Source organism: Triturus cristatus, chromosome 3_1 (assembly GCF_964204655.1).
Source record: "Triturus cristatus chromosome 3_1, aTriCri1.1, whole genome shotgun sequence".
Lineage (NCBI taxonomy): Eukaryota > Metazoa > Chordata > Amphibia > Caudata > Salamandridae > Triturus > Triturus cristatus.
In genome coordinates, this window is record NC_140583.1 from 681466816 (window position 1) to 682043531 (window position 576716).

The window sequence follows — 576716 nt, forward strand, 5'->3', positions numbered from 1 at the left end:
GTCCTTGCTTTCTGAAGTCTTGGTTCCTTGGTTTATGTCTTGGTTCAGAGGTTGCAGTCTTTCTTGGTGCAGCCTTTCTTTCTGAGGTCGACAGATTCAGCACATGCAGACCTCCTTCTGTTTTTTTCTGAGTCCAGTAGTGTTCTGAGGCTTGTTCCCAGGGTTGCCACTTTTATGCCAGTTTCAAGTTTGTGGTGAGGAGGACAGCCTAACCAATGGGGGAAAAATTCACACTGGCAACACTACCCACTCTTACATCCTTCGCCAAAGGGATTGCTACTAAACAATCCCATAATGCATTTATCTGCCCAAATCCAAGATGTCAGAATCTTTCTGAGCTGTGGGCCTACCCCGAGGTGTGTCTAGTATAGTGAGCAACTCCTCTTGGAAAACAGTTATGCAGTGGGTCCTCCCACCCCCTAGATAAGGTACAGGGCAAGCTAAAGTGTGACTCACGTTTGCCTGTGACAGGTGGCTGTCCCTTTGAAGCTTGACAATCTGTGGCCACAGCCCTCTAGTCATCCTGCCAGGAGGAGGTCACACCTCCTCCCATCAACAGGCCTTTTGTTCCCCTTTCTGTGGGGAACTATTCACACCTCCTGGCAGGAGGGCAGCAGGCTGTTTCACATGTCAACTGCTGTAGTTAATCAGAAATAGCTAAAAGAACTTTGGGGCAAGAAAGTGGTGACTTTCCAAAGTCACCCTTATATTAAGTTACTTTAAAGTCCACGTTTGCAATGTGTCAGGTTAAATGTAACAATTAATTTGATACCTTGAAGTTCTATATATAGTGTTAGCACTGAGCAGTTGGGCTAGTGTAACCTCATGTTAGCCAATGGGGCTACCAGTCCTTGTTATAGTGAAAACTACAATGGTGAGTTTTCACTGTAAACCCTAAAAGAAACATGACCTTCTTTTTAGTTGTCTGCATCCTGCCTTATGGGCTTTTAAGGCCTGCCTTAGTGGTGACTTATAAATATTAAATAGGAAGTCTTGGACTTTGCAAAAGGGTTATTTTTGAGTTGGCTATTTAAAAGCTGTCCATCTAGGCTGCAGTGGCAGGTCTAGAGTCATGTTTTCATTTTGCCACTGCAGTGGTGGCACAATAAGTGCTGCAGGCCATTCAACTTACAAGCCCTAGGTACACCTGGCGGAATATCATATGGACTTTTTGGTAAGTCAAACATGCCATTCAGGTTTTAGCCAATGGCACATATATTTGAGGGGCCTGGTCAGCAGTGCACTTCACAGTCGAAAAAACAAGCAGCATCAGTCCAATACTTTGGGGGAAGGGGTTTAAAAAAAGAGGCATTTCCTCACAATCTTCACCAGCCCACTTCTGCACACCAGACCTGAGTTATGCCTATTCGGTGCTACCCAGATGCTATTTTGCCTGCTACCCAGCCCCTCCAGGTGTGATGGTTGCTTCCTCCTCCAGGCCCACAAGGTGTGATCCTTATTGTCAGCTCCTAAAGCCAACTAGCCATGCCTAGCAGACCAGCCATAACAAGCACATAAAAGACTGTAGCTCCCAGTCAGGACTCGAGGCCCCATGAAGCACCTCAGCATAAGATGTTCGTGGTAAGCTCCTAGCCCACTATTGGACTCTTATGCTCTTGACCTAATCATATTCCCACTAGGACAAATGATCTCACAGGAATTCAGCTGGTCCTATGAGAGGCACATGGCCATGCTGGGCATTGAGTGGCTTTTTATGCCATGCCTGCCCACTCTGCCCCACTTGCATTAGTCTTCCCAAAGAGTAGTCCAGAAATCTCCTCATGTAAAAGCACCATGTGCCTTCTCTATGCAGCCTGGACTATGCTTGAGCGTGGCGACCTTCCTTACAGTTCTGAGCGTTCTCCTTGATCTGTCAGAGCATTCTGCGTGCTCTACGTCCTCCGATGGCCTCCAATATGTGCTTTAGAAAAGTAGCTCGGGCACCTGCAAAAACACAAAAATGAATGGCAAGACTCAATCTTCCTTCAGGAAAAGGTTAAGAACATGGCTTATTTGCTAGTGCCCTTCTAGCATGTCTGTGGTGCACACTGGATGGTTGGAGCGAAGTCACCCAAGAAGCTTCTTGGTGGACATATAATGCTGCTATTGCAGAGTGGTGTCCAAGAACTATCATGGTGGAGAAGCTAATCAAGGCATGGGGAGCAGCCATCATTGTTATTGTTCATTCCGGTGCACTGTAATTCTGCAGACCGGGGCGGGGCCGCACCATTCACCTGGATCGTGTTTTAAGGAATCCCTTTGAGTAGTTGTTGGGTCTAGCCTAAACCCGACAGAGAGCTTGCATGGCTTTGTGTTCATATACTTGCTGTATTGCTAGCAATAACCCAATTTCCATATTCTATTGAGTGCATCCTTATAATTAGGCCCAAGCCCTGACGACCACTATGACCTGATCGAAACAGCAGCTGGTCTAAGCAGGTGAAGCCAGCTGCAGTCCACAGCAGCCTCTCTCTCTTTCCATTCATTCCCCCGCTTGCTTTCAACAGTCTGCTGTTCTAACTCACTTGGGCAATTGCCATCAAACTGGGGTGTTGGAGGAGTCACATCGGTCCTACAAGGCCAGATCCGAGGTTAGTGCTTGCCTAGTCTCACCCCTTGGGACAGAAAGACGAGCATAATTCGCCTTCACTTCTGAGTGATCAGCTTTATCGATTTGACCAAAATGATAGAGATGAGCGGTAAATACTTCTTACATTGGGATGTAGCAGCCTCCGTAATCAATTCACAACTCTGAATCAAAGTCTCGAGAGATTTCAGCAATTCACGATTGGTTCTGAGTTCTCTAAGGTGCCCTTCGCGACTTTCTCCAAAGCGCACTTCCGCCCCTCTCGTGATAGCGCCACTGGTGGCCTTGTCTCCCCTAGAGTTTTAATGGCCACACTACCAAGTACACTTATGAGTCGACTTCTGTTGCACTCCGTTTGTCATGCTGCCGCATTTATTACTGAACAGCCCAAGGTTTTTTTTTATAATTCTGTTTGGGTGGCACACTTACCCTGACTTTGCTGCCTTTCGTTCTGTGAGGAAGTAGCTTTTCACAAGGCGCAGATCTCCTGAAGAGATCAATTCTCAATTTCTTAACCTGAAGCAAGGTAAAGCAGTGAAAACAGGAGCCTGACAGGAGCATACATGACAGTTTGTGGTACAGTGAGGATTTGTAGTTCTTACTACAAAGACACTACAAACACCGCCATTACTGTTTGTGCCACAATTCTCCATTAGCAAGACATCCATGAGAAAACTAGATTCTCGCGTTGCTGCCTCACCAATTGTGGTGACTGTTGGTATCACGGATCACAAAGACATACACAGCCGTGTGCAACCTCTGTGTATGAGTGAAGGTTGTAGGACTTAACCGTATATATAAATATAAAACACACATACTTACCTTAATATACTTACCTTTCGTTGTAAGGGCATATGCGAGGGAAAGGCAATGCGTGGTAAAGGCATTGTGTGGTAATAGAGCCGTGGCAAATGCATGTCGTTGTAAAGACAGCATTGTACAGGCTGAATCCCCGAGTTAAAAGCTCCCACAGGATACTTGCTACAGATGCCTTGCCAACTGCTCCATGGTGCACAGGCTTCAACCAGCTCCTATGGGGGTCACATCATCCTGGTGTTAGTTGATATCTTTATGAAGACGGCTCGCTTTGTGCCCCTGAAAAGTATAGCAAATACATCCACTTTGCCCAAAAATGTTCTTGCAGTATCTAACCCACAGTGATGGCATACCTTTGGTGCTCAGTATTAGTGCACCTCTAGGCATTAAGTGGACCTCCCATCCAGCTACCATCCACATACTGAGGAGTACACTGGGAGCCAACAATGTCCTGGAGCAATACCATTGTTGTCAGCTGCTACTAGACCTGGATTGTTGGGTGTTCGCCTTGGTTACTGAATTTACTTCCAATAATGCCCCTCACAGTTCATTTGGGTGTGTAACCATTTGCTATGTTTATGGTTACCACCCAAGCATGTCTGAGTATAGTACAGCCAGCACACTTAAAAAGCCATCAGTGCAGGGGCATCATAACCATCTTGTGTACCTACGCAGGGCCTAAAATAAATATGCCACTATTCATCGCCCTCCTTCTTACAGCATTGCAGTCTAAGTGAGGTCACTCTCAAAGAATGGCAATTCTCTAAATACAATGATATTTTCTTTAAAATCACAGAGGTTAGCATTATTCATTAATCCTTTTACTGTCACTCCTGCAGCTGTTTAAAGAAATACACAAAATCACAAAACAACCAACAGTCTAGAATTAGAATCTTCTCCAGCACATAAATAGAATGTTCTTCCTCTTTTAAATGCAACGCCCTTCAACCAGTCCAAACGCTTTCCTGTTCTTCTAACCCGCAAATCTGTCAATCCTCTGGACTCTGCAACATCACTGATGACTGTCTAGGATAATAATAAACACAATAATTACTCTTTCCATGCGAAACATTTCTACATTTAAACATAAAACATCTTTATTAACCCCTTCAAAACCTTCCAAATTTCTTCATGGAATATATATATATTATTTTTAATTACATGTTCATTCATAAGGGAGAGGAGGGCAGGATAATGCAAACCTCTGTGTCTTTAATGAAATCCATATTCTCTGTTCATTTTGTTACAGGACCAGAGGATATATTTATGCATTTTGGTAGCCCTCTAACACCACATTCGCCATGTGCTCAATTGATATACAATAATGATGTGCACAAACAGTAGCATTCAATCAATCAGCAGCCTTCATAACCTTCTCCAATCTTCCCCTATTCCAAAATGCCTTGCTGGCCATCAAACTCCCCATAGAATGTGCCTTAAAGTTTTGCAAATCAATTCCTGCTTGTTCATTTGTCCATTTAATCCATCTTGCAATAGTTGCTGGTGTTACTGCTTTAAATAGTTTTCCAAATGAAATCAACAATTGACTTGCCCCATCTAGTCTAAATTCCTCCACTATATTCTCATGCTCCTTCATAGTCTACCACACAAATCTTCTTGTATTTATCAAACTTTAGATAGAAAATTGATTCCGACAAAGTCTTAGTTCTTTTCCTAATGTCAAATATTACCCCAACTGGATCATAAAACCTACTACTAACCTCCAACACCTTCACATCAGACATTCTGCGGCATGAAATCAAACACAGTAAAGAGGTGAGCTTCATTGTCAGTCTCTACGAATCCAAATATTTATTACTTGCCATGAATTCATCAACGTTACCATGAAATTAACATCTTACAACACACTATACTTAACAGCAGGAGGTCTTCTCAGTTTACCACTCTTCAAAACTCTACACACCAAAATATGTTTCCCTACACTTCCCCCATTGACCTGACTATGACATGCAGATATTGCTGATCTATAGCAATTTATAGTCCTGTAACTAAGTCCTCTCTCAAACTGTTCCACCAGGAAATTCACTATCTCCATGGCATCTAAACTCCTCCCCGTGCACCAACATACCCACACTCTGCAAATTTATTTATACCTACGCCGTGTACCTAGGGCCTACGATTCCTCAAGCAACTCCTCTGCTTTTCCTGAAAAGCCTTAGAAGCAAGAAGATCTCCTGACATTTTCCAAACAAGATGTTTTTCTCTACCCCCGTCACTCAGCAGTCCTTCTCTCGCTAACAGCACGAAAGGCGAGTTCCATGAGCATTGGAAACTATGCCTGAGACACCCATAACTGAGTTACCAACACTTTCTGACATTTCTCTCTCCTTACTTTCTGCAAAATCATTGCAAAAGGTGGAAAAGCATATGCTCCTTTCCTGTTCCAAATCTGTTGAAAAGCATCTACTGCCACTGCACCTGGATCCAGCATCCTGCTGTAATACTTCACTATTTGATATGTCAGCCTGCTCGCAAAAATATCTACTTCTAGAGGTCCCCATTCCAAGTATATTTTTCTGAAGCATTCTTCATACAACTTCCAATCACTGAAATCTTTCAAGAATCTTGAATTACAATCTGCAGTTACATTCTCTTTCCCAGGTAAATACTCTGCTCTCAGACTTATTTTGTGTTCCAAACAAAACATCCACAGCTCCTTCAACAGATCCAGCAAACACATCTGTTGCCCCCTAATCCATTTAGATAAGTGACAGCAGAAGCATTGTCCATCTTTAAAAGCACTGCCCTGTTTTTCAAAAAATGTTTGATACTCAGGAGCTCCTAAAGAACTGCTGTCAACTTTAGACAATTAATGTGATGTTCTCTTTCCACACCTGACCACAATTCACCAGTCTCCAGACAAACTTGCATCCATCTCCAATACAAAATCCGGGGCATAGCCAAAAATAGCTTGCCCATTATAATCCTCCAAATTCTCAGCCAATCCACATTATTTTGTCACAATACCATAAACTCCTTCTTAATGCCTCCACCTTCACTCTCTGGAGAGTCTGATAATGGAAATGATCTGGGAAAGCTGCCTGAAATTAAGATGACAACAAACCAATTAATTTCACCAGCTCCCTTAATGTTAAATGTTTCTTTCTTAATACATATCAATACCCTTCTAAAAACAAATTGGTCAATTTCTTTTTTAGCAATAATAACATAACATTGACTCTGTCTATTGTGAAGACAAGAAATTCCAAGGTTTTTTGGCTTCAACATTGACTTTTCCTTCTTCACAATAAAGTCTAAGCTTTCCAATAAATTCCGTACTAAATCTAAATCTTTCAGCAACACTGTGACATCACTATGTCATCCAAGTAAATAATCCTTTGAATCCCTCTCTCTCTCTCAGAAAAGATGCTATGTTCCTAATTACCTTAGTGAAACACCATGGAGCCTAAGAAAGGTCAAAAGGGGGACACCGAAACTGGAAAAGTTGGCTTTGCCATCCGAACTGAAGGAATGACTGACTGCACGTCTCCATAGGTATCATAAAATAACATCTTTCAGATCCAACTTCACCAGCCAATCGTCCTTCAACAGCCTATCTTTGAAATGATGGATACCTTCCATCTTGAAATGCCTGTTAACCAGATATCTGTTCAACTCTCCCAGATTTATTACGGGTCTCCAAACCTTGTCTTTCTTTTCCACTAGGAATAGCGTACTTAGAAAAACAAGGGGGTCGATTCACAGAACTAACTTAAGACAAAATCCTAAACTTACTACTTTTGGTATTCACAGAAGTTAGGATTTTGTCTTAAGTTTGTCTTAAGACAAACTGAAGACAGACTTAAGACAGACTTAAGACAGACTTAAGACAGACTTAATACAAACTTAAGACAAACTGAAGACAGACTTAAGACAAAATCCTAACTTAAGTCTGTCTTAAGTCTGTCTTAAGTCTGTCTTAAGTTTGTCTTAAGTCTGTCTTAAGTTTGCCTTAAGACAAACTTAAGACAAAATCCTAACTTCTGTGAATACCAAAAGTAGTACGTTTAGGATTTTGTCTTAAGTTAGTTCTGTGAATCGGGCCCATTGCCCTTTTCTCCCAATTGTACAAGTGCTCCTTTCTCCAACATTATCCTTATTTCTCCATCCACTACTGACTGTTGATCCTTGTTCATAACTAACTCCCTTGGTTCTTGTACCGTTTGGGTTCTTCAGTGAATACTATCTGAAAACCCTGAATCGTCTCTAGGACCCAAGGGTCTTGTGTAATTTTTCCCCCAAACCTTATTAAATTCTTTCAACCGACAACCTTCTTTTTTTTGGAAAGAACCAAAAATTGTCGCTATACTCACCTTGGAATCCTGTAGCTCCTTGTCCTCATACTCCTCTAGCTCTTGAAATCCTTCACCTCCGAAGGTAGAAGGTCGTTCCAGATTGGAAACCTCTTCATCTATCACTCTGTTTGAAATTGTAGTATGACCTCTGAAATGCATGTCCAGCATAGAGTATCCTTCTGCCGGCTCTTCCAAAAATACTCTCACCAAAAGCTCTTCTCATATTATTCTGAGCCTTATCTGAAGCTGCGAAAGTTAATACATCCTTGTTCAAACTTTTTATCATATCCTCTACAAAGAGTAGCCCCTTAGGATTCTCACTAGCCTTGTTTCCTGCTCTGGCTCCAAAAGCACTAGAGCCCTTTGGCTCCAACCTCATAATAAATCCAAATCCAATGAAAGCCCTTTTAAATAAACTTCCAACATTCTCCAAGGGCTACCAGTCAGCACATCTAGGACATCTTATATTGTAAGGGAAAAACATTTATTCTCCCAAAGGATTCCTTATAATGTCCTTTGAGGTTTATACCACTACCTCTTCACCAAATAAGTAATCACCTTCATCATCATCCTACTGTAAATGCAGCACATACTCATCCAGATTCCTATCCTCTCCGCTTATACAATCGCTCTCCAAAAATTCCTCCTCTAAATCATCATCCGTTATACCCCTATGTGCTTCTACAGACATCTATCTCTAGTGTGTGGCTAAGGACATCTTTCTGCTTAATGGTACTATGACTAAGCCTGGGCGAAGCACTACGCTACGCTACTTCGCACTACGCGAACTGCACGTAGCACAGTGCGAACACGCGTAGCGTAGTGTTGCGTAGTGCTGCGGTCATTTTTTGCTTGCTCGCGGTCCTCAACGTCAAGTTGGCGACCGCGAGCAAGCAAAATGACATCCCGGCGAGACTTTTTCCTTGTTCGCGATCAGCAACATCAAGTTGGCGATCGTGAGCATGGAAAATAAACCTCCCGGCGAGATTCCCAATGCGAGGAGGTCAGGTTTCTCATTGCGAGGCGTCGCGTATGCTCGCGACCGCTCGCGATGAGAAACTACCAGTTCGCGTTGAGAAAGCTGCCGCTCGAGTAAAAATCTACTCGAGCAGCAGAAAACTACAGCTCGCACTGTTCAAGATGCCATTTTCAATGATTGCACAGTGCCGGTTGCTTGTCCGCACTGTGCAATCATTGAAAACAACATCTTGCACAGTGCGAACATGTTACTACGCAGTTCGCGAAGTGCTACGCGTAGCTCGCGTAGTGCGAACTTCACTTTGCGTAGCTTCGCGAAGTGCTACTTCACGAACTACGCCCACCCTTAACTATGACTCACTTCCTCTCCTAAGCTGACTGCTTTTTCTTCAAATGTTTAGTTTTCCTTTTCTCCTTCTGATAATTTCCAGGTGTCATTATCAGACCCTATGTCTCTCTTTTATTTACCATAAATGTTTCAATTGCTTTAGAGCAGCTTAAGTAGTAGTAGCAAAACAATCGCACCTCTCAAGTACATATTTTTCATATATTTTAGTGTATATTATACAGCCTGTGCAACTATGAGTATTTGGGAATGGTGTTCTGTAGGTATCACACACCCTACTACCAAAGGTGTGAAATCACAGTGGACTAGAAGATCCACTGTGTACACGTAACAATTTTGAACAATATTAATCCATGATGTATGGACTTTTTTGACTTTGTTGGACTTCCTATTAAGTGCTATGGTATGAAAATGTACTAAATGTTTCAATTGCTCCCTGCACAGAATCACTCATCTGTTATAAGGCCAAGAAATGGTTTGATAAACACTGCACTAGGGCACATACGCAACTCAAAGGAGCATTGAAAGTCTCACCCTGGAATATGGAGACAATTCACTCATCGAGACGTACCTATAAAGCTACGCTTGCCGCTAGGAAAGTGAGCTTAAGGACAGAGGAATGGAAGCAGTTGGAGATGGCCTGCTTAGAGAAAGAGTCAAAGACCTTCTTAATTTCTCGTATTTTGCTCACAATTGTAATATCTACCCATCCTAGCTCAAACCTGGGTGACTCACTTTAGCCAGGTCTTTAATGATCCTCATTATCAAAATCACGGGCAGTTGCCGACCGATTTCAATGACGATAGGGGGTTAGGGAACTACCAGTTGCTTATTGGATTAGATTCAGTTACTCTAGCTCTCACAAGATGCCCAACTAATAAAGCGGCCGTGCCGGATGGGGTGCCAGCTGATCTGTTTAAAAACAATATAGAGCTATGGGCACCCATTCTAGTTAACATTTCCAACAGCGCTATCCTTTGTGGGCCCCCCAAGTTCTGGTCCAGTGCCATTATAGTCCCAATTTTCAAAAAAGGTGACAGAGGGGATCCAAAATGTTATAGCCCAATTTCACTTATAGACACCACAGAGAAGGTGTTGGGCAGGATAATTTTGGAGCGTCTGGAGAATTGGGCAGCCGATAATGAGATCCTGACACCAGTCCAGTTTTGGTAAAAGAGGGAACTGGTAGCAATTGACCCATTCCTCATTCAATGGCAAATATGTACGGGCCAAGAAAGAACCATTATACCTTGCCTTCATGGACCTAAGCTCAGCATTTGACAGGTAAACTCTGGGTCAAATTACTGAACTTGGGGGCGAGGCCCAACCGCCTGTAAGATGACCACAGGTATGTGAAGCTCCGTTTGCTGCCGTAGGCTTTCACTCGTTATGGGCAGCGGTTTGCGATAAACGAGGCATGCTGTGAGGAATCTGGTGCGCAAGGCGGAGAGACCAGGTATATTTCCATTTTGGCTGAATTTAAGCCATTTTTCCTTGCTTTTCCTCTCTGGCATTGCGCACCTCAGCCTCGGCGGTTGCGGCTGATATTTTATGCTTTAATTAGTGCGACGGAGCTGGCTTTTCCCGCTCGGTCGCGCTAGCTGTTTATGGCCTCACGAGCTTGACAGAGGCTTAAAAGCTCATTTTCATTGGTTTTCTACTCGTTTTTTTCTGCAAATTAAAGGTGCTAACAGTGGGGAATGCTGCATATTAAGATGTAAAAAAACACCAAGGACTTGAAAATCTTATCCTGACACCCCTGGTAAGCTGTGGAGCTACAAAATAGCAGTATGCTAATGATATTCACTCTATATGAACTCTTTCTTTTTTGAGCAGTGTGCTTCACATCTGGGCCAATTTTGTTATTTCTTCACTCCTTTCACAATAATCTGTACTGCACAGTGTCCTACTTTTTGGTGCCACGTGTGACATCACAGAGCAGCGCACACCCTTCAGGCATTTTTCAGTGTGTGACATTGAAACTTTTCTACGGTGTCTTCTGCAGCACTCTCCTTTTGCATATGGAGTCCTCTTCAGTCTTCACCCTCTTGTCAGAAGGCTGTCTCCTCATCCACTATCATGCCCTCTGTCCGTCCGGAAGGACTCAAATGCTCCTACCAAGTGACAAAAAAAGGATACTGGATCCCCCACAAAATCTCCTTTACCTTTGACTTTGGAGGACCTCATGGAAGAGATTAAGCATCTGAAACATTATGTAATGGAGACTAATGTCACTCTTCAACGTATTGAAGAAAAATTGTCTACTTTGGAGTCCAGAGTGTGTCTAATTTTGAACAACGGATCAGTGAAGTGCAGGATGCGGCCAACACAATCAACAGCATGACCATATCGCTCTTGAAGCAGCAAACAGTAGACTTAGAAAATCGAAATAGGCGCAATAATCTCTAAATTTATGGTATACCGGAAGGAGCGGAGCAGTCAGACATGCTTGCCTTTCTCGGAGTTCACATTCCTAAATTGGTGGGCCTTAAAGAAGGAACAAATCTTAACCTACAATGTGCTCACCAAATTGGCCCTACACCTGTTGGTACCTCAAGTGCTGGCCATCCCAGAGGAATAATTGTTCTTTTCTTGGAATACACTGAGTTGCTTATGGTTTTATCGGCGACCAAACAAAGGAAACACATGCTATGGTCTGGTCAGAAAGTCTTTATCTCCCAAGGTGTCGCATGTGCAACTGCGGCTCATCAGAAAGAGTTCTTATACTTACTCTAAGATCCATGAATGGGAGCTATGGTCTGGTGCACCCCTGTTTCATTAAAGTCACCTATAAAGATCAAATTTTTCGTTTGACTCTCCAGAAGACCTGAGGAAATGTATCTCTCAACACAAGGGTAAAGCAATGGATCCTGGAAAGACTTAAACTATTTCTTCACTATTTCTTATTCTGTCAGATGTGTGTACTTTGGATCTTTTTCTTTCAATTGTATATGCCTATTTTTTCAGAGAGTTAGCTTTAATTTTATTAATGACAATTGTACATTGTTAATGGTGCTCTTGATCTTGTTGATACTTTTGGTTCATGTTTCTACTTATTTAACTTTGCTATTTATTTATTCTCCTTTGCAGCTGTTTGTTGTCTAACCCGGATTCCCTTCTTTGGGGTGTTGTGTCCCAAGTACCTCCCTTACCAGACCTACTGTTTGCATGTTATCCTCATATCTTGGTAAGTAATGTTTATTTGTCATCTATGTACTTTGCATTTCTATTTGTTGATTTATTTGTATTATTTACTAGTTAGCTTCAATCATTTATATAACTGATGTCCTTTTCTTTATCCCTTTTTCTACTATATGACTGTCTCCGTGGTCATTGTTGTCCAATTTTGTTTGATCTTGGCCTGTTGCCTGTCTTTGGTCTTTGAGGTTCTCTACCACTCCATCTTATTCTCTTGACACTGGATTTGTCCCACTCTCTTCATGACTAAAGCCTTTTGGCTACCTGTCATCTTCTTGGTCTCTATCAGATTCATTATAATTTCCTTTATTTTCATTTCTTTCTTCGTTTTTCTTTTCCTTCGTGCTTCTCCTTTCCTCTCTTTTTCTCTGATCTCAGTATACATTACAGATCTTCATCGAACATGAATGTTTAGTCATCTCTTGAGATATCCATATTCAGATTGTTAGTTCTTTTGATACTTTTTATGGTAATTGTAGTTTTAATATGTATGATAGTTTTCTGCAATGGTAAATTCTCTTAAGCTTATTTCTTGGAATGTCAGGGGCTTGCGCAAACCTATTAAGAAGCAGCGAGTGCTTGCGCATCTAGCACATCTTAAATGTAATATCGCTTTACTACAGGAAACTAATTTGCTCGACACAGATTTAAACTCATTGCATAAAAATTGGGTTGGCCAAGTTTTTTGTTCTCCAGCCCTTGATCACAAAAATGTGGTTATTATACTAGTTCATGGATCCCTTCCCTTGGTTGTAGAGAAAGAGGAGAAAGATGCGGAGGATCGATGGGTGCTAATACATGCCTCTTTACATTACACACCTATCTCCATCCTTAATATTTATTGTCCTACTGGTATTGATGTGAAATTTTGGAAACAAATGTCTGCAATGCTGCGCTCCTGTCCAAATTCAAATCTTATAGTAGGCGGTGATTTCAATCAGATTGTAGACCCTTTTTTAGATAGAAAATTTACAGTTAAATATGTTTCAAATAAAATGCAGAAAACATTTAAACAATTTATTAATTCTAGAGGTCTAGCTGATGCCTGGAGGTTATATTCTCTGAACACACTGGAATACACTTTTATTCACCTACCCATAAATCCCAATACAGAATAGATTATATATTTCTTTCGCCTCCCCTAGTTGCCACACTTACACATGCTGAAATTGGGTAAATTTTGATTTCAGATCATGCCCCTGTTATAGTTGATTTGGATGTATTTCCTGAGTCTTCTAAACCAAATAGATGGCACTTTAAAAATAGTTTACTGAAAGATAAGAAATTTGTAAAAAATGTTGAAGGTTTTTTACAAGAGTTCTTACTACATAATAACACACCTGATATGCCATTTCATATAGTTTGGGATGCTTTTAAGGCTTCTGCCAAGGACATATAATTATTTATGTCCTGGCCAAAAAGAAAAATGCTATTAAAGAATCCTCAACACTGCTTCAATCTATTAAACAATGAGAACATGAATTTTTCACATCCAAGGACGGCAATGTGTTACAACATTTAATGAATGCCAAATATGTATTCAACAAAAAATCGACAGAAGAAGCCACCGGAGCATCATTAAAAATCAATTCCAAATTGTACGGCGGGCGAAATAAGGCCAGTAAATTACTTGCTAACTATTTGAAGATTAAGGCCCCCATTTGGATGGCGGGCAGATCGCCACCGCCGGCCCGGCAGTGCCGATTTGCCCACTAGATGGCCCCGTATAACCCCCTGCCATATTAGTATGGCGAGGGGCTCCGAGGTGGACGGAAAGACCGTCCACTGCTTTTCCACTGGTCGGGTTCCCGCCTGGGTGGAAAAGGCCCTTAATATGGTGGCCGTGCCTTGCAGGCACCGCCATACATATTAGTATGTGGCATTTACAATGTCTTTCCATGGTGGAGACTCTGCCATGGAAAGGCATGCGTATTTTGCTTCGGGCCCTGTTGCGGGCCCCCAGAGGGGTGGGAGGGTGGGGGGCTGCACTTGGGGGTTACCTATGGTACCCCCCAACATTGGCATGGACAAGGTGGCAGGCACCGCGCGGTGCCTGTCACATTGTGCATGCCAATGCACACCATGCATTATTGACATTGCGGCGGGTGCTGCATACAGCACCGCCCACTTCAATGTTAATAATGTGGGATGCGACCGCCAGGGTGGCGGTCACATCCTGATTGCCATGGCTGGACCGCCGTACCTCTTGCGAGCAGTCCCGTTTGCAGTTGCGGTGGCGGGCGGACTTTCGTAATGGACCTCTAAGTCTCAAAAGTCCAAAATAATTAAGATTATAGATGAAGGCGGGACTCTTCATTTTAAAAACACGGAAATCTTTAAGTGTTTTTCTGATTATTATACAAATCTTTACACACCAGATCACTTTCCCACGGGTGAGGCATTAGTTTCTTACTTTCACTCTCTCCCACCAAGAGAACTGCAGATACAGGATATTTCGTTTTTTACATGAGTCTATTTCGATTTCTGCATTAAATTCCGCTCTTAATGCACTGCCTAAGGATAAAGCAACTGGTCCAGATGGTTTTTCTGCTGAATTTTATTTTTACTTTTCACATCTTTTACTCCCACATTTACTCATCTTATATCCGCATTTTGATCTCACAGGACCGAGGCCAAAGGTACTTTTTTGGAGGCTATGATCTGTTTAATCCCTAAAAAGGACAAAGACATATCCTCCTGTGCTGATTATAGACCAATCTCTCTTATCAATTTAGATTGCAAACTGTTTGCCAAGATTCTATCTACTAGACTTTCTCCTCTTATTTCGGATATGGTTGGATTTGAACAAACTGGATTTATTAAAGGAAGACACATGACTGATAACTCCAAAGTGTTTTTAGATATTTTACATAGGGCATCAACCAACAATACACCTCTGGCTGCTGTAAATTGAATGGCGAAAAGGCTTTTGACTGTGTTAATTGAAAATTTATGATGCGGGCTCTTAAATGGCATGGTTTTAGTCCAACTTTTCTCAAATATATAACCATATTATATTCTTCTCAAAATATATCTGTTTTTTCAAATGGCATTCAGTCTTCATATTTCCCTCTTCTAAGGGGTACCTGAGAGGGATGTCCTTTATCTCCTTTGCTTTTTATTCTATCACTAGAAGCTTTTTTGCATGTACTAAGAAAAGTCCCATCATTTCACGGCTTCCGACATAAAGACATTGAGATCAAATTTACTGCATATGCCGATGATGTGATCATCTATGTTTCTGAACCAGAATCATCAATACCAGTTTTTAACAGTCTTTTATCAACCTATTCTAAGTTGTCTGGATATAAATTGAATTTTTCAAAATCTGAGGGACTTCCCCTTAATAAGTATTGTCTGAACATATGTTTGATGGCACTGGGCTTAAATGGTTTCTACACTTTATCAAGTGTCTGGGAATTAAATACTCTACCTCCATGGCAAAGACAATTCAGATAAATTTAGATGATTTCCAGCACAGAGTCATTCAAATGACGCAGAAGTGGTCCCCTCTACATCGGTCTTGGTGGGGCAGGTTGGCCACTATAAAGATGATGTTTCTACCAGTGATTAATTTTTATTTGTCCATGTTACCCGTAAAATTATTTACGTTACTCAACAAATTGCTTGCTGTATTTGTAACATCTCTTTGTAAACCTAAAGAATTGGGTGGTGTGAATTTTTCAAATTTTTAACAATATCATACTGCTTTTGTTTTAAAGCAAGTCTTAGAGATGCTACTTCACCACCTAGTAATATTTGGCGTAAACTAGAAGATTCACTTGTGTCACCTTTTCCGTTTTGTTCTTTAGCATACTTGTCGAAACCTCCTAGATCATTTTCTGCTCCGTCTATTAGATGCTCTATTAGAGTATCTTCCCGCATTCTTACATGACTCATATCTCCGTTACAAGAATGTTTGGAATCCTCTATATGGCATAATAAATCCATCAATATTTCAAATCGCACTATTTTTTGGAAGCAATGGATGTTTAAAGGCATAATTCAAGTCAAACAATTATTGAGTGATTTGACCTCTCTTTCTTTTTGGGAACTTCAAAATAAATGTGGTCTTTCATCTGCTTATGCCATCAAATATGAGTCTCTCAAAGGTGTTCTTCTACATAATATTTGCACGATTAATCGATTACAATCTCCTCTTTGTTCCTCACCTCCTGACCCAATTGTGCTTTCGTCATCACTTAAAGCATCATATATATATATATATTCACTTAAAAAACCATAGGTTTCACACATGTTATAGTTAGCTGGACATTTCCCTCGTAAAAAAACAATGAAATTCCCCCGTTATAGTTAGTGCAGGCAACTATAACTCACGTGACCGCAATCCTCTGCTGATGACGTCAGATATTACATCACTGATTACATATGTGTCTTTCTGAAAAATAAATATTTGTAATATATGTATAGCTAAAAATTAATGGAAGAAGACATGGGTAAATAAGTGTCTAAATACAGTGATGTAATATCTGACGTCATCAGCAGAGGATTGCGGTCGCGTGAGTTATAGTTGCCTGCACTAACTATAACGGGGGAATTTCATTGGTTTTTTACGAGTGAAATGTCCACCTAACTATAACCTGTGTGAAACCTATGGTTTTTTAAGTGAATTTGCAAGGTTTTTTAAATGCTAATTCCTAACTATAATGTGTGTGAAACCTATGGTTTTTTAAGTGAATTTGTATGGTTTTTTAAATGCTAAGTTATGTATTTATTAAAAAAATTTTCTCCAAGGTTTTTTTCACCCTTGGGGTTCCTTCTGTGACCCCCTGACAAACACTAGGGGGTCAGGAACTCTCTTCCCTGCCCCCTTTTCACATTTTCCACCTTTTTTCCACCTTTCCTTTTCAGTGCGACAGACAAAATGGCGGCCGACACTTCCTGATTTCGACCGATTCGAATGTTTACTGACATCTATCAACCAATCAGAATTTCGCTCGCGCACGGCACCGTGCGCGCACTGTGCGCGCACGGTGCGCGCGTATAGATATTTATATGCTTTTAAATACTATTTTCTCAGGAAATACTGAACAGATTGACACCAGACCTGCAAAAGGCACTTCCCTGACCTGAGGACTACCTCTCTGCCAAATTTCAAGTAATTCTGTTCAGCCGTTCGGGCTGTACCTTCGACTAAAGATCCTATGGAAAAATGCATGGGGAAAAGCAGAAGATTGCGGTCGCGTGAGTTATAGTTGCCTGCACTAACTATAACGGGGGAATTTCATTGGTTTTTTATCAGTAAAATTTCCGCTAACTATAACATGTGTGAAACCTATGGTTTTTTCAGTGAATTTGCAAGGTTTTTTAAATGCTAATTCCTAACTATAACGTGTGTGAAACCTATGGTTTTTTCAGTGAATTTGTACGGTTTTGGTTTTTTAAATGCTAAGTTACTTTACGCCATTCGTGGCGTGCGCGCCCACTTAACGCAGTTCGTTCCGTTAGTGCCGTGCACGCACGGTGGGCACGCGGTGCGCTACGCGCACCGCGTGCCCACGTTACGCTAGATGGGCCATGTACGCACGATGCGCTTCGCGCACCGTGCGCACATGGAGGACATATGATGCACTTCGTTTTGAAAGGTAATATTTTAATTTTTCGTATATTTTATAAGCCATGCACAAATGGTGCCCTTCGGGCACCATTTGCACACAGGGTGGAGAGAGTGTGGATAATTTTTTTTTTTATTATTTTTTTGTTAAATATTTTATTTTATCTTATCTGTAATAAGCCATCCACAATTGGTGCCCTTCGGGCAACAATTGCACACGGGGTGGAGAGAGTGTGGATAATTTTTTTTTTTTATAATTTTTTACCGTACGCGTACGGTAAGCGTAATCGGCGAAATTACCGAAAAAATAAAAATTCCGTTTTTGGCCTTGGGGGATCTTTGGGGACTCCCTCAACATGGCTATGTGTGTGGGAGTTGTCTAAACAGCCCCTTTACATGTTTTTGGGCTTTATATTTTAAAAATCACTCTCAGTGCGAGAGAGAAAATGGCGGCCGCCGCTTCCTGGTTTCGGCCGATTCGAATGTTTACTAAGATCTAAGAGCCAATCAGAATCGCGCTCGCGCACGCCACCGTACGCGTACGGTAAGCGTACCGTAAGCGCACCGTAAGCTGGCTCAGATATATATATTGATTTAAAGGCTATTTTCTCAGAATCTACTGAACAGATTTACACCAAACCTACAAAAGGCACTTCCTTGACCTGAGGACTACCTCTCTGCCAAATTTCTAGTAATTTTGTTCAGCCGTTCGGGCTGTAGCCCTGTCTAAAGGTCCTATGGAAAAATGCATGGGAAAAACGCGTTTTGGGGCCCCCCTTTTATCTCAGCCCCCGCTTGACGAATCCCCCCGAGACTTTCAGGGTAGGAGCAGAGCGTAGCGCCCCACCTATTTTGAAAAATTCGCGAGGATACGTCGACCGGCGCCAAAGTTATTCAAAATAGAATGTTGCAGATTTCCTATGAAAACGTGGTCCTAACAATAACTACCTACTGGCGACCGCCAGTAGGTAATATATATGTTTATATATATATATATATGTTTATATCAAGAAGCGGAGTTCCAGTCGTGCACTCGGATCTTTTAAAGAAATCACCAAAATCCAAGGGTCATTCAAAAGGGGTTTATTCAACTCATAAACCCTGACATGACGCATTTCACCCGCTGGGGGCTTGATCACACAACAAGACTTACATTAGTTAAGGATTACATACTCCTCCGGTAATCGACATTGAAATGGAAAGAGGACTAATTGTTATGTTTGCAAGCGCCATTTTGCATTGGTTAAAACGTAAGTATATTAAGTACAATACGGTTTCCCAAAAGTAAATTTAAGCGGGAGGCACATTAGTGATGTTCATATTAGGTTATCCTTGCTTATCTCTCAACTGCTAGATGTGACCAGGACCTCATAACGTGTCCCTGTGACTTGGTCTCTGTCCAATCACAGCTCCACTTTTTCTGTGAACTATACAAAAGAATTAGGAGGAAGTTGCTAGTCACATTTTTGAAGTCGGTGAAAATCAAGCAATGCAGACCTGCATTATTATATCTACAGCTATTACAAACAGACATGGTCTGTCACACTGTTTACAAGTACATTTCATCGTCTGTTAGCTTACGGAAGCTGGTGGGAAAGTAATTATTTTCCATCTTCATAACCCCACCAGTTATCATTTAACTGTTCAGCTAGTTTTGCATACAGCTATCGGACCATATAGATGCATAGGCTCCACGATTGCATCATACTCAGGGAAAGAATGGACTTTTAGTAAACATGACTATGGTAGCGAGTTCTGAGTATAACGAACTCTTCTTTATATAATATGCGTACTTTTTGTGAATGTAGGCCCACGTCATGGAATCTCAAGTATATTTTAACTTTTTGTACTACAATTGCATTTTATATGTATAGTATTTTTATTATATCTGCTATGTTTATCTTTTTAAATGTCAGAGTATGGCCTTCACGCTACTGGTCGTATTTGAGGGTGTTTTGTAGTTTTTAGCAGTCTTATACAAAGATTTCATGGTGAAATTTTATTGATTGTAACATAGCTCAAACTTTTGACAAGTGTCGGTCTGGAGAATATACGTCAACTTGATTGACATAGAATATGTATAAACTGTATGAATTTGGATCTTTTATGGAATATTTTTTCAACCGAATAAAGATTATTATTTACTGACTTACTCATCTCGTATTGAATTAAACCTTTTAATAATCACCTCACTCAACTTTCCCACCCGGAACTCCTCTACACCTTTATCTTTTTCCAAAGACATCCAACACCACCTGTCTACTAAAATGTTTCCAAAATACTGTCTCCAACAAAACCTTCACTCACTCGTCAAAAACATTAGAAGAAAACTGTCATCACATCTCTGTAGTCTAACATATAATTAATCCCAAAGCAATATGGCCGCCAAAGCTTGCGTGATTGTAACGCGAGTGTCAGAATGAAAACGCTTTTCCCATTTTAAAGAAATATTGGGTTGCACCTGAGCTTTATGCGCTGAATAGCTGTTACCGGTGTGCGTGGCTAGAGCTCGGCTTGTACCTGATGTAATTGCACGCGGATGAGAAGCAACTGGCACTCATGGTTCGCGCTAGAGCAAATGTACCTGATCTAACTACTTAGCCTACTCTAAATATGTGGAGAAGAAAACCTAATCAGCCCTCTCCTAAAAGGGAGGGATGCCTACGATTCCCACCAGTACAAGTAAGATTCCTTGTGTTCTTAATTTAAATGCTTAAATAATTTGTCCACACAGTTTCTTCCTCTCATGCATATACTATACACTGAACCCAATAAATTGTTTAAAGCATAGAATAAACATACAGACATATGTCCAATAAATTAAAAACCTTCAAAACCAAATATATTCTTTTAAATCTCCCCATACTATTCTAAATATACAGAAAAAAATGCCACTTATCTATTCCAGGAGCAGCATATAAAAGAGGTAGATCATTCCAGGAGAGGTCTATTTATGTTTTTATAGAAATATGAGAGGCAACACAAGAGAAAGCTGTATATAGGTAATACAACACAGGCACAAATTTTCAGTTCACACGAAATATTCGCAGTATTCAGATGTTCTTTATTCCAAGACGCAGTGCAACAATGTTCACAGCCAACGCGTTTCGCCCGAACATGGGCTTTTTCAAGGCTGTTTGGGAATCATACAAAGATATGGAATGTATCCTTACTCAGTACACATAGAGAATTCATTTACAAACCATAGTAAAAGCAAAACGAAGGGAAAGAGACGTTAAAGAGAAATGAAAATGAAAGGAAAAGAAAAGAGCATGCTGATGACAGATAGGGAAAAACGCCAACAAGTTGTTCCAAAGATATAAGTGCGTAATAGACCAAGTTGGTGAACTGCCGTGAGTTGACTTAGTCACCCATGTGCCCCGTGTGAGGCGTGCGAGAAACTGAACTGGCATAGAAGTGACAAAAGGCTAGCTCATGTGACTGGACAAGGTTGTCAAAAAAGAAATGCACGAGAGCACAAGGTCTTAAGCCCTGTTAGCGACACCTTAATACTTTCCCCAATTGGACAGGTGTCTAAAACAAACACGGACCCAATAAAAGATAAAAACTAAGGTGAATTATTTACGAAAGAGGAAGCGAGATGTGAAACGCTTACCACGCAATATTAACCGTAGATGCACAAAGTATGTTCCACAGGTGTCGTTGCATAAAGTGTAGGTAGAATCTATAGATAATAAGGCCACATATAAGTAAATTCTTAGGGAGAAATTAAAATCAGTTGTCCTTAAGGCTCAGAGACATAGAAATACACTCACCAAAATGAAGAGTGAAACGTAAATGCTCATAAGTCATAAAGTACATCCGGGATGAGATTTCTCAAGGAGTCCTAGTAGTATTAGGTCTAGGAAAAAATAAATATCAAATTTGAGAAACGAACTCTTTCGTGAGAAACTACACTAGGTAAAAGGGCTAGTATCTGCCCAAATGTAATACAAGTACGCCCTATCTGTAAGCGGGCCAATTATGATCAGTAAGGAAAATGAATAGCACCGCAAACTCGAAGTCAAACATGAAGTATTCGATGCAAGATCAGAGTGCCACTAAAGCGAACCTGAGTAAAGCAAAGCTAGATCCTACCCATGACAAAAAAAAGAGAAAAAAAAATAAAAAAAACTCACTTTATAGAATAGTATTCATTACAAATACACTTGTGTTACTGAAGCTTTACGCCAACATCGTCAATCAATCTGAAGAGCTGAACTACACGTATGTGAAGCCTCCATAGATAGAGCAAAGTCCCGTTAGCTACGTTTGACCGTAAGACAGAAATTCTAATCAAACCGCTACCCTTCTCAACCATATTCGCAACATGCGCATAGTTGCCCTACCCTAAATTAGCAGTTAAAAAGCCATCATACGACTCGAGTAAAACGTTTGGCTGAAGTACATCTATTGTGATAACAAATCTGTAGTAGAATGCAAGGAAGACACGCTAAAAACCCAGACCCATGCTTACTTCAAATAGAGTATTCCAGGTTGTACCTTCGGGGGGTCAGTAACGCCGTGCTTGCCGTCGTGCCGGAACGGTTACCAGGGGAAATGTCACAGTCAGCTTTATATTTCGGCGCCAAGGCGTGCGCTTCCGGGATGTCCCCGATAAAAAGTATAAACTAGACAGTGTAAGTATCCTAACTACTCCATCTTGGAGTGGTTCCGGTTTTCAACAAATGATGTCATGTCCTGTGTAGGGCAAGCACCAAGCTATCGGACGGATGTGCTGCGCCATCTTTGAATGGTTCCGGTACAGGGTAAATACTATTACGATAGCGTAAACATAGCCCGAATAATGTCCAACGTTACTTAAAACATGTTAATAAGATTAAAATTACGTAAGGGAGCGGTATTCGTCCAAATCAAAAACGGTTAGTCTGAAGGAAAACCGTAACGTTAATAAGTATGATTATGAATGCATTCAGAACGGAACCGGATCGTATCGAAACGAAACAATCGTGAGCATTTAAAGCCATGTGAAATCTAAGATGCACTTTAAGCAACATATGCAAAAACAAGGCTTAAGTGAGCCAAAGGTACACTGACTCCGTGTTACATAGACGCAGGGGGCCTACAATAAATTCAAAACCTTTATATTTTTCAAAGGAGTAAATCGTGCAAGATGCAGCAGAAACGACTGTAAAGCAGTCATATGTGTGGGACACGGTACGTCCTGAAGACATCTTATTTTTTATTGGATCCAATGTGTAAAAAGGTATAAAAGTCGTTTTGACAAAAAGTTATGAATTATGAGACTCGGAAAATACCCAGAGTCCGGGAGGATACGAGACCAGAGAGTAACAAGAATGGAACAAAAAGCATGGATGGAGTATATCCACACCAGTGACCGAAATAGTCCAAAAATTACACCATGTGAAGGAGTGTAATTAAGTTGATTCGATAGTACAGCCAACAAGAATAAAACATGAGTGAAACAGTACAGACAAAGAGATTACGAGTATCTTACAGTGTACGGGTATATAACATGTCAAACATGGACAGCACATCACAAAATACACATTTGTCAAATTTGAACACAAAGAACATAATTCACAGATAGTGACATGTTACAAGTCCAAACACATAGGTTTTTCAATAAGCATTGTGTCTCTCTACGCTGTACAGATTTATAGAAAGTAATGCATTTCGTTATCACTATTGAAACCTAGCGTAACTGATCGCAAAATACAAATCCATCTTGCCTCCAATTGCCTAAGTCTGAGTTCCCTATCCCCACCTCTATTCATTGGTAGAGCCACGTCGATGCCATGGAAACGGAACCTAGATCTATCCACTCCTTCTGTATAGGTATGTGAGACTAGAGCGTACGTAGTGTCTCCATGTAAAGCTGCTCTGCGATGCTCCTGTATGCGACTCTTGAGTGGTCTCACAGTGCTGCCCACATAGATTTTGTTACACCCACAGATCAAAACATACACCACATAGCTAGAAAGACAGTTAATGAAGTGGCGAATTGTGTAACATCTGTCTGTGTTGAACTTGAATGTGAGTGTTTTGTTACATCCCAGATGACAAATGTTGCACGAACTGCAGGTATAAAAACCAAGAGGTGTTTTGAGCCAACTTTGTTTCGGGGGGTGTGGCAAAGTGTAGCTGGGGCATAGGGCATCCCTAATGGTTTTACTTTTCCTGAAGGTCATGGAGGGCCTAGATGTGATTATGGTATTGACCCCCGACGCTCCCTTAAGAATTGACCAGTGTTTGCCCAGTATCTTAAATACCTCATGGTTGAGAGTGGAGTGTGTCGTGATGAAGGCAAGTCTTTCTTTGTGTTTAATGGTGTTCTTGTTGGCACTGTGGAGTAAGTCCTTTCTTTTGAGTTTAGCCGCCCTATTCTTTGCCAACTGTAGGACATCATGTTTGTATCCCCTCTGTTGGAGTCTGTTCAGTGCTAGTGTGGTTTGGGACTCAAATTTGTGATCTTCACTGCAATTTCTGCGAATACGTACCAGTTCTTCAAATGGGATAGCTTTTTTGGTACCAGTGCCCATCCAACATCTACCAAAAAAGCTATCCCATTTGGAGAACTGGTACGTATTCGCAGAAATTGCAGTGAAGATCACAAATTTGAGTCCCAAACCACACTAGCACTGAACAGACTCCAACAGAGGGGATACAAACATGATGTCCTACAGTTGGCAAAGAATAGGGCGGCTAAACTCAAAAGAAAGGACTTACTCCACAGTGCCAACAAAAACACCATTAAACACAAAGAAAGACTTGCCTTCATCACGACACACTCCACTCTCAACCATGAGGTATTTAAGATACTGGGCAAACACTGGTCAATTCTTAAGGGAGCGTCGGGGGTCAATACCATAATCACATCTAGGCCCTCCATGACCTTCAGGAAAAGTAAAACCATTAGGGATGCCCTATGCCCCAGCTACACTTTGCCACACCCCCCGAAACAAAGTTGGCTCAAAAAACCTCTTGGTTTTTATACCTGCAGTTCGTGCAACATTTGTCATCTGGGATGTAACAAAACACTCACATTCAAGTTCAACACAGACAGATGTTACACAATTCGCCACTTCATTAACTGTCTTTCTAGCTATGTGGTGTATGTTTTGATCTGTGGGTGTAACAAAATCTATGTGGGCAGCACTGTGAGACCACCCAAGAGTCGCATACAGGAGCATCGCAGAGCAGCTTTACATGGAGACACTACGTACGCTCTAGTCTCACATACCTGTACAGAAGGAGTGGATAGATCTAGGTTCCGTTTCCATGGCATCGACGTGGCTCTACCAATGAATAGAGGTGGGGATAGGGAACTCAGACTTAGGCAATTGGAGGCAAGATGGATTTGTATTTTGCGATCAGTTACGCTAGGTTTCAATAGTGATAACGAAATGCATTACTTTCTATAAATCTGTACAGCGTAGAGAGACACAATGCTTATTGAAAAACCTATGTGTTTGGACTTGTAACATGTCACTATCTGTGAATTATGTTCTTTGTGTTCAAATTTGACAAATGTGTATTTTGTGATGTGCTGTCCATGTTTGACATGTTATATACCCGTACACTGTAAGATACTCGTAATCTCTTTGTCTGTACTGTTTCACTCATGTTTTATTCTTGTTGGCTGTACTATCGAATCAACTTAATTACACTCCTTCACATGGTGTAATTTTTGGACTATTTCGGTCACTGGTGTGGATATACTCCATCCATGCTTTTTGTTCCATTCTTGTTACTCTCTGGTCTCGTATCCTCCCGGACTCTGGGTATTTTCCGAGTCTCATAATTCATAACTTTTTGTCAAAACGGCTTTTATACCTTTTTACACATTGGATCCAATAAAAAATAAGATGTCTTCAGGACGTACCGTGTCCCACACATATGACTGCTTTACAGTCATTTCTGCTGCATCTTGCACGATTTACTCCTTTGAAAAATATAAAGGTTTTGAATTTATTGTAGGCCCCCTGCGTCTATGTAACACGGAGTCAGTGTACCTTTGGCTCACTTAAGCCTTGTTTTTGCATATGTTGCTTAAAGTGCATCTTAGATTTCACATGGCTTTAAATGCTCACGATTATTTCGTTTCGATACGATCCGGTTCCGTTCTGAATGCATTCATAATCATACTTATTAACGTTACGGTTTTCCTTCAGACTCACTGTTTTTGATTTGGACGAATACCGCTCCCTTACGTAATTTTAATCTTATTAACATGTTTTAAGTAACGTTGGACATTATTCGGGCTCTGTTTACGCTATCGTAATAGTATTTACCCTGTACCGGAACCATTCAAAGATGGCGCAGCACATCCGTCCGATAGCTTGGTGCTTGCCATACACAGGACATGACATCATTTGTTGAAAACCGGAACCACTCCAAGATGGAGTAGTTAGGATACTTACACTGTCTAGTTTATACTTTTTATCGGGGACATCCCGGAAGCGCACGCCTTGGCGCCGAAATATAAAGCTGACTGTGACATTTCCCCTGGTAACCGTTCCGACACGACGGCAAGCACGGCGTTACTGACCCCCCGAAGGTACAACCTGGAATACTCTATTTGAAGTAAGCATGGGTCTGGGTTTTTAGCGTGTCTTCCTTGCATTCTACTACAGATTTGTTATCACAATAGATGTACTTCAGCCAAACGTTTTACTCGAGTCGTATTGTGGAAATGTGGATTTTCCTGGTCAGTTATGTCCCCTATCTTGGACCCCAACGGTTCTATGTGCATGTCACAAGTACATGTATGTTCCCTCCAGTTCCAGTTATGAAGACGCAAATACATGTGCGTCCACCGTCAACATGTCCTCTGTCAGATCCGCCATGAATAGGCCGGATATTCCATTCCTAAATATGAAAGGCCACCGGCTTTATATGGTTCACTTATGCCACTTTACAGTCCAGGCAAGTAGGCCCTGATTCTGTCATCAAAACTCCTCTTGCCTTCTGCCTCTGAAAGCTCCAGTCCGAGCCCGCATCTGTGACCATGAACTTTGTCTCATTCTCTGCGCGGCTCACGAAGCCTGACATCAGCCTACTCTCTGCCAAGAACTGTATTTCACCTTCGAATTATCTGCCTCCCCCTCAGCCGATGCATTCCTGCCTAGTAGTTTAAGTAAACATTCTTCCAGTTACCAAGCAAAAAGGCCCAGCTTCTCTGTCCTCATGCAAGTAAATTCATAGCCCTGTTACCATGGAATATTCCTACCCCCTCGCATTCAGTGTAGACACTTAGACACTTGTACACGCACGCACAGTCAGTATAGAATAGATTCTGTCCGAGAGCCCTTCTTTTGTGGATAACATAGTTCTTTAAACATAGGATGTTAGATATGATTTGGGATTAGGTTGACTTGACCCCCAGACTTCTCGTCTCCACATATAGAGCTAAATGTCAAGTCCCCGTCACCCCCTAGTTACACGTCAATTACACGTCATACTGCTGCGCGCGCATTTAGGCCAAGTATTATCTTATAGATCCACCTATGTATGACATCATAACCAATCATGTTCCTTTTTACTCATTATTACACCCATTTTCGGTTACGCAGACCAAACGTCAATGTCCTTATCAATTGTTACGCCTACTGTATTCACTTCATTATAATGTATGTACTATAAAAGTTACTTCTTGTCAATAAAGTATGTACTTCACTTCCTGAACCCCCGTGGTGATGGAACTTGGAGCATCCGATTATAATCGATCATTGGAATAAAGCCCATTCCGAAACTCTAATATCACGGATTCTGCCTCTCATTTTTACTGAGCTATTTTATAATGTTTCTGTATCAAATTCAGTCCCGGTAAAGGAATTTTTATTTACCACATGATGGCGCCCGAACAGGGACACTTTCTCATCTCACGCGCCGGCGGTGAGTAGCAGGCCCGGTCTCCTGCCACAGCTGGACGGACAATAACGCGTACCAGCAGGATTTCCTGTATCTCCCTCCGGTCAAGCGGGGGCGACTGAGACTGCGATCAACACCCAGACGAGGCGGTGAGAAGTGCGAAGTATCCCGACCAGAGCCTAGCTGAGAGAGCAAGATCCGAGGTATACAGAGACCCACCAGTTCGAAGTCAAGCCCAGTTTCCGACGAGGCGAGTCGAGTCCAGTCCGGTTCAAGTTCAAGTTACCGAGGCCTTCCGTTTCCGAAGCTACCCGGTGAGTACCATTACTGGGGAGGCATTTCTGACGTGCACATAGGTTGTGCCGGTCAAGACGGGTTTGGGTACACAAATCCGGTCTGCACTGTTTTAGCAGTGTATCTGTACTGTTTAACAGTATATCAAGTATTCCGAAGTATCTAGTTATTGTCAAGAATTATGCTTGGTGGTCAGTTATGCAGACGATCATCATTGTTGTTTATGTTAAAGGTTAAAAAAAATGCTTAAATGTTCAATGTTTAATGTGTTAAACGTCCTGCATATTGTGGTATGAATGGTTGTTCATTAGTGTGCTTTTTTTAAGTGTGTTCAAGATTAAGTATCAGATCAGCTGTCAATATGCCGCTCTTTTCGAAATTAAGACAGATCACTACTAGAAAAGGGGTACTTGAAGAAGCCGTCCCTATTCCCCCCAGGGATACTCCAGGGCACTTCATGTATCACAAACATGGCTTAGACGCTATATTATTTCTTGATTTATGGGTAGACTACACCAAGGGATTACCAGAAAGTCAGAGATGGCCCGCAGCGGGAACCTGGGATGCAGAGTGCATCATGAAAGTCGAGGAAGAGTTATGGAAAAGGAAAGTCAGACAGTCACAGAAAGACGCCGTCGAGTTATGGCGTAAAGAATCTCATAGACGTACAGAAAAAGCACGTAGACAGGAAGAGAAGAGTAAAGAGAGTTCAAACAAAATTCGAGAAAATCTATTAATTGAGGAAGGTATCCGAGTGAAATCAGAACAAGTAGACAGACAAAGAAATGCCCTTATGAATGGTATGTATCCCCTTCTGGCCGAAGGATTACCTAAGGCTACTCCAGAGATACCGAAAGACTTGCCACCCCCATTATTCCCAATCAAGGTACATCCTAAGGGGCATCCTAGAACCGCAGAAGATGTTTTTCTTTCCTCATATTTAGATGACGCAGCTCCCGAGTATGCTAATTCCGCCCCACGTAGACCGCATACCAGGGAGGTCCAACGCCAAGATCCAGCACCCGTATCCCTACAGCAACAAATCGAGTCACAAGTTCCGGCAAGCACATCTGTTTCTGCATCTGTTCCTACAGGTACTTCTATAGCTGAGTCCACACCTATAGTTGCTGTGTCACGTTCAACGAATCCTTTCACACCCGACGCTCCAGACGGGGCCACGGGAGGTGCTACCAATATTTTTTCTACGCCACCTAGAATAAATAAACTTATTTTTCAAGAGTCAGCGCATTCACGTACACCCAAATTCGTAAGTGATCGTACGCTTAAGGAACTTCTTATAGATTGTAGATATGACCCGGTGCTCGGTAAAGAGGACGAAATGATCCTGGCATCATTACGTATCAGACGAGCCGCAGGGTATTTAGCGAAGCTACCAGGAATGACTGCGCATCTAGATAAAATATATCATTTTGTTCAAACAGGGCGAGATCCAGAATGTATTAACAGAGCTATGGAATACCAGAAAGTAGAGATACAGGGGGAACTGTTACGTTTCCTCATAAACTGTGTGATCAGAAATCAAGACCGACCGGGGGTAGATCCGGAAGCAATGAAAATTCTTACAAGATGGAGCCAGAATATATCAGAAGGGAGACACGATAAGCAAAATTGTATAATAGCCATGTGCCGAAAGATCCGAAAAGAAATAGAACGCCTACACGAAGAGAGATTAGAGGCAGACGAGTTCGAACAAAGCGAGGAAGAAGGGTCAGGACTGCCCGCCGGACAGTCAGACACCATAGCCTATGTAGGTAGAGGAAGATCTTGTAATAGGGATCAGACTAGATGTCATACTGACTCAATACGTCCAATATGTCCAGATAATGACAGGAATTTCCAAATACCTATAATTAACATAAGGTCTAACGAGCATTCGTTCCAAACCGCCGACAAACTACTCCGAGAACGAAGGGGTTATCATTTTCTCGATTCTATGGATGAACAAGATTTAGCCAGGGCAGCTGTCCACTGGGTGGACAGTCCCGGAAAATATAGTGATGCTACAGTAGTACGCACATTTTTGAATCTCACCCCAGATGAGCAGAGGTTAGCTGGGATTTATATGATTCAACAACTCATTATACTATATCAGAGTCAGCATTCGGACCCTGGTCCCTTACCTGACATATTGACTGAATTGCGTATGAATAAATGGAGAGGTCCAGGTACTAAATTAATTAAAGAAATTCTAGTATCAAGAAAGCAGTATATTCTTTTTGTATGCTCAGAGCATGTCTCATTGCCTGTCAAGGAAAGAACCACGTATCACCTGGATAGACAGAATCCCTTACGAGAAGTACACCCAATAAAAGGCGAGGACAATCAGTTTAAACGTGTATTTGTATATACGCCCATATCGAAAATAGAATTGTTAGAAATGAAGAAAGTGGTACCCAGTCATGACAAAGACCCAGCGGGTTTTCACCGAGAAATTAAAGACATGTTACTCATGGGAGAGTATACCTACCCCGACATTATGACAATATTAAAGGTGTTGATGCCTGCTGGCATTTATGAGAAACTCAAGGAAAAAGAGTGGGAGGTAGGTGACCAAAAGATAGAATGGTCAGCATTAGAAGCAGAAGAAAGGGCCCGAGGTCCAGGTTCGGGGCTTGGGGACAAAACTAAAGCACTACCAGGTCTACTAGTACAGGTACTGCCACGTTTACTATCTACGAAAAAGGAAGATTGGGGTACAATTTCAGCCTGTAAACAGAAGCAAGATGAAGACACTAGCGATTACTATGCCCGATTCGAGAAATGTTTTGGTATAAATAGTGGCATAAAAGCAAGTAGCGAATCATACCCGCATCTGTTTGTAACAAAATTAGTGGAGAATGCCCTGCCCCCAGTAAAGAATAGAGTATTAAAATTCGAGAGTACCTGGCAAGGTAACACTCCAACACAAATGTTACAAATGTTACAGTACCACCACAATAGAATTAGAGAGGAACAAGAACATGAACACAGACGCATGAAAGACACGAAAATGAAAATGCTAGTTTCCCAGACAGTTCCAGCTGAAGGACATAAAAAGGGTATGACACATTCCGATTCAGCAGGACCTGTAAAAGGGACATGCAATTATTGTAAAAAGCCAGGTCATTACGTACACGACTGTCCAGTTTTAAAACATAATATCGCCATAGGTAAAACACAAGAAAGATCACGGCCACTAAGACAAGATCAGAATGAACAAGGAGCTATGCAGCATGCCCAGGCCATGCCAGCCGCACAACAGCCAATACAGTTTGTGCCCGCTGCACCACCGTTGCCTGTTGCTGCCACACAGACAACAACACGACAAATGTATCAGACTGCACAGTATGAATATCCTGAGTATCAACGTTACGCATGAACTAGCCTAGAGAGGGAAGTTGACTTGCCCCTTATCGAGATTCCTGTAGATCAAGAAGGACCTTATGTACATAGTGAATTATTAGGTCAAGATAGAAAATTTTTACTCGATACAGGGGCAAGTCGAACAACTATAAAACGTAGTGAAGTTCCAGGGGCACCCCTCTCAGGCTCTCAGAATATTTCCCTTGGTTTTTCAGGAAAACCCATTGTTAATGAAGTATCACAGCCTCTTCCACTTACGATAGGACCTCTGACCCGAACTACAGATTTATTGCTTACTAAATCATGCCCAGAAAATCTGTTAGGAATTAAAACCCTGAAAGCCCTAGGAGCCATAATATGTTGTTCTCCGGAAGGAGTAAGGTTGTTTTTACGTGATTTTAAAGGTCACTATGTATCTAGAGACATGGATCCCCGACTGCAGACTTTACCTACACATCTATGGGCACAAGGCCCTACTGATGTTGGTTGCATGAATATTACACCATATCGAGTCACACTAAAGGCAGGAGTGGTGCTACCACGAATGCGACAATACAAGTTACCACCAGATGCTGTAGTGGCTTTACTACAAATCATTGACGAGCTTATTGCCCAGGGAGTAGTTGTAGAAACAGACTCCAATGTATGTAATTCACCGATAATTCCGATTCTTAAACGAACAGATCCTACAGCTCCGCCAGTATATCGATTGGTTATTGATCTGCGCGAGTTAAACAAATGTATTGTGCCACAATTTCCTGTGGTCCCAGATATCTCGTCATTATTGACAGCTATTGATTCCGAAGCAACATTCTTTACTGTAATTGATCTCAAAAATGCCTTTTTCAGCGTCCCAATAGATCCGGAAAGCCAATATTTGTTCGGATTTAGTTTAAATGGGCGTAGCTTTAAATTCTCCCGCGCACCTCAAGGATTTACAGAAAGCCCCAGCATCTATAGCCAAGCATTGAAACGAGAACTTGACAGTATCCACATGCCAGTTAACACCGCCTTGCTTCAATACGTCGATGATCTGCTGATCACCGCGAGAAGCGAACCGGAATGTGAAAAAGCATCACTGACAGTTTTACAATTTCTAGCCGAAAAGGGGCACAAGGTGTCCCCTTCTAAGCTGCAATTCTGTGTCCAGCGAGTTGTTTATCTTGGACACTCGCTGTCCAAGGAGGGAAGGCAGCTTACACCCGACCGCATTCAGTTAATAGCTAACATGTCAATACCCAAGACACAAAAGGAGGTGCGGGCTTTCATAGGCCTCACTTCATATTGTAGGCAGTGGATCCCTCAGTATGCATTTCTAGCAAAACCACTCATTCAATTGACAACACAGGAGGCAGCCACATCGACTGTTCTCCCTTGGACTCAGGAACACACACAAGCTTTTGAAAGCTTAAAGAAAGCTTTATGTCAAGCACCCGTTTTAGCAACGCCATGTTACAGAAAACAGTTTACACTCTTTGTTACAGAACGCGAAGGTACTGCCTTGTCAGTACTCACACAGGAACAAGCAGGAGCACGCAAACCATGTGCTTATTTTTCTAGTACATTAGATCCCGTAGCTCAGGCTTTGCCTGCGTGCCTGAAATCAGTAGCAGCGACAGCTTTAGCAATCAGACAAAGCGATGCCATAGTGTTAGGACATCCATTGACAGTTCAAGTACCACACGCAGTAGAGGTTCTTGTGAATAGAACGCAAACACAACACTTGACTATAGCGCGACTTACAGGATACGAGCTTACATTGTTTCAGCCACATATAGAAATCAGACGCTGTAACACATTGAATCCTGCCACACTTTTACCAGTAGTCGGAACAGACCCACTAGCCCATGACTGTATTGAAGTTATTACAATAACAACAAAACCCAGACAAGACTTAACCGATGTCCCATTGTCAGATCCAGACCTGACCTTGTATGTAGATGGTTCATGCATGAGAACAAGTACAGGAGAGTTAGTAGCCGCCTACGCAGTCACAACAGATACTGAAGTCATTGAAACTAATCGTATAAATACTTTGTCAGCTCAAGCCGCAGAACTTATCGCTCTGACACAAGCCTGTATTCAAGCCATGAATAAAAAAGTCAACATATACACTGACTCACGTTATGCATTCGGAGTTGTACATGACTTCGGCGTGCTGTGGCGAGAGAGAGGTTATTTAACTTCCCACGGTGCCCACATTCAGCACGGACCCCTCATTCATGCATTATTAGATGCAATACATCTACCCACTGAAATATCAATTATGAAATGTAAGGCCCATACGAAGGTTATTGATATCATTTCCCAAGGCAATGATCTAGCCGACAGAACAGCTAAACTGACTGCTCAAACTCAAACCCCCGACATGACAAAGACAATAGTCCCGACACCGACACATTGTATGACAGTTAAAGATCCTACTCTTGACGTAATTGACATACAGACACATGCTACACCAGACGAAATAAAGAAATGGACTGAATTAGGAGGGATCCAAACGGACCAAGGATGGATGATGAAGGAAAAGTCTGTATGGTTCCTTCCTGATTCAATGGTCCAAGTTATAATTAACACTATACATAGTCCAGCACATCTAGGAGAAAAAGCTATGCTAGACAGCATTCAACACATTTGGTTCAATAAACATTTACGAGCAGCAGCAAAACAAAAGGTCCGTACCTGTATGATCTGTTGTCAGTTCAACCCAGGAAAAAGCGTTCCCGTAGAACAGGGTGGATTTCATACTCCTAATCATCCTTTTGAAGTACTCCAGATGGACTATATCCAGATGGAACGATGTCGAGGATTCAAATATGTTCTCGTAGTTGTTTGCGCTCTGTCCCGTTGGACGGAGGCATACCCGGTTTCAGATTACACTGCCCCGACTACTGCCAAACAGTTGGTTCGAGAATTCTTCCCACGATACGGTTTACCACGTGCTGTTCACTCAGATAACGGCCAGCCGTTCTCATCCGAATTAATGAAACACGTTTCACTTCTGTTAGGATATCAGTGGAAATTCCACTGTGTCCGACATCCCGAGGCAGCAGGTCTCGTAGAAAGACATAACCAGATACTGAAAATCAGAATGTCCAAAATATGCAGAGAGAAAGGTGTCGACTGGGTAGTAGCGTTACCAGTTGCACTCTTTTACATGAGAATGGTAGCACACTCTCGAACAGGGCTATCCCCGTATGAGGTGATCTTCGGTAGACCACCAAATATGTGGGGGACGCCTATACCACGCAAAATAACTGATATTGACTGTAATATGCTGACAGATTACTTGGCTTCCTTGATGTCTGCACTACAATCTTGTCGTTCACAGGTAGCTGCAGCCTTTCCCGACAACACTGAGGTGAAACCCCATGACGTTGTTCCGGGTGATCTTGTCGTTGTGAGGAATTTCGACCGAAAGACTCAGCTGGAGCCCAGGTGGAAAGCACCCAAGTTGGTCCTGTTGACCACAAGGACAGCCGTGAAGATCGAGGGCCGCAAGGGCTGGATTCATTCAAGTCATATCAAGAAATTTCATGGACTATCCTCGGATATAGACATTGTGCCCTGCACTCCCTCACAGACTGATTCAAAACTTCCCTTTGTTGAACCGAATGACTCTGAGAACTACAAACTAAAGCTTAGGCCCATCAAGTCGAGCAATTTGATTGTTTAAGTCCTCTCCAAGGTGAAGCGGTCGAATTGTCTCTGACATGTATCCCTTGGACCTGAGTAGAGAAAATACCCGGAAAATGTTGAAACGACAGGCGTATTGTAAATCACTGCGTAGCCACTGCATAGTGACATTATTAATTTTGTTTTTATTGAGTCTTTTAATAATTATTACAAGTATGTTGTTGCACATATATTACCCTATTTCTAGACATGTTTATAATGTTGCTGCTGAACATTCTTTTAGTGACTTACCTCCGCATGAATTGTCTTATAGACTTGCGCTGCGCAATAACACTTTCATTAGTATGTTACATCATTCCCATCAGACTAGTAATGCCACCAATTGTTGGGTGTGTGGCCGACTCCCTCCCTATCAGAATTACGAAGGAGTCCTGCCTTTCTTTCCACATCCATTTACACATAATGGGTCCTGTGGAGCATGGTTTAGTTTAATCAATTCCATAGACTCAGACACCGCGGTTTACCAAGATCATTGGATATGGGGAAACCTGAACCTAGTTTTACTCAAGGTCTGCTACCCTGACAAGGAGGGTCGCCCCAAAAGAACAGGAACTGATCTAGAAAATGAAGTATATGGATTAGGTAATTTTACACCTAATCTCATGATTCTAAATGTCGTATCCGAAATTGAACTAGTCTTACCCACCATGTCAGTATTCCCAGCGAAGGGTGAATTGTGTGTAAGAAAGGTTGGTTCCATACATATGGGCCATAGTAAATGCACTACTATAGTAGAATTCAGTGATCAAGGAAAATCTTCATTTAAAGCTTCTCGCCACTCCTACTTTATATGTGGTCAGACGGCATATATGCGTCTACCTCTAGATTGGGATGGTACCTGCTACATTGCATTCCTTTTGCCACCTGTTTTCCTAGCTCCTCCTGATTATTACAGAAATATTCATTTAGTACACAACAGAGAGCGGAGAGATCTCCCCATTGTCGATTACACTGAGACGGCATGGGACAAGTATGTAGATTTTAATAAAGGCATCTTTCCCTATATAGGTACTGTTACTAATAGTAAGCTGATACGTAGATTAACTAGAACCCTTGAAGCAGTAGTGAATGAGACTATTTCCGCCTTAGGCAATTTAACGGAAGAGCAGTCTGCTATGCGGATTGTTGTGCTTCAAAATCGTCTTGTCCTTGACGTCATCCTGGCTGATAGGGGCGGAGCTTGTAGGGTCATCGGATCAAGCTGCTGCGTATTCATACCAGAAAATTCGCCATCTGTATATAAAGCCATCACTCGCCTTCATAAGATTGTAAGCCAGATACACCAGAACCCAGGCACTTGGACTTGGTCCAGTTGGTTTTGGAATGCGGTATCAGCCTGGGGATGGAGAGTTTTATCCTTCCTAGGTATTGGCCTTCTCATACTAATTAGTTGCTGTCTATGTCTACAATGTGGACCAGCGATTTGTGGTCTGTGTGCCACATCGTGCATTCCACATCAAGATTTTCATTCAAGATCACGGAAGAAGAAAGAAGAACAAATGATGCTACATGAACAGATCAATGGATTGATGAAGATTGATATCTCTTGAAGGGCAAGTAGGGGACAAGGAGGGAATGTGGAAATGTGGATTTTCCTGGTCAGTTATGTCCCCTATCTTGGACCCCAACGGTTCTATGTGCATGTCACAAGTACATGTATGTTCCCTCCAGTTCCAGTTATGAAGACGCAAATACATGTGCGTCCACCGTCAACATGTCCTCTGTCAGATCCGCCATGAATAGGCCGGATATTCCATTCCTAAATATGAAAGGCCACCGGCTTTATATGGTTCACTTATGCCACTTTACAGTCCAGGCAAGTAGGCCCTGATTCTGTCATCAAAACTCCTCTTGCCTTCTGCCTCTGAAAGCTCCAGTCCGAGCCCGCATCTGTGACCATGAACTTTGTCTCATTCTCTGCGCGGCTCACGAAGCCTGACATCAGCCTACTCTCTGCCAAGAACTGTATTTCACCTTCGAATTATCTGCCTCCCCCTCAGCCGATGCATTCCTGCCTAGTAGTTTAAGTAAACATTCTTCCAGTTACCAAGCAAAAAGGCCCAGCTTCTCTGTCCTCATGCAAGTAAATTCATAGCCCTGTTACCATGGAATATTCCTACCCCCTCGCATTCAGTGTAGACACTTAGACGCTTGTACACGCACGCACAGTCAGTATAGAATAGATTCTGTCCGAGAGCCCTTCTTTTGTGGATAACATAGTTCTTTAAACATAGGATGTTAGATATGATTTGGGATTAGGTTGACTTGACCCCCCAGACTTCTCGTCTCCACATATAGAGCTAAATGTCAAGTCCCCGTCACCCCCTAGTTACACGTCAATTACACGTCATACTGCTGCGCGCGCATTTAGGCCAAGTATTATCTTATAGATCCACCTATGTATGACATCATAACCAATCATGTTCCTTTTTACTCATTATTACACCCATTTTCGGTTACGCAGACCAAACGTCAATGTCCTTATCAATTGTTACGCCTACTGTATTCACTTCATTATAATGTATGTACTATAAAAGTTACTTCTTGTCAATAAAGTATGTACTTCACTTCCTGAACCCCCGTGGTGATGGAACTTGGAGCATCCGATTATAATCGATCATTGGAATAAAGCCCATTCCGAAACTCTAATATCACGGATTCTGCCTCTCATTTTTACTGAGCTATTTTATAATGTTTCTGTATCAAATTCAGTCCCGGTAAAGGAATTTTTATTTACCACAGTATGATGGCTTTTTAACTGCTAATTTAGGGTAGGGCAACTATGCGCATGTTGCGAATATGGTTGAGAAGGGTAGCGGTTTGATTAGAATTTCTGTCTTACGGTCAAACGTAGCTAACGGGACTTTGCTCTATCTATGGAGGCTTCACATACGTGTAGTTCAGCTCTTCAGATTGATTGACGATGTTGGCGTAAAGCTTCAGTAACACAAGTGTATTTGTAATGAATACTATTCTATAAAGTGAGTTTTTTTTATTTTTTTTTCTCTTTTTTTTGTCATGGGTAGGATCTAGCTTTGCTTTACTCAGGTTCGCTTTAGTGGCACTCTGATCTTGCATCGAATACTTCATGTTTGACTTCGAGTTTGCGGTGCTATTCATTTTCCTTACTGATCATAATTGGCCCGCTTACAGATAGGCCGTACTTGTATTACATTTGGGCAGATACTAGCCCTTTTACCTAGTGTAGTTTCTCACGAAAGAGTTTGTTTCTCAAATTTGATATTTATTTTTTCCTAGACCTAATACTACTAGGACTCCTTGAGAAATCTCATCCCGGATGTACTTTATGACTTATGAGCATTTACGTTTCACTCTTCATTTTGGTGAGTGTATTTCTATGTCTCTGAGCCTTAAGGACAACTGATTTTAATTTCTCCCTAAGAATTTACTTATATGTGGCCTTATTATCTATAGATTCTACTTACACTTTATGCAACGACACCTGTGGAACATACTTTGTGCATCTACGGTTAATATTGCGTGGTAAGCGTTTCACATCTCGCTTCCTCTTTCGTAAATAATTCACCTTAGTTTTTATCTTTTATTGGGTCCGTGTTTGTTTTAGACACCTGTCCAATTGGGGAAAGTATTAAGGTGTCGCTAACAGGGCTTAAGACCTTGTGCTCTCGTGCATTTCTTTTTTGACAACCTTGTCCAGTCACATGAGCTAGCCTTTTGTCACTTCTATGCCAGTTCAATTTCTCGCACGCCTCACACGGGGCACATGGGTGACTAAGTCAACTCACGGCAGTTCACCAACTTGGTCTATTACGCACTTATATCTTTGGAACAACTTGTTGGCGTTTTTCCCTATCTGTCATCAGCATGCTCTTTTCTTTTCCTTTCATTTTCATTTCTCTTTAACGTCTCTTTCCCTTCGTTTTGCTTTTACTATGGTTTGTAAATGAATTCTCTATGTGTACTGAGTAAGGATACATTCCATATCTTTGTATGATTCCCAAACAGCCTTGAAAAAGCCCATGTTCGGGCGAAACGCGTTGGCTGTGAACATTGTTGCACTGCGTCTTGGAATAAAGAACATCTGAATACTGCGAATATTTCGTGTGAACTGAAAATTTGTGCCTGTGTTGTATTACCTATATACAGCTTTCTCTTGTGTTGCCTCTCATATTTCTATAAACATGTTGTATTTGTGGTCTTTCAAGCAGCAGGCCATTTGAGGTGGGCAATACTAGCACTACTGCAAGGTGACAGGTCTAGGCTGTGCACTCGTATATAACCTAGCTGCTTTTTTCTCTAAGCTATAAAGGTCTATTTATGTGTTGGAGAAGATTCTAATTCTAGACGGCTGGTTTTTTGTGATGTTATGTACTTCTTTAAACTGCTGTGGGAGTGGCATTAAAAGGATCAATGCATAATGATAATCTCCAGTCTTGTAATGAAATCTGTATTTCTAGGAACACAGAGCGCTGCAGCCAAAGTACTTCTAATCAAACAAGATTGAGAAAATCATCAACTGTGGTGGTCATACTGACTCTCTCCAGGAACCTACCTGTGTCTGGGGAGGAAAACATTGTTCGTATAAAATGTGTATGCCCTGGTCTACTGAATGAAAGGAGTGCGCTGCTAAGAGGGTTTTTTAACCAATGCAGCATTCGCTCATACAGGCAGGCCGTGATTACATGCTTTAAGGCAACGGACCCCACACTTGAACTATCGTTTTGCACGCAGCAAAAAAAATGGAAACATGTGTGGTTATGTTGCTCTAAGCTTACTAATGTTTTATGAATCTTTCCTTTTTATCCAAGACCACTGCGACGGTCATAATCGTAACTATTGGAATTCTATCACTTATTGGATGGTTAGGCATGTTTAACGGAATACCGCTGTAATGTATTTCAAAATAACTTAATGTATGCTAGGGTTTTTAATAACTAGCCCCAAGAAAATCTTAACTAATGTAAAGGACAGTTAAGAACAGCAGAAGGCTTAGATTGCGCTTTAAAACTCTATAAGTACTTTACTTCTTGGATGGCATTTTTATGGTAGACAAGTAAAGTGGATCACTTAGCATGCACTTTAAGATTTGATATGCTCTTTGCCTACATGCTGGCACCACTTTAATCTCATTATAAACGAAGATGGCAGCCTTATAATAGATCCACGGTGCTATTGTCATTGAACTTGTCTTTTAAAAATGTTTTTAAAGTTTAAATCTGCAATGTTTGTTACTTCACACTTTAAGATCTGAAAAGCACTCTATACACACGTCTCTATTCTTATGCAATCTTAACTTACAACTGTCGATGATTTTAATATTGCAATCATTGTATGGTGCTATTGCAATTAAATTTGCTTTAAATATGTTTTATAATGTTTTTAATGTTGCAATGGTTTAAATTAACCAAGCAATATCAATAAACTTGAACTACCAGTGTCCGCTGCTTCATGTCTTGCTCCTGAAAGCCTACCACGATCTACCAAACTGCTTCCGCCGGTGGTAGACGCCCACCCAGTATTTGAAGTCTGGGCTGCTCACATAGAGTTTAGGATTGCCTCATGTACTTGGTAGACTAGAAAGGCTGTGGTCCAGAGGACAGATGTGAGAAGCGTGCTTCCAATTTCCAGGCCCCTCACTTGGTCCTATAAATTCACCAACAGTGCCCTTGCTCTCTTCTCATTACCTATGCTTGCTCAGTCCCAATATCCTAGTGTTCTACCTTCCTGTGGTGGCAATGATCAGGCAGGGGTTTAGAAGCTTCAAATCACTCTTGCAAAAGATGTGAGACGTTTTCCCATAAGGTGTTGACATCCTCCAGTTGTTGGGCTCACAAAAAGATTTTGTTTTCAACCAGAGGCTGAAAATCTACATTCTTCCACATAATTTAAGCAATGTGCAAAGAATGATGCGGTCTTTCTTGTGGAAGTTTTTTTGTTTCAAAGGTCCTGCAAATTCATAAGAGACACTTCTCAAAGCAGCAAATATTTAAAGAGGGCATTTGCGTTTATAAGAAAATCAAACAGTTTTCTTGATGGCTTGACTCCTAATGTGCCTCCCCCCACTTTAGTTTATAATTAATAAATATTTTATATATAGTACTGTTCAGCGGAGCTGTTTCTTAATGGAAAAGTGTGCCCATTGTGGTAATTCTGGTAAATCCAAAACTTACGCCATGTTTTAAAACCTGTAGGGATGCACAGAATAAAAGAGGCACACTTTTTATCACAAGAAGTGAGCACATGTGCATACTTTACTTAGTATAACATTATATGTTTTACACAACCTGTGTTAGTATGGAAGGCTGGAAGAGGATTAAGTTGTAATAATAGCTTTCATGGGCTTTCTTGTAAGACGAAAGTATAACTTTTTGAGGACTAACATTTTTGAATAGTATCTGATGACTATAGTTTTCAGCATTCAGAAACCTAATTTTTTGATATAGCATAGTGATGTCATTTCTACCATTTTGAAATCTGGATGCCAATGTAGGTAATAAAGCCAATGCATTTGCAGTACAATTCACTCTAAATGAAATAACATGATGCATAATTTCCCTTTACTGGAGGCATATTTGTCGTTTTTCTAACCTCACAATATGGTCAACTCTGACACATAATTTGTTCCTCCATTATCTCATATTTACATCTGGCCTCTGTATATGTTATTTGATCTTCAGTCTGGGCTAAATGTATAGTTTATTGCAATAAAAGAATTGAGTACATATTTATCTATTTCTAAGTTCCAATTTTCTTTACATTTGACTATTACAAGGATGACTTTACCTGTCCTATAAATCCACTGTATTAACAACCATGACCATTTGTCATATTTTTTATAAATGTACAAGGATCCCCTCATTGTCAAAAATTAAGCGAAACAACCTTTTTGTGAATTTCAATACAAATATGATTTATTTGCTCTTCTGAGCGTATTTCATCTTTTGAGCATCTTGTGAATGGAGCCGTTATTTCTCTAGATAATTCCTTAAGGAATCAGTTTCATTCGTGTGTATCTTAGTATCTTGGGAGGTTCAAATATATACTAATATCACTCTGATTTTCTTAGAGAGATCTCAACATCAATCCCCAAAAAGTGCTTTGAATGATTACTGTTAATTGCATTACTCCGGGTCCTTCTTTCGCTTGGCTTCCTGACTACATGAGGCCTCACGCACATCTCCCAATGCTCCCCCTAAGCTAATAAACACCCCATCTCCCCTTCTTACCTCCTGTATCATCAACAAGCTCTACTGAAATCAGTTGGCCTCGACTGACAAGGCGTGACGGGGGTTGTAAGGAAGCCACCCAAGAGAAGGGCTTGAAGTAATGCAATAACCGGTAAGTAATTGAAGCATTACCTCCTCCGCCCTGGCTTACTGACTACATGAGATGTACCCGCTTTTCCCTGGTGCAACTGGAGCAAAGTCACTAAGCCCCTCTGAACCGCTGCCCTGAAAAAACCAGACCTCACCCAAAGAAATCTCTCAAACTCAACATCCAGAATTACGCCAACTGGATAACCTCAGCTGACGACACCATCGCCCCTCGGAAGAACACTCCTAGGTAAAGAACCACCAAACAAGCCAGCTAGTTCATCTCCGAACTTATGACCCTCAAACGCCACTGCAAGAAGCTGGAAAGACTATGGTGTGCCAAGAAGACCCCCGTAAACCGCAACTCCTTCAAGACCGCCCTAAACAGCTACCACCACCTGCTCAAGGAAACCAAGAAAGAAGTCCTCACCACTGGCTTAGAGGTGCACACCAACCACACAAAGGAACTCTTCAAAATCGTCCGAGAGTTCGCCTACCCCTCCTCGAAGAAAACAACCTGCTCGACCAGTCAGGATTCCGACCAAACCACAGCACCGAGACCGCTCTGATGGCAGCCACGGATGACATTGGATTCCTTCTTGACCAAGGCAGCTCATCCACCCTCATCCTCCTCGACCTTTTGGCAGCCTTCGACACAGTCTCCCACCACATCCTCATCATCAGAATCCACCACATAGGCATCCAAGGCAAGGCTCTCGACTGGATCACCTCCTTCCTCTCTGGAGGAACTCAGCGCATCCTCGTACCACTCTCCGCATCCAAAGATGACATATGCGGCATTCCCCAGGGCTCATCCCCCAGATCCAAGCTCTTCAACACCTACATGATACCTCTGGCCATCATCGCACACACCCACAGACTCAATACCACCTATGCCAATGACACCCAGCTTGTCCACTCCTTCTCAGAAGACCCAGGCACCACAAGATTCAACTTCCAAACCACCTTGCCCAACATCTCTACCTGGATGAAAACCAACTACTTGAGACTCAACTTGTACAAGACCGAGGTCATCCCCTAGGGATGACACCTGGTGGCCCTCCACCCTCGGCCCATCACCTGCCCCGTCGGACTACGCACACAACCACGGAATCATCCTGGACTCCCACCTCACCTTGAAACAACAGATCAAAGCTGTATCTGCTGCCTGCTTTCACACCCTCCGCATGCACCGCAAGATCTTCTGCTGGATCCACATCTCAACCAGGAAGACCATTACCCAGGCCCTCATCTCCAGCCGACTGGACTACGGCAAAGCTCTCTATAAATCCTCCTTGATTTGTTCTCAACATAGGATGGAGATCGCCACCCTTGAGGGGATGCACGAAATCCTAAAGCCTACTGATGGCCTGTGCTACTGAATTTCCAGGCTAATTTTTTAGGTGCATGCACAGTCCCCTAAGCCAGCGGTCAGTGACACATTCCCAGGGGGGACGCAGGACTTGAGTGCCGACCGTCGTTGTAAAAAACAAAACGCCCATGCGCCCTCACAGCAAATAAGAGGTGTGAATGTTGTTTGCGCCGGGGTGGCACATCTACAATACAATCTGGCCAATCACCATTCATCTTTAGATGGAAGCTGAAGGGTGATTGGCCTTATTTTATTATTCGCTTCTGTCTGTCACCCAATGTCGCGCTCGCATGGCAGTGCGTGCATTTCCTCTTCTGTTTGTGGCCAGGCCCAGGGCATTTTGCGACCATATGTCCCCATTTGCCCTGAAAGCAGGGTACAGCTGTGCCTCGTGTGTCGAGATTGAAGAGCATTGGAGGCTGGAGCACCTCGAACGGGCAGGAGGACTCTTCTCCGTCTGGAACTGCATGTGAGTGTTTAATTAGTGTGTGTAAATTGTACGCATTTACAGTAAAAGCGCGCGCTCGCCTTTGGGACCTTATAATAAGTGGTTAGTCATGCAGCACATTATCAAGTTCATTTTGATACAGTACTTCAAATCAAACAGGCAAAGGGAATGAATGATCACTGACTGACCAGATAACACGAAAACCCAGTGCACCAATGGTTCGCAATACTAGGGGTAGGCAAATTTACACTACAAAAGGACTTATACAGAATGGCTTCATGAAGCGTCATACGGATCCCATTACAGAACATTGGTGCTGGGCCCCGAGTTTCGAGATATGACGCCCGACATGGTAGTACCGGCCCTAAAGTGCCCGGCGCTATGTTAGACAAGAATAATGCATTTTTGATAACGAACTGATGTCTTCAGGTTTAGTAATGGCAGCTGCAGCGTGGCCTAGCAGGTCACGTTATCATTCAGTCAACCAGCTCTCTGTACCGAGGTATTCCAGCCTCCTAATCGGCCTGATTTGAATTTGGTTAATTCAAGCAACAGCATGAAGATGAGCAGCGCTGTAGTCACTACAAATAGCATCATGGGACTGCATGTGTTTACATGTATGCAAGGGAGCTAGTCTATGAGAGACAGGGATTCTGTGTTCCTGTGACCGCCAGGTGGTGATCGCGTGCGCGGTTCCCAGAGCAGCCTCAGAGCAGCGGAGTAACAGTAACAGAGCAATCGGAGCAGCAGGGGTGCAGCTTTGGTGGGGGCCGGAGGCAAAGCGGAGGAAAAGCTGAGGAAAAGCGTGAGCGAGCCCAAAGCCCTTTGGACCGGGAGGTCCTGCCAGCCGCTGCCAGCCGCTGCGTTGTACCGCCGCGTTGTGCAAGGAGCCGGTGCCGGAGCAGGCCCGAGGCCCTTCGGACCGGGAGGTGTCCTGCCGCTGCAAGGAGCCGGAGCGAAAGAACGGACTGGCTGTAAGTAGCAAAAGGCAGTCTTGGTGGGAGCCCGACGTCTCCGGCACCTTTGGGCATCTTTGGGCATTTAAGTTCCGAGTATCACCTGGAGCGGGTTGGCTGGGTCATATTTGGCCCTCCTTGGCCCTCCCCGACTGGGCCTTACCCTTCGAAGCTGCCGCTGTTGCTGCCCTGTGCCTCCAGTATCACGGCGGGGGGAGAGACAGCGCTAGAGACAGTGCCAGAGAGTCAGTGCAAGTGGCGCCGAGTCGCTGTGTCGAGCCAACCCAGGTCTGCGGAGTGTACTTGCTGGGGGAATCCGGTCGTCTGACCAAAAACAAAAAAAACTTAATTTTATGTCCGAACGCTAGTGAAACTCCTGAGACCTGAGCCGTGGAGGCGAAATAGACCAGTGATCTTGGGCCTCGTGAAAAGGGTCCTGTGTCCTGTGTCCAGCGTCTGGTGGCCGGTAGTATCTGATCAAAGCCCTGCCGCTGCAGAAGTCCGGCTTTAGTCCTGTGAGCTTTTCTTCAGTCAAGTTCCCCATCTACTTTGTTGCCTTGAGATGAGATCTGGCAGGGTGAGGACGACGGCTCCCCAAAGGAAAAAGAAAAGCAAAAGGAGAAACGAGAGGACAGTCTCTGACCCAGAACGGTCACCTATTCTGTTGCTGAGCGACACCGACACCACAACTGATATCGAGTACCAGGCCTTAAAGAAGCATTCTGATACAAGGGCCTGTAAATCTATTGGAAACCAACCGAAGATAACAACAAAATGTAACTATTTAAAGGACGCTGGGTCAGCGGTTTTTTCCAGCAACAAGAACATCACCGGGCTCCCAACCCCCCTAAGCCCACTGGTGATTATTTCCAAGGACCGCTCAGCGAACGGGGGCTCAAGGAGTGTTGACCTCAACACAAAGGAAACTGACACTGAACCAGCGGCGGAAAAAAACAGGATCTTGGGAAATCTCAATCGTACGCTTCCTGAAGTTAGCTTAAGCATCCCGTGCAGTCAAAACAGAGAATCTGCGCTTCACTTTATTAAAGGTATTAACACCTCCCTTATGACGGAAAATCTATGCACCTCCTCTGGGGGGGGTGGTTGCAACCAACAGGTTTTTGACCGTGTATGTAAATCTGAATCCGTGCACAATGAAACTGTAACGAACACAGAAGACGCTGAGGGTGTCATGAAGGAGCTTTCCTACCTCGAATCGACGGAATGGGCAAAAATGTTGAATTCTTATGGGAATTCAAATCCTGGCTCTCCCAAGCCACCAGCAAATCCAAGGCAGGATAAAAGTGAGGTTCCCTCGCAAGAAAATGCATGGGCCACCGCCCTTGAAATCCTTCAAAAGTCAGCGGACGCTATGCTCTATCAGGCTGATAAAATGGATATACAAATCAGCCTCTTAAACACACTTGCCGTATATGTTGCCAAAATCGATGAAAGGATCTCAAATCTAAACAGCCTGATCAGACGGGCCCAGGAAACTGCAGATCGCCCGCAGCAAGGATGCGACTGCTTACCTATTGTGGAGAAACTCAGTTCGCTTCCAGGCATAATGGAAAAGCTGGTAGCAGACTTAAAAGAAATAGCAAAAGCTACACCTACCTCTGGGAATGGCAGCGATACAGACCCAGGAAATCCAAGTGAAGCTCGTCAATCTAAAACAGTCTTTAACTTAAGACCAAGCGAGGAAGAAATTGATAACTCCCTACGACCCGAAGAGAACACGGCGCAAAGTGGTGGCATGAGAGGGAAGCAGGTTACCAGCAGAGCCAGTTCCACCCCTCTCTCCCCAATTGAACAAGAAGAGGAAAACCCTGCGGGGAAAGTTAAGAGACAGAGAAAGCGGAAAGGACGCAATAAAATGAGAAGGGGCAAACAAGTTCTAAACCTTTACCCGATGTTTAACAGCCTTGGACCACCTGGTGTCTCCGGTGATGTCGAGCAAGTAACTCCCTCTGTCCCAGGAACAACAACGGAAGCACAACCAATCAATCAAGTTTGTGACAAAAGGAAGAGTCTCACTTCCAGCCCGCCAACAGCAAAGGAACCACCAACGGTCCCTTCGGGTAAATACTTGCCCATTGATGCAAAAGAACAAAAAACCACCACCAACTTGGCTCCCCCCAACATACACATCAAGCAGAACGAAATAGATGTGAATCATGCTCCGAGTCTTGCGACAAGGCTGCTTGGAGGCCCCATCTCCAAGCTGGAAGATGCAGCAATCTGTGCCAACCACCAACAGGGCTCATTCCCAGTAAATAAAAACTGGAACTCTGGTCATGTAAATAATGAAAGGCTTGACATTACGCGCAATGAGATCCCCTTCACGGATCCTTTGCTAAAAATAGCGCAATTACCAATCATGGACAAAACAGAGGCAATGCCCAGGCCAAACAGCATAGTTCGGAGTGGGGACAACTACTCTACCCTTTTCTATCCAGAATATAAGTCTAAAGGCAGCCACGATATCCTAAATCAGGGTAACATTTTAAAGCTGACACAAGCGTTAGGTCTGTCTGATGAAATTACCTCTCAAGACATAGTCTCGGTAGAATTCATCGCACCATGTCAAGGTCAATCAAATGATTCTACAAAAATCACCTGGAGAACTGCTGAAGCAATGAACAAAATTCTAGGGTCAATTGACACCTTCAAACAATGGGGAATACTGATACAACCGGGAAGGGAAGAGGGTTATCCACACGTTTTACAGGGAAGCTGCGGTGTTGTAAATAGAAGTGTAGGGAGGGGTACAGTTTACTCCGTCCTCAGGGGAGCATGTAATAAAACTCCCACTTCTGCCCACCCAATGAGGAAAGCAAAAGAAGATGGGTGCCTAACAAACAGGAATCTGGACGAGGTGGGTTCATGGTCATGGCTGGCCGGCGCCCTGAATACAACTCGTCTTTTACGCTGACATCCTAGCAGGGTGGTCTGTAAGGACAAGATTCCTTTAAAAATCTGTTCATGGAACATAAATGGCCTCACGAACAAACTCGAGGACAACACTACCATTCCCTACCTTTGGGGTTTTGACATACTCTTATTACAAGAGACATGGCTTATGGCACCGCATCACCTAGAAGGCTTCAAAATCCACCACATCCCAGCGCACAAACTGAATCGTCCGGGAAGGGGGAGTGGCGGTCTAGCAGTCTATATATCAACAAAAAACGCAGTCACTTCCTGGGACTTGCCGGACTCATCAAATCGCCTCCAATGTGTGGGAATCTCTCTTATCTTGAACAATGGCCAAAAATGGAGGTTAACACTCATGAACGTCTACGCTCGCCCAAACATAGCATCCAGGAAATCCTTTGCAGATGAAGTATCGGCATCAGTAGTAAGAGCGCAAACAGGCTTTCCAAACTCAGAAATTTTACTCACTGGTGACTTTAACATGTGGCTAATGTCAGTCCTTCATAAAAATGAGGTCACCAAATCACACGATAGGATCTGGGTGATCCCATCGCAAGTCAAGCCTGGTTGGCATAAGGAGGATTCTCATGGAAGTTCTCTACAAGGTAACCTTGAAAATCTGGGTCTAAGAGCCTTAAACGGTCGTTATCCTGCTGACAAGCCACCTCGATTTTCCTACCTATCAAAAAAAGGCACTTCATTAATCGATTATACCTTCGTCAGCATCTCTTTGCTCCATCAAGTAGCAGGATACTGTCTTGGAAACAGAATAGAAGGGGCTAATAAAAAGTTCAGGGGGGGGCTAATTCTTCAAGCAATAGACACAGTGGAGTTGCAGGGGCTACAAGAATGGGTGAAAACACAAAAAGCCTCATTAACAGGTAAATGGACTTTTAAAGACCTGTTAAGTACTCGGATGCGGCTGCAAAAAGACAGTCGCCAGCCCGCGAAGCTGTCTCAGCCCGGGCTGACACACACAACGGGATTGAAAGCTTTTGTGTCAAGAAATACACATTTATTACAGTCCCCGGAAATAAGTACTAAGTGCAAATTACAGAGTCAGATTCGCTAAAATGGGCTGGCACACTGACTTGTGAATGGTGCAACCGTCCAACAAAGTATTACTAAAACCAAAATCTTGCAACTAAGTTTTTTAAAACTGAGACTGGGAGTCATTAATCTGTTGATACACCGGCCAAAATGGAAAAGAGACCATGGAAAAGTACAGTGCCGACTTTGTGGGTCCCCCAAAGAAGACATTACACACATCATATGCCTGTGTCCTCTACTACTGACAGAGAGACGGGCTTTACTCAAGCATCACTGGAATAGAAACATGATTAGAAGCTGTAGAGCAGCAGTCTTGGCGTGTTTTGATCCTAGGAACACTAAACTAAATTGTGCCCTAGTAAGATTTATGGAGTGCGCTGCAAAAAAACATACTGAGCTGTCCAGAGTCTGCGACCCCCCATTGGAATAATGCTGCCAAATCCTTACTTGCTGCTTCCGGCTCCCATGACTTTTAAACTGAAGTTTTATTGTTATTATCCATACACATCAACTTTTAAATGAAATCATCGTCTTAAATTAACCTTGAATTTTAAATGTTTGTATTTGCAATGGTTTAATTTTAAATCACGCAATAAAGTTTATTATTATTATCTGAGCTAGTCTATGTGGCGGTAAAATATTAGCTGTTTAAGTCTACGAGGAGCACTTGCAAAAGGCAGCGAGACATTTTATGCTGCAGCTGTATGAAGGTTCACCAGAGGCGCAACTGGAGCCAAATCCCGGGGGAAGGGGCTAATAAAAAGTTCAGGGGGGGGCTAATTCTTCAAGCAATAGACACAGTGGAGTTGCAGGGGCTACAAGAATGGGTGAAAACACAAAAAGCCTCATTAACAGGTAAATGGACTTTTAAAGACCTGTTAAGTACTCGGATGCGGCTGCAAAAAGACAGTCGCCAGCCCGCGAAGCTGTCTCAGCCCGGGCTGACACACACAACGGGATTGAAAGCTTTTGTGTCAAGAAATACACATTTATTACAGTCCCCGGAAATAAGTACTAAGTGCAAATTACAGAGTCAGATTCGCTAAAATGGGCTGGCACACTGACTTGTGAATGGTGCAACCGTCCAACAAAGTATTACTAAAACCAAAATCTTTGCAAACACGAGACCTAGAAGGAATGAAAGACTGCGAGAAAGGGGGGGAGAGAAAAGTGAGAGGTAAGTAGGTATTGTGAAAGAAGGTCAACTTTGTAAACTAACGGAAAGGTGGACGAGTAGTGTCTGGGGAGAAGAGAAACGAGGGCAGAAAGGGACAGGGGGTGAACAGAAGAAGATAATGACAAACGTGCGGTCGAATTTCAGTGTAAATTTGAGTGACATTCAAATATGATAGAGCGTTGCTGATGCGAAAATTTTAGGGGTGCACCATATTCATTGTTAGTCAGCACCCGCATATAACTGAGCATGTTATCCAAGAATGATGGAAATGTATTCATTGAAATAGAAAAGTAGAAATGTAAACAGGCCTCGAGAGAAGAGAAAGGCCACCAGTTATTCTGAAATGCATTGGTATATGTGTAATGCTTAGTATAAAAATGTCATGCATTAAAAGACATAAAGTCATGTTAGAGGAATGAAGAAGGTAGTTCTCTTAAGTATGAGACGAATGATTAGAACTGGTAATGGTAGTGTGTTTAGTTTGAGGCCTAACCATGTATGTAAAGTGAAGGCCTTCGTTTATTTTAGCCATGTTTTATTAAGACGACAGGATTCTAGCAAAGCTTAAAATGCAGTAAGTTGTGAAACCTCATGATGTTAGGGTTTTTTTCTGTTCAGCATTTGGCTGCAGGTACAAGGCCATGTAGCTCGTTAGTTAGAATGAGTCTTTGTTCAAATGGAATGGAGACAGAAGGAGTAGACATGAAGGGAGTGGATTTGAATGTAAAGTTGTAACTCCTGGTACAGAGAAGGCCTGGGACCCAAGGTCGAATTCATGGAAAGGAAGATGAAAGGATCCAAATGGAAATCTACTGAAGGAAGAAGCTGCCTGAAGGGGTGTGCTGAAGGGCGTGTACAGCTTTTTGGGGTTTTTGTATTAGGGACAGAGCCCCGTGGGTTGAGCAGACGAGACTTAGGAGAGGGACGGAAAGGAGCATTATAGATCGAGCTCTCATATGGTGAAGACTTCTTAGGAAGTTTCACTGCTGACACCTTTTTATGCGGTCCTCACCTGGGAGGGAATGTTGAGTAGGGATGTCACCTTAGAATAGAGTAGGGACAGAGATGATTTGATTCATGACTGTAAACTTTGATATCACTATTGCCATAGGGTACTTTATGCTTTTAGATGCAGTAATCCTGTTTATTTTTAGTCGTATGCGGATACTTCGTAGGCTGGCATTTGTATTAGTCCCCATATATCTTTTGTGCCTGGTACTGAGGTGCCTGTATATTCAGATGTTTTTGCTGATAATAAAAGGTCAACCTCCCAGATTATGAGTCTTCTTTTCTGAGATGTCCAATTGCGGTAAATACGATTTGATAATTGTGTTTCTTCCCTCTACGCTATTCTGCAAGTAAAAAGATCCTGGCGACCTGAGTAGGTTCTTGTAGATAATTAGACGAGGTCAAGAACCGGCGTTCCCAGTTGGTAGCAAACGAGGATGGTTTCTTTCTGATAGCGAGGGAAGATTGAGATTAGGATAAGTGACCCTTGAGGCCCATCAATGATAAGTGAGGTTGAATCATCGTAGGGCGAACGGCAGACGACCTGGCGGACGGAAGTAGATGGCGAGTAGCAGTGCGGCAGCAAGCAGAAGCTCGAAGAGTGAGTATGAACAGGATACGATGTTGTAGATTGCGGTGTTGTATTGTATGAGATGTTTTGCGGAGTTGGTGTGAATGTTGTGTGATTGTGAGATCAGGCTGTGAGCGCGCGCAGCCCGGGAAAGTCTTAGGCGATGAGAAGCCTGAGCAAGAGGGTGTAGAAGACACCCTGAAGTACTGGGTATTTTAGACCCAGCGGTGCAGGGACACACACCCTATGACTTCTGGGTTCACCCTGTTCCAGACCTACAGAAACACAGAGTCTTCTGGGTGAAGTCAAAGATTCGTTTATTGGCTGCAGACCAATTACAGGTATCCTAGAAGTACAACAGCGTGTATGTTCTCAGGAGACTGCTGAAAATCATAGGAACGGGCTTCTCCTTAAGTACAAAATATCATGCTCCAGGCACACATTCCTTGGTTTACGATATGGCCATTACAAGTATACATTACAAACGAAAAAGCAGAGTCATGATGACCATCCCACATTCCAGTTCGGCCAGCCCACAATGATTTACACAGTAAGGTTCAGATCCCACATTTGATGTCAATAGACCCCCCAATAAACATGAGCATCTCCTGTTTTGGGAAACAAGTCATAAAGCAGGAACAAGCAGGTGTGAAAGAGATTAGCCGGAGGATTGTGTAGAATGAAAGGGTTTTATGACGGGTCAAGCCCTGATGCTAATCACAGGTGGACGGAGGAAGGGGAGCTCGTGAGACCGGTTTGACCTGGGGCAGCAGAGCCAGCTGCCCAGGTCACAGAGAAGTCAGAGGGAAAGCCCATGTACTGTGAGGCCCGTATTTACTCCATTAAAGCCTATGTGAGGGCAATGACAAGATGGCCACTGCTTCCAATATGGAACCCGCGTAGTTGAAGCAGAATAACGTGTACACAGTGCATTCATAGCTAGAACGATATATAAAGCACTCGTACATACCGCATTTACCATTTGCGGTTTGTTAATACCAAGATAGACAGGGGTAGGGCCCTGTCCCCTACGCGGTCCCGAATATTAAAGTACAACAGACCCTCCTTTTGCCCTTACATAGGCAATCACTATACTCATCTTAATCCGAGTCTAGGTCAATGTTCACAAAGTCATGGAGATGTTGCTGTAGCATCATCCTCTTACTTAGCTCGTCCCTCGATACAGGTTTCCTTACACATAAGGTAGCACAGAGGCCACATATCGCAGGAGCACACTGTATGCACAGACAGAACAGGAAAAGAATGGCTAAGATCATTCCAATGACCATCAGAACTTTCCAACTCCAGGCAGATATCAATTCCCAGAACCACCCCACCAGTGACCAATCTCCCTTATCCACGTGTATGGATTCAGATATTTTATGGAGTTTGGAGATGGCTTGATACACTGTTGGAGCATTATCTGGTATGAAAATGCAGCAACTGGATTGGATGACCTTGCATACCCCACCGTGGTCTGCAAGAATAACGTCTAGAACCATGCGGTTCTGCAAAGTCATAAGGCAATCCGCTTGGAGCTCAGCCGTCAGATTACCAAGGGCACCAGCCGTTACATTGACGGTGGATTCAACCACACGAGTCAGCTGTCTCAGGTTCCTACTATTGACCATAGGTCCCCAAAACGGCAGGAAACCCAAGAAGAAGTCTCCCGCTTCCTGACCGGCAGTATCCTCCTTACTAATCACACCTCTCACAACTCTGGTCTTGTGATAGTCAGAGGCAGCAGTAAATGTCGGCGGTAGAAAGTTCGCAATATAACATGTGCCCGAGAAATCAGGGGGCAGCCATGTATATGCTCGGTCATTACAGATGAAATATGTGCCCTTGGCAGCCAAAAACGCAGGGGAAAACTGTGATGGGAAGGTGTACGTTTCAGTACAGTCACTTCTTCCCAGTTGAGCTCTAGGATTCTGACCATTACCCTGTAAGCAGAACCGACCCATGTGGGGTACGACCCAGATTGGAGATGAGATTTTTCGCTGTCTTTCACCCAGACTAATACTACACCCCGTCGCGTTCCATCCTACATAAGGTCTCAACTCTTCTTTGGGAATGGATGAGTATGCATCGATATCCCTACTCATATCGGCAACTCCTTTTATCAAAGCCTTATTATTGGTGATAGGTCTGATGGAACGCGGTTGGCGAGGGGAGTATGTATCTAGAGCATAGAGAAACATGGTCTGGAATGCCCATGACGATCCATTGTAACTGTACGGCAGCACCAGGTAGGGAATACCCTTGTTAATGGTATGTGGCATTAACCCACACACCCAGCAATTGGTCGTATTCATTACCAGTTGGTGCTGGTGCAAGAGCTGGATAAACGAGTTATTTACGAACTCTGATCGTCTGGTCTGTTCGTGCTCAGGCAAAGGGTGAAAAGAGTGAGAGGAGGCAGTAGAAAGAGGTATAGGCTGTTCAGTGGGTTCAATGGGCTTTTGAGCGGAGAAGAACACAAATCCTACAATAAACATTGTGATACTACACAGTGTAAAAAGGCACAAAAATACAAAACATTTACTTTTTACAATTCTACACATCCTTGCGTTAAAGTTCATTTCCTCAATCGGTCTCTCCATCTTAAAAAACTCCATCCTCTACTCGGGCCGCTCGCGGCGGATGAGTGTCTTCTGCTAAGGGGCACGCCTGTCAGTCCAGGGAGACGCCCTAGACCAACCAGAACCGTTGACCTAACGTCTTCGGCCTGTACCCCAAAGTCTTGGCACCGCGACCCTGCGGCAGAACCCGGATGGTGGTTCGAAAAACAAAAATCAAGAAAGTCCTTCAGATGGGAGAGCAAAAAATGTTAAAAAGGAAATAGTGAGAAAATCTTTATTTGTCCATGGGCCTAGGTCTCAAATTATAGCGGAGACGGCCAGGTGCTGTTTGGTCTTGAAACAAAAGTTCAGGCTCAGTGGTGTCCAGTCGATTTGATGGTGGCACAGCTTCCTGCAGAATATTGTCACTCTCTTGGTCTGAAACTGTGTCTTTTAGGCGTGCGTCACTGAATGGTACAAAACAAGGTACAGTGTCTGTCTCAGAGTCGGCGATACCCTCCTTGACCCACTGGTCATATGGCAGAGGCAAGGGGACTACTTTGCAGTGGGTACCATGGATCCAGTGTTTCTTCCCTTTTACTCGCACCGCTGACCTTGTCGACAGGAATACAAGGTGAGGGCCGATCCAGCGAGGCTCGTCGTTGCTCTTACGCTGGAAATTTCGGATCAGGACCCACGAGCCAGGGTTGATAGTGTGTCCAGGAGGTTCAGAAGCTTGGGGAAGAGTATCATGTACCTGTTGGTGCAAAACACGCAGTTTAACAGTCAAATCATACAGGTAATCGAGTAGTACTGGATGTTCAATCTCACTGAACTTCGTAGGCCTCGGTACACCCCATACGTTGGCCGGGCGGCCAAAAACAACCTCGTAAGGGCTAAGTCCCACTCGTGAGTGTATGGTCATTCTGGTGGACAGGAGTGCTAAAGGCAGAGCGTCAGGCCATTTAAGACCGGTGCTCGCCTGAATTTTGGCCAGCTTGAGCTTTAAGGCTCCATTGTAGCGTTCTACTAATCCAGCTGATTGGGGGTGATTTGCAGCGTGGAACTTCTGCTTTATCCCTAGCCCTTCACATACATTCTTCATCACTTTACCCACAAACTCACTTCCGTTATCACACCACACCATTCTTGGCATCCCAAACCTAGGGAAAAATTCCTTCACAAGGGCTTTGGCTGTGGATAGGGCAGTGTTATCTTTCAGAGGATAAGCCTCTATCCATTTTGAGAAAGCACAAACAACCACCAGTACATATTTCAGGTTGTTGCATCTTTCCATGTGAATAAAGTCCAGCTGCAAAACTTCAAATGGACATGATGGGGGTGCAAAGTGACCAGCTGGAGTTGGGGTTCCCCTACCAGGGTTGTACTTCAAGCATACTATGCAATTCTTGACCACATTCTCTGCACACTTGGGAATCCCAGCATTCTGTCATACTGGAGCCAACAACTTGCATATACCTTTCGTACTGATATGTGCCATTCCATGTGCCATAGTAACCACTGGAAGCACATATGCATCAGGCAATAACCATCGCCTATGTTCTGTCAGATCAATCCAACAACCATTCTCATCCAACTTACCCATACTTTCTCTCCACTTGCTTAACTCTTTCTCTGTGGCTTTCTCTGTGGCTTCAGCTTGAAGCGACTTCACACTCTCTATTGTGAACCATCCACCCATAAAGTGCCATCACACTCAGTCAGGGGAGTATCTTTTAGATCTACTCTCCCTTTCGTCTCTTCTTCTGTCCTGAACAGACAGTCATGTTGCTCAATCTCATCTGAGTCTGCTGGAATTGGTAACAATGTAGCTGGATTCAGCGTATTGCATCTCTTTATGTGTATGTGATTTGCTAACAGTGTAAGCTCATAACCTGATAATCGCGCACTAGTCAAGTGTTGTGTCTTGGTTCTATTTAATAATGTGTCTACAGCGTGTGGAACCATAACAATCAATGTATTGTCCATTACCAAACCAGCAGATTGTCGGATAGACATCGCTGCAGCAGCTGTCGCTCTCAGACAGCTTGGCAATGCCCTCGCTACAGGGTCCAAGGTTGATGAAAAATATGCGCATGGGCGCGGTCTGTCGACAAAAGGCTGTGTTAACACTGACAACGCACATCCATCTTTCTCGTGAACATACAATGTAAATGGCTTACTGTAGTCAGGGGTACCCAACACAGGTGCTGAACATAATGCATTACGCAATTCCACAAAACTTCTCTGGCACTCTTCAGACCATGGGATAGGATTCGGTGTGTCTTTGCATGTTAAGGCTACTAAAGGTTTTGCCAACAAAGAAAAACTAGGGATCCAATGCCTACAGTATGAAGTGATGCCCAAGAAAGCACGCACTTCTCTCTGTGTTTTTGGCACACTCAACTGTGCAATGGCTTGAATTCTTTCTGGGGTCAGTTTCCTTCCCTCCTTCGATAAGAGATGACCTAAGTAGGTCACTTCTTGTCGACAATATTGCAGCTTAGAGAGAGACACCTTGTGATGGAAAGCGGATAAATGGCGCAACAGTGACAATGTGGCTTCTTTACAGATCTTCTCAGTATCCGCGGCAATTAGTAAATCATCCACGTACTGGATCAGGATAGCGCCACTAGGTAAAACAAGTGCATCAAGCTGCGCTTTCAAAGCTTGACTGTATATTGAAGGACTCTCAAAGTAGCCCTGGGGAGCACGTTTGAAGCGGAAGCTTCGGCCTCCCAGACTAAAACCAAAAATGTCTCTGCTCTCTTCTGCAATTGGGATACTAAAGAAGGCATTCTTTAAATCAATCACTGAAAACCATGCAGCAGAGGCTGGAATCATCGTTAACAAGGCAGTTATATCGGGGACAACCGGAAACTGTGGCACAACAATCTTATTAACCTCTCTGAGATCGATCACAATTCTGTAAACAGGTGGCTGTGAAGGATCCGTTCGTTTTAAGACAGGTAAAATCGGACTATTGCAAACGTTGCCTCTTGTCTCTTCAATCACACCCTTATTAATCAAGTCGCTGACAATGTCTAACAATGCTTTCTGCCCTTCATTAGAGATCTTGTACTGGGGAATACGTGGCAGTCTGACATTAGCCTTTAAAGTCACCACATATGGCGGTATCTCCAAGAGGCCCACATCATTGGGACCAGTAGCCCAAAGGGCATCCGGAAGGGATGACAATTCAGGCGGCATTGTGTTTTTAGACAAGTACATTGGGGAAATCACTTTCTTGCCTAATGTAAGTTGTACTCCTGAAGGAGAACAATACAGTGTAGCGTGCAATCTTTTCAACAAATCTAATCCCAGCAAATTCTCACCACAACCTGTTGTTAGGATCAGGGGTGCTTTCAGCTCGCAAGGTCCAACAGAAAGTGACATGGGACTAGAAATCGGGTTCCTAACTGGGGCGCCAGAAAAACCTACTGAAACATTTATATCGCCAGACAAAGGTGCGCCAGGGAGTTTTGAATGCATGATTGAACTCTTTGCAGCACCAGTGTCTAGCAGAAAAGGCTCCGTTACATTTGCTGTAGTCACCTCAACATACGGTCCACTCTGATCCACTGGCACTGAAACAACTCCCTCTCTCTGTCTATGGCTGTCCTAGTAATCATTATTTTCTGCATCACCGTCCTCTGCATAATAATCATTATTATAATACTGGGCCGTATTACTAGTCGCGTTAGCTTGCTGATCAAAGCTATTGATGGTACTTTGAGGCGGCAGAGGACGCGCGTTCTGGGGAGCATTTCCACGCCCTCGGCCTCTAGGAGCTTGCTGACCACCCCTACCTCTTGCGCCATACGCATTACCGTTCCGCTGCATTAATTTAGGACAACTATATTTATAATGACCTTCCTCTTTGCAGTATGAACATTGGTTGGGACCTACAGGGACACGTGGTTGATAATACCCATTCATTTGCTGATTGTTCTGAAACTGTTGGGGTTGGTGATAGACACCTTGGGGTTGTCTATAATTGTTCTGACCTCCTCGTGGTGGGTAAGCCTGCTGTAAAAGGACCTTTGTCTTTAGTTCCTTCGTTTTCTTTTCTGTTCTATCTTTCTCGTCTTTATCTCTATTTTCATAATACTGTGCAGTAGCCAGTATTTGCGCTGAAGAAGAAACAGCCCAAGAACTTTCTGAATCTTTTAACTTTTTACACAGGTCAGGAAGTAAATTCTGCACAAACTTATCCACAAATAACCGTTGGCCACCCTCAGTACTCATATCCTGCCCACTGTGATCAATAAACGTTTCTTCAAACCTAGTAAAGAAGTCTGACACTGTCTCATCTTTCTTCTGCTTGCATGCAGATAACTTGTCCCAATTTACGCGCATCGCAGGCATTATTGTCTTCATATATGTGATGATTCTACCAGGCAGTTCAGCTACTAAAGGTTCTGGTTTCGCACCACCAGTTTGTCTAGCATCAGCAGCAACGATGTTAGCCCATGTATCCCCTAGTTCTGCATCGTGATCTGCATTACGAATTGACCCCCATAGAGGCTGTGGAACAATATTACCAAACAACATGTCTATGTCGGCCAGATTCATAACGCATGACCCTGCCGTCTGTGACAACTCTTTATAATAACCTGCTGGGTTTTTACGGGGATCAGGTAAGGACTGCTTAAGTGCTAACACCTCTGAGCGCTTCCATGGGACATGCACCCAAACACGCTGGAAATGCGCTGGCACAGCGGGATTACCGGCACCAGCTGCAACTGCTTCCTTCCATACCGGGGGAACTTCTCTCATGGGGTATTGTCGCGCTTTTACCTTTTTCCCCACAAGGACATCTTGTTCAAACAATGACTGTTGGCAATCATCATTCCTAAAGGACAATACAACCGCAACTGCTTTATCTACTCCGTGGTCCACAATTATACCAGTTCCAAAATCGAACCTCACTCTACACAACTCCTGCGGGTTCGGATTTTTACCACTATCCTCCAATTCTTCACAGAGAATTTCGCACATTTTCTCGAACACATATCTCTGTTTTGGAGCATCCCACTGATGGAAAACGTTGACAACTGATTCCACATCATACAGTGAAGGGAAAACAATCCATCTACGCGCCATGTTATCCATTACCTTTTTCTCGTCAGGGTTAGGCAATTGGCTGCGCAATTGCTTACGCTGTAAACCAGGAGTCGCACCAGACGACTCAAAGAGAGGCGACATTAATGTAGTAACCACATTAGCTAAGCGCTGTCGCGCTGAAGGAGAAGCTGAGGCAAAAACAGGGGGATAAACAGAGGGAGAAAAGAGGATGTAGAAACAGGTACTGGAGTGGTGCAAGGAAGAGTGTCAGGGGAGGCAGCTGCTGAATTAGGCAAAGTCGCAGGAAGTGCGGGGGCAGTTGGAAGCACAACTGGCGGCCCTTGAGAGGGCTGCGCTACATGGATAAGAGCCGGCTGCAAAGCAACTGGCGGTAGCGGCAAGGCTTGCAGTATATTGACTGGAGGTGGCATATTCACAAGCTGGGGAGGTGCCGTGGCATTTTGAGCATACGGGGGTGGCGAACTCAACAAATGTGACATCAAGGGATCTTTCTCCTTTTCTTCTAACTCATCCTGCTTAGAATGTGGTAAAGCTGGGTAACATTTGTCAATCCCTAACTTGCGCTGCCTGTGCAATTGTTCACTCATCTGCTCCTCCTCATTGTCTTTAAATTGTACAGCTGCTTGCATTACTGTCATACCTCTCTCTCTCTTATTCTTTTTCGCTAACTTAATTTCCTTCTGTTTGGCTTCCTTTCGCCATAAGCGGAAAGAGTCAAACATCGCCGGCCGGGCTTTCTTCTTAAACAATTTAATTTCCAAATTATCTAAAATATCGGTATCGAAACTACCATTTTGGGGCCATTTTAAAATACCATCTTTCCTGGTGTAGTGGATCCACACTTCGTTATATGCAATGGGGCCTACGCCATGTTTTACATAGAGCTCATAAGTTGGAGTTCCAACCGGAGGAACCGGACATGATTCCTCTAGCTGGAAATCTTTTCCACAACCCAAACAGAATAATCTACCAAATAGTCCAGAACCAGGCATCTTTGCTCACTAGTCTAGATCCAAACGTCAAAGGATTATCGATTACGATAGTCTCGTGAATACACGAGTCCTCTGGCTTTGGCGTTTGCAAACTCCAAATGACCAATTCAAACGATCCCGAAGGATACCAAAACAAATAGGAGACGCTCCACTTATACTTAACTGAATATTGCTGATCGATGGCGTCACCAGAAGACTCTCTCGATTGTTTCGCTCTCTCAGATTCGTCAAGGGTCCAAAACAGGTCGATTAATCAGGGCAGCAGTCCTTCGTAGCCGTCGGGACGCGGAGAACCTCGCAGAAAAGACTTTCGGACCGCGTCGACATGCAGGGGTCGATGAAGTGGCGGCCTTCCTCCGGAATTTCCACACGAAGCTCCTCACGAACCTCTGGCTTGGACTGGTACCGCTGAAATCGTCCCGAGTTGGGCGCCAAACTGAAGTACTGGGTATTTTAGACCCAGCGGTGCAGGGACACACACCCTATGACTTCTGGGTTCACCCTGTTCCAGACCTACAGAAACACAGAGTCTTCTGGGTGAAGTCAAAGATTCGTTTATTGGCTGCAGACCAATTACAGGTATCCTAGAAGTACAACAGCGTGTATGTTCTCAGGAGACTGCTGAAAATCATAGGAACGGGCTTCTCCTTAAGTACAAAATATCATGCTCCAGGCACACATTCCTTGGTTTACGATATGGCCATTACAAGTATACATTACAAACGAAAAAGCAGAGTCATGATGACCATCCCACATTCCAGTTCGGCCAGCCCACAATGATTTACACAGTAAGGTTCAGATCCCACATTTGATGTCAATAGACCCCCCAATAAACATGAGCATCTCCTGTTTTGGGAAACAAGTCATAAAGCAGGAACAAGCAGGTGTGAAAGAGATTAGCCGGAGGATTGTGTAGAATGAAAGGGTTTTATGACGGGTCAAGCCCTGATGCTAATCACAGGTGGACGGAGGAAGGGGAGCTCGTGAGACCGGTTTGACCTGGGGCAGCAATGCCAGCTGCCCAGGTCACAGAGAAGTCAGAGGGAAAGCCCATGTACTGTGAGGCCCGTATTTACTCCATTATAGCCTATGTGAGGGCAATGACAAGATGGCCACTGCTTCCAATATGGAACCCGCGTAGTTGAAGCAGAATAACGTGTACACAGTGCATTCATAGCTAGAACGATATATAAAGCACTCGTACATACCGCATTTACCATTTGCGGTTTGTTAATACCAAGATAGACAGGGGTAGGGCCCTGTCCCCTACGCGGTCCCGAATATTAAAGTACAACAACCCCTGGTAGATTTTGTTGACCATTGATCGTGAGGTACCATCGATCACCTGGATTGAGATAGGGGGAGTGAATGTATGAGTGTGTGACAACCTGACGCTGGTCGTGGGTTGTTGTATGTGGAATTGAGAATTTGAAACCTATCAGAGGCGATCTGTCTGCCCGGCAGGGACAGACAGTAACCAACCGAGGTCGACAACTTCGAGTGACTGTGGACGGACAGTCAGAGACTGTGGACGGACAGTCAGAGGCTGTGGATGGACAGCCAGAGGAGTAACTTGTTTGGGATCAAACCGTTATTTCAGCGTGTGAGTGGGACGAATGCAAGGGTGAGACGAGCGGTGTGCAGGAGGGGAACTGCTGCGAGTGGAGGAACTGTGACGTCAGAAGGTGTCGCGCTGCGATAGGCTGGTTGGTGTAGTTCGCGCTGTCATTGGCGGACAGAAACCAGGAAGTAAACAGAGGTCGTGTGCGTTTAGCATTTGGTCAGGATGAAATGTTTTAAAGTTTTCCGAGAATTGTGTCGGGGGGATGAACCTGTGGTTACTCGAGAGGGTGCGGAGGCCCCTCCGGAGGACACGCCAGCACACTACATGGCAAGAAATGTAGGGTTGCATACCATAGTTTGGATTGAGAGTTGGCATAAAGTGACTCAAGGTGAAGGAGAGTTAGCGTTCCCACGGTATGGTTCATTCAGACTAGCGGTGTTGTATCAGCTGAAGACTGTGATGGCAGCTTTACGACCTATGCCGAGGCCCACACAATTTGGAGCACTACATGCGTGGATTAGAGCAGCGCATGATAAAGAGAGAGGTAGAAATCAGGAAAGGGTGAAAAGATCAGTTCAGGCGTTTCAAGATGCTAGCTGGGATGCAGCGGAGAAAAGATAGAGAATGCAGGCAATAGAGGGACATAAATTATATCCCTTATTGGAGACGACAGGAAAATCAAAGGAAAAGATAGTAGACGGGGAGGAAGACAGTGACACGGATGATAGCCTGGTGGAAAGGTTGTTATCCGAGAGACCACCTCCATACAATCCGGATGCCTCAGAAGGCAATGAGACAAAGGAAGAAGAGAGTAGGGGAGCAGTACCCCGATCGGAAATAAGAGTAGAAGGAAAGATCTCTATGGGAACCGAGAATATCAGGTATAAGTCTGTGGGCAGCTCGGAGGTGGAGAGAGGAGTGAGGTTACCAGATGCGCTGAAAATACCAGTTATCATCGGACCTATTGAGTCGATGTATGAGCTTGAGCCAGAAACGGCAGGGAGTTTAGAACAGTCAGAGGGCAGGACGAGAAATGGAGTAGAGGAAAGTGACTCGGTGAGGAGAATGGAGCGGACTCCGAAGCCTATAGAATGGAGTACGCCGATGCCAGCTACAGCTGACTCCTCTGGAGGACAGGGAGAATCGAGACCTAATAGACCAAGTTAGTTGAGTCAAGATCTGATTTGAGAATGTGGACACCACCGGTGAGAACTCAAAGTCAAGGTGTTTTAGACGCAGAGAGGGATCGAGGGACGATTGTAAATCGCTCTGTTCCCATGGGCAGATCAGGAGAGAGTAGGCCACAAGAAAGAGAATGTGAATACAGTGACAGGGATGGTACAGCCTGCCGAGAAGTTCTGAGGGGAGCTTTGAGAGGGAGAGGGCCAGACAATCCAAGTTGTTGGGGTAGCGAACAAGCAATTAACTAGCCCACTGACGGAACCAATACCGATTAGGATCGGGACCTTCAGTGACAGACATCAGTTCGTGGTGTGCGATTCTAGCCCAGTCTGTTTGTTGGGAAGAGATCTATTGTGTAAGCTTAATTGTACCATCTATTGCACCCCGAATGGAGTGGAAGTCCAGACAAGAGATGATGATGCGACCTTTAAGGTTGCGAATCAGCGTTGGTGCGTGTAAATGTATCCTGCACTTACAGTGGAGGAACTCCCTTTAGATCTGAGGGAGTCGGTGTCAGTTGATGTATGGGACCTTAGTGGGGAAGAGATCGGACTAGTTAAAGGCGTAGATCCAGTGAAAATAAGAGTCAAAACGAATGTAGAATACCCAAGAACTCCCCAGTATAAATTGTCACCGGAAACTATTGAGGGGATCAGACCCGTAATTGAGTCCATGCTTAGGCAAGGAATTTTGAGAGAAATCAGGGGAAGTCCATGCAATTCGCCCATAATGGGATTGCAGAAACCGAGTGGGAAATTCAGGATTGTGCAAGATTTGCGAAGAATTAATGAGATCGTAATTCCATGTTGTCCCGTGGTACCGAATCCATCCATGATCCTGTTCCAAATCCCATGTGATGCGGAATGGTTCACCGTGATTGACCTGTCTCAAGCTTTTTTCTCGATTCCTCTGCATGAGGAGAGCCAATTTCTTTTTGCGTTCAGGCTGGAAAATCGTGTGTTAACATGGTGTCGTATCCCACAGGGGTACACTGAGAGCCCATCTATTTTCAATCAGATTTTGAAAAAGAACCTTGAAGGTCTAGTGCTTCCCCAAGAGTCTGTTCTCGTCCAGTACATTGATGATTTGTTAGTGGCGTCAAAAACTGAGGACGCCTGCAGGATTGATACAGTAGCACTGTTGAATTTCCTAGGAGAGAATGGGCATAAGGTGTCTACAAATAAATTGCAGTACTGTTTGAGTGAAGTACAGTATTTGGATCATCGGATTGAGAAGGGTAAAAGAAAAATATCACCAGATCGCATAGATGCGATTTTGAGAATGCCCGTCCCTACGACTCAGAGGGCAGTTCGAATATTCTTGGGAATGGTTGGCTATTGTCGCCAATGGATCCCGAACTTCTCCTTTGAAGCGAAGCCCTTACAGCGGCTGACGCACAAGGATGTGAGTGATCCGGTACCATGGGATGAAGACTGTTTAAGGGCATTTCTGAAACTAAGAGAAGCCTTGTGCTGTGCGCCAGCTTTGGGAATGCCTGATTATAAAAAGGCATTTGCATTGTTTTGCTGTGAAAAAGAAGGTTGCGCATTGGCAGTATTAACTCAGGTTCATGGGAATGTCCGTAGACCAGTTGCCTATTTTTCAGCTACACTAGATCCAGTAGCCTCTGCGTTGCCTGGATGTCTCGTGAGAGCATTGTAATGGGTCATCCGCTTACTGTGCATGTGCCACATTCTGTTGAACTGTTGATGACCAGGACTAAGACACAACACCTCACGAATAATAGATTGACACGTTACGAACAAGTTATCCTAGCTGCTGAGAATGTAACGTTGAAGAGGTGTTCTGTTTTAAATCCTCCCACATTGTTGCCGATCCCGAATATAGATGATGAAGATTGTGAGGATCATGACTGCCTCGATGTGACTGAATTGTGCACCAAACCTAGACCTGATATTGTGGATGAACCGCTTTCCGAGCCAGATGAAATATTCTTTGTGGACGGTTCATGCTTAAGAGACAATACGGGTCAGTTGATAGCAGCCTTTGCTGTTTGTACCATCACCGGAATGGTCGAAGCCGCTTGTCTAGAAGGAGTATACTCCGCACAGGTGGCTGAGCTAATTGCTTTGACTCGTGCCTGTGTGGCCGCTAACCAGATCCGTATAACGATTTATACGGACAGCCAGTACGGGTTTGGTGTCGTTCACGACTTCGGACAGTTATGGTCCCAGAGGGGGTTCATGACATCATCTGGATCCCCCATTAGAAATGGAGAATATGTGAGACAACTGTTGGAGGCGTTGCAAGGCCCAGATGAAATTGCATTAGATTGCAGTAGTGAAGTGTTCTGCTCATACGAAAGGGAATGATTTTGTATCTCTTGGAAATAATTATGCAGACGAAGTTGCTCGATTTTGTGCTGAACAGGGGTGCGACTTTACAGAACGACACATAAGGGGAAATGAAGAAACAACTGACCTCAGTGTGATGTTGGCGATGGCCGATACATGCGAAGAGTTAAAACAATTGCAAGACGAGGTGTCTGACCAGGAACGGGATAGTTGGGTGCGAGCTGGATGTGAGAAGGGAGATGTGGATGTTTGGGTTTCAAGTGATGGAAAAGCGGTGTTACCGGAATGTCTGTTGAATCCAATGGCACGATTGATACATGGTGCTGTGCATCTTGGCAGGGATGCGATGGTGCGAGTGTTTCGTCAAACATGGTACAATACGAAGTTTCGGGCAGCAGCTGAGGCTGTATGTCAGAGATGTGTCACCTGTCAACAAATGAATGTAGGGAAAAGGACAGCTGTGACAATGAGTCACATAGGGAGGTCAGGTGGCCCTCCTTTCAACAGGATACAGTTAGATTTCATTGAGATGCCAAAGTGTAATGGGTTGAGATACATATTAGTCGTAGTGTGTGTCTTTTCCAGATGGGTGGAGGCTTACCCGACACGCAGGTGTGATACTCTAACTGTAGCTAAGTTACTGTTGAGAGAGCTCATCCCGAGGTTCGGGTTCCCGACCTCTTTGGAATCGGACAGAGGGACGCATTTCCACAGTGAACTAATGAAGTTGCCTTGTGCTGCCCTGAACATAGATCAAAGGTTACATTGCAGTTATCGACCAGAGGCTTCTGGGATAGTAGAACAAGTTAATGGGACATTGAAGGCCCGAATGGCAAAAGTGTGCTCCTCTACTCCCCTGAAGTGGCCAGACGCCTTACCTTTGGTTCTTATGAGTCTCCGAAGTGTGCCAGATAGGAGAACTGGATTGTCGCCCCATGAGATACTGATGGGGAGAGCGATGCGTGTGCCAGTAATACCAGCCTCTGCATTGATAAATATCACTGATGATGTAATTCTCGACTACTGTAAAGGCCTGGCTGATGTGGTTCATTCTGTGTCCCAGCAGGTGCAGGCGGTAGCTGTCCCAGCCGCAAGTGATCTGTGCCACGACCTGTGCCCAGGGGACTGGGTGTTGGTACGAAAGTACGTGAGGAAGAGTTGCTTGGACGTTCGCTGGAGAGGCCCTTACCAGATTATTCTGGTTACAAATACTGCAGTAAAGTGTGGGGGACTACCGAACTGGGTGCATGCCTCCCATACCCGCAGAGTTCCAGCACCCTTGGAAGATACAGCCCCTCTCGTGAACGAAAACCCAGCTGAGGTGGCAGGGCCATCTGAGAGGGCAAGTCAAGCTGTAAGGGTGGCTGACGCAGCTGGTTGTGCACTGGAACAAGCAGTAAGCGAGGGAGAGAGAAACTCCAACTCAGAACCGGAAGCAGAAGAAGGTGCATTCGGCGGAGTGGAGCCAAATTCTCTCGGAGAAGAAGGTAGTGCACAGGGTACCGGAAGGGAGAGCAGGGGTGTCTCAGAAGCAGAAAGAGTTTGGCCCGCGAGCCTGAGACGGGTAAATTCGAGAGGGACACCTAGAAGAGATCTTGCCCCAGTATCGGAGGGGACCGAGTCGGAACAGAGTGAGGAAGATCAAGATCCGGAAGCTCCGAGAAGGTCGAGGAGAGCCAGAGTGCCGTGTCACAGGTACGCTTCACCTGAGTGGATGTACGTAGCAACGAATGCTAGGACCAATGAGTACGGGGAGGCTGAGGTCGATTACTCTTGTCAGCGGTCCACCGGCTCTGAGGGCAGAAGTGTTGCTGAAGATCCCAGGATTGGAGATCGAGGGAGTACTGACTCTCTTCATTCCAGATCCGCCACTCCTGAGTAACATTCGTGGTCTGATTTTGGATACATTGGCTTTCCCGAACTTTGCAGTTGTACCTTCTCCCCAAGAACTGAAAACTCTCAAACTTGAAATTTTGCAAGGGGTCCTGGAGCTGTTGGGACCTGCAGTTATTTTGGATTAAAGATGAACTTTGTCGAGAGGGAGCTAAAGGAAGGGAGCCTTTGCTGATCCGAAAGAAAGTAGAGAACTGAACATTAAAAGAGAAAATTAGCTATAGGGGATAATTGTTGCATTGAGATACTAGCCTGAATGAGAAGGAGACTCTCGCCCATTGTTATCGAACTGGATTCTGAGTGTGGGGGAAAAATGGCAGAGCCTAGAAATACACACCGCAGGGCGAAGAAAGTGATAGGTACACTTTTAGGAGTAGTCATAGCTGTTATTTTTGCAGTAGTCATAACTTCGTATGCAGTGGCCCACAGGGAAGAGGGGAAGATGCTGGGAACACCTGCACCTGTCACTCCCAGTATCAAGAAGGATATTTCAGGAGATAAAAGGGCTATGATGCTAGAAGAGAGTCGTATGTTACACATGGATTTGTCGAAAGGTGATTTCAAGCTCAATGCATATGCAAAACTGTTGTATGAGTACGTTGATGCGATGGATGCGAAAGATTGCTATGTGTGCATTCAGTTGCCTACTTCTGTAGATGAGGGTATTAGATACCATCACCTTCCATTGACTTATGGGATTTCTTGCAGTCTATTGCTTAGTCTGTTTTACGAAAGGAAACAGTTTGAGTACTATTTCTCAAATTATGACACAGTACTTCCTGACGTACCAGCGTTTAAGCATTTGAATAAGTATGATTATTATAAGTCACATGAAAGGCTTCAGACTTATTTCATACCGACTCAAAGTTTGGATACTGCTTATGCTCATAGAAATAATTTGACATGTTCAGTGTCAGACACTGAAAAGAAATTTATTGGCCAAGTTGAAGACAGATATAGAAAATTAACCCAAGATAAGGATGGGGGAAAGAAGTCAACTGATTGGACAGAAGAAGAGAAGCTACATAAGTCAAGGGGAAGTTATGGACCCATAGCTTTAGATCAAGTACAGAGAGGAAATCTGTGTGTTGCTCGTCCTCAGTCGGATAAGGACAAAATCTGGGTTGGACACAGCACATGTGCCCATACCTTTACTATAGAAGATTCAGCTAAGAACTTTTTGCAGGGTCAGATACAGGTCATTCCGACGGTGTATTATGTGTGTGGAAGGAATGCATACGTGAGGTTGCCTGAGCAGTGGTACGGGACTTGTTATTTGGCTGTTATTTTCCCGAAGATATACCATGCCGAGGATTTGACTCTGCTAGAGACAGGACAACACTCTAGAGCACGAAGAGATGCTAGTGCAGGAGCTGTGATTGGTGATATCTTTGGAGCAATCATACCCGGACTGGGTGTGATTTTGAATGATGTGAAAATACGAAAATTAGCAACTGTGGTTGATGAGTTGTCAATGAACACAGCGAAGTCATTGTTGCTGGTGGATGGAGAGATGTTATTGATCACGACAATGGTTTTACAAAATCGTCTTGCATTAGACGTATTATTAGCCAAAGAGGGCGGAGTCTGTAAATTGTTGAAGGTTCAATAATGTTGCACGTATATTCCAGACAACAGCAAAGAGCTGAGGAAATATATAGTCAACATTACCACACTTCATGAAGAAGCTGCAGTATTGGCAGAAGAGAATGTGTGGGAAAAGATTGGGAAAGGATTTGGACATGTGGGAAGTTGGTTTGCAGATTTCGGAAAGGGAATTCTTGGATATGTGCTGAAACCAATCCTAATTGTGGTGGTTTGTGTGATCTGTTTGTGGGGACTTGTGAGAGCGTACAAGTGGTACCGAGGAAACAGAGCTGAGAGGATTCTCAGGGGATATGAAAGACGAATGGCGCATATAGGTCCTGATAGTCAGTATCAGGACCTAAAAAGAATGGAGGGTTTCCGAGAAAGTGGGTTGGTTACCACCTCTGTATGAATGGATTAGGGTGATGACAGGTTGTCATCAAAGGGGGGAACTGATACAGCGTTGCTGATGCGAAAATTTTAGGGGTGCACCATATTCATTGTTAGTCAGCACCTGCATATAACTGAGCATGTTATCCAAGAATGATGGAAATGTATTCATTGAAATAGAAAAGTAGAAATGTAAACAGGCCTAGAGAGAAGAGAAAGGCCACCAGTTATTCTGAAATGCATTGGTATATGTGTAATGCTTAGTATAAAAATGTCATGCATTAAGAGACATAAAGTCATGTTAGAGGAATGAAGAAGGTAGTTCTCTTAAGTATGAGACGAATGATTAGAACTGGTAATGGTAGTGTGTTTAGTTTGAGGCCTAACCATATATGTAAAGTGAAGGCCTTCGTTTATTTTAGCCATGTTTTATTAAGACGACAGGATTCTAGCAAAGCTTAAAATGCAGTAAGTTGTGAAACCTCATGATGTTAGGGGTTTTTTCTGTTCAGCATTTGGCTGCAGGTAAAAGGCCATGTAGCTCGTTGGTTAGAATGAGTCTTGGTTCAAATGGAATGGAGACAGAAGGAGTAGACATGAAGGGAGTGGATTGGAATGTAAAGTTGCAACTCCTGGTACAGAGAAGGCCTGGGACCCAAGGTCGAATTCGTGGAAAGGAAGATGAAAGGATCCAAATGGAAATCTACTGAAGGAAGAAGCTGCCTGAAGGGGTGTGCTGAAGGGCGTGTACAGCTTTTTGGGGTTTTTGTATTAGGGACAGAGCCCCGTGGGTTGAGCAGACGAGACTTAGGAGAGGGACGGAAAGGAGCATTATAGATCGAGCTCTCATATGGTGAAGACTTCTTAGGAAGTTTCACTGCTGACACCTTTTTATGCGGTCCTCACCTGGGAGGGAATGTTGAGTAGGGATGTCACCTTAGAATAGAGTAGGGACAGAGATGATTTGATTCATGACTGTAAACTTTGATATCACTATTGCCATAGGGTACTTGATGCTTTTAGAAGCAGTAATCCTGTTTATTTTTAGTCGTGTTCGGATACTTCGTAGGCTGGCATTTGTATTAGTCCCCATATATCTTTTGTGCCTGGTACTGAGGTGCCTATATATTCAGATGTTTTTGCTGATAATAAAAGGTCAACCTCCCAGATTATGAGTCTTCTTTTCTGAGATGTCCAATTGCGGTAAATACAATTTGATAATTGTGTTTCTTCCCTCTACGCTATTCTGCAAGTAAAAAGATCCTGGCGACCTGAGTAGGTTCTTGTAGATAATTAGACGAGGTCAAGAACCGGCGTTCCCAGTGGCGTTCCCAAATACCATGCGTAACACTTATTTGTGAGCAAAAATCAAGCATTCATAGACTATCACAAGCACTTACCTACTTTAAACTGCAACAGTGTGAGTTCCTGGCGCTGGGCTCCAGCCTCGGGCCATACCTTCTGCAGTGCACACACTCAAGTGGACTCTGCCGGGAGAGCTCAAATGCCTACTGAGAGCCTGTGCCGTTACAACGTGTCCCTGTGTGCCTTCTGAGCACCAGGCTGCAGCTCAACCCCCTTTCCCCCAGCAGCACAACACAGAGCACTTTGACACTGACATACCAGTGTCCAAAAATCAGACGGAAGATTTGGTATAAATAAGAAAAGCATAGGAGGAGACATAGAAGCACCTGAGAAAGAGGCATGTTTAGTCTTTGTGTTTAGAGTCTGCCCGAACCACAGCAAGACTTCAAAGTAAATGTGACACTTCCTTTCTTTACATTTCAGTTGAGCAGGACAATTTTGATGGAAATGCACAGTAAAAACAGAGGCCTTTACTTCTTTTCATGTCTGCGTACAAACCTGCTTGTCTTTCTGCTCAATTGAAAGGATTCAAACACGTTGCTGCGCTTGCTGTGGATTTGCTACAAGCAAGCGTGAAACTCTTGTTCCTTCCTTCCAGTCTTGGATACTTTTCAACAAGAGTGGCTGTTGGGCATTGAGTTTGATTCCCGAGGTGGGTGCACGTGACGTCATCTGATTAGCATGGCCTCTGGTTAGATAGAGCCAGTAGCTGTCATATTTACAGGCTGCTTTTCATTAGGCGCTACGCCATTAGATTAAGCAGAAGTTAGGAGGGTCTTGTGATCTACCTCCTGCTCCGCCCCAGTACTTGTTTGGGTATTTTTTGCTTATTACTGTTTTAATTTTTTGAAATTTAAATTGTACAAATTGCTTGGGGGTCCCCGGCTTCCAATTTCAAAAGAAGTTATAGAAATAGTCACATAAATAAAATTTAAAATTAACTTCATTAAGAAAGTATATTAGCTTATTCTAAACGAATTTCAACACTAAAATGTTCTAATAATGAGTCCCTGAACCAACACTTAAAAAATAATTAAATAGTACTGCAGTTCTTGACATTTTCATACAAATATGATGTGTTTATTGCCCCTCGAAAAACAGTGAGCCGTTCATTTTGTCTCAAGAAAACTGCATCGCACATTGCACTTTTCTAGCAGTCTGCCCACACAGGCATTACAAAAGAAGACAGCCAGACCTTGTCCCAGATTTAATGACGTTTAGGGATTTTTGGTAGTGAACAGTGTGTTTTGAAAACTTTACATTGTATTTCTTCCCAACATTTCAATTCATTCATTTTACTTTCCTTAACAAACGTTGGCAAAGCTGCAGGGCTGAAAGTTCCTTTTCATTGAGTGATTGGCTCTATTCATCCACCTACTGGCTCATTCTTGCATTCATTCACCCATTCGCTCATCCACAACACTAGACAGACTCCACATTCAGTGTAAACATGTTTGAAGTTATAAGCGAGACTTTTACGGTTTCCAAATTCGTGTTTTAAATATAGTCAGCTGTGGAGTCAAGTCTAATCCTGCTCATGCGTGCTTTAGAGCATCGTTAACGCGTTTTAGCCACACAACCTCGCATTGATGTAATAATCCTGGCATACCTTACATGTGCGAAGGTGCGGTGGCGCTCTGTGCATGCAAATAAAAACAACAACACAGATTGTACTAAGAGGTTGTTTTATTTGCTGCCAACACACAAGTATTTCTCGAGCCTAGAACTTTGCTACCTGGTGGGCTCCAGCATGGCTACACCCAGCCCTGGTTTTCTAGCCAACAACACTGCATTGTGGACCTTTTAGTTTTGATTGTCAAACTTAAAATATTGGCATATCAAGATTTTTCAAGATTTTTTTTTAAAACAAAAACCATTAAACCAAATGACATTTTTAAATAGTACTACTACATATAAACACATAAAATCATTGGCAGAATCTTACAAAGTTAATCTTTAATGTACTTTTGTGCGTTAAATATTTAAAATTTCATTTTTAAACAAAGGTTTAAAAAGATCATGTCTTTCTAACATTCTTGTTATTAAACGGCCTTTAACTCTTCGAGATTTTCTGGTTGTCCGTTAGTTAAAAAAATAAAATAATAATCTTTTTCGCTCTCTGCAGAGTTTCAACCGATTTCCTTTAAATACACATTTAAAAATGTCACCCCCCCTGCATACTAGGGGGATTGAGGTCCCGCCGAGCCAGGTGATTACAGCTTCTCTACATGATCGTATATTCAAACTATTCAGTAGTGATTTTAATAGTGACTTCCGTTCCTTTAATAGCTTAGGGCATACGCAAAAAATGTGTTGAATAGATTCGTCTTTGTATCCGCATAGTCTGCAATCTCGATTTTCCCTTTTATCCTTCCATGTTGGAATTAAGTCTTTTGTTTCCCACATGCCCAGATGCAGTCTCATAAATTGATGTTTTAGTGTAAGTGAGAAATATGCTGATAAATATTCCTAAAGCTTCCTTTTCCCATATGAATTAATAACCGTCCAGGCATGCCGTCTTTGCAATAGGGTATTCTCATCCATTGAGACATGAATTTTATTCTGATGTTGATTAGTTTGTTGAATGCCTTTTTTCCTATGCTAAGATTCCAATATCTAGGACAGAGAGGTCCTTTATCACCTGGTTTAAGTAACTACCCCAGGATCCTTGCATTTTCTTTTCTGTTTGTCTTTCTATTTCTTTCCAGCATAGGTGGTCTATGGTTCCGCTTGCAGAAGCCCGCAACCTCCAGCACAGTTTTATGAATGCTCCTTTGCTGCGAAATTCCGGAATTAATAAGCCAAACTCTAGCCGCACCTGGGCAGGCGATGCACTTTGTTGGATATGGAAGACTTTTTTATATACTTTTGTTTGTATTTTGTTCAAGGTCGGGATTTCACATCCTTTCATTATTTCAGTGCCATAGGTTACTGTTGGCATTAACTGTGCCTGCCTGACTGTTAATAAGTTGCCGTATGATGGACAGCTTAGTTTCTTTTTTAATACGTTGAAGCCATATATCAAGTTTTGAGATTTTGACTTCATTGAATTGAGCTGTGATTTATGGCTTAATTTTCGCTCTACCAAGAATCCAAGATATTTGTAGGAGGCGACTGCTTCAACTTTCTTCCCCTCTATATGCCATATATATTTCTTGTTTTTGTTTTTGGCATCTACTAGCCGTACGACCTTTGTTTTTGATAAATTCAACTGTAGCCCTTGTGCTGTCAAATATTTGGCTACGGTACTCATCCCTCTTTGTAAGCCGATTGACGTTTGACTTAGGAGTACTAAATTGTCAGTGTACTGAAGGCACCTAATTTCCTCATTAACTATCGATGGAGGATGACTATTGGTTTCCACATGGGCGTCTTCAAGATCAGATATGTACAAATTAAAAAGAGTAGGAGCTCACACGCACCCCTGTTTCAGGTCATTTTGGGTGTTTATTTTCTTTGTTATCCACTGGCCGTCTCCTAACTGTACCCGGTTCCATGTGCGCAAATATAATTCTCTGTTGTCCTTTAACTGATTTATGGGGATGCCCCAGCTGGCCAGTTTTTCCCATAGACGTTTACGGGCCACGCTGTCGAAAGCTTGCTTAAGGTCCACAAAACAGGCGAACAGGCAGGTGTTCTTAAATTTAGCTTTTTCGGCTTACAATGTTAATGCTGTTAGGTTTGTTAAAGTGCCTGCGCCTGCCCGAAACCCTGTTTGAGATCTTGGGATGCAGTTGTTATCATCTGACCATTTTTTCATTTGAGTTAGCAAGCAACTTGCGTATAACTTTGCTTCAACATCAATTAAAGCGATTAATCTGTAGTTTGTCGGCATTGTTGAGTTTCCCCCTTTAAAAATTGGCTGGATAATACTTCCCCTCCAGGATTCAGGGATTCCATTTGTTTTAAACAATACATTAAAGAGTGGGGTAAAATAAGGGGCCCAGTATGAAGCTTCTCCCTTGAAAAGGACATTGGGGATTCCATTGGGTCCTGGTGCACCCTCTGAGTTTACTTTTTTAATGATTTTGATTAGTTGAATTACTTCTGTTAATTTGTCGGAATTTTTACATTTCGGGGAGATTGGTTTATTATTCACATTTATGCACCCAGGGAGACCCTGCATATTTTGTTCCATACGCCTCCTGCTGTCCTTTTTTAAAGATTGACTACCTGGGGTTGATTTGAGCTTTGGTTCTTTGTACATACTCATAATGTGAGCTACCCATGCTTCCTCGTTTATCCCTGCGTTTTGGTGTCTGTTTTTTCCGAGTGTCAGTGAATTTATCTGATACCAGAAGTGTTTTCCGTTCCGTTGTTTACTAGCCAAAATGAGTTTATTCCATATTGCGACCTGATAACTAGATTTGGCTACTCAACAGTTTTTCTTATACTGTTTTCTTAATTTTTTAATCTCACTTCTGTCGGGTTTTCCCCCCATTTTTAACTGGTTTGAGACTGCTCTTATTCTGCGCACTATTAGGCTTTTTTGCTTACGTAGTTCATGATTGAACCAGGGATGGTGACTGCTTGTCCGCGTGTGCTTCCTGAGGTGCCTAGCGGAATGTTGACTCTTGTTATCCGCAAAGCATTCCATTAAGGTTCCTGTTAGATTGTCCCAGGCTCTTACTCTTTCACCCTCCCTGGCTTGTGGTGGATCTGGGCTTGCGGATTCCTCTGCACTTTCTTCACTTGTGCCCGCTTGGCGGTATACTTCTGCCATCACTTTTTCAATCCCTATTCCATGCTATTTCAGTCTTTTTAAATTATAGGCTTGTGGCGTGGAGAGTAGATTTTTTGTTGCTGTCAGCCTGGCTGTAAATTGCTCCAATTGCAATAATTGTGGCATATGATCGCTCTCTATGCATGGTACAATTAGGAATTTTTGCGTCTGTCGTGCTACAGATTCACTCACTAAGGTATGATCGATGGTTGAGCTTTTAGACCCACTTAAAAAGGTCATTGCCGCCGGTGAGTCTTCTTTTGTATTTCCATTGAGATGAATCAGTCCTAATGATTCAAGTTGTCGTCTGAAGTTGTTTACCTTTTTATTCATATTCCCTGGGGTAATACATAAATTGATATTAAAGTCACCGGAGATGATGAACTGTGCCTGACAATTCAGCCTGTGTAGTGATTTTATTATTCCTAACAACATGTTCATGTGCTCGTCTTTTGTCTCCTCGCTTGGATGGATGTAGACATTAAGTAGTATTAGTATTGTTACAGACCCATCTCTTTTGTGCTGTTCCAGCTTGGATACAAGAACCCAATTCGTCCCTATAGTTAGTGTTTCTAGAGCCCAATCCAATTTGGTCGAAAAATACGAGGACAAACCGCCTTTTGGGTGTCCAAATTTTGCTGATTTTATTGCTGGCTCATGATGGCCGGCAAAGCCTATGATATTGTTCAGAGTTATGCTCCACGTTTCTTGAGCTAAGACGATATTGTGCGCTTGCAGGAATTTCACTGCACCGGGGTTTCCTATGAGATTTTCTGGGCCGTGGGTATTCCAAGAGCAAACGTTGGTGACTTTTTGAATTTCTTGTGGTGCTTTGGTTCGTCAGGATTGCGAGTTAAAACGAAGTTTCTGAGGCCCCATCCTATTGTCTTTAATCACTTGTTTGGTTGTGTTAAATTCATCTATACTCCTTTTGAGTGGGGCTGTTGCCCGGGGCCTTATAATTATTATATTGGCTTATAAATACCACCTCAAAAAATATTGTTGCACAAAAATAAACGTGCCATTGATGAAAGGTTACCTCTTGGCAACTACGTATAGATGCCACCTCGCTCCAAGTTGTCAGGGCTCCATGCTTTCAGCCCTGATCTTCCCCATATTGGTATCAGAGCTTTGCATGTTCGGGTGAGAGCTCATGACAACACTGCTTCTGTACTTGATAGTTCCCTGGGCAACATTCCCCGTATTTGTGTCAAAACGCTGGGCAGCACTACTTACGTAGAGAGCTGAGCTGATGTCTCACAATCAATGCACGGGCTGCTGCTTTATGTGACACTGGAGGCCATATGGACACGGAAATGTCGGAGCTGTGCCAAATTTAGCAGCGCTGAGCTCCGACATTTCCAAAATTCAGGGATGTTCCATATTTACAACAATTCGGTGTACCCATGTGCTTTCCCTAGCACTAAAATTAGCTGCCTAGCACCAACGCAGGCACCCTTGCACCATGGTGCGAGCGTGTCTGCGTTGTAGGTAATGATTGTTTATGTGCAGAAAGGTCTCCCTTCCTGCACATACACAATCAATAATGGCAATTTGTTACTTCTATGTGTTTATTCTGCAGCACACATAGAAGAATCAAATCATCATTATTTCATGATTGTTTATGTGCAGGAAGGAGCACCTTCCTGCATATTAAAGTATTTCTCCTCGTTTCGCGATTCTAATACATGCTCTTGCATGGAGTTACTTTCTGATTTACAGATCCTTGTAAATCTGGGGCAGCATCAAAAAGCAATGGGTGTTGCGGTAGAACACCCACAGCAACACCCGTTGCACGCCACTTTCACAAAGAGCCTGTGTTAAAGGATACCATATTTACAAAGCAGCGTTAAGCTTCAAAAAGTGGCTTAATGCCACTTTGTAAATATGAAGCAGGGCATTGTGCCACAGGAACGTTGTTACAAGTGATGTTCCTGTGGCGCAATGCTCTTGTAAATATGTCCCTCAGAGTGCGATATCCAGTGCTGCCTCCTAAGAAGTAGAGGCCGGCTCCCAATGATTTCTTCCTCCTTTCCAGGTAGATCATGACAAAGTATGATCACATCACCAGAATGCAATCAAGATGCCCAGCGAACTAAAGCAGAGCTCTCAAGTTTTGAAAATGATTAGGAGTGAGAACTAATTAGCAAATGTGTGATGACATCACAGGAAGGGATGTCACATCAGTTTTGACTTGCATCACTACCCATGAAGTGATAGCAGTGAAGTCACTAAAATGGCAAAATAATGTAACATGCATCTATAAACCCCAATCCTCAAAAATATAATCATGGCTTACAAACGTAGTGGAGGAGCGCTCTTATTTTCCTAAGAAGCCCCTCCCATCTGAATACGTCTGCAAGGGGAGGGGGCTTTCCCTGTATTGGAGTTGCTACCCCAAGACTCTGCAGCTTCCAGGAGCTGCTCTACCCACCACAAAGCTCCAAAGAGAGCCACGTTTATGGGACTCAGCCCTTCTCCCAAAAGTGATATCTGCTGTGAGTGAGAGCTCAACCTGACCTAAACAAATGTGAGTGATCTCTGACTAATGGTCTCTTAACTAAAACAAGCAGTGAAAGAAACACCACCCAGGGTCATGCACAACATCCATGTTCTCAAAGACAAATTGTCACTATCTCTATGCAGTTAGAGCAACCATAGCAGATCTAAACTGCAGTATCTTTCAGCTGTCAGCTTTCTTATGTTCAGAATTTGTTAATAAAGTCCCCCAGTCTCCTAATTCACTTTCCTGTATGTGGGAGGGCGGGCCGGATAAACAGACGCGGAGGCTGAATATAGTGAGCCAGTGGATAGGTTTTTATTTTGATAGCAGTTGATATGGCCGGTGGTTCAGATATCAGGGACTCTTGATGTGGTCTCAGGATCTCTTCTGCTCCGTCCTCCTCTCTACGGTCTTCTCCCCCGGTGGCTTGTTCCAGTCGGGTCGGGATGGATTCCCCAGGGAGGCTCATGAGAGGGATAGAGACAAAAACGGAAGGCCGTCAGGGAGTTTGTCCTCTTTGGACTACTCTGAGAGAGATAGATCCGACACCGCACCCGTGAGGTTTGTGGGGGTTTGGCAGGTGTAGGGTGTTCCACCCAGGGATTTAGGGGGGGGTTTTGAGAAATGAGGAATGGAAAGACCCGATCACCAATATTGTCACAAGCCAGGGGAGGGGATTGAGTTTGTCGCTTTTAAAAATCAGTGAGGAAGGAGAAATGAGAGACGTTTCTATACTGCAGCACTGCACCACCACCACAACACATTACACCCTGTGTTCCTATAACCACCTTCCTCCCCGTTACCCCTCCCAGTCTACCACCCTCTTCCCCGTCCCGTTTTCCCGCAGTTTAGCCACTCACCGGCCCCGCCGCAACACTTCCTGGTTGCGGCCGCTCTCCAGCCTCCTCCTGTGGGGTCCACCAGTCCTCGCACCACGCTTCGTCCGGACCCTCCGCGGTTTCCTCCTCTTCGGTCCTCTGCAACCTCGCGCTCACTCCTCGCTGCTCCGGCTCCTCGTTCTGCTCTTCCACGTTCTCTACTTCGCTTCTTTCTTCCGGTTCTCGCTCCACCTTCGCTGCTTCCTCCGTCTCCCGTCTCTCTCCGGCACAAGTGCGCCCGTCTCCTCTCGCGGTCCTTCTTTTCTCCTGCAGTAAAGAAGGACATCCGGGTTTAATCCCTCCCCCTTCCGGGTCACTCCTGTCGGAGCCAGGACCTGCTCGCCTCTGAGGGTCGCGGGGCGGAGCCCGCCTCCGGAATGGTAATGGCTGATCGTGGGAGTTCTCGAGGACTGTCTCCCCAGGCCGAGTCCACAGGTAGGAGCGGGGAAGGGGCGTCGGCATTGCAATGTCCGGGGATCTCTCACATCCCTTTTCCCTTGCTGTCTTTCTACTGGGGGTGTCACAGGGATAGCGGGAAAGGAAGTCCACGTTGGTTTGGTCCACACCTTTCCTATGCAGGGTGTGGAATCTATAAGGTTGTAAGGACAGAAACCACCGCAGTATTCGTTCATTGTTTCCTTTATTGCGGGCGAGCCATTCCAAGGGGGCATGGTCAGTAAAAAGGGTGAACTCTCGTCCCTCGAGATAATATTTTAAAGAGTCAATAGCCCATTTGATGGCTAGGGCTTCTTTTTCTATGACGGCATAGTTCCGTTCCCGGGGGTATAGTTTCCGGCTAAGGTACAAGATGGGTTTTTCTTCCCCTTGGTCGTTCTTTTGGGATAACACTGCCCCCAGACCCTGATCAGATGCATCGGTTTGGAGTATAAATGGCAAGGAAAAGTCAGGACTGGCTAATACCGTGTCTGCTGTTAGGGTGGATTTCAAGGCTAGAAAGGACTGTACTACCTCGGGGCTGGGATCCCTCAGTCTGGCTTCGGTTTTTCACGGACTTTCGTAGTAGGTCGGTGAGAGGAGCGGCTATGTGGGAGAATCGAGGTATAAACCTCCTATAGTACCCGAGTAAACCCAGAAATGCTCTCAGTGCTTTTGCGGAACGTGGGAAGGGTATCTGGGATATGGCTGCCAGTTTTTTATCTTGGGGCCTGATCATACCTTCCCCAAGCAAGTAGCCAAGATAGTGCACCGTTTGGGCAGCTAAGTGGCTTTTCGCCGGGTTGATTTTAAACCCATGTTTCCCCAAGGTTTGGACCACTCCATATAGATGGGACAGATGCTGCTCCCAGGTTTCGCTGTAGACTATGATGTCATCAATATATGCCCCGGCATATCGTTCGTGGGGTCGCAGGATGAGATTCATAGCCCGCTGAAATGTGGCGGGAGCTCCGTGTAAACCAAAAGGTAACATGACAAATTGATATAGGCCATCAGGGGTGGAAAACGCTGTTTTTTCTCGGTCTTGTTTGCGCAGAGGGATTTGCCAGTACCCTTTGCACAAATCAAGGGTACTGACATACTTAGCTCTTCCTATCCTCTCCACCATTTCATCCACCCGGGGTAAGGGGTAGGTATCAAACTCCGACACCTTATTGACTTCCCTAAAGTCAATGCAGAAACGCACCGAACCATCAGGCTTCGGTACGAGCACAATAGGTGAGTTCCACTCGCTCACCGAGGGTTCTATGACCCCCATTTGCAACATTTGGTGGACTTCACTGCGTATGACCTGTCGGCGGGCCTCAGGGACACGATAAGGTCTAAGGCGTACTACCTTCCCGGGAACGGTTTTGAGGGCGTGTTCCACCACAGAGGTCTTTCCCGGAGTGTTGGAAAATACATCCTGTAACGGGAGTAGGGATTTTATCAGCATAGCGGCTTTGTCGCCCGGCACCTCCTTATCTATACACTGGCAGTATAAAGGGGTTTGGGGTTCATTCAGGGAGGTTAATACAGGAAGGGGTCCCTCCCACTTCTTTAAGAGATTTACATGATACACCTGGGATGTGCCTCTCTGTTTATCCAACTCGATTTTATAGGTAACAGGGGTCACTTTTTCTGAAATCAAATAGGGTCCCTGCCACTGACCCAACAGCTTGTGGTCAGAAGAAGACATCATCAGGAGTACAGCATCCCCTACATTGAAGGATCTATCCTTTGTTCTTTTATTATATTGGGATCTTTGGGCCTCTTGTGCTTTTTCCATATTGTTTCGCACGATAGTACGGATCTGTCCTAGGTGGGTTTTCAAGTTTGAGGCGTAATCGATCAGGGGCGTACTACTGTTAGGTTCGGTTTCCCAAGCCTCCCGGGCCATGTCTAACAGGGATCGGGGTTGGTGTCCATATAATAATTCAAAGGGGGAAAACCCCGTGCTTTTCTGGGTTTGGCAGCGGATGGCATACAAGGCTAGGGGTAACAAATCCTCCCACCGTTTGGTTTCAAGGTCGAGGAGTTTTTTTAGGGTAGTTTTCAGAGTGGCATTGTACCGCTCCACCAATCCATCCGTTTGGGGGTGGTATGCTGCTGTTCTTCTTTGCTTGACTCCCAACTGAGTACACACTTGCTTCATGACCTTTGACATAAACGGGGTTCCTTGGTCCGTAAGGACCTCTTTTGGGAAACCTACCCGGGAGAACACTGTAATCATGGCCTTTGCTATGGCCGTGGCGTTTGGGTGTCGTAGGGCTATGGCCTCGGGGAACCGCGTCCCGTAATCGACGAGGACCAGCACATACCGACATCCGCTTCGGGAAGGTAAGAGGGGACCAATGATGTCCATACCCACTCGACAAAACGGTTCTTCGAGAATGGGCAGGGGTTGCAAGGGAGCTCGGGGAGGGCGGTATCGGCTATTTAGTTGGCATACCGGGCACTCCCGACAATACATCTTTATTTTCTTGTAAATTCCTGGCCAGTAGAACTGTCGGGTTATTAACTGCTCCGTTTTCTCCTCCCCGAAATGCCCCCCTAATAGATGACTATGCGCCAAATAGAGGACTTTATCTTGGAATAGGGAAGGGATCAGTAACTGGGGGTTGCTGTGGGGATCTGCCTTCCGATACAGAAGCCCATTTCTGACAAAGAAATAAGGACATACGTGCAATGGATCTTCTTGCGTCAGGGCTTTACTCCAGGCTTCCTGTAGGACCGGGTCTTCCTGTTGGGCAGTATGGAACTGGCGATTGTGCTCCCACGGATTTTCAATTGGGGTAGCTGGAAGGGCGCATAGGGTTTTTCCTTTTTCCTTTCTTTTTTGGTTTCGGGATCTCCGGGTTTTGGAAGGGGGCCACTCGTGATTTTCCTCTTGTGAAAAAGGGGCAGTGTTCAACCAGTCTTTGTCCGAAGGCGGGGCTTCCTGGAGTAAAGCGGGCAAATGAGGATAGTCATTCCCTAAGATGACCTGTTCTGGGAGGCGCTGAATGAGGCCCACTTTTAACGCTGACCCCGGATCTGTGGAAGTTTGAACCCGGACATGGGTTGTGGGATACGTCTTAGTGTCTCCATGGACACATTGGATGTTCACAGTTCCTTCCACCGGTCCGATTCGGGTTCCCAAATCCTGGGGTCGTATCACACTCTGTCGACATCCTGTATCTGCAAGGGCCGTCATTCGTTGTCCGTTGACAGCCACTTCACAGCGATAAGGAGGGATAGTAGTCTTCGGGGGAAGGCAATAGAAGTTCCGGGTCATGCCAATTTCCATTGGCTCCTCTTTTTGTGGGCAAAACCGAGCTATGTGACCCAGCCCTCCACATCCGTAACACTGAGGTCCAGGGGCTGAGGCTCGCACCACCGGGAGTCCAGGGGGCCTGAAGATAGGGGGTCCGGGGATGATGGTGACGGGATCTGGTTTTCGGTTGAGTATGGGTCTGGGAGGTCGATGGGCCCCACTTGAGCCAGGTTTCCAGTTTGTCTCTTCCCGTCCTTTTTGCACTTCCTGCGCTCTGTTATAGGCACTGGCGATGTCCACAGCAATATCCAGGGTAAGGTGTGCATGCTGCCTTACCCACCTTTGTATTGGGGGATGGAGTGAGGTCAGGTATTGTTCCAAGTAGACCTTGGCCATAATCTCTTCTTTCGTGGCGGTAGTGGGCTTTAACCACCGATCCGCCATGTCTCTAACACGGAAATATAGGGCCCTAGGTGTTTCTTGGGGTCCTTCCTTTATCTGGCGTAGCTTCATCCTATAACACTCGTCGTCCACTCCTAACCGTTCCATGATGCATTGTTTGATATCTGCATACGGGGTTGTACCCAGGATGTTAGCGGCTTGGTAGGAGGCTTGTAATTCTCCAGACAGGAGAGGTCCCAGGTATTGTCCCCACTTGTCTGCTGGCCAGGCGGCGGCCAGAGCCATCCGTTCAAAATTGTTAAAGAAATATTCAGGATCCTCCCCGGCTACGTACTTTTGCAGTATCACCGACGGGAGGGTACTCGGACCTCTTTGTTGTCCCAACACGTCGGCAATCTTCCCCATAGCCGTGTCATGAGTCTGTCCTTGATCGGTAAGGGCCTGTTGCAACTTTCCCCGGTCTTCTTCTACGATGGTAAGGAATTTCTCCATGGCCTTCCCCAGGCTTTCTTGGTTCTCCGCCATTCGGGTGATTACAGCCTCCATGTCTCCGGTGGATCCCACTTCGGACACCACTTGTGGGAGGGCGGGCCGGATAAACAGACGCGGAGGCTGAATATAGTGAGCCAGTGGATAGGTTTTTATTTTGATAGCAGTTGATATGGCCGGTGGTTCAGATATCAGGGACTCTTGATGTGGTCTCAGGATCTCTTCTGCTCCGTCCTCCTCTCTAAGGTCTTCTCCCCCGGTGGCTTGTTCCAGTCGGGTCGGGATGGATTCCCCAGGGAGGCTCATGAGAGGGATAGAGACAAAAACGGAAGGCCGTCAGGGAGTTTGTCCTCTTTGGACTACTCTGAGAGAGATAGATCCGACACCGCACCCGTGAGGTTTGTGGGGGTTTGGCAGGTGTAGGGTGTTCCACCCAGGGATTTAGGGGGGGGTTTTGAGAAATGAGGAATGGAAAGACCCGATCACCAATATTGTCACAAGCCAGGGGAGGGGATTGAGTTTGTCGCTTTTAAAAATCAGTGAGGAAGGAGAAATGAGAGACGTTTCTATACTGCAGCACTGCACCACCACCACAACACATTACACCCTGTGTTCCTATAACCACCTTCCTCCCCGTTACCCCTCCCAGTCTACCACCCTCTTCCCCGTCCCGTTTTCCCGCAGTTTAGCCACTCACCGGCCCCGCCGCAACACTTCCTGGTTGCGGCCGCTCTCCAGCCTCCTCCTGTGGGGTCCACCAGTCCTCGCACCACGCTTCGTCCGGACCCTCCGCGGTTTCCTCCTCTTCGGTCCTCTGCAACCTCGCGCTCACTCCTCGCTGCTCCGGCTCCTCGTTCTGCTCTTCCACGTTCTCTACTTCGCTTCTTTCTTCCGGTTCTCGCTCCACCTTCGCTGCTTCCTCCGTCTCCCGTCTCTCTCCGGCACAAGTGCGCCCGTCTCCTCTCGCGGTCCTTCTTTTCTCCTGCAGTAAAGAAGGACATCCGGGTTTAATCCCTCCCCCTTCCGGGTCACTCCTGTCGGAGCCAGGACCTGCTCGCCTCTGAGGGTCGCGGGGCGGAGCCCGCCTCCGGAATGGTAATGGCTGATCGTGGGAGTTCTCGAGGACTGTCTCCCCAGGCCGAGTCCACAGGTAGGAGCGGGGAAGGGGCGTCGGCATTGCAATGGCCGGGGATCTCTCACACTGTAGTTTCAGTAGATCCCCGCCTTGCACTGTCTCCCTCCCACAGGATTAGCGCCACCTGGGCTGGGAGTAAAATGTGACCACTGTGTGGCAAGTCTAAAGGACCACGGAATCACGTCCTCACTTCAGAACATGTGCTGTTTATACAGTTCTGTGCAGTTTGCAAAACCTCTGGAGTGATATTTGGGGATTGGCAGGGGTACTTTGATGGGCTCATGCATCTTGCTGCTTCCGAGTGAGCATGAAACCTGGCTGTAGCCTCCCAGAAAGGTGAACATGCTGAGATTTTTTTAACAAACGTTTAGATTTTCATAGTTACACCCATTACCTTGCACAAATCAGTAGCCATAATCAGTAAATGAAGGGGTAATTAAGTAACAGAAATACGTTTCTCACCTTTCCACCTATAAAAGCGAGTATTGCATTATTCATCATTTCACACCTCTCTTGGGTCCAGTTATTTAATGCACCATTCGACACATCATGTTGTACTAGGTGAGCGTCTGATCAGTTCCCACCTGGTTCAACAAATAGACATTAAGAGAGGATCCCAAAAATCATGGAGTCTAGCTTGAGGGTGAGTTAGCTGGAGGGTGAGTTATGGGCGAATACATTTTAACCATTTCATTACAATGTATGCAATCTTCTAGGCAAGTTCAGTGAATTTTGTTAAACCTTTTAGAATCTCCTGGGCGTATCCCAGCAAGGTCATTAAGGATGAAAGATCAATTCACAAGTCAATGATCTTCTGCCAGAACAGAATACTTTATGCCAATATTTTTGCAAAGGGGAAGGGAGCCAGGCTGGATGTAAAAAACCCAGATTTTCTGCAAAACGTTTTTTTGCATCAAACGGCGGCGTCGGCTCAACATCCTGTGATTCTGGGCAAATTACCTAATTTCCTCGTGCCTACCAAAAACAAATTGATAAGCTCATGTTTATAAGTAAACGGAGGCGCTTATTTACAAATCCTTTGCCATATTAAAAGTAACGCACCAGAGGCACTAGGGGCTTGTAAATAAGCCCCTGAGTGCCTCACAGTTAGGCAGCACTGATGGAAGCTCATCAGAGATTGCCTGCCCAATATCATTCTCCTATTTGTTCCGGGCTGGCTGCAAACGACCTCACTGCTGAAGATCTAATGGCCTGTGCACATAGAAGAGAGACCTGTTTCTGCTGCTCAGTTCGTTGATACATTTTGGTAAGCTAACCATCTTAGCAATGGGTGGGGAAATGTTGGCCATTTTTCTGTGACTGAGAAGTATAGACGCAGGGCCGGCTTTAGTGCTGGTGGTGCCCTGTGCGACAATGTTTGTTGGTGCCCCCCCAATGACCACCTCCACCACGGATTCTCTCACCAGCACCCTTTAACAGTGATCAAGCCTCCATAACCACACTCTATCAGATCCATTGAATTAGTTATATAGCGCCACTCATACCAGTGTACCAGTGTAGGGTGTCCGAGCACTTTGCATCACACACACATTACACAGAGACAATCAATCATACCTGTGTAAATCAGTGTATAGGAAATGTTACATAAGCCAAATGACTAAAAGTGTAGGAGTCACATGTCATCCATACTGGTAGGCAGTATAGTTTAAGAGTGCTTGGTGTGGAGAAGCACAAATTCAGAGTTGAAAAAGAAACAGCATAGTTGGGAGTTTTCTTTAATAATAAGAATCGATTTCTAGTCAAATTAACCCTTTATGCAACATTAATCAATGTTCTAATAATGTATACTTTGCAGTGTGTATGCAGTTCTAGGATGAAAGTTAATAACTCACTATTCTATATTAGGGCTTTAAGTAATGAATTGCAAGTAACTAAAAAGATGTCTCTTGAAAGCAGTAACCTGCTGATCTGTTTACATCATACACACTCTGTAATCTACCTGGCACACGTTCTTTGCAGCAGGCACATTAACCCTCTGCACTAACTTCACCTAAGTCAAAACCTCAACTATACAAAATGCTGATCTCTCTCCAGGAAGATAATTAATCACACGAGGTATCTTGACATTTATGTGAGGCCTGGTAATTGCCGGGGGAAAGAAACGCTGCAGCAGGTGCTTCGAAAGCATAATGAACTTTCATACATGGCGCCCCCAGGAAGCCAGCACCCGGTGCGCTGGCACCGGTCGCACCGCCCTAAAGCCGGCCCTGTACAGACGATAATACAAAAAGATAGCAATATAGCCCCGGGGAAGTGAAGGTCGCAGACCAGTCTTTCCCCGGGAAACTTCGTGAAGGCCGGAAGGACAAGGTAGGGAGGGGGTCAAGGGGTTCATTAATGGGTGTGAGCAGCGTGGGCTGTAAAGGTGTCAGGAGGGTATGATCTAGCCTCTTCCTGACACCTAGCACCACTGGGTATGGAAAGTTTAAGCTAGTCCACCCTACAAGTGGTAGGGGAAGGGTGTGGGTGAAGGTTTAGCGTGCCAGTTTAGGACAGGTTGTGGGACAGTAGGTGCAGTGGTACTTTGGAGGGGTGGTGAGTCACATATGGGGGGATACACCCCTCGGGGGGTGGGAGGGATACAGATGACTGATGGCAGGGTGCGGGATGCAATGAGCAAAGGAGGAAAATCATGAGAGGATGTCTCAGTGAAACTGAGAATGGGGATATGGAGGAGGTCGCAGTGTGAAAGGGGAGGAGTACAACAGATGAGATGGTTTGAGGATGGCTGGGGAGAATGAGCAGTATGATTATGATAAAAGTTATATATTTGCAGTTATGTTTTGATAATAAAGTTAACTGTTGTAAACTTGTCCTAATAAAATGGCCTTTTACGCTTTAAGTAACAGCGTGGGGTGTAGTTATTGTGTGAATGCGTTTTTCTAAACACGATCCTTCTTTCAGCGTAATAAAAGATCCCTTTTTGAAAAGGTTCCTTTGGCATTAAGATTGTGATTGCAGCATATCGGCAGTTCTTGCTTACAAAAAAAGTTTAGAGAGTAACATTGTCTCTTAATGGCATTGAAGAGGAATGGGGAAATCGCACGCTTTTGATTTGACATTTAAGACACAGCACGTGGCTTCTCCAGTGACCTCTGGGAGACGCTTGCAGCTTTCCGTCGTTTGGGCTCATGGATTCCTTGGAGAAGAAGGCCGTAGCTGCGCTGCAAGGTTGTCGACTCTGAATTTGCCTTGTCAAAGCAAATAAACAAATAAATAAATAATGATTATAATAATAAACAGGTGATAAATGTTGTTCCAATATGACTTCCATAATCATGAATATGGCAGTTGGTTTAAAACAGTAATATAATTCCAAAATGGCTACCACCATCAACACCGGTTTGGCGCCCAGAGCAAAAGGTCCTATGCTGCTACTGACAGCTAACTCCATTAAAGCACTAACCATCTGGAAGACTGTGGTTGGTCCATGATGCACTGGTTGGAGCGGGGTGCTCTGCTCTCACATCAACTGTGATCCCGTGGACAAAACCTTTTGCAATTATTGCGGGAAACAAGCATTGGCTAAGCCAATTGGTCTTGCAACAGCTATTGGCTTTGTGAATGTTTTGTTTAGCCACATTGTACAGCAATGAGGCTGCTGTGCAGCATGGTTGAAAGTAAAGGAAGAAAAGCACAATAATATGGTCAGTGCTGACTGCGTCATAGCGCTTTTATTCTTTACCTTCAGCAAAGTTGCACAGCAGCCACGCTGGTGTACTTACAGCATGGCTAATACACATTGACAAAACCGATAGATCTCGGGGAGGTGAGATCTATTGGCTTTGCCAATGCCTGTCTTAGTATTAGTGGGTGCTGGGACTTTTCTGTCTACATTTATTTTTGTTAATTAGCATTTGTATAGATCACAATAATGCTTACTTTAAGTAGTCTTTTGATGGCTGTCCAACTGTTTCAGATGTCTCCATCACATACTGATGCGGGTTTCAGTTTGTGGAGATACTTCTACATGATAAACAAATTAAAACTTTCCCAGAATATAATGTTGGGTGGATATTCAATCATTATTGACTTAAAGGGATGCATATAACAAGACAATCACTTGGCAGAAAAGGGCGCTTCTCTCACCACAACTCTTACAACTTCAAGCAACGACAGCCGTGAAATGTACAACTTTATTTACTAGGCTCAAGCAATGGCCATGGTTTTATCTTTCCCATCTGACTTTTTTACATTCACTTTTCTGTGCCACATGAATCCCCAGCTCTTCCAGATTGTCAGAGCAGACACAAAAAGTGGGTTCTCCTAAGGAAATAAGGGGAAGAGGATGTAGAGAATGTATCATTACGGTCAGAGCTGCTGACTTTGGAACTGGGAAACTAAGTTCAAGTCTTGGCTTTGGCAAAACATCCTGTTATTCTGGGCAAATCACTTAATCTCCACGTGCCTAAAATATGAATGTGACCTTGTATAATGGAACTAGTGTTTGTTTAAAGTGCTCCAATACCGTAGGGTCAAGATTGTGCAGGGGAGAAGGGCAGGGGATCATAGGAAGGACAGTGTTTTCTCCACAGAAAGCCAGTTAACTTTTTTTACTCAATGTTTTGAGAAGGTCTGAAAATAAACCACTTTCCCGACAAGCATGTGTTTATTTTGTAGAAGTGCAGCAGGTACAGCGCTCCCAATCCTCCACCAAAATGCGACCACAAAGAATTTAAGGATGGAACATGCACAGGTGAGATATATCTTCAACATTCTGTACGTTAAAGTTACTACTAGAGAAGAAACATGTAAATGTTTATTTTTCCCTCAGTGTATTGAAGCATATAACTCTAAAGTGACTACAGTCTACCCATTAGAGAAGGTGGTTTGGTACTCCGCAATGAAACGCTATGCTATGTGTATTTGTAGAGCACACAACTCACCCGGTAGGGTACCCTGACACTGAAAAGCAGGAGTGGCCGTTGGCTGAGCTAAGGTGAAGACGAGGTTAAGACCCATGTCTTCAGTTTCTTGTGAAATTCATGAACTGAGGAGGTAGCTCTGATGTGCAGCTGTAGGTTGTTCCAGGCTTCAAAAGGTAAGTATAAGGCCCGGCCACTGAATCTGGTTGTGCATATGCAGGGGATGTGTGCTACTAGCAGGAGTCCAGCTCAGCATAGGTGTCGGATAGGTATGTGAAGTTTATGCAGCTGATGGAATAGGCTGGGCCAATCTGTTTAGCGGGTATACCCATTAATCACAGCAATGAATACATTCACAATCATACAATTTGATGGTATGACTATTAATGTGAATATAGCAAGCACAAGGAGATGATGGACGGAGCGCTGAAACTTTTCAGGCACTCACCCCCCAGTCACAGATGTGGGTTGAATCCATCATCCTTCTTTAGCTCACTTTGCCACCTCAGTTCAGACCCAGCTATATGCAAATCAGTCTTGACCCTGTGCGTCATGGTAACAGCCCAGCCCGAACTGCCAAGTCAGGTCTTCCCTAACCTGGAAACAAGCATCCTGAGACCGGTTTCTGGGTAACATCCTTCATCAGCAAGGCTAGCTTGAATCCAGTGTCAAAGTGACCAAGGGACCCACGTCTGGGCATACCCTGCCAATTTAGGGCGAACAAAGCAAACACAAGGAGATGATGGACGGAGCGCTGAAACTTTTCAGACACTCACCCCCAGTCACAGATCTGGGTTGAATCCATCATCATTCTTTAGCTCACTTTGCCATCTCAGTTCACACCCAGCTATATGCAAATCAATCTTGACCCTGAGCCTCATGGGAACAGGCCAGCCCGAACTGCCAGGGAGGACCTGGCCTGGCAGTTCAGGCTGGACTGTTCCCATTGGGAGCAGGATCCAGACTGATTTGCATATGTCTGGGTACGAACTAGAATGGCATGGTGAGCAAAAAAATGATGGATTTAGGCCCAGATCTCTGTCCTGAGGTGAATGTATGACATTGTTCTACATTCTGTCCATCAATTGTTCTTTTTGCATTAGTCACCCTGAGTGGGACGGGTAAGCCCAGACGTGGGTCCCGTGCTCTCCATGCCACTGGAGTCAAGCTATCCTGGCTGATGAGGGGTGAAACCCCAAAACTGGTCCTAGGATGCTTGTTTCCAGTCTAGGGAGGGCCTGGCCTGGCAGTTCGGGCTAGACTGTTCCCATTGGGAGCAGGGTCAAGACTGATTTGCATATGGCGGGGTCAAAACTGGAAAGGCACGGGGAGCAAAAAATGATTGATTTAGGCCCAGATCTCTGTACTGGGGTAAATGTATGACATTGTTCTACATTCTGTTCATCAATTGTTCTTTTTGTATTAATGTGAATATACCTTTGGAACAAACCTGCACAGCATCATCCTTCGCCCCCCCCCTATCATTTTTCCCCAAGGAGAGAGAGGCAGGTACCATTATGTGGTTCTATCAAGATGTAGCTCTTTAATATACAAACAATTAGAAATGCGGCTCGTTTTGACAGTACACCAATCCGCAAGGAGTTGCTCCGGGCGTGGTCGAGGGATGAAGTGGCTGATTCCTCATATCCTTCCACTTAAAAGCCCCCCGTCCGGGCACATTGCGATGACGTCACTCCAGTCTTGTGAGGGACACCATCATCAGCCTTCTCCAAGTTGCTCCTGCCCATGGCACAACTAATGGCACACCTCTGCTACGTGCAGGGTGCCCCCGCCCATTGTAATAGTCGGTTTTTCTCTGAAAGAAGTCCTGGCTGCGCTCCCGATTTGTTTCCGGTCTCTATACCACACTTGCAGCCTGAGTTGCCCAACGTAATCATGATGTACAAGTTAAATAGACTGTCGACTATTTCGTTGTCAGGCATCCTGTCGTTCATCACCAACTGCACCATCATAATAGCCTTGCCACCAAATACAGCAGTGCAAGAATATTTTTTACTGCTTGCAAAAAAGTTTGGGTAAAGCAATTTGTTTAATTAAACCAGTTCCAAGGCTCAGGGGTAGTAGTGACAACAGTGTGAAAGATGCATCTATAACTTAATCTGATTCAGTAGTGCACGGCATAGATGGCCTCAGTTAATCAGCTAGCCTGTCACCTGCTTCAGCCCCCAAATACATGTAAATGGCACAATCTATTTTCCAATCGTCCACAGTACATGTTCTTCTTTTATACTTTGAGGCATCCCCTGGAGCTTAGTCTGATCTTCGGTGCACAGGGCTGGATGTAGATTTTTGGGAGTGTCTTGAGTGATTGCCCATAGATTCATGAAAATGTGTGATGGGCGACTTCAAACCATTATATTGTGCAGTACGAAGGATGACTCTACAATGTCAGAGGCATGCTGATTGGTTGTAGATTCCAGCAGAAGAGCAGTTAGATGAGGTTGTGATGGATGTTTAGATCTTGGTCCGTGCCCCAACAGGTGTTTTGGCCATGCAAAGCATTGCTCCATCTGGAGTGTACCATTTTAAGGTCTGACTTTAAGAGTTTATATCCATTTCATTGATGTTGTTCTGTGTTTTCGACACATGATACATCATTTTCATTCAGTCAGTTGCGAATAGTATTACAATAGCCTAGCTGTCATAATGTAAAATTGCTGGTTCCTCCCCTTGGTTGAGATGTAGTAGATGTAATATGTGCATTCTTATTTTCAGCTGCTGGTGTGCTTTCTTCAAAATTTCCCAAGGCTACGAAGAATTGGCTGCAGTTCAATATTATGTGCTGCTCTGTAATTCTATTAACTCTCAATGAAGCATCTTCCAACCAGTACTTTCTGACTCCTGAGTCCAAGCCGAAAGCCCACTGATACATCGGAGGTATGCAAATTTACAAAGGCCTCTTGCACCCTAAGCATGCATGTGTGAGTGGTTGTATGAGTGAGTGAGTGGCTGTATGAGTGACTGTATGGGTGAGTGAGTGACTGTGTGAGTGAGTGAGTGGGTGTGTCAGGGGTGTATGGGTGAGTAAGTGGGTATTTGAGAACCTGTATAGGTAATGATGGGGGTGTGAGTAGCTATATGGGTGAGTGAGTGGATGCATAAGTTGTGTATGGATGAGTGCGTGGGTGTGTGTGTGTGACTATGGGTGATTGAGTGAATGTGAGAGTGGCTTTATCGATGATTGTGTGCTTGTGTATAGGTGAGTGAGTACATGTGTTAGCATCTGTATGAGTAAGTCAGTGGGTGTGTGAGTAACTGTATGGGTGCATGAGTGGCTGTATGAGTGACTGTATGGGTGAGTGAGTAGCTGTATTGGTGACTTAGTGTGTGCGTGTCTGTATGGCAGGATTTGTGAGTGGCTGTATTGGTAAGTGAGTGGGTCCATGAGTGGCTGTATGGGTGAGTTAGTGGTTATGTGAGTAGCTGTATGAATCAGTGAGTTGATGTGTGAGTACTTGTATGAGTCAGTCAGTCAAAAATCTTTATTCGGCTGAGTACCAGCCATAAAAGAATAAATCTTAAAAACAACATTTCGAAGGAATTGACACATTAAAGTTTAACCAACATAATCAGTGCACAAAGAATCATTTCCCAACGATATTCCGGAGCCGTACAGCAGTAGAGATATACTTATAAATCATCAGACATGTAAATTCATTGTTTAAAAGGAATAAATAATGTAATGTGGGCCGAAACTTTCTTGTATTTAAAATTGTTAACAGTGGTATTAAAAAAGCACGTCTTGGGGTGGTAGAAAGTTTGCAAAAGAACATGAAGTGCATAGTGCTCTGTGTAGACTCTGAATCACTTGGGCACAATTCTAATTTAGCATCACAATGTGCATCCCGTGGGTATGAGACCAAGAGATGGGAGATACCCATCCTAAACCTGATCAGAAAGAACATTTTGGCATGAATTAAGTAAAAAGAGAGGTAGCGCTCGGTACCTAGGGAGCTGACTAAGAGCGAGTGCTCTACAACCATTTTTTTTTTACCAGCTCTTGTCTGTCTCTAACTTGGTACACATAGGAGAGAAAGTCTTTTTTCAACTTGGCTCTTGAGATTTTGACTATGTTTCCAGGAGTGTCAAAATAGTCAACCAGTCCCAACTTCCGCAATTGATCTTGTATATGGGTAATCCAAGTAATTTTTCTCACACAGTCCAACTTCAGACAATCCGAGATTATAGCACGGTTGAGAACTGTTTCCTCTTTTCCCAAATATTGTACCATAGCATCAAGGGTGCTAATTGTATGCAAAAAGACAATGGGGGTACACCCAATTCATTATGACAAATAGTTGCAGCGGTGCTTTTAGGGACTGTCGGCACTCGTTTCAAAAACATGTTGTCAGCTCTCTGTAGGCCCAAGGTATTTGAACTACCCCAAACTCCGGCAAAGTAACAGAGCATGTACGTGCTTTATAGATGTATAAAATAGCTTTTTTGGGCCGAGAGTCTACTTTTTTAGTGAATCTAAAAATGGCCTTGTATGGGTCTTTGAATGGGTTTGTGAGTGGTTGTGTGGGAGTGGGAGTAGGTGTATGTGAGGTTGTATAGGGATGTGAATGAGTGTGTGATTGGTTCTGTGGATGATGTCATCAGTGATGTCATTTGAGATGCCATCAGTGATGTCATCAGTGATTTCACAGACCATGTCATGAGTGATGTAATATGTGAGGTCACAAGCAATGCATTGCGGGGACATAAGTTATAGTTAACTCAGGTAACCAAACTGCTGAATTTCACTGCTTTTGTACAAGTGAAATGTGAACCTAAATATAAGGTCCCTGTAACCTTTGTTTTTTCTGTGAATTTCTAAAGGTTTTTAAAATTATATTTCCTAACTATACCATCCCTGTAGCCTTTTGTTTTTTTCAGTGAATTTCTAAGGTTTTTAAATCCTATTTCCTACCTGTAACCGTTGAAAATAAGTGTGTGAGTTAATGCAGGAGTGCCTCAGTGAGTGTGTGCCTGAATGAATGAGTGTGTCAATAGTTGTGTGTCTGAATGGGTCTGGGACTACTTGCATACGTGTCTCACTGGGTGTGTTTGTGAGTGGGTGCATCACTGTCTGAGTGAGTCTCTTGACTGTTTGAGTAGATGTGTATGTGGGTGCATGAGTGTCTGAGTGGGTCAGTGACTGTGTGCATGATGTTTTAAGTGGATTTAACACTTGAGAAAAACCTACAACACCAAGTGAATTTTGCAGTGAGAGAGCACAGACAGGGACTGCATAAGTAGCCATCACCCATGTTTGAAGGGCTATTTCTGTACATGGTTGAGAAGGTTGTGTCAGTATTTGTCTTCATGTCTCAGAGAGTGTGGTATACCTCTGTCAGTGCCATGAGATGTTTAAGAAAATGTGCTGGTATGTAACTGCCTACTATAATACTTCTATGGCTGCCTAAATATATATGTAAGTTGCTGCACAAATACTTCAGTGCCTGTGTTAGGCAATAGATAGCTATCTAGGTGTCACTGCAACTACCTTTGAGTCTGCTGCATGAATACATAATTTCTGGTGAGTGACTGAATCTATATAGATGCTGGAGATTAAATTATAATAATCATGAACTCGCTAAGTGTAAGACAGTATTAGCTGACTATAAAAATTTAATCTTGACTGAAAAACGCTCCAATTTTTACAAACAAATTAAGGAGGTGGAAAACTCCACTAAAGAGCTGTTTCGAGTGGTAACCAATCTGTCTACACTACCTGGAAACGTAGTGAATAATCATTCTCAGGACTTTTGTAACTCACAAGCTCAACATTTTCAAAATAAAGTGGAACAGATCTATACTACCTTTGATAATGGGACAAGATCTTAGATTCACGATCTAGGATTCCCGCGACAGCCTAGTGCTCAGGCCTTCAAAGAATTCAGATCAGTAACGGTTGATGAGGTAACCACCCATATTTTACAGGCCAAATCTGGCTCTCCCTACGACCCTTTTTTTCCCTATAATTTTTAAACAAGTTCCTGAGATCCTCTGCCCCAGCCTAACCTCAATTTTTAACTCCATGTTTATGGCGGGTGTCTTTCCCTCCATCTGGAAGAGGGCATCGATTTTGCCTCTTCTGAAAAATTCTAATCTTGATGAAGCTGATTCTAATAATTACAGGCCCATTTCACGTCTCCCAGTCCCAGCCAAACTGGTGAAAAAAGTTATGAATAATTAACTTCCATGATATGTACATGAATACAACTTCTTGGATGAATCCCAATTTGGTTTCAGGGCAAAGCACAGCACCGAGACTGCCCTGATAAAAACCAATTATGAAATCAGAGCACTCTTAGATGCAGGTGGTGCTGCAGCCCTCATTCTGCTCGACCTGTAGGCAGCGTTCGACACTGTCGACCATAACCTGTTACTTGGCCATCTAAACTCATTGGGCATTACGGACAACGCATTAGCTTTGATCTCTTCTTTTCTATCTGATAGGATACAATCAGTTGCCTTGGGCAATTATGATTCCCCATCTTTCACTCTCCCATGTGGGATCCCTCAGGGCTCTTCAATGATCCCTACACTCTTCAATGTATATGTATCTAAACTGGCCGCATTAATCAGATCCTTCGGGATGGCTTTAACATCCTAAGCAGACGACACTCAAATTGTCTTGTCCATCTGTAAAAATGTCATGCCGCCTGTAACAAGATTTAGAGATTGCATGTTGGCAGTCATCTCATGGATGAGTTTGCACTTTCTCAAGCTTAATTCAGGAAAAACAGAGGTAATCCTGTTTGGGAATTACTCCCCTAACTGCTCACAGATCTGGTGGCCGGACGAATTGGGAGCAGTACCCATCCTGGTCACCAAAGCAAAAAATCTGGGAGTGATCATAGACGAGAGACTAAACTTTGAAGCTCAAGTCAAAGCAGTCTCATCAGCCAGTTTTTTTCACCTCAAGGTGATCAAGAAAATTCTACCTCTGATCCCAGTAGACAGCAGGAAAGTAGTGATTACCTCTCTAGTCATGGCTAAACTGGACTACTGCGATGAGCTTTATCTCGGAATGCCCGAGAAGCAGCTACATAGATTGCCGATGATCCAGAATGCAGCTGCAAGGCTTCTGCTGGGGATCCATAAGTTTCAATCAATAGGCAAGCATCTTCGGAGACTGCATTGGCTCCCAGTCAAGTGTTGCATTAAGTTTAAAGCCTTATATGTCACATACAAGGCACTTCATGGTACCAGTCCTCAGTTTGTGATACGATCATTAAATTGGTACTCCCTAAACAGATGTCTTAGGTCTGAAGGGGCAAAACTAATGCTCTCTCAGAGATTCTGCAAGGCTAAGTGGGCGGCAGAAGTTTCACTGTGGGTGCAACGAAACTATGAAACACCCTTCCTTTCTCCATTAGAAATCTTCCATCCTTAACATCGTTTCGAAAAACCCTTAAGACCTGGCTATTTAATGAATAGTGCATTAGATTGCTTCCGGATTGTTAGCGCCAAGACACCTTTTGGTATTTGTGCGCTGTATAAATTTTAATAACATACCATTAGATATATGTGCTTCTGTAGCTGTCTCTGTAACTGAAAGAGAGGCTCTATGCTTTTGTGAACATCAATGCCAATTGTTTTGGGGATGGCATACGCAATGTAGTACTTGGCATTGAGATCTGCAAATACACAAGTAACTTATTCAACTCAAAAGGACATCTGTCAATGTCTTAAGCACAAAACAGCATCCTTTATTACATTCCTACAGCATATTTTAGAGGTGTGTTCTGTGCACTAAAACATGGGGTTGACACCTGTAGCAGTGCCATGACACGCTTAAGTAAACGTGCATGTATGTATCTGTATGATTCCCTAAACATCTATGTAAGTGACTATAAACAAACACCTCAGTACCTGTGTTACAGAAAAGAGAGCAATATAGATGTGACTACAACTATATTTGAATCTGCTGCATGCACAAGTAGTTTCTATGTAAGTGACTGAATTTATATGTGCTTCTTCAGTACACTTCTTGACCTGTGGATACTCTGCCAGAAAGAAGGACTGCTGTGCTGCTAAAAGGACTGCCATTCTGCTGGACTCCTGCTTTGGTGTGCTGAACTGCTGCCCGCTTGCCTTGGTGAGAAGGACTGGACTTGCATCACTTGAACCCAGAACCCAGAGTGACTACAAGGGCTAGTTGGCTGGCCTCCTGATCTGAAGCCTCAGGGACATAACAGGCTTCCAACAACCTTGCATCTGCACCTGGACTCTGCTGTTAGTGAGTCTACCCTGCTAAGTTGTGCCACCCCAGTCCTGGCCCCTTGAAACTGGGCCTAAGGTGCTTAGCAGTGGAACTGACGCATCTTCTCTGCTGAGTGGTGCATCCTCGAGCCAAACCGGCGCATCTTCTAGGCTGAGCAGCGCATCCTTGAGCCAAACAGATGCATCTCCTCAGCTGAGAGGCACATTCTCGAGCAGAGCTGACACATCGCCACTGCTGCGTGGATTGGGCCAAGCGCAGAAGGTCTGCAACACCCTTGTATCTTCGGAACTGACGCATCGCTTACGGCGTGGCACATCTTCGATCCAGGTCCTCGGTTCCCTCATCAGCTTGACGATGATGCTGGCCTCTGCGACGCATCGACAGCTGTGCATCGCATCCTCAACGCCCAGACTTCACATTGCAAGTCCCATCAACAGGACCCTCGACAGCGACCCAACAGGGCCTCGCATCCCATCCTAACTGCATCTTGGAACCGACACATTGCTTCGACTGCACGCCACTTATTCTCCTCGGATCCACACAACGTTCTGCAACCAGGATTTGAAATACTTTGTTCAGTGGTCCTAACCTTATTGCCCTGGTATAACAATGCCTCACCTCACATGCTGTGACATTATTTACATATTTGTGGCTTTCTCCTGTATAATCAGTGAATGAACATAACAGCGTCTTGATATATTATGTGCATTCTTGACACAATTGTTTCTATCAGTAGCATAATGGGCTGCTGGCGTAGTTGTTCCATCCTTTATGTATTGTAAGCATTTGTGTCATCATGTGGCTATCCCAGTTTTAATGATGATGAAATGTCCTGCCATCAGACATGCATGGTATTAGTTGAAAATGATAAATGGGCATGAAAGGCAGACTTCGTCAGTTTAGTCTGTATGTTAATACCATGTGCTTCAGTACATGAGAAAACTAAAAGGTAGGTGCAAGTGGACAGAGCACAATTTAATTACAGATATTAAGCTGGCATTTAAGTAGTAAAATTGAGGATTCTCTAATATAAAAATGACCAGCTTCCCTTCGAGGAATTGAGCATATTTGTCCAAAATTTAAATGCTCTATTTGATATCAAAATGTGTGCATTTTAAGTTACTTGTAAGGGGAAGCTATGAGGCAAAGTTGCTGCATTCCTGAAACGTATTTAAAGCTGATATTTTCCCACATTTCTCCCCCATCCGTACCCACACTTCAAAACGAGCACTTCACCAGCCAACAGACCTAAACGAGTCCATCCCTAGCCCCCCACCGTCAACTTAGCCCCTGGTTCCCAGCATCCTCCACCACAAGAAACTCAACCACGTCTCGAAAAACGTCTCCCGACTTCTTCCACAGTCAAACAAGCATGCTGAATGCTGATCTCTGACAATCCCTTGACCCTACTAAAAAACATCCCAACATTGTGTACACTCACACAAAGATGATGACTGCCAACAAAAGCCACGTGCCACCATGGGACCCCAAAAACCACGTGGGCACCAGTACAATAATACACACGGGCATCATGCATTCCATGACAGTTGCATTCAGACAGCACTGGGCAACACCCATGGGACAAAGGACCAAATCGGTGGGAGACCACAACCCCCCACAAAGCAATCACCGAACTACAAAGTTCTAGGAATTATAACCACCATTCGCACGCCCGAGGTAGGGTGCTGTCGGTCCAGGATCTCGCAATACAAATTCTAGTTGAGACTTTCGCCGCAAATATAATTCTTTCATATTTCATTGCCAAATATGGAGAAATCCAAGTAGAAATAGGTATAAATTTGAATTGGGAAAGTGATTAGTCCTAGAATACCTGAGATCAATAGCCCCCAAATTTTGTACATCAAATACAAACATGAATAGTATCAGCGCCGGACTTCCCACATCATTGAGAATCCTTCTGATGCCCCAAGGGTGAAGCCTTTTAGCTGATACTTCAATGAGAATTTGTGCCAGGTTCTGAACGTGTTTTATTGGTCATAGCTCCTTGGTACCAAAAGGCACTCGCAGCTGTAGCTATTATTTCCTGATTTGTAGGGAAGCATTTCATTATCAATATTGATAAAGAATTTAGTCTGAGGATTTAGTGTGTAAGCTTGGTGTGTTCAGTTCGGTAAGGTCTCTGTAAATTGAGCAGTGGTGCTGCTGTTTATGATCTGTGATTGTGAGGTTTGTATAAATGTGATTCTTAGTCATGAATTGGGAAAACGAACGTACGAGGAATCTAGCAGTGTATAAAGATGCTATATACATTTTGAAATAAACAATAGAATATGTGAGTTTACATAGCCCAAATGTTTAATGCAGGTAATTCCAATAGCTCTGAAAATGTATTCATGTTTTTTCTTACCAGTTTTCAAACATTTCATGGAGGGTGAATCCTTTTCCCCCTTCGAAGGCCGAGACTTGGCTGGCACACCATGACGAAACTGTATTATAAAACGTACCCTTTGGCCTTTTTTACATGATATTCTTAAAGAGAGAACCCCATTGAAACTCCCATATAGGAAGTTGCCCTTGTTTGCTTTGTGCTACTTGGAGCATGCATTTAAGCTACAAAGTTCACGAGCCACCACTGGAAAAATGTGTCCATTATACATTACCAGCACACAAGCATATAGATGCCTAGCACTTTTTAGGTCTCGCCTGGCGTAAGACTGCGCAGACATGCGCAGTCTCGCCGCCGAGATATAAGGATTTAGAGGAGATTTCTCTAGTGGGCTTTAAGCTCCACCCCTCTTTTCCATTGGCTGGCGTCACCACTTATGCTAAACGATGGACAGCCATTGGAAAAGGGCTTCCAGTGATGTACACTTTTCTCTTTTAGAGCCGTCCCAGTTGGACTGGCTGCCCCGACTTACTGCTGGCGTAAAAGTTTTTTTATCTTTATAGGGCCAAACACATGGCACCATAAAGATAAGAAACTTTTTAGCACAAAAGGAAGTCAGGCGGGCCAGTCCAACTGGAACGGCTCTAAAAGAGAAAAAAAAGCGGGAGGCGTTGTTGGCAGCTTGCGCCCCCTGGACCACTCTGCTAGGCGGCAAACCCTCCCCACTCCTCCGGCCTCGCGCCGCTGCAAAGTTCACATCCATTTTCCTTCCCCTCATTTGTCTGTAAACCACGAAGAGAAATGGCCTCCGTTTCGCGGCGGCGGCCCGGCACTTTGATGTATTGCACTAATAAAAAGCCAATTTTCAGGAGGCTTGATTCCTGGGGCTGGGAGGCAGTCAGGGGTATGTATGTGAGGGCATGCGGGCGCCTTGCACCGGGGCTCCTGGGTGCTGCTTGGGGAGTAGAGAGTTGTGTCGAGGAGGGCTTGCTTCAGGGACAGGCTGCTTGAGAATTGGTGCTAGCGGATATCAAGCACTACTGACTTTATAGGAGTTAAAATATACTGTTAAAGAGGGTTTGAGGGACGGGGGAGTGACGAAAGAAGAGGGTGAGAGTGAACAGTCATAGGTGAAAGAGAGAAGGATGGAGAGCGCCGCGGGCAGAGAGATGTGTGCGTGCAGCAAGTGTGTCTGCGTGGGTGCGTGCATGTGTGTGAAGATAAGTGGGGGAGCAAGCGAGGCAGACGAGGGGGCCTAGTCAGAGCGAGAGCAGCAGCACAGAGAAAACAAATTGTGGAGAAGAGAATGTGACAGAGGTTGCTCTGAAAAATATCGAGTGGAGAGAGCAGTCTGGCAGCTGCTTCGGAGGCTCCGGTATTTTATTTTTTCTGGAACCACCGCTGCAAAGTTCACATCCATTATCCTTCCCCTCATTTGTCTGTAAACCACGAAGAGAAATGGCCTCCGTCTCGCGGCGGCGGCCCGGCACTTTGATGTATTGCACTAATAACAAGCATTTACAATGCAATGGTCTCGGCATTGGTAAATTTAGAGCTATTGGCATTGCTCATTACATTATTTTTTATTAAGTTTTTGCTTTTAAAACATTTAAAGAAACGGCATTGTTATTTACAATGTCAATAGCTTAATCACTCTCAAATGCGAGACCTATTGCATTTGCACCCACACACAGATTAAGCTATTGACATTGTCAATAACAATGCCGTTTCTTTAAATGTTTTAAAAACAAAAACATAAACAAAAATAATGTCATGAGCAATGCCAATAGCTCTAACTTTACCAATGCCGAGACCATTGCATTGTAAATGCTTGTTTATATCTGTAATCAGGGGGCAAAGGGCCTGCTGACACTGCGGCACAAGTGCCAACAAAAGCTTCGGGTCAATGGGTGCCACAGAAAGAAAGGGCGGCTGCGTGTTCTGGAGCAGCCTTGTTTCAGATGCTTCGGTCTGCGCCTTAGTACAGCAGGTTTGACCTTTGCACGGAGGGAGGAACTGCTCAGAGGGTCACATCTCTTAGGTGAATACTTTGTAGGGTGGAGTGGAGTGAACCAGCGGGGCATGGACTTCATAGAAAGCAAACACACCCAGACAAGTTACTTCCTAGACCCAGGGAGAGGAGCGGAGGAGTCTGGTGTATTGTTCCCTAATGAGCATGTACGAGGAACACAGGCACCCACAGTTCACCAGGGTGTGGATACTACAAGTAAACAACAGGTACCTGAGCACGGAGATGGCATCTTCGACAGTTCTCGCTTCCACGGTCCCTTCCTCCAAGACTCTGCGGTTTATGTTCTCTTCCAGCGGGGTTTCAATGTGGCTTTTTGGCTTCTCAGCTGCACGGAAACAAGACAGAAATAACCCAGCTATATTTGCCAAATAGAAAAATTCGTCAACATCTGAAACTTTAGTGCGCGCAAGCGTGGTGTGGTTTGCAGTGAAGGTTCTTCTCCAGAGTTTCCGATGCAGAGTGCGGAGACAACACTGAGGGCAGGAGTCGAGAACAGAGTGCAACTCGAGGGGCTATACCGCGCTTGCACTCGCAGGGACTGCCCTACAACTGTCAGCAACGGAGCAGAGGTCCGGGGCACTGCGGAGTGGTGGCAGCCAGGACTGACTGACACACACACACACACACCCTACCTACCTACAAATGTATCTACCATAGTACCGCTCCCCGAGGCCCAGGCAGGCAGAGCAGCGGGGAAGGTGCTCACAAGCTTGTGCCCGCCGCCACCCCATGGGGAAGCCGAAGCCCGTTAGCACGAAGGAGAGAGACAATTCAAGGACATTGTGTTCATACACGATGCCAATGCTGCTTGTATGCCTGGAGGGGCAGAGTCTGGCCCAGGCTATGCACTCGCCAGTCGAGCAGTGGACATGTGCACAGTGCACACGGGGATGGGGCCCTCTTCTCACAGGAGACCGTCTCCTGCCTGGTCTGGGTGGAAACAGACCCCCCCCCCATATATATACCATGAAGGCACTTCTAGTCGGATCAGCTACAGCTCCCCCTTGTGACGGGAGGTCGCTTGATGTTTCATGCACCAGGGACGGCGAAAACGTTTATATAGCGCATTAAAGATTTGAAATGTCTCTAGTTGCTGACATTTCCTTGGTCACATCAATAGTAAGAACAAGTCAAAAATAAAACGGCATTTTAATATGTTCCATTAATAAAAGCAGGAAGGCGTGAAAAACAAAACCACCGAGAGGGGAATGGAGACAAAAAAAAAAGTCGTTAACGCGTGAGCGACCAGCCATGGGTAAAAACAAACTGAAGAAAGAGAAGTCAAACAACTGGCGCCGCAGCCAACAAACGAGATCTAAAATCCAAGAAAGGGCCAGGACATACACAGCACTCGTACAGTGAAAAACAAGTAAAGAGGGCACCGGAAGACACCACCGCCTTTCTCCGAGGCAGAGCAGAAATGCCTCGGAGAAAGGCAGCGTCCTTTTTGGATTCGGGGGCGTGTTTTGCTGTTGTCTCCTTGAGACTTCTTGCAAAAAACACGCCCCCCGATCCGAAAAGGACGGGGCCTAATCTGAATCACTGACCTCTTCTCCAATGGCTGGCCAGCATTTAAGAGGCCAGCCAATGGAGAACAGGGGAGAAGAGGGGCTCAAGCCCCTCTTCTCCAAGTCATTAAATCTCGGAGCGAGACTGCGCAAGCGCAGCCTTCGCAGCCGAGACCTAAAAAAGCGAGTTTTCAGGAGGCTTGATTCCCGGAGCTGGGAGGCAGTCAGGGGTATGTATGTGAAGGCATGCGGGCGCCTTGCACCGGGGCTCCTGGGCGCTGCTTGGGGAGTGTAGAGTTGTGTCGAGGAGGGCTTGCTTCAGGGACAGGCTGCTTGCGAATTGGTGCTAGCGGATATCTAGCACTACTGACTGTATAGGAGTTAAAATATACTGTTAAAGAGGGTTTGAGGGACGGGGGAGTGTCAAAAGAAGAGGGTGTGAGTGAACAGTCATAGGTGAAAGAGAGAAGGAGGGAGAGCACCACGGGCAGAGAGATGTGTGCGTGCAGCGAGTGTGGGTGCGTGCATGTGTGTGAAGATAAGTGGGGGAGCGAGCGAGGCAGACAAGGGGGCCTAGTCTGAACGAGAGCAGCAGCACAGAGAAAACCAATTGTGGAGAAGAGAATGTGACAGAGGTTGCTCTGAAAAATATCTAGTGGAGAGAGCAGTCTGGCAGCTGCTTCGGAGGCTCTGGTATTTTATTTTTTCTGGAACCACCGCTGCAAAGTTCACATCCATTTTCCTTCCCCTCATTTCTCTGTAAACCACGAAGAGAAATGGCCTCCGTCTCGCGGCGGCGGCCCGGCACTTTGATGTATTGCACTAATAACAAGCATTGAAAATGCAATAGGTCTTGCCTTTGATTAAGTTAAAGCCATTTGCTTTGCTAATGGTATTATATAGCAAAGCAAATGGCTTTAACTTAATAAAAGGCGAGGCCTATTGCATTTTCAATGCTTGTTAGCATATGAGTCATTTGAAATTGTTCACGGGGTTTATTTATTTTGCTTTAACTGGTGGCACATACTCATTGTGTAAGTATTTAAAATGTGTAATTGCCATCACCTACACCAGTGGTTCTTAACCTATGATCTACAGGCCTCTGGGGGTGACCGAAGCCTACTTAGGGGGTACGCAAATGCTTCCAAAATTAAATAACATTAATATGTTAATAAAGTATATAGAAATAAAGAAGCTAAATATAAATTCAACATTTTAACACTATGTAAGTGTGAAAGAAGTTGGAATTGGAGGCTTAAAATCAAGTTAGTATCTCCAGTTTGATTCATGGGAGCAGTGCAAGTACATCTAACAGAATATAGTAAAAAATATGGGTGACCTCAGATGAATGTAGAAATTCTCCGCCCTTCCCAAATTAAAATGTCAATTTTTTTATAATTGTTTTTAAATTATATAAAATGTTTCATCATTTATGTATCTGTTTGAATGTTTTTTTCAGCATTTCTGTGTATTGTTTTGATGTTTCAATTGCCAAAATTGCTTTGGGCAGAGCCCCTCGCTTCCAGTTATGTCTGAGTGGGAGTCCCCGGATTTCAGTAATGATTAAGTGGGGTTCTACAGAGCTCAAAACATTAAGAACAGCTCATCTACACTAGACCTGGGCAGAATTTTAATTATGCCAGCGTAATTGGAGCGATGTTGGTAATTCTGTGTTGCTCCTTGACTGGGAATTGCCAACAATTACGCGATTACTCCTGTTTGCGTGATTTGGGGGTAAATGGTAAAGCAAGTGTATATTTAGCCTGTGCTTGCTTTTTGAGTTCTGCTGCATTTGACACTCTTTCTTAGCGCAAAAATGCACACTAGAGACACAGTGGTGTCTTTTGCGCTAAGGAAATATTACTAAATGCTGGGAGCAAGCTGGGGGAAAAACCCTACCCCATGAGCACATTCAGCAAGCACAAGTGGCTACTCGTGTTCACTGTTCATGTTCTGTTTCATTTACTGCTATTTCTTTGCGCAAAATGAATTCTCGCATCCTTTTGTACATAAGGGGGCATTTTGTAAACTTTTTAAACTCAAAATTACTCTTCTTATGTAATTCTGCATGATCTTGTGGAGCTCTTAGGTAATTCCACAAGATAACACTATACTGAATCACACGAGTTATGCCCACCCCTGCACAAATGCACATTTGAAACGTATTAAACACTCAGTAAACTGCTTTCCTTTGAGAGTTCTGATGGTGTAGTGTGCGTATCTATGGGAATATGGGCATGGAGGTAAAAATGAAGGGAGGACAAGGGAGCTTAGAAATAATGTACAAGTCTACACATGTGGTAGTGATTGTTGCAGAGAGTGCATGAAATACAAATCTTACTCAGTGTGTTTCAGCAGAAATTGCGATATGGACGGCAGGAGGCTGTGGTTGCTACTACAGAGGTATCCCTGCAGTTTGTCAAGATGTTTTGTGTGCATTCCTGTCTGGAAGGCTGTGCCGCCATCCAGGGCTAGGAGGGGTTCTGGATCTAACTGCCCCCCTGATACCCAAGGACAAAAGCAGAGATTCCGACAGGAGAAGGGTGTGGTGGCTGAGATTGGGGACATGGAGCTGCACCAAAGGCAGCGTGCTCTCCACATCGGAGACTGAGGAGAGTCTGAAGGGTGAGGGTAAGTGGCAGCTGCCGCCTATCTAGGGTGGTAGGACAGGCGAGCGGTGGGGTTGGGGGTTGGAGGGTTGGGAAATAATATAAAATAAAATAATATTTACCTACTGCTCCGCTCCCGCTGATGCTCCTGGCCGCCTCGTTGCTTCTCTCGTCCAGCCCAGATGTGGATGGGCCTTAGGGCACATGCTCCGCACCCAATCCAGACACTGCTCTAGTAGCATGAGAGCAGCGCCAAGAGTGGTCTGACCTGCCTCCTTTGCCTCTCAGACAGTGCCTTGAAGCCTGTGGCTTTTCTCCAACCCGGCTGTGCAACACAGCTGGGTTGGAGAAACGGAAGTGCGCATGTCGGTTTGGCCGGCCTAGGACGGCCAGCAAAACAGATATATACACTTATAAGTGCACGCTACGCCTTCTCCCTGTCATACCCACTAGCCCCACCCTATACCTATCGCGTGGCCCAGACAGCAATAAATAAGATAATAATAACATTGTGCTATTATTTTATTTATGATCTGCTGGCTCTGGGCAGTGGGGCGATGCTCTTCTGCCGTTATGGAGGAGCCACCCCTGGTGAGGGTCCAGAGAAGGACGTGAGGAGAGGACAGAGAAGAGGTTAGGGCCCCGAGGACAGAAAAGCTGAGTCTGGTCTCTACGAGCTTACCCTTCTCTCCGGCCCGGCCCCTGAGGAGCTCTGTGAGCTTTGATCCCACTAGCATTGTGCGTCTGTTGGTGCTGAGGCAGAAAGTCGTGGGAAAGACAGGTAAAAATGCATCATCACATCTATTTTGGATGCAAGGGTGCATTTTGCACTAAGAAAATAGTGCTAAATGCCAGGAGTAAGTTGGGGAAAAATCTTACCCCAAGAGCTCATTTAGCAGGCTCTAGTGGCTACTCACACTCGCTATTTGTGTTCTGTTGCATTCAGTGCTATTTCCTAGGGCGAAATGCATCCTCGTGTCCATTGTGGAGGCGAGAGAGCATTTTTGCCTTAAGAAATAGTGCAAAACGCAGAATTACTATTCTCGGATAATTCTGCGTAATCTCACTGAATTCTTGGGTAATTCCACATGATTCCGCTACACTGAATTATATGAGTTGCACCCACCCCTAATCTACACCATTGTAAATCTGACAGATTGAAACCATTGTTCTTGTTTACCTGTGTTCGGCATTCTTGTTTACTTGTGTTAGGTGTGGAGGAGATCCTCCAATCAAAAGAGATTATTAGAATAGGACACCATTTTTGGTTCTCTGTGTTTCAGCTATTTTACGTGTATAATTGCATCAAATGTCTCTGGTATCAAGATATGATAGGTGAATACTTGCTTTCAAAACTTCTGCTTTTGATTTAGAGTCCCTCTAGACAAGGATCTGGGGGAATGTGTGGTGTGTAGAGTGGCTGGTGGATTGTATCTTTTGTACTGCAGATTACAGTGGATGTTTTCCTTGTTTTTGTTTGCTATCTTGAAGAGGCTGGTTTGGTAGTAACAATTTTAAATCTTTATGCACTTCATGCCTGATAATATTTGAGACTAACAGGAAGCATGAGCCGCTGCTTATAGGAGACCTGATTGCTAACCAAGCATGGAGAGAGGTCACAGTCTTGATGTGAGCTATGACTTCTCTTCTACAAAGCTCAAATGATCAGCTTCCAATTAGGTAAATTGGTTTCTGTGAGAAATACTTGGCCCACCCTTGGTAGATGGCTCAAGTGACAAGGTTTCTCTGAGACAAATGTAGTGGTTGTGTGACAAATGACCAAAACAACAAGAAATAAGATGAAGAATACAAAACTTAAACCAAAAACAATTTATAATGAGGGGGGAAAAATTCAGACAAGGAATTTGCTGAATTTAATTCGAAAAAAATAGTTCCAAAGAGGCACCAATTAATTCACTTGTTCCACTAAAAGACATCAGTGCCTCCTAGGGAACATTTTTAGGAAAGTAACATTTTAGAAATGTTTGTGCCTTTTTAAGTTATGGTTCTGCTTACTTTTAGCAGGAATTATAAATGTTTATTTAAAAACTACCTTGATAGGAAATTTCTAAATCTTCGACACTGATTCCATAGGTGCCAGTCCATAATTTGTAGTTGTAGAGGGTCCCCATACTGCATCGCGGGTCTTATACAGCAGCTTCAGCTCTAGCTTTCCCTACCTAGGCCCACATGACACTTTTCACTCCTGCGGTAAAAGCAAGAGGTTCCACGTGGGCAGGCTGAAGAACTGCACTGTTGCAACTGCTATAGTGTTTTTCCTACAGAGTCACATATTCTCTGCCTCAAGGGCCATCACCCATCTCTCTCAAGATTCAAGAAATAGGTTCCATATGACAGCATTCCTCCCAACAAGCTCAGTAAGAAATGAGTACCAGGGACATCTCAAGGATTTAGGGGGCCCTGGGCCAAACGTATTTTGGGGGCCCCTGTTTGAAATAGCTTTGAATTTATGATCCAATTTCAGCTCTTTCATGCCCACTTTGGCCAGGTTACTGATAGGGCACAGGCACACTTGTCCTAATTCGAAATGTGTTTACATCTAATATTCAAGAATAGTGAATTGTGTTTTCAATATAACACAGCATCAGCTCACAAATATTACTGCCAATAACCTCAGAGACACCCTCCCATTCTTTATCTGTGAGGTCATGTTTTGATCTAGGATAACCTTTTTTATCAATGCTGCATGCAACATAAACTCAACATTTCTCTGCAAAATGTTTGTAAAAGACTCTCACATGTCTCCCAATGAATCCCGAATCCCAAGATGGCTGCCACCACTTCCTGGTTAAAGTGGTGGCAGGGAATAACGTCATTTATTGTTGCCACATGGATTTGCATTGAATCTGCGTCTCTAGATATACATTCATCATTGCTGTTGTCCATCTGTATGCTTCTTTGACCACACTCTACGTTCCATGTTGCTCTCTCTCACCCATGTGCTTCTGTAGTGTTTCCTTCCTCTTGTTATTCTCCTCTTGTCCTCCGTTTGTTGCTTTATCCCTTCCTTCTGCCCACCCGCTCATTCGTTATCACCGCATACCTCAACACTAGAGGCCTTTTTTTTCTTTACTTGATGCTACTGGGATATAAAATCTTTTTTTATTTATTGACCCAAGTAGCATCCGCTTTCTTGGATCAGTAAATTCAATCATAAAGCAATGGAGCTTGTGTCATCCTGGTGCCGTTTGCATGTCCCAAAATGAATGCGGAGCACAGCAATGAAATGATGCAACCGCCATCACCCTTTTTTCTCATTTTTTATGATGTCCCGGCGCTGCAGAGCACCACCAAAAGCAATTGGCAAAGCCAATATGTCCCAAAGGTGAGAACTATTGGCTTTCTGAGTGCCTGTTTTTAGGACTGAGCAAACGTGGATGGAGGTCTGATCAGTAGGACCAGCTAAATCAGAGGTCAAATATTAGAAGCCCAGGATATATATTTTTTCAAAAGAGGAAAGAGAGAAACATAGATTTCTCTCACTTTCGTATTACTGAGGGTGAAGAGCTCCCTGCAGGCTCAGATGTCAGTGGGAATTTCATGCTGGAGGGAGCCTCTGTTAGAGAATGCCAGCAGATGGGCAGCACCCAGCTTGCACTGGCGAGTCCACATGGAGGGAGGATCCACCAGAGTCACCTCCAGCAACTACATGGTGCATCAGCATTGGCTGGTAGTTACAAGAGCAAGCACTGCCTAATATTAGACTCATCTTTTACATGTTTTTTCTGTGGTCATATTTGTGAGTGGTTGGTATCCTTGAGACAGATCAATGAGTGATAGGGGTGTTCAAGAGGACCCCGATAATATTTGAAGAGATGGGCACAAAGGAATTCTCCCCATGTAGGGAAACCAGAGAGTCCTTACTTTTACATGAGATTCTTCTTTTCCCAATTTTCCTGTGTTGTACTCTGCAGAATAGGCCAGATGTGCGTTAAATTGCTTTATTTCCATTGTTTCTGGCCTCCTAGGCGGAGTGACACATCTCTTTACCTGGCTGTTATCGCCTGCGGAGTAAAAGGCACCACTGACCGCAATGAGGATACATGAGTCAGTATGTATCAACTGTTTAACACTGACAAGATTCAAATGAGTCATAACACGGAATAGGCAAAAATAACATTTTCTTTTTATTCACCTACAGAGTAAAATTTGGCTACAAAAACTGTCCAAGTCTGTGCCACAGAAGAATCTGAGAAATTTGCTAATTTCACTGTTCGGGCAGTTCTTCTGGTTCTCTCTGGCAAAATGAGATCCAGTTAGAATCACAAGGATGGCCTGAACTACCTACACACATGCCATTTCTCAGAGTTTGTGGGCTTTTCAATGGACCTCATTTCGCCAGAGAGAACAACTTTCAATACCTGGAACTACTGAACGGATGACTTCTCAGCTTTTAGTCCTTTTTTAGGTTGAACCTACAGCACTTGTGTTGCAGGATGATCTGTTGTAAGTACTTTGTGGGGTTTGACACCTCGCATAGGTGCTAATTGGTTAAGAAGAGCATCACTTGCCTTTTAGTGGATCCTTTTGCTTCTATGTCCCACCTTCTTGTGCCTTGTTCCTCCCCTGGAGTATTGGTCTAGTGATGCTTTTAGTTGGTCATCGTAAAGCGTTCTTCCCGTCCGGAAATTGACTAGTGATGCCCTCCATTGGCCTAGTGATGCTTTTAGTTGGCCATCACAACGAGTTCTTTGCATCCTACTAAAGCCTGCCTCCCCGGCTCCTCCCGCTGCTCGAGCAACGGATCTCGTGTTTAGCATAGAAATTATGGCTCTGCATTAAAAATAATTTAGTCTAAGATATGACATCAAGGCCCCAGAGCTAGGGCGCCCCACGGCCATACTACTAGTTGATATTGATAAGGCATTCGACTCCCTCAGCTGGGTGTACCTCTTCCAACTTCTTGAAGCCGTCAATTTTGGCCCACGCTTTTTAGCATATGTCCGCCTGCTCTATAGAAATTTCACGGCTTCGGTCCGCATAGCAAGGCACCGGTCAGCCCCCTTCCCTATCCGCTGCGGCACGCGACCGGGCTACCCCCTGTCCCCACTCCTATTCACCCTGGCCGTGCAACCTTTGGCGGCATGGGTACGCAACGACCCAGTGCCCTGGGGCTTTAAGTGGCCACAGCCACGACCTGAAAGCATCGCGCTGTATGCGGATGATGTCCTTTTCTTTATGATCGACCCATAGATTTTGGGCCCCCATATCCTGCAGATCCACCAAGTATTCGCCCAGACCACCCTGCTCCATACTAACCCCATCTAAATCTGTGCTATTCCCAGTATACGGAGACCAGGGACAAGGAACCTGGGCGGTCCAGATGGTCCACGCGACCGAGGGCTTTAAATATCTGGGTATCTTCATGTCGCCTTGCCCAAGGTTCTCATGGGCACAAAATATAGATCTGTTTGTTGCCAGTCTCCAAGATGAGACAACAATATGGTCCTCCCTCCCGCTTTCGCTGTATGGGCGCTCAGCGATTTGAAAAATGGTCTCTCTACCCTGAGTACTATACCGGCTGCAGAACTTCCCGTACCATATACCACGATCCTGGTTTGCACAAATAAACACCGTCCACAATAAATTCACTCTGGAATGGTGGGGTGGGGTGGGGTGGTTCCTCAGACTTGTGCACAATCAACATGCTGCGGCGGCGGATGTATATTGCTATTACGTGTCCTCCCATTTAGTAATCATAAACAAATGGTGGTATAGCTCACCAATGGACCCGGTGTTCGCACTAGAACACGCGGTGATGGAGGATGTCCCACTTCTTCAGCTGTTATACAGTGCATAGAACTTAGACTTCTTACTTCATGCCAGTAGAACAGTGGTCCTGCTTTGGAGGTACACAGTTAGGCAGATGGGATGGCGTGGCTGCCTGACCCAGACGACTCCCCTGTGGCACGGTACCCTTCTACGCAAGATGGTGGCTCTAATGGGATTCCACAAATGGGACCTGATGGGCATATCTACACTGGGGAATGTTATGCAGAGAACTACTCTAAAGTCCTTCCACCAGTTACAGGTAGAATTCCAGTTGCATAAAATGCAATTTTATAAATATCTCCAACTGCGCCATACTCTTGCCCCCACGATTCTCTCCTTGGACACCCTGCTGGAGTTCCATCCCCTTGAGGCCGCCTCCTAATGGGAGACCTGGGTGCACATAAAATCCAGCAGATCTATCAGACTTTAACGACACACACCAGAACAACATTACATAAGACTAGAAGGGCGTGGCAGGACAACAAACCAGATTTAACTGATGATGATTTGGTTGAAGCCTTAGCTAGCCCCCGGGGAGCGGCTGTATCTTCTCAATATATCAATATATTCAAGACTTATTCAATATAAATACATACACCGTGTATACTATACGCGATCCCGTCTCTGGAAGATGGGGGTCATCCAATCCCCCCAATGTTTGCGTTGTGAAAGGGAAGAGGGAACATTTATACATACGGTCTGGAGCTGCACAGCACTGAAGCCCTTTTGGCGCAAAGTCTCAACCTGTCTGGGCAGGGTATTATCCTGGGACCTCCCATTCGACCCAAAGTTATTCCTACTACATAGCATTGACGGGATATGGGGGAACCGGTATAAACAGCAGCTACTATTTCTGGGCCTCTCTATTGCCAAGCGCGATATCACCCAATTATGAAAGGGGGCATCCACCTGACATTAGGGAGGTGGAGAAAAGACCTAGACAGATGCATGGGTGCAGAGATTGCTGTGTTCCATGCACAGGGTTGCCCGCAGAAACACAGGAAAATATGGTCCTGATGGGCAATATATCGGGGTATAGACCTACCTCCCCTTCCTTTTCAGATCCCCTGATAAGAGATTCTTTCCGCGCACCCCTGACCACAATACAACATACACCACAGTACATCATTGTCTGTACATGTACTCAGTTGGATTTCGTAAGATATATGGGACCTGGAACTGTCTGAGCCATGTTTTTGTTATTATATATGCAAGTTTTGCAGTTAATAATGTACACATGCTTTGGTACATCATTTTTGTCTCCAATATGTTTATGCAGGGCCACGGCCCAGACTGTACCATGGAAATTCAATAAAATGTGTTAAAAAAATATATATGACATTGGCTATTAGTGTGTGTGTGTTGTGTGTATTCCTTTCTCTCCCACGTAGTTTGTGGCAGTGCGCGTGCCTCTTGCGCCTCTGTACAGTTGATGTCACCTTGTTTTGCCTGCCACCTCTTCCTAGCCCTTTCCTTCTCCTCTCCGTCTCACAAGAAGGCTGTGGGATGCACTCTCTTCCCCAATGATTCGGTCCTGGTTTCTTCTCTTCTTGGTGCGCTCCCTGCACACAGCGGTCCTGGGCGAGGCTGGCCAGTGGGAGGCAATGCCTGGCGAGCGGGGGCCGTGCAGGGGCCAGACTTCACACTCCACTCCTCGGCGCTCAGTGCAATGCCCAGCAGCAGCTTGGACGAGGAGTCGGTCAGATCCACGCTCCCCTTTTTCCTCCAGGGCCGGACCTCAGCATGAAACCCACGCACCCGGCAAGACCCGCCCACACACACACCCCATAGCCCAGCATGTTGTCTCTAGGTTTGTTGCAGGAGGTCCCTCCCCCAGTGTGATAAATGCAGGGGGGCATAAGAAGTGCAGCATGACCTTGCTGGAGCAAAGAAATGGTCCAATTGCATGTAATGCCCGCTTATCCCAAAGGGATCAGCTCTCCCCATGGGTCACTAGTAAACACGGAAAGCAGTGGCCATGCAACCAAACCAGGAGCAGTAAAAAACACAAGTGCATTGTGATCTCTTTAGTCCACTCTTTAGTGTCTGGACTGCCTCTGAAGAGCAGAATGTGTCATTCGTGTGATCATTTGATACTTCTACTGGCTGTGAATCCACGTTGCACCTCCACCCACCATTGTACTGTAGCGAATGCTGGAGGATGTGGTGTAACTTGCACACAAAAAAGTATATACACCTTACCACTATCACACGTGCGATCGGTTCACACATGAAACAGATTTTGTTTTTACTCTGCATAAGTCTGTTTGTCATGGTACATTTACCAAAATACAATAGATTTGTGTTAACAACTGACTATCTGTTTATGTGTTTCTGACCATTGTTGTATTACAGTAGAGGGTCTTGCTTTATTTGGTGCCGCCGTAAAGGTGCATTCATGCCCCCACAGCTGACAAACCTTCCCCGGTATATCTGTTGTCCGTTTCACCAGTGATAGCCCTGACCAGATCTGCTAACCCTCTCATGAGTCAGTCAGTTGAGAAACAACAAGTTCTCTTATGCTATGCCAGTGCAGCGCCTAGAAGCAGACAAATACTTGCTAAATACATATGTGCCTTGAGGGGTACCGTATTCACAGACAAAGCTGGGTCTCCTTTAAAAACCAATGTTGTATATCTGGGCCAGATACTATTTCTTTTTTTTTTATTGAGCAGAGCATTGAGTACATAATATACATAAAAATTATTCTTTAAAATCATTAATCCATTAACTTCTGCATTTCATGACTTTTTTTTTTTTTAAAGAATGTGACTGTAGCAGCTTATGGTGTCAACAATAATTCGATCAAAATGACAATGTGCAAAAACCTGCAATAAAGTGCAATAATAAAAGTGCTAATGCATCTAAAGTGCGACAACAAAGAAAAGTGCTAGTGCTTCTAAAATAAAACAACAGTGAGTTCTGGTCCACCTAACCACGATAATCACATAAGTCATATCATCCATATTGAGTGTTAATTTCCCTCCTTCAGTTTTTCAAGATTATCATTAAACTTCCAATTCTTTACAAAAAAATATATAGCTCCCACCGTCTGGCATCAGCTTCTTCAAATTTCCGAGTCCTTTTCATTTTACTAAACCATTTTAAATGAGAGGGAACATCACTAGATTTCCAATTCTGCAGAATTAGGGATTGGGCGACAGTACAAGAGATAAATAAGAAAACTTCTTCCGCTTTCATTAACGTTGTTCTACCCTTATATAGTCCAAACAAAACGGCCTCAATCTCGGGCTGAACTCTCTTCCCTATTGCTAATTCTATGTCGGCAAATATAGCTACCCAGAAGGACTCTAACCGTGGGCAAGTATAGAAAATGTGGTGCCACCCACCTGCTCCATTGGCCTGACAGCGGAAGCATTTGTTTTCAACTTCCGGATACCTTTTTTGCAAAGCTGCCGGGGTCAAATAGGAGAGCCACCATGATAAAAAGGCCATCCTTTTAAAATTGGCCGCGCGCAAGGATTTGCTTCCTAAATAGGATATGACTTCCCAATCCTTACATGATAAAATACATTGTGTCTCACGACCTACTTTAGCCAAATGGGCCTCTATCAAAGGTACTTGTCCCCGGCGATGTAGCAATCGGTACCAGTTCCCTACACCTTTCACTTTGGCCCCATAGAGTGCCACCACAAGATCATTGGGAACATCAAAAATACCATTAATATATATATATTTTTTTTTAAATGAACAATTTGCAAATATTCGAAAAAGGCAGGCTTCCTAGGTTTTTCTACCCTAGCCATTACCTCTTCCCAGGTGATCATCCTATTCTGAATGCCGAAATGTCTTAGCTCCTGTAGCCCACAGTCTTCCCAATTTTTTAATGACTTTCTCAAAATTGGAGACCAAGTCTAGTACATTCTCTTAATCTCAAATATTGCAGACCCGAGGTGCCAGTTTTTTTAAAAAGGGACTGAAGTCTGAAATAATATTCCTTTACGGTCTTGTATATCTAGTTTTTTTAGGAAGTTTGGAGGTTTTTAAAAACACTTGACTTTGAAAATTAACTTCTTGTCCAAAAAGAAGCTATCTCGATTACATTTGGATCCTATCAGGCCTGCCACTATTTTCATAAATGCGGCCTCATAATATGTTTTTAGATGAGGCAAAGCTAGCCCCCCTTGTATGGTTGGTAATTGCACTACAGTCAACTTCACCCTAGCTGTTTTCTTTTCCCAAACAAATTCTCTTATCAGTGTTTCCATTTCTTTAAAAAAGGACATATTTACTTTTATAGGGACATTGCTAAAAAGAAATATAAGCAACGGAAGTATAGACATTTTAATTAAAGAAACTCTGCCAATTAATGATAAAGGGAGTAAAAGCCATTGATCCAAAAGTTTTTTGATTTTATCTTTCATTCTCATATAATTATATTATATAACTGTTGATATTGGCTAGAAACATATATCCCAAGATATCTGATCTGGTCTTGTTTAATAGCTTGAGCCCTCAAACATTGTGGTAAAATATTAAGATCTGCATTGAGGGCTAGGACCTCGGTTTTATTAGAGTATATTTTGTAACCACCAATTAATTCAAAGTCTCTAAATTCCCTCAATACAGTTTCCATGTTATCTTTGTCAGGCATCTAATATAAAATTAAGTCGTCCGCGAAGAGTTTCAACTTTGACATACCCAAGATGGGGGGTTGAATAGCAGCATTATTCCTGATTTTGATTGCCAAAGGCTCAATAAAAAAAGTAAAAAGTAATGGTGAAAGCGGGCAGCCCTGTCTTGTCCCCCGGTTTATTTTTATATTTCCAACTCGTTTTGAATTTATAAATACCTGAGCCGAAGCCCCTTGGTAAATATTACGTAGCATATTTATAATCTCAGGTGGGAAAGCCAAATTGACAGAGGGCAAAAAACAAAGTTCTCCAATTTACTAGGTCAAATGCTTTCTCCGCATCCACCATTACTATACAAGCTGGGGTAGAATTAGAGTTAAAATAATCCAAAGCATGTATTAAAAATTCAGTATTAGCTGCCATTAATCTACTCGCTATGAAACCGGTTTGGTCTATATGAATAGTTTCTTGGGCGGCAAATGAGAAACGTTTGGCCCATACTTTCATTAAGATCTTATAGTCCGAATTCAAGAGACTAATGGGCCTGTAAGAATTAACGTCCGCTGGATTTTTATCTTTTTTCACAAAGGACACTATTATCGCATCTTTAAAGGATGGGGGAACCAAACCTCCATTTTTGATAAAATTGAATAGTTTTTTCAATGAGCACCTTTGAATAAGCTTTATAAAATTCTATAGGAAAACCATCCTGGCCGCATGCTTTAGCTCCAGCTGATGCTGTAATAGCTGTCGATATCTCAATAGATTCTACATCAGATCTTAATTGACTGATCCGGTTTTCCGAGAGTTTAGGAAAACTCACATTAAAAAAATAATCCTGGATCAGCTCTTCCCCCACCGAATATTCTGTCGAGTAAAGTTGATAAAAATGTTCTAGAAAAACCTGTGGGATCAAATCACCATTAACAACTTCAAGACCAGTCTGGGGGTCGAGCACCTTAGTTCTTATAGCTGCTTCTTGTATTTTCCAAGTAAAGTTAGCCAGAAGTTTGCCTACTAACTGGCTATCTTCATAAACCTTTTGTTGATACATTTTAGAGCTGGAAATCTCTTCTAATGTGAAAAAATCCCTCAGAGCTGATCTTGTTAGTTCGAGTTGGTTGGGACATTGCTGGAGCTGAAGAGCGTATTCTATTTCGGCAGCAGTTTGCAGCTCAACTATTTTGAGCCTCTGAGCATTTGATCGAGCAGTCGTGTAGGCGATTATTTGACCACGGGCTGCCGCCTTAAACCCGCCCCACACCGAAAATGGGTCTGCCGTATTTTCATTGATCTCGAAAAATTCCGAGATCCATGCTTCAAAACTTTTTACCCAATCCTGATCTTGGAGGAGGAGACGGTCCAGCTGCCACCTGGGTCGTTCTCGACTCTCCCCTTCAAACCTAAGTTTGAGCCCTATATAAGCATGATCAGAGAAGGGATTGCACCCAATGACTGTATCGACAATCTGAAGGGATCTGGATATGAAAAAATAATCAATTCGAGTTGCAGTTCTGAAACGATGTGAATAGCAGGTAAAAAAAAATTTATCTGGATTTCTATTTCGCCAGGGGTCTATTAGTCGGTACTCTAACTTGATGGCCTCCACCATTTTTTTGTATTAGGTTTTAATTGTTTTTTATTTTTATTTGAAGTGTCCTTTGTTAAATCCTGTATGTAATTAAAATCACCTCCTATAATAAAATGTCCGGGGGCTCCTCTCATAAGCTCATTAATTTTGGCCAGACTGGAGGCATCATCCGAAACCGGACCGTAGTGAGATATAAAATTTTAAATCCTTCCATTTAATTTTGTGGCCACCCATAACCATCTCCCGTGTGGGTCCCTATAAACTTGAAAAGGTTCCCATGGCATTTTTCTAGAAAAAAAAATAGCAACCCCTCTCTGGGCAATACCAACAGATGCAAAAAAAGCAATAGAAAAAATCCTAGGTAAAAATAATTTGGGGAAATTAGTTTTCAAATGTGTCTCCTGTAGGATCAAAACTTGAGGATCAAGTGATGCCAACCATTTATTTTTCTCACTCTAAGTGCGCCAGGTATGTTCAGACGTGAGTCCTGGGCTCACTGTGCCACTGGAATCAAGCTATCCTGGCTGAAGAGGGGTGAAACCCCGAAACCGGTCCTAGGATGCTTGTTTCCGGTCCAGGGAGGACCTGGCTTGGCAGTTCGGGCTGGACTGTTCCCATGAGGCACAGGGTCAAGACTGATTTGCATATAGCCAGGTCTAAAATGGGGTGGCATGGTGAGCAAAAGAATGATGGATTTAACCCAGATCTATTGACTGGGGGTGAATGTTTTGATTTGTTCTGCATTCCGTCCATCAATTGTGTGTCTTTTGCTTTCTCGCCCTAAGTACGCCAGGTATGCTCAGACGTGAGTCCTGGGCTCACTGTGCCACTGGAATCAAGCTATCCTGGCTGAAGAGGGGTGAAACCCCGAAACCGGTCCTAGGATGCTTGTTTCTGGTCCAGGGAGGACCTGGCTTGGCAGTTGGGCCGGACTGTTCCCATGAGGCACAGGGTCAAGACTGATTTGCATATAGCCAGGTCTAAACTGGGGTGGCATGGTGAGCAAAAGAATGACGGATTTAACCCAGATCTATTGACTGGGGGTGAATGTTTTGATTTGTTCTGCATTCCATCCATCAATTGTGTGTCTTTTGCTTTCTCGCCCTAAGTGTGCCAGGTATGCTCAGACGTGAGTCCTGGGCTCACTGTGCCATTGGAAACAAGCTATCTTGGCTGAAGAGGGGTAAAACCCCGAAACCTGTCTTAGGATGCTTGTTTCCGGTCCAGGGAGGAACTTGCTTGGCAGTTCGGGCTGGACTGTTCCCATGAGGCACAGGGTCAAGACTGATTTGCATATAGCCAGGTCTAAACTGGGGTGGCATGGTGAGCAAAAGAATGATGGATTTAACCCAGATCTATTGACTGGGGGTGAATGTTTTGATTTGTTCTGCATTCCGTCCATCAATTGTGTGTCTTTTGCTTTCTCGCCCTAAGTACGCCAGGTATGCTCAGACGTGAGTCCTGGGCTCACTGTGCCACTGGAATCAAGCTATCCTGGCTGAAGAGGGATGAAACCCTGAAACCGGTCCTAGGATGCTTGTTTCTGGTCCAGGGAGGACCTGGCTTGGCAGTTCGGGCTGGACTGTTCCCATGAGGCACAGGGTCAAGACTGATTTGCATATAGCCAGGTCTAAACTGGGGTGGCATGGTGAGCAAAAGAATGATGGATTTAACCCAGATCTATTGACTGGGGGTGAATGTTTTGATTTGTTCTGCATTCCATCCATCAATTGTGTGTCTTTTGCTTTCTCGCCCTAAGTGTGCCAGGTATGCTCAGACGTGAGTCCTGGGCTCACTGTGCCACTGGAAACAAGCTATCTTGGCTGAAGAGGGGTGAAACCCCGAAACCGGTCCTAGGATGCTTGTTTCCGGTCCAGGGAGGAACTGGCTTGGCAGTTCGGGCTGGACTGTTCCCATGAGGCACAAGGTCAAGACTGATTTGCATATAGCCAGGTCTAAACTGGGGTCGCATGGTGAGCAAAAGAATGATGGATTTAACCCAGATCTATTGACTGGGGGTGAATGTTTTGATTTGTTCTGCATTCCGTCCATCAATTGTGTGTCTTTTGCTTTCTCGCCCTAAGTGCGCCAGGTATGCTCAGACGTGAGTCCTGGGCTCACTGTGCCACTGGAATCAAGCCATCCTGGCTGAAGAGGGGTAAAACCCTGAAACCGGTCCTAGGATGCTTGTTTCCGGTCCAGTGAGGACCTGGCTTGGCAGTTCGGGCTGGACTGTTCCCATTAGGCACAGGGTCAAGACTGATTTGCATATAGCCAGGTCTAAACTGGGGTGGCATGGTGAGCAAAAGAATGATGGATTAAACCCAGATCTATTGACTGGGGGTGAATGTTTTGATTTGTTCTGCATTCCGTCCATCAATTGTGTGTCTTTTGCTTTCTAACCATTTTGTGAGAGCACCGTACTTTTGCTTATTTAAAATTCCGTTGGCATTGACCGATAAGATCTTATATTTACAGATTTCTATTAAGTTTTTCGTAATAATTTATTATTTGTACCTTTTTGCTCTTTTCTCTGCGATAAACTCCTTCCCCCCATTCCCCCCCCAAAAAAACACCCCTCGAAATGTGTAGAAACCCCCTTTAACCACGCTAACCACATTTCACCCCCTTTTCCCTGTCTTCTGGGTGTCTTGGAATTACACCCCTCGGTGATGGAATTACACCCCTCGGTGATCCCACTGTCCCCCATCCCCCAAAACAAACCGAGATACAAAAATCCCTTTTTTTTTCCCCAATTAAGGGGAAGTAGCGTTTAAACCCTAAACAATAAGGACCCTTGACGGCATATTTCTTATAAAATATTGCAGATCTTAAAATTTACTATCTATATACTACTCTTTTAAATTCCTGGTCCGCACAAAATCTCTTTTAATAGTGCCTGAGCTTCTTCTAAGTCTGAAAACATGAAGAACTTGCCTTTAACTAAAACCCTCAATTTCGACTGTTGGGCAATAGAGGCTTGGGCACCATGGGCTTTATCTATCAACAGAGGCCTAGGGCTTGGGAGGTAGAATACTTGCTTCTTAGCTGTGGATTGAATCCTATTACTTTAGGTATGTGCTACTCTCCACTCTTTTTAACAAAAAGGGGTAGTCATCCACTACGCTAGCTACCTTCAATTTTAAAAAAAGTGAGATTTTTTACCTATGGCAATCCCCTAGACAAACCTCAAGGTGCATGAATACATATAGACTACACCGGGTGTTATTTCGAATACAATTAGTAAAGGAAATATGAAACAAATGTGAGAGAAGCGAGATGGCACCTCACGTGCGCAACACCAATTGAGCCTGCTGATTGGTACTCATCAGCTCTGCCCACTTTTATCATCATTGGTTGCCATCACGTTCCAAAAAATAATCAAACTAGTGTCCAAAAATAAACCAAAGCAGTTAAGGTATGTGGTGAAGAAATCACATACCAAAAACGACTGAATGGTGAAAGTAAAAGGTTGAGGAGGATACACCCTCAATAGGTTCAAACTTTATTATTCCTTTGATGTGCACCCAAATCAACAATTAAAAAGGTTGCTTAATGTGCATACCATTACATAGTGCCAACATGTTTCATCGCCCAATCTTTTTTTTGGCGATTTCGTCAGGGCTGCTCCAGTCGCTTGGCACAGACACAGGACACTGTTAGAGTTTTCTCTCTTGGGGACTGCCAAAGGTAAAAGGGAATAAAAAACACACACAACTTTCAGCTCATTCCACTACCCCTGTTATATATACAATTCTCTGATTCTCATTTGAATATATCCATTACCCTTAGTGAGCCATGGCCTCGCGTACCAGCTCACTCCAATAGGTCTTACGCGGGCTCCTTAAGTGAGTCCTCGCGGTGATTCCGCACTCAGCTGTAATGCGAATCTACAATGAGAAAATTTTTGATATAATCAAATCCCAATCTTGTATAGAATGTAAAAAGCAAACACACACTCTTGTATTCAATGTGAAAGCCAGCTAAAAACCATGAACCCCTTATTTAATGGCTCTTTTTAAAGAGACCCAGCTGCCTGTTCGTCCCTGCTACAATTTCACCTTGGAGACAAAATGCATATTCTGTATTCAAACTCACTGTGTTGTCTCCAATGGAACACACCAGCACATATGGAGAAGCTTAACAAATTATTTTCTTCTGCGAGCAGCAGCGGCAGTCATATCTGAAAATATTCAACATTTAGTAGTTTCATTTACAAGAAACTGTCTCTGCTGAATAGCTTTTGACAAAATCCTTTCCTTAATTCTGAATTCCGCAAGGTTCAACAGGATTGTTCGCGGCATCGTGGAGCTAGGGAAGGGATGAGCTGGGACACGATGTGCCCTAGTGACTGTCAAATCTCCTTCAAACTCTGGGAGAACTGTCTGTTTAATAAAGGAGTTAACCATTGTAAAGTTTGTGAGCCTTCAATACCTTCCGGAACTCCTACAATCCTGAGGTTTGACCCCCTAGAATGGTTTTCTAAATCTTCACGCTTATTCTCCAAATAGTTCTTTTTTTTTGTAACCTCTTTTACTTTCCCAATAACTGTATTCATTTGATCTTCCAAATCTGAAATTCTAGTTTCTGCCCCCTGGAGTTTGGCAGGAAAACCTGTCATTACCTCTTCAATCTTCCCTAGTCGTGAATGCAACGCAGCAATTTCCAGTCTCTGGGTCCTTTTTATCTCATGAACCTCATGCAGTATAAGATTGAGCATATCTCTAATGTCCAGTTGGCATTCACCCGGTGTTTCTGTACTTTGGATAAAATTATCCTGAGATTCAGCTATATAACTGGACGTTTTTTCAGACATAGTAACCTCCTGGATCAATAAACCTTCAGGTAAGATTGAATTCTGCGGCAACGATGCAGTAGGGCTTGATGGTGCTGATGGGGCCCCTAGTTCTAGACTTTGACCCCGACCTTGACCCCGATCAAGACACTTAACTGACTCCAGGACTATCGGATAATCAGACTCATGAATACATTGGCGACTCTCTGGATCTAAAGATGTTAAATTTATTGATACTGAAGGTGACACTGGTTCTATTGAGTGATCGTTAGATGTTTTTAAGGTTAGACTTAACGAGGGGGGTTGAAGGATAGCTTTTTTAAAGAACAATGGAAATTGCTTAGTCCCATTTAATTTTTCCTTTAGGCCATCCAATACAACATTATCTTGGTCTACCCCTAATTCCTCACACTCCGGAGGGGTGGTGGAGGGCAGTTCTTCTTCTGAGGTCTCAAGAGTACTGTCAAGGCCACAGGGATTAGTGGTATTTTCCTTTTGGCCAGATGTGCGGCTTCTTTTGCCTGCGCTAGGCGTGTTTTAGTCTTTAGACGAGCTGCTGAATCAGATTTGGCGCCGGCATGTTTCGCAGGTTTACCCATTTTTCTTAGCTTTTCCTTAGCTTTTCTTAACTTTTTTGCAATCTTGTTAATTTTGTATTTTGTTTTTGCGCCCAATGTCTCAGTGTGACTCCTTCGCTCCTTCATATTTATTTATTTATTTTTTTAACATCCGGGGCGCTCTGCCCAAATTCACTCCAACTCCAGCTGGGTCTCCTAAGATTTAGAATCACCCCGACAACCCTGCTCACGCCGGCCACCAAGAGTCCAAGAGCCCAATCAGTTACGATTTTACTTTTATCACAGCAACACACTCCTTCACCATAATCTTTTCACAATACTCTCCAAGAGCATAGAGGAGATAATTAGGTCTCAGAATTACCTGACTCCCTGCAGCACTCAGACCACAGGCACAGTTGCACGGAGATAGTCACCTCGCCTCCAAGAGAGAGTGTATGTATTGTGTCTTACTCGTTTTTAGTTATATATTTATTTTTTTATTTCCCCCAACAGGCCAGCCGTGTCTTCATTCACTTTAACGAGAGGCAAGAGGACAAGAGGGCAAGGGAGCCTCCTGAATTCCCATTCCCATTCTATTCCTTAAGTCTTTTTTGCTGTGGGGGCTCTTCAATTATTTATTTTTGTCTCTTTCCCCCATTATAAAAGGCCCTCCCTGTTAGAGCCTTTTCAAATTAGCACATCGTTTTTTTTTCATTTCCGGTCAGACACATACTGCGGCCGTACCATCTGGTTGCTCCCAGCCTCCGCCGCCCAGTAATCCGCTGGTAATCGGGAATGCCCGCCTCCTCCTCACCTTCCGATACGATGGACCAGCCAAACGCGGAAACAGGACACCGCCGCCGAAAAAACACGCTCCGAAGCTCGCTCCGCCCGCGAGACACCAGCAGCAGCCGCAGGCGAGTCACGAGATGCTTCAGAGGGCAGCAGGAATCACTCGCAATGCCGACCCACAGCAACAGCACACCAGGTAGAGATCGCCATGTTGGGGGTGGGGCTGTGGTCACCTACGGCTATCCGGAGACGTGGTTCTCCGGCATGCTGTCCGACGACAACAATACCGGCCAGATACTATTTCGAACAGTGTTATCAAAATATACTGCTATAAACAGATTAGTAAGGCGAGGCCGTGGCTCTTCCTGCACTGTATTGGCCAAATCAGACTGCTTAGATAATATTTGGATTTTTGGAAGTCTTGTTGCTTTTATCATTTTCCTTCCGGTTTATTATAGAGGTAACAAGTGCATGATGCTGTTGTTCTAAGTGTGTTTTAAAAAAGAACTGTGTTAATCTTGAGACAGACAGCTGGTTCTTCAGGGCTTTAGGTGGGATGAAAAAACTGGTGGGTCTCTCAAAGGGGCGTGGCCAATGTAATTAAGGGCGTGGCTTAAAACACGTAAGCTAAAAATATGTGCTTAGCATAGTGTGCCGCCCGACTTGTATTTTGCAGTTTCTATCAATGCATAGAGATATATGATACAAGTAACATAGTACCTACAACATGTCAGAACTATTGGCTTTGTCAAAGGTTGTTAGTTGCATAAGATAAATGAGCAGCAACTAAGGCTTTTATATATCTTTGAAAAAGCTTCCACTTATAGCCCTGGTGACACCGCACCAATGTTGCTGCTTCTGAGTTTCAAAAAGAGAAGGAAAATCCAGAGAGAAAATGACTCTTTAAAGGAGTTCCCTTCCCCTACAATGCTCACCTGGCATGCAGTCATGCAATAAATTCTCCACTAGTGAGAAGTGAGGAGCAGTGTGAGCATGCGCACATCGATGTGCCTGTTGTCACTGCAGTCCGTAAAAAAACAGACTGCCTGTGCCAGGGCACAAAACAGAGCCCAATAGAGACCTGTTTTGAGGCCCCCTTTAAAAAACTGCTGGTGTTCAGCACCGGTGAGACGCGGCCCACTTAAAGCCCTGTGGTTCTTGATTGGGGGTACACCAGTGCTTTAAATGGACCTGTACTGTCCGGTATGGAGTACCGGCATTTTCCTATTTTGCAAGACTGCGATACAATATTTCCCTTAAACCGCCCCCGCCCTCCCCCCACCCGTGGAGTTAACCATTGTAAAGTTTGTGAGCCTTCAATACCTTCCGGAACTCCTACAATCCTGAGGTTTGACCTCCTAGAATGGTTTTCTAAATCTTCAAGCTTATTCTCCAAATAGTTCTTTTTTTTTGTAACCTGTTTTACTTCCCCAATAACTGTATTCATTTGATCTTCCAAATCTGAAATTCTAGTTTCTGCCTCCTGAAGTTTGGCAGGAAAACCTGTCATTACCTCTTCAATCTTCCCTAGTCGTGAATGCAACGCAGCAATTTCCAGTCTCTGGGTCCTTTTTATCTCATGAACCTCATGCAGTATAAGATTGAGCATATCTCTAATGTCCAGTTGGCATTAACCCGGTGTTTCTGTACTTTGGATAAAATTATCCTGAGATTCAGCTATATAACTGGACGTTTTTTCAGACATAGTAACCTCCTGGATCAATAAACCTTCAGGTAAGATTGAATTCTGCGGCAACGATGCAGTAGGGCATGATGGTGCTGATGGGGCCCCTAGTTCTAGACTTTGACCCCGACCTTGACCCCGATCAAGACACTTAACTGACTCCAGGACTATCGGATAATCAGACTCATGAATATATTGGCTACTCCCTAGATCTAAAGATGTTAAATTTATTGATACTGAAGGTGACACTGGTTCTATTGAGTGATCTTTAGATGTTTTTAAGGTTAGACTTAACGAGGGGGGTTGAAGGATAGCTTTTTTAAAGAACAATGGAAATTGCTTAGTCCCATTTAATTTTTCCTTTAGGCCATCCAATACAACATTATCTTGGTCTACCCCTAATTCCTCACACTCCGGAGGGGTGGTGGAGGGCAGTTCTTCTTCTGAGGTCTCAAGAGTACTGTCAAGGCCACAGGGATTAGTGGTATTTTCCTTTTGGCCAGATGTGTGGCTTCTTTTGCCTGCACTAGGCATGTTTTAGTCTTTCGACGAGCTGCTGAATCAGATTTGGCGCCGGCATGTTTCGCAGGTTTACCCATTTTTCTTAGCTTTTCCTTAGCTTTTCTTAACTTTTTTGCAATCTTGTTGATTTTGTATTTTGTTTTTGCTCCCAATGTCTCAGTGTGACTCCTTCGCTCCTTCGTATTTATTTATTTATTTATTTTACATCTGGGTCGCTCTGCCCGAATTCACTCCAACTCCAGCTTGGTCTCCTAGGATTTAGAATCACCCCGACAACCCTGCTCACGCCGGCCACCAGGAGTCCAAGAGCCCAATCAGTTACGATTTTACTTTTATCACAGCAACACACTCCTTCACCATAATCTTTTCACAATACTCTCCAAGAGCATAGAGGAGATAATTAGGTCTCAGAATGACCTGACTCCCTGCAGCACTCAGACCACAGGCACAGTTGCACGGAGATAGTCACCTCGCCTCCAAGAGAGATTGTATGTATTGTGTCTTACTCGTTTTTAGTTATATATTTATTTTTTTATTTCCCCCAACAGGCCAGCCGTGTCTTCATTCACTTTAACGAGAGGCAAGAGGGCAAGGGAGCCTCCTGAATTCCCATTCCCATTCTATTCCTTAAGTCTTTTTTGCTGTGGGGGCTCTTCAATTATTTATTTTTGTCTCTTTCCCCCATTATAAAAGGCTCTCCCTGTTAGAGCCTTTTCGAATTAGCACATCGTTTTTTTTTCATTTCCGGTCAGACACATACTGCGGCCATACCATCTGGTTGCTCCCAGCCTCCGCCGCCCAGTAATCCGCTGGTAATCGGGAATGCCCGCCTCCTCCTCACCTTCCGATACGATGGACCCACCAAACGCGGAAACAGGACACCGCCGCCGAAAAAACACGCTCCGAAGCTCGCTCCGCCCGCGAGACACCAGCAGCAGCCGCAGGCGAGGCACGAGCCGCTTCAGAGGGCAGCAGGAATCACTCGCAACGCCGACCCACAGCAGCAGCACACCAGGTAGAGATCGCCATGTTGGGGGTGGGGCAGTGGTCACCTACGGCTATCCGGAGGCGTGGTTCTCTGGCATGCTGTCCGACGACAACAATACCGGCCAGATACTATTTCGAATAGTGTTATCAAAATATACTGCTATAAACAGATTAGTAAGGCGAGGCCGTGGCTCTTCCTGTATTGGCCAAATCAGACTGCTTAGATAATATTTGGATTTTTGGAAGTCTTGTTGCTTTTATCATTTTCCTTCCGGTTTATTATAGAGTTAACAAGTGCATGATGCTGTTGTTCTAAGTGTGTTTTAAAAAAGAACGGTGTTAATCTTGAGACAGACAGCTGGTTCTTCAGGGCTTTAGGTGGGATGAAAAAACTGGTGGGTCTCTCAAAGGGGCGTGGCCAATGTAATTAAGGGCGTGGCTTAAAACACGTAAGCTAAAAATATGTGCTTAGCATAGTGTGCCGCCCGACTTGTATTTTGCAGTTTCTATCAATGCATAGAGATATATGATACAAGTAACATAGTACCTACAACATGTCAGAACTATTGGCTTTGTCAAAGGTTGTTAGTTGCATAAGATAAATGAGCAGCAACTAAGGCTTTTATATATCTTTGAAAAAGCTTCCACTTATAGCCCTGGTGACACCACACCAATGTTGCTGCTTCTGAGTTTCAAAAAGAGAAGGAAAATCCAGAGAGAAAATGACTCTCTTTAAAGGAGTTCCCTTCACCTACAATGCTCACCTGGCATGCAGTCATGCAATAAATTCTCCACTAGTGAGAAGTGAGGAGCAGTGTGAGCATGCGCACGTCGATGTGCCTGTTGTCACTGCAGTCCGTAAAAAAACAGACTGCCTGTGCCAGGGCACAAAACAGAGCCCAATAGAGACCTGTTTTGAGGCCCCCTTTAAAAAACTGCTGGTGTTCAGCACCGGTGAGGCGCGGCCCACTTAAAGCCCTGTGGTTCTCGATTGGGGGTACACCAGTGCTTTAAATGGACCTGTACTGTCCGGTATGGAGTACCGGCATTTTCTTATTTTGCAAGACTGCGATACAATGTTTCCCTTAAACCGCCCCCCCTCCCCTCATCCGTGGAATTAACCATTGTAAAGTTTGTGAGCCTTCAATACCTTCCGGAACTCCTACAATCCTGAGGTTTGACCTCCTAGAATGGTTTTCTAAATCTTCAAGCTTATTCTCCAGATAGTTCTTTTTTTTTGTAACCTCTTTTACTTCCCCAATAACTGTATTCATTTGATCTTCCAAATCTGAAATTCTAGTTTCTGCCTCCTGAAGTTTGGCAGGAAAACCTGTCATTACCTCTTCATTCTTCCCTAGTCGTGAATGCAACGCAGCAATTTCCAGTCTCTGGGTCCTTTTTATCTCATGAACCTCATGCAGTATAAGATTGAGCATATCTCTAATGTCCAGTTGGCATTCACCCGGTGTTTCTGTACTTTGGACAAAATTATCCTGAGATTCAGCTATATAACTGGACGTTTTTTCAGACATAGTAACCTTCTGGATCAATAAACCTTCAGGTAAGATTGAATTCTGCGGCAACGATGCAGTAGGGCTTGATGGTGCTGATGGGGCCCCTAGTTCTAGACTTTGACCCCGACCTTGACCCTGATCAAAACACTTAACTGACTCCAGGACTATCGGATAATCAGACTCATGAATACATTGGCGACTCTCTGGATCTAAAGATGTTACATTTATTGATACTGAAGGTGACACTGGTTCTATTGAGTGATCTTTAGATGTTTTTAAGGTTAGACTTAACGAGGGGGGTTGAAGGATAGCTTTTTTAAAGAACAATGGAAATTGCTTAGTTCCATTTAATTTTCCTTTAGGCCATCCAATACAACATTATCTTGGTCTACCCCTAATTCCTCACACTCCGGAGGGGTGGTGGAGGGCAGTTCTTCTTCTGAGGTCTCAAGAGTACTGTCAAGGCCACAGGGATTAGTGGTATTTTCCTTTTGGCCAGATGTGCGGCTTCTTTTGCCTGCGCTAGGTGTGTTTTAGTCTTTAGACGAGCTGCTGAATCAGAAAATGACTCTTTAAAGGAGTTCCCTTCCCCTACAATGCTCACCTGGCATGCCGTCATGCCATAAATTCTCCACTAGTGAGAAGTGAGGAGCTGTGTGAGCATGCGCACATCGATGTGACTGTTGTCACTGCAGTCCGTAAAAAACAGATTGCCTGTGCCAGGGCACAAAACAGAGCTCAATAGAGACCTGTTTTGAGGCCCCCTTTAAAAAACTGCTGGTGTTCAGCACCGGTGTGACGCGGCCCACTTAAAGCCCTGTGGTTCTTGATTGGGGGTACACCAGTGCTTTAAATGGACCTGTACTGTCCGGTATGGAGTACCGGCATTTTCTTATTTTGCAAGACTGCGATACAATGTTTCCCTTAAACCGCCCCCCCCCCCCCCACCCCCCACCCGTGGAACCGCTACTGGCCCCCAGCAGCAGTCAATGTGCCGCATGGCTAAATACTTATTAAGCCCCAAAGGCAAGACCGATTGCATTGCAAAAGCTTGTTCTTTCTTCCGTTTCATGCAGAAGGAAATGTTATGGGGGTTTTCTTCCACATACTACGATTTAAAGAAAATAAATTCCAGCGCTCAATAAAATGCCTGGTGGGAGTCTGACGCAAGAAGTTGCTGGAAAGGGGTTAGTTGAAACAGGTTGTAGTTTAGATGTTTCCCGGCTCATGTGAAAAATTTACTTCAAAGAAAGTGTGAAGTACAATTAGAAAATAAGAGCTTTGCTAAAACTGCAAAAAGAAATGTAATTGAACTCAAAGGTATTTTTAAGAAAAGTACGGTAACTTATTCAGCAGTAAAAAAAATAATAGTGGGATTCGGCACCTCCGATTCCCACTCACTTTGACCTTGGTGTTAAAAAGTGTTGGGGACATATTTTTCCTACACAAATACACGTTTGAAACGTAGTACATAATGAATAAACTGCTGCCTTTGAACATTCTGATAGGGCGGTGTGTGTATCTGTGGCGTTTATGTGCATGGGCTGAATATGAAGGAGGGAAGCAGAAACTTCGAAATATGTCCAAGTCCAAACGTGTTGTAGTAATTGTTGCCGAGAGTGCGTAAAATTAGAGTCTCACTCAGTGTCTGAGCAGGAGCCGCGGTGTGGGAGGCAGGGGCTGTGGTGGGCGCTCTGAGCCGCGGTGTGGGCGGCAGGGGGCTGTGGTGGGCGCTCTGAGCCGTGGTGTGGGCGGCAGGGGGCTGGGGTGGGCGCTCTGAGCTGGGACGGCTGCCGCTCGCTTCGGGTGACTGATCTCACAGGCAGTTCACTGCACCGAGGACTCCTCCGGGGTTTGTAAAGCAGTCAGTCCCGCGTGCCTGTCTGTCTGGGAGGTTGTGCCGCCGTCCAGGGCTAGGAGGGGTGCTGGATCCCACCTGCCCCTTGCCCCCAGGCCCCCTGACACCCAGAGCCAAGTGCAGAGATCCGGGCAGGGGAAGGGTGCAGGCGCCGAGGCTGGGGACATGGAGCTGCGCCACAGACAGCGTGCTCCCCGCATCGGAGTCTGAAGGAGTCCGAGGGAGCGGGTCAAGAGGAGGGACGCGTGCAGCGGAGAGCGGAGCCGTCGGGGCACCGAGGACAGAGAAGCCGACTGAGCCCGGGCACCATGAGCTCGCCCTTCCCTCTGCCCCGGCCGCTGCGGCGCTCCGTGAGCCTGGCCCCCGCTCGCACTGTGCGCCTGGTGGTGCTGGGGCAGAGCGCCGTGGGAAAGACAGGTAAGGCGCTGCCAGCTGTGTGCGTTTATTCACCGTGTACTGGTTTATTCCGCTCTCTTAAAACACGCAGCGCAGGGTGCCGTCTGGCGTGTAGGCCAGTCTGAGCCCCGACAGCACTGGTACTGGGGACGCCGCTCGGTCAAACACTGCTTTGTTCTCTGTGCTGGAACCTCGAGTTCCCCTCAAAAGTCAGACACATAAAGGGCTGATGTTTATGGCTGGGAGTCAAGGGAGAAGCCAGAAAAATAAAATACTTCCACTTTGAACCAATGCTTTTGTGGCACCATGAAAGCAAAGCAAGTCATCGCGACCCTTCCCAGAAGAGCTTGCTTGTCTCTCCAATCAAAGTATCTATACATTCATCCTTTCACCCACCTGCTGATATCCACCATTTCACCTTTGCATTCAAGTCTTTCATCTAACATTCAGTCCGTAACCATTCCGTCCATCGTCTGCCTATCCATGTCCAAACCTATCCATCTACCTTCAAACCTATCCATCTACCTTCACACCTATCCATCAAATACATCCATCCTTTCACTCAATCATCCATCCTTTCACTTATCCATCTCTATCCATGTTTTCACTCGCACATCCATCCATCCATGCACCCTTTCACTCATCCATCCAGCCATCATCTATCCTCAATTTCACTCCTTCATTCTTTCACGCATCTTTGCTTACATTTATCCTTTTACCCATCCATTCATCCTTCCTTTCACTCATTCATCCATCCACCCTTTCAACCCCTCCATCCATCCTCCCTTTCACTCATCATCCATCCTTTCTCTCATCATCTATCTATCCACCCTTTCATCCCTCCATCCATCCACCCATCCATCCTTCCTCCCTTTCACTCATCTATCCTTACATCCATCCTTACACCTATTTATCCATGCATCGATTCATCTACAGCTTCACTCACCAACCCAGCCATCATTTCACCTATCTATCCTTTCACTCACTCACCTTTCCACCCTTGCACGTTAATTAGAGCCACTGTCTGCTGAGTTGCAGACAGAAGAGGCCCATCAAAAATCCCACCCCTGCTGTAGCTTTTAAAGCTGGGGGACGGAGGGTTGGGGAGGGGGTTCATGCCCCCCCCCCCCCCTGCTTGGAGTGCACCACATGAGTATTTATTTACATGGGCAGATAATTTTAGACTCTCAACCCTTCTGAAGAGGGGTCATATGATATTATTAGGGCTGTGCTAACACTTATGACAGCAGCGTTGCTATCATTTTAATGGGACAGCTCCGCCCCTCTCAGCAAGGCTGCTTCCTGAGGCTCTATGCTTCATTTAATGAGACTATAGGCACTTCTCAGCAGTCTGTGATGGGATGGCACCTGCGCTTCTCATCGGGGATGCTCTACTTGTGATTGTATAGTACCCACACTGCTCAGCAAGGCTGCTGTGCCTCAAGGGGAATCACCTCACTGCTCAGCAAGGCTGCTGTGCCTCAAGGGGAATCCCCTCACTGCTCAGCAAGGCTGCTGTGCCTCAAGGGGAATCACCTCACTGCTCAGCAAGGCTGCTGTGCCTCAAGGGGAATCACCTCACTGCTCAGCAAGGCTGCTGTGCCTCAAGGGGAATCACCTCACTGCTCAGCAAGGCTGCTGTGCCTCAAGGGGAATCACCTCACTGCTCAACAAGGCTGCTGTGCCTCAAGGGGAATCACCTCACTGCTCAGCAAGGCTGCTGTGCCTCAAGGGGAATCCCCTCACTGCTCAGCAAGGCTGCTGTGCCTCAAGGGGAATCACCTCACTGCTCAGCAAGGCTGCTGTGCCTCAAGGGGAATCCCCTCACTGCTCAGCAAGGCTGCTGTGCCTCAAGGGGAATCACCTCACTGCTCAACAAGGCTGCTGTGCCTCAAGGGGAATCACCTCACTGCTCAGCAAGGCTGCTGTGCCTCAAGGGGAATCACCTCACTGCTCAGCAAGGCTGCTGTGCCTCAAGGGGAATCACCTCACTGCACAGCAAGGCTGCTGTGCCTCAAGAGACAGCCCCTCTCAGGGAGCAGGGTATGTCTCATGGGGCAGCACCTGCACTACGCAGCAAGGCTGCTATGTCTCACGGGACAGCACCTCTCAGCAAGCTTGGCATGTCTCACGGGACAGCACCTGCACTTCTCAGCAGGGCTGCATTTAATGGGGCAGTGCCTGCCCCTCTCAGCAGGATTGTGAGCCAGATGCTCCTGACAGCAGTTGTAATTTGCAACCCTTCCCTGAGACCAGCATTGATGCTTATGAACCGATCTTTGTATTTTTAGGTCGGTTTGTAAAATGCAAAATCAGAGTGGGTCGCAGACCGACTTATCTCATTAATGTTCATGTAGGTTGAAAATTGAAACTCACTCCGATCAGACAAAATCCCAGAGATGGTGGCCTGCAAGCTACAACAGACTACCAGGTCCGTGACTGATTTTAAATAAAGGTTATTTTAAAGGAAACTGGGCTGCTTTTTAAAAATAACTACGTTTTTCCCTGGACCACTCCCCTTGAAACTTTTACAAACATTCATAAAGGAGAAAGGGACGTAAAGGAGCCCATACCCTTCGAGGATCAGTTATCACCCTCACTTGTGAGTTGGTAAATTTTCAATAGTTTGTGGTAGAGGGATGGTTGCAAACCATTGAATAGCAATTCGGTATCTGGAAGGGACACACACCATATGCCTCTTCCCACTACCAAATCAGTATCTAGTCGCAATCCCATTTTAAGAGTCGGGAAAACTAGAGCAGCTCCTACATTAGGATGAATCCTTTAAAAAAAATTGTTTTGCTGCCACAAACTCCAATTCGGGGTGTATGTGATAGTAAGCAAGGGTTGTTCATCTGGCCCTGTTTTCCTTGTAACAGGAGAGCACCAGCACTTCCCAGCTAATCTGCTGTACGTTTTAATGGGCTACTTATGTCATTCTCAAGAGGGCTACATTGAATGGAGCTGTACCAAGAGGTTCAGCAGGGCTTCATTTAATGGACCTTCTTCCCGTACCTGCATTTGTCTACAGGGCCAGTCCTTGTCTAATTGTATAGAAGCCACACTTATCAGAAAGGGGGTTTTCATCGGAATGTACATGCAGTTGTCAGCAAGACTTCATTTCATGAGACTGTACGTGCCCTTTTCCGCAAGGCTGCATTTCATGGGGCTGTACGTGCACTTCTCCGCAAGGCTACATATCATGGGACTGTACATGCACTGCTCAGCAAGACTACATTTCATGAGACTGTACATGCACTTCTCTGCAAGACTACATTTCATGAGACTACATGCACTTCTCAGCAAGGCAAGACTATATTTCATGAGACTGTATGTGCACTTCTCTGCAAGGCTACATTTCATGGGACTGTACATTCATTTCTACACAAGGCTGCATTTCATGGAACTGTACGTGCACTTCTGCGCAAGGGTATATTTCATGGGACAGCACCTGCACTTCTCTGCAAGACTACATTTCATGAGACTGTACATGCACTTCTCTGCAAGGCTACATATCATGGGACTGTACATGCACTGCTCAGCAAGACTACATTTCATGAGACTGTACGTGCACTTGTCCGCAAGGCTGCATTTCATGGGACTGGACATGCACTTCTCTGCAAGGCGACATTTCATGAGACTGTACATGCACTTCTCTGCAAGACTACATTTCATGAGACTACATGCACTTCTCAGCAAGGCAAGACTACATTTCATGAGACTGTATGTGCACTTCTCTGCAAGGCTACATATCATGGGACTGTACATGCACTGCTCAGCAAGACTACATTTCATGAGACTGTACGTGCACTTGTCCGCAAGGCTGCATTTCATGTGACTGAACATGCACTTCTCTGCAAGGCGACATTTCATGAGACTGTACATGCACTTCTCTGCAAGACTACATTTCATGGGACTACATGCACTTCTCAGAAAGGCAAGACTACATTTCATGAGACTGTATGTGCACTTCTCTGCAAGGTTACATTTCATGGGACTGTACATGCACTGCTCAACAAGACTACATTTCATGAGACTGTACGTACACTTGTCCGCAAGGCTGCATTTCATGGGACTGGACATGCACTTCTCTGCAAGGCGACATTTCATGAGACTGTACATGCACTTCTCTGCAAGACTACATTTCATGGGACTACATGCACTTCTCAGAAAGGCAAGACTACATTTCATGAGACTATATGTGCACTTCTCTGCAAGGTTACATTTCATGGGACTGTACGTGCACTTCTGCGCAAGGGTATATTTCATGGGACAGCACCTGCACTTCTCTGCAAGACTACATTTCATGAGACTGTACGTGCACTTGTCCGCAATCATGCGGCTGTACGTGCACTAGTCCGCAAGGCTACATTTCATGGGACTGTACATGCACTACTCAGCAGGGCTGTTGTAATGGGACAGGACATGCACTTCTCAGCAGGGCTGCTATATGTTCAATGGGATAATACTCACACTTCTCAAGAGGTTTACATTTAATCCAGCTGTACTCAGACCTTTCACCAGGGCTTCGTTTAATGGACCACCCCTGCATTACTCAGCAGATCTGTAGTAAAGGGACAGTATTGCGCTTTCTAGCAGGTCTGAGCATGTCTGTCGGGGTAGTACTGGCACGTCTCATCAGTGCTATGCATTTATCATTGTACTGGTATCTATATAGCGCAAAGCTCGAGAGGGAACAACGGACCTCTGTACATTACAATGGGCCAAAAAGGATTCTTTAACTGTATTATTTTGTGCCTGTATATTAGAATGTTATCTCAAGACATTTATTTAAAGGCATAGTGCCTGCACTTCCCAGATCTATGTAATGGGACAGCATTTGCACTTCTCATCGAGGCTGCATTATGTCTCATGAGAAAGAGCTGCCCTGGGCACCGGGGCTTCGTTTAGTAGGACAGCATAGGTACTTCTTAGCAGGCCTGCTGCATTTAGACTAGAGGAACAGCGCCTGCACTTCTCAAGAGAGTTCCATGTTCAATGGTATAGTCCCGCCTCAGCAAGGTTGGTATACGTTAAAGGTGCGACCCTACTCAGCGGGGCTAGTATGCGAACCGCGCTCCCAGCGGGGCTGCTGCTCGTTGTATAGGATCGGTTAGTACAAGTATTTCTCAGCAGGGCTGCTGGGCCTTGCATGGGACTCCCATCATTACAGACCGGGCCTGCAGGCGTCTAATAAGTAATAAAGCCCCTTACAGGCTAGCTGGTGAGGCGTACATGGGACAGACATTGGCTTCCCAGAAGGGCCGCTTTCTTCCCGGGGCCTCGATGCGGCAGCCGCTTCCGGGACACTCTTTCATTAAGAGTTCACTGACACTGGCCCAGACTGAATTCAAGAGCGGGGGTGCAGCGTGGCGAGCCCCCAGGTTTTATTTTCCATTTCGAGCACCTCCAAACCGAATGCTCCTCTTTGAAGGATTCCTTTGTTCAGGCCGTTGATGTCATCGGCGCAGCAATAATGTTCGGGCAGGAACAACAAACGTGAGGTTTAAAATGCCGTTCATTCTTGGGCCGTCTCGCAGACAGTGGTGATCACGCCGCATTGTAGCGCGTGGTGGAATGACGCAGGCACGCCCCCTCCCTCACCCCTAACCCAGCCCCAGCGTCCGTTATTATGCGGCATCATGCACAGGACACGCAGATGTTAATTGTTAAGTCAAGAAGTACTGTACAGAGTTGCAGCAGTCGGCCATTACTCAGAATAGCAAACAAAACGAGCCATTCTTGGCGCTCAATACACTAAAAGGGAGTCGATTACAAGTTTGTGCTCAAGACCTATGAAAGTGATTACATGACCACTGCTGTGGGAAAACTGGTTCTTCCGCATGTAGGACTCTGACTTTGTGAGCCGTTTTATCGTTTTCCGTAGCGAGTTATTTATGAAGTTCACAGACGCGCCAAGCTTGGAACAGAGCAGTTAGTAGTCGGCAGCAGAAGAGAGAACCGTCTTTCTTACAACATGCGTATCAGAGAGCAACGGAGCAGGCCATAAATCAAACATAAAAACTGCTTGGCGCTGAATTTTAGAGTGTTTATTCACCCAAGGGTCATTGTATGGCGCTGCACGCCGCTGCAGAGCTGCCTCAGTGCGCTATGTGAAGAAGAAGGAATGCATTCGTGAAGATACAGAGCGAGAGAGATTCTGGTGCGAAATTGGACATGGCCTTGGTTGGAGATGACTAAACCTTGCCAGGAGGTCGACGGGGAGAGGGCTATTGACCTCTCACTCCCCCCAGAAATACCTTTTGAGTAATAGGAGCCGCAACGAGTCCCGTTTGTATGAGACTGAAGATGCCCATTTCTGTGGGATTTGCCCAGCTGCACCGGATCGGGCTCACAGTTGGAAGTCTGACTCCAGGCCGTCTCCCCAAGATTGATTCAAAACGGTCAGAGAGCCGAAGTCAGCCATGGGATCCAAAGGAGGTGCAGGGAAATGTCACAGATCCCTACTATATACACCAGAAAATAGTAAGATACATCCTGGCCTCATGCCTACAATGGCGCGCCTTATTCCAAATATAAACTAGCAGGGACAGGGCAGCAGGACCCGGGCAGTGCAGGGCCGCCCCAGTGATACACCCGCCCTCTGATGCATAACCTGTCAGTGCTCAGGATGGGTCTAGCGCCTTTCTTTAGCCAGCAAGCCCCCTGATGTATCTCGCAGCTCCTGGCCCCTAGTGCAGGTGAACGTCTTTAGAGGGTCTCACATTCTAGTGAGGTCCAATCTGACATAGCAAATATCCAAATATATAACACACATCCACTGGATGGTAGGTAGCACGAAAGACAGAATAGACAGACTAGATAGACAGACAGACCGACAGATAGATAGGTAGATAGATTAATTAGCGGGTCCATGTATCTATATGTTTATATATACATTACCTTGTTGCTCAGTAGAGAAGCAATCTGAAAGTTAAATAGAAAACAAATAAAGATAGAGAAGAACACAATTGATAGGAACAAAATGACAGAATTCCCAGCATTCCGTGTTTTACAAAATCTTATCCACTCTATAATTGCATTACTGTCATTATATATTTTAGTTTGTAACTATAGGTGTCCCCTACTGATCGCTGGGAACTTATTTTGATAAGCCGTGTACTTTACCCACCCGTAGATATGTGTCCTCCCCGGATGTACTACTTTCCAAAGTTAATTAACTTCTTGATTATGTCCAAATGCTTCAACTGTTTTTTATTCTGTGTAATCAGTTGTATGGCTCACTACTGAGCAATATTTCAACTTTTTTTTTAAATTCATGATTAATTTAGTGAGAACAAATAATTTTCTCCTGGACTGCATTCTTTAATCATTCGTAATTGTTAGCATTTGTTTAACTCCCAAATCCCGTATATATTTCGGGTTCTTGACCCCAAAGCCCTCCTTAACATTTCAAAACCATTTCAGACAGAAAAAGAGGTGTGGAACTGCCGAGGCTGGCAGCTACAAGTTCGTCCCTGCGCCTCTTCATATACCAACATACCTAATTATTACATTATATATTTATGTATATATATATATATATATATATATATATATATATATATATATATTACCTACTGGCGGTCGCCAGTAGGTAGTTATAGTTAGGACCCTGTTTCCATAGGAAATCCGCAACATTCTATTTGGAATAACTTTGGCGCCGGTCGACGAATCCTCGCGAAATTTTTAAAATAGGTGGGGCGCTACGCTCCGCTCCTACCCTGAAAGTCTCGGGGGGATTCGTCAAGCAGGGGCCGAGAAAAAAGGGGGGTCCCAAAACGCATTTTCCCCATGCATTTTTCCATAGGACCTTTAGACACAGCTACAGCCCGAACGGCTGAACAGAAATACTTGAAATTTGGCAGAGAGGTAGCCATAAGGTCAAGGAAGTGCCTTTTGCAGGTCTGGTGTAAATCTGTTCAGTATTTCCTGAGAAAATAGCATTTAAAAGCATATATATATGTGGGCGGAGCCTAACCACACATCTCATCCTGAGATCTGATTGGCTGTCAGCACTTCATCCAAGAAGTGTTGGCAGCCATCTTGGGACCAATATACATGATAGCACCTCATTAAAAAGCATTGCAGTTAATAGAAGGTTTTAAGACTTTAGTTACATTATAAATCATTTGTTGATGGTACCATACTCATTTTAGGAATTGTGGTATGTTCTAAGGTGATTTCACCATGTGAAAAAGCCTTCTGCTGGGATATCATGATTGAGAGAAAAATATTTTCTCATGCTTTTACCACAGAGGTTTGGAAGGTGATCTATAGGCTAAACTGAGAGCTTATTTTCTGTAAATTCACATTATCTTTCTCAGTCATGTGAGAATGAAGTCTGACATTCTCAGTAAAACATGTACATCCAACAAGGGCAGAGACTGTCAGTTGATTCCTTTGTGTTCTACTGCAGCTTCCCAGAGTGTTCCAAAGAACTACTAGAGCGCTAACAGTCCTACTTATGATAAACGTATGGCACACCTGAAGCCATCTTGCTTGGATTAAAGTGGTAACTCTTAAAACATTTAATTTAAAAAGGAACAAAATGAGGGGGTTCATTTTTCCATAAAAAGTATGATTAGTGCTACAGAAAGAAAAATTAGGGCACATTTTGAGTGACTTCTCAAATCCTCTTCTATTTCATTAAAAAATTCTGACATGCAGACTGAAACATGCACTTTCAATACCAGCAGCAGTTTTCCCTGGTGAGCAGTAGCTTTACTACAGTGATCTAATGAGCAAAAAGAGTGCTAACATTCTGAATTTATGGCAAATGTGTGACACATCTGAATGCCTTCTTGATGGAATCAAAGTAAAAAACTGAAAGTATTTCCTACTGAGGAGACTGCAGTAAATGAGGAAATTAGGAAACTTCATAACAAATAAGTCTCCCAAGATGGCCACCAGAGACAAAAGAGCCCAAATGTAGCCCAAATATCACCCAGATGTAGCCCAAGTATAGCCCAATGACAGAATGGCCCAGAATGTTCTTAAAAACAACTAGAGCGCTTACTGTCTTCATTATGATAAACGTATGGCACACCTGAAGCCATCTTGCTTGGATTAAAGTGGTAACTCTTAAAACATTTAATTTAAAAAGGAACAAAATGAGGGGGTTCATTTTTCCATAAAAAGTATGATTAGTGCTACAGAAAGAAAAATTAGGGCACATTTTGAGTGACTTCTCAAATCCTCTTCTATTTCATTAAAAAATTCTGACATGCAGACTGAAACATGCACTTTTAATACCAGGAGCAGACTTCCATGGTGCAGTAGTTTTACTACAGTGATCTAATGAGCAACTAGAGTGCTAACATTCAGAATTTATGGCAAATGTGTGACATATCTGAATACCTTCATGATGGAATCAAAGTAAAAAACTGAAAGCATTTCCTACTGAGGAGACTGCAGTACATGAGGAAATTAGGAAACTTCATAACAAATAAATCTCCCAAGATGGCCACCGGAGACAAAAGAGCCCAAATGTAGCCCAAAATCACCCAGATGTAGCCCAAATATAGCCCAATGACAGAGGTGTGCAAAACACTTATTATTTTGTGTTTTTGCAGTGTTATATAGTGCAGACTTGTCAGGTATTGGAGTGCTTTACATGAGCATTGGTTACATCACACAAGAACAAATTCATTTTGGTTGTAGACATGGGGAGACTAAGTGATTTGACCAGAATCACAGAATGTCGAGCTGAAGCAGAAACTTCAACCTGGTTCCCCAGTTGCAAAGTCTGCAGTTCTGGAAGTAACACCACATCCTCTCCCCTAAGTGCAACATTTAATCAAGTGGTCAACTGGATAAAAAAACATAAAGATAACAAATAATTTAAAAGTGCTTTGTCGCTATTTGAAAACTCAGAAAATATGTCCTTATTTTAGTCTTTTAGAGCACTAACCATAATTTTGATGCCAATAAGACCCTCTCATATATGTAATTTCTAAAGGAAATGCTCTAGGTATTACAGTTTTGATTACATCAAGATGATGTCAGGCGTTCCACACTTTTGTAATAAATATAGAATGTTAGCAATCTAGTTGTTCATTAGGATACTGTTGAGAGGCAGAGGCCAGGGGCACGGACTCTGAAAATTGAAGGCAGGTAGGAGGGTGCAAAGGCAACAATTTAACCACACTGAGCAGGCAGGAAGGGCCGTGGAAGCACAACAGACTATGGAGGGCAGTGGAAAGGGGGGCAGGGGCAACAAACCAACAATACAGGACTTGCAAGAGAGGCTGTTGGAGGGAAGATCTATTACGGGTCAAGGAAGCTAGGGGCGGTCCCCAGATCCCCGGGAGCCACCACAGAACTGAGCAGGAGAGTGAGTCAGGGACAAAAGGGGCACCTTAATTTGAGCCGGGGTGCCTAGGAACGCTTGCTCCAAAAATGAAAAAAACAGACATATGAGACATGGAATTGGAGGCAGAATACAATGGCAGTTTAATGAGAAGATGCAACTTCAAAGAAACCGCAGAATAGAGACATAAAGTACAAAATACAGAATCCAGATAATCATACAGCTGTCATAATATTCTCTGTATCTCAATTAATGTACTGACAGAGAGAGAGAGAAAACACATCTATAAATGCATCATGAGAAACAAGTTACACCAAGGAAAATGTTACCTAGGAACACTCACGTTTACTCTTAGAGCAAGCATTCCTGCAATTACAATACAAAATCTTTTAAATGCAAAAGTAAAGAGAACAATGGTTAAACATAACATGACATTTCATATAGGTAAAATAGAATAAGATACTTCAAGCAAAGCAGAGCAAGACATTTTAAGCAAAGGAGGACAAGAGCTCCCAGCTCTTGGGGAAAACCTGCACTGCCTGTTAACCTACATACAGACGGCGAGGTAGTCCGTCGATATCTGTGGGTGCTCCCTTTTTATATCATTTTGTGGGCTCCTTTGCACGCTACATCTACCTACGTATGCTACCCAAAAGCTTCGTCTGCAGATTTTACCAGACATTTCGTCATTTACCCACTTAATGCTGACAATGGACTGGGTGAAAAGGTCAGTCTCTCAGGCCAATCGCTTATCGTAAGTTCCATAGAGCAAGCAGAAAATAATGGGTATTGTACGGGAATTCAATATATTCATGTATAAAATCTCCTCAGTTCTCCTAACTTGACGCTCTGCGGTTGCCACTTCCTTAAAAGCGGGAAACCTGCCCAGGAAGCAAGTACCAGTCCAGGATGCAGCCTACTGTATGTCGACAGCTTCAGGGGGATGTTGAACTTTGATACCGAGCACGGAGCACTCGGGTAAGGGTGGGGGCTACTAGTTTGGATCAGAAGGCCTCGCAGACCTGCCTTCAGACTGCTATACACTAAAATTGCAGAGCTATGGTCAATTTAACAAAGAGGCCTACATATTGAACAGAAGGGCCTACACAGGGGTTTTATGCTGGCTGAGTGGTAAGGATGTCTCAGGATAATTATATAGCAACACAGGACCCGCTGGTCAATTTAATATGGCCTACAAATGCAGCTGGCAGGGCAAGGACAAGGGTCTCATACTTCAGGTGTGGACAGAACGGGCCAGGGGCCCCCTGTGATACAAAATCTACCCTCCTTCAAGGCTGTGGCAATGTAATAGACCATTGTGGGCAGAAGGAAGAGGCAATGGTAGCACAACCATACATGCCAACAGACCCGATTCTGCCAGGAAACGTCCAATGTTTTTAAGCTCAAATGGGCTTTATTTGATCTGTCTCCTGTCTACAATATCCTCTTTTTCAATGTAACTCAAAGGGGAAAATCAATACACCAGTTTTTTTTCAAAATCTCCCTCTTACCAAGTTCAAAATGTTCGCAAGTATGGTACATTGGATCATGGAAGGAAATGGGATAGGGACATGGACTTGGATAACAGAGGACAGGAGGGACATGGAGAGGTGCACCAAACTGACCCTGCAGGGCAGGCATCAGGGTTTGCAGCAGCACAATACACCACACAGGGCATGCAGGACGGGAGTGCAGCACAACAATCCATAGAAAGCAAGAGGGAGGGGACAGGACCATGCACATGGACAACAGAGAACAGAGGGGCAAGAGGCAATGGTAGCTAGCTGACCATAATGGACAGACAGGAGAGAAAGCTGCAGTATAACAGACCATAAAGGGCAGGAGGGACGGATCAGGGGCATTACAATGGAACAGACAAGCCAGGAGGGAGGGAGTAGGGCTGGGGGCAAGGGGGCAGGGCAGGAGCAGCAAGATAGCCATGGAGGTCAGGCAGGATGGGCACTAGAAGCAAGACACACCATGAAGAGCAACAGTGAGACTGTGATGGCATACACACAGACCATGGAGGGAAGGTGGGAGGGGGTCAGGGGCAGCTAACTGACCACACAGGGAAGGTGGGAGGGGCCATGGCAGCACAGAAGACCATGCATGGCAAGTGGGAGGGTTAGTGGCAGCACAATGGCTATGATGGGCAAGAAGGAGGGTGGAGGGGCATGCACAAAGGACGATGGAGGATAGAAGGAAGGGTCAGGACCTGTGCACAGACAAGAAAGTTCAGGGGAAGGGACCTCACAACAGACCACACGGGGCAGGCAGGAGGAGCAGTTGCAGCACAACAGACCAGGGAGGGCAGAAGGGTGTGGCAGTACAATGGACCATGTAGGACAGGAGGAAGAGGATAGGGGCATGGCATGTGGACAGGCAGGGTGGAGGTGGCAGGGACAGGTTACAGTCATCTGACAATGCTAGGCAGGTGGGAGGGGAGTGGCAGCTCAACAGAACACTCAGAGTAGATAGAAGTGGCAGGTCCATGGGACATGGTGGGCAAAAAGGATGGAGCAGGGGCATGCACAAAGACATCGGAGGGCAGGGGGAAGGAGAATAGGGGCAGCAAGCTAAGCACAGAGTTTAAGCAGGAGGTCAATGATGGGGCATAGAATTGGGCAATGGAGGGCAGGAGGAGTGGACTGGTACACCATACTAAATTGAGGGCAGTGGCAGCACATCAGACCATGCATGGCAGGAGGGAGGAGGCTAGTCCATGGATTCACACAACAGAGGATAGGGAGGATGGGGCAGCAAGCTAACTGTTCAGAGAAGGCGGGTATTAGGAACTTTATTGTTTTTAAAACATTGTGTCTGTGCGAACTACTTAAAATATGAACAAGTATGCAGCATAATCTCACTTTTATTCAGGAAGAAGAGGACGTTTGTGACTGTGACTCCGGGCTCACTTGGCAGAAACACCCCCTGACCCTCCACCCCCTATCGCAAAATGTAATGCCCGTGAAAAGGGTAGGTGAACACAGTGTTATATAGAACATAGTCCTGAGAGCACGATTGAAAATGAAAACTAGATATAGTGTATGGTATAAACTATGCACCAAAAAGTGTGATATAAGATGAACCGGGCGTGAAATATAATATGCAATACATTGTGCGCAATGACAGATTCATTGGAGAGCGCGAGATAGCACAGGCACTAGCGCGTGCTATGCGATATGCGCCTTGGAGTGTAATATGCACAGGGCAGTGTTGTGTAACCTAACTAGTCTCTAAAGTTGTAATATAAAATATGTGCTGGGGAGTGTAACGTTGCATATGCACTGTGACAAAGATATGGATCCCAGATTGTAATATGTATGGCATAGCACTGTGCGTTATAACATAGGCATCGAGAAAGGCATGTTAGATGGGGCAATATAACCCGTGCGATGACAAGTGTGGCATGACATATTCACGGGGTGGTGTTACAGTGCACATGGGCTAGAGAGTGTCATAGCATATGCACTAGCTAGTGGAATACAACACAGAGGTGTGTGGCACTCGGCAAGCAATGGTGGGTGTAACACAGCATTGGGCTCTGTCAGGAGCACGCTGTGACTCTCAAGTGATGTTCGTCCCCTTTCCAGAGAGTAAAATAAAAAGTATTACACATCCGGCAGTGGATGTGTGTTTTATTAACCGTGAGGGGGGTTTCTTGCATAGTTTTGGTCGAATTTTTGTCGAATCCCCTTTGAATGGCTTGGTGTGCATGTGTATTAAATGTGCCCGTCAATAGCTACCCATGTTTGTATAAATAAACGACAAGGGTGTCTACCAGGATTAGGCACGGTAGGGCATCAGACATGTCAGAGCTTCACTAGTGGTGTAAATACATTCCACGTGGATTCATTGCATGCATAGTCGCCTTTAAATGAATATCACGCAAATCGTCATGGTGATAGGTACGTACGGTTTGTCCAGCATGTCCTAGGTGTGTCTATAAATATATATTTTTTAAAAATAATAAAAAACAGTGGCCGGCCCTGGGGATTGGGGTCAAAAAAATATAATTAGGAGACTGGCCCTGGGGGATGGGGTCATCAGGGCCAATAAATTAGAATAAGAAGGGGAACCAAACAGCCCCCCTTCTTAAAAAACTAAAATAAATAAAAGACTGGCATCGTGCCGGAGGCCATGCCCCCTCCGTGCAGCACTCTGCAAACGCGCCCCCAACAGGCATCTCCAGTATGCGCCAGGGAGCTGCGCTGCAGCCAGGTGTTCTGAGGCCAAGCCCCTTTTTACACCTCTCTGCAACGCAGCTCTGTGGCGCTTACTGGAGGTACTTAGTGGTCTAGTTTGACCCTAGGGACCCTTAGGATTCAGGGGGACTTAATCTCTCAACTTAGAACAGCCACAGGGCGCGTTTACACAGTGGTGAAGGGAGGGGACGGGGCCTGAGGTGACGTGTGCAAACACGCACTATGGCACGTTTTAAATTGGGGATATAATTTCCCTTCAATACTGAGGGCCCCTGGGGGCTAACTAGCCCACCAAGTGCTTCCAGTAAGCGCCACTGAGCTGCATTGCAGAGAGGTGGTCCAGGCCGTGCCACTTTTTACACCTCTCTGCAACGCAGCTCTGTGGCACTTACTGGAGGTACCTAGTGGGCTAGTTGGACCCTAGGGACCCTCAGGATTCAAATGAACTTAATCTCCCAACTAAAAATGGACACAGGGCGTGTTTACACAGTGGTGAAGGGAGGGGACGGGGCCTGAGTTAACGTGTGCAAAAACGCCCTGTGGCCTGTTTTAAGAGGTAGTTTTAATCCCCATGCCCTATTATACACTAGGGGCTTACAGAGGAGGTCATGCTAATCACAGGGGGACCCCAACGCATAATGTTCCCTAGTGTATGTAGGTGTTTTCACTGTATTCTAAGTGTCTTTTAACATAGCACTGGCTCTAGGACTGGTTAGTCAGACTCAGTTACCACCAGTATCCGTCTGAAAAAGTTGAGGGTACAGGATGATTTTGCAACAAGGCTTCTTTCTGCTCTTCTTTTTGTTCTTTCTGCACGTTATCCTTCTTCCTGCACTTATCTTCGTATTTGAGGACTTCTGTTGCTTCTTTCTGCACTTCTTTTGTTTCTTTCTGTGCATTTTTTCTTCTTTCTTCACATGTCCTATCGTTGTAGGCATAGTTAGAAATTAGCATTTAAAAAACCTTTGAAATTCACAGAAAAAACCATAGGTTTCAGGCACGTTATAGTTAGGAATTAGCATTTAAAAAACCTCAGAAATTCACTGAAAAAACCATAGGTTTCAGGGGTGTTATAGTTAGCTGGACTTTTCACTTGTACAAAACCATTGAAATTCCCCCGTTATAGTTAGTTCAGCTAACTATAACTCGCGCGCCCGCAATGCACTGCTGATGACGTCACATATTACATCACTCATGACATGGTCAGTGACATCACTCATGACATCACTGATGACATCTCAAATGACATCACTGATGACATCACTGATGACATCATCCTTGTGATAGAGTGGCAGACCTCCTCTCACCCTAATATAACCTTTGATACACACATTCAAAAATAGAGACTAAAATTTTCAAAACAATGGACATACCAATACCAGTTACAACAACCTCTTCAGTAATTCTAAGATCCACATACACATCCACTCATTCACCAACAGTCCTATACAGTCACTCATACATGTACTCACTCATCATATGTACTCATACACCTATACATCCTGTTACACAATGCCACTCATCCATAGAGTTACTCACACACATAGTCACTCATGCTAATAAAGAATCAAACATACATTTACTTGCATATACAGTTATACACACACCACCATACTTACTTCTACGGAAACTTACACATACTTAGTCTTTTAAACAATCACTTATAGAAACACATACTTATTCATACAGGAACTATTTCAATCTCTCACTCTCACATATACTCACATATATACACCAATAGTCACATATACTAGTTTAAAACATATGTAGTTACTCATAAAGACACTATTGAGACAGTCATTCACTCACTAACACACCCATACACACACTCATCCACCCATACAGTCCTGCACACATGCTGTGTTCAACACATACAAACAGTGAGTCACTCATTCATGCACCTATGCACTACGTAATACCCCCCACCGAACAATGCAGACACTCAGACTGATACTCAAAAAACCAACTAATAACCTATATAGACACCCATGTAGCTACTCACCAACCCATGCAGCCACTTATACACAAAGTGAGAGACTGATACAGATATTTACATATTTAAACATTACTCACTAAGCCATGTATTCACTATGATACACTTAATCAGTCAGTTACACAATCAATTTTTCAAAAACAAATCATCCATTTAGACACTTATATACCCATTTATTCTTCCATCGACCTTGAGATATACATATATAAAACATATTTAATTTTCAGAAAAACACACATTCACTGGATGATGTCATCAGTGATGTCATCAGTGATGTCATTTGAGATGTCATCGGTGATGTCATGAGTGATGTCACTGACCATGTCATGAGTGATGTAATATGTGACGTCATCAGCAGTGCATTGCGGGCGCGCGAGTTATAGTTAGCTGAACTAACTATAACGGGGGAATTTCAATGGTTTTGTACAAGTGAAAAGTCCAGCTAACTATAACACCCCTGAAACCTATGGTTTTTTCAGTGAATATATATATATATATACACACACACACACACAAATATACAAGATAGCCGGACCGATGGATAGAGGAGCAGAATCTCAGTGAGTAGTTTTACCAGGGAAGACATATTGCTGTAGAGACGGTTGTGCTTAAGGTGGTCCTTGCGCTTCCAACATCTGTTTTCATATATGGAAGGTTCTTTACCTATGGTTCCTTTCCTAGGATCTTTTTCGATTCTTTGGCCACTGGCAGCCAAACATGATTCTTGTGATATTGACAATCAGTCGTATCTATGAAGGCAGCAAAGTGCATAAGGAATGACTTGTTTATGGCCCCATTCCTTGCTCCTGATGATACAATGGCATTCTCTTCAAAATTTGATAGTGAAATAATTTAAATATAGTAGCACACCTCTAATGCTTGTTGCAGATCTTGTCGTGTGTTTCCTGCGTGGCCCATTCTAGTTTCCTCTACGTTAGCCTAACTGTGCATGTTGAAGGCCTCAGTTTTCTTTGCACACATTATAAGATAAACATACTTGCCTTTGTGCCACATTGTACTTTAACACGAAACCTGCATATGTTTTCGTGTCCTGTTCCTTTCCTGGGATTTAGTCTGAACACCATAGACAAGGTCAAACAACACTGTCCCTTGTTATTCTTTCTGGCCAGGCACTAGCACCTAGACATAACACAAGAATGCAGCTGTTGTTTATGTGCACAGATGTCCCATCATATAGATGAGCACAGGAACCAAGAGACACACATGGAACGAGAGTTCTGCAACAAGAGCACTGCATCTGCTGAGTTGTAGAACATTCATCTGTGAATGCTAAGTTACGGGGTATGCTAGCAATCCCAGAGATCTTTGAAATATTAGGTTATGCTGTTTTATAAAAGACCAGGGCCTTTCATGGTGTGTGGATTATTAACCATACTAACAGTATTTTTAGTATGCATTTATTTTCTAATTGTGGCACATATACTGCATTTCAGAGCACAATAGTTTAAATAAATATTCTAAATTCCATTGTGTCTCCTGGCTATCGTATTCTGAACGAGTACGAGTGAGAGAGGGAAAGAGTGTGTCCTGTTACCACAATCCCTGAGAAGGTCGAGAGTGTTGTGTTCTGGTGTGCCAATTCACTTGTTTCTCAGGTAAGGTTAGGAGGGCAAGTGTGGCACTATAGCTAGTCGGACTAGGGGCCCATAGATACTGAGGTGGTATGGTGACTCAGTCCCTACATACGGATGTTCTATGGTTCCAAGCATAGTTTTTTTCTAAGAGCAGAATCCCTACAACAATCTGTTTTATTAAAATAATGACCACCATGTTCTGAAGTTTGCGAAACGCACTTAGCTCAGGCCAAAAGTAGAAGACAGATAGATGCGTGGTGGTGTAATCCAAGTGTCTCAAGAGGTTACTAGAACGTAATAGCCACAGTAGTAAGTTAAGTATGTAAATGAAAACACTCCACTATTCCTTTCGAAGTATATAAACCAATCACAAATGCATTTCTGGTGTACAGAAACAAATAAAATACCCATTCATAAAACAATGCATATGTTGCAGTTGTGGAAAAATGGAGTGGAAAGAGGGAAGTCCAACCTGTAGCCTGATCATGCTTTCGGACCAGCCTGTCCATCTGCATAGGGCCTGGTGTGAGCTTTGAGTTTGAGGACTGTAAGCGGTATTTAAAGTGAAACAGTGGAAGCAGCATCTTTAATAACCTGTCACTGACTACTCAATCAGTAGTCCTAATGAATAAGTGCAAAGTACAAGAAAACAAAGCATAAATAATGTCTACAAGATCACCAACAGCGGTCTTAGCTTATATTGGTTTTCAAGGCAGAATATTGAAAACATGTGCAAGACAGCATTTCAGCAAACTGAAGAAGTTTGAGATCACCTTTACACTTCTGGATGGAGGAATGCCAGTTTATGGTTAAAGGGTACAAAGAAAGTTTGTGGCCCACTTCTCACCGCTGGATCAACTGGTTTCCATACTGCAGAGTAAGTTTTAGTACTGGAGTTATATCTGCACTGTTACACTTGATCTGCCTAGTGCGTCACAAGGGTAAAACACATCCCTGGCTTTGGTCTGGGATTTCCACCTACCTGCACCATTCTCATTCTTGTGACCCTTCTGAAAATATTTTTCCCCTTAAGTTTTCCTTTCCCCCTGGCAAAATCATCTGAGAACTACTGTGGCCATTTTTAAGTCTCGCCTACTAGAAAGCGCAAGCTGACTGTGCGCAAAAATACCTATTGTCAGCTTACATTGGGCTCGGATCCACCCATTGCTTACCATTGGTAGGCTTTATTATTACTCTCATTTGCTTTCTTCTTATTTATTAGTTTGTGTGTTCTTTACTTCCTCTTCTCGTGTTTGTCCCTTCCCTGGAGGATGGCCACATTACTTTTCAGCCACTACTTTCTTGTTGTTGGTTATGGACTCCCCTAGAGTGCATGTGTTTTTCAACTGTCTCCCTTTGCGTTCTGGGTTGCTCTCTCTCGCCCGTGTGCTTCTTCCCCGATGCTCCACATTGCTCTCTCCCCATTGCGTTTTCTTCCATGCTTCCACAGCATCTGTGTTGTTTCCCCAACTCGTGCCCTCCATGTTGCTTACCCTACCCAGGCCTGCTGGCTGCTTCTGACCCGCCACCTTTTAAAAAAAAAAAAGATATATATTTTTATAATAGTGTTTTATATAGCGTGAACTTGACCCGAATTGGGTATCAGAGCGCTTTACATAGCACCAGTTGCGTTACTTTAGGACACATTCATTTTTGGGATGTTAAGCATCATTGTCGAGACTCGAACCCAGTTCCCCAGATTCGAGGTTGACCGGCCTAGCCGTTAGGCCAACTCCTCTCCTCCTCCTCCTGCAGGTGCTGCTCTCCCCACTTGCTGTAAATAAAGATGCTTTCAAAGGTTATTTTATTTTTATTTACCCATTCAACTCGGATTTGTAAATAAAAAGAACAATAAAGCACCCAAATCATTTTGTAGGTGTACGCTTGCATGGTTTGCATGCCTATAAAACAATGTGGCCGGCCCCATCATAGGATTACTGTAATTCCTTTATAGCCATGCAGCACGGCAAATATTTGCTGTATAGCATCATTAAAAACTATTGTTACAGCCAATAGGTCCCAAAGGCAAGACCTATTGGCTTTGTCAATTCTTGTATGAAGTTGAAGTTTGGTCCAAGGTGTTTCTGCCACCATGGCCTTATGCCACATGACTACCTTGCAGCTTCTATTCCGCCCTATTCGGTTTGCTTCTCAGGTCACTTGTCTGCACGTGCTGCAAGCTCCCAAAGGTCACCCTCTACAAATCAGGCCTCCAATGACACAGCTCTGCTGGGCTAAAACCCAAAACTATTCAGTTAGTAGATTAGACAACCTCTCTTCTTACTCTAAACATACAAACTTGAACTCATATGAGTGGGAGGCAGACGTGTCTCCCAGTCCACCCTTTTCTGCTCTTTTTGTAGTACAGAGCATGTGACAGTCATGTGACAGCCATGTTTCTTTGATTTTTAGCATCTTACACACACTCATACTTTTTTCTGTTACTGTCATTGAACTGTCATTTACCCAAAAGGCAAAATTTGCTTAGTAAAGCAGCCTATTTCTTATTCTCATTTATTTCTTGGACAGTGGCGCTGGAACAATTTTTAGAATGGGGGTGCTGCCATTATTGTTATATCATTAGAGTCACAGGGACTGTGAAAAATGCTAGTGTCATGCAAAAAATAAGTGTAGCAAATATGCCATGCCCATTTAGCCGGAGAGTGGTAAGTGTGAGTATGTAGCTGGTGGTACATTTTGGAGCATTGGTGAGGTAGCACACTGTCCTTTACAGAAAACAAATTTACCTTTTTGAAATGGCCACTAAATTTGCGTAGATGTGTAGTTTTACTGGTAAAATTATGTAGTACAAAAACAATACATATGGAAATCAGGTTTCAGTGAGTATTTAACACCTGTTCATCACCAGTCAATCAATTACAAGTTTGTTGAGCACAACTACTCACCTGAAAGGATCTCAAGGCGCTGAGGTGAGGGGGGGGGGGAGGAGGGCACAGCTTCTGGATTTTCACACCACGTAAACTATCTTGATGTCTTTTGCTCCGATTAAAATCTTTGTTTCCCCCACACTTCGGAATTACAACACATTGCTTAATTTGTGCTTTCCTAATTGCTTATATAATTTGAAATATGTGAATAGTTCTGTTAGAAATGGAATCTCTAGTTGGCAGAGGTATGCACTTTGTCCAAGTAGGGACCACAATCCTAGTCAGGGGAAGCTAGATACACACTAAATGATAACCTGTGCTCACCCTCTGCTAGCTTGGCACAAAGCGGTCAGGCTTACCTTAAGATGCAATGTGTAAAGTGTACAACACACACAGTAACACAATAAAAACATCTCAAAAGATCCACACAGGTTTAGAAATAATCAAGAATATATCTGGATAAAACAAGACGAAAAACAACAAAAATCAAATAAGTAGAACCAGAGTTAGGAATTTTGATAGATTGACCAAAATAGTGCTTAGAAGTCAATAGCGCTAAGAGGTTACTTGAGGCCACGCTTGACCGGGGTGAATCTAATGTTAATGCCTACCGCACTGGAGGGCAGGCCGGCTACTGGACTCAAACAGGTCGCAACTCCAGCCAATGGAAAACACTGGTGAGACAGTCGGAAATCTCCTTCTCATCTAAGTCCATGTCTTTGTCACATGTAAACTACAGCTGTGTGTCATCTGCATACAAGATGACCTTAGCGCCAAGAGACTCTGCCAACGTTGCAAGGGGTGTCAAGTAAACGTTGAACAGCATAGGACTGAGAGCCGAACCCTGGGGCACTCCCACCAACAGGAGCCTGGCATGAGCTGTAAAAGGTGGCAGCCAGACTTCCAGCGACTGTCTGTCCAGGATTGATGCCAGCCAGCTATATACCTGGTGTCTGATTCCTATTTCATGTAGTAATTCCAGCAGCTTGAGGTGAGGTACCGTGTCAAATGCTGCTGTGAGGTTAAGCAATATCAGCATTGCTTTTCCTCCCCTATCAAGGATGTTACGGATGTGCTCCGTCACTTCCAAGAGTCCTGACTCAGTACTAAATTGGGGTCAGAAGCCAGATTGCGTTGCATGAAGAATACGTTGGCTTCCAGATATATGGACAGTTGACGGTTCACTTCTTTCTCCAGAATTTTGGAGAAGGCAGGGAGCAGAGAAATAGGCCTATAGTTTGTTGCTTGCTTAGGGTCTGGCGTAGTTTTTAGCAGTGGCAGGACCTTTCTTTTCCACATGGAGGGAACTACCCCTGTAGCCAATGAAGAGTTTAAAATATGGTTTACAAAAGGGTTAATCGCTGCTGCCACCATATTTAGAACCGTGATAGGGCAAGGGTCGAGGGGGAAGCCAGATTTAAGACATTTTAATGCTGCTAAGGACTGAGGCAAGGGGATGGGGTAAAGGCCTTCTAAGGTGGCATACGTGCATGGAGGGGGAACTAATCTCAGCCCCTGATTCTGCAAAGAGGGAGCTGGAATCCCAAAACATTTTTGAAGGGACATAATTTTTCCATGAAAAAATTGGTCAAGCTCTTTGCACCAATCCATAGAGGGGGTGCAGGCTCTCGAGGAGACCACAGGACGCAGAAAGGAGTCAACTATTTTTAAAATAGGCTGTGCTTTATTGTCCGCTTCCATAACCCTAGTATCGAAAAAACTTTGTTTTAGCAAGGTGCAGTTTCTCTTGGTATAGCTTTAAAGCAGCTCTTTGTAAGCAATTTTATCATCAGTGGAGTACTGTCGTCTCCATATTCTCTCCAGCTTCTTGTGTTGGCCCTTACAGAGACTAAGCTCAGTACTATACCAAGGGGCTGTTGGGCAAGCTCTTGTTTGAGAGGACTTTTTTTGTAGGTGCTTGTGTGATCACCGTCACACAGATCCAGTTATTCAGCAGGACTGTGTCGCAATCTATGTTCCCTGTCATGACTAGGGAGGAAGAAAACAGGGCTTGATTAATAGCCTCTGGTTGTAGTTTATGATAGGCCCGATATGTGGAGGGGCTGCTACTATTTCTAATGGGCGACTTACTGTACATCTGAGACCACGTAAAAGTGATAAGATAATGATCTGTCCAAGGGAGAGGAGTAGCTAGAGTAGTAACTGAATTAAAATTGGAAAAAATCTGATCAAGAATATGACCAGCCAGATGGGTGGGTCCAAAAACCTCTTATTTCAGTCCCAGCGGACTCATAATCTCCTGTAAGGCAATGGTTTCTGGCCCTATAACATTATCTAAGTTAATGTTAAAATCTCCCAATACCATGAAGTTAGTATATCTCGTTGCCCAAGATGCCAGTGCGTTTTCCAAAGAGCAGAGGCACTTTCTAGCCGAGCCAGGAGGTCGGTAGACAAGGACCCCTGCTAACGACTGATTCGGCGAGAGGGTGAGGCAGAAACATAAAGCTTCAATCTTGTGGAAGCCTGCTAGCTCAAAACAGGCGCATTCATAATCTTTTTTTAATATGATTCCTATCCCTCTTCCGCTACCTGAGCCGCGGTCCTTCCTAAGCATTCTGTAGTTGGTAAGGATGGCTGATGCTAGTGTGGGGTTGGCTGTAGCCTCTGTGAGGAAGAGTACATCTAGTTCCTCATCCCCAAGTAGGTCGAATATAAGCGTTTTATGTTTCTGTGGTGATCTCGTATCGAGTAGGGCTGCCCTAAACTTTATCCGAGTGGTCTCAGTGGCTGTGGAGCTATAGACCCGCCGATTAGGGGCCGGGAGAGCAAGAGTCCAAGCGCAATTAGGACAGACAAACTCTTCACAGTGGGAGTCCGGGCACCAACTAGTTGAACATTTCATATCTTTTGCTAGGCTAAATAACGCTGCCCTATCATAACATGCACGCTCTGTGTCAGCAGATGTTATATGGGCATAGTGGCTGGCGCTGGCCGCTTCCGGGACGCTGACGGGTGCAGACAGGCTTGCCTTTGGCGCCCCTTCGGCATAGCCTTTCATTTCCTGTACCTCAGCAGGATTGTCACTTAGATCACTTTTAGAAAGTCCTGTCACGTTGCTGTCAGAGAAACACAAGTACACTCCAGTTTCCAAATAAGCTATTTTTTGTCAAACAATATATTCTGATATTTGACGTTTGTCTTTGAACGGCCAGCTAATGTGACAAGATTCAGACACAATTTAAAGGCATTTTTATTGCTCATTCACCTTCTAAACTCCAGCACAATTATTTCTAGGGGTGCTGCAGCACCACCAGCACCCCTACTTCCAGTGCCTATAGTTTTGGATTACGCATACCTACTCAAAGCCATTCTTCTATGTAATCACGGCAACCCCAACAGTATAATTGAGAGCTAAATTCATTGGGATGTGAGGGCGGGAAATTCATTTCATTGGGATGTGAGGGCGGGGATCAATGCTTTTCTGAGGTGCAGTGCTCTCTACTAATGGAAATGCTTCCTTAACTCCAGGGTATTTGAAAGTCCCCTCAATTCAAATTCTATCTTAATCTTTATGCTTTAATTCTTTCTCTTTGTCCCTTTCCTTCTGTCTTATTCCTTGTTCTCTGATTTATTTCCCATTTTCAGGTTTCACCACCTGCAACCTGCATCTCTGCCAGAAAGTCTGTCTTCCCTAGCAGCCATAACTTCCAAACCTTTTAAGTTCTAGCTTCAAGGTTACTTTGGCTGCAGGACTCACTGGGGTACCAGGTGTGTGTCTAGTGAGGAAACCGGGGACCAAGGAAGAGATTATGTTAAGGGATATGCTTCTGAGGGGGCTACTTTCACTAAATTCTCCATATTGGACCTCTTGCCGTGTCATCGGCTGAGCCACTGACTCTGGCTTGCACAATCCTGCACACTTAGGGGTTTATTTATGAGAGGCTTTCGGCACCGGAGTGTCACTTTTTTGATGCTCTGGTGGTGTAAGCCTCTCAATCATTTCTATTAGGCGACGCAAAGCCACTCTGCATGGCTTTGCATGGCCTCATAGACATGGAGTAAGACAAAGCAACGCAAGTCACTGTCTTGCCTTGCTGTATGGCAAGGAGGCATTCCATGGGTGTTGCGGTGGGTTTTCCCATGCAACACCCATGGATATTGATGCTGCTCCAGATTTACTTCATCACATAAACCTGGGGCAGCGCTAAAATCCTATGCCTCCCCAGAGCAGGTGAAACGAGGAGATATATTTTTATTTGTCCTCGTTTTTTCCTCTTTCCATGTGTGCTGAATTCTGCAGCACACATAGAAAGAGGAACATGCCTCTCTTGATTGTTTTTGTGCAGGAAGGTGCTCCTTCCTGTACAAGAACAATCCTGCCTGCAACGGAGGCACCCTTGCACTACGTTGGCGCCAGGCAGCAAAATGTGTGCCAGTGCAGGGGGAAAGGACAGGAATGCACCGTATTTCATAAATACCATGCATCCCTGCCCTTTCACATTGGCATAGGGCAGTGCAGCAGGAAGACTTGCAGTGCTGCCCTACGCCAGTTCCTCATAAGTGAGGCCCTTAGCCTTGCAACTCAATGTGCTGAGTACTTTCTCATATTGGTTCTTATCAGGTCTTTCAGAACAGTTTCTTTACCACAACTCTTCAAAAAAATCCAAACCGCAAACCACACTCTCCTCCATTTTTTTCGCTGTCTTGTGCGTACAGAAACGCAACCCCTTCATGCGTCTATAACCTTCTCTCCCCTTCAGTCTCTTTCTCACACACTCATTCTACTACTCTAGATTTCATTCACCACTTCATACACAAACTACCTATTCTTCTCAATCTTACTTTTTATCTATTTTATGCAACTTTCACCCCATCTAGGGCCTCATGTAGGTAGCGTACCAGTTACCACTTCTTAAATACCGAGCCGTACCGACTCGGTATTTAAGAAGTGGTAACTCGTATGTAGGTAATGAGTCGGTAATTTTTACCGATTCGTTACTAGTCGGTAATTACCGAATCGGTATTTACCGATTCGGTAATGAGGCATACCTTCCCATTGATGGGAAGGTATGCCTCATTACCGAATCGGTAAATACCGATTCGGTAATGGGGGGAACACATACAAGGGTGGCAGGGTGTCACATTGACACCCTGTTGCACCCCTGATTCGGCCATGTGTGCACATGTGGCACACATACATGCCCTAAGGGCATGTATGTATGCCACATTGCACACTGCTACGCGCGTAAAAATGCATTTACACATACATTCATTATTTACCACCAACTATAAGTTGGTGGTAAATACCGACTCATAAACACACACACACACTCCCCCTACATCTCGATTTTGCTTTCGGAATTTACCGAATCGGTAAAATTACCGAATCGGAAAAGTTACCGATTCGGTAACATTACCGATTCGGTATTATTACCGAATCGGTAATTTTACCGATTCGGTAAATTCCGAAAGCAAAATATGTCCCCCTACATACCAATGGCCAAAATACCGGTCGGTAACGGTATAATTACCGAAAATCGGCCGTTACCGACCGGTATTTGGCTACCTACATGAGGCCCCTAGTCACCATACCACATAATTCCACTACACAAATACACTACACACTGCACATTTCCACCCCACACAATTTCACAACTAACAATTCCAATTCAAGCCACATAATTCCACTACAAACAACATACTTCCTCTCGACTCCAAACAAAAAACATCAGTTATAAACAATATCTTTTACAACCCCAATAACTCAAATGCGAGACCCATTGCATTGCATATGCTTGTACAAACAAACATTTGCAAGACAATAGGTTAAGCTATTGGCATTGTAAATGACAAATCCTTTTATATATGTTTTAAAAATCAACACATAAATGAAAGGCATTGTCATTTACAATGCCAATAGCTCAAACTCTCGTAAATGCGAGACCTATTGCATTTCAAATGTATTTTTTTTTTTTACAGGAGACGCAAATAGTCTCTACATCTCTATTCCTCACATAAAGAGTTTGTAGAACGGGGAATGGGTACTATTTCAGCAGGAACAGTTGTTAGCCAACATGGCTCTCCACATTTGATTTGTTGGGCCAGCACCACACACTACAGAGTGACTCATTTTATGAGGGAGAGCAAAACACCAACGAATCCCAATGTTAGCAACTGAGTACTTGGGTAAGTTGATGTTGACCGTTGAATTGTACTAAAGTCTGAGGGATTTTGAGCCCTGCAGGGTTATTGAGAATTGCTCTCTCTTATACCCTTAAAACCATGTCCTTTTGAAAGCTACTATTTGATTTGTTACTCAGAAATAATTAATAATGAAGTTGCTTTTTTCCAATAAAGAGAGGGTTATATGGTAAAGAAATGTTGAACCACGGACTATGAACCGGTGGAGCAGAAAGACGACAGGATCACAATAAACGGCACAGTATTACCGTGAATAAAAAGCACTATCTTAACATGCTTAACCAAGACAGCCAATACAATTGATCTATTTGGGAAACATGTCAATACATAAGATCCAATACAAGTAACGCTGTAGATGTTCAATGCTTATGAGATGAGGAGAATTAAAAATGCTATAAAGAATACCTTGAAGTGATGTAGTGTATAACACTAGGGTGGAAGAGAGGAAGTGATTAAAACGTGAGTGTAAGAACAGTAAGACAAGCACAAGCAACACTATATAAGGCCCTCTGGTAACATGCTTCTGTATGCAGCTGGAAATGCCATCTTATCAATATTTGTCTGCATAGACTTAAACAATTGGTAAGATTATTCATGAATTCAACTGGGGGTGTATATGGGATAAAGTCCCCCAACCCTACATTTTAAGGATGCTATGCATGGGCGTCATAGAGTGCTTCTATCGTTTATTTCAGTTTTTAAATTTCATAACCCACCGCTATGACATAGGAAGTGTTGACAGATTATTAACTGTTGAGATGCCATAAAGGCCCTTCTGAAAACAGAAATCACAGCTGCAGGATTTTGAAGGAAAATAGTGAAGGTGGTGGGGGTTGGTCAAGGATGACAGGAAAGTTTTTTTTTTATCCTTTAGGAGAGAGATACATAACTGAACCGCGGGGTTCTGAGTGACATTATGTACAGCTCGAGCTTTTCTCTTGTTGCCTATTTGATGGCAGTTAGAACCCCGCAATGAAAATATCCAGTTATTCACTGTTACCCATCTATAATTCCATATATTGAAACACCAAGGAGCTCCATGACCACAAGGGAGACATGAAACCGCAGGTCAAGTGCCCTTTGTAAGGGATGGGCCAGTGAGGTGATCTGTAATATCCTTTTTAATGTGCCATTTGGGGTATTTTATTTCTTATAAAATGTTGGTTTCTCTGTGTCCCTTTGCATGCCATGAAATGAGTGTGTACATTCAATGAGTCATTCGCTCAGTTGGGTGAGTAGGGAGGTTCTGATTAAAGGTGGGGTATGTCCCATCCCCCCTAGCATTCTCAAGCCCATGGATACCTTTAGGATGAACTGTCCTCACTCTTTTTTCACCTTTGTTTCTCTGCAGCAGGGAACAGTGAGTAGAAAACCCCATGTGAAACGGAGGCACCCATCATTCGTGTGCCACTATGTTTGCTCCCTGACCTTGGCTAGAAGGCAGGAAGCAGAAAAACCCTTGTGGCGAGGGAACTCTTAGCTACATCCACACTGTGGCATGCGAGGGGGCTAGCACAGTGTGGGACAGTCACCTATACCCAGTTGTGTGTGCTGCCCTCCTGTGGGCATGAGAGAGCCAAAATGAAAACTTAAGAGCAGTGTGGCAGTTTGATTCACCCCCAAGCAATGCTATGTAGTGGTATGACCTGACTGATGGTCTCACGTGAAACTGCTTGTGGTCTACTTCCTTGAGTGGGAAGAGGAATCTGGAACCACAGTGGGCATCCACAAGTCAGCATTACCTGCCTTCGATGCAGGCTTTGACAAAGACATCAGATGAACACTGGGGCTCTGTCTTTCCACTGGTGAAGTTGTGGGGGGATAAAAGGAGGGAAGCCCCCCGTTATGATAGCTGCCACATTTCAGGGAACAATGTGCGGTTCTGTCACTACTCACCTGTAATAATTTTTTACAACGACGTTCTCACATCAGAATATGCCTGTGATAATAAAGTACATTAATGTATACAAGAATAAAAGTCCCACATATTATAGGACATATACTGACTTATATTTGTGAGAAGTCTCGTAATCCTTCCCTTACGCAATGATTTGTAGTGTTTGACAGACAATAGGTAATCATAGCGTTTTAAGGCAGAGATTGATATAAATATATATAAGTGTGGTACAATGTTGGTTTCTTTTTAATTGTGCCTTCTTTGTAAAATTGTAATTGTGATTACTAAATTGAAGAGTGTATATTCTGACGAGGAGCATAATATGCTTTGAAATCATACATTCAAAAGAGCCCTCAGTTGAATATTTACGGTTCTGATAAAAATATATAGTTTGATAATTAAAGTGCAACTTTTCTATAACACAAGTATATAAGTACACTGAAGGGATATTTTTTTTGGTCTATTGACATTTTATATATATATATATATATATATATGCTAGGAATCCTCTCTCAGTCGAAAGAAGGAAGGGACACAGCGGGGTACGTTTCGGACATTTATTGAAAGAAAAGTCGGCATGACCGGTTTCGGCGGCAAGTCTTTTTCAAATGCCGCAGTTCGTAAAGGGTGTTTCCGTCAGGTTGATATCGAGCTCCTGATATGCAGTGATGAAAGGCCCAGCTGCAGTACATCACTGTGCTGAAATCACAGCAGCCTCTGCTACGGACTGCTGATACCATCATGCACCTTGTTGGTATCCAATGTGCCGCAGCGGAAAGTGACCCACGAAAATGCTGGAAACAAATGTCCTTGGGTCCCCTACTCCCTAGCCCCCATCACTGATGTCAACAAGGCTAGAAGCATAGGACAATGCATATATATATATATATATTTCAATAACGGTGGGTAACAGGAATCATGCCCTGCTCTTCACTCTCAGTGTACTGGTACCCCACCAGTTTTGGTAATAATAATACAGAAAAATTAATACTGAGAAGAAATAACAGTGTAGAATCTCTTATGACGGCTTCTCTTTTTCATTCATGGTATTGATTTTCAAACAGCCAACACGTGTTTCTCGCACATTGCTCTTATTCAGGGCTGTTACAAACATGGAGAAATATGTACATAAGTATGTTTCATAACAATACAAAAAATATATAATTACAGACATAAACTGCACTTTTATATGATGCGACTTAGATCAATTATATGAACTCTAAAAACGTAAATTACTTATTTTTCTCATAATGATCCTGAAAAAAAGACGTATTTCATCATACCCCGGGGAACAAAATATGGTATTGGCAACATTGTGGTCAGTCACAAGAGCCTTTTATTGATGTGTGGCTCCGTAGTCATAGAGGTTGAGTCTCTCTGTACCCATTTTATTGAATTATTAACAGAAAGTCGTTGCACTCCTACTTAATCCATGTGTAATCAGCTGTCAAATTAGTAAACATAAATTCATTTCTTGTATATTTATTATACTGTACCCAATACATAGCATTGCATCCTGACCAGAATAACAACATAAGTTGTAGTCAGCAAAATGTCAGTTACTAGAATCTCTTGTTTATGAGTCGTTATGTTCATATTTGGAAGTTGATTTGATCTTTGATTTAGCGGTGAGTGAGAGCGCAGCATGCTAAAGACTGTTTTTGTTTTATATATACTCATGGCTGCTAGTGGTAATAATAGTATTGTGATGTCTCATCGTAAATGTACACACCATCTCATTGAGCAATTCCATCATGACCGCGTATAGTTCTTCTGAATGTCATTCATCTGTCTATCTTCTGCTTAGGGCTGCTATATATGACTAGTATTGGGCATAGTATGCCTCTCTGCATAACTTACTCCATTACTGTTTAAGCTTATGATATTCTTTGTTCACTTATTGACTGTTCATCCCTGATCTCTATTGAGAGAAAATGTTTTTTTAGATCTCAAAACATCTATTTTTCAGCAGTGAATTGCGGTTGCGCGAGTTATAGTTAGCTGAGCTAACTATAACGGGGGAATTTCAATGGTTTTTTACGAGTGAAATGTCCAGCTAACTATAACGTGTGAAACCTATGGTTTTTTTCAGTGAATTTGCAAGGTTTTTTAAATGCTGATTCCTAACTATAACGTGTGTGAAACCTACGGTTTTTTCAGTGAATTTGCAAGGTTTTTAAAATGCTAATTTCTAAGTGTGAAACCTATATCTTCCATAAACTTATAAACATTTTGTTTTTTAAAAAAAGTTTTTCACGGTGTGCGCGCGTGCTCTGTGTGCGCATGCGTACGTGCTCTGTGTGCGCATGCGTGCGTGCTCCATGCGTGCTCCGTACGCACATGCGCGCATGCTCCGTGTGCGCATGCGTACGTGCTCCGTACGCGCATGCTCCGTGCGCGCACGGCAAGGCCTGTGATTATGAAACAACACTTTTCATTGGTTCAAAGTAGTTTCAGTTCCAGAATCTTCCAACACCACACCCACTCCCCTCATTAATACTTCTTATTTCCTGGGAGAAGGAGATGAACTGCTTTTCCTGCACCTGAAAATGGCAGAACAGGAGACTTCTTCAGGGAGTGAGGAGGAGACCTTTGTGCCCCCAAGGCAGAGGAAACAAAAGGACTCATGCATTTGGCAATTTTTTACTTTTCCAGAGGGTCAGAAGAAGGTGAATGCTCCTAAAGTCACCTGCACTGTTTGTGGAGTGGTCTTATCTAGAGGAGACCCTAAAAAAAAATACTCCTTTAGTATTTACTCCATGATAAGGCACTTTAAAGCAATGCATCCTGTGGCTTATGCTCGCGCTGCAAGAGACAACCCTCCAGCAGCTCAGCCGAGCACATCATCTGCAGCCGCAGCTCAGCCGAGCACATCATCTGCAGCCGCAGCTTCACCTGCTTCCAGACCTCTGGATATGCACCCTCTGTTTGAGAAGGTGCATATACGGTGCAATGTGTGCAATGCTGTTCTTTATTATGGTGAGAGCAGCATTAACCTAATAGAGAACAAGATACAGCAGCACACATGCTCCACCCCCTAATTTTTTTCCTTTTTTTTTATTGTTCCTGGTGAACAGCTTTTCATTTTTTTTTTTTTGCTGCATTTTTTTTTTTTTTGCTGCATTTTTTTTTTGATGCTCGACAAAAAACAACAGTTCTTTTCAGAACTCACTTCACTTCTCCAAGAAGAGCTATATTCCTAATATACTGTGTTGTAATTTTTTTAATGAATATTTTGCCACCGTGCGCGCACCCCGCAATTTTTTTGACAAAGGCTAGGGGGTCAGGAACTCTCTACCCTGCCCCCTTTTCACGTTCTCCACCTTTCTTTTTCACTGTCACACACAAAATGGCGGCCGACACTTCCTGATTTCGACCGATTCGAATGTTGACTGACATGTAACCACCAATCAGAATTACGCTCGCGCACGTTATGGTGCGCGCACGGTGCGCGCACGGTGCGCGCCTATAGATATTTATGTACTTTTAACTGCAATTTTCTCAGGAACTACTGAACAGATTGACACCATATATGCAAAAGGCACATGCCTGACCTGAGAACTACCTCTTTGCCAAATTTCAAGTAATTCTGTTCAGCCGTTCGGGCTGTACCTTCGACTAAAGGTCCTATGGGAAAATGCATGGGGAAAACGTGTTTTGGGACCCCCCTTTTTTCTCAGCCCCCGCTTGACGAATCACCCCGAGACTTTCAGGGTTGGAGCTGAGCGGAGCGCCCCATTAGTTTTGAAAATTTCGCGAGGATTCGTCAACCGGCGCCAAAGTTATTCAAAATAGAATTTTCAGATTTCCTATGGGAACTCGGTCCTAACTATAACTATCTACTGGCGACCGCCAGTAGATTATATATATCTATATATATCTATATATAATATATATATATATATATATATGTAAAGAGCTTACGCTGCACTCAACGCAAGAACCAGTTGCACTCAGGATATATATTCAGCAAAGGTATTTATTGACAGAATGTCACTTTCTCCAATACAAAACCTCAAATGTCTCAGATTCCCGCACCTACCACCTTAGCCTTACGGGATATTGATACTTTAGCTGGCATGAGGGAAATACAAATGGGTACGAAAGATTGGGACTCGGATCGGGACCTCCTAATCAGTTTGGATATGGAAATCAGTAAAAGATCAAGAAATGACTTTAAACCCAATTCTAAGTTTAACCCAGTTACACTACATGATGGATTAGACACATTCCATGAGGCTGTTTTGCTTGACTTACTGTCTCTGTGGAAAAAGGAGGGCAACAACTTTGCCAAAAACCTGACGGCTGCAGAAAGAGTTGGGTTGCAGTCTCTGAGAAATGCCACTGACTTTGTTATCAAACCCTCTGACAAGGGGGGTAACGTGGTCCTTTGGGACATCAATAAATACAGAACAGAGGCCAGGAGGCAACTGGAATTCTCAGGTTGCTATCTTAGAGTTCCTGACCCCCTAGCCTTTGTCAGGGGGTCCCTGAAGGACCCCGAATGCAAAAAAAAATATTTTATTTTTTTAAAAATCGCGGGGGTGCGCGCACAGTGCGCGCACCCTGAAAAACCCCAACATTTTTTTTTATTTTTTTTTAAAAAATCGCAGGGTGAAAACTATAATTTTTAATACGTAGTTTATTATAAAATAAATATATAAAAAAAAAAATAATACATAAATAAATTAGCATTTAAAAAACCGTACAAATTCACTGAAAAAACCATAGGTTTCACACACGTTATAGGTAGGAATTAGCATTTAAAAAACCTTGCAAATTCACTTAAAAAACCATAGGTTTCACACATGTTATAGTTAGGTGGATATTTCACTCGTAAAAAAACAATGAAATTCCCCCGTTATAGTTAGTTCAGATAACTATAACTCGCGCGACCGCCACTCTATCACAAGGATGATGTCATCAGTGATGTCATGAGTGATGCCACTGACTATGTCATGAGTGATGTAATATGTGACGTCATGTGCAGTGGATTGCGGGCGCGCGAGTTATAGTTATCTGAACTAACTATAACGGGGGAATTTCATTGTTTTTTTACGAGTGAAATATCCACCTAACTATAACGTGTGAAACCTATGGTTTTTTAAGTGAATATATATATATATACACATATATAAAACAATATCCTTTGAGGCTTAGAGTGCCAAATGAGTAAGTACATCATTTTTATACAAAAAAGAAGCAGAGATCTGTGGGTAGTTCCCAAATTTACGCGGAGAGCAGGTCCTGTATAGAGCACCCTCAAATGCTCAAATGTCTGTTTTCCTAGCAAAGTTTTTAAGCATAGGATTAGCACAGTGCCATCCATGCTGAGCTAGAAAGGGACAAAGTATTTTGCCATTTCTACAGCACACTCTTTAAGCGTATGATTGGCACAGTGCCAGCCACACCAAGCTGTAAAATGACAAAAGCCTTTTGCCATTCCAGGCAGAGTATTACAGCTTTGGATTGGTAACATAAATCATCCAAGCTAACCTGGAATGAATAAAAGTCCTGACATGTGTTTCACTATCATTATAGCTCTTCATAGAGGTCTAACTTTTTCCTGACACAAGAGAGCACCTATAGGACAAAATAATACCCTTTCAGGCTAAGAGTGCCATGTAAATTAAGCAAAAAAGAAGCAGAGAACTCTGGATACTCCCCAGGTTTAGGTGGAGAGCAGCTCATTGGCTAACATCAATGTGAGTGATGGCATTTTGATCTTTCAGATCCACACATAATTACCTGAAGTGGCAGGTACTACTATAGCAGTGTGTGCTGTTTAAGACAAAAATATTTTGTTTCTTTTGGCCAGTCTTTTTTTAAATATCATTGATAATTAAGTTTTACAAAACCCATGACAAAAGAAGACAAGCGTTGACAATGCCAAAAGGCTGACAGTGAATGCCAGACCTATTGGCTTGAGCAATGCTTGTTTACTGTTGGGTCAATGTGTTATATATGTTTTTAAGAAGATACAAGCTTCAATAGGCAGGAACATTTTGCAAGCTGGGATAACAAGGCTTATTATTTCCAAAATGCAGCATATTTTTCCAAGTGATCTCCATAAGGATTGCCATTGCCACATTTATGGAATGCTTTTAGAAATTTCATAAACAAGCACAAATGCAGAAAAGAGGTTCATAAGCAACAACCACAAGCTCCCTGAATTACCTAGTGCCTCCGTTTTTAGGCATTGATTTTCAATGATTATTGCAATCGAGTAGTCAAGGCATACTCATGAAGTTGGTTGAGGTGTGGAACTCAAATATAGTAAACACTCAAATAATACACAATACATTTGAGTATCCAGTCACTTCTTGTTCATTTAATAAAGAATAGAACTTCGCTCACGCTAAATTTAATAGCACAGTAGATATGGGATGGCTAGCAGTTAAGAGACAATGTTACCCTGTGAAGTGGCACACAATAAGGGTGAAATGGTAATTATGCCCTATATGCACTGGGAACCTAGGCAATGGTTTGTCAGGGCAATGTCGTAGAGCATTCATGACCAGTGGATCATCGGTTCTAATCAGCGCAGTGAGAATGGCATCACAATGATGTACTCAGGAATGGTGGTCCAACAGTATCCAATGGGAAACAAGATCACTTCAGGTAGATCTGGAGTAGGGTGTCAGCCAGACTCACTCAGTGGTTTCTTCAACTCTCTTTCTCATCAGCAGTGCCTCGTGTGGCAGGGTCTGCTTCAAAAATAGGAAATGTTGCTGATACTCACAGGCCATATTTTGTCTCAATTCGACCTTCAGTGATGTGATTGTGAACGAGTTTTTGCTTACCAGTCTTGGTAGCTCTTTAGCTGTTCGGTTGACAGTAGTTCACACATCTCAGCAAGGAGGTTCCTTCAGCATGAGCAGGCATCTTCTCAGCTCAGCTCTGGTGTCAGCAGCAGAGGCATTTCCTTCTCAGTTCTGGAATTTGGTTTATACTCTTTCAGTGGGGACATCTAAACTTCCTAGCACCGGTCCAGTCCTTTTCTGTGTAGTGGTGTACAGGGCTCCTTGGAGTAAATATGTGTATTTGGTTACCTAACTCACCGGGCTATACTCTTTCAGTGGGGACAACTAAACTTCCTATCACCGGTCCAGTCCTTTACTGTGTAGTGGTGTACGGGGCTCCTTGGAGTAAATATGTGTATTTGCTTCCCTAGTTCACCAGGCTATACTCTTTCAGTGGGGACATCTAAACTTCCTATCACCGGTCCAGTCCTTTACTGTGTAGTGCTGTACGGGGCTCCTTGGAGTAAATATGTGTATTTGCTTCCCTAGTTCACCAGGCTATACTCTTTCAGTGGGGACACCTAAACTTCCTATCACCGGTCCAGTCCTTTACTGTGTAGTGGTGTACAGGGCTCCTTGGAGTAAATATGTGTATTTGGTTCCCTAGTTCACCGGGCTATACTCTTTCAGTGGGGACACCTAAACTTCCTATCACCGGTCCAGTCCTTTACTGTGTAGTGGTGTACGGGGCTCCTTGTAGTATATATGTGTATTTGGTTACCTAGCTCACTGGGCCTGTTCATAGCCCAAAACAGTAACAGTTCAAAGGGGCATAGCTTAGGTAATGATAATAGAGGGTGTTACAGGCAGGGCTATGGGTATTAGTTTTCACTTATTTTGAAAGTATGGCCAGCCAAAGTAGGACAAAGTGAGATAGTCTGGACTACTTTGTCCACTTTTGCCCCATTCCACTTCGCAGCACTGTAGGTCAGAGAGGCCCAGGAAAGCAAGCTGCATAAGCTCATTCCGAACACCAGCAAACCAGGCTTAGGATAAAGCAGTGAGAAAAATGAAGAATCAGGAAGGACAGCTAAATTAAAACTGCAAATTAGTAGAGCATGATGCAGAGGACCTAGCAGTGTGTAATTATATGAGGTATCTAAAACCCAGCAAAGGAAAGTTTAAAACTAACTGGACCATAAAACCCTTACACTATGGTGCGCTACACAGCAATGAACCAGTAATCCCTATTTATTTATCCCTTAAATGGTATCACAAATTTCAAGATAAGAAGATGATGTGCTTTAATTCATGTGCTGAAGGACAAATTAGTTTTGTTCTGCTGGTGTGTACAGTTGTTTTTCCATTGCTTGGCTTCAAGTGGTTGTTAGTTTTGGAACTACCTTTCCTAAGTATTTGGCTTTAAGGTCATTCTAAGTGTTTGTGGATGTAGTAGGCTTAATCTAACTTTTTCACAATAGAATTGTTGATTAATGCTAGGATATCACTTGCCAATATACCTTGAAAGGATGTACCCCCGAGGGAGCAAAAACGTAAACAACAGTATGAATTTGAGCTCTATTGAGCATATGATGATGACAGGAACTGTGTTTAATGTGTACTGTTGTTTTAGGGTGATTTGTTCATGTGGCTTGTGTTTAATGTGTACTGTTGTTTTATGGTGATGTGTTAATGTAGCTAGGCATAAAATTAGGCGACCTAGTGCCACACAATACTTCTGCACCATATTACAAAGGTATCTGTATCATATCTTGCATAGGCTAAGTACTGGAAGGGCACCCTTCCAGTACAAATACTGTGCTTAGACTAACGTTAACACTTTTTGCATTCTCAATGTGGGCTGCACAGTGCAAAGTGGAAAAACTTAGGAGAAATAAAATATTTTCTCCTTTTTTATCAGCTTCAAAGGGGCGTTTTTTTACTCAAATCCCGGTCTATTGTTAGCAGATAGGACTTTGCATCAAAAATCGTGGGTGGTTGCACGGGAACGCGTATGCACCACTCCCATGATGCAAAGTAATGCAAAGCCTTGCTTTAAATTGCTTTCCGGCAACTTTACAGTGCAAACAGTTTGAGCTGGAATGTAATTCCAAAGTAAATATTGTGCCCATATTTGCATTGCTTTTGTAATGCAGACCCCGGCATAAAATGTTTGTAAATCTGCCCCAGAGAGTTTTACACAAACTGCTATTGAAGTATCATCTCCTGGGTCTGCCACAGCATCAGCATTCCTAGAAATATTGAGTCTCAGCATGCCTGGAAATATTGCGTTTTTTTCTGGGAAATGTGGCAAACATTCTTGCAGGTCTTCAAAGAAGATGGGGAATCATGGTTAGAACCCGCAGTCAGATGCATTCCTATGGCATCAACAGACAGGCCCACAACAGTGTGTGTGCTTAATTCTCCTGAAACATGAGAGTCCAAACTTTCCTCCGGTACAGAATATGCAGACCACACCATCTGCAGTGCAAGTGCCCTTCGGAACAGGCACAGTCAGGCATTATCAGTGCAGTTTTCCCTCTCTCACATAGCAAATACAACATGTAAATCAATAGATAAGTTTCCCATCTTTACAGACACGTACACCATAACATCCCTCGCACAAAGAGGTACTGCTGGGCCCCAACAGTGCAGGGCTTCCATTACTCATGGAACAGTTGCAGCATGGGCAGAACTACAAGCTTCCCTCCTTCAGGGAACAAATACATCATGGTAACAGCAGTGGAAGCTTCTCTCCCTGACACTACAACAACAGTACAAGATTCCTGCTGGCACCGAACAAGTAAAACTCAGGAAGTATCATTGAAGCCTCCTCTTCAAATAACAGGTACAGCACATCTTACAGCAAACACCCTTACCTATTTGATGCGTATGTTTCAGTATAGTTGTGTGGATTAGTAATTGTATGGATGGTTGAGCAAGTAAAATGGTTAAGTATGGAAGGTTGTATATAAACATCTGTTATTTTAGCATCAAGATGCCACAAAGGGTGAGCGTTCGCTTACAAATACTTATGTAATTCCATATTGTATTATGGTATGTGTGGAAGGGTGAATCTTTGTATTATTACACAAGTAAATGCATGGAGAAAAGGATGGTGGTGCCAGTGGGATGAGTGGGAGTCCGAATTTATGTTTTGATGGATGCGGAATTTGTGTGGACAGATGTATAGAGAATGTGGATTAAAGGACACTTTGTGTATTTGGTATATGTGTATGTCTTTGGTGTGTGTATGATTGTATATACCTATGGAAAGGTCTTGTATGTGAGAGTTCATGTATGCCCAGATAGATGGACATGTGAATTGATGTGTGTAAATGACGTCAATTCTGCTGCATTTGGAGGTGGTCCCCTTGTGCACGTACTGAGCTGTAAAAAGGGGCTAATGATTTTGAAGTGTTTGCACGGCTACCTGCTAGCCAACAAGGCACAAGAAATCTCTGTGATGGGGAAACACCATTACCGAATCTCATCAAGAATCCTGGTACTGCACTGTTCCCAGCAGGTGTCTTATGTGCATGTAGGAGTCAAACTCCAGTAATTTAAGATTCTACGATGACAAACAGGACGCCTCTGATATGACACTGTGACGTGACCACTGGTTGCTGTAATAGAAGCCTATACCAGAAAGAATAGCAGTCAGAATGATGCACAATATGGTGTTGACATATAGGTTGCAACTCGAAGGTCATAGTTGCAACTGTGACGCCAGCAATTGTGTTTACCATGTACCCCGATTTTAAACAACACTCATTATTGAGGGTGCTTCACAATGACACAACATGAAACACAATAAAACTAATCTTTGGGATGCTAATGACCTGTCAGTAAGGTGTACCTCTTTGCACTGCTATCCTTTGAGTAGATATGGCACCATGACTCACTGTCACTCTGCAGAAATAGATGGGTAACAGTCCAAGCAGACTATAATTGAAGTGGGCGGTGCCATGCTGGTGGCTGTGAAGATGTAAATTGAATCTGGTGAAAGTGAATAAACCTGGATTCACATCTCATATACACCTGTGGAAACATATAGAGGAAAACTGATGCTGCAGCAGGCAACATAATTTAAGAGCCAACTTCAATTGCTGAAGCACTGTGTTCCAAGTGTCGAGCGCACACATAAGGCCTGAGAAGGATGTGAATCTACAGCACTGTGCTTTCATCAGATCACTGTGGTCATCATCTCCAGGAACCATTGTTTTAAGTGCATTGAAAAAAGTGGGAAGTCTTTAAAAGGGACATTGGCAAAGAACTCGAATGGGAATCCTTTTCAAGAGGCATGGCCTACATGTTTAAGGGTGTAGAAAACTAAACTGTGCTTTAAAATTGATGCCACCTGGCCAGTATTTGGGTGCCTCTCTCTGTTTTGTATGTTATTGCATCCAGATATATAACACACCAACAGACATATGCCTAAAAAACAAGCCACACATATTGGCTTTGCCAATGCTTTTTAGAAGTTTCAAGTTATTGAGTTACACCCATGATTGTTTTGTAAACAATTAGAAAACGTTTCAGTTCTGAAAATGTGAGCCTGAATTTAACATAACTAAGATATGTGGAAGTAGATGTGATCTTCAGTGTTTCAATCACTTCTGTTTCCTTTCACTCACCTTCCTTCTTCCGTCCCTCAGTCTGTTACACGCTTAGTGCCAAATGTACTTAACATTGGTCACAAAATGCAGCCATCATTTTTGTGACCAGTGTACTAATTTGGGCACCGACTTATATACTATTAGTTCATTTCTCAAATTACAGATTCAAGGTGGGTCGCAATTCAACCTACGTCATGCATATGATTGAGGTAAGGCTCAATTTGTAACCCACTAGGAATCGCAGCCATCACAGGATGGTGGCCTCCTGGGGCAGCAGACCGCCATGACTGTGATTACTTTTGCATAGAGATTTATTTAAAATGCATCCAGTTTTCCTTAAAGAAAAGAAAGATGAGTTAAAAAAAAGATAAATATAAGTTTCATTTTGTAAGAGTAGGCAGTGGTTCCTGAGACCACTGCCTACTCTTAAAAAGGTTTTTGTCAACATTCACAAGGGTCCCCCTTCCTGTTTGCAAATGGCTTACCACCTCCTCTGAAGAGCTGGTAAAAGACTAAGGTTTTTGACTGGAATTCGGTCACAAAACATTAATACATACCAATGTGAATAGGTATTTTAGAGGGGCGCCCTAAACACACCCCTTCCAAATATCAATTCGGACTTTGGTCTCAAACCAAAATTGTGATTTGTTAGCATTTTAATTTGTGGTTTGTACATAAAAAAAGTCTTTCTGTGACCCGGACCTTTTGTAACCAAAAAAAGGCCCTATATCCCTTTTTCTTTCCACATCTTCTGAAATCATCTGCATATCTCACGCATCATCATTTTCCTCTTTAAACTGTTTTGTCACTCTTGTCTTCTACGCATACTTCTGTTTATCTCCTCACTTCAGCATCTTCCAGCCAAGCAACACATCAACTTAGATTTAAGTACTCCATTTTATTTGCCAATATTTTTAGTTGTATACCTCCATCAAACAGTTTGCCATAAAATAACAATTACAATTGACACATATGTCACCATCATCCCATGTGTTCTATGCAGAGTGGCAAAGGATTGCATTTGCATGAACTCTGAACACCTTTATGACGTACTGTGAAAATTCACACCACCTTCAGACTCACACTCTCATCTCAGCTATCTTTCATGCCTTGACATGAACACTCACCCACAATCAGAATACATGCAGACACCAAGAGACTTGGTTTATGTAAAAGGAACATATGTTACATGAAAAAACTACAGAAACACAGGACATGGGAAGAACTGATACTCTCAGGGAATGCAAGATGCTGTTAAGATTAAAAGGAAACAGCAACTGCAAAGTTCTTCTGGATTACCTCAAGTCTTTCTACAGTCTTTGGGAAATCAAACATTGTTTCTACCTGTAAAGCACATGAATTTAGTGCCCAATTCAAAGACAATTTTGAATCACTGCTGCATGTGAGACGTTTCAGGATCCGAACCACTTAAAACTCTGCAGTTAGCACACTGATGTGGAGTGAGGGACGGGTAGGCGCCCAATGAGATCCATGCCCTCTGCCCTGCTTCTGTGCACACACATCTTCGTGGGTCACTCTGCCATCCCAACCCAGTCTTACAGGTGGACGAGCCACTGAAAGCTCAAGTCAGATGCCTGACATTGGCTCATCTCGAGGTCCTCTTGGTCCCTCAAGCCCAAAACAAGATGCGCTTTCATGTGGCATCTACCTAGCCCCAAGTTCTAATCTCAGCTACCAAGAATTGACAACAGAGCAGTAACCTTTGATGTAATATGTGCAACAGAAAGAGATATCAATCTCGTAGCTAAATTGTACAATGGGAAACTAGAAAATCTGGGATGAATCCCGGCTCCCCTGCTTGCACAATTTGTGTGATCCTAGGTAAATATTTGATTGCACTGAGCCTCCTTTTTAGGTCGAGCCTAGTGGCAGCGCACATGCGCACGCTCTGCGAGGCATGCTGTAGTAGAGTATGCTGTGGAAGCCTTGCACATTCTTCGCCCATATTTGTCATTGCTAGTGTCATTGTCCTTGGCAAATGCTGGCTTCCAATTCATTATGAGGCTTGTTAATCCCTTCTTGTTACCGCCTTGACGCCATTTGATACCGCCCATGACGAATGGACCTTTTACTTGGCTTGTTACACGGTCTCCGTTTTAAGTCTGTGAGTACTATTTTGTTTTGCAACTAACTAATTGGGCAAATAGCGGCTGCTTCCTGCATTTGCAGTGCGCCCACACAGGACAATGGCTGCCACTTTTTTTGTACTTTATTAATTTTGGGATGAATTGCATGCTGAGCGTTATGCCCGCGTTAGGGACACTGCGCTCAGTTTCATTTTTAACTAGAATGTTTAGCTCGGCGTCTGGTTCAGGGATGCGTGCATTGTTTCATTTTTTTATAAAAACCTTTGTTGGTGAGCGCGGCGCCTGCTTCATGGACACCGCACTTTGCATTTAGATCCTGCCGGGTTTGGCCCTGAGGCAGGAAGAGTCAGTCTCATGTCTGGAGTCTGTACCATCGGATCCGGAATAGAAGTGTGCTTTTTCGTTGTCTTTTTATCAAACTTTATTGGTGAGCGCGGCGCCCTCTTCACGGACACCGCGCTAATTATTATTTATTTTTATACTTTAAATCTGAGCACTGCGCTGCTACAAGGACACCGCGCTCGGTTTCTTTCTTTTTTTTTTTTACTTTAACACTGAGCCCGGCTCCCACTTCAAGGACACTGTGCTCAGTGTTAAAGTAAAAAAAGAAAAAAAAAGAAACCGAGCACTGTGTCCTTGAAGCGGCGCGGCACTCAGTTTTAAACTTAAACAACCATTTGCAATGCAATAGGTCTCGCATCTACGCGAGTTTCAGCTATTGGCATTGTAAATGACAATGCCTTTTATTTATGTTTTACAATGCCAATAGCTTAAACTTGCGTAAATGCGAGACCTATTGCATTACAAATGCTTGTTCTTCATTGTCACATGAGCGTACTTTAAAATTCGTGAGGTCAGAAAGAGTGCTGATTTAAACAGCTATAGTTTTGCTTCATTTATTACAAGAATCTAGGCCACATACTTCGTCGTAAGGGGAAGAGGAGTCATAAATATTTCTACATTAATTTTTTTAAACTCCCACTTTAATAAATACCTTTCAATGCAGTGATATAATCTGAAGTGCCAACGTAAAATGTATGTAAGTTGAAGCAATACACGTTTTTAAAATTTGATGTGGCTTTATCAAATATTTGCATGATGTGTGTTGAATTATTTACTTGGTAATTATTTTCTTGATTGATCAAATTAACATTGTCAGGTCAACCGACTAGGAAATTATTAGGGGGTGTTCCGTCCCATACACCCCTATGAAACTACATACCTGAGCATTTAGCCCACTCGGCCAGTCAAGCTCTAAATTGTCCCCAAACATTTTGGGCGAGAAATTGCATCTTCCAGCTCCTTCGAAACCAGCTTCCCAGAAAATGTCTGCCATGTACCGTGGTTTCACTGGAGAGGGCAGATGTCTGGTGTTATCTGGGTCACTACTAGGGGTGGACGGAATTTGCGTAGTTGGGCTACGCAAAGCTCCTCGAAATGATGAAAAATCTCCACGGGCACGCTGAGTTCAGCGAACACGCGGAATTGCTTGTTCTGCCCGTTCGCAATGCTTTTATCCTGTTCGCGAACGCTGTTTGCATGCTCGGGAGGAAATATCTTGTGAACACGCATTTTGAAAGCGTGAACAAGCAAAAAATTCCGTGAAGCTGCAGATCGCAGAATTTTTGGCACTTTTGCGTTCTCCCCGGAACGCAAAATTACCCAAATTCCGCAAGCGGAATGGAATTTACTGCCCAGGCCTAGTCACTATGCGACCTACAGTCAATTGGGGCTGCTACTAAACCCCTGCGGTTTTTTGCTCACCTTTGAACACGGGGGGCTTATTTATGAGAGCCCTGTGTCACTTTTGCACCATGTAAAGTTGTACATGGATGATGCAGGGCCCTCATAAAGATTTATGAAGCCACGCAAAGCCACCCTGTATGGCTTTGAGTGGCCATATAAAGCATGAGTAAGGCGATGCCGAGCACTTTGCTGCATTGCTTTACTCTGCACCTCGGAGGCATTTCTTGGGCTTTGCAGTGGGTTTTCCCACGCAACACACATGGAATTTGATGTTGGTTCAGATTTACAAAAACATGTAAACCTGAGGAAGTGCCAAATCCATACACCTCCTGAGGTGAGGCGTAAAGAGGAGAAATAGCTTCATTTCTGCTTGCTTTTCCTCTTTCCATGGGTGTTGTTTTCTGCAGCACACATATAAAGAGGAGGGTGACTGTTCCTGCACAGAAACAATCCTGACTGGAATGGAGGCACCCTTGCACCATTGGTATCTTCTGCAGGGTGCAGTACCATATGTGGCCACAAGTTTATGATGCTCACTATGGACCTGTAGGAGTAGCTCACAAGCCGATGCTTACTTAAATGCTAAATAAATCTAAAACTGCAATTTAACTTTCCACAAGAGCCCAGAACATGCTGAGCGCTAGAGGGCATAGTAGAAGCTACCACCACTAAACAACTGATATCTAGGCTACACCACACCACCCTAGAAGACACACTCCACACATCATACTCTTCTAGGGCTAGATGAGAGGAGGACATAGGATAACTTACCACAGACAAAATGTGTTGGTACTGCTGCCCACAAAGAAAAACACTGTCCTCAAGTAGCAGAGTTTGCATCATACATTTTAAGTATTTATAGCAGTTGTACTACACTCCCAAGGCACTGAGATGGGCTGGCCCAAAAGAAGACTCATTTTGTATTAGATGTAATTACCCAGAGGCAGACTTCCTGCATTTATCATGGTCCTGCTGAGTTGAGTTTCCAAATGCTGGCAGGAGCTATTTTCTGCACTGTCACGCATGACTGACCTTGCCCTTTGACTGCGCTATTGGGATGGGTGTGGGAGGTCCCTGTGACCCAAAGAAAATACATCACACTGGTGGTTCTTGCTAGAAAAAAGGCAGGTGGCGTTTTATGGGGGGAAGGGGTGATCGCCCAAGTACAAACAATGGTTTGATTCTCTTGTATACTGCTATCAACATCTTGAACTTTATGCAGGATTTCTGCTTCCCTCCTCCCAACCCCAGGGTATTGGGGATCCCTTCCCACCCCAAGGAGCGAAAGGAGCTATCTACTGCATGTGCCTTCTTCACATAATGAGTTAGGAACTGAAGTTGAAATGATGCACTCATTGATAGATGGGTCTGTGATTGCCTTCCTATAAGCCAATCATTGTAGAAGCCCACTGCGTATTGAGATGTAGGAACTGTGACTAGAGGTGCCAACAACATATGCAGGTCCGATGAATGTGTAAACAATAAACAGCAATGTAGGGATGCTTACGTGGGGGCATTTGTCACGCTTTTTATATGAAGACTAGAGGACATGAATGCAAGTGGTGTTTTTTTCTAATTGGATTATTATCTTTTATCACGCTATGTAACACATTAAAAAAATCAATACACTTTTTTTTTTTAAACTAGCAGAAAAAGTCATGATATAAATATTGTGATTCTGTCACTAAGTAGATAAAAGCAAGGAGTAAACACGTATTGACAGAGCCAAGAGGTATTTTGGCTCTGTCAATGCTTGTTTTATTTTGTCATGGTTTTTGCAAAACGTTATTGCTGGTGAAGCTGTTGCGCCCTCATCAAGCTAAAAAAAACATTAAAGCTAAAAAATATTTGGCTAAAAGCAAAAATATTTTTGTGTCTTAAAAAGCACACATTATCATATTGGTCCCTGGCACTTAAGAGAACTAATTTGTGTGTAGATGTGCTCCTTGTGAACAGGCAGAATGCCATCACTCATAGCGAGGTTAGCCAATGGCTGAAGTGGGATGACCCATAAACCCATGGAATGTTTTGTAGTAGGTGGAAGATAAATGTGACTGACACACTAATAGACCAATGAATGAAGAGGTCAGGCTAAAAGCCAACATATAGTTTTAGTGAAATCAAAACGTCTTGGCTAATACATACTTGAAAAGAGATTAAAAGATTACACTTAAGAGTCCTTCTGTGTTCCTTTGAATTGCTGTGAGATGGCATGTTTTTTAACTTTAAATTTCTCATTTTCGTTGGACAAACTGCACACATTTTTTACCTCTGAAAACGGATTGGCTTGGCCCTAAACCATGGTCAGGTAATGGGTTAGTTAGACTTCCTTTTCCCAACTTGATCAGCTTGTTTACTTTGTCTTGTTAATCCATAAAATACCGGAGCAATACATAACATTTTTTTTTATTTCAAATGTTTTAATTAATAATCACTTATAATAGAGAATCATTTAAAAAATATTAACCCTCCATTATATTGTACTCATTAGTCTATGATTTTCAGACATGCTTTTTCACAAGAACATGATCAAATGATCACAAATAAAACATCTCAAAGCTTGACAACATTTGTCAGTAATCTTCCTAATATGTACATACAAGAATTAGATTGAAAAAGGTTAGAAATGGCCTGAAAATGTCTGTTTTAGATATATATGTAAAACAGACATTCCATGAAACAGAAAGGATTTTTGCACTTGCACCTTGAATTAATGGCAAATGAGTCAATCTACAAAATCTCATTGCATTATTACAATTTCTTGTCTCGCACTTTAAAAATCAAATCAAGAACTTATATGAATTATGTATTTTTGTTCATGTAAGTTATTAATATAAGGACACATGTCTATTTAACTTACAGATGCTTGGGGCGGCTTACCTCATTGTGCTCTTCACATTAATAACAAACGTACAGAATCTGAGCCTTCATATATAGAGGGCGTACCAGATAAGTGGTTAAGATCATTCATTGCATCTCTCCAAAACAACGGAATTGGTCTAAACTAACGCTAAGTAACATTGCACCAATCTGGGATCTTGGAGTCATGATCCGAGGGGGCGGAGCAGGCGAGAGGTGGGCTTTGAGTTTTTAGTTTGGTGTTAGCTAAGACCTTTTGATGGTAATAACATATTTATAATATACTTGCTTATATGGGCTTTCACCGGGTCCTAGGAGGCAGAGTCAGCACAGGTCCCAGACCGACGCCGAAGAGAGCGTGATGCGACTCCCCTAGAGTACCCGCTGTGGCCTGCAACATAGGAGACAAGATTGAATGTGCATTCAAATAGGATAAGTTTCCTGCATATCCACAAGGGAGCCCATAGCACGGGCCCCCATTCTGCACCAGGTCCTGAAGAAAGCCCGCTAGACCCTTTTGGGCTGACGAGGGCTGAAACATGTCGACCTTTTTTGGACACAGTTTTTAACCAGTGCACCTGACCATAATCAGTCAGACACGTGCACAACGACAATACCTTTTTATCTTGGTCTCGAACCCAGTACCAATAAAAAAAAAAAATCTACTGGTTTTACGAGAATTTTAAGACACTTTTCCTTTTATCACGATCACCTCACCCTTCTTTTTTGATTCACGATCACTACTGTGATTAACCAGTGGTTAAAAGCCTCCGGGTGGAGGAAGCATTGGATTGACCCAATGATTATGCGATCACGTTGAAGACCACAGTCAGCGGAGAATCAAGATATACCGCTAATCTCGATCCCAACAAAAACGTGAATGAGGGTTTCTTATACGGTACAATGTACTGTCCATGCAATACCCTGGTTTCCCAGGACCAGTGATCCATTCTACCATTGATTTTTTGTATATGGGCTTTCAGCCAACTCTCTTCATCAATTGGTCTGTCAGTCTGTTATTTATATTTTTATTTCACTCACTACAGCATACAGCATGGGACAGAGGGCCGGCTCACTCCTACTACTGGCTAACTTCACTGTGTGTAACACCATTCTGTGTACCGCGAGGAGCACATCCACACACAAAGTAGTTTGCTTCAGTGCCTTGGACTATTATGTAATAATGAGTGCAGTACGAGGAGATATCCAATGTCCTGGAGCTGCCTTGTGTGCAGTACGAGGAGATATCCAGTGTCCTGGAGCTGCCGTATGTCGAGGCCGCTTAGGGCTTTAGGCTGGTCTTGGCACTGCTTAATTTGTAAAAGAATGAGTGCCGGTGCCCACAGCTTTGCTCAGTAGCCTTGGCCTGCACTATTAAATGTCAGAATGCCGAATATCAAGGCTGTGTAGTTTTGATTCTACATCATACCTCTTTAATCCATCACAAGACACTCCCTGACCCTTTATCGCACTCTTGCAGGTTCCTGATTTCTCCCTTTGTGAAGATTTTGCCATCTCTCGCTTCCTCCTTCTTCCCTATTGTCTGTTTTTCTCTTGCTTGCTCTCGGTCAATGTCTGATGAGGAAAAATAAGTGCTGGTCCCAAAAATGAGTGCCTGTGAGCCCTACCAGCAACCACCAGCACAATATAAGGACTGTCCTGGGCGTTTAATGTTGTGATCTTTTCTGGTGCAACAGCAAAGTCACGGTTAGCTGGAGAACTTCGGACGGCGTCTTGTTGAAAATTAAATAAAGAAATAATTTTCCCTTGTGGTCGTCTGCTGAATCCGCCCGTCCCCCCCAACCCCTCCCCACTGCCCCACCGCTCTTACTTGCACAGGCCGTGGCTGCAGGCCACTGAGTTACATGTGCCCGAAACTGATGGCACATACCAGAGCAGAGACGTGTGCGGCAAGCGAGTTTGCTATCCTTGAAAGGTTAGGTTCCATCCAGGAATGATTACATGTTTTTACATTTAGGGGGTCTCTTAAGAGGATAGACATGCCACAAGCAGATTATGGGTTGATCTGAAACACGTTTATCGCTCTGCTTCCATTCAAAACTTGTTATACATGCAGGAAAGTTTGAGTCTGGAAGAAGGAGGGAATTGGAATCTCGAATCCAGTCAAAGAGGTAGAAGGGCATTAGGCAAAAATACCGAAACCACGGGCAAAATGCAAGACATACTGTAATGTGATTAGACCAAAAGGGTAGCAACGTGTACTTCAGAACATGATCACACAACTGACTGCATTACTTTTTTGTTTATATATCGTAAACGTAACGTTTTTGCTTATTGCCATACCATGGACAACCCCCGCACATATTAGATCTCTTGTGTACAGAATCATATGAACTAAATGTATCTGTGAAAACGAATTAGCTAGTTTGAGCGTTGCAACTTCTGTTTAGCTACAGCGATTCTGCTGTATTTTCCACTCATAGCTGAACCTCAGAAGCACGTATGGAGGTGAGCGAGCCAGAGCCGAGCCAAGGGTGTGGATCGGCTCTTAGATCCTGTGCACAAGCCTAGCCCTGAAAATATTATAGCACTGCACTTATTAAAAGTGCTAGTTTTCAAACACGGATCATAAGTGAATTAAGAGGCAAGACCGTTTTCATGTAAACCCTGTACATGTCCAAATTATTATAGCACAACTGTATAGTCTATTAAATCAAACACAATAGGTTTTTGTACATATTTGAATGCGCTTTCATATGCAAGAATGAAAATAAAGTAGTTTTGGTAAAATAGAATATTTACCTAAGATCTCACAATTTAATCGATGAAGCCACGATTTATCCAAGTTTTTATGTTTCACTTTGTTCAGATCAGCCTCTAAATGGGTGCACCAGTTACATTACACAAGGTCACATTCATTATAGGCATGGGGAGATTAAGTGATTTGCCCAGGATCACCGAATATTGAGGTGCCGCCTGAAACTCGATCCAGGTTCCCCAGTTCCTAAGTCTGCAGCATCGGCCGTAATACCACATGTAGTGTCGCCCTTATAATACAAAAGACGCTGACACTAAATTCATTCGAGGATCTTTATTCCCTGCTTCCTTCGTTCACTGACCCTACACTACTCTGCCCTTTCGTCGCTCCTCCTCTTCCGCCACCCCTCGCTCTCCTCCCGTATCCTCTTCTCATGTGCTGGTCGTAGCGCCCAGCACATGTCACAATATTACATCTCCCCCCTTCTTAGACACTTTTAACTGTGTTACCTGTATCTATGCAGGTCAGAGGTATAATGTAATATGGACTAATATAGTTACAGTTCTTCAATTAGACGAGCTGGTCTTCTATGAGTTCGTTGTGGCTGGAGATTACTATTCCGATCCCACGGCTCTCTTTCATCAAGAGGCATGGATGTTAGATGATCACTTACTGACCCAGATGCCTTTCCTGGTTCTACGCTGATGGGCGCAGTCAACGCTTCTCGGATGTTGGGCGTGCATTTCTGAAAATGCGTCACGTTCCTCGTGATCCTCTTGTTCTCCGCCTCAGCCGTAATCATGGTTCCCTTTTGTTTTGTCACCAGGAGTGGGCAGGCTTGATATCGACAGTCTGCTTTTCTCTGTTGTTCTTGTTTCACCAATACCCAGTCCCCTTCATGGATAGATGGCTGTACAGCTTTTCTCAGTCGGTCGGCATATTCCTTCATCTTCTCTTTTTTCAGTTTGTCGGTGGCTGCTAGTTCTTCGTGCTCAGAGTCTTGAGACAAGTCACTAATTGCATCTTCCCACGTTGGTATTCTGGTGCGCACAGTGCGACCCAACAGTAAAGCTGCTGGACACTTGCCTGTGGTCATGTGCGGTGTGGTTCGGTAAGCGCGTAATACTTCATTTAGAGCTACTTGTACTTCACGCTTTGAGAGTTCTGCCTGCTGTATTGTCTTCTTTAAAGTGGCCATAAATCTTTCTACCATTCCATTGGCCTGGGGCCATAGAGGCGTGATCTTCCGTGAACCAGACCCGTTCCTGCAGCGCTCGCTTCGTGGCTACGATGCCTCTGTGACCTTCGTGCGCTAAGTTGACGACTCCTTGACGCAGCTGTTTTGGAATGATAATCCGCTTGTCCCTTAGAATGAGGCCGTCAGCGGTGATGGACAGTTCCTCCCTCATGTGTTTGAAAGAAGCCAGTTCCTGCTTGTCAATTCGTCCACTCTGCCCTACTTCTTCCAAGTACCTCCAGCTGTTTGCCCGAATGCGATGTTTTACATCCTGAAGTGTAGCATCTTCTTTTGTAGCTTCCAGCATGGCCTCTAAGGGAACTGCAGGCAGTTTGGCTTGAGCCACTACAAAGTGAATGTACTCCTCGGCCATTGATGGATTGGATTTGGACGTCGCCTTAGGATGTCGTGACATGTAGTCAGCGGGGTTTGCAGCTTTTCCTGGCTTGTGGATTATGGTATACGTGTATTCCTGAAGGCGGATGCCCCAGCGCTCTATTCTGGGTGGCATTTTGGCTCGGGAATTTCCGAAGATGGTTATTAGGGCCTGGTGATCCGTGATAAGAGTGAATTGCTTCCCATAGATGAAGATGTGGAAGTGCTCGCAGGCCCAGACTACCGCCAGGCTCTCATTTTCTGACTGGGAGTAGGCTCTATCTGTGTCCGTGAGGCTCCTACTGGCCTGGATGACCTGCGAATGCGAGCGGATAAGGGACAGTCTGCAACGTTGAAATTACTTGACTTATCCGCTGCATTCGATACTGTTAGCCATAATATTCTCTTACATCGGCTCGAAGAGGTGGGGATCACTGGCTCGGCCCTAAAATGGCTATGTTCCTATCTGTCGGACAGACGGCAGGCGGTCTTTCTGCCTCCATATCAGTCAGACTTTTCGCCTAACAAACAGGGTGTCCCACAGGGCTCCTCTATCAGCCCGATACTGTTTAATGTTTACATGCGACCTCTGGTACGAATCATTAAATCTTGCAACATTACGGCTGTTAATTATGCCGACGACACACAACTAATCATTTCCCTGGAAGGTGATCAGGCGGATTCTCTACCCACCTTCCATAATTGTATGCTGGAAATGACGACTTGGCTGAAAAACAATGATCTGCAATTTAATGGTGCCAAAACCGAGATCTTACATTGTTCAGTGGGCAGGGTATCGCCACCCCTGCCTCTCAATTTTTGGCCTCTTCCTTTGGACACCCCCCTGGTTCCTGTAAAGACTGTACGTAATCTGGGGGTCTGTTTCGATGAGAAGCTAAGTCTCGAGTCACATGTTAACAAGGTGGTCTCAAACTGTTATATGATTATGAGAGGCCTCCGCAGGATCCTACCTCTTCTGCCCCCCCATGTGCGATGCACAGTAGTTCGTTGCACCATTCTTAGTCGTCTGGACTATTGTAACGCCTTGTTGCTTGCGTCCCCGGCTTATCTGATCCGGAGGCTTCAACGCATCCAGGCAGCTGCCGCAAAACTAGCCCTTCAAAGACCGCGCTACTCATCCAGCACCAAGGCTCTGGCTGAGCTTCACTGGCTGCCTGTGCAACAGAGGATTATGTTTAAATCCCTGTGTGTAGCCTTTAAAGCTCTTCATGGCCTTGGCCCTATACCACTGCAAAGTCGTTTTGGATGGTATGTCCCCTCGCGCACTTTGCGCTCTTCTTCAGCTAGGCAGGCCTTGATTCCCAAGACAAAGAGAGCTACTTTGGGAGGCAGAGCTTTTAGCTCCGCGGCTGCTCGACTCTGGAATGGTCTTCCCTCGGAGCTACGACAGGTTCAGGATCTGACTCTTTTCCGTGGACGGCTCAAGATCTGGCTTTTCCCCAGAGTCTAACTTTCTCCTTTCTCCCCCCATTCTTTTCCTTCCCTTCATTATGTCTATAGCGCCAGGATGCCCGTAGGGTTACAGTGCGCTCTATAAATAATTATACATACATACATATGAGACAATATACCATTGATCACTCTCATTGTCATATTGGGCTAGTATCGCCCCCAATCCTACGGGACCTGCATCTACCGTGATTTCGGTTTTTCTTCTCGGATTGAAGTATGCCAGATTGTTAGCGGATTCAACCGCAGTTTTAATTTCACGAAATGCTTGATCACATCTTGTGGTCAATTGAAATGGGTGACCTTGTTTGGTCAATTTTCTCAGAGGGTAACTAATGGTGGCATAGTCCTTGACATATCGTGCACAGTAACTTGCCATGCCTAGGAAGGAACGTACATCCCCCGCATCACGTGGCCTGGGGTTGTCATTTAGCGCAGCAATTTTTTCTGGATCTGGTTTCATCCCTGCGCCTGAGAAGATGTGTCCAAAGAATTTCAAAGTGGACTTATGGAATTCACATTTGTCCTTGTTTAATGTCAGATTGGCCTCCAGTAGAGCATGGCAAACTCGGTCCAGCGCTGTGTCGTGTTCTTGCATGGTTGCACCATATATCAGGATGTCGTCACTGTAATTCAGGGTGTTGGGAATGTGATGGATTACCTTTCTGATAGCCTCCTGGAATATCTCAGCGGCCGAGGAGACCCCGAAGCTGAGCCTTTTATATCTAAATAGACCTTGGTGCGTCGAAAAGGTGGTAATGTATCTCGATTTTTCATGAAGTTCCAATTGATGATATCCCTTGTTGAGATCTAATTAGGAAAATATTTGCACACCACTGAGTGACGCAATCATGTCGCTGATATGGGGTCCCGGGTATCTTTCTCGTTCGATGGCGGTGTTGGGTACCCTCATATCAACACAGAGGCGCACTTTGCAAGGAGAGCCCTTCTTAGGCACGACAACCACCGGAGAGACCCAGGGCGTGGGTCCTGACGTTCTCTCTATAATGTCAGCTTGGAGAAGATCCTGTAGTTCCTCCGCTACAGACTGTTGCAAATGAAATGGAATTTTTCGGTGGTGTTGCGCTATGGGAGTCACTCGTTCGTTTATGTGCAGTCGAACTTGGCAGTGAGCCATCTTTCCAAGGCCGGTGAATAACTTTGGGAACTTGTGGACTATGTCCGGTTCATCATCTACTTTATACAAGATGTCCACGAGTCGAAGTCGTTCTGCCGTGGGCAGACTGAGAAGACAATCTGCTTCTGGACCATCAATTACATGTATGTGAGCCGGAATAGTTCTATCCTTGTAGGTAAGATTCGTTGAGAATTGTCCTAAACACGGAAGAGGTTTCTTCGACATCCAGGTGTACACTCGCATGTTGGCTTTATGCAGGTGTGGTGATGGATTCATTTTCTTGTATTCTGCAACTGAAATGTAGTTGAGAGACGCTCCACTATCCAGAACAAACTTAGCCCAGTGTGTGTCCATTTTAATATCTAGTCGCGGATATTTCTTTAGCCGGTCCGGGTCCGCCACCATGCAGATGTACTCATCACTGTCCTGGGATATTGGTGACAGTGACCTTGACTCACGAGATGGCGATCGCCGAGATCAATATGTCCCATGAGACTGACGACTGGACTGTGATGACCCAGTGGAGGAGTCTCTGTAGTCCCACACTGCCTTAGCATGATGGCGAGTGTTATGCTGTCTGGATTGTCTGTAATTGTCTCTGTGGGTATCTTTGCGAGATGTTCCGCACACATTTTCAAAGTGGTTCTCCCGACCACACTTCCTGCATTTTTGGCCTAAGGCAGGGCATGTTTCCGTGTGAGGGAAGTCATATCCACAGCGATAACATTTAAGTTGGCATGCCTGTCGCTTATCAGTCCGGCTCGAACTGCGACGCTGGCGATTTGCATAGTGTGATTGAACTTTGGATCTAGAAGATCTTTGCTTCGTAGGGGACGACCTATTGGTGGTACGGGATTGGAGACGAAATGCTTGCTCACGTTTTTCGCCTTTCCCAGTCTCCATTTTCTTGGCATGTTCTTCACCCTGATCATGTACTCACGTCATGTCCGCAATCTCATCCAGCGTGTAGCTCTTCTTTAGCAGACGTCTACGTAGTGACTCAGACTGACATCCTTCTATGATTCGCAGGCGAAGTGCGTCTTCCGTCGAGAAAGAATCAAATTCACAGTAGCGGGCCAAACGTCGGAGTCCTGTGATGAAAGTGTTCACGGGTTCATCTTTTTCTTGCAAAGCCAAATTGAATGTATACCTTTCATAGTCAACATTCCGTTTGTGAAGAAATTTTCTGTTTAGTGCGTCGTGCGCATTGACATAGGACGAAGCATCCGTGGCCGGAAGCTCCTTTATAATCTGACCAACGTCTTTCCCTATTAAATTGCGCAACGCAATCAGTTGTTGCTCTTCCTCGGTTACACAAGACCCCTTCATGAAGTCTTCGAAGTCTTCTAGCCACTCCTGCCAGCGAAGGCCCATACCTCCCCCCGATATGAGGGCCAGGGGTTCCGGTGGGCGTAGAAAGGAGACTCCGATCGCGCCGAATCCAGGTCCAGCCGTGTGCTCGGTGGACGTAGAGGAGTCCGGCCTGGTGCTGGTGCCGAAAGAGACATGCCCTTGTCTTGACGTTGACGATCCCGACATGGCCTGTGAAACTGGTGAGGCAGATGCTGTGCGAAATGGGCAAGTCACAGGGGTCCTCCAAGCGCTTGCCGCTCAGGCCAGACTGGCACCGCCACCGCCGCTTTTTAGTGTCTCTCCTGTGTAGGATCAGTATTAAAACGCTTCTGGCGCACCGAACAGTCCACTAGCCACTGGACAGGAATGACTGGTCCCTCGCACTCCTGACCATTGAATGTATGCACTTGGATGTGCCTGCAATCCCATATGTTCGTTACAGGGCCTTAAAATTCACTTGTAGGCATCGGAAACCATTTTCCTGGGCATTTGCCAATGCTTATTTCCACTTAGAGCAAAACGCTTGACTTCAAAATGGCCGCCGGGTCTTCCTCGCAGGGGATTGGTTGAGGCGCCTGACTCAAAGATGGCCGCCGGAGAGATCTCGCTCCTCGCGAGATTTATAGCTTATTCCTGAGAAGGGCAGCCATGCAGGCATACACGGGCAGCAGGAGTCCGGGACAGCAGCCTCCCCACCACACGCGACCGGGGTGGGCTCCCGGATCACAACAACACAGCAGGCAATCCGCCACATGCGACCGGGGTGAGCTCCCGGTTCGCACGCACACCGGCAGGCTCTTCTCCACACGCGACCAGGGTGGGCTCCCGGTTCGCGACGAAAACAGCAGGCGATCCGCTACACGCGACCGGCGTGGGCTCCCGGATCGCGTTCCGACCAGCGACCTCACTGTGCTAGCTGGACGCGGCTGGGGTGGCCTCCCAGGGCACGCAGTGCAGCTTCCACGGATTCCTCAGCACCGAGGCGGTGGCGCGACAGCAGGCACAACAGGAACCAGGTAAACGTTGCACAAAGGTTGTGTTCACCCTCGTCGCCAGGTGTAGTGTCACCCTTATAATACAAAAGACGCTGACACTATATTCATTCGAGGATCTTTATTCCCTGCTTCCTTCGTTCACTGACCCTACACTATTCTGCCCTTTCGTCGCTCCTCCTCTTCCGCCGCCCCTCGCTCTCCTCCCTATCCTCTTCTCATGTGCTGGTCCTAGCGCCCAGCACATGTCACAATATTACACCATATACTGGGCAGAAGGAGAGTGGAGAGTGGCAGGCAGAAGCCACTTGAAAGCTCGACTTTTTAGGGGCTCGAGGTTCCAAGAGGACCTCGAGCTGAGCCAGAGCCAGCCTCCTGACTCAAGGCTGGCTCGGGCTTTCACTGGCTCGCCCACCTCTAGTATGGACTGAGAAATGTGATTACTCATTTGCCACAGGAAAAGACATAACGCTTTATAAAAAAAAGTAATAACATTAAAATATATAAAGTAAGGTTTCAAAGCACACAAAAATCAAGTAGGAATGTAGAGTAAGCAACGCTGTGGAACCAGCTCCTTTCTCTGTGTGGAGAGCTCAGTCTAAGGCTTGCCTTATCTGGATGGGGGAGCCGCTGACTGATGGAACATGTTCGTGGCAGCAGGGTGCCCACAGACTGCCTGAGGGCCACAGCAGCCGTTCCGCCTCTTCTTTCAGCAGCACACTCCCCTTTAACTGATTGTTCGGAACTTGGCTGAATAAAGACTTATCGTTTTTTCTTGCGTTTTTATTCCATGATGTATGGTGTCTGTGACATGTTTGCAAACACTGGCGGCCCAGGTTAGTCCTTCAAATGAACTCAGCGGGCAAGAATGTCTCTGAAATGTCTAAACTGCACCACAATGTTACCTAGATGCTGGGAACGGTTGTGACTGCTCTTCGAGGCTCCTCGAGGCACTTCAGTTGCCAAACGTTCGTCTTAATGCCCGCACTCCTCCAGAGCTGGCCTTTGCTCAGAGCCCTCCCTGGCCCAAACCAAATTTGGTGCCTCCTCCCATACTACCTATGAATTGCCTGTGTTAAAATAAATGGTAGGAGTGGTGACAGGGGAGAGGGACAATAGAATGAAAGCCATGAGAGGAATAGCAGTCAAAATGCAGAAACGGCACCAGCAGCCTCTAGAAACCGTGTTTACAGGCACTTTTCTTTGGAGCTACATCAGAAGAAGAGTGCGGCTGGCAACTCCTGTGCCCCTCTAAAGGTCTGCGCCTTCGGTGTGGGCCCAGCTCATACATGCTAATGGCTGTCCCAGCTCCCCCCCCTCCTGTTCCAAGCCCAGGGGCATATTTACAAGGAGCTTGCGCAAACGCAGTGTCATTTTATTTACGCAGTTGCAGTGCAATCACTGCTCGATATTTACTCACTGATGCATTGGGCCCATTGCGTCAGTTGGTAGAGGCCTGCGCCACATTATATCTGCGCCAGGTATAATGAATGCAGGGTAGGCGTGCCCATGTTAAAAGCCACGTAGAACAGACGCAGTGAAATTTACAACTTTTCTCTACCTCATTCTATGACTTGACTGCGTCAATATCCCTACGATTTCTCAAATAAGGCGTAAGGATTGACACAGGGCTTTTAACTTGAAACAGTTCTGACGCACTGCTGGAGTTGTGTAAGTCTTACAACCAACTCCTGCAATGCGTCACTTTAGCGCCAAAAGATGCGTCAGAATTTAACGCATACATGAATCCTTGCGCCATGTAACACTGTACTGTAAATACAGCGCATTCATGGCATTGTTAGGGCATTTGCAGAAGGCGCAAGAAATCTGCCGCACTGATGCGGATGTGCTAGTTCCTGTCTGGTAGGGAAAGGAAGTGCTATAACGCCCTAAAGATACTGACCCATGCTGAGCGTATCACATTCAGACTTCACATTATTTCCAAAAGTCTTCCGTCGCAGCAGAGTGAGACCCACACCCCGGGAGGATTGGCAGGTCATGGTCATGAAACAGCCTAAGTCAAAGGATAGGAGAATCCTAAAAAATTGGCATAAAAATTTGGAGTTTAACAATTTAATTGTATGAGAGAAATGGCCCAAATACTTCCTCCTTCATTGAGAATTACGAACATTTCTAAAGCCTCGCCAACTGGGTTTGTTCTACGGCTCTTATTGAGAAAGGCATGTGTTCTAGAGTAAGGTGAAACAGCTAAAAGGCACACACTATCAGAAGCACATGATAGAGTAACATACTCTGACGTTGGCAAGCTCAAATGAGGAATAGTTTGGTTCAAAAGACGAAATAAACGAGTGCTAGTGCCAGATTGATGAATTGGGCTGCAAAGTGGATGCATGAAGGCATGAGTGGATGAAGGAATGAATGAAGATTGTTATAAAGCACAGCAGTGACCTTGAAAGGTATCCTGTCTCTGTTGAGGATGGAGAGCGCAATAAGGTAGGTGAAGTTAGTAATCCAGGAAGGTTACTGTAAAACCCTGGGTGTTAAGCTGTTTCCTAAAGGCCAGGTAGTTCACTTGAAGGTTAAGACTCAGAAGAAGAGAGGTCCACATCTTAGCAGCATGATAAGCAAATGCTCGACCTCCACAGTGGACACTCCAAATCCCAGGGAGGTTAAACAAGAAGCTGATGGAGCAAGCGGGTGAGCTGATAAAGCAAGAAGCATGGCTAGAGGAGGGCAGGGTTACACTATGGATGGCTCAGTGGTATCTGGTAGGGCAGACTGGTGAACAAGACCTGTTGAGGTAGATGAGGAAGGTGTCCGGGGGCAACATTTTAAATAGTCTGATGATGTCTTGCCATATATTTGGAAAGGACCTACTACTTGCACTGCTGGCATATGAGAGCCAGCGACTAAACAGAAAAGGACTTTGAGACACAAAGAACATGAAGATGTAGTTTGTTTAATCTGTCAAATGAGAGGTTGCAATTAAAAAGATTCCAAGATTCCTCAGTGTAGCAGAGGAAACAGAGGAATGTAAGTCATATTTTCCTAAGCTGACTTTAATTGGTCCACAGTCCTTTTACACACTGTCCTTGATATCTGACATGTGTGGGATACCCTAGGCTGCTTCATAGCTCTATCTGAGTTCAGTGTGTGGGAGGGGACAGTATGCTTCTGTCTAGACGTGTAGGAAGAAACCTGTGCTTCTGCCCAGGTGCGTGAGATTGGCAGTGCAGTTGTGCATAGTAAACATGCATTATCATGCGCCACTTGCACATGCATCTACAAGTATTTAATGTAGGGGATTCATCAGGACTAGGACATATATTCAAATTTTAAAGGCCAACAGCATTGTAATATTGTTTTTCATATCTGTTTTTTCTGTTATTGTGCTGTATTTGTGAGAAACCCAGAAACACAAATGGTGGCATTTTACTCTTAGAGTCACTTGATAATCAAGTGTGGGCTGAGTGTACCTACATCTGGCAAAATACTAGCATAATGGTGATAATTCTTACTATCTTTTGGGCGTCCATGGAATGATTGTGGCCACCTAAAGCACACTGCTGTCCTTAGTACAGTAGTATGGCATGATCTTGGTAGTGTTTGGTGTAATGTAGCATCCATGCCACGATGGACTCCAACCCAGCACAATATTGGCCCTAAGATAATGGTGTTAATTCTTGGCATAATATGGCTATCCAGGGCATGATGACATCCACGTTGCTAATGTTGGCTTCTGAACTAATATTGGTATTTCTTGGTGTAATGTGGCATCCATGGCATGATGGTTCCCACCTCTGGCACAAGACTGGCCCTGTCTTATTTGTGTTAATTAATTTCATAATGTGGGTGCCCGTGGTACGATGCCACCCACTTGACTAATGTTGGCATTGCATATTTGTGTGGGATAATGATGGTACTTCTTGGTGTAATGTAAGCAATTCAATATGTTTATTAAGAATTTGGATCTCTAATGAGGTCCACTTAAAACGTACATAGATAATCATATAAAAGAAAAACCCAGCAATAAATATAAACACTTCATTAAAACCATGATATCTACGTCGTTACATCAGTTTGTACAGATTTAAATCATTAAAGACATCAAAGATTTCCAAAATCGACTCTAGGGGATTCTTTAGGCAGCATTGGGGCACTCCAATAAAGGGTAGCAAAACATGACACAATGTACAATTTAAAACTTGTGCAACTTTGATAGAATAACATAAAAATGCAATTTTATCCCACGGCCAATTATTAAAAATGGATCATAGGGGGAGGAGCCTAGCGCTTGACCAAGATGGCCGCGTGAGCTCTGAGCTCCCGAGACCCTCGCGCCCTCCGTCGACTATCCTGTCTCTAATCCTGTCTGTATGCATGGCATCGTGTAGATGACCTGTCAGGGAGGCGATTGATGCTACCCGCGGTCGGATCGCCCACCGGGAACCGGAGATACGCATGGCGGAAGATTGCGGCCTATCTCCGAGGGATGCCAGGGGCTAGAGTTGGCAGGACGCCCGACTTCTAGTTGAACAACAACGGCCAGGCGAGGTGTGAACTGTCGGATGGAGGTCCCCGTCCTTTCACTTTCGCTTTCTCTCCCTTTGTCTGCCCTGCCCCTGGAGAGCTCTTGGTGGCTTTATTATCCTTTGGACGCTTTACATGCTACTCTGGCGGCCCATTGCAGAACTAATTACTCCTGATTCCCCTTGTTGAGAGAGGGCCGTCTTATCTGAACCGACCTGCTTGGTACCAACCATGTCGGGCAAAGCAGAGGTGGATCGGCTGAAGCCTAAATCTACCAGGCGGGGTGCCTATACTCAGGTCAATAATATGGACCGCTATGCTCTGCAGAAGGGATCACCGAGTGGGTCGAGCCAGTCGCCGGATACCCAGAAGGAGGCCTCGCCCTTGGCCCCGGAGCTCTCGCTGCAGGATGTCATGGGCGCGCTTGAAGGGATGCAGACTTCGATTGGGAGACAGTTTGATGCCCTGGCGCATAAGGTGGATGCCATCTTGGTGGATGTCAACCTGATCCATGCGGACTTGGACAAAACGAATGAACGGGTTAAAACCCTGGACCTCAAGACCACGGGCCTCGCCGATGATGTCGCGGAACTGCAGACCGAGGTTCGTAAGCTGAGGACCGAGAGTGATCTCGCCACCCACCGGCTGGAGGACTTTGAGAGCTGGGCCAGGCGCAACAACGTGCGCGTTATCGGGGTCCCGGAGTCCTCGGATGAGGCTTCGGTTGACCTGCTCGTCGAGGACTTGGTGCTTAACCATCTGCAGCCTAAGGGTCTTGGGAAGTTCTTTGCGGTTGAAAGGGCCCATAGAGTGCCGGGTGGGAGGCCCAAGGTGGGAGCCCCACCGAGGCCGATTGTCGCCCGGCTCTTTCATTTTCGAGATCGGGACGCTATCCTGCAAGCATCGAGGGTGACGGGCCCGGTCCCCTTCCAGAACGCGTCGGTGAATTTTTATCCGGACTTCACCCAGCAGGTGCAGAGGCAGAGACAGGGATTTCTGGGGGTGAAGAGGCGACTTCGGGAGAGGGATCTGAAGTATGCCATGCTCTTCCCTGCCAGACTACGTGTGGTGTACGAAGATCGGACATTCTTCTTTGAGTCTCCTGTCATGGCCGATGAATGGCTGGACGCTTTGCCCCGGAGGCGGACGGGAGAGGATACTGCCGCGGATGGGGACAGTGGCCGGGATGGGCAAGGCTGATTTTTCGGAGCCGGTCTGACTTTATTTGATGACTTGATTAGAGTGCAGTAAATGCGGAGGGTTGCGGGAGGACGAGGGGAGCTCTTTCCTCCCTTAGGGTTCTTTTTGTAGATTTTGGGTTTTGTAGGGCGACAGGCACACTGCAAGTTGGGGGGGCTTTGTAAGCTGCAGCAGGGGTGCAGGGTGGGGGGGATGGTTGGGATTTTGGGGTTGTTGTTGGGGGGTCTGTTTCTGCAAGGCGTAGTGATCATCTTCGGTATTGTCCCATGGTGGCTCTTCGGGGGGGGGTGGGCCTCTTTGTGTTTGGGGATGGGGGGTAGAGGTTTAAGTGTTATTAGCTGGAATGTTAATGGTTTGGGGGATCGCATTAAGCGCGGGATAGTTTTGCAACACTTGAAACGGTCAATGCCAGATGTTGCTCTACTGCAGGAGACACACCTTATAGGTAACACGTGCTATGCTCTTAATAGGAAGGGTTATAAATTCATAGCTCATTCGGGATTCTCCTCCGGGTCTAGGGGTGTGGGCATCCTTGTCAGGGCCTCGCTACCATTTGAGGTGGACTCCACCGTTGTTGACGATAGGGGGAGGTTTGTGGCGGTGGCGGGGAGGTGGGAAGGTAGAACTTTGGTTTTAGTTTCGGTTTATGTCCCTCCAGCCCTGCAGGCCTCCACGTTTGTGGATCTGGGTAGGGCCTTGCTGGATCTCCCGGGGGGTATGTTAGTGGTAGGGGGGGACTTCAATGCTGTCGGCTCTGGGCTGCTGGATAGGTACCCGCCCAGAGACACAGGGGGGGCTCAGAAGTGGCTTCCAGACTTCCTAGACACACTCGGCCTGATAGACTGCTGGAGGCTCCGACACCCCACACAGCGTCAATACACCTTCCACTCCGGGGCGCATGGTAGCCTTTCTAGGATTGACTATCTGCTCACTTTGGCTGTGCACGCCCCTTTGGTTTCTGAGGCCAGGCACATGGCGCCTGGCATATCGGACCATTCGCCAGTGTGGGTCAGGCTGGATGTCGGGCGAGAGGGAGGGGGAAGGGTGGCTCCTATTAACCCCTGGTACTTTCGAGATTCCAAGATGCGCAGCGCACTGGTGAAGACAGTTAAAAAAAATTTCAAGGATAATCAGGGGTCCGTGGAATCGGCAGTGTCGCTCTGGGAAGCATTTAAGACCGTGCTGCGAGGGGAGGCCCTCTCACTTGTAGTGGCGGCCAAGCGGCGGAGAGATGGCGAGGTTATGCAGGTGGAGGAGGAGATCGTGGCTTTGGAGGGAGCGCTAGAGGAGGAGGTAACAGCGGCCTCACTGCATGAGCTGAGCTTGAAGCAAGCCGAGTATAAGGACCTTGTGACAAATGCCGCTAAGACCCTCAGTAGGGAGCAGCAGGGCCGCCTGTATGATGTTGGTGACAAGGCCGGGAAGCTCCTAGCTTGGCTGGATAAAAAAGAACGGGTTAATAGAGTAGTGCCGGAGCTGACGGGAGAGGGGGGAGAGGTGATTGTGGAACCTGAGGGGATTGTCCAGTGTTTCTCGGACTATTTCCGTAAGGTTTATGCCTCAGTGTCGGATAGGCCGCCCGGGGACTCGCGTGACCTCTTGCGGGATATCGCTCTGCCCTGTCTTTCTGATGTAGATAGAGATGATCTTGATGGAGACTTAACGGTCGATGAGGTGGCGGGAGCTATTCGCGCGCTGAGCTCGGGCAAGGCCTCGGGCCCGAATGGCTTGCCGATTGACCTGTATAAACTGTTCCCGGATAGGGTAGCCCCTCACCTGCGCGCCATGTTTGTGGAGGCGCGGGGGAGTGGGACCCTCCCGTTGGACCAGAGGCTGGCGACAATTGTTGTGATACATAAAGATGGTAAACCCCGAGATAAGTGTGCCTCATATAGGCCCATATCACTCCTCAACGCCGAGCCGAAGATCCTGGCTAAAATCCTGGCGGGCAGATTGGTCAGGGTACTTGGAGACTTGATTCACCCTGATCAATCCGGTTTTATTCCGCATCGCAACACCGCGTTGAACCTTCGGCGCCTTCATGGGGTGATCGCCAGGGCTGGCACGCTGCGAGAACCGGCTATTGTGGCGTCTCTTGATGCCACGATGGCCTTCGATACGGTGGAATGGGAGTATTTGTGGGCTGTGCTAGCCAAGTTCGGCTTTGGCCCTGGTTTTGTGAGCTGGGTGAGGTTGCTGTATGAGGGACCCCTTGCGAGCGTGGTGGTAAATGGCCGGGCATCGACTCCGTTCCGGCTTGGGAGGGGGACTCGGCAGGGCTGCCCCCTGTCGCCTCTGTTGTTCGCCCTTGCTCTTGAACCTCTGGCGGCGTGGATACGCTGGCACCCGGATATACGTGGCCTTCGGTGGTCGCCCGAACACGAGGACCGCATTTCGCTATACGCTGATGACATCTTGTTGTATCTTGCCTCGCCCAAGAACTCACTCATAGTGGTCTGTGACGTTCTTACATCCTTCGGTAGGAATTCGGGTCTCGTCATCAACTGGAGTAAATCGTATTTATACGTCCTGAGTGGTGAGGTTCCGCCGGTCCCGCGAACTTGCTCGATCCAGATTGCTCAGCAGGGCTTCGTGTATCTGGGGATCTTTATCTCCATGGACCCCGCTTTGCGATATGAGAGAAACCTGCTCCCCCCCCCTGGCGCGCCTGCGGTGGGATGTTGAGGGCTGGCGGAGGCTGCCGCTCTCCCTCGTCGGGCGCGCTGCCTTGTTCAAAATGATGTCCCTTCCTCGGTTCCTCTACGCATTGCAAAACACTCTAGATTGGGTGCCGGCCAAGTACTTTCGGGAGGTCGGACGCTGTTGTGGGATGGGAGGCCGCGGATAGCGATTGCTAAATTGACGCTTCCATGGTATGACGGGGGTATCACGCTTCCAGACATCCGACGCTATTACTGGGCCACCCAGTTGTCCGCGATTAACCACGGTTTCTATGGCCCGGCCCTCAGCCCTGGTTATGCCATGGACAGATGGTTGTTGCGCGGTGGGAACTATCTTAGGGCGTTGTACTCGCGGTCCCTCGACTCATCCCTCACGGGGCCCACTGGGGTGGCGGTGCGTGTATGGAAGATGGCAACTGACTCTCTGGGCTGGAAGGATAGGCTCACCTTAGCTGCCCCGTTGTTTGAATCTGAAAGGTTGGGTAGGCTTTGGCATACGAAATGGTTTGATAAATGGGATTTGATCGGCATTTCCAGGGTTGGAGATATGCTGATTAAGGGTAGGGTGAAGTCCTTTGAAGAGTTGCAGAAGGAGTATGAGTTGGGGGCGTCTGAGTTTTTCCGATATGTTCAGGTGCGTCATGCCCTGCGGTCAGTCCTTGTGGAGGGTGAGAAGGTGCCTGAGTCCTCTCCTTTGGAGGACCGGATCCTTGATGGCCATATGCCGGAGAGCACGATCTCGCTCATCTACAAGAAACTGATAAATGTTCGGGCTGATGTGCTACTGGGGCTGCGGGACCAGTGGACTAGGGACGGACTCGAGTTGGATGATGAAGACTGGCAGTCTGCTGTTTCCTCTCCTAAGGAGGTTGCGATCCCGTCGCGTCTGAGGCTGGTGCAGCTTAAGATCCTGCATCGAGTGTATGTGACGGGGCCGCGACTGGTTCATATGGGATTCTCTGAGGAAGGCCTATGTAGGAGGGGATGCGGTATGGTGGGTACTTTCCTACATATCATCTGGGAATGTGGTGTCATCACGGAATTTTGGAGGCGAGTTCATGCGGTGATGGGGGAGGTGACGGGCATTGCTTTGCAGCCGGATGCGCGGTGTTGTCTCCTGAATGTCTGGGGGCCCACTGACCATGATGAGGCACAGACCCAGTGGGTGACCCTGGGTAACATGGTTGCTAAGAGGGACATCGCGCGCTTGTGGGGTTCCGGGGGGCCCCCCACGTTAACTGCGTGGAAAGAAAATATGGACTGGAGTATGCTCAGGGAGAAGACAGTATATTGCGCCAGAGGCCGCCCTCGGAGGTGGCATGCCATCTGGGGGCGGTGGAATCAATACAGGGGGGGAATATGTCTTGCCCCTGATCTGGATCCCCCCGAGGAACAGCTTTCTTCTTGACCTTCTTTCCAGCTCAGTATGTAGATGTGATGGTTAATTGACTTCTTGGGCCTCTGCTTTTCCCCCTTTTTCCTCTTATCATAGTACTGTGACCGTTAGACGATTGGGGTCCGGCTCCCCCTGAGGGGCTACCACCGTGGGCATTCAGTGTTGTTGCCTTGCTGGGGTTTGTTGTGTGTTTGTAATTATTTAAAATGGAACCTTCTCACTGCTCCTTCAATGTACTGTGGACGATTCTCTGTACTCTCCTAACGAAGCTGCCGAACCTCCGGGTTGTCGGCTGAATAGCTGTGTCCAGATTCTTGAAGAAATAAAGGTTTTTAAAAAAAAAAAAAAAATGGATCATAAATCTGCAACAACGGTAAATTATTAAGTAAAGTGCATCATATGGCAGCATCAGCATAGCAGCAATCATAAAGTTACATCCTATACTGGAACGGTAAAGGATCAAATCTTGATAAGAATAAATACAATTTAGAAAATTATCATACCATAGCAGCACCATATACTTTATACGAAGTGCATCATAAAGCAGCAAAATCATTTCCCTTAGGACTTATAAAACCTAATTTAGTGCAAACGGCGATAAGTTAACAATAATCATAAGTATATATTTTCCAAAAGAGAAAAATAAATACAACAGGTCGAAGAGACATAAGAGCTCGAAGCTTTGAAAACAATATAATAGGAAAACAAATTAAATGCATAGCCAGCCATACTCAGAGACTAATTCATAAAAGTTAAAATATATTCATAAACTCCATATAAAAGTTTAAAAGTTGTTTGCATACTATTTCATTTTTTGGACAAAACAGAAATTATCGAGCAGATGAAAAAATGTCAATGCCATTCTGGATAAACATTGGTCGAAGCCACCTATATTGAGATGAACTCAAAGCCGGACATACAAACAAAATATGATCAAGGTTCTGAATACCCTGATTACAGAAGTTGCAATTTTTTCTACCTTTGCTATTAGGAGACCAATTTACAGTTAAATCATGTAGTGGTAAAAGATTCATACGGCTGAGAGTAAGCCACTGGAGAAGTACTTCTGGGGAACTCTCGGGGAAGAATCCTTAACTATTGTTTCCAGTCTGGCCCTTGCTCTACATATAATAACGTCCCTCTGATGGCTAATTACGCTACTTGAGATCTTTAAAAAGTATTTCAATTCTGTGAGGGAAAAGGACAGCACGAGATCCTCTTGCACATTAAAATATTGCAGTGCCAAGTAGAAATCGCTGAAAAAAGAGTATTTATACATTTGTCCTTCAAAAATTTCCTGTTGCATAAAACTTCTCAATGAAGAAGGATCGCTATTCTTTAGCTGGTAACCTCAGCGTATTACCCTAGCTAAACCTTGTAAAAAAGAACTTACCAAGCCAAATTCTAGCCTAATGGCAGCTGTTGGGACAAGGGTATTAAAATTACATAATTTACGGAAGATTTGGCCTTTGATCTTATCCAAGAAGCTCCATTCACTTACTGGTATCGATTCAATTGCATATAACAAGGTGGGAGGGATTTTGGCTTTAAAAACTAAAAGCAGATGTAAAAAATGTCTTCGACCCATAGCACTATAAAATAGGCGTAAGCCATTTGCATGCGATGTCGGTTTACAAGAGCTATCTTCAGTATGGGGACTAATCCTTGTACTACTAGAAATGACTTTCACCAGATAAGATAAGAGTCTACAATCTCCAAATTTTTTGAGCCAATTCTCCAATTAAAATTTCAAACTTTCTTTTTTCCTCGTTTCATAACCAAAACCCTACTTTTAGAGACATATATCTTCAGAAATTGTGCAGACGTAGAATTCTGTAGTTGTGACAATTTTTTGTTTAAATCAATATGGGTCTGGTCCATAATTACAATATCATCTGCATACATAAGTCAAGGTAATGAGCGGCCACCTATCTTCGGCGTGTTCCCTTTCTGTTAAGGAAAAACAATCCACTAGATCTCTTACATATAGAGAGAACAATAGAGGTGCTAATAGGCAACCTTGCTTCAAGCCATTTTCCGTAGAAATAACTGAAGATAGGCCCTGAGCACCCCCCATTAGAACCTGGCACCATGTTTATGAGTGAAGGGCAATAAATAAGGATAACAGAGTTAAAGGCAGACCCATTTTATATAGCTTTTTCCAAAGAAGAGGCCGGTCAACCTTATCGAAAGCAGTAGAAAAGTCTATAAATGCTACATAGACATTTGTCCTGCGAAAGACCGTATATTTCTCTTCTATTAATTTCAACAAACAGATGTTGTCTAAGGTGGAATGGTTTTTCCTAAACCCTGCTTGCTCAATGGGGAGAATTTTCTCCTCTACTACCCAATCAGTAAGATTCTCAAGAACACTGTGGGCAAAGAGTTTCTCCACTGCGTCCAATAAAGCTATTTGCCGGTAGTTACCTGGAAGATGTCTTTTGCCTTTTTTGTATAAAAGAATTAGGATACTACCGGACCATGACAAAGGGTCCGCCCATACAGATAGCAATATTCAAATGGGAAGAGATCTAATTCTAGTACCACAACTTTCTGCGATTATTTCCCAGTATCGTTTTGAGTTATTTTTAGAAGCAGCATCCTTTAATTGAACCCATTCGTAGTCTTCCTTTTTTTGTTTTAAAGAGCGTTTTTTCGTTGTCTTTTCCTCTTTAATAGACATATTAGTCTATTTCGTTCAGGTGAATAATTCAAAAACTGAGCCGTCACTAATTTGTTTAAATCCTTATTTATTCGAAGTAATGTGTTAAAACCAGATCTCTGTTTAATTATTGTGTAGATAGATTTCCAAGACATGACCATACTGTTTATACAATGGCTATAGGATTCCAGTAAATTATTTTGGGGGTGATCTAAGTATTCTGTTACTCTAAGCTGCTTATCGTCTATTAAAATAGTTAAGGACTCTTTTAATTTTGAAACGGCCAGAGGATTCCAGTAAATTCTGCCATTTGCTTTGTTAAACGCTACCGCTTTATCCTTAAAATTCCAAGAGGTCTCCCCAACACAGGACACCTCTATTTTTAAGCTAATCACCATATGGTCACTAAATTGATTTTCCACAAATTCCATATTTGATAATCTATTAAAAAAATCAGCCGAGGTAATTACATAATCAATGATGGAGCCATCATTCGGTCCCTTAAGTGTATTTTTCGCTGGAATATCTTTTTTTAGTCTCCCATTCACTACTAATGCGTCTAAATTTCTTAAGCCTTCTACTAAAATTGTTCCTCTTTTATCAGTTCAACTATGATTTGGGAATTGAGCAGGCGGTATATTTAATGCTTCCTCCTTAGCGGAGTTAGCAAAAAGCCCCAAACTATGGGTGGAAACCTTAGCATTCAGGTCTCCAACCAGCATTAGGTTCTTACATTCAGAGTATTCGAGGATAGACGAGAGAAAGGCAAGCAGATCTTTTAGTAAATATATATTTGATGAGTCCAGTGGTATGTATGCATTTACAATTAAAAGGGACTCAGGGTTGACTGAATCTTCATTAGTCCCTAACTTGATTGCCTGAAATAGATTAGAGGCATGTGGGATTGTTTTATATGTCCATTTAAGGCTTGATCTAAGCAAAATTGTGATGCCTCCTTTCGCATGTCCCCTGCTCACCGTGAGCGCAGGGCGGCTCAGCACATAATAATCTTCCATGGACCAATTCGTTATAATCCAAGACTCTTGAATTTGAATACATATTATGTCGGCGTTCTGTTCTTTCAAGAACAGACATTTATTTTTGTTTGTGCTTAAACCGGCTGCGTCCCAGGAGACCAATCTAAGGCCCTTGCTAGGAAGAGTTCCCAGACCTTAGGCCAACTGAACTATTTGTATTCAGGGCCCCTGCCACCCAACTCCATTTCTTGTTTTCATCCTCTATAGATAGTACTCCATCACTCTTTTTCTCTGGTTGGAGCGAAACTTCCAACCTTTCAGAGAGAAATCTGTAATACCCTTTCTCTTTCCAAATGGTGAGCATCAAGAGACAATAGATCTTGTATGATGGAAAGCTGCCTGTTAATGGACTCTTTTTCAGGGACTTTCTCCTCAGTGGGGACCAGAACATCAATACCACAGCACCGTAGTTTATCGGAATTTGAGATAATTAAATGGGAGGTTACCTTGGACCTAAATATCACTCTGGCACCCCCAAGATTGCCATGTTTTAAAACTTGAACGAAAGCCAAATCACTACTCTGGATCATTTTTAAATCATATATTTCACCGAAACAACTCGATAAATAAGACCTATTCATATATAGCTCATAATCAAAAATAATAACAAAATCCAACGGAAGGGGTACAGACGGCTGAGGGCTAATTTAATAGTCTCCCTTAGTCAATTTTCTTGAATTATAAATCACATCACTACCAAAAGCAGATGAAAATAATACAGCGCCAGGATTCACACCACATTTTGCACCCAATGCAGTACTTGGATCTATAGTATTGGCTTCTTGAGACACCAAGATTGCAGTACTGGAGTTCAACTGAAGTGTGTTTAAGTCCGTTGGAGAAGCATCCAGAGTATTGTGGCACTTACCCATGCCCAGTGTATATTGATGGTAATAGGTGGACAGCCAATATATGATTGTGCCCACTTGTAGCATGATGCTTGCCATGGCTTAAGTATGGTAATTCTTAGTCTATGTTGGCCCTCCCTGGCATCGATGGTAGCCGTCCCTGGCATAAAGCTGGCCCTGCCACACATGGCATGATGGTTCCGACATTCAGCATATTGGTGACCTAGGAATAAGGATGGCAGTTCTTGACATACTGTGGACCTCCAAGGTATGCTTCTGTCCACTTTGACTAATGTAAATTAAAGCACTTTCCACACTAATGAACAAGGATGAAGTGTGTTGTGAGAATTTCTAATGTGTTCTTTGACATTTGCAGATAGTATTGGCAAATCTAAAATATAAACATTTGGTTTTATTCTGAAAGCGATTTCGAAGGTGATATAATGGGAATGTTATTTGTGCCCGTGGCCAGTTTGTCTTTTTCCGTGTTTGCATTTCTTTCATTGCCTATTTTGAACAATTTTTGAGGTTTGTTAGTACTTATACCCTCATGACACACGGATCTTCCTCAGGGTGCTTACTGTGAAGTTCTGGGTGTAATTGAGAGCAACTCTGAGACCATTTATTTAGCTAAAGCCATATAAATGTGCTTTAACAGATTAAGGTACCAGCGCAACTATTCACACAGATCTTATTAACGCTGCCCTAATTGACAGTGGAGAATCACAAAGAGCGCAGCCATGAGTCTGGTGCAATGTTCTATGTACAGATCTAAACCATCATTCTTGGCATCTCTATTTTTGCATCACCAACCATGCCATCAACTGCATTCATCTACAGCTATGGATAATAAAATATTTAAAGGATCTACTTTGGAGGGAGATCTGTGAGCATAACTCCAGTGAGTTGCTTTCCCTGAGCTTTCACACACTTAAGCTTTCTGTTCTTAAACAGAGGTTGGCCAAAGGCTACCACGTAGCTTAATATGTTCTCAAAAGCTTTGAAAACATGGCCATAATACCAGTATCAGGTCTAGAACAGAGTTAAAAGTAAGCCTTGCTCCTATTGTCTTGGGAGCTGACCCCTCTCCATGCTAACATAGTCATATCAAAATATCTTGGCCAGAATGTAAATAATGAATCAATGCCTGGATCATATGGTAACTACCCAAGATCAATGGATGAAGGAAATCTCGAGAGTAAGCGAATGTGGAATGCATGCCTCATTATTAAGAATCACATACATAAGATGATCCATGTTTTGTTGGTACTTACTAGTATTGATGCAGTTTATCATAAGTGCAGACAAAGATTTTTTTTGAACTTTTAAATGATAAATTAATTATTTCATTTCTTAATATCTAATTACTTGATTTGATTTGTTATCCATTAATTGTTTATTGACTATTTTATAGATCCCAGCTTGGTAGTAAATTCCGAATTCAGTCTTAGAAAAAGCTATGGGTGCACAGGGTGCTTTTGCTTTATCCAGTAATTATATTTTACGCAGTATCAAATCAATATAGAGGCTTTCGTTTCAGGGCCTCCTTTTAAATATACAGCATGACGACAATGAAAAATGGCAAAGTTCAAAGCTGCCCGGCAAAATGTATTGCAATATTGGCTTCTGTATGGAGATCCTCGATTCAGCAGCATGGCCTAAAAGGTCCATTCTTGGTGGGTGCTGCACAGAGATGCATTGTAGACCTTGGTACATGTTACTACAACTGCACTTCTATTTCTGCCCTTTTACCAGTCACACTGAGCCACTGGCAAAATCTGTCTGCATTCTTTGCCTCCCTGAACCAATGTATCCATTGTCTTGCTAACTGAAACTCATTACGGTTTGGCAAAAACGCACAGGCTCCAGCCATCCAGTAATGACCCTAAAATGGGCTAGTGTTAGGGAAAAATTTAAAGGCGGTGTAAATGGAAATAATATCTCGTCCAACAACACGCAGCGAAGAAAAAATGCACCTGGGAGGCGACAGGCTGAAAATACCATTTCTTCTGATGGCGTCTGAACACTAGTTAAAATATATCAGCTCCAGTTACCACTCCAGAACCATCCCATGGCATTTGATCTATATTGTGAATTATGTGAAAAAAACAAGGGGTAACAACATAACCTTGAACACCTTGGAGCCACGCATGGAAAACAGCATGACATTCCACCACTACTACGCTGCTTTAGGTATTCTGCATGAAAACTACCTGGCCGCATGAGCCACGCTATAATCAGGGCAAACTTAATTACTACAACATGGTATTCGCAGCCTTATTGAAGATTATGATTGTTATAATACAAAAAAACTCTTATGATGTGTCAAACAGCTGACCATCCCACAGTACAGTGAGCTCTACAGCGCCAACATCAGCATTGCTCAAGCACACACAGGTCCTTCTAGAACTGGCTGTTTTGCACACCCTCCACAGGTCTTATTCCGGCCCATAGACGCATCCATCTGGAACAAGCCCAGCAAGTAACGCGAGATCAATCTGTTCCTCCCTTGACCTAGACACAGAGTGGAATCTCCTCACTGACAAGCTGTCCAGTAGGGATGTAGCAATATGTAAATGCTCTTAATATGAGGCAAAAAGAGCATGGCACTGCATGTTTAGGAAAGGTTCCATCCTTTACCATCTGGTTCAGTGCTTTTCTCAGCAGATCTCAGCTTTCCTACAGTCTAGTGTTAGGATTTCGTTTTGGAACGATACCCCTGAAAATATGAGGCCCTCAGATTTCAGGCTATACCCTTTGTACCTCTGTTTCCTCTGCTACAGCCTAGAAGTGCCAGAGGGGAGGGTAAACATAGTTGTCGCCAAAGTTCTATAAGGTTGGCTTTGTCACATGACCCTGCCCTGATTATGGCTGCCAACTATGGTCTAGAGCAGTGGTTGTTAACCTTTAGACTTCGTGAACCCCCACATAATCATTACTGAAACCAGGGAACCCCACTGATTCATAATTGGAATCTAGGGGCCTCCACTAAGTCATTATTGGAAGCCTGAGACTCTGTCCTGAGCATTTTTAATGTATTAATGAGCAAAACAATACACAAAAAATGTTGGAGCTTTTCAACATTTAATTGAGACCACTCATCGTCCATACTATGTTCTGATTGATTATCCCCAGGTCCCTTCACTCCTCATCCCATTCATGACATATAGGCTGTGCAGCAGCCAATGCATCCAGCCCAGCAGGTCGGGAGGCACACAAGACAAATCCCGTATAGAACAGCCCAGCAGCCAGATAGGAACCACATCGAAGACCGCCACACCCAACCATCAGGAGCAGTACCCAGCACCTTGTCCCATTCCTGTCAGCAGACAGAAAAAAGAACAGGTGGAATGCTGGGTAAGTACTGGTTAAGTACTCCCAGTGGGAGGGGGTGGGTGAGGGGTTCCAGCATTCCTCTGTTCTTTTTTCTGTCAGGAAGATGGTCATCTCCATTGTCATGCATGGGACGAGGACAACAGGACCAGGAGTAATGACGATTGTCGGTAAGTAATAGGGCATTATCTCTGCCCCACGCATCAATCTGAGTATATTAACTTAATTTTAAGCCTCCAATTTTAAATACCTTCTCATTTACAGAACATTTTAACATTTTCAGTTTTACACGTTGCTTCCTTATTTATAAAAACTTTACCAATCTGTTAATTTTACTTCATTTTCTAAGCAGTGGTGGACCCCCTATAAAGGCTTCCTGGACCTCCAGGGGTCCCTGGACCACAGGGTAAGAACCACTGGTCAAAGCCTTAAAGATAAAGGACTTAATTACGAGTGGGCCAGTTATTTCTGACCTGTACATAAATCCCTGTTTGCACATGGGTCCGAATTCCGAGTTTGAAGGCCGCTAAATTACAGCAAGTCAAGCCTGCCAAAATTTAACAGGGGTAGAGCAACGATATTCACCGTATCAGGTGGATTTTGGTGCGTTAAATGCCAAAATCCACATGTTATGCACCACAAACTCGTCATAGGTGCTATTTATTACACCCAATAAATGATGTACCTCATGATATTGTTGTATATCAGTTGTGATAAATAGCAACTAAACTCATGCTCAGGGTCATAGTGGAAATCAATTCTCCTCCTGACATGAGAGCGAAAGAGGGTTTTCTGCAAGACCTGGTGGGCTAGAGTAGCAGGACGTATGAAGACCTCAAACTCATATCGTTAGCGTTCAGAGTTTGTTGTTTTACAATTGTGGTAATGTTTGCATATGTTCACAGTTATCCTTTAGCCTAAGTGTACCATCTACAAAATGTTCTATTGCCCACAATACATAAATAGACCACCACTCAGCATAAACTACTTCTGGTAGGCTCTGGTGCACCCGGTGTAACAACAGGAAAGAAACTTAAAACATCTGGTACTCAGTTAACCTTTAACGTTTGGCCACAGGAATTTTAAGGGATGGGGGCATTAGGGGTGCACTGCTGGCCAGAGATCTCTTCTGTCAGTAATGATAGGAATCCTGTACGCTATGCAGAAATGGTAACAGGTCAAAGCAATTGGCATTACATTCTTTTTCACTTCTACTTGTTTCTCTTCTAGTTTATGTTTTGGAATAGTCCTGGTGGTATGTTTTGGAAAGAGTACATAAACACCTGAACCAGTAGCATTTGTAGTACTCTGGCTTTATTTTTTGGTCTACGCAGCAAATTGATTTTTTCAATTCATGAGGACAGGGCAAGCCTCTGCAGCCCATGATAACGCCAGCTCGGTCACTGGCAGTTCTAGTACGCAATGTTTCAGACACAGTTCAAGATGCAGAACACAAAAGACTGGACGCTGGGTACATGCCAGCATTCGAAAGATGTAGTTCTGCCCTCAATGCAGTGCATTCTGCTTAATAGTAGAGGAGAAAAGGCTCATTCATCCCAGGAGGGGACACGCTTTGTGAGACCGCCATGAGAAACAGGCCAGAATGTGTGCAGACTGACAACAGACAGCTTGTATTGTTTAGTCTTTCTGGCGAAGAAGATGGCGGCTTACTCAGAAAGTGAGGATCAAAAGCGAGCTCGTTAGGTAGGGCCCTAAAAAACCTCTTCATGTCTGGGTGATGAATAAATAGAAAATAAATGGCTCAAAGTCAAGCGGATCCCATGGACAATAGCATTAGAAAAATAACGAATACAAGTATTTCTTGATAAATAAGGTTATGGACTACAGTTTATTGATCTGGTCCAACCAGAAGCTCCCATCACTACCTTTGGGCGATCCCACTGGCAGGGCTGGGCTGGGAACCCAAACCGGCCCTGGCAAACTGCTCGGCCTGCTCCTCCTCCAGGGCAGAGGGGGTGCGGCCGAGCTGTTTTCTAGGGCCGGTTTCAGCTGATTTTGTTACCGGGGGCCGATATTCCCAGCCCCTGGTAACAAAAATGACCCCCAGGGGCCCAAAACCAGCCCCCAACCTTGCAGCCCACCGGGGAAATGCCCGGTGCCCGCTGGGGCCAATCCGGCCCTGCCCACTGGGATCCTAGCAGGGAATTGTGAATTCCTGGAGTAGTGTACCAACATATCTCATTATCTTCAGTGGTTAGTCTAAAGGGACTAATCAGTCATGGAATAAAATTAATCTATTTGTGTCCATGAATAAATACAGGTATGGCCTCTGTGAGAAAGTGGATTATTAGTTGGGGTGGATAGTAGTTCACCACAGGCCGTAATGGCTATTCTTGTTAGGTCACGCAAAGATTTCATTGATATAAACCTGAGCTCAACCCCTGGTAGCTTCAGCACAAAGAAGACAGGTTTAACTTAAGAAAATGTGTAAAGCAATTAGAAGTAGCAAAACTGTTAAAAAGTAGAAAACACACCACAATAAAAATCCCACTCCAATTCAAACAAGCATTGGCAATACCAATCGGTCACAACAATCGGAGAGCGAGATAGGCATTGGCAATGTTAATGCATTTGCGTACGTGTCTGGGACTGCTTTTTATTGATATACCCAAATGCATTAACATTGCGAAAGGGATATGTGCTATGTGAAGCAGAGACATAAAATGTGATAGATGCTGACCGTAAAGGGATGAAGTTCAGCCTCCTCCTCTTCCCGCCAGTGACAATTAATGTGTGTGTGTGAGTTGTAGCACAGAAAATAAACACACAAAGTCAGGGTAAGTAAAATTGCTGTATTTGGAAGAAACACAGGCAAAAATTGTAAGTGTGTACAAATCAGGCACAATTAGCCACACCCACAGCAAAAGACAGGCATGTTGGGACTCAAGACACTCAACTCTACTGCTTACAGTCAAAGGCAGCTGCCTCCCACAAGGTAAAGTCCAGCTGAACCTTCAGCTTAGCATTCCTTATCGTTTTTTTGTCCTGTTGCTCAGCATAAGATGACCCTGCCCCGGCACCTTGCGCTCTATGGGCAGCTTTCACTATGGCGCAGGGAAACACCCCTTAAGCTGCTCTCCCAAGGCCACCCTCTCAGCTGTCCCGTCACATGGTGTAGCGACTGTTACAATCACATGTCGTCTCCCCCTTTAGTGCCAAAGGGGAGTGAGTCCACGTCAGAGTTTGGTAGGGCGTGGCTTCTTGGTTAACAAAAATGTACTGCAATAGAAAGACAGCAGTGGCTACCATTTTGAAACGGCTAGGATTTCTATAGGAAGTATACAACTTTGTTCTGTTATGGAAGGAATTTGCTGCCATGTAGTTTTCCAAAGGTAATTTTTTATGAGGGATGAAAGAAAGTTAGCAAGTAAAAGAATGGAAGAAAAATCTGTAAAAAATATGAAATTTTTATGCCGAAAGACAAACTCAAAAAGCTCTATTTAAGGAAAGGCACTACCATCTCAAAATACTATTTTTGTACTGTAGTTATCCTAAAAAGGAGTTTGACTGCGCACAACAGTCCCACCAGCAGTTCTGATAATAATGCACAATCACTGAAAGCGAGGCTTCGAGTACGTGCTGTATGTCTACAAATTAGTAGAAGCCGAGTTGCTTCCACCATCCCTAACACAAATCAATGGTTCACCGAGACTCCTGGATCCGTTAGGCGGTATTACCTAGTGTAGAAAGATAAGAGCAGGCTCAGCAAATGGATGACCAGTAGGTCAATGTAAGCAGAAGAGAAAGGGTTTTCTTAGCAACAATGTTTCTTGGAGTTTATCACGAGGTCAGCAGTAACATGAGTGGTGCGAGTAAAAACAGGAACACTTGTGAAAAGCGCTCTGAAAGAAATGAAAAAGTAGTGCTGAAACAATGCCTTAAATGGCGGTTGCGTGTGTTTAAGAGTAGTTGGTAGCTGCTTTTGGGAAGGGCTAAACCCTGGAAGGGGCGTAATGCATGAATGCCATCGACAAATGGGGCGAACGAATAATGGAGCGATGATAGAGCCAGCAAATGGGAAGCCCATGGGCAGTCTTTTTTTTTTTTTTTTTTTTGAAACCGTTTATTACAAGACTCAAAAATTATACAAATATGGGCCTACAACCTTCCGGCCGGCCGCTAGCAATAAAAGGAGCATACGATATACATTTATAAAACACATGGTGCTGCGGCCGAGCATGCACAGGAGGTAACATCGTTGCGAGCCACACTATCCAGACCCCATTATACGGTTCCATTTTAAACTTAAAAAACAAAAAATACAAACAAACCCACAAGGCAATCCTCAATCAGAATAGCAACACATGCTCCCCTAGAGGGGAAATCCTAGCCATCCAAAGGAATCTCAAGAGGGGGGGGGGAGATCAAAACTAGGGCTGGGGACACCTAATGCCCAGGTACCGGGGGGATGAGTTGGCTAAGGGGACGGGGCCGGCGACGGATCGGGCAATAACGGTGGAGCACAGATTCCCCCGCGGTAGGCGTTCCAGGGGCCCCACACTTTCACCCATGTCGCAGGCTTACCTCTCGCCACATACACCACCTTTTCCCGAAACATGCACCAATCCATATGTTCCTTCCAGGCCGAGACAGTCGGGGGCCTCTGGGATCCCCACAGCTGGGCAATATCACGCTTGGCAACCATATACCCCAGAGTCACCCACCACGTCTGCGGCACCGAGTAATCGGTAGGCTCCCACACAAAAATTACCGGCCTATTTCGCAACTTCCTTTTTTAGCTAAGGTTATGGAGCAGCATGTTCTGAAAACTTTATCCAGCTTTCTCGAAAACTCAGAGCTTCTCCATCCTCGCCAGGCTGGCTTCAGAGCCCACCATAGCACGGAGCTTGTTATGTTATCTGTTCTCGACGATCTCAGGCTAAAGGCTGACAACAAAGCCCCGAGCGCCCTGATACTTTTAGATCTCTCTGCGGCCTTCGACACGGTTAACCACTCCATTCTACTGTCTCGATTGGCGGATCTGGGTTTCAGGGGTGCTGTCTACAGCTGGCTACAGTCCTTTTTGTCGGGACGGTCGCAAAGGGTTCAACTCGGCAGCTACACCTCGATCAGGGGAGATATCCCCTGTGGCGTGCCCCAGGGCTCGGCTTTGTCCCCTCTGCTCTTCAATATTTATCTGCAGCCCTTAGTAACTGCACTATCCAAATTGGACTGCCGAGTGTTCAACTATGCAGATGACACTCAATTCATCCTGAGCATTGACAACTCGGCCCAAGCTCAAGAAACTGTTCAAAATATCCTTCGATTTACCACGAATTGGATGACTGTTAACTCTCTAAAAATTAACCCTGACAAGACAGAGGTCCTTGTCATTCCAGCTAAAAACAACTTCTGGAGTGGCCTGTTCTGGCCCAAAGAACTTGGGGCCCCCCCATGTCCGTCACCGTTCGTGAAAAGTCTGGGAATTAAAATTGATTCGGAACTTTCCTTGAGTCAACAGGTCCACTCAGTAGTGGGCACCTGTACCGGCGTCCTGAGACAACTGAGGAAACTGGTCCCTCTCTTATCAGTTTCCTCTTTAAATTCAATAGTCTCAGCTACTGTGCTATCGCGCCTCGATTATGGTAATGCACTCTACTTAGGACTCCCTTTGAAATTGATGAACCGCCTACAAGTTGTGCAGAATGACGCCGCCAGGCTGATTTTTAACCTTCCGAGGAGGACCCATGCCTCCCCGTTGCTGCACAAACTACATTGGCTACCTGTCAGACAGCGGGTAAAATTCAAGGGCCTGTGCATCGCCCATAAAACTCTTTATGGCCATGCCCCTGGCTATATTCGGGATCGCCTAGCTAAATACGTGCCAGGGCGCGTACTTCGCTCTACAGAGGCCTTCTAGCTAGCCTGCCCTCGGAGTAATCTGGCTACCAAGGGTGGCCGAGCTTTTTCAGTTGTTCTGCCACGTCTCTGGAACCAACTACCTGACTCTTTGCGTAAAGAAACGGGTCTGTTTCCGTTCCGAAAGCTGTTAAAAACCCTGCTATTTGAAGATACTCTTTAACTGTGCTCGCTACAAGGATTGTCTGTACCCTCTGATGCAATCTCCTTCTGTCAAGCGCTAAGAGACCTGCCGGTATATATGCGCTATATAAATAAACAAACATAAACATAAACATAAACATTCAACAGGCATCTCCTCGCTTCGGGCAACAGCGCCACATGCGTGACCACTCGCAGCACCTCATGCACACCTCGCCAGAACCCCTCCACTTCCGGGCACTCCCACAAGATATGTAGAAAAGTCCCCAGCGCACCACACCCACGCTTACACAAACCGTCCTCAGCATAGCCCATACGCAGGAGCTTTGGCCCCGTCATGTAGACCCTGTGGAGTATCTTGAGCTGGACGAAACGAAGGCGAGCCGGAATGGCCACCTCTTTCGGGGAGGCCACCGCGGAGATCCAGTCCTCGTCGTCCAGCTCCAGCCCATCGGCTACCCAAGCCTCACGAAGGGCAGTCAACAAGTCTGAGCGGTCGTTGATCAGTTTTTTGTAGATCAGTGAGATCGTGCTGTCAGGGACGTGTCCATCCAGCACTCTATCCTCCAGGGGGGAACACTCCGGGATGGAGGCAACGTCCGGAAAGACGGAGCCCAGCGCATGCCGGACCTGCAAGTACCGAAAGTACTCGCTGCCCTGCAACTGAAATTCCGTCTGCAGCATCTCGAACGTTTTAAATCCTCCCCTCGCCCAGAGATCCCCCACTTTGCTGATGCCTATTAAATCCCACTTCTCAAAGCCCTTCGAGGTCCACAAGGAGCCCAACCGCTCAGATGCGTATAGTGGTGACGCCCGGGTCAAACGGTCCTTCCACCCCATTGCAGCATTGGCCGCGTGCCACACTCGCACCATGACACGCGTGGGGCCCGTTAGGCGAGCGTCGGGCGCGCTAGAGTAGAGCGCTCGATTATAGTCGCCACCTGGAAGTAGCATCCTATCCATTTCAAACGCCGGGTTTAAGGCTGGCCCATATAGGCCCTGATTAATCGCAGCTAGCTGGGAGGCCCAATAATACCGTTTAATATCCGGGAGGGCAATCCCCCCATCATACCAGGGGAGCGTCAGCTTAGCCAGGGCAATACGTGGCCTCCCGTCCCAGAACAGGCGGCGCTGCAAACTCTCCACTTCGCGGAAGTAGCGCGCTGGGACGAGGTCCATAGTGTTCTGCAACGCGTATAGGAAACGCGGCAACGACATCATTTTAAACAATGTCGCCCGGCCGAGCGGCGAAAGCGGCAAACGCCGCCAGCGCGCGACATCCTCTTTCAGACGCTGGAGGGGGGGAAGCAAGTTCCGATCATACCGAGCCTCCGGGTCCAGAGTAATGAAGACACCCAGGTACCTAAATCCCTGCGGGGCGACCTGGATCGGACAGCCCCGCGGGAGGACAGGAGCCTCCCCAGAGAGAACATACACACACGATTTAGCCCAGTTGATGACCAGACCGGAGTTACGACCGAATGAATGCAGAACATCAACCAGTACTATGAGTGATTTACGTGGGGAAGCTAGGTACAAGAGGATGTCATCAGCGTAGAGGGATACGCGGTCCTCATACTCAGGGGTCCAACGGAGACCACGGATGGAAGGCTCCCACCGCAGCCACTCCGCCAGGGGCTCCAAGGCAAGTGCAAAGAGGAGCGGCGATAAGGGGCAGCCCTGTCGTGTGCCCCGGCCCAGCTCGAACGGAGCCGATACTCTTCCGTTCACCACCACTTGCGCCAATGGGCCCGAATACAGCAATTTGACCCAACTGATGAACCCTGGGCCAAATCCAAACTTCGCAAGCATCGCCCAGATATATGGCCATTCAAGCGTGTCAAACGCCATGGTGGCGTCTAAGGACGCCAAAATGGCCGGCTCCCGTATGAACGGGGCACGTGCGAGCACACCGTGCAAACGCCGCAGATTAAGGGCTGTGTTGCGATGGGGAATAAAGCCAGACTGGTCCTGATGAACCAAATCGCCCACCACGCCGACCAGCCGATTGGCCAGTACCTTAGCGAGAATCTTAGGCTCCGCATTCAGCAGCGAAATGGGCCGATAGGATGTAACCCGGTCCCGAGGTCTCCCTTCCTTGTGGATGACCACGATTGTAGCCAGACGCTGGTCCGGCGGGAGGGAGCCCACCGAGTGTGCCGCCAGGAACATAGCCCGGAGGTGGGGTGCCAGCGTATCCGGTCGCAACTTGTACAACTCGATAGGGAGACCATTCGGACCCATGGCCTTGCCGGAAGTGACCGAGCGTATGGGGAGGGCGATCTCGTCGGAGGTGGGAGCGGCGTCCAACGACACCCTGTCCTCCCCGGAAAGGGACGGCAGCGCGATATCACTGAGCAGGGCACGGGAATCCTCTTCCGAGCAGGGAGATACCGGGGAATACACCCCATGGAAATAATCCGCGAAGCAGGAGACAATTTCTTCTGGCTCAGTTACACACACACCATCCGTTTTCTCAATCAGCGGGACCACACGATTCGCTCTCTCTTTTTTGTCCAACCACGCTATAAGTTTACCAGCCTTATCACCCACATCGTACAGTCGCCCCTGTTGCTCTCTACTGAGGCCCCTGGCCGCCTCCGTGACGAGGGCCCCGTAGGCCGCCTGCTTGAGTTGGAGGACATGTAATGCAGCATCCGTCACCCCACCTTCTAAATTCCCCTCCAACTCGGCTATTTCAGCCTCCATCCGGGTCACCTCCTCCCGCTCGCGCCTCCGGGCGTGGGAAATAAGGGATAGGGCCTCCCCTCGGAGTACTGTCTTGAAGGCCTCCCATAGCGGTATGGCCGAAGGCACAGACCCCACATTCTCATCAAAATATCGCTGAAGGGATTTAATCAATGCAGCGCGAATGGAGGGGTCTCGCAGGTACCAAGGATTGATTGGGACCACCCTACCCTCACCCCTCGGAAAGACATCAAAGTGCAGTAGGAGCGGGGAGTGGTCCGAAATACCCCGTGGCAAATGGCGTACCTCTCCCACCCTCCCAACATAGGCCGCCGGGACAAGGACATAGTCTAGTCGTGAGAGACTACCATGGGCTCCCGAGTGGAAAGTATACTGCAGCTGCGTGGGGTGTTTTAAACGCCAGCAGTCCACTAATCCAAATGTATCCAAGAGGCCGGGTAGCCACGCCTGTGCCCGGGGGAGGTCCCTAGGGGGGTGACGATCCAAAGATCCAGATACCACCGCATTAAAATCCCCCCCCACAACTAAAAGCCCCCCCGGAAGGCCAAGGAGAAGGCGCCCAAGGTCCGCAAAGGTGGTCGACTGCAGCCCCGGTGGGATGTATACTGACACAAAGACAACCACTTTGCCCTCCAGTCTCCCCACCAAGACCGTATAACGTCCCCTATCATCGTGGAGCACCTCATCAATCTCCAACGGGAGCGAGTTCTTCACCATGATGCCCACACCCCGTGAGCCGGACGTGAAGCCCGAGTGAGCCACTAGGCGATAGCCACGCCGATTCATGGCGCAGAAGGAGTTGCCAATGAGGTGGGTCTCCTGCAGAAAGACTACATCGGGCGAGATTCGCTTCAAAAACTGCAGGACCACACCCCGTTTGATCCTGTCCCCCAGTCCATTCACATTCCAGGACAACAAAGTTAGTTCCCTACCCCCCATCATATACAAAAGCCATCATTCGTACCCCGGAGAGCACTTTAGAACCAACACAATAATACGTTTGCCTTGTGATAAAAACGAACAACACCCCATCCCTACCCACCCACCCCAACAGAACTCCCCCCTCCCTGCACCCCTGCATGAGCCCAAACAGCCCCCCCAACGTGCAGTGTGCCTGTCGCCCCATATATAGTTAGACTAACTAAACCCCCTAGAGGAGGAGGGAGAACCCCCAATAGACCCAACACAACCTCCATAGGAGGGGAACTTACAAAAACTGACGCAGAATCAAAAGTGGCATCATTTTCGTCCAGAGTGAGGCCCAATATTAGACCCTCAGTCCTGATCCAGCGTGCCGTCTCCCCCCGCCGCCCCCCCCGCCCCCCGATCACGATCCCCGGGCAGAGTATCCAGCCAGTCCCCGGCCGCCTCGGGACGATCAAAAAAGAGCGTGCGACCATCCACCTCCACACGCAGCTTGGCCGGGAAAAGCATGGCGTATTTGAGGTTTAGGTCCCGGAGACGGCGTTTGACGCCTAAGAAGCTCAGTCTCTGCTTCTGGACCGCTGGGGTGAAATCAGGATAAAAATTAACCTCCATATTGTCAAGCTTGACCGGTCCATGCAGTCTGGAGGTTTGCAGGATAGCGTCTCTATCCCGAAAATTTAAAATCCGGGCGATGAGAGGTCTCGGAGGGGCTCCGACCTTCGGCCTTCCCCCGGGAACCCTGTGGGCCCTCTCCACAGCGAAGAATTTGCTCAGCCCCCGTGGCTGGAGATGGGTAGCAATCAGGTCCTCCACAAAGAGATCCGCCGCCGCCTCCTCGCGTCCCTCGGGCACCCCGATAATGCGAATGTTATTCCTCCATGCCCGACTCTCGGAGTCCTCCAGGCGTCGATCCATTAGCGCCGTCGCCCGACTAAGCCGGCGCACCTCTGTTTGCAAGGCCGCCACATCTGTCGTTAGGCCCGATGCGGTGTGGGCCAAAGACTCTACTCGGTCATTGGTTTTGGAAAGATCGGCCCTCACCAGGCCAACATCCACGAGGACCGAGTCAATCTTCTGCGCCAGTGTATCAAACCGCTGGCCCACCGAGGCCTTCATCTCGGCAATGGCGCCCATAACATCTCGCAGAGTCAAATCTGCGGGCAGGTCTGGGGCATCAGGAGGGCTCTCAGGGGACTTGCGCGGTCCATCGGGCGATCCCTTCTGGAGGGTATAGCGGTCCATACTGTTGGCCTGATGGACGGCGCCACGCCGGGTCGATTTGGTCTTTGCCCGGTCTCCATCTTGTTTCGTGGCCATGGCCACCAGTCTCCCAGTCGCACCAGCCACGTCGTGTAAGGCAGGAAAGCAGACACGAGCTCCGGGGGGGCCCCCCTCAGGGCAGCGGGGTGGATCACAGCCTGCAGGCAGGCAGGGTCTCTCAGCAAGGCCACACCACACCAACACCAAGGGCTCCGCGACCCAACCTCGCAGAGACGACAAGGTGGTGCGAAAGCGAAAGCGAAAGTGCGGGGCACGCGAGTCGCCAGGCCCTGCCTGCCGCTGTTGATCACTTTGTCACTGGATCACCCCACAGCGCAAATCCGGGGTCCGGCGAGGGGAAGGCCGCACACTTCAATCGGTGCTCACTCCGGTGTCCGAGGTCCGATTCGGAAGCGGAAAACGGGTGCCACCTCAGCTCAGGTTCACCAACATAGTCCCCTCATCCAGGGCAGGATAATTTCAGGATAATCGTAGGAGGTTGCGGAGGTCCTCGGGAGCCTCGCACCTACGCGGCCATCTTGGTTGCGCGCTAGGCTCCTCCCTATGGGCAGTCTTAAGCCCACAAAGTAGACACAGCATGCCGCTTTCGAGACAGCACAAGCCGAGACCTAAGAGATAGAAAATTAATTATTGAACAAAATTACATAAAAAAGACAAGAATTCTTTTAAAGGGAATCAGAAATATGAATGTTTTAACTTTTAAATGAAAATACCACCAAAAATGATAACGTGTCAACTGCAGTCATCTGGTTGCCCTTGACCGGGACCTAAACATGGTTTAAGTCTGAGCACGATGGAGCGCAAATCGGATAAAGCAACGAGGCTCATCCCGGTTGGAGGTTTTACCTTCTGCCTAAGCTTAAGGAATGACAGTAAAAAACCTTCATCGGAGCAAGGCAGGAGGCTGTGGCCAAGAATGTCTTCAGGAGGGCAGATAGCTGTCGGATGAAGTCCCGGTGATGCAGTTTACTTTTGTTTGGAAATCTTTGCTTAGGAGAAATTCAAAATTTACGCCCAAAGATGGCTTCTCACAGGCCGGATACTTTTGGCGCCTTTGCCTGGTTAATATTTCTAAGTTCAGGCTTAGTCACTTTATTGTAGCTCAGATTCTTCCAGTGGGGCAAGGCTGAAAGTTGTAGCTGAACAGGAATCCATGAGGCTGGATAGCCACTGAGCGATGTCCTGCTAAAACTGATTTGCTGCTCCAGAAAAGTTCTGAGCAGGAGCAACCTGAATCTCTGTGCCCACTGCAACACACCTTCCTTAATTGATTTGACAGATTTGCCTCGGTTCTCCGGAGGTCTTTGGAGCAAAAAACTTTCTAAATCCCTGTTTTCTTAGGATCTTAGAAGGCGTACACTTTGACACAGCCAGGAACAGCACTTAGGGGGTCAACACTCACTACAGCAGAAGCCAGTAGCAGGGCCCAGGGCAAGCCCTTGTGGAATTGGCGAGCTTGATTCTTCAGGAAAGGGGATTCTAGCAGCCGCTTGTGTCCATGTAGCTTAATAGGAGGTCAGCCAAATGACCTTTAGACGTCGCTTTTTTGTCCTGGGTACAAATGGGAGCAGGCCCAGCCTTCAGCTCTCCTCGCAGGACTAAAATGCATGTTCAGTCCTTCGTTTGTCTTCCACAGGTCCAGTCGAGTTCTGAAGAGGGTGCCCAGGTGTGCCACCATTATGCCTGGCACCAGCCTGCGACTCGAGGTGAGTCCTGACTACTCCCTAGCCAGTATGGAAAAAGTTCCTAGGGGCATCCGTACCCACTTTTGAAGAGTTTCCTGTGTGCCCTACTACAGCATTTCCACAGTGCTGTTTTCTACCTAAACCCAACAAGGCAGATACTCCAATGTCCAGAGCTCCTGTTCCCAACCTAGAGGTGTTGGCAGGGACATGAGCAACCCCTCCTCTGCGGTCATTCATAACTGGTCCTGGGGCAGTTCTTTGATGCAGCGTCACAGACCGCTCCGACATAATTCTTCAATCCAGTGGTACACTCTCCTCGGGCACAATACTTCAATGCAGAGCCACAATTTGCTAAGGAAAATATTCTTACTCTGGTGTCTGCCGGAAACCCCTTGCATGGAGAGACTGCTCCCAAGTCACCCAGGGCATGTAGATCGCTGTCTTCAGTCTTCCTGTTCCAGCAGACCCACACACCATTGGGAGTCAAGCTGCTTCTAATCCTGCATGGAAAGTTCCACCTATTGCATGATTGGATAGCTCCTTCCCTCTTGCATCAGCCAGGTTGGCTTCTAGGTGCTTCAGGTCAGAGGAACAGTTTCTTCAATCCATGCAAGACTTCATGTGGAATAGGGCATGTTACAACGCAAAGTTTTATAACGCATGTCTTTACAACGTGGTTTTGACATCGCAACATCCATTGCAACGCATGATTTTAAAACGCATGCCATCACAACGCATTTTTAGAAACTACATTTACAACAAATTCCATTACAACGCATACCATTACAAGGTATACCATTACAACGCATAATACTTTTAGGGCAACAGTAGTGTGAGTGTTGGATAGTGTAGGGGTAAAAATGACTATTCCCACTCCAGTGAGTGCAACAGTAGGGTAAGTGTTGGATAGTTTAGGGGTAAAAATGACTATTCCCACTCCAGTGAGTGCAACAGTAGGGTAAGCACTGCATAGTGTAGGGGTAAAAAATACTATTCCCACTCCAGTGAGTGCAACAGTAGGGTAAGTGTGGGACAGTGTATAGGTAAAAATTACTATTTCCCATTACTTACCTTATAATGCGTTTTAATGGCATGCGTTTTAGTTGCATGCGTTGTAATGGCATGCATTGTAGTGACATGCGTTGTAATGGCTGCGTTGTAATGGAATGCAATGTAAAGGACGTTGCGTTGAAATGAATGCGTTGTAAAGGTTTTTTCACCTTCACGTGATATCTCTTCACCTCTGGGAAGCTTTCTGTCAGGTAGACACTAGCTTTAGTTGCACAGCAGTTTTCCAAGTACTCTGAGGAGCATTCCCTTCCTTGGTCAAAGAGAACTTGTAACTGGAACAGCATGTGGGTTAGTGGCTCCCACTTTTGTACAAAGTAGACCAATGTGGGGATTTGGATTCTCTGTCTGCACTTTCAGAACCAGTTTAGTGTGGTTCTCCTTACAAGTGTTACTTTCCAACTTGCTTTCCAGACACAGTCTTTGTGTAGAGCGATACTCTACACAGCAGGGTAGTGTCCAGCACCCACAACAGAGATGTGAGCTTTCTGCATCTATCTATCTACAGCCTCATTGAGCAGTGAACAGTGAAGACACCAAAGGCTGGCCTCGCCTAAAGGGATCTCTTTCACTTTACCAACAGAGACTGCAGTCCTACCCTTCACCCACACCATCTACCAAATGGCAGTGCTACAGAAAGACTAATCAGCAGCTCTTGTGAGCAAAAGGACTCATGATTTCTAAAGGAACCTTGTCTTTTCTATCCCCTCTTCATTGTATAGGTCTCTTCTCTCCGGTTTCAGGAATGACAGCAATAACCTCCACTGTCTCAGAAAACAACCCCACTTCCTTATTGTGCACAGAAAGAGGCCAGGGGGTTCCAAAACTGAACCCACAAGTCTCCATTACTCAGTCTCAATCATAAGCACCACGCATATACCACACAGGCCACATGAACACACGCATAACATACCATAGTGATGTTAGAACTAGGATTATCGCTACATGCCTAGCTTGCGACAGGGACAACCGTCAATAAATGAGGGCATCATTTGTGTGACCCTTCAGGTCACAGGACAGGTTCAGACACTCATACTTATCAAATGAACATAATTAGGCCTCTACACACATGCTAGATTAGTGTGAAGCTAGTGCCAAAAGTCAAAAATCACGATACCCAATTCTGAAGTTTGGCATTCAAGTTACAGGAACATGGCTGTATAGCAAGCAGATGTTTTCATCTCAACATCATGTTATAAAACATGACAATACAGCCAACCCATCACTGATCTTGAATAACATGGTTAGTATATATTTCTGTTTCCGTTTCTTAAATCTTTTTAGGGATTCTGATCTGTGTTCAAAAGTGATAGAGCGGCATCTTTCAAATTTTCTGGTTACTTGGAAATCACTACCTCTTCCTGTTTTCAAATATAATCATATAAAGTGTGAAGATCAGGGAAAAACCTTCATGCATTTATTTATGACCTTTTCTATTTTCCACCATTTTTTGCTTTTGCTAGTCTGACTTTGTTATTCTTTTGGAAAGTTCATCATTTCTGGAAATAGTTCAAATATTTCTGCTGATGATCATTTTCAGGTATTTTGACCATGCACAAACCATAGCTTTGGTTAACAGAGATCTAGTAACTGACACATTAATAGTCTAGTCTCTATGTCCGGTTTCAAATTTAGGAACACCTTTGCATTAAAATACCATGTTAGAATATATATGATGGTTATGACACACTTTGGACGTATAGTGCCACTGTACAAATTGTATACTGTTCCTTTAGTATGGAAATATACACATCATGATCATGTTTCTACATGCTCCTGTTCCAAAATGAATGAGCTCTTTCAGAGCTATGATTTTATATGTACCACTAATAGTCCGAGAATTTGCCATTCTTATTTTTCTTAAGTCAATTAGCAATATTAGATGACAGTATACCTGCTGGGCCAGTTTATATGTACTAGGTGTGAAAGAAAATCTCCTCACACGCAAATCAGAGACTGGAAAGGTCAAAAGAAAAATGTATAGTTTCTGAATCCCCCAGCATTGTCAGAAACAGGCAATTGCAGTGGGAATCAATAGCATGAGCAATAAAGCACGGCGCACCAGGTTATAGTTACGCTAATGTAAAGATTTCTCTTTGGCGTATATCTGGATGTGCGGGAATTGACACAAAAATCTTAGCAGATATTTGCTTTATGATAAAGCAGTTTGAATTTCATGCAGGCCTGTTGGAAACCAATTTGGGCTTCTTTGTGGAGCAGTGTTATTTTACTGTTTTCCCAAAGCGGACTGAAAGCCCTGCAGTTGGGAGAGATTCGTTAGTCATTGTGAGCATTTGTCCACATCTCATACTTGTTGGACAAGACGGCAGCTGGGCTCCTATGTGCATATTATACTTTTCCATAGTTTGGAGCAAAGCATGCTGGTAACTCCTTCGGCCTGTTGGACTGGGCTGCTTCTCCATTTTAACAAGTATATCTGAACAACGATGCAGAAGTGGTCATTCGCAGCCAGTCCGTTATAATGACCCAGGTAATGTGCATTTCACATAGGCTGTTCGGATAACTCAAAGGAGAAAGTTGTCAAGGTGAAACAAATCTCAGAACAAGGAGGATGCTCGGCTTTCATACACCTATTTAGGGTTTAGGAGGCTAAGCTTAGGTCTGCCTGGAGGATTACATGACATTGCGGGTTGCACTATTTCAACCCACCATCCTTCCATTACATGCATGTTATTTAAACTGTGGATTATTCCTACGCAACCGGTACTACTACAACATAGTGCCTCACAAGAGGCAGTCCTGGTTAAATCAACACTGCTTCCTTGAGCTCCAAATGCTAAGTATTGGGTGGAAATGCCACTGAAATTAAGGAAGTGCGGCATTGAGGTTGACAGAGACAGGAGACACCCGACGAGAAAAAGATTCTCCAGGAGACACCATGTGAGAAAAAGATTCTCCGGGAGACACCATATGAGAAAAAGATTCTCCGGGAGACACCAGATGAGAAAAAGATTCTCCATACTATAGATTTCTATTCCGTGACATGCTACTTGTTATCATTTTGGTGTTTTCAATGATACAATTTACTGTTGTGGGAAAGCAATGACTTAATGCTGAACAAGTAGTCCAAGCAGGGCACAGACACTATGCAATCTTAAAGTGCTGTCAGAAATGTTTTGAAGACTATGCATGTTTTGGAATATGTAGAGCGTGAACCTAGCTGGAGAGCACCAGGGCACTGAAGGGCGGGCATGGCCTTGAGAAGATACAATCATTGGGGTAAGGTCAAGGTAGATTGTGGGGTCAGGAGTAGTGTTGCTATAAGTGGTGAGTCTTCAGCTCTCTTCTGCCTGACAGTGCAAATGTTATTCCACAAAGAGAGTTGAGGGCTGTAGGTTAGCTGGAGAGAGGACCTGCGATAACCCCTTAATTGGTCCCCTTAGGCTCTTTGCCATTAGTTCTTGAAAAAAAAGATTAAATACTTATGTGCCACGAATGAAAGCTTATTTCCTAACTATGTGCGAAAAGACGCCAAAATCTTGTCTGCTGACCTATCCTGTGACACGTAGGTCCACTCTTGTGTCCAAAGTTTTGTACTTTCCTGAATTCTTAGAACTACTGTAGGGGAAAAGAGGTGACTTTCTGTACTCAGACTTCCAGGATGCAGTCAGAGGAAATGGCGAGCAATAAATAGCCGTTGCTAATCCCCTGCTAATTGTCCTTGGCTGAATACTGCCCCTCAGCACAGTTTGCGCCTTTGTGCATGCTTGTTTCTTTCTCGAGTCTGCCCTTGTGGCACGCTTCTCCCCACAAAAGGGTTTTGTGACTCGAGGTAAAGTACCGGTTGCCACAGTGCTCACACAATAGTTAAAGGCAATTGTCATTCCGGTGTAATGTGTGCCTTCGGCTGTTCTCGGAGCAGGCACCCCTCTATCCCTTGCTGACGCAGATCTTGTCCTGGGATAGCTGACAGCCATCTTGGGTCAGCGAGGCTTTGTATTTTTTTTAATTGTTCTAATTGGACTACGCTTGGCTCTCACACTGTGTGTACCCAGGAGGGGAGGCGTCATGTGTGACCGCAGGGTCACAAACGACATTGTGCCCTAAATATCCTATTGCATGATTAGTGAGTTTCCCACAACAGCACCTGCGTAATTGTGTTACTGTGTTGACTCAATTTACAGTACCCACGTCTCTCACATAGGCCGTTTTTCAGAGGGTGGGGGTGGGGGCTGCTCAGCTGCACTGCAGAGGACTTTATGAATAAACTATTGTTAAACTTAAGATACAGACCAACTTCCTCACACGAAGAATTACATCAGTAACAGTCCCATGGTGCCTTGCCATCCAGGATGCAGTTAGAGATTTATTGCAGGAGTAAATCTCTATCCAAGAGAGGAATGGGCTAGGAATGTAGATAGAGGGTGTTTGTAGCGGAAAGGATTATCTAGTGGAAAAAATATATTCCATGTTATGGAAAAAGTTATGTGAAAATGCAATGTTAGTAAGCATCTATAAATGTGTAATTGTGCACCAGTTACGCAGTGCAATTACTGACATGTACTTACTTGTGGGAAACAGTGAATGTTGCAGCTTTGCAGAAGTACACTTGATTTTTTTTGTTTGTTTTTATTTACAAGCAATTTTAAGTCTTCACCGATTATAGGTGAAAAGATACATGTATAGGTTTGCAAACGTTTTTGTGAGCCAGGCCACTTCTCCGTGGACACACAAACATTTTTGAAATATTTTACCACTGAATTAAGACACAAGAAGACTGTGTTTTCAGGGCTTAATTTGTGCCAGTAGTTGCAGGTACTGGGCACCTGCACTCATTTTTGTGGATCAGGACTTATATTTAATCATCTGATTTTAACCCAACAAAAGAGAGAGAAAGACTGGAAAGGAATCAACACTACAAAGTCCTGGTTTTCAGCAACCTCTACCTGAGCAGCTCCAACTGGAGGCTCCTAAGAAAAACTTTGGGCCGCTGTTTATTTATTTTTTACATTCAACACTGTATTTTTTTTTGTTGCTGTTTTATATAGGGCGAGCTTGACCGCAAGGTATTGGAGTACTTTATTTTAGCACAGGTCACATTACAAGTCACAGGAATCACAGAATGTTGAACCAAGGCTGAGACTCGCCTGGTTCCCCAGTTGCAAAGTTGGCAGCTATCAGAGTTGGACTAGGACAGCGAATAGATCCAGGCACCAAAATAAAGTTGGCCCCATTAGTGAATTAGATAGCTAAAAAAGTGGCCCAGGTTTGTAAATTAGGACAGTTTTTGAACGTGTAAAGACACTCTATATAAATGTTTTGCAAGTTATGGACAACTGTATGGATTTGAGTTTCCTGCTGGAAATGTTTGTTTTAATCTTAGATAAATCAACAATAAAAACCGGCCTTTAAGACCCTAAAACAGGCCCACAAACATCCCAACAACGGCCCACACACTGACCTGTTACAGACTAGCCCTTGGGCACTTCCTGGTTGCCCGATAGGTCACTCGACCTAATACTGCATCCTCTCCCCCAATTCATTATTTGCACATTTTAATCAAGCAACCTTTGCAGTTTACCTTCAAGGACATCATTGTAATATAAGAGCAGTGTCATGTTAGGTAAGTCACAGCCAGAGCCCCGCATTTCTCAAAGTTGTTTAACTATTAGCAGGCACTGAAGACCTATGAACTCCGGGATAGATGCTACCGCAACTTTCCATCAACCTGGTTTTTGGTACAAAGGGTGTACGTACCCTTTCATCCTTGACCATCGAACAGCTGACAAAAGGAAAAGGTATTGTTCTTAAAATCTGCCTTCTACACAACAGATGATGGCAAGCCAATCTGTGCAGGTTGTAAAGCCTCTGATTGGCCCACTTTGTCACGGTTACATGTACAGGCCATTTGTCTTTTCCAAGGGTTGTGAAGTGACTTTGTACTTTGAGAAACTGCTCGAGCAGTGTCCCGTATTTCTTAATGCTGCTCCTGCAGCCGTTCATACACAACAATGTACACCCACTTTGTAGTCAAAACTGTAACGCGGCGGCTCTCTGAGCTACAATTCATGGAAACCTAAACACACAACATAAAGAGGGAGAAGGGAACACCATGGGTGAATAATTATATCTACTTATAATTTTTTTGTTTAGTATATGTTTTTATTGGCATTTAAGAAAGACAAAGTTATTAATCTCAATATGTAGTTCGAAGATGTCAAAAGAACAACTACCTCCGCCCTCCCCCACCCCCCTCACCCCAGCCTGCTCCACTCGGACACATAGCAACGATACAAAAAACATCGGTTCAACTGAAAGGTTGAATCGGGCCTGCGAGTCCACAGAAGCCCATGTAGAAGTAACACATGGTGGGCACCCACCCATTAACCAGTATTTGTACCTCTCCCCTCAGCCTCCTACTCTAGCTCATGGGGTAAGGGCATCTGGGGGTTCTAGGAGTTCTGCAACCATTGCTGCCCATGCCTGCGGGTTGACTGCCAGCTTGTTGTCTCTACGAGAATGTCCCATATTACTTTCCTCGGCCACCTCCCATTCAGCCATATCTCTCAACCCTATTACAAGATACTGGGGTAACCCATACACCACCCATAGGACCTGGGTATCATGTAGTACGTAAAACAGTATGGTCCTACTGGTACATAAACAAAAACAAATGCAACATTTAGTTTGCACTCTAGGCGAGCGAAAAAGCAAAACAGATAAAGGCAATACAATGAATGGAATGCACTTAATGAAAAGTCAAACAGTCAAATTAAATTTTTTGTATCAAGGTTCATTAATCATAGTTCAGCAATAGAATACATCCGATTCATTGTATAATGGTTGCTCCAAGAGGGATAGAAAAAAGATGTGTTTCAGAAAGTGCTCAAGTAAGAAAAAGTGAAAAAAGGTTGCAACAAAGGTAGCCTGGCTGTGGAATTTTAATTCAGTCTCTTATTTTCTCTTGTTCAAAATCAGGCGGTGTATATTTAGAACAACCACCCCACACAGGTATCGATAATCAGTCCAGACTTGTTAATCTAAAAAAGTCGGCATTTCCACCTAACTGTTGCACATGGTGGCTTAGATCCTAGCATGCGGGTCTTCATCAGGACAAAGATAAGTGCGATGAAATGTAGGGCAACCTCACACTAGTGCAACCGCACCATGTGATATGAGAGGTGTAGAATTAATGTATATCCTCCCCTGGCAAATCTCAATAATGGTAGTGGACTTTGAAGGGTCTTCGTCTTCCCATGTAGGTGTTCCCTGGCAGGCTCAATGTGCTCAAAGGGCCCACACGTATAGAAATTAATTCAAAGTGGCCACATCCATATCAGAAAATAGATTCCTAGTTGGACCGTGTCTTAGCGAGAAAAAACGTTCAGAGAACTTTTTTTTGTCTGTCCAGTCTTTGCTTCCAGCGCTGATGGAAAGTTCTCAGAACGTTTTTTCTTGCAGAGGCACAGTCCAACTAGGAATCTATTTCCAGTCGGGTCGAAACGTCGACTTTTTTAGATTAACAAGCCTGGACTGATTATCGATTCCTGTGTGGGGTGGTTGTTCTGAATATACACCGCCTGATTTTGAACAAAAGAAAATAAGAGACTGAACTAAAATTCCACAGCCAGGCTACCTTTGTATCAACCTTTTTTTCACTTTTTCTTATCACCGTGCAGTTCAGCACTTTCTGAAACACATATTTTTTCTATCCCTCTTGGAGCAACCGTTATACAATGAATTCGATGTTTTCTATTGCTGAACTATGATTAATGAACCTTGATACAAAAAATGTAATTTGACTGTTTGACTCTTCATTAAGTGCATTCCATTCATTGTTTTGCTTTTTTGTGTTTTGTTTTTTTGCTCGCCTAGAGTGCAAACTAAATGTTGCATTTGTTTTTGTTTACGTACCAGTAGGACCATACTGTTTTACGTACTACATCTCTCTCAACCCGCCAGACACCTTTGTGGCTATAGGAGACAACCGCCTGAAAGCTATCCTCCTCTTAGCAAGTACCAAAACCTGGAGGATAAACTTCCTGCTTACCTTTTTTTTCTTGTGGGCCGGACACATACCCAACAGACATTGACCGACATCATGAGTGGCAAAATAGGTCAAACCTTTTTCAATGCTTCCTTTGGCACGATTTGGATAAACGGGTACACACATATAGATTAGGTCATGAGTTTAACGCATTGTTCACTTTTCTTTTTTGGGCCGAACAATGGGGCATATTGATATGATATAGAATTTTAAGGTGACTTGCGAGGGACCAGCTGCACCACAATTTAGGATAGTGAATAATTGGCCAATAAAATCAGAGCCACCAATAATGTGCACTAGCATGCTAGTAATCTGTTGAATATGAAGTCACACAGGACAGGAAAAGATGTGAAAATGACATGTGTGCGATAAATGAAGAGAGGACCCTAAAGATTTGGGCTGTCTGACAGTGCACCGTTGGTGTCTATACTGTAAATTCAAATGGCATAACGAGAAAGGAAAAATATGAGGAGTTTGCTTCGATGATGATTGTAGATCACCAAAGCAGCTGTTTACCCCTTTGAACAAACGGAGACGTGGGAATGATCCACAGAGAGTTTGCAACCCATACCATAATGAAGGCAGCGCAGACACATTTCTAGGAAGACGTACAACGTGTATTGTAATTCTTCACAACTAAGGTTATCTGGAGCAGCCAAAACTCCAGCCTCTACAATCTTCTGGTGGCTGATTTCTCCAAATTAAATATTATCTGAAAAGACTGAAAATGACCTGCTAGTAAGAGACACTTGAGTCAGACCTTTGATACATATCTGTTTCTTGTTTAGAAATGGAGTTACAAGTGATTGCTTGTGAAGTGAAACATTCTCCAGAGGAGTGACACAATCTAATGTACAGACATGACACCTAGTAGTTGTATAAAGGGAGATCCAATCTAGGGATCCATGGGCGCAACAGGCAGGTACACCTGTTTTTTGCACCCCCTGGGCACTGTAGTATTACAAAAGAGGCGTGCAGTTTCTTGTGAGGCCCCTTATGTAATACAGATAGCACTGGCACATATACAGCACTGGTGCCTTCTCAAGATGGCATTCCCTCATATGCATGGGGGCGAGGCCTCATTCAAATGAGGGAAACATTTTCCCTACGCATCCGCGCTGTATTATCAACGCAGACTCAGAGGCCATCAGGGGGCGTACTGACTGCCTGTCACAAAGAGATGGCGTACAGTCAGCGAGCCCATTGAGGGCTGCTCTCTGGACCCATGGACCCCCTACCGGTATTCCACTCATTGCACCCACCTATAGGGAGGCCTTTGCCCCCTTTGAAGTTCAGGTGGGTGTCGAATGCACACGTTCTGTAGTGTATTAATACACCACCCGGAGGGCAGTGTGAGTTTGCTTCTGCACTGAGGGCAGAGCATTGATGTGAATAGGGAGCATTGTTCCTGTTCACGTCTGGCGCACACATTTGAACGTCTGCCCCTACACAAACAGGGGCAGTATTTCCTATTTGCAATATGGGCCCTGGTGACGAGAGATGTTCCAGTCTTTTTCTTTGCAAATAATAATTATGTGATTGTTAAAGAAGCACATGTATGCAAAACTGTTGGAGTAGTAACTTCTTCACCACACGTATGGGCTTACTACCCTTATTCTATCCCAGAGAGCTTCATCAGCCCTTGTTCCTGTGATAAGTTCTGCAGATTTTGTCATCAGTAGTTAGTGGAGCAAATATAGCTGACAATGTGGCCTTAGTAATAACACTCTATGAGCTCAAAGATGCAAATGTAATCAGTGAACATGGAGGGACAGCAGCATATGAATAAAGAAGAAAGGACAGCTAACCCTGCAGGTGTGTGAGGTATTATATTTCACCTTCATTAGCATGTGCTCTTCGCCTATCATCTTTCTTTTGTGCTTGCTGGATATCATGTACAGATCGTGAAACCGAAGCTTTGTTTGCTTTTTGTACTTGCTTTGCCACTTAGGTGACAGGTCTGCCACTGTGCATGTCAGAAATTGGGAAAATAGCTTCTGAAGCATTGTATGACATGACACTTCTGTTTTTATGAGAGTCACAGAAATCCTTGAGTTCTTTTACAAATCTACGACGATCATAGATTTCTAGATCTATTGCAGTGAGCAAAATGTACTCCTGTGTAATTTCCCCAGTGAATGATTCTGCAGAGTACATTATGCAGAAAGTGCATTACGCATATCACGTATTTCTGTTTTTTACGTCACAGGGAAAGTACTTTACCTTTTGGGAAAATCTTTTTTCTTTCACATGATCATGATTTTATGTGTTCGTGATCTCTTCGGTTTCCCTCCCTGAAAGAGCCTTTCACTGGAGTAGGTACGTATGTTTTACCATAGCGGGAATCTAGTTACAATATGGCCAGGCAGTCACAGATGTCCCATAGAAAGAACCCCGCCAACCACATCCACACACCCAACACTTCAAAGTCACTGACTGGAGTGTCAATCAAGTTCTTTGGGTTAGGGGCCGAAAGACTCCCGGACGTATTTATTTATACATATATACAAAACAGACATCTTTAATCACTTTATGCACAGTAATCCATGATTTTACATCTTTGCTTACAGAGATTTAGGGCCTGATTTAGAGTTTGACAGACGGGTTACTCCATCACAAACGTGATGGATATCCCATCTGCCATATTTTAAGTGCCATAGGACATAACGGACTTGTAATGCAGCCGACTGAATATCCGTCACATTTATGACGGGGTAACCCGGTCCGCCAAACTCTAAATCAGGTCCTAAGTCCTAGCCTTAACAGAGACACTAGTACCTGGGAGCTACCTAACCATAGATAAGATTGTTCTTGTATATCCTTTAAAACATACTTTCACGAGTCAGATCATGACTCTTACCAGTTTCCCTTACTCTTGAAACCCCTTGTTCAATAAAATTAGACATGAATGGGTCCTTCCTTCAGAGAGGACCCCACCCACCGACCTCCCATCTGGGTTGTCCCTGTGCAAGGGGTCCGTCTGCCCGCGAGTAAACCTACCTTGCTCACCCCCTACACCCAGCTTCCTCCCTCAAGGGCCTCTTCTAGCTTGCGCCTATTGCGCCTGCATGGGTGGTTGCCAGGTAAGGACTGCGTGTCAGTGACCACCACTGTGACAGTGCTCTTAGTGTGGTCTAAAAGGATGCCTTACATGGACCTGAACAGTCCCACCAACCATGACCTCACCTGCCACTGTCCAGCATAGTCCATGTACTATCTGCCCCCCGCCCCACAATAGCACAGCGATGAACTAACCAAGCCTACAAATTTTCTAGAAACATTTAGTTACCCACCTTAGACAAATGAACCCCATCCTGCAAGAAAAACTGTTCAACCTTGATGAAACCATGAGATATAGATGACAACCTAGCTGACCTGAATAACTTGCCAATTTTATTGTTCCCCTGCTTCACCGAGTCATAGGGGAGTTTGACCAATTTACCATTTCTTCAATTTAACATGGGAACGATGTTAGTCCATGTTAGCACAGTCTCTGGAATGTTATTCGCGACCCAGCCCATCTCAGAGGTAACGTGCTGAAACAAGTCTCACTGTCCTATCTCCGTTATGTAATTGCCGCCAAGATGCATAGTAATAATCCTTGGGCGCATATACCCCCAGGGTACGAGTTTGTCCAATGCATTTCTTAGGTGAGCCTAGTGCAACCACCTTTGATGACAGAAAGTCAACCAATATCCCACTCCCTTGCCCTGGCCGCGTAGTCACTAGCAGAATTGAAAACCTATTTACTGCTGATGTATGAGTGACCCAACACCATCACTTCTGTAACACCATTCGCTCCTGTGTAAACAGGAGGCACAGAGGTATCCAGTGACTCTCTTAAATCCTCACGCCGTCCACCTGCATCAACAGGAGAATAGAAATGGGGAGAAGAGGTATTAGAGGCAGGTGCCTACAACAAGTTTAATCTCACGTAGTACTTGTAGCAGTCAGATCTCCACATGTCAATCCTTTGCAGTGCCGCCCTGGCTAAACCCATTCCCGCTGCAACTGTAGCATCACCAATTCTAAAAGAAAGCAAACCATACTCGGTTGGATCCAAACCTGGCACCCTCAGGGCACTGCCCAACACCCTACAGAACCGAAACCTAGTGAGTGGCGTGCCATTTGAATGCACCAATAGGGGACCCACAGACCCCGAGATCATTGGCACAGAAACACCTCCAAATTCTCCCTGAGCAGCATTTATTGCCTGGGGCCCTATGCAGCAGAATATGGTCACCTCTACCCTCCATCTGGTCAGTCTTTGAATGGGTGATAGTTTTTGCTAGGGAGTTAATTGGCCACTGAATGTCAGCACACTCTAAAACCCTCAGTCACATCCCTCTTGTTTTTGGCCACTAGCTCGCCTACCCTCAGTGCCCCATAAAATGCAAAGGCAAAGGCCCTGTGAAGAGACGGATCTCATCGTACGACCTGCAAATGCTTCCCAAGGAGGACATGATAGCGGCTAAGTGAACCATGTAATTGGGGCACCTAGAGTTCGACTTAACCCCTTCTAGCCGCTGCCAATCCTTCATCACTCTCGGAACCAGAAAAGCATTTGTCCCATCGGCGTGCCCCAGCATCTTTGCAAAGAATGATGTAACAACAATGGGGCACCTGGCATATGAGACTGCTTGCCCCTCCTCTTTCAGGGATCCAAGAAATACTATAGCTGACTTGGGTGCCAACCAGTCCCTCTGCCCCAGAAACTTGTAGTATACGCAGAAAGCCCCATTATATGCACACCTCGTCCTGGGTACTAAACTGGCTGCCACAAGGTCTGGCAGACTGGGGCACCAAGCCACCAAAGTCACTCTGGCAAATGTTTAGGGAACTGTGCTGCCCCTGAGTGACGGTACCTAAAGGCCTGCATCTTTAAAAAAGCATCCATTACATTGTTCAGTTCACCCAGGAGATGTTTGGATTTAAAATTGACATTCAACACAATCTTTTTCAACAGTGTAAGGATCATCTTGCACCTGGCTGCTTGCTGATTAATGCATTCCACCACAATCAGTGTCTAACCAGAATACTACAGACTGGTTGCTCAACTGGTCTAGCTAAAATGTGAGGGCCATTAGAATGGGAAAGAGTTCAAGAAAGCCAATATTTGTCACCAAACCAAACTCCATCCACTCCTTTGGCCATGGCTGAGCACACCAGTCGGGACCTAAAATGTCATCAAACCCTTCACTGCCCACAGAATCCGTAAACAAATCTATATCTTCATTGGTCCTGGCTGAGCTGGGCCACACTACAGTCCTATTGAAATCCCTCAGAAATGCCTCCCAGATCCTCATATCCTGGCGGACCTCAGATGACAACCTGGTATGGTGGTGCTTCTGCCTCTAACCAGACATGGCTTCTGCAATTGACCAGGAAAATGGGCGGCCCATGGAAATTATGTGAAGAGCGTTATTTAACTGCCCAACCACTACCTGCAACTGGTGCAAGGACACCTTCTTTGCCCCCAGCCAATCCTTCAAGGCCTGGGAAAAAGCGTTAACTGTCTCCAGGGGGAGCCGAGATACACCTGCCACTGAGTCCTATCAGTCCCCTGGAATAGTTGAGGCTGGTCCACAGGTCTTACCTTGCTCCAGCCGCACTCCAAAGATCCCAGTAAGTTCCTGAAACGACTGTAAAGCCCTCGTACGGGGGTGGGGGGCAAAAACAGGAAGTCATCCAAGTATGCGACATCCACTGATGTCCCAAAGTCTGTCTAAAAACCCATTCCAGGAACGTGCTGAACTTCTCAAAGTATACTCTGAAGACCGAGCAGCCCATGGGCAAGCACTTGTCAAAATGAAATGAGCTCTCAAACTGGAAACTCAGTAGGTGGGAATCCTCCAGGTCCACAGGAGCCCCTGCAGCATCCTGATCACTCGATCAAGGGAGGCGTACTTGACTGAGCTTAATGACCCATTGTATAGAGATTAATGGTTTTAATATTAATTATGTTATTATAAAAACATTAGCCTAGGCAGATGATGTAATTTTGTTTATTAGTCATCCTGATTCTTCCCTTCCTCCTTTATTTGCTATAATAATAATATAAACAGATTTTGCCCTCTAAATCTTCAGTGTACTCCTAATATGTTGCCCATAAAAGAAATCATTTGGGAAAATGAAAAACTTAAATATCTTGGTATATTATTTTCCCATAATATAGTACAATTATTCACATTAAACTGTGAGTCTCTCATGGTGGGGGGAACTAGATTCAATAAAAATTACAATCACCCCAAAAATATTTTATTTCCTTGCTATGCTATCTACTCAATTCCCTATGTCATTTTATAAAAATGTGGATAAACTCTTTTCTAAATTTACCTGGAACAACTCCCCGTACCAGCTGTAATAAATAAAAAATGGCAAAATATAATGGATGTTTTGGGTTACCTGATTTTTTAAATTATCATAAAGCATTTATATTAAATCAAAGTTCTGTTTGGTTTAATCATTCCAATCTTAATATTCCTTATGCATGGCTTCTTATAGAAAAAGGGTTGATAGCACCATTTCCTCTATCAGCTTTCTTAACTATGTATAATACTTCAATACTACTTAATAAATCTATTATTTTGAAATCCACTAAATTAATATTACATGATTTAGATTTGTTCTTTCAATCTACTTTTTCCTATACCTTAATTATATTGTTTTGGCATAATCCACGGTTAAAACTTTCTCGAACTGTACAATTTTGTCAATCTTTGATTAAAGCTGGTATTTTTTATTTTAAAGATATATATCATAATAACTCTTTTTTTAATCATTTGATGAATTGAAACACAAATTTTGCTTGCCTCCTTCACATTTCCTAAATATTAGCTTTTATTTTGGATTCTTTTTCTAATAGTATTCCCTCAAATAATATTTCTAATTTAGAAATTTATATTCAAGCAGTATCTACTTCATCTCCTGCTATATCCTTAATTTATAAAACATAAAGGTGAATAATTTCCAAAGAAATAATATTAATTTAATATCTAAGTTTTGGAATAATGAATTATCATTATCGTTATCTCAAGATATATGGAGAAACATTTGGTTAAATAGTATTTCAGGATGGCTACCTTTGTCCTTGTATCACACAAATTATTTCATTTTTTAAAATTGTTTATGTACTCCTTTAAAGTTATTTCAAGCTAAGCTTTAATCTTCTTCTAATCGTTGGCATTGTAAATTGAATCCAGGTTCATTAAGGCACATGTTTTATGAATGTCATTTTGTTTTCCAGTTTTGGAGGTGTGTCTGGGATATCATAAAAAAATTACATTTTTCAGGACAATTTTCATATAGTATCCTGATTTGTAAATCTGTTGCTCTTTGAATGAATATGTCTGATTTTAAATGTAAACTTTTAAATGTTTTATTATCAGCAACCATAAAATATATTACTGCAAGTTGGAAAGATGCTTTATTGTCATCATTTCAAACATGGTGGTCATGGATACTTTTTACTAGAAGAGCTGCTAATCCTTCTTTATCTGGTGTTATTCATAACAGATCTACTTATCATTCATTTCGAAACCCAATTGATAATTGTATAGCTTCATGTTTCTGATTCAATATTTTTAATATACTATTTATTCCTATAATTTTAATGATTTAATGGTTATTTTAAGTAGCGCTGTGATGATTTTTTAAACTGATGATGATATGTATTTTCCCATCCCTTTTTTGTTTAATTTTATTATATATTGTAGCATATTATAAACGTTTTTATATAGATACACTTATGATATTATTACTCTTGTTATAGATATTTTTATGTGTACCCAGTTCGATGCTATCATTTGTATTGTCGTTGCTTTATTATAAAATTCAATAAAACATTTTTAACACTAAAACTGATGCCCTGAAAAATGTCCAAAAACCCAGTGCCCCAACTTAGCAAACAAAGCCTGTGCCCCACCTTGTACAAACATTGTTCTTTACCAGTTTAAAAGCCCTGCACAACTCCCCACTTAATGAGGATTTGCTGAAACCACACTTGTGCCAAACCTCCCAAATCGCCCCTCACCTCCACAGCCCAGTGTGCCTTCTGGAGCCGCCACCGAGTGCAGGGAAACAAGAAATTGCAGCTCTGGTTATGTTAGGAACTCTCAAACCTGTGTGGCTCCCGTCAGCACCTGCTGGGGGCTGTAGCTGCAGTGTTCGCAACAGAGCATGATGGACCTGCAAATAAAAGGGAGAAGAGAAAGAGAAAACAAGATGTTGTGGGAGGCGAGGAGTCAGAGATCCTCTTTGAGCGTCCTTCATGGCGGCGAGCAAGAAAAAGAGACCCGCTTGCCGCCTTACAGTGCCTTTAAAGGGCGGGGCTTCCGCACTGCTTAGAACGACCTCAGAAGCACTCTAGTGCCTTCGAGGTTGCGTCCTGCTCAGCAAATTCCTTCGTGACCTCTATCAGGGGTCACAGTGGCTCACACCATGACCCCAGTTTGGGCCCATGGCTTGCCGCCATATGCACGGCTCCCCCAAGTTATTGAACAATGTGTCTTCACCCAATCAATTAACCTTAACCATGAAAAGAACCTTCTGGAAATGTTTCAGTCTGGCCAATCTGTTAGGGGACTAGTCACAGGACAAAATCTGTGATGTTAATGGAGATCCATGATACCATCTGTACATTTGGTGAAGGCCACCTCTGCCATCTCATCTTTGTGGATTTAGCTGCAGCATTTAGTACTATAGGCTATCATAATCTTTTTGCCACACTGAAAAATTAGGTTGGGTCTTTCGGTGACAAACTTGAAATGTTTTTTCTCTAACTCCATAGCTCTCTGAATTGGTCAACACTGCGTGTACTCCTCTGTCCTTTTCTGATCTCACCCCATCTCTTACAGTGTCCTGTGGGGTTCTATCTTATTGCCCATTCAATAAAATTTCTATTTTGAACCCATGGGTAAACGTCATAAGGATCTTTGCGTCATGTTTCAACAAAACACGAGCACAAGGTTTATGTTAGATTACACTTCCCTGCCACAAATACACAAGTAAATGGAGCAAAAGCATCTCAAATGTAATGCCTTGGAGGATGGCTTTCTTCTCCTTACCCCCATTTCTGACCCAGCAACTGATCTTATCTAGCTTGAATCTCCTCACATGATTTGAAGTTGGCAGTTGAGGCTATGGTAGTCTTCCGTCTTAACTATGGTTATGCCCTTCTCACTATTTTGCTGAAAAGCAGATTGACCTCAGATACAGCTGTTCTTTTTGCTGCTGCCAGATATCTCACAACCACTAAGAAACAGGGCCACGTCACTCTTCTACTTACATACCTTAAATTGCTTCCATTGCCTGCCAGATGCACAAAGCTCTGACATCCAAACTCCATAATATCACTCTAGAAGCTATCAGTATCAGCAGGCTGTTACTCCTTTTGCTGCAAACCCAGAAAATATCTCTTCACCTCATACTTTAAGAAGATTCTACACTTTTGAGATCATTCTCCAGCAACACTCCGAAAATTCCCCCTCTTTTCATAGTTTCATATCCTTTCTTGTGACATGCTCTCTGGGAAACATCTGCATCCAGAATTACAACCTCATGACTCTCAGTGCCACACTTTGTACTCGGTATTCTACATTTTCCATAGGCCTAGTTGCTTAACTCTCGCTTCAGCCTTCTTTGGCACTCTGTATTTATCATCGTGTCTTCGAATATGTTATTGTCTAGCTCATTTATTGAGCTATGATCCCTTCCTTTGTCTGCTCTCCTTTCAACTGTACTGGAATGCTTCCACTTGTTTTCAGTTTGAGAATATATCTGCATAATGCTAGGGTCGACCTGTGCTTGCTTCTGAAGTATGTGCTTTTTTCTGCTGTTGACAACATGCGTAGTCAGTCTGCCACCTGTTGTCTTTACTCTTTGATCCACTTGTAACTCTTTCTGCACGCGTCCACTTGCGACCAATATGTGATCCTTCTTGCTGCCCTTAAACTGACTCTTCGGTTTTCTCTCACCTTGTGTTCTATACTTCTGTGATACCCTGCTCTTTCCCATTATCACAGGCTACGACTGTCACCCTTACCCAGTATGTCTTACTATAGGCAGACCCTGTTGTGCTATTACCTTATATCTCTATCTGCTGTATCTTCATCACTACAAGAGGTTCCCTAGTTGTACTCAGCTCGACACTTTACATAATGCTATCACCAGCATGTGCATCTTTCTGCTGTTCATCACTTCCATGGCTGGTCTGTAGCTTTTTGCACCTCTCTGCTCAATACATCTCTAACCTTTCCGTCTCTCAACAACTTTCTGTTGCTGTTCTCCAACCGACTACCATGTACATCTTTGACCTCACTTCTCACCTCGTTCTGTATAATTTCTTGATACCTGCGTGTACTCCTCTGTCCTACACCCCTCTTGCTCATATTTCGTCCTTTTTATGTAGGTTAAGGCACCTTGGTGATGTCTGTAAGACCAATGTGCTGGTGTTCAGCTCAGCATAGTTCTACCTTCTGACACATATCACATCGGTATGTTATGCACGTGTCAGTTGTGCTTTGAATATAACCTCTGGAAAAATGTGAGAAATGCACATGTGCCACCGATTTTTGCTCGTGTGCTACCACAACCAATAAGAGGATGATTTTCTGTTTCTAATTAAACATTTTATACAATGTACTCATTTTAGTGTCCTATGCATTGTATGCTTTGTATGCCTTTAGAAACTTGGAGCGATGGAGTTTGTGTTATGTAGGGCAAGACGTACATTAAAGTTATTAAAATGTTGTCCTCCCCTGCCACGCAATTCTAGTGGCACTGTCTTTAAGAAATGCTTTTTCAAGGGAATTAGCACTTTGCCACATTAAATACTTGCCTTCGTTTGTATTCCAGTTGCTCCTAATTTCACCCAGCAACCTTCAGTGGTATTTATTTACTGCAGTTTGACGTATTTATATTTCATTTTGTCTAGACCTTTAGTTCTCGATCGATGGTCAATATTGATCTCTGTCAGATGATTTTTGTGTCCCTTACCTCTTTGTGCAAGGATGAGCCTGTGGGTTTGGCCAGCCACCGTGAAGAGTGAGAGCCTTTCACCCACCTCTGTTCGTGAACTGGGAGACTCTCAGGTTGGGCAGTTTGAATTTGAGTGTACACGACTCTTATTTTGGTTTTGTTTGCTGAGTATTTCCTCTCGGTAGTGAATTCATTTGGCACAAATTTTTCTCTACATAGAGTGTGGAATTTACAGAATAAATTATGTTGCAGATTTCCTTGAACTACGAAAAATGTGTTAATTGTTTGCGTCCTCTCTTCTTCAAACTGTAAATGTCAAAAGTGGTAAAGTTTAAAGAGCTCTTTCGACACAGGAAATGTGATAACTGGGAAATATTCCCGTCCAGCAGCCTGTGCTGTCAAGTTTGAGCATAGTTAACAGCCAGTGTTTACCCAAGAAGGCTAGTTTGACATTGACCTTTGTTTCAGAGGCTCCTGGTGCACAAGAGTGGAGGTTAGTACCCCTCCGGTCAGGCCCTGGGCAGACTGCTCACGTAAGGTTCTCAGGACACAAAGTTCCCCAAAGTCTGTCTGCTGCCTTTGACCTCTGCACCTCGCGAATAATCAAGGAATGTGACACCTTTCTGCTGAAATTCTTTAGCACGTTCAACATGCAAAGGCTTCCAGATGAAAGACAGGTAACAGGATAGCTGTACATCCGTCTGTGCAATCCACTTCCTGAAGTGTATGTCAACCACTTACCCAGTCACAGTTCAACTTTTGTCATAGGTCCATGCGAAGGTCTTACTGGTACCCTTCCGTAGAAAGCAAATATTGGCATTTTCTGTGTAGTATGTTCCTTATCATTTTGGAAAAAGTGTTTTTGTACATGTGGATTCAAACTTCACACCCCCAAAAAATGATGACCGGGTCTGGACACCCAAGGTACTATGGAATCAGACAAATCGTAAAGTTGCGCAAAGAAAATACTGATCATTAGATCATACATGGTTTCATAATAATCAAGATAATCAGTAGTTTGTTTAGCTTGCAGTTGGGACAGACAGACAGACAGATTCCCCGGAGGGCTCTGGAGAGCATGTGCCACTGCCTTAATTTCGTCATAGCAAACTGTAGCTTGTTGAACCACACCTCAGCACATACCACAAGCATGTGTGTGTGCTGGAGGGACATTTGTGGCATGGATTGAGACCCAGAGCAGGTCTCTGTGGTCTAGTGAGGCACATTATGTGCACCCTCTTTTTGCCGAGCTTGGCTAACATCAGCTCCCATTGCTGTAGAGGATTGAGAGTGGTGCAATGATACCGTTTATCTTGGCAAGTATGCCTTTTTACCTAGTCGTGGCTGGAATAGTCGACTACTGGTCTCTCCCACTTCTTCGTAAATTGGTTTGCCAGTCTGCTTCAATCCGGTCTTTCATCCATCCACATTTAATATAAATATTGTATGCATGCACCGGTCTGGGTGTGTAGAAGATGCATGTGCGGAGAGTATGCGATACTTGTGGCCATAGCACTAAGATTCCATTTTCTGTTTGCTGCATCCAAGTGGTGACAAAGATTGAGGGTTGGAGAGAGCCCAGCTAGCAGTTGCGAATGGCAGGGATCTTCCAGGACATTACAGGGATACATTGTAGTGTTTCAATGAAAAAATAGGGTTACTAAGTGAGAGCGGTGGGTGCCCAACTCAAGTAATAACCACGCTCCTTGTCATAATGAACCCAAAGTCACAAAATTAACCTGAGATCAACCCCATGGTAGCTACGGCACAGAACAGATTGGTTTAACTTAAAAGTAATGTGTAAAGTATTTATGCAGTACTAAAACTGTAATAAAGTCAAAATGCAAAACTATAAAAATCCCCAACCAAATTTGAAAAATAGAATGCAAAATTTCTAAACAAAATGACACCAAAATGCCAAAAAGTGAATACGGGAAATCCGAAATATGAATTTTTAAGGTTTTAAGCAGAAATATTGCCAATAAGCACAAAGTGATGATGATGGTCAATGATTGTGGTGGAACAGGTCCTAGGTGCACTTTGTGGGGGTGGGTCTAACTCGCTTAATTTGTTGTAGCGTAATTATGCGAAATGACAGCACATTTATATGAGATAATGTGGAATTACGCGAGGAGCGTAACCCTGCATTTAGCACTATTTTCTTAATGCAACAAGCGAACTCGTGTCCAAAATGAGCCTGAGGATGCATTTTATGCTAAGAAAATAGCACTTATGCACCAGAACAGGAACAGCAACTCTCACTCTATTCCTGTGCTCCTGAGTATACATTGATGCCCCATATTACTCTAAATTACACAAACAGGCATAATTGTGTCATATTCTGTATTTTACGACACAAGATTAACCCTAAATTAAAGAAATTACTCTGATTACTACATCCTAATTAAAAATGTTCCCAGGCCTAGCAATTTGACGCTGACTGCGATGGAGTGCAGATCAGATACACTGACCAAGTTTGTCCTAGTCAAGAATTTTATCGCCTTATTTTAGTCGTTGAAGTCCTAATCCACTACAAGATTACATTTCTAAAGGCTCCCATGACCTGAAGAGACACTTAAAGACTCCCAAGGTGGCAGGCAGAACCCAGTCCATGTCCAGTTGTCACTGAACAGCTGGGTGATTGTTGAAAGGCTTCCTGTAGCTTGTAGTGTCCCTGTAGCTTGGACAGGAGTTCAGTCTTAGAACCCCTGGAGTATACTTAGTTTATTCTGAGCACAAGAGAGAGAATGTCCAGTCCTCCAGGTATCGTCTACGGTTGCAGACAGCAGGTTCAGTCTTCTTCTGAATTTCCTTAGGTCCTGGGGTGTTCTGAAGTGGGTGTTCTGAAATGCCACATTTATGCCTAGCATGGGCTAGTGCTAGGGCTAGGGCTAGTGCTAGTGATTGGGGAGAGACCCCTGGGGATGTCTTATACTATGGGGTAATGATTCCCAGGACTAACCCTACCCACTTTGAGTTTTTACACGACATTTGAAGCCTTTGTCCACACTAAACTTGTGCTCTGAGGGCTGGAGATTTGTGTAGGAAGTGTGGTGTGGTAATCCTAGTGTCCTCCCAACTGTAACATCACAATTCATTTTGAAATAGCCACTATATCCACAACAACCTCATGGCATCAGTTTAGTGATGAAAGCTGAGTTTTTCATCAACCAGAGAGGAGATTACCCAGAATTGCTTTGGCATCCTGTTATTTCCCACTGTAGTACACCCCAAGTGTGATGTTTAAATTCCAGCAGACCTATGAAGCAGTTCTTGACACTCCAACAGGATCTGACACCATGAAGTCACGAAGTGTGCAGGCCTTAGTGTTAGTTGCATCTGCTTGAGAAAGGGTAGGCCTCTTTGAAAATAATCAAGTTCTTGGGCCCGGCCCACAGGCTTTCCTTTCGAGGGTACAAGAACCCCTCCTCACACCCACAGTCTTTTGTACCAGTCCTGACAGCATGTTCACACCTATTCAAATGCGAATAGCTGGCTGGCAGAAGAGGAAGATGCAGACTTACCTTCCAGGGACCTCAAGTAGGGCAAAGGTAACGTTTCTAAAAGTACCCTTTCCAAACTATTTTTGATAAATATCACTCCACCAATAAATTGGGATTGTAATAAATATCAGAAAGTTAACAAATTAAATTTGTATCTGCTTCCTAGCTGTAGATATCATGTATTAAATGTAATATTGTACCCCAATGCGTTCCTATAGAACAGCCAACTCTGCTACAATGAAAATATTTGTCAGGGCTCTTTTACTGTAAGGACATGTCTAACATTAAATATTTACATGTTCCACTTGTCAATACCATGTCACCTGCCTTATGGGCAAAGTGGTGAGTTACTAATTTAAAAGGAAGGTTAATGCCCATAAAAAACGGTATTATTTTGACAGGTCAAATATGCAGTGTAAAACTGTGGTGGATGGCACAACGAGTGATGCTGTCCAGTGGTGGCATTTAATTTACTGGCTCTGGGTACACTCGATACCCTATGCTAGGGACTTATAGGTAAATTGAATAAACCAATCTGGTGTATACCAATTTTAACATGTTGATAGGAGGAGCACAATCATTTTACATCTATTTAGCAGTTCTATAACCAGAAAAAATAAGTTTCAGCAAAAAGCGAAAAAATCCGGGCTGACCCTACAGAAAGGGCACATTTCCAACATTCAGGCATTTGATGGAGGAGAGGAAATAGATGGTCCCTTTGAAGGTATGAAGGTTCCTTCTACCCTTTCCTGGCTGATTTTTTCTCTGGAAGAGCTAATCCTCACAGATAGTTAAGTGGGACAGCCTCCTTAATTTTGTACTTTTCTTTTGGCTTTGTTCTGACTGAAGTATTCCATCCACCCACCCACCATTTTCCTGCTACCATCTTGTGACAAAAACCTTGGCTGGACACACTTTGTGTGGAATAAGAAAAATGGCTGCACTGTCTCGAAACAGTTTCAGAACTGACTGTTGGAATACAGAACTACAGTTTGCAACTTCAGTCTAAAAACGTGCCAAAACCTTCCAGCCAGTGTGCCAAAATTTCACCACCAGAATCCAGGTACCGACGCAATGCCTTTGCTGTGAGGGTTCTCCAGATGTAAAGGACTCCACATCAACCCGCAGCCGCATCAAACCCACCACCTGTGTGAAGTTTTCCTGACTCAGGACCTCGCATCCCTCATTGACGGTAGTCTCAATGACAATGCTGGTTCTCACATTGCAGACTCACAGCTCCTTTGAACTGATACATCGCTGTAACTGTGCGACTCATACCTGACAGGGACATAGCTTGGTCAGTTAGACAGGGGGTGTGAGCTTCAGATTTTCCATCAATCATGCTATGGCATATCATGTTAATCATTATATGAGAAGTAGCACATAAGGGGGGCTTCAGTGCCAGTGGAAAGGGAAAGGAGTGCAGATTATGACGAGTACATGAAACACTGTATTTTAGAAAATAACAGTGTTTTAAGATCTTCAAATCAGAAGCAAGAGTGTGTGTGTTTGTGCGTTTCTGTATGAGCGAGTATTTAAAAATCCCAGGTGAAATCCGACCAACACCTTACCCTACCAGACTGAAAGCTCATGTACCCAACTATTTATTAAAAATAAATTTTTTAGGGGAAGTGTAAAACCCCAAGCATACCTCCTGAAGCTACGCCCCCTGATACCCAACAACCGACTTTAAATCCCAAGCTTACGTTGACGGGGTCCTCTACACCGATGCAGGACCTTACATCGCAGCTCTGTAGCACCTCAGAACCGATGCATCGCCTTAGCTTCACAACACACCCTTGCAAGGCTCTGCAACCAGGACTTAAGGTACTTTGCTCAGTGGGCCTAAATGACTCCCTGTATGTAGCTGTTCGACGCTCCCCCTTGGTCGGCCTGAATTTGCGACTTAGTCTCAGTCTGGCACAACCAGATATCCACAGTCGGGACTTTGTACTCTTTCGAGCTATTTTTACAGAAATCTTTAAATCTGCATGTTTCTGGTTCTACAGGTTGGATTTTTGTCATTTTAGTCTTGTTTTATTTATTAACAATTACTCTCTTTATCAAATCTTGTGTGAGATCCTTGTGTTGTGTGTTTTTACTGTGTTACTGTTTGAAGTCTTGCACAAATACTCTACACATGGCCTGTGTGAGTTAAGCCTGACTGCTCTGTGCCAAGTTACTTCAGAGTTGAGCACAGGTTAATATAGTGTTTGCTTGTGCCTCACCCTGAGAAGAATTGTGGTTGCTGTTTCACCCACCTCATCCAGTAACCCCATTTCTTACAGTGCTCAAGGTAGAACCAAGACTTGTGTACTGTCGGGTTACGAACACCATCACTTCACCTTAGTCTCCTCAACTGGTGCTGTCGCTCTCTCTGCACACTTTGCTCCAGCTCTAAAAGCCTCCGCTCACCCATGAGTTGACAGTGCTAGGGCACGATCACCACTTCTGGTGCTCCATAGGCAGTGCATTATATACTACATTCAGCAGCGTTCCTTCCAGCCATCGCTGGCACTGGGCGTTTACCCAGTGGGCCGGAAGGGTGGGTGACGGTTTATGAGCCATAGGGGCCGGTTTTGTTACAATATCAGCCCCCTGTAACAAAAGCAGCTGCAGTGGCACTAAAGCAGCCAGCAGCAGTGCTAAAGCGGTAGCACTGCTTCTCACTAACACCCCCCTCCACCCCCCATCCGGGGCCGGTCCAGCTGAATTGCCAAGGCTGGGTTGTGTTCCCAGTCCGGCCCTGTCTCCAGCAGTCCCAGTCTACATTGCCAATGGGCAGAGACAACATAAAAGGTACTGTGTATGCCTAGGAAATTCAGGAGGGTGGAGGGTGGTTTGAAGTCCCACCAAGCAACAAATATTTTGACATACTGGCCCACAACCTGGTCAGCACTCACCAGGACCATCCAGATAATAAACTCAGTCAAAAGAGGCCCCAGAAACTTGAACAGAAAGTTCAAGGGGAGCATCATAGGCTGAATTCACAGTACTTATTAAAGAGTATTAGTACTAAGTGGTAACATTTATTGCTTCTGAAAATTGTATACAGTGCCAAATAGAGCGTGAAACACACGTTGGCTTTACTCGAATTCATTTATCTGCAGTGGCCAAAAACTGGAACAGTACTAATGTTTTACCGGCAGATGGATTTGGAACTGTTTTGTACATATCAGGAAAGAAAATGCCACAATGGATTTCTATATGAAACACTAATGAAAGAGTGAATGTATAAGTAAAGAGGGGAAAAAAAGCTAATTCTGTCTTTTGAACTTAACCTCTTTGATGAATCATTCTTATTTTCTTATTTTGGACCGTTGTGGAATTTTGTGCAAATATATCGGGAATAGTACACCCTATACAATACCATTTGACCATAAGTGAGAGGGCGTAGACCCTACCCTCAACGAGTATTAAATCCCTCCAACAAAGGCAATATAGAACAATAAGGACATTAACAGGCAGGGCCTTTGCTACTTATTTGTTGTATGTAAGTTAGTACCACAGTGGGACTACTTATATACTACAACATGCAATCCAAAAACCTATAGCCAGCGATCAGCTTTTTGTAAAATACATATTCATATTCTGTGTGTGCACAAAAGGCAGCATGCTTGTGTTGTATCTGTTGTGTGTCCGCGTGTGGGGAAGAGGGGTTACCTTTGCACTAATGCTGACATACTATACCTGTTCAGTGTGTACTAACGCTTCCTAAGCGACCCCTGGGCATTATGTGAGTAAAGCCTGCACTGCTGCTGCCAATGGTGTATTTTCAGTGTGTGTGAAAGAATCCAGCTGCTCCCCATGCCATTCCCAGTCTGTGGGAGAGGTGCCATAACAATCCTACTGTCCATAACATAGCTGTCCTCTGTGTAATAGAGAGGCTTGAGAACAACTTTCCTTTTGCTTAACTTCTTAAGCAAAAGAAAAGTTTTTCTCATATGGGTTTGGTTTTTCTTTTTTCCCGTGGTATTCCCATGAGTCTACAAAGCCGAGCTTTTGCACAATTACCATGCATTGTAGTAGCAATATTGTAGAAAATGCAGCTTACATCTGTTGTGACAGCTGTCCTTTGTTTAGTTGCCAAGACAATTGTTCTGCAATGGGTATATGGTCACTTGATCGATTACTTCTTGTAGAAGTAAGGTGATTAGACTCCTTGGCTTAAGGGCTTACAGTGGTTCTGTAAATAACAGGGCAACCAGAAATCACCTGCTTCACTCATTATAGTGCATGGTGATTGGGAAGTCAATATTGTGTTAACTATCCAAGTGAACACAGTTCATGCACACTATACAAAGGATAACCTAGCTTGGTTTATGTGACAGTGCAAGTTCTGTTCCAAAAAATCCACAGACAATCAAAATGTCAAAATCAGTTGTCAGGATCATGGTTCGAAGGGCTTCATTGAGTCGCTGCTCTGTGGGTGACTTTCCCCTCTATGCTGAGCATAGTTTGCAGCTGGAAAGATGGTGCATGGTGGACTCTGTCCCAGATCGAGTGACCATGCTGGGGCTCTGGGGACATATTGCTGAGTTGTGCAGTGGGGCCTCAGCAGACATGTTAGTAAATGGGATGGGTGGACGAGGAGAGCAAGTTTATGCCTCACTTCGAGGCAAAAACCGATGAAGACCCTGCTCCACCCCCACCTGTGCTTCACTGTTGCACTTGAAGAGGAGGGAGGAGACCAGAGCTTAAGAACTGTTGGGCCAGAGGGTGTAGATAGGCGAAAGAAGGAGGCATAGCACATCCAGAAAGTGATTGTTGTTGCTTAGGCAGACTGCTGCCTGCCTCCTTACCCTATGTTGCAGGAATGATGACAGATTGAAGAGGTATCTATAAGTTCCTTGAGTGCCTGCCTAGGGAAGATGTGGTATAGCTGCATGAACATTAACACACCGTGGCCGTGGAAAGAAAGAAGGGCTGCTGCCGGACGTTGGTAAAGGGGGAAACCTTTGTGGTGTCTTGAACATTATGACTGCTGAATCATGCCTGCCTTTGTTGTTAGATGGAGTCTTCATGGGTTGCATTGCTCCGTGATGGTTCCGTTCGGTCTCCAGCACCTGAAGGAAGCACATGGTTATGGGGACTGCAACCTCTTTCTAACTCTAATACTCAAGAGTGTAGAGAAGCTCATTGATGCTGTGGTATATGAGGACAGGATTGTTGGTACCTATCCCCACACTCTGTGCAGCATGGGACATATGCACTTAGTTCCCAGGCACTATTAAGGTCTTGAGGGACATTGCATGTGCATGGGGTGAGGATAAGTGCAAAAACAACAATTGATGGACAGAATGCAGAACAATGTCATACATTCACCCCAGTACAGAGATCTGGGCCTAAATCCATCGTTTTTTTGCTCACCATGCCATTCCAGTTTGAACCCAGCCATATGCAAATCAGTCTTGACCCTGTGCCCCATGGGAACAGTCCAGCCCGAACTGCCAAGCCAGGTCCTCCCTGGACTGGAAACAAGCATCCTAGGACCGGTTTCGGGCTTTCAGCCCTCGTCAGCCAGGATAGCTTGATTCCAGTGGCATGGAGAGCAAGGGACTCACGTCTGAGCATACCCTTCCCACTCGGGGTGACAAATGCAAAAACAACAATTGATGGACAGAATGCAGAACAATGTCATACATTCACCCCAGTACAGAGATCTGGGCCTAAATCCATCGTTTTTTTGCTCACCATGCCATTCCAGTTTGAACCCAGCCATATGCAAATCAGTCTTGACCCTGTGCCCCATGGGAACAGTCCAGCCCGAACTGCCAAGCCAGGTCCTCCCTGGACTGGAAACAAGCATCCTAGGACCGGTTTCGGGCTTTCAGCCCTCGTCAGCCAGGATAGCTTGATTCCAGTGGCATGGAGAGCAAGGGACTCACGTCTGAGCATACCCTTCCCACTCGGGGTGACAAATGCAAAAACAACAATTGATGGACAGAATGCAGAACAATGTCATACATTCACCCCAGTACAGAGATCTGGGCCTAAATCCATCGTTTTTTTGCTCACCATGCCATTCCAGTTTGAACCCAGCCATATGCAAATCAGTCTTGACCCTGTGCCCCATGGGAACAGTCCAGCCCGAACTGCCAAGCCAGGTCCTCCCTGGACTGGAAACAAGCATCCTAGGACCGGTTTCGGGCTTTCAGCCCTCGTCAGCCAGGATAGCTTGATTCCAGTGGCATGGAGAGCAAGGGACTCACGTCTGAGCATACCCTTCCCACTCGGGGTGACAAATGCAAAAACAACAATTGATGGACAGAATGCAGAACAATGTCATACATTCACCCCAGTACAGAGATCTGGGCCTAAATCCATCGTTTTTTTGCTCACCATGCCATTCCAGTTTGAACCCAGCCATATGCAAATCAGTCTTGACCCTGTGCCCCATGGGAACAGTCCAGCCCGAACTGCCAAGCCAGGTCCTCCCTGTACTGGAAACAAGCATCCTAGGACCGGTTTCGGGCTTTCAGCCCTCGTCAGCCAGGATAGCTTGATTCCAGTGGCATGGAGAGCAAGGGACTCACGTCTGAGCATACCCTTCCCACTCGGGGTGACAAATGCAAAAACAACAATTGATGGACAGAATGCAGAACAATGTCATACATTCACCCCAGTACAGAGATCTGGGCCTAAATCCATCGTTTTTTTGCTCACCATGCCATTCCAGTTTGAACCCAGCCATATGCAAATCAGTCTTGACCCTGTGCCCCATGGGAACAGTCCAGCCCGAACTGCCAAGCCAGGTCCTCCCTGGACTGGAAACAAGCATCCTAGGACCGGTTTCGGGCTTTCAGCCCTCGTCAGCCAGGATAGCTTGATTCCAGTGGCATGGAGAGCAAGGGACTCACGTCTGAGCATACCCTTCCCACTCGGGGTGACAAATGCAAAAACAACAATTGATGGACAGAATGCAGAACAATGTCATACATTCACCCCAGTACAGAGATCTGGGCCTAAATCCATCGTTTTTTTGCTCACCATGCCATTCCAGTTTGAACCCAGCCATATGCAAATCAGTCTTGACCCTGTGCCCCATGGGAACAGTCCAGCCCGAACTGCCAAGCCAGGTCCTCCCTGGACTGGAAACAAGCATCCTAGGACCGGTTTCGGGCTTTCAGCCCTCGTCAGCCAGGATAGCTTGATTCCAGTGGCATGGAGAGCAAGGGACTCACGTCTGAGCATACCCTTCCCACTCGGGGTGACAAATGCAAAAACAACAGGGTCAAGACTGATTTGCATATGGCCATGTCTAAACTGGGGTGGTGTAGTGGGCAAAAGAACGATGGATTTAACCCAGATCTCTTGACTGGGGGAGAATGTATGCATTGTCAGCATTCCGTCCATCATTTGTTTGTTGTAACGCTTTTCGCCCTAAGTGGGATGGGTATTCCCAGACGTGGGACCCGTGCTCACTACGCCACTGGAGTCAAGCTATCCTGGCTGATGACGGCTGATAGCCAGAAACCGGTCCTAGGATGCTTGATTCCGGTCCAGGGAAGACATGGCTTGGCAGTTCGGGCTGGACTGTTCCCATGAGGCACAGGGTCAAGACTGATTTGCATATGGCCATGTCTAAACTGGGGTGGTGTAGTGGGCAAAAGAACGATGGATTTAACCCAGATCTCTTGACTGGGGGAGAATGTATGCATTGTCAGCATTCCGTCCATCATTTGTTTGTTGTAACGCTTTTCGCCCTAAGTGGGATGGGTATTCCCAGACGTGGGACCCGTGCTCACTACGCCACTGGAGTCAAGCTATCCTGGCTGATGACGGCTGATAGCCAGAAACCGGTCCTAGGATGCTTGATTCCGGTCCAGGGAAGACATGGCTTGGCAGTTCGGGCTGGACTGTTCCCATGAGGCACAGGGTCAAGACTGATTTGCATATGGCCATGTCTAAACTGGGGTGGTGTAGTGGGCAAAAGAACGATGGATTTAACCCAGATCTCTTGACTGGGGGAGAATGTATGCATTGTCAGCATTCCGTCCATCATTTGTTTGTTGTAACGCTTTTCGCCCTAAGTGGGATGGGTATTCCCAGACGTGGGACCCGTGCTCACTACGCCACTGGAGTCAAGCTATCCTGGCTGATGACGGCTGATAGCCAGAAACCGGTCCTAGGATGCTTGATTCCGGTCCAGGGAAGACATGGCTTGGCAGTTCGGGCTGGACTGTTCCCATGAGGCACAGGGTCAAGACTGATTTGCATATGGCCATGTCTAAACTGGGGTGGTGTAGTGGGCAAAAGAACGATGGATTTAACCCAGATCTCTTGACTGGGGGAGAATGTATGCATTGTCAGCATTCCGTCCATCATTTGTTTGTTGTAACGCTTTTCGCCCTAAGTGGGATGGGTATTCCCAGACGTGGGACCCGTGCTCACTACGCCACTGGAGTCAAGCTATCCTGGCTGATAGCCAGAAACCGGTCCTAGGATGCTTGATTCCGGTCCAGGGAAGACATGGCTTGGCAGTTCGGGCTGGACTGTTCCCATGAGGCACAGGGTCAAGACTGATTTGCATATGGCCATGTCTAAACTGGGGTGGTGTAGTGGGCAAAAGAACGATGGATTTAACCCAGATCTCTTGACTGGGGGAGAATGTATGCATTGTCAGCATTCCGTCCATCATTTGTTTGTTGTAACGCTTTTCGCCCTAAGTGGGATGGGTATTCCCAGACGTGGGACCCGTGCTCACTACGCCACTGGAGTCAAGCTATCCTGGCTGATGACGGCTGATAGCCAGAAACCGGTCCTAGGATGCTTGATTCCGGTCCAGGGAAGACATGGCTTGGCAGTTCGGGCTGGACTGTTCCCATGAGGCACAGGGTCAAGACTGATTTGCATATGGCCATGTCTAAACTGGGGTGGTGTAGTGGGCAAAAGAACGATGGATTTAACCCAGATCTCTTGACTGGGGGAGAATGTATGCATTGTCAGCATTCCGTCCATCATTTGTTTGTTGTAACGCTTTTCGCCCTAAGTGGGATGGGTATTCCCAGACGTGGGACCCGTGCTCACTACGCCACTGGAGTCAAGCTATCCTGGCTGATGACGGCTGATAGCCAGAAACCGGTCCTAGGATGCTTGATTCCGGTCCAGGGAAGACATGGCTTGGCAGTTCGGGCTGGACTGTTCCCATGAGGCACAGGGTCAAGACTGATTTGCATATGGCCATGTCTAAACTGGGGTGGTGTAGTGGGCAAAAGAACGATGGATTTAACCCAGATCTCTTGACTGGGGGAGAATGTATGCATTGTCAGCATTCCGTCCATCATTTGTTTGTTGTAACGCTTTTCGCCCTAAGTGGGATGGGTATTCCCAGACGTGGGACCCGTGCTCACTACGCCACTGGAGTCAAGCTATCCTGGCTGATGACGGCTGATAGCCAGAAACCGGTCCTAGGATGCTTGATTCCGGTCCAGGGAAGACATGGCTTGGCAGTTCGGGCTGGACTGTTCCCATGAGGCACAGGGTCAAGACTGATTTGCATATGGCCATGTCTAAACTGGGGTGGTGTAGTGGGCAAAAGAACGATGGATTTAACCCAGATCTCTTGACTGGGGGAGAATGTATGCATTGTCAGCATTCCGTCCATCATTTGTTTGTTGTAACGCTTTTCGCCCTAAGTGGGATGGGTATTCCCAGACGTGGGACCCGTGCTCACTACGCCACTGGAGTCAAGCTATCCTGGCTGATGACGGCTGATAGCCAGAAACCGGTCCTAGGATGCTTGATTCCGGTCCAGGGAAGACATGGCTTGGCAGTTCGGGCTGGACTGTTCCCATGAGGCACAGGGTCAAGACTGATTTGCATATGGCCATGTCTAAACTGGGGTGGTGTAGTGGGCAAAAGAACGATGGATTTAACCCAGATCTCTTGACTGGGGGAGAATGTATGCATTGTCAGCATTCCGTCCATCATTTGTTTGTTGTAACGCTTTTCGCCCTAAGTGGGATGGGTATTCCCAGACGTGGGACCCGTGCTCACTACGCCACTGGAGTCAAGCTATCCTGGCTGATGACGGCTGATAGCCAGAAACCGGTCCTAGGATGCTTGATTCCGGTCCAGGGAAGACATGGCTTGGCAGTTCGGGCTGGACTGTTCCCATGTGGCACAGGGTCAAGACTGATTTGCATATGGCCATGTCTAAACTGGGGTGGTGTAGTGGGCAAAAGAACGATGGATTTAACCCAGATCTCTTGACTGGGGGAGAATGTATGCATTGTCAGCATTCCGTCCATCATTTGTTTGTTGTAACGCTTTTCGCCCTAAGTGGGATGGGTATTCCCAGACGTGGGACCCGTGCTCACTACGCCACTGGAGTCAAGCTATCCTGGCTGATGACGGCTGATAGCCAGAAACCGGTCCTAGGATGCTTGATTCCGGTCCAGGGAAGACATGGCTTGGCAGTTCGGGCTGGACTGTTCCCATGAGGCACAGGGTCAAGACTGATTTGCATATGGCCATGTCTAAACTGGGGTGGTGTAGTGGGCAAAAGAACGATGGATTTAACCCAGATCTCTTGACTGGGGGAGAATGTATGCATTGTCAGCATTCCGTCCATCATTTGTTTGTTGTAACGCTTTTCGCCCTAAGTGGGATGGGTATTCCCAGACGTGGGACCCGTGCTCACTACGCCACTGGAGTCAAGCTATCCTGGCTGATGACGGCTGATAGCCAGAAACCGGTCCTAGGATGCTTGATTCCGGTCCAGGGAAGACATGGCTTGGCAGTTCGGGCTGGACTGTTCCCATGAGGCACAGGGTCAAGACTGATTTGCATATGGCCATGTCTAAACTGGGGTGGTGTAGTGGGCAAAAGAACGATGGATTTAACCCAGATCTCTTGACTGGGGGAGAATGTATGCATTGTCAGCATTCCGTCCATCATTTGTTTGTTGTAACGCTTTTCGCCCTAAGTGGGATGGGTATTCCCAGACGTGGGACCCGTGCTCACTACGCCACTGGAGTCAAGCTATCCTGGCTGATGACGGCTGATAGCCAGAAACCGGTCCTAGGATGCTTGATTCCGGTCCAGGGAAGACATGGCTTGGCAGTTCGGGCTGGACTGTTCCCATGAGGCACAGGGTCAAGACTGATTTGCATATGGCCATGTCTAAACTGGGGTGGTGTAGTGGGCAAAAGAACGATGGATTTAACCCAGATCTCTTGACTGGGGGAGAATGTATGCATTGTCAGCATTCCGTCCATCATTTGTTTGTTGTAACGCTTTTCGCCCTAAGTGGGATGGGTATTCCCAGACGTGGGACCCGTGCTCACTACGCCACTGGAGTCAAGCTATCCTGGCTGATGACGGCTGATAGCCAGAAACCGGTCCTAGGATGCTTGATTCCGGTCCAGGGAAGACATGGCTTGGCAGTTCGGGCTGGACTGTTCCCATGAGGCACAGGGTCAAGACTGATTTGCATATGGCCATGTCTAAACTGGGGTGGTGTAGTGGGCAAAAGAACGATGGATTTAACCCAGATCTCTTGACTGGGGGAGAATGTATGCATTGTCAGCATTCCGTCCATCATTTGTTTGTTGTAACGCTTTTCGCCCTAAGTGGGATGGGTATTCCCAGACGTGGGACCCGTGCTCACTACGCCACTGGAGTCAAGCTATCCTGGCTGATGACGGCTGATAGCCAGAAACTGGTCCTAGGATGCTTGATTCCGGTCCAGGGAAGACATGGCTTGGCAGTTCGGGCTGGACTGTTCCCATGAGGCACAGGGTCAAGACTGATTTGCATATGGCCATGTCTAAACTGGGGTGGTGTAGTGGGCAAAAGAACGATGGATTTAACCCAGATCTCTTGACTGGGGGAGAATGTATGCATTGTCAGCATTCCGTCCATCATTTGTTTGTTGTAACGCGTGGGGTGAGGATAAGGTTCGTTATTTGTAAACGGCAATCCTGCCACTGAGGCGCCTGAACTTGGACAACGCTGTGTGATTGCAATGAGCACTCTAAAGGCGAGGCAGCTGGCACCGCCTTTATGTCTGCATGTACACAGAGAAAGACAAGGGAGATAAAGAGTGATTGAAATTTACTTGACATTTACACCTGAGGAGGTGATTTGGCAGTTAGAAAAGGAAAGATTATGACACCTGAAAATATTGGACCTCAAGTCTTGTCCTCTGTGCTTGCAAGAAGTAAAGAAGGACGAAGGATCTCAAGTAAGAAATGGAGGGGAAGTGGAAGAGCTTTTCAGAGGTCATCTTCACGCTGGTTGGGCATTTCACAGATTGGGGCAAGTGCTGTAGATAAGTTGTAGGAAGTGTAGAAAGTGGGCAAAATGATTAAATTATGCATGATGTTAGTGGAAGCAAATATTGAATTGCCAAACCCCAAGTGTGAGGATCAGGAGAATACAGCAAGAAGAGACACTATAAGAGTCTGTAATGTCAAGTAAGATGTAGAATAGGAATGATGCTCCGCCAACATGGGCTTTGCCTTCATTCAGGTTCAGCACATGAATGAGAATGTATTGATTCACATTGAATGTGCACCCAGGGTTGGTCCCATGAGGGGATAGGAGACCCCAGACGTCCTGGTTAGCTGTCCTTGTTTCATCAGAAGGAATCCAACCCAAGGGATGAGTGGTATCCTCCTGCGTGGTATTATATGCACATGGCATTCTGTCTAGCTCCTTATGTTCTGAGAACGCTGGGAAGGTGAATTCTAAAGGAGTCTGTTGGAGGAGATGAAGGAGCTGGATAGGGTGATATCTTCCACCTAAGAATAAAGATCTTACAGCATACACCTGTACTTTCTACAGGAAGCATGGAAGGCCTTGAGCATGTTGTTGAAGAAGGAGTCCTTAAAGTCTGTTTTGGAGATGCTCATGAGAAGGATGATTTTCCTTAGATGGACATTCACACATGGCTTGCAATTACAGCTAAATCATGTACATCACCATGTGACATCCTTTGAGGAAGATCAGAGGAGGTTAAATTCAATTTACAATTGGACCACCCTTAGTGTGCAATGAAACTGACCAGTCTACTGGGTTATAACCCCTGAAGGAGCTGTACCAGCTCTCCAAGAGGGAAGGGGAGGGCCCTCTAGAATTGGAACAAGATGTGGATTTTATAGGTTGGCTGAACTCACCTAGTTTCTCCTGACCTCAAGGTTTGGAGGAGAAAGCTTGAAGTAGGCAAGGGGTTTGAGAACCTAATGGGCTGTCTTGAAAAAACCTCAAGAATGAAAAGAGGTGTGATGAAGTATGTAATATTTGTCTCCACATCTATTTTGGGACCGGCTCCTAGTGGGAATGCTCCTGGTTATTGTCATTTGAGGCTCACGAATGTTGGTGTGATCACGAGAAACACAAGGAACCCACTTCCTCAGGGTGCCCCCGGGATTTGATACAGATGGTGATCATTTAAATGACTGGTCCCTGTATACAGGGCCGTTGCATTACTTGTGGTACGGCGAGGTGGGGCAGTGAGACCCCAAGGGAGGGAACTGGTGCAGAACCAATACATTATGGGGTTTTTTTCTTGCAGAGGTGGCACAGTGCTCATTTTGGGACCATTCGCCCACAAAGTTTGATTTTCTGCTGTGTTGTTCTCTTTGTGGCTTTGGTTAGTTGGAAAGTGAAGTACAAGTGGGCGGAAGTGATAACATTGCAAATGTTATTGTAGAGTATTCCAAATCTTTTTACATTGAATATGTTATCACTAAAATGTCAAGGGGCTACTCTCCCTTACTAAGAAGTCTAAGATACACTATAATATAATAAAGCACAAAAATGTTGTGGCCCTATGAGAAGCCCTTTTGTTGGGAAGAAATATGGATAGCTTTTCCATAAATTTGTATTGTATAAGACCATGACACAGCAAACAGAAAGACATGTAAGGTCTCTTGACTGAGTCATAAGTGAGTGAATTTCACCATTTCAGATAGCGTCTGGATAAGGAGGGCAGGTATCTTCTGGTGAATAGTGTGGTCGGATATTAGGCTATTAAATGGTTGGTGGTCTATTCCCCGAAACAGCGATAAGATGTGTTCCTGAAGAAGTTATGGGGTTCTGAAATTGTGGAGTTGATAGACCTGATAAATGCATGGAGTGTGTCACAGTAGGGGAAACACGATTTTACAAACAATTAATATATTCTAAGTTTCTTTTATAGGGTAAGTAAAATAGATTAGCTGCCAGTGTCTAGTAGATGGCCAGGTGGGTCAGAGGGGCATAGATGCTTATGATCATTATCTTAGACAGTTTCCTTTGACTGCAGGACTGCTGTGCTGAGGGCTACAAGATGGAATCTGGGCAAAAGCATTCTGAAAGATGTGATAAACAGGGCACAAATTAGGAGGTTTAGCATGGATGCCTGAAGGTAAATAGGAAACAGCAGGGCGGGATGACAACAATTGGATTCCAATGAGTGTGATCCTGGGGCATGTTCATATATTTAACAATGGCTAGACAGAGAAGGTCTCTGGTGTTTGTACAACAGGAGATGGCAGCTGCCATGTTGGGAGTAAGTTCAGAGCTATGGCTTATAGTGCAATGATGACATTTGAAGGTTATCCTAATGGCTTGCATGTTACCGACATCTGAGCCTTACTGGCTTTGAAACAGGTGTTCTATAAGAAAGCGGATACAACTTGTTTACTACTGGCCTATAAAATAAATACAGAGGGAGGATGACACAGCCTATATTGGGATTTTGGTGGGACCTGACAACAAACCCATTTGTGATAATAAATGTTTTAGTGGCGTCATGTTATCAGGGTCTATGTACAGTCTGGGGAGGACAGTTGTAGAGAGTGTTTATGAACTTTGGAATTCCTTGAGGTGACAGTGGACCTAAGGGAAACTGTGAGAGCCATAATCATCCAAGAAGAGGTGAAAACAGCAGCGAGGGGGACAAAAATGAACAAACTGCCTGGCCAGGTGGGTCCCTGGGTGAGTTTTAAATGACTCTGAGCCTATTCATAAACCTGTACTAATAGACCTATTTATATCATTTACATCAGAGAGCTTTTTCACACCCACAATGTCTAAGGTGGAAATTACTCTGATCCACAAGCAAGGGAAGAACAGGAGAAATGCACTTTGTACCTGTCCATTGCACTGTTAAATATGCAGGTGGAACTCTGTATGAAGGTGACTTTAAGGAATTGGCTCCGCCAATAATGCTGTGTTTATTTGCTTAAGGCAGACTTTTGAGAATGTACAGAAGCTGGTGCACCTTGTCGAAAAGCACACAAAGTATATATGAAAGTCAGTAATGGTTTTGCTTTTGCTGAATACAGAAGAAGCTTTCACATGGGTTTGTTGGAAATTTCTAAGGTGCACGCTATTGAGTCATGGCCTCAGGGACCATTTTGTCTTTGAATATGGCTGGGTTTGGTTTGCCAACTGCCAGATGGTGGAAAACAGAGACTTTTCCTCTTACTTCAGGTTGGCTACTGACATTGTTGGTTAGAGTGTCCACTCTCCTCTCCCCTCTATTATTTACTTTGGCCATGGAACTCCTAGCTCCATGCATACTATTCCATTAAAAAAAATATATCTTTATTGAATTTTATTGATGCAAACATGAAACAGTACACTGGTCCCATTTGCAAAAAGAAAAACCACTGTCATTTGCACTCTTGCAGAGATACTTGTACAACACATTAACCCCTTCGGTGCTCATGACGGAACGGTTCCGTCATGAGCGTCGGTTGAGCTGTGCTCATGACGGAACCGTTCCGTCATGAGCCCGCCCGCGCAAGAAACGGTCAGCACCGCGGCGGAATTCGCGCCGCATGGAAGGGGTTAAGAGACAGTGTGGCAGATACAATTATATCATATGTGTTATTAAAGTAAAACAACCAATCTATATCATGTACCTACGTTTACTTCTTGTTGCCCCTAGTCACTGACATTGTGTTCACATTTTATTCATGCGACTAACAGTTGCAATACCACTCAGTGGCGTCACTAGGTTTGGTGTCACCCGGTGCGGGTAACTCATGGTGTCACCCCCTCACGACTTACCGCATGGACCTCCTCCGCTCCGAGTTCGCCAGTGGACACAGTTGGCAAATAACGGGACCATACAGAATCCTTAGTAACGTTTGTAAATGTAGGTCCTATATTTACAAAATGTGCCTGTCAACAACAGTGTGATAATGACTCATTAATCAGGTTGTACAGTGGGCTACCTGCTAGTCAACAGTTTATTGGAATTTATAATATCATAGGTATGGTACTTTGTGCTGGTGTGGTGTTCCCACTATCCAGCAACATGATATATCAGTGGTCGAAGTGGGGGGAAAAAAGTAGGGGAACTGTGGGCGGAGAATCAGAGGGTGGGAATAACCCAAGGATTGGATCACTGGGCGGAGCCAGAGGTGTAACCAGAATGCGCAAACATGCCAATTTTTTGTATTTGTTTGGTTTCACTGCCCAGTTTTATCAACCAATGGATACACATGATTATTTAAGGTTATAAGGAGTTATTGACAGTAAAATGTATTCACAAAGTGGGATATGCTTCTAATCACAGAATGTCCCCAAATACGATAAAATGTGGAAGCACAAGCCATTTGTCTCCGAGCCATGGAGTTTCTGTCATCAGCACTTCTCCCTTTTCCAAAACAGCAGTTTAAACATGAATGGCTAAAAATCCTAGTTTGCAAATGTTTTCTAAATAATAATGGCTCTGCCATATTTGCCTCATAATGCAAGATCTGCAGCATGATCTGACCATTTAAACTAATAAATTGTTTGTAGCTCAAACGTATCAAAAGTTAATAAAAAATTTGACTTGTGTTGCTGCGGAGTAGATGACAGTTAATAGCTCACTGTTCTATGTTAGGATTTTAACTTATAAACTGCAAGTAACAAAAGGATCTCTCTGACAAAAGCAGTAGCCCACTCGCCTATTTACATTATGTGCACTTTGTGATCTGCATGGTACATGTTCTTTGCAGCAGGTACATTAACCCTCTGAGCTACCTTTCCATGAGCCAGATCTTCCATTAGACAAAATTCCGATCTCTCTCTAGGAAGAACATTAATCACCAGAGACATCATGACATTTTTATTGTTCCCGAAAATTGCTGGAGGCCAGGAAGGAGGCAGCAAGCGCTTTTAAAACCATAATATACTTGCAAAAATGATGCCTCCACCTAAAGTCAGCACCTGGTGCGGTCACACCGATTGCACCGCCCTAGAGCTGGCCCTTCTCAAGGGTCCTGTAATCTCAGTGACAGGGTCACTGTTGTTCTAGGGTGTGCTGCTTCATAGGCCTACCTGCAAGACTGGAGGTGAACTTCTGTATGAATAGTGGTGGACAAGCCTTGAAGGATAACCTACACTTGTCATGCTAGGGTCCACCTGCTGGTGCTACGACACCGGGGCTTCTAATGTCTTGCGAAACCTTCTAAGATCTAGCATGAGCTAGTGCTCTCTCAGGAGAGTGGTCTGGTGGACTGGTTATTAAGGCTGAACCTGGTTCCCCGGTTCCAAATTCAGCAGCTCTGGCCATTGTGCCACATCCTCTCCCCCACTGAACACCATACTGCCCCACTGAGGAAAAACTCAGACTGCCTTCAACTACAACCCAATTGTTGCCAGCTATAAACACCTGGATGCGGCTCAATTTAAATTACACACTGGGCAAGCGCAATGTGTGGCCTACAAGAAAAAAGTGACAGCATCCTGGAAAAAGCAAACAATCATAGGGAATGCAAAATTTTGCAAACCATGTGAAATGCAAGCAGGAACAACATGGTTACCTTAACGCTTTTACACTCACTGTTCAGAAATCAGTGAGTTCTTTTGCCTGAAAAGTTAAGGACATGACAACAGGGCCCTGAATGGACCCATTTCAATGGCCATTGCTTATATCCTTACAAAACGTAAGCAGTATGGTAAACAAAGACAACATCCCTAGATGCAGAGCAGCAGTACAAATTTTGTTTTTCAATCCTCACATTGCAGTACCTCCAGGATTGGTGCACTAGTTCCAAGCCCAGGGAAAACAAAGCCAAAAGACAACAAAAATAGTGCTTGACTGGTAAACTCTGTAAAAGTGGCGCTAATGTGTTTGGGTGTGAATAAAATCAGTCTGGCCAGTTTGCTACCACTCTGTCTTACTTTATTTAGTCATTTCTTTTTCATATTTTTAAACTTTTATTCCCGATGCAGCACTTTGGAATTAAATGTCAGAAAAGTACGTCATTGATTTCCCAGCAAAAGTGATTTTCTTTTTTGGATCCATTTCACTGGGAAGCAAATAAAAGAAAGGAGAGGAAAGAGAGTGAGAACCCCGTCTTGCAGCCACTGTTTTCAGTAAGAGAAGAACTGCCGGGCTAGCAGGCGAGAGGCCTCAGCTTGTACACAGAGCTGCTGTGCCTGAAAGTCGTCTTCGCAAGCCTCCCGACAGCTCAAAGATGGGCCCACAACTCGGTGATCAGAGGCAGGCAACCTCGCTCCACACTGCCTCCGCCGTCCGCCCTGCTCAAGATGTCACTCACTCACAACTCGCACAGCACAGGCAGCATAACCGCTTGACCATTCACAATCATATCAATTGATGCGGGAGAGACTCACCTGCTGTGTTGGTGGCAGACGGGGGGCTACGTTGGCGGGCGGCCCAGAAACTGGTGGATAAGACAGTGCCTGACATGAAGTTAACCACTCATTCATTTTTCTCTTTCTCTTGTCTCCAGTCCTCAGCCCTCAAGGGTGGTTTGGGTGGGTTCAGGGTGGGGTTGGGGGTTAATATTGCTAAAATAAGAGCTATGATACAGATGATGTAGTTGATGAAAATTATGGTTAAGTGCTTGTATTTCTTTTTCTTTTTCTGTGATTTTTTTTCTCATTGTGATGAATGATATCTGTGTCATGATACTCTGCAATAAAAAAGAAAAAAAAAAAAGTGATAAGCTTTCCTGTGTGGACTTGAGCGGTGGGGCGCTGGTAAAGCAGCTGGGTCATCCGCATATATTGATCTCCCAAGTCGTATTTGCATAAGACTGCTGTGAGGTAGGGCCACTCTAGGGAGTCAAAGGCCTTCTCTAAATCAAGCACCAGACAACCAGAGCGAGGCCACCTGTTTAAGGCGTATTTCTGAATTCTGAAAAGCCGACGGATATTGAGGGATGTGTTCCTAGTGGGAACAAAGCCATTCTGGTCAGGATGTATCATTGTTCTCACCAAAGGGGCCAGGCGCTTACCCAGGAGGGATGCAAATACTTTATAATCAGTATAATAAAGCTAATACTTTATAATCAGTATAATAAAGCTAATGGACGATACAAGCCAAGGGATTCTGGGTCTCTACCGGGTTTGAGGAGTGATACCAATGTTGCCTCATTTTGCGTATCTGCTAAGGCTGAGTCTTCAATGGCCACTTTATATGTTTTTATTAATTGTGGTATCAATACGTGTGAGTTGGCCTTATATAATTCGGCCGGTATGCCGTCTGGGCCTGGCAATTTGATAGAGAGAAAATGCTGTCCCTGACTTCCTCTGGTGATATAGGGTCATTAAGTTCCGCCGTTTGCTCTGGTGTTAGCTGTGGCAATGTCAGATCAGTGAGGTAGGACTGAATATTATCAGATGTAGTTTGGAGCTGAGATTTATATAGTTGGGCGTAGTGGGCCGTAAATGCAGCATGTATCTCTCTCTGTATGTAGACTGTAGTGCCCTGGGAAGTGCATACGGATGGTATCGGCGAGATCACTATGTCTTGGCAGACCAACCAGGATAGCAATCTACCAGCCTTATCCCCTCTTTGATGTGTTTGCGCCGAGTCTGCTGCATAATTTAAGCATCGTAGCCCGTTCTATCAATCTAGCATGTTCCTCTCGCTTTTGTATTGAGAGCTCCGTTTGACCTTTCACGGATTCACGCTCACCCAGCTCCAGCCCATTTTCTGCGGCAATGAGCTCTGTCTCTAATTGTGTACGCATCCCAGCTTGTGCACCTATACAGTGCCCCCGTATGACCTTAAAAGCATCTCATTATAACTGCGGTGTAGAAGCTGTGTCTGCATTTTCATCAAAGTGCTGCGTAATGGTAGTGGGTAGAAAATTACGGAACGGTGCGTCAAGTAGGATGTCTGGTTGCAGCCGCCAGTGGGGGATTGGTGCCCTTACATGCTCCCATGCTAGTTCCAACACATGAGGGTTGTGGTCTGAGTGCGTCCGCCCCAGATAATAAGCCGTGGGTATGCTCAGGAGCAAGTCACCAGTCAGTAGAAACCGGTCAAGGTGCACATACAAATCGTGCGCTCCTGAATAATAGGAATATTGTTTGTCAAAGGGATTTCTGTGGCGCCATACATCAGTTAAGTGCCATTGTGCCGTCCAATTGGACAGAGCCTTCATGGCAACATGTGTGCTTGTCCCTGCAAGAGGGGGGAACGAGCGATCCAGTGAGACATCTAGAACACTATTGTAGTAACCTCCCTGTATCATTGGAACATCATGTCAGGGTGCTAATAGGAAAGATTATCAAAGAAAGCCCCCTGTTCTGAGTTGGGCGCGTAAAGCGAGGCAATAACTATCTGTCTACCATCCAATATGCCATTAACTATGACATATCTACCCTCCACATCTATTAATGAATCTGTTACCTTAAAAGGGACTCCTGGCCTGACCCATATTAGGACCCCTCGGGCAAACGACGAGTAGCCCGTGGCATAGATTTTTCCCCTGCATCTCCTGCAGGAGAGCTATTTGTATTCGGTGACGCTTAAGATAAGAGTAAATGAGATATCTGCGTGATGGGGTGTGTATTTCTCTCACATTCCAGGTACCAATCTTAATCACCCATGCATACTATTCCATACATGGATATGGGACACTACAATTTGGGACAGAACCAATATCATCTTGTCGTTCACAGATGATATTCTATTGCCCCTCATCTACTTGGATACATCTCTTCGGGCCCTGATGGAGATGCTTTGGCCAACTGTGCTGCATCGTGCTTTAAGGTCAATGGGAACAAGAGCAATGAACCTCAAGGATGAGGATCTGTCAGCTAAATGTGGGCAGTCTCCTTTCGAACATTGGGAAAATCATTTAAGTCCTGAGACATTTATAAGATCCTGAGATGGGGGGGGGGGGGGGGGGGGGGGGAGGGACAACATACCCAAAATTCTGCAGGACCTCAGGTCAGACCTGACCTGATGGCAGAAATCATTTGTCCCATCATCGGACAACATATCAGCTGTTACAAAATCACTAATGTCTATCATTTTTCTCTATGTATTTTAATCCTCCCAATAAGGAATGAGAAGAAAGTTTTTGAAAAATCACAGAGGAACATTTAGAAGTTCATTTGGCAGGGGAGGCATGGTCAACGCCCAATGCGAATGGCCGTCTGAGAGAGGAGCTTCACTACAGGCCTATCTGAAATAGAAATTAAACTAGTGCTGTGTGACTGAAGGTCAAGAATGTCACAAAGACTCCAATCATGAATCCCTGAAGCACCAAAGGAACAGAGAAAAACACTTACTGGTGCCAACTGAGGACTCTGTCAACGATTGCTGGTTTCTTCTGCTCATCATGCGGAGACTCACAGAGTGGTGCAGCGCATGACGAACCACCTCAGCACCCAGAGTGGCATTGCCCAGCAATCATAATAGCTCTCTTGTTTAGTCCTCATTAGCTCCACACTGTCACAGCCAATTAACCACACTGTGCAGATTACCTGTGACTCAACACACACATCTCTCAGCTCCTCCTGAGGTGAGCCTTGTTTTATTTTGGTTGCATCACACTGCAGCTTCCCATTGCATGAATAACTTCTGGAGTGTTTTATAGGCACTCTCAGCACTAATGCAACTGTTAATGACATCTGATTACACCAATCGGATCTCTGTTTCTAATCTCTCCTGGTTTTCAACACATTGCAGCCATATTAGACTCAATGTTCAATATATCATGAATTACCTTTTGGCAACACTTTACTCTCCTTACTTTTGGAATTAATGTATACCTCCTCTTTGGCTCATATGCACCTGGGGAGTATACATCTCTAGTGTCTAGAGCTGTATTGCTAATTTCCCTCTACTCAGTTATAGCTCTACCACTCGGCTCACAGTATTGTATCGACGGCAGACTCCAAGGACAAAGACCACAAAGATCAAAAAGGAGCTAAGGAGCAGAGAGACCAAAAAAGTGGGCCGAAATGCTCCAAACAAGATATTCCTCAGCCAGATTACCTTATTAAGGGGAAATAGGATACTCCTAGTACAACGAACATCAATCTACAACGTCTCAACTTGTAACACAGTATTTCGCGGAGTTCAAAAGTGAATACAGATTGCCTACAAATTGAAATATCTGTTTTTTGAGGTAAGATGTTGAGGCATTGACAGAGAGACTTGAAGAGTCAGAGTCAAGGATTAGTAATGTCAGAACGTACTGATGTAAAAACTACATTTATGTCATGTAAGCTAAAGTTGCTGGAACTATTGAAAACTAAATTGGAAGACAGAGGAGAGGTAATTAGAGAATTTTTGGCCTGCCTCAGAAAGCAGTGGCAGAGGCCCAGTCATGTGTAGTTTTTCTAGAAAACTGGATCCCTCAAGTGTTGGAGATCTCTTTCCAATAGGATTCTGAGATTGAGAGAGCACATAGAATCTCATCGAGAAACACCTACCCATCATGAAACCAAGACCCCTCATCTTTAGACCTCTGAGATATTAACATGTAGAATCTATACAGAGAGAATGAGGAGGGTCAATACTCTGGTCTGGAACAGTCACAAAATTGGGATCTCACAGGACTACACTAAACCTACGGCAACTCGAAGAAAGCAATTAATGGCCCTCAGGGCATCTATTAGATCTTTGAACATCTTTTTCTGCTTTGTTGGCCCGGAAATAACTGACATATCACATGAGTGTCACACTACTTCTACGAAGACTCTAAGAACCTATAGACAGTTTTTAAAACCTTGCTGGACTCACAAATGACCCACTATGCCTGAACTTTATGATAAACCACACCATATCTGTCCCGGTGCATAGACATATGGGTATTTACCTATGATGTGATTTTACATTATGTTTTCTTGTTCTGTACACTTATCTCTTAATGTGAACCGAGCGTGGTCTATTGATGTAAGTTACTAGAGCCCTCAAGTAAAAAAAAAAAATTGATGTGCATCATTAGATATATCATATTGTGTGACACTACATAGAACTTGTCTCATCTTTGCCCATTTGTGTTTGCAATGTTTTGCATTACTTGGTGCAATTCTCCTACCAAAGAAAAGTTGCTCTGGGTACAACTAAAAGTAAAAGTTTTCATTTTTTTAATACAGTTTTGCATTACTGTACACAACTTTGTTCCCTGAGATGCTGGTATATAACCTTCTGATAGATTTTTACGGTTACTTTTTGCTTTTTGAATGACTATGTTCACCGTGGTTCTTGATCATATTTGTTTTACAACTTAGGTAATTAGTACTTGCTCTCAACTTACATATCTCACAGTTACCTTATTAATATACCTACTGTATGGGGTTCACTAAGTATACGCACACTATATTTATGTGGGCCTATGCAGTCTTCATTGTTGCTCTCTGTACAAGTGTGCTCCTTGCTCTCTGTCTAGGTGCCCTGTCGAGGCCCAAAAGGCTCCTTTCCTTGTTGTTAAGTATGATGGGAGAGTTTGGGGTGGATTTTAGAGGGAAAGCGTTTTCTGAACCTATGCCCTGCTGGCTACATGGTTTACTCATTCAATACCTCTTTCTCTTCTCCTTTTTTCGTTACCCTGATATCTATTTTTCCATTTTTTTATGCTGTCTTAGTGATTTACTCCTGATGATGCAAGCCTTCCACCATGTTTAGGTAGGTCTTCAAACCAGAAATTCTGTTGGGAACCTCTTTCTGAACATTTCTCTTCACCCGCTTCCTATAGTATGTGCTTTAAGAAAGTTTTGCTTTATCCCCCCGATGTCGACCATGACACTGAAGGTTCTATGTCTCAGTGCTAAAATGCTCAGCCACCTGATAAAGCGTAAAAATGTTGTAGATTATTTTCATAAGTTAAAAGGCGACATTATCCTCCTTGAAGAAAATAAGGTAGGAGATACAGTATGCACCACTCCTGGATTCATAGTTATGTTTGCTCAGCTGTGAAAGATAAGAAAAATTTAGTGTTCACCCTCATATAATAAAACACAAACTGCACTGTTGACTCCGTGATCCAAAATGATGATGGCAGGTGGTTTATCACAAAAATTATTAAAGATCGTAGTACTTTTTTGTGGTCAACATTTATGACCCCACTGCCTATGACCCCTCTTTCTGGACCACACTATACCATAAATTAAGCAAATTAACTAATGATAATAATAGTATTTTGGGTGGGGACTTTAATCTTCCTAATGACACAAAGTTGGATAGATTAGTTCTCTGTCCTTATAGATCGAATAGCTGTCATTTACAAATGCTCAAATTATGTGACAAGTTTGGTTTAACTGATATTCGGAGACTGCATCACCCATCAGGAAGCAATTTAATTTTCTACTCCTATCCTCACAATACCATGTCTAGAATAGACTACCTCTTAGCTAGTAAAAATCTGGTCCATTCGGCTTCCAGCTCCACCATTGAACCTATTGTCCTGACTGACCATGCCTGCGTCAGTCTGGTTTCTAAACCAAGGTCCAAAAATACATCATAGAGAATGAATGATACAATTTAAGATGACCCTTCTTCCTAGGAGCATCTATCGCAGTCCATTATTCAATTATTTAAAATAAATAAAACTCCTGATATGTCAGCTGAAATGATTTGGGACACAATGAAAGCAAGCATTAGAGGGGAAATACTGAACATTACGTTAGCAAAAATAAAAATCTGAACATGAGATTGAAGTTCTGAGTATCAGGAAAAGAAGAATGGAAACTGAAAGATATCCATCAATGAACCACACCATCACTGATCGAATAAAACCACCTTAGTATGAATTTAATAAAATCCAATCAAATAAAAGCTAGAAACACCACAGAATGTAGCAAAGTATGCAAACTACTTGCTTCAATGCCAAAAAAGTCTGATAACACAACCCATATTTCAGCCATCAGAGATAAGCAGGGCAACCTCCAGGTTGATCAAGACAAGAGTTTAGAGTCCTTTTACACTTTCTACTCTGATTTATACAACACTGACCATGACAAAACTACAGGTAGCTTTGTAAGGTGGCAAATATATTTAGTGAGGTTTTCCTTACCTCACTTATAGGCAAAAATAACTGATTTTACCAAGAAGATCGAGAAGGAAGAGATTATATTGGCGATCAAAGCCTGTAGACCAAAAATGGCTCGTGGACCGGATGGTTTCCCAGCCTCTTTTTATAAATGCTATCAAGATATTCTATTACTACACCTTATGGACCTCTTTGATAAATTTGAATCATCAGGAGCACTAATGGGTGCAAACTCAGAAGCACACATTGTAGTGATCCCCAAGGAAGGAAGATTTTAGCTCATTATCTCTACTCAATGCGGATTACAAAATTTATGCCAAAATACTGGCACTGAGATCACAGAAAACCCTTCCTTTTCTAATAGACCCCTCTCTAACGGGATTTGTCAAGGGGAGACTTGCGGCAATAACAACCACACCTTTTGCCATGCCTTGGAAAAAGCTACATTGAGCCCCCTCACCGTCAGTGGCCATGGCCCTAGACGCAGAGAGGAGGTTCAATAAGGTATTGTGGCCTTTCCTTAAAGCAGTGCTCTAAAAATGTAACTTAGGGGAAATGTTTCGACGTATGGCACTGTCCCTTTACTTTAAACCCTCAGCCTGCATAAAAATGAATGGTCAGCTATTTAAAGAATTCCTTCTTGCACAGGGCTCTCGGCAGGGATGTCCCCTGTCCCCTTTACTGTTCCTTTTTGCGATAGAACCATTACTTAATGCTATAAGAGCCAACAATAACAAACGGCATTCCCTTTGGGCCTCGAAACTGGCTGTATATACAGATGATATGTTGATTTATTTCTACTGAGGCAAACACAGCGGTTCCTGAAATCCTTCCTACAATCACTCAATATCCAGCACTTTCAAGTTACCATCTAACTAGAGAAAACAATGAAATGTTCCCACTCAACATGCTCTGGCTCCTGAATATTGCAATGGAATCTAATCTAAATTGGCAACCCTCTAAATTAAAACACCTAGATACAGAATTTATGCACACGATTGAGGAAACTAGAATACCTATTGAGGACACCCTGTTAACAAAACTGAAACGGTTTGAGGATGCATGGTTGCCCAAATATATCAACTTTGGGGATGTGTGGAGATGATCAAGATAATGTTCATCCCACAAATGAATTTCATTCTTAGTATGTTTCCTATGAAACTTTTCAATTTATTCCACGAATCTGTTAACCTAATAATTACTTCCTTTCTTTGGCACCATAAACATGCAAGAATCTCATTGCATTGCCTACCTCACAATAAGTTTAAAGGAGGAATGGGCTGCCCAAATGTTACCCTCTACCAAGCCGCCTTCCTGGCTAGACAAGTCATTTGGTTGCTAAACCCTGACTCTCCTTCTAATTCTACCCGGATTAACATTGAAGCTGATCTAATTAATCCCCTCCCTGATAAGTCTTCTTGTGGTTAAACAAATAAAAATTCCTCACTACTTTACCAGTAGTGGCTGGCATGGATCGGGGTGGAAGGGGTTGGGCCATGGGGGCGGGGGGATGGAATGTAAAAAGAAAAAAGAAACAAAGAAAGAAAAAAAGTACTTCCTCACCGCTCTCCTGCTCTCTCCCACATCGATTGGTCTGAGTGCCGTGGATCAGAACTCACCCAAGTAATGGGGGCCTGGGCATGTTCTCCACACAGGCTGTAATGCAGCCTGCATGGAGAACATGCAAAGTGTGCATGACTGTTCGACTGGCCCGAGGGGGCCGGTCAGTCATTGTGTACTAGGAGTGGTCAAACCACTCCTCTCCTGCTCTAAGAGAAGAGTAGCCTCGCCCGCCCTGCAAAACTGCGCAGCAGGAACAAATACAATTTGTTCTTTCTTTCACTGCTTTGTAGCAGTGAGGCGATGCTCCTCCACCTTAGTGGAGGAATCGCCTGTGTCCTTGACGATTGATAAAGACACACTGTTTGCTATCAAGACTTCAGATTCCTGCTTTAAACACAAAATACAGAGATCTCCTTTGGAGTTTGCTACACCCTTCTGGGAAGAGTGGGCTGCCCTTGGCATTCTTTATATTAAAGATCTTGGCGAAAAGCCAAGATCTCTCTTTCACTATGCTATCCAAGATATTCTAACTAAAACCTTATGACTTCTACAATTTTTTAAAATTAAAAGCTGCCCTGAGGAAACTCTTCTATACTCACCCAGCAGACTGCCTTATATTTCTTGAGTCTCTAATGAATAAACCTCACATGGTGTCCAGTATATACAAACCTCTGCAATATAAATGGATGGAATCCTGCTTCCGCATGCATATCTCCCGCCTATCACTCTTTACATGGGACAAAATCTGGGATTCACTCTGTAGATATAAAATGTCTCCCCTTCTATATCAGTGTGAATATTGGATCATACATAGGTCCTTCTGGATCCCTACGTGACTACATAAATCGGGACTGGTTGAGCCGACTTATGTTGGCATTGTGGTGTTTTGCAAGGTTATTTAGATCTTCTAATCTTTTACTGTCAACATATCAAACATTTTTGGGCACATATTGAAGAGACTTTGAATAAAATATTCAACATAGAACTCACGCTAGACCATGCCATTGTCTCTGTAAATCCATTTGTTAGCACATTCACCCAAACTATGAACACATAGGACAAATATCTCTTGGACCTTTTATTTACCATTGGGATCAAAACTATTTTAGCTAATTGGAAAAACCATAACAACATATCACAACACACTTGGTGGGCTTGGGTATGCTTTGTTAGGAGTTTGAACAATATTCTACATGACACGTTTAGCAGCAATGCATCACCTCTCTTATAGTTCCAAGTAGATCTTTATCTAGACAAAATTGACCATTCATAAATGATGGCACTGGAAGCTACCATTACGTGCTTCTCCATTTGTTTTCATTGGTACTGGTGATGGCATTCCACACCCTTTTTCCTTCTCTTTCTTTTGTTTTCCCTGTCCTTAGGTTGCTTTACTGTCATTTCCCTTGACCTGGTTTGTGCACTTGTTTGGATAGGCTTCCTTCTTGATTTGTTGCATTTCTACTCCTAATGCTACAGACAAGGTAATCTTACCTGATAGGTGTACTACATATACATTTGTTGGAATGTATTATCATTTACATCCTTTTGTACTATTCTTTCCACATTTCTCCAATAACAATTTCAGAAATTAAAAAAGAAGTTCATTTGGCAGGGAATGATGCAGACAACGACTGCATTGCTAGTTAAGGTATCAAGGGATGGGTTTCTCAGCTTTCTATGTAAATGTTCCTATTTTTTGCACCGCCTTATCTTTTTGGAACAGACAACTACCCCCTGAGAGTGCCAGGCAGCACAAGAATTCCTTGTTCCTGGTATTCCTCAATGCCCAGAATGAAGAACTCTTGGTTTGCTGGGAATTTTCCTATATACCTCAGGTTTGCGATCCATGAGAGGGAGATGCCGGAACAGCAACCTAAGGACAGGGAAAACAGCAAAATTGCCGTCAACCTTCGGCGGATGGGAAAAGGGCATTTTCTACAACCAAAGTCCTCTCCCACATCTGCACATGCTTCCATTTTGATTCAAACTCAGGGGCTGTAGGGAGTTTATACATGGCTGACACCAGGCCCAACATACACTTGTAGTTGTGAAGCCTTTAAACAGCAATGCCTTCCTATTAGAAGTGCCGCAAAGTGACAGATGTATGATCGAAAACCTGTGTTATTGGTTGTGGAATCTCTCACTGTTCCCCAAGCAAAACTGCTGTTTACCCTTTATGAACGGATGGTGAGAGAATCACACAAACAGTAGGCCTACGTGAAACGGGTTGTATTGTGCAGAGCTAATTTGGAAGCTGTTCAGGGGCGGCTCCTCCAAAATGGTGAAGGAGCATCGCCCCACTGCCCAGAGCCAGCAGATGATAAATAAAATGATAATAACACAATGTTATTATCATTACATTTATCGTTCTCTGAGCCAGGAAATGAGTATAGGGCAGGACCAGGCTAGGCATGGCAGAGAGGAGGAATAGTGTGCACTTATAAGTGTGCATGTCAGTTTGGCCGGCCATCTTAGGCCAGCTGTGTTGCGCAGCCGGATTGGACAAAAGCATCAGGCTCCCAGGCCACTCAGACCAATCCTGCTGAAGAGCATTGTCTGGATTGGGTGGGTACCCTATGCTTTGAGGCCCCTCCACTTCCGGGCTGGACGAGAGGATCAACGAGGCAGACAACATTGTCAGCGGGAGCAGAGCAGTAGGTATGTTTTTTAATTTTTGTTTTATTCACCAACCTTTCCCCCATTCCCTCTCACGCCCCGCCTCGCAGCTGCCCTACCACTTTAGATAGGCAGCAGCCACCACTAAAGCTGTTTGGCCGGTGAGAAGGGATAGGCCCTCCAATCAGTGCAACAGACGGGTCGACCGTAAAATTCAATATACAATATCCAAAATTCTTACCAGCCAGTATACTAAATAGAGGAAAGGTTTTCACCAGGTTTTGAGGGAATATCGTTTTAAGATTGTAAGCAGCAGTTTGGGCTTGGGCTGGGGTTCATAGTGAGATTTTCTGCAGCTTCTCTCTTGCTGTGGAGTCACTCAGTATACTCAACCCTTCTTTTGATCGCTGACCTGCTTTGAATGTGCCCGGCCAGACCAGAACCTCCCCTATTGTATTTAATGGTTTAATTAAAGGCAAACATATCTACAAACAATAATTAAGAAACCTGTCATCACCTCTGCATTATCTTAATCTTAAAGCCCACTGAAGACAGAACAATTCCTTTGCCTTTCGTGGCCTTAAAGGCCGCACCAAAGTAGTCGCCACATAGTGAGATTTAAAATCATCACGTGGACTTTCCCTCTTTAAAGGCCAGCTAAAGCTTTTTGAGTCTAATCATTATTTTGTCATCATGATTTAATTGCTTATGCCAATTGTTCTTCTTTCTAAGCTACTAAATTTAGGGTAAGGCATTAATTCTGAATTCGTGCGGTCCTACCCAAAAGAACAGAGCTTTTGCAAAAGAAGATGAAAACAAAATAAAAAACAAGTTATAAGAGAGAAAGCATTACTTGATGTAATACAAAAACCAAATAATGAAAATCACCATGCTAGTAACACAAGCATTGGCAATAGAACTGGAGGAGCCAGCAGAGAGGGCTATAGTTGCAAAGAAACCCTCATCCAGTTCAATGCAACAACACAAGTAGCTGCAGAAGGACACATCCAAACAGTTGACAGATAAATGCTCCACTGGCAATGTCTCAAGCCAGTGAGGCTGATAGAAGAAAGCAAATAGTTCATTGAGACGGACCCACACCCCACTCTGTGTATAAAGTTAGCAATAGGTCCATTTGTGCTGTCAAAACCCACACCTAAAAAATGTAAGATACCAAGCGAAGGAGAAAAAGAAACAAAAAAACTCACATGACATGTAAAAGTGTGTGTTAACCTTTGTATACCCTATATTCTAAGTCATAATGAGACATTCCTTTTAACGTTTGAATCAAATGCAATGTTATCATAATGTAAAGATGTTCGAATTATTAGATGAGCATTGTGCCCATGGGGCATTGATTCAGTGCAGCTTTTGACCAGATCAGCTAACAGTGCTGATGACTTCAAAGCCAACACTTACAGCTTGCAGCCATACCTTGCCTCGAGGGTCAAACATTTAGATAGCATGCTGTTTCGCCATAGTGCAATGTCATCAAGGCTTCTATAATAATAATAGTAATAATAATAATAATAATGCCACTTGTAAAGTGAATGGCTACTTCTAACGAAGTGTCTAAGCGCCTTGAGGCTGATTATGAAAGAAGAGTTGCACACAAACTAGAAACGTTTAACTGAATCCAAAAAGCCAAGTTTTTAATTTATTTCTGAAAATCGAGGGGCCTAGCTGAAGTTCCGAAGGTAATGAGTTCCAAATTTTAGCAGTCTTAGTTGACTAAAAGCACAACCTCCAATTCTGACTTTTTAAAATTGGAGGCCAGTTTGGCAGCAGCCGACCTAAGATTTCTACCTGGAGCATAGGGAGTGACCATAGATTGTAAATAGGCAGGGATTTGGCAGGAAAGAACCTTGCAGTATTAACAAAGAGCCTTAGAGGTGATTCTCTGCTTCATCAGCAGCCAGTGCAATTTCTTCAATGCACTGCTAATAGAGGCTCATCTCATGAGTCCAAGCAGTGTCTGAGCTGCCGCATTTTGCACCCATTGAAGCCTATATAATCACGATTGGGTAACACCAAGGTAAAGAACATTACAGTGGTCTAATCTGGATATAAAAAGAGTGTCGACTACTATTTTCTGGGTGGAATCAGGCAGGAGGTAAAAATCTTTTTCAAAGATCTCACCACCTTGAAACACTTTCCTGCAAGTGCATTGATCTGGGATTCAAAGGAAAGCTTCTCATCAAACCAGATGCCCAGGTTCTTAGCCTTGGGCTTGGGAGAAGGACCAAGACTATCTGTCCACCAAGCATTGAACCAGATGTTGAGATGCTTGCCCAGTACCAAAACCTCAGTCTTCTATGCATTCAGGTTCAAACACTTAAGGTCTAGCCAAGTGGTGACATCTGACAGACACGCATGGAGGGAAGAGGCCATGCGCTCGCTGTTGTGGGACAAAGTGATGACGAGTTGTGTGTCATCGGCGTATGAAATAATGGTAAAACCATATTGCTCAATGACCTCGGCCATAGGGCTGACGCAGACATTAAAAAGTGTTGGACTCAGTGACGAGGCTTGTCCAGTCTTTGCTGCAGAGAGCAAATCTACAACTGAAATAGTTTTTGTTACCCTGATAAATGCGTTCCTGCAGAAATGAAGTCAACCAATGCACTACTTTGCTGCTAATGTCACTGTTCCAGAGCTACTTGACCAAAATGTTGTGGAATACAGTATCAATACAGCAGGAAGAAAGAGCCACCTCTTACGATCCATCAACAATCTTGTCGCTCACCAAACTAAGATATTCCCACATTTTTTCATCCTTCCTTTGTATCACAGAGACAAAATTCTCATTTTTCAGTTCTTGAAAATTATATATCTAAGCAACTCCTGTGAATAAACATGTTATTGTTTTTAGTTTTTGTCATGTCATAACATATCATTAGTTGGACACACCCAACATAGAAATGAAATACCTTTTGGAATGATATCAGAATGACAGCATGCCAAAAACATGAAAGGTGATGGTAATTAAAAGTACCTGATTAAAAAAAATTCTCTCCAAAGAGAAAAAGACCACAAAAGCACTTAAACCCCAAAGGCTCAGACCACAAAAGAACACAAGAATGGAGAAAGGACATTGAGTGGAGAGAAGCTAAAAATACAGTCAAATTTACTAAATCCAGAATATATTGTAGACCAGATAATAAATAGAGATTAGACAAAAAGAGATCAAACAAGAGCAGCGTATAGCATTCCAGACATGAGACAAGAGTTTGAATGAGCTGTATAGACAATGAAAAGTAAGAATAGTGAATATGCTGCAGAAATGATAGAGTCGGTGCTTAATTTGACCTGGTGGTTGCCAGTCGAGGGCCAACAGCACTCATTTTTGGAGACCGACACTTATTTTTCCTCATCAGACATTTCCTGAGAGCAAGAGATGGAAAAGCAAACAAAGGGGATAGAAAGAGGAAGAGAAAGATAGGAAAACCGCCACACAGGGAGAAAGCCGTTACCAGCAAGTGTGAGCTAAGGGGGAAGAAAATGTCTGATAGTGAATTAAAGAGGCATGATGTGAAATCAAGACAGCACTACTTTGATATTCGGCGCTCTAACGTTCAATAGCACCAGCCGTGGGCTTCTAAGCAGAGCTTTGGGCACTGGCACTCATTCTTTTACAAATTAAGCAATGTAAATAGTTAATGGTAGCTGGCAAAAGAATTTGAACTAAATAAAAAAAGAACAGTTAAAAAGCTCTAAACTCACAGTCTGGCTGCATCTGCTCACTGTGAATCAGAGGGCTCGGAATCAATGCCAAGATTGATTGTGCAGGACAAAGGGACAAAGAAAGTCTGTGAGAAAAGAGTACAAGGGGTAGCGGCAGATAGATAATGGGTTTTTGATGGCACTGGGAATATAGCTAGCCGCTCGAAGGAGGAGCCATTATATGCATTCAGCATTTTGTTTAAGTGGGTCAAACGGACAGTTGCCCCCGACACAGTACCCATTTATTTAGTCCCTACAGCAAATTAATTTGAACAGTTCTGTAGTAAACTGAGAAGTAGTCAGTAATCCTAGTGAGTGAAATGTTAGAATGTCAACAAAAGATGCATGGAATGTTAGGAAGTTGGAATGTGTGAGAGTGTGTTCATGGAATTGGAATGCTGTTAGGGGAGTTTGAATTTTCAGGAGTTTTTGTCAGTTGATTGCAGCTGCTTTGAAAGCAGGTGCCTCCTAGCCGTCCCATCTATTGTATACTTATTTATTTGGAACACATGTGGTGTGTGGTGTTATTCTTCTCATCGCAACAGTGGGGGCAAGTGGGAGAATATTATGGAGACCCCTGTGGGCGTTATCAGTACCTGGATTGTTCTTCTGCTCCCCAAGGTGTGTATACACATGTCTACATGGAATTTGGTCAATTAGTGATGTGCTAAGCCATCTATTTTCAGTGCATCACGTTCTGCTGTAGTTGAAGCGGTGAGTGTGCAGAAGGTTGCTCCTTGTGTCTTTAGATACTAACCTGGATGGCCAAGGTATGGCCTTCGATTTCTGTCACATGTGTAGGCCATGCACACAAAAGAATATTGTTTTCTTGACAAGCAACTACGTTTGTGAGAACTGCAAGATTTCATCACACGCTGCACACTTGTACATGGTGGCTATTTTGTGTTGGGTTAATAGTAACAGTGATCTCCGGCAGACACTGACACTGGTTGATGTGCAAGTAAATGACTGCAGTTCAATGGCTTCTAGTGGCATCATTCATCATTTAGAGTTTTTGAATATCTGTCGGTAAAGTATGTCATCAAGTTCCTGCACTCACTGCTACAACAGATAGTGATGGGCATCTGACAAAGGTGACTCCTTTGTTTATTTTCATGTTTTAAGTGAAATCTTCCTCACTTCAACGATTGATATTTATGATCTGGGTTGACAGCCCAGCTGTCGCCAGACACTTATGTGAGCATCAGAATTAGAGGGTCTTTGGCTCTGCTCACTTGTTGGAAGCCAAGAGTACATGTTTTGATTAAGCCTGGGCGTAGTGGGCGTAGTGGGGCTACGTGAAGCAGCGCGTAGTGTGGCAAAATCTACGCACACTCGCGCGCTCCGCGTAGCCCCACTACGCGCCGCCCGCCTCCCGCCCGCCCTCATTTTAAAATAATTTGAGGGTGGCGGGTGGCGGGCAGCTCTGCTTCGCTGCGGTGTGTGCGTATCGCTGCCTGCTACGCCTACTTCGTAAACGGCAAAGCAGGCAGCGCTACGTGTACTCTGTGGGCGAAGCGGAGCACGACGCCCAGGGTTAGTTTTGATTGGGCAGAAGTTGTGTGCTTCCACAAAAAGTGGTTGTTTTCCATGCAGCTGTGATCATTTTGCTTATTCAGCTTCCTAAGCCTGAATTTTCAGAGGCACACACATGCCATTGGAATGCTATTAAAGTGTATTAGATTGCTAGATAATTTATGTTGTTTTTCTCTGTCAGCAGCACAGATGGGAGGAGAGCAGTCATTGACCTACATGGATTTTTAGGTCTGGCTTGGTAGTGCAAATTTCACCTGACTTGTTAATCTACGCCAATATTATTCTACAGTTCTTTACTTCCACACAAATCCAGTGCTATTTACTTGTAATGCTTCACATTATCTTACAGTAAAAAGCACAGAAGGTAACCCCTAAACCCAGTTGGGACCTAGGTGAATTAATGTAACAGACAACGTCTCAACAGGTAATATTTCAAGGCAATTCCATAGAGTGCATAGTAAATTTCAACAGAACAGAAACAAGGAGTCAGCAACAATTTGGGTGAAAAAGAGAGGCCTGTATTAGGAACTGCAGGTAAAATTAGTATAATAATATCAGCGCTATTACAAAGTATGCCAATGTAATCCAAGTGGAGGTGTACACATAAGTACTTGTGTGAAAGTGAACGCTGCAAGTGAACACATGATGAATTGCAGGCAACAGCAAAAAGGTGCAACACTATTTAAAATGGCGAACATGTTGAGATGGTCAATGTTGTTTCAACCTATTTGGATTTAGGTTATCATCAGGACAGGATTACATGTAATTCAGTAGGAGCTGGGTTTAGACAAATTAGACTCATTGTAGAAAGGGTGTCAAGTTTTGCATCAATGAGGTAGAGCACACAACGTGGCAGCATGAAAGAAATCTCAATAATAAATGTCTCAGGGAAGTAACGCAAGACAAGCTTTTCCAACAAGGAAAATACTTGAGGGAACCTTTCCGGTGCGAGTTTAACATCAATGGAGTAAAGTGCACAGCGTGCCAGCTTAAAAGGAATCCAGTTAATCGAGTAAGCAAGGGCAAGATCGCTGGTCAATCAGTGGTATCGAATAGTCAGGAATGGACGGTACCATGATTATCGTCCGGCACGAAAAGCTCAATGATTAGAGTCCAGGGAAGAGCTCTTCTGATCAGGAAAATACTCCAGAGAACGTATCCTGTGCTAGTGAGTCTGTGGTTAATCGCGCGATTGTGCACTTTACCCCATGACTAACATCAAGCCTTAGGAACCCATCTGTGTGCCACCAAATCACATACCATATAGAAAAGTGAACTTTTTTGTGATTCCCCCAGTTTTCGTGAATGTTTCAAATTCAAATTTATTAGGTATGCTTATTTAATAAAAATTGGTGCATATAAAAAAGTAAACCTTGGTAATAAAATTACGATTAAAAAGGTGTCTTAGGTATCTTAGGAACTCATTGAGAGGTATTATCTTAATACCAGCACTAACCAACATTCTACACATGGGAGGTGAAGTTCATTTGAAGAGACTTCTTAAAAACTTGTCAACAGAAATATCTCAATACTGGTGCTGGCACCAGAGTACACGTGAGCATAACATTAATTTAACTTGTTTTTGCTGCAGTTTGTTTACAACTTGTGACATATATCGGACCGTCAGCTGGTTTAATCTTGTATTGCCTCCATTGAATCAAGCTCTAACTGCTTGACAGCAAGTTCTGACTCCCAGTGAACTATGAGAATGCTGTTAGAATTGTCGTTGTCTGTCAGGAAGACTGGTCCGATACAAATAATGTCCATAATAGTTTCAAGCGCTTAATTGCAGCCTGTACAGGATTTATTGATTCCTTTTGCAAGCCATTTCAGACAGAGATCCAAATTCGGAAAATAACCCAAGTTCAGGTGCATTCATTCCATTTTTATGTGGAGTGAATAGCCAACACTTTGGTATTCCTGCTGTGCTAGTGTTTTACAGGATTGGATGGTGATCCATGACTGAGTGTGCTTTGAAAAGAGGTTTTTATCCTTTATTAGCGAATGATCATGCATGGTTTTATTGATGTGCTTTCTAAAGACTTGAAATGACGTTTGGAGTTTCCACAGCTCCTTTATTCGTAGAGACTGTGTGCTAAATCGTAGATAATCATTGTGAGGGCCTGTGTATGTAGACAGTTCAATCTAGAGCCTTTGGTCTAAGGAGCCTTCCTCGGCTGCTCTCAGTTGATGAGAGAATCTGACGAAGGTGTCTTGTCTTGCAGACCTTTGCCACACAAGCCCAAGTTCCAACCTGACTTGTGCTGGCGACGCATTCCAGGGTAGTCGAAAAAGCTGCTTCGTCTCTAGCGATTCAGTTTCTCGGCCATAAAGTACTTCACAGCCATGGGCTATGGAAGGTAGGAGTTCGTTCTGAAAACCTCCGGTATAGGAGGGAGTGATCTCCAATTTTCTTCTGGAGGAATAAAAAAGCTGCTGAGAAGAACCCTGCCTTCACTCTCATTTGTTCCTTGTGTCGTAGAATGGTGCCATTTTTATAGGATCAAAACTCCCAAATACTTGTAGTCTTACTCTTTAGTTAATTTGTTGTTATTTAAATACTAAGGTCCTATTTTCTTAAATATCTTGCTAAATGTTAGCACCTTTGTTTTAGCCAGAATTGTATCCAAGTTTTTTGCTAGAGTGTAGTTCCTTAATTTATACAGCCTCCTTTGTAGGCCGACCTTAATTCTGCTAAGAAGGACTATATCATCAGCGGATACCATATTTGTCAATGGTCTCCTCCTTAATTTAGGTGAGTGAGCATTTGACTCGTCCTTGTCTTGGGTGAAAATCCTCAGGAAAAGTTTGAACAACTCTGGGGCAAGCACACATTAGTGTTTAAGACCTGTTTAGGTCTGGATCTCACGGGATACCCTTGTTCTGGCTCCTATTTTTATCCTTTCCCAGGTGTCTGTGTGAAGTTGTTGAATTGCTATCAATAATTTCACTGCAATCCTCCAATCTGCGAGTTTAGACCAGAGCACTGTCCTGCCTACACAATCAAAAACTGCCTTCAGGTACCCAAAACACGCATGCAATGGACTTTTATGTTTCTGTGCTTTTCTTATTGTCAAGGCAAGTATTGTCAGATTCGTCAGGATGGTTATATGGAGTTATCTTCTGATCATCTGCCCAGCTATTTAGATCATGAAGCAAATGTCCAGCATGATGTTTGGCCTCATTATCCAACAGAGCAATTAGGGGATAGTCTGCCGGATCCCTATTTTTTCCACCTTAAAAAATCAGGTGGATAATCACTCCACGCCAAGAGTCTGGAATTTGGCTAAAGACGAAGCAGTATTTTATTTAAAGAGAGCTTTGGGCAGGCCACTCATCCCTGGAGCTCCAACTGATTTGCTTCTGGTGATCCGCTTCTCGATTTCTCTTGTGTGGTTGATTTTTCTATCTGAGTTGTCAAAATCCTGCGCAGATGGAGACATGAGTCTGTCCGTGCATGTAGTTTTTTTCATAAAATATTTTGGGTGGGCGGTGTAGTGGGCTGCGAGGTACTACACCCAAACTGACTTACTGGTGTTTGCATTGTTGGTAGTATGAGTGTCTCTTTCCAAATTATTAACGGTCCTCTAGAATTGACTTAAATGTTTTCTTTTACAGTCGTAGAGGATCCCTGCCCACGGAACTTCATTATGGTATTTCTTGACTGACCAGTCTGATTCATCTGAATTTCTCTAACTGTGATGTATTGGCTGGACACATCCTTACTGCCATTTTAGTGCATGCTGTTTTTTGCAGTCCCGAGAGCTTATGTGAACCTCTCAGATGTTTGCTTCCTTGGGCCTGGCTGGTGTCCAGGAATTTATTTAACAACTTAACAACAAGTGACTCCCAGTCTTGCACTAGGTTGGTGTCCTGTGATGTCTTCAAGGGGATGAGAGACGCACACTGTTCGATTATGTCTTTTGTAATGTGGCCTTTCCATTGGCGCCTTTTCAATTTTTCTGGTGTCACTGAAGCCTGGAAAGTTGCAGCTTTTGGGTGCAAGCTGGTCATTGTACTTTGGCCAATTAATTGGGGACAGTGATCGCTTTATGGACGTAACTCTATTCTAAAAAATGGTTTCCCAATTAATAAACTTAGGCACGCCAGGATGTAGTCTATAATTGAACTCGTCTTTGTGGCTGGTCCTCTTGAAATCGCCCATTCAATACACTGAGGGCCATGCTGGTATAAGCCATGAGGAACAACATACCTATTTTACTGCATCTGCTATCCATTGGTAGCAGCTGATACAGAATCTGCCATATTAAGTCTTGTTCAGTGACAAATTCATCCACATCACGATGGTGAAACGTGTTTACGCTTAAGTCACCTGAGATGATGAATTCTGCTGTGGTGTAATCCTGTTTCAGGCCCATTGATATCGGTTGTAGATTTGCTTCAACTTTACACTTTTCTGACGATTATGGATTGATATATATATATATATATATTCAATTGAGGAGGGGATTGATATTGTCCTTCCACCAGTTTTCAAGTTTGACCCCCAGGATCCAAGGGTATCTCAGATTTAGCTGAGTCGCCTTGACCTTTAAATCTGGTGAGATGTACATAGGCAGACCGCCCTTTAGACAGCCTCTTAAGGTATATTTAACTGCAGGGTTGTAGTATACATATGGTGCCTTCTCCAGAAGGTGGATACTGCGGGCATTGCTACCAGGTTTTTTAAACCACCCACATACCAAGAGCAGCGGTAAAGAACTGATATGTGTTCTGTGCTTCTGGTCTCATATGGTTATGTGCATTTAAGTCACCCCATGGTCCCGTTGGCTTGGGCCGATAGGAGCCAGTCTAACCCTTTGGCCAAGAGTTCCCATGGAATGTGTGACTTCGTAATTATGTTTGCCTGAGGCCCCATTGCTGTGGAGTAAGACCAATTTTTACCAATTGAATTCCTGTGAGTCGAGTAGTCTGGGGTAGGAGATGTGGTCAACTCGAATAGGAGCTTCCTTGACAGGATATATGGATAGACTTCCTCTATGTGGCCAGTTATAATAATGCATCACTTTTGTGTAATTGACATGGCAATAACTCTCTGCTATTTCCTCAGAGTGCCAGAGGACTATTTTTGACTCAGTCTTAGAGTTACTTGAAAGTCTCATGTTTGGGACAAATTTAATGGATACTTTGGGCCTCATGTAGGTGGGCTGGCATTTACCACTTCATAAATACCGAATCATACCGATTCGGTATTTATGAAGTGGTAAATGCTATGTAGGTAATGAGTCGGTAAATATTACCGATTCGGAAAAATTCGGTAATTACCGAATCGGTATTTACCGATTCGGTAATGAGGCATACCTTCCCATTGATGGGAAGGTATGCCTCATTACCGAATCGGTAAATACCGATTCGGTAATGGGGGAGCACATGCAAGGGTGGCAGGGTGTCACATTGACACCCTGTTGCACCCCTGATTCGGCCATGTGTGCACATGTGGCGCACATACATGCCCTAAGGGCATGTATGTCTGCCACATTGCACACTTCTAAGCGCTATAAAATGCTTTCACACATCCATTCTTTATTTACCACCAACTATTAGTTGGTGGTAAATACCGACTCCAGACAACACCCACACACTCCCCCTACATCTCATTTCTGTATTCGGAATTTACCGAATCGGTAAAATTACCGATTCGGTAATTTTACCGATTCGGTAAATTACCGAATACAGAAATGAGCCCCCTACATGTCAAAAGCCTAAATACCGGTCGGTAACGGTATAATTACCGAAAATCGGCCGTTACCGACCGGTATTCGGCTACGTACATGAGGCCCTTTATCTGAAGAGTTGATTTCTCGAAGCGTTGAGATACTCTTGACCAACCGGAGGATGTTACCTCAATTTAATATGTCATGTTGTCCCCTGGAGACGCACATGGGTGTCAGGTGCAACTGTATTGTCCTTACACCTGATTGTGCCTGACTGGGAGATGTTCTCCTTTTTGAGTGGCTCTCTCTTGGGAACTTGGTCGCAGACTTGGGCCTAACAACTCAAAAAACTTAAACTGGTCTGGGGTGCCTGTGGGCGGGGAAAGGGCTTGTCTCATTGGGCTGTAGGTGATTATCTCATCAGTCTGCACATGAAGTATTATTTCTATCAGTGGATTTCTTCGAGATTAGATTAAGTTTTTAGGCCTTTTGTTTTCTGAAACTGGACCATTGTGACCATTTTCAGATGTTTTATTATTTCCTTTTAGCGGATCGATGTATATACCATGTGAAGGTGTTTTTTCCAATTTGGGATTTTTATAAGTACTACATTCCCTATGGGACTTTTTCAAGGAGCAGCTGTTCGTGCTTGGTTTGGGAGAGGGACATCAGTGTTTCAGCCTAATTTGAAAGAGTGTTCAGGAGGTTTTGGCCATGGAACCCCTTGGAACCCATGGAATGTCAGCTGCCGATACTGGAGAGCAACACTACATATTTAGTTTTAGGGAGGGAGCCCCAGTTGATTCAACATCCTTTGGGGGGGTGTTCAAAGTTTTTGGCCGAGGGAGCAACTGGGTTCATGTAAGATAGCAGCTGGAGATATTAGGGATCTCAGGTGAGGTTTGTCTTGTAAGTCACTCTCACAATGTGCGACAAAGGCTGATACTGTTTTTGATTATTGTATGTTATCTCCCTCCTTTTTAGTGTTCTCAGGATTTAATTTTGCAGTCTTGGCTGGTAAACTTGTATTTATAGGTTTTGGTGAGGCTATTCGTTTGCCTGATTTGTGTTTAGTTGTATTATTTGCTGTACTAGGTATTCTGGGCAATTCGTCTAATTTATTGACAGGCGGGTTCTTTAGATTATGCTTCAGCACTGTTATTAGGAGATTGCAAGACGCTGGGCAGGGAACTTAACTTGTCTACAAGGGGAGAGAATGAGCAGTCCTTGAGGTCGACGATTGTTGACCTCTTTTACAATGATGAAGTGTGTAGTAATGATTCTAACTTACCGTCACTTCCAGTGACATACAACGAGTGTTAGATCCACCTGAATTGCAAATTTTTCGGTGTGAAAATGTAGTGCCTCCATTGTAGCTTGAGCCAAGGTTAAGGGTCCTCCTTGGCTCCTTTGGCTGGATTAATGTTGGGAGAACTGATTGGTGTGGTGTCTAAATCTTTCTGCAGGGATGCTCCTTCTTGCATCTGGTTCGACAGTCCGTCATCTTGAACCTGGATGGATTTTGACAAGGCATCCCAATTGCACTGTACCTCTAAAGGGGTACATCATTTGCACTAGTTTCACCAAACCCATGGTGTTCTATGTCTCCTGTTGGTTCTATGTTTTCAAGGTCCCAGCTGTCATTATGTGGCCTATATTGCTTCAGGTCTTTTTTTATTTTACAGCTGGAATACTGTATATGTGTACAATATCCACGCTCCCACTTTCCTGATAACGGGAAGTTCCTTAGCCTTAGATTGTTCATGTGATTGAAATATGATTTAAATTCCATTGAATTCCTCAATTGCCTTGGGCAGAATTCTGAAGACTTGAGAGTCCATAATTACTAAAGGCCCAGGGGATGGTGGACCAATGATGTGTTCTGATTTCTCGGTGGCTGTGGCTTTGCAGCTGATTAACTGGGGGGCCAAAATTAATGAGACTGGTGGAGCTGTGCATATGGGAGAGAGCCAGGGAAACTTTTCATACGTTTCGTATTCTGTGAGAGACTGGAATTTTGAGGGCTCTGACTTTTTCACAGTTTTCAAAGCTGAGTCCCCTGATTCTCCTGAAAACATGAGGAAATAGAAATCCTGGGTTTCATCAAATGACATGTTGACCTGTATTTAGTGCATACTTAAATCCCCTATGGGAACTCTTTAACAACAAGTTTTGAATATTACTGATTTTTTCCATACTTGCATATTCTTTTGGTTATGCCATGAGACCTTGCCTTGGAGGCCTAATTTGTTTTGTCACTCATCATCATTAGCTTCATATACCCAGGTACACCTGCCACTTAAGTAGCCTCAGTGGCAGCCGGTAAGTTGTGGAGGGAGAAGGGCAGATGGGACACTCTCTCATGCACAAGCACACATACACATAACACTTAAAGCAATGTATTCACACGCACGCGCTCACGCACACAAACACATTCATTCACAACACTCTTCACCAAACATTCATACATACACGTACACACACAAACACATCCATGCACAACACTCTTCACCAAACATTCATTCATACACGCATGCACGCACGCACCAAATAGTTTAAAACTAAAACAAACACTTACTTGCAGCCAGCTCCTCTGCCTCGGAGGTTCCAGAAGGCTTGGGACTGCTGCCTTCCCTCATTGGCTGACCTAAGTGTAGCGCAGTGGGGCCTGGGAGTGACAAGGCCTACGCAGCGCTGGAATAGAGACACACCACACCATTCGTAATATGCTGGCAGGAAGACCCCGAGTGGTCTCTCGCCGTTTAATATATCTCCTCGGGTCGAGCCCGCCCCGAGGAGTGCATGCCTGATGCATTGTCGGGGAGAGCCCGGTTGGCTCTCTACATCCCTCCTTTTCTTTAGTGATTGTCCACCATAGTCTGTATGCTAGGGTGATGTTTACATGAAGTCCTTCAGCTTCTGGCTGGGTGCAGGGTTCGGCCGGAGACCATAACTCTGGCTCCGGGAGTTGAAACTGGCCACTGCATCTGCCTGGGTGTGCGGGGGGTTTTGAGTCACAATGTCTTGGCTGGGCCTTTGAGCGGCAGTCACAACTTCTCTGCTTCCTGTCTGTGGGTGTCTCGGTGGGGAGGTCACAGGTGCGGGCGAGCTGACGGGCGCCTGACACTGGGCTTCACCCAGATCTTTTGTCTCTCCTGACCTGGTATCCAGCCCACAGGCTCTCTTGAAACAAGATGCATTCCGGGTGACCACTTGCTGTCCTCTTTGTGCTGTGACCACAGTCCCTTGCACCTTGACGACGGTCCATTCTTCCGGTTCATATAGCGTTCTGAATTTCCAGCCCGGGTGCCTGTCTTTAACCATGACTCTGTCTCCCACTTTCAGCTGTGGTTCTTTTGCTCCTCTGGTAGCACTGGCCTTCTGGTTGGTCACAGTCCCCCTAGCCTGTGTGGCTACGTTGTCTCTTTCGGGAGGTTCCCACGCTGGATCGGCTGGAATGCTGTCCCTCGGGGCTCTTTTGAAAAGCAGGTGAGCAGGAGCACACCTGGTACTACTGTGAGGCGTTTGCCGGAATGCATTTAAAAATTGGTTGAGTGCCAACTTGACATCTTCCCCCTGATCCACGGCAATTCGCAGAATGCGGTTGAGGGTTCGCATGAAGGGTGATCTTCCTGTGGCAAATCACTTTGCTTTCCAGGTACTCCTGGAATTCGTGGCCTTGGAACGGGGGTCCGTTGTCTGAATAGGTTTCATCTGGCAGGCCTAGAAGGGCGAAGGTCTTGTCCAGGATTTTTCTGACATACGTGAACGCCGTTGATGCCACCACCTCCACCACCGGGAATTTTGAGAATGAGTTTACTATCGCCAGCGTGTGGCGACCATCGGGGAAACTCCCGAAGTCGATGCTGACCTTGGACCATGGAAGTTCGCTTGGCTCTTCAGTGATGACTGGGGCTGGTGCCGGGTCTCCGCCTATGATGGTGCATGAGTGACATTGACGCACCATGTCCTCCACTTGGGTATCCATCGCCGTCAACCAGACTTTGTTTCGTAGGCGAGCTTTGGTTTTCGCCATCCCTTGGGCCAGCTGGATGATACAGTTCTGCAGTACCTTGGGGATCACAATGACGTGCCCTTGCTGGAGCAGGATTTTCTAATGAAAATCTATAGGGTTTTGAAGCTCTGGTTTGTCTATTTGTCATGATTAAAATTAATAATCATTAATTAATAATTATTTGTTTTGTGTAAGTGTGTGTTTAAACTTACCAACATACTAATGAGAAGAAAACCGACACGTGGGAACGCTTTTGTATTGCTATTTAACAATGTGCATGTTTTATTAAATAAACGTTGCTGAGTGCTGTTTATTTTAAGCACAAAACGCTTTTGAATTAATGCTTTTCTGTGTTGCTAAGGCTAGATAATTACATACACATAAGGGTATTAGTGGGGTTAACACTGTTCAATCACTATGCTGTGGTAACGTTGTTTTTGTCTCTTTTAATTAAGATGGTCCATTTTGGCCTAACCAAAAATGTCCGCCGTTTGCAGCCTGGCCTCGAGTGAGAATTTGTGATGAGAAGGCCTTGCTGAACACATTTGATCACAGTCCTTGCCTGGTTAAAACTTTCCGTGAGGACAGCAGCAGTTCTGGGCAGGTTTCCAGCTGTATTGGACAGCCTTGGAGGACAAAGGAACTGTTAAGAAAGAACTCTGAGCATTGTGTCATCGCTGAGGAAATGTGGACTGTGAAGAGATACATTTTTATTTTTGGTTCCTGTTCTGTTTTTTTATTTTTGTGACTTTCCTGAGCGGAGATTTTCCAAATGTAGCGATGCGACATCCTTTCCTTCTCGCTTTGCTCAGAGGTTCAGCGGATGCGATGAATACTTTTTGTTGCTTTCTTTTGTCTAAAATATTATAAAAATTGTTAGCCTAGAGAGGGTTTTTGCCACTTTGCCATTTTCTTCCCAAACCTGCGTTGGTGAGGATCGATGCTGTGAGGACGGTGACTTGGGAGATTTCTACTGAGAGACTTGTCCTGATGACCCATTCTGACATTTAGCTAGAATAGGTAATTATGAGAAAATGATTTATTCTGATTAATTTCTTTTGACTAATTTTAGATAAAGAATCATAATTTTAAATACGGTGTTGGTGATTATTTCTTGTCAATTATTGAGTACTCTATTTGATTATTGATGTATAGATTGTTTAGATTATGACAATTGCAATAGCTAGGTCTTATCGACCTCGGTGTAGATGTGGGGTTTAGGAGTTTTAGAAGGTTTCTTTCCACAGGTTCAATGCTGGTAGAGTATTTGAGTGTATGTTAGTGAAATGGGCCCTAGTGTATGGTGAGTGTATGTGCGTGTAACTGTGAAATTACTCTATCCGTGGAAGTAGGGAGATTTTGTACACCCCAATCTGCATCACCCTCTCAGGACGATTCCCTGTTCTCCTTCGCTCAGCTCGTGTCGGATCTGCCAGAGCTGTTGCCGAGAATGGCTATCTTCCGCCCGGAGTGACTGGGCCCCTACCAGGAAGTGGGTCCACCCGTTGTTCAGTAGGGTGTTTTTCACCCTGGCGAGCATCTCGTCATCGGCCGTTGCTAGGCCAATCTCCTCCAACGTCATGGCTTTTGGGCACGCCTCGTACGAGACCATCTTCGCGAATACTTCTGAGTATGCTACGTCTATAGGTGGGGCCCGAGCGACCGACGGCTCAGGGTGCCGTGAGAGGTAGTCTGCCGGGTTAGGAGCCCCTGGGCAGAATACAACCTTGAAGTTGTATGCCTGTAACTGAACGGCCCACCTTTCGATTCTGGGAGGTGCTAGTCTTGATGACCCTGCAAAGAGTGGGAGCAGTGGCTTGTGGTCCGTCACTACCTGGATCTCCTGTCCATACAGATAGAGGTGAAAATGCTGACACGTCCACTTAATTGCCATGGCTTCCCTCTCGATCGGTCATTTCCGTCTAAGAGAACTGCTCTTAGGCCTACTGGGCTTCCGTCCACCACCAGCTCCATGCGTCGCCCCGGGTGAAAGTAGGCCATCACTGTCTTGTGCATGAGGGCTGTTTTGATAGTATTGAATGCTGTGTTGGCAACTATGGTCCATTCCTACTGCCGGTCACTGCTGGTGAGGGTGCGGAGTGGCTCCGACAGAGAGGCCAGGTTCGAAATGACCCTGCCACAGTAGGTGGCCATGCCGAGGAAACTGCGGACCTCTGTGGGAGACTTTGGGGTGCTCGCCACCCGGATGGCCATCGCTTTCTTGGGGTCCACTCTCGTCCTGTCTCTGGTAAAGATGTAGCCGAAGAAGTCGACTGACGCCTGGTAAAAAGAACACTTGGCCCTGTGGAGGGTCAGTCCGCAGTCTTCTAGCTGCTGGAGGGTGGCTCGACAGTGATCCTGGATGGCATTCTGGAAGACCTCGGCTGCAGATGACACCCCGAAACTCAGTCTCTTGTACCTCCGAAGGCCGACGTGGGTAGAGGAAGTGGTGATGTAACTGCTCTCAGGCTCAAGCTCCAGTTGGTGGTACCCCACGTTCAGGTCCAGCTTGGAGAACCACTTGGCTCCATTCATGTTCGCCACGATGTCATCCATGGTGGGGGTGAGATGATGTTTCCTTTTAACTGCCACATTCAGTAGCCTCATGTCCACACACAGCCGTATGGCACTCGGCTGCTTCGGCTTGGGGGCCACGACCAACGGGGACACCCACATGGTGGGGCCTGACACCTTCTCAATGACGTCGAGGTCCTCGAGTTTCTTCAGTTCTGCCTTTACTTGCGGGCGGAGGTTGAACGGCACCCTCCGGTGTCTCAGGACTATAGGCCTCACAGTGAGGTCAATGTGGAGCTTGAACTGCTTCCCTTTCAGCTTGCCAAGCCCTGTGAACAGTGCCAGGAATTTGTGCAAGATGGCGTCAGCGTGGGAGTCCTGGACTCGACGAGCAAAGAAGACCAGATCGAGGTCTTTTGCGGTGTGGCAACTGAGAAGGGTGCTTTTTCTCCCTTCTGTGATGTGGAACCGGGCCCTCGTGATGTGTTCATCACTGTGACTTCAGCCTCGATGACCCCTCTGAGTGGCAGAGGGTGCATACCTCCATAGGTGTAGATCCGGGCCGTGGTAGATGCAAGAGGGGGTCGTGGTGACAGCCGTTCGTTCTGCTCTGAGTCCATGACATTGACTGATGCGCCCGTATCGATAAACGCCTGGACTGCAGACCCTCCTACCAGGACAGAGCACACCGGCGGCGGCCTTCGGTGTTTGTCCAACCTGCTGACAAAGGATATGACAAACACCTCGTTCTCATCTTCTTCAAACGCGAGGCAGCGTCCCCACATCGCTTCATCATCTTGTGATTGTGCATCGTCGAGCGACACCGGGCGTAGACGTTTCGTCATTCCTCAAGGCCTGGAGTAGGTCTATCGAGACCGGACACTTCTACACACCTTGGCAAAATGATTCACCTTTCCGCAGTGGGGGCACGTCTTCCCCCTTGCTCCGTACACTGCCATTGACCGGTGTTCCACCCCACAGTTGCCGCACGCCCCACTCGGAGATGACCGCGGTACAGGGCGGGCCGTACTCGGGCGCCGTTGTATGGCCGCGACTCTCTCTTCCTTAATGGCTGCGTACTTCAGTGTCTGTGGCGCTGCGGCTGTCCTAAGCAGGGCAGCTTCCATTTCGTCCGCCCGTGCATCTGAGAGTTCGTGAGACCTGGCCAGGATGAGGATCTCGTCAAGAGAGATCCCCAGCTGTCGAAGGATCAGTTTCCGTAGCAGCACTGAGCATCATCCCTGGATGACTTGTCCGCGTATTTCTTCCCTTTGGTCCGTGAAGGCGCACGTGCCTGCCAGCCTGTGCAGCCGTGCATAAAACATGTCCACAGACTCTGTGTCCTACTGTGATGCTTGTTTGAACTTAAAACGCTCGAAGTCAGGGTTGAGCTGGGGATCGAAATGCCTGTTGAGTGCGGCAACCGCAGCTTCATAGTCATCATCATTCCCCCTGTTGGGCAATGTCTCGAACAGGTCGTAGATCTCCGCGCCACCATAGTATATGAGCAGCGACCTTTTCACAGCGCCGTCTGTCTCCCTAGTGCCCCTAAAATAGTGGTTAAATAGTCCGATCCATGCTTTCCATCATGGGGCCGCCGTGCCTGGTCAGCGGTCTTGCTGAATGGCTGCAGTGGTGAAACGACCATGTGGCTGTGACCTGGTGGTGGGCCATCATCGCCTCTGAGTGGTCCGCTCACTCTGGTCTGCTGGCCATCAGCGCCTGTTGCGGACAGCATGCTCATGGCGTCTGTGTGCTGGGGCGCAGTTGCGGTGGTGTGGTGTCTCCACCAGGGGCCTTGGACGCTGGTGTGAAGTGGCGTGTAGCCACGTGACTGGCGGGCCTGAGGACGTGCGATGCACGGGACCCTCCTTCCTGGGCGAGGTGGCACTGCCGCTCAGTAGGCTGTGTGGCAGAAAGAGGGGTGTCTTCTTGCATTGTCTTCCCCTGGGCTGTGGCAGTGTGCAGCCTTTGCGGGTAATGTGGGGCCTGCTGGGCCTGGAGGGCTTCCCCTGGTGTATGCTGGAAAGTGTGCTGAGCTCCTTTTTTTCCCCTTTATTTTAGCAGATGAGGCCTGCTTGCGCTCTCTGTGGCGCTTGACTATTCCCTGCTGCTCTGATTTGGAGGCACCGGCCACATTGGGCGACTTCTGCTGAAGTGGTGGGTTCCCCGGGGGCTGGGCTGACTCACCCGAGCGTGTCTGTAGCGTCGTCCCTTGGGTGCGCGCCTCCAACTCGAGCACGCTCCCCGTTGTCTTTGGGAAGCGTGCCTGCAGGGTGCTAAATGCACTAGAAGATGCTGCTCAGGGCAGGGCACAGAGCCGCAGCTGGAAATGCGGCATCATGGGCCAGAGTCCACTGCGGTCAGGGCAGGGCAACACCAGGTGAGCCGGAGGTGAGGGGAGGCACAGTAGAGAGGTAGTGCTAGGCACTGAAAACGCCGCCCAGGCCGCTGACAACAGGTATGTGAGGGGGCGGTGTTTCACCGCCCCCCAGATGAAGGAATGTCACGGGTGGGCTCCGCGCACTCTGCAGCTTCTCTCGGGTGAAAGAGTGTTGCGGGTGGGCTCCGCACACACAGCAGCTGGCACAACATTGCACCGGAGTTCGATCAGCCTCATCGCCAATGTAGCGAGGTGGGCCCTGGGAGTGACAGGGCCTACGCAGCACTGGAATAGAGACACACCACACCGTTCGTACTATGCTGGTGGGAAGCCCCGAGCGGTCTCTCCCCGTTTATTATATCTCCCGGGTCGAGCCCACCCCGAGGAGTGCATGCCTGAAACATTGTCGGGGAGAGCCCGGGTGGCTCTCTACACTAAGGTCAGCCAATGAGGGAAGGCAGCAGTCCCAATGTCATCAGAGTGGGATGGGGTCGGTGAGACTGCTGACCACACCCCACTCTGTGATGAAGTGTCACTGATTGACACTCGACCCTGGGCGCTTCAGGGCTTAAAACTGAACCACCCAGGTGCGAGGCAATCAGTGACGTCACCCCTCATCACTGAGGGGAGGGCATAAGGGACCTTTGCTAAGCTGAGGATGTCATGCCCACAGGAGCTGTGACTCCCTCAGCCCAGCAAAGTTCAGCTCAGGCAGCCAGGAGCCTGCACTAAATGCACATGTCTGGCTCTTGGCTGCTTGAACTGAAAGTGAACAGTGTCTGTCAGGCTGACCTTTGTTCAGCCTGACAGACACTGTTCATAAGGGGCGAAAGGTGGAGGGGCGTGGCCCCTCAGCCCCAATGGACTGGCCGCTCCTGGCCTCTAGTATATTTGTTCTCTAAAAAGCATGTAAATCTCCTTAAACAATTGAAGGTGGTTAAAAATTGTAAAACTTTGTCAATTATAAAATATCTAGAGAGTCTAATTAGAGTCAGCACTAGTATAGGGCTGATGGCTTGCTCACACTCTTACCTGTTGGCCTGCTGGCTTTCTGGTCTGGTGCCATTTGGTTCAACTGGGAATAAGCCGAATACAAACATGTCATGGCTCGATAGAGTCTAAGAGGGCCACTTCCTCACACAACCCTTCTGACAGATGCCTAGTACCCCACGTTTGCCAATGCCCATGCCTCAGGAGTACATCTGCCATTTCCGTCGCTTCCATGGCATAGTGCGGCCTGGTCGCCCCTGGGCAGAATAGCAGGCCGTGCTTCTGGCTGACAGACTGTGGCCCCCCTACAAGGGTCTCAATGGGCAATCGGGATCTTCTGCGGTCACTGTCACGGCTGAAACTACATAATTAAACATTTCCCTTAGCAGTACGACTGCAAACCCTCTGTGGCTCTCACGGTGAGTCCAAAGGTCAGCCCTCACAGCCACCAAGCACTGAACAAAAAAGCTCTGCCATGAACGTGGTGTCTGCCTGACCAAGCTTCAAAGAACTTTCTACAGGTATTTGGTCGCTGAAATCAAAAGAACATCCACTGTGTAAATACCACCAAATTTAGAGTGCAACGCCCACCTAGAAATTGGTAGATTTTGCACAGAAATGTACATGGTATGACTGAAATTATATAAATGTACAAACAAATTCTGAAAATCATTACTTCTCTTTCATCACGTGCATCTGACACACAAGCCCATGGCATGTGTAGGAGTAGGAGCCATCATTGGCTTGTGTTGGGTTGTTACTAATGATGATGATGCAGATGAATGTGACTTATATAGCACACGGCAACTCCGCAGAATGTCCCTCTGCATAATCTAGTACTCCTACCACGAGTCCCACATAAGCACATCCATCAGTGCTGACAGGGCTGCAGAGGCAATTCTTCATAGCCAGTCTTCCCTTTGCAGTTCCTATGCAGTGCACACAATCAACAATCTACCAACTAAATATGTCCTTAATTTAAGCATTTTCGCAGCCCACTTAATTAATTTTTAAATGGAAATGGTCGGGCCCTGATTAGTTTTTCACTTTCCGTTCAATGTATAAATTGGACCTAGCTTCAAGAGGCTGTGGAGTAGTTCCTGGAGAATATTTCAAACTTAGCAACCGTATGCAATGCTATATACATTATAGAATGGTGTTTGAGGTCTAGGTTAGACCAAATTACAGCTACTAGGATACAATTGATGGAAACTATGCCAGGATTAACTCACGGAGTAACAAAAAATACTCCATGGAATTCAGTAAACAGGTAGAAATAGGCACGCCGGGAGCTCGTTCCGCACTGAAAAATAAATGCCAACGACACCACACAGGATGCCAGGAGATGCAGCTTCTCGAGTTGATTTTTGTTGCTGCTCAAGTAGATTTTCTACTTGTGGGCAGCTTTGTGACTGCTAACGGTTGCGACAGCCAGCATTGAAGATATCTCACTGTGTGGCCTTCTAACGACCAAAAATCGTGCTAGGCGATGCAAAATTTCACTCGCGCTTTTCAGGCTGTGTGCAAGGAAAAACTCAAGCACGCGGGGATTAGTGGAATTTGGCCTTAAATTAGTGGCCACATTTCTGTCAATTCAGCTGGTGGAGCCAAACATATCGCCCACCCCTAGTAGAAACATTTAATCGAGGCAAGATTAGACAGCACACCCTTAGGTGTTGTTTTTTCCTTGTGTACATATGCTGTCAATTTGTGGCCCAGGGAGGAGAAATGTCAAATGATTTCTTGATCAACTGTCAATTCAAATTTCCAGACCACATTGCACCATGTCAGCTGATGTGAATGAGCCAAGATGGCCCCGGATACTTATGTTTCCTAAATTCCAGTGAAAGGGTCATGAAGTAAGGGATATATAAGTGGAGAAACCATACAGGTCTGCAGAGGTGGAAATGTCTAAATATGACTGATTTTGCAACGTCTGCCCCTAGTAGTTTGCCCTGTGGGGTAACATGATTTGTTGCTCTCCGTTGACTGCGAGTGTTTTAACTTGTAAGAAGCACAAACTCTACATAGGCAAACACTTCTTCAAACCAGCGGCGCCCCCGCCTCGAAAGACAGCCACAACAAGGACCATTCATCTTAACTTTGGTCAGGTACACTTTTACTTTGTGTAGAACAAAATCATTTTCAAGCACAGCCAGCAACCAGAAAGTTGGAGTAGTTCTAAGATAGGCCCAGCAGCTGAAAACTCGGGACGCTGTTAGTCGAATGCCTCAATTAAGTTTGTTTTGTTTTGTTCGACAAATGCCACCTGTGTTACACAAGGCTATGACAGGCCGGTCACATGCAAATGATTTATGGCTTGCATTCCTTCACCTTAAATGTCCCCTCTGCGCGTGAAACCATGCAGCCCAGCGGTGCGATTTGTTTTTGATTCGAATTTCCTTCTTCCCTCAGTAATTTAAGGAGAAAGGATTTGCCACTCCTATTCGAGTGTTTAACGATAATGATGGTGGCGATTCAAATCTCTTCCGGGAAACCGCGTAACGAGGCTCCAAGGAGGTTCGGACTAAGACAACATCTGGTTCCAGCAGACCCCTGATCCCATGCCCAAGTTTGGCATGTGTTTATTTGCGGACACAGGCTTGATTGGAGCCCGCAGACATGCAAGTCTCTAATGGCTGTCAGTTCCCACTGCACAGGTTTATGTTCAGTAATGGAAGGCCCAGGACCGCCTGGGAAGAGAATGCGAACATTAATGAGCACAACAAATGCATGCCAGAGGTATTTATTATTTTATCAAGATAAAGCAAATAGGACATTATGCCACAGTTTCCTTTATATGATTTTTTTCTTTTGGTGATAACTTCGCCGTTTCTCAAATCTTTGTGAAACTTTCCACATAAAACATTCATCCACCTCTGCTCCTTCCCAAAAAGAGGGGTTTGCCAAGTGTCTGCTGAGAAGAAGGGGGAGTCCCAAAATGCATTTTCCCCTAGGAAAATTCAACAGTTCTACAGACAAACCGGCTGAATGGAATTACACCAAATTTGACAGAAAGCTACATCTTTACCTAGAAAGCATACTGTTTGTGACTTGGTGTAAATCGGTTCAATAGTTTTTGAGGGAATTAAGGGTCAAAATATATGTAGATATAGCTACAATGTACCACCACTGAACTACCGCGGATTACCGTGGTGCCACAAGCTCAAGCCATGCGGCCTGGATGGCTGGCCACAACATGTAGAGAAATTGAGGCCAACATTTTATAACTCGAGTACTGGGCTCCTGTGCATCGAAAACAATTAAAAATAAGGGAGAAGGGTATATATATATATATACGCCTGGAACCCAGGCCTTACCGCTAACCCCATACTGTGCCTGGCTGAAGGCTGTGCCTTATGGGAGGGTGGGGAGGGGTTGGCTGCCTGTGGTGGTTGGGTGCAAGGCCTGGCCGGTCCCTAGCTTGTACATGGCCAAAGGCTGTGTGCGGCATGAGATAGGCCTAGTTAGGTATGGTGATATAATATTGATTTATGTAAAAAAGACCCTAGAATTTCACAGAAAAAAATCAAAGGTTAAAATGACATTATAGTTAGGTGTGGTAAAATGAAAAATGCAAAAGTTAAAGTGACATTATCCTTAGAATTTTTTCCTTTTTTGCAGTTTTTTATAGCACAAACTTGACCCGCAGGTATTTGAATGCTTTGGGTGAGCACCAGTTACATTACACAAGGACACATTCATTTTTAGGTCAAACCTAGGCACCACGTGCGGTGTCTGGAAGACGCCCTGTAATCACTATAGGACTATAATCCGGCCTGCTGCTTGCCATTGGTTCACTCCTGCGTCTTTCTTCTTTGCTGCTTCCTCATTGGTTGGTGCTCCTGACACATCACTTCTGTTTCTCCCTCTGCAGTACAGACCAACTATAGTGTCCTTACCCTGCAAGCGTTTATGTATTCCTTTGGGGGATTCTTGTTTTGTTTGCCTTGGCTCATGTTTATTGTGAACTGCAAAGAGGACGAGCGCCTCACCAGCCCCCACCTTCGGCACTAAAATTACAAATAGCAAATACGTGCGCATGTCCCTGCCGCCGGCCGCCACAACACTCGCACTGCCACAAGTCCAGCCAGCAGGCAAGGCTGAGGCTTCGCTTCAGGCCGCGCCACCCAGGCCGCAGTCTAGCCTACTTGGCCAGCCCGGGTGCTACGAGCAGTGCAGGTAGGGAAGGCCAGAGACATGAACCACCACCAACCTCAACCGCCGCAGCACCCCGGGAAACAGCAGCTCAGCGAACCGGAGGACATGGACATGGAAGGTGAGTGTCCTACAAGTACACAGTCCTCTATGCCGCCTCAATAATATGGGCTTCTACCACCCCATACAAACGCTTTTGTTTTTCATACAGCAGGCCTTCCTAACCAAGTTCGATTTGCCTTGTCCAAATAAGGAGGCCTGCATTCTCCAAAACACTCTGTGCGTTGGTTTTTAAATTTCACGACATATGATTACCTTCCTAGTGATGAAAACGACAACGCTATAACATAGATAGTCACACTCAGTGACAGTGCTGCTACCTCGTAGTACAACTCTTTATGCTGTCCATTAAAATAGTACTTCCGCACCACTTGTCAAAACCTTCACTTCATGGCCTCATTTCAGTATTTGCCCCATACTCTATAAAATATGAGTAGTTTATGCAGCTCAACTCCTACTTTTCTCACACTGGCAGAGCCAAACGTCCAGCAGTTTTTAAATCCTTTTCTATGAGCCGGCACAGTTAGCGACACGATACTCATGCCCCAAGTCAGACTAGTCATGAATCCTGGATGCCTATTCAGGCCTGCACTTCCCTACTTACACCACTGCCTTTGAAGTTAGGTTTTAAGGGGTTCATGTAACTGAAGCAGACAGGAATAGCCTTTATAATATTTTGAGAATTTATGAGCCTGGCTCGGTAGTTTGAAAAATGTGTTACTATTTATTGGTTCTGGTGATGTGTCTGCATATCCCATGCACTCTACGTACTTAGAGTTTTGTTAAGTGCTATGGGTCTCCTTTTGGTTAGTAAGTCGACATATTGAACAAATGTATTGCTAAGATAAACTTATCTCCTTGATACTCTTATTAAGCGGTCTCTCACCACCTGCGGCACTTAAGTTAAGTTAGTGTTAACCAACCTGTTGATGGGTGGTTCTGTATGAGCTGTTTTTCAGTGTTCCTTTCTTGACTTGACTTTGCCTTGCTTGCAGTGCCTGCTTTCCTCCTACAGCAACAGTTGTCAGTCCCCAAAAGATCTACTACAATGGCCTTGGGACAGCCCCTTCCGTCTTAAAGTTTCTTTTGGCAAACACTTTGCTTAGCTTGCTGTGCCTGAAATTAATCTGACCACTTTGCAGGTAGGCCTGCAAGCCACAACGTTGTATGTAGAACTTAACCAGACTCATGTTCTTTTCCAAGGCGTGAAGCATTTCCTATCTATTGCATGGATTATTCTCCTGGTTTCGACCATGCAAGACCAGCTAATTTAATTAATTTGTAGCTAATGCTGCCACATTTTAATGACGACTTTCGTTTTAAGTGAGGCGCTTCTGAACCTTAATTGGGGGTTCTGTTCTGTAAAGATTCTGCACACACTCTCATGGCAGTGGTCATAGGCTTGAAGCCTATATCCTACAGGTGAGCCATCTTCACCAACCTCCAAGCTGAACCTTCTATACATGCATTCTTTAGTTCCCTTCCAGTTCCCTATTCTCTCTCTTTCTTCCTCCTTAATGCCCCCACTCCTTATGGCCTATAGGAACGAATGGAGTAACATTACCTAATAATGATTCACCATTTACCAAATTGCTATTTGGTAATATTAAGGAATTGCTAAATCTTTGGCGCTTCCTAACATACATAGCATTTTGCTATTACCAAATAACTATTCGGTAAAAATCGCTATTTGGTAATCGCAAAATGCTTATTTAATACATGTGGCACTTAGACTTGACCTTCTAAGGATTATTAACTCTGTTGCGCGTATTCTTTCATAAGAGGAGCAAAAGTAATTCCTAACATTTACAGATGCAGGGGCATATTTATCAAGGTTTTGCATCTCCCGTGCACCATGCATCCTAAGTGAGATTTATCAGGCCACGCATGGCCACTTTGCGTGGCCCTGCATGGCATGATGAGCGTGTTACACTGAGAATCATTCAGATCACACACTTGATATACAAATCAATGAAGGTAGTTATCTATATAGGAACCCATATTACAGTTCTGGTGATTTTGTACATACAGCACAAAGGTTTTATTTATCTTTCAGCTCTAGGAAGTCACAGAGTTTTCACAAACCACAATGAGTACGTTTTTCCAATTTTGGCACCAGGTGTACTAAAGGCCATATTAGGAATAGTGCATAGGGCTGCAAATGATAAAATGCTAATAGAGTTAGCTCTTGTTGTAGATATGGACCATTCTTCAATGGAAGTTGAGCCCCACAGTAAAAGCAGGCAAAGTGAAGATATCCAATGTATCTGTTTCTCTGTATCTCTCCATATTCCTCTTTGCCTGTGTCCACTGTTCGTCAGCATAAATATGCTTTGAATTGTTATCAGTTGGTTCAGGGAATAGTGGATATTAGAATTCCCCCTATTAGATCCGGATTACCAGGTTAGTCAAATCTGACACTAAACTGCAAATAGCATATTCAGAATATCACATTACACACACACAGATATGTGCATATGTGGGGAACCCCTGCTTCACAGGCGAGAAAGTGAGTCTGCAGGAGATCATTTCTCATGTTTGTGTACACCAGTGGGAGAGTGGTGCTCCTGCAAATACTCCAAGGGGTTCCACAGCTATCATGTGTAGAAGGAAGGATGCACATTATTGTATCACTGATTGACAGTGAGGATTCAGAGCATTCATGGGGAGAGCCTGGCGTGACTGATAGTGCCTGCAGAAACATGCTAGCATGCATGCCTTCAGAGAAATGGCTCTGGTGAGCTTGAGGTGCTAATGTTCAGGAAAAAACTAGTCGGAGAGAAAAAGAGCAAAGTGTGCCAAAGAGAGATGAAACCTCCCATTTGCACAGATAACTCCCTCCGAGTGATGTGTGCAATGGTTACAGTAAGCCATCAGCCCTACGGACTAGGTTGCTGTTTTTGGATGATAGTCTGTGGGACCGTTTTCAGAAGCCTAGTGGCAATTGGGGATTACCTGGCTCACATTACATTTGAAAGTGTCTTTGACCAATGGTATCCCAGGACTCTACCTTACTTTTGGACCTGAAACTGAGCAAAGCAGCAAAGTCAAGCAGTCCAAGGCCCAATAATAGCGGTAGTATAAGGTTAGACACTGAGAACTGAATAAAGAATGTATTAGTAGTTAAAACTTCATTTTCCAGCCAGCCCTTTTACATGATAAAACAACTACTTACTTTTACCACACAATACAATACTGTACACGAAATGTCAGAGGACCATATTATCCTGTACAGTGGATAAGATAACTTCTCACACTAGGTAGGGGCAGTTGAGGCAGACTTATATCGTTCCCATGAGAGAGGTACAACCAACCGTGCCTGCCGAAGGCTGAGTCTTTTGTTGCAAGTGAGTCGTGAGCTGTGATCGCTGAAGGTGGTATCTTGTTTGCACAGTCCCCCAAGCAGGGATTGTGCAGGCTCTGCCTCAGCCCGGCACACACTACCACAGCATCAGATGCTGTTGCTTCTAACAAAAGGCAGTAGAAAGACCAGCTAGTGAAGCAGGAGGATGCTGCAGTCTGCTGGATCAGACTGTGGTCAGGTGACTTTCTACTGTGGGGATCTTCTTCAGGCCTTGCCAAATCCAACCACTCAAACAAAGTGAAGAGTCCATCCTGAGTCATCACTGGGGATCCAATGGAGGATGAAGTTACAGCTGTTTAAAAGACTTATCTGGGTTGTTCTCTCAATCTGCTTTTGGTTCCTTCTTTTTGACAGTTGAGTGTGGTTTTGATGTTTTAAGTGCCAGCATCCCCAGGTGCTACATCTTTGGATGTGTTTGGTGTCCTTCTGAGCTCCCAGTTTTCTGGTGTGCTCTAGTTTCTTCACCACGCAGCAGGGGCACGAGGGTCTCAAGGTCTTGCCACAAGGCTTGGCAATGCTTCCATGGACTACAGCAGGCAGCTTTCAGTACTTGCTGCCTCATCTCCACACAGTCTTTTTTTTCTAGGTAGCGTCTTCCTCATACAAGTTCACCTCTAGTACCTCTCCTCAGCAGTCAGTCAGCTCCTTCCCTTACCACATGTAATGTTACCTTTGTGAATAAGCCCCAAGATTACTAACAAAACACTATGGCCCCCATTACATGTGATCCAATGTCTGACCTGATAAAATCCGACTCTGCTGGGTAGAAATTTATCAGGTCTAGTAAAAAAAACTCCCAATTAGGAGTTTGCTCCCGAAAAAGTGGGAAGAACATGCATATGTTGGTGCTTTAGGCACCAAAACCTTCATATCCTGATAATTATTGGGCATGTTTCACCCAAACTGGCTGAAATTGATCAGGGGAAAACTAAAAGACTGTGGTGTTAGCAGCCAAAATCCTAATTGGAATATGTGTGGTAGCAGTAGTTACTACACATATTCCAATTAAGCTGCCCCGCCCCTTAACGACTGTCTAAACGTACAATTCCAAACGTTTCTTTACTGCATCAGCATTGCACATTGTGCACGTTGATTCTCACTAAACATGTTAACTAGGAACAGCCCTGTTCAGAAATAATAGAATTTATTGCAGACAAGTCCTACTATCAAATCTGCTGCAAATCTTTATCCCTTTTTTAGCAAATTCAGCCAGTTATTGTGGACAAGAGTTGTTAGAGTGACCTGTTTATGTTTGCAATTGTTGAAGATCCAGATTTTAGGCCTGATTTAAAGTGTGGAGGATGGTGGTATGTCTGTCAGGGTGATGGAGTAAATCACTTCTTAAAATTGGTAGGAACTGCCATCACGCAGTTCTTGTCGATGTTCTAAACGTTTGATGGACGGTTCCATCAAACAGGATGGCCAGCCGTCAGACTCTTATATAGTCTTACTTTTTTCAAAAACAAACTCCCAATGTGAGAGTGAGTTTGTTTTTGAAAAAAGTTAAACTAATGACCCCACCCCCACACCATTTGAGTTAAATCGGGCAGGTGTTCAATGAGTAATCCATTGTCGTTGCGAACGAGTACTCTCTCTGCCGAACTCAAAATCCTCCACGTTTAGCCCGATGTCTGAGAGATGGAGATGTCCTTTCTTAAATTTTCTTAGAAGGTTTGTAGAAGATGTCAGTGTTACTGTGGTTAGCCCTTTAGAGTTGTAGAAAAGAGTAGTCTACATAATTGACTATTTAAGAAACTAAATGTGCATTGCTGTGTGGTGTTCCACACAAACAGGTTGGGGTGCAGTAACTTGTGACACAACAAATGATGTTCTTAGCTCACTATTGTATAGAGTTTCAGGATGACTGGTAACTACCACGATGGAACTAGGGCATACCAGGAGATGCAGTAGATGCACGCATATTCATCTCTATGCCAATGCTTTTATAGAAAAATCAGGGACCTCCAAATCTTGCTCGTTATGAATACTGTTTCACAGAGAAAGAATATGTTATTGTGTAGGGCCCCATCGGAAAGCTCAGCAAGCCTGCCTGTTACTCCAGTGAAGGATCACAATCTTGGAGGTCCTGCTGGCTTTCTCATGCAACTAATCATGGAGATGTGAAATGAGCCTCTGAGACCCGTCACCAGGCTTCTCTCACTGAAGGACGCCTGGGTACTTTGCGAATCACCCCGTAGTCTGAAGATGGGTATAGGCATGTTTCCAATAGAGCTAGTTTGATGTCACACACTCTGTCCAAGAATAAATATTAATGAACTGTAGCAGCATGATTCCTCATGTCTTACTGAAGCCAGTGCTTGTTAACTTCAGTTTAGACTCAGGTGCACAGCTGCTCTGGAAACATCTTGTGTCGCCGACCTCTGGGCTGCACTGTGATGATACTTAAAAAAATATCGCAAGTGGAGCATTCTGCCTTGCGAGTCAAATGCTCTACAGTCTTTGGGACAATATCCACAGTTGCTGGAGTTGTGAAATTTGCAGCCAGCAAGACTGATTAATCAGCGTTCATGATTTCTTCCTCTATTGTACTTATTGCATTTAATTAAATGTTTTGGAGTGTGGGCTCTAAGACTCTGCTTGGACCTGACGTTTTGTCCTTCTGCTTTAGTGGCTTGCCCTGGGATGGACCAACAGATCACTACGTACTTTAGCTTTTTTTAGGATCCATTTTGAATGTGATTCAAGTGTCTTCACGTGTTCCTTACTCTGCAAATAATAGGACATATTTTGCCTAATGGCGCAATAGAAGGCATCGGAACATGTTTGGACTTTGAACCTGGCTATCTGAGGCACCGCAGTGTTGGTTTGTGTGCACGTGCTGGATAAAAGAATCGCAATTCTGAGTATGACTTTTGCATCTCCATTGGCTGTATCTGTTGCCAGCAAGGCTTCATTTCCAATGTTAAAGTCGTGAACATTGTTCTGGTGTACCCCTATGTTTACTGCTATATTCACTGTCATTTAGAAACCTTTAGTCCTTGGCATATTGATGTAGTTGAACTTAACGCTCTGGAGTTGTTCGGGACCGGAAGGAATATTCAAACATTTTAGATGTTTCAATGTTGTATTGAAATACGGTATGGCATGACCAAGCAAGTGTTTGGGTGAATAAGGACCTTGTGGCCAAGTTTCCACATCTCCACGACCCCCAAACTCCTATTTTGACTACATGTTACTCACTATAGGATTGATTTGCAAACTTTTTTGCACTAATCGAATATAGGAACAGGACAAACTTTCTGTTAGCATCTGCTATAGCAAGGTAATTGTTGTGCACTCCTAGTATACTATTGTTTCATCGCTACATTTCACAGTAGAAGACAAATATCTGTCACCTTAATAACTGTTAAATCCACATAAAAATATAAAGCGAATAACTGTCAATACCGTTGGCAGCGTCAATACCCAACATTAATCTCCTGATTTTTTCTGACAGGTTGTGTATATTAACTTCTAAAGTAGTTGTTAAAATCTGAGATCTGTTAACCACATCCTTTTGTTAGCGCCCAAGGCCCATTGTCCCCAAGAAGTTACAAAAATCAACTGTTTGCTGCTCGAACAGAGTTGGTAATCTGTTATTTTACTTATGTGAACAACCTGTATAAAATTATCTCAGATTAGAGATAGTTTCTGGTCGACTGACCCTCTGGATCGCAGTTGTTTTATCATATTGCTGTTCACTAACATTAGAAGTACCCTATAATTCCACGCAGCTCTGTGAATACATATTTAATCCATTTCTTTATCACAGGATTGCAACGCAGATGTTTTTAGGAAATCAGTCATGTTTATATTAAATGTCCAGACTAAAAGGAAGATCGTTTTTTAAAAAGAAATGTTCGGAAATGACACATAGTGTTAGCAGACATGAAACAGAAAATTACACAGATGAACTTGTTACTAAATGCGAAAATGAAACATTGCCCCAGTGAGTGTCCCACTTCATTTGAAACACAAACACGGGTGATCTGCCCTGCAGCATTACCCAGCTGCTAAAGGATGCGGCTGAGTGCCAGACTGAATGCGACAAAGTCGCAGATATTAATTCATGGGTCCTACATAGAGAGCTAATCTCTTTCTAAGCTAGTACTTTTAAAACAGATTTGTCAAAAACCGTTCGTTAATTTGGTGTTATTATCCTCAAACCCCTCCGTGTGACGCAGTATATTACACAACGCTTATCATAATTACTTCCTGGTATCTTGAATCCGTTTCTCGTGGTAGAAGAAACACTCTACCAGGACACAGAATTTTAATCTACTCAATAATACGATTCTCTAGTTAATGATGGTTCGGCAATTCAATCTTTGCAGAGGCCATACCCATTACAGAAATGAACAATTCACAGATTCTCCAGCACTAGCCACAGGGTCAGAAAATCATGTGTTGTGCCAAATGCCAGAGTATATTTGAAAATGCTGTGGAACATGTCAAACAATGGCCTGTTTGGCACAGAACTCTCAGGATATTGCTAGAAAGGAGAGAACACAAGCACATGCAAACCAAAGCGGGATGTTTTTATAAAAGTGTCTTCAAATATTAGCTTAAGCACTAAATAATTACATCTATGAGACCTATACTAATATCTGGAAATGTGTGTGTGTGCACTTCGATGAGACTGGCCCCGTTGTGTGTCGTCACCATATTTAAACATACTCCATTCTTCTATACAGCACTAGCTATAATTACTACTGTGAACAAACGCATTATTCCGAGACATTGCCATTGCAAGAAATACTACTTATGAAAGTTACTGACTTTATTTCCTCAAATAAGAGCAGCTCTGAACTGATCTTAAAATGGGGATTCCACTCATCTCTAACTGTTCTGACCCAGCCCCTTCCTGTCAGGTGGCGAGCAGTACATAAATGGTCACTCATCATTGTAGTAGTACATCAAAACTCCTCCTGCTTGCTCCTCCTGTTGGATTCTTCACACCTGATCCTGTCCTGTCAGCGCTAATCCTGTCATGCGAGTTCTGCTTCAGTCCTACCATCAGCAGCTCTGCCCTAGAAACTCACCGGTCCTTATCTTGCCCACGTCTGAAATTTCAGCCGTGCACACAGAACCTTGCAGTTGGGACCAGCACCTTGGAATTGTTTTGTACTTTGGGCTTTTTCCTCCTGGTGCTGTCACATGCTACTTTCTAAAGGGCATCTTCTCTGTAGCCCATGTTCCACAATAGTGTAGCACCCTCTCTATGCCCAATCCCTGTATGTCTGAGTTGATGTTTTGAATGCTGCAAGTGAATGATGTAATAGAATGCTGCTATGTGATCATGAGAGGAAGCTAGGGGCTGTTGGAGAGAGGATTGAGCTCTGATGGGGCTTTCCTGCTACTGCTGTAACCTAAGGGCCTAACTTGAAATAAAGAGCTTACCTCCTACCGGGTTTGCTTCAGACTCTTGTATAAAGATCCTGCCCCGCAACTGCAACACAGGGCATGATGGTCTCGCTTCCAGGAGGGGTCACAGGGGATCAACTCCTATGTGCAGCCCTTGAAAATGTTTCTAATCCTTCTCGCTTGATTAATCAACAACAACAGGATTTTTTGTTTACCATGTAGCAGAAAGAAGCTCATGTTCTGACTCTGCTGAATGAAAGTGCTTCTTTCTGGCAAACCTTAGCCACACATTCAGCTTTGGACACTCCTGCTGCAAATCCAAGACTGGCCCTCATTATTTGAGAATCCTATTAAAAGCGAGAGAATTGCCGGATGCCCTCTTGGTTAAGTTTACATTTCATTCAGCTCAGTTTTGCTTGGATCTTGCCAAGGCTTGATACTTTATGAGTAGAGTTATGGACTCAGCTTTTCTTAGTTGGTGCCCCTTGCAATTGCTGATGACTCCACTCTGGATTAGTATGTTACCATATTGACAATGTCTAAAACTCATTTCCTTAATGCTGAGGATTCTCCAGAAAAAGTATTTTGTCATCTCCAGCAAGAAACTGTGCTTACCGATGTTAACCAGTTCAAACAGATACCCACAGGTACCATTTATGTTGAGAGAACCCAGATGTCATTTTTTAGAAGAGGTCATTGAGAAGGGATATGTGACGCTATATTAATGTCTATAACAATGACCTACAATTTACCTGAATTTGTTGCATCATCTGCTACTACATCATCATTGTAAGTATTATATTGCTATTTTTACCTTTAAATCGTCTACCTAATCTTTAGGTATTGTATTCATCTATTACACTTACCCATAATTACCTAAAGATGTACTGATATGATGATTTTGTGAAATCAACATTTCTGTAATGTGATATAACACATGCACTATAGTGGGGGGGATACCTTGAAAAGAATTCAAAGATGAATTAAAATATATACCCCGTACCACTTTCTGGAGTGAATTGACTGGCATAATAGTACAGATGAAACAAAGGAAAGAAAAACAGCAGAAGAAATAATGAGTGTATAAAGTGCTACCTCAGATTACCTCGATCTGTAGTGATGAACCAGCCAAACAGCGAAGGTCCCTACCTTTTCTACTGCTTTGTCTTATAACCTATGAAAATAAGCAGTGGATGTTACAATGTTGGCTATAGGTCCTGTAAATGTACAAACAAAGCCATTATGTGTGCCCTTTAAAGACAATAAGGACATAGTCTTGTTTGATCTTATTGCGATACTCACTCATCCTTTGATTTTTGGTTTTCCCTGGGTTGTATATCATGATCCCTACATTGATTGGGTGTCCAAGATTATAGTTTGAGTTCAACCTTCTGTTATGGACACTGTCTGTCATCAGCTGGTAAATTGTTATGGGAAAACTAGTATGGATCCACGCCAGAGACAGGCACATGTGTAAGTGGAAGTCTTCAGTTGAATTCCACTTCAATGACACTCCATTTTAAGAAGGCCACTAAATTCAAATTCTATAATAAGATGGCCATCATAGACAAGTTTTTTTCCAAGATGGCCACCAAACATAAACAAGATTTCATCATGACCAACCCATTTCTATCCTGTGATTATTGTTCTGGGACTAGCCAACTGTGGTTCCTGTTCTGAAACGTGCCTCTCCAAGTCGGATGTTTCCTGTTCTGAGACCAGCCCCTTCTTGTGAGGTGCTTCCTGGTCTACCACTAGGTGCTGTAAAGGGCCTCTAATCAGTGTACCTGTGCATAACAACACCTGGTTCTTGCTCCTGATGTTGAAATCTGTGCCCTATTTCCAGTACTGCTAGCTTCAACTGTGCTCCAGTTCAGCTAGTTCTGCTCCAGTCATCATCTGGTTATTTGCAAACATAAATCTCTAAAGAATAAAGTGGATCTGCCTCTGAGCCTATTGATCTAGTAGAAGAGAGTAGATCTGTTTCTAGGGCTTATTCCCCTGAGACCAGTCGACTGCTTAACATGATACCCCCAGAAGATGAAACCTTTGGTTGTCGCTCCTAGTGTTGCCTCATGAGCGTTGATGAAGACTAAGGACACAAGAGATGTTATGTGAAACAAGTAGTTAACTCTCAATATTACCCTGTACACGGAGCTCTTGTGAGGAGCAGATATTTTAAATCTGAATATTTCATTGATGTTCTTTCTAATTCAAAAATATTAGGCTGAGTACTGTGCTTTTTGAAGCTCTGCAAGATGCCAGGACCTGTATACCCCCAGAAGTCTCAGACTCCCAAAAGAAGGGTCAACTGTTATGGATAATATAAGAAATGAGATTATTATTTGGGATGTGAGACTTCCCACCTCAAGCAGTAATCACAACTCTTGCCATGGTGAGCCCTCAAAGACACTGAATTAATCTGAGCTCAGGTCTCAGTAGCTAAAGCACCGAGCAGAACGGTTTAACTTAGAGAAATGTAAAAAGTATTTGTGTAGTACGAAAGAAATAATAAAGTCAAAACATCAAGCAATAAAAATCCTGAACTGAATGCCGCTCAGAGGCTCAGTTACTGTTTTGCCATTGCCTGAAACTTTGGGTCCAGCACGAAGGAGAACATTTGCAGGAATAGAGGGACGAGTGCCCTGCACTCGGGACTGCGAGGACCAGCGGCCAGCGTGCTACAATCATTGTTTCCAGCTGGGGCCTCTTCCCGACCACTCCCCTCCAACGTATATAGCGCCTCGCGGCCCCCGCTCCGCGGGAGCCGCTCGGAGGCCCAGTTACTGTTTTGCCATTGCCTGAAACTTTGGGTCCTGCACGAAGGAGAACATTTGCAGGAATAGAGTGACGAGTGCATTTGAATTATCAACCCTGCACTCGGGACTGCGAGGACCAGCGGCCAGCGTGCTACAATCATTGTTTCCAGCTGGGGCCTCTTCCCGACCACTCCCCTCCAACGTATATAGCGCCTCGCGGCCCCCACTCCGCGGGAGCCGCTCGGAGGCAAAGTTACTGTTTTGCCATTGCCTGAAACTTTGGGTCCAGCACGAAGGAGAACATTTGCAGGAATAGAGGGACGAGTGCATTTGAATTATCAACCCTGCACTCGGGACTGCGAGGACCAGCGGCCAGCGTGCTACAATCATTGTTTCCAGCTGGGGCCTCTTCCCGACCACTCCCCTTTAACGCCTATTTTAGAAACTCCCACTTACGCCTAAGCGGAACGCGAGCGGGGCGCCGACCGGGGTGAAGCCCGGGCCAAGGGCGGGCCCGTTTAAGCCCGTTGTAGCCCGGGGAAGACCGGACCGGGCCCCCCCTCTGTCAACTATCATCTGGCACATATATATCATTTTACTCGTGGAGGTCCGTAAGTACTTGTCGCAATCAAGACTGTGTATAATAATATGGCTGTGTCCCATACTAGAAGCAGGGCTGCACTCAAAAGTGGAAGTCTAACAGGAACTCTTGATAGTTTCATTACAAGAGCAAATTCTGTAATTGACCAAGGGATAACGTTAATGGAGCGAAGAGTTTCTCAAGATCTAGCCTTCGCTAAAAGGTCCTCTATGGGTCATATTGCCAGCGCGCGCACACCGGATCCCATCAGGCGGGAAACTATAGACAATGCTCTACCAACTCTTGACAATGTACACACTAGTCAGGATCTTGCCCAGTCTTTCCAACCTGAGCAAGTCCTAGATTCCACCTTAGCATCAACTATGGCAAGCTCCCCTGAGAGACTAAACTTGCCCCAGTTGCGAGGCAAACGTGAGGGGGCGATGCCAAAAAGGAAGAGGAATGTGGCTTCTGGGGTAGGGGGCAGAAAAGCTAAACTCGCTAAAGGTCATAATGGCAGTGACACAACAACTAAACCAACAGGAAAAGAACTCTCTAAGGTGGTCTCAGTCCACGTCCCAATAATACCAACTGAAACCTCTTTAGGAGCACCTTTACAAGCCCTAGCCCCCAGTAGTAGTGATACTGTATCGGAGACACATGCTACTGTGAGTGCCCTATTAAGCGCCATTATTAAGCCCCTGGAAATGAGATTGACCCGTATCGAGCAGCAGCTCCTGCGGATTGAACATGCGACACTGGATATACAGGGCAGAATGAAGCCAGACATGACAAATCCAGGTACTGCTGATCCTGATACTAGACAGGGGGAGACCAATTTAGCCAAATCCAATAACCCTTTACTCCCCCCATTAACAGCATCAATTCCAAAGCAGCTTATAACCGGGGCTACATGCCCTACTTCCCAGAGAGAGGATACTCCCCCACATATTAGCTCGGGGGGCCAGAATCAGACCCTGGGGGACACCATAAAAGAACGCAGAATTAACTTGCCACCAGAATGCAGCCCCTATTTGGTAATTTTGGCTGGAGTCCCCGAGCTACCAAGCTCAAGCATAGAATCATTTTCGTCCCTTAAAAACAAAGTTATAGATTGGCTCAATAAAAACCGACCACTTCCCCCTCACTTCACTAGCAAAATATTGATGGTACGTAGAGTACCATGGTTGGGACATAGGCCAAAAACTATCATGGGTGATTGCATATTGGTTAACTTCAACGACCCGCGAACTGTCGAATATATTTGCAATTGGAGACATTACAATCAGGGAGCGAAGATACAACCATACCTACTGTCCTATTTTTATCCCCCAATCTGCCGGAACAATTTCGATAGTGGCTGGACTCTGGTAGAGCGTAGAGGAGGGGAAAGGACTGTCAGGGTTCCCCATGATCAATTGTCGTTAACTGGCAAAATTCCAACCCAAAACAGATTTAGTTGTCTGGATCTGGTCGATTGACTTGTCCAGACACTGGAAGGAACTCAAATGTGTACTAACAGTAGGGGCAAGGCTACCTGTGAGAAAGAGTGTCCGTTAATTAATGATAGTACCATAAGTACTAATTTACAGCGCTGTACCCCCGCAGCAGAAATCCTTCCTGAGACTGATGAGGTTCTATCTGTCGGTAGCCTCCCAGATGCCTTACCGGTCACTCAGCAGTTACTATGTGGAGAAAGTACCACAAGAAGGAGTGACTGTAATCCCATGGTAATCATTCATTCATTCAAAAATCTTTATTTCGATCACAGATCATGAAAGATACATAACAAAATATACACAGTTATAAACGTATTAAACATGATGTGATCCAATAGTTAAGACATTAAAATACATTAAAAGGAGAACAGAGGGTACAGTGTACTGTGCTAAAGTCTATCAGGGGGTCTGTTATACAAGTCTTTTCAGCACGCGACTACGAGTAAACCACAGGGAGGTTAAAAATTTTGAAAGTGCAAAGACAACAATAGGCGAAAGATCTGTCTTTAAGACTCTATAGGCAGGTTGGAAGGATCTGAAGCCCAAGTTCCTGAGTAACGGGACTAACCAACGTTTCCTGCTCCTCTCGTAGCCCTTGCAGAAGAAAACAGCGTGAACTTCATCCTCCTTCGGATGAGCACAGACAGGGCAAGTTGCTATGGTGGAGCAAGGAGACCAAGACGCTGTAAAAAATGCTAGAGGGAGGCATCCGTATCTCCATTGAAAGAATAGTTTCCTCGTTAGCAGAGGGGAGATCGCATCAAGAGTACTTTCGAGACAGTAAGAGTCTTTCGCTTTCAGGAATAAGTGTGTCAGGGATCCTTCACGGCTGTCGTTGATAGCTCTTGTGAGCATCAGTTCGTAGTATGCTCTCGCGAGTACCTTCTTTGAAATCTTTGTACAGGAGTTGGAAGGATCCGTCCATAGTTCCGGGTAGCCCAGATCCTCGAGCCTTCCCTTGACATAGGTCAGCCACGGGATCCTCGTGGCATTCCGCAGCTGCAAGAATTCCTGGAGTTCCTCTCTGTAATTTAAGAGATCGGGGCTGCACCACAAACGCCTCCAAAAGGTTAGGGGTTTAAGACCTAGCTCCTCTGTTATTGGTCTTACTCCCAGATCTAATCTGAGGGGGAGTAATGGAGTGCTCTGGGGGAGGGCAGTGACCTGTCTCAGGAATTTATTTTCAGTGGACTGTAACTTTGGGAGATGAGTGTGACCCCAGAGCTCACCCCCATATGTGACACCCGCCCGTGCTTGAGTTTTATATATGTGAATAATTGGGGTTAGTGGACGATAAAAGGATTTGTTCGCCAGGCGCATAGTGCCACCCGCCAACTGTGCCAGTTTGATGGTCACTTTGGCCTGATGAGACGTCCACGATAGATGTTCGTTTAACGTGATCCCCAAATATTCAATATTGTGCACACGTTCCAGTTGTGTTGTGCCTAGCCTGGGTGGGGCTCGATTCTGGGGGTTGGGGTTCAGGATCATGAACTTAGTTTTTTGGGGGTTGATTTCCAATCCCCGATCATTACAAAAGTCTAGAAAACCGTCCAAAATGCGCTGAATCCCCATGGGGGATTTAGACAGCAGCAGGGTGTCGTCTGCAAACATGATTGCAGGCACCCTGCTGCCGGTCAATTTTGGGGCATCGGAGTTGGGGATCCTGTTTAGGTGGGCAACAACCCCGTTCACAAAGATGCAGAACAGGGTCGGTGCGAGCACGCAACCCTGTCTCACACCTCTGCGAACGGGGAACCTTTCGGTTAGTTTGCCACCTTTGCCACACCTTACGCGAGCGTAGTTGTTGTGGTGGAGTCTCATCAGGATTGTCAGGATATCAGTAGGGACATTCAACTCTTCCATGACTCTCCATAGCCTCGCTCTGGGAACCAAATCAAAGGCGGCACGTAGGTCTACAAAGATGGTATATAGACTGCCGCCCTCGATTACAGCTGTTCTCCAGTAGAGGAGATTTAACCTGAAGATTTGGTCTATGGTTGATACACCCTCCCTGAATCCTGCCTGGTAAGGGGACAAAATTTCCATTTCTTCGGTCCAGGCCTGCAGTCGATTCAGAATCAGTCTACCGAACAATTTTTGGGATATGTCGATTAGACTGATAGGACGATAGTTGGAAGGGAGCAAGGGGGATCCCTTTTTGTAAATTGGGACCACCTCTGCTCCCCTCCAAGTATCGGGCACCTCCAGTCCCCCCGCAATGGCATTGAATATTAGTGTAAGATAGGGTGCCCATATCCCGGGTTCCTGCTTAAACAGGTCACCGGGCACCCCATCAAGTCCTGGGGCTTTTCCGGCAGCTAGCCCTTTAATGGCGTCCCTCACTTCTTTTTCGGTGAAAACAACCCTAGTGGGACAGGATGAAATTGTGGGACCATCTCTGTTCTGTTCACCCCCACCCTCTGCGTACAGGGCCTCAAAGTGGGTCTGCCATACCGTAGGGGCTATATTGGGCTCTATTGCGGAGGATAAATCCTCCGTGCCGTTCGCCACTACGCGCCAAAATTTACGGGAATCTCTAGCTGTTAATGCATTAGTGAGGTTTTCCCAGTAATCGTGGTCCCATTCTGCCCTTGCGTTCTCCAGGAGGATTTTATATGATCTTCTCCTGGCGCGGATTTCATCTTTGTTATGGTGTTCCTTTATAGCAAGTAGCAAGTGGGCCTTGGCTTCCCTGCAAGCGGCATTATACCAAGATGTCTTCGGTTTAGGGCCATTCCTTTGCCTTGCAGATGAGAATAGGTCCTGCTCTAGGGTGGTGAGGATGCCTGCATGTATTTGTGCAAGCTCTCCTCTAGTAGCATCGTCTAAGACCCTAGTTCCTAGCTGGAAGGCATCCTCCAGTAATGGGATTATCCTTTCTTATAGCCGGGATATTCGTTCTGGGTTGCTGGCCAGTTTCTCCCACTTGACCTTCCTACGATTATTTTCAAGTAGGAGGCCCGTTTTATCTTTGTCCGACCCATTGATTATTGCCTCTCTCCCAGGCAGGGAATAAGTCAGTTCCAGGGAATTGTGGTCACTGTCTAATCTTGGGGTGACTTTAAAGTCGACTATTGCTGGCCACATAAACAGTTTGACCATAATATAGTCCAATCTGGATTCGCTGCCGGGTTTGTTAAAAGTATGGGTACTTGGTGTGTCTGATTTGGTACGACCGTTGCATGCCCTTAAACCAAGGTTGAGGGCAGTTATCTGTAGGGCTAAAGGAGTCCAGGCCCGTGGGGGTGGTGCCACCGTCTCAGGTATAAGCCAATATGAATCTTCCTCCAGGGAAGGACCATCACGTAGCCCAGGCAGTGGTTCGTATTGAGCATTGAAATCGCCTCCTACCAGGCAAGCAAGTTCGCTTGGGATTCCTTCTAAGAGCTTGGCTAGCTCATCCACTGTGCCAGATTCTTTGTGCATTGGAACCGGCCTTGAGTAGATATTGATTACTAGCAACTTCGATGAGTCCGGCCACTCGAGTGAGACAGCCAATATATCATCAGAAGCGGTCTCTAAATAAGTAGCTTGGCAACCTAAGTCCGTGGCTACCCATGTAGTTAGTCCCCCAGATGGCCTACCCCTTCCCCCCCATTTAGCTGCTTTAAAGAAGGAGGCAAAACCCGGGAATGCTGTTTCTTCGCGCGCCCAAGTTTCTTGTAGAAGAATTATATTTTTTGATCTGATGTATGTACCCCATTCTGTGCAATCTATTTTGCTAGCAAGGCCTGCCACATTCCAAGAAATCACTGTTATTTCTAGTGGTTGGGTGGAGGCCGTGCCCATAAAAACCGAGTTGGTAGTAGTACACTCGTGGGGCGGCCGTGGATTTGTGGGGACGAGGAACGTACCCTTGGGTCTGTTATCAGGGGAAGGAGAGGAAGGCGTAACGCTTGGGACCTGTCTGGGATCAACTGTGCCAGGTGCTAAAAAATAAGTATCAGCAGCTGTGGCGAATTTGGGCTCGCATGTCAGTCTACCATTTCAAGACTGCTGTATCGGTTATGGGTAGATAAATAGGCGGGGTAGTGTATTCTATGTGGCCCTGGAATTCCCCTCCTGTGTCCACCACCTCCCCCCCTCCTTCTTGTGACAGTTTCCCAGCCGGCCTCATCCCCATATGTTGGGAACTGCTCTGTTGGTCTTTCCCTGTGTGACGGATAGTTGTTGTTCTCCCTGTGACAGTTTTCCCAACCCTCCAGCAACTCCTGGTGGTACCTCCACCTGTGGTCCTCAAGGTTATACAGATTTGAGGGGTAAAAAAATGAGAGGGGTAATGGTTGGATGATGCTCGCAAAATCCTCATCAGCAGCACAGGTACAGATATATGCGGCTGTATTCGGATCTCTGAAGGTGACCAGAATACAGTCACCTCTAATGGATTTCTTAGTGTAGCCCACCCACGTTGCCCTCCTAGCCATGGATATATCGCTAGTAGTTCCTCTCGGTAGCGGTCTGTTTACGGAGAGCCAGTTGATTACTTTGTTTTTGAGTGAAGTGGTGGATTCAAATGTGGTGGAATTTAGTTCAGGAACCCCCGCCAGAACTAGAGTGTAGGGTGCTGCTTCTGGGGGGAGGTTTATGGATTTAGGTTTGGGAGTAGTATTAGGTTTCTCTCCAGTAGTAGGAGGATCTCTCTTAGCTTTAGCCGGAGGCTGAATATTATCTTTCAGTGGAAGGGTTGATTTTGGGGTAGCAGTTGCCGTTTGTTGGGTAGGGATAGGGGCCTTGTTTGCAACTAGTGATGCCGGAGCGTTGATTGGTGCAGGTTGTGAGGGTTTGGGATTAGTTTGTGGGGGTTTATTAATTATTGTTGTGGGAGGACCATTGCCTTTGGTGGATTTTGGTCCTGGTCCTGGTCCCTCTCTTGTTGTTTTGGTCCCACTGTTAACAATTTTCCTTGAGTCGGCAAGTTGCACGGTTGCCTTTTCGATGCTAACTAGTCTAGCTTCGATCTTGATAAGTCTTGCCTCAAGGGGGCTCAGCAGAGACCTAACTAGTGTGCCTATATCCTCTAAAGTGATGTCGTCTGAGGTAGTGTCTAATGGTGCGTTGCTGCTGAGTTGTGGTAGTGAGGTTGAATTGATCATTCTAGGGGGAGATGGCGGTCCTGATATATTCACAGTAGGGTCAGAGGAAGCACCTTTCTCCCTTTTGCCTCTGACTTGCTTGGATTTCGGAGTTTTGGTCCTATGATCTTCTTTATTTTGAAGCCCCTGCTTCTTTTTAGGAATAGCCCCTTCCCTAGTACCCCTATTGCTATCTAAGTTGGTTCCTACAACTTTGGCTGTCTCAATGTTCTCTGTGGTTATAAGCTGGAGAATTTGGGTGTTAGGTAGGGCCATAAGGCTCATGTCCTCAAGGTCACTCGGGACCTCAATAGTGAGCTCGGGGTTGGTGGGATTAGTGACTGGGAGTGGACATGTTGTCTGGTCTGTGCTATGGCTGTTTGGAAGACCAGATCTGTTTTCTGGGGTTCTAGCTTGGGCCATAGGGCCCATTGAAGACCTCCTTACCCAGTCTATTTCTTGTGAGATTCTGCGCTCCAGAACCTCGATTTCCTCAATCAAAAGGGAGCCAGCTTTAGCAAAGTAAGTGTCAATAGGGCCTTTAACAGCCCCGGCTGCAGCTAGTGAAGAAGTTTTGCTCCTGGTTTCCCGTGTACACATTTTACTAATGGTTCAAAGACCTTTGGATACAGGCAAAGAGGGGGGGCCCGGACCGGACTCTCACGTACTCGAACGGCCTCAAACGCCCGCTCTTTGCCCGGTCTTCGCCCCGTGCTCCGTCCCGCGCGCGTTCCGCGTCGCGGTGGTGCTGAGGCCAATGAAGTACAAGAAGGTTAGGGGCGTGGCCGCCGGGGGAAGAGGCAGCAGCTGTGAAGAGCTGGGGCTGCTGGTCCTCGCAGTCCCCCGGTAGGCTCCACGCACTGTGCACTTTTAAGTTAACTCGACCTGGGAGCGCGTTATCCCTCCACCGGCTGTGGAGCCGCTCACACCAGGGAGCAGAGGGTCACAGGGCAGGCAGATGAGCGGCACCCGCAAAGCGGGTGTCGCGAAAGGTAGCAGAGTTAGCAGGGCTGGAGGCAACGAAAGTCTGTCTCTCTCCTCACACGCGAAGGGAAAATCCAAAGCCACCCACTCAGCAGACACACCCAGGCGTTGATAAGGCTGAAGGCTGGGGGCGTGGCCGCCGGGGGAAGAGGCAGCAGCTGTGAAGAGCTGGGGCTGCTGGTCCTCGCAGTCCCCCGGTAGGCTCCACGCACTGTGCACTTTTAAGTTAACTCGACCTGGGAGCGCGTTATCCCTCCACCGGCTGTGGAGCCGCTCACACCAGGGAGCAGAGGGTCACAGGGCAGATGAGCGGCACCCGCAAAGCGGGTGTCGCGAAAGGTAGCAGAGTTAGCAGGGCTGGAGGCAACGAAAGTCTGTCTCTCTCCTCACACGCGAAGGGAAAATCCAAAGGCACCCACTCAGCAGACACACCCAGGCGTTGATAAGGCTGAAGGCTGGGGGCGTGGCCGCCGGGGGAAGAGGCAGCAGCTGTGAAGAGCTGGGGCTGCTGGTCCTCGCAGTCCCCCGGTAGGCTCCACGCACTGTGCACTTTTAAGTTAACTCGACCTGGGAGCGCGTTATCCCTCCACCGGCTGTGGAGCCGCTCACACCAGGGAGCAGAGGGTCACAGGGCAGATGAGCGGCACCCGCAAAGCGGGTGTCGCGAAAGGTAGCAGAGTTAGCAGGGCTGGAGGCAACGAAAGTCTGTCTCTCTCCTCACACGCGAAGGGAAAATCCAAAGGCACCCACTCAGCAGACACACCCAGGCGTTGATAAGGCTGAAGGCTGGGGGCGTGGCCGCCGGGGGAAGAGGCAGCAGCTGTGAAGAGCTGGGGCTGCTGGTCCTCGCAGTCCCCCGGTAGGCTCCACGCACTGTGCACTTTTAAGTTAACTCGACCTGGGAGCGCGTTATCCCTCCACCGGCTGTGGAGCCGCTCACACCAGGGAGCAGAGGGTCACAGGGCAGATGAGCGGCACCCGCAAAGCGGGTGTCGCGAAAGGTAGCAGAGTTAGCAGGGCTGGAGGCAACGAAAGTCTGTCTCTCTCCTCACACGCGAAGGGAAAATCCAAAGGCACCCACTCAGCAGACACACCCAGGCGTTGATAAGGCTGAAGGCTGGGGGCGTGGCCGCCGGGGGAAGAGGCAGCAGCTGTGAAGAGCTGGGGCTGCTGGTCCTCGCAGTCCCCCGGTAGGCTCCACGCACTGTGCACTTTTAAGTTAACTCGACCTGGGAGCGCGTTATCCCTCCACCGGCTGTGGAGCCGCTCACACCAGGGAGCAGAGGGTCACAGGGCAGATGAGCGGCACCCGCAAAGCGGGTGTCGCGAAAGGTAGCAGAGTTAGCAGGGCTGGAGGCAACGAAAGTCTGTCTCTCTCCTCACACGCGAAGGGAAAATCCAAAGGCACCCACTCAGCAGACACACCCAGGCGTTGATAAGGCTGAAGGCTGGGGGCGTGGCCGCCGGGGGAAGAGGCAGCAGCTGTGAAGAGCTGGGGCTGCTGGTCCTCGCAGTCCCCCGGTAGGCTCCACGCACTGTGCACTTTTAAGTTAACTCGACCTGGGAGCGCGTTATCCCTCCACCGGCTGTGGAGCCGCTCACACCAGGGAGCAGAGGGTCACAGGGCAGATGAGCGGCACCCGCAAAGCGGGTGTCGCGAAAGGTAGCAGAGTTAGCAGGGCTGGAGGCAACGAAAGTCTGTCTCTCTCCTCACACGCGAAGGGAAAATCCAAAGGCACCCACTCAGCAGACACACCCAGGCGTTGATAAGGCTGAAGGCTGGGGGCGTGGCCGCCGGGGGAAGAGGCAGCAGCTGTGAAGAGCTGGGGCTGCTGGTCCTCGCAGTCCCCCGGTAGGCTCCACGCACTGTGCACTTTTAAGTTAACTCGACCTGGGAGCGCGTTATCCCTCCACCGGCTGTGGAGCCGCTCACACCAGGGAGCAGAGGGTCACAGGGCAGATGAGCGGCACCCGCAAAGCGGGTGTCGCGAAAGGTAGCAGAGTTAGCAGGGCTGGAGGCAACGAAAGTCTGTCTCTCTCCTCACACGCGAAGGGAAAATCCAAAGGCACCCACTCAGCAGACACACCCAGGCGTTGATAAGGCTGAAGGCTGGGGGCGTGGCCGCCGGGGGAAGAGGCAGCAGCTGTGAAGAGCTGGGGCTGCTGGTCCTCGCAGTCCCCCGGTAGGCTCCACGCACTGTGCACTTTTAAGTTAACTCGACCTGGGAGCGCGTTATCCCTCCACCGGCTGTGGAGCCGCTCACACCAGGGAGCAGAGGGTCACAGGGCAGATGAGCGGCACCCGCGAAGCGGGTGTCGCGAAAGGTAGCAGAGTTAGCAGGGCTGGAGGCAACGAAAGTCTGTCTCTCTCCTCACACGCGAAGGGAAAATCCAAAGGCACCCCCTTAATCAATATCACTAAACCTCTGGTAATTGTGTCCTGGAATGTGGCGGTTTACATAGTAAATTATCTTGTTCTGACTGGGGTACTTTCATAGATGGGATCGATATATGTTTATTTCAAGAGACGTGGGCTAGGGAAGAAGAAAGGAGATTTGGATTTACGGGCTTTCATATACCAGCACGATGGGGGGAGAAGGGACGACCGTCTGGGGGCCTCACTATATGGGTGGGAACTCACCTGGGCTGTACGGCTGAGTCTGTGACCACCCATTCGGATGACCTACAGTGTGTGGTCTTGAAATGGCCTAACTGCTTTAAGCTTGCTATCGTGAATGTCTATTCGAGACCTGTAAGTGTAGCCAGCGAGTCTACTACAGTTGAAGAGCTGACAAATTTTTTGTATTCCATCCCAACGGATACTTTTCGATTAATAGCGGGAGATTTGAACTGTCACTATGCAGGGGATGGGTGACGGTGCTCTTGCAACTGAGGATGACTATTGGTCTATACCCCCAACCCAATCTCCACACACCAGGTCATGGTCTCCCTTAGCGATCCAGATAACGGCCCTAACATTAAGTCATTCTATTGGGGCCTGTAATGGACGCACTCGCTCTGACGTACCCTCGAGGTGCATATATAACAAAAATGGTCATGAATCACGCTTAGACTACATTATGGTTGGGACAGGGTTGTGGTCTAAGGTTATTGATTTTGAGGTAATTGCAAGGGATGACAGTGACCACAATGCATTGAGGTTGGAGTTGGTTTTCCCCGCCCCACGAGCGAAGGAACAAGGACACAAAGACGATCTCGGAGACAGGGCAGTCTTAACTAACGATCGGCGTAGGGTCAAGTGGGACAAGGTCGTGGCGTCCCGCGAGGAACTCGCAAATTTATACAATCTAATTCTTCCTTTCTTCACCGAAGTAGATGCCTTAAATTCCCAACAACCTCTTTCAGACTTTAATAGCAAATTGCAGGCTCTGCATACGAATATAGTTAGCACCCTACTTGCTGTTTTTAATCCACTGGTGACTAAGAGGAAAAAAAGGACCCCTGTCTCCTCTTGGTTTAATGCTGCATGTCGCCTGGCAAAAAAAGAGTTGGTTTGGGCCTTAAAGCTTTGTAGCGATAAGCCCCTTATCTCTGCCAAGAGAACACAATATAAAGCAATGATGAAGCATGCTAAACAAGAGTGGGACTACGATAAATGGACCGATTTATCCTGTGCCCTAGAACAGAAAGATGCTCGCAGATTCTGGGCTATAATTAACACAGGATGCGGTGACTTAAAACCCGCAACTGAACCAAATATTGAGGCAAGTGTTTGGGAAGACCATTTTAAGGCCTTGTATGCAGTCGAACCCAACATGGACATGAAGCCGGTTTTCGAAGCACTTAAAGATTCCCATGACATCATAGAATTTATGCCGGAGGAAGTAGTTAACGCCATCTCTAAAATTGCAACAGGAAAGGCACCGGGTCTAGATAAATTGCCGAGAGATCTCTTTAAACATCAACCGGGGATCTGGGGCCCATACCTGTGCATTATATTTAATGCAGTCCTGAGAGGAATGGAGGTCCCTTGCACCTGGCTGGGAGCGGAAATTGTTCCCATCTTTAAGAAGAATTCTCCTCTGATACCAGCTAACTACAGGCCCATCAGCCTCATAGATGTCCCGCAAAACTTTTTTGCTCGGCTCATCCTTGACCGACTGCAGGACTGGATGGAGGAGCACGCTGTACTGAGTCAATATCCGGCTGGGTTTAGGAGGAACACCTCTACCATGGACCAAATCTTTCGCCTGTTATTACTATTCTGGAAAACGGCAAAGATTGAGGGTGGCAGCCTCTACATGGTATTCGTGGACCTCCGCTCCGCCTTTGACCTGGTGCCTCGGGGGAAACTTTGGACCGTGCTTCTCAGCTTGGGTGTTCCACTACCACTCCTGAAAATGCTGATGAAGCTGCATGAGAGTAATTTTGCTCGGGTTAGATGTGGGAGGAACGGGGCACTGTCATCAAAATTTCCCATTGACAGGGTGGTCAGGCAGGGGTGCGTATTGGCACCTACCCTGTTCTGCCTTTATGTCAATGGTGTAATTTCCCATCTTGACAGTGCCCCTAACAATGATGCACCAAGTCTGGCAGGTAGCAGGGTGCCGGCGATTATGTTCGCTGATGACACCCTGCTACTCTCCAAGTCACCAATGGGAATTCAGCGTGTGTTGGATAGTTTTGAGGATTTTTGTAGAAGTCGTGGCCTTGAAATAAATGTTAATAAGACAAAGTATATGGTCTTTCACCCTTCGTTCTCCACTCGGCTGAATCCTAAATTAGACACAGTGAGACTGGAAAGGGTAAAAACTTTCGAGTACTTGGGGGTAACCCTAAGCGAAAGTCTTTCATGGGCCCCCAAACAAGTAAAAGCGCTAATTAAACTAACCCAGTATGTAGGGGGTATTCTCAGGCTGTCCAACACGTCTACATACAAACCTATAAAACCACCGATGGAGATTTATAAGAGCCAGGCGAGGGCTGCAATTTTGTATGGCGGGGAATTATGGGGGCATTTAACTGGGAATGAATTTCTCAAAATAGAAAATAAGTTTATTAGGCAGCTACTGTCACTCCCACAAAGCACCCCGCTGCATCCTCTAAGGATGGACCTGGGCCTGAGGTCTATTGAAGATGAACTAGCTTTGAAACCTCTCAGGTATTGGCACAGGCTGTGGACTACGCCTGAACTATTGCACTACAGGGCAGAGTTAAAGGAAATACTGAGTAGTAGTGGTGCAGCAAAAATCCCTTGGTTCAGGTTTTTAAAACTCCAATTTATCAGACTCGGTCTGCCTGATATGTGGTATGACCCAGAAAGGAGCTGCCAGGCGATGCCGCGGAAGCTGCTTACCAAGATTTATGCGGCTGAGCAACTTACTAGTGCACAGTCTGCTCCCAACATTGGAGTTTTAACTAAATCATTTTTAAATTTTAAGGATTTTTATCAATTTGAGAATTTTATGGATATTATTTCTCCTATTGCATCAAGGAAACTATATCTCCAATGGAGATATGGTACTTTACCCCTGAGAGCTTTTCCAGCAACTGGTCAAATACCCTTATTAAGACTTGTCCTGGATGTAGTTGTGAGAAAGAGGACGAGCTTCATGTATTGTTTTTTTGTCCTGCATACACCAAAGCAAGGAAGTATTGGTTAGTACCTCTCTGCAAAAACTTGGGCTTTCGACAGTGTAGCTATGTTTTTAGAATTTTAAAGACAGATACATCAAAACACATAGTATTTGCAGTTTCCCAATTTTTACTAGCAATGTGGAACAAGAGAAGGGGTTTGATTAACATTCAATGAAAATGCCACGATATGTTATAATACAATGTATGGTGATGTTTATGCATGTTTATTTCTGTATTCTTTTTAAGGCAAATTGCCGAAATAAAGATGTCTTTGATGATGATGAATAAAATGTATGAAACCAAATTACACCAAAGCCCAATAAGGGGAAGCATAGATATGAATTTTGAAAGTTTGAATTAGAAATGGTGCCAAAAAGCATGAAGCTGTAATAATAGTCAGTGGGAGTGGTACACCGGGACCTAGGCCTGATTTACGGCTGACTGCAATAGAGTTCTGATCAGATACAACATGCTTACTTTACTGCAAATAGGCCCAAAATGTCATATGCCCAGGAATTTTCAAGATGGTGAAACAGTTTGGCACACAAGGGCCCAGATTTACAAAGTTTTCGAATCTGATTTGCATCACATTTTTGACGCAGGCCTGACAGAAAATTCTATTTGATATTTACAAAATAACGCTAATGTGGATTTACACTGCTTTGTAAAAAAAAGAGTAACACAACACAGTACATGGAGCTGCCGTACGCCACTTTGCATAAGGGAGGCATTCCATTGCTAGTTCATCCACCCATAGATTTTGATGCAAACCCATATTTAAAAAAGTTGTACACATGGATTCACGCCATAATGGTGAGCATGCCTGTGGCTGACGTAACAAGGATAAATATCTTCATTTCTCTTTGTTATTTCCTCTTTGCATGTATGCTAAATTCTGCAACACACGTGCAAAGAGGAAAAAGCATTTGAAGGATATTTTTTTGCAGAAAGGTACCCCTTCTTGCACATTAACTATCCTGAGCAATATGCAGTCTCCCTGGCACTATGGTACAAGGTGCCTGCATTGGTGATAGACAGCCAGAAGTGCACCTGAGCATGCCAAGAGAAGACCTGCACCATTTCTTTGAAGATAGTGTTAAGTTCTACTCTCTCCGGGTGATGCAAAACAGTGGAGCAACTATGCTTGCAGTGCTATGTTGCTCCACTTCTTTGTAAATATGCCCCTAAACTTGTGATCTGAAGGCAGGGTGTGGGAGTGTCATATGGAAATCATCAGTTCTGCTCGCATCTAACACTAACACCTAGTTTGAAGCAGGCCCTGGACCCACAGCAAACCAGGAGACAGATGTTTAGTGAAATGAAGCATTATCCCCCAGTTCTGAGACAGGAGATACACAATAATGTTTCTCTTGTCCTGTTTGATACCTTTCAGAACACTACAGATTTACATGTTCTTCAGACAGACCCATTGGGGAGGATTTGACCCTCTATGCCAGCGGCTTGCCCAGAGCCCCCAACCTAAATATTCTGCAGAGTGTGTAGCTCTATAGAAGAGTTTCACATCCCATTTAGGCCAGGTACAGACTGGGATTTGCTGAAAAATTAATTTGAATTAGCCTCTAGGAGGTTATGGCAGGATAAATCTACCTTTCTAGAAGTTACTTTTCTTTAATATTTATTATTAATTGGACTTCACCATTGAATTGGGTTTTTAATAACTGTTAATTTAGAGGTTTATATATTTTTCTAGCTGTTCCAGTTTCTGACTTAGCATATTAGTATTTTAATTTGTATTCTGGTTTTCAACATAGGACAGCTAGGCCTGCCACAGCAAAAAACGTTTTTTGGGCCTTATCACTGAAGTGACATGGTAATGGAAATACAAATGTTGTACCTGTCCACTTTTAAATAGCATGTTGACTTACCAATATTTGAAAAGAAGGTGTTCACCAGTCAAAAGTTTTTTTTTTACTGGTTTTGTAGCAGGTGTTACACTGCTGCAGTCAGGATACACAGGATAGGCCCGCAATAATATTTGCATGGAGACTGTAGTGAATGGCACAATACGTGACGCAGTCCACAAGTGGTATTTAATGTCCAGGTCCTGAGTTTTATAGACCATATACTAGCCCCTTACAGGTAAGTTAAATGTGCCAATCAGGAATAAGCCTTATAAACCGTGTTTAATTGGGAGTACAGGCACTCTACTGCTACTTAGCTGGGGTAAAGTGCACAGAGTTCTAAAACTAACAAAAATAGTATCCAGAAAAACACATAAAATAATGGGGTGACCATACAGAAAAGGCGGATTTCCTACAGATACAATTCAGCAACAAGCACACCTGTAAGTGGAAAGATTCAGTTAACTCTACTTTAGTGGAACATCAAATCTACGAAGACCACCAAGCACAAACTCATGTTTCCGATTGCCCAGACAGAGTAGATGTCCATCAAACATAAACATGATTTCATGATGACTGATTCCTTTCTATCAGGTATTTCCTGTTCTCAGACCAACCTCTTTCTGTCTTGGGTTTCCTATTCTATCAATATATGCAGTAAATAGCCATCAGTCAGTGTACCTTTACACTGCAATAACTCGGTCTTGAATTCTTTGCTTCACATCCAATCATGCCAGCTTCAACTCTGCTCCAGTCCTGCTAGCTCTGCTCTGTCCTGCCATTTTCAGCTTTCTTCCAGTCCTGCCTGTTCAAGGTGTGCTCCAGTCCTGGTATTACTCAGATCAGATCTAAAATGTCAGCATTGAAAGAGCTGTCCGACAACTGGGACCCAGCGTGTAGTAGATTTTCACACCTTTGAACTCTTTGCTGCTTGTGCTATCAGGCTCTACTTTCCAGAGGGCATCCTTTCTGTAACCTTTATTAAATCTGGGCAGAGTGTTGCTTCAACAAAGGTAACCCCTATCTCAGAGCCTCTAAAAACAGTGGTAAATGACTAAACTTGATGTCAGCAAATGACAGCAGTCATATCAATGCATGCTCCACACTATATTTAGCTGCGCATGTTGTATAAAAACAATATACCATAGTAGAAGGATACCGGATATCACGAGCACACATTATAGCACAAGGACCACATCCTGAAAAGGTTCTTCAAGTTTGGACAATCTCGCTTCTTGATTTTAATGAGTACTGTTTTCTGGACCAAAAATGGTTTTTCATCACTCCTCCGCTCGCATTTGTGATTCTTTCAAACAGTATGGTAATTGTAAACCAGACGTTTTCATAGACATTCTTGCCTCTATACAATGATCCTAAATAAAAAAGAGAAAGTCGATTGTGGAGAGGAAAGCTTCCTTACATCACCCCTCAAGGCTTACTTATGATGAGAAACGTTTTATTTTCACTGTGTTTTCAGAATATTTTCACATATTGATTTGTAAACCAAACAGATAGTAGAGGAGTTAGTTGTCTGTCGGTTTTATAAGATCCCTTATCTGATATTTACACATATTTGATCTTAGGTTACGCAGTGATTTTTGACATAATGGAAGTTTGTTTCCAATAGGACTTCCATTGCTGGAAAGTTGAGATAAGGAACTAATGTGCATACTTTCAAACTGTTTGAAATCAGGAAACAGAAACTGTTTGTAAATGCTTTTCTTTATCCTTCCAACACATAAACTGTGAAATAGGGAGTGGCATGCGGTTAGGAGACTCCCAATACACACTGAAGGTGTGACAGACAATATTCCCTACTAAAATTACCCACCTTTGGCGGTGTATATGTTAGTAAATGTAGATGTTTTCTGTGGCAGTCAACTTCCCTGGATATTATTCTTAAAACCTCAACTGGATAGTTTATTTGTACCACTAAATAATGAAAGACATTCCCTTGCCTATACAAACAAAATCACTGTTTTTATAGTTTGATTCCTGCGGTCTTGGCACATCCTTTCTTCACTTCTTTAATATCATTATCAACCAGTGCTTCAAATGGGCGGGTAGTGCCCGGTACTCAGTGCTTCCACTTCTTTCATTTGAACAGGAGAGAACCTGCACTTGTCAGCACTGCTGCAGTGCATTCAATGGGATAGTACAGGCACTTCTTGGGAGCTAACAAGTACTCTTACGGGTTAGTACCTGCACTTCCATATTTAAATTTAAAGCACTGTTATCAATGGACGGAGCAACCTAAAAAATAACTGTCGATACACAACCCCCCTGCCTTAGATGCTCCCTCCTCCCCAGATAAGAGCTGTCCTATACTCTGCATCAGGATAGGTATCGTCCCAGCTCTAAGTAGCAATTTCACAAACATAATGCTAATATTTTTAAGGTTCTGTCACCACTTGTAGCAACTAATGTTATTACCTCCCGGTCCCTCCAGTCCTCGTCCCATTCCTTACAAAGTGGAGATGACCATCTCCATGACAAAAAAAAAGAACAGGAGAATGCTGGGACACCTAATCCCACCCCCTCCCAATGGGAGTATATAAGCAGTACCAATCCAGCATTCAACCTGTTCTTTTTTTCTGTCTTCCAACAATATGGGACGAGGATTTTGCTGGGTGCACTTACCTGTTGCATTTTGGATGTCTCCTTCGGGCCTCTGGGCTGTCCTCGACATCCTGTTCCGCGGTCTCCTTGCCTGCTGGGCTTACCAGGAGCCGCGTTGATTAGCGGCCGGCCCTTTCTGGTTGGGGCGCCGGTCCTCTCGGTCTGTTCCAGTTTGGCAGGCGCATCTTCGTGTAGCTGGGCCGCTCGGGAAGACCCGCTGCTGCTGCTGCATTGGAATGCCTCGGGACGGTCTTGGAGGTGCCGCTGGTGTTCCTGAATGCCGGTTGGAGTCCTGCATTTCGGCCTTTTTCTCCCTGGAGCTGTGTGGCGGCCTGGGAGTGCCGGTTGCTGCTGGTTTTTCCTCTTTGCCCGGCACTAGTAAGGTGAAGGTCATCTGGGCTGGATTATGGAGACAGTCAGTGTGTGATGGTGTATGGCTGCCTCTGTGGTGAGTCCCGTATAGCGGTTTCTTTTCCAGCCTTCACCTATATATATGTAATCTGCTACTTTTGCTCTCTGGTATGGCCTTGTGGTTGCCTTCCCGGGGGGCCAGCTCTTCCTTTCGCCCATGCTTCCCTGTTTTCCCATGCTCTCATCTGTTCTCAGACATTGAGGGGAGGAGGGGTCAGACCCGGTTGGTTCCTGGGGGGGAGTCCACCTGGTGGTGTGCAGTTTTCCTGGGTTCTTGCTTCAGTGCACATATACTACCGTTGGTTCGCTACAGTGATGTTTGCGTGGCCCCTGCTCAAGGGTGCCGTGCATATTCGTGAAACCTTCCATAGGAACGCTGTGGCTGTTGGCCTTTTTGTGTCCCCGACACCCCTGTTGCTTGTTTGGTGTGTGGGTCTTTGTTGTCTCTCTCTCTTTTTTGAGGGTGTTTCCGGATGGCCTTCTGCCTGGCGCTGCGCTGGTTGTTGGTTTCTGGGCTGGCTGATGGGGCAGATGGTGTGTTGGCTGTCCGTCTGCCCTAGAAGTGCATGCCGTGTTGCGGTTGTTTTCCTGTGTGTTTTTGCCTGTTGCCTGGGTTGGTGGTGTTGTGGGGCTTCCGCCTCCCCCAGCAGTTTTTTTTCATTTGGTTTTCCTTGCTCCTCTGTGGGTTGGTCGCTTCTTGCACCCTGTGTCGTGCCCTTGGGGATCCCGGCCTCCCTGCTTCTTGGGTTCCGTTTTTGCCAGGGGGTTGATGTTGTGCCCTCCCTCTGACCTGGCATGGCCCTTGGCGTGGCTGTTGGCTGGTGCACCTTACGTTGGTCCCTGCGGCGGTCCATGGTTGGTCGTTGGCTCTGGGCTGTGCTGATGATGCCTCTGGTGTGCCTTGTTGCTGGAATTAGGGTTTCCCTGTTGCCTGGAGCTGGTTTGTGGTTGCACTTGGCTGGCTGCTGGGGATTGGGTTTCCTGTTGCGGTTTCCTTCTTCCCTCTTGTTTTCCTTTTTGAGTGCCTGGGCCACTTTTGGGGATCCTCTGTCTCTCGCTGCGGGTCCTTTTGCCGCCGGTGGTGGCTGGGTCTTGTGGGTCTTCTGTCGCTGCTGCCTCTGCGGCTCCTTGGTTTCTCCCTTGTTGGTTCCACCTGACCTGCAGCAGTTCTGCCCTGTCTGTTCCTGTTCTCCGCTGCTCTGTGTGGTTGGGCGGGGTCTAGCCTGGTTGGTGTCTGTCTGAGTGTCGTCCTCGCCGTACCTGGTCCTGTATGTGGTTGGTGGGACGGCTGGTGTAGGTCTGGTGTCTGCCTACTCTGGTTTGTGGGCCGCGGTGCGGCTTTCCGTTTCACTCCTACTTGTCGACCCTGTTGATTCCGACTATGTCTTTTCCCGCCCCTGGCTTTGCCTCTGCTCTAGGGCTATGGCTTCCCAGCGATTTTTGTTCAGGTTCTCCTGGTGTGCCTGGTTGCCGTCGGCCCGGTTTGTGGGGTGTCTGCAGGGTTGGCTCAATGCTGTCACTTTCCCCTTGGGGCCTGTCATTTGGGCTTGGTCCTTTATTGCTCCAATGCGGGGCCTGGTTTCGGGCCTGTTCTGGTCCTTGTTCTTTTGATGGCTCTGTGATTGCTGTGTCTGCTGGTGTTCGGTTTCTCCTTTTTTTCCGGTCTCTCTACCCTCGGTGGGTTGTGCGCCTTTGGATTCTCCGACTGCGCCCCTCCTTTGGTTTTGGTGGGGCTTTGGGGCTTCCGGTCTGTTGGTGGGGCTTGTGCTTTGCCTCTGTCGGGTTTAGCCTTGCTGTCCCTGTGTTTGGCCCCTAGTTTGCTTCTGCGGGAGGGTTGCTGGTGCCTTCTGTGCTTGGTTGTGTCCGGCTTTGGCTGTGGGGGCCTTGGTCGCTTAGGGGTCGCCTTTGGGTGTCTCCCTGTGTCCTTTACTGGCTGTCCTGTATCTGGTGCCTTGTTTGAGTGGAGGTCTTTCGCCCCCCTGGTGGTCGGTGGTCCTGTGCCTGGTGTTGCTGGGGCCCGGGCTGGCCTTCTGTCCTTTTCCTGTGGCCCCTCCTTTGTTCCTGGCTGTTGTGCTGGGCCTTTGCCTTGGCTGGCAAGTGTGGGCTTCTTGGCTCCCTCCCTGTCTTCCTGCTGCTTGTCCTCCCTGTGTGGCCTGGCTGTGGCTGGCTCCTGTGCCTTTCCCTATGCCCTTCTGGGTTGGGGGTTTTGGGGTTGGGCCGGTTGGCCCTGATCTTGTGCTGGGTCTACTGGGGTCCATCCCTTGCCTTTCTGTGGGCTGGGTTCTGTTGTTGGTTTCGTTTGTCTGGGGAGATTGCGCTTCTGGGCTCTCCCTGTTCTTCGTTTGACGGGTTGCTGGGTTTGTGTCCCGGTGTCCCATGCTTTCGGAGTGTTTGCCTCGGTCCTGGCCGGTTGGTCTGTCCCTGTGCCCCGGGTCCTTCTCAGGGTGTGAGGGCTGTTGGCCTATGGTCCGGTGTCTGCACTGGTGTCTGTGGAGTTGTGAATTGTGCCTAAAAATGGGGGATATATTTCTTTAAGTACAGACTAAAGTAATGCTCGCTTCCTTGGGTTTCTGAAAAACAATTTAATAGGAAGCAAAATATACTTGAAGAAAAATAATGATGGTAACAGGAGAGTTTTCTCTTGACTTGCAGAATCATGATGTACCTATCTATATAAAGTTTGCATGTAACACAGTGCAGTTTCTAAAACCCTCTTTGACGTGGTACCATGAGACAACCAATAGTTATTTTCTTGTTTTACTTTTCTAAAACTATATTCAATTTAGCCAAATGCACTTAACAAAGTAAAATCTGTTGCTGAACATCTTTTAGTTGTGGGTAACGGGAACTTAAGAAAACATTGTTACATGGAGTTGTATGTACCCTGGCCGTTTTTCTGACACAGAAAGATCACAATTTAGGAACTATCTGTCTATCTGAAACAATGATTGATCTTAGTAGTTATCTTTTCTTTTCCTGTGTGTGTGTGTGTTTGTGTGTATGGGTGCATGTTTATTTGTATGAAATCCCTTAAATAGAAGGGAGACACACTCTTTGAAATGATCAAGTGCAAAAAACTTTATTGAAACGTGCTCGTTGAGACAAGGGATTTCTTTAATAGTAGCGGGCCACCTCTCTCCCTTCAACAGACACCGACTTCCCCATGGCCGATCCAGGAGTGTAGCAAAAATTTCCTATCTATCTATCTATCTATCTATCTATCTATCTATCTATCTATCTATCTATCTATCTATCTATCTATCTATCTATCTATCTATCTATCTATCTATCTATCTATCTATCTATCTATCTATCTATCTATATATAGCTATATATATAGCAATATATATCTATATAGCTATAGCTATATAGATATATACTAGTGCAAGTTCCACCCCACAGCGGGGATAACACACTCTCAGGTCACAACACGGCAAGCTAAAGATATGAGGAAGTTTCTTTAATGGCTCCTTGTAACGCGTTTCGGTTGACCTGCAGCCTTGCTCACAGGTAGGATGCTGCGCACAAACAGTGTCATAAGTACAGAAAACTAAAGGTAGAAAACAGACTACATCTCCACTCACGATAATACAATGATTTTGGCCATCTTGTAGTATTAGTTCACAAGTGCAAAAAACATAGGAGTAAGTGTAATAAGCAGTTAAAACATGTGTCCTATTAGCTTGTGCTATTGCAAAATGTTGTCATTGCTATACATAGTAAGAACCTGAGTACATGTAACACCGTATATCTCATGTATCACAATAATAGCTAGTGTTGAAGGTACACATGATAAGAGTGTTTGCGCAAACAATACACATAAAGTTGCACATTCAAATCTGACGTTTAAAAAAATTATATATATAACGAAGTTCAAAAAAATATATATATCCATAGTCCTCCCTGTAGACTAGTATGGGACCCCCGTTACATGTGGTTATACTGTCCCTCTGACCGCTGTGGTTGATCTGCGGAAAGGTGAGCCCGTCTCTCCAGGGCCATGATTGACAGACACAGGAGTGGCCACCTGTATACATAGTATCTTGGCTCAGAGGGTCCCTGTGATGGAAACGGACTATCGTGTCCTCGTTATATTGTCAGTAACCAGGGTTAAAAACAAGCACCAGTGGGCAATCATACCTTTTTTAGACAGCTAATAAATAAATTGGACACACCAGTACAAATCTGGTTAATGATGGGCAAGTGCCCAATGTATCTTCCAACAGTATAACCCCAAACAGGTACACAAATTAAGCAAATACAGAATAAGTGATAGCTGATATACGTGTGTTCAAAGGAACACCGGTCTATAGCTCAGTCTCTGTATAGCATGGTATCTATAGTCTGATTATATGTCATCAAACAAAGTCATAACTCTGTAGAACTGAAATGAAAACTTCTTATCTGTGATAACGTGCCACAAAAAGTGGCTCTGAAGAAAAGGTCAGGGAACCTGTGAGTGAACGGCAGCCAGGGTCGGCTCTAGGGCGGTGCGACCGGTGCCACCGCACCGGGAGCTGACTTCCCGTGGGGGCGCCTGTTTGCTAGTTTTCATTGTTTTTTAAAGCACCTGCTGCCTTGTTCCTGGCCTCCAACAATTTTCAGCAAACAATAAAAATGTCAAGTGAACTCCGGTGATTAATGTTCTTCCCGGAGAGAGACCGTAGTTTTGTCTAGTGGAATTTTGACTTGTGGAAGTTTTGATTCATCATAAGGTAGTGCAGAAGGTTAATGCCTGCTGCGAATAATGCGACCATGCAAATCACAAAGTGAATATAGCATAAAAAGGTAAGTGGGTTACTGCTTTCAACAGACTTCCTATTGTTACTTGCAGTTTATAAGTTAAACTGCTAACAGTGAGCTATTAACTGTCAAAGAACTGAAATGCAGCCTTCAAGTATAGATTAGAGCGTATTGATTTTTCCCTCAGACCTTCATTATCCTAATATTTCACAAAGGCTTTGTTTGGGTAGAAATAATTTCTGATTGTTCAGAGAACCCCCAACCATGGTGTTACGTTTTAAATTCTAAGTTTGTGCTTCTCCAGACCAAGTCCCCCTAATCTATACCTGTATGGATGACATATAAATCCTACCCCTTGTAGTCCTCTGTCTTATCTAACGTTTCCTATATTGATTTACACACATTTAATTGATTGTCTCTGTAATGTGTGTGCAATGTAAAGTGCGCTGGCACCCTTCACCTTATGAGTGACCCCATAAACTAATTAAATGCATTTGAGAGAGAGTGGTTATTAAGACTGTTAAAGGGTGGTAGTGCGGGAATCCGTTGTGGAGGTGATCACTGGGGGGGCGCCAAAAAACATTGTCGCACTGGGCGCCACCAGTGCTAAAGCCGTCCCTGACTGCAGCACAGGGTGGGCCTCTTCCTTTCCTCCTGTGGGGAACAAAACATATAAAAGAAAATAATTAGTACTCGTTTTGAAATACATGTGCAGTGTATCATACAATTAAAAACAGGTCTGTCATGTTACAAAACATAATAGTTCCTAAAAGCATGATGTGAAGAAGGAATCACGTAAGGTCTAAGAACATATACATTATTATTCATGTAAATCTGCTCCTAGTTCCTCATCCATGTTGAGGCCACTTGGGCATTTAAATTGAAAATCAACAATATATTTGGACTCAGTTTGTCTACGTTTGAGGGTTCTGTTACCTCCTCTATGTGAATTAGGTATTTGTTCAATGGCCAAAGAACTCAAGAGAGAACTGTCTGAATAATGGTGTCTCTGAAAGTGGCGGGCTACAGGGTAATGGAGACCAGTATTAGTTATGGCTCTCATATGTTCTAATACCCTCACCAACTGGGGGTGCTACCTATATATTTCAGTTTGCACAGACATTCCAGCATATAAATGACAAATGAGGTAATACAGGTCAGGTACTGTGTTATGGGTTTCTTGGTACCATTAGTCAATGTAAGCTCTTTCTTCATATAACTGATTTTGCAGGCCTTACAGTGACCACAGGGAAAAAAGCCTTTTAACCCATGATCCTTACGTATGTAAACACCTAACATAGAGTCACTTATATATATATGTATATATATATATATATATATTCACTGAAAAAACCATAGGTTTCACACATGTTATAGTTAGCTGGACATTTCACTCGTACAAAACCATTGAAATTCCCCCGTAATAGTTAGTTCAGCTAACTATAACTCGCGCGACCGCAATCCACTGCTGATGACGTCACATATTACATCACTCATGACATGCTCAGTGACATCACTCATGACATCACTGATGGCATCTCAAATGATATCACTCATGACATCATCCAGTGAATATGTGTCTTTCTGAAAAATAAATATTTTTTATATATGTATATCTAAAGGTTAATGGAAGAATAAATGGGTAAATAAGTGTCTAAATGGATGGTTTTTTTTGTAAAATTAATTGTATAACTTACTTATTAACAGTATCTTAGTGAATACAAGTATTAGTGAGTAATGTTTAAATATTTAAATATCTGTATCAGTGTCTCACTTTGTGTATAAGTGGCTGCATGGGTTGGTAAGTAGCTACATGAGTGTGTATATGGGTTATTAGTTCGTTTTTAGAGTATCAGTATGAGTGTCTGTATGGTTCAGTGGGGGATGTTACTTAGTGTATAGATGTATGAATGAGTGACACACTGTTTGTATGTGTTTTGAAGACAGTATGTGAGCAGGACAGTATGGGTGGATGAGTGTGTGTATGGGTGAGTAAGAGAGTGAATGACTGTCTCAATAGTGTCTTTATGAGTAAGTCCATATGTTTTAAACTAGTATATGTGAGTATTGATGTATATAAGTGAGGATATATGAGAGTGAGAGATTGGAAGAGTTCCTGTATAAATAAGTATGTGTTTCTATAAGTGATTGTTTTATAGAGTAAGTATGTGTACGTTTCTGTAGAAGTAAGTGTAGTGGTGTGTGTATAGCTGTATATGCAAGTAAATGGATGTTTATTTGCATGTGTGACTATGTGTGTGAGTAACTCTATGTATGAGTGTAGGTGTGTAACAGGATGTATAGGTGTATGAGTACATATGATGACTGAGTACATGTATGAGTGACTGTATAGAAGTGTTGATGAATGAGTGGATGCGTATGTAGATTTTGGAATAACTGAATAGGTTGTTCTAACTGGTATTGGTATCTCTATAGTTTTCAAAACTTTTGTTTGTATTTTTCAATGTGTGTATCAAAGTTTATATTAGGATAAGAGGAGGTCTGCCACTCTTACACAAGGATGATGTCATCAGTGATGTCATCAGTGATGTCATTTGAGATGTCATCAGTGATGTCATGAGTGATGTCACTGAGCATGTCATGAGTGATGTAATATGTAACGTCATCAGCAGTGGATTGCGGTCACGCGAGTTATAGTTAGCTGAACTAACTATAACGGGGGAATTTCAAGGGTTTTGTACGAGTGAAATGCCCAGCTAACTATAACATGTGTGAAACCTATGGTTTTTTCAGTGAATTTGCAAGATTTTTTAAATGCTAATTCCTAACTATAACGTGTGTGAAACCTATGGTTTTTTCAGTGAATTTGCAAGGTTTTTTAAATGCTAATTCCTAACTATAACGTATGTGAAACCTATGGTTTTTTCAGTGAATTTGCAAGGTTTTTTAAATGCTAATTCCTAACTATAACGTGTGTGAAACCTATGGTTTTTTTAAGTGAATTTGCAAGGTTTTTTAAATGCTAATTTCTAACTATAACGTGTGTGAAACCTATGGTTTTTTCAGTGAATGTCAAAGGTTTTTTAAATGCTAATTTATGAATGTATTATTATATTTTTTTAATATTTATTTTACAATAAGCTACCTATGTATATAGTTATAGATTGACTGTATCCTGTAATATGGAATGGCTCAGCACTTTTTTTTTTTGAATTTGGATAAAGTTGAACAGCATAGTTAATATCTTCTATAAACTTATAAACAGTTTAATTTTATTTTATTTTTTTAGGGTTTTTGACGGTGCGCGCACGAGTACGTGCTCTGTGTGCGCATGCGTACGTGCTCCGTGTGCACATGAGTACATCGTGCGTGCTCCGTGTGCGCGTGCCCCGTACGCGCATGCGTGCGTGCTCCGTACGCGCATAAGCACGTTCTCCGCACGCGCATGCGTGCGTACTCCGTGCGCGCACGGTGCGTGCCTGGCAAGTCATGTGATTACGAAACAACACTTTTCATTGGTTCCTAGTAGTTTCAGTTCCAGAATCTTCCAACACCACACCCACTCCCCTCATTATTTCTTCTGATTCCCTGGGAGAAGCAGCTGAGCAGCTTTTCCAGTACTCCAGTACTTGAAAATGGCAGAGCAGCAGTCATCTTCTGGGAGTGAGGAGGAGAGCTTTGTGCCACCAAGACAGAGGAAACAAAAAGACTCATTTATTTGGAAATATTTTACTTTTCCAGAGGGCCAGAAGAAGGTGAATGCTCCTAAAGTCACCTGCACTGTTTGTGGAGTGGTCTTATCAAGAGGAGATCCTAAAAAAAAAAACTCTTTTAGTATCTACTCTATGTTAAGGCACTTTAGTGGAGTACATCCTGTGGCTTATGCTCGGGAGTGTACTCGAGCTGCAAGAGACAACCCTCCAGCAGCTCAGCCAGCAGCTCAGCCGAGCACTTCATCTGTGGCCGCAGCTTCACCTTCTTCTCGACCTCTGGATATCCACCCTCTGTTCCAGAGGGTTCATATACGGTGCAATATGTCAATGCTGTTCTCTCTTATAGTGACACCAGCATTAACCTAATAGAGACCAAGATACAGCAGCACACATGCCCCACCCCATAATTTTTGTTTTTTTTTGTTCCTCTGTTCCTCAATTAGCACAACAGCTCTTTTTAGAGCCAACCAACATCTAAACACTTACACTTGATTTTTAATTCTATGTTTTTTTAATGATTTTTTTCTGCCGTGCGCGCACCGTGCGCGCACCCCGCGATTTTTTAAGAAAAAATTAAAATGTTTTTTTCACCCTTCGGGGTCCTTCAGGGACCCCCTCACAAAGGCTAGGGGGTCAGGAACTCTCTACCCTGCCCCCTTTTCACGTTCTCCACCTTTCTTTTTCCCTGTCACACACACAACACACAAAATGGCGGCCGACACTTCCTGATTTCGACCGATTCGAATGTTGACTGACATGTAACCACCAATCAGAATTACGCTCGCGCACGTCGCACGGTGCGCGGCTATAGATATTTATGTACTTTTAACTGCAATTTTCTCAGGAACTACTGAACAGATTGAAACCATATATGCAAAAGGCACATGCCTGACCTGAGGACTACCTCTTTGCCAAATTTCAACTAATTCTGTTCAGCCGTTCGGGCTGTACCTTCGACTAAAGGTCCTATGGGAAAATGCATGGAGAAAACGCGTTTTGGGACCCCCCTTTTTTCTCAGCCCCCACTTGACGAATCACCCCGAGACTTTCAGGGTAGGAGCTGAGCGGAGCGCCCCATTAGTTTTGAAAATTTCGCGAGGATTCGTCAACCGGCACCAAAGTTATTCAAAATAGAATTTTGAGATTTCCTATGGAAACTCGGTCCTAACTATAACTATCTACTTGCGACCGCCAGTAGATAATATATAGCTAATAGATCTCTAAACCCAATATTGAAGCTTGCCCCGCATGCACTTACAAAATTGAGAATATTCCCCATGTACTGTTCTTTTGCCCTGCCTATTCTGCAATTAGAAAACGCTGGCTGACCCCTATATGTAAGAACTTGGGACTTTTGCACTTTACACAGGTTTGTAGGATATTGACCTACGATACTCATCCTCCTATTGTGTTTGCGGTTTCTCGTTATTTGTTTTATATGTGGCGTAGGAGGCGACATTTTTTAACCTAATTGTGTTTATCGTTTCTTCAATGTTATGTATTGTGATAACTTACAGTTTAACCTGTTTTAAAATATTTATGATCATTTAGTGTTTTAATTTTTGTGTTGATATAGTTTATATGCACTTTTTATGCTCTGTTGACCGAAATAAAGTTATTACAAGCTAATAGATATATATATCTATATCAATCTCTATATGTTGCTATATCTATATATATATCTATATATATATATATATCTATGTATGTATATCTATATATGTGAGCAAGCCTGGTGAGACAGGCGAAACGCGTTACCAGAAAAAATAAAATCGAGAGCCTTTTAAATTGGAAACCCGAATCCGTGTGTCGGTATCCAGGAACTGGAGGGAAACTGGAGGTGGTGTATGTATGTATGTATGTATGTATGATATATATATATATATATATATATATATATATATATATATATATATATATATATATATATATATACATATATATACATATATATATATATATATGTGTGTGTGTATGATGTGCATACTGTGGATTGGGATTGTCATTTAATATCAGTTGCATGTGCATATTGTTGTCCATGTATAAACTGTGTTTCTGTATTGGTATGTAATAAAGAAAAACATGTTGTCAAAAGCAGTGATATAATCAGACTAGCTATAGAACACCTGGACTCAGGGATCAGCTTCCAGGAGGTCGCAATTAAAGGCTTGAACTATTTTATCTTTCATTACAAGTAAAAAAGTTAAAGCCTTTCCTCTCCTCCATCTTTTTGTCAAGGACCTTCAATTGGGAGGTGGGGAGAGGCCCGTTGTATTGCTGTGCTCGATACAATGCATGCCATGTGTCTTGCCTCCGGCATTCATGAGCGTATATGTGTTTCTGCATGCAGTGGGAGTGCCCCGGGGTCAAAGGGCAGGGAACGGAGGAGCAGACTCGGCAGGGTTTAGCCTCTGGTTTTGAATAGGCAGAGTAGTGACCTCTATACAAGGTAAGGGGCGCCTTATGAGGGGTCACTGCTTCCTAGGGAATGAATGCCGTGAAACGCCTGGGCGCGCGCTCAGAGCCAAGGCTGCGGGCGGCTGATGTGCAGAGGAGCGGTCTGCATGAAGCCTTCCTTCGTAGGCATGCCTTTCACTCTGTGCTCCGTGTCTCATTTCCCAATTACCCTAAAGAGAGATGCCTTCCTTCTAGTCTGACAGACGAAAGGTGCTGTAAAAGGGATCTTTTGATTAATCGGGGAGAACGCCTCCTCACATCTCGGAACCTGCGGGGCCCTTCTGGACATATCTCGAGCGTCCAGACAATACCGATTGGGTAGTATCGCCTTTTCCGGTTCTAGTGCTCAGCCTGAAGTTAACGCGCGCTCACAGCTTAGGGCGAAAAGATGAACTACAACATTCTGGTGTTACGTGAAATGCGTAATGCTCACAGGCTGCGACCTTGAAAGCACTGGTATTCCAAGGGCACGTTCACTGGAGCTGCTGGTGTGCAGGATATTTATAAACAAATGAGAAACAGAGGCGAGGCTAGGGGACGACATTCCACGTTATCACACTACGGAGCTGTTGAGCATCTGTCGACGGGTCTCTGTCACACAAACACTAACGTACCCTTAACCCTTACATTCGGTGGCGGTCTTGAGGAATTGAAGCCAAGTGTGTAGTAGTCCAGTGTTTGCACGTGGTCTCCACAGTTCTATTATTTGCATATATTCCAGTCATTATCAGCACCTGTGTACCAGATGGGACCCTTTGAGATAAGGATGTGTACATTTGTGCGCTCTCAGGCCTCACGACGGCCTATCCCTGTTCACTTGGTGTTTAATTGTGCTGCTTTGCATCCCTCCTGGATCGTGCTTAATTTGTAAAAAAAAAAAATAAGTGCCAGGGCTGTAGTAAACAGGCCACTGCAGCTTGCACCACACATTGCCCCTGCCATGCTGCCAATGATAGTAACAACACAACTACTAACCATCACACTTTTACAAGTGTGGCAACTCGGACTATTTCAGGCACCCAAAGGTATAGGAATGGCTTGTGCAGCATGTAATACAAATTTTTAATGTTTATTGAACTAATATTTAACTGTTTTTGTCATCATCTCTAAATTAGCCGGTCATCGCCACCTTGGCAGACTGTCACAGGGACCAGTGTTGACAATTAATTGTGGGTGCTGAGCACCGGAACCACCCACTTAAATGAGCAAATCAGGCACTGCTCCTGGCTGAAATGGTGTTTTGGAAAAGCTTGGCTACGTGAAGATGGTAGCCTCTTTGTAGTGCCTCTGTGCGGTTTTAGCCTTTTTCATGGTTGTTTTAGGTGTATGTTTATTACAGTACATCTAGGAAAGCAATCTATTCTCTCTAGTTAGCTTGTTACCAGTGGCGGTCAGCACAGGTAAGAGTGGTAGGGTGGTTGGTCGGGGTCTGGGTGGGGAAAGTCGACAGACGACGGGGTAGGTAAAAGGAAATAAATAAATAACACCACTTACCTGGCGCTCAGGGTAAGTGGTTTTATGTCTTTTTTAAATTTAATTTTACCTACACTGTCGTCTGCTGACTTCCCCGCCCCGCTCCACTGCCTCACCCCTCTTACCTGTGCCGGCCGCATTTGCTTGTTAGCATGGGTGACATTTCAGTGTGCCAGATCTAGGGGTCCGTGCTCTGATCCTTGCTGCATGCGGTGCATTTATTTGCAGCCCAGCACGAATGTTCACGAGTGGTGTTTATCCACACTCATGATTATCATGCACTACACAAGCTGCTTACGGCAATGTCACTTTCACCACACTTTCCATGGACTGTAGCGCCTCAATGGTGTTCAATCTCCTCTATGGGGACAGAAAGGTGCAGAAGGGACTGGACAGTGGCAGATGTTCACGGACCCTGGTCCTTTATCTCATGGTTTCGCTTACTAACTTTCATTTATTAGTTGGCTGTTGAGATTACGCTTGCGTGCAGTGTGGGCTCTGGGTCATGCATACATGTCCTGCTCTGGTCATACATTCCTGTGCCAGGCACATTTTGGCCATAATATTTTGTATCATGATAGTAAGTGTAAGGTGTATAAAAAAAGAGAATGGATATATTTTCCTATTCAATCAAAACCCCAGGGGCAAGAGCGTAAACCAGTTATTTCTCTATAAGGAGGCTTCGCTCACATTATGTGGCATGCTTCAATATACTTAACCTCACCCGACATTCATATGATGGTACTACCAGGGAGTACTTGACCTCTTTTGTGAGGGAACTCATAATATAAGCTTATGCCTGAATAAGACAGGCATCCAGATTGAGTTAAAACGACTTTAGGGTAAACCACGGGATATTCCTTTATTAGGAGGCACCCTAGGTATAATTAAAGAGTAAAATTACACTCAGAATGGTTATGGTTACAAAGTTTGTCATCCTTTTAAGGTGCAAATATGTTTCTGCTCATTTGTCTACCTAGCAGTTAGTCAAGGGCATTCGCCAGGGCTGTACGGGATCCCTATTTGCTCGTGCTCTGTACAAACACAGCAGGTGAGACAGGAAGTTTCTACCTGCACAGTTTATATGAGCCATCCTTAATAAAGGGTCATCATTTATTTATTGGTCTGGCACGAGGTGGGGACGTCCATGTAGTTCCTCATTCGTCAAGGGGATGTACCAAAACCGACTACTCTTCCATTGGCCAACCGAACTATATACCTGTCATGATATTCTGGTAGAATACTGTGAATTAGCCTTAACAACGTGTTTACAATCGAGTAAAAATCTTCACTCATTACTTACAGGTGGATCCTGTCTTTAATGGCACAGATGAGCTTAAAATGATGTAATGAAAGCTGCCCAAAGTAATTGCCAATGACTGAGATTCAAATTCAAGTCCGTGGAGACAGAACATTTAAAAAACTCAAAACTGATCGGACCTCAGTCCATCCTAAACCAACAATTATTTGAGGACATGCTCTATATTTTAACTTTTTAATGGCTCCCTCAGATCTTGTTAGTTAGCAGACTTAAAATCCTGCCTGGACTGTAACAGCGGCTATACATGAAGCCAAAAGTTATATAGCCTGTAGAACTCAGTACAGAGTCTGTGAACTTTGGGGCATGAAAATTGTGGTGGGGTGCCTGCCGTGGTTCCCAAACCAGCGAGCGATTTGTGGAGTTTGAGGGAGCATTTAGGTGTCCCAACTACCTAAGGCCTTGACGTATGGCAGTGCCAAGTCTGCCTCCTTATGTGACTTTTCATTTTATTCAGAATGTGTGGACTGTGCCATGTCTCTGTAAGGGCAGCTGCAAGAAAAATGTTTCTCTTGCAGTCAGCCAATCAGAGCCCTCTGGTCTGTTTACCTGCTTTCAAAGTCATGGATCTGAAATGGACAGGAAAAAAACACTTGTCCAATCAAGCATCTCTACATTTTCACTTTAGGTCCGTGAACGTATGTGCATCACAAGCTTGATACACATTCCTGGTAGGCAGGGGAAACTGCAGGTGTTCTCTCAGAACCAGGAACTGAAGATGGTTCTCTCTCACTTGCACCTCAGGATACACTGGTGGAATCCTGGCGATTCCCATCCTGGCGATTCCGTTTCTGACACCACACAAACGTATGGTTCAATTGTATGTGTTATAAAGAGGGATCTTGGTTTGTACCGTGCACACATGCAGTAAAAAAGTGGAATCCCCATTTACACTGCATGTTCATGCGGTGTTGGCAAGGTAGCCCTTTGTAATAGGGATTATCAGAGTCGCAGGCCCTTAGTAATTTCCTGAAAGTTTCTTGCTGTTCTCACGTGAGATTTCAGTTCTGGCAAGGTGATCCCATGGGGATCCCTAGAACCCGGGTGCCTCCACGGTGAGCCAATTCTGCCAGGTGGCCATGCTGACCTGCCAGGAGACACAGAAAGCGTGTCATGGTGGACTTGCTGATGTCTGCACAGCACCCAACCCCATCCTCCAGCCATCACTCCTCTGCCGCATTAATCAGGGTCAATTACCGGCAGTAGTCATGGAGGCGGTGGTTGTATTGTGGCAGAATTTTGAACTGAGTGGAGAAAGACCCCTGCCTAAACGAAGGTCTACATGGTTCACTGTGGGTGTGGACTTTTCTGCTCATGTTATCTGTCTGCCTGTTAGGATGTGTGCATGAGTGATTACATGTCAAGTGCTAAATAGGCTTAGGTGCCCAAAGGTTTGAGGATCTGTGTTCAGTTGTGACTAAAGATCTATATGCAAAGGTGCCTTTGGGCCTGGTTGTTTGTGTGTGTGGTGCCTGTATGTGCTGGCCTGCGTATTTTTAGACATGTTGCTCTGTTTTTACATGTGCATGTTTGTGTGATCTGTGTGACTGTGCAAGGATGCTGTGTGTCGTCAGGTGCATGACTACTCAGAAGGAAAACACTATTGGCTATGTCATCACAGTAGAATCAATGCCCTGTCTTTATCCTCAGCCTGAAAATATTATCCTTATGATGCTGATTTTGTATTAGGAGTCTTCGATAGGTGATATCTTTTCAGTGTCCTCCTGGTACCTCCAGCTAATGAAAACCTGCCAGTCCCAGACAAAAAGAGTGTAACAGTACGGGAGGAGCTCTGCGGCTCCATCTGTACGGCATGCAGCATGGAGTAATGGGTCAGCCAACTTCATCCATTGGCTAACTTCACTGTGAATGACAACATTCTGTCCTTTCAAAAGGAGCCCATATACAACAAAAGTAGGTACCTTACTGCCAAGTACTGCTAGGACAATGTGTGCTTTTTGAGACCAAACATATTTTTGATGTTTAGCCAAATTTAGTTTTATACTGGGGAGGGCATGGAAGCTTCTCAGCAATAATATTTTATTCAAGCCATGTAAAAACAAACCAAGCATTGACAAAGACAAAAAGCTAGCAGCCAATTGGCTTTGCCAATGCTTGCTTTTGTTTGCTGTCCACAAAACAGGAGTACTAGTACCCGGTAAATGATGCATCAGACCCTTCTTTCCATCATGCGACTTTTGGTTAGACCCATCGTGACTTTTTGAGGGCTGCTCATTTCCCTTGTGACAAATCATACACAGCATACTAGGGCACTGTAATGTGCAAATGCACATTTTTCGATTATGTTTTTTGTCCTCCTTACGGAAAACATGTTTCCCCACGGAAAAATTCCTCCCCTTTACATCCCTTCCATCAAATCTGGGTGAACCCTTGTCTACTCCCATTTTAGAAGTCTCTGTTCATCTCCAGGGTGTCAAAGGGTCAGATTTCAGTGTGTGAATCCCCCAAATGGACATGCTTGTGAGCGTTCTCAAACATGCAAGCCTAACATGCCTTGTAAGCACCTTCCCAGCCGTTGAGAGGGATTTACTACAGCAAATTTCTCCGCACTTTTGGAGGTGAAATCCACGGTAGAAAATCCATTTACACCTGCAGAAATAATTTTGTGAAATCTTGGCTGGCATCCATGGAGGTATTTTCAGCCATAAAAACGTTTATGGACGAAAATATCTTTGTGAATATCTGTAGGGTCTGGTGGTCCCCCTCTCATGTGCCATAAATAATGTGTTATCCTCTTTCTTCACAGGAGACAGGAGGATGATGGGAACTTTAGAGTAACATATGTATGCCTCGCCTCTAGTAGGTGTTTTTTAGGTCTCGCTGAGTCAGCGCGCATGCGCTACTCGGTGAGACATTTTGTAGATGAGTTTTCAAAGTGCTGCTGGCTGGCCTAGTGCTTGCGTTCACGCGAGCCTGCACGCACGCAGCCGGCCGCCAGCAGTCTTTCACAGGTCATTAGAACCGTGATGACTTTCACTTTCGCAAAAGTAAAGAAATAGAAAAAAACATCTATTTCTTTACTTTTGCTATAATCGCGGCACCCAAGCTTTACTTTTAATGTTCAAAGTAAAGCGCCGGTGCCCCGATGCTTGTTCTCGCGCGCGCGGCCAATGCTTGTTTTTTTGTACTGTGGAAATGTGGATTTTCCTGATCAGTTATGTCCCCTATCTTGGACCCCAACGGTTCTATATGCATGTTACAAGTACATGTATGTTCCCTCCAGTTCCAGTTTCTAAGACGCAAACATATGTGTGTCTACCGTCAACATGTTCTCTGTCAGATCCGCCATCAATGGGCTGGATATTCGATTTCTAAGTATGAAAGGCCACCGACTTTATATGGCTAAGTTACTCCATTTTTACAGTTCAGGCGAGTAGGCCCGATTCTGTCCTAAAGCCTTTCCCTGCTCTCTGTCTCTGACAGCTTCAGCTTGAGCTCGCATCTGTATCCATGAACTTTGTCCTACTCCCTGTGCAGCTAACGGTGCCTGCCTCGGCCAGTTTTCGCCTGTCTGCCAAGAAGTTGTATTTCACCTTCGAATTATCTATTTTGCTCTCCAGCCGATGCATTCCTGTCCAGTGATTTAAGTAAACATTTCCTTTGGCTCACAAGCAGAGGACTCAGCCTTTCCGTCCTCCTGCAAGTGATTCATAGCCCTGTTGCCATGGAAAGTTTTCTGCCCCTCGCATCTCATATAGACACTTAGACGCTTGTACACGTACACAGTCAGTATAGAATAGATTCTGTCCGAGAGTCTCTTCCTTGTGGATAACATAGTTCTTTAAACATAGGATGTTAGATATGATTTGGGATTAGGTTGACTTGACCCCAGACTTCTCGTCTCCACATGTAGAGCTAAATGTCAAGTCCCCTTCACCCCCTAGTTGCACGTCAATTACACGTCATGCTGCCGCGCGCGCATCTATGCCAAGTATTATCTTATAGATCCACCTATGTCTGATAATTCTAACCAATCATGTTTCTTTTATTCCTTATTACGCCTAGTTTCGATTATGTCACTGTCACGTCATTTTTCTTATCAAATGTTACGCCTTCTACATTCGTTTCATTGTAATGTACTTATTATAAAAATACATGTCTGTTAATAAATTATTGTACTTCACTTCCTGAACCCTCGTGGTGACGGAACCTGAGGGCCGCGACTCGAGTCGGCCATTTTGAATGGAATAAAGCCCATTAGAAAACCTCTTATACCACGGATTCTGCCTCTTGTTATTTTGAGCTATTTACTTTATTTTAAGATTCCGTATGAAATTCAGTCCGGTAATATTTATTTTATTTACCACATAATGGCGCCCGAATAGGGACACTTTCTCATCTCACGCGCCGGCGGTGCGTTGCAGGCCCGGTCTCCTGCCACAGCTGGACGGACCATAAACGCGTACCAGCAGGATTTCCTGTAAGCTCCCTCCGGTCAAGCGGGGGCGACTGAGGCTGCGATCAACCCAGACGAGGCGGTGAGAAGTGCGAAGTATCCCGACCAGAGCCTAGCTGAGAGAGCAAGATCCGAGGTATACAGAGGCCCACCAGGTTTTCCGAAATTCCGACGTCCAGAGGGTCCGATGTCCGCAGTTATCGAGTCCTGTCCATTCTCTGAGGCCTTCCGTTTCAAGGAGCTACTCGGTGAGTACCATCGCCGGGGAGGCGTGTTGACGCGCACATAGGTTGTGCCGGTCAAGACGGATTTGGGTACACAAATCCGGTCTGCACTGTTTAGCAGTGTATATGTACTGTTTAGCAGTATATCAAGTATTCCGAAGTATTCAGTTATTGTCAAGAATTCAGCGTGGTGATTAGTTAAGCAGACTGTCATCATTGTCGATCATTGTTATAATGTTTAATGTTTAATGTTTAAAGTATTCAGAAATGTCTTGCATATTGTGGTATGAATGACTGTTCATTGTTCACTGTTCATTATTGTGTTTCTCGTATTAAGTAAGTTCAAGAGTAAGTATCAGATCAGTTGTCAATATGCCGCTCTTCTCGAAGTTAAGACAGATTACTACCAGAAAAGGGGTGCTTGAAGAAGCAGTTCCTATTCCTCCTAGAGACACTCCAGGACATTTCATGTACCATAAACATGGCTTAGACGCCATATTGTTTCTTGATCTATGGGTAGATTATACCAAAGGATTACCGGAAAGTCAAAGGTGGCCCATAGCGGGAACCTGGGATGCAGAGTGCATCATGAAAGTGGAGGAAGAGTTATGGAAAAGAAAGGTCAGACAGTCACAGAAAGACGCTGTTGAGTTATGGCGTAAAGAATCTCATAGACGAACAGAAAAAGCACGTAGACAAGAAGAGAGGAGTAAAGAAAGTTCAAATAAAGTTCAAGAAAATCTATTAATTGAGGAAGGTATCCGAGTGAAATCAGAACAAGTAAATAGACAAAGAAATGCTCTTATGAATGGTATGTATCCCCTTCTAGCCGAAGGACTACCTAAGGCTGTTACGGAGGTGCCAAAAGACTTGCCACCCCCATTATTTCCAATTAAGGTACATCCAAAGGGGCATCCCAGAACCGCAGAAGATGTTTTTCTTTCCTCATATCTAGACGATGCAGCTCCCGAGTATGCTAACGCCACACCACATAGACCGTCTGGCGGAGGGGTTCAACGTCAGGATCAGGTATCTGTCCCCGTGCAACAGCAAGTCCCGATACAAGCTTCGGCAAGCACATCTGTTTCCGCATCTGTCTCCGCAGTCGACTCTACAGAGGTATCGACACCCATAGTTGCTGTGTCACGTTCAACGAATCCATTCACACCCGACGCCCCAGATGGGGCCACGGGAGGTGCTAGCAGTACCTTTACACCACCCAGAATAAATAAACTTGTCTTTCAAGAGTCAACACATTCACGTACACCTAAATTCGTAAATGAACGTACGCTTAAGGAACTCCTTGTAAATTGTAGATATGACCCAGTGGTTGGTAAAGAGGACGAAATGGTCCTGGCATCATTACGTATCAGACGAGCCGCAGAGTATTTAGCAAGGTTACCAGGAATGACTACGCATCTGGATAACATATATCATTTTGTTCAAACAGGACGAGATCCAGGATGTATTAACAGAGCTATGGAATTCCAGAAAGTAGAGATACAGGGGGAACTGTTACGTTTCCTCATAAACTGTGTGATCAGAAATCAAGATCGTCCGGGGGTAGACCGGAATGCAATGCTTATTCTTACAAGATGGAGTCAGAATATATCAGAAGGGAGACACGATAAGCAAAATTGTATAATAGCCATGTGCCGAAAAATACGTAAAGAAATAGAGCGTATTCATGAAGAGAGATTGGGAACAGACGAGTTAGAGCAAGATGAAGTGTCCGAATCAGGGAACTCTGCAAGACAGTCAGAGACCATAGCCTATGTAGGCAGAGGAAGATCTTGTGAAAATACTAGATGTTTTTCTGATCCAATACACTCTGTATGTCCAAATAATAGCAGAACGTATCCGACGCCTGTAATGAATCTGAAGTCTCCTGAACATTCGTTTCAAGCCGCAGATAAAATACTACGAGAACGAAGGGGTTATCACCTCCTCGATTCCATAGATGAGCAAGAATTAGCCAGATCAGCCGTTCACTGGATTGACAGTCCTGAAAAATACGGTGATGAGACCGTAGCACACACGTTTTTTAACCTCAGTACAGATGAACAACGTTTAGCTGGAATCTATATGATTCAGCAACTCCTCATATTATATAAGAGCCAACATGCTGACCCTGGTCCTTTACCTGATATATTAACGGAACTACTCACGTACAGATGGAGAGGTTCTAGTAACAAGCTAATTAAAGAGATATTAGTGTCACGTAAGCAGTATGTCCTTTTTGTAAATCCAGATTCTCTCTCCCTGCCCCCCAGAGAAAGAGCACCGTACTACATGGATAGACAAAATCCTTTACGGGAAGTGCACCCAATAAAAGGCGAAGACAATGAGTTTCACCGTGTATTTGTTTACACACCCATATCAAAAATGGAATTATTAGAAATGAAGAAAGTAGTACCTAGTCATGACAAAGACCCAGCGGGTTTCCACCGAGAAATTAAAGACATGTTACTGATGGGAGAGTACACCTTTCCTGATATTATGACGATATTAAAGGTGCTTTTGCCTGCTGGCATTTATGAAAAACTGAAAGAAAAAGAGTGGGAAGTGGGAGACCAAAGGATAGACTGGACAGCATTAGCAGAGGAAGAAAGGAGCCGAACTGCAGGTTCAGGGCTCGGGGATAAAGTTAAACTATTACCAGGTTTACTAGTACAGGTATTGCCACGTTTATTAACTACAAAAAAGGAAGATTGGGGTGCAATCACAGCCTGTAAACAAAAGCAAGATGAAGACACAAGCGATTATTATGCTCGATTTGAAAAATGTTTTGGTATAAATAGTGGTATAAAAGCAAGTAGTGACTCATATCCACATTTATTTGTGACAAAATTAGTGGAAAATGCATTGCCCCCAGTGAAGAATAGAATATTGAAATTCGAGAGTACCTGGCAAAGTAACACTCCGTCGCAAATGCTACAAATGTTACAGTATCATCACAATAGAATTAGGGATGAACAAGAACACGAGCATAGACGCATGAAGGATACAAAAATGAAAATGCTAGTTTCTCAGACAGTACCAGCAGATGGTCACAAAAAGGGTGTGACCCATTCTGGTGATTCTGCAGTTCCTGTAAAAGGAACCTGCAATTACTGTAAACAACTAGGCCATTATGTACATGATTGTCAAGTCCTGAAACGTAATATAGCTACAGGTATTGCAAAAGAGAGACCACGATTAGTTAGACAAGATCAGAATGAACAAGGAGCTATGCAGCATGGACAGTCCATGCCAGTTCAGCAACAGTCTATGCCAGCCTCACAGCAACCCATACAGTTTGTGCCAGCTGCACCACCGTTGCCTGCTACTGCCACACAAACCACAACACAACAAATGTATCAGACTGCACAGTATGAATACCCTGAGTATCAGCGTTACGCATGAACCAGCCTAGAGAGGGAAGTTGACTTACCGCTTATCGAGATTCCGGTAGATCAAGAAGGACCTTATGTACATAGTGAATTATTAGGTCAAGATAGAAAATTCTTACTCGATACAGGGGCAAGTCGAACAACCATAAAACGTAGTGAAGTTCCAGGGGCACCCCTCTCAGGCTCTCAAAATGTTTCCCTTGGTTTTTCAGGAAAACCTATTGTTAATGAAGTATCACAGCCTCTACCACTTACGATAGGACCTTTGACACGAACTACAGATTTATTGCTTACTAAATCATGCCCAGAAAATCTGTTAGGAATTAAAACTCTGAAAGCACTAGGAGCCATAATATGTTGTTCTCCGGAAGGAGTAAGGTTGTTTTTGCGTGATTTTAAAGGTCACTATGTGTCTAGAGATATGGATCCCCGACTACAGACTTTACCAGTACATCTATGGGCACAAGGCCCTACGGATGTTGGCTGCATGAACATTACACCCTATCGAGTTACATTGAAAGCAGGAGTGGTACTACCACGAATGCGACAATACAAGTTACCGCATGATGCTGTAGTGGCTTTGTTGAAAATCATTGATGAGCTAATTGCCCAGGGAGTAGTTGTAGAAACAGACTCCAATGTATGTAATTCACCGATAATTCCGATTCTTAAACGAACTGATCCTACTGCTCCACCAGTGTACCGATTGGTTATTGATTTGCGTGAACTAAACAAGTGTATTGTACCACAATTCCCTGTGGTCCCTGATATATCATCATTGTTGACAGCAATTGATTCCGAAGCAACATTTTTTACTGTAATTGATCTCAAGAATGCCTTTTTCAGTGTCCCAATAGATCCGGAAAGCCAATACTTGTTCGGATTCAGTTTAAATGGGCGCAGCTTTAAATTCTCACGCGCTCCTCAAGGATTTACAGAAAGCCCCAGCATCTACAGCCAAGCACTGAAACGAGAACTTGACAGTATCCACATGCCAGTCAATACTGCACTGCTTCAATATGTCGATGATCTGCTGATCACCGCAAGAAGCGAGCCAGAATGTGAAAAAGCTTCTCTGACAGTTTTACATTTCCTAGCCGACAAGGGGCACAAGGTGTCCCCTTCTAAGCTGCAATTCTGTGTTCAGCGAGTTATTTATCTTGGTCACTCGCTGTCCAAGGAGGGAAGGCAGCTTACACCAGATCGCATCCAGTTAATTGCTAACATGTCAATACCCCAGACACAAAAGGAGGTGCGAGCTTTCATAGGCCTCACTTCATATTGTAGGCAGTGGATCCCTCAGTACGCATTTCTAGCAAAACCACTCATTCAGTTAACCACACAGGAGGCAGCCACATCGACTGTTCTCCCTTGGACTCAGGAACATACACAAGCTTTTGAAAGCCTAAAGGAAGCTTTATGTCAAGCACCTGTTTTAGCAACACCATGTTATAGCAAACCTTTTACACTCTTTGTTACAGAACGCGAAGGTACTGCCTTGTCAGTACTCACTCAGGATCAAGCAGGATCACGCAAGCCATGTGCTTATTTTTCCAGTACATTAGATCCCGTAGCTCAGGCTTTGCCTGCGTGCCTGAAATCAGTGGCAGCGACAGCTTTAGCAATCAGACAAAGCGATGCCATAGTATTAGGACACCCATTGACAGTTCAAGTACCACATGCAGTAGAGGTTCTTGTGAACCGAACACAAACGCAACACTTGACCATAGCAAGACTTACCGGTTATGAACTGACATTGTTTCAACCACACATAGAGATCCGACGGTGTAATACATTGAATCCTGCTACACTATTACCTGTAATTGGAACAGACCCACTAGCTCATGATTGTGTTGAAATCATTGAAATAAAGACGAAACCGAGACAAGACTTGACAGACGTTCCATTGTTAGATCCAGACCTGACGTTGTATGTAGACGGATCGTGCATGAGAGCAAGTACAGGAGATTTAGTGGCCGCGTATGCAGTCACAACAGACACTGAAGTTATTGAGACACATTGTATAGATATTCTGTCAGCCCAAGCAGCAGAACTTATTGCTCTAACGCAAGCCTGTATTCAAGCCACAAATAAGAAAGTTAATGTATACACTGACTCACGTTATGCATTCGGAGTTGTACACGACTTCGGCGTGCTGTGGCGAGAGAGAGGTTATCTAACGTCCCATGGTGCCCACATTCAGCACGGACCCCTCATTCATGCTTTGTTAGACGCAATACATCTACCCACTGCTATATCGATTATGAAATGTAAAGCACACACGAAGGTTACTGATACCATTTCTCAAGGCAATGATTTAGCTGACAGAACAGCTAAACAGACTGCTCAGAATCGCACATTAGACATGACAAAGCCAATAGTTCAGACCCCAACACAGTGTATGACGATTAAGGATCCCACACTTGACGTAATTGACATACAGACACATGCCACAGCAGAAGAAATAAAGAAGTGGACTGAACTAGGAGGGATCCAGACAGATCAAGGATGGATGACGAAGGAGAAATCTGTATGGTTTCTCCCTGATTCCATGGTTCAAGCCATTATAGCTGCAGTTCACAGTCCAGCACATTTAGGAGAGAAGGCTATGCTAGACAGCATTCAGCACATTTGGTTCAACAAACATTTACGAGCAGCAGCTAAACAAAAAGTTCGTACCTGTATGATATGTTGTCAGTTTAATCCAGGAAAAAGTGTTTCCGTAGAGCAGGGTGGATTTCAGCCTCCTGACCATCCTTTTGAAGTCCTCCAGATGGATTATATTCAGATGGAACGTTGTCGAGGATTCAAATATGTCCTCGTAGTTGTCTGCGCTCTCTCCCGTTGGACAGAGGCGTATCCCGTATCAGATTACACTGCCCCGACTACTGCCAAGCAGCTAGTTCGAGAATTCTTCCCACGGTACGGTTTACCACGTGTTGTATATTCAGATAACGGTCAGCCTTTCTCATCCGAATTAATGAAACATGTCTCACTCTTGTTGGGATATCAGTGGAAATTCCACTGTGTCCGACACCCCGAGGCAGCAGGTCTCGTAGAAAGACATAACCAGACACTGAAAATCAGATTGTCCAAAATATGTAGAGAGAAAGGTGTCGACTGGATAGTAGCATTACCAGTTGCACTCTTTTACATGAGAATGGTAGCACACTCTAGAACAGGGCTATCCCCGTATGAGGTGATCTTTGGTAGACCACCGAATATGTGGGGGACGCCTATACCACGTAAAATAACTGATGTTGACTGTAATATGCTGACAGATTACTTGGCTTCCTTGATGTCTGCACTACAATCTTCTCGTTCACAGGTAGCTGCAGCCTTTCCCGACAACACTGAGGCGAAACCCCATGACGTTGTTCCGGGTAATCTTGTCTTTGTGAGAAACTTCGACAGGAAAAGTCAATTGGAGCCCAGGTGGAAAGCACCCAAGTTGGTCCTGTTGACCACAAGAACAGCCGTGAAGATCGAGGGACGAAAAGGGTGGATTCATTCGAGTCACGTCAAAAAATTTCATGGACTTCCTCCTGACACAGACAGTACTGCCCGTGTGTCTTCCCCCATTGACTCAAAGCTACCTTTGGCTGAGGCCAGTAGCACCGAACTCTATAAACAGAAACTCAGGTCCAGATCTAAACTGTCGGACGATTTGATTGTTTAAGTCCTCTCCAAGGTGAAGCGGTTGAATCTGTCCCGACATGTACCCCTTAGGTCTGAATCATGTAGAGTCCAGAATCATAATGAAACGACATGCTTATTGTAAATTACTGCGTAACCACTGTATTGTGACTTTATTAATTTTGTCTTCCTTGAGTTTTTTAATAGTTACTGCAAGTATATTGTTGCATATGTATTATCCTGTTTCTAAACGTGTTTTCAATATAACTGATGAACATTCTTTTAGTGACCTACCGCCACATGAATTATCTTATAGACTTGCGCTGCGCAATAACACATTCATTAGTATGTTACATCATTCCCATCAGACTAGTAATGCGACCAATTGTTGGGTGTGTGGCCGACTTCCTCCCTATCAGAATAACAAAGGAGTTCTGCCTTTCTTTCCACATCCATTCACACACAATGGCTCCTGTGGAGCATGGTTTAGTTTATTAAATTCCATAGACCCAGACACAGCAGTTTATCAACAACATTGGATATGGGGAAATCTGAATCTAGTTTTATTCAAAGTCTGTCACCCTAATAAGGAGGGTCACCCCAGTAGAACAGGAACTGATTTAGAAAATGAAGTGTATAAATTAGGTAATTTTACGCCTAATCTTATGATTCTGAATGTCAAATCCGAAGTTGAACTAATTCTGCCCACTATGTCAGTATTTCCAGTTAAGGGTGAATTATGTGTAAGAAAAGTTGGTTCCATACATATGGGCCATAGCCAATGCGTTACTACAGTAGAATATAGGGACCAAGGTAAATCTTCATTTAGAGCTTCTCGCCATTCTTACTTCATATGTGGTCAGACGGCATATATGCGTCTGCCTCTAGATTGGGATGGTACCTGTTACATAGCATTCCTTCTGCCACCTGTTTTCCTAGCTCCCCCTGATTATTATCGAGATGTTCATTTAGTACACAATAGAGAGCGAAGAGATCTCCCAGTTGTCGATTATACTGAGACAGCATGGGACAAGTATGTAGATTTCAATAAAGGTATCTTTCCCTATATAGGTACAATATCAAATAGTAAGCTGATACGCAGACTCACCAAGACTCTTGAAGCTGTAGTAAACGAGACTATAGCCGCCCTAGGCAATCTGACAGAGGAACAATCAGTGATGAGAATTGTTGTTCTCCAGAATCGTCTTGTCCTTGACGTCATCCTGGCCGATAGGGGCGGAGCTTGCAGGGTCATCGGATCCAGCTGCTGCATATTCATACCAGAAAATTCGCCATCTGTATATAAAGCTATAACACACCTTCATAAGATTGTAAGCCAGATACACGAGAATCCAGGCACTTGGACGTGGTCCGGGTGGTTTTGGAGTGTGATATCAGCCTGGGGATGGAGAGTTCTATCCTTCCTAGGTATTGGCCTTCTTATGCTCTTCAGTTGTTGTTTATGCCTACAATGTGGACCAGCGATTTGTGGTCTGTGTGCCACATCATGCAATCCATATCACAGTTCTCGTTCAAAATGCCGGAAGGAAGAAGAAATGATGCTCCATGAGCAAATCAATGGAATGATGAAGATTGATGTCTCGTGAAGGGCAAGAAGGGGACAAGGAGGGAATGTGGAAATGTGGATTTTCCTGATCAGTTATGTCCCCTATCTTGGACCCCAACGGTTCTATATGCATGTTACAAGTACATGTATGTTCCCTCCAGTTCCAGTTTCTAAGACGCAAACATATGTGTGTCTACCGTCAACATGTTCTCTGTCAGATCCGCCATCAATGGGCTGGATATTCGATTTCTAAGTATGAAAGGCCACCGACTTTATATGGCTAAGTTACTCCATTTTTACAGTTCAGGCGAGTAGGCCCGATTCTGTCCTAAAGCCTTTCCCTGCTCTCTGTCTCTGACAGCTTCAGCTTGAGCTCGCATCTGTATCCATGAACTTTGTCCTACTCCCTGTGCAGCTAACGGTGCCTGCCTCGGCCAGTTTTCGCCTGTCTGCCAAGAAGTTGTATTTCACCTTCGAATTATCTATTTTGCTCTCCAGCCGATGCATTCCTGTCCAGTGATTTAAGTAAACATTTCCTTTGGCTCACAAGCAGAGGACTCAGCCTTTCCGTCCTCCTGCAAGTGATTCATAGCCCTGTTGCCATGGAAAGTTTTCTGCCCCTCGCATCTCATATAGACACTTAGACGCTTGTACACGTACACAGTCAGTATAGAATAGATTCTGTCCGAGAGTCTCTTCCTTGTGGATAACATAGTTCTTTAAACATAGGATGTTAGATATGATTTGGGATTAGGTTGACTTGACCCCAGACTTCTCGTCTCCACATGTAGAGCTAAATGTCAAGTCCCCTTCACCCCCTAGTTGCACGTCAATTACACGTCATGCTGCCGCGCGCGCATCTATGCCAAGTATTATCTTATAGATCCACCTATGTCTGATAATTCTAACCAATCATGTTTCTTTTATTCCTTATTACGCCTAGTTTCGATTATGTCACTGTCACGTCATTTTTCTTATCAAATGTTACGCCTTCTACATTCGTTTCATTGTAATGTACTTATTATAAAAATACATGTCTGTTAATAAATTATTGTACTTCACTTCCTGAACCCTCGTGGTGACGGAACCTGAGGGCCGCGACTCGAGTCGGCCATTTTGAATGGAATAAAGCCCATTAGAAAACCTCTTATACCACGGATTCTGCCTCTTGTTATTTTGAGCTATTTACTTTATTTTAAGATTCCGTATGAAATTCAGTCCGGTAATATTTATTTTATTTACCACAGTACCACGAGCGCCCCACGCGATGTCACTCATCTTATTGAACTCTTGTTGGGGCATTTCTGTACAGATACCAACTTAAAGCTTGTTTACTCGTTTCCAGCAGAAATAAGTCAAATGTAATAAAGCAGCAAAACGCACATCTGACCCCGCCAGAAAGATGCAGAGACACCCCCGAAAACACAGTAACCAGGAATAGAGTTTAGACACTACCGTAGAGATTCTATTGCGCATGCCCAGAGCTCCGCTCCTAATCCCCAGGAAATGCGATGCAACTGCAATTTCTACTGAGCGCGCTGATGAAGAGTCTTCATCCTTTGCTTAGTCCTTCGGGGCGGTGCAGGCGCTGATTAGCTCAATCTTTAATTTTTCAGTTTTATTATACCGCAAAGTCGACCCGAAGGTATTGATTGGAGCGCTTTACATGAGCACCAGTTACATTACACAAGGGTGATTTCCTTTTTGAGGTATGGGCAGAGTAAGTGATTTGTCCAGAATCACAGGGCGTAGAGCAACCACCAAAAATCGAACGTTGTTCTTCAGTTCCAAAGTCGGCAGCTCTAGCCATATCTATGCAAGCTTGCTCAGAGAGCGGGCAAGCTTTAGATTAAGGATGCAGTGAGTCTCAAATGGCTGCAGTTCTGACAGTTTGTGGCACTACTCTGTGGGCACTGCAAAGCTGATAGCCTGGCACCTTTTTAATTTTCAAGTGCCTTAGTTTATGTATGCGTTTTTATTCAGGGCGTACTTTACCCGAAGATGTTAGAGCACTTTACAGAAGAACCATTTGCGTTACATTCAGTCATTAATGTTCCACCTCATAGAGAAGTTATGGACAGCCTGTGAAACAAGCATTGGCATAGCCAATAGGTCTCGCTTTTGGGACCTTATAAGTGTTTAGCCATGCAACAGTTGATGTTGTTGCACCAAAGATATTGTGCTGCATAACTAAATACTTATAAGGTCCCAAAAGCGAGACCTATTGGCTATGTCAATTCTTGTTTGTGATTCCTTCCAGGGAAACATGGTCCTGAAAATGATTATCAACATCAAAAAAGGGCAGTTGGCCTTTTCCCAAGATGTTCCTCATGATTGTAAGTCTGCTTGGGGTGCAGATACAGGCACATCCACACCTACAATCTGGAAGCCCAGATATGGATGTTGTGTTGTGTGATGTGCATGATATTGGGAAGGACTTGCACCAGGACCAGTGTGGAAGTCAGTTCGGCAAAGGATGGATGAAAATGGTGGAAGATTCTCTGTGATTTGCACCAGGGGTTTTGTGCACCGAGATCAGCATTCAGTAGCAATTAATAATAATAGGAAATATCCCAAGATTTTACTTTGAATGATTAAAGCCAAATCAAAATGTGCTTACCCACTGAATACGGATGCACCTCGATACAGTGGTAAAATCCCCCAATAAATGAATGTATTGTGTTGTACATTGACTGTCACACGGAGTCCAATGGCTGATTTCCTGGGGCACTAGGGCAGTCAAGGGTTCTTGGGCTCCAGTTGCACCACTTGAAGTCATTCAACACTAGTTTCCTAGAGCCTCTGCACATTGGAATCCAAACTGGATAGCCAGGTACTCCTTTCCAGTACCTGTCTCTCGCAGGGTAGACAGGCAGAGCAGTCCAAGACTTACTCAGGGGTGTGAGGTGGGTTAGACATTCAGAATATAGTTTACACCATTATGCCAGTCAATAGGATCACCATTAAGTCAGTGTTTTACTTCATAAAAGAAAAGTACTTTGATGCAAACAAGAGTTATACTACACATTTAACTAAGATACAGTGTGAAAACCAAAAGTCTCTACGACCATCTGAGACATAGTTTAGACACCAAACAGTATTAGAGAGCCTAATTGCTACGCACTGTAAAATAAACAGTTAACATTGCTCTACGCAGACTATGTGTCACACCTTTACTCTTCAAAGCTAGTACAGCAGTACCATTCTGATATAGCAGGGATTTTGCTTCAGCAGTTAATATGAAGTGAAATGTTCCCGGTCGTCCCGCTGTTCCATCACCCAAAGTAACGCAAGTGCTCACCCTGCATTGAGGAGGACACTGCTCTGGTGTTGTCAGGGGTAGAGCTAGGGGTGCTTGGTGTATTGGAACAGTAGCCAGTGGTCTAGCTGTAGGAGGGTAGTGGCTGGTAAGGATGCCAGTGCACCCTGATATCCTCAGAGGACACAAAGAGTGTTGGGGGCCAGTATCATAGAGTTCACTGGTCGCAGTCTAAAGTTTGTAATAGCAGGTCACTAATGGGGACAGTGATGATTCCTATGAGTGCGCTAGAAGCTAGGACACAGCTGGAAGCTAAGCGAGTCCTGGAAAAGAGAGCAAGAGTTCAAATTGTAAGTTCTTTAATAGGGCACCCTTCCCCAGCTACAGATGGTATCTGAAGGCACCCACAGGCTCCCACAACAATGGAGAGATGGCAACCATAATTTAGTCTCAGCAGCAATAACAATAAGGAACTTCCCCTTCCCCCTTGATGATATGTAGCAACTTTCCTTCTCATAGATTGCTTTTTCCCTGCTGGGATGCTGCCTGATGAGCTGAAACCCAGCTCCTTCCGTCAAACTGCTACATTCCTTTTTTTGCCACAGGAAATATATTACAAAGACATTTTCTCAAGCTCAGATCCTGTTTCCAGACCTGGCTGGAGGATTAGCAAGCAAACTCTTGGGAGTTAATACCTATATCTCTATGTGCTCAACCATGCTGCTGTGTGTGGTCTTCTCCAAAAACGAGAGATGCATAGCAGTATAAAGGAAAAAGTAAAATGATAAACGCAAAATTATTATCATTTTATTTTTTTTGAATTGCAGTTGCCGCCAAGTTTGGGTGAGGCAGGGTTGGGCTCTGCACATCACAGGGAGGAGGAGTGGCTGCCGCTGTACCTAAAGTGTGCATGACTGTTAGGCGGCCATCTCGGGCCGGCTAAATAGTTTTGCGCACCTTGCATGTTCTCCACCCGGGCTGTATTACCTTTGTGGAGAACATGCCTAGGCTTCCACACCCTATCTAAGCACTGACCACAACACTAAGACCAACCACAACGCTGCCACCAGCAGCGTTGTGATTGGCTAGGGTATTCTGGAAGCCTGAGTGCTTCCTGTTCCTGGTTCCTGCTGAGGAGAGGCAGCGAGTAGCGACAGTGACCAGCATGTACGTTTTTAAATTTTTTTATTTTTCAAAAACCTTTATTGACAAAATTGCTTATACAGGTTACATACTTGCACCAAATCAGAGCACCATATACATGAGAACGATCAAATGTGACGATGTAGACCAGTAATACAAATCATCCGAAAGGGACAACATGACAAATGCACCTCAGGCTCACCAGGAAGGGGAAAGGAATTGATGAGAGGCGCCTAGGCTGCAGGAGAAGGGACGGGCCAAACTGAAGGGAGTTGGGGCAGGGGGAAGGCCAATCACTGACCTACACCGGCGGCCGCCGCGGGCGGAGCGCCGGCGGGGAGCGTGGGAGAGGCCACTGGACTTTGGGGGGTACGACCCAGGAGGTAAGACGCGAGAAGGTCCCATATGTCGAGTGGGCGAGATCTAGCTGGCATAAGGTCCCAGAATTCGGACAATAGGGTCTGGCAGCGCGATGCATCTTCGAGCCAATGAGCGAACTTAGGTGAGGGTTTGCGATCCCAGCACATGGAAACCCTACGCCGCGTGAGGACAAGCAGCATGGCAATCAAGCGGCGGGAGGCGTCGGGCAAAACTTGACAAACCCTAGGAGGCAGAGCGGGGGCTCGGGCTGGAATTGCGATGAAGTAAACCCCCTCACCTGTCCCCTTCCAGCCGCCACTGGAGAGGCATAGATTATTCCACTGTTATCATTTCCTAATGGACAGGCTCACTCAATCAGGGGATCTGTTACTTTTCAATGCTGGGTGCCCTCCAATCCTGGGGCATATTTCCTGCATGTTAACTGCATGATCCGTACATGAGCACAGCCTGCTGCCTCTACCTCAGTCTCTTGGAACCTGTTCATGCTATCATCAAGGAGGAATCTCAATTAACTTCAGGCTAGGAGACCCTGGCCATCACCCAGTAAAAATAAAGGGGAGGCCCAGCATAGATAGTCTGCACTAAACACAGAGAAGAGTTTGTGCCTTTACGAAACCACCACGCTTCTACAAAGACTAGGGAGGGGCACAGGGAGCTGGACTGTCCATCAGAGCAGGTGTAAGCCCAGGTAACAAGTGCTCACCCCTCCATCCGCACACAGTAAACACACTCACTCTCAACACTCATTTCCCAGACATGATAGAGGCAAAAATGACCCAGGTAAGGAATACCACACAGACAGTACCAGAAGGGGGCTCTAGACAAACCTCCTAAAGGGTACAGGTACCCCTGAGCACAAGTTAATACTGCCACTATTGTCAGTCTGAATCAACAAAGACAGGGACAGCTAGGGCTTAATAGAGGTCCAATGTACTTGCCCTGAGTTAAGCTAGAAGACAATGAAAGGTACGGAGTTCCTCGGTGGCAAGTTGGCCACCTGGTGTGTACTCAAGTAACAACAGAGCACTGTTCCATAATCTCTCTAACGAGGAACATGCAGCTATTCGATCTTTACAGAGAACAAAAGTATCACAATAAAACAAGCTGACAAAGGGGAGCAACGGTCATACAGTCCACCACGAACTACAACACCGAGTGCTTACGCCAACTACAGAATAGAAAATTCTACACCCCCATCACAATAAACCCCACGACTCGATAAACAACTGAAATTGCGACTATGGTATTCGGGGCAGAGAGTAATGGGTGAGTTAGTAAAAAAGAAGCAGACTTTTTGATTACCAAACATCCCAAAACACCTTACTTTTATACTCTGCCAAAAATACATAAGGGGGCCACCCCTGTCCCAGGCAGACCAATAGTCTCAGGGATCGGCTCGCTCCTAGAACCCCTGTTGAAATTCTGCAACCACTACCTCCAGCCTTTGCTCAAGCAGACTCCCTCGTACATCAGAGACACAACAGATATCCTCTGTGTCATAGGGGAATTGGAAAACACCAGTGATATCAACCTCCTGGTCACCCTTGATGTGGAACAATTATATACCAACATCCCACAGAGAGAAACACTAACTGTGATAGAATCTGCACTTACAGCAATTGAATGGACGGCAACAACTCCTGTTTCTTTCATTATGCAATGTGCCACTCTGGCACTAACAGGAAACTTCTTCGAGTTTGACAACCAACTCTTTCATCAGCCTCAGGGTACTTCAATGGGGAGCCCATTTGCTCCCAGTGTGGCATGTCTCTACATGGCGGCATTTGAACATGAGACTATCCGACATGGCAGCAACCCCTTCGAAGGTAACCTGAGGCTATGGAAGAGGTATATAGATGACATACTCATCTTTTGACAGGGGGATATACAGACATGCGAAAAATTCTGTGAGTGGATCAATACAATGAACCAATATTTGAAATTCACCCACACAATATCACCTTCAGAAATCGCTTTCTTAGACCTCACCATCAGACTACAAGAGGGAAAACTTACGACAATCCTGTATAAAAAGCCAACTGACAGGAACAGTTTGCTGTTGTACAGCATTTATCACCCAACAACTCTGAAAAACAACCTTCCCGTCAGCCAATTTTTAAGAATCAGAAGGAATTGTAGTTCAATAGATGACTACAAGTCTGAAGCAGAGCTACTGTCAGACAATCTGCTAAAAAGGCAATATCCTAAAAAACAGATCCATGCCTGTATGAAACGAGCAAGAAACAATCACCGTGAAAGCCTTCTGGAGGTACATGATAAGGAACCCTATAATACTTTGACATGTGTAACTACATACACACCAGGATCCAACTTGATAAAAAAAGCAGTGAACAAACATTGGGAGATCTTGAACACAGGTACACTGACAATACCTAAACCCAGGTTTGCGTTCAAGCGTACTAACAATTTGAAAGATATGGTAATACATACGCGACCCAAGAACAAGAATAATTCTAACCAGAGACAACTGTGGGACCTCCCCCCAGTCACGGGACACTACCTCTGCGGCTCATGTACAGTGTGTCTACAGACTAAACACACTAAGCAACTGGTTCTTTCAGACACATTTACATGGACGCTGGCCAAACACAACAATTGTAACACATCACATTGTGTACATGCTGACATGCCCCTGTGACAAGAGATACATTGGCATGACCATGAGACCCATTAAGACCAAAATCACTGAACATAAGAGCAGTATTCGCTGTCAGAAAACAAACACCAAACTATATACCCATTTTTCAGAACTAAGACATCCCCCAGAGAGTTTGCGCTGGGTTATCCTTGAGTCTCACCAACAAATAACACACACAGAACTGTTCAGGATTGAACAGAGATGGGTGTTTCGACTTGACTTAGCCAATAACGGATTGAACGATGACATCCCATGGAGCACCATCAACTAACAGTTTATTTACATGCATATAGCTATTGTGCCCAACACAAACCACTATACATCAGCCCTACCTGTATAGGAATCTCCTCTCTGTCAATTTTGTTTTGCCATACAACATCTTTCCCATATCTATCACTACAGAGAAATAGTAGCGTAATAAGAATGCAGATACACACTGACAACATAGCATTAAACTACACTCCAAGATAAACTACACTCCAAGATGGCCGCCGCTAGAGCTCCTTTAGTGACATCCCCCACAAACACCTGATGTTGCCGTTATCAAAGGCTACCGATTATCCTCAAAAAGCAGAGACACACTGAGATAACCAAGCGCCAATAATTTACAGGCCGACATGGCAGACATGTTATCATCCTTTATGATTTGGGCTTTTTAGAAGTCCGAACAACAGTATTTTTTAATAATGAAACAAGACATTTCTTGAATTTTTTCAATTTTAGCACTTCATAACAGTAGGCATCAGCTTTACTTATAAAAAATGACCTCTTAATTACCACGTATTTATAAACTAATAAGGGGTGTGCCTACAGCATACTGAGATAGCTTTGATTGATTTAAACCACACTCTAAGATGCCCACCATGATTCCGTCAAATATGACGTCATTCGATACAACCAGGCTAATTCCTTTCAGCTGCGGCCAATTTACCCTGCTCGGCGGCTTCAGAGGCAGGTATTTACAACAGGTCCTGTCTGTTACACAGTACCTTCCTGATGCAGCGGAGCGGGTAGGTAAGCAACGAAGCTCCGAGCGGGAGCAGGTGAGTAAGCACTACCATTTGGAGGCCAACTCTGACACCGTTAACTAACGAAGGTAAGAGGTATTGGGGAGTGGTGTTAGCAGCCTTAAGTCTTAAATGGCATACTGACACCTTTGTTTGTTTATTTTTGAATACCCGCCCTAGTCGCGGCCGAGTTACTGGAGGCGCTAAACACTGTGCCTCATTATTATTTTAATTGAGGGGCATAGAAAGCGGCGAGACTACCAGACATACCGGCCTGACTTGAGCACCCTAATATTGAATAATCGTGTTATATGTTTAGATTTATAACTACGGGCCTAGTCCACCCTGATCCATACCTCCTGCACATCGTAATATAGTTAACCGTAGCCAAGAAGTGAGCACTTATCTGAAGTGCTTGCAGCCTACTTATAGCTGATACTCTTTGTCTCTTTATACAACAGAGACACTACACTGTGTGTCCAAATTACTCCGCTGTGATCTGATGAGGCAGCACATGAAAACCAAAGAGGTGAGCATATGTTCACTCACCCACCATGGTCTGAACCATGACCTTTCTGAATACGGTTACACAGGGGATATATGTATATATGAAGGCACACACAGAGCTCGATGGGTTTGCATGACAGCACTGTGTGTTTTTTAAGTTTTTACATGTTTAACTTTGAGAATGTATATTGTGAGACACATCCACTGCATTTAACCAGGATCATTTGCCATTATCTTGTCATGGTTTTTTATCTTTCTCCTTTCTTGTACTCTAGGTTTGATGCCCTTCTCCGGGGCATTAACCCTCGGACAGAAAGAGTGGTAGGTAGCGTTGCACCACACCACCCACTGTAGATAGTTTTTTAGTCACCTGGTCCTGCGAAATCGCCAACTGATCACTTTGTGACATTCTGAGGTGAGAAACATGTTGACCATCTGGGGATAGAGGGAATTTTTGTCACATTAAAACAAAATAGTTGCCCCCCTCTCTTCCCTTTTTAGTCATGTTGGGACCTTTCCAAAATAAAAATAATCACAAAGGATTCCCTTACCTGTTTTAATCCACACACCACATCTACACGCCTCTAGGCCCCTCACACCCACGGCACCTATACAACAAGGAACTAAAGATCTCCGAAAAAGAGCCCCTTTATGGGTGCCCATCGAGCATTGCATCGCCGGCTCGACGAGGAGCAGACCCATATGATGAAGCATGACACCTAGCTTGCTGGGTGTGTGAGGGTCCTAGTTCCGACAGGAGGTGTCCCCCACCTCCTCACTGCCTTGAGTACACACCAGGTGGCCAACTTGCCACCGAGGAACTCCGTACTATTGTCAGTCTACCACAGCCTTCACAATGATTAATTTACCATGCATGACCTTTATCGCGCAGATTTACTACGCAGGTAACGAACATGCAGCAGGTAAGTACAATGAATAGGTTTTTACCTTTACCTTGCACCTTTCACCAGACTGTACTTTACCACCCAGGTAAGTATTTTCTTTTAAATAACATAATGTGTTAATGATATTTAAAAAAGAAAAGTGGGTAAAGGTGCAGGTATATGTAAAAGGAGGCAAGGGAAGTTTAGGGCCGAGTAGTGATAAACTGAGGTACGGGTAGTTGTAGGGTTTTGGGGTTGGTAGAGGTAAAGAGGGGTATGGGTAATTTAAGGTTTATGAGGTGGGTGGAGCTAAAGGGTGGTATGAGTAATTTTATGGTTGGGCAGAGGTAAAGGGAGGTGAGGATAATTTTGGGTTTAAGGGGAGGGTAGGGTCAAACAAGGGAGCTGAGATTGAATGTAGGGTTTGTGTGGGTAGTGAGAAAGGGTTTTATGGGTAATTTTAGGGTTCAGAGAGGGTGGTGCTAAAGGGAGGTTAGGAGTAAAAAGAAAATGGGGGTTGGGGTGCATGGTGAACAGAGAGCTCCTCAAGGGACATGTAATTGTGAGGTAGAAAAAAAACTTCCCTCAACTTTTTAGTTGCAGTACCCAAACCTCGCCTGCATTCTGGTATAGCCAGTATTTAGTATGATGTGCCCCCATGATTTATGTATTTTATTATGTCAAATGTCTTCAGAACTTGTGTACTTATATTTGTCTTCCTCATAAGGAGGAAGTCAGTTGATTGTGGCCTGTTGCAGAGCACATTGTGACAAAAGGTTTTGTTTCCCCCATACAGCATTGACTGTGCGGTTCATCACCAGGAGGTTCATTGGGGATTATGACCCTACGCTGGGTAAGTATTGGACTCGTTTTGTTTGTTTGCTGAACAAGCCCATTAATTAATTTAGGAATGTTAATGGGAATACACTTTTGTCTAATCTGCAGCATTCTTAGTGTGTTAAGACTATGATCTTCAGGAAATTAAAAAAGTGTATTAACTCAAATTTGAGTTAAATAAGAGCAATGGCCTTTTACTTGGCTTTTGTAATTTTTTGTGTGTGTATTAGTTCTTATCGGGCATGTGATCACAAGGGTGGTTTTACTGTTGTTAAATAAGTAGAGTATTCACAGAAATTAACTAAGAAGATTATATGAGTGCCCAGTCTGGTGGAGAGGTGACACATATTCTTTTCCAACCCTGTTCACTGACTTTTTTTATTAGAAATACAACAGCAGTAAAAACATAAATAAAATACCCATGACAAGAAATACTTTCAATAATGCTGAAGTAATCATAGTATTTTTGGAAAATTCAGCATTACCCTTTGATACAGAATTACAGATATTAACACGTTTACGCATGTGCGCTTCATTAAGAGTTATTTGGGGGGGGGGGGGGAATCCAGGCACGAGAGCACATTTAGCGAGCGCGTGGCTGTTCATGCTGCTGTTTATATTCTGTTGCTTTTAGTGCTAATTATGAGTAACAGTTTAAACTTCAGTTTGATGTTGTAGGTTGAAAACCCCAACCAGAGGCTTCAGATGCAAACATGCAGGCCCTCATTACAAATGGCCTGGTATTCTGGTGTGTTAATTATCGCATGAACAAAACATGACACCAATGTGTTCAGATTTTTTGGGATATCATAAGCATCACATATTCTGAGTTTTTAGGAATAGCATGCAGCTGATGGTGAAAACCGTGCATTTTCCCTTGTTAAATACCAGCAGGTTTGATCTGCTGAAATTTAACAAAAAGTATGCTTTTTATTACAACTGGTAAATACTGGGTGCAACAAGCATCATACCGCTTGTTGGTGCGATCCATGCACAGACAAGTGTTTGTAAATGGATCACAATTTACCAGGCCACTCATAATGAGGGCAGCATAATTGTATTTAAAAAATGTTCCCTTCAGCCCCTACTAACCAATCCTGAGCAGAGGATCATCCCCACAGCCAACTGGGTGTGTGGATGGCCATGCTTCTCTTGTGTCTGCCACCTGGGTTGCCATTTACTACGGTGACACCAATTTCCGTACTCTGGGCTATGTAGGGTCCCCTGCCTTCACACCAGGTGACCAGAACATCCTCATGATCTTTTTCGGGTGCATCCTTGGATGGAGGCATCCAAAGGCTGTGCATTTTACCGATGTATGGGTCTTATGAGTTGGTCACTTAAATAAATGTGAGATTTCATTAAAGTTGCTTCTTTCAATCAACAGCCGGATAATTTTCTGTTGTAATCTGTCCGAGTCGATTTAAAGCAGAGAGACTTTCAATGGCAGTTCAGGTGTCAATCCGATATATTTATTTGAAAAATAAAGGAGGCTATTGCTAAAGTAGCAAAAAGTATTAATATTAAATAGCATTCTAATTTTGAATTCCATAAAACCAAACCATAAATCGCATTGATTATAGAAAAGTTTAGTTCCACAAATTAATCATATTTATTCAACAGACCGTTATTAAAATAGAATCAAAATGTACTGACTGCACACTTATCTTTGAGGTATCATAATCTATCAGTGCTTGACGTACGAAATACCCCTCACTAGTAACATTTTCTTAGAAATATCCTTCAATAAATTCATAATGTACTTTTTGAAGTTGCCACAATAAAGTAATATTGTTGTATGAGTTTCAATCTGACCAAAGACACACTATCTACATAATCCGTTTGCCAACAGGATGCCTATCCAGATGCCCACGCACTCCTATGACCTCACATGTCCTAAATTGATGATTCATAGATATACGGAATGTCTAATGATTTTCCTATAGAATAGAATAATGTCTTAAATTATCAAGGTATTAATACATAGAATAAATCTGTTTCTATTGCAGAATAACCTGCTTTCTTAGCAACATTGCACAAACTGGTTTATAGCACATTTTTAGGCCTGGCGTTAACCAAGACCTTAAGAAACACATACATATATATACATGCAGGAGTTTTCAGTCAGACTTCTTCATCCTTTGATCTGTTGTTGTAAATAATCTGTTGAGAATAGGTGAGTATTGTTCCTACGAGGAGCACACAGCATGCAGCATGTAGTATGAAGTTCACAATTCAATTCAATTCAATTCAAAAGACCTTTATTCAAATTACTTGAATTCATAAAAGTACAGACATAAAAACAATTCATCATTACAATATACACAACACAATATCTCTAAAATTTATAAGGAACTAAAACAACAGTCTTTCAGGGATTTTCCATCATATTGCGTACACGAATTATTAATCTTAAAAAGGTGCTAGTGCGAAAAATCAGTTCCTCAGAGTCCAGAGAGAGTAGCATTTGACAAGACTCCATAACAGAAAGGGGTCTGTGTTTCCTAAAATAGGGTGTTAAAAACCAGTTAATGTATTTTAGATAAAATTTACAAAAGAATAAAAAGTGTAACTCATTCTGCTTACTGGTGCTATCACAGGGGCACGGGTTACGGTCAATAGTTGAGTTGTAACCCAAAGGGAAACCCAACATGAATTTTATGGAACCTGCCCTTAATCGAAATAACAAAGACCTCTCCCAACTAGTCATAGGAAGGGTAAGATAAAGTGGGAGAGGTTGCCTGGGCAGGTCATTCTCAATATATCTAATAACCGTGGCTTTCAATGTTTCCCTTTCCAACCGTTCTGCCTCATAAAGTGCATATAGTGCTTGTTTGACCTCTACCTTATCTTGGCATCCAATACTGGAGGGATCTACAAAGAGGTCACCTTTATTCACGGCGCTTAATGATTTTAAAACTCCAGCTAACCATGGGATTAAAAGCCCGTGATCACATTTAAGACAGTCTTTGATTATGTCTTGTGTTAGTGAGGCTGCGTTATTCCTCCAAATTCTCAACCAGAATAAAACTGGTCTGCTTCTAATGAAATCACAGACGTAAGGGAGGTTTAGCTATTTGTGGCAGATAAATTCAGAGGTCGAAATTGGGGCACCCAAAACTTTTCTGCAGAAACGTGTCTCTTCTCGTTGGATGCCGGGATTTTTAGCAGTAGCCCAAACTTCGGCCCCATAGGTGGCAACAGGAACACACTGTAATTTAAAAAATTTTAAAATAGCACTGGTTGCACCTAATTTCTTAGGGCGTGGGAGACTCAGTATAGAGTTGATGGCCTTCGAGAACTTGCTCGTGGCGTGGGCAGAATGCCCGCTCCACGAGTTGTTCGCAGCGAAGGCCACCCCTAGGTATATAAAAGAATTTACGGAGTCAAGTTTATCAGACCCGATATGGATGGTGTTAAGTTTCCGTTTACCAGGTCCGCATGACATAACAAAGGATTTTTTAAAGTTCACACGCAGGTCTAAGCCCTCCATATGGTGTACAAAATTTTCCACAAGCACACGGAGGGCATTAGGGGTGCGGCCCATAAGGACCGCATCATCTGCGTATAGTAGGACTGGCAAGGGGTGCCCCTGAACAGTTGGGACATCTCTGGTTACTTGTTTTAAAGCCTTTGCTATGCCGTTGATATAAACAATGAACAACAGGGGTGCTAAGACGCACCCCTGTCTGACCCCCCTGCCGATTTTTATAGCACCAGAAACTTCTCCACCTGACCCAATCCTGACTTGTGCCCTAAGATCGGTGTGGAGATATGCCAAGAAGTGTACTAAGGGCTCGTCCAATCCATAACTGAGAAGCATTGACCACAGTTTTGATCTGTTTACCAGATCAAATGCGGATGAGAGATCCATGAAAGCGAGATATATGGGAGAGGATCGGGCAACGGTATACTTGTCAATTATTAATTTTAAATTCAAGCATTGCTCGACCGTGCCCACCCCACTCCTGAATCCCATCTGACATGGGTCCAGTAGGTCAGAATCTTCAGCCCACTCTACCACCCTATTATAAATAACTCGCCCAAGTATTTTTAGAGTATTATCCAGAAGCGAAATTGGTCGGTAGTTTGCTGGATCTGACCTGTCGCCCTTTTTATAAATTGGAACAATAATACTAAGGGACCACGTCTCGGGGAGGGACGCTCTTGACAGACTATTAAAAACATTATATAAAATTGGTGCCCATAAATCTGTGCTGTGTTTTATAAAATCTATAGGTAGGCCATCTGGTCCAGGGGCCTTGTTACCAAGGCTCTCTCTAATGGCTGTCGCCACCTCAGGGAGATCAAACCGTAAGTCTCCCAACTGTTTCAGATCCAAGGTGATTATTTCTTCAGCGGGAGCAGCATAAATGTTGGAGAAGTGGGCTTCCCAGGTAGGGCCAGTTATATTACAACCAATAGGGGATACATTTTTACCCATATCGCGCATTTTCCTAACAGCGGGCCAAAATTGCCCGCTGCTCTTCAAATTGGCGCTATCAACCAGGGACTCCCACTGTTCCATCAAAAGTGCCGCCTTCCTTTCAGCTATTTTTTGTTTATAAAATTTCCTAGCTGTTTGTACCTCCGCTGTGTTCCTTGGTTTGGTGGTTAATGCCCTGCGTAATTCCCTATTTGCCGTAGAGCAAGCTGAATCGAACCATCTAGGGTCCTTCGTCTCGGCGGGTATGGGGACTAACAAATAGTTTTTAATTGCCACGCATAATTTGCCAAAATCGGCAACTATTCTGTGACAATCCTCATCCATTAATAGACAGGAGTTTACCAATGCTAGGTGGTCGTTCTTTACGCGGTCAAGTAGGGCTTCACAGTCAATTCTCCTCCATTTAAGACGGAGGCCGTCACCCGATGGCGTGATATCTCTAGCGCCATTGAATTTAACATATACTGGGCTAGGGCCCAAATACAAGGTGACTGTAAGGGGATTATGGTCTCCATATAGGGTCTCTACCACATTTGAATCAATGACACAGTCTGTTAAGTGGGGGGATGTAAAAATAAAATCAATCGTCGATTTTGAATCTCTCCCTCTAAACGTGGGTACGCGGGTCAGTCCTGGGGATTGGCTTGCTTCCATAACATTGCTGAGAATGTGTTCATTTAAAATCTTAACAAGCTCAATACCTCTGCGATCTACTAGATCGTGGCAACTTTTGTCCTCTGATTGGTATTTATCTGAGATTTTTGCATTAAAGTCACCCCCGATGAGGATCCCTGACTTCTCGCCTGGGCCTATGTTCATGTTTGCATCAAGGTGTACCAATAAATTAGAAAGTGCTGCATAATTCCTATTTGGTATCGAATTAAAATCATTATTATAAAAATTGATTAAATAAATCAAGGTCTTTCGTTTATATTCGAGAACCTGGATATTTGGGTTCCCGAATGATAGATCCTTAAAAGTGCCACCAGCCAATATTCTGATCCCAATAAAGAGTCCTCCCATTGCTCGACCGTGAGCGGGCTTAGAGGCGGGTACACTAAAACAATGATAGCCCTCTAAGTACACATTCCCTATAGCCCAGGTCTCTTGAAACATAATGACATCTTTGCCGTCCAATAGCTGGACCCATTGGGGGTCAGACAATCTTGATTCAATGCCTGCAACGTTCCAGCTAAGGATGGACAGATCATAACCACTTTGCCTGCCTAGATGTTTAACAATGGTGGTCTGCCTGTAATTAGGTTGTGGCATTAATGTTACGTCCTCGCATGCAGCTGGGGATTTAACAGTAATAGGCTGTGTGGCCATAGGTTGAAATGGGATAACATTAAAAAGTGTGGTTCCAGGCCCCACTGAAATCGGGGATGCTAACGTAATGCTAACAGTGGTGGCCGGTAAATCAAAAGGTCTGCCACAGACATTCTCCACCAATGATGTATCGATCAAAGTTCCAAGAGCATTGGTAACATTAGTAACATTATGGGCCAATAAATTATCCAAGACAGCCCGATTGTTCAATGGCTCATCCAATTCAACAGCAGTCGAGGTAGGTAACTTAGGAGAACTGCAAGCACCACAATCCACAGCCATTGGTTTATCACTAGGTAGTCAATCGACCCCATCCAAGCCATTCAGGCAATTAAAGCGATTAAAATGGAAATAGGGCCTGTCTTGCACCTGAAAGTTTGGACGTTTTGCATAATCCCTATATCTATGTCTATGTTCCACCCTCACCCACTCATCTGATGTCGGGATATGATGCGTATGGGTAGGGGGGAAGAAAAAGGATACTGGCATGGTCTGGATAGTAGAATCCGGTGACCTGTTTATACCTTTGCAAATGTGTCGCACAGTGCCCGGATCCTTAAAGCTTGTCAGGATGCAGTCCCCTATTATTGATTTCCTAGTTTTACCTAACCAGGAGACCCTTCTTACCATAATAATCTCATTATTAAAATGGGATGGTAGGGGTCGATTCCAATTCAGCCATTTAATGACCTTATATTTTAGTGATTGGTAATCCTCATTCTCCCCTAGTCTTAAGCGGGGGACACCTGCCAAAACCACCGTTAGACTGTTAGCCTCTGGTGGCAAGTCTGGTCTCCGTGGACTTGGAGCCAGCCGACACGGGGATGGTAGAGAGATACCACCAGCTTCTAGGTTGCCGACAATAATCCCCGGATGGGAACTTTGAGAGGCAGAATTCAGTGTCTCTCTGGGCCTATTGGGTACATTGCAGCGCGGTGCATGGTCTAAAACAGCCATCAATGGTTGTAAAGGAGGGGCAGTAGTCGCTCTCTGAGGGGCAGTAGTCGCTCTCTGGGGGGAGACTTTGTTATTACCCTTCGTACTTCCCTTTTTAGTAAGGTTTCCTGCGGAGGGATAGGATCCCTCCGCAGGAGGGATCCTATCCCTCCTGCGGAGGGATCCTAAGGTATTCAGATTAGTAAGAGCTGTTTCCAATAGGGTGAGCCTGCTCTCTACTTTTATCAGACTATCGCTAATGGGCTGTAAAAGAGAACGCAGTAGCGATTCTAAGCTCCCTATAGCTGTAAGAGGGTTCGGTATAACAGCCACTGGGGTGTTTAGAATAGGGGCTCTAGTTGGATTTGAGACCTTTGAGAGAAGAGCAGTGGGAGCGTTCTTATTATCCCTCCCAGGTTCGGGTACAAGTGTGTGCTTTTTACCGAAATCTAGATGCGACGATTTAATTTTCCCCCTGCCCCCCGTTGACTTTTTACTGCGTTTGCTCGGTGGGGGCCTATGCAACTCTACCTCAACTCTTTGTTTTTGTTTAGGCTTGCTTTTCTTGGCTGCATGCGAAGGTGGGGTTTGGGTGACCAGGTTAACAAGAGTAGGACAAGTCCCAGAAGGGGTTATATCTGGGAGTTTTCCATGGGCCAGCTCAGGGGAAGTGGGGATGTCCCGCAATAAGAGAGGAAAGTCCTCAGGGGTTAGAGGTTTTAAGCTAGGTGGGGGCGTGTCATCCTCTTGGGTGATAGGATACGGGATGATCTCTGGCAGGGGCGTATTCTTCAAGGAGTCAATGGAGCGCCGCCGATCAGCCCTTCGTTTCTCCAGTGATTTTTCCTTACCTACGTCATCTTTAGTAGGTTTAAAGTACTTATCCAGTGTCCCTGCATTGCAGCCCCCTTCCCTGGCAGTCGATTTGCAAAGTCCTGGAGAGGACATCCTCCTGGACAGATTATGTTTGGGAAGAAAGGGATATGGCCCGGCCCGGCCTCCTTCGGCCCCTGACGGCCACAGACGGCCCGCCCTTTGCCCGGGCTTAGCCCGCGCGCGGCCCCGCGACGCGGGGGGCAGGTTCGATTAAATAGCGCCTCCGGCGCGCAAACAGCTCCGTTTCCGGTTTGTGTCACGCTGGGGACCCTGGGTATTGTAGTCCCCTCTGGCGCTCCTCCCCACACAGCGGTCGCGTTGGTGTGCGGCGGCGGGAGAGAGGCGCGGGACACGGCAGAGCAGCAGGACCCTCCGCGGGACGCCAAGGACACGGTGAGTGGCCCCGTTCAAAAAACAGGTTCGGCGTTGTCAGCAGTCAGCACTCTTCCGAGGGCAGGTTCGATTAAATAGCGCCTCCGGCGCGCAAACAGCTCCGTTTCCGGTTTGTGTCACGCTGGGGACCCTGGGTATTGTAGTCCCCTCTGGCGCTCCTCCCCACACAGCGGTCGCGTTGGTGTGCGACGGCGGGAGAGAGGCGCGGGACACGGCAGAGCAGCAGGACCCTCCGCGGGACGCCAAGGACACGGTGAGTGGCCCCGTTCAAAAAACAGGTTCGGCGTTGTCAGCAGTCAGCACTCTTCCGAGGGCAGGTTCGATTAAATAGCGCCTCCGGCGCGCAAACAGCTCCGTTTCCGGTTTGTGTCACGCTGGGGACCCTGGGTATTGTAGTCCCCTCTGGCGCTCCTCCCCACACAGCGGTCGCGTTGGTGTGCGGCGGCGGGAGAGAGGCGCGGGACACGGCAGAGCAGCAGGACCCTCCGCGGGACGCCAAGGACACGGTGAGTGGCCCCGTTCAAAAAACAGGTTCGGCGTTGTCAGCAGTCAGCACTCTTCCGAGGGCAGGTTCGATTAAATAGCGCCTCCGGCGCGCAAACAGCTCCGTTTCCGGTTTGTGTCACGCTGGGGACCCTGGGTATTGTAGTCCCCTCTGGCGCTCCTCCCCACACAGCGGTCGCGTTGGTGTGCGACGGCGGGAGAGAGGCGCGGGACACGGCAGAGCAGCAGGACCCTCCGCGGGACGCCAAGGACACGGTGAGTGGCCCCGTTCAAAAAACAGGTTCGGCGTTGTCAGCAGTCACTGAGAAAGGAGCATATGCACGCGTCTCGAGCACCAACTCACGGGCTCTGTATTAACCCTGGGCGTAGTTCGCGAAGTAGCACTTCGCGAAGTTACGCAAAGTGCAGTTCGCACTACGCGAGCTACGCGTAGCACTTCGCGAACTGCGTAGTACCTTGTTCGCACTGTGCCAGATGTCGTTTTCAATGATTGCACAGTGCGGACAAGCAACCGGCACTGTGCAATCATGTAAAATGGCATCTTGCACAGTGCGAGCTGTAGTTTTCAGCTGCTCGAGTAGATTTTTACTCGAGCGGCAACTTTCTCAATGCAAACTGGTTGTTTCTCATCGCGAGCGGTCGCGAGCATACGCGACCACTCGCAATGAGAAACCTGACCTCCTCGCGTTGGGAATCTCGCCGGGAGGTTTATTTTCCATGCTCGCGATCGCCAACTTGATGTTGCTGATCGCGAACAAGGAAAAAGTCTCGCCGGGATGTCATTTGCTTGCTCGCGGTCGCCAACTTGACGTTGAGGACCGCGAGCAAGCAAAAAATGACCGCAGCACTACGCAACACTACGCTACGCGTGTTCGCACTGTGCTACGTGCAGTTCGAATAGTGCGAAGTAGCGCGAACTTCGCAAACTACGCGAGCGTAGCGTAGTGCTTTGCCCAGGCTTACTCTGTATCAGCGTGGCAGCTGCAAGGGCAGAGGACAGAGGAGACGGGGGCGCAGGTGAGATGTACGAGCACAGCAGTAGCAGCTATCTGCCATAGAGCGTGAGCCCGGGCGCCCGCGGAAGCACCTAAACTAGGTCTGAGTGCGGCTTGAGGGGTGTCCTGGTGAGCTCCCGCTCGGACCCCCTCTACACGCCGAGACTCCATACCCCACAGGCCATTACTGGCCACCGCTCCACTCTACCAGCGACTCACTCTTTCTCACGACAGTGCTTCTGTGTCAGAGAGCTGACCGCTGCCCCGGAAGCAGCTGGTGAAAACTGAGCAGCGTAGAGCAGAGACGCTCGTAGAGGAGTGCACTCCAAGCCCAGGAGCCCTGAGCCCCGCATCTCCTTGGTGGGCTGGAGTTTGGGTTACACTGCATGGAGGAGAGCATGTAACGCGGTTCACCAGCTGGTGAGGTGAGGGGCGGCAATACAGTTTTATGGCATAACGGCGGGTGAGCAAGCGCTTAAGGACCAAAGTGCAGCACCTGCAGTCGCAGAGAAGCGAGCCCAAGCCCCCTGCAGAAGCGGTCCAGCCAGGTCTAGGTGCAGCTTGCGGTGCCTTCCATCCTTCCAGCTCGATTTGACCCCCATCCCTTGCCCGCAATCACGGTAGAAAACACCTCTCTCACCCCCGATAACCGGACAGCAAAGGAGAAACAAAAAAATGGGCCAGATAAGCCCGTGTACAATCTACAACACAAATCCAGCAGGGTGCTCGTGCCCCCGCTGCAATTCAACACGAGATGTTCACATAAGGGGTGAAACTGCTCTGGGACAAACAACCAGGTCATAGTCTGTGGAGGGAGAATCATTCGCCATTCCCTCGCTGTGAGGTACATTATTTCATCTTATCTTCACCTGACCTTTCTGTTAACCTAGTGTTAAAGAGTGTACCAGGAGCAGAACAATTAAGCATTATCAAAGTGGACATCAGGGGTGGCCTCCGTGCAGAAAACAGTTGTTACTTATAAAGCTGATAAAATTATCTATCCTAGCTTCTTTCACTGTGCCTTGCTGTTTTCATGAGATCAGGCAAGATCTGAGATGCAGCAAACGACAAAGAAGCGTGGTCCCAAGAATTAAGCCAAGTTGACGGATCCAGTAGCAAATGGCAAAATCACCTCAGCCACAAACAGCAGCTACACCCACACAACCCAATAAATCAAATCACCCAAGAAGATAAAAATTACAGACTTTATAAAATCCTCAAGGGTCCAAAGCATAGCACCCACAAGAACCTGCCCCTCCCCAAATTCGACTAAGAAGCTCCACAATAACCCAAATAATCGTACTCTACTTCTAATTAAAGCACAAGTACAAGCACCAGAAGTTGTCCAACAAACTGGGGAGTTGTCAACCTGTCCTCCCCAGATAACGCCATTTGGGGAAGTTCGCTCAACTTCCCCAAAAAAAACCTCCATTCCACAGACCACAGTCAAGACAATACATCACTTGAAATATCATTGGAGGCTTCAATAGAGTGGCAAGATCTCCTACTGAGCCCCTTTGAAGACAATTATGACGGTGTAAAGAATCAGTTAAACATCACAGCCAACATGGTTACAATGCCCTACTCTCTCCGATCAAGCTACAGCATGGCAACTTTCTTATCAAATCTGACAATAGCCCACAGGCCAAGTCCAGTAGCGAGGGACAACTAAATCATAACACTGGCACCCCCGCCTCCAAGCCCAGTGACACAGCAACACACTCACTAGAAGACAGGCAATAATTTGTTTGTTCCAGCCCCTTTGTGGGTTTCACTGTTGAATACAATGGAGGTGATCTACTTGGCTTTCACATTCCATTAAAAAAACTTGAGATTCAAGTTGACCTATTGAATGCCCCAGCCGCTCACATCTCAGGTATTGAGTACAATCTTCCAGAATTAAATGAAACTCACTTGAGGTGAGTGCAAGAGGACCCTGACACCGTCTACCACACATGTCAATGTTCCTTGTAACACTTTAAAACCATCCGTAACATCTTGTCGGATATACTAGTGGAAGTCAAATGATTGAATCCCCCGCCATTGACCAACATAGCATTTATAGCAAGCCCAGGCAAGTCTGATCCCTCTTCCCCAAGGAAGGCACCCTTAACCAAGAATGGAAGCAAGGGCCCCCAGAATATTGAGGAGAACTCAAAGTCGCCCTCTCATGACCTACAACTAGCAAAATCATCAAACAAGCAGTTACACAAGGGGCGACCTTCATCATCCGACAACTCCAACCCATCGGAGCATGACCATTCTTCACTAAAAGAGTGCAAACGCCTTAGAAAAGCAAGGAACAACAAGGTGAAAAGTCAAACAGGACAAGTACAAAGCCTACCTCACAAAAACTATCTTCAAACGGGACAAGACAGCAATCAAACCTAAAAAAAAGTGAACTCCAGCAGGAGAAAGTCCTTTACCCATTATTCCAAAAAAATTAAAGGGTCTCTCAAAGATCCTAAGTTGAAATAGAATGATCACTCCAATCATGAAAGAAGGGATCTTGAAATCCATGCTCAATAAGAGCCTTCACCCTCCTCCATGAGATTGCCAGCTAAGCAGCCTCTCATGCCTAGCCGCTCTGAGATACCAACCCTTTGGAAAGCCCGTTTTTCAATTATGGATAGAGCAGAACAGGGTACAGCTCATCCTGTAGTCAACACCCAGGAGGGGTCAAGTCAAGTCACCCGTCATCGTGCACGAATGCAAACCCATCCCTCCAATGCCCTTATAATAGCACCTGGACAACCCATGCAATTGCATCAGTTCAGGCCATTAATTGATGGCCAAATCTTTCCAGTACAACCAAATCAATTACTCTCCACAGAGCCTGATCAACCATATCAGTACAGACCACAGACTCCTGACCAAACTCTTCCAGAACAACCGAATCATCCAGTCTTGTCAAGAATAATGATCATGTCACCTAAACCTACCAAAGTCAAGCAGCATCAGCAAGACAACAAGCCTTCATGGATCCAATTGAATCTAGTCCACCATTATCACCCACTACAGGTCCAAACCAATTCCAGCAACATTCAGATGCATACAAATGGGCAGTGGACGAGCCCAGATACAAGGCTCTTCAACAATCTGAAGCTGCCACTGAAAAAGACTTACTGAAGCTCGAAATGATTCCACACTACATGGCCAGTGGACGGCATGACGCACTAAACAGAAGTGCCATTTTAAAATTGGTAAGCGAGCTAGACAATCTTTTTTTTTTTTTTGGAAAACCTTTATTCTTGAAAACATGGACACAGCTATTCAGCCGACATCCCGGAGGTTCGGCAGCTTTGAGAAAGCAGAACAAAGCAACGTCCACAGTGCATAGAGGAGAAGCAAAAAAGGTTCTATTTTAAATAAACACAAACTCACACAAAACCCCAGCAAGGCGAAGGACACTGAATACCACTGGTGATTGCCCCTCAGGGGAGAGCAGACCCCCCTCGTCTAACAGTCACAACACTGTGTTAAGAGGAAAAAGGGGGAAAAGCAGAGGCCCAAAAAGTCAATTAACAATCAGATACATATACAAAAGCTGGAAAGAATGTTAAGGAGAGAGCTGTTCATCGGGGGGATCCAAATCAGGGGCAAGACATATGCCCCCCCTATACTGGTTCCACCTCCCCCAAATGGCGTGCCACTTCCGGGGGCGCCCTCAAGCACAATATACTGTCTTTTCCCTTAGCATACTCCAGTCCATGTTTTCTTTCCACGCAGTCAATGTGGGGGGACCCGCAGAGCCCCACAGGCGCGCGATGTCTCGCTTAGCCACCATATTACCCAGGGTCACCCACTGGGTCTGTCCCTCATCGTGATCGGTAGGCCCCCAAACATTCAGGAGACAGCACCGCGCCTCCGGCTGCATAACAATGCCCGTCACCTCCCCTATCACCGTATGGACTCTCCTCCAGAATTCCATGATAATGCCACATTCCCAAATGATATGCATAAAGGTACCCACCATACCGCAGCCCCTCCTACATAAACCCTCCTCAGAGAATCCCATATGAACCAGCCTAGGCCCCATAACATAGGTTCTGTGGAGTATTTTGAGCTGCACCAGCCTCAGACGTGATGGGATCGCGACCTCCTTAGGAGAGGAGACCGCAGACTGCCAATCCTCGTCATCCAGTTCGAGCCCGTCCCTAGTCCACTGGTCCCTCAGCCCCAACAGCAGGTCCGCCCGAACATTTATCAATTTCTTATATATGAGAGAAATCGTACTCTCTGGCATATGGCCGTCGAGGATCCGATCCTCCAATGGAGAGGACTCAGGCACCTTCTCACCGTCTACGAGAACTGATCGCAGGGCATGACGCACTTGAACATAGCGGAAGAACTCGGATTTCCCCAACTCATACTCCTGCTGCAGCTCTTCAAAGGACTTCACCCTCCCCTTAATCAGCAAATCTCCAACCCTGGAGATTCCAATCAAATCCCATTTATCAAAACCTTTCGTATGCCAGAGCCTCCCCAATTTTTCAGATTCAAACAACGGGGTAGCTAGGGTGAGCCTATCCTTCCAGCCCAACGAGTCAGTCGCCAACCTCCACACGCGCACCGCCACCCCAGTGGGCCCCGTGAGGGACGAGTCCAGCGCCCGAGAGTACAACGCTCTATGATAATTACCGCCGCGCAGCAACCATCGGTCCATGGCATAGCCGGGGCTTAGAGCCGGACCATAGAAACCATGATTAATCGCGCTCAACTGGGTGGCCCAATAATAGCGTCGAATGTCCGGAAGCGCAATACCCCCGTCGTACCACGGAAGCGTCAACTTAGCAATCGCTATGCGCGGCCTTCCATCCCACAACAACGATCGTTGGAGGCTTTCAACCTCCCGAAAGTAACTGGCCGGTACACAATCAAGGGTATTCTGCAAGGCATAGAGGAACCGGGGGAGAGACATCATTTTAAACAAGGCGGCGCGCCCAACGAGGGAGAGCGGCAGCTTCCGCCAGCCCGCAACATCCCGCCGCAAGCGCGCCAGTGGGGGGAGCAGGTTTCTCTCATACCGCAGGGTGGAGTCAGTGGAGATAAAAATCCCCAGGTACACAAAGCCCTGCTGGGCGATCTGGATCGAACACGTTCGCGGGACAGGCGGAACCTCGCCGCTCAGAACATACAAATACGATTTACTCCAATTGATGCCGAGACCCGAGTTCCTGCCAAAGGACGTCAGAACGTCACAAACCACTATAAGCGAGTTCTTGGGCGAGGCGAGATATAACAGGATGTCATTGGCATAGAGCGATATACGGTCCTCGTGGTCGGGCGACCACCTAAGTCCACGTATATCCGGATGCCAGCGTATCCACGCCGCCAGCGGCTCGAGGGCAAGGGCGAACAACAAAGGCGACAAGGGGCACCCCTGCCGAGTTCCCCTCCCAAGCTGGAACGGAGTCGACGCCCGCCCGTTTACCACAACACTCGCAAGGGGACCCTCATAAAGCAACCTCACCCAGCTCAAAAAACCAGGGCCAAAGCCGAACTTGGCAAGCACAGCCCACAGATATGCCCATTCCACCGTATCAAAAGCCATCGTGGCATCGAGAGATGCCACAATAGCTGGTTCTCGGATCGTGCCCGCCATGGCAATCACTCCATGGAGGCGCCGAAGGTTCAATGCAGTGTTACGGTGCGGGATAAAGCCGGATTGATCCGGATGGATCAAGTCTCCGAGCACCCTGACCAAGCGGCCTGCCAGAATTTTAGCCAGAATTTTCGGCTCAGCATTAAGGAGTGATATGGGCCGATAGGAGGAACACTTATCTCGGGGTTTACCCTCCTTGTGTATTACAACAATCGTCGCCAGTCTCTGGTCCAACGGAAGGGACCCGCCCCCCCGCGCCTCCACAAACATGGCGCGCAGGTGAGGGGCAACCCTATCCGGGAACAGCTTATACAAGTCAATCGACAAACCATTAGGGCCTGAGGCCTTACCCGAGTTCAGCGCACGGATGGCACCCGCCACCTCATCGACCGTTATGTCTCCATCGAGGTCATCCCTATCTACGTCAGAAAGGCAGGGCAGATCGATGTCCCGCAGGAGGTCAAGCGAGTCCTCGGTCGGCCTATCCGAAACTGAGGCATAAACCATACGGAAATAATCCGAAAAACACTGTACTATCCCCTCAGGGTCAACAACTACCTCTCCCCCCTCTCTCGTCAGCTCCGGCACCACTCTATTAACCCGTTCTTTTTTGTCCAGCCAAGCTAGGAGCTTCCCGGCCTTATCCCCAACATCATACAAGCGGCCCTGCTGTTCCCTACTGAGGGTCTTGGCGGCATTCGTCACCAGGTCCTTATATTCGGCTTGCTTCAGGCTCAGCTCATGCAGTGAGGCCTCTGTAACCTCCTCCTCCAGGGCCACCTCTAAAGCCGCGATCTCCTCCTCAACCTGCATAACCTTGCCATCTCTCCGCCGCTTGGCTGCCACTACCAAGGAGAGGGCCTCTCCCCTCAGCACGGTCTTAAATGCTTCCCACAACGACACGGCCGAGTCAACGGACCCCTGGTTGTCCTTAAAAAAGTGATCAACTGTCTTCAACAGCGCACTGCGCATCTTGGGGTCACGAAAGTACCAGGGGTTAATAGGAGCAACCCTGCCCCCTCCCTCGCGCCCGACATCCAGCCGGACCCACACTGGCGAATGATCCGATATGCCCCACGCCATATGCCTGGCCTCAGATACCAATGAGGCATGCGCAGCCAGAGTGAGCAGGTCATCAATCCTAGAGAGGCTACCATGCGCCCCGGAGTGGAAGGTGTATTGGCTCTGTGTGGGGTGCCGGAGCCTCCAGCAGTCTACCAGGCCGAGTGTGTCTAGAAAGTCTGGAAGCCACTTCTGAGCCCCCCCGGTGTCCCTGGGCGGGTACCTATCCAGCAGCCCAGAGCCGACAGCATTGAAATCACCCCCCACCACTAGCATACCCTCCGGGAGGTCCAACAAGGCCCTACCCAGATCTGTAAACGTGGAGGCCTGCAGGGCAGGAGGGACATAGACCGAAACCAAAACCAGAGTTCTTCCTTCCCACCTCCCCGCCACCGCCACAAACCTCCCCCTATCATCAACAGTGGTGGAGTTCACCTCAAACGGTAGTGAAGCTCTAACTAGGATGCCCACACCCCTGGATCCGGAGGAGAATCCCGAGTGAGCTATGAATTTGTAACCTTTCCTATTAAGAGCATGGCAAGTATTACCTATAAGGTGTGTCTCCTGCAGTAGGACGACATCCGGCAAAGACCGTTTCAAGAACTGCAGGACTATCCCCCGCTTAATGCGATCCCCCAAACCATTAACATTCCAGCTAAGAACATTTAAACCCCTACCCCCCATCCCCACACCACAAGAGACCCACCCCACACCCGAAGAGCCACCATGGAAAAATCCTAACAATGATTACTGCGCCTTGCAAAAACAAACCCCCCAACAACAAACCCAAAATCCCAACTATCCCCCCCACCCTGCACCCCTGCTGCAGCTTACAAAGCCCCCCCAACTTGCAGTGTGCCTGTCGCCCTACCAAAACCCAAATCTACAAAAAGTACCCTGAGGGAGGAAAGAGCTCCCATCGTCCTCCCGCAACCCTCCGTATTGTACTGCAATCAGTTCAAGTCATCATCCGGAACCAAATCAAGTCAGTCCGGCTCCAAAGGCATCAACCCTGCCCGTCCCGGCCACTGTCCCCGTCTGCGGCGGCATCCTCGCCAGTCCGTCGTCGGGGCAAAGCGTCCAGCCATTCACCGGCCATAGCAGGCGACTCAAAGAAGAAAGTTCGGTCTTCATACACCACACGTAATCTGGCAGGGAAAAGCATGGCATACTTCAGGTCCCTCTCCCGAAGCCGTCTCTTCACCCCCAGGAAGCTCTGTCTTTGCTTTTGCACCAGCTGGGTGAAGTCAGGATAGAAACTCACCGACGCGTTCTGAAAAGGGACCGGGCCCGTCACCCGCGATGCTTGCAGGATAGCGTCCCGATCTCGGAAGTGAAAGAGCCTGGCGACAATCGGTCTCCGTGGAGCTCCCACTTTGGGCCTCCCACCCGGCACTCTGTGAGCTCGCTCAACTGCGAAGAACTTCCCAAGGCCCTTAGGCTTCAGATGGTTAAGCACCAAGTCCTCCACGAGAAGGTCTACAGAAACCTCGTCCGAGGACTCCGGGACCCCGATAATGCGCACGTTGTTGCGCCTGGCCCGGCTCTCAAAGTCCTCGAGCCTACGGGCGGAGAGGTCACTCTCGGCCCGCAGCTTACGAACCTCAGTCTGAAGTTCCGAGACATCGTCAGCGAGGCCCGTGGTCTTGAGATCAAGGGTTTTTACCCGTTCATTAGTTTTGCCCAAGTCCGCGCGGATCAGGTTAACGTCCACCAAGATGGTATCCACTTTGTGCGCCAGGGCATCAAACTGTCTCCCAATCGAGGCCTGCATCCCTTCGAGCGCGCCCATGACGTCCTGCAACGAGAGCTCCGAGGCCGGGGGTGAGGCAGTCTTCTGTCCATCCAGCGACTGGCTCGATCCACCAGGCGACCCCTTCTGCTGGGCATACCGATCCATATTATTGGCTTGAGTATAGGCTCCCCGCCTGGTAGCCTTGGGTTTCAGCCGATCCACCTCTGCTTTACCCGACATGTCTGGCACCAAGCAGTCCGGTGCAAAAAGACGGCCCTCTCTCAGGTAGAGGGAGCAGGAGAAGTCAGATCTGCAATAGCCAGCCAGGGTAGGGCGCAGAGCGTTCAGAGGGTAATAAAGCAGCCGAAAGCACTCCCGGGCCAAGGCAGACAAAGGGCGAGAAAGTGAAAGTGAAAGGACGGGATCCTCCGTCCGACAGTTCACACCTCGCCTGGCCGCTGTTGTTCAATTAGAGGTCGGGCATCCTGCCAACGCCAGCCCCTGGCATCCCTCGGAGACAGGCCTCAATCTTCCGCCGTGCACAACTCCGGTTTCCGGTGGGCGATCCGAACTCGGGCGGCATCAATCGCCTCCATAACGAGTCATCTGCAACATGCCGTGCATATAAAACAGGATTGAAGACAGGATAGTCGACGGAGGGCGCGTGGGTCTCGGGAGCTCAAAGCTCACGCGGCCATCTTGGTCAGGCGCTAGGCTCCTGGAGCTAGACAATCTTAAACACCTTTGAACACACCACATCAAAGGAATAGAGTTTAAACCTAACTCAACAATGGCAGGTGTAGAAAAAACGGTTGTTACCTGGACTAACTCAAAGATAGCCACATAACTATGGCAACACAGGGACTGCTTTTTGAAACGGGGCATTGAACTAAGAAGAACAGTTTTAGAGCTCTTCCCCAGCCTTCTTTGTCCACTACTGAAACGTCTCCTGAATTGCGACACCCCCACTACCGGGGTACCGAGGGGAACAATTGGCCCCACAGATCAATCTGTACCACGGCCCTTGAGAATATCGGCCTGTTTACTCTCAACGGCCTCCTCTTACAAGACAAACCAGCAGCTTTTACTAGGACATCGGATAAAACTAACTCCGCCCTGGATGATACAATTGTAGACACAAAGCTATTCCACGTGATCACTCGTTTCCACATAACAGCCAGAGTAGAGAGCCAGAGTGGAGAGTGACCACTTCTCCCAGCTCGTGGAGTTTTTGATATATCCCCCAAGAGCACCGCGAGCCAAAGATCTGTTGGCTGCATCCAGCGACTATAATCTGAAATGCCTTACTTGGAATGGAACAGTGGCAGCAATGATAATGACCTACATAACCCAAACAAATTGTACTCACAGGTCGTCATCGTGGCAATCTAATTTCCCGCAACACTCTAACACTCTTAGCTAAGACACAACCTGGTTTACCACATCCCTTTTATGACGGAAGATGCAGGAGTGATGACGGTGACCTTGTCGCTGCAGCTGTGAGGACCAGGCTACACTGAGGAAGACCAGGATCTGTTCACGAGCTGTCTCATGTCGGTAGTCGAGAACCAGGGGGTTGGTGTCCGGAAGAGCACCAACAAGCCTTGGCACCAGCAACAGACATAGAAAACGATGAAGGAGCAACGTTGGGATCAGCAAGGTCCAAGGGACTCACCAAGTGCAGGAGAGTCAGAGAAGGCCCCAAACATGAGAGCCCACTGTAGCAGGAGAAGACCCTCGAGAGCACCCACAGGCTGAAGGCACAGGAATCACAAGAGGACCTCGAGCAGCTCACCTAAGAAGAAGGCCCATGGTGCAGAGAATGTCCTGAGGATGCTGATCTTTGCAGGAAAAGGTGCTTGAGTCTGGAGCTTCTTGTAACCTGAAGATCTTCAGAGTGCAGACACAACAAGACTTGGCAACGGCAAGAAAACGTGGTGCACAAGGGTTCGGTCCCAGCGGTTTCAAAGAGGGATACTGGCCTCAAAATTGCAGAGAGGACAGTTCCGGCCTCAAGAGAGTTGCTGGACCATCACCTGTGTTGCTGAGCCTTTCAAAGTCCGTGGGACGTCAGGAGCAGCAGACCGGTTAGCTTTGTGTGGTGCCTGAGGATGCAGGTAAGTGACTCCTTCACTCCAAGGGAGATTACCTTGGGTGTCCTTGATGCCCACAGGTCTGTTGAAGATCCTGGAAGAAGCACAGGCACAGACTTGCAGAACAGCGAGGCCAGGAGCAGCAGGAGTCTTCCGTGATGCAGTCTCGGTTCCAGGCGAAGTCCAGTGTACAGACCGTCGAAGAGTGACGTGGTTTCAAGCTGAGTCTTGTCCCATGATGAATCTGAGTACCCACCCACAGGTAAGCCCTTTTATACCCTAAGAATGGGGTTAGGACGACTCAGGAGTCCCTCCCAGAGGAGACGCTCGACATGGGGGGAGGGTTACTCCCATGTCCTTTGCCTAATTTCATGCCAGAGTGCAAGCTAAGGGCTCCCAGAACTGGTTCCAACTGGAGTATTCAAGGAGGGCACCAAATGTGCCCTTCAAAGCAGTTTGATGGCGCTGGCAAGCGCCCCCCAGCGCAATACACTAAGTCCTGTCTGGGAGGTGGTCACACCTTCCTGTGACAGAAAACCTATTGTTCTACCTTCCCCTGCTCAAGCTTATCTCTGCAGCAGGAGGGCAGAATCGTGCTTGTGGTCGGCAGTAGCACTAGCTTGCTAGCAGTCCCTGAAAGGCTGTTACTAGGAGTACTGGGGGCTTCTCGGAGAACCCCAAGTGCATGGTTTCATACCTTCAACACCAGTAGCGGTGTTAGGGAATGATTCCAACATGTTTCATACCAAACATGCCCAGGTTCAACACTGCCACTATATAGTTAGCCATCATGTAATGACGCATGGCCACTGTATGTGTCAAAAGGGCTGACCTCACTTACAAAGCCTGGAGAATCGACTCCGGGGTTTGGAGAGGGTGTTCTGCTCATGCAGGGGCACCCTCACACTTATAACCCAACATCCTGCCTTCAAGACTGACAGGGCTGCCTTAGGGCCGACTTATAGATTTTAACTGTAATGACCTGAGATATAAGGAAACGTATATCTTTCGCAAGTGGTGCTAGCACCAGCTTACACAGGCTGCAATGGCAGGCCTGCAGTCACAGTTTGAGTGGTCTCTCATGGGTGGCAAAATACATGCTGCAGCTCATGGGAGAACCCTGGTGTACCTATGCCCTAGGCAACCCTCCCAATCATGCAAACAATCCAGTGTGGGGACTACAATATATGGATGACTTTGTTTTATGCAGCCAGACACTGATTGGCCTCTAGCACCTAATCCCAAATCTTGTTGAATACATTGAAACGCTGGGTCTGCAACTAAATTACAGCAAAACAAAGGCCTCACCATGCCATGTTTAAGTGAAAAGCAACCGTAAAAAACGTATATCTGGCCAAAACCTATAACTATTTAGGAGTGGTAATGGATACTAGACTAACCTTCAAGGAACACCTGCTACAAAGAAGGGCCCTAGCCAACAAGTTATGCTTTGCCTTCAATTTTCTGCAAAAAAAGATGGGGAGCACAGCTCAGTTCTACCTGTTACAGGTCATGGGGGCTAAGTTCCTCCCTTTACTCACCTGTGGCTCAGAGCTATTAAAGGGAAGCAATGCCACCACCCTCAATCAACTCCAATCCCTCTTGGTCAAATGCATTTTTCGACTCCCACAATATATCTCACAAGCACTGGTGCGACTGGAGTTTGGGTTATTCCATCATTCCCTGGTAAAAATGACACTAGTCATCAAACTGTGCTGGAAGATGAGATCAGCTACACCCAATTCACTGGCTGCCCTGTGCTGGTCAGAAATGAAGAACCAGCCCACACACAAATAACTGGCCAACTGTGTTTCAGTAAGCATTAATCACCTTAAACCTGTCCAAAGCCCGAGATTCAAACATCAGCTTCACCGCCTTTAAAAAAAGCACCAATAAGGCAGCCAAACTACATTCCTGGTCACTCGACAAAGCGGAGATGGCCCATAGGCAGCACAGATGGTCAGCTCTACATACCTACACTAACTGGAGCCCATAACCGTGCCTCACAAATCATATTTCACAGACCAGCTAACACTCTCTTCTGCTAAACCGTATGGGTGCCTTCCCATCAAAAGATCAGTTTCCAGCTTGGAAGTAAACCTGGCCAGACTCTTACTGTTGACTATGCGGTCTCTTCGAGGAGAGTGCATTACATTTCTTGTGCATTTGCTCCGCCATCATTCACCTCAGACGGAAACTGTCATATCCTGCCCAGAGCTCTCCAGATAAAATCCTGCATTTCAGCAGTGATGGCGCTACTAAATGGCCATAACATCCAGCTCTCCTGCAGGGCAACAAAGTTTTTACTACAAAGCAAAAGACTGCTACCAGCGCAGTAGGTGAACTCTGATGTCATAATTTTCTCCTTTGTCCTTTACCCCTCCTTTTTGCATTTTAGAGGTTTCTCCTCTTGCTCTAGAGTTCAGAACATTCACTCTACATTTTGTATTCTAATTCTTTTTTAGGGATTTATGACTTTGTATTACTACTTAAGTTTTTACTCATAATCCATATTGCATATTTTCAAACTTATCGTTCCTTTAACAGTCTATGCAACAAGAACATCTTTATCTTTTCCCTTATGTGCGAGTGACAGCATTCTGTTTAAGAACAATGTTGTCCCCTGCGCAGAAAATAGTCCCTTTCAGTACGAGGGACTGGTGGGACAATGTGCCTTTTTAGGTCTCCCCTAGCGACACAGCGCATGCGCTGCTCGGCTTGCCGAGATCTATTTTCGTCGACTTGGTTGCCAAAGGGGGACAGGAGATGTGCACGTGTATGGCTCACGGCATAATCACAACTCCTGCTCGCATCATACGCGTGCACATCTCCTGTCCGGGCCCACTGCAGCAGCTCGAGGGACCCCAGCGCAAGCTCAACATAGGCTTGACGACACTGCCCTCCCTGTCTCTATCAGGCCCTTCTCCTTTCATTATATGCCGCCCCTTTCTTCAAGAATGGCTGCCGCGCCTTTCATTTCTCTAGCGCGGCTTGACAAACTCTTATTTTTTCAATATTATGTGCTTTTAGTAAGCAGCGCGGCACGAGCGGCTTGCTGCGCTACTTGCGAAAAACGTGCAACATTGAAAGCATAGATTTTAGTTACAGGCTGCAGTTGCAATGGCAGCGCTGCTCGCACCGCGTTTGCCACAGAAAATAATCTAAATATGGAGATCCCGCGACCGGGTCACCCAATGACCGTCCCCAGTGGTTCAGTGAACTGTACAGAACAGGGAAGAGTCCGCTGTCCTCCTGCTCAGCTGCCGCCTGCAGTGGAAGCGGGCGGCCTAAGTAAATTTTGACTGCACTTTTGGGGATCAAGAAAAGGGACGCAGAAGCTCCTCCGACCTCACTGCTTGCGCCGCAGCGGGGAGCCATGTCGTTGTCGGGTGCAGGTGAACTGCAGTGCTGCCGGCCGCGGGCACCGACTCTCTTGCAGTTTTCTCAGGGCTGGGCTGTTGCAGGGCAAGTCAGGCTGAGAGCAGTACTCACCACTGCCTATGCCGGCGGTGAAGAATGGAATCCAGTCTGGATGGGATTCCCGCCCCCACGGCCCAGATCGGAAGTCTCATTCAGAGTCACTGAGGCAGGCCAGTCACCATCAACAGTGGGTACAGTTCTAAGCTCTGCTGAAGTATAATGGGCCACGGCAGCCCGGTGGTATCACACAAGTCATCACGCGGCAAGCGGGAGGGCCCGATCCCAGGCTATCGGGCTTGAGACCGGCAGCCGTGCTCAGCTGTAACCTCTGCCACCAAGGAGTCATCTGCATCATGAATCATAAGTAAGTGTATGAGAATTAGAGCTGATATTGTTATTAAACTGATCTGTGACAAATATTGCTTGTGTTACACAGAGTCATCATTACGTCAGTGCCCAGCTGACTCTCATGTTATAGCGGCCCGCAGGCCAGACCTCGAGGTGGTCGGCCACTCAGCCATTGATTTTTATACTATAGCTCTCAGTGTCTTTTTGAAATATTGATCAGCCGGCTGGGTGTTGTGTCCAGGCTGTGACGTAGGCTCTTGTGTGCCATAGCCAGCCTCTCCTGAGGATTGCTCACCTAACGATAACAGTACAATCAGATTACAATGGCACTAGGTTAGTACCTTTCCATTTCTGGTGCTTTGTAGCAGTTTAAAGAGTTTTTCGTTGCTCATCTAGGTGTAACTTATGATATTTATGTTTCACTCATCTTCCTTCATTGCTTGATTTTGCTCGTGAGAAAGGGTCACTCATAGTTGCTGAACTGTCACTCATAATTACACTAAAATTATGAAAATGTCACACATAGCAATCTGAAACATTGGCAACTATGTTATTAGCGAGCCGCACTTCTCTTTCCTCTGGCGCGGCTTGCCAAACTCTAATTTTTCAATATTATATGCTTTCAGTAATCAGCGGAGCATGCCGCCTGTGCCTTGCTGGTTACTAAAAGCATATAATATTAAAAAAATAGACAAATAGATCTTGTTTTATTTATCCGTCGCTCTTTGCCTGGGACTGACGCCTCTGAAGAACTGGTTCCTTCCCCTATGTTACAGTTAGCGGTCTAGCGTTTCCGCTAGAGCGCTGCCGAACGCGCGCAGGTTGCGCTCACGTCCTCGACGTGAGCGCGTGAATATAAATAATAAACGGGCGGGCGAGCGGCAGTTCGCGCCCAACCTGAATACCGTGTGTGGTCCATTCTTTACGCTGCCATAGCGCGAGGCCTCCCCTGGGCTCCCCAGGCCACGAGGGTGCTGACCCAGGGCCTTACCCCTCCCAGACAGAGTCAGGGGTTTGAACACCACACTGGTGACGAGAGTGGGATCTGAACCCCCTGAAACTCCTGCTGCTAGGCAGAACAGCAACAGAGGTCTCGCCTGACGGCGCAGCGCGCTGCACCTGCCCACGTGCGGCGACCGACTTACCAAGTGAGTGAACGACGACTCCTGGTCACATATCAGGGATTTTGACGCCACGATGGGTGATGATGAGACGCCCGGCCCTGCAGGGACACTGCCCCATCACCCCGCGTCCGGAGTGCTACCTCCATTCAGCGAAGCCGCAGACCCCACGACCGCCGCCCCGAGGTGGCAGACATGGCTGGGGAGACTGGAAAACTTCTTCATTGGGTCCAGAGAGACGGATGGAGCGGTGAAACGTTCTCTACTACTCCACTACGCGGGGGAGGAGATCTACCTACTATTCAAGCACCTGCCTGACACGGGTCCCCCGACGGACTATGCAGCAGCGGTTGCGGCCTTGAACGCACACTTTGACCCCCAGGTCAACCCTGATTACGAACACTTCAAACTTCGCCAAGTGAAACAGCGCGAGGGGGAGTCGGTTGACGCGTTCCACGCGAGGCTGAGAGTCCTTGCGGACACGCACCTGGTCGCCGACCGGGCCAAAGAGGAAATCAGGGTGCAGCTGATCTTGGGGATCAGGAGTAAAACGCTACGAGGCATGATACTTCGCAAACCTAACATCACGATTAACGACATCCTCGTCCTGGCCAGGACTCACGACCTCTCAGCAGCACGTGCAGAAGAAATGGATCTAGCCCTGGTGAAAGGAGCTGCCAGCACAGTGGAGGTCAAGGTGGAGAAAGCGGACGCAGTCCGAAAGAAAGAACGACCACCTAAGCCCCACGACCGGTGGGCCCCCGATCAAGCCAGGACATGTGGGTACTGCGGGTATGACGAACACCCCCTCAAGGCGTGCCCAGCCCGTGGAAAAACGTGCACCAACTGTGGCATCGACAACCACTTCGCGTCAGTCTGCCGCAGGAAAATACAACGGAGCAGCCACAAGCGGGACAAGCCAATGAGGAAGCTAGTACGGCAACTATCACACACATCCTTATCGTCGCAGCCACGGCCCAGAAGAGAATCAGTCAGGGAGCACCCAGAATCAGACACTGAGTCCGACGATGAGGGAGAAACGTACCTCAAGTCATTTACCAGAGCCCTCAAAAGCACCCGGCGACCTCAGCCGCACTGCGACATATTGATTGCCGTATCAGAGGTGAACGCTGTGATAGATTCCGGCGCGTCAGTGACAGTAATGGGGGTGCAACAATACAATCGCCTCAGATCACGGCCGGAGCTCCGCAAGTCGAAGGCCAAGATCTTCGCTTACGGAAGCGACACGCCGCTTCCGCTGAAGGGCAAGATGACGGTTGCAGTGCAGTCAGAGAAGGTGGAAATTGTCATCGACATTCATGTCATCAACCAGGAAGTAGACACACTTCTCAGCGGCCATGCGGCTGAGGATCTAGGACTGATCTCATTCCTCAGAGTGGTCCAGGGCCGACAAGTCGACAACCTGCTGGGAGCATTCCAGGGCCTATTCTCAGGCCTAGGAAAGATCAAGAGGCCACCAGTATGACTACATATAGACCCCGCTGTGCAACCGACAGCCCTCCGGCACAGGCGCATCCCGTTTCACTTACGCCCGCTAGTAGAGGAGGAGCTCTGACGGCTGGAGGAACAGGGCGTTATAGAAAAGGTTACGGGACCCACACCCTGGGTGTCACCAATGGTAATAGCCGAGAAGCCACGACAACCTGGGAAGATCCGGCTATGCATCGACATGCGCTTCCCGAACAAGGCCATCACAAGGGAGAGGCACATCCCGCCGACCATGGATGACATTGTCTCCGACCTGAACGGTGCCCGATGGTTCTCGAAACTGGACTTAAATGCGGGGTACCACCAACTCACCCTAGCCAAGGAGAGCCAGTACATTACCACCTTCAGCACGCATTTGGGGCTACGGCGATACAAGCGCCTTAATTTCGGGATCTCGTCGGCGGCCGAAATCTTTCAGAACACAATTAGAGACATCCTGGTCGGACTGCCTGGTGTCCTGAACGTGAGTGATGATATCCTCATCTACTCCAAGACAGTCGAGGAGCACTACCGACACGTCCGGGCCACCCTCACGCGCCTCCAAGAGCACGGAGTCACCCTACACTGGGAGAAGTGCCAGCTGTTCCAACAAAAGATTGAGTTCTTCGGCTACGTTTTCACCAAGGAGGGCATCCAGGTAGACCCTCGAAAGTCGCTAGCCATCAAAACAGCCGCGGCCCCCGCGTCAGTGGTGGAAGTGCGCAGCTTCCTAGGGATGGCCACATACTGCGGAAGGTTCGTCCCGAATCTGGCCACCCTAGCTGAGCCCCTGAGACGCCTCACCAAGACCGACGTGGCGTGGCAGTGGACTGACACTGAAGAGCGGGCCTTCGAGGCGATCAAAGAAACGCTTCTAGACCAGACAACACTGGTCTACTTTGACCCGACCAAGAAAACCGAAATCCTAGTGGATGCCAGCCCCGTAGGGCTAGGGGCCGTCCTAACACAAGAACAGGAACCTGGGCAGTGGGCAACTCTGGCGTACGCTAGCAAGGCCCTCACCGACACGGAGAAGCGATACTCCCAGATCGAGCGGGAAGCACTGGCGATCCGGTGGGGCTGCCGCCATTTCCATCTTTACGTGTGCGGGCACCCATTCACAGTGGTGACGGACCATCAGCCGCTGGTGCCGTTGTTCCGGGGAACAGCTCCACACCCGCCTCCACGCATAGAGCGGTGGGCTATCGGTCTGCAACAATATCACATGCGTGTAGTGTACCGGCCAGGGGCCAAAAACCCGGCAGATTTCCTGTCCCGCCACCCAGAACACGACGGTGCACCCGAGCACAGGGACGGGGAGGACGACGCCGAGGAACACCTCGACATGGTGGCGGCATTGACGTGCCCCAGGGCCATTACGCTTGAAGAACTCCGAGAAGTAGCCGACCAAGACCCCGTGATATTCAAGGTCAAGAATACCATCCTCGAGGGAAACTGGCAGTCGTTTCTACAAACGGCGAACTCGTGGGCCAGTGGGGACCGAGAGGATCTTCAACACATGTGGAGAGTACGACACGAGCTGAGCATGACCAGAGGGGGACTCCTTCTAAGAGGTTCCCGAATCGTCATTCCAGGAGCACTCCGGACAAGAGCGACCCAGTTAGCACACAAGGGGCACCAAGGTACAGAGAAGATGAAAGCTCGGATGAGGGAGAAAGTTTGGTTCCCGGGTATGGACGACTACGTCACCGACACCGTCCGCAGCTGCCAGTCATGCCAGCTAACAGGGGAAGCCCAACCACCAGCGCCCATCATAACTGAAGAGCACGAGCATACCCCCTGGGAGAAGATCAGCGTGGACTTTGGGAGCCTACCCGATGGGCGAGTCACCCTAGTCATCATGGACAGCTATTCGAAGTACCCCATTGCAGAGGCCCTACCGTCCACCGCTTTTGTACATGTGAAACCTGCCCTGGAGAAGGTATTTGGGATGTTCGGGTATCCCGAGGAACTACGGAGTGACAATGGACCCCCGTTCCAAGGGCACGAGTTCGAAGAACTCTTGAAGACACACGGCATCAGACACAGGCGCATCACCCCACAATGGCCCCAAGCTAACGGGGAGGTGGAGCGGTTTATGCGCACCATCAATAAGGTACTACGCATCGCTGTGTCCGAACAACTAGACCCAGAGCAAGAACTACAGCGATTCCTAGGGGAATACCGCAACACTCCCCACTGCTCCACCCGACAAGCCCCCTGGGCATTGATGTTCCAAGGAGCTCGCAGGGATGGGCTGCCAGTAGCCCCAGGCTGGGTAGCGCCACCTTTCAGTGAGGAAGAAGCCTTCCGAAGGCGTCAAAGGCGAAATGACAGAGTCAGTGAGGCTCAGAGGGCCGTGACCCGAGAAGTTCACGCAGGGGACACAGTGGTCCTCAAAGAGCGCCGGCCAGGAGGAAAGTTTAAAACTCGATATGAAAAAGGATACTGGAGAGTGGTCGACCGCCGAGGGACCATGGTGACAGCGCGTCGAGGGAGAGACCTGGTCACCCTGAACATATCGTGGTTCAAAGTGGTGAGGAGGCCCGCGGATGACCCCGAGACAGCAGATCTCGATGTGGACCACGACTTGGGAGACGGCTCAGGGGACACATCCCGCTCCGACCCACGGAGCAACACAGACTCTGAGCCGGGTGGCGCTGATGGCACCGGCGGTGGACCAAGGCAAGAAGTACCACCGGAAACCTCGGCCCCAGGCGCACGAAGGGCCACCAGGTATGAGCTGAGGGAGAACCCCAGACCCAGCAGTCGGCTGAGAGACTTTGCGTGCCAAGTAAGTGACGCAGCGAAGTAATAAAGGAACTGTTGTCAAGGACTGAGTTGAGAAGGGATGTTACAGTTAGTGCTCTAGCGTTTCCGCAAGAGCGCTGCCGAACGCGTGCAGGTTGCGCTCACGTCCTCGACGTGAGCGCGTGAATATAAATAATAAACGGGCGTGCGAGCGGCAGTTCGCGCCCAACCTGAATACTGTGTGTGGTCCATTCTTTACGCTGCCATAGCGCGAGGCCTCCCCTGGGCTCCCCAGGCCACGAGGGTGCTGACCCATGGCCTTACCCCTCCCAGACAGAGGTCAGGGGTTAGAACACCACACCCTGTAAACAGGGCTGTTAAATCGAAGCCGGGTGGGAGTAAGTTGACTGCCTTTTGCTTGAAATCAACTGTGGCGGCTGCTTCCCAGCTCCGACTCAGCCCCTTACAGACTGCAACTCCTTACTCCTCCCCTCTCAGCTCGGACTCCTGTCTGGGTCTTGCACTTCGCTCTCAACCTCTTCCTCGCCAAAGCCCAATGAGGGGGTCATTCTCCTGCGGCACGCGTCCAACTCTACAGCCGCCAAACAGAGCCATGCTGCCATTTGAAAGAAGTCTGGTGCCACAGGGGTCGTAGGTATGCAGAGAGCTTCACATCACGCTCTACAAGCCAACACCAAATAATAAAGTACCCCGCAACACTGATCAGCCACCAGTCCAGGCACAGTAGCGCTGCAATAGCACAACAGCAATTGACATACTGCACAACACTATCGAGCCGTGGCTCACTCAGTTCCCTGCAACATAATCCTCCGCCTACATGCATGAAACACCACAAGCCACAATAACACAGTTAAAAACAAGCATTTGTAATGCAATAGGTCTCTCATTTGCAAGAGATTAAGCTATTAGCATCGTAAATGGAAATGCTTTTTATTTATGTTTTAAAAATCAACACATAAATAAAAGGGATTGTTATTTACAATGCCAATAGCTCAATCTTTCCTAAATGCGAGACCTATTGCATTGCAAATGCTTGTTTTAAGTTTGCTTCGGTTTTTTATCCTTTAATTTTTCTTTGCGAGGACCTGGCGGCCACCAGACCTTGAAAATGGGCCCTCAGCACCGCAACACCAATGCGTGCACATCCGACAATGTTTCGGATGCTATGTGGCACGTTTGATCAGACACAATGAATAAAAAAACATGCACAAAATGCCACAGTGCAAAATCCGTTTTTGTTAATTCTATGTGTTCTCCTGTTGGTTTCCAATTGCCCTTCGCTGCCCTTTACTTAAATAGATTTCTGTTTAAGATGCATGTTGCCTTAATCAGAATGTCTGTGCATTGCTCTCCCCTTTAGTTGGGATAATGGCCAAAAAACAGCAGTGCAGCATATTTCCGGTTTCAGAATAGCCCTGCCTGGGGACAGGTCAATGTATCACGCATATTTTACTGAAAGCGGACAGTTCACCTCCCTCCGACTGCGTCATGTTGAGATGTCTGGACACTCGTCTGGTGTCAGCATTCCAACCGGAACGCTCACTCTGTTTAACATTACGGCTCTCAAACAACGCGTCATCTGGTCTGCTTTATGTTTAAAGAGAAGATGGCCTGCCTCTTACTTACGTTCCAAGCATGGAAATAGCAGCCATGCAGTGGCTGTAGTAATCCCAGTTATTATTCGTGACGTCCCTCTGCTTATAAGCATGTAAGCGCGTCCATGAGGAGCTTCCATTGATGCGCAGTCCAGGCCACCATTCCTCAGTCACGCCCACTGCTGGTGGTTTCCTCAGTTGTAGGAGTGTCCAGGCTGGCTGATGTTTCTAATCCTCATGGCGGAGATACACTGGTCCTAAATGCACAGTATTTATTGTAGGAGTGGATTCCAGGTATCGCACAGGGGTCAGGGCCCCAGGGGCCCAAGGCACTGTGATCATTAATAAGATTCTGTCCCACGGGGTACACAATTACCCCTGACAAAAACAGAAACCCAGGGACCCTACTCAACTGAGGTGTACATTAATGAAAAGGGGGGGCTCTTGGCCCCCCCGCCCGCATGGCAGTGCGGCGACCGCCCTTACCTCCGGGACCTCTCGGGGGTGGGGCGTGTCCTTTGGGGCGCGCCCTGCCACCGATTGGTTGCCACCCTCCCTTGACCCGGATGTCGCTAATCGACATCCGGGTCGGGGGGGAGGGGGCGGGTTGCTGAGGGGGTTAAAGAAGCGGGGAGCGCCCAGGTGACCCTCTCGGTCCTTGGTCGCTCCCCCACACCGGACGTGCCCTGGGCTCGGGGCTTCTGATTTTCCCACCCACCATCCCTGGAGTACGCGGTTGATGCGTTGCTAGTCCGATTTAGTGTGTACATTGCTAGGATGTTGTTAGCTTAATTTTGCAGGCATTGTAAACTATAATTGAAATGTTTATTTTCTGATGAGGTTTTCTGTAGGACTTTCTCTCCCAGTGTAGTGATCGATACTGTATCCGGAATGTTATGTTGATGATGTTGATTTCTCGTAGGCCTTTCTCTCCCATTGTAGTAATGGTACTGTATTATGTGTTGCTGCTGCAAATGTGTTTAGGCCCCTATTTTCCCTTTGTAGCTCTACGGTGTTATACATGATGTATGATTTAGTCAGTGTAGTTGTCTTTTAGAATTTTTTCCCATAGGTCGTCGTATTTATTAGGAATGGGGCGTGAGGTAAGGTCATGACCGGTGAGCAACTATTTTAAGGTCTGAGGGGGCGGGCATCTTCCTATGGAGGTTCCCGCCCAGGGGGAGGGGACATTGGCCCCTCCTAGAACTTCAGGGGCAAGGTAACTGGTGCTTCAAAGGGGCGCGGGTTGGGGAGTCACGCTTTCCTTAGGCTGGTAGCCATCCCGCGTGTGCATACTCATGACGTCACCGGATGGCGCAGAGTAAGGGCCCTCTTTAAGTGGGTAAATGAAGTTCACGGCGTGGACCGGGTAATTACCGGGCCCGGCTGCGCATGCGCACATCTTTAGGGGAGGCGCAGCTAGTAGGACCTGACACCGGTTAGCGGCCTTGCCATATGGCCCTGAAATGTTAGTATACAAAAATTCAGAGGATGTTAGACTCGGTTAGGAAACAATCTGTATTAGAGTTTTGTTAAGGATAGTCACTCACACCTGTTGACAATAATGTATCTAATGTCCTGCTGATTTTTGTATAACTGTTTATCGTGCAATCATAAATTTTATTGTTTTATAACTTAATCAATACGGCTGGGGGGGCTTGCGACCTCCCGCCTTCCAAAGATACCACGTTCTATGTTCCTGTGTCTGGGGGTGCGTGAGGTCATAGCCAGTCACTGACCATGTGTAGCACAACTATATCTTCTGCACCTATTAAAATGGGTTAATTCCAGAGTCCATCTTATTTTCTGTTTAACTGGTTTAGGCTCGAAATCAAATTTGAGGGGCAGCATTGTTAAATTTGTTGATCATTTTTTTACGTTCCTGAAGAGAGGCTTCAAAACACGACATAAACGTGGGGGCGTTAAACGTCTGCAGGAAGGACGGCGATAAACCATCCTGTGCAGGTTTAGCGCGTCTATGCAACATGGCATTCCTAACACGTAGTCCAAGCATTTTTATGTGACTACAGAAAGCAGACGCTGTATTTCTTTGTGCTAGGGAGCCCTCGGCAGAATACCACCGGGAAGCTGGCCAATCCCATGGAAAGTGTATTTGCAAAAGGCATTGCTCAAGACTTGACTGCGAAAATTATTCATAAGCAAACCAAACATGTTTGAAATATTAACAAAGATTTCACAACTAGCATACCGAGCTGAAGAAAGACATTCACACATTTATTAATATTTTTTTGGAATAAATGTTTTATGTAAATTCCTTTAAACTAATTACAATATGCAATTCGAGTATCAAAAAAGGTAATATCAACTTTTGGGCAGGGGTGGCAACAAAGAAGTGGCCATGGAAAGGAGGGGCTGGTCTGTGCCTCTCCCCCTCACTGCCAGTGTGGTGAGGATCCATGTAGGGTGTCGCGCGCCTAGGTAGAAGCTACTTGTGGGCCTCTGGCGGGCTGCAGCAGGTCACAGGTGGAAACAGACAGCAGCCAACGTCAGTCCTTCCGTGGGGGGCGGGAGGGGCTTGGTCAGCATACTTGGAGGGGGGGTCGAGGGGGGTGAGCTTCAGATTTCCAACAAACACGCTGGAACATCTTGTTAAAACACATTATATTTAAAGCAAGACACGAGTGGGCTTTAGGGGTAATAGGAAGAAACAGGAGTGCGGATTGTTAGGGTACTTAAAACGCATTTTTTTTTCAAACGAATCAACTTTTTTTAAGGCCTTCAAAACATAGAAGTGTGTCTTTTTTTAGTGTGGGCATGCGAGAATCCCAGGTGAAATGCGACAGATACTTCACATTACCCGACAGACAGCACCTGTACTTAACTATTTACTACAGAGTATATTTTTAGGGGCGTGTAACTCAAGGACTCATTTGTTGTCTTTTGATGAAGAAAATTGTAAGCAATGTGGTACAATTTAAATGAAGTCTTTAGGATATAAAAATAATTTTAATGAATTGATCAGTCTGTGACATCATAGTTTGTGATAAATCTGTGACATAATATCGATAGCATCAAATGTTCTGCTATTCATTACTTGTAATTTTGGAGCTGAAACGCATACCAAGGAAAGAAAGGAGTAAGTGCAGTAAAGAGCAGTATCGCTTCAGGGTGTTAGTGCATAATCATGAATTAAAGGCATGTCATTTAAAACCAATAGGGCTGTAATGAGGCTATAAATCCCGGATACAACCGTGCACAGCTGTGACAGCACAGATGCTGGATTTTGAGCGGGCTGGGATGTTTGGCGGCTGCTTAGATAATTACACACAAGACTTATGAAAATGTGTCTTATGCTCGTGTTTCTGCTCAATTTATGGTGGTGAGGCATCTGACAAACCATCTGAGCCAAAGTCGTGCTCAACTTCTTGAACTTCACAAACAACTCTTAATTAAAAAAAATGTCCAGTGCCAAAAAGCAGGGCGTATATACGCACTTCAAAACACATCTTCAACCAGGATCTCCAGGCAGACAGGTTTTACAATCCGCAGGAGGAGGAACAAGGCACACAGCGAGACGGTACATCCTAGACAGAGCGATAAGGTGTACACTTCTTGTTGTGCTTTCGCCTCTTGTTCCTACTTTCATAAGATGATGGATCATCTGAAGATTGCTCTGTAAATAACCACACAAGAACCGAAGTGACACTTGAGAATCCATGGGATCTATATTTAGATTTGGTCAGGCGCGGCTTGGCACAGGTAAGAGCGGTGAGGCAGGGCTGAAGTCAACAGATGACGGGATGGTTAAAATTAAATAAAAAAACACTTATCTTGCACTCGTCGCATCGCCAGCGATGCAGCAAGAACAAGGCAAGTGGTTTTAATTTGACCTATCCCGTCGTCTCTCGACTTGACCCCCCACCCCGCTATGTCCCTCCCCGATCTTACCTGTGCCAGCTACGCCTTGATGATGATGCAAAATAAGTATGTGTCATAAATATTGAGTGCCGGTGCCCAGCACCTCCAACCACCTGCAGGTGACTGCCTGAACAAGAGGAGCCAAACACCTGGGCTGTGGAAAAACAGTCCTAGAATTACATAAATTGTTTAAACCTATGACAGTCACAGTAAAATAATAGTACTAGGAAACAGGGTCCCAGATTCTTAAAGTTTTAGCATCGGGTTAGTGTTACTTTTGTGATGCTAAACCTCTTTTGGGATTCACAAACCAACGCAAATTGATATTTGCATTGGTTTGTATGGAAAAGTAACACAAAGCATGGTGAAATGCTGCTTTGCATCAATTTGCGTAAATGTGGCGTTATATGGGTAGTACATGGACATAGCAAACACAAGGAGATGATGGACGGAGCGCTGAAACATTTTAGACTCTCACCCCAGTCACAGATCTAGGTTGAATCCATCATGGTTCTTTAGCTCACTTCACCACCCCAGTTCAGACCCAGCTATATGCAAATCAGTCTTGACCCTGTGCCTCATGGGAACAGTCCAGCCCGAACTGCCAAGCTATGTCATCCCTGGATCAGAAACAAGCATCCTGGGACCGGTTTCGGGCTAACTGCCCTCATCAGCCAGGCTAGCTTGAATCCAGTGGCAAAGTGAGCAAGGGACCCACGTCTGGGCATACCCTGCCAATTTAGGGCGAACAAAGCAAACAATAGGAGATGATGGACGGAGCGCTGAAACTTTTCAGACACTCACCCCCAGTCACAGATCTGGGTTGAATCCATCATCGTTCTTTAGCTCACTTCGCCACCTCAGTTCAGACACAGCTATATGCAAATCAGTCTTGACCCTGTGCCTTATGGGAACGGTCCAGCCCGAACTGCCAAGCTATGTCTTCCCTGGACCGGAAACAACCATCTTGGGACCAGTTTCGGGCTAAGAGCTCTCATCTGCTAGGCTATTTTGAATCCAGTGGCAAAGTGAGCAAGGGACCGACATCTGGGCATACCCTGCCAATTTAGAGTGAACAAAGCAAACACAAGGAGATGATGGATAGAGCGCTGAAACTTTTCAGACACTCACCCCCAGTCACAGATCTGGGTTGAATCCATCATCGTTCTTTAGCTCAAATCGCCACCCCAGTGCAAATCAGTCTTGACCCTGTGCCTCATCGGAACAGTCCAACCCAAACTGCCAAGCTATGTCTTCCCTGGACCGGAAACAAGCATCCTGGGACCGGTTTTAGCCTAACAGCCCTCATTAGCCAGACTAGCTTTAATCCAGTGGCAAGGGAGCAGGTGACCCAAGTCTCGGCATACTCTGCCAATTTAGGGCGAACAAAGCGAACACAAGGAGATGATGGACGGAGCGCTGAAACTTTTCAGACACTAACCCCCAGTCACAGATCTGGGTTGACTCCATCATCGTTCTTTAGCTCACTTCGCCACCACAGTTCAGACACAGCTATATGCAAATCAGTCTTGACCCTGTGCCTCTTGGGAACAGTCCAGCCCCGAACTGCCAAGCTATATCTTTCCTGGACCGGACACAAGCATCCTGGGACCCGTTTCATTCTAACAGCCCTCATCAGCCAGTCTTGCTTGAATCCAGTGGCACAGTGAGCAAGGGACCCACGTCTGGCCATACCCTGCCAATTTAGGGCAAACAAAGTAAACACAAGGAGATGATGGACGGAGCGCCAAAACTTTTCAGACACTCACCCCAGTCACAGATCTGGGTTGAATCCTTCATCGTTCTTTAGCTCACTTCGCCACCCCAGTTCAGATACAGCTGACATGAGCATACCTCTGCTACCATCCATGCTTTTTGATGCTAAACCCTATTCTCAAACATCAGCAGAAAGGGTTTAGCACCAAAACGTAACTGAAAAGCAAGCGTTAAACGGAGTAATATTTTCTTTTCTCCGTGCTTTTACGACTTTGCATGGGTGCTGCCCTGTGCAGCAGACACAAATTAGGAAAAGCTTTTTCACTTGTCTAAGCATGGTATTTTATACAGGAAGGATAGCATTTTTTATTCTCTATGCGCATACACTGACCACCATATATAGTGTGATCTATTTTCAAATATTAATGCACTGCCCTAGGCCCTTACAGGCCATACTTTAGGGGTGACTTGTTCATATGCAAAATCGCCTTTTTGTACATGAGACAGGCATTCTTCCCTGCCATGTGTCACTGCAATGCATTTAAACTGCTGCCAGCCAGAACACTGTGGTGCTCCAAGCGGATATATATATATGTTTTTTATTTTTGTGGGGGTCGAAATATATACTGCAACCTACATATGAAGTCTAACTTTTGATGCCACAGATGCACATTAGGCACATTTTACAATGTACTGTATAGAAGGAGCTCCAAAATACAACGCATGCTTCCTAGGGGAAGCACAGGAACTTTACTAATGTTCAAGAGTGGGAAAGTGCACACAGTTCTAAAGCCAGCAACACCAGATAGGCAAATATTGGGGCACCATGACAAAAATGGGCCTGATTTACATATGGCTGGGTCTAATCTGATGTGGCTTGGGGCCAAAAAAATGATGCGGTGAAATGCTGTCCTGAGCGATCATTTACTATCACTATTATTTAGGAAACCCTTGCTGGGCTATTCACTTGCACCATTTCCACCCTCCTGTACCCTCTTTTGCTCTTGGACTTAACCACCATTTTACTTGAGGAAGTTATGCTTATAATCAAATTAGCCAATATTGCTTTCCTTCCATCTGAATATTTAAGTTCACGAACCCTTAAACCTCTTGCTGTCTCCTCTGAAGCTTTTCTCTGCATTATCTCTCTATTCAACCACCCTCTCTAACCTAATATATGCCCCTAGTGCTTCACATCTGCAAGAAACACCTTCTTAAAACCCTAAGAAGTTGCTTCTTCTCCCTTCAACTCCAGCCCAGTGTCTCTGCTCCATTCTAAAGCAACAATGCCCACACATAATGTTAACTTCATCACTGTATCCCATCCCACTTCTCAGTCATCCATCCTGCACCTCCTTGACCTTTCTGTCATGTTAGACACAATACCTCACCCAACTCTACTTTCCTCCCTTAACTCATCCTTGCTCTCTGATATATCTTTTTCGGGTACCTTTCTCTCCAAGTCAACGAAGCCCAGTGATCTAGCTTCTGGCACCTGCCCAGGTTCAGCGCTAGGCTCATTCATGCTTTCTCTACGCACGTTCCTGCTTGGTGATATCTTCTTTCACAGGGAATATCAAATCCTCAAATATTTTAAACATTTCTCAGAAATGACATATTTCTTGTGAAATATAGAATCCAATTTGAGACTCCTCTCAGATTGATTTCCTTCCTTCCAGCTAATTAGTCTCTAATCATGGCATTTCAACAGTGACAACCCCAAACCTCTCTTTTAAGCTGTCCAATGATCCATTATTTAATCAATTTAAGCCTGAGCATTGTATTTGCACACAGCGGCTATTGCTAGCATTTCCCTTAAAAAAATCAGACTTCGAGAGAAAAATTGTGTTTTTGTAACAAATAAAATTGGGTTTTGCCCAAAACTAAAAATTCTTAACTACATATATAGAGTTGATTATACCACATATTGTCAATAAAAGTTCCTCTAGTGGAAAAAAAATCTAAAGTGCAATGTGTCATACGGTCCTACCTTGCCATCTCGGAGTTGTCTTGATATTTATAAACCAATCTGCCTTCCGTCGCGTGGTATATGATGTCACCAGGACCACTCAATGGCAAAAGAGGACCATACTACCCGCTTACCCAGTATGTGCCCACTCTCTCTGTATCTCTACTTTCATGTAAAGAAATAAATGACGTTTCCCCGTGGTGTGCCAAGTAATGTGCAAACAGCTATTGCTCAGTGCCAGAGAAAGAGCAGCTTCGACGAAACATATAGATGTAAAATTCAAGAACAAGCATGGCGTGAAAACAATTTTCTTTAGGTGTCATGGGAAAGAGTGCCAATATAAGATTCATGCATGAAGTTGGCCTCAAGATCGGGTTGATGCAATTACGGAAATTTTAGCAGCCAGTAAAACTAACTTTCTCCCAAAACAATTTGACATTGTTTACAAGAAAAGCAGCCTGGCGTATTTTATTGATATTTTTGGATGGCACAAGCTCCTAGCATCAGTGCTGGAGCAACCTTGTGGAGGTCTGAAGATAGCACAAACTGGTCTACTCGGCCATGTCCTGAAAGTACTGAAGGAACTTTATGTGTACCATTCGAAAGTTAGAATTTACTATTTGCACGGAATTTACTCCTGTATTCTGAAGATGGTTAAAGATATTTCACGCATCGCACTTGGATATGCGGTAAAACGTATCAACATTAGGGTCCTACCTCACGAGCCAAGCTCTGCTGCGCGGCGCCATCTTTGAACCTGCCTATGAAGTGGCTGCTGGAAGGAAGCATTCTGCTTATCACATGTTTCCACGAGAGCCTCGTGGTTAAGAAAGCAGTTTTCAAGTGAATAAAAATGTCACATTCCTCTCCTGGGTCTTTCTTTATCTACTTGACTGACAGGTCAGGCGTGAGCCTCATTCTCAGAAGTCAGCCTGTCAGACTTCCCTGTCAGAGGCTCACAGAGTACAATTGACACGGTTTGGCTGGAAGCAGAGACAGGATGTCTCGCACACCCCTGTAACCCGAGGAGCTGTCTAAAGAGCATTGAGCACACAAACATCCTAAAGGTCACTTCAGAAAGTGAGGATAGTTGGAACTTAGCTTAAAAGAATGTACCAAGCTTCATGAAGTGAGCAATACTTTCATGAGGAAAGGACTTTCTTTAAATGTACAGGGAACGATGCAGAAGCTAGTAGAAAAATCGTTATCTTGTTAATATGGATATTGATGTATTTATTGATAAAAATGAACTGTCGTCGTTATTAATAAATTTGCCTGTTTTGAACCCCACATCTGCCTAGACACACAAGTATCTAGTCAGGCAGGCCCTGCGACCTTGGCCCAGGGTCACAGGCGGTAGGGTGCATAGCTGGCAGGACACTCTTGGTCAGATAGGCGCAGTGACATTACGGTCAGGGGAGATTTCCTCAATAAAGCACACATGGACAATGGGGGTACGTGCTCCCAAAAACACCAGCAAGTCAGATGCCACATGAGTTATGAACGCATAGCCAATCATAGCCTAGCACACGTAGTGGTCACACGCTCCCTATGCTGGACATCTAGACACATTCACCACTGGCCACACTGTGGCCACGCAGGTCAAGACCCACCTATAGTAACAATTGACCATTAATTTATGACCCTAAAGGCAGCAGCCAACATTCCTCACCATATATGGTGTGCCGGAAACCTTTATTGCTTGTTGTGATATTGTATATAAAGAGACCTCTAACTCGATGTAAATTTAGATAGTCCTGTAACTTCTGTTTTTTAAGGAAATTCTATTGGAGCAACACTCCTGAGATATTTTCTTTAATGGTAATTTCTCTACTCTACAACCTGTAAATGAGGTAAATGTTTGTATTAAATGTTGTTCTCTCGGACAAAAAGTTTTCTTGATATTATGGGAGTAAATGCATCTTCATAGTTCTCTGAGTTGAAGGCCACCTTTGCACAACCTGTACATTTGATTATCATTTTCGGCTTGGCATACAAGCATTTGCAAGTTTTAGAGTTTGAGGGAACATGTTAAAGAAACAGGCTTCAGGCGCGTTTCATATCTACATCTTCAGCGTATGGGAAAGTGCGAGAGGCAGAGCCTTTCAGAAATGCCACCAATCACTGCCTCTCTCATGGTGGGTTGAAGATTAAGGTGAACATAGAGGGCAAACACGTAGATTAGCAGCAATCGAAGAGAGAAGATACAAATACCCCTGTCTTGGTGGAGAGCAAAGAGGGAAGACCCCTTGTAATGATGATGAGGGAGGAGGAAAGACCAGCAACTCATCCATGGAGGTGAGGAAGGAGGAAAGACACAGAGCAGACTACCACTATGATGGGTAGTATGATTAAAAGATTGAAATGGCACAGTAGTATTCAGCAGAATGAAGTCAAGATACATAGGCCCAAGATATGGAGGAAGTAGATGCAAAAGTACTCAATGAGAGGACAGAGGGAGAAACAGAGCTACCAGAACTGCTGTAGCAGGTGGGAGAGGAATGATGACACAGAACACTTAGTACTAGCGAACCATGGAGGAGAAAAGCAGTAACTGGATGACCAAGCTCAAGTTTATTAGTAAAGTGCATAATTAACTAAAACCATCACACATAAAAGAAGCATGTTAACGACAAATGTATTAAACTAAAAAATGAAATTATTGAGTCAGTCAACATAGTGTTCATAAGACAACAAGTCACAGAATACAGCAATTAGCAGATGGATTATCTGTTGCAATTCATTTAAAAGTATTAGTTCATCAAACTGCTAGGCATAGCTTGGCCTTCTAGCTAATTAAACCTGTGTTAACAAAATTATATGTACATAGGAGTCAATGTTCTGGGAACTCCTGCCTTGATGTAGGTTGAGTGCCAGTGGTTGTGTGACGTCTTAGCTTGTTCTCATCATTTTGCGCCTTTATTTTTGCATCACATAGCTGTACACATTTAAATACCCATATATTCAAGCGAGTATGAGCTGGGTTGAGTCCATGAGGGAGGGCTTGTCTGCAAATTCTTATTCCAGGTTGAATGAAAAGCCCCTTCTGTAGTACATGCATCATCGTCTTCTTTCCCATTCCACAAAGCCTGCACTCTTCAACACTCTTCTACATCTGTTGGTCTGGACCAGGAAGGTGACTGGTCCAGAGATGGATGAACCCCAAGGCGCAGTCGCATGAATGATAACTTTATTTGAAGTGGGTATCTGTGATCAAAGTAAGGCTGAGGTTTTAAAAGCTCGTATGAGTCAATAACTTGCCAGGCATGAGCTTTCTTTGCCAGGGTTGCTTTGTCGTCTAGATAGAGTGATCTAGTCATCCGGTTGCGAAGTGTTTTTAATTCTTTGGAGGATACCTGAAGCTCCCATAAGTTTTCTGCATGAAGGGATTGAATTGTGTCTTTTAATAAGTCACTCAGTCTGGCCTTCAAATTCCTATTATTTCCTGCCAGACCCGAGCTGAAACAGTGTTGTTTTCTGTCAGACAGAAATGGTGGGGCATATCTTAAGGAGGGCACTTTTTGAGCCAGACTTGTTTTGTAAGGCCTAATTCTAGACGCAGCTGGGCCTGTGAGGTGTGGTTTCGGAGCTTGAATATAAGCCGATACATCCTAGTGTTAAGTAGATCTAACAGTTTTGCCACCGTGCCCGCTATAATTTCAGAGCTGTGCTATTGTAGGTAAGAGTTTTGCCACCACGACTTTCTGTAAGGGCCCCAGATTAGGGCCATGCAAGGTTTTTGAGAGGAACCTGAATACTGATGTGAGGGAGGCTGGCTTCGAATTCATGGTCTCCATGTGAGAGACGAAGGAGCCTCTAGAATCAAAGATCCCTCTAAGATATTGATACTGTGAAAAGCACATGCAAGCGGAGTCCCACCAATGTTCCAAGCACCGGGTGTGCTAATCTCTTTATAAATGTAGCCGCTTTGATGTTAGTGAGGTTAATTTCTAATTTAGTCACCTGTGTCTAAGTACAGAGTCCATTTAAAAGGCGCTGCAGCCCTACAGGTGTCAAGCTCAGTAGGAACAGGTCGTCGATATATAAGATGTGAGTCTGCAGAAGATCACCGAATTTTGAAGAGTGTGTCTCTAAGGAGTTTAAATCATTTGACAGACCTGAGATATAAATGTTAAACAGCAGCGGGGTAAGAACGCACCCCTGCTTCAATCCTGTTGACATGCATATCTTCTGCAAGAGTCGCGTGCCGTCTCCTAACTTTATGCGGAGCCATGTTTCGTTATACAAGAGTTGGATTGCTCTCAGTATGGTGCTTGAGATTCTGGCATTTGTTCATTTTTGTCAAAATAGGTCACGCAGGACCCTATCAAATGCCACCTTGAAGTCAACAAAACAAGTATAAAGCTTGGATTTTAAAGCGAAGGCAGTTCCCAAACAGATGGTACAGGCAGCTAGATTTGATAATGTGCCCTGCACTGAACAGAAGCCTGATTGATTCCATGGGATAAGGCCCAAAGTATTTGCCCATGCTGCAAGATCTTTCAGGACAATGAGAACATCAGAGGGTCCCTGTACTAATAAATTGATGGGGTACAGTAGCAGGGAATAAACAATTCAAAATACAAAAAGAGACAACCCCTATGACAGGATAACTTCTTTAAAGACCACAGAAAAAGAACAATGAATGATTATCTGTTTTTGTTTTATTTATAAAAATATATATAATTGATAATCAGATTCTTTTTTTGAATAAATCATTTCATTTTTTGTAAATAAATATTCATACATTAATAACTATAAATCAATACTGAAGTGAACGAAGCAATACAATCAAGGAGAAACATATATAAAAAGTGACAAAGATACAATTTACAAAATAATCATACACAAATATCAACAATACAATACAAAAACCATATAAACGTACATGTGTATTTATTGGTGCACATGTATGTTTATATGGTTTTTGTATTGTATTGTTGATATTTGTGTATGATTATTTTGTAAATTGTATCTTTGTCACTTTTTATATATGTTTCTCCTTGATTGTATTGCTTCGTTCACTTCAGTATTGATTTATAGTTATTAATGTATGAATATTTATTTACAAAAAATGAAATGATTTATTCAAAAAAAGAATCTGATTAGCAAGATCTTTCAGGGCAAGGCCTGCGAAGTATTTAGAATCTATGTCTAAAAATTCTACCTTTATAAATTGGATGTATTACAGATGCATGTCACGAATCAGGGACTAACTGGTTCTGGAGCACTGAGTTATATAAGGTGTTGCGATTTCTTACTCAATATTCTATGTTGGACCTGAAGAGGGCTGCAAGCAGGCCGTTAGGACCAGGAGCGCCATCTTCTTTGTTCTTTCTTATAATGTTTCTAAGGCATTTACATTTCGACCAGGGTTCCATGGTAGACAGCTGTTTAATGCTGCCCCAGTGTTGGCGTGCCTGGAGATTTGTCCTGACTGGTTGTCAAAGTATGACCCTCCTGTTTGCACTTTTTGTTAGGCAGTGCTTTTGGCTCGGGTAAGTATCCTAATATGGTGTGCAGTCGAGGTGCCATATGATTTTTTATTAACCTGTACTGTGTTTGTGAAGGAATAGTGCTTCTTTAAATGCTGCACCCAGGTTTCCTTGTGGATATTCGTGTTATAGGAAGAGCTGCGTCATTGTTGATTTCGATTAGAATTTTCCAAAAGGCTTTAGGATTACTTGTTTTAAAGGAGTGGAGCACCCTAGCCCAGAATGTATCCAAAGGCTCTTTTTTGACTCTCCAAGCTTCTCCACTCATAGTTTCGAAGTAGGGCTCTTACCTTCTCGTGCTGAATCATATTGGCATTATCCTTTTTCAATTTATGATACTCTCGGTTTGGTGTTTTCCTTGTTAGCTGTTTGGTTATCCAGGAAGAGTTTATCCTTTTGATGTTTAAAGAGTGCACTGAGATCCTATTCTTGCAGAACATTCATAACAACGTTTTGCAATATTGTTGCATAGTGATCGCATTGTGTGCTGTCAAATGTTGCTCATCCGACAGGCTTATGCTGTTTTGCCTTACTTTTTCCTGGAGCTTCCCTTGTCACCTTAGTCTCTAGCAGTCAGACGACAACACGAAATAACAAGGCACACATGACTGCCTCTAGTACAGAGAGTGAGCCTGAGTGGGGAAGGTTCTACCATCTATTGTGCATCCAGTGGTTCACAACATGCCTAACCTCTATGTGAAATGAGCATGCACATTATTCCTCATTTTCACACACCAACTTGTACTGTAATGTAAATAACCACGGATGTTTAGAGACAGTTATCTTCCATGACGGTGGGCGTGGTATAACTCAGAAGTTTTTTTTTCCAAACGAAATTAAAGAAGCTCTGGACAGGGGTTGGGGTGTGTGGAGGAGGTGTGCATTACACAGGTGTGTAAGTGTGAGAGATACATAGCAGTGTTGGTGATACTTGTTTACTGACATTTTGCAGATTTCTTGCATTTCAGTAAACAAGCTAGTTTAATAGGGATGGAGATTTCCAATGTATAGATCCTCGGGCAGGTATGTTGCCCAGGCCCAAGCAACCAATAGATCACCTCACAACACACAATCTTCCAGTATATCTAAACATTGACTTAATTGACTGATATTTACATTGAACCCAAACCATCACCACCCTTCTTGATGCTAGGATTTCTGACTAGCAGTGGAATAGACCACAGCAAAGCGGTTTAGTGTGTCATAATTCTCACTTTGTTTTTTGGCAGGGAAAGGAGCACAGTGAGGAAACATCTCTCCACAGAGGCAGAGTGGCTTGGGTTTGGTGCCTGAATAAGCCCCCGTAATGGTGGGTTACTGGAGATTGTGGTTTGTCCATGATGGTTACGTAAGACTGCATGATGCAGGATACTAGACCATGCTGTTATCTGAGATGCTGGAATATTGTCTCCTGGGTGGCCAAACTACTAGTGTTGCATGTCTCTAACCCTAAGCTGGGTTATCTGGACAGTACATTGCTGTTGCTATATGGTGAACACTTTTCTCCAAGCAGCTAGGAAAAGGCCCTGTAAAACCATGTGTTCTCCTTAATGCCAAAAAACACAGGGACATGCCGGATGTGGGGTCGGTCTCTAATTAGAGTGAAATATTGGTTTCTCCCAAAAAAAAAAGTGAGTAAAGCACCAAAGGCCTTGTTGCCTCGCACCTATTGGTCCAAGGTATGTTCTGATGAGATGATATAATATATAGTCCTGGGCAGTTGTGCACACACAATTAGTGGGAGGAAGACATTCTGTTGAAGTACTTGATAACATATTGAGGATGCTTGCCTATATTCTCTGGAGATGGGCCCGTATGACTGGCAGAGCAGTGATTATTAGGGGTGGAGAGTTTAAAAGTGCTGCATGACAAGTGTCAAGGGATCTTATTATGCCATCTACAAGCTTACAGAGCCCAAAGGGAGCAGTGGATGTTGTCATAGTGGAGTGAGTGGATCAAACTAGTTCAGACTGGATCTCTGATGTCCTCATTCTCCCCAGGCGAAACATCACCTGAGGTGTGCTCTGGGGGCAAGAAACCTTTTGGTGCCACATGGAAGTCTGTTTGTTCTTCCTCAGTATTAAACATCTAGCTCTCATGTTATTCCATCAACTAAGAGTACCCTCAGAGCTCTCAGACCTTGCATGGAGATCTCTGGGGTGTATCACTACTAATTACACAGCTAACATTTACGATTTGAGCACCATATAGATCAGCTAATGCGGGTAACAGGGAAGCTATTAATCCTACATTGTTACTGAAGGAAATGTATTAGAACTCTTAGGGAAATGTTTCCTTATATTCCATTAACAGCATAGAAAACTGTGGTTTTTGCCATGATCTCATCACAGACTGACTACTGTAATTTCTTTTGCTGGTACATTAAAACATTGTCTTTGAAAAAACTGCAAACTGTCCAAAATGCAGCCGCTCAGCTTATCTTCGATATTCTCATGTACCAATCAGTTTCTGGTGAAGTCCTTAAGCTACATTGGCTTCCGGTTAGGAAGAGAATTATCTTTAAGTCCCTCAGTATTGCTCATGGAGCTTTGTATAATATGGGACCTAGGTTTATTAGATCAAATTTTCATTGGTATTCTCTGACCCGGCTGCTTCATTCAGCCAAACATAACCTCGTATTGGTTCCGAGAATTCATCGGGCCGCATGGAGTGGCAGATCTTTAGGCCTCGCCTAATGCAGCGCTTGCACTGGCCTTGCAGGACTTTTAGTAAGGGGGCTTCAAAAAGCTGACCACACGCTTTTGCTTGTGGCCTAAAGCTTGCGGTTACGCGCACAGTTACGCGCACAGGCACCATCTGGCTTTCCTCTCTTGTCATGGCTCATTAAGCGCATCGCTCGTGGGCACCCTTACAGTGCGCACACATCGCACACCACTCACCACCATCTGGCTTTCCTCTCTTGTCATGGCTCATTAAGCGCATCTTTCGCAGGCACCCTTACAGCGTGCGCACATCGCACACCACTCGCCAGACGTGCCGCCTTGTTTTGCGATTTATACACTTTTTCATTATTAAACACACACCTCCGTCGCGTCCCTTTAGCATTTAGTGTCCCTTTAGCATTTTGAACTCGCGTTCTCTCTCTCAAAGCCAGCGTCGTCCACAATTGACACACTGTTTAGTCATTAAACAAACATCTACTGCGCATAATTGTTAAATAAATAGAGCGCGGCCCCAGCAAACACATCATTGCAGTGCCAGCAGTGTGATTTTGTTTTACTGTTACAAGCACGCATGTGGCGTGTGAGCGCGGCCCTTTTGCATTTTCAACTGACGTGCTCTCTCACCAAAGCCAGCCTCGTCCACAATTTGTACACTTTTGCATTAATAAACAAACATTTCGGGCGCGTTATTAAAAATAAATAGAGCGTGGCCCTTTAGCATTTTGAACTCACGTGCTTTCTCTCAAAGCCAGCCTTGTCCACAATTGATACACTTTTTAGACATTAAACAAACATCTCCGGCGCATAATTGTGAAATAAATAGAGCGTGGCCCTTTTGCATTTTCAACCTACGTGCTCTCTCACCAAAGCCAGCCTCGTAAACAATTTAGAAACTTTTTCGTTCTTAAACAAACATTTCCGGCTTGTTATTAAAAAATAAATATAGTGCGGACCTTTTGCATTTTGAACTCACGTGCTATTTCCCCAAAGCCAGCCTCGTCCACAAGTAATATACTTTATCTAATTGAAGCTCATTTTCGCATTTCCCTCTGTCCCGGTTATTATTAGATTAAGCATTTACTAAACGCCAGACAACCCTGCTTCTCTTTTTATTGTTCAAATAACTGTTTTTGTTTTGACTTGATTAATGAACATCTCTGTTTCGGTCTCTGCTTTTGACTGCTTCAAACATCTTATATTGCTTTTAAAACTTCACCCATATGTGCAACTGCAGTGACGCCACATTTGCCTCTCCTAACGCTGATACTGATCTTAACGAGGAGGAAACCATTGTCTTTATTCAGCTTCTGCAGACTCCCATTTAACCACAGGTAGTAACTGTTCAGACGTTTCACACCAGTCCAGACTGGATGGCGGCTACACTTGGGAGTCTTTTTCAAACAGGGTGTCGATGCATTGCTAAAGGATTCCACTTCACAGCTTGACAAAATGCTACATTCTCCTTAACCTCTCTGCTTGCCATTTGTTTAACATTCTTTATATTAAGTTTTAGTTCATCTTGAGATATAGCATGTAGTTAAAGGAGAGTATGGTGTTGCTATGTACGTACTGCGCAAACGCTTTACACATTAACTCAGGGATAAGCCAAACTGCTAGAACACATATTTCTATATTCAATAAAAGCAAAAAAAGTTTAATTACCCAAAACCAAATCCTTAGTGCAAAAACAACAACTGTTACATTGCTAAAAAATTATAAGATCCCAAAGGCGAGACCTATTGGCTTTGCCAATGTTTGTTTTCTGTAGCCATAGCTAAATTGTGAAATACTCTGCCTTGCCACCTGCAGGACTGGAGAATCATTTGGCCTTTAGAAAATGTCTAGGAAATGTATCAAAGCTTGGCTTTTTACTTCTTAGGGCCTCAAGGTTTTTCGAACTGGATGCTCTTGATCTTTCCAGCTTTGGATATGCATATTTTACAAATTTGATTTAATTTAATTGATTTTATTGTTTGTGCATCTCTGAAAATCTTGCAAGGACCTAGGTCACTGGAATCATTTTGATCCTTGTATGTCACTTAGGCAGTGTGTATTACTTTTCTACTTCAAGCCACCTCTGTCTGTTTGGAAACCTGTGTCCTTAGGCTTCTTTTGAGAATCTTTCAGGATTGTGAGAGTGGTCAAAGTAAAATTAACTATTTGTGATTAGCCTTTCACACAAAAACACAAGCTAAAATATAATAAACTTTCCTAAAATATTTTACAATGATGCTAGTAATTTGTATATAAATTCAGAGATGTTGAAATGAAGGCAATAATATTGCTTTAGTATTCACTAATGTTTTAGTTGTCCAAATAATTATTCACAACGACACCTAATATGCCATTATCTCCCTTCATCAAAAAAAGAAATTCTTCCTTTATGTAATAAATATTAAATAGAACCAGTTTCAACAACTTTATACAGCTTTGAACTGGACTCAGGAACAATTTCTGCACATTAGATGAGAAAAGACCATTTGCCAAACATTTAAAAAAAAAAAATTATATTAATAAAAAAAGGTTTCAGACTCTGGAATTAGTAGGGAAGTTGCCAAGAGCAGGTAATAGGAAACACAAATTAATGCAAAAGAAGTTGAAATTGATTAATATTTTAAACACACTTTATCCACAATGCATGAAAGAATTTCAAGATATATGGAGGGAGATTTAAGAAATCGCCACGCAATGCAGCGGAGCCTCCCACGAGGCTGCACTGCAGTGCACAACAAGGAAAGAGCAGGGGAGCGCCATATTTTCAAAGATATGGCTCTCTCCTCCCCTTTCCCTTGCACCGGCACTGATTAGAGCTGCCGTGCAACATGTATACACCTTAGGGCCAAAGCGCTAGGGTGTGTGTGTGAGTCTAGTATAGGTTCTGTACAGGAAGATAACCCTTCCTGTACAAAATACTATGCCTGGACACGAGGGAAAGCTTTTCCCACTTTGCATGCGTGCTGCACAGTGCACCACGCATGCAAAGCCGGAAACGGAAGAAGAATGTCAAAGCATTTCTCCTTCCTTGCACCTAGTTTAAAAGGGCACATTTTTGTCACGCTAAACCCAATCTACCTTTTTTTACCAGAGTTTGATATAGCGTGAACTTGACCTGAATCAGGTATCAGAGCGCTTTACATAGCACCAGTTGCATTGCATGAGGACACATTAATTTTTTTTGTTAGGCACGGGGAGATTAAGTGATTTGCCCAGAATCACAGGATGTTCAGCGTCATTGCCGAGGCTCGAACCCAGGTCCCCATATTTGAGGTCGATCGCCCTAGCCGTTTGGCCAACTCCTCTCCCCATTTACTTTATTTAGTAAATTGGGTTTAGCGTGAGAAACCTTGGGTGGTTGCATAGGAACACCCATGCATCACCCTTGATATGCCCTCTTGGCGCAAAGTAGTGCGAAGCAGCACTATGCGCTGCTTCGCGTTACTTTTACGTTATTCCCAGCGCTAAACAAGTTAAGTGCTAAAAAGTAAATTAGAGAAAAAAAGATTTTGCGCCGTTTTGCGTCACTTTTGTGACGCAAATACGGCATGACGCAAACACGGCTCAAAATCTTAGTAAATCTTCCCCTTAGTGTTTTGCTTGAAAACAGTACTTTGCATCTTTATTATGAGATGTTTATTTTTCTGTCTTTAGTTTGCAGACCTAAAATAAAGCAACAGAATAGATTTGAAACGGGAACACCATGAATAAGGACGGGATGCCTTTAATGGCTCTTTATCATAAAGAATGGTTAATCACTCTTATGGGAAGATGTTGAATATAAATTGCAGTTGGTAAGTAGTTGAAAGAACAATAGCAACTCACTCTTTAGCGAAATAAATGGAGCTAAATATGACCAGATACTATGTCAGGGTTGGTTGTACTACTGAATATGGACACCAACAATATCGAGACACCAGAATCTCAAGGACAGAATATCAAGGGACAAAATATCGAAAGACAAGGGCCTGTAGGGAAGTATAGAACTACTATTCCTAACTGCACAACTATGCTCCTTGAAGATATGTGTACCATTGTGTGTGGCAGCTAATTTATTCAGTGGGCTCCCAAACATTTAGAAGGCATCGACGTGCTTCTGGGCAGAGAACTATCGTGAGCACTTCGCTCAAGGTGTCATGTATTTGACACCAATAGGGTTGTACGTAGTCGCATTCCCATATTATGTGCATAAATGTGCCTGACTGTCCACATCCTCTTCTGCATTCCCCTCCCTCCGCTCTTCCCATCTGTACCAGACGGGGCCCCATCAGGTAAACTCTATGAAGAATTTTAAGCTGCACTAGTTGGAGTCTAGCTTGAATCGCTACAACTCTGGGGGAGGAGACCGCTTCCCGTCACCCCTCGTCATCCATCTCAATACCATCCCTTACCCATTTGTCCCGCAAAGCCTGTAGGGTGTCCTCTATATTATTGATCAGTTTTTTTATGTTAGGGATATGATTTTTTCAGGCAGATGACCATCTAGTAGCCTGTCTTCCAACGGAGAGGAGTCATGGGGAGAAGTTCCTCTGACGATGTGCGATTGAAGTGAATGGCGGACTTGTAGATATCTAAAGTGCTCTGAGTTGGCCAAGGCATGTTGTTTCTGCAGAGATGCAAATGACTTTATGTCACCCTTCTCCCACATATCTTTGATCTGTGAAATCCCAATTAAATCCCATTTGTCAAATCCCTTCGACTTCCACAGGCCACCCAGTATTTCAGAGTCCCATAGGGGAGTTGCCAACGTTAGTTTCTGTCCCCAGCCAAGCGCTTTAGTGGCTGCATGCCAGCAGTGGACCGAGTGTTTGGTGGGGCCCGTCAAAGGGTACCGATTAGGTTTGGAGTATAATGCCCTGTTATAACTCCCACCCGGTAAGACCCATCTGTCCATGAGATGCCCAGGGTCATCAGGTCGACCGTATGTACCATGATTAATGGCAGCTAGCTGAGCTGCCCAATAGTATTTTTTAATATCAGGAAGTCTGATTACCCCGTCGTACCAGTTTAATGTGAGCTTGTTTAATGCAATATGGGGCTTACCGTCCTACAACAGTTCCCTCTGAAGGCCTTCAATGTCTCTGAAATACGTCATCGGGACCACATCCATTGAATTTTGCAAGGCGTATAGAAGCCGGGGCAGCGACATCATTTTGAGGAGCGCCGCCCTGCCCAGTAAAGAAAGTGGAAGTACCCTCCAGCTTGCAATGTCACGCTTAAGCCGCTGAAGAGGTGGGAGGAGGTTATGGGTAAAGCGGAGCACCGGATCTAAGGAGATGAAGACCCCAAGGTATTTAAAGCCTATCGGGTTAGTTTGGATTGGGCAATTTTACGGCGGTAAGGGGGGATCACCCTTGAGGACGTATAGGAGAGATTTACCCCAGTTAATGGAGAACCCTGAGTATCTACCAAATATTGCCAGTATATCCAGGACTGCCGCCAATGATTTCCCAGGGTGGGCCAGGTACAGTAAGATATCATCCGCGTATAGCGAAATGCGGTCCTCCCAGTCCGGGGACCAGTGCAGACCCCGCACCACTGGGTCCTTCCTGATCCACGCCGCCAGAGGTTCCAATGCCAGGGCAAACAGGAGGAGGAATGAGAAGGGACACCCCTGACGGGTGCCTCGACTCAAGGTAAACATGTCAGACTTTTTGTTATTTACCATGACTTATGCCATGGGTCCCGAGTATAGAAGGCGCACCCACTGGGCAATCCCAGTTTGAAAGTACTGCAAGCAAGTATGGCCACTCAACAGTATCAAAGGCCATAGTCGCATCTAGAGACACTACTATCGCTGGTTCCTGGATGGTGGGCACCCTACCCAACACTCCGTGCAGTCTACGCAGGTTCAGAGCTGTGTTGTGGTGCGGCATGAAGCCTGACTGGTCAGGGTGTACCAGGCTCCCAATAATCTTAATTAGCCTGTTGGCTAGGAGCTTCGCTAGGATCTTGGGCTCCGCGTTTAGTAATGAGATTGGTCTGTAGGATGTGCAGTCCATCCTGGGCTTTCCTTCCTTATGCATTGTGACTATTGTAGCCACCCTCTGGTCTGCCGGTAACATTCCCACCTCCTTACTCTCTTCATACATGGCCTTCAAATAGGGGGCTAATCTATCGGGCCTAAGTTTGTATAGTTCAATTGGGATCCCGTTAGGGCCTAGGGCCTTCCCAGAGTGCAGCGATCTAATGGCTTGTGCTATCTCATCAGCAGTCAAGTCGCTGTCTATGAAGTTGCGATCTTCGTCAGACAGCGTGGGGAGCACTATGTCATGTAGTAGTTTGTGTGAATCTTCCTCAGTGTAGGGTGCGGTGGCCATGTATACTGCGCAAAAGTGGCTAGCAAACTGAGATGCGATGTCCTGTGGGTCAGTTATAGGGCTATCCCTTCACCCCGGAGTTCAGGAACTAGGTGACTAGCCCACTCCTTTCTATCAAGTTTCCCAGCCTTGTCTCCCAGCTCGTAAATTCTGCCCAGCTTCTCCCTCCCCAGGTACTTGGCCTTGTCCGTTGCCAGAGTTCTATATTCAGTTTGTTTAAGGTGTAATAGGTGTAATTTCTCGGGTGTAATCCCGGTCTCCAACTCCCGCTCCAGCTGGCCAACCTATCCCTCAATTGTTAAGATCTCTTTCTGTATGTCTTTTTTTCCACCCAGCTATTAGGGACAAGGCCTATCCCCTTATTACAGATTTAAAGGCCTCCCACAGGGTCTGGGAAGAGTCAACTGTGCCCACGTTTTCCTGAAAGTAATGTTCCATAGCCTTGCCCAGTTCTCTTTTGATGAGGGGATTCCGGAGATACCATGGGTTAATGGGGGCAATTTTCCCTATTCCCGGTTGGGCAAGAGCCAACTGCACCCACACTGGGGAGTGATCGAAGATGCCTCTAGCTAAGTGTTTAATGTCCCGTATGTGTGCGACCTGCGATGCAGGGGTTAGGATGTAGTCTATTCGGTACAGGCTTCGGTGGGCCCCGGAGTGGAAAGTGTGCTGTATTGTGTCTGGGTTAAACGTCCTCCACCAATCAACCAGCCCCAGGGCCTCCAGGAAGTCGGGCAGCCATCTTGTGGACGGACCTATATCTCACGGTGGGGTGGCGGTCCAGTGAGCCAGAGACCACTGCATTAAAGTCTCCTCCGAGCACCGGAAGCCCCTCTGGTAATGAGAACAATATGGTCCCCAAGTCAGCAAATGTGGTGTGCTGCAAATCCGGAGGCACATATACTGATATGAATGTCACGCTGTATCCCTCCCATTGACCTGTTATTCTTATGTATCTTACTCTCTATGTATCGGCCATGGTCATCCGACCATGTGGAACTTATAGTAAGGGGAAAGGAGCTCCTCATCATGATGCCACCCCCCCGTGAACTGGTCGTGAAGCCGGCATGAGCCACCATTTTGAATCCCCATCTAGGTAACGCCTTGCATGAGCTCTCAATTAAGTGTGTTTCTTGAAGTAGGATGAAGTCGGGGGCTTGTCGTTTAAGATACTGTAAGAAAACACTGCGCTTAACCTTGCTCCCCAGCCCGTTAACATTCCAGCTCATTATTTTAACATTTTTATCCCAATGCACACTCATCACTGTAATAATAATTTCCTGCGCCCTCTGTAACCAAGTGGACATGTCTGGTCGATGATGAAATCATAACAATCAACAAACAAAAACTCCCCACCCAACAACCCCCCTCCCTGCTTCCCTGCCCTCTGGGTGTGAAACTGCCCATTTGAAACTAGCAGAGTGCCTGTCGCCCAACCAGTGAACTAAAAGAAGAAATAGGGGGGGAGCACCACTCTCTGTCCGTCCATCTCCCCCTGCCCGAACAAAATGTTATAGGACCCTAGGCAAGATAGAACCCAGTGGTCTAAGACTAGTCCCTGGAAGCAGTTCCTCATCAGGCCTACACAGTTATGGATACCAAGTACCTGATACCCAGCCGACCTCTGAGTTCGGACTAGTGACAGATTCAATGATGTCTGTGGGTCACCCTTTCCGCTGCATGTCTGGATTGCCCCCATGGTCATCAGGACGATGGTCCTGATCCGTTTTGCTCTCCAGCCTGTCGGCAGCTGCCTCTGGTTGCTCAAAAAACCATGCCCGCCCCTTAGCCTCCACCCGAAGGTGTGCAGGGACCAACATGGCGTACTTGTACCCTCTGTCCCTTAGATTTTTCTTGACCGTCAGGAAAGATCTCCTCTGCCTCTGCACTGTTTGCGTGAAGTCCGGGAATAGTGTTATCACTGCGTTGTCGTAGTGGAGCGGGGGGGCCCCCATCGTGTTCTGGAGGATCACGTCCCTGTCTCTGAAATTCAGCACTCTTGCTAGCATGGGGCGAGAGGGGCCCCCGGTTTGGGATGGCCTCCCGGGACTCTATGTGCTCTCTCTATGGCAAAGAATTTAATGAGGCCTTTGGGCTGTAGGGGGTTCGTGAGTAGATCCTCCACGGAGAGGTCTGGTGACTGACCTTCCGCTTTTTCCGGCACATCCAGTATGCGAAGGTTATTCCTCCGGAGACGCCCTTCGTAGTCATCCAGCTTCTGCTCATGAACTTACTTACGGAAGGCATGTCATTCGCGGACCTCACTTTGTACTTGCGAAAATCTTCCATCAGGCTTGTCATGGTGAGGTCCACCTGCTGCACCTTCTCTTTCAGCTTTGTGAAATCCACACGGATGAGATTTAATCTCGATCGACATGGTGTTCATTATGTGCTCCAGTGAGGCCTTGACTCCGGCAATCGCCTCCATCACATCCTTCAGCATTAGGTCTTGACCCTCCCCCTCCGGTTCACCTGCTGGTTTGACTTTGGGGTTTGTGTCTTGTAGCGTCTCCTTGGAGTATGTATAACGATCCAGTTTGTTAGTCTGGACCGTTTTGGGGCCCCTCGAGCCCGTCGTTTTCGATTTCTCCGAGGTTGCCATTAGAGCGGGGGTAAGGTCCCCAGTCCCCCTATCACTCCAACACCAAGGGCCACAGAGTAATAGGGCTTAGGTGAGGGGGAGGGGGCCTGAGTCGCTTCTTTCTTGAGGCTGCTGTTGTCTCCTTCACTCAGTCAGCCAGGCTGCTCGCTTTGGGGGCCAGCACACCAACCCCAGCCAGACACATAGGTTTGTGTGTTGTGGGGGGGCAGTGTCCGTGCACAGCAGTCCTCTGCTCCGGAAAGTCGATATTGCAGGTGGAGGGAGGATGCGGAGGGAGGCACGCGTTGTCACCCTGTTGGCCAAAGCAGTGGATGGGGGCGGACCGCGATGCACCATCCCCACGCACCCAAGCCTTTACTCACTGCTGTTCAGGGAGCGCTCCGATGCACTGTCATGGCCGCCGCCCGAGTTCCCTTTGTCCTCTCGGCCGAGCCGATGGCTGCTCTGCTTTCACTACGGCTCGTCCGCCTCCCGCTGTCTGCTGCAGCCGGCTGCCGGGGGAACTTCTGGGAGCCGCGGCTTACTCCGTCACTCAGAGCACGGGCCTCCGCCGCGGGACTCGCCACCTGCCATCGCTGTGCCTTCTCGTCCCCTCTGTGGCAGCAGTCCGCAATTGAGGACCCGAATTAGGCAGGGCACAGCCAAGGATACAGGCCATAAACTTGCGGGATCTCTGGCAGTTGCTTCCGACGGTCGCTGGGTCCGGGAGTACCGGGATCGGCTTGAGGGCACCCTCCAATCGCTTTGCGGTACCTAGGGTCAAGGATTATTAATCGGATAGACGTGAGGGAGACGATCGGAACAGAGCTTCTGGATTAAGCGGCCATCCCGCTTCGCCACTCGGCCATACCCCCCACAACAGATACTTTTTGATTGCTTTGTTAATATTCAAATTATGTGCGGGACCAATGTCTATGATTACTTTTTTGATGATTTAGCGGAACAGTGATATAAACAGACTTTGAATTTTAATAACAAAGAGATGTTTTACAAGCATCAACATTTATTGAGTGGTTGTGTATGAAGTTAGTGAATTTTGGATAAATTTCATGAATAACAGTTGAAAGGTGATGTTTTCTTTTTTAAAAGCCAGATGAAATTCAATTGAAAAAGACAAAAAATATCTATTATATTTATCTAACATTATCAAAAATTATAAAGCTACTTCGAAAATTTCAAGAATTGTGACTATGCGTACACTCTTAAGACGTACATTTTATTTCCATCATTTAATAGATGCTGGATTACATTGGATGAACAAAAACCAACCATGACCATTTAGACATCTCTCTTTGGCTTGAGACACAAAGTGTGATCTCTTGAAATGTTGAAATCATCAAAGAAAAATGTGTATAAAGGATTCGGCCGTGGATACATTCAGGTTGACCCATATTATTTCAAAGAATAATTTACAGAGAAATAACTTCACAGAAAAACCACTATGAAGAAAAGTCAGGAAGAAATGTTGTCATCAAGATTAGAATGACTCCTAAAAAAAAATTCTACAATGAATTGCTTTACAATGAAAGTGCATTTCATAACCACACAACTAAATTTGCGTTGACCATAATCCGAACCCTTTTCCAAATCATAACAACTCTTACTTACCCTAATCCTACCCCTAGGCCTAACCTTAAAATTAAATGTATTTTCACTCTATCTCTTGCTTTTATTAATTGTAACTAATCTTGAAATAAATATAATTTATTTATGCATGAATTTATTTATTAAGAATCTCCTCCCTGGTACAAAATAGAGTAATCTGAGTTCTCTAACCCTTTGGCCAACTCCAAGCCATCTCTAGTGGCTGCATAGATGAGGCCTTCGATCAAGTAAATCTATGGCTGTCGGCAGCCACTGCGTAACTAGCTCCAGATAGAGTTTTTCACTCTCTGAGGCTAGCTCCTTCAACTGCTTGGCTCTTTTTGAGCCTTTTGGAGGACAAAAAACATGGTCAATTCCTGTAAAAAAAGGGTATGCTATTTGATGGCCCTGAAATTATGCAACAGAACTATTAATGCAACCCATGTATATTATTATACCCAAAACTTTAAGGAGACTCATAATGCGCCTCATGAAATCTTTAAAATTGTGGAGATTTCTCCATCTGTTGGACTCTGTGATAATCACTCCACTTTCTTCGAGGAAGAAATTAGTAACATTCAGGTCACGCCGCCACATCCTGATAATTTGGATCCCACTTGGGAATTACAATGATCTCCACTAAGGCACTTTGTGGTCCCGGCATGTCGACTTGGCATTCTAAGTAGGGGAGGTTCTATAGACAGGGTCGCTGCATATTTCATTGACAACGTGGTCGTGTTTGGCGTCCACCAGGGAGTTACCCAAGTCTGCCCTAGTATTGATTTATGTCCCACGAGTCTGGATTTATTTTAAATGTTCACACTAATTTTGGAGTGTATACATTGTGTTTAATTACTGTTTTTCACCCGTATGGTCCCTTGAGAGACCAAGCCCATACCGGCCATGGGTATTGGCCATCAGTGGGAATGGGTCCTTCAACGGACATTCATGAGGGGTCACCTGGATATGTCAAGTCTGCCCTTTTGCCTTATGTGTCTTTGTGAGTGTGATTGTGTGCACACGACCGTGTCACACCATGATACATCAAGCCAGTCTGATGATCATAATTTGTCTTCTTTCCTGTGTTTCTTTCCCCCAGGTTAACATCGGGAGTGCTTACAACCAATGGGTTGTAGCCATCATACAGCCCTTCTTGTCAGCCCTGAAATTTTGAGAGGGTACCTATATTTTAAATTTGGATATCACGTGCACTTCACTCTAATTGTTGTTTTGGTCCTGAAGAAGCGCCAATGACCATTATGGCAATAAAGGCGTGAAACATGTCGACCTATTAGACCTTTTACATTAGGACATAGTATGCCCTTTAGGACAATATTCCTTTGTATGCTGCCTAGGGCTCCATCATTTCTACACATGCTGTATGACACCCCTTAGCAAGCTTTTAATTATCTTGCACGTCACTATGCACCTTGTATAGAGCACCCACTTTCCCCGCACACCCACATGCACCATCCGGCAGTCTTTAAAAGATCTCCGATAAAGTGACCCTTCGGGGGACCCGTTGGGAATTGCAGCGCCGGCCCAACGAGGAGCACCTGCCCCATGATGGAGCATGACATCCTCCGGGGTGTGTGAGGGCAACAAGTAAAAGGACATGTTCTTCCCACTTCACTAGTGGGTTCACGCACAACACCTGGGGTCTTATCTTTTCCTGTATCTTTCTTTCATTTGATAGGCTTGGGTGACTATTTGCACCCGACCACAGGAACAGTGTTCTTTTGTTGTTATTTGTAATCAACAGTCCCAATACCTGGTTCCCTTCCATTTATTGCATCCTTTGCTGTGAGCTTTCTGCCCTGGGCACAGTATGGACATAGCACTGCCAGAAATGATTAAATCCTACCTTCATTAGGGTCAGAGCAGCGCCTTGATGTTGTTAGATCGCTCGGTGGTGTTCAATACCATGTCCCACTTGACACTCTTGCAGACGCTGGCAGAGGTTGGCATCTGTGGGGCAGACTTAAAACAGCTCAAATAATTTCTCAGCAACAGAGCTCAATCGGTGTCACTTGAATCCTGTCGAGCGGGCAGCAAATCTCTCAAATATAGGGTCCCAGAGACGTCATCTTTAAGCACCATATTATCAATTTATATTGTGCCCTCCTAGGCCCAGATCATTCAGTCATTTGGCATTCAATTTGTCTTGTTTGCAGACAACACTCAAATGATGCTTTGAATGTGAGACAACACAAACATAATCCAACAATTTGTGTCCTCATGTAATGCAACTGGTGCTCGTGTAAAGCGCTCTGATACCCGATACCTTCGGGTCAAGATCGCGCTCTATATAACTCCATACAAAAAAAAAATACTGCCCGGTCCAGGTGGTTGATTGGATGCATGAGAATAGATTAAAGTGTAACTCAGATATCACTGACATTTTGATGTTTGGATCAGCTCCAGGAGATTGGACAAATAACTGGTGGTCAAGAGAGTTGGGTAAAATGCTGATCCTGTTCCCACCGCTAGAACCCTAGATATCAAATTTGATAGTGAACATTCATTACTCACACAAATTATCACAGTGGCTGGAAGTTGCTTATCGCTGCTTGGAAAATAGTGGATATTTTCCCTTGCGAGTCTAGGAAAGCTATTGTCCACACTCTGACTATGTCAAATAATTGATTATGCCAATGTACTTCACTTGGGACTTTCTCATTGCTTGGCCTGGCTTGACTAAAAGCTGTCCAGAATGATGCGGCATGTCTGATTTTGAACATTTCCTCAGAGAGCTGATATCAACTCATCTTTCTCAACTACATTGATTGCCTGTAAAAAAACAGATTTCTTTTAAGACACTAGGGTTGGCTCATAAAGCCTTTTACAACACAGACTTCAAAACTTGAACAAAGGCTCTTTCACTACTGCCCATCCAGACCGTTGTGAGCGACATGGGACTATCTTTTTAAAAACCCCAAGATCAAATTAGCACAAAGAGAAGGTCATTATTTTTATTTTCTGGCAATAAGGACATGGAACGATCTTTCTCTAGCGATGATGCTTGTAGGAAATGAATCTGCTTCCAGAGGACTGTTGCAAACTAGTGCTCAGCACCGACACTTAAATGTCAACACCGGCTCTTATGATAGTCTGCGGCATGGTGGTGCTGTTCGGGTAATTTTGAGCCGAGCATTACCACGGCCATTTGTTAATTCAATATACTTTAAAAATTACTAATGCCTACCTTCCAAGCCATTCTTATAGCTTTGGGTGACCGAGAATAGTCTGAAGTGATTGGCCCAGAATCACAGGATGTTAAGCGTCGCTGCCGAGACTCGAACCCGGTTCGCCAGCTTCGAGGTCGACCACTCTAGCCGTAAGGTTACATCTTTATTTCATTTGTTTTCTTCTCAATGGGCAAATGACTGGCTTGCTATTGGGAGGGACAGCCTCTGAATCCAGGGACTGCGATAATGTTTACCTCCTTGTAGTGATCAGCTGATCACTGTTCTAGTGTTTCGCCTGTTGTACCTCACACTTAACCCCCACCCATCACAGGCATCACCTGTCAGGTGATCCAGCAAATAAAAGGGGCCGGGCGCACGTGCCCTGGGCCAGTTCCAGTCACTACAATCATGGGCCTGGGTCATTCTTTCTACTGCATGTGGGCCTAGGGCCCGAGATACCACACTCCTCTCCAGCAACTGAAAAGTTGAAAACCTGTATGCCGAGAATGGCACAGCATATATGAAAGCATGTTTCTCTCGTGTTCTGGGACTTCCCCTTTGGTCTCCCAACTTTTCAAATCGAAGTCTATCGTGTGAGGGGGGGGGGGGGCACCCACCTAAAAAAGGTTTTGCTATGTAGAATAGGAGGGAATTTCGTCGTTGAAAATTTAAATTTGAACAGAAAGAGAAAAAAAACAACGTGGCGACCAAAGTGGATTCAATCAACATTTCCACATACCAGTACCTTTGTAAATATGTAGAATGAAGCTGGATTAGTTATTTTAGCAAATTCACAAGCAATATTTCCTAACTGCTAAACCACGGAAGGTTAATGTACAAAATAGTATCACATATATGTAAAATTTGTTTAAAAAATAATGATATGAAAACATCAGATCAGTTAAAAAGACAGCAATGTGGGAATTGCTACAGAGAGAGATAAGGCCATTTTGAAAACAAGTGAAACTGAGGCAGAATGACTCTTTCATCTCGTGTCAATCTGCACAGATGGCACTTTCGGAAGGGCTGCCTGAGGGTACCAAGGTTCCATGAGGGAAGGCGCGCTGTACGCCTCAGACGCTGCCGGGAATGCGGGACATCAGTCGCGCTCGCTCAGGTGTGAGTGGAATGACTCCATGCAGGCTGTCGCCTCCTACCCTTTCGCCCGGTCCACAACCTGTCAATGGAAACATGAGGGCAGCTTCTGAAACATCTCTCACCCTTGGATGAACAAGCAAAAAAAGATCTCGGTGAGGAACATAAGCCAGCTCTGCTTGACAGATGGACTGCTTTGGTGTGTAACTTTCTAGAAATTTCCAATGCGTTAGACATGTTGTCACATGAGCGTGCTATTTATTGTTCTTGAAATGTGGCGAGAAGATACATGTTTGCAACAAAAAAAGAGGAGTCAATTAAAAATGTGTCTTTGAAGAGTGGTGCTGTTTCATAGGACCATCTTTAGGTTGCACCCTACGAACTATACGTCATGGTGATGGACTTTTGAAATCAAAGTGTCCTGTGCTGCTATTCACAGCGCACTGACCTTCTTAAAGAGCACTTAGGGCCACTGTCAGCCCTTGGACTTTTGAAGAGGTGAAGCACCGAGGCTGGGCTTCCACAGAGCCTGATGCACACATTCAACATATTTTCGAAGGGGTTGGCACCTGCGTGCCTGTCTGCAGCCAGGTAACTTAGGCTGTGACGAGGCTGCTCCAAATAACCCTTAACTGCTAGGCTATTGCAATTTCTCAGTACAGGGAAAATAAAGAATCAACTCAAACAGCAGGTCTTTCAGAGGGCTTTGTAAAATTTTAAAACATAGCTGACAAGTGGCTCAACGTCATGTAGAACACATTCAGTCAATTCTGGCTTTTTAGCCAACATCACTTTATATGCTGGGGTTTTGATCTCATTATCAAACTGTTAAAAGCAAAACTACAAGCCCCACAATGCAACATGCTGTTGGCCGAAAAAGATATATGCCGGTATCCTATGCACAGAGTTGTGAAAAGAAAAATACATTTTAGCTCCTGATTTTCTGCCTTTTTTTCTTGTAGGGAGTCACTATTTAAACAGCCCAATGGGTAAGAGGGCAGAGACAGCCTTTTACAAACAAATACGAGTATTTCTTGCTAGTGGGCTACCATTAGCACTTCATGGATAACCAATATGCTAAAAGAACCTTATTTACCAGAACTGTGAGAGCAACAGCAGTTACATGGGTCTAGAGACACCGAGAAAGGAAATATAATGACCTGTCACCCCTCTTCTCAAAGCTATCATTGGGGTTTGTGTGATTTAGGCGATGGACATACAACAGCACTGTGATGTAATGTGCCCTGCAGTGAACAAGAGCAGCACATGCTGCAGGTGCTGACCATGAGGGACACCAGTGATTAGGACTGAGGGAAATATATAATGTATATAACCCACAATATGTTAGAGTAGAGACAATGTACTTGTAAAAGTACTACAAGTTATGAGCTCAGGTTTAAAAATCCTTACAAATGACTTCAGAATTTAAATAAGAATGTCAGTACACGCTTCAGAGAGCAAGCAGAGGCTACTTGGTCCAATCGAGTTAGTTGAGGCTTTTACTCCTGTTGTCCTGGGAACCGGCCTACTATGGATCCTGAGCAGCCGGGCCAAGTGCCCCTCCTGCCCTTGACTCTCAATGGTAGCTGTGGAGGAGGAGTCAAAGGCTCCCTCTATGGGTGGGGGGAGTGTAGATACAGGTGAGTGAACATGACTCATAACTAAGCCTGGGTGGAGTTCCGCTATGCAGAACTCTACGAAGTGACAAAAAAACTCTGCCAAGCTACACGCATCTCCGCGAACAGCGGAGTGGGTTACCTTGGCTGTTCACACTGATTTTTTGTGCCCGGTGTTTGGCCCGCACTGTAAAATCAGTGCAAACGGCACCTCACACAGGGCAAGAGGGCGCTGCTTCTTTCTGCCGCTCGAGTAGAAGTTCTACTCAAGCGGCAGCTTCCACAATGTGAAGCGGAGTTTTTTTAGAACTCCACGAGCTCCGCAGTGCGCAGAGTGCAAAAAACTCCGTGAACGGAGCGGAGTTCACCACCCAGGCTTACTCATAACTCAAAGTGCACACAGTGCTGTCAATAAATAAATGTCTGATCAAATGCTTACTTTTATAAGAGAGCATTTGATTGAACATTAACATTCAAAGGAATAACTGCATTCATGAGCAGTAGCACATTCCCTTGAGGTTGGCCACTAGTTGTTTATCAGGCAAAATCCCTTTCTTACCCTCTTCCTTGTAAGGTGGTTGGGGTTATTCCTCCATTCACTGGTGGTCACTTCCCGGGAATGCTCACCATTAGGCCGTACTCACAAGTTCCTCTTTGACTCTTGAATTTGACATAAGTGTCTATGGTGCCGCTGCACCGTCAGCAGCGAGTCACCTGGTGCCCCATAGGTCCAATTCAAGTTTTACCTGCTTCTGCAGTATGGCATCGTTCAACGGTGCACCATTTGCCCTCTCTGCGGGTGATCACAAGTTCTGACCCTGTTTGGGGAAGTTGAGCTACTTGCGGTACATGCGGCAGGACCCGAGCAGGCGCAGGCTCTCTCCCTCAGGAAGTGCTGCCAGCTTTTTACAGCAATTGGACCTGCTCCCAATAGATGGACACGAGGTAAGTCACTCCTCTTCACACGGGGGAGGGTTAATTCGATCCTTAGATTCCCAAATGGAGCCCAGAGAGGATGCAACATCTCCTGCTGCATCCTTCATGGCCCTTGGGGGGATTAGTCAGGGGAAGGTCTTGGTATGCCAGTTCCACCCGCCAATCAAAACCACAAATGACTCTAACTTCTGGCAATGTTGGTACCAACAGCCTCTTCTGGCATACATGGTTGCTGTGTTACTCTCTGGCCTAGGTGCAGACTCCTCCAGTGCAAACACCCACACCATGGTCTCCCCTCCTGGTATAAATGGTTGCAGTTTAAGGTGAACACAGGTCTTGATGCTCTGGAAACAATAAATTAAACGTTGGCCCCCTCTGGCATACAGGGTCATCGCAACAAGGCGGTGAGGGCCTGGTGCTTCCCGCATGGTGCTCACTGCATGGCGCAGGTCACGGCGGCCTCTGGTGGCATACGAGGGGTTGCCCCTGCACCCGGGCAACAACCCAATCATTGCACAGCCATTTCTGTATAGTGCACTCAGAGAGTCCTCTTGGTGGGGTTCCCCACTGGACCTCGCTCCCTCCAACGCTCTCCTTTTTCTCACAGGGCACAGAAATCAGGCAGCTGCTGATGCTCGAGGCTCCAGGGCAGGTGATCTTGGTTTCCTTGGGTGATGTCCCCTCATCCAGCAGGTAGACTATCAGGCCTTTGCCCCCAGTCCTAGTCACAGGCAGATGTTTTGCAGAGCTTCCCCTTCTCACACAGTCCGCCTGGCTACTTGCTTCTTTCCTCTTGAAAGATTGCTTGTCACAGCAGGAAACAATCCAAAGCTGATTGTCTCACCACACAGGCCATGGGAATGACTACAGTTCACACCTGGATGTCAGCAACATTGATATGTACATCAAAATATTAATCCTTGGCTCCCATCCCTCCTCTTTATGATTCCCTCATCAGCCCCATCTCCTTCCTGAGAAGTGCCCTGGCCACTTCCTTGTGATATAATATTGAATCAAAAAGCAGCCTTTTGAGATGTAAAGGTGGAGTATCTTTCTGCCTTCCTCCAGTGTTTGTTCCACCCAACTCACAGTAATGCAGCAATACAGAAATTTGTGTGGGGGATTCCTCTGCTCCTCACGTCTTCCCCAGGCAGGCCTTGGCTTCCAAAAATGGAACTCAGGGTACTCCATGTAATGTACCATTGCAGGCACGCTTGCACTCAGTGTATATACACAGCACACATACTCTCCAGTACTGTTTCCTCCATGCATCGTTCTGTTACAGCCACACATACATTGAGCATACACATTCAGTTTATGTGCACTGCTCAATACTTCAGCTTTTCTGTATTGCACCTGGGTGTGCTATTTGCAAACATACACAGTGCCAGCACACACACACTCACCATGTACGTGCTGCACAACACTTCACCTTTCATGTATTGTACTTCTCACAAGCACACATTCACCCAGCAAACGCTTTTATTGTGAATGCACTGCGCACAGCACTACATCTATCATGTAATGTATTTCTCGCAGGGATACATGCACTAAGTACATTCACTAACCATTCATGAACTACACAGTACTGCTCTACCCCTGTACCCTACCCTTCCCATGCACACATACATCCAGTGCACAGTCACAACTTTTGTGTTACACACCACTCTACATCTATCTTAGGTAGGCCAAGGGTGAGTTAAGCACAAAGCAGTGGAACTTTAAAAAGGTGTTTGAACCTGTAGGCCTCTCTCCCGTGGCACAGGGTAAAAAGGACCTATTCACGTCTACTGATCACCACACAATATACTGCCACCATGACGCTCTTACTGCTTAATTCGTGGTGAAGGTGGTAGCCTTCCACCACTTTCAAAGTAGCACTTTAGGTGCCCATCCCGGTACAACAAGACTGCAATCCGTGAGACAGGCCTACGTCATGGCTGCCACGCATGATCCGTGTTTCCCTATGACAAAAAAAGAAAATCAGCATTAGAGATCCAGACAACAGTACAGTTGGGCAGTCACAGTAGGGGTGCACATCTCTTACTATCTCTTACTATTTTCGGTCCCAACAAATATCTATACAAAAGAGAGGTTTTTTGGTGAACCAGGAGGTGTGCTGTTTCTCAGGACTTTCAGACTCATGTTCAAGATGTAACTCCTGTTTTCTTCTGTAGTTATCATCAGCACTGACAGAGCAATAGACTATGACTTTGATGCTGTTTTAACTTAATGTGTGTAATTGAAAACTGAATGGGGGGTCATGAGATAAGTGAGAGTGGGGCTGGCAAGTGGACAGTAAAAGAGCAGCAAAAGAGAGGTAAGGAATAGACAAGGTTATTACCTTTTCCGAGTTTTGTTAGCAGATTGCAGGTCTTGTAAATTTTCAGATACTTAGAAACCGTTCGTGAGGGTAGCGGACATCACCCCCTCCTCCCCACCCCCCTCTACCATCGATGAAACTATGGAACCGTTTACTATAATTTCTACATCACGTCAGCACCACTCTGAATTTAAGGCAAGTTCCCACACCCAATAGTTTACTCTTGATTACCATGTTTTCAAAGTAACCCTTCCAGTCTGTGTGATCTGCGCCCTAGTTAATTCCTCATGCTTTAGGCCGCATATCCACCATGGAAAGTCAATATTCTCCTTCTGTTCCCTGCAGCCCTGATAGCAATGTACATAGTTCAATCGTAGCAGAAATGCCTCCCTCATTTACTCCGGACACCAGGCATGCTGGTTCATTGGGAAACACATATCATTTTTCATTTTTGACTACAGTTTCAAATCCTATCCACCCATGGCTTAAACCCCTTACTCTGTGCACGTGCCTGCCCCCCCTTAATAATTCAGCACATCCCATTTGATCACAAACTCAACAACATATCACTAGTTTCAAATCAACAGCTCTAACTATGCTGCACCTCACCACAAGTCTGGTTTTCACCATCCTGGTCCCCAGCCTGACTTAAAATCTGTCCGCTCCCTTGGTACCATCAGAAAGGCCCTCAAATCTATTACCTTCAAATTGGGTAGTGCCATTCTCCGTGACACTGTCCACTGAGGTCCACATCACATCTGTGGTGCACACGGTGATCATGTTTCTGCTTGCCACATCTCACTGTCCTCCGCCCTTCCCGCCGCCTGGCTGTTCTTGCCAAGCACTAGTTAAACTCCCATGTTTCACTGTTAACCTTTGCACAGTGTTTCTGTTCCTCATGCTAAGTAAACGAACAAACGCAAGTACAAATACAGATGTAGCTATCAATGTTGGGATAGTATTTCCTACTCTATTTTATACTCATTCTCCATTGTGATGCTGCCCTGAGTGTTGTTGAACAAGACTGTACTCTTGTACTCTTGCAACCTCCAGTTTAGTCATTCTCTGACCACAGAATCAATCCTTTTAACATTCTCATGCTCCCCTAAAAAACAGATGTCCAGCTCACTCCATGCCATTCAGTGGAAGCAAACCAAGACTACAACACCCAACATGCATTAGGATAACACAGAAAAGCCCAGGACTCCAAGCTGTGTCCATCCCTAATGATGCAGAGAGAAGTGGTCTTGGCCACCTAATAGTGTACAACCTGGTGATGAATTATAACAGCTTTGGACTATAAACTCACATGTCGCATCTGGTAAAAAAAAAAGAGAAATTTTAAGTTGATGCCTCCAAAGAGATGCAACACGACATTAAAGTGTATAAGAACTCAGGTTTATTCTGAGCCTCACAAACCCCACCAAGATGCAGGCGCAGCTCGATCAGCCCGGCCTTCGATCACAAGATCCTGGCACAGAGGATTAGTAAACACAAAGGTGGCCGACCACAATAGAGCACTTCCAGAAAACTGAACCCGTCAATGCTCCTTTCGATGGAATGCTACTTGTTAAATGCCAGGGAGCCTTTGGTGCATGCTAACTGTGCAAGTGCACAGAGGTCTAGGACAGCACTGACATCACACGGAGGCGCGGCCTCACCTGTGTGACATTACATACACAGCAGATATTTGCAAATGTAAGGTACTGTACACTCTCTTTGTCGAAGATCAAAAGCCAACTGACATTCTTTGTTTCCTACAGAAATGATTTACAGACACACTGCGTCCATAGACGGGGAGTTCGTCCATTTTGAAATCCTTGATACAGCAGGCCAGGTACAGTAATCACCAAGTATGTTTCTGGTATGAACACAGTGGTATGCAATGCGGTTTGGAAATACTGTTCATGGAAGACAATTTATAAATAAATACCGGCTGCGACTTGTAGGCCTAACTACCGCAACTATACTGTATTATGGACATGATTGTCGACCCATACATTTTGCGACTCACAATTTGCGTCGCTTTGCAATTCGCAAAATGCAATGTAGAACAGTGCCACAGACACTGTTAGCGATTCCAAATGGGGTCGCAAATTGCCTGCCTCATTAATATTCATGAGGCAGGTGCTATGTGTGACCCCATTAGGAATGGCTAGTACTCCCAGGGATGGTGGCCTGCTGGGGTCAGCAGACCACCATGTCTGTGACTGCTTTTTAAATAAAGCAGTTTTACAAAAAAATGCAGCCCATTTTCCTTAAAGGAAAATGGGAATCATTTAAAAAAGAAAAAAGAAAAACTTCTGTTTCATTATTTAAGAGCAGGCAGTGGCCCCAGGGACCACTGCCTTCTCTTAAAAAATATTTTCACACACACTCACAAAGGGGAAGGACCCCTTCCCGTTTGCAAGTGGCTTACCACCTACTTGAAGTAGCTGGTGAACTGCAAGTGTTTTGCACTGCTAATGTGATCGCAAAACAATCATACATTGCAGTTAGACTCGCTATTAGGAAGGGATGCTCTTGGCTTGGATTTGCATAGCGCACTAAAGACCTGAGAGGGTATCAAGGCGCCCAGGCAAGGTGTATAGGTGTGTGGTCCAAAGGTGTTTTTATGAAGAGCCAGTGGTCAGCAGCCAAAGATTGACCTTGATGTTCAAAGGTAGGAGAGTAGAAAGATTGAGGGACGAATCAGGAAAGATGTATGTGGCTGTCATGCCAACGGGAAACCAATACTGGGAAATGGAGAAGCAGTGAGGAGACGAGCCCTGAATGGAGCGATTCTCCTGTAAAGATGATGCCATTAGACGTATCTCGTCAAACACCCAGTCCACTGTCATTCTAGAGAACCTTCAATAAGTTTTCACCCCAGCATCATGGTACATATTATATCACAAAGAAATCTACGTGGGTCAGAACAAGAACACAGCAGAACATATTTCACACTGAGACACAACTATGCAGCTGGCAAAGCAATTGCTGTAGTCTAGAAGGAGCAGTCATAAAGCAAGATGGGGGTATACTAGGTATTTGATGCTGCGGTTTCAGTAGTATAAACACAAGCGATTGATACAGAATGAGACACAGGTCAGATCTCAGAGCGACAGAAAGCAAAGCCTTTCCAACATTTGTCCAGCTTCTTTGCATCTCTCGTCTCCTCAGCTCAGCGGCGGCTCCTCCGCAAAGATGGAGGAGCGTTGCCCCACTGCTTTTCAGCAATGAAAAATAAAATTATAATGTTAAAGGTTATCATCATTTTATCTTTCCTCGCTCACTTCCTGCAGCCCAGCCGCGGGCGGAGTAAGGCCATCCATTCTGCCACGACACAGCTGCAGGAAGGAGTAGGAAGGGTGGCTCTGCTTCAAGTGTGCATGGCACTTTGGCCAGCCGTCTAAGGCCGGTCAAACAGTCATGTGCACTTCGATCTCTCCACCGAGCTGTGCTGTACAGCTGGTCGGAGAACACTTAACTAGGGTGGCCACAAGAATCACGGTGCTGCTCTCAAGCTGGGTAATACCAGCATGAGACCAGCGTCTGGATTGGCAGAGGGGAGCCTGTGGAATGCCGGGAATCGAAGAGCAAAGGCCCGAAGAGCACCGATGCTGCAGATGGCAGGTAAGCATTTTTAAAATTCTTTTCCCAATGCTGCACCCCGCACTGCCCCTCGTGTGCTGCCTCCCTCTGAACTGCCTCACCACTGTAATGCCCCAGCAGCCGCCACTTCATCTCCACTATTGTGTGTCTCTCTGTTCTCTCCCCTCTGAACATCTAAATAACAATCTAAATAAAAGCCCGTGGTCCTGATATAGAGTCCAACTATCGAAAACAGCAACAGTGCACCAAGCATAAATTGAGCATGTGTTTGGCTGGTAAATGAAATTATGCCTTTTGAAGAGACTTCCATCACCATGGCACAGTAGCATTTCTGCCAGGCAAATTCTGCTGCCACAAATTCACATGAGGGAAGCCTTTACATTATTCTATGTTACAGTCAGCATTTAGCCTACCAAAGCTAAAACTGGCACTGAAACTGACATCTATTGTAGGAACAAATGCGGCAAGAAAAAAAGACTCCGGCAATCCAAATCACACTGATGAGAACGTAAATGCACCAAGGAAGAACACAGGATTACATCTAGTGGTGCAGACCACAACACAGCACACTCGTGATGTATAGCATAGTGCTACAAACATCTTGAGCCATAAAGAGACATCAGGGTGAAGAGGACAACAAAATAGCCCCTCCAAATCTTTGAGGGTAAAACTAAATATAATATTGGGGTCAGCTGCCAAAATATGATACCAAACACTTGGAAACTTCCTTGACGCACAGTGTAGAGGGAATGACTAGAGTCGTGAAGTTTATTCTCTGCAAACCTGTATTACTGGATGAAAGGTAAACATACAACTATTCGAAGAAGTGGAGAGGATTAATGTTAGTGCCCTGAAGTCAGGGTGTACCTAAGAAAGAGGGAAATTACGTGGGTTGCAGAGTGCCAGGGAGGTAAGAGAACCTGCAGAATGCACAAGTTGAAGCAGACCTCAACCCCTCATCTTGTGAGGCCTGGAGCATAAGGTGCTGGGCATATTATCAATTGAAACTATAACAGGATTGGAAAGAGTCATTGACACGTGTCAGCCAATGTGCACAGCTTACAGATCATAACTCTCTGCATCATGGTCTTGTCACAACACATACCAGTCATGCACAGTCCTATCCAAGAGTTTTGTGATAGAAAGTTGATGTAATAACAATAAGTTACCTTAGGAAATGCAGCGAATGCATAGGAATAGGGATTCAGACCACCATGACAAAAAATAACAGGACACTAACCAATGCAATCTCATTTACACGTGGATGATATATGATTACACAGAACAACAAGGACAATTTATTGACAACCCAAGTTAAGAATACAAATGAATGAATGAATGAATAAGAGATTTATATAGCGCATAGTTACCATCGGGCATCCCAGCGCTTGTCCAGGGAGACAACCATACAAAGCGGACAATTCAGCAGCGTTAGGCAGTGAAAAGGTAAGTTTTAAGAAATTTCCGAAACCGTAAGATGCACGTCTCGGAGCGCAAACTCAGGGGAAGTCTGTTCCACAAAATAGCTATGCTGACCGAATATCTTCGCCCACCGGCCCGCGCCCTTTTAACCCTGGGGACTTGAAGAAAATGTTTTTGGTATGATCGCAAGGCCCTATTGGCTTTATAAGGCACAACTAAATTCCGCAGGATAGGAGGTCCCTTCCCCTGAAGAATTTTATGCGCGGTGCAAAGAGCCTTAAATTTGACCCTTTCCCGCACCGGAAGCCAATGCAGGGCCTTCAGTGCAGGTCTGGCAGACTGCATCCTTGGTGTATGCATAAGCAGCCTAGCAGCAGCATTTTGAACTTGCTGAAGTTTATTAAACGTAGCTTCAGGGGCACCTAAAAAAATAGTATTACTGTAATCTAATCTAGATACAATAAGCCCCTGAATAAGTAGCTTCCTAGATGTCCAAGGCAGCAAGGGGAGAACTTTACGAGCTGAACGAAGAAGACCAAAACATACTCCTGCCGTTTTTTTCGCCTGGGTCCTGAAAGAAAGATCTTGTTCCAGCCAGATCCCCAGGCTTTTGATCTCCTCTTTAGGGCTCGGCAGAGCTCCCAGACAGCTGGGCCAGCTAGTCAGACGAAGAAAAGGAGTTTTGTGTCCTATCAGTATTAGTTCGGTCTTTGAACCGTTCAGCTTTAACGCTGATTCACACATCCAGGTGTGGACTTTGGACATGCAGGAGTGCAGCGAGTCGGGGTTATCCATAAGTTGGGATAAGGTGACCACCAGCTGCGTATCGTCGGCATAGCTGACGATTTTGATACAAAATGGGGCCACCACATCCTCCAGGGGGCCATATATACATTAAACAATGTAGGGCTCACAGAAGAGCCCTGTGGCACACCACACTTGAGGGGGATAGACACTGACCGTTCACTGCCTTCCCAAACCTGATACGTCCGATCACGGAGAAATGACCTAAGCTACTTCAGAGCCACACCTGCAACCCCTATATCTGCCAGCCGTTGGATCAACACTTGATGGTTTACCGTGTCGAACGCCGCACTAAGGTCCAGGAGGATCATTGCCACTGACCCTCCTGAATCCAAAATGCTCCTAGCTTCCTCAACGACTGCCAGAAGAGCGGTATCAGTGCCCTGCCCTGGCCGGAATCCGGTTTGAGAGCCTCGCAGCAAGCCATTGGACTCCAGGAAGTGTGACAGCTGCCGATTCACCAGCCTTTCAGCGATCTTACCGAGACCAGGAAGCAGGGAGATAGGCCTGAAATTTGCCAAATCAGAAGGATCTAAATTGTTTTTTTCAGAAGAGCCTTTACCACTGCTCTCTTCCAGCTCAGTGGCACCAAGCCCTGAGCAAAAGATGCATTAATGAGATCCGTAACCGGAGCCGCAATAGTGGTTGCTACCTGTTTCAGGAATCTCATAGGGACAGGGTCCCTAGGGGAACCACTTTTCAAAGAGCCCAGTTCCTTACGGACTTCATCAACTGAAACTGGCCCAAAAGTATCCAAATGAACAAGAACTTTTCGAGACTGATTACCCATATCTATTCTTTGGCCATCCTGTGGTAAGGTGCTGAGAATATTAACTATTTTCATATTAAAATAGTTTGCCAGCTCCTTGCATTTCTCACCTGGGCTGTCGTGGGTTACCAGGGGCTCGGGGACTTTGAGAAGTTCATTTACCACTCTAAAAGTTTCTCTGGAGGAATTGGCGGAGCTTTTTATTCTCTCCTCAAAGAATTGGGCCTTAGCATGACGAAGCGCAGATTTATACACCCTGATTGCCGTGCGATACTCCACTCGCTTAGCCTCCACCCCTTCCTTTCTCCATGCCCTCTCCAACCTCTTGCATCCCTTCCTGAGGGATCTCAAATCAGGAGTGTACCATGGGGCAGAAACCGACCTTTTCTCCCTTTTTAACATTCTCTTTTTAGGAATGATAACATCAAGAGAGCTGGTCAGCCACTGGTTGATATTCGCATCTGCGCATACCGGGTCCGCAACTGGAGAAGGACACATACCCTCAAGAATAGTAATCCAGCTGTCCACCGCAAGCCTAGACCAGGCTCTCTCCAGAGTATGAACCTTTGGGAGAGGGATTGCCATTCGCTCCACTTGCCAAGTAAAAGGCACCAAAAAGTGATCAGACCACGGGAGAGGAGAAGGGGGCAGAGATCTGAGCTAGGGCATGTTAGAAAAAATGGGGTCCAACAAATGACCCTAAGTGTGCGTGGCTCCGGTATTAATTAAACTCAACTCACAAGCTTTAAGATCACCCTGCAGGTCTGCCGCTGTTAGATCTGCCGGATCATTAAAATGGAGATTAAAGTCTCCTAACGCTAAAAAGTTGGCCGTGGAGGCAGCCAAAGGCATGACTGCCTCCATCAGCGAACTAACAAAATTGCCCAAACCACCTGGGGGGCGGTAGACCAATAGACCTGACACCGACAGCGTGGGTGAGATCCGCAGAGAAAACTGACAGCTCTCACATTCTAGCACCCCTCCAGGCTGAGCCCGACACACGAAAGTATCTCTGTATATAATGGCAATGCCGCCCCCTCGTCCCACGGGTCTATCCAGATGGTATATTAGAAAGCCTGGGGGGAGGGCGCGAACTATATCCACCCCCGCACAAGATGTGATCCAGGTTTCCGTCAAAAACAGAATATCTAGATCAAAATCTTGTATAAGAAAATTAATTTCTAAGGAATGGCTAGGGAGGGATCTACAATTCAACAGAGCCATAGACAGGGCATTCCTGCCCTTCGCTGACTGAGTCGACTGACAAATCCTACAACCCGAGAACAGTTTTAAGCCTTTGTGAATATACTTACATATTGTATCTTTCGGGGGGCGTAGTAACAGGATGTCCTCACGGGAATATGTAATCCTTATTTCAGGCACCTTTGCCGAGGGCCCTGACCCTAAGCCCGTCTGGGCCCGGACGGGCACAGACGGGCACAGACGGGCTAGACTCTGGCGTGACTCTGGCGGTGATCCGGCGTAACCACTGCGCGTATCCGCTGCGCGTCCGCATGACCTCCTTAAAAGAGGTCAAGCGTCCTTGTGACGCTCCACCGTCCAATCAGATGGCGCCTCCAGCCGTCCTACACTTCCCTAATATGGCCGCCAAAGTCGCGAGTAGCAGGGAAAGGACCCGCAAAAGCGCGGTGAAATCATGATTATTGTGCAGGTGAGTGGACACAATGTAAGAACAAGGGCAAAACAGAACAAAAAATAAAAATAAATACAAAACGGGAAATTTTAAAAAACGCCTCACAAACGGCAAAACGACAGCAAACAGCGCAGCGCGCTCTGACCACTCTGAACCGGTCAGTCGATCCACTGGGAATCGTGCCCAAACGCTGCCTTACCTGCCTCTCGAGAAAGGATAATTAAACAGCAGCAAAAATGCCAGTCATAGCAAATACAGACATGAAATAAATATGCTTGTCCTTCAAGGCTATATCCATTGTTCACCTGCGGCAAAACTGGGAGATTATCATACCTCACCTGTTGAGATGCCATATGGGCATACAATATTCTGAAACATTTCAGGTGAATTTGCTGTGCCTGTGAGGCAAAACCTACACTGTGAATATTGTGGCCTGGAAAACACCAAAAATGCTTCCAGAAAAATCTTCTCCACAACTATCAAGAGGTATACCAATGAAGTGTCATCAAGGCACATACTCCCAAAACAGTATCAGACAACTTTCAAGCATGTCGGTGCTCAAATTACATGCTACAAAAAGACAACAGTTCCAGAGCCACATAAATTGTCACACTGTCCAAGAATTTACCACATGCTGAGGAAGATAGGTAGATCTGCATTGTTGACGTTTCATCTGATGAGGGAGACACTAAAAAGAGAGAATAGTGGCTGCCACATTAGACCTACAACAACACATACACCCGGAAGCACTCTCCATGGCACAGTAGGGCTCATTGGCGGTCACAGCTTGTGAGACCGATGCCTAAATGATGAATGTGTTCCTGGCGTTTCAGTATTCGCTCTTCGTAATTCAAACCAGAATTTATGCCTAGCATTGGGAGACATGGAGCATACATAAGTGAGGACATGATTAAATTGGCAAACATTACACAAGGGATGATGAACCATCAGTTGTGTACCAATAATGCAAAGTCCTAAAAACCTTTAGATTGCCGGAGAAGAACAGCTGTTTTTAGGGACCATCACTTCATTCTTGAATCAGCAGCAGCTGGAAATGCACCATCACCCTCAAGGTGAGTTGAATTCTCTGCCTCTCAGTCAACAAAGGCTACCAGGACCTACGCCCCCGGCCCAAAGTATCCCAAAAATGAAGGTCTTTCTTTGGAGATTATTGCCTCTCCACAGCCACCGGCAAAAACGAGGGGGCAGTGAGTGGTAAAAATAGGATGACATGGATCTATTAACCTTTGTGTCGGCTAAAATAGGAATTATTATGAGTGCTTCCATCATCACTCGGTCTTGGAATGCGAAATGAAATCCTAGTCTTGCACGTGATAGAAGATGTAAGGTATAGGATATAGGACACAAGGTCTATCATCACAATTTACTGAGTCCATGGGTCACTTAGCCTCATAAGGCATGTGAAAGAATATGCCAATCCCAATTCTTCAGGGTGACCAAGGTTAGGTTCAAACATGGGGCAGACGTAGTATAGAGAAGTCTTATGTGGAAAATGTGCGCTAAACGTATAAATAAATAAAATTAGTCAGGGCTTGGGTCATAGGTTTGCGATGAAATAATCATCCATAAGCTGTGCTCTCTTTTGTCTGATGGTATCTATCAATTGTAGAAAATTGCTGTTCTGAAATATCAACAGTGGGAAATTTGCATAGAAATTTGTGGATCAGTGTGTCACAACATCATGACCTGTACATTGCGACTTTAAAAGCGCTGCTGGTTCTGAAGGGCCTGCTTACATGCCCCGGGTGGTGTGGTGAACACATAGATACAATCTGTGCCTCAAACCACTTTACAGATATACAACAGCGTATAGCAAGCATTGGCAAAGCCAATCAGTCTCACATGCAAATAATTCTTAATTACGGCTATTGGCGTTGGCAGTGCCAGACGGTTTATACGCAGGCATTGGCAATGTCGTTAGCAGGAACCGGCCATCTTGAAAGTCTATTTATACTGCATTCAAGACGGCCTCCACGTTGCAAGATATGCCTCTCTGGAGGAAAAAATCTTTGCAGCATAAAAAATCCTCCAGGCAGACAGGGGATTCCAAGAAGAGAATAATAGAGGAAACTGGTACTCACAAACCCCAGATTGGAGTCGAGAAGGACCAGATCCAGCTGACGCAGGATTCCAAGAAACAAAACAGAATTCTAGGAGATTTAGCAAGAAATCCAAGCGATGGAGTAGGGATTCCAGGAGATGAAAGAGGGATTGTAGGAGATGGAACAAGAGTCCTGAAGGCAGGAAAGCACAGGATACCAGAATCAAGTAATCAAGAGGAAGAAAACCACGGCTACAGTTGAGTTACTGGAGCATTTGTGACGCAATGACAGGCAGGTTCACACTCTTTACATGGGGAAGAACAGGAAGTTGAAGAGTAGTAGAAGTAGAAATTGAGAAACAGGAAATGCCGCAGCTGTTATTGTTTCAGAAAAGACAAGTGACAGAGAGTACATAAGTGGTCATGTATGTTTCCTGTCACGTGACAGAGAGCAAGATGGCCAGATCTATGGGATTCATGAAAATGAAATGATAAAAGCATCGTTATTATGGAGTCTGGGAATTTTAGAATTTTAGAAGCAATCAGGGGGCAGTTTTGGGTGAGTATAGATCATGCAAAAAGAAGGTACAATGTGAGGAGGCTCTGAATTCTTCACAAATGCCAAAGGAAAATGTCGCACCACATCCTAGAGATTCAACCCCATTAGATCAGTACAGTGACATACTAAATCAGAGCGTCAAGATGTCCTTGGTGGTGGACACGAAAGGTGACAGGGGGCCATTTGGGGCCAGTGTGGAGTGGGAGAGGGGTGATAGGAGAAGGGTGGTGAATCCCAGCAGTGTCCCAACAAAGCCACGCACATTTTGGATGCTAGCTTAACCTCAATAAGTTCACCCATCTTGAAAAAGATAAAACACCACACTTTTTCAACATAGGACACAGACACATCTGAAGGGCCCATGTACCAACAAATGTTTGGCAGCAGACACACATATCTGAAAATCTGTTAAACATTAGACCTGTTGGAGGGTTATAAATCACGTGGTTTATCTTTCTCCAATCTTCTGCCGATACTTTGGTCCATGTGTGAAACACTCGGTTAGCGTAAATTTCTTCATGAATGTAACAGTTCAATGAACATACACTGTTGAAGATGCATGTGATGCTGCCCTTACCGGAAATCTGCCAGTATGGAATGATAAATGCTAAGCCCATTTGCACGGTCCTAATATGCAAATACTTTGTAACTGATGGTACTCAAAAAGCATCATCTAAAGCGTTCCTTTACCTCTGTTGGATAGTGTCAAAAAGAAGTGGATCTTCTAGGCCAAGTAACTGCATCATTTCCATAAGTTATATTTCCTACTCAGGTGCAATGGACTAAAGATCTGCCTCAAAAGCTGGATTTTTTCACAAAGGTAAAGCTGTGAGTTCCTTGATCAGACACAACTTAGTCATTCATGCACCATATCCCTGATAAAATATCTGCAAAGTGTGGAATCCAATTTGCCAAAAGAATCTTGGATCATTATATTTGGGGGTATAACCTTGTAAGCCTAACAATGTATCGCATTCATATTCTGCAGTACCGTACTGGCAAATTTAAAGTTCGTTTTCAGGATTACAAGGCGCTAAAGAACGATAAGCCGGCTGCTATATCGAAATTCTGAAACTCATGGTGCAACCCTCTACCCCCGACACCTCCCACCCCCTTTATTTGGCATGGAGGTATTACTGTGCCACTCATGGTATAGTGGCCTGGATGAATATTGCTACTACAATTTAGGAAATAATGCTTTGCTGAGGAAAATCAACATTGTTGCATACCTTCCATGTGTATAATATTTATGTAGCCAACAATTATGTTTTGCCATGGAGTCCGATCCTACCAGAGGTCAGCCTGTACCGCTTTTCTGTGTTCCCTATACCCACTTTCCTAGATATTTAATGCATAGGATCATACTCCTAGTAGCCTACAGGCATAACTTGCTTTTCCATATTACACAGAATCTTATCAGTTTTACCTTTACTGACACAATAACCATGGATTCTGGAGAAATCTCCTACCACCTTAAAAACTCTCATGATAAATATTACTAGCATATGGTGCCAAGAAAAAGGGCAATATCATTAGTATAAAGTTGAAATTATACAGGATCCAGCACATTAGGATAAGCCTTCATGTCCTTTTGTGGGAGAATATATCTCCCCAAAGGCTTCAAAAAGATAGCAACAAACAAACCTACTGGATCCTCTCTCCACACCTATCGGACCCACAGAATCCTCGTTGTGGATCAACTCTTTGGTTGCCCTTTTAGGCAGACATCATCAGCCTGGTAAACTAGTGTGGGAAGTTCATATCAATCATTATTGCCCTGACATTTAGCCTGTTTACCAGGTAAAAAGCCTCCTCAGCTTCTAAATAAAAGGCAGCCAAAACATAGATTGTCTCCAGGCAGAAATCTAAAATAGTATGTATTGAATGTTAGGGGTGTATCAATTATATACCCTGTGTGATCCTTATGGATTACTCTGTAGATCACACCACCCGACCTCAGAGAGAGAATCATCATGACAATTATATATAGCAGAGTAATAGGCTGGCATAATCTACACAACGGTGGCTCCTTCACGGTTTCAATAACGTACAAGATTGCCCAAGGGAAGCATATCAAGGGGAGCATCACCTTGTTGTATTCCATTAATCAAAGAAACTAGTCTAGGAGCCAGATCGTGCATATGTATCTTATACATTTTCTTTAGAGGTCCATCTTCTCAGCAGTCATGCTGGATGAGATGTCTTTGACCGCATTATTAACTCTCACCACTGTTAAAATATCAGTCAGTATTGTTGGGCACTGTCATTCTATCCTTTTTAGCTGCAATCTAAAAACTTTTTATCTTATCAGCTTCAAGTACAAAGGTTTTAGTCTATACTTTCTGATAAAGACCTCTCCATGTCAGTTACACAAGTTTTCATATCCTCACGGTTTTTTACACCCTGCGATTTTACCTTCCATATCGACATTTTGCTGACCTTGGTGTCTTCTTCGTAAACCTTTTGATGCATAGTCTTCTGGTATACCAGTTTTTCTGTAGCCTAATACTTCTAACATCTTCTTTCAAATTGATCAGGGACAATAACTTCCAATCCACTGGATCTATTGTCACTATTTCTGCAGGGGAAGATAAATATTTTCCTCTAATTTGTGCAGCACGCGGCTTTCTTGCAAGTGATATTAAATCCCCTCCCCCTAATAGGTGTCATACTCAGTGTCTGGCGAGGCAGTGTCAGAGTTAATCTGAAAGGAGCGAGTTTCTAAAAGTGACAACAATTTACTCAGGGAGAAACAATGACAGAACCAATTTGGCCTTCTACACACATTTGGAAATGCACTGATAGTACTGATAGCATCCTACTTGAGTTGAGACATTTAAATGTCTTTGTTTCCAAAGAATAACCTAATTGATTTTGGATGTTATATTGGGCACTCCCAGGTAGTTATTGACCAGGGTTGAGTCAGAGGGTTCAGAGGAAGTCAACGACTACCCTCTCCATCTATAATGTTGCTATTGTAATTCAATTCTTTAAAATATGAGGTGAAATTCACAAACCTCTAAAGTAGATGGTGTGTTTTGTATTGGACCACTTCGGTGGAAAGTCACAAGATGCATATCTATTGATTTTCTTTTTGGTGATAAGGTGGCTAATGGACCTTTGTTACCTGCTGAGAAGTGTAGAGGGGAAATATAACTCATTAAAGCAGACTGCAAGTTTTTAAGAACCATGGGCCAGATGTACCACCATTGGCAAGTGCGACTTGCCAATTGCGCTAAATTGAAAGTCGCAATTTGCGAGTTGCAATTGCCAATGTACAACAGTGTCTCAGACACTGTTTGCGATTCCCAATGGGGTCGCAAATTGCATGCCTCATGCATATTAATGAGGGTGTCGCAATTTGCGACCCCATTTGGAATGGCTGGCACTCCCAGAGATGGTAGCCTGCTGGGGTCAGCAGACCTCCATGTCTGGGACTGCTTTTAAATAAAGCTATTTTTTTTAATGCAGCCAGTTTACTTAATGGAAAATGGGATGCATTTATAAAAAAAAAGAAACGGTTTTGTTTCATTTTTTAAGGGAAGGTAGTCGACCCTGGGACCACTGCTTGCTCAGAATTTTTTTGCACACCCATTCACAAAGGGGAAGGGGTCCCCTGGGGACCACATCCCATTTGCGAATGGTTTACCAACCCTCTTGAAGAGGGTTTTAGACTGCGAGTGTTTTGCGACCGTAATTGTCGCAAAACATTCTTACATACGGTTCAGACTCGCTATTAGGAAGGGACACCCTTGGAACGCCCCTTCCTAATAGCGAGTCGCTAACCCTATTTTGCGAGTCGCTATTTAATTAGTGAGTCACAAAATAGGGTTAGTACATGGCCCACAGGTTTTTTGCATGTGCAAACGGGTCTAAAACAGATTTGCGCATGCAAAAATCTGTCGTATATCTGGCCCCATGACTCTAAAGAATCACAGACTCCGAATACCAAGTTAGTGGGTTTATTACAAAGCCAAAAACAACTGGATGTACAAACACCTCATAACGAGGTTGTAGAAGTACAAGTAATACAAATCCAAACCTACAAGCTAGTTTTATGCGATGAATCATCAACAGAATAACAATTTCCAGAAGCAGAACACAGGCAATGTTTGCCACCATGTCAAGATCAGACTTTATCTGTTGCTAGTGAATGGAAAGTATTAGTCTGTCCCTACACTACCACTACCGTCACATCTCTACTTAGCATTCCCCAGGCAAGATCAGGAAAAGGTGTCAGCGCTTGAAGCCTTCCTAAGAAGTACACTTCCATTGTATAAGTCAAGTAGCCATTGCTACGGAGGTCGTTCTTAGATGCTCCTCCTCTCTCCTTTGATCTCCTCACCTCCTCTCTCGACTCCACCCCGGGGCACTGTCCCTAGTATAAAACACAAAAACGTAGAACACACTCACAGATCACCTCATTTTGCTGGACACTTCTCATAGGTAATTTTCCATTTCGGTCGATTTCCAGCACCAAGCTTGATGACCTTGATTCCCAGGCCTTCCTCAGTGAGAAAGAACACCGTCCCACATTATCAGCGTTCCTTACACATAGTATCATCTCCTCCCCAAGCCTAACTCCTAAAACAAAAGGCGTTATTCTAACTAACAAAAACGACTTTCTCCACCTGCAACAGAAACGTGAGAACAGAAGAAATTCGACATGCACATGAAATTCACTAGCAAGCCTTGCCTGAGAGCTTCCAAGGAAAATACATTTTAGGCCTACAGAAATTGGCCAACACAAGAATGAAACACATAGGCCCTTCAAATACACACATTGGTGAACATTTAATTTGGGCCTTTCTACATCACGTTACATAAGCACATCAAATGCATCAAGCAACTTATTAACCCCTTCAGTGCCCGCCCCTTTCCCCGCCCTGTGCCGGCCGTTGCATTAGCGGGCGGGGTTTATGACGAGCTGGTCTCGTCATGGGCACAGCGCAACCGCGGCCCATGACGAGACCAGCTCGTCATGGGCATTGAAGAGGTTAAATCCAACACGTTAAACACAACTAGTCACATCTACGTGCAACAATAATGTGGTGCACGTTTAAATCAAATGCAGTATTACTTATAAGCAACTTCATTAAGCAAGTGACATCAAATACTATGAATTACAATATTAAAACACGAATGCCATGTTGTTTCTTTGCATGGCACGATACCTTTCTATCATTACACTTTCACATGTTATTACTGAATATGATCTAACAACCAATTGTTATCACGACAAAATGAATATAAATGTGGATGCGGACTATCCGTGATTATAATGCACCCCTCCAAACGAAAGAGCACCATCGCGCTCCATCACCATTGAAGTGCATTATATTGAATGCCTGGTTTTGAGGGGTCGCAAAAATGATCAAATATAAGTGGAGATACCAAATTTTTAATGTAAATAATTTGTTGGTGGTATCCTACTAATGTTAGTAATTGTAATGGGTTTTAATGTGATTTTACTCGTTGAAAAATGCAGATCGTCTGCTGGGATCTGATAAACCATGTTTGAGAGAAAACAGTTTTCACCGTTTTTTTCATAGAGGTTATGTGATGTGCTCTAGAAGCTAAAATGAGAATTAATTTTCTATAAATTTGCAAATATCTTCCTTAGCAATGTGAGAAAAAAGTCTGATATGCTGAATGGTACATGTACTTATAACAGCAGTCTATCAGTGGTTTGCCCACTGCTCACTGCAGCTTCACTGGAAGGTTCTATTGAACAACTGGAGTGCTTACATTCTATATTCATGACAATTTTGAAGCACATCAGAACACCATGTTACTAGAATCAGAGCTGTAGAACTGAATGCATTTCCAACTGTTAGACTTCAGTAAATTAATAAAGCGAGGGAGTTTAATTTGTCACATAAATTATGTTTAGTGTTCTAGGACGCTAAAATGAAGGCATCTTTTCTCTAAATGTTCAAATATTGTTTTCGTTCAGAAAAGCAGTGCATGCTGAAAAGAAAAACATGCTCTTCCAACAGAATTCGGTTGACTCCCCAGAGATCTACTGTAGCCTCACCACAGAGTTCTAATAAACAAATGTAGTACTAACATTCTGTACTTAAGACAAAAGTGAGGCACTCCTGAACACCATTTTATTGGAATAGGAGCTATGATCTGTTGAATGTAAAGCCTTTGTTGTGGAGCAGGCTAAAGTTAATGAGCATGGACGTGTCAATGAAGATATGAAACGAGCTGTTAAAAATGTGAGGGCAGATATAGGCTTTAAGTCATGTGAGGCATAATATATTTTAAAGGGGCCAAAAATAGTTAAGGAGATCCTTACCTAAGTCCAGCATCCCCCTTCCATATCTGTTTAATCAGGCTACCCATCTTCTCTTTTGCTTAACCCCTTCCTAATAATAAAATACTAACATTTTAGTAGCCATCAACGTTTTTTATCTTTCATTGAAATGTAGGTGAATAGAAGTTTTATAAGGGTCCACAAAACTATTTACGAAGCTCATTTAAAATCAATAGATTTGTGCTCGTATGGGCAGGGAGAATCTTTAAAGTAGTTGCTGTTTGGATAGTTACAATCTTTTTTTTACTTTTCCCCCCACTTCTTCCCTGTTTAATTGTGCACTGGCTTCAACCTATTTTTTATTGTGAATGAAAGATAAGAAAAGGGTAAAAAGATTCAAAAATATATATTTATTGTCTGTAAAAATGTATTTCTGTGTACATTGTAAACTGCTATATTCAAAGATAATTATTAAACACCTATTTTAGAATAAATAACATTGTAAATCAAACAAAACACTTGTGTACTTCTTGAAAATGTTCATACACATACTGTTATCACAGATTGGGAACATTTTAAATATATAATACCAACACATGGAAAGGAATATATAAGAGATTCATTCATTTCAGGAATTTTCCGCAGCAGGAATGAGAAACATTTTCATGTATATATTGATGCTTCTGGGCTGGAAAATGGATGATTCAAATGCTGTTTTCTCCACCAGAATGTCTCTCAATTGAGGCATATTCTGTGAGATAGATGGTTCCCATCAGAACTCTGTGGTCTTCTTAGGCAGCTGTTATGGGAAGATGCCATGGTGATATGTGAATGATACTTTTATGATGCTTGTTCCAGGTACTAGCTATGAATCCTGTGGGTACATATCAGCCAGTTAGGAGCCAATTAAAATGTCGCATTTTTGGTAGTGCACAGCTGCCTTATTTATTATACCTGTTTCAGGTTTGAGCGTCTGTTGCCTGGAGGCTCTGCCTGCAGGTATCGTTCACACAGGGTTGGACAGTGTCTATTTGGAAGAGGATTCTGTAAGGTGGTTGTTTTCCTTCCTGCCTTTCTTAAACCTCCTGACCCACCCCATTGCTGAAAGGTGAAGCACCATGAAATTCCAAAGCAGATGTCCTACTCTAGGCATCAGTCCACTCAAGCCTGGAACACTGGGCACTCGACACTCATCTCTTTGTCCTTCCTCCTCTTGAGGCCAGTACTCACAGCTGGTAGTTACCATATATTGAATGCTGCATCACACCAGGTCAGTCAGTCAAATAGCAGATGTGGTTATAGGAGGCAGTAGAATTTCAACAGACATTCTGAAAGCCACGTTGAGCATTAACATTAAGGAGGACGGCAGATGTGGGCTTCTTTTTGCCAATAATGTACTCACAATAGGTTTGGTGGCACCACAGCATGAGCTATGGTGTCCTTTGGTTTGAGGTCATATTGTAAGGTTAAGTATGGTGTGTGACATTCTCCACCAGTGGGTATGCCCTTCATGTGGTCCAGCATAAGGATGGGTGGGTAAACAAGTGGACCAGTGTTCACAGTGACTCTCAGGCTATGCTTTCGAAGCTTGTGGCTGTGTAATGAGAATGTTGTGCCACATAGTCCGGTATTGTGTTTCCTGCCCACTCCATTACATTTTGACCAATCTGCCTATTCTTTTGTTAATGTGTGTGACACTGCCCATTTACGCCTGCTGCGAACTCACAGAGGGACTGCTGGTAGGCATAGATGAATGTATGTATTCCCATCTTAAATGGGAAAATGGCTGCTGTAAGCTGAGGGAGAAGTAAACCTCCTCCTGTACGTTTACTGTTTTTAGCAGATAGAGCCCAAGGGAGGCAAATGTACTACAAGGTACTGTTTGATATCACAACAGTTGGTACACACAGGGGTCTATGCATGGACTATGTATCTGCTACAGCCATAAATATCAAACACATATGCTGTTGTGTCACTGGCCTGCTATATATTGTTTTTTTAAGGTGCAGCGTAATCCACTAGACACCTATCTGCTTGCCAACACATCACGAGTTGAGCATGAAAGGACAGCCATGTGCTGTGGTCTTTGTGAGAGTCACTCATCCACCAGGTCATGTGTGGTGGACATTGGGTTTGGTAGTTCCAACTTGGCATATTCCTCTCCAATAATTCAGCCTAACAACTGCCAAGTGTTGCAAATGGTAGAGGAACCATTTTTGACTAATGAACATGGTGATCATTTCATCTGATATATAAAGCTAGTTTGATGTTGGAATTTATGATTCACCCTCCTATAAACCAGGTACTTTGACCTAAATTTCAAATCTACACCTGTCTGAACCAAACCTGGGCGCGCTCATCCTGATTCAGAAGAGTAAACAAGTGCCACGTGCATTTATATTTGGAGCTTACTAAAAATGAATTTGTTGAATTAACAGTAAAGGGGTGTGGTCTCTGTTTTTGGTGCCTGCACGAATGTGTTTACATAAAGTAATTCCCTATTTGATTATGTCATTTGGATTTTTTTTTTTACAGGAAGAAGATTCTTTGCAAATTGAAGAAAAAATCAAATGGGGTGATGGCTTTGCAGTGGTTTATTCCGTGACAGACAGATGTAGTTTTGATGAGGTGATGAGATTGTGTTTCTTGATTAACCACATCCACTCCAACACGAAACGAGGCACCAGCGACCAACCACCTGTTGTGATTGTGGCCAACAAGAAGGACCTGCAGTTTGACAGGATGGTGTCTACAGAAGACGGCGACAGCCTTTCCAAGGCGTTGAAATACCCTTGCTACGAGATCTCCACCAGAGACAGCTATGAAGAGACAGTGATGGTTTTCAATGCACTTTACTACGAACTGTTAAAACAAGGCAACTTTTCCCCTGGAGCCTGCAACAAGAGGAAAACTGTGTCCAAACTGATGGAGAAGATACCTAAGATTTATGCTAATTCGGCACTGAATTCGAGTGGCAGAAGTTTAAGTTTTAACTCGTACCGCGAATACATTCCTGAATAGCTTCCCTGACTGTAAATGCCACCGCAGATGTTTGCCAAGAGTCTTCCGCCAATAAAGTCGCAGCTGTGCTATGGCAGCAGGCACAGACTGCCAAGCGTCAACAGATGCAGTATTTATGTTACATTGTGTGGTTTTGTTGCAGGATAGATGGGGAATTTGGTAAATGTATGATTTATATGAGCACACTGGACGGATACACGATACATACATGCACACACACACACACAAACACACGTACATTTGGAATCGCATTCAGCCACTGTAGAACTGCACTTTACCTGTGGTCGGAACATGGCCTCGCAGCCTTTTCCCCTTGTTAATAACTACGCTTTTAAGAAAAACTTGAGCTAAGCTGGCTATGGTCTCACAGATGAAAAGTAATGAGAGCGTGTCTTCATATACATTGTAAATCTTTTTTACTGGGGTTTTTGCTACACGCCTGAAACAAAAGAACCGTTTGCAAGAGAGTGGCCCTAAAGTTATTTAAAACATTCTAGGACTATTTTAAAGACCCTATGCATAAGCATAATGACGGTGACTCGTTTGAAAAAGATTTTCCTTTTGGAAGTGTAATTCCATTTGTTCAATACTCCTCTCCTCCCTAGAATGTATAGCTGAATAAAATATAAGTAACAAACACCGACAACGGACTCAACGACGCAGGCTGCGCCCAGTGCCCTCTGCTCGAGAGTGACCCGATACCAAACAGACAGTCAGCCCCTGAAGACCTCTGGGGCCTCGTTCGGAAAGGATGCTATTCTTACTGATGATGTAAAGGGTAAATGCCGCCGGTGGTTCAGCACTGCCAACCCCAGAGGGAGTAAATACTGCCCGCTGTTAACAAACCACAGCGTCAGATAACTAATAAAATAGTACTGGAGGCTATTTTCTGTCGGTGGTTTATTTATTAGCAAGGCCTTTCCCTTTGCAGGAAATAAGGACCTTAAAAACTCTGAACTGGTCTGAAATGGTGTGAAAGTCAGCCCTAGCTGCCTTCAGATAAATTCTAGAAAAAAAATAAAAGGATAAATAAAATGCTTGAAAAATCTGAGCTACTATTACTTACTCGGGGACATTCCAGTCCATCGTTTTTTGCTCACTAAGTGTTCCCATTTAAGAGGGACTTCACCTGGCAGTTTGGACACAGCCGTTCTTACTGGAGAAAGATCAAGTCTGATTTGCATGCTCATCGTCTTGGGTTGGAGTGGCATACTAGGCACAAAAAGATAGCCCTGAATGTGGTCCTGAGTAATGACCACTGGCTGACACTAATTGATCCAAGGATTCCATAGATTATATTTTGTTTTGTTTCAAGTAGGACTTCCTAAGTGCGACGGGCATGCCCAGGCGTGTATCCTATGCTCACGGTGCAATTGGACTCAAGCTGTATTTTTACTGAGAAGGCCCAACAAGACCAACACCAATTTTTGGTTGTTTATGTTCCCATCTAAAGAAGATATGGCTTGCCACTCCTGTCAGGACTGTTCCTATTGGAACAAAACCAAGTCTGATTTGCCAATGGCTGGTCTGGAGAGGCGCAGCGGGCATAAAAGTAATGGAGTATAAATTGCAGGCCCAAGTATTTATCTGTGACTAAGATTTATTCAAGCATTTTAGCAATAACATTTTATGTCTCTCACAAACTATCTGCTGGCGTAAAGACCTATTGACAGCTTACGTACAATTGTATATCATTGGTGGGCTTTATTCTCACTCACATTGTCTTGCTTCTTATTCGTTAGCTTGTGTGGGCCTTACATCCTATTCTTGTGTATGACCCTCTGAAAAGAACTGGTGCATACGATAAATAACTTGCCAGTTTATTGAGTTACATCCTGCTGGGAGGGAGACTGACAAGAACCATCCTCAGCAATTGAAACTTTGGATGTAACCCTTACTCCGTGGAACGCAAAAGGTGCCTAGATATAGCACATCCAGTTGGTTGGTTTATTTTCATTTGCTGCTATATGGATGTCTAGCAGATTCAAAACATGCATTAGAAATTTGACCAGTTGTTCCTCACCTATTAATATGTAGCGAGCATCAGAATCCGTCATTGTCTTAGAATTTTCTCCATCTAAACGGTGCAAAAGGGATTGTCTCTCTCCGCATCACACTCCTTACCAACATGTTATATGAATTCATTTTCTGCACACTCTATTTTTCCCGCCCCATGCTATTTATGAAATGTTGTCATTTCCTAGAGGCTCCCATCCTACACCTACACACATTGGCAAAGTGTTCTTTTCGTTTACACTTCCTGCAGGTTTCACCTATTGCAGGACTCGTCAAATCACATTTGTAACAAATCTAATTTTCTTTGTCGCCTCATACAACATGACAATAGCAACAATGTCTCGTCTGCCTCAACATTTATCTCGTGGCTAGCTTTCTCAACTTCTTCTTTTCTTGTAATGTTTCTCAGCGACAACTCCTTTAAACCTTCGGCCATGTTCGCTGCCATGTCCACAATATCAATAGCTATTTGTAACATCACGTTCTCCGTGTACAACAGCTTCCTTTATACCTTCTTACTGTTGAATTTCAGTACTAATTGATCCCTTAATATTTTTATCATGGAAACTCTTGTAATTACAAGAAGCCACTAGGGACCTTAAACTTGCTATGTAGATTTCTACATATTCACCAGGTAACGGCCCTCTCTTTAAGAACTGAAATCTTTCCACCATTTCAATGTTTTCCCCAACGTTTAGATTCAAGTTTCTGAATGCCATGTCATTTTCATCCACTTCTACATCCCCTCCACCTTCTTCATATTGTGGTGGAAGATGGTTTAATTCTCTGTGCCCTTCAGCACCCAAACAATATTTGAGCAATGGCATTTTCCTCAAGGCTGTAAAAATGTCTCCCTCATCTGCCTGTAGATATGTTTGAAACCTTCTTTCCAGTCTTCCCATTTTAAATACAACTCTCCAGGACTGCTTTAGGAAAACATTGGTGCCATTGCGTCTTTCATCTAAGTGGTTGATAAGTGTCACGGGTGCGCAAAGTGCAGAAGGGCAGAAGTAAAAAAACAATGCTTTCATTGTGTATGTTAGATGCTGGCAGTGACAACTTTGAAGAACCAATTGTAGGTTTTGCCTCTCCATGGATTGTCATGTGTTCTTTAAATGATATACAATAAACAGTGCCTGGATGAATTATTCATGCACAAATGGTGTGTGGTTCATTTAAGTGGGCAGCACTTGGCTGCGTTGTTGCATTTTCTTACAACAAGCTTAAATGACCAGTTACACATATTTGCAAACTTGACGTGCTCCTGCATGGTGTTGCTCTTTAGATACTTACGGGGCTCACGCGAGGTTGGACTTGAAGCAGTCGCTTAGAGACGTGGCGTAGCGTGGTGCTGTGTGCACAGTATGCAAGGATGGCTTGCTCTAAAGTCACTGACGTCCCCAAAACAATCGCTACAGTACATAAACGTGTTGAGTACCCTTTTACTCGTATCTTTGCTCAGCTGCTGGCTGCCCTTGAAAATACTGTATCCACTATGCTGTGACCCCTCGGGGTTCTCTGCCTGCAGTTTTGGTTGCCATTCATCGCCACTGGAAAAAAACGGGTACACATGGTCAGTAACTCGCTAATTTATGAATTACATTTTACAGGGAGGGAGCCTGCTAGCCAACTGTCAGTCCAAAATCCAAGCACGTTACAACACAGAGGATGTGGGTGGTTGGATCAGCCCCTGCTGCCGACCTCCGAATTGCTTCTCGCACCCCCCCAAAAAATGCTTTTGCACTCCAACTTGGATCAATAAATAAAAAGAAAAAAAGCTCTTACATCATTTGGAGGTGCACATATGTGTGGGGCATGCATCTACAAAGTGATGTGGCTAGAGGCATTGTAGACTTTTTTTCAGTCTTCTTCTTTAGCCATGTATCAGCATCGGGGATGCTGTACAGTTTTTAATCACCAGGAACGTGTAATGAAAGGTGGAAACAGGTCTTTAGTTCTGTACAACAACCCTTGAAGTCCTCCTTCTTCAGCAACTGCCTGCTCTCTGCCTCTGGAATCCACACTCTTAAATCCAGTGGAGATAGCAACCAGATGCCATAAGGTTGCTAGAATACAACATACAACATTGCTAAAACCATTGGCAAAGCCAATAAATCCTAAAGACAAGACCATTTGGCTTTGTCATTGCTCCTTTGTTTTTGCAGTTATCTGATATATAAACAATGAACGGCCATTTCACACCATTGCCAGTAAAACTGAACACCAGTTCTACCAATATGATTATTTGAAGGACTAGCAATTTATCTCTGGCACTATTTTTCCATGAACAAGACACAAATGCTGTAAAGGTCTGTCTAAGCTTACTACAGGCTGGATAATGGTTATCTGTGTACATGAAAGCTGTATTCTTGTTAGAGGGCGTTATCATGTCCTTTTGCTAGCAGCATTGCTGATCATATCTACTTATCATATTCATCCAGTGAAAAAGGTGTGAACATTAGTGCTATCAGGGTTACTGTTCGAGTGTATGTAGACCACCACTCTGGCTGCCAGCGCTATTGCTCATGTGAACATATGATATTTATTCTTTGATGACAGTAGAAATGCATGCAAAAAAGTTAGCATCCGATGAGCGTGAAAATTTTACTTCTGGCCGGGTACTGCTCATATGCATAAACCTTATTAGTGTTTCAAAAGCGATTTAGAATGAGTAAGAGGCATATCATTTCTACACATTCATAGAAATGAAGATCCAAACTAGGACAAGCCAAAATATATTTTTGATGAATGATATGTACAAGAATTGTTTAGTCTTCATGGATGAATGCAAGGGTAACTATTTTCGATAGAATATTTTTTTTGTAGGACTGTGCGTTTTCAGTTCGATTTTTAAACATTTTCTGGGGATTACCGCCTCAAGTGGTTTCCCACTGCCATTCAATGTGTTTTGAGAATTGCTGAACAAGTGTGTATTAGTAAAATGATGATTTAAACAAAATATTTTCTAGCTTATGTTCACTGAATTGTTTGGAAAGAGAACCGTACTAGCACTAGAGTGCTATCCATTAGGCATCAGAAACTCATTTTATGTTATGTTTGGTTATGTTGGCCGCTTGACAATCCCATCTGATACCCCAAGATGGCGAGAATCCATTTCCAGAAGGATCATGTAGCTGGTGTGATAGCGAAGTCCATAATTCAGGTCTGGTTATTACTAAAGCCATACACTCTAGAAGATCTGCCATGCACTGGAATTACTTATTGATCGATTGTGTTGCCTGTTGATCACCAACAGGCAGATACATAGGACAGACTAATATTACTTTTTTTGGTATGCCAGAGTTTGGATCCCAAACCGCTGCTTGAAATGGCTCTCCCTTTTTTGTGAGCAAAACGTTTTTTGTTTTGATCCGCAGTAAAAGTATTATTTAAAGGCAATTTAGTGGTTCGGTAAAACACAGGACAAGATAGTTGTTCAATCTATAGCCCCTACAAAAATGCAGCTACGTCTGGTACGAAACAGCATGCACAGCTTTCTGTAAACAGTTTTTAATTTGTTTTACTACTGAAAATAATCTTTCAAACGTTTATGAAATTTTACACTAAATACAGCATCCTATTTTACAAAAGCTAGGAATACAACTTTCATCAGCTGTATGCAAATCTGTTTAAATACAGGTTGTGATTCTGAAGTCTTGCGTTGTGATAACTTTGGCAAAGTAAAATTAAATCACTTTTATGCGAATCAGTGATGAGAACACAAGCATCTCTCAGCTTCATTAAAGGACCATAACAGGCATAACAGGCACCCAGGAACACAACACGTTCACTGGCAGCACCTGTACCTTTCCTTTTAGGCGGCAAAATATTTAACAGATCAGTGTCCCAATTCTCATCAGAACAGCAGTAATTTAGTCTAAATAGTGGAAAAACCTTCCAGGAGGAACGCATTACCAGTAGTGGAATAACCCTAAGATTCTTCAGCGTGCCTCAAAATAACTGCTATGTATATACAAAAACAATATACAGTATACTTAATGCAGAGGATAGTACTTGGAAGATATATTACAGCACATTTAACAGGCATTGGCATAGCCAAAAGGTCTTGCCTATGACAAAAGAGTGAAAATGCAATGGGTTTCCAAGTGCTTTTTTTGTTTTGCCATCATTTATGGTAAGCGATGCCAGATAGCTTTTGTGGGTGTGCACAGATGGTGGCCATCTTGGAATACTAAAGCAAAATAAAAAACATTCCAAGAGAAGTGCTGTGCCAGCCCATCTTAGAATGGTTTCAAAATCAATTAAAGATGACCGCCCGCAAATACAGCGATGGGTAGTGGAAAGAGCACAGGTAGGTTTCAAACAGCGCTGGAGATGAGCTAATAATTGTAGAGAAAATAATTCCTTATGCACTTAAATGTAAGCAAGGTCCTGATGTCAGCAGAGTAATGATACAACTCAACCAATCAAAAAACACTGTGCAAGGTGAGAAAGAAATGCTACTTCTGTGAGACAAATTCAAGAATTGGGAAGAACATTATTAAATCAGGAGGAGAGAACTGGAGATTGGATAGAAAGCTATCGAATCATGAACAAGTGTAGGGCCCAAAGCCCACTCTATGTCTATATTTAATACAATTGATCTATTTGATGACAAACAGCTAGAGATGTCTGCAGGCAAGACTTTAAAACATCCTTGTGAGTCAATGATCAGACTTTTTTAGTGAAATAATGCAGAACGATTAACCTCTAATTGCTTTCAGGCTTGTTTTGCTTGCGAATGTCCTCCTCGTGGTATGCCGGCATAATCCCATGAAGAGATGACACACCTGATATGGGTCATGTTATCTGGACTTTGGATGCAACAACCAGGGAAGAGGCCACATGTAGTTTGTTGTCCAGCATCGAGGGTTACATTTACCGCCAGGGGTGAAACGTGGAGACAAAGGCGTGTCCCTACCGCCCATGATACATGACAGAGAGTAGAGGCAACATCAAACCTAATCAATATGCATTGTGGTTCCATTGCAACACCAATGCGAAACATGCCACTGGATGGCTTCCACCCCTTCTATACTCTCCTTCTGTCCATGTCTTGCATTGGTCATTTAGGCTGCTAATGCAACGTGGTCCTCCTAAAAGGGCAGTCCGGACCTTTCTATGTCCTTGCCCCCCTCCAGCTGCTTTTAGCCAGCATGACTTTTTCAGCCCTCTTCCAGTATCTAACACCCTGGATGGTAACTCTTTCCAAGCCACTGTTTCTTTCTAGTCACAAATAGAGACCTACTTTGTACTCAAGCATGACATTAATGGTATATTGTCCCAGTTCTGAATGTGCTACATTGTCCGGACAGGCAGTGTGCTTGAAAGAGCGTCAATCAAGCATCACGTTTCTGGGCTGTCAGAAGTCCACTTCATCTGTTCTCTATATCCTCTTCAGGTCCTGTTCTCAAAAGGGCAATCTGGTTGTGCCAGTCACTCTTTGTTAGTACACTCTCAGGCTCTACACACCAGGTCATGGAGGAAAGCATTTAATATGTGTTTCTCAAATGTTCTATGTAAGACAGCAAGGTAGAAACCTCAAAATGTCAGTAAATCAAGAAAAATCTGCACCGGAAGGGTACTTTTATCAAGTATTGGTAGAGAGCATAAGATAGTTGACTGAGGCGCTCAGCTTGATGTGACTGTCAAAAGCAATGAAAACAATGGCAGTGGAAAAATAGCCTGCGTAATTGCAAATAAATCACTACATTTTACACGTTTTATGGCAATAAATTGTTAATTATTTAGCATTCATTATTAATCACTGAGACTATAAAGACCTGATCTGTCTCAGTAGGCTAAGTGTACTAAATCTGTTCTCAAAAGTAGAAGAGGTATTAAAAACTGGGTTGGGAAATATAACTTTATTTATTTACTAGGGAACAAATATATGTGGGGAAATTGGACAATAGTGTTAAGATAAAGGTGAATCGCATTGTTGCCAAGTGAGAACAAAATTAAAAGGAAATGCTTCATATGTGATTATTATCTCTTATCATCATGAAATATTGTCTGTAGTATCTCTAATTTTTTATTTTTCTAGAACTGAATGGAGCTTGTTTTCTGATTTTCCTATAATGTGATTTGCCTGAGGTTCTGTACCTAAGCAAATGTTAGAGGGGCGAGGGGATAGCCTTGTAATGTATTATGTTTGAAAATATACTGTTGGTTGCAAGGTTATTAAATCTATTCATTTTTTGGAATCTCTCTTATACAAATTACGTTTAGTGGTTCTACCACCTAGGATCACTCTACATGCTTCAATGCCCTTTCAGCATTTAAAGATTACAAGACTGCTACATCATATTTTCAATTGAGTGCAATCTTTTCCACCTAATATTATAGGTAATATTATTGCTATTATTAATATTATAAGGGCATCTTTAGATGATCACTGCAATCCATGTTTGTCTTACCGCCAGTCATATGTAACATTGTCAGAGAGAAGAGGGCCTAAAAAGGTCATTCTTAGGTTTCTTCTAACATTTTAGAAGTTCTTGTCTGATGTTAACTGGGATGTAGTTTCACCAATGAATCCATAGATAGGCTATTATTCGACCTCACACCAAGGCCTTCATTGTTTTTAAATGAAATATAAAGCAAGGTAAAACTTGCTGATAAAACAGGGCCTCTTCCGTTTTGGCCTGCTACCAGGCAGGCACGCATGTTCTGGCCTTCTTGGAGGAATGGTAGCTCATCAGTGATAATCCCTAAATATAAAGCATTTCTATAGCCAGGTCTGGCATTGACTACTGACCCTATCAGAATCTCCCAAGTCGTATGTGAAATGAGCTGTATAAATGTTTTGGCGACCACATCACCCCCCACCTGAGGAACCTGAACTGGCTCCCCGTCGACAAAAGAATCTCCTTCAAACTGCTGATCCACACACACAAAGCACTCCACGAAACCGGCCCAGCCTATCTCAACAGTCGACTCTCCTTCTACATACCCAACAGGAACCTCCGCTCCGCTGACCACGCCCTGGCCACGGTCCCACGCATCTGGAGAACCACTTTCGGAGGCAGGTCCTTCTCCCATCACGCCACCAAGACCTGTATCACCCTCCCCCTCGGCCTGCGACAAACCGAAGACTTGCTATCTTTCAGGAGACAACTCAAGACCTGGCTCTTCGACCAGCAACAGCACATCCCCTCCCCCCACCCAGCGCCTTAAAACCCTACCGGGTACGTAGTGTGCTTTATAAATTATGTGATTGATTGATTGATTGATTTGATTGATTGATACTAAATAAAAAAAATGTTTATATTGTGGTTTTGCGATTGGGTCCTCATGCTAGCTTCCCCGTGACAATTCTCCTGTCCAGCTTGCCCTCAGTCCGATACCCTCTGCTGCCTGTCTTACTGCTGCCCAGTTTGTGCATACTCTGCTAGTTTCTTTCCCTTTTTGCCTTTTCTTCTCATTTCGCTGCCCTCTGTTTTGCCCTTTCTACTTGTTTTTTAGGCCCTCCATTTTGCCTTTTCTGCTAATTTTTCTGTCCTCTGTATTTCCCTCTTCTTCTCTATTTTGTCTTTTCTACTCATTTCCCTGCCCACTGTTTTGCCTATTTCTGCTTGTTTTTCTGCACTCTGTTTGTTTTCTGCTAGTTTTTCTGCTCTGTACTTTGCCCTCTTCTGCTCTGTTTTGCCTTTTCTGCTAGTTTTTCTGCCATCTGTTTTGCCCTTTCTGCTTGCTCATTTTCCTGCCCTCTTTTTTGCCTATTTCTGTGTCTTTCTTCCCTCTTCCTGCTGTTTTCTTAAGACCTGGCTTCTCAATGGAGACCTCACACCCCATTGCCCAGACAGTGCTGCGCTCTACAAGGAACCAGGAAAAACAAAAATTCAAAACCGAGTAAATTGTCAGCATGTGATTTTGTAAAGGTCATCACAGGAAATTGTTGCAACCTCAAAGAGAGATTGAGAGAAGCTTCTACAGTTCTAACTTACTGTGTGGTTAGTCAGTTTCACTTGACATTTTTCAATATCCTTTGAAAAGGTTATCTATTTGAGTGTTGCCAGGGTTCAACATTTTAGAAGTTCATGACCCTCTGTCCATGGCTCACTAATAATTCTTAAGGTGGGATAGAAATTAGAAACAATGCGTGAGCTTTGTCAAGGGTTTTACAGACATAAGTTGTAAAGATTATTAATTCAAAAATTGCCTCCTGCCAGAGAGCTATCCCCTCAGGTGAAATATTGGCACCATACCACCAGTCAGTTTAAAGTGGTGGTTGGGACATTTAGGTCCTTGTTCATTATGTCTTTGATAGTAATGTGTTGTCACTATAACCTTGTCTGCTTGTTGTGAAGATCCACCAGACCTTCAAAATGTACAGTTCATGAAAAGAAAGCTTCAATGTAACCTCAACTGTCTTCTTGCAAAAATATAACTTTCTGAGTAAGTTATGTAACTGATCAAGCGCGGACCCGATAAATTGAACAGGGACGAACACCCAATTATTTAATTTATTTTGGCACATACACCCAAGTCCCTGTGACACTGTTGTCAAGTTTACGAATTTCTTACCAGTTCATACTCAACAGTTGAAATTTAGACAGTTCATATTCTACACAATAAATCTTCTCGTTCAAATTTCCATCTTCTTGGTCGATGGACCAATTAGTTGAAAAATTGAAGGTAACAGTCACTCAATCAATAAACAAACAAAAATAATCACAGACTTACTGGGCCCGATTCACAGAACTAACTTAAGACAAAATCCTAAACTTACTACCATTTACTCATTTTAGTATTCACAGAAGGGACTTACTCATTTTGGTATTCACAGAAGGTACTTACTCATTGATGAGTAAGTGCCTTCTGTGAATACCAAAATGAGTAAGCGCACTTACTCATTTTGGTATTCAGAGAAGGCACTTACTCATCAATGAGTAAGTGCCTTTTATGAATACCAAAATGAGTAAGTGCCTTCTGTGAATACCAAAATGAGTAAGTGCCTTCTGTGAATACCAAAATAGTAGTATGTTTAGGATTTTGTCTTATGTTAGTTCTGTGAATCGGGCCCATTGTTTGCAATTTTTTACATTTATCTAACTCAAAATGCATTTGTCTTAGAAAAGATACCTTGTGAGAGAAAATACACTCTAACCCGTCAACAAATAATCAATCTCAAGAAAACATAAATTGCATGAAGGGTATAGATGAAGAGACATCAGACAAGTGCATAAATCAAATCTTGATTCGGAAAGATAGATGAAGAGACAAAAGAACCTGGATTATAACTTCAAGATATCAAAGATACCAACCGAAGGAATAAGAACAAGGAAAACCACCACCCAGGCCTAGGTAGCGGCAGGGGACCCCCAGACAAAGAGTCCGGGATCAAAGACTCTAAGATCAGGATAAGTATAGGACTGGAACAGCTAGGCCTCTCTGCAACCCGACAATCAGCAGCACACCCTTTCTCTCCTCACGCCAAATGCAGCAGCCTCATCTGCTACCATCGCTTCTAACCCTGCCCCGAAATCACCTATTCTTTAAACCCTTACCATACAGATTCCATCCCACTAAAGCCACTAAAATCACCCTTTCTATCTACAGGATTGGTCAAAAAGTGGGTCGAATGATCACCCTATCATTAAGTCATACTTCTTTGACTAACCCCCTTTGTCAGACTTTTAGTTCCCACATATTCAGTATACATCACTATTCTCTCATGAGGTGGAAGTATCGACTTAAGGACAAATTTTAATACATTGAGCATTTTGGGGATTTTCACAAGGAGTTACTGGAGTTGGCTACAGGTCAAGCGTCATGTCCTTCACCGTGCCATGCTCTTTCAGCTTGTCCAGCATTTTTAGCCACTCAGTGACGTGGTTCTTGCGTGCTGCAAGTTTCACTCATCAAAGTTTGGCTAACTTATCCCAAAATGGAGACTCGACCATTTACTAAAAGAACAGAAAGCAGACATTTATTAATAATGTGGTAATGAAATCTTCACTGTTTACCACGCACCTTAACTCTAGTCCATGTTAACAGTTATCCTAGCATAGCATAAACAGAAAGCTGCATTAATAATTATGACAAAGCAACACACGTCATACCTTTTTACTACATATACATGCAATGTGCCATGCAATACATTCATAACACGTTCTACACACAATAATATTACAAATTTGGTTATTTACGTATTGTTAGGATTAATTCCATGCATATTGCAAAGCAAATTCCCCATGTGTGGTGTGTAGCTGTATGTTAATACTATTTTCTACTTAAACTTAGTACATATTACAGGAGTATTCGATACAAGAGGGTTTCTTTTTGCCAATCCCCGCTCCATCAATTCCCCCTCAGATGGCTTTTGAAGCCATCATGAATACTCACTATACCTAGTGCCACCTTTCATTTATCTAGAGTTTTGTATCTTTCTCTCCTTTCATGGCACTCTCATTTAGTCTTTTCATTATATCATAATACTTTTCATTTATCTCTTCTAGATCTATTTCATCTCTTTTTGTCTTTATTCCTCTCTTTTTATTCTTTTTATCTGATAGAATTTTTCTTCCTTTCATGCACTCACAACATTTATACACTATTATTATTACTAAAATTATTATTGCTATTGAAAGTACTGGCATCACTATCTTTCCCAAAAGACTTTTCCAAAATGTTGAAAACCAATTTCTCACAGCTGTAATACTCTTACTAACTTTCTCCCAAACACCGTCAACCTCCAGTTAGGTTAAATCTTTATGCAACTTGGTTATATTCCTAATGTATCCCTCTATCCCTTTACTTTTATCAGGGATATAGTTACAACAGTGTTGAATTTTTAACGTTCAACAGACTCCTTTGCCAAAATAATGTCAAGGGCAAGTCTATTTTGCATAACCATTGATCTTGTTGCCACCATTTCAGTAGCAATCATTAAAAATCTACCAGCAGTATCTGCTGATAAACGATCAACCACTGTAGACAGTTTTTAACTTTTATGTGAATTTAGGACTACCCCAACTGAGGGTATTAGTGCAGAAAATAAATCACCTATTATTTCAGAAAAACTTGCGCTTCTTTTACGTGTAAATCCTTGCTTTATTTCATTGACACTATGATCTCTTTTGTCTATATGATAGACCTTTGGAAAGATAATCCCAAAGTAACAACTCCCATACCAGTGGACAAGTAACCTGTAATAGGCTTTCCTACCACACACATAATATATCCCGGGGAAAACAGGATCAGTTCCACCCTTTAATCCCCAACCTCCAGTAATTTGGAAAGTATGCTCACATTCACTAGTGCCAATAAAATAATTGTTGTAGTTAGTCTTTGCTCTCAACAAACATAGCTTTCCTTTCTGTGACCAGTCCAGGGACATTGCAGCATGAGTTTCACTCTTTTCATATTTTCCCTCTCTTGTGTTGTTTGCTTAGCAGCTTTCTTCTGAAAACTTTCCCTTCTATGTTCTACCATGTCCAAAAACAGTCTTTCTTCATAATGCAATCCACAAGTTAAATTATTATTATAAGCATAATCTAGATCTAATGGTTTAGTAATATGAAAAAATTCACCCATATAACGTGCATGTTTCCCACTTTGTACTTTGTTGAGTTCTCATATAATTGGAACTTTAAGAAAATACTAGGTCTACATCTGTATATTGATACTCCAATTTACCTTCCCTGTAAAATAGACTGCTAAGTACACTACATGAAACAGCATATGTTAAAGATAGAGATGGTAGGTTCTACCCTCAGAGACAGACAATGGTAATTTCATGCAAACATAACAATCGCTCACATTCATGGTGTTAGCATACTCATACAACAGTTTAGTAAACACATTTAAAGAAAAGTCATTAGTTGATTCATCATGATGGAAAAAACTTCCATCTAATTGCTTTTCATTAGTTTTCGTTATCTGTTTAGCAACATCTTTCATTCTTTCATTAGAGATATCATTAGTGTTATTTCCATTGGTATTCACATAAAAAATTGGTATGACAACAATTAATAGGATCCACAAGAATGTTAGTAGAAAAACATTAAATAAGCAACATTTAATACATCTACGTTTTAGTTTAGATTTTGGTTGTCCAGTCACTTAATTTCCTGCCATTTTAGTATTCTATAAAAAATGGTAAATTCTAACCATTAGTCTATGTTAGAGCCTAAGAAAAATCTAATAAAACTCTTATCTGCTAAAAAGAATATATATAAAAGGTGGTGTAATTCTACACCTAATGACGTTCGTCTTCACCTTCCTTGGCTAATTCTGAGTGCACAGATGACTTGATCTGACAAAGATTTTCTCCACCTTAGTTTGTAACAGTTCTTATTAAGGTGGTGATAATTTGTTCGCATCTTCTTTTTCAGTATCAGTACTCTCGTGCTCCTCACTTTGGCCTAAACTTTCAAACTCCTCGAGGATCACGTAGGTCCGTTCAGGAGCTTTGTATTTTCTATAGGGAATTCTTGTTTTTTTCGATCTTCTTCTTTTGTTTTCCACTAAATCTGCCTGTTCTGCCTGACTTGAAATCTTGTTGCTTTGTTCTGGTCTTCTTCTTAATCTTCTTACTATTCTGTATTTCAATCTTCTTGGCCAACAGTCTCACTTTCTAGGTTTCTTTGCCTGAACTATCTTATCACCTTCTGTGTTCTGTTTGCCATTTCTCTTATTCTGTCTTATTTCTATTTGTTTTTCTTGGCTTTCTTGGTTCACAGTCTCTGTAGGGTCCGTGCTTGTTTCTGTCTCACTAGCTATTTCTCCTTCTAATTCTTTTCAGAGCTCATTTTCTTCTGGAATGGTCTTTGGAACCTCAGCTGTTTCTTCTTCTGTCTCAACAACTGTTTCACCTTCTCCTGGTTCAATAGCGGCCTCACCTTCTTCTGACTCAGCAGCAGTCTCTTCTGTCCCAGTATCTGGTGCCCATTCTACTTGACTTGTGCATGGATGTTCATTGTCAAAATGTTCATCAGAATCTGTCACTCCAGACTCTTCAGCTTCACACACTTCAGCTGCTGGTTGTAGATTTCTGTTTCTCAGTTGCTGCTCTTCAGGTCTTTCGATTGGATTTGGGACTAGACGGCTATGGCTTGCATGTATCCAATTTGGCAAACCAAAACACTTCACCGCTGTGGTCGTTACCAATATGATCTGATAAAGGCCACTCCAAAGGGGTTCTAGACACGTCTTTCTCACATGCTTCTTCACTAGGACCCACCCTCCAGGTTTCAGGTTGTGTGGTTGATCTTGCTGAGTCGGTGTGGCATCTCCTCCAACCTGGAAAGACACAGAACGTACCAGGTCAGCCATTCCTCTACAATAGTCCAGCACACGATCATCAGATAGGTTCATCAATTTATTTGCAGGTATGTATGCTTGTCTCATTGCTCTTCCCATCAGCACCTTGTGGGGACTTAATCCAGTCTTTGTGTCAAGTACACTCCTGAGACTCATCAATACCAGGGGCAAAGCATCAGGCCATTTTATTGTTGTGGATGCACACACCTTCCCTAATCTGGACTTTTTCGTGCCATTAATTTGTTCCACAATACCAGATGCCTCTGGTCTGTAGGCACAATTCAATTTCTGTTCAATTTGTAAAGCAGCACAGACCATTCAAATTATTTCATTATTAAAATGTAATCCTCTATCTGATTCCCAAAAGACTGGAAAACCAAATCTCGGGATCAATTCTCTCAGCAACATTTTTGCTACAGTAAGACTGTCATTCCTGCTCGTTGGGTAGGCTTCCACCCAGCGAGAAAACAAAAAAACAATGACCAAGACAGATTTCAGTCCATTACATGGTGGTAGTTCAATAAAATCGATGTGCAGTCGGGTGAAAGGTCCTCCTTCTCTCCCAATTACACCCCAACTTACAACTGTCTTCCTTCCTGGATTTTTTTTCTGGCAGATAACACACCTTTGGCACAGACTTTCAGCGATCAGCCTAAACTTGGGATTGGTACCGGGACTGCTTGAACATTCTTACCAAGGCATCTCCAATGTGCGCATGTCCTTGGTACATCCTGTCCATGTGAGAAAGCAATGAATCTGGCAATACTGATCTTTAGTCATAATATACCCAGATCTCGTCATCATTTTTCCTTCAACCTGCTCTCTTCCATTCTTCCTTCTCCTTGTCACTAACTTCTTCCTGCATTTATCTCACCTCGTCCCAAGTCTCAAATGTGGTTGTGACATAAGGTGGCATTTGGTGTTTCCTCTTTCAATCGATCTATTCATTGCCAGGGTATTTTGAGTACAGTAATGCGCCAATTGATCTGCGTATCTGTTACCCCTGGTTACATAATCATCTCCAGATTGATGTGCAGCATATTTTACAGCTGCAATTCTTTTTGGTAACTGCAAAGCTTCCAATAATTCCTTTACAGTTTTCCCATTCCGAATTGGAGAGCCAGACAAGGTCATAAATCCTCTTTGCATCCAATGCTGACCAAAGTCATGTACAACTCCAAAGCCGTACTGACTGTCGGTGAAAATCGTTACATTTAGACCTTTTGCCAAATTACAAGCTCTGGTGAGAGTGACCAGCTCCGCAACTTGGGCAGAATTTATGCCTTTTAGACATGAGGCTTCCAGGGCTGCAGTCAAAGTACAGACAGCATAACCAGCACACAATTCACCCTTTGTATTCCTCATACATGATCCATCTATCAACAATTCACAATCAGATTCTTCCAACGGTTCATCTGCAATGTCTGGGCAGGGCTTAGTGCAAAGCTCTGTCACTTCCAAACAATCATGTTCTGCTTCTTCTCTCACCTCTTCACATCTTAAATTTGGTAATAATATGGCAGGGTTCACAGTAGTGCATCTTACCACTGTCAAATTTTCAGCACCTACGATCAATCTCTCGTATTTAGTCAGCTGACTATTTGTCATATGTTGAGTCCAAGTACCAGTTAGAAGTATCTCAACAGTGTGAGGCACATAGACCTTCACTGGGTAACCCATCACAATTGAGTCACTCTGTTCCAAGCTCACACAAGTGGCTGCTACTGCTTTTAAACAACCAGGTATAGCGGCAGCCACAGAGTCCAAAGTAGCGGAAAATAAGCTATTGGACGTCTTGCCATTCCATGTTTCTGAGTTAGGACCGCAAGCGCACATCCATCTCTTTCACAACAGTACAATGCAAACTCTTTTGAATAATTTGGCATTCCCAAAGCAGGCTTCATCCAATACAATCGGATCCTTCACATCTTTTCGGGTCAACATTTGCAGGGGTTATGCAATCAACGAAAAGCCACATATCCACTGTCTGCAATATCCAACCATTCCCAAAACATCCTCTCTTCCTTCTCATTTCGGGGTGGATACATTTTCTTGATTATACTGATTCTCTCTGGGGTCACTTTCCTTAGTCCCTTTTCAATCTAATTGCCCTAAGCACTGAACTTCCTGTCTACAGTACTGTAACTTGGATGGTGAAACCTTGTGTCCTTCTTCAGCTCAATGGTTTAGTAAAGCAATGGAGTCTGTCACACATGCCTCTCGTGTTTTTGATGCCAACAATAGGTCATCGATGTATTGGACCAAGACAGAGTTTCCGGGAAGTTTTAGAGTTTCCAAACATTTTATCAAGATCTGATTAAAGATTGATGGACTTTCAGTATACCCTTGAGGAACTCGGCACCATGCCAAAACACGATTGCCGAACCGGAAAGCAAATAAATATTGGCTATCCGGATGCAAGGGGATGGAAAAGAATGCCTGACACAAACCAATTACTGTATACCATTCAGCGTCACATGGAGTCTGGTATAAAATTACAGCAGGGTTTGGTAACACTGGGCAACATGGCACAACAATTTTATTCACCTTTCTCAAATCCTGTACTATTCTATATTTTCCGTTAGGCTTTTTGATACCAATAATGGGCGAATTACAAGGACTGCTCAATATTTCTTTTAAAATTCCTTGTTGAATCATCTGATCAATCATAGGTGTGACTCCAGCAATTACTTCTGGACTCATTTTATACTGTGGGGTATTGGGATACACTGCTCCATCCTTCACTATCACCTGAATGGGGTCCACATTTCTCATCAATCCAATCTCTCTCACTGTACTTTTTAACTCTTCTGGCAAATCTTCTTCTGTCAGTAATGAATATAATTCACTTACTTCTAACTTTCGTTGGGCCATCATTATTTTGTATTCGACATCCTCATCTGGTGTCATTATTGCAACACCATTCGGTGTACAATAAATAGTGCAATTCATTTTGCACAACAAATCTCTGTCCAAGAGTTTTACCGGACTGGTATCACACACCACAAACCGATGCATGTTTTACAGATTTCCAATGTGAACTTCTATCGGGCTGTGACAGGAGTCCTAATGTGTTTGTTTTCAATGCCTACAACTTGGTTAGTTTCTCCCGAGAGGGGTAGGTTTGGGTTTTCTGCTGCTCTCACAGTGGAACGGGTAGCACCAGTGTCCAATAAGAAGGTGATGTCTTTTCCTTCTACTTTTCCATCAATAAATGGACCTGACTGATCTACCGCTAAAGATGCGCCAAGTACGCATTCTTCCTCCCCCCTCAGGCACCGTCACTGCGTCATATCCAACTCACGCACACTGCATCACACCAAATACTGTGTAACCAATGGATTCTTACCAAACTGCTCTTCTCCTTGAAATCCCGAAATTGCACTGTACATCTGCATGTGAGTATTCACGTTGGGAGGTATAGGCGGTTGTGGCACCTGTAACTGGGGCGCAACTACCTGTTTATGCTGCTGCCTAGTCACATTATTCTGCACCTGTGGATTCAAATTTTGATTTACTCCGTAACCCTTTTGTACAGATCTGCACTCATTCTTCCAATGTCCCAACTTCCCGCAAGCATGACAACGATATTTCTTCTTAGCATCTTCCTTACTCATTTTAAACTTCCCATGAATGTCACTGTTTGCCTGTCCATCCTGACCCTGTCTTTGTATAACATTATTAGTTTCTTGTTGCTGTTCTGCCAATTTCACTTGTGCCCACATCATTTTCTCTTTTAACTTTTTAAGACGAGATTCAATGTCGTCGCTGCAATATTTGGCCTATTTTAGAATCTTGTCGATAGATTTGCTTTGCCAGCACAGCTTATGCTGTTGCATCATGGCACTGATTTCAGGTCTTAATCCATATACAAATCGATACACAAAATGTCCCATGTCCTTACCTCCAATATTTTCAAACCCACTACACAGTTTAAACACCTGTAACAGCCTTTAATAATAGGCATGAACTGACTCTTTAGGCTCTTGGGTTGTTCTGTCAATTTTAACCCAGTCTGTTTCCTTTGGACTGATTTTTCCTTTCAAAAAGATGATGACTTGATGATACCTTTTCATCACTTCCTCCAATGGGGCACCTATTTTTGCATCCCTAGGATACTCATCTTTTGGCCAATCAACAGTAATCTTACATTCTGTCCACAAATCAGCAGGAACCACTATGTCAAATAGGCCATCTAAATCTTTCAATAATACCTTTGAAACCCTCACAAATCTGTCCACTTGCTTATACCACTCAACCGGTTTCTCTCGTAATCTCCGAAAATCATTGGTAAATGACAATATATCTTATCTAGTCCAAGGTACATGGACATATCCTCCACTTGGAACTTCTCTCATGGGACAAACTCTTTCTGCCTGTTCAGTTTCCTTTTGTGGAAACATGGATGTTCTCTTTCCACTGGCTTCTTCCTTCTTTGTCACACATTTACTTCTCCATTTTTCCATTGTTCCCCATTTCTTCAAGATATTCATCAATTCTTTTATCTGCAGTCTCCTCCCTGATGTATTCAAACTCTGTAAATATTTGTTAGTAAAAGTCATACAGTACGTTTTCTGTAACACCTTTGATTTTTCGATATCGACACCAAATTCACTCGCCACTTCTGACAATTTCTCATGGAAGTTCTTTGCTCTCCAAGTAATACTCTTGCACAAAAACAACAACTCTTGGGGAGGAGCCAAGATGGCGACCGGGACGGCAGCGTAGATTCCCGGCTCCGTGAACCTCCGCATCCCGCACGGATATCCTGCATGAGATCCTTATTCTGCGCTACGAGATCGTGTTCGTAAACGAAAGTGGCAACCGATCGTGTGACCCTGAGGTTTCTGACTGCAGTACCGCCGGAGAAATCAGCGATTGAACTTTGCGGCCCGTGCGGTCCCGAAGCCGGGACCTCGAGTGGACGCCTTGGCCGGGCGGCAGTTTAACAACAGCGGCCTGTGGTGACTGGGTGGAGTCGGTCCGCCGGAGTGGTGCTCCCTTCGGCCTGCATTTTGCTGTGGTCGCTCCCCCCCTGCTGAGCGCTGCGGACCGAGGACATGCCCGGGTGTGCAATTCTCGGATTCTGTGGTGTTTGCCCCTGCCTTTGACGGTGAGCTGCCCGGACGCCGTCCCTGGTTCGGCCTGATCCTTGCGGGCTGCTCCCGGCTTTTTGCGGGAGCTGGTCCGTGGCGGAGACGACTATTGCCCGTGACCGCGCAACGGTTGAATCTGTTCCTCCCCCAGGATCCCTGTCTTCAGCGACGTGGACCTTGAGGCGTTGGTCCCGGGGTCCTGGCCCCAATACGAGTCGGGCCTTCCCAGCGGCCATTTTGTCACTATGCAGCCTACCATCCTGTCCGCTGGGACGCAGCGGGACTGGGGGTGTGTGACGGTCGGGAGTGTGGCAGAGCGATCGGAGAGAGCTGCTCTGGGGTACGGCGACCTCCTGGAGGCCCTTGGTGCCCTTCATTACTCCTTGGCTCATGGCGCCGGGGTCCTGGGGAGGAAGCTAGATGGTGTGGTATCAGCGTTGGGACAGTGGCGGCATGCTGGTCCACAAGTACACAGTGGCTTTCCACACTGCACACAGGAGGAAGATGTTGCGGCCCCCCCCGCGATTAGTGTACAGCCGGACACTCCGGACAGTATGCTACCGTGTGGTCGGCTAACTGTGGGCTTGATCTGCTCCGGAGGTATTGGACCTGAGCGGAAGATGGTGGCCTTGTCCCGTGCGCAATCTCCGGCGGCCCAGGGACGATTCCAGCAACGTGTGTCTCATTTGACTGCTTCAGCCTGTCTGGACCTTGTGTGCAGTGCAGATCCTGGGGCGGCACTGGAAAAGACGCCCCCCCATGAAGCGGTCCGTGCTGATGCTCAGAGACTTCCACCCCACCTGTGTGCGTCGCTTCCCGACTGTTTTTGGACACTCCTGTACCTTGGGACATCGGACATGGTGCTGGGTCGAGGGGCAGGCATGGGCAGAATCGCAAAGAGCGGTCAAGGCTGAGGCTGATCCTTCGGGAGTGGTCACCTAGTAGACAGGCGGACTCATGGTTGCGTGCTCTCATGGTTATTCGCATAGTTGGTGCATAATGCTCCCCACTCCCCCCCTCCTTTTTTGATATGATCAACCTGGTGCTGCTAATTGTTTGCTGTGGGGAGACTTCACCGTGCGGGAGGGAGAAGCCGGGGGTATGTTTTGAAGGCCCTCCTCCAGTTTATTACATTCCCTCCGCCCCCCCCGTCTGGGGGGGCTCTTTCTTACTCCTTTTCTCCCTGTCTCTTCTATATTTCGGGTCTAGTTCCAGGGCGACAGGCACACTGCTGGGGGGTGGGGCCATACTCATTCGCAGAGGTGCAGGGTGGGGGGATGGGGGAGGGGACTCTTTAGTCTTTATCTCTTTTTCCATGGCCTCCTTTTTCTTCTCTGTTTCTTTTTGCTTGTTTTTCTGGGATCAGCGCGGTACACCTCTCTTATTGTGAATCGCTTGCTCTTAATGTGTGCCACAGTTTCCGGGGGGTTCGCTGGGCTTTAGGTACGGGGACCTGTAGGCGCAACTATCTTTGATATTGCTCCCCATCCGTACTTTCCCGTGTCTGCGCCATTGATTCAATGTATTGCTGCTTGCTGCTTGCGTCTCTTATCCTTGCCCCTTATCGCTGTTGGGAAACTGTTTGGCACCTGATCCTACTGTTTTGTTTTATTATAAAATGAAAAACCCTTTCTCTCCTGGTGTCCTACCTGAGCGGCTCATTGGCCGGACTATACTGTATTGTAGACTTTGCTCTCCGAGGTGCCGCCTGTGTTTACATGTGCTTTTATTGTTCTGATTGCTTAGCGGCCGGCCCCGGGGGGTTGTAGGCCCATACGTGTAAGTGATTGAAACGTCAATAAAGGTTTTTCAAAAAAAAAAAAAAAAAAAAAAAAAAAAACAACAACTCTTCGTCATTATAAGTCCCCGCTCTATCTGGATTTATCGTTCCAATAATCTTCTTCCAAATCCACTTTTAACTGACTCACATTAATCCTTTTAGGCTGTACATCAGTTTTAGTTAACTCATTTACCCAATTGCTGAGCTCTTCTGGGGAGGGACACGTCGAACTCCCAGATATTGGAGTTATTTTTTTATCTAATTTCCTCGGCTCTAATTGAGTACTTCTCCTTGGGGTTTCAGTCATTAGATCTCCGACCGGTAGATCCAACAAAGTATTATTTTGTCCACTTTGGCTCTCATTATTCACTATGTTACTCCTAACACTACCTCTTGGGACTGCTAAGGTAGGTATTTTCTGTAAATTTAAGTTCTCCCCAATTAGTGAGATCACAGGACCAATAGTCACGGGCACTGTCAAGGCTTCTGTATTCAAGTTTAATTGATTTAATTTCTGTACCTGTTCTAGTCTAGCCTTATTTAACAGACTTACTTCATTCTCTCTTATTTGTTTAGCTAAGTCAGTGACTTGTGGAGTTAATGTGGTTACGTTTACTGTTTACGGAGAACTTGCAATCAACCCCCCTGAACTTTCTTCATAAGGCGGAGGTCTTTTTATCATAATTTCTTCTAATAACTCATCATCGCTTTCATCCAAATATTCTCTAGACGCCTCTAGAGTTTTCAATTTTTCCTTACATTTAGCTCCTGTTTGACTCTCTACTGTCAGAACTGCAGCTTATCTCCATCTTTTCATTTGATACTCTCACCTCTCAAATGGGTCACCTGCAAAAAATCTCCTGTTCCTGGTACCTCCTCGATTCTTCTCTCTCTCAAATACTTCTGTTTCCCACTCTTCCAATGCTTCATACTGTGTGAGTCTAGGATTTGGCTCAAAGGAATTCATTTTGTCTCTCAAATTTTGTAAGATCCTTATGTTAAACTTACCAAACTCAAGAAAGGCCAACGCTCCTTTGTATATTTCATCCAGTTTTCTAACCATACACACGTATGATACCCTCGCTCCATCATCATTTAAGATGCGGGCGTTTTCGGGGGCGGAATAGGAATTCCCTCCCCTGTCACAATCGACCTGTTCTTATTAAAAAGATTCTTTAATTTCTTCCACAACCCATCTTCAGTCTATTCTACTAGCAACTTACTACTCGATTAAAATACCAAAATCTGTCCGTATTTACCTTTTCCCAGTCATCAACTTTTATCCTATCCCAGCGTGTCTCACACCTACTAACCAATCTCAATAAACTACATATTTTCAGTCTTGTTCAATGTCAGTGCATCTCACACTAGTCACCCAATCAACACTCCACTCACCCCCGCTGTCTGACCAATGCCAGCGCGGCGCTTTGTCACATCAGTATTACTCCTTCTACTAACCCTCCCTTTACAATCTGATACACACCCGCTGTATTCTTCAATACCAGCGCGGCACCTCATGACTTCAGTATTACTCCTGTTACTGACCCTCTCTTTACAAAGGTTCACTGCGATATTTTTCAATCATTTTCTTTATCAAAATTCTGTTAGTAACAACATAAAATGACAATGCTACTTCGTCTGTTCCACTAAATCAAGAGATAGTCTTCACTTTTCAAAGAGATTTTCTTTCATTGCAAGCAATAATAACGACCAGCTTTATCTTACTTCTCTGTCAAGCTCTGGAATAACCTATCTACTCCTCTCAAGATCGCACTGAGGTATCACAAGAGGGCCTCTTGACATACAAAGAGGGTTGTCCTGTTACTGTTCTCGGCTTTCCTTTACCAGAGTTTCAAAGACGGTGACCCTTCTCTATTACAAACTTTCTTCTTTCACACAGAAATTTCCCTAAACATAATACCGACAGCTCTACCTAGCTTTTCAGTATTATCACAACAGACAAAGTACTTCTGCAGTGTGATTTTTTTACTACACTCTTCCAATTCCTTCCCGGGATTCCTCAGGCACCTCTTGTACCTGTACTTCTGGACAACATATAAACGAAAACACTAACTCTTTACGTTAATACATAGAGTGAATATTCAATAACTATTAGCTAATTAATCAATAATTAAACCATAACTCTGCTACCAAGAAACAGATCCATCGCGGACCCAATAAATTGGACAGGGACGAACACCCAATTATTTCATTTATTTTGACCCATACACATACACCCAAGTCCCTGTGACGCTGATGTCAAGTTTGCGAATTTCTTACCACTTCATACTCAACAGTTGAAATTTAGACAGTTCATATTCTACACAATAAATCTTCTCGTTCAAATTTCCATCTTCTTGGTCGATGGACCAATTAGATGAAAGATTGAAGGTAACAGTCACTCAATCAATAAACGAACAAAAATAATCACAGACTTATTGTTTGCAATTTGTTAAAGTTATCTAACTCAAAATGCATTAGTCTTAGAAAAAATACCTCATGAGAGAAAATACACTCTAAACCATCAACAAATAATCAATCTCAAGAAAACATAAGTTGTATGGAGGGGATAGATGAAGAGACATCACACCAGTGCATAATTCAAATCTCGATTTGGAAAGATAGATGAAGAGACAAAAGAACATGGATTAAAACTTCGAGATATCAAAGATACCAACCAATAAAAACGTGGAAAACCACCACCGAGGCCTAGGCAGTGGCAGGGAACCCCCAGACAAAGAGTCTGGGATCAAAGACTCTAAGATCAGGATAAGGATTGGACTGGAACAGCTAGGCCTCTCTGCAACCCGACAATCAGCAGCGCACCCTTTCTCTCCTCATGCTAAATGCAGCATTCTCATCTGCTGCCATCGCTTCTAACCCTGCCCCTAAATCACCTATTCCATACACCCTTACCGTACAGATTCCATCCCACTAAAGTTGCTAAAATCACCCTTTCTAGCTGTGGGATTGGTCAAAAAGTGGGGCGGATGATCACCCTATCATTAAGTCATACTTCTTTGACTAGCCCCATTGTTAGACTTTTCGTTCCCACATATTCAGTATACATCCCTATTCTCTCATGAGGTGAAAGTATCGACTTAAGGACAAATTTTAATACATTCAACATTTTGTGGATTTTCACATGGAGTCGCTGGAGTTGGCTGCCCGTCAAGCGTCATGTCCTTCACCGTGCCATGCTCTTTCAGCTTGTTCAGCATTTTCAGTCACGTGGTTCATGCGCGCTGCAGGTTTCACTCATCAGAGTTCGGCTAACTTAACCCAAAATGGAGACTCGTCCATTTACTAAAAGAACAGAAAGCAGACATTTATTAATAATGGGGTAATGAAATCTTCACTGTTAACCACCCACCTTAACTCCAGTCCATGTTAACAGGTATTCTAGCATAGCATAAACAGAAAGCTGCATTAATAATTATGACAAAGCAACACACGTCATGCCTTTTTACTACATATACATACAACGTGCCATGCAATACATTCATAACAAGTTCTACACACAATATTATTACAAATGTTGTTATTTACGTATTGTTAGAATTAATTCCATGCATATTGCAAAGCAAATTCCCCATGTGTGGTGTGTAGCTGCATTTCAGTTTCTTTCTGGCCTACTGGGCAAGTTTAAAGTATTTGGCTACATTTCCAAGTTATTCCTAGCAATGTTATGTCCATTTTAATTGTGACTGCTTCGATAATCATTGCTCTTCCTGTGAATTCCAGATTGGCAAATAGATTTAAGGACTAGTCGTAAAATGGGATAGCTCTCTTGATTCCTAGTTAATGCACTTTATAAAAACACCCCATGGGCATTTGTACTTTGCAAATGTTGTAGAACTCGTGGTAGTGGCTACTTGATTCATATTTAGAACAAAAAGATGTTGAGGAGTTATTTGAACAGTGAATATTGATGATCTGAAGTGCCCGGTGCACAGCCACACCTCCTTCATGGGGCTATGATCGCCATAACGTGCAACATGCACCGTGAGCATTTCCAAGTCATCACTACTCTACAGCAGACTGTGCTAAACAACACCTCTTCAAACATCTACTGGAGACAGTATTAAAATTCAATCATAACTTAAATCCAACAAATCGTATTTTCTATGGAAATGCGATGTTGGCATCAACATTAACCTCCTCAAATGTCATAAATGCCAAATGCTTTTACCACACTATCTCTGGGAAGGGAGGCCTTTCTGTGTATCCAGACTGCCAGCCCTGATTTCCACTTCTCCATCACAAACTCACTGATTTGTCAGTTTCAGGCTTCCAAAGAATATAATATCTGGAGACAGCAATAGCTCTTGGGCATGGTATGGTGATTTCACTAATCGGGTTTTCAGCATTCTTGACTGAATTCCTCTCAGTCCAGAGCAATATCTTCATTGAATTTGATGTGCAAGTTATGGTTTGCATGGCTGTTGTGCAAGTTATAGATTGTGCTTCTATCTAAAACTTGTGAACTTCGGTGGGTTTTGCTTTTAATTCATAATCATAACTATAATGCAACTGTGTTTTTTGGTGACTTTCTGATGCAGTTTTTGAAGCTGTTTTAACCAAAAGTAACCATAACTTCACTTTAACCTTTGGTTCTTTCAGCAAATCTTTTTAATCATATACCACACAAAAGTTCTCTGTGCCCTGTCCCACACTGGGCACAGCTTCAGCCATGTGTAGCTGGCTTGGCCACTGGGCCTTGCTGTAGGGCCCACACCCAACCCTGTGAAGGCAGCCAATTCCTGCTGTGCACAGCTGTGCACCCAACTCTCAGCAGGTGACCAACACCTGGCCAGGCCTTGCACCCAACCATCCGGTGGTGGCTAACCCCAGCTGTACACTACCTTTGCTCGTCTGCAGCAAGTGGTTGGTCACAGGTCTTGAACTATGCCAGGCCATTCTTCCACCTCACCACATGTGGCCAACCCCACTACTGGCTGCAGGTCAAGATCAGCTGTAGTGAACAGAATAATTTTTCCATTGTTAATAGAATTAACACATTCTATGCTGGATTCGTAACTTCTGAAGCCAGGAGACTTCCATATCCAGCATAAGATCCTGCTGTAAAATTCATTTTAGTGGTAATAGTTTTATTACAGTAAGGTCCCTTGGGGAACCACATAGGGGCCTCGGGGGTCAGGGTAGGTTTACCTACCTTTTATGGCTCTTTCCTTTTTCTTTTTCTCAAAACAATGATCAGTGCACTGTGTAAGGTAGTGGTAACCACAAGAAAATAGAGAATGGTGGATTGGCAAAATTGTTGCCGGATTCCAAAATCCGCAATGGACAAGAGGAAACAAGCTCCCTAGTCGAATGAGGTGCCTTTATTTTTTTAAGCTGGATTCACAAAATGTAACCTCTTTATTCCCAGACCGGAAAACTATTTAAACATACATTTCTCAAAACTTGTAAAGGCACTTCCTTTCTTAAACTTCATTTTACATGCCAAGTTTGTTGTAATTCAGTTCAGCCATATTTTCTGTATCAAGGAACAAATAATACTATACCAATTAAAATTGCAGGCCACTGCGTTGTAGCCCCGATAAAATTGAAGAACCAATAGTGCATGTTAGAAATTGGGTTGTTGGTTGACTGGGGTATGAGCCCTTGTCAAGAAGCAACCACAATCCTAGTCAGGGTAAGAGGTAGACAACCCCTAAATTAACCTGGGCTCAATTTCTGGTAGCTTGGCACAGAGCAGTCAAGAATATCTTTAGAGGCTGTGTGTGAAGTTTTTGTGCAAAACTTCAAACAGTAAATCAGTGAAAACACCACCCAAAAAGATTTCAGACCAAGTTAGAATAATAACTCTTATTTTAATAAATAAAACAAGACCAAAAAGACAAAAATCTAGTTATTAGAGCTGGATATATATCGAGTTTTAAAGTTTGTGGTGTAAAATAGCGCCAAGTACCAAAAAGCACTATTGGGGGATATCTGGTTGCACGGAACTGGGACAAAGTCACAGGCTTAGGCCAACCACCATGGACTGCGGTCCAGCTACAGAGACCCAGTTAGGCCCACTGAACAAAGTACCTTAAACCTAGTTGTGGAGCTTTGCAGGGATCTGTGTCAAAGATACGTCATGCAGCAGAGGCAATGCGTTAGTTCTGAGAAGGGACGAGGCTGCGGTGCAAAGTCCTGATTCATCAACATCGAGGATCCTGTCAATGGGGCTTGCAAGGCTGAGTTCAGTGTTGAGGATGTGGGGCACAGCAGACTCAATGCTTCAATTCCGATGAACGGTGAAGGTGCGATGCAGAGTTTAAACGCCATCCTCAAGGCTGCCGTTGACGAGGGATGCGAGGAGCTTGCACCGGGAATAGTGTCAAACAGCAGCAGTTCCAAAGTCAATACGTCGGTCCTAAGATGTGGGAAGCCGTGGCGGTGCAAGTCTTTGGCGACTGGTTCAATCCACGCAGAAGCGGCAATGTATCGGGTCTGCCTGGGATTGCGCCGCTCAGCCACTGAGATGTATTGGTCCTGCTCGGGGATGCGTCACTAAGCAAAGAAGAAGCATCGGTTCTGCTGGCAAGCACCTTAGGCCCACTTCCAAGGGTTCAGGACTAGGGTGGCACTACTTCGCAGGGAGACTCACAGATGGTATAGTGCATGTGCAGGGGTTGGAAGTCTGTTATGACCCTAAGGCTTCAGATCAGAAGGCCAGCCAGCTAGACCTTGGAGTCACTCTGGGTTCTGGGGTTAACTGATGCAGGTCCAGTCCTTCTCACTTATGCAAGAGGGCAGCAGGCAGTAGATCAGGAAAGCAGAAGTCCAGCAGAGTGGCAGTCATTCAGCAGTACAGCAGTCTTTCTTCATGGCAGAGTTTCCACAGGTTCAGAAGTGTTCTGTCCTGGTGGTGTCTGAGGTCCAGTACTTATACCCACTGGTACCTTTGAAGTGGGGGAGATTTCAAAGACAAGTCTTTGAAGTGCACAGAGGTCCTCCCTTTCTGCTCTGGCTCCAGACTCACTACAGGGGGATATACAGCCCTTTCTGCGGAGAAAGGACACAGCCTATTCAGGTGTAAGTGAGGCTACTCCCTCTCATCCTGCCAGGATGGCCCATTAAGCCACACCTAAGCTGTCATTATGTGTGACTTTCGATGAGGAATACACAAAACCCAACTGTCAACTACACCCAGTCAGGTGATCGGAGACAGGCTACAGACACCAAATGGCTAAAGGAAGAAAATTCAAAATTTCTCAAAGTGTCATTTTCGGAATTGTAATTTAAAATCTGACTTCATCATAAATTAGGATTTCAGAGACACCAAACGTGAATCGGTCATATCTTCCGATTTGGAAATTACACTTAGAAAATGTAAACTCAATGTAATCCTATGGAAGATACAAGCCTTGCTGTAGTGAAAAACAAAGTTAAGTGTTTTTCACTACCAGTACATGCAGAACTTAATAGTACATGTCCTGCCTTTTAAACACATTGCACCCTGCCCTCTGGGCTGTCAAGGGACTGCTGTAGGGGTGACATATGTATAAAAAGGGAAGGTTTGGGCCTGACAAAATTTTTAGCTTGCCAGCTCAACATGTGCATGTAAACTGCCCACACAGGCTCTGCAATGGCAGGGCTCAGACATGGTTAACTGTTGGGGAACGGTTCCTAAAAGAGAGAAAGACAACCTATTCTGGTTGGGTAGTTGTGTCATTGTGGTCTCTAAATGCAGTTGGGTCTAGATGAAGGTGGGGGAATTCCTCCTTTTAGAAGTAGTGCCCTCAGACACCCTTGCGAGTGCCGGCTTCATTATCGGGCATTGCTCCTCGTGGGGGTGGCGCTGCTGTCCCCCACGGGCCCTGCAAGAGTGCTCTTTATTCGAAATTTGCTTGAAGGAGGTGCTCCTCCTCCCTTGTTTTTTAACCTTATCTTCCGGACCCCTGAATAAAACGTGGTTCCTGGGTACTGTGAAGGTAATTTTAACTCACCCACTCACTTCCCTAGACCCACACACCAAAATACACAACTGCGACGTCTCCTTAAAAATATCTCCTTTTCATCATTAGCTCCCTGTTCCCCTCCTTACGTTGTATTATGGTTAAAGGGCTACCTAAGTGAGTGGCACAATCAGTGCTGCAGGCCCACTAGTAGCATTTAATTTACCAGCCCCAGGTCCATGTATTACCATTTTACTAGGGACTTATAAGTAATTTAAATATTACAATTGGAAATGAACCAATATTACCATGTGTATGGGAGAGAGCACGAGCACTGGTGAGCAGTGGCAAAGTGCAGAGAGTCCTTGGCCAGCTGCAGTGTTATTTTTAAAATAATTAAATTACAAAGAAATGTGATTTTCGTGAGCTTAATAGGACACTGGTTTATTTTGCATAAAGGATGGCACAATTTTGGAACGTGCATGGCTGCTTCGCCAGAACACGCACCCCCTTTAACTTGGCTTGGACCCCAAACATTTCGAGACAGTTTGGGCAGCTCATCTTAGCTCCGTTGCCAAGTTTGAAGTCTTTAAATATTTGTAACCAGACTACTCTTTGTTTGCTTAACTTACCTCATTTAAATTGTATGTCTTTTCATCTTCACAAACCAAAATGAGAAAAACTTTAATTATATTTTAGCTTGGTGACTGGTTTGTAATTACACTTTTTTTTCGCCTGCAGTGTTAAATAAAATGCAAGTGCACATACATTGGCTCAACATTGCCTCATTTGCTGTTTTGGATTTTCAATTCCCTTCTTCGGAAATCTTTCCTACATTGATCTCTGCAGAGTCGGCTGTTCCCAGCATTTGATACCCCACATGACCTTTTCCAAATCAACTTCTATTACCTAACTGATCTTTTAGTGGTCTGGGTTACACTGTTTGCAATCAAACTGAAACAAATACACACGAGAAAACAAAATAGGCATTACAATCATATGAACAAAGTACTGACGTGAACAGTTGAAACAGTGATGAATGGAATCCAGTTTTACTTTTCATCTGTTTCAATCGCTCTCATACATACCTCTTTTCCCATTGGGCCTTCATGAGCTAAAGTGCCCTGCGGACGTCATATACAGTGTCTTGGTAATGTGGTAGGGAGTTCACGGTTGCTTGTCAACACATACCCTTCCCCCACAAGCCTATGTAAATTGTGAAGTTAGGGTGCTGACTCGCCAGCCATCAAAGCAGATACCTTTTTGTATTGATTAGTCCAGGACATGGCTGAGTTAACTCACTCTTGCTTACTCCTTATTTTTGCATGTTTCCTTATTAATTGCTTTTTTTGATCTGCCTTGTAGCTCCTGCTGAAGTAGTGGGTAAGAACATCAATATAGTTTAGCAAATAGTATCAACCACCTACAGTTAGTTTAAAAGAAGATTTCCGTTTCAGCTTTGGAGATGAGGCTAACAGGGAGTAGAAGTGGCAGTGGAGTCTCCTTTGCCTTAGGAGTCTCCCCTGCTAATGCAGAGGAGCATCGCCCCACTGCCATCAACCAGCAAAAGAAAAGAAAAAATGAAACGATAATAACATTACGTAATTATCACTTTATTCTGTACTCCTGCTGCAGCAGCTTGTGTGAGGTGCGGGTGCGGGGCTGTAGAGCAGGGGAGGAGTGGTAGAACACTCTTTAAGTGCTCAATGACCTCTCGGACCGCCCAAAACAGTCATGCGCACTTTCCCCCTCCAGCCTCTGGCTGTCACAGCACTCAGACCAATCACAATGCTGCATTGCAGCATTGTGTTTGGCGTGGGATCACTGGTGCTTCCTGTTTTTCACAAGACCCCCGGGAAGAGCACACAGAAGAGGCAGCGGCGGCCGACCAGCTGGCTGGCCGGGAGGTACTTTTGTTTTTTTTAAACCGAATCCCCACCACCCGCCCCTTCCCCCCACCCACCCCACTGCTGCTTCCAGGCAGCAACAGCAACTGAGAAGGGGGCCACTTTCCTTTGTCACCCACCATCTTCAATATTTGCTGCTGCTGCTGGGCTCTTGGTGGGCTCCATCCTGCTCTTGTCAGGGAGAACAGAGCAGGGTCATGCTACATCTAGTTCTTGATAGGGATAGAAGCAGGTCTTCAGTTTCCCATGAATTCGAGGAGGTTGTTTTGGCCCTTGTTAGCCGCTACCTCTGTATGAACCAAAAGGAAGCACTCTCCTGATGGTTGAGATCTTTACATATACCCACTTACAAGTAGCACCATAGAGAATCCTCCAGGCTCCAGAGAGGTCAATGGAACTTTTCAACCATGTTCAGAATTAAAGTCATTTGCACATCATAGTCCTTTATAATTTACGATCAGTCAATTTCAAGAGGTTAAAATAGTTTTTAAGGCTTTAGTATCAATAAGGTAAGAAAGTCATATCTTTATTCTGTTTAGTAATTTACAGAAATAATAAAAGGATTAGAAATAAGAAATTAAAATATGTGTTCCAAAAAGCTAACACAATAAGCTAACTAAGAGACGTATTCTTGATGAGAATCCCATAAAGAGTTCTTTTAGAAAAGAGCAATAAATGAAGATAGAACTTCTCATGAAGAGTAGTTCTTGGAAACTCAGCCGAGTTCCACACAATTGCAATAGCAACTATTTAAAAAAAAAAGCCATCTGTACAGCAGCATTGATCACAAATTGATATAGGAATCACCTAAAAAAAATCTAGAAGGAAATAAACTCTCTATTAAGAAGAGTCTCTCTCAGAGGATAAATCCAGCAGCAAGGCTACCAGACGGGAAAGGGAAGTAGAGGTGTGGTGTCTAACTATCTAGGAATACTCATTATTATAACCTTTTAATGCATGTATCAATTCCTTGAGGACACCTTCACTCGATATCCAATTAGAACAGCTTGTAAGGTGGTGTTGTCAGTCATACGATGCATCTTCCTCCAATTCCCACAGTCTGCAGTCTCGTCATCTGGCTTGTTACAGTTTTCAAACATAATTGTTACATAAGGGAAGGTTCCCATGAGAACCATCTTACCTAAGCTACAGACGCATTATGAGTTTCAATGCAGAAACCAAAGGCTAGTCAGCAAATGTGAAAACATATATCAAGTTAATATTGAAGCAACAATTATAAGTCTACATTATCATTATCTTTTCACAGTTTCAATAAGTCTATTATTTTCAGTGGAAATGATCTAACTTGGGGTGAGAGGAATTGAATGAACATAATATGAAAGTCAGTACATTTCTAGGATGACATCAATGTTAAGCGTGGCGCAGTGTACTTTACTATGAGCAAAGGTTGAAAAGCAATCCTTGGGCCCAGTCGTTGCACAAACTAGAGTATCACTGCTTGATGCAAATTTTTAAAACATGCCATTATGAATGAAGTATTTCTGATAATGTTTTTCGTTTCTATAACAGTAACTCTTCAATATTTTTCAGTATTAATTATTTGCTTTACCAAAGGTAATCACACAGTTTGTAAGTCACGTCTAAACGTGCATTTAAATTTGTATTTAACCCCTTGCATGCTCTCGTCATGAGGCACAGTGGAGCTGTGCTCTTGACGTCATAACGGCCGCGCTCCGCCCATGCGCGATTGATTCCCCACCTGTGCGGGAGAATCAATTAGTGGGCAGAGTCGTGACGAGCCCAGCTCGTCATGAGCACAGCTCCACTGTGCCTCATGACGTGCTGGGCTCTTCACGAGCACCGCGGCACCGCGCGCCTCCCCCCCACGCCGTGGGAGAATTACCCCCGCAGCAAAGGGGTTAAACGTTCTAAATTGTATTTCTAATGGACTAAAATATGTCATTCTCTAAATATGTGGTCATATTTCTCACTTCCCAGGGCGTGTCTGGGTAATATCAGGAAATTATGCAGGGCTGAGCTGCTATAGACTTTCACTGTGGGAACTTTCAGGAGCTTCATGGGCCAGGCTTTAGGCAGCTGAGGTGACTAGCAATCTGACCATGTAATGGAAGGCCAGGAAGAACCAGAGCGGTGGGGCCAGTTCCCCCCACTACTGCCTAGCCCTAGGGACATGTTACGCTTGCTTTCTAGTCACAAGTATTTGGAGGGAGCCTATGGTAGCTGCACACACTCATGGTGGATATGCCAGAGGTAGGATGGGTGTACTTCCCTGCTTGCCTACCAGCCATCACTCATAGTTGGAAATAGACTAATGAGGATGGTGAGGGGCCAGCAAGTTACTGTGGTCAGTAAGCTCAGTTGATGGTCCCTCTTCAGGCATGTTTTGCTTTGCCAAATAAGGAACGTGACTGGAATAGAAAGCTTTCGCCTCCGAAGCAGTCTGACTAATCCTCTTGACGGAGCAGGTGCCAAATTGAGGAAGGACTCACATAGACAGGGCCCCTGTATGACAGAGGTGTAGCATCGTGCTACAAATAACCACAGACACTTCTTGTGGTGTAACAGGAGCTTTATTATCCTACTTGTTATCTCTGCCTTGTCCCTACTCTAACTTCCCCTATCCTGTCATGACTCCTCCTCTTCCTTCCACCACCCTGGCTCCGCCCTCCCCAACTACTAGGCTGCTAACTCCATCACATCTCCCCCTTTCTTAATAAACAAACAATCAACAATGCTTCAGTCCATTTCTACAATGAGTCTCTTGGGTGGCTGGATTTCACGACGTGGCCGTAGTGACATGTTCCCAGTGGACACGCTCGGCACGGACTCACTCTCCTGACCTCTGCCTCCTGTGTCACTAGGATCAGGTTCTTCAGGTGCGGGAGTGTCAGTCGGGCTCACCCCAGGTCCTTTTATATCTCGCGGACACCTCTTGAAGGAGGAGGTGTTCCTGGTGATTCTGCGTTGTTCAGATTCCGCCGTCAGCATCGTGCCCTTCTGCTGGGTAACTAATAGTGGCTCGTCACGGAATCGGGAATCAGTCTTTCTCTGCTGCTCCTGTTTAACGAAGACATGATCCCCTTCATGCAAGGATGGAGACTTCGCCCTCCTCTTGGCATCGGCATGCGATTTCATTCAGTCCTTGTTATGCTTGTCAGTCACAGCTATTTCCTGGTGCATGTAATGTGGTGGTACCGCTTGCAGAGCACCTTCCCCTGTCGGGATACGATTTCTCACTGGCCGCCCTAGCATGAGGGTCGCAGGGCATTGTCCGGTTGTTGAGTGGGGAATTGTCCTGTAGGCTCTTAGGACTTCATTCAGAGCTGCCTGCAGTTCCCTCTTCTCAGCAGTGGCTTGCTGAAATGTCTTTTTGATCGTAGCCATAAATCTCTCAATGGTGCCATTCGCTTGTGGCCAGAGTGGTGTAACTTTTCTGTGCTCAAAGTCCATGTGTTTCGCAAACGCCCTGAATTCGTGTCCATTGAATGGGGGCCCAGTGTCTGTCATAACCACATCATCAACACCTCCTTCGACACCGCTACCTTCCCGGAGAGCTGGAAGCACGCCGAACTCAACGCCCTACTAAAGAAGCCATCAGCCGACCCCACCGACCTCAAGAACTACCGCCCCATCTCGCTGCTCCCGTATCCAGCAAAAGTCATCGAGAAGACCGTCAACAAGCAGCTGGCCGCCTTCCTCGAGACGAACGGATCCCTCGACCTCTCGCAGTCTGGCTTCCGGGCCAACCACAGCACCGAGACCGCCCTGATCGCAGCTACCGATGACATCCGAGCCCTGCTCGACAATGGAGAAACAGCGGCCCTCATCCTCCTAGACCTCTCCGCGGCCTTCGACACTGTTTGCCACCGTACCCTAGTGCAGCGCCTCAGCAACGTCGGAATCCAGGAGAAGGCACTGGAATGGATCATCTCGTTCCTCGCCGGAAGGACACAGAGAGTCCGCCTCCCCCCATTTAGATCAGAAGCCACCGAAGTCATCTGCGGCGTTCCTCAAGGCTCCTCGCTCAGCCCAACCCTCTTCAACGTCTACATGAGCCCCCTCGCAGCCATCGCACGCCAACACAACCTCAACATCATCTCCTACGCCGACGACACCCAGCTGATCCTCTCCCTCACCAACGACCCCGCCACCGCCAGAGCCAACCTACACGAAGGGATGACAGACGTAGCCAAGTGGATGATGAACAGCCGCCTGAAACTGAACTCGGACAAGACGGAAGTCCTCATCCTGGGTTCTTCACCCTCCGCCTGGGATGACTCCTGGTGGCCCCCTGCCCTGGGCAGCGCACCCAAACCAACAGACCACGCACGCAACCTGGGCTTCATCCTGGACTCCTCCCTCTCCATGACCAGACAAGTCAACGCCGTCTCCTCGTCATGCTTCAACATCCTGCGCATGCTAGGTAAGATCTTCCGGTGGATCCCCACCGAGACCAGGAAGACAGTCACCCAGGCCCTCGTCACCAGCCGTCTGGACTACGGCAACTCCCTCTACGCCGGAACCACCGCCAAACTCCAGAAGAGACTCCAGCGAATCCAGAACGCCTCAGCACGACTCATCCTGGACATCCTCCATCGCAGCCACATCTCTGGACACCTGAGAGATCTGCACTGGCTCCCGGTCAACAAGAGAATCACCTTCCGTCTCCTCACCCACGCACACAAGGCCCTACACAACCAAGGCCCAGGATACCTCAACAGCCGCCTCAACTTCTACGCTCCCACACGCCAACTTTGATCGACCGGCCACGCCCTCACCGCCGTCCCCCGGATCCGAAGAGCCACCACAGGAGGAAGGTCCTTCTCCTACCTGGCCGCCAAGACTTGGAACTCCCTCCCGACCCACCTCCGCCTGACCCAGGACCACCTCGCCTTCAGGAAGCAGCTCAAGACCTGGCTGTTCGAGCAGTAGCGGACCCCCCCTCCCCTAGCGCCTTGAGACCCTCCGGGTGAGTAGTGCGCTATATATATGCTGTGATTGATTGTTTTGACTTCCTTGGGGACACCCCATGTTGCGAATATCTCATCTAGCACTTTGAGAGTGCAGGAGGCGCTTATATACTCTCTTATTTGTGCGATGGGAAATCGTGAATATTCGTCAATTATGGCAACCACATATTTTCCAGACTGCAGCGGTCCATAGAAGTCCATGGCAACTTCTTGCCACACTCCACTGGGTAAGGTGGTCATTTGTAATGGTGCCGGTGGATTGCTTTTGCTGGTCAACTGCAACGGCAGAGGGTGGCGGGGCATGTAGTCAGCCAGGTTCTCCGCCTTCCCCGGTTTGGGAAGTAATTTGGGAAACGTGCTGACAAAGTTCTTATTGTCGTTGACCGTGAATAAGACTTCCACCAGACGAAGACGCTCCGCAGTGGGGAGGCTAAGTAGGCAGTCGGCTTCAGGCCCTTTGATTAAATGTATGACCGCCTGTACGGTGATGTCGCCATGGGTGAGAGTTGTGTGGAATTTACCCAGGCAGGGGAGTGGTTTTTTGGACATCCACGTGAAGACGCGGACCGGTGCAAAAGTTAGTGGGGATTTCGGGACCATTTTCTCGTGTTCCGTAACTGGGATATAGTTCAGCGAGGCTCCGCTATCCCATATAAATTTGGTGTTGTGATTCCCCACTTTAATATCTAGGCGTGGATACTTTTTCAGTTGATCAGGGTCCGCAATCAGGTTCAAGTGTTCCACAGTGTAGCTCGAGTCTTTGGAGGAAGATGATCTCGAGTCCCAAGATGGGGATCTGCGTCCCCAACGTGACCTGCGTGATTCCCGGCTGGAATGTGATGAACCTGGGGACCGCCTGGGCTCTCCTTGAACAGCTCTAATGTGATGTTTTCTTGTGTCAGAGCGGGACGATCTCGTTGTCTCACCTCGCCTTTCTTTGTGATAGTCCCTGCACATGGCTTCAAAGTGATTGGATCGCCCACATTTCCTGCATCGCTGACCCATGGCCGGACAGGTGTCTATATGGGGATAGTCATAACCACACCGATAGCATTGGCTAGTCCTCTCTGGCTTTTGGTCCCTTCGCCCGTTTCTCTTCTCCTGTACTCCGGGCGTCGTTGGTGAGACGATGGTCTCTGTCTCCATTTATTCTCCCGCGAATACTTCCTTCTGCTACGAGGTCGGTCTCGAACACGGTGCGCTTGCTCCTGACGGCCGTTGTGTCCCGTTTTGATGGTAGCGGCGTGTTCCTCCGCTTCGTCGTATATACGAGTCATTTCTTCTATCTCTTCCAATTCGTGGGATTTCCTCAGTAGCCGTCTCCTGAGAGCTTCTGAGTGACAGCCAACTATGATTTGTGATTTGATAGCAGCGTCAGGCGAGAAGGTTTCAAACTCACAGTGTCTCGAGAGCCGTCGTAACCGGGTGATAAATGCACTCATCGCCTCCTCTTTTCCTTGACGCGCTTGGTGAAACTCGTGGCGCTCATAGTCCACGTTTCTTTTATGTAGAAACTTTTTGTTTAGTGCCTCACGCACCTTTTTCATATGTTCCACTATCTGCAGGTGAGAAATCCTTGATGATTTTACTTATCTCCCGGCCTGCTAGGTTGCGGAGGGCAATTAACTTCTCTTTATCTTCCGTCACTCTGGATCCCTCGATGTAATCTTCGAAGTCTTCTAACCATTCTTGCCACTTGGGGCCCATACTTCCTCCTGTGGTCATGGTCAGAGGTTCCGGAGCTCGCAGGTGTGATCCTCCCGCAACAAGGAGCTTGCTCGACGGTGAGACAAGAGGAGTCACCATAGTGTCGTTGGTTTATTCTCACCCTTTTGTTGGTGCCTGTGTCTTTATCTGTTCTCGCCAATGCTTGTTTATTTGTACTTGACAATGCTTGTTTATTTGCACTTGACAGTGCTCGTTTACTTCTTCTCACCAATGCTTGTTTATTTGTACTTGCCAATGCTTGTTTATTCACACTCGACAATGCTTGTTTACTTCTTCTTGCCAATGCTTGTTTATTTGCACTTAGCAATGCTTGTTTGTTTGCACTTGACAATGCTTGTTTTACGTCTCCTCGCCAATGCTTGTTTATTTGCACTTGACAAGGCGTGCTTATTTGCTGGGTGCCTGACTTAAAAATGGCCGCTCTGCAACACTCAACGGGTCTGTCTTGAAAGCCGCCTGACTCCAAGATGGCCGCCATCCCTACACACGCACGAGGCTTTCTTTCCTGGCTCATTCAGTCCTTTCCATGCTGGACTCACCGGCGGGCAGCTTCAAGGGTGGCACTCCTCAGGCCCTGCTTTTCCTCAGCGGCGACAGCTATTAGGTGAGATCGGGGTGGGCTCCCGCCTTTATCTGCAGCTTCCGCTTTTCCCTCGCGACAGCGTGCCAAAGCTCACGCATCGGGCGTGAGGTCTGCCGGCATCGATGGGTTTTCAGCTCCTATTTCAAAGCGCTCACCGCCGCTCGCTGGCAGGTTTTCAGGGACAGCGTCTCCGACGTTGGGGCACTTCTCTCTCCGCTCTTGGGCACAAGGCAGGGTCGGGGTGGGCTCCCGACTTCGGCAAACACTAGCGTCATTCAAGACACACGCATCTAGCGTGAGTCGCGCTTCGGAGCGATCGGCTTCGTCACTTCAGGCCGGTCCACACTTGTTCCTGTGGCTGCTACCGGCTCCTCGACGATCTCTGGGGCTCCGTGGTCAGTGGGGCTTGCTCATCCCACCCTCGTCGCCCGTTGTAGCATCGCGCTACAAATAACCACAGACACTTCTTGTGGTGTAACAGGAGCTTTATTATCCTACTTGTTATCTCTGCCTTGTCCCTACTCTAACTGCCCCTATCCTGTCATGACTCCTCCTCTTCCTTCCACCACCCTGGCTCCGCCCTCCCCAACTACTAGGCTGCTAACTCCATTACAAGAGGGACTGTCAGTTTGAAAGTTAAAGAAGACTTACACTGAGTAGGTCATACCACTGTGCGATATATAACCTCCTTTAGCGCCCCCTCAGCTTGAAATCAACCCCTGCACCATCTCCGCTGCTGTTCCGTCTTTGCAGAGTTTTTAAAAACCCCTGAAGACCTGGCTGTTTTAGGCTGTTGCGGGGTTTCTATATTGGCTCAGCACCGATATATCCTTCTGGGTATGAGTTGTTGTGCTATATCAGGTGAAAAGAACAAGACATAACAACATAAGACTGCAAAAGAGCTCTCTTCACCCTCGGTGATCAGCCGGATGTCATTATGCCATGGGGGGAGGGGCGAGGTGGGGGGTGAAGGCATCTGTCTGCCAGAGTCCTGGATACACAGCGGGAATTCAGGAAGCCAGTGATATTGCTCAATCAGTGTAATTGATGTATTTGCAGCATGCAGGTTACAGACAAACTGATTATCACTGAGGTGCGCAATAGTAAGGTATTTACATCACTACAAAGTCCCAGGTTATATGTATGAACCTTCGGCAGGGCAAACACAAAGTGGGATGTGCTCTGTTCTGTGCCAGTGCAGCTGTTGATAATACGGTCCCTGATGGGAAACAATAATATTTTTGACCCACTAATTTGAAATCAAGACATTTGTTGTTGTATATTTTTGCTGCCGCCCCTAAACATCAGTTTTGTTCATGATGTCTGTTGGAACTGGGTAGCCACATCTCCCAGGCACGTTCAGTGTCATAGTGGTGTAAGTAGAACTGAAATCCATGGATCAAGAAGCTATGCCAGAGCCTGAATATAGATTTGAAACATAAGGAGGGAGTGGTCAACAGTAACAAATTATGTTGACAGAATACAATCAAGGCAGAGATGCAACCGGTGCATTCTGCCATCTGGACATCATCTCAGATAAAAATAACTGTTTTGTTTTCTTGATTGAATCTAAGGATGCCTGGAAGTCATCTCGATAATAAACATTCTGAGTATAGCCACTGAGCTCTTCTGCAACCACTCATTCCAGTAACATATTGGAGCTGGAAAGAAAGTGATAAACTCAGTGGAGGTTTCTTCACCGGGGCGAGGGAGCACAGCCCCCCACGCCCGCTGCAGTGGCGCTAAAAGTGAAAAACAAAATGGCAATTAAATCAGTTCATTGCCATTTTATTTTTCACGTTTAGAGTGCTGCAGCCTCCAGCGGGAATACATTGGGGCATGTCTTCTGCTGCTGCCAATTGGCAGCATAGAGGACTAGAGGAGCAAGTTGGACCCTCCAAAGTACGTGTGTCAGTTTGGCTGGCTATCTTGAGCCGGACAAAGTGACATACGCACTTTGCAGATCTCCACTCAGCTGACTTGGACATCTGGGTGGAGACCAAGCACAGGCCTAAAGGGCCTGAAGGAGAGTCCAGCCAGTACGCTCCGTCCAATCCTGGCTCTGCTCTCATGCTGGTGAGAGTAGTGCCAGGATTGGTTAGTGGAATATCCTGGAGGCTGGAGCCCGAGGAGCCAACAGAGGAGGGACGGAGGAGGAAGTTGGACGTGCAGCAGGCAAGATAAGTGACTTTATTTTTTATTATTTGCCACTCGCCTTGCCTGCCTGCATGTCAATCGGCTCCTGTTTCTGTCCTTTGTAGATGGTGGCTTTACATTCGTAATGGGTCAATGGGCTAAGTAGTCCCTCCTTAGTACCGCCTTGTCTCTGCTCATAGCCTCCCATGAGAACACCCCCGGTTACCTGTGTAGTTACTCGGTAAGTTGTATTCATAGTATGTGAGCACTACTTTCTTATATACCTTTCTCCTATAGCATGCGCGACATGCAGAGCTGCAATAGCTAGCTTTTGAAGCAGTATGGCATCCGCGTTTTATCTTATCTTTTTTGCTTTTATAATGGTGGCCGCACCCTTAATGCTGCTCAGGCTATCATATATTTTTTGGGAAACCAGCAGGGCATGCCATGCTTTATTTTATGATGTATAAATAATAGATAAATAATGTACCGTAAGACTTCAGTACATTATTTGCTAATTTTACCAAGCAGTTTACAAGCACAAAAAAAGATATCTCAACAAATGCAGATTTCAAACCCTAGCGTGATAACATGCGCCAGCATTAACAAAGTTTGTACGTTTAAAAAAAAAAGAAAAGCAAGCTGAAGTATCTGCTTTCAGAGGTGCTTGGAGCTGCTTCCACAGCAGGACTCTGTGCGAGGGTCACACACACTGTAGCTGCCTTTTGTCTACCGGCAAGCCTTTGTCTGTGAGGGTGGGGCGTTAACCTCCTGCTATCTAACTTGTTTGGTCTTATAATTCAATTCAATACTTTATTGTTTAAGTTAATAAACACCATAACAATATCATGATAGAAAGAGAGGTTCGACAATTTACAAACATTAAAACGTATAATAGACAAATAACTATTTTATCCTAAAAGCAGAGCGGAGAATCCTTATCATATAAACAGTTAAAAAACGATGCATGATTCTGTATCATAAAATTGTCGATGAAATTAGTATTTCATCAGATCTTAGCATTTAGCACTTCCTTCGGCCATTTGGTCTTTTCATAGAGTAATACAAATTTCATCAGCTTACAAGTCAATTGAGGGTCTGTTGTGCAAAGTCCTTTGATGATGGCCGATCTGCAAGTTCGAATGCCCCTATTGTTAAAAGCTTTTTTTAGTAGCATCACTTGGATAGATTTTAAGAAGGGGCAGATACAGATGAGGTGAATAATGTCTTGTCAAGCTGCACCACATAAGCTTCAAATTTTGGTGCCTTTATTCTTCCATGAAGGTTGATCGGCCAGACTCAGTAATACCCCAAATCTAATCGCCATTAACTTTCGTTTCAAATGAGGCGAATATGTTGTGTTTACGTATTCTGCCAGTCGTGATGATGTATATGATTGAAGAACCATCCAGGCATGGGACCTTTTGACTAAAATGCGTTTATCTTCTAATAACGATTGAAGCTTGGCCGCTTTGTCTGTCTGCGAAAAACTTGGAAGGAGGGGTTCTGAGCCCAAAATTCTGTTATGTTGGTATCCTTCAGTGCAGTTTTCAGAAATATGCCATAACTTGAACTTGGATCGTCTTCCTGGGCTCGCCACAGAGCATCATGTAAAGTATTGGATCGGTTCAGCCAAAGTTTGTATCAGGTTTTACTTGCGGCATATTTTCTCCCTATCTCCTGCCTGTTGGATAAGACCAAATTCCAATCAGACCTGAGCCGGGAATGCATTCTGACGGAGACTAAAGACTTTTTTATACGTTTTCATTTGCAGCGAGTCAAGTAGTTTTGCATCCTTGCCATTTAACACTATGCTCGCATAAGATACTGTTGGTAATAGTTTAGCCGCCATCACTGCTATTAACAGCCCAAAGGATGGACCCTGTAATTTTTTTGCGACGGCACAAAATGCAAATAAGGCCATTTCCTTTTTTTCCAGGTATTGTTTCTGAAATTGGAAATTCAGTTGATTGTCTATATATACCCCCAGGTATTTGTATGTACTAACCATACCAAGGCTCGTTTCTCCCAGCTTGGGTGGATATTGGTGTCGCGGGCGATTCGTAATTGACATAGCTTTTGTTTTTGTGATGTTAATTTCCAGAGCGTTGGCCTTAGCAAGCATTAATAGTTCATTGAGTGCTTTTTGTAGGCCGACTCTGGTTAATCTAAGGAGGACTATGTAATATGCAAATGAGAGATGTGTTATGGGCAGTGTAGCCAGGCACGGAGGATGTGAATTAACCTGATCCAATCGTGGTGAGAGATCCGCCATAAATAGATTAAATAAATGGGGGGCTAATACGCAGCCTTGTTTTAATCCGATCTCGGTTTGTATTCTCCTTGACAATTTTGTACCGTTTGCTATTTTCACACAGACCCACGTACATGTGTACAATTGTATTATGGATCGTAATATTGTTTCCAGGAGGCCCAGTGTCTATAATTTACTCCATAACAGACCACGATTTACATGGTCGAACGCAGCTTTAAAATCAATAAAACATAATTGTAATTTTCTTTGCAGGCGTTTGCACTTATCCGCTATTATGGCCAGTGCTAAAATATTTGTTGTTGTGCCACACATTTACGAAATCCTGTTTGATTGAATGGAACCAGCCCATTTGTATTGGACCATTAGCAGGTCCTCCAGGATTAGAGATGCATAATATTTGCCTTCAACATCGATTAGTGCTATTAGCCTGTAATTTGCCGGGACCGACCTGTCGCCTCCCTTAAAGATCGGATTGATGATTGACCCTTTCCAACTCGGGGGAAGGGTATTTCTTATACTGATCTCATTGTAGAGGCCTGCCAACAGAGTTGCCCATTATCAGGACCACTCCTGAAGATGCCCTGCGGGATGCCATTTGGGCCAGGTTTGGTCTTATAAATCATATACACCCTCACATTATTATTTAGAAACACCTAATGGGGCGTAAAACAAAGGATTTTTGCTTTTGTATGGATCGGCATGCCGAATCAGGGATAGTTCAGAAAGGGACGAATCAACATAGAGAAATCTACGCCATTCTGTGTTACATCCAGCGATAGCTATCAGGAGAGTAGCCCCCCTACTTGTTTAAACTGCATTCGTGTCCCTCATTGCTCAATTTGTGCTCCTAGAACAGGCTGTGGTGAAGTTGATAAAAAAAATGTATCAACTGGTGCCGTTGTTTACTTGTTCGTCCTCAGAGACCAGTCTGCCTTTGAAGTTGCAGTTAAATTAACGTGTAATGCAGCACTTGTGCACAGTGAGTGCAAACGGTGAATAATGGTGCAGGAGCTACACTGTGTCGCCTCGTGACTACCCCCATTTATATCTGTGTTGGTTCAATCACTTTAATATATTGGTTGTTTTAGTTCAATGTTTAGTTTGTTCTTTACAGGTGATCGCTGTACCATTATCACTCAAAAAAAGCAGACGGTAAACTGTCCCGGTTACGCTGGCACTGCCACAGACTTGGCTGGGTTTGTGTAGCTAAGGTGGTAATGCCGCTGCGGGCAGTTCTTGCCATCAGTGCTAACCACAGATACACAGGTATGCTAAGTGTATTGTGCAAGAAAGTTGAGACCTCCAGCTCTGAAGGGCTGTGTATGGCAGTGCTGCAAGGAGACTTCCCTCTGTTGATTGAGAGAGTTTCTCAGAGCAGATTTATGCTGCCTGCGTGTCCCCTCTGTAACTTTAAAGCGCTGTGATTCTGCTGACGAAGGGCTTTGATTGAATCTCTGACGTAACAAGTTTCATTAGTTGAAGTGCTGTCAGCCCTGTTTTCTGCACTTCATGGGCGGCTTACAACTTGGACAATCTGTGGAAACAGACACCTGGTGCAGAGTATTACTAAAGTAAATGCTCACTTCCAAGGGGCGTACTCTCTTTACCAGCCAGAAAGTAGTTTAATATTTCATGCACCCGGTCTCGTGACAGGCGAATGCGCGTAGGCAGGAAGCGACAAAATATGTAATTTCACACACTTTCAAGTCTCATTGTTTTGAGAGGTGCCGGATTCTAAATTAAATTTTCGGCACAAGCGGAGGTGAAATGTGTCTAGTATTCAAAGGTTAACAGTCCACTTTTCAATCAGCCCCCCAGTCAGTTTTCACTCAGCACTACCAGCAGGGAGGGGAGCTACTTTCACAGCCCATTGCTGCCTCTGTAGGTAGGCAGCATTTTAAAATGGAGTATTCCGGCAGGATGCTGTTTAGTTTGATGTGATGTGATTGCATATGTTTTCCTGCTCTCTATTTCTCGTGCTGGTTTCTCGAAATCCATGTGTTTGGGGTGTCACGCCCTCATCCCCCCGCAAATAATTGTATTCTTGGCTTAGTAGTTGGGTCTGGGATCTTTGACTTGAGTCTGTAATTTCTGTGTTGGTTTCTCGCGTCGTCCTTGTTACAGTTAGCGCTCTAGCGTTTCACGCTAGAGCGCGCATTAGGATTGTGTTGTGCGTACGCCACGACGGTGGCGTACGCGTATATATGATAAATGGGCGTGCCCTCTCGGCATTCGCGCCGACACCATCCTGGCGTGTGGTCTCTGTGTCCCTGCCGCGTACCCGCTAGGCCGCGCTTCACATGCATAGCGCGATACTTAACAATGGCGACGATGGCGGTCTGACCCACCGCGTGAAGCTGCAGCTGCTGCACTGAGTCGGCCCGATCGCGGCAGACCCGCGAAAACGACCTAACGGCCCCCACACAGCCTCCAGTCCAGTGGTGCCTGCTGTCTCCTGCGACAGAGTCTTCGCGAGCTGTCCTGCCCCACGGTGAGCCCACGTCTGCACCAACCACAAGGCCTCTACTCAACGGATGAAAATACCCGTTTCTGTGACCGTGCGTCTGCCTCACCTCGCCTTCAACCGGCGTGGCTAATAGACTTTGGTTTCCTGCTCTGCCCTGCCAAGCCTGCATGTGCCCCACGTGGCCCGGCTCACGATCCTCAGCTATCACTACCTGACTCACAGCTCCACCTCGCCCCCATAGCACCATGGGTGATGATGCCCGCCCGGCGCCTGCCGTCCCGTTTCACCCGCCAACCGGCGTCCTGCCGCCGTTCAGCGAGACTGCTGACCCCGCCACAGCCGCACCACTCTGGCAGATATGGATTGGTCGCCTCAACAATTACTTCGCTGGGTCCCGTGAAACGGATGGCACAGTGAAACGATCGCTCCTGCTTCACTATGCGGGGGAAGAGGTCTACGTGCTATTCAAACATCTTCCTAACACAGGAAATGCTGACAACTATGATGCAGCGGTAGCAGCCCTCAACGCACATTTTGACCCCCAGACAAATCCAGATTTCGAACATTTTAAACTGCGACAAGCAAGGCAGAAAGAGGGGGAATCGGTGGATGCCTTCCACGCCAGGCTGAGGGTGTTAGCGGACACACATCTCGCCGGTGACAGAGCAAAGGAGGAGATCAGGGCGCAGCTAATATGCGGCATTCGAAGCAAGAAACTGCGGAGCCTCATCCTCCGACAACCGAACATTCCACTGGCCGACATACTGGTACTTGCACGATCCCATGATCTGTCCGACGCACGTGCTGAAGAAATGGAACAGGCTCTCACTCACAGCACAAGGCCAGGTGTACCCATAAAGGTAGAACGGGCAGACGCAGTGCGGATGCACGAGAAAGCACCTCGACAGTCAGTCAGGCGGTCACCGCAAGCACAATGCGGATACTGTGGGTACGAGGAACATCCAGGAAGGACCTGCCCAGCGAAGGGAAAGGCGTGCACGAACTGTGGCATCCAGAACCACTTTGCCTCGGTCTGCAGGAAGCGCTCCACGAGAAGAGACCATAGAGGGAAAAAGCCGACAAGAACTATGGTGAGACAGCTATCTCAGCTGTCCCTGTCATCCCACGCCGATGCTGGACACAGGCAGACACAAGCTCTGCATAGAGACGACTCAGAGTCAGATGACGAAGGGGAAACCTACCTTGTCTCATTCACCAGAGCCCTCAAGAGCACAAGAAGGCCACAACCTCGGTGTGACATCATGGTGGCAGGGTCAAGAGTGGACGCGGTAATCGATACAGGCGCGTCAGTCACCGTCATGGGAATACAGCAGTACAACCGCCTCAGGCCAAAGCCGGAACTCAAAACATCAAAAGCCCGAATCTATGCCTATGGGAGTGACGTACACCTACCCCTCGTGGGGAAGATGAAAGTGCCAGTGAGCACAGGAGAGGCGGAGGTGACTATCGACATACATATCATCAACCAAGAAGTGGACACGCTCCTAAGTGGACATGCCGCTGAAGACCTGGGGCTACTAGCGTTTCTCCGGAAAGTACAGGACACCCAAACGGCCAACCTGCTGGACCAATTTCCAGAGCTGTTCAACGGTCTTGGGAACATCAAACGCCCACCAGTCAAACTCCACATTGATCATTCTGTTGCACCCACAGCGCTGAAACACAGGCGGATTCCCTTCCATTTACGTCCACTAGTGGAAGAAGAGCTCAAAAACCTGGAAGAACAAGGAGTCATAGAGACAGTCACTGGTCCAACCCCATGGGTGTCCCCCATGGTAATCGCCGAAAAACCCCGCCAACCTGGCAAAATCCGGGTGTGCATTGACATGAGACTGCCCAATAAAGCCATCAAGAGGGAGAGGCACATTACGCCCACCATGGACGACATCATTGCTGACCTCAACGGGGCCCGGTGGTTTTCTAAATTGGACTTAAATGCGGGCTATCACCAGCTGACACTAGCAAAAGAGAGCAGGTACATCACTACCTTCAGTACGCATCTGGGTTTGCGAAGATATCGGAGACTCAACTTTGGGATCTCATCCGCGGCAGAGATATTCCAGAACACCATCCGTGGCATCCTACAAGGCCTGCCCGGAGTCATGAATGTCAGTGATGACATACTGATCCATTCAACAACAGTGGACGAGCACTACAGGCGAGTCCGAGCCACGCTGACCCGACTCAAGGAGTATGGGGTCACACTCCACAAGGATAAATGCCAACTTTTCCAGCAGCGCATTGAATTCTTCGGCTATACATTCACCAACGATGGCATTCAGGTAGATCCAAGGAAATCCCAGTCCATCAAGAACGCCCCCGCACCAGCCTCCGCCTCTGAGGTGCGCAGCTTCCTAGGGATGGCTACCTACTGTGGGCGATTTATCCCGAACTTGGCAACGATTGCCGAACCGCTCAGGCACCTCACAAAGAGCGACGTCCCGTGGCAGTGGGGATCGCGCAAGGACCAAGCATTTCAAGCCATCAAAACTGCGCTCCTCGACCAGACCACGCTCGTCTATTTCGACCCAGCCAAAAAGACTGAGCTGCTAGTTGACGCCAGCCCAGTAGGGCTCGGAGCTGTTCTCACCCAGGAACAAGAACCAGGGCGATAGGCGACACTGGCCTATGCAAGCAAAGCGCTCACAGCCACCGAGCAAAGATACTCCCAGATTGAGAGGGAAGCACTGGCCATAAAGTGGGGTTGCAGACACTTCCACCTATACATATGTGGACACCCGTTCACCGTCGTGACGGACCACCAGCCGCTAGTGCCCCTTTTCAAAGGGACAGCACCGCACCCCCACCAAGAATCGAGCGATGGGCCATCGGACTACAACAATATCACATGGACATAACTTACCGCCCAGGTGCCAAAAACCCAGCCGACTTCCTGTCCAGACACCCCGACAAAGAGGAACACAACCGTGCAGGGAGGAAAGAGGATGACGCCGAAGCACACCTCGAGTTCATAGCTGCACTGACATGCCCCCAAGTGCTGACAATTCAGGAAATCATGCGGGCAGCTGAACATGACACCGTAATGACAAGGACACGAGAAGCTCTTCAAAGAGGGTCATGGACAAACTTCTTACAATCAGCCAATACGTGGACGGAGGATGAGAGGAGAGACATGCAGCAGATCTGGAGGGTGCGGAACGAGCAAAGCACCACCAGAGAGGGAGTCATTCTGAGAGGGGCCAGAATCGTCATACCGGCAACGCTGCGCAACCACGCCACACTCCTCGCCCATAAAGGGCATCAGGGGACCGAGAAGATGAAAGCCCGGATGAGAGAGAAGGTGTGGTTCCCCGGGATGGATAACGCAGTGGATGCCGTGGTGAGGGGCTGCCCAGCGTGCCAAATGACGAGCGGGCCCGAACCGCCAGCACCCATTGCGACGGAAGAACCGGGAAGAAGTCCCTGGGACAAAGTCAGTGTAGACTTCGGGAGTCTCCCTGATGGGCGAGTGACCCTAGTAGTCATAGACAACTTCTCCAAATATCCCCTGGTAGAAGCACTACCATCCACAGCATTCGTATTCGTGGAGCCCGCACTCGAGAAGATGTTCAGTATGTTCGGGCGCCCCTCAGAACTGAAAAGCGACAATGGACCTCCGTTTCAGGGCCATGAGTTCCGAGAATTCCTCATGCGCCAGGGCATCCGACACCGGCGGATCACCCCGCAATGGCCTCAAGCCAACGGAGAGGTCGAACGCTTTATGCGGACATTAAATAAAGTCCTGCGGATAGCGAGCACTGAACACCAGGACCCAGTGCGAGAGATCCAACGGTTCCTTGGCGAATATCGGAGCACCCCTCACTGTTCCACCAAACAAGCCCCGTGGACCCTCATGCTCAAGGGAAACCGCCAAAATAGCCTCCCCACAGCCCCAGGGTGGGCCCCGCCACCATTTGAGGAAGAGCAACGGAGGACGCACCGGAATCAACAAGTAAGCCGGTCACGAGGTAGTCGAGAGCGCGCCCTTGGGTCGGGAGATCATGTCCTCATACGGAACCAGAGACCCGGTGGGAAATTCAAACCTCGGTATGAGCCCGGGAGTTGGAGAGTGGAGCAAAGACATGGGACAATGATAACAGCCAGACGAGGAGCGGAGGCGGCTACGCGCAACATCTCATGGTTCAAGCAGATCCCAGAAGCCACCGAACATCACAGTGATTCCACAGAAGATGAGATGGACAATATCCTGGTCCCGGCAACGGAACCCCAGGTCAGGCACGAGTCAGCCCCCGGGGCTGAATGCCCTAACTCCGGAGTCAGCGGAGCGAATGGTGGTCTCCCCGCGGAATCTAACAACCGAGCGACCACCAGGTACGGACTCAGGGGAAATCCCCCGCCAAGCAGCCGTCTCAGAGACTTTGCCTGCCAAGTAACTGAGTGACTGTTGGTGCTCGAGTCCTGGTTTCGTCATCTAAGTTGGATAGGGATGTTACAGTTAGCGCTCTAGCGTTTCACGCTAGAACGCGCATTAGGATTGTGTTGTGCGTACGCCACGACGGTGGCGTACGCGTATATATAATAAATGGGCGTGCCCTCTCGGCATTCGCGCCGACACCATCCTGGCGTGTGGTCTCTGTGTCCCTGCCGCGTACCCGCTAGGCCGCGCTCCACATGCATAGCGCGATACTTAACAGTCCTGATCTCACTAAGGTTTTAACTCGTTCATTTTTTGGATCAAGAACTTACATATATATATAGTGGGAGAATTTGGAATATGCAGAGACAGCAGGTACTGATATCGAACTAATAACAACAAATACAGGAGGATAACAACTTTGGGTGTGATGTAATAAAAATGTTGCTGCTCAGCCCTACATGGAATTGACTCTATATGAAGCAGTATGAGGTTATCTTTGGTTTAAAATTACAAACAAGGCATTTCAAAATTGTGTGACTATGAGAGGGATGCAGTGATGCCTTTTTTTTTTTACAGCTGCAAGGCATTATGGATATTGAAGTCCTGTCAGTGTGGGGACATTTAGATCATGTCTGTATTAACTTGAGTATTGTGAAGGAAAATGCATCAGCACTGTATTATTTGAGAGTACTGATTATTACAAGTATCCCATGATCTGCAAAACAACTAAGAACTATGAATTTTGAATCACTGATTGATAAAGTTTTTTAATATGTTTGCACTTTGTTCCCTTTTCACTGTTTGATGTTGTAACGTATCAGAGGCGTAGCTAGAGCTTCTGGCGCCCGGGGCTATACCTCAGATTGCTGCCCGGGGGAAAGGTGCTGGGGAAGAAGGATGGCGAGCACTTGAAAGAGGTCCGAGAGACAGGTAGTATCGCCGCTAATAGTTACCTCGATCATGCGAGTTACATGCACATACATGACACGGTCCAAGGCTACACAGTTGAATACACCGTGACTGGCAGTACAAAAGAGAACACACAGACAGCATGATCTATCTGGGGACTCAGAAAAACCACGTGTGACATCAATCAGAGAGCTGCGTGAACAATTACCTGGTAATCCCCTCAGCACAATGCAAACATGCACATACATGACACTGTTCAGGGATCCATCATCTACAGCTGACATTAAATGACCATACATCATGGTCCCCCCCCCAGTGGGGACCTGCCCAAACGTGATGTGCTCTGGGGACCCAAAACCAACTTAACAGTGTCGAAGCCTGTGATTCTGGTGGAAATACAGAGATTCGGCGCAACGTTAAGAGTTAACCATCACAAATGTAATTTGGAAATTAATTACAATAAAAGAAAGCAAACAATGCAATGGAATGTTGAAAGATGCTACCTGAGAATCAAGCCCTGGGGATTAATGTTTGATAGGTGGTGAAGCATGCTCTGCCACAGTGATGTGGGCCAAGAATGGTCAATGTTTCGAAATAAAGAAGTGTGCAGGGCAAATAAATAGATACAAGACAAAGACGACATGAAGCACGTTAAGTGTGATTGTCAACTGCTACAAGTGAAATACATCTAGATTAAAGGAAGTAGATGTACATAGGTGAGTCTTGAGCAAACCAGGTAGGCTGCATTATGCTAAACTTACATGAGATGCTGTTTGGTGTGTCTATTTAAATATATTGCCAAAATAATACCACACATTATGACTAAATTAAAGAAGACAATAACAATCAAACTGAAAATGAAAGGACGTAAAGCCAGGGAATCGAACCCTGGATGTACATGAGATAACCATGGAGATTATGGGATGGGCTGTATTGTGCTATACTACTGTGACCCCCTGTTAGATGTGCCCATTAAAATATATTACCACATTAAGTTAGAATATTTTAAGTAAGCTACATTATTATTATACATTAGAGAAGAAAATTGTGCAATCTACATGACTTATATGGGGATACTGCTAGAGAGATTCAACCATTGATGTGCATGGACAAGTCACAGATGATACACAGTAAGAAGCGTTCTACTGTACATTGTTGTTTTGAGTAGTTCCAACGTCAGTTGGTAAAGAGCAGCCTCAAAGTGCATAGCTGCCAAGCTTTCAGATTGCTCTGTGATATTTTCATAATTTTATTGTAATTATGAGTCCGCCGCCGCAGACATTTGCACCAGTTTTAGTCTTCTTAGAGTTTCTCATTGCTCAAATGGGTGTAATTACTGATAGATATATATATATATATTATCTACTGGCGGTCGCCAGTAGATAGTTATAGTTAGGACCGTGTTTCCATAGGAAATCCACAACATTCTATTTGGAATAACTTTGGCGCCGATTGATGAATCCTCGCGAAATTTTCAAAATAGGTGGGGCGCTCCGCTCCGCTCCTACCCTGAAAGTCTCGGGGGGTTCGTCAAGCGGGGGCTGAGAAAAAAGGGGGGTCCCAAAACACGTTTTTCCCATGCAATTTTCCATAGGGACCTTTAGTCCAAGGTACAGCCCAAACGGCTGAACAGAATTACTTTAAATTTGGCAAAGAGGTAGTCCTCAGGTCAGGGATGTGCCTTTTGCATATCTGGAGTCAATCTGTTCATTAGTTCCTGAGAAAATTGCAGTTAAAAGTACATACATATCTATAGGCGGGCACCGTGCGCGCACGGTGCGCGCACGGTGACGTGCGCGAGCGCAATTCTGATTGGTTGTTAGATGTCAGTAAACATTCCAATCGGTCGAAATCAGGAAGTGTCGGCCGCCATTTTGTCTCTCGCAGTCTGAGGCAGTGAAAAACAAAGGTGTAGAACGTGAAAAGGGGGCAGGGTGGACAGTTCCTGACCCCCTAGCCTTTGTCAGGGGGTCACTGAAGGACCTCCAAGGATGAAAAAAACATTATTTTTTTTTGAAAAAGCGCGGGGTGCGCGCGGGGTGCGCGCACGGTGTGCGCACGGTGAAGAACCTGAAAAAAAAATATTCATAAATACATAACTGAGCATTTAAAAAACCGTACAAATTCACTTAAAACACAATAGGTTTCACACACGTTATAGTTAGGAATTAGCATTTAAAAAACCTTGCAAATTCACTTAAAAAACCATAGGTTTCACACATGCTATAGTTAGCTGGACATTTCCCTCGTAAAAAACCAATGAAATTCCCCCGTTATAGTTAATGCAGGCAACTATAACTCACGCGACCGCAATCCTCTGCTGATGACGTCAGATATTACATCACTGATTACATATGTGTCTTTCTGAAAAATAAATATTTGGAATATATGTATAGCTAAAGATTAATGGAAGAAGACATGGGTAAATAGGTGTCTAAATACAGTGATGTAATATCTGACGTCATCAGCAGAGGATTGCGGTCACGTGAGTTATAGTTGCCTGCACTAACTATAACGGGGGAATTTCATTGGTTTTTTACGAGGGAAATGTCCAGCTAACTATAACATGTGTGAAACCTATGCTTTTTTAAGTGAATTTTCAAGGTTTTTTAAATGCTAATTCCTAACTATAACGTGTGTGAAACCTATGTTTTTTTAAGTGAATATATATATATATATATATATATATATATATATATATATATATATATATATATGTTTCCCTCGTCTTCTTTGTTTGAGTTTTTCTCGCAAAAATTGTCACTCATAGTCGTTGAACTGTCACTCATAATTCCAACTTAATTATGGAAATGTCACACATAGCAATTTGAAACCTTGGCAGCTATGCTCATAGTCGTTGAAATGTCAATCATAATTACACTGAAGTTATGAGAAAATGTCATATCTGAAACCTTGGCAGCTATGCTGCCACTCTGCCACTCACTAAATATCCCCTCTGAAAACATTTAGCTCCTACCTCACTCAGCCTCCAGCAGCACTCTACAGTGGTGGCAGCCAGAGCCAGGGTCTCTATGGCAGGGATTGGTTCACTTCTGCTGCAGCAGCCAGCAAATCGCCCAGCACTGCCACTGCAAGGGAAGAGAGGTGGGGACGGAGGACATGAAAGAACCTGGGAGGGCAATGCACAGCAAGACACACTCCTGACAGGGAGGGGACCTCAATGAAGAGGACACGATGCAGGAAGAAAAGAGAACGTGCAATAACATGGACAGGCTTGTGTTAGAGAGCAGCGGGAGGTAATGAAGGAGTAGAGGCAGGCAAATTGGTAGAGGGACTGTGTGATGCACATACTTGAGGGGGCGACCAACAGGTCAGAGAGGAAGAGAATGAGGAGGGCCAGTGTGAGGGAGAGAGTCCAGGGAGTGATGAAGAGGATGAGGAGGGTGTGAGGGAGAGAGGCCAGGGAGTGATGAAGAGAATAAGGAGGGCCAGTGTGAGGGGGAGAGGCCAGAGAGTGATGAAATAAATTAAGAGGGCAGGTGTGAGGGAGAGAGGCCAGGGAGTGATGAAAAAAATAAGAGGGTTGGTGTGAGGGAAAGAGGCCAGGGAGTGATGAAGAGAATGAGGAGGGCCGATGTGAGGGAGAGAGGCCAGGGAGTGATGAAGAAAATGAGGAGGGCAGTGAGGGAGAGAGGCCAGGGAGTGATGAAGAGAATGAGGAGGGCCAGTGAGGGATAAAGGCCAGGGAGTGATGAAGAGGATGAGGAGGGTGTGAGGGAGAGAGGCCAGGGACTGATGAAGAGGATGAGGAGGGTGTGAGGGAGAGAGGCCAGGGAGTGATGAAGAGAATGAGGAAGGCCGGTGTGAGGGAGAGAGGCCAGGGAGTTATGAAAAGAATGAAGAAGGCCGGTGTGAGGGAGAGAGGCCAGGGAGTTATGCAAAGAATGAAGAAGGCCGGTGTGAGGGAGAGAGACCAGGGAGTGATGAAAATAATGAGGAGGGCCGGTGTGAGGGAGAGATGCCAGGGAGTGATGAAAAGAATGAGGAGGGTGTGAGGCCAGGGTGTGAGGAAGAGGATGAAGAGTGGCGGCGGTGAGCATGACATGTTTACAAAAGAAAAACAATTTAGTTTCATGAGGCGACTCAGTTCTTGGTTGTGAGCACTAAAGCTTTTCTAACAAAACACAAGGTAGCATAGGACACTGTAAGCATAGCACAGGTTGGGGAAGAAAGGCATTCCAAGAGCAGGGCGGGGGTGCGTACAGTAGAGAGAAATGTCTGCACCCTGTGCTTCTGCGTGCCCCCTGTGACCCACCGCAGGGTGTCTCGGGTTTCCAGAAAACGGCATTAGCCGCTCGGGAAACTGGAGGGAGGGCTTCATTTTCTTAATGCGCTAGAAGTGCAATGGTGGAGAGCTGAGAGACGCCTGTGGGCTGAGCCTGTAACCGATACCCCCAAGTCTACCCAGGGCACGGGAAAGGAGCCAGGAGTCACTGCTGAGAGAGACACGAGCTGGAAGGCAGCGCTGCCGGCAGGGCAGGGCTGCTGAGCCTGTGAGTGACAGCCCTCCTCAGCGACAGAGCCAAGTCTTGCGGTTGGTTCCCTTACTCACGGTCATGGCGTGCCCACTTCTGAAGCCCCACCCGAGGCCAGGTGGCTCCTGGGGTCCGCTTTTGGGGCAGAGCATTGAAGCTGGTTTGCGGACTTACTGGCTGAGGCTATTGGCTACACCTCCTGCAGTGCACTGAACCTGCCCCGTTTGTGCGGCCGTCAACGAAGGGCCTTGTCCTAGAAAAACGTAAGTATCCTGGCTCAAGAGGCAATTGAGGCCCTCCTCCTTGTACAGCAGCCTTTTGAAGACTTCTTTGGCTAAGGCTCAACTTAAGGAAGGCACGCTCGCACAAAGGGTATTGGGGCATCATTTCAAATGAGAGGTGAGGACCCAAATAAAGAGTAGGTTTAACGTTTTAAGAGACTTTGAGGGCCTCTACCCTAGAGGCTTCGGAGTCAGCCACCCCTCTGAAAACGTTTAGCTCTCCTCTTACCTCACTCCAGGGTCTCTATGGCAATCATAGGTTAGTTCACTTGCTGCAGCAGCCACGAGGAAAACAGTCAAAATTGTAGGATACGACAACTGAGACTTTTTTTTATAGATTTTTTAATTTTTAATTTCAAGAGGTTGTTAGAGGAAGTGGAACTGGTTGTAGCAATCACACGACTAGAACGTACGTAATCGCCTCAAAGCCATTTTATCAGGCTATCAAATGATAGAAGAATGGTCTTAGGTACAAAAGCGACTTCCAAAGGCAGGCAAAAAAAACCAAGCCAACCCAGGTTGCCATGGTGGTCAGGGGAATGGAAGAGTTAGAATGCTACACAAATACTAATAAGGATGTCAATGTGAATCAGAGCAACCTCGATGCTCCATACACTAGCAGTTAAAGCAAGCTAGAATTGGTTCAGCCAGGTAGCCAACATCATCAACTTCACTTGACTGTTTCGGGCACCAAACTGACCCCAACAAGCCACACCAGGGCCGCCAGTCGGCCTCCCTAGCAAACTCTGCCTCAACCTCTACTCAACCCTCCCCGTCCCTGTGCGCCATATGTTGCTGACAATGAAAACTTACCTGGCTCAATGCCCTTGCAGCAGCACCCCACCCAGACCCACTCACCTTACCTCCACACAAATCGTCCAGCACTGTCAGGTGCGCACAAGTGTAGATTGACAAATTTCTCAATCACAAAGCATGAAATATTTCAGCAGGCAGGCATTCAGAAATCCTTCCGCCTTTCAATGGTGAAATATTCACGGAACGTATTTCGGAACTGTAATGAGTGCTTAGTTATGAGGCACATGCACCTCTTTGTTAGGTCATCATTATGTCATCTCGCCATGCGCTCATTCACGTGCTTTCATGCACGCTAATCTGCATCTTTTAAAAGCCTTACTGTTGATCTTTGCGTGCATACATGTAATGCTGTTATTGTTTACAATTGAATCTGCATCCTCGTGCTGCCTATGGCTCCTTGAAGAATGAATGCCGGTTACTTACATTGGCAGTTCGTACTTCAAGGGGATTAGACGCACTCCAGTGGTGTTCATGTTCCAGCTTTGAATAAAGCTTAATATTATTGAATTTATATTTCTGCTTTTGGTGGATTATTCTCAACATTTCATCTGGCGACGAGCGACTTCCTCTTTTACCTTTTTCACATGACACCACCAATTTTGTGCAGTTTCCTCCAATTCCTCCTGCTTTGGCTTCTCAACGGCTCACCTGCAGCCGCAACTGGGATCGAGAGGGATCCGTGTGAGATCCTTCTGCTCAACTTCATACATCGTTTCAGCGAGCTTTTATCCAGACACCCCCTTCTGCTGGCGTGTAGTGGCGAGTTTCCCTTTCCAAAAAGCCTCCGAGCTCCGCTACGCTGATTACCTCATCGCGGAGCTGACGTGAAACAGTCCGTCTTGGTTTGAACACTCCTCCTTTACAATTAAAGGAACATACACGCATTTACACGCCCAACGCATTCAAGCTGCAAAAAAAGAAAATACTTCCTCCTCAGATCGTTCGGCTTCCTTCTCTGGCATTTCTTCTTCAATATTGAAGGTATCTACACGCGCATCGCGCGCAACCTTCTAAAAGGAAACACTTTTTAAAATACAAATTCAAATTCACATACACGCACTACGCATGCAACATTTTCAAGGAAATTCAAGTGAGTCCTCATGGGTCTCCTTATTGTTTACTTCATTTTGGCAGCTTTACTTTTTCGTTAAAGGTACTGTTTACGTTAGAACTTTACAAGTTTTGTCTCAAAGGTTTACTTTCGCATGATTGTTCCTGCTTCTGATTTTAATATACTGTTTATTTACTGGAAGCACACAAATTCATACTGTTTATTATAGCATGGCTTCTTCCCAACAATTATTTCAACTGGACCATTTTCTTCCCAAGCCTGGTAAACCAAAAGAATCCTGGAAACTGTGGTTTCGTTCCTTTGAAAATTATCTAGCTGCAATTAACACTGAATCCTATTCTCCTAAGCGCAAATTAGCAATTTTGTTTAATTATCTTGGCACTGCAGGCAGATAATTTTTCAACAATCTTCCTCTGACTCTACCCCCTCCAGGAGAGGGTGATGGTTGGACTGTCTACTCTGATGCTGTAATAAGACTCAACAAAAAGTTTTTGGAACAACCCAGTGTAATGCTTGAAAGGTTCAACTTTAAGAAGAGGTAGCAGGAACCTGATGAGTCAGTTGAAGATTTTATTTCAGTGTTAAGAAATTTAGCAGCTACTTGTAACTTTGTCACATGCTTAGATTATCACCTCAGAGATCAATTTGTATATAGTTGTTATTTTAAAAAAAATCATGAACGCATTCTTAGCTGTAGGGATCCCTCTTTAGCTGAGGTCATTGGCATTGCGAAGGGCATCGAAAGATCCGTTATTTCTTCTAAATGTATTGCAAATGATAACCATAATTCTGTTAATGCAATTCACCCGGATGCTTCAGTTAATGCTCTTTCTTACAGGTCTAAACTTTCTAATCCTGTTAATACAAATTACCAGGATTCTTCTGTTAATGCCGTTTCTTTCAGGTCCAAATTTACAAAACCTTTTCAAAACAAAAAGTACAAACCTAATGCTTTTTGTTACAGGTGTGGTTCCAGATCTCATCTTGGAGATAGCCATGTGTGCACTGCTATGGGTAAAAAATGTACCAAATGTAACAAAATGGGTCATTTTCAATCTGTTTGCAGGGGCAAGAAATTGATTAGAGTTAGCACTCTCCAAACCTCTGATCTTCCTGTCAGTGATAATTTCAATCACAATGCTGTTTTACCAAATGATTTGGAGAAGCTCATGCTTTCCATTGATTGTATTGCTCTGGTATCTTTTTCCCATAGAGTCAAAGATCCCATCTATCAGGTTACTGTTGGGAAGCTTGTTCTTGATATGATGGCTGACTCAGGAGCACCTGTCACCATTGTTTCTGGAACATTGTTCTTCTGAAAAATCTTTGGAGGTCTTAGATATCATTCTTAAAGCATATGGTGAGCACACAATTGACATGTTAAGTTATTTTGTTGAATCTATATCCTGTTTAGGTCGGAACATTTTTACGAAAGTTTATGTGGCTATTAAAGGTAAGAACATTGTTGGCTGGCAAGATTTAGCCAAAATGGGTCTCAAGTTGGTTCCGGGATCTGATAATTCAATACAGATAAATGATGATGTTTGTATTTCCACAATTTCACAATGTTCAGAAAATGATTACAAAAAAATAATTTCTGAGTTTCCTGAAGTTTTTTCCTCAACCATAGGAAATATTTCCAAATTTGAGCATGTAATCAAATTAAAGGCCAATGCTGTTCCTGTTTCACACAAACCCAGACCCATTCCCTTGAGTGTGAGGGATGTTCTTAAAGTGTTACTTGACAAATTAGTCTCTGAGGGTATTATCAAAACTACTAACTCATCTGAGTGGGTCAGTCCCATTGTCATAGTCAGGAAAAAGGATCAATCTATCCGTTTGTATGCTGATTTACGCTCACTTAATAAAAACATAATAGTAGACTGCCACCCCTTACCCAAAATCCAGGATTTATTGGCAAATATATCTGGTGCAACTTATTTTTCTCCCTTAGATCTCTGTTCAGCTTACCACCAGATTCCACTCAATGATATTTCTACTGACCTCACTGCTTTTGTTACTCCTTTTGGAGCATATACATTTTTGAGATTAACGTTTGGCTTAGCCTCAGCAGCTTGCGTTTTCCAGAGATTCATGGATCATATTTTAAATGGTATTGATTCAGTGCAGGCATACCAAGATGATGTTCTCATATTTTCAAAGAACAAATCAGATCACTTAGTTACACTCAGAAAAGTTCTTAAGAGGTTCAAAGAGGTTGGTGTCACCTGAGGAACTAAGAAATGTAAATTATTTGTTACTTCGCTTGATTATTTGGGACATACGATTTCTGCCTCTGGTATCACTCCGAAATTCTCCCTCACAAAAGCAATTTCTCAAGTCACAGTTCCCAACAACAAAGATTCACTCAGATCCTTCTTGGGCATGACCGAGTATTACTCTAGATTTATTTCAGGTTATGCTCAAGTTGTCCAACCACTTCGCACTCTTCTCAAGAAGAATACAAATTTTAACTGGACTCAGGAAATACAAGAGGCATTTGATCTTGTTAAAAGACTAATTCTGGAGGCACCTGCTCTTTCTGCCTTCTCACCCGGCCTGAAATGCACTATCACAGTGGATGCGAGTCAACGTGGTCTTGGAGCTGTTCTCTGTCAATGGTCTAATGGTAAAGAAAACACAATTGGTTTCTCCTCCAAATCACTTACAACTGCAGAAAGTAATTACAGTACCATTGAGAGAGAGGCTCTTGCCTGTTCTTGGGCCGTAGAGAAATTCAGGACTTTCATTTGGGGTTCTCATTTTGAAATTTGTTCAGATCACAAACCTTTAATTCATTTGCTCAATGGTACTGGCACAGGCAAAGCGTCTTCCAGATTAGTTCGTATCCTTTCACGTTTACATGAGTACAATTTTACTATAAAATATATTCCTGGTGGACGCAATTTAAGAGCTGATTGTTTGTCTAGACTCCCTGTACAGGATGATTCATCCTCTTCAAGGTTTGACGATGTTGAATGTGTGGTTGCTACCATTGAAGACTTCATTGGTAGCATGGCTTCCATTTCTCAAGAAGACTGGCTTAACTCTTCAGATGAGGACAATGTCCTTTTGGCAGTTCAGAATATGATCATTAATGGTTGGCCTAGAGAACGCTTCTTACCAGCTCCTCTGAAGTCTTTCGTCGGACTGTTGTTTCATTGATCTGGTACACATATGAATAGTGACCCAAGCGAACAAGGACACCCGGGAATGCCTAAAAGATCAAGGGGAGATTCTGAAGGTTTGGAGAGATCAGACGTGCACCCCCCTCCCTTCCTGCACGCAGTCTACGTTCACATTCAGCAGACATTGCACCGAGTATAGAGAACAGCATGGCCCCTTAAAAGAACCCAGATTTTGGGGGGATACTGCTATGTTAAACTAACCGGACTAGCGGCGGACTCACCAGGCACAGGCACACCAATTGGGGGCAGACCACTGGACCACCAGGACGCTTGCAGGTTGCTGACGCTGTTGTTCCCCTCGCCGCCACTTCCTCGTTGGCCGCAGTGGGGGGGAACTACAGCTCCCGTCATACCCTGCTCCCTACCTGCCTTCCTTCCGGCCAGCAGCGCGCCCGGAGGCGCTACAAAAACAGAGGCTCCCTCGGTGGAGCGGAGGGCATCTAACCGGACTAGCGGCGGACTCACCAGGCACAGGCACACCAATTGGGGGCAGACCACTGGACCACCAGGACGCTTGCGGGTTGCTGACGCTGTTGTTCCCCTCGCCGCCACTTCCTCGTTGGCCGCAGTGGGGGGGAACTACAGCTCCCGTCATACCCTGCTCCCTACCTGCCTTCCTTCCGGCCAGCAGCGCGCCCGGAGGCGCTACAAAAACAGAGGCTCCCTCCGTGTCGCGGGACGCGCGCGGGCGGCGCCAGGCTGAGCCCGGGCAGAGGGCGGGCCGTCTGTGGCCGTCCGGGGCAGGAAGAGGCAGGGCAGGGCCACCCCACTGACATCATCGCAGCTGGAAATAGCAGCAACCAAGGTACTGTGTCACAAGCCTGATACGCATTTCAAATCCCCGACTCATCTTATGTGTTTGAATCGGTTGACATTCTGAACTACAAGTTTATCAGTATCTCCCCTCACAGCTCTGTGTTAGTTAACACCTAAGGGAATTACTGTAATATCTTGCGCGATTGTGTGTAACCATGAAACGCAATGGTAAAAATCCTAGCCTATCTACTTCACGGCCAACAACTAGGCAACAGACTACAACTGCGCAACCCCTCCCAAGTTTGACAGCTATTGACAAAATGCTGCAGCCCACTACCAGCGATACGCACGCCTTCCAGGGCCATAGACCCAGAAAGTTTCAGAACACAGAGGGAGGTTACCAATGCGGGGGAAAAATGTCCAGACAATCAAGCTAGAGAGCATAGAAACACTTCTACTGAGGGACTTAACACCGCACTACCCTGCATTGACTTGCCACCTGAATCTCTCCCGTATGTTGTTGTGCTTGCTGGTGTTCCCCCCCTACCTAAAGGGAAGAACGAGGATTTTTCGGAACTAAAAAACAAATGTATGCACTGGTTCAACTTAAACAGCCCCCTCCCCTATAACATCTCTGGAGAAATTCTGGGTGTTCGGAGATTAGATTGGATTGGGCCTACTCCTAAATCCATCATAGGAAATTGTGTCATTGTCAATTTTAGACATCCACTTGCTGTAAATTATATCTGCAACAAGACACCCCTTAGACCTAACACTCAAATCATCCCATTGCATCTGTCATATTTCTATCCAGCCCCACAGCATAGAGTAGGGCAGATCAGGGGTGTAAGTTGGGCGGGGGGCCAAAATAAATTGTACGCTAGATCAGTGGAAGAGACCCAGAATATGCCCTTGTTGTCACTCTTTGCTCAAAAAAAATAGATTCAGTGTGTTGGAGGAGGTGGACTGACCAGTCGTGAACTTGAGCCCTGTACTCCAACCTGATAAAGTTATGGGCATCCAATCAGCCGTAGAAAAGGATAGATATGTGAGTGGAACTCTAGAATCTCCTTCAGTATCTTCTCCCCTGACCACAAGAGTGGAAACAAAACAAACCACCCATGAAGACTTGGTTGTTCCCCCCGATGATCTTCTGTGTAATGTTAATCTTGTGGGCACCATAATAGCAACAAACCCTCAAACAACTGAAGTCTGCACAGATCCTACGGCTCGCGACCCAGTAAATAGAAATAGAGCACAAGGCGGGGGAGTAAAAATATTGTCCTGGAATGTGGCAGGGATAAGAAACAAGTTATTTAACTTGGAATGGAGTAATTTTGTAGGTACTCATGACATCTGTCTCATGCAAGAAACTTGGGCCACTGAGGAAAATTCGAGGATTGGTTATGCCACTTTTGACACTTTGGCAACCACAAGTGGCAGAGGGAGGCCTTCGGGTGGTCTTTCAATTTGGGTGGGGACACATTTGGGAGCTCAGGCAACCGTGATTCCAACTAACTCCCTGGATGTTCAATGTGTCCTCTTAACTCTAAAAGACAAACCATCGGTTGCTTTAATAAATGTCTATTCTAGACCAGTCAAGAATGGCCAAGAATCTGGTGTAATAGATGCATTAAAACATTTTATATTGTCTCTAGACCCCCCACCGCAATTAATAGTAGGAGGCGACTTTAACTGCCAATTTGAACCCCTCGAGTCTCCTAACACGGGCGAGCCAGACGAAGAAGACCAGTTCTGGCACATTTGTGAACCACAGATCTCTCCTGTCAGAGCCTGGACTCCGCTCGTCCTTCAAATTAAATCCTTATCTCTTGCACTGTCCCTAAGGGCCTGTAATGGGAGATTGAAACCCGATTGCCCAGGCCTTCCCACGTTCAACAGACCAGGCCAAAACTCTAATATCGATTATATATTAATGGAGGCAAGACATTGGGGTAACTTATTAGAGTTCGAAATCCACCTTAGACAAGATAGTGACCATAATGCCCTTGTTCTAACTTTGAAACCGGGCAGTTTTGGTCTAACTAACCCTCCTCCCAATTTAAATAGCCCAATACTCCCAGTACTCCTTTCTAACAATAGGAGGAGAATAAAATGGCCCTATTTTCTGAAATCCCCTGCTAAACTTGCGGAAGTATATCAGACAGCTTTGCCATCTCTTTCCGCAATGGGGGATGTAAGTATAGACAACTTGAGTGATTCAACTAAGATCCATATTCACCTAGTTAATAACTTGAGGGGCCTATTTAACCCTGTGGGAAACAAACAACACCAGTCTAGGTCACACCCCTGGTATAAGGAACCCTGCAGAAAAGCAAAAAAGGACTTGCTCGCGGCAATTAAAGGTAATGACAGGGCCAACATAAAGAAACTTCGTCTAGACTATAAGAAGGCTATCGCCAGGGGGAAGAGGGATTGGGAGGAGCAAAGATGGGAGGATCTAAGATTAGCTCTCATATGTAGAGACCCTAAGGCGTTTTGGGCCACTGTGAACTCTGACGGGAATGGGGTAGCCCCACCCCTTGCTGTAAATATAGCTCCACAAGTCTGGGAATCTCATTTTGGGAAACTGTAGGAGGATTCGGATGACCTTTTTTCTACCTACATTTCTCTTGAGTCTAGTCTGATGAGAGGAATCGATTCTAGTATATCTAATATTGAGACTCACCCTCGCTCCTCTATTTTAGCACCTTCACATGCATGCCAGCCGCAACCATCTTTGATGGGTGTAGCCACTCCTGTGATAGAACTCCCTGTGGCCATCACTCTTAAAGAAGCTGAAACCGCAATAAATAAGCTCCTTTCTAACAAAGCACCTGGCCTAGATAAAATACCACCGGACTTATTCCGCTCCCAACCAAAAATCTGGGCCCCGTATTTGGTGGTATTATTCAATTCCATTCTAATGGGGGCCGCCTTACCAGATACTTGGTTGGGCGCGGAGATAGTTCCCATATTTAAGAAAGGCTGCCCATTAAAGCCGGCTAATTATAGACCAATTAGCCTTATTGACACCACCCAGAAATTAATGGGCAGGATTATTTTGGATAGAATCCAGGAATGGATGGATGACAACAACATCTTGACTACATTACAGGCAGGGTTTAGATCTGGGATTTCAACCATTGACCAGATCTTCCGGCTCCAGGTTCTATATTGGAAAACGGTGAGAGTAGAGGGTGGCAGTCTCTACCTCATCTTTGTAGACCTGCGAGCTGCCTTTGATCTTGTCCCAAGAGAAAAATTATGGAAAGTCCTGGCAGAAATGGGTCTCCCACCCTACCTGTTGGATATCTTAATTAGATTTCATAGCGGTAATTACGCCCAGGTTAGATGCAGGAGACATGGCGATTTATCCTCACGCATTCCCGTTAGGAAGGGAGTGCGCCAAGGGTGTGTCTTGGCTCCAACATTGTTCAGCCTATACATCAATGGTCTTGTTACTCACCTGGCTGATGTAGCTAATAATGACGCCCCCAGATTGGCTACCGGCAGAGTGCCCGCTCTGATGTTTGCCGATGATACTCTGCTGATATCCAAAACATCATCGGGCATCCAGCGCATCTTGGATGGTTTCCTGACATTTTGTACTTCCAGAGGCTTGGAGATTAATCTAGAAAAGACTAAATTCATGATCTTCAATCCTCCCAAACAGACTCGTCCAAATCCCACCCTAAATGGCTCCCCCCTTGAGAGAGTCAGGACTTTTGTGTACCTTGGAATTACGTTGACCGAGAATTTTGATTGGGGACCTCAAATCGCAAAATCATGGCTGAGGCTGTCTCAAATAGCAGGGGGCCTTTGCAAGGTCCAGCGAGCCTCGGTATATAAACCAGCAGCTCCGGTAGTTGAAATATACCGATTACAAGCTAGAACAGCTTCATTGTACGGGGCCGAATTATGGGGCCATAAAAACATAGCCAAATTAACCCTGGTTGAGCAGGGCTTTATGAGGCGACTTGTGAGCCTTCCTGTAAGCACACCGCTCACTCCCCTACGCCTCGACCTGGGGTTAGAGCCAATTGAAGACTTGGCAATTCTCCGACCCTTACTCTACTGGAAAAGGCTCTGGACGGTGCATGAACTGGCACCTTTTAGAGAGGAATTCTTAGAGGTTTGGACATTAATTAAAAGTAAGAACATTCCATGGTTATCCCATATTAAGGCTCTCAGCATAAAGATCGGCAGGACCGATCTCTGGGAACTACCGGAGGTAGCCTGCACACGGATTTCTAAACCTGATCTAAGAGGCCATATAAGGGAGCTGAGATTAGCTACCTTACATGGTTCAAGCTCCTTGGGGAAACTCACTAATGAGTTTCTCCTAGTAAAATTAGAAACAAGAGCAGAGGCCTTCCTTGATGTAATTTATCCGTCTCTTGCTAGGAAGCTTTATTTTCAGTTGAGGTATGGTACCTTACCGCTCCGAGTATTCACCTGCAAATGGGCAAGATCAGAAAATGCAGCCTGTCCGGCATGTAACCATAGCAGTGAAGATATATGCCATGTCCTGTTTTTCTGTCCTGCATACCATTCAATAAGAAAAAAGTGGCTCATTCCCATTTGCAAGAACCTAGGGTTTAGACACTGCATGCTTGCATGCAGGGTCTTAAGATATGATACTCACCCCCCAATTGTTTTTGCTATGTCTCGCTTTTTACATGGGTTTTGGCGCAGAAGGAAAAGTTTTCTTTAAACATTTTTGTCTTTTATCAAATGAGTCTTTTTGATAACATCAGTTTAATACATTTTTAACTATTGTATTAACTTGACATTATTTATTGTTTTAATGAAATGTGCAATTTTGTTGTTATTTATTCTGTGCTTTTATGGTCTCCGACCGAAATAAAGTTATCAAAATGAAAATGAAGTCTTTTGCACAAATCTCTGATGAGCTTTCTCTTGCTGAAAACTTGATTATGCGAGGTGATTTGGCTGTACCTCCTGTTTCTCTTTGCAAAAAGATTTTCCTATTAGCACACGAGGGGCATTTAGGTGTGGGTGCAACATCTAGAAGATTAAAAGAACATTTTTGGTGGCCTGGGTTGGAAAGAGATGTTTCTACATGGATACATTTGTGTCAAACCTGTCTTGTTTCAGACAAGCACTGGAAAACATTAAAGACTCCTTTACATAATGTGCCTGTTCCACTTGAAGCTTGGTCCAAGTTAGCCCTTGACTTCGCTGGACCTTTGAAATTTTACCAAGTGATAAAAAGTACATTATTGTCTTAATTGATTACTACTCAAAATGGGTAGAGTTTGATTTCTGTTCTTCTCCAAATTCATAGTCTGTGATACATTTTCTTTCTAGGGTTTTTCTGTCTGAAGGTTTTCCAAAAGAACTTGTCACAGACAATGGATCTCATTTTACTTCAATTACCTTAGCTGATTTTCTAAATGCTCATAACATTAAGCATTTGAGAGTGGTACTATATTCTCCTTCTTCTAATGGCTTAGTGGAACACATGAATAGGTTCATTAAAGAAGGTATTCAATCTGCTATAGCTTGTAATTCATCAGTAGATCCGTTTTTGGAGAAAAAGATTTGGTCTTCTCTTACCACCCCTCACTCTTCCACAGTGTATCTCCCTTCAGATTGCTTAAGAAGTGAAACCCCAATGGTACCCTGTGTCCTAATTGGCTAAATGTTTTAAGAAAAGAGGATGAACTCTGTTTGGTGTGTAAAGATAAACAAAAGATGTTAAAGAATGTTACGAAAAATAAACTTGTTAAAAAAAAATAGTTTGACACTAAGACTTGTAATATCAGCCATGACTTTAAAATTGGTGATTGGGTCATGTTAAAGCTTCCCAATAAGGTAAAAAAAAGGTCTTTCGAAGTTTTCGCTCCCTAAACAGGTTCTAAAGGTGTCGAAAGCTTCTCTTTTCTTGGGGAAAAAAGGGTTAGTGGAACAAGAGAACGATTGTCAAGTTAACTCCTGCTCAAGCTTCTAAAATTTTAACTCACGAAAGTATTGATTTACAAGAGGACTTGCATTTTTCTCATTTCTCACATGATTCCTCCTTTACAGAATCCGACACAAACAATGTTAATGAACTTCAAGAGGCTTTGTCTCCCTTTTCCAGCACAGAGCCTTTATCTACCAACTCTCCCCAACATCGTCATTCTATTCCCATGTCAGGACTTACCTTTTCAAGGTCCTCTCGCAATTGTTCTTTTCCATCCAAATTTAAGGATTATTATATGTTTTAGTCAGGTACACTACACATAATTTTCACCTCCTTTGGTTTAAAAGTTAAAATTAATTTCACGCATTAGCTTGCTTACTTTGTTTTGATAAGGGGAAGGTGATGTAATGAGTGCTTAGTTATGAGTCGCATGCACCTTGTTAGGTCATCATAATGTCATCTCGCCATGCGCTCATTCACATGCTTACATGCACGCTAATCTGCATCTTTTAAATGCCTTACTGTTGATCTTTGCGTGCATACATGTAATGCTGTTATTGTTTACAATTGAATCTGCATCCTCGTGCTGCCTATCTCTCCTTGGAGTATGAATGCCGGTTACTTACATTGGCAGTTCGTACTTCAAGGGGATTAGACGCACTCCAGTGGTGTTCATGTTCAAGCTTTGAATAAAGCTTAATATCATTGAATTTCTATTCTGCTTTTGGTGGATTATTCTCAACATTTCAGGCCTGTAATATATTTTTCCACACTTGGCAGAACTCTTGGTAAGCTCTTGATGCGAAGTAGTAATCAAATCTCAAAAGATTGAGTCGGATGGCAAAACAGTTTTACAATATGTAGGTAAATCCCGAAACTTCATTACTAAGTTAATTATTTATCAGACCAATTGCAAATTTTCCTTCCTATGTTAATTTTGGACATTAACAGCTCACAGGGCACCAGGAAATGTCAGAGTTTGCCTCACTGCTCATCGGATGTCATGCCTTCTTTCTTCTTAGGCCAAGGGGTCTTCAGAGGGGCTTACATTGCTCAAGAGCTAGTAATGCCTTTGTTTGTATCCCTTGTGCATTGAGCGCGGATTATTTACTAATCAAACGGCATAAGTGGAGCTCGGACGTTTACTGTGTCAAGGGAACTTGGGCGTCATCAATGTTCTTATCTGCAGCAGAAATGCACTCACATATGAAAGTGGATTTGTGGCGGAGGTGATGAGCCACTCAGCCACCCCTCTGAAAATGTTTAGCTAGCTCCTGCTGCTCTCACCTCACTCGCTCCAGGGTCTCTATGGAGGCAGGGGTTGGTTCAAACTTCGTTCACTTCTGTTGCAAGCAGCAGCCAGAAAATCGCACAGCAGCACTGCCACTAACTGCTGCCCCAGGCCAGAATTGACTCCTCACAAGAGCGAGTAGTGGTGAAGCGCGTGACGCATCACTGCTACGTTCTCATCGCGAGGGCTGGCCAAAATGATGCCCAGGGCCGTCATTGGTAGCGCTCGCGCGCTACAAGATTGAAAGCCCTGGAGGCTGGGACGGACTAACAGTCAAGCAAGCACAAACGCGGGACGGACGCCGCGGCGGCAATTTTGGCAGCACTGCAGGCACTGGCGCAGCAGTTACTACAAGCAATTTTTCTGTCACGCACAATAACTGGCGCATCCCTGCTGATATGCAGGGATGCACCAGTTATTGTGCGTGACAGAAAAATAGCCTTGCGCCACCCTGGAAGCACCGCATTTACAATGCGACGCACCATGGCGCAAGGATAGACAGAGACGTGACGCATCTGTCCGCGTAAAGGTGACACAGTGCTGGAGTCGTGTTGCAAGCGCGATGCAACTCCACCACTGCTCAGGAGCAGCCTATACTTCCTGTGCTGCGTCACTTCTTACGCCTGCTACAAGCAAGCGTAAGGTTTTGACGCAGCGGGGTGGTAAAAGTGACTCAGTGAAATCTTATAGATTTCACTGCATCACTTTTGCGACGCTTCTTTGCGACAGAACGCCCACCCTGCATACATTATATCTGACGCAGGTATAATGTAGCGCAGGGCTTTACAACGTGACGCATCTGCCTAGTTGTGTCACGTTGTAAATATTGTATTGAACAACAGGAGCAAAAACCCATAAACCGCGTTGAGAATAGGGTAAGTATGTGAAATAAGCAACATTTTCTCAACTCGTATCATTAAAGAAGACAATTAGGAAGGCATGTGCAAGACATTACATGAAATAAGGGGTGGCAACGCAAGTACAATGTGAAATCAGCATGGAACGGCGCAAGGTGAAGTGAAGTGAAAATATATACAATGAAATCAGTGGTTCTGGTCAAAAGTCCCCAATCTTTAGTAGTTAATAAGCAGTTATTTAGAGAACCACATGAGGAAGGCGCCATCAATTGCGCTGACAGGTCGACGGCGTTTCGATCCAGTTACTTTGTATCATCATCAGGACCGGGTTGACATGGTGGAGGCGGTGCTGAGAGGGCGTAATAAGCCGTGCAGTTCTTAGTAGGCCTGGGCTAAATTTCCGTTCCGCTCGCGGACATTGCGATAATTTGACATTTTCGCGTTCCGCGGAGAGCGCGAAAATGTCAAAATTTCCGTATTCCGCAGCTTAGCGATAATTTGTTTCTTGCTCGCGCTGTAAAATAATACATTCTTGCGCGCGCGCGATCGCCTTACCTGAATCCCCGCGTTCGCCGACAAGTTTTCCCGATCCGGTCGCGTTCTCCACGAGATGTTGGATTGTTGGTAGCCATTTGCGCTGTCTCACGACAGTTCGCGCCCGCAGTAATGTCATTGGTCGCGCGATCACGTCTTTCTTCTCGCGATCATGCACCGCGAGAAGAGTGAAAACAAGATGGCCGCGCCCGCGAGCAACCGCATGGGTAAGTTGGTGAGCCGCAACCACGCAGAAAATACCGCGAACGGGCGGGAATTTTTTTTTCGCATCTTCGCGATATTTCCGCGTGTTTGCGGAGATTTTTAACATTTTCGCGATAATTTGTGAAAGTCACTTTCGCAAATTCTGCCCACCCCTAGTTCTTAGCATTGGCGTATCCAGGGAATTGTAGTACAATCCTTCTGAAGTCTAGCAATTCGCCACACCGTTGTGTCACGAACACACTCGAGCACCAAGTACAATTCGGGTTGTTCACGCAAATTTGTTTTGCCCGCAGTGCTGTTACAACTGTAATTTGTCCTTTTTATTTTCATCTTGCCTTGTCCTTGTCACTACTGTTTGCTAATTATATGATGCCATGTGCACATTTTAAAAAAAAAACCTACTGAGAGTCTCCCCTTCTTTCATGTAATGTCTTGCACATGCCTTCCTAACTGTCTTCTTTAATGATACCAGTTGAGAAATTGTTGCTTATTCCACGTTGTAAATATGTCACATAGTGGCGCATTGTTTACGAGGCTGCTGTGTCACTGAAGTGACGCAACGGTGTTGTAAAGATGTCGCAAGGGGTTTGTAAATCTGCCCCTGCATCCTTTCTGTATTGTGCTACTTGCAAACACACATACTGTCAGCACATGCGTTCACCGTGCAAGGTCTTCTCAACACTTCACCCTTTATGTGTTGTACTTCTTGCAAGCACACATGCACCCAGCGCATGCTTTCACTGTGCATGCACTACACAGCACTGGGGGCAGATTTACAATAACTGTTGAATCCCTGCATATTAGCAGGGATGCGCCAGTTATTGTGCGTGACGGAAAAATAGCCTTGCGCCACCATAGATGCACCACATTTACAATGCAGCGCAGCATGGAACAAGGATAGACAGATGAAAGAATGAATGAAATTGGATTTGTATAGCGTATAGCTACCCTGAGGCCTCCTAGCTCTTGTGGAGCAGAGAGACAGAAAGGCATGTGAAGCTAGTGTGAAGTGCTGAAAAGATGGGTTTTGAGAAGTTTTCGGAATGCCAGCATGTTAGGTTCCCCTCGGAGAGTGTGGGGGTGGGAATTTCATAGATTGGAGGCATTCAGGGAGAAAGAGCACCCACCCCATCTGGATTTTCGTACTTTCATTGAGGTGGCAAGAAAAGTGGAGCTGGAGCGAAGACTCCTAGAGGGTTGATAGGGGGTGACCAAGGACTGAAGGATGACTGGGCCTGATTTACACATAGCTCTATGGGCCAGGCACATGGCCTTAAAATGTATCCTGGCCCGGATGGGAAGCCAGTGAAGATAACCCAAGGCAGGTTGCGCTGTTTGTCTCCGGGGAATCTGGAGCAGTTGGCGAGCCGCACAGTTCTGGATTACTTGTAGCCTCTGGATTGTGGACTGAGGGGCGCCCAGATACAGTGCGTTTCCGTAGTCCAGGCAGGACAGTATGAGGGCTTGCACCATAATCCTCCTTGCCTGGAAAGGGAGCAGGGGGAGGATCTTTCTTAGCATTCTCATTAGGCCAAAACAAGTAGCAGAGAGCTTAGTGGCTTGATGATTAAAACAGAGGGAGCTGTCAAGCCATATGCCTAGGCTCTTGATCTGCTGCTTTGGGGTGGGCATAGGGCCAAGACAGGTCGGCCAAATAAGTGTCGGGGAGGGAGATGGAGATTTACCCAGAAACATCAGTTTGGTCTTGTTCCCATTTAGCTTGAGGTGGGAGAGGTCCATCTATTTGGCTACCGCCTCTAGGCAAGCACCAAGAGCGCCAGATGATCCCTCAGGGTGGTTTAGTGCCACCACCATTTGGGTATCATCTGCGTAGGTAATGATCTTTATGCCGAATGGAAGGACTATCTCTGCCAATGGAGCCATATAGGTGTTAAAAAGCGTGGGGCTCAGGTATGAACCCTGGGGGACTCCACAGCTAAGAGGCCACCGGTTTGATAAGGCAGTTCCCTCAAAGACTTGAAAGAACCGATCCTTTAGGAAGGACTGGAACCAGGTAAGTGCCATATTTGTCACTCCCATGTTTTTAGCCGCTCAGGATGTTATGATCGACAGTGTCGAAGGCGGCACTGAGATCTAAAAGAATGATAGCTGCTGAGCCTCCCTGGTCCAGAAGTCTCTTTGCCTCTTCTGTTACCGCCAGAAGGGCTGCCTCGGTCCCTAGCTGAGGACGGAATCCTGTTTGGGAGACATGAAGCAGGTTGTTGGATTCCAAATGCTGTACCAGAGTGGAATTTATATATCTCTCAATCAACTTACTCAGCCAAGGAAGGAGAGAGATGGGTCGGAAATTGGCCATATTGGAGTGATCCAGACTGGGTTTTTTTTAGAAGGGCTTTCACCTGTGCACATTTCCATGCCGGGGTCACCGCGCCGGAGGTGATAGAAGAGTTCAGAGCATCCAAGATGACTGGGCGAATGTAATTGGTGACTAATGAAAGGTACTGAGGAGGAGCGGGGTCCGTGGGAGAGCCAGAGGTTACCCTGGAGATAAGGGTATCCAGGGAATCTGCGTCTATCAAAGGAAATTCTCCTAGTGAGCACTGTAATTCAGAGTGTAGACTTCTAGTGCTGAGATCTGTGGAGTCCGGCTGATGGGAGGGAAAGGCTGGCAGATCAGCTGAATTTTTTGATGGAAGTATTCTGCTAGGTTGTTGCAACGATCTGGGGCCTCCTCCGTTTTGGGAGGTTTATGTGGCACAGTGGAGAGGGATTTGGCGATGCAAAAGATCTCTTTAGGAGAGTTGGCAGCTGCATTGATTCTCTCCTCATAGAAGTAGGTTTGAGCTGTTTTTATCTCTGACTTGTACCTCCTAATTGCCTCTCTATAATCCTGTTCCCTTTCTTCTGCAAAGTTCTGTCTCCATCTCCTTTCAAATTTCCTACAGGTCTGCTTAAGCTCTCCTAATTTAGGGGAAAACCAAGGTGACGATTTTTGCCTAAATCTCTTATGAGAGTTTTTTTTTGGAAGTATAGTGTCCAAAGAGTTTTGGATCCATGAATTAAAGATATTGTTTGCCATCTCAGGGTTAGGGTCACTATGGGGTCTGGTGGCATCGAGAACAGCAGTCCATTGACTAACGGAGAGATTCGACCATTTCCTATAAAGTGTCAAAGTGGTGTTCTGAGGAGGAGAGGGGGCCAGGGTCTCCCAGACCAGGGGAATTAGCGAGTGATCAGTCCAAGGGAGGGGGATGGGAGTGACAACCAAGAGATTCTGGTCATTACTAAACACTGGGTCGAGGAGATGGCCCTTGTCATGTGTGGGGGCAAAGCCTTTCTGCTTAATTTGAAGTGCTGAGAGGCTGGTTGATAACTCATTGGCCAGGTGGTTAGAGTGGTCATCCATGTGGATGTTAAGATCCCCCAGTATTGTGAACTTAGCTGGAGTTAGAGCTAAGTTGGCAACAAGTATGAGGAGTGCGTTAAGGAATTGGCCTATGGGTCCTGGGGGTCGGTAGAGCAGTAAGCCGGAGAAGGTGCTGGCAGGGGAAAACTCTAAGGAGAAATTCATGCTTTCGCAATCTGGTAGCCTGTCCATAGAAGACTGGCAGCTGAAGTTGTCTTTAAATATTGTAGCTAGTCCCCCACCCCTTCCAGTCTTACGGTCAACTCTTTGTATTAGGTAGCCAGGAGGCAGGGTTTGAATAATGACTGGGTCAACTTCGTCTTGTAACCAGGTTTCCGTCAGGAATAAGTCGCCTGGTTTGAGGTCATCTAGTAGGAGTGTGTATTCAGTAGAGTGCCTAGGAAGGGAGCGTCAGTTCAGAAGGAAGAATTTGAGGGGGGGGCCAAGTAGAGGTGCTTCCTTGCTGTGGGGTTGAAGTTTATAGTTACAATAGGAGCAGCAGGAGGGGCTGTAAGCAATGTTCATTGAGTGCAAACAGTTGAAACCAGTGGCTCCTCTCAAAGCAGTCAGTGACTGAGCACGATAACTGAGAATATTTTGAGAACTGCCAGGGGTCGTGGCCCCTGGTCCCGGCTGGGCGCGGGCAGGCGCAGACGGACTTGCCTTTGGCACGCCTTCGGCGTGTCACCAGTGCACCCACTGCGCGTGTCCGCTGCGCGTGAGATCGGCCATCCGGTTAAGATGCGTGACACATCTGTCGACGTAAAGGTGACACAGTGCTGGAGTCGTGTCGCTAGCATGACGCAACTCCAGCACTGCTCTGGGGCGGTCTATACTTACTGTGCTGTGTCACTTCTTACGCCTGCTCCAAGCAGGCGTAAGGTTTTGATGCAGCGGGTGGTAAAAGTGACTCAATGGAATCTTGAACATTTCACTGCATCACTTTTACGAGTCTTCCTTGCGATGGAACGCCCACCCTGCATACATTATACCTGATGCAGGTATAATGTAGCGCAGGGCTTTACAACATGACACATCTCCCTAGATGCGTCCTGTTGTAAACATAGTCACATAGTGGTGCATTGTTTACGAAGCCGCTGCAACACGGAAGTGACGCAATGGTGTCGTAAAGATTTTCCAAGGGGCTTGTAAATCTGCCACTATATCTCCTATGTAATGTATCCCTCGCAGGTATAAATACATTCAATGCACACATTCACCATGCAAGCAGTACACATCACTGCTCTAGCCCTGTACTGTACCCTTCCCAGGCACACATACATCCAGCGTAGAGTCATCATTCCTGTGCTGCGCAGCATTTTACATCTAACTAATGTAGGCCAAAGGTGAGTTGAGCACACAGCAGCGAACATTAAAAAGGTGAGTGAGCCTGTAGGCCTCCCTCACTCAAGTGACATAGGTTAGAAAGGAAGTGTTTACTCCTAATAATTAGTACACTGTATGTCGCCAACACTGACCTTGTGCTGCTTAACTCCTTTTGAAAGCAAAAGACACACAATTGATGGACAGAATGCAGAACAAATCAAAACATTCACCCCCAGTCAAGAGATCTGGGTTAAATCCATCATTCTTTTGCTCACCATGCCACACCAGTTTAGACCTGGCCATATGCAAATCAGTCTTGACCCTGTGCCTCATGGGAACAGTCCAGCCTGAACTGCCAAGCCAGGTCCTCCCTGGAATGGAAACAAGCATCCTAGGACCGGTTTTGGGGTTTCACCCCTCTGTGAAATGAGGATAATAATTCCATGTCTCTTTGTCATGTCCATTGCTAGGTGTCCTGCATTACGCATAGATATTTTTTGCAGGAATGTGTCTCTTAAAGCATTAAGTTATTTGAGGATACTATGCTGACACATCTGCACCATGATGCAAGGGGGCGGGGGTGTTGGCACTAATCACTACAATGTGAAGGCGCGTATACAGACAAACTATGGATGTGCTGTATGTTAGGAATATGACACATTCTACCCCTTCACTTTGGATGCAGGTCAGCGCATCCAGACGACATCCAGTGCTGCTCAGTGGCAACAACTGCTAAATGAGGCCCTGTGTGTGCATTCAATAGTGTGAAAGAGCCTTACTAATGCAACACCATGGGAAATGCTGCATCCAAACACCATGTTGAAGTAGGGGATTCCCTGTTCCTAGTCTGTGTGTCCACAGGTAATCCCATGGTTATGAGGCATGTGATGTATCCCAGACCTGTGAATTTGAGTAATATAGCCATATCCTAACTTTGAAAGATCATGTCTACCATGCTACATTACATCACTCATCAATTACACACATCACATCCTATGTGCATATAGTTTTGCAGTTAGCAAACCAGTCTATCACTCTACCAAGGCTCCAGACTGTCCAGCAAGGTGCAGCCTCAAACACAAACTACATCTCCCATGCCATTCAACAACACAGTCATCTCTGGAATCATATGCATGTCTTAGAGCAATGTTGCACGTTTTCTGCCAGCGCAGGCATCAAACCCTGGACACAGGATCATGTGTAAAATATGTCTTATACTGTCCCCAAGCAGTATTACAGTGTAGTGTAGTTAACCTACTAGTTGCACTTACAGTGCATGATTCCCACTTATCTCAAACCCCTCGTGTACTTTCAGCATAGTGGACACTGTGCACTGCCATGTGTACACTATCATGGCCCAAATTGATATCCACTCACTATCCTTCCCATGGCAGTACACATTGAACAACATTGACTCCAACTCTCACTGCCAAATGTGTGTGACTGAAGTACACCACATCACCTGCTCTAGCTACATACGTGTATCAGTTCAGGAATGGCAAAAGTAGCTAAAACTGACACAATAGATGATTGTGAGGAATTTGTCTACTCAATGGCTGTTGCAAAGTCATCCTGTGCCCTGGGCACCCCCCAAACATTTGCTGACTGGTATTGGTGGTAACTGACTCTGACTGACCCTGGGCTCTGCCTAACCAGGCCCAGGGCCAGTGCTATGCTGAAAACAACTAGAATACAGTGAAAACACCTACATATACTAGGGACACTAAGGGTTGGAGTACCTCTGTGATAGGCATGACCTACCCCATAGGGCCCAAGTACATAATAGGCAGGGGGATTGAAATTACCTATCAGTCCCTAGTATATAACAGGGCATGGCAGTTTAACGGCCAGCAGCCCTTTCTGCACTTGCATGTGTGCACTGCTGAAGCCTGAGGTCAGTTTAAAAAGTGGCTCTGTGCTACAGGACTGCTTATAAAAAGTAAATTTTGCTCAAACTTGACTTTTGTGGTTGGGGCACTTAAAAATGGTTAACCTACAATGTTTGGGCATATTAGGTACCCCCAGGGTCTCCCCGAGCTGTCCCAGGGGTGGGAGGTCAGGTATCTTTATGGTGAACCCTTCTAAAATGAGTTTTATATGCACTGGGTAAAGTGAAATTGCACATTTCACTCCCCACATTGTGATAAATTGCTGCCCAAAATCGACTTTGGTGGTAGGAGCACTGTGTAGGGTGGATCTGCAATATTTTTACATATTCAGAACCCCTAAGGTCTCCCCTAGGTGTTCCTGGGATGGGGGTCGGTGGATCTGCAATATTTTTACACATTCAGAACCCCTAAGGTCTCCCCTAGGTGTTCCTGGGGTGGGGGTCCTGTAGATATATGTAGCATACTTATAAAATATGTTTTATAAGCCCTGTTGCTGGAAAAATGGCCCAAGTCACTTTTCCCATTGCAAATCCTATGCCATGGGTTAACATTGGAAAAGGGTATTAGTTAATAACTGGAGAAAGAAAAGCCATAAAACTAGGATTAAAGTATAATGGTAATGATAAATTTAACAATATTGTATTGTTGAATTTATTGTAAAATGTACAGAAAAGAAGTTATAAGACGTTTTTGTCTGTAAGCCAAAATTCAACCCTGTACTGCTCTGCCCTGATTGGTCAGAAATAAGTGGGTGAGCCTGGCTGCATTGAAGAGGTGATAAACAACCCCTGGGATTAGGAAGCCTCTCGGGGAGAAGTGGTTGCTGGGAATAGGAATACCAGAGCCAGGGGGAGGGTCACTAAACAATGCTCTTCAAGGGAAGGGGAAGAAAAGCTAAATACATCAGTTTCATTTCCAAACTCTCCTCTTTGACCCAAGGCAGATGCTAGGCTTAAGAAAGGAATAAGCAGATGCAAGGGGGAGAGACTATGGAGATTAGCCATCCTAGGGGTGTGGTTAGTCAGCTCTTCTCTCCCTGCTGAAAATTCTGACATATTCAATTTTGGAATAATAGTGGTTTCTGGGTTAGCATTTTGCCTCACTCTGCAGGAAGTGGTCAGACCTTTGGGTGGAATCCTGCAGCTCATTGGACAGGAGTGCCCTCCTGCTTTACCCAGAGAACACTGAATAAGTATCTGAGAGGGGAAGTGCCTCTCAGATCTGCTGCTTGAAACTTCAGAAAGCAAGACGGGCCTTGCTGGAACTTTGATGTGCATTTCCAATGGCTTGCACTCTGAAGATTGCACCATCTGCAACTACAGCCTGCGGATTACTTTGCTGTAAAAGGACTAAAGAGCGGGCTCCCTGGAAGCTACAGGTTCGCAGAGCTCACCTGAAACATCACCACAAGAATCCCCAGCCTGGAGTATTACCAGTGGATTTATAAGGGTTTTGTTCAAGTGGATTTTGGGAATTGAAGTCTCACACTTTCAAGGACCCTCTTGAAGATTCCAGAACCTTGGACTGTGTGTTGGATACTTTGGTACCCGCAAGAAGAACTTCAGGAAGTAGTTCTAACAGGACCCAGCCTGCTGGAGGGGGCTGCACAAGACTGGTGAGAGATCCTGCAGAACAATTGCTAAATGTGAATGTGTCCCTGTCAGAGGCAACAAAATGACTAAAAGGGGCACTGTTGGTTTCTAAGCACAAGAAACAGACTATTCTTTAAAAATTCATATCTATGGTTCCCTAAAGTTTATTATTTTCATTTTGGTGTCATCTAAAAGATAAAAATATTTTCTATTTTTATAAATTGGTGATGGATTTTTATTTTGTGTTGTGCATTAATTATTTACTGAATTTAAATGCTTTACATTCCTGTCTTTGAAGTTAAGCCTGCCTGCTCGTGGCCACGCTACCAAGGGTTGAGCATGGGAATAATTTTCTAAGACCTATTCTGAGCCCTATACTGTGTTAGTGGCCTTATTGCCAGTGGCAGACCTATTTTGCCCTTACCAGTAATCCACTTTCCAACAATGGCTAATTGATTCTCCTTATTGGTGACAAATCATCACCTTCATGGTCTTGGCACTCACAACCATGACAAATAGTGAGTGAATCATAGAGGACAGCACACCTATATGCGTAGACATGTAAGCCATCTCTAATTCCTACTTGTGTTTATGCCACACAATGTCATAGCACGTCTCTTACATTAAGCAAGGTGTATGAGTCATTCAGGACACATAACAGAATGAACATAAATGTGGGGCCATCCCCTATCATGACTCTGAACTAATTTTATTCCTTCTGTCTTTGCAGCTCAGCAAGGGTATGCTGTGCAGCCATGGGTGATGACTCCTCTTATAAAAAAACCCTGATGGAACTCAAACAGAGATGCATTCATGCCCTAAGCAGGACCCAACTAATAGTGGAATAGACAGTCGGGTTACTAAAATCCTGTTTCAGGAGCCTGTGTATGTCTGGGGCAATTGCTGTACCCGGATATTGCACAATATTTGTGTAAAGACAAATGTCCCATGAGCTGATGGCAATGAGAAGCAGGAACCGCTGGACGATGAGAATGAGGAAGATGAGGAGCCACATTGCACAGTTCCATCAGTGGCTGCAACATAGTGGAGAGACCATATTATTAACAATTTTTTCACAGAGGCATGAGTGACTTACATGATGTCACAAAATCATGACATGTAACTGTGTACATATATATGTAAACAAATATTTGAGCACTACCACTCTGTGTGCATTTTGATTCCATAGTCAGAATAAGCATCAACACATTCACATCACACCTGCTCCTAATTTCCACACAGAAAATGTGTGTTGCTATGTGTAACAAACAGCATTGAGCAACATATTATACAAACATTGTCAGCCACAACTAACATGGTGTGGTAAAGTAGATTGTGTGCCTTGGCTGTGTGTGTGTCTCTCCTACAGCTAGCCATTTCTACGGGCTCATACTTGTGGACAATTGTAGAGTCTTCCTATAGTATGGTGACTGTGAAGTGATCCACAAAGTATGTGCATGGGAACACAGTCTCAAACTTACAGTCTACATATGCTACATATGCTACATCAAAAACTGTATCCAGATATGAAATCCATTAGGCGATTTCATATCACACATGTGAATGCTACATACTATATTTTGTCAGTGCAACAGTGTCACTCTAGTAAGAATGTAGCCACTCTTGTCCCAACTAACCTAAGATGCCAATGGGGCAAGCAGTGATGTAGCCTGCCATGTTGGTGTATTGCACTCAGATAAAAACAATGGCTTCACTAGTACAGTCTTATTGTGATTGTTAAGACACAACACCCAGATTCAGAATATGTAACCATTGAGCATCAGGTGTCACATAAAGCAAGGTCAATACAGCCAAGGTGCCATATCTGAATGCAGAGCCATCACCAAACCTCTATTTGCCACACAACCTAGAAGTCTATTGTGATGGGTTCCAATGGCAAACATATTTATGGTTGCACTATACTTGACTAGCTGTGGATAGACAAATCGGCCTTATGATCCACAAATCATAGGCTACGAATGGTGGTAAAGACTATGTGCAATTGCAATGTGCATTTCCCACACATTTCCTTCCAGACACAAAGCCATATAGCTAATGTCCGACATGGCAACATGATATAGTGACTTCTCTAAAAACATTCTTGCACATAAACCATTCATGGAATAATTCTACATGGACAATGTGAGCAACAGCAGGCAGGGCACACTTAAACAAAAGAGCCAAGGTTACAGCAATTGCTACATCCATGTTCTGGCTCTACTGAAGATTCCTTTCCAGCTTTGAATTGTACCAGGTTCATATGAGTCTCATCACCTGCCTCAGTGTCAAACTACATGAGTGTTGCATATGAACATCCACTGCCATGGACAAGCAACACCGCCTTGATGCAGTGTGTAGTTATGATGTGATTTGCTCAGCCTTACTGTCAGAAATATGTAGGAGGTCATGCAAAGGAATGCCTGGTGATCTAGCATAGCACTATCAGCATGAGTGAGAATCAGGTGGCCCACAAATGCTGACACTGTTATTTTCCTGTGGGGTATGACCCTTGAATATAAATAGCCTATACTCAATCAGTCATATGGCGCCATCCATACATCTCCTTCCAGTTGGTTGCAGCCAATCGTAGCACTCACCTGCAAGGGAAACAGTAACCCTCCCAGGTTTTCCTCACAGCCTGCTTCCTCCAGTGTGGTGCACATTGCAGATTGGCAATAGGATGCACTGTCATAGATGTGGGTGCACTGTTACCATGGCAGTGCTAGTTTGTGGCATCCCTGGGGGAAGCTGCTAAAGCAATGCCTTTGGGTGCTAATACTAATTTAACAGCAAGTGAACAGCATCTGGGACTCTGCAGCACTGACAGGTACAATACTCAACTTAAGGAACAAGTACGCATAATGTGAGATGTATGTAGCGTACTCATTTCCTTGTGCCAAAAATGAAGAGGGCATGGGTATTGCTATACCTTGCTGAGTATGGTATAGAAATTATGTAGGCGCAGAGACTCATCAAAGTCAGCCACCATAGTGAAATATAGTAGTGAGGAGTTTGACGGACTGGTTCCGCAAATTGGCCAATAGGTGGCTCATCACATGTATATATATACTTCAGTCTACCTTACTGAGGTGTATCATTCAAGCATGTCAACTGTGCCATTTGCTTACTTACAACCTGAAGGGTTATATAGCCAATAGCTATGCATAAGTACTATGCTTCTGTTGCATATAATGTATGTGTTCTAAGTTAACTGATTTGTTTTACATGTTATGTCCTGTAGGTGGACCACCATCATACACAGATGGTGAGGTGGACGGTTTCAAGGACCCCAACTTCAACAGTGAGGAGTACCTTCATCAATGCTAGTTATGTAGTGCAAGTATTGAGTGTGATGTCAGATGTTCTGTCAATTGCCAGATTCAATGTGCATCCCCATCACAAATAAACTTTTGTCTAATGATCAAAAGGTCAGAAAAAGTGGGTGTTAATTGTTGCATGTTTTATCCATCTCTGACTAATGTCAAGGAGAACACGTAGGAAATATACATACAACTCAAAACTCCCTCTAATATAAAGTAGAGTATAACTCCTATTATAAAAAGGTAATTTTTAGAGGAGCCAAAATCCTTACAACAAGAGATTCTTTGTTGATACTAATTGTTTATTTTATCATAGTTAAGACTGACAAAGAACCCTATTGACATGGGACTCAAATAATGTCATACATAAAAAATGGTATACTTCTAAGTTTACTCACATGACATAAGAAGTACAAATATAACCACCCAACCATCAGACATAATGACATAACAAATACATACCAATCAAACACACTCCATTCTCTCTCATACGTAACATGACACCAATAAAATTAAGCAAGATGTTTACCTAGATTAATCATACTAAGTACACAAATAATATAGTGGTTCAAATAAATATTCATAGATACCTTAACAAACAAAGAAACAAATATTATACTGAAATATATAGTCATAAACATATTAATACATGTTATTTTCTTATTCTGTTAGTAGAAGAGAGGTAACGCCAATGCACGTTTCGGTGAAACACCAAAGATAAGGTGAAAACTTCCTCAGGGCGAAGTTGGACAAACCACCAACGTAAAATCAAGGATGGTTGGGATAGCAATCCAATGGAAAACTAAGGATAAAAAGGCTCCAATTAGGACAATTTTTTATTTATTTATTTATTTATTTGAGTTTTATATAGCGCTGGCTAGACCCGGAGGTATCAGAGCGATTTACACAAGGTTCCACAAAATGACATCAATTACAAGTTACATCAGTTACAAGAAAACATTTCAAGAGCGTCGGAAGATGTAATAAATGGAGATTTGAATTGTAAGGAGGTGGGGTAAGATGTAGGAGGGAGAAATAATGGAGATAGGATGGATGGAGAGACGAAGGAGAGTCTGCCCAAAGTCCGGCTGGGTAGGTGATGGCCGAGGGGGAAGTCCACAGCCCATCTCCTCTATAGCTATCAGGTAGCTCCACCAGGCATCAGTCAAGCGGCTAGGTCTCAATGATAAAACAACTAGAGAGCAAAGAGGAGGGATAAATGGAGCATAAAGGCGAAGGTGGGTGGAGTAAAGGGGTATGAGGGAGAGTACGACAGAGGGACTAAGTAAGGTCTGCCCAGTGTCCGGCTGGGTAGGTGGCGGCCGAAGGGGTAGCCCACAGCCCATCTCCTCTATAGGTAACAAGTAGCTCCACCGGGCATCAGCCAAAAAGCTAGGTCTCCACGGTCCGAGGCAGTGCTCGGACACTAGTATTGTCCGAGGACAATACTTTCGTCTGTATATAAGGAATGTAACCAAGCACCACAATACACCATGTGTGTGGCACTGAAGGGTGACAGTAATCGTGAGGTGCACGAATAGGAATACTTACAAAAGTTAATAATGTGACAAGTGCAGGGAAATAAACTAAAATGAACGATAAAAATAAGTTCATGAGTCCCTTGATTTTAGGAAAAGATAGAACTAAAGATTCCATGACATAGATTTTTTCACCCATTTTTCGTGCCATAATAGAGTATGGTGACTAACCGACAGGATATTCATACCTAATCTGTTAACCCGAGAGGGGGCATACATTACAGGTAAGGATGCTTCAGATTTCCACACATACACTGGGTGGGGTATGCAGCCGCATCCCCAAAGTAGATCTCAAAGCGCTGGGTAAGAGAGTAAAAGTTACAGAGTAAATACAAAAGGGCATGCCAAAACACGTTTAGACACAAAAACATTTATATAAATAAACTTGGGGGCTTACATTGCACATCTTACAATGGCGAATGCCAATGGAATAAAGGCCATTGCAGGATTCAGAAGGCACACTAATGTTCAGTAAAGATGACATGTGTACCGTTTCCTGGGTACAAAAGAGCATTGTTCCTAAGCATACTGTTGTTTGACATGGTCCTACCTAGATGTGCCAAGGTGGTGCAATTGCATTGTGCAGCAATTGCAATGCCTTTGTAATTTGGCCTTAGTAAATCTGAGATGATACATAATAGGCATGTGTTCGCTCACTCTAAGCTGCAAGATGAATTTTGGCTGTAGGGGCTGCTACCTTTGATGTTGTGAAATTAATATTGTTTCATGATATTTGTACCTGTTACTAGTCTTCTTGACTGAAAGCTCTTCTTTTTGCTTAAAGAGACAACATTACCACAGAGCACTTGAGGAGGCACAACCTCAGGAAGGAGCGCTACTTCCACCTTCAACGTATCACTAAGACTCACAGGGTGATTAGGAAACAACATGAGGAGGAGAAGGTTTTGAGCAAGTGGAAAGTCTTCCCTCAGGGACCAACAACATTGGACAAGACCAGCAAAGGAAAAGATGAATGGGCAGGCCAAGGTACCTCAAAGGCACTGGTACCCAACACCTCCACCAACATACCCTTACAACCGTCAGTCCCTACACCTCAGTCCACAGGAGGGCCTAGCTCATTAGAGCAAGATGTAAAAAAGGACCTCTTGCACCTAAAGTTATGGGTGGCGGTGCTTGAGCACTAGATGAGCCGGGCTATCATACTGTTTCAGGTAGTGAAGCAGGTACTGGCAAGACCCTAGCCAAATACCAGCCACAGGCCCTTTCTGCCCTTCTGTCTGTACATAGTTTTTATCTAATCTTTTTCTTAATGGTTTTAAATCTTAGTTTAGGTTAGGTTAGTTAGTGCAGTTATAGTATAGAGGTATTAGTTTTACGGGTTTTTAGTGGTGGGAAAATTGTACTCTGTTTTTTAGAGTGGGGGTTGATGTGTTATTTATGTGTTATGGAGCAAAAAAAAGATAGTTTTTAAAAATAAAGGTTTTTTTTATTGTTTAGGATTCAATGTGTTGTTTATGTGTAGTTTCTATTGTCCTTGTATGAGGACGAGTCTAAAGGTGGAAGGGGGGGTTGATGTTTATCATGTTGTACTAAATGTGTAGAGCTAGCTAGGTTAAGTTACGGTAGTTTTAGAAAGTATGTAGGATAAGGTAATGTAAGTTAGGTTAGATTAGTTATTTAGTGTAGGTTACGTTGTTTTAGTAATTTTAATTTTTATGTTGATATTAAATGTCATTGTTTGCTACATACATAATTCACTGTGTGGTATTTAGAATGTGTGCTCACATAATGTTATGTGCATGCATTTGTCTTTGCTAGCAGTGTTTGGGAACATGTGTGAGTAGGTGTTTTACCTATGGACAGGGATCTGTCAGGTTGGCCATGGCATTGCATTATCTATCATCAAGTCATATAAAAAGAACTCCCTTTGGATAGATCTTATTGAATCTTACAATCAATTCACATTCCACTAACAATCATATCACATATTTCCCTGGGAACATCAAGGTGGAACCCCGTATTGATAAGAGACACAATATTTTTACAAAATACCAGAAATGTCTTACATATATTGAAGAAAATGTTTCTTTTATTTAAAACGACTAAAAACGGTTAAAAAAACCAAGTTGAATATAGTTAAAAAGACAATCAATCCTCTGAATGCATAAGCAGAGGATTAAATCAACAATAAACACATTTGTCAATGAAAAATCACAATTCCCTTTAGCTACACAGCAGTTTTAAGAAGAATCTAATTTTACACTTAGTGCCTTTTAGATTTAGTGTAAAAAGGTTTTTATGCATCAACGCGTTTTGGTGTAGTATTAATAATTAGAGCCATCTTCTTCAGGATAAAATAGTTCTCTCCTGTAGTTTCAAAAATCTTTTAGTGCCTATACAAGAAACATAAAACATAAGACATAAAAATAATTACAGTCTAATCATAAATCCTCCATTGCTATGCATAAAAATTCTACTTTTCCCTATACTTAAATTCATAAACCAACACGTTAATGTCCCAGGGTTTTCATTCAGTCTGCTTTCCTCTCCCAATTCCTTCTCCTTCTTTCCATTGTTCTCACTCATGCTCTTGCATCTTATCCTCATATGGAGGGAACCTTTTTTTGTAGAAATATCTCTTTGAAAAATTCCAAATAAAAGAAAATATCTCTCTTTTATTGCTTGCTTAGGGATCATGAGCGGTTCTCATGTATCAATTTTCCCACTGTGGGCCAACGTTATGGTCAACGCTTCATATACAATTAATTATAACATTTAAACTCACATATTGATGTAGTGAAAAACCTTTTGGCTCCTTTTTTAAGTTGCAAAACGTTTCTTTTCCCTGAGACTTTATGGTCCAATGGGTTTTATTCTGCAGAGTAAGGGAGAATGTTATAGGGGTATCACTCATCTATGCCTCATTCCCATACCCCACCATTAAAAGTTTATTTGTAAGTATAGTACACATTTTCCTTACATGTGTCGTACCTTCAATCTTTCCCTATGTGCCATAAATCTCATATCTTCGTAGAGATATAGTGCAGTTTCTCAAGGGAATATCCTCTCCAGTAGAATTGCACCACTGTATTTTCTCCTTATAATATTATGGTCCGATGTAAGGCTCTATCTCATTTCTGGCTCCCAATCCTAATGGGAAAGATTGTAAAGTAATGTAACCTAAGCTACTATGGAAATAGCTCTTGAAATGTCCCTATGGGTAGATACTTCCATGGCCAACATATCCCCCACCTCTCAGGTGGGCTGTTTCTCCTCTGAGAAACACATTCCATGCTATGGATTTCTGGTTAGGTTAATGTGCATGGGCCCAGGTGAGACAAAGGGGCATATTTTCGAAACATATGGTGCAGCGCAGCATCACATACCATCTTGGTGCACCAAGCTGTGTCATTGGGAAAGTGCAGGGATGCGTTGTGTTTACAACAATACAATGCATCCCTGTGCTTTCCTCTGTGCTGGCACACAACAGGCTTGCTAGCGCCAACACAGGTACCCTTGCACGCTTTGGTGGTTGGCTGCTATTTGTGTGCAGGCACTGGCAGAAAGGAATCCACCATATCTTGTGGATACGGCGCATTCCTGACATTTTCTTTTGACGTAGGGCAGCATAGCTAGAATGCTTGCAGCACAGCTCTACAGCAAAATATTGTCAAAATGCCTATGAGTATTCAATTTATGTTATGCCAGGATGCCTGCAAGGTGATAATGCGCTCTATAAGTGTAATAATAATAATTAACCATAGATGGGCCAGCATACTACCCTTTGGCATGCAGACAGTGTCAAAGAGGGCTGAGACATAGCTGCATGCACCGCACGACTTGACCTAGTTACCCACATTGCCCATTGTTGCAACCCACCCTGTTGCTGTTGTAGTTTGGCATAGCCATCACTGTCCTGTCCAGCAACTCCTACCACAGACTCCTTTGAGATGAGTGCTGATAACCACTCCACTAAGGGATCCAGCTGCTTCTGGGGCGCTGGACACCACCTCCAGTCTGCAATGCTGCCTTGAGATTGGTTCCCAGTTTCTCCTTTGTCCTGTGCTTGCAATCAGGCCAGCACTGACAAATAATGCAAATTCCTAACTATAATGTCCCTTTAACCTTTGGTTTGTTCAGTGAATTTCTATGTTCTTTTTAACTAGCAGTTGTGTTTGCAGAGTGGTGGAGAAAAGGGGCTGGGCCTCTAACTAGCTTTCAAGAATCCCGCTGTGTAGGCCTTACAGGCGGTACCAGGTGGGCTTCTTGGCCTCCAAGGTCCCTCAAGTGGATTTCATCTCGCAACCAGTAGTGCACCGCGAGACGCATTTACAGGGTGGTGAGAAAGGGGACCTGCCTACGAAGACGTCTAAGCAATCCTGCTCTGTGGGACTTATCGGAGATAAAAGCAGGGGTAGTTGGCCCCCAAGGACGCCCTTTGGGACCAACTACCCCTCCTGTTACCTCCAGTAAGTCCCACACCAAATTGTGACTCCTGGTAGGAGGCCACTTTCCCTTTCTCCACCACTCTACCAATGCACCTCCCGGCGCAATACTAGTAGGGAAATGAAGTCCCCTTGACTATTTGGGGTCCTTGGGGGCCAACTACCCCTCCAGTTATCTCTTGCAAGTCCCACAGAGTGAGTGTGCTGAGAGTTTTTTGGTGGCCACGCCCCCTTTATCCACTACTCTGCACCTGCGCCTACTGGTGCACTACTAGTTGGGTGATGGAGTCCCCTTGGTTCTTGAAAGTCTTTGGGGGCCAACTAGCCCTCCTGTTACCTCCAGTAAGACCCACACATTTGGATTGCTGAGAGGTTGTCAGAGGCGACACCCCCTTCCTCCACCACTCTGCAAACGCACCTCCTGGCGCCACCTCCCAGGGGCTGTGGGGGGGCTATGCGGTCCCCCCACATCAATAAAACATGCGCCCTGGGAAAGTGGGGGTCCCCATGGTGCGGGGATGGCCACAAGAGCAACCCTATATAAATAATGAAAGATGCCCCAGGGACGTGGCAGGTCCCCGGGGCTTTAGAGATTCTAGGAAGGGGGCCCCATGTGCCCCCCTCTACTTATTTACACCTGTACTCGGGACCTGGCCCACCCAGGGGCCTATATTAAATGAAACACCAAAGACAATGCTTTTTTTGGGGGGGTGGCGGCGGGAATCGCAGATCAGGCTGGACTCCCACCAACATTTAAAAAGCAAATGCTTTCTGGGCATGTGCCCCCCCTCCCCCAAGAGTCCTAGGAGGTCTTGGTGTTTCTCCCCTGACCCCTTTTCTTTTTTTCTCTTTTTTCCTTGTGACTCGGTTAAAGCGAGTCACAAGATGGCTGCCAACACTTCCTAGATTGAAGTGTTGGCAGCCAATCAGATATCAGGCACAAGATCGGGAGGAGTCGTGGATCTACCACAGCTTCAGTTGTATTTCTTAAAAATCTTTAAATTTCTCAGCACTACTGAACTGATTTGCACCATTTAACAAAAAGGTCGCTTTCTGGACTAAGAGCTACCTTCCTGCCAAATTTGGTGTAATTCTGTTTAGCAGTTCGGGCTGTAGCCTTGTCTAAAGTTTCCTATGGAAATTAACATGGAGAAAAAGCATTTTGGGACCTCTCCTTTTTCTCGTTCTGTACTTGACTAATCACCAGGACATTTTCCAAACAGCAGCAGAAGTGAATGGCAAATTAGTTTTGAAAATTTAGCAAAGATTCACCAAACGACACAGAAGTTATTGGCAAATGAAAAAAAGTTCTTCCTATGGAAACTACTTCCTAACTATAACTACCTACTGGTATATTATCAGCACAACTGCTCTGTGCACTAATATGAAGCAGTGTCATTTCACTTTGCAATTAGGCGTGCACAGTTGGGAGCGCTTCGGTGTCTACGCCCACTAACAAAGGCACCAATTTCCTGTTATTCCTCTTGAAGCTGTAGCACAAACCCGACCAAAAGGTATTGGTATTGGAGCGCTTATACGTGAGCACCAGTTCTCCAGTTCCAAAGTGGCAGCCACCTGCGCTAACATTTTCCAATGAGGACATCTGACTGCATTAGGTTTACTCTCACCTCACTTGCTGAAAACCATGACTTCAACAAATGGCTCTTACCCTCTCTTTCCTCTCCTTTTCTTGATTTGTTCCCTTGTGAAATAGATCGAAAAAAGAAAGAAACACTTTGGCTTCAAATGTGTCTTTTTCAGACATTTTTCTATTTCAAAGTGCAGTCTCAGAACTAAGAGAAAAAAAGTAAAAAATACCAAAAGACGCCAGTTTGGTTTTATTCACAAGCAAAAACATTAGCGCCCCTTTACAGAGATTTCCAGTGAAGCGCTACTTTTGTTTTCTCGTCTTTCTTTGAACAACATTGTTTTCCCAAGTTGGGAAGTGCACCATTGCTAGAGGTACTGCAATACCTGATTGATGCATAAAGTGGCAAACGTTTAATGTGATCCTTATTAGCGTTTTTCCTTATTTTAGTTCATAAAATTTGTACCACAGCTCTGCATTCAGGGATGTCGTCTTTTTAAACCATACTGTTTACGTTTTGTAAGGATATAAGCAATGAACAGTGAAAGAGGTCCCTTCCGGCCCTGTAGTCATATTCTTAACTTTACAAGCAAAAACACTCAATGATTTCTGAATAATAAATATAAAAGTGTTAATGTAACTATGTTGCTCCTGCTTACATTTCACATTCTTTACTTAATCTTGCATTCCCTATGAGTGCTTGCTATTTTCAGGATGTTGTTACTTTTTTTTCAGCCAGCAGATTACTACATTCTCCTCTCCCTCAATCAATCAGTCAATCAATAAGGGTTTTTTAAAGCATGACTAATCACCCGCTAGAGTCTCATGGCGCTGAGGGGGAAATCTGCAGTTCAGTCGAAGAGCCAGGTCTTGAGGTCCTTCCAGAAATGAGGCAGTGACGGTGATTGCCTGAGATGTTCCAGGTCTTCGTGGCGAGGTAGGAGAAGGATCTTCCTCTAGTCAATGTCTTGTGGATCTGTGGGACAGTGGCCAGTGCCAGTTGGGCTGAGCAGAGATGTCTGGTGGGTGTGTAGAAGGAGAGGTGGTGGTTGAGGTATGCATGTCCGGTGTGGTGGAGGGCTTTGTAGGCATGGGGGAGGAGCCCAAATGCGAGACCTACTGCATTTCAAATGCTTGTTGTTATTTGGTGTAAATCCGTTCAGGAGTTTTGGAGATATTAAAAGAAATTCAAATGTATATATATAGAGACGCGGATCCTCCAATGATCCAACAGTCCCTGTGCAGATATCTAATTGGTTGCCAACACTTGAGCCAGGCTGCGTTGCCAGCCATCTTGGAAATCAGCCTCAGCCCAGTTCCCCCCAAAAATGTAAAAATAAAGGAAAGGGGGCAGGGCAGGAATACTTATCCTTTAGGGACTATAGCAAAAAAAAGAAAAACATTTTTTAAATGTCGCTGCGAAATCGCGATGGAGATGCAATTCCACCGCAAAAATAAAAAAAGCAAGCACTTTTTTGTACAAAGTAAGCAGTGACTGTTTGATCTTACAGTGTTGATATGATACAAATATTGCTAGTCAGAAGATAATAATAAGCATTGAAAAAGAGGCACACATGGCACATTTTAATATAAAATGCTCTCAATGAGTGTTTTGAGAAGGCAAAACTATTTAGAAAATACTTATCCTTGAGGGACCCCACCATAGCAAAAAGAATAAAACATTTTTAATGGTGCTGCGAAATTGCGATGGAGTTGCAATTCGGCAGCAAATTTTTTTAAAAAAAGCACTTTTTGGGTAAAAATTAAGCAGTGACTGGTTGGTCTTACAATGTTGATATGATACATACATTGCTAGTCAGAACATTGTAATAAACATTGAAAAAGAGGCACACAGGATTTGAATATAAAATGCTCTCAATGAGTATTTTGAGAAGGCAAAACTATTTAGAAAACAAAATCAAGATGACTTTAAAAACCAGATAGCCTAGGTTTACTACTAATCCAATTACAGGCGTTTTATTTACATATGAAGCGGGACAGTCTAGTTAAAAAAAAAAATCAGTATGCATTTCTGCATAGATAATTTTGGAGGAATTGTGATTTTCTGTAAAATGAAAACCATTTTTAAGAAGCTTCAATCCACCCTGCTGCTAAATCCAAGCCACATGGGTGTGAAGAGAGGGGTTAGAGTGCTAGAAGTGGCGTTTGTTCGCTTTAGCTACATGCACAAATGATTTTGCATGTAGGGCAGAGCATACTGAAATAGTTCAAATGTTATGGTAAACACTTACCCTGCCCTGGGAAACCAGAATTGCTGAAGAGACTTTGCAGCTTTCTAATGAGCCTGAGCTCTTTACAACTTAAAAAAGCGAAATTAGCAGCCCACTTTCAGAGAATGCATAAGCTCTCCAGGAAGGCCATTAAGGATGCCCTGGGGCTGAGCCATTAGAATGCAGTACGGAAGAGACACTGCAAACGATTAAAAAAAAGTGGACTCTGACAATCTTTTTCTGCAACACCTGAGCAGATCTTCAAATCTTGTTTAGGCAAGGTATATTTTAAGTTAAATTATAGTTGCCCAGCTACAATATCTACATACCTACAATATCCAGTGTGTCAGTGTGAGAATATACATGTTAGAGTATGCAATGATAATAATACATAAGCAGGGGCGACTATTAGCCTAGTTAATGGTTCTCAATTTACGTTGGATGAAAGTCCTAGATAGCGATGCCTGAATTTAAAGTTGTGATCAGAAGAGCAAAACAAGCATTTGCAATGCAATAGGTCTCAAATTCCAGCGAGTTCGAGCTATTGCCATTGTCAATGACAATGCCTTTTATTTATGTTGGGTTTTGAAACATAAATAAAAGGCATTGTCATTTACAATACTAATAGCTTAACCTTTCGCAAATGCGAGACCTATTACAATGCAATAAAGGGCCTTCACAACTGCTTGTTAGATTGTAAATATTAGAGAAACAGACCTGCCTGCGACGTCTTCAAAGTAGTGCAGTGAAGAAGATGTGTAAGTATTGTAAATTACACAGACACAAAGTGTAAAGTGAGAGTTACATATGAGCCGATCTATAAACACTAAAAAAGCGCTCCAACACCTTTCGCTCTCGATTACACTGTTTCGGCTCAGGAGGAAGAGTGGGGGGGCTATTTCCTGTCCTCTCCGTAATTTGAGCGTGCAGTGTGGTATTGCGTAATTTCATTAGTATCTTTGGCCTAAAAAAACACTCCAACTGAAGCAGGGCCTTGGCTTCACCTCCAGGTGTAAGGCAGGCTGTGCTTTCTGGCAGGCATGGAGTTAGGAAGGGATAGTCTCGGCTGCAGGTCCAGCCTCATACAGTGCCCCTACTATTACTGGTGAGCTAGAGGCGCTGAGGTGTTGCTATTGGTATTTGTGGTGGTGGTATTGGTATTGGGGGTGGTGGTGTTCATGGTGGTGGTATTGCTGGTGTTGTATTTGTGGTGCTGATATTGGTGGTGGTGGTATTGGTGGCAGTGGTGATATTGTGGTGGTGGTATTGGTATTGGTGGTGGTGGTAGTGGTATTTAGGTGGTAGTACTGGTATTAGTGGTGGTATTGGTATTGGTGGTGGGAGTATTGGTGATGGTATTGGTATTGGTGGTGATGGTATTGGTGATGGCATTGGTATTGGTGGTGGTGGTATTGGTGTTAGTGGTATTGGTGGTGGCGGTATTGGTTTTGGGGGTGGTATTGGTGAGGGTGGTGGTATTGGTGGTGGTATTGGGGGTGGTGGTATTGGTGGTTGTGGCATTGGTGGTGTTGGTGGTGGGGTATTGGTGGTGGTGGTATTAGTGGGGGTGGTATTGGTGGGGGTGGTAGTGGTATTGGTTAGTGGTGGTGTTATTGGCTATGGTGGTATTGGTGGCATTGGTGGTGGTGGTGGTATTGGTATTGATACTGGTGGTGGTGGTATTGGTGGTGGTGGTATTGGTGGTAGTGGTGGTGGTGGTATTGGTATTGATACTGGTGGTGGTGGTATTGGTGGTGGTGGTATTGGTGGTAGTGGTGGTGGTGGTAGTGGTGTTGGTGGTATTGGTGGGGGTATTCGTAGTGGTGGTGGTATTGGTGGTGGTTGTAGTGGGGATATTGGTGGTGGTGGTGTTATTGGTGGTGGTGGTATTGGTTGTGGAGGTATTGGGGTGGTGGGGGTATTGGTGGTGGTGATATTAGTGGTGGTGCTGGTATTGGTGGTGGTGGAATTTGTGGTGGTGGTTGTATTGGTTGTGGTGGTACTGGTGGTGGTGGTGGTATTGGTATTTGCGGAGATTGTATTAGTGATGGTGGTGGTATTGGTGGTGGTTGTAATGGTGGTGGTATTGGTGGTGTTGATATTGGTTTTGGTATTGGTGGTGGTGGTGGTATTGGTGGTGGTGGTGGCGTTGGAGGTGGTGGTGGTATTGGTGGTATTGATGTTAGTTGTGGTACAGTGGTGGTGGTATTGGTGGTAGTATTCATGGTGGTATTGGTGTGGTGGTATTGGTGGTGGTATAGGTGGGGATGGTATTGGTGGTGCTGTTAGTGGTGGTATTGGTAGTGGTATTGGTAGCGGTATTCATGGTGGTGGTGGTAATGGTGGTGATATTGGTGCTGGTGCTGGTGGTGGTGGTATTGATGTTGGTATCTGGTGGTGGTGGTTTTGGTGTTGATGGTATTGGTGGTGGTGGTGGTAATGGTGGTGGTGGTATTGCTGGTATTGGTTGTATGGTGGTATTGGTGATGGTTGTGGTATTGGTGGTGTTGGTATTGGTGGTGGTATTAGTGGTCTTGGTATTGGTGATGGTGGCGGTATTGGTGGTGGTGGTATTAGTGATGGTATTGTGGTGGTGGTGGTATTGGTGGTATTGGAGGTGGTGGTTTTGGTTGTGGTGATATTGAAGGTGGTATTGATGTGGTGGTGGTATTGGTGGTGGTTGTGGTACTGTGGTGGTGGTATTGGTGTTAGTTTGGTGGTGAATGTGGCACTGTGGTGGTGGTATTGGTGTTAGTATTGGTGGTGGTATTGGTGCTGGTGGTATTGGTGCTGGTGGTATTGGTGGTGTTGACATTGGTGGTGGTATTGGTGGTGTGGTGGTGGTGGTATTGGTGGTGGTGGTATTGGTGGTGGTGGTATTGGTGGGGGTGGTTGTATTGGTGGTGGTGGTGGTATTGGTGGTGGGGTATTGGTGGTGGTGGTATTAGTAGGGGTGGTAATGGTGGGGGTGGTATTGGTTAGTGGTGGTGTTACTGGTGGTGGTGGTATTAGTGGCATTGGTGGCATTGGTGGTATTGGTACTGGTGGTATTGGTATTGGTGGTGGGGGTTGTGGTGGTGGTATTGGTGGTAGTGGTGGTGGTATTGGTGGTGGTATTGGTGGTGGAATTGGTAGTGGTGGTGGTATTGGTGGTGGTATTGGTAGTGGTGGTGGTATTGATGGTGGTTGTGGGGATATTGGTGGCTGTGGTGGTATTGGTGATGGCAGTATTGGTGGTGGAGGTATTGGGGTGGTGGTGGTATTAGTGGTGGTGATATTGATGGTGGTGCTGGTATTGGTGGTGGTGGAATTTGTGGTGGTGGTTGTATTGGTGGTGGTGGTATTGGTGGTGGTGCTGGTATTGGTGGTGGTGGAATTTATGGTGGTGGTTGTATTGTTGGTGGTGGTACTGGTGGTGGTGGTTGTATTGGTAGTGGTATTGGCGGAGATGGTATTAGTGATGGTGGTGGTATTGGTGGTGGTTGTAATGGTGGTGGTATTGGTGGTGTTGATATTGGTTTTGGTATTGGTGGTGGTGGTATTGGTGGTGGTGGTGCTATTGGTGGTGGTATTGGTGGTGGCGTTGGAGGTGGTGGTGGTGGTATTGGTGGTATTGATGTTAGTTGTGGTACAGTGGTGGTGGTATTGGTGGTAGTATTCATGGTGGTATTGGTGTGGTGGTATTGGTGGTGATGTTAGTGGTGGTATTGGTAGTGGTATTGCTAGCAGTATTCATGGTGGTGGTGGTATTGGTGGTGATATTGGTGGTGGTGGTGGTATTGGTGGTGGTGGTATTGATGTTGGTATCTGGTGGTGGTGGTTTTGGTGTTGATGGTATGGTGGTGGAAATGGTTGTATGGTGGTATTGGTGATGGTTGTGGTATTGGTGGTGTTGGTATTGGTGGTGGTATTAGTGGTCTTGGTTTTGGTGGTGGTATTGGTGGTGGTGGTATTAGTGATGGTAATGGTGGTATTGTGGTGGTGGTAGTATTGGTGGTATTGGTGGTGGTGGTTTTGGTGGTGGTGATATTGAAGGTGGTATTGGTGTTTTGGTGGTATTGGTGGTGGCTGTGGTACTGTGGTGGTGGTATTGGTGTTAGTATTGGTGGTGATTATGGTACTGTGGTGGTGGTATTGGTGTTAGTATTGGAGGTGGTATTGGTGCTGGTGGTATTGGTGCTGGTGGTATTGGTGGTGTTGACATTGGTTGTGGTATTGGTGGTGGTGGTATTGGTAGGGGTGGTTGTATTGGTGGTGGTAAATTGGTGGTGGTGGTATTGGTGGTATTGGTGGTGGGGTATTGGTGGTGGTGGTATTAGTAGGGGTGGTAATGGTGGGGGTGGTATTGGTTAGTGGTGGTGTTATTGGTGATGGTGGTATTGGTGGTGGTATTGGTATTGGTGGTGGTATTGGTACTGGTGGTGGTGGTATTGGTATTGGTGGTGGTGGTTTTGGTGGCGGTGGTATTGGTGGTGGTGGTATTGGTGGTAGTGGTGGTATTGGTGGTAGTGGTGGTGGTGGTGGTATTGGTGGTGTAATTGGTAGAGGTGGTGGTATTGGTGGTGGTATTGGTAGTGGTGGTGGTATTGGTGGTGGTTGTGGGGATATTGGTGATTGTGGTGGTATTGGTGGTGACGGTATTGGTGGTGGAGGTATTGGGGGTGATGGTGGTATTGGTGGTATTGGTGGTGGTGATATTGGTGGTGGTGGTATTGGTGGTGGTGACGTATTGGTGGTGGTGTTACTGGTGGTGGTGGTGGTATTGGTAGTGGTATTGGTGGAGGTGGTATTAGTGGTGGTGGTATTGGCGGTGGTGGTAATGGTGGTGGGGTGGTAATGGTAGTGGTGGTGGTGGTATTGGTTTTGGAATTGGTAGGGATTTTGGTATTGGTGGTAGGGGTGGTGGTATTGGTAGTGGCGGTGGTATTGGTGGTGGTTGTGGGGATATTGGTGGTGGTGGTATTGGTGGTGGTAGTATTGGTGGTGATTGTATTGGTGGTGGGGTATTGGTGGTGGTGGTATTGGTGGGGGTGGTATTGGTTAGTGGTGGTGTTATTGGTGGTGGTGTTATTGGTGGCATTTGTGTTATTGGTATTGGTGGTGGTATTGGTGATGGTGGTGGTGGTATTGGTGGTGGTGGTGGTGGCATTGGTGGTGGTGGTATTGGTGGTAATGGTGGTGGTATTGGTGGTGGTATTGGTGTTGGTGGTGGTGGTATTGGTGGTCGTATTGGTAGTGGTGGTGGCATTGGTGGTGGTAGTGGGGATATTGGTGGTGGTGGTGGATTGGGGATGGTGGTCGTATTGGTGGTGGTGATATTGGTGGTGGTGCTATTGTTGGTGGTGGTGGTATTGGTGGTGGTGTCGGTACTGGTGGTGGTGGTGGTATTGGTAGTGATATTGGTGGAGGGGTATTAGTGGTGTTAGTGGTGGTGGTATTGGTGGTGTTGATATTGGTTTTGGTATTGGTGGTGGTAATATTGCTGGTGGTATTGCTGGTAGTGGTGCTATTGGTGGTGGTGGTGTTGGAGGTATTGGTGGTGGTATTGGTGGTGGTGTTGGTGGTAGTATTGATGGTGGTGGTGGTGGTATTGTTGGTGGTATTGGTGGTAGTGGTATTGGTGGTGGTATTGGTGTTGGTTGTGGTACGGTGGAGGTGGTAGTATTCATGGTGGTATTGGTGCTATTGGTGGTTGTATTGGTGGTGTTAATGGTGGTATTGGTAGTGATATTGTTGGCTGTATTGGTGGTGGTGGTATTGGTGCTGATATTGGTGCTGGTGGTGTATTGGCGGTAGTGGTATTGATGTTGGCATTGGTGGTGGTGGTATTGGTGTTGATGGTATTGGTTGTAATGGTTGTGGTGGTATTGCTGGAGGTGGTGGTATTGGTATTGGTTGTGTGGTGGTATTGGTGGTGGTATTGGGAGTGTTGATATTGGTGGTGGTATTGGTGGTCGTGATATTGGTGGTGGTGGTGGTATTGGTGGTGGTGGTATTAGTGATGGTATTGGTGGTGATATTGGTGGTGGTATTGGTGGTGGAGGTATTGGTGGTGGTGGCGGTATTGGTTGTGGTGGTATTGGTGGTGGCTGTGGTATTGGTGGTGGTATTAGTTGTGGTTTTTGTGGTGGTATTGGTGGTGGTGGTGATGGTGATATTGGTGGTGGTGGTGGTGGTGGTACTGGTTGGTTTAGGTATTGGTATTGGTGGTGGTAATATTGGTGGTGGTGGTATTAGTGGTAGTGGTGGTATTGGTGGTAGTGGTACTGGCAGTGGTGGTATTGGTGGTGGTATTGGTGGTGGTATTGGTGGTGGTGGTATTGGATTGGTGATGGTATTGGTGTGGTGGTGATATTGGTGGTGGTTGTGGTACTGTGGTGGTGGTATTGGTGGTAGTATTGGTGGTGGTATTGGTGGTATTGGTGGTGTTGATATTGGTGTTGGTGGTGGAATTGGTGGTGGTATTGATGGTGGTGGTGGCATTGGTGGTGGTGGTATTGGTGGTGATATTGGTGCTGGTGGCAGTATTGGGGCTGGTGGTATTGGTGTTGGTGGTATTGGTGGTGGTGGTAATGGTGGGGGTGGTATTGCTGGTGATGGTGGTATTGGTGGTGATGGTGGTATTGGTGGTGATGGTGGTATTAGTGGTGCTGTTGGTATTAGTGATGGTATTGGTGGTGGAATTGGTGGTGGTGGTTGTATTGTTGGAGGTATTGGTGGTGGTATTGGTGGATATTTGGGAGAGGTGTAGCACAGCGGCCAGGGCAGCTGACTCCAGAGCTCGGGGCTCACAGCTCGATGGGGGTGGTAATGGTGTTGGTGGTATTGGTGGTGGTGGTGGTGTTAATAGTGGTGGTGGTATTGCTGTTGAAGGTGGTATTAGTGGTGGTATTGGTGGTGATGGTGATATTGGTGGTGATGGTGGTATTGGTGGTGGTGGTGGTATTAGTGGTGGTGGTGGTATTAGTGGTGGTATTGGTGGTCGTATTGGTGGTGGTAGTGGTGATATTGGTGGGAGTATTGGTGGTATTGGTCTTGGTGGAGGTGGTGGTATTGATGGTGGTGGATTGAGGGTGGTGGTATTGGTGGCGGTATTGGTGATGGTGGTGGTATTGGTGGTGGTATTGGTGGTGGTGGTGGTATTGGTGGTGGTTGTATTAGTCATGGTATTGGTGGTGGTATTGTGGTGGTGGTATTGGTGGTGGTTTTGGTGGTGGTTATGGTATTGGTGGTGGACGTATTCATATTGGCGGTGGTGGGTTTGGTGGTGGTGGTATTAGTGGTGGTGGTGGTATTTGTGGTGGTGGTATTGGTGGTGGTAGTATTGGTATTGGTGGTATTGGAATTGGTGGTTGTGGTGGTGGTATTGGTATTGGTGGTGGTATTGAATTGGTGGGGGTGGTATTGAATTGGTGGGGGTGGTATTGGTGGTGGTATTGTGGTGGTGGTATTGGTGGTGGTTTTGGTGGTGGTTGTGGTATTGGTGGTGGACGTATTCATATTGGTGGTGGTGGGTTTGGTGGTGGTGGTATGGGTGGTGGTGGGATTAGTGGTGGTGGTGGTATTGGTGGTGGTGGTATTGGTGGTATTGGAATTGGTGGTTGTGGTATTGGTGGTGGTATTGGTATTGGTGGTGGTATTAAATTGGTGGGGGTGGTATTGAATTGGTGGGGTGGTATTGGTGTGGTGGTGGTATTGGTGGTGGTTGTAGAATTTGGGTGGTGGTATTGGTGGTTGTATTGATGGTGGTCGTATTAGTGTTGGTATTGGTGGTGTTGATACTGGTGGTGGTATTGGTAGTGGTGGTACTGGTGGTGGTGGTATTGGTGGTGGTTTTGGCGGTGGTGGTATTAATGGTGGTAATGGTGGTGGTATTGCTAGTGGTGGTGGTATTGGTGGTGTTGGTGGTGGTAGTATTGGTGTTGGTGGTTGTATTCGTGGTGGAAATGGTTGTCAAGGTGGTGTTGGTATTGGTGGTGGTATTGGGGTAGTGATATTGGTGGTGGTGATGTTGGTGGTGGTGGTGGTATTGGTGGTGATATTGATGGTGGTGGTGGCATTGGTGGTGGTGGTATTGGTGGTGATATTGGTGCTGGTGGCAGTATTGGGCTGGTGGTATTGGTGTTGGTGGTATTGGTGGTGGTGGTAATGGTGGGGGTGGTATTGCTGGTGATGGTGGTATTGGTGGTGATGGTGGTATTGGTGGTGATGGTGGTATTAGTGGTGCTGTTGGTATTAGTGATGGTATTGGTGGTGGTAGTATTGGTGGTGGTATTGGTGGTATTGGTGGTGTTGATATTGGTGTTGGTGGTGGAATTGGTGGTGGTGGTAATGGTGGGGGTGGTATTGCTGGTGATGGTGGTATTGGTGGTGATGGTGGTATTGGTGGTGATGGTGGTATTAGTGGTGCTGTTGGTATTAGTGATGGTATTGGTGGTGGAATTGGTGGTGGTGGTTGTATTGTTGGAGGTATTGGTGGTGGTATTGGTGGATATTTGGGAGAGGTGTAGCACAGCGGCCAGCGTTGTAAGTTGGGGAAATAATTCCTCTTCAATCCTGAGGGCCCCTGGGGGCCAACTAGCCCACCAGGTGCTTCCAGTAAGCGCCACTGCGCTGCGTTGCAGAGAGGTGGTCCAGGCCATGCCCCTCTTTACACCTCTCTGCAACGCAGCACTGTGGCGCTTACTGGAGGTACCCAGTGGGCTAGTTGGACCCTAGGAACCCTCAAGATTGAAGGGGACTTAATCTCCCAACGTAAAATGGCCATAGGGCTTGTTTACACAGTGGGGAAGGGAAGGGACGGGGCCTGAGGTGACAAGTGTGCAAACGCGCTCTGTGGTGCATTTTAAATTGGGGGATTAAGTTGCCTTGTATCCACGGGGCGTGTTTTCACACATGTCACCTCAGGCCCCCCCCCCCCCCCCTCCCTTCATCTAGGGACTTACAGAGGAGGTCATGCTAATCACAGGGATACCCCAATGCATAGTGTTCCCTAGTGTATGTAGGTATTTTAACTGTATTCTAAGTGTGTTTTAGCATAGCACTGGCTCTAGGCCTGGTTAGTCAGAGTCAGTTACCACCAGTACCCGTCTGAAAAGGTTGTGGGCACAGGATATTTTTTGAACAAGGCCTCTTTCTGCTCCTCTGTTGTTTCTTTCTGCATGTCTTGCTTCTTCCTGCACTTTTCTTCGTCTTTCTGGACTTCTGTTGCTTCTTTCTGCATTTCTTTTGCTTCTTTCTGTGCGTTTTTTCTTCTTTCTTCACATGTCCTACCTCTGTAGGCATAGTTAGAAACTAGCATTTGAAAAACCTTTGAAATTCACTGAAAAAACCAAAGGTTTCATGCACGTTATAGTTAGAAATTAGCATTTAAAAACCTTAGAAATTCACTGAAAAAAACCATAGGTTTCAGGGGTGTTATAGTTAGTTGGACATTTCACTCGTACAAAAACCATTGAAATTCCCCCGTTATAGTTAGTTCAGCTAACTATAACTCGCGCCCCCGCAATGCACTGCTGATCACGTCACATATTACATCACTCGTGACATGGTCAGTGACATCACTGATGACATCACTGATGACATCTCAAATGACATCACTGATGACATTGCGGGGGCGCGAGTTATAGTTAGCTGAACTAACTATATATATAGCCACACGTTACCCAAAGGGGTGGGGCACACTCCCTGATCAGCACGTTCCAAACTAGAGGGGAGCCTGGTACAACCAGCACCAGCAGAGCCTGACGTGTTTCGGGCATGCGCCCTTCTTCAAAGGCTCCCTGCTACTGAGTGACATCCAGGATAAAGACACCAGTATTTCTCCCTTATTTATTATAGCAATTGCACTCAGGTGAGTATACATATCCAAGGTACATTCTGGGACAGTTAGTCTCTCCAAATTAAACCCCAGTGGGCTGGTGACTGACATCCAGTAAAATTACAATCCATAATCACGGATGTGCCTTAAATGTCCTCCCCGTTCAAATCTGCACCAGATAGTTCCGTAACGCTGATAATTCAACCAGCAGCAGAGCCGCTTGCATCCGCGGCGGTGCGCCCCTCGGCTGGGTCAGCCATAAAGATAAAGGTCCACACATTACCCAAAGTGGCGGGGCACACTCCTTGATCAGCGCGTTCAAAATTAGAGGAGAGCCAGGTACAACAATGCCAGCAGAGCCTCATGCGTTTCGGGCATGCGCCCTTCTTCAAAGGCTCTCTGCTACCGAATGACAGCCATCATAAAGATGCCAGTATTTCTCCCTTATTTATTATAGCAATTGCACTCAGGTGAGTATAAAAGATACAAGATAAAAAAAGATAAAATATATTTGTAAAGCGCTCGATTGCCGCCGCGTCTTGGCTCTAGGAAAAGTGCGAATAGGGAGCTGTTTGATCCTCCACCTAGTTAGAGGGAAACAGCCAGGATTTCAGCTATTTCCTAAAAAACTGCATGTTTGACTGCAACCTCATAGCCACTGGCATCTTATTCCATAGTTTGGCTGCACAATGTGATAAGGTCCTTCCGACCCATCTAGCTCTGTGGACTTTGGGGACTTGTAAAAGACCCACATTTGAGGATCTAAGATTTCTCGTAGGTGCATACCATACGAACAGTTTCTCCATAGCCAAAGCCCCACCTCCATATAGTGCCTTATGCACCAAACAAATGGCCTTAAATTGCACTCTGCTGAATCGGAAGCCAATGTAGTAACCTAATACTAGCAGAAGTGGGGTGTCCTTTAGGAATGTTAAATAGTAATCTTGCCGCGGCATTTTGTAGGGATTGTAATTTAGTCATCTGCGCCTTATCAATGCCCATAAAGAGTGCATTGCAATAATCTATTTTTGAAAGAATAAGGGCTTCCACTACAGTTTTCCTAAGTTCCTGTGGTATGAAAGGTAGAATCTTACGTAAAATCTTCAATAACAAGAAACAGGAGCATATTAACCTGTTGATTTGGCCTGAGAAATTTAGCTGGTTTTCTAGGATCACTCCTAGATTCCTGGCCTTAGCTGTCGGGCAAGGGCACTCACCCGCCTCAGTTGGCCACCATGTTTGGTTCCACAGCAATGGAAAATTTTGACTCATCCAGCTCATGATACCGGTCAGACAATTATGGAAGCAGATGGCATTAGCCCCCTGATGTTTAGATACGGATATGACAATCTGAGAGTCGTCCGCGTATGAGACTAGCATGAAACCATGCTCTCTGATAAGACTAGCCAACAGAGTTACATAGATATTAAGTAGGGTTGCTGATAGCGCCGATCCCTATGGTACCCCACACGGGAGATGTAAAACATCCGATTGTAGATTGTCCCAATGTATTCTCTGCTCCCTAGATGCAAGAAATGAGGAGAGGAGGGCCAGAGCCGATTCCCTGATCCCCACAGCCTCCAGCCACCGCACTAACACCTTGTGGTTCACAGTGTCAAATGCTGCTGATAGGTCTAATAGGATAAGGACGGCTCTGCCGCCCCCATCCACCTGTCTGCGAATCTCCTCCGTAGCCATTATCTGTCGAATGACGTGTTCGGAAGCCATGCTGACTGGGGTCTAGCAGGTTGTTGGAGTCAAGATTTTGAGTTAGCTCACTATTTACTGCTTTTTTCAAGAATTTTGGCTGCTATTGGCAGACAAGATATTGCTCTATTATTTTTTACCTCAGTCGGTTCCAATGTGGGCTTTTTCAGAATCGGCCTGATACAGGCTTTTTTCCAAACACAGGGAAAAATCCCTGTTTTAACTACATTGTTTAAGAGATGAGTCAAATGGAAACTAATCGTTTCTGATGCCAGATGTAAAATGATTGGGGGGCAGGGATCGTCGGGAGATCCAGATTTTGTTGTTAGAAGAATTTTGTTCACTTTCTCTTGGGTGAGAGTCATAAAGCTGGTTAGTTGGTTCTGAATAACATTCTCCTTTAGAGGTGGCCTGTTAGATTTAACAGTATCGGGGGCTGTCTTCAATAGGTCATCATACATAAGTTGAACCTTCGTTTGAAAAAAGTCAGTCATGTTGTTACAAAAGGCTTGGACAGGCCTGAACTGATTGGCCTGCTGACGTTTGGATAGTGCTTAGACTGATTTAAAAAACTCCTTAGAGGAGTTCCAGCGGCTCCAATTTTTGTCATAAATTAATAAATTTTGGCATTTATAATAGCCTCCTTGTAATATTCTAAAGCCAGGTTATATGCCAGCTTATGCTCCGTACTATAATCAGTTCTCCCTAATCGCTCGGCTTTCCTACATTTGGACTTGATGCTTTTGAGGTCAGGTCCATACCAGGGCAATGTTGCCTGGTGTCTTTTAGTCCTAATAGTTTTTTCTGGAGCCACACGGTTGACCGCTACTCTGATCCAGTTCTCAAACTGGAGAACTGCCTCATTAGTATCCATGGCCTGTAACGGGGGGCACTTATCCAGTGACTGTTATAAATTGTTGCTCTGTATTTTATGCCGAGGTTGGTCTACTTGAAATTCCACTGTTTGACTGCATTAGTTTAATTTTAAAATGTACAACCTTATGGTCAGTCCAGGTTAATGGGTAGATTTTGACCAGGTAGATGTCATGGTTATTGGTAAATATGCCGTCCAATGTATGACCAGCCGTGTGAGTGAATTCAGAAACAATTTGCATTAGGCTAAAAGCCTCCAGATTGCCTAGTAACCTTCCCGTATCTGGGTTGTTGTTCAACTCTAGGTGAAAATTAAAATCACCTAGAATAGTGAACATGTGGGATTCTAGGCGAGATTCAAGAAAAGTCTGGTGAGCATGGATGAATGCTGCTCTAGGTCCAGGTGGACGATACAAAAGTAGACCATGAAAAGTAGTAGTTATATTTATTTTAACAGTAAATAGCATGGCCTCAGCCGTAAGCTGTGTAATAGTTTCTACTCGAACATTTACATTGGAACAGTATACTATAGCAATACCCCTCCTTTTTTTCCTATCCTATCTAGACCTGTTACTAAGTAACCTGCTGGAAATGCTAAGTTCCAGCCAGGATCAGATGCCTGATTGGTCCAGGTCTCGGTCAGAAAAACGATGTCGGGCCTAGAAAGCTGCAGCATACACTCAAACTGATGTTTGTGCTTGATTAAAGATCGCGTATTGAGCAGTATACAATGAAGAAATTCTTTCTGACTCACCTTGGTGCCCGTGCTATATTTTCGCGAGCTAACTACTGAGGTGTTTATACCTATTGAAGAAACTGGTTGTGCTCCAGGCTCTCCTTTCACCTGTCCGGGGCCCAGTTTTAAAGCAGCTGGACCAGGATCGATGTTACACCTGAAATTACAGCTGCTACATCCTAACTCCCCACATTTCCCCACCTGACAAAAAACATCAGGAGAATGGCACTTACCCCTCCAAAGCCTCAACAGCTGTTCCTTTGAGAAACTTCTTGGGGGTGAAACGAGCAGGGGTTCTAGCGCTGGAAGCTCTCGATGCGCCGACGGGCGCAGATGGGCATTACTTTGGCGCGCCGGTGGCACGCCCGCTGCGCACATCCTCACCAGCGTGAGTTTTATAGTGCTGGGAGCTAGAACGCTGAACCCGATCACGGTGGGCTGTCTCTTACTGACTGGCACTCCCCGTTCAAATCTGCTCCAGATAGTTCCGCTCTGCTGATAATTCATCCAGCAGCAGAGCCGTTTGCATACGTAGTGGTGCACCCCTCGAAGGGTCGGCCGTAAAGATAAAGGTCCACACGTTACCCAAAGGGGTGGGGCACACTCCCTGATCAGCGTGTTCCAAATTAGAGGAGAGCCAGGGACAACCAGCGCCAGCAGAGCCTGACACGTTTCGGGCATACGCCCTTCTTCAAAGGCTCTCTGCTATCGAATGACAGCCAGCATAAAGACACCAGTATTTCTCTCTTATTTATTATAGCAATTGCACTCCTATTATCTATTACCTAAAATACATAAAAATGCTCTCAATCCACCGGGGCGTCTGATCGTATCCTAAATTGGAAGCACGTACGAGAATACGTCAAAGTATATTGATTATTTTTTACGCCCCAATGTTCAAGCACTTACGTCATATCTCCAAGATACGGGAGATTTTCTGAGATCAATACAAAATGTAACCTGGTATACTGACATGTTGTTAATGACTCTTGATGTAAATAGTCTTTACACATGTATACCACATTCCATGGGCATGAAAGCTAGCGGTCATTTCCTACAGAAACGTGATTAATCCTACTACTTTCACATAGTAATGATACTTACCATGATGTATACTTGTTTGTTGAATAATTATTTCTTGTTTGACCATGCAATCTATTGTCAGGCCCAGGGGATCACGATGGGCACTTGCTTCGCCCCCAGTTATGTGGGGTTGTACCTTGGCTGGTGGGAGGAGCAAGTGGCTAGTAACATCTTAGCTTTCACACACCATGTGGTCCTCTGGGTCAGATATATAGATGATGTTTTTTGTATCTGGAGGGGAGACTAAACCTTAAGCATTGTTGTTTGTTGATACATAAAATGAAAATCAGTGTAATTTAAAATTTACCAGCACAATACACAAAGAAATAATTGAATTTCTTGATGTAGAAGTTAAAGTAAATAACAACAAACTTGAAAGCAGACTGTTTCGGAAAGCCACGGCTGGAAACAGTCTGCTACATGCCAAGAGGTGTCATCCCAAGAATTTGATACAAAGCATACCGTACGGAGAGCTCCTAAGAGCTAAAAGAAACTGTAGCTCAGAGGTTGCATTCAAAGAAGAATTACAAACTATGACAACCAGGTTTAGTCAGAGAGGATACTCTGCTAAATGCATTAAACAGGCGTGTGAGAGAGTTATGATCGTCGAAAGAGCTGAGACATTAAAAGTAGCTACAAAAAGAACCCATTAGGTTTATTACATCCTATAGTAACCAATCATGGGAAGTAAGAAAATGCCTTAAAAAGTATTGGCATGTGTTGAATACTGATGAGACTTTGAAAAATGATGTAGGAGGTAATCCCAAAATCACGTTTAGGAAATGTGTGGCGCTTAATGATATATTATGTAGCAGCACATTACCAATTGAAAGAGTTGCGAATCCCATACAAGGGTTTTATGTATGTGGTTCATACAAAGCTTGTAGGGCCAGTACCAACCGCAAAGAAATTAAATTATCTGTAACACAAAAACCCTTTCAGATTTTAAAGTATCTAACATGCAAGTCAGATTATTGCGTGTATGCACTAAGCTGTCCTTGCTCATTGATTTGTATTGGTAGCACCGTCCATCAGGTCAAACAACGTGTTTTGGAGCATATGCGGCCTATCACTAATGAAGATAAGAGTTATCCTGTCGCAAGACACTTTAAAGAGTTCCACAAGAAAGACAGTGGTCTTCTTCAATTTTGTGCCTTGGACAGAATTTTGCTTACCGAAAGGGGAGGTAACAGAGTGAGGGAGCTTAGACTCCTTGAGTCCAGAATGATTATAAAATTTGGTACTGGGTATCCGATGGGACTAAACAAAGATGAAGAGTTATCGGTCCATTTAGGATAAATGAATGTGAGAAATTGATCATCTGTCCACTTCTAGCTCAAAATGAATTGTCATACGCCATGTTTGTTTTTAATATGTATAAAACTGTATTGATAGCACTATTTTATGAATTGTTCTGTAGGAGACGAAGATATCAGCTTGCTTTGAGGAGAATAATGAGATCTGTAAATATCCAACAAGGGATTACGAAGACTGCATAACAAGTATTAAATATGCATTAATGTAGGCAGATATGTACGCCGGCTGGGGAACCAGATGTGGGTGCCATATTCATGTTATCTAATTGTGGAATGGGGATTTCCAGTCCTTTTAATGACGGCCCACTGGGGCAGAATTGTGGAAAGACAGTAAAATTAATGTGAGGACATTTGCCCACTGGGGCGGAAAGAAAATCATAACATTTGGAATATTGATCAGCTAAACAGCTAGTGATGCTTTGGCAACACATCATTTTTAAATGTTAATACACAATATTTGTTTTTTGTTTATTACATACTGAGTAATCCTTGAATAATTGGTGAATATGTATAGGACTTTCACCATTAAGAAATGGATGCCAGGAGGAGGAGCCTAGCGCGCAACCAAGATGGCCGCGTAGGTGCGAGGCTCCCGAGGACCACCACGACCTCCTGAATTAATCCTGGCTATATCCTGTCCTTGTTGAGGGGACTGCATCGGTGAACCCGAGCTGAGGCGCCATCCGTTTTTCCTTTTCGAATCGGACCCCGGACACCGGTGGGAGCACCGATTGAAGGTTGCGGCCTTCTCCGCGCTGGCCCCCCGGATTGGAGTAGTGGGGCGATACGGGGACAAAGCGAACAACAGCGGCGGGCAGGGCTGGGCGACTTGCGTCTCCCGTGCTTTCACTTTCGCTTTTGCGCTCTCCTTGCCCTCAAGCGAGGTAGGGTTGCGGAGCGGGGTGTGGTGGTGTGGCCTTGTCCAGGTGCCCGGCTGACCCGCCGGCCGTGAGTCGTCCTGCGGCCCAGTGGTTTCCCTCCCCCCCCCCGGAACCCGTGAACTGGTTTATCGGCCCTTTCGAGGAGATTGGCACGACGGTGGGAGAGCAGGCATGTCCACCAAACAAGATGGCGACCGGGCGAAGGTGAAGACGACCCGCCGCGGCCCGGCGCCTCAATCCAACAGTATGGACCGCTACACCCTCCAGAAGGGATCTCCGGAGACATCGCGCACATCCCCGGCGGGCCCGACGGAGGCATCTGCTCAACCGGTGGATCTGACCCTCCGGGACGTCATGGGCGCCATCGCAGAGATGAAGGCCTCGGTGGACCAGCGCTTCGACACCCTAGCGCAAAAGATAGACTCGGTCCTGGTGGATGTTAGCCTTGTGAGGGCTGACTTGTCCAAAACCAACGACCGGGTCGATTCCCTGGCCCACACCACAACGAGCCTCACGACGGACGTGGTGGCCCTCCAAAAGGAGGTGCGCCGGCTTGGCCAGGCGAGCGCCCTGATGGACCGGCGACTGGAGGATTCCGAGGGTCGGGCCCGGAGGAATAACGTTCGTATTGTGGGAGTGCCGGAGGGACGAGAGGCGGAGGCGGCAGATCTTTTTGTGGAAGAATTGATCCTTACCCATCTCCAGCCCCGGGGGCTGAGTAAGCTTTTTGCGGTGGAACGTGCTCACCGGGTCCCTGTGGGCAGACCTAAGGCCGGTGCCCCGCCACGGCCTCTCATTGCCCGGATTTTTAATTTTCGGGACAGAGACGCTATCCTGCAGACCTCCAGGCAACAGGGACCGGTCAAGCTTGATAACATGGATGTGCATTTCTACCCAGACTTTACTCCGGCGGTCCAAAAACAGAGATTGAGTTTTCTCGGAGTTAAACGTCGCCTACGGGACCTGAACCTTAAGTACTCAATGCTTTTTCCAGCTAAGCTGAGGGTGGAGGTGGACGGGCGCACGCACTTTTTTGACCGACCCGAGGCGGCTGGGGACTGGTTGGACACTCTGCCTGGAGATCGGGGCCGAGGGGGTGGGGGGGGTGCGGTTGGCGGGGAGGGCCCGCCGGATCAGAACTGAGGGGTGAAGAATAGGCCTTGCTCGGGACAACATTCCTTTACCATTTACTGATCGTTTATGTTCCCCTCCGATGGAGGTCGTGTGGGGTCCGTTGGGGGCTTCCCTCCTCCTCTGGGGGACTAGTTAGTTTTTCATCTATGGGGCGACAGGCACACTGCACTTTGGGGGGGCTGTTCGGGCTCATGCAGGGGTGCAGGGAGGGGGGAGTTCTGTTGGGATGGGGGGGGTGGGGGGGGTGTGTTGTTTGTTTGCACCGCAAGGCAAGCCCTTTACTGTATTGTTGCTCTCGAGATGCTCTGTGGGGGACGACTGATTGCTTCTACGTATGATTGGGGGTAGGGATTTGACTGTGTTGTCATGGAATGTTAACGGCCTGGGGGACAGGATTAAGCGTGGTGTGGTCCTGCAGTACCTGAAACGTATCTCACCAGATGTTGTCTTCCTGCAGGAGACACACCTTATAGGTAACTCCTTTCATGCCATGAATCGGCGAGGCTATCGTTTGGTGGCCCATTCGGGCTTCACCTCGGGCTCGCGGGGGGTGGGTATCATGATTAAGAACTCGCTCCCGTTGGAGATTGATGAGGTGCGCCATGATGAGAGGGGACGCTACACTGTTCTGGTGGGTAGAATGGAGGGTAGAGTGTTTGTTTTTATATCAGTGTACGTCCCGCCTGGGTTACAATCTACTACATTTGCGGACTTGGGGCGCCTCCTCCTGGACCTCCCGGGTGGCCTGCTGGTGGTTGGGGGGGACTTTAATGCGGTAGTTTCTGGGTCTATGGATCGCCATCCCCCTAGGGACCTCCCCCGGGCACAGGCCTGGCTGTCCGGCCTTTTAGATACTCTGGGCCTGGTGGATTGCTGGCGACTAAAGCATCCCGCGCTGCGGCAATACACCTTCCACTCGGGTGCCCATGGTAGCCTCTCGCGGCTTGATTACATCCTTGTCCCGGCGGCCTCTGCTGGGAGGGTGGGAGAGGTGTGCCATCTGGCGCGGGGCATTTCAGATCACTCCCCAGTACTGTTACATTTCGATGTCTTCCCTAGGGGGGAGGGCAGGGTGGCTCCAATCAATGCTTGGTACTTGCGTGACCCCACTATTCGTGCCGACTTGATCAAATCCTTACAGAGATACTTTGATGAGAATGTGGGGTCTGTCCCTTCGGCCATCTCCCTGTGGGAGGCTTTTAAGGTAGTTCTCAGAGGGGAGGCCCTCTCCTTTATCTCCCATGCCCGGAGGCGCGAGCGGGAGGAGGTAACCCGGGTGGAGGCCGAAATTGCGGAACTAGAGGGTGACCTGGGGAGCGGGGTAACAGACGCCAAGTTGCATGTTTTGCACCTCAAGCAGGCGGCCTATAGGGCCCTCGTCACGGAGGCGGCCAGGGGCCTCAGTAGAGAGCAACAGGGGCGACTGTATGATGTGGGTGATAAGGCTGGTAAATTGATTGCGTGGTTGGACAAGAGGGAGAGAGCGAGTCGTGTGGTTCCTTTGATTGAGGGGATGGATGGTGCGCCTGTCACCGAGCCGGAAGCCATTGTCTCCTGCTTCGCGGATTACTTCTGCGAGGTGTATTCCCCGGTTTCTCCCTGCTCGGAGGAAGATTCCCATGCCCTGCTTCGGGACATCGCGCTGCCCTCCCTTACGGTGGAGGACAGGGATTTGCTGGACGCTCCTCCCACCTCGGACGAAATTGCCCTGGCTATTCGCTCGGTCGCATCCGGCAAGGCCATGGGCCCCAATGGTATCCCCATCGAGCTTTACAAGCTGCGACCGGATGTACTGGCGCCCCACCTGCGCGCCATGTTCCTGGCGGCCCACTCGCAGGGTTCCCTCCCGCCGGACCAGCGTCTGGCCACAATCGTGTTGATCCACAAGGAGGGGAGACCCCGTGAGCGGGTTACATCCTATAGGCCTATCTCGCTCTTGAACGCGGAGCCCAAAATCCTCGCCAAGGTACTGGCCAACCGGCTGGTTGGCGTGGTGGGCGATTTGGTCCACCAAGACCAATCTGGCTTTATACCCCATCGCAACACGGCTCTTAATCTGCGACGCTTGCATGGGGTGCTCGCGCGTGTCCCGTTTGTGCGGGAGCCGGCCATCTTGGCGTCCTTAGACGCCACCATGGCGTTTGACACGCTTGAATGGCCATACATCTGGGCGATGCTGGCGAAATTTGGATTTGGACCGGGATTCATTATCTGGGTCAAATTGTTGTATTCGGGCCCATTGGCGCAGGTGGTGGTGAATGGGCGAGTTTCGGCCCCCTTCGCGCTGGGGCGGGGCACGCGTCAGGGTTGCCCCTTGTCACCGCTCCTGTTTGCATTGGCCTTGGAGCCCTTGGCGGAGTGGCTGCGGTGGCACCCCTCTATCCGTGGTCTCCGCTGGACCCCCGAGCATGAGGACCGCGTGTCCCTCTACGCCGATGATATCCTCTTGTATCTCGCCTCCCCGCGTAACTCGCTGATTGTCCTGGTTGATGTTTTGCGCTCCTTCGGTCGTAACTCAGGCCTTGTCATCAACTGGGCGAAATCCTGCGTGTATGTGCTCTCCGGGGAGGCTCCGGCCCTACCACGGGACTGCCCGATCCAGATTGCCTCCCAGGGGTTCTGGTACCTGGGTATATATATTACCCTAGACCCGGAGGCCCGCTACGAGCGGAATTTGCTACCCCCCCTCCAGCGCTTGCGGGAGGACGTTGCGCGCTGGCGGCGTCTTCCGCTTTCGCCGCTTGGCCGAGCGGCCTTGTTTAAGATGAGGTCCTTGCCGCGCTTTCTGTATGCGCTTCAGAACACTATGGACTTGGTTCCGGCGCGCTACTTCCGTGAGGTGGAGAGCCTGCAGCGGCGCCTGTTCTGGGACGGGAGGCCGCGTATTGCTCTGGCTAAATTGACGCTCCCGTGGTACGATGGGGGGGTTGCCCTCCCGGACATTAAACGGTATTACTGGGCCTCCCAGCTCGCTGCGATTAATCATGGCCTTTACGGGCCCGCCCTGAACCCGGCATTTGAAATGGACAAGATGCTCCTGCCCGGTGGTGACTACAATCGAGCGCTCTACTCTGGCGCGCCCGACTCCCGTCTGACGGGACCGACGCGTGTCATGGTGCGTGTCTGGCACGCGGCTAATGCAGCGATGGGGTGGAAGGACCGTTTGACCCGGGCGACACCGCTATATGCGTCTGAGAGGTTGGGCTCCCTGTGGACATCGAAGGGCTTCGAGAAGTGGGACACGATCGGAATCAGCACAGTGGGAGACCTCTGGACAAGGGGTGGATTCAAAACTTTTGAGACGCTGCGGACGGAATTTCAGCTGCAAGGCAGTGAGTACTTTCGGTACTTACAAGTCCGCCACGCGCTGGGCTCCGTCTTTTCTGATGTCGCGTCCATTCCGGAGTCTTCCCCCCTGGAGGACAGAGTGCTGGATGGCCATGTCCCAGACAGCACGATCTCCCTTATATATAAAAAACTGATCAACGACAGATCGTGCCTGCTGACTAGTCTCCGCGAGGCCTGGGTTGCCGACGGGCTGGAACTGGACGACGAGGACTGGATTTCCGCGGTGGCCTCTCCGAAGGAGGTGGCCATCCCGGCTCGCCTTCGCTTCGTCCAGCTTAAGATCCTCCACCGGGTTTACGTGACGGGGCCAAGGCTTCTACGTATGGGCTTTGTTGGTGACGGATTGTGTAAGCGTGGCTGTGGTGCCTTGGCAACTTTCATGCATATTCTGTGGGAATGCCCACAGGTGGAGCGATTCTGGCGTGGTGTGCATGAGGTCCTGCGTGTGGTGACGCATGTTGCGCTGTTGCCTGAAGCGAGGAGATGCTTGCTGAATGTGTGGGAACCAAATGACTATTCGGTCCCGCAGACGCGGTGGGTGACTCTGGGATACATGATAGCTAAGCGCGACATTGCTCAATTGTGGGGATCCCAGTGGCCCCCAGCGGTGTTGGCCTGGAAAGAACATATGGATTGGTGTATGTTTCGTGAAAAGGTAGTGTATGTGGCGAGGGGTAAGCCTGGGGCGTGGGTGAAAATCTGGGGCCCCTGGAACGCCTATCGCGGGGGTATTTGTGAGCCGCCACTGCTACCGGCCGCCTCACCAGCTCCGTCCCCCTAGCCGACCCCCTCCCCCAGCCACGGCCGTGTGGTTCCCCTGTCCCTGATCTATTCCCATTCCCCTCTTCCGAGTTTGGCTGCTGGTTGGGATCCCCCACTTAAGGAGCACGTGCTGTCACTTTGGATGGCGGGTTGCCTTGCGGGTGTGGTTTTTTGTGTTGTGCTGTTTTGAAAAAAGGAAACCGTACTGTGGGCTTGGAGTTGTGTGGCCTGCGCTATTGATATCTCCTGATTTACCGATCTGCACCGCCAAGAGACTCTTACTGTAGGTATGTCATGTGCTTCTGCCACTCTAGCGGCCGGCCGGATGGTTGTAGGCCCATACTTGTAACCCTTTTTTAACATGTAATAAACGGTTTCAAAAAAAAAAAAAAAAAGAAATGGATGCCAGTTTGGTCTCTGTATTAGAGCATTTGGGATATGTAGTCCTACATTTATTTTTGTTGTAAGTACACTATATGTACTTCACTTTCACAAACGGTCCTTTGACCCGTGACCAAGGTGCGGCTGCACCAAAACGCGTCAGTCGTTTGGCTTGCCACATGCTGCAATAAATCACTTGCGTGTAATGGATTTGGGCTCAAGCATCTTCTTTCGACGATACCGAAGAATTGGGTGCCGATTCCGATCCTGTAGAACCTGGGTACGAATGGTCGTACGGAGCGTTTTCTCCGTACGACTCGTACCCGGGAATTCCACCTTACAAACCAGCAAGTACGATTCGTACAGAAATACCATTTCCGTATGAATCGTAAAAAACACCGTACGGCTAAAAAATACATACAATTCTGATCCTGGACAGCACGTACGCGACGTCCGCATGGAGTCAGGCAGCGTTTTACGGACCACCAAGTACGATTCGAACCTACAGCACTCCGCACGGCTATATTTTTATGGGAGCCAAAAAGTTTCAGAAAAGCTAAGTACGCTGCGATGCACGATGAAAAGGGGTCCCGGTACGCGACGTACACGCCATCACCCACATCGTACGTGTCATCATGTACGGTGCGTACCCCAACATTGCATATGTACGGTGCGTAAATACGCGCTGTTGGGGTACGCACCGTACATAGGCCAACAGTGCATATGTACGGTGCGTATGTCCGCACCGTACCCTACACCCCCCCTATGTACGGACCGTACCCGCAACCCCCGTATGTACGGACCATACCCCCCACCCCCCGTATGTACGGACCGTAACCCCCCCCTGTATCCGCACCCTACCCCCCACCCCCGTATGTATGGACCTTACCCCCCACCCCCGTATGTCCACACTGTACCCCCCACCCCCGTATGTACGGACCGTACCCCCCACCCCCCGTATGTCCACACCGTACCCCCCCACCCACGTATGTCCGCACCGTACCCCAGGTGTACCCCAATCCTCGCATATGTACGGTCCGTACATTCACGAGGATTGGGGTATGCCTGGGGTACGGTGCGGACATACGCGGGTGGGGGTATGGTCCGTACATACAGGGGGTGGGGGTACGGTGCGGACATACAGGGGGTGGGGGGTACGGTCCATACATACGGGGGGTGGCGGGTACAGTGCGGACATACGGGGGGTGGGGGTACGGTCCGTACATACGCGGGAGGGGGGGCAGGCTTGGGGGGCCGTACGACTCATACCCCGGGCACAAGTGTACTCGGGGTAAGGGTCGTACAAAGTTCGCTCCGTACGGGGCCTTTTCCATGCGCTTGTGTTTTCGGACGGGCGGTACGGATCGTACTTGCGCGCTCTGACTTCAGTTTTACGATTTGTATGTAAAACTGTCCGGGGACGTCTCGTAGACTTTTCCCGAAGCGATTCGTATGTATTTTTCATGTACAAATCGTACTTCGCCATTTGTACGGGACTTGTACGATTCGTACGTAAAAAAATACGGATACGAGTCGTACGGTAATTTTTTTTAACGGATCGGGATCGGATCGGAATATATATATATATTCACTTAAAAAACCATAGGTTTCACACATGTTATAGTTAGTAGGACATTTCACTCGTGAAAAACCAATGAAATTCCCCCGTTATAGTTAGTGCAGGCAACTATAACTCACGCGACCGCAATCCTCTGCTGATGACGTCAGATATTACATCACTGTATTTAGACACTTATTTACCCATGTCTTCTTCCATTAATTTTTAGCTATACATATATTACAAATATTTTTTTTTAAGAAAAACACATATGTCATCAGTGATGTAATATCTGACGTCATCAGCAGAGGATTGCGGTCGCGTGAGTTATAGTTGCCTGCACTAACTATAACGGGGGAATTTCATTGGTTTTTCACGAGTGAAATGTCCTACTAACTATAACATGTGTGAAACCTATGGTTTTTTAAGTGAATTTGCAAGGTTTTTTAAATGCTAATTCCTAACTATAACGTGTGTGAAACCTATGGTTTTTTCAGTGAATGTGTACGGTTTTTTAAATGCTAAGTTATGTATTTTTTTTTTATTTTTTTTTGCCGTGCGCGCACGGTACGCGTAGTCGCGGAATCGTTACGCGAAGTTCGTGGAATTTTTCCGTTTACGCCGTGCGCGTACGCTACGCGCATTCCACGATTTTTCGAAAAAAAATTAGAATTCATTTTTGCCCTTGGGGGTCCTTCTGGGACCCCCTGACAAAGGCTAGGGGGTCAGGAACTGTCCACCCTGCCCCCTTTTCACGTTCTCCACCTTTGTTTTTCACCCCCTCAGACTGCGAGAGACAAAATGGCGGCCGACACTTCCTGGTTTCGACCGATTCGAATGTTTACTAAGATCTAACAACCAATCAGAATCGCGCTCGTGCACTGCGGCGTGCGCGTACGGTAAGCTTACGGTACGCGCTCGGAGCGCGCCTATAGATATATATATTGATTTAAATGCTATTTTCTCAGGAAATACTGAACAGATTTACACGAGACCTTCAAAAGGCACATCCCTGACCTGAGGGCTACCTCTCTTCCAAATTTCAAGTAATTCTGTTCAGCCGTTCGGGCTGTAGCTGTGTCTAAAGGTCCTATGGAAAAATGCATGGGGAAAACGCGTTTTGGGACCCCCCTTTTTTCTCAGCCCCTGCTTGACGAATCACCCCGAGACTTTCAGGGTAGGAGCTGAACGGAGCGCCCCATTAGTTTTGAAAATTGCGCGAGGATTCGTCAACCGGCGCCAAAGTTATTCAAAATAGAATTTTGAGATTTCCTATGGAAACACGGTCCTAACTATAACTATCTACTGGCGACCGCCAGTAGATAATATGTATATATGTATATATATTTGAATTATTTTTTTCTTTCCTTTTTCAATTCATGCACCCGATGTTAAAGTGGCTAAAGTTTACTCACGCCGTCAAGTTGTTTTAATTTCTTGGCATTTGCTCACATTACATGTCTGCCTCGTGAATCAAGCTCCAGCTCCGGCACGATCATAGTTAAAGGTCATCTCACTCCGAATCCCTTCCTCAACCATTTCACTTTTGCTGAAGTAGCATTTCCCCTTTGGCTTGAAATGGCGAGTGGGTCATGCTCCCTTGATAAGAATCCAACAACATGCCTCCGAGCAAGTTTAAAAAGCGCGCAGAAATGCACATGCAATTAATAATCACCACCTGTGATCAAGGCAATACATCGCTGAAACGCGTAAGGACAAGGGGTAACCTTTGTGCTGCTGTGACTGTGGAAATAAAGCCTGCATCTCCGGTATTGGGCCTCTTGTGGTGTGTAACGGAAGTTAAATTGATGGGCTGCTCCGTGCCTGTTGTTTGAGGCCACCCTGTAGGGTTGGAGGTTCCTTGCTCGGAGGCATGTTGTTGGATATATATATATACACGATTTTCACTGAACAAACTAGGACACAGACCCAGCGTAAGTGCTTAGATGGTATATTTTACTCCTCTCATCGCCGTTATATATATATATATATATATATATATATATATATATATATATATATATATATATATATATATATATGTATGTATATATATATACATATATATATATAGTGTAAGTGAGTGACCAGGTGTCTAAGTGAATGTATGGGTGACCGACTGGTTGTGTGAATGTCTATTTCAGTCTGTCAGATGGTGTGTAAGTGGCTATGTGGGTATGTGAGTAGCTGTATGGGTAAGTGATTGGTTGTCTGAGTATCTGTTTGGGTGTCTCAGTGTCTGTGTGGGTGGGTGAGGGGTGTCTGACTGTCTGTATGGATGAGTGAATTGGTGAGTCAGTGGCTGTATGAGTTAGTGAGCGCATGTGTGAGGGACTGAATGGGTAAGTGAGTATTTGTATGGCTGGGTGGGTGAGTGAGTAGATCTGTCAGTGGTATATAGGATAGTAACTTTGTATGTGAAATGCAGTATAGGTGAGTGATGGGGTATATGAGTGACTGTATAGGTGAGTGAGTAAATGTGAGAGTGGCTGAATGGGTGAGTGTATGCTTGTGCCACTGACTGTATAGGTGAGTGAGTACCAGGTAGTATCTGTATAAGTAAGTAAGTGAATGTGTGTATGTGTGTGTAACTGCAGGGATGAGTAAGTGGTTGTGTGATTAGCTGTACAGATGAGTGAGTAGGTGTGTGAGTAGCTCTTAGGATTGACTGACTCAGTGTGTGGGTGGCTGTATGGGTGCCTGAGTGGATATGGCAGTAGCTGTATTTTTGTGTGAGTGGGTGTATGAGTGACTGCATGGGTGAGTGAGTGGATGTGTGTGTGGATTGATGAATCCGTGAGTGGGTGTGTAAGTACTGGTATGAGTTTATGAATGTGTTTGTGAATGGTTGTGTGGGAGTGGAAGTGGGTGTATGAACAGTTCTATGGGGTTTGTGTGGGTGTGTTAGTGATTTTTTGGATTATGTCATCAGTGATGTCATTTGAGATGTCATGAGTGATGTCATCAGTCATGTCACTGACCACGTCATGAGTGATGTAGTATGTGAAGTCATAATCTGTGCATTGCGGGGGTGCAAGTTATAGTTAGCTGTAACTGCAGAATTTCGCTGGTTTTGTACAACTGAAACCAGAGCCTTACTATGATGTCCCTTTAACATTTGTTTTTTTCAATGGATTTCTAAGGTTTTTTAAATGCTACTTCCTAACTACAATGTCCTTGTAACCTTTGGTTTTATTCAGTGGAAGCATACATCTGTATGTCGGTGAATGACTGGCTGCATGAGTGTCTCAGTGGGTCTATGACTGGGTGCATGAGTGTCTCAGTGAGTGTGCGAAAAGGTGAATGACTGTCTTCATGCATCTGCAAGTAGTTCTGTGAGTGGGTGTCTGAGTCTCTGAGTGGTTCTGTGAGTGGATGTATGAGTCTCTGAGTGAGTCTGCTAGTAGGTACATATGTGTCTCACTGGGTTGGACAGTGGCTGCATGAGTCTCTGATTGGATCTATGAGTGGATGCATAAGTCTCTGAGTGGGTCTGTAAGTGGGTGCATGAGTCTCTGACTGGGTCAGTGAGTGGGTGTGTGAGTCTCTCAATACGTCTCTGAATGAGTGCACACATCTCTGAGTGGGTGAGTGACTGGTTGCATGAGTGTCTGAGTGGGTCTGTGAGTGGGTGCATGACAAAATGAATGAGGCAGTGAGTGACTGTTTCAGTGCTCCTCTACTTAGAGTCTCTGAGTGGGTATCTCAGTGGGTGTATGCATCTACGAGTGGGTCTGTGAGTGGATGTGTGACTGTCTGTCTGACTCTGTAAGAGCTTACATTAATGTATGACTGAGTGTTGAAATTTATTTTTATTTATTAATTTCAAAGAGGTTCATGATCCCAATCAATCAATCAATCAGTTCATTTGTTAAGTGCACTACTCACCTGTTATGGTCTCAAGGTGCTGGGGGGTGGGGGCGCTGCTACTGCTCGAACAGCCAGGTCTTGATGAGTCTCCTGAAGGCCAGCAGGTCCTGGGTCTGTTGCAGGCAGATAGGGAGGGTGTTCCAAGTTTTTGCGGCAAGGTGAGAGTATGATCTGTGGCCGGCGGTCGCTCGTCGGATGTGGGGGACGGTGGCGAGGTCGGCGGAGCGAAGCTGGCGGTTCAGGGTGTAGAAGGTGAGTCGTTCGTTGAGGTACGCTGGTCCGGTGTTGTGAAGTGCTTTGTGAGCGTGGGTGAGGAGCTTGAAGGTGATCCTCTTGTTGGCGGGAGCCAGTGCAGGTCTTTCAGGTGGGCTGTGATGTGGCTGTGGCGGGGGATGTCGAGGATGAGGCGTGCAGAGGCGTTCTGTATGCTTTGTAGTCGTTTCTGGAGTTTGGCTGATGTTCCTGCGTAGAGAGCACTGCTGTAGTCCAGCCTGCTGCTGACGAGGGCCTCGGTGACAGTCCTTCAGGTTCCGGTGGGGATCCATCTGTAGATCTTGTGGAGCATGCGGAGGGTGTTGAAACAGGAGGAGGAGATGGCATTTACTTGCTGGGTCATTGACAACGCTGTGTTCAGGATGACCCCCAGGTTGCGTGCGTGGTCAGTGGTCGTTGGTGCAGCTCCCAGAGCGGCCGGCCACCATGAGTCATCCCAGGCGGAGGGGGCGGGTCCGATGATGAGGACCCCGTCTTGTCCGAATTCAGTTTCAGGCAGCTGTTCATCAAGAATTCGGCGATGGCCCTCATTCCTTTGTTGAGGTTGGATTTGGCGGTGGTGGGGGCCTTGGTAAGGGAGAGGATCAGCTGGGTGTTGTCGGCGTATGAGATGATGTTGAGGTCATGTGATCAGACGATGTTGATGATTGGTGCCATGTAGACGCTGAAGAGTTTCGGGCTGAGGGACGATCCTTGGGGTACGCCGCAGATGTTCTTGGTGTCTTTAGAATGGAATGGGGGAGGCGGACACTCTGGGTTCTGCTGGTGAGCAAGGAGGTGGTCCAGTCCAGGGTTGTGTCATGGATCCCTGCGTTGTGGAGGCGTGTGCGGAGGGTGTGGTGGCAGATGGTGTTGAAGGCAGCCAAAAGGTCCAGGAGGATGAGGGCCGCAGTTTCTCCATTGTCCAGCATGGCGCTGATGTCCCACTGCGACGTTACATCGGGTTGTCGCACTGAGCACTGCGATGGGGACTCGACTTCACACTTGTGGAAAAAAACTACTTTCTGTATTTCACAACTCGTAAGGGATGCCTGGCAAACCTCTACAAAACAATATTGGAGTCACAGTACCCCTACACTGACCCCTTATAAACCTTTTACAACTCACATATATCCTCCGGGCCCGCACCGCTGGCATGGTGGGTGTGCCTGACTCCACCGTAATGTTACATGGGGGCCACGCTGAGAGCCGCGCTGGAGTCGCTCCTACCCTGACCATTAAGCAGTCCCTTGGGACAAGCTCGCTTCACGAAATGGCAGAAGCAACATTTTCCAAAGCTTGCCTCCAGCCAATGACAGCTCTCCTCCTGTTGCGTGGCTTCACCTAGCAACACTTTAGAGTCGAGAACCCTTAGCGTCCCCAGTTGTGTATCTGAAAAGCCTTGACATAACTCCAAAACTACTGAACCGATTTACACCAATTAAAAAAACAAAAAACTTTCCTGAACCAGCATCTATTTTCATGCCAAATTTGGTGTGAGTCCGTTCAGCAGTTCGGGCTGTAGCAGTTTCTAAAGTTCATATAGAAATTAACATGGGGAAAATGTGGTTTGGGGCCTCCCCTTTTTCTCGGCCCCCACTTGACAGATCACCTCAAAATTTTCAAGGCAGCAGCTGAAGTGAGCAGTAAACTAGTTTTGATAATTTCGCTGGGATTCTTCAAACGACGCCAACGTTATTGTCAAAACAAAAAACCCTCTTCCTATGGAAACTACATCCTAATTACAACTACCTACTGGTAACCGCCAGTAGGTAATATATACATATATATTATATATATATGTATATTACCTACTGGCGGTCGCCAGTAGGTAGTTATAGTTAGGACCTAGTTACTATAGAAAAATGGCAACATTCTATTCACAATACCTTTGGCGCCGATTGATGAATCTTCATGAAATTTTCCAAACTAATTCTTTATTGAGATCAGCTCCTATGTTTAAAGTTTGGGGGTGATTCATGACGGGGGGCTGAGAAAAAAGGGGGGACCCAAAATGTGTTTTTTCAATGTTAATTTCCGTAGGAAACTTTAGACAAGGCTCCAGGTCGAACGGGTGAACGGAATTACCCCAAATTTGGATAGAAGCCCATGTTAACACGAGAACATGGGCTAATTGGAATTCTCTACGGCATATTATCAAGCCCATTATCGCCGTTTTAGTGGCAGTTTCCTGCCGCTAAAGCGGCGATAAATTTTACGCCGTTCCTTGATAATATGGCCCTCATTATGTAATGTTAGAATGTAGGGCTGTCATGAGGGGAACCTTGCAGAGTTTGTACACGGTGCGGGATTAGACGGTTGCCTTGCTGTCTGCTCCTGTTGGTGGTTGTTTCAGGTGTCTTGTTTTCTTGTAATAAATCTACTTATTGGATTCACTGCTGTCTGCCTCTTCACTACATAACTTTGGCGACGAGTGGGAGAAGGCAAAAAGAAGGCACCACTCAGCAATATTTCAAAATTGCTTGCGTTGTGCTGAAGACACGTTTTGTTTGTGTAACTGTTTCTACTCATGCCAGGGTCGTCGGCTCATTGAACTATGTCATCCAACTTCTGGTAGGATTTATATTTTTAGATTTTGCGCTTACTCTGCTTCTTCACTACATTCTGGTCGCTGTACTACACGTGTGTAAGTAGTGTTAGTATACGTTTATACTAACAAATGCATCATGGTAGTAGGGAGGGCGACTTCTCAGGCGCAGCTCATACAATGTCCCAAGGTGTGCATTCGCTGGACATTTGTGTTTGCTATTGGAGGGTGGTGCATGGCTTCCACCCTGTGATTGCAAATACTTGTTCGACTGCTTGAAGCGAGAGGAGGAAAACCTCGTATCGCTGTAATAGAGGGGATGCGAATGGTAAAAATGGAGAGAAAAGAGAAAAAAAAACTGGGTCTCATCCGTTCTTTTAAATGAGGCCCCTGGTGGGTGGGTAATGTTCCGTGGCCAATCCAATTATTTTATTGCGGGGTCTCTGTATGACTGGGGATCTTAATGTCACATGTAAATTAGGCGCGGAAGGGCACAGAGACGTTTTGCAGCCTAGGGGAGCGGCACCTTCCCAGGTATTGTTTACTAATTGTTCGGGGGGTTCGAGGCCAACTGAAGTCCGTGGATCGCCACACTCCAGGTCTTTATTTAAATATGCAGGGTGGGCCGCGGCAGTCCCTGAAGCCTCAGTGGTCCTAGGCAGTGCCTTATTTGTTCTGTAATCACACGGGCAGTACTTATGGTGTTATAAAGTGATACACTCATAGAACTCTAGCAGTTGTACAATTACCCAGGCTTCATTTGTCTAATAGTCAGTTAGATTATGTTTGGTAGGTGCACTCTAATATTAAATAATGTTGTCCTTAAAATCTCCTATAAACGGATGATTTTCACAATAAACAATAGACAAGTGTCATCAGAAAAAGAAGACCTACACACTCAGTTATTTAATTGAAAAAATAAGTAACCTTTATTAAAACAGAAATAAATAGAAATGTAACTTTAATAGAACAGTATAATAAAAAAAAAGATGGGTTGGACTCCAGTGGAAGCAGCGTAGGAAACCTGCAAGACAAAAATGAAACAGAAGTATGTGTGCTATGTGGAAGAGGTAAAGAAAGGTAGTCCGAATGAAAGGACCATAGTGAGAATTGAAGGGAGGGGGAGTGGGTGGAAGGGAGAAGGGGAGGGAGAGTCAAAAGAAGAGAGGGAGGAGGAGACAGAGCGTTGGCCTATTGCCCTTACAGGCACATGCATCAAAGCTATTTGCGATCGCAAACGGCGCGAATCGCAAAAATCGGCCGTTTGCGATCGCAAAAATAGCTTTTGCGATGCATGAAACAACTTGCCACTCGCAATTTAAGAAATCGCAAATTATTGTGATTTCTTAAATAGCGATTGCATTTAAGGAATCCCTAATTGAGATTCCAAAATGCAATGCATTACAGTTTAAAAAATAGCGATTTAGCTATTAGCGTGAGCAAATTACCATGAGGCTGGACCTCATGGTAATTTGCGAAAACTTAGAAAAATGCACTTATTTGCATTTTTCTAAGTTTCATGTTGCCCACACACATGCCCTTAGAGCATGTGTGTATGCAACATTTGTGCAAAGTGAACATACATGGGTGCAATAGGGTGTCATTTTGACACCCTTGCACCATCGAAATTGCGGGAGCAATTTGCGAGTGCCTACTGGTACTCACAAATTGCTCCCGCAATCTCTAATTCATTCCTATGGGCCTGGAGGCCCATAGGAATGAATGGGAAGACATTCCTTAATTGTGACTCGCAATTTGCTAGTCGCAATTAAGGAATTCGTGGGAATCGCTATTTCTTTAGCGATTCCTACATGCAGAGGGTTTTGCTATTCCTTAATTGCGATTCCTTAATAATCGCTATTAAGGAATCGCAAAACCCTATGATGATGCATGTGCCTGTTAGTGTTTACCCTCCGTCACCCGTTTGTCTAGGATGCTGGGGTCTGCGAGAAAGAGTGTGGTTCAGCAAGTCCTTAAAATTAAATACATGAGGCCAGGATTATGGGCCATATTATGAAGGAAGGGCGCTAACATTATCGCCGCTTCAGCGGCTGTTTCCTGCCGCTAAAGCGGCGATAAGGGGTTGATAATATGCCCTTGTGAATTCTCTTGACGAGAACCTGGGCTTCTATGGGAATTTACAAGGGCATATTATCAACCCCTTATCGTCGCTTTAGCGGCAGTTCCTGTCGCTAAAGTGTTGATAATGTTATCGCCGTTGTTTGATAATATAGTCCTACATTATTAGCTATGGGATAATCGCTTGCATGCACCTGTGCACCCAGGGTGTTGTACCCCAACCCCTTCCCCCACACTGTGCTCAATTGTAGGTCTTGCACACCGAGGCTTCACTGCTCACATGCCACCACTGGTGTGTCCCATGACGTGTTGGTGCAAGCTACTAGTCCGGGATATGTTTGTCCGATAGACCAGGTCTCCGGTCGGGGACGGTGTCTCGATACCACGATGGAAGGTGTCAGAATGCCAGGGCATCATTGCGGGGTCAGCTCCTGCTCCGCCCTTCTTGTGACAATCAATGGAATGCCTAAAAAGGGAGAAATAATTTAATGGTGGAAACTTCTGGAGGTAAATGAAGGTTTATTTCAAGCTTGATAGAAAATTGGAGTTGAATGCATCCTTCGTTTTTGAAGTACTTCCTACCAACTGTTAGTGGTAATCGTGGTTCAAAGAGGAGTTGGAGTGCATGAGAATACACAAGGTTAAATAATAATATGTTATGCCAACGTTCACATACAAAGGAACAGAGCGCATGCTAAAAGGATAATGTGCGCGTGTAATGCAGTGGCGGGAGCCTGTGTGCATGTACACTTAGTAAGGAGCTCACTACAGTGTCCTAAAAGCCAACGCCACGTGTCTGTAGGGCAGCGCTGCCCGCTGGCTCAGGCATACAGTACGGTCCAGCAGGTCCTTAAATTTAGACTGATGTGACTGAATGAGGTCAGAGATCACATCATTACACACGCAACATCGCTTTTTCGCACGTGCGCACTCAGGGTGATGCACCACACCCCTCCCGCAGAACCGCCCTCAACAGGTGTCTGTAGGGCAGCACTGCCCGTAGGTTCAGGCCTACCTTATGATATAGCAGGTCTTTAAAATAAGACAGAGATGTGACTGAATGAGGTCAAAGATCACATCAGAACACATGGCAATATCGCTTATTCGCACGTGCCCAGTCTGGCTGATGCATTCCATCCCTCCCGCAGCACCGCGCTGAAGAGGTGTCTGTAGTGCAGTGCTGCCCACTGGCTCGGGCCTGCAGTCCAGTCTAGCAGGTCTTTAAAATGAGACAGAGATGTGACTAAATGAGGTCAAAGATCACATCATAACACATGACAATAACGTTTGTTCGGACCTGCGCAACTAGGCTGAAGCACCCCACACCTCTCGCCGCAGCACGCTCAATTGGAGGCCCTGTGCACCCAGGCCGCTCTGCTTACCTGCTGTCATTGTTGTGTGAGCAAACACTACGGGCAGCAGTGCTCACAATTCAGATGGAGTGGTGATTGCAGTAGAGTGTACACCTCATGGATCCCTTTCGTAGACGACGGGCAGTAGGGCTCACAATTTAGTGCCCGTGTTGGTTTGGCAGGACGGAGTACACCTCATGGATCCATTTCTTTTTTTAATTGCGCATTGTGATATGCGAGGTGGATGCGGCAAATCATTTGAGGTAGTGTGGAAGAAGAGGGACGTGTGGCGTCGTGGTTATCCTATTTATACGTACGCAAAGTGGGCTGGGCTTGCGTATGCCAGGCCAGCGTAGGGGTGTAAATAATTATTCCATGGACTTGGGCGTTGTTCAGTTCCTGCCTGGCCACGAAGTGTACTTATGTGTGTTTCTTTTGTAGTTTTGAACTCGCAGAATGTGTAATTTAGATTAGTGTAGCATGTGTCGGGAGGGTGGAAACTATTGTTAATGAGATGGCATGTGATTGAGGATGTGCAGTCTGCCCGTGGGCTGATGATGCTCCTTAGAGCCAGCAATACCCAGACCGAAAGGCAGCACAATAATTTGCAGACACACACACCAGGGGCATCATGTAACACATATTTGTTTTCTGATGGAACGTTTGAGATGAATGGCAATCACACGTGGAAGGCTAATGTACAGAGCATTTATATTGATCAAGATGATCGTTGCATGTTGTGTGTAGTATAAGATATGTGTATACAGGAAAACACTTTTCAAAAAAGCTTTCTAAGCAGAAAAGGCGTCTCATCAAACGCTGTAGAGAGAATGAGTAAAATGGGTGTGGTCGTACAACTGTTACAATGGGAAATGTTATTAACCAATCAAATGCTTTTTTTTAAGGTCACATGGCAATCGCGCATCGAGCGCGCAAGGAGGCCGCACCCGACACGATTT

The 576716-nt window shown here is 45.1% G+C and overlaps 1 protein-coding gene across 1 annotated transcript; it reads left to right on the plus strand.

Annotated features, from left to right (window-relative positions):
• Positions 1 to 130683: 130683 nt before the first annotated feature.
• LOC146860799 (ras-related and estrogen-regulated growth inhibitor-like) lies at positions 130684 to 450046 on the plus strand. Its single transcript, XM_085644758.1, has 4 exons — positions 130684 to 131319; positions 363618 to 363674; positions 431542 to 431615; positions 449440 to 450046. Exons 1-4 carry the CDS (start codon positions 131211 to 131213, stop codon positions 449923 to 449925), a joined length of 726 nt encoding a protein of 241 aa, XP_085500884.1. The 5' UTR covers positions 130684 to 131210; the 3' UTR covers positions 449926 to 450046.
• The last annotated feature ends 126670 nt before the right edge of the window (positions 450047 to 576716 follow it).

Bases quoted from the DNA above. Each gene is read 5' to 3' on its own strand.
- LOC146860799 (XM_085644758.1), top strand. From the start codon at position 131,211: ATGAGCTCGCCCTTCCCTCTGCCCCGGCCGCTGCGGCGCTCCGTGAGC. The intron at 131,320-363,617 runs GTAAGGCGCTGC...TCCCCCATACAG, and splicing joins GAGCGCCGTGGGAAAGACAG to CATTGACTGTGCGGTTCATC. The intron at 363,675-431,541 runs GTAAGTATTGGA...TGTTTCCTACAG, and splicing joins GGATTATGACCCTACGCTGG to AAATGATTTACAGACACACT.